Source organism: Mesocricetus auratus, unplaced genomic scaffold (genome assembly GCF_017639785.1).
Source record: "Mesocricetus auratus isolate SY011 unplaced genomic scaffold, BCM_Maur_2.0 Super-Scaffold_100024, whole genome shotgun sequence".
Taxonomy (NCBI): domain Eukaryota; kingdom Metazoa; phylum Chordata; class Mammalia; order Rodentia; family Cricetidae; genus Mesocricetus; species Mesocricetus auratus.
In genome coordinates, this window is record NW_024429205.1 from 19,460,421 (window position 1) to 20,030,285 (window position 569,865).

The window sequence follows — 569,865 nt, forward strand, 5'->3', positions numbered from 1 at the left end:
CTCTTAGCTCCTGAAGACCGCGATGTCACGACCGGCCCACAAGCGAGGGCCCTTCTGGAGACGTCTGGTTTTAGTAAGGAGGTTCTTGAATGGCCCAGGGCACTCCTTTCTCTCTTCTACGAACTACACACACACAGGGACGCGTGGCCACCCACGCCCGTCGCTGAGCCAACATCCTTCGCTCCACAACAGGAGACTGTGGGGGAGCAGAAGATCCCAGCAATCAGCAGGGCGCCCCGGAAAAGGCAAGGGGGGGGGAAAGCAGGGGTCTGCATGGTAGTGCGCCTGTGCAGCTCCTAGGCCGCGCCCCCGGTGGGGCGTGTTCATCAAGCCGCCCACCCAATCAGAAGGCCGCAGGGAGCGCGCCCGCGGCCTCGCCCTCTCTGGTCCCACCTCCGCGTGCCCTGCATGCCCTCCCGCGCGCGTGCGCAGAAGCGGGGTAGAGGCGAGGGCGCGAGAGAAGGGCGGGTGTACGTCCTTGCGTGCGTCTCAGGCAGCGCGCACGCCGGCGTGAGAGGGCACGGGGAAAAAGGTGGCTCTGGCCGGGGCGGCTCGGTTTCCTGGGGTTATGTAGCAGGGCTCGTCGGCTCGCGAGACCTCCTTCGCTGCCCTCTCCCGGGTCGTAGCGCGGAGTTTTTGCTCCGGGCGGAGGCCGTGTTCAAGCCCGCCGCGCTCCCTCGACGTAGAGCTCGCTCGCTCGCCCGTGGGAGCGTCCCGGCCGAGCCGCGCTGAGGGGGAAGGGGAGGCCATTTTGTCCCGACCGACTCCCCGGAACCGGGCGGAGCGGCTGGGAGAGGCTGCGGAGCCGCGGGCGCCGCCCCTCGGAGGCACGGGCGCCGCCACCGTCGGGGCTTCCTCGACGAGGCCGTTCGGAAGCTCTCCCGCTCCGTCTCGAGAGCTGCTTTCTCCCTGGCATACGCTTCCCCGCTGCTGCGGCCCCAGAACGCCCGGGTGAGGAGTTGGCCGTAGTGAGCAGCACCGATCCCTTGGGGCTACCGGCGGCGAGCGCCCGAGCCGCTCCTCCCAATGGCGAAGAAGACGTACGACCTGCTTTTCAAGCTGCTCCTGATCGGGGACTCGGGAGTGGGCAAGACCTGCGTCCTTTTTCGTTTTTCGGATGATGCCTTCAATACCACCTTTATTTCCACCATAGGTAAGACCTGTGGGAGGCTGGTGTGGAGGGCTCTGCAGCAGCGAGCCCTTTTCTTTTATTCCAGACATCTTGCTTCCCGGAATTTACGCCTTTGTTCCAGTGATTCCGATTCCAGACGACAGACCTAAGTTACTGTTGGAATCGGAATAGCGCTTACTGGGGCGGGGTCTTCCCATGCTTTCCATCCGGTCTTTGCCTTCAAGTCTCCTTCTCCTCTCTGGCACAAAATATGCAGCATTTAGCAGCGTTCTAGAATCCTGTTTCTTTAAGTGACTTGAATGGCCTTTCCATAATCGACTGAACTTACTTGATGTGTTATTTGTAATTAGGCATATTTTAGTGGTTGAGAACGAAGCATTACTGACTATGTGGTAAAGGCCCAAATTTATATTTGGGGTCACAGCGACTATTCCGTCTGACTGTAACTTGGAGTAAACTTGAGAGTTGCAGAATCATTAAGGAAAATGAGAGGGGCGGGGAGGGGGGAGAGTGAGTTGGCTGTCTTGACTAAACCATTGATGTGTCAAACAATCGGAGGCTCTTCGTGCTCGGGGTGGGAATCTGGCATGATTGGCTCACTGTGCCTTTACAAGACCTCAACAGAAGCAATAGTCTGAGGGAGATGTTCGGTTTCTGGCTTCCACACGATGGAGTCAAGTCAGGTTCTCGTGTTTTACTTGACGCTAGAATTTGCAGGGAAATGTTTCGCCGGTCATGGCCCTAAGGACTTCTGATGTACTTTTGCCACATATTTCGGAATTATTTGGTATGGAAGTAAAAGCTGAGGGGGTGCGGGTTGACCTTTTAAATGGGTTTCCTGTTTCGGAAATGAAAAGGGAAGGTTCTAAGAAAGTCGTTTTGACTCTGACACCAGCGTTAATTTTGTCCAAAAAACCCCAAAAACTGTACATGATACATCTCCCCCCCACTCTCCCTCCCAATTTTTAAAAGTATCCTGTGTCTATCATTTTTGGACATCAGCTTCAGTATTAGGGCAGTTCAGGAAAACTTATGATAAATGTAACTAATTTCATGATGAGATTATTTAGAGAAGCAGATGTAGTGGTTTTTCAGCTCTTAAGAATTGTAAAAATCAAACTGATTTTAACCAATTTAGAGTTTTCCTGAAATCGGCTTATGACGTACTTATCAATAACTTAAGCTCATTCGTATAAAACAAGCTTACTGAAATTGAAGTGAGCAAGACTTTGGTTGAAATAGGCTGTTTTATCATACTGGTGGGAGGGATTGTCAGAGTTTCATGAAGCTCAAGCTTGCCCTCAGCTTTGTGGGTTAGCACTTACAGCTCCGAGTTTGCTTTGAGGTGTAACTGGGTGAGTCAGGTGCTTAGATCAGCAAATATTTATTGAGCACCTAATGCTAGGCACTGTGGAAGGTATTGGGAATAAGTGGTGGATACAGTAGACCCCTTGCCCATTCTGAAGAAGACTGTCACAGCAGTGTGCAAAGCACTGCAGTGGGGAGGGAGGAAAGGACTAGTCTGAATTATGGGGAATCTGGGTAGCTTTGCGTGGACAGTTTAAAATGAAGCCTGAAAGACAAGTACCAGAGGGGAGACAGCCTTTCTGAAAGAGAGAATTTAATGTGTGGTCAGTTTTTGAAATCCTGCCATGGAGAAGGGTGGAGTGCAAAGTAGGAAGCAAAGTTGTTTTGTTTTTTGGTGAAAGGTGATTCTCAGCTCCCCAGCTGCCTGTACTCAGGTAGTGGGAATCCAAGCCAACATCATGTTTGGTAGTCAAGCTGCTGTGCTACAGCCTAGTCCTGATTCAATCCACAGTCTTTGTTGTCTTTTCACTTGGGGAAATGGGTTGTTTCACATGTAGCCTGTTGTGTTGGAATCCTTGCTCCACAGGTTACTAACTGCAACTTTGGCTACAATGTCTTAAATAGTATTAAGTTGTGTAAAAGTACTGTGTGTGGTGCTTGTGAGGATTTTATAGGTCGTTGAGAGCAAAGTCTTTAGCAATGGTGCTAGGTAGGAGCACGTGTAGATTTGTACAGAATTTATGGCCTTTGTGCTACTGGTGTGTGACAGAATATGTTGCTTTATGGATTGAATGTGTCCTGTACATAATGGCCACTTAAATATTTGTTGGTGCTCTGCTAAATAATTTTATTGTAAACTCTGACATTTACACATTTTGATATAAAACCATTTGCTGTTTTGATATGAGATGTTGAATAAAGTAGTCTGAGAAAAAGAACACAATTCTGACAGTTCTGAGTCCGGCTCAAAAACGTGCATGTATTAGCTCTGTGCAGAGATCTTGAAGTCTTGTACTGTCTTAAAAGAGTGCTGTCTGAAAGAAATGTGAGCCACCCATGTAATTAAACTTTGGTAGTCACAAAGGAAAAATTTAATAATATACTTTAACTCATCAAAGATGTACTTTTATGCAGCCTGTTTCAAACAGAGATATTTTACATTTTTCTCTAGTGCTGGAGTTGGATGGGCCACTCATCTCAATCTATAGACATATTTCAATTGTGTGGTTGTCAGATGTGGCTACTGGCTACTATATTGACAGCGTATGTCTAAACAACAGAAAAATTGCCAATTCATATACAGGTAGCTAGAGAGATACTTTATCACTTTTAGGATATTTAAAATATTAAGTATTATCAGTGGGCCAGAGTCCTGTCTCCTCCTGAGTGGGTGTTCCACCACTGAGATGCAGGCTGAGCCTAACACCTGCAATTATGAAGAAGTATCACTTTGCAAGTGTTCCAAAGGACCAGACTACAAGTAAGGCAGCCACTCTTATTCCAGGTAGGATCATTTTAGCGTCTTACTGGCTGACTCTGAAGGAAGGCTTTTTATAGGTTAAAGGTTGCTAGCGTGCTCATCAGAGAGGGCTACTGTTCTTATTTTTCTGTATGCTTGCAATTCTTACACATTCATATTAGAAATTATGTAAGTTTTTATGATTAGATTTATTGAATACTGTTGCAAAAATAATTACTGGTATGTCTCACATTTAACCAACTACAGAGTGAATCTAAGTCACAGCTGAGTGTGGTGACTCATGCCTTTAATTCCAAAACTTGAGTGACTGAGGCTCCTGCCTCAGGTTGGACCACAGGTTCAAATAGCAAGACCATTCATTCACAAACACCACCAAAAAAGTGAAATCTAAGATCATTTGAAAAGTAAGTTACACAGAGGTGGGGTCTGCATTTTTTTTCCTGTAAGTGCTAAGCACCTAAAAGAGGTGGGCCATGAACAATGAACGTAGGTGTGGGGGGCAGATAAGATATTGCAATGATATCCTCTTTATACAGAACATACTTTTCATTTGCTTTTTGGGTATTACAAAATAAATTGGGATCAGATTTTACTTAATAAATACTGTTTGGATAATTAAGGTGTAGGGTGGTGTGTGTGTGTGTGTGTGTGTGTGTGTGTGTGTGTGTGTGTGTGTGTGTGTGTGTGTGTGTGTGGTGAAGGTGGAGCCCAGAGGATGAGGTCAGGTGTGATGTTGCTCTCGATGTACTTTTGAGATGGGTTCTCTGACCGAACCCTGCCTGAGCTTGCCGGTTGGTTAGAATGGCTGTCCAGAAAGCCCCAGAGATCCTTCTGTCTTGTTTCCCAGCACTGGGATTCCCTGGGCCATGCTGGCTTTTTACTTGGATGCTGGGAATCTGTATGCAAGTCCTGCTTGTGCATTAAGCATTTTAGAGCAAAACTGGTCTTAGAAATTCCATGAGTGTATGGAAAATAAGAAAGCTACTGGTCTGCATGTGCAAGTTTCAGAAGTTGATTTGACATAATCTTGGCAGTATGAGCTCTGCAAAGTACCACTGTATGATAGTGTAGTTGCATGAACTTGTTCTTAAAGCACACATTCCTTTGGTTTGGTTTTGTTTTTTGTTTTTCAACACAGGGTCTCTCTGTGTAGCCCTTGGCTGTCCTGGAACTCACTCTATAGACCAGGATGGCTTCGAACTCAAGAGATCTGCCTGCTTCTGCCTCCTGAGTACTGAGATTAAAAGTGTGTGTCTTCATTTTCTGGCAAAGCACACATTCTTTTTTTTTTTTTTTTTTTGAGACAGGGTTTCTCTGTGGCTTTGGAGGCTGTCCTGGAACTAGTTCTTGTAGACCAAGCTGGCCTTGAACTCACAAAGGTCCGCCTGCCTCTGCCTCGTGAGTGCTGGGATTAAAGGTGTGCGCCACTAACGCCCAGCAAAGCACACATTCTTAATGTGTTGTTTTCACTGTATGTACTATCACTTGGTCCTTAATTCTCCCTTCACACATATTTCCTCATCTAAGGACAGTACCTTCACTGAATAATGTAGTCCCTGGCCCCTATGTAAGAACTTAAATCGGCTTGCCTCAAGAGAGGTGTAGTGAGTGGCTTTACTGTCAGTGCATTAGCCAAGCTTTGGGAGAATAAATTAAATCAAGACTTGTTGATTGGACAAGCAAGAGGATGCAGCAGTTAGGGTACTTGAACCAAGCCTGGGGACCTGAGTTTGATCCTTGGGGCCCATTTGTTAGAAGGAGAGCTCAGATTTCCAAGTCTTCCTCTGACACCTCTGCATGTATGCCGCGACGCTTACGTGTGTGCATGAACATACGCACATACACACAGAGTCAAGTCAATCAATATAAATTATTATGTCCTAAGAATCAGTTGATTTAACTGGATGTGTAGTATATGCCTGTAATCCTAGCACTCAGAAGTCAGAGGATGTTATAAATTTGAGGCCATCCTGATCTACATGGACGATTCCAGGCTGTTCTGTAATGCCATTGCTCAGAACAGAGGCAAGAGAATTACTGCAAATTGAAGCCAGCCTGGTTTATGTAGCATGTTCCAGGCTAGCCCATGCTACAATGTAAGACACGGTCTTCCTAAATAAAAGGAAAACAAGCAGCCAAGCGATGATGATGTACTCTTTTAATCCCAGCACTTGGGAGGCAGAGGCAGGTGGATCTCTGTGAGTTTGAGGCCAGCCTGGTCTGCAGTGAGTTCCAGGACAGGCTCCAAAACAATACAGAGAAACCATGTCTTGAAAAAACAAAAAACAAAAAAAAAAAAAAAAAGAAAGAAAGAAAAAAAAAGCTGGTGAAATTCAACAAGCTCCATTTTATATAGTGTCTGCTTTTTTAAGAAATGAGCTAAATCTTTGTCATGTAAAGCATGTAAGAGCTGTGCTGTTAGATACTCAGACACATGCTGAAGGAATGCTGGAATGCCTAAGGAATTCTTCTCATAGAAGCATGTGGTTTTAGGATAGATTGAAACTGTAATTTGACTCCCCTCTCCCAAATGTACAAATGGTTTATAAATACATGAAAAGATGTTCAGTGTCAATAATTAAAGAAATACAAGTCAAAGCAACAGGGAGATGTTATTTTAGTCACTAGAAGGCTATTCTCTATTAGAACATGGTGGCACAGGCCTTTAAAGAGGCTGAGGCAGGAGGATTTCAAGTTCAAGGCCTGTCTAGTCTCAGAGCAAGAGCATCCTGAGCAAGTTAGTGAGAACGTGTTCAAAATGAAAAGAAGGAAGGCTGGGAATGTAGGGTGCTTAGCCTGTGTGAGGCTCAGCATGAATGACCAGTGCCCCACAGAAAGAAACAAAAGCAAGTGTTGATGAAGTGGAGGATTTTGATCGCTGGCATGTTGTTGGGACTTCAAATAGTACACCTACTTCTGGAAATAGCAAAGGAGTTTTTCTAAAATTGAATATTTGAGCCTGGCTGTATGGCTCATGACTGTGAACCTAGACTCACGAGGCTGCAGCAGGAGTATTGCTGTGTGTTCAAGGTCAGCCTGGGCTACATAGTGCATTCTATGCTAACCTGGGCTACAGTGATACTCTCTTTGAAGAATACAGCAAAAAAGGGGGCTGGCATACATGGCTCAGTTGGTAGAACGTTACCCTAGTACAGAGGAGGCCCTGTGTTTAATCCTGGCATCTCATAAACTGAGTATGGTGATGAACACCTGTAATCCCAGTGCTCAAGAGGAGGAGGCAAAGGGATCAGAAGTTCAAGGACATCCTTGGCTACATAGGGAAACTAGCCTGTACTATAGACTCTGTTTTTATTCTTATTATTTTATCTTATTTGCTTATTTATTTATTTGTTTGTTTATTTATTTACTTATTTTTGTTTTTCGAGACAGTGTTTCTCTGTGTAGCCCTAACTGTTCTTGAACTTGATTTGTAACCAGGCTGGCCTCAAACTCACAGAAGTCCGTCTTCATTTGCCTCCTGAGTACTGGGATTAAAGGTGTGCACCACCATTACCTGACTCTGTTTTTATTTTTTTAAAGGGCAGCAAGAAGAATATTATCTAGTAAATCTTCTGTGTTATACCTAAAACAGTTAAAAGTAATTTTAAAAAATTGTGCTAGAACTGAGTCCCAAGACCTTGTGCATGCTAGGCAAGACCTATTCAAAGAGTTTGAAGTAGGGACTCACAGATGGTTGATTGTATGCCAGTGTTCACAGGAGCATTTTTTACAACATCCAAAAAGTATAAATAGCTCAAAACCCATTGATGGATGAATGATTAATAAGTAAAATATGTATGCATGCCATGAATTATTATTCATCCTTGAAAAATAATGAAATTCTGCTAAGTGCTGTAGCATAGATGGGTCTTACAGACATAAAAATAGCCAGTGTGGTGTTTCACATCTTTAATCCCAGCACTCCAGAGGCAGAGGCAGAGGCAGAGGCAGAGGCAGAGGCAGAGGCAGAGGCAGAGGCAGGTGGAACTCTGTGAGTTTAAGGCCTTCCTGGCCTACATAGTGAGTTCCAGGACAGTCAGGGCTGTGGACAAGAGACACTGCCTTAAAACAAAACAAAACATACAAACAAAAAACCCAAAGCGACATAAAGTAAGTCAGATGTAAGAGGACATTAGGTATTTAGAACAGACAGACTTATAGAGAAAATAGTGATTGCCAGGACGTCAGTGGCAAACACATGCAGGGTTAATGGTTAATGGGAATAGAATTTTTCATTTGAGATGCTGAGTAAGTGCTGGAAGTGATAGGGGTACTGTTGATCCTCCAGTCTCTGCCTCCCTTTCAGCTGAGATTACAGGATTGCAACACCAAGCTCAGCCTAAGTACAGGTTTTTTTGTTTTGTTTTGTTTTTTGAGACAGGGTTTCTCTGGCTTTGGAGGCTGTCCTGGAACTCGCTCTGTAGACCAGGCTGGCCTCGAACTCACAGAGATCCGCCTGCCTCTGCCTCCTGAGTGCTGGGATTAAAGGCGTGCGCCATCAACGCCCTGCCTAAGTACAGTTTTTAAACGTGACTAAAAATGGTAAATTTTGTGACATGAGACACTCACCACCAAACAACCTACAAGACTGTCTAAAAAGAGCACTTGATCATAGAAAGCCCCTTCTGTAAAAGAGCATCTGACCATAGAAAGCCCCTTCTGTTCCAGATGACAGCTAGTGCTAACAGTGGCTGGTGAGGAAACAGGAACCTTTGGTAAATGGGTTTCACTTAGAATCCAGCACTATTCTTTTCAGGGCTCTGTTCAAGGCTATGCTTCTCCTCCAGAGAATTTTATTGTCACGTTGTACCCCGTCCCCCAACATACTGGTGGGGTATGATAGTTCTATTCATGAGTTTCAATCTGAAGAGTGGGGTTACTTGGGAGGGGCAGTGTTTTGACTTGAGTTATTTGTCCTTTTCCTGATAGAGTTGTCTGGAGCTTGATAGAGCAGAGGTGATAATGTCAGAGAGCTATTCTCTTCGAGGATTATGGGGTATAATGCTGTGTCAAGTTTTGTAATGAAGCTACTGATACTTTGTTATGACTCGGAGGAGGGAAAGAATGGGAGGAGAAATACTGAAGATCTGTTTTTACTTGAAACAGTACAAGGTTACCCAGGCAGTGCTGTGGTGGAGGCTGCTGAGTCTTGATTTACAAGTGAAACTGTTTATTGAGCACAAAATACAAATTTTGTTATTAGCTGTAGATGTCCTTGAGGAAACTGCTTATGAAGATAAGTCATGAAGGAGGAGTTTAAAGAGTTAGAAAGGACACTGAAGTTGGGGCACTGTGTTTGAACCTATACAACTAGTAAGAACAAGTCTTGTGCCGGGCGTTGGTGGCGCACCCCTTTAATCCCAGCACTGGGGAGGCAGAGGCAGGCAGATCTGTGATTTCGAGACCAGCCTGGTCTACTGAGCGAGTTCCAGGACAGCCTCGAAAACAATACAGAGAAACCATGTCTCAGAACCCCCCCCCAAAAAAAGAAAAAGAACAAGTCTTGTAATGAAGTTGAAAGTGGAGTTGGAAATGACTGTGCTCCTTTGGTAGATAGTGTGCTTGTCTAACATGCAGGAAGCCCTAGGTTTGATCCAAAGCACAGCATAAAGGGCATGGCAGTGCATGTGTTCCAACACTTAGGAGGTAGAAGCAGGAGGGTCTGTGTAAGACCCATTGAAAGAAAATAAAACCTAAAGGGAAATTAAGAGTTGGGTTGCAAGCATGAGTAATTGGTGTTTTTCCTTTCCAATGATGAAAAATTATGTTTTTAATGAAAAGAGCTATTGGTGATAGAGTGCTGTGTTTCTCATATGATATAAAAACAGCACCCCAAGGCTGCAAAACATTAGAAGGTAGGAGAGGTGCAGTGGGTACAGTGACTCAGAACAGAAGATACTGTTGATTTGTTTGTTTCCTATCAGTAGCAAGGCTTATATATTATATAGTTTTTTGTTTTGTCCCCCCGCCCCAGACAGGGCTTCTTCGTGTGGCTCTGTAAACCAGACTGGCCTCCAACTCAGAGATCCACCTGCCTCTGCCTCCCGAGTGCTGGGATTAAAGGCATGCGCCACCAACACCCAGCCATTTAGTCTTTTTTAATGATTTATTTTTATTTTATGTGCATTGGTGTTTTGCCATCATGTATGTCTGTGTGAGGGTATCAGGCCCCTGGAACTGGAGTTACAGACAGCTGTGAGCTGCCATGTGGGGAATCAAACCTTGTCCTCTGGAAGAGCAGCCATCTCTCCAGCGTGTGTGTGTGTGTGTGTGTGTGTGTGTGTGTGTGTGTGTGTGTGTGTGTGTGTATTTGTGTGTTGTGCTCTGCTTTTTTATTTGTTTGTTTGTTTGAGACAACACTGGAATTCTGGAATTCACTTTGTAGACCAGGCTGGCCTTGAAGAACTCACAAAGATTCGCTTGTTGGTGTGTGCCACCACATATAGCTTAATTTTAATTAAAAAAAAGGATTTATTTATTTTATGAGTATGTGTACCCTGTATGTATGGGTACTACATGTGTGCCTAGTGCCTGCATAAACCCAAGAGAGTGTCAGGTCCTTGAGAACTGGAGTTATAGGTAGGTAGTCTTGTGATCCACCCTGTGGACACTGGGAACTCAGAGGCAACATGTGCTTGTAACTGCTGAGCTGTCTTTCCAGCTCCTTTAGCTGTGAGTTCTGTTGTAAAAGGTGGGTTTTTGTTTTTTTGTTTTGTTTTTCGAGACAGGGTTTCTCTGTGGCTTTGGAGCCAATCCTGGCACTGGCTCTTTGGACCAGGCTGGCCTCCAGCTCACAGGGATCTGCCTGCCTCTGCCTCCCGAGTTCTGGGATTTTTGCCCTGCTCTATTTTAAAAGTTTAATATTCTATGCATATAATGTTTTTGAGTCAAATCCATCCCATATTCCTCCCTTCAGTTCCTCCCTTATCCCCCTTCCAACTTTTCCCTCTCAACTTCATGTATTGTCTCTTTTTATTTCTACTGAGTTCATTAAGTGCTGTCTGTATGTGCATGGGTGCAGGACCATCTACTGGAACATCCCCGAAGAAAACCTAGTCCCCTCCCCCTAGCAGCTATCACCTGCCAATAGCTTCTAAGTGCCCACCTACCCTCACTCCCTTTCTCCTAACTGGAATTTTTGTCTGACTTGAATCTGTGCAGCTGTTCTGTCATGTCCATCGTGTCTGGGAAATACTGCTCTCTACAGAAATGTGCTCCCTCTCATTCCTAAAATCTTTACACCCTTCTTTGCCTTTCTCTTGTAAATTTTATTATTTGGACATGCATGGTGTGTGTGGGGGGGCAGGGGGATGAGGGGACGTGCATATGGAGACCAGAAGACAACTTTGTGAAACCAGTTTTCTCCTCCGACTTTTAGGTGGTTCCAGGGATTGAATTTAGGTTGTCAGGCTTGCCTAGCAAGCATGCTTATTCACTGAGCCTATCTTGCACCCTCACCTTTATTTTTCTTCTTAGTTAAAAACATTCTCCTTACTCGACTAATTACCTTTTATCTGTTTCTAGGCTTCCTATATCCTCAGTAGCTTCTATGTTTCCTTGCAGTCAAGCCAGCAGAGACATAATCTTTTGGCTCCTATTGATTTCCTGGCTATATCTAGTCTAGACCTTTTCTCCTCCCTGTTGTCACAGGTTGTTTATTAATTAGACTGGCTACACAGCTGTGGCCTTGGGGATTCCCTAGACCTTCTCCTGTGTGTGCCAGTCTTGTTTTTGCTGAATGTTGTAGCTTGAAGCCCGTCACCCTCTAGTAACTTCTTGTAGGAAGGCTGCATAAAAGGGACGTTTTGAGACATCTTATAGTAGACAAGTTTTTTTTTTTTTAAGTGTTGCTGGCGATGAGACCCAGGACCTTTTTAATGTGCTGTGCAGGTTTCCACCATGGAGACATGCACACCTCTATTCCATGACTGTCTTAGTTCTTCTCTTGAGTACTGCTGGGAGTCTACGCTGAAAACAGTTTTGTGTTTTCAGCTTTGGTTTCAGCACTTCTGATACCTTCTGTTAGTGGCAGAGCTTGTTTTTGAAATTCCTAGGGTTTAAGAATCCTTCAGGTTCCTAGTTAGAGGTTTCAGTTCTAGTTTGGTGGGCACTGTTTCTTTTAAAATCTATTGCTTTGGGCACATGGGTGTCTTTTCAGGTTCTTCACTGGAAATCTGTCTTTTTAACTGAATACTGGGCTTTATTGATTGTCTCAGTTTTTATTTTCCAATATTGTTGATTTGTTCTATCACCTGGGCAATTTCCTCAACCATGTCTTTTAGTCTTGTCGTTGTCCTCATTGTAGTCATCCCCCCTTCTCTTTTCTTCCTTTCCCTCTTTCCTTAAGCCTCCAGATTACAGACTTGTGCCACTGTACTGGGCTATCCTTAAACTTTTTTATTGAACAGGTCTGGATTTGTGTCTGTCATTCTGTCTCTTGCTCACTTGATTTCCCTTTTTTCTTTTCTCTCTAGTACAAACTGGTCTTGAACGGGCTATGAAGCCCAAGGAAGTTTTGAATGCTCAACCTTGTTCCTTGTTTCTACCTCTCAAATGGTATCTTTTTTTTTTTTTTTTGGTTTTTCGAGACAGGGTTTCTCTGTATTGTTTTGGAGCCTGTCCTGTCAAATGGTATCTTTACAGTCATGTCCTATTATGTCAAGCTTATATTTTCAACTTTAGTAACTCTTGTCCTGGCCTTCCCTTTTGGTTTCCTTTCTTCTCCCTTCTTCCTTCCCTTCTTTCCTTAACAGGGTCTTGTGAAGGCTGGGATGGCCTTGAACTGATTGTCCTGTCTGCCTCCCAATGATGGGGATCCCACCTCAGTCGGTACTTGCTGCCAAAGCTGATGTCCCAAGTTGGTCTCTGGGACCCACATTGTGGAAGGAGAGAAGTGATTGCCACAGATTGTTCTCTGATTTCTTTTATGCACTATGGATGGCATGTGTGCATATGCACATAGTAAGGTTTAAAAATTAACTTTTAAAAAGAATGTATTGTTTAAAAGGTAATTTGCAGCTGGTGGTTCAGGCTTGTAACCTCAGTTCTTCAGGTGGTTGAAGCAAGAGGATGACAAGTTTAAGGCCATCTCAGGCAGCTTAGTGGTAGACATGTCTTTTGATATAGGAGAACTTGCTTAGCATTTTCGGCACCAGATTCAGTTCCCAGTTAACTTCCTCCCTTCATCCCCAGCCTCTACCCCCAGCAAAAATATTTGTCCGTGGAACATATAGGGAACATGTTTAATTTCAACGATTGGGAGGCAGGTCAATCTCTGTAAGTTCAAAGCCAGCCTGGGTGACATAGTGAGAGGGTGTTTCAAAAATTAAAAAGGTATTTGCAGTCCCTTTTATCTTTAATCATGATGCTGAGACTTTCATAGGACAATGAACAGTGAACATATTTTAAAATCTGGGTGTGCATCTAGTACTTAAACCTATAGGGCATTCTTTTTCTCTTTTGCTTGCTTGTTTTTGAACAGAGTCTCACTATGCAGTGCATATTTGTTTTGAATTGGTGTTGATCCTCCTGCCTGTTACTCCTAAATGCTAGGATTACAGGTGTGTGCCTGCCACCATGCCCCAGTTTTGTAGGTCTGGTTTATGGAACAGTTGCATTTTTTCAGAGAATGACCTTCAAATCACCTGTCTGTGTTGGGAGAAAACGGAGAGGTATGTATAAGTCTGATTGCTGTGTTCTTGATGGAGCAGTTAAAGACAGTTGGGTAAATAGGTGTAAGGTTAACTTAAATTTCAGTATATTTAGTCTTTTTTTAAGTCAGCTGGAGAGATGACTCAGTGGTCAAGCATGCTTATCACACTTCTAGAGGACCCATGTTTGGTTTCCAGCACCCTCACAGGGCAGCTTACAGTTTCCTGTAACTCATGTGCAGAAGGAATCTGAAGCCTCCGACTGACTTCCTTGAGCATTCCCATCATGTGCACATACCTCTCCTCCCACACACACATAATTAAAAAAAAGTACATTTAAAATAGAAAGAGATTTTAGTCTTACCTCCACATTCCACTGTACTTGATGTCCTAATTGATGGTGTTTGTGTTTGCTGTCCTAGTGAACAGTCACTGAGATTCCTGCTGAATCTCGAGCAGTGATGGCATCTGGCTATGAGAATGGAGGCTGCTACCATGCCTTTGTTAGAGCTTTAATCAAGCCCCACTGTGTATCCGGGATCCATTCTGATGTTAAACCTAGGGTTCTTTTTTTTTTTTTGGTTTTTCGAGACAGGGTTTCTCTGTGGCTTTGGAGGCTGTCCCGGAACTCACTTTGTAGACCAAGCTGGCCTCGAACTCACAGAGATCCGCCTGCCTCTGCCTCCCCAGTGCTGGGATTAAAGGCGTGCGCCACCAACGCCCGGCAAACCTAGGGTTCTAAATTAGGAATTGGTATGTTCCTACTTGCTATCTTCATTTGGCTCTGATCTTTTTAGAGCTACAATGTCTAGTTACTGAAATAAAGATGGAATTTATAATTCTTGTTAGTGTTTGGAGTTATGGGAGTAGGATCAGGTGTTGTATAAATTGAGACAATTTTAAACTAAATAACTCCTTTTATTTTTTTTGGGGGGAGAGAGAGAGAGAGAGAGAGAGAGAGAGAGAGAGAGAGAGAGAGAGAGAGAGAGAGAGAGAGAGAACATGTACACACCTGAGGGCAGTTTCTAGTGACATCCTTAGAAAAACATTGCCTGCTTTTAGAGTCTCATTGGCCTGAAGCTCACCAATTTGGCTAAATGGGTGGGCCAGCAAGTTCCAGGAATCTTGTTTCTTCACCCAGTGCTGGAATTACGGTATCACCATGCCTGACAGTTTTATGTGGGTTCTAGGGACTAAACCCAGGTCCTCATGCTTTTTTTGGGGGGGGGGTTCGAGACAGGGTTTCTCTGTATTGTTTTGGAGGCTATCCTAGAACTAGCTGTTGTAGACCAGGCTGGCCTCGAACTCACAGAGATTCACCTGCCTCTGCCTCCTGAGTGCTGGGATTAAAGGGGTGCGCCCCACCCCCAACCCCCGCCGGTCCTCATGCTTTTGAGGTAAACCCTTTCTGTAATGAGCCATCTCTTCAGCCTATGCATCACTATGTGTTTGAACTTACAGTATCTATTGTCTTAGATTTCATGTTATTTTTTTGAGACAGGTTGGCCTTGTACTGTTATGAATGAATTTCTAATATTCTTGCTTCCACCTCACGTGTACAACAGTGCTCAGTTTATGCATTATTGGGTATTGGACCCAGAGCTTCCTACGTGTTAGGCAAGAAGTACTCTGCCGGGGCTGGAGGGATGGCTCAGCAGTTAAGAGCACTGGTTGATCTTCCAGAGGACCCAGGTTCAGTTCCCAACACCCAGATAGCCACTTCTAAATGTCTGTAACTCTAGTTCTAGAGGTCTGACACCCTCACACAGACGTATATGTAAGCAAAACTGATGTCCACGGGATAAAAATAAATAAATAAATCATTTTTAAAAAAGAAAAGAAAAAGGAACTCTGCCATCTGAACCCACACTCCCTGCCAGGACTTTACTCTCAAGATAATAATAATAATGTTACTCAGGATAATCAGATGAATGTAGTAGGGAATCAGAAGTTTTCTACAACTGTCTATAACTGTGACATTTAATTTAAATGCCTAGTTTTTAACCTAGTTATTTGGTACTTGGAGGATATTTTTGCTTTTTGAACAGAGTATGACTATAGTCTAAAGTTCAGTCTTGAGCTCTTGGTACATTACTTTTTAAATTTCATTTTAACTTTATTTTATGTGCATTGGTGTGAAGGTGTCAGATCCCTGGGAACTGGAGTTACAGACAGTTGTGAGCTGCCATGTGGGTCCTGGGAATTGAGCCTGGGTCCTCTGGAAAAGCAGATCGTGCCCTTAACCACTGAGCCATCTCTCTAACCCTTTTGATACAATATTTTTATAAGACACCCAACAACAAATAGCCCAGGAACTTCATAATGTCAGGATTACACGTACAGCACTTGGCTTTAAATGGTAAGACAACTAATTCTTGATTTGGCTGATTCAAAACTTAGTAAATACTTGCTTACAAAAGGCAAGTGTTGAGTTAATTTACCTTTATACAATCATAATATTAATAGTATTTTACTTCTCTTAAGTGAGACATTAGGTGTAGAGTTTTGAAAATCCTGTAGTCTCTATCTGCCCTTCTCCCCATTTTTCCCTTTTCCCTCCCCCATATATGTCTAGGCTGGCAGAATTCACTATGCAGTTGAGTAGTTGAGGATGACCTTGAACTTCTCATCTTTCACCACTTATCAGAGTGCTTTGACTATAGACACAGACCACTGTACTTGACTCTGTAGCCCAAGTTGGTTTGGAACTCACTTTATAGCCCTTGAATTCACATCTTAGTCTCCACAGTACTGGGACTGCCATGCCTGGCCTTACTTTTTTACTTAAACATTTATTTATTTAGTCAGCTGTTTGTTTGTTTTTGTTTATTTGTGTGTGGGCATGTATGTCACAGTTTGTGTGTTTGAGGTCAGAAGACAAACTTCATGAGTGTATTCTGTCTATCATGTAGGTTTTAGGGATCAAACTCAGATTGTTGGACTTGGTGGCACATACTCTTAACCTGTTGAGTCATCTCATTGGCTCCAATTATTTTTTCAAGCACAGTTGGCATTTATGAATAAGATGTTTTGGTAGCATGGAAGTAATAGAAAGGGGACACCCTGGAGTATAGGTCTGTTTCTAGAGCCATCAGGGTTTGACCTTTTACCTGATTTTATTAAGCTCTAAGCAGCTGAGAAGAGCAGGCTTTGGCTCTTAAATGCTAAAATAAAAGAAATATATGGAGATCTATAAGCAAAAATTGAAATTATGTACTGTATCATGCAGATAAAAGTAGATGATGTGGCTGGGCAGTGGTGTTGCATGTCTTTAAGTCCAGCACTTGGACAGCCAGGGTTATACAGTAAAAACCCTGTCTCAAAAACCAACCAACAAACCAAAAAAGATGTGATTGTCAGTGAGAAGAAAATTCATGTATTTCTAGTCATCTCTGTAGAGAAAATGATGTGCTTTGGAAGCAGTGAGAATAAGTTTTTGGTGCTTTAAGTGTAAGTGAGGGTTTGAAGTGGAGTAAATTTTTCTATAAGATATACCATAAGTGATTTGTAAGATAATAAATGACATAGTTCAAGTGAGGGTCTTTTTTTTTTTTAATTAGGGAAAGAGATCATAAAAGGGGGGAAAGGGAGAGGGGAGACCAGCCTCTGAGGACAGGAGCATCGAGAGAAAGAAAGAGGCAGAGAAAGAGAGAGGGAGAAAGATGGGAGGTGGGCAGGGCCCTTTTCAAAGTGTCCGAAGTGAATGTGGCTTCCTTCAGCTGAGGGTGTATCCTGCCAGAACCCCAAGGACAGGCCAGTACAGATACCTGAATACTAGCCCATGTTAAAAGAAGGCCGAGTACTGGATGGTCAGTAGAGAAGTGAAGCCTGAGGGTGAGTGTAATGTAAGCACAGAGGAAGGAGCCTGGATAAAAGAAACTTAATACACTGAGCAGTGGTGGCGCACACCTTTAATCCCAGCACTGGGGAGGCAGAAGCAGGTGGATCTCTGTGAGTTTGAGGCCAACCTGGTCTACAGAGCCAGTACCAGGTCAGGCTCCAAAGCAACAGAGAAACCCTGTCTCAAAAAACCAAAGGGGGGTTAAAAAAAGAAACTTAATACTTACTAGTACTCAGGATTGTTGGAGCTACCTTTTGAAATGTAAGTGAACCAGTTTGGGGAATAAATACAAGGATTATATTGAATAAATTCAAAGAAGTGACTTCTCTATATTAAGTAGATTCAAAAAGTGTTTTCACAGGCATGTAATGTCAGACATGTGACACATAAAGAGCACCTTAGCAGACACCAACTGCTCCCTAACCTCTAAGATGAGTGTCTGGGGAGTCAGCCACACTCTGCCTTAGCAGTCTTCTTTGAGAATAACCTGGGCATTTTGAATCATGTGTATTTGCAGATTCATGTCTGTTTGTTTTTTACAGTAAAATATTCTAATACTAAAAAGAACATTTTATGACATGGATAATTATAAATTAAGCACATATGAGCTATCAAGTTATTGGTGGCTAAAGAATAGTGTGTGCTTAAGTGAATAAAAATAATTTTAATATTAACCAGACAAATCCACTCTACTAGCTTTTAGAGTGTGACATGACACTGTCTTTAATTTTTTGGTTTTGATTTGTTTCTGAGAGTTTCATATGGTCCATCTGTTCTTGAACTGGATTTGGAACCTAGGATGACCTTGAACTCCAGATTCTCTCTCCATCTGGATTCTGGGCAGAGGCCTTCAAGCTGAGTTTAGTTTTGTTTAAGACAATGCCTTGCTGTGTAGCCCAAGAAGGCCATGAACTCAAGTCTTTTTAAATTTTTAATTTTTTTAAAATTTAGGTTAGAAACAATCTTGTTTCACATGTCATTCCCAGCTCCCTCTCTCTCCCCTCCTCCCCCGTCAAGTCGTTTTTTTTTGTTGTTGTTGTTGTTGTTTGTTTGTTTTGGAGACAGGGTTTCTCTGTATTGTTTTGGAAGCTGTCTGGAACTCGCTCTGTAGAGTAGGCTGGCCTCAAACTCACAGAGATCCACCTGCCTCTGCCTCCCCAGTGCTGGGATTAAAGGCGTGCACCACCAATACCCCGAATGAACTCAATCAAGTCTTAACTCTTGACAGCCTTTGAACTCAGTGATCCTTTTTCAACCTCTTTAGTGCTGGGATTACAGGTTTGGAGCCATATACTCGGTACGAGAAAGTTTTTAATCACTGATGTAAGTATAGGCATTAGGGGAGAGGGACAGTAGAAAGTCTAAAGTGTTTAAGCTTTGAGACACTGGCTTTGAAAAAAAATAATTTAAAGCTAACTATAAGAGTGAGCAATAAAAATAATGTGAATTTGTCCTATGTTTTATAAGGAGGCATGGATGCTGGAGCTTTGACTCTTTAGAAAACATATTTTCTTGAAAGCAGTGTTGTGGTTTGTCTGATTGGTGGTATTTGTAGAATTTGAAATCCTCCCAGGAATAGTATTACAGGTTGGCTCATATTCTTGAATTTTGTCAACTAATTTTTATTGCACAGCTTGCTGTGATCTGGGTAGTTGATGATTTGCTTTTAGGCAGCATTTGGCCTTCTCAACCCATCTAGTCTTTTTTTGGGGGGGGTGTCGGGGAAACAATCTCATGTAGCTTGTTGGTCTAAAATTCTTGATGGTCCTGCCTCCACCTCAAAACCTGGGATTATAGCATGTAGCACCATGCCTGTTTTTACACCTCTCATAATAATGCTCCACCACCATCAAACTCAGGGTGCTGTACATGAGAGACAAGCACTCTGCCATCGAGCTAAGTCTCTAGCCCCAATCTTTATTATTGCGTGTGAAAAAAATAGTCTGTGGCTTTTGTTTTTGTTTTTTTAATTCAAAGTGAACTGATGGGAGTGGATCTTAAAAGCAAATACAGCCGGGGTGGAGGGTGGGGGGTGGGGGTGGTGGCGGCAGCGGCACATACCTTTAATCTCAGGAGGCAGAGGCAGGCGGATCTCTGTGAGTTTGAGACCAGTCTGGTCTACAAAAGCTAGAACCAGGACAGCCTCCAAAGCCACAGAAAAACCCTGTCTCGAACCCCCCCACCCCAAAAAAAAACAAACAAGAAAACAAATACAAAACAAGATGCTGTGTTGCAGCATTTTGTAGATGTGTGGGAAATGCAAATTATCCTCAGATTCCCTCTTGAGCCATCTAGCCCAGCTAATTTTAAACATCCCTCTCTTGGTTGTCCCCCTCTCCTTTTTTAGATAGGGTCTCAGTAGCTCCAGTTGTCCTCAAACCCATGATGATATGCTTGCCTTAGTGTTTCCAGTACTGGGTGAGCTAGCATGCTTTACTGTCTACTAGACACACCCTCTCTGTTTAACACAGGTTGGCCTTAAACTCTTTTTGTGTTACTCAGCCTCCTGAGTGCTGGAATTACAAGCAAGAGCCGCCAACCATCCTTGGGTTTTCTTTTTTATCTTATTATTTTAATAGACACAGAAAAAATTTTTATTTAAGATTCTGGAAACTCGTTGTATGCAACTGACATACAGGCTATAACATCTTGACTGATAGACATGTGACTAGGTACTAGCCTAGGATCTGTCTTAGCATGCAGAGAAAGGGCTACAAGTAGTTGTATGTCTTATATCAGAACTTTTCTGAACACCTCTGGTACCAACGTAGTCTAATGATGTAGTATGAATGTCCTGTAAGTCCCCTTTTTCCTTGCATCTTAAAAATCCTTAACATGCCGATAGAAATTTTGGACCTTCAGTGCAATTAATTACTACAAGGCTATTCAGGAATACTCTCATGTGGTGGTAGTTTCATGTGGGCCTGATTCTTCATCTGTAAAATGAGAATTCAGCAGCAAAGTGAGTGACAACGAATCTGTCACACTGCCTTGCTGCTCTAGTCCTAAATCAGGACATTATGTGGGAAGCACAAGGGAGAGACTAGTAAGTTCTTTCTGGGTGTAGAAGAAGTCTCATTTGAGTCCTAAAGCATGATGGGTAAGGTTCTGGGGGTTGGATGGCATCTTCACATAGAGAAATGTGTCTGTAGACTTAGGATATGTGTGGAGATTGCAGGGAGTAAGAGGTGGCTGGCATGGGAAAGGGGTGGCCAGTGTAGACAGCTGTGAAAGCCTTACTAAGGAGTCTGGGTTTTCTAAGAAGTTAGAATTTTGGTGTAGATGGAACAGTGATTCCAGACTGGCCTGGGATGCAGGGTCCTGGAACCTTTGCCTCCCAAGTGCTGGGATTTCAGTTAATGTATGACTTTTTATCTCCCTTTATAAAAGATGTGTTTTTGGTGCCATCATGCTTGTAGAGAAAACATGAAAACTCATGTACCAAACCGTTAACTTGAAAGTTAATGGAGGAAGAGAGGAAAATTAGCAAAATGCTGCTTTTGGAGCTAGAAAGGTGAGAATTTGGGATAATAAAGCGGTAAACTTGATTTAGTGTAATTAAATGTTGGAAACAAGATTGAGTGCAAGGAAGAGTAGCTGCTTCCAGGATTGTGCAACTAGTAACACATTTTACAGTATATTTAAGTAATAAGATGTTTCATTTGGTGGAACATAAGCCTTTTGCATATATTTTTTCCAGTTTTTAAATTAAAATTTAAAATTACATTTATTTATTTCCTTTGTATGTATTTGTGTGTGTGTATTATGGTGTGGTATAGGGGTCAAAGGACAGCTTGTGGGACTAGATTCTCTTTTCACCATGTGGGTTCTAGCAATTGAGCTCAGGTCCTCAGACTTGGAGGTGGGCAAGCTCCTTTACCCTCAGTCATCTTCCTGGCCTAAAGTGTTTTAGTTAATAGTGTGTCTGTCTGTGGGTGAGTGTATAGAAATCAGAGGACAACTCTCTGGAGTTCTTCACTCAGCTGTCAGGCTTGTTGGCAATTGTCTACCTTTTCCTCTTAAGTTTTGTTTGTTTCTACAACCCAGTCTATGTAGTTCTTTCATCTCCAAAACAAATTACATATTAATTCTTTGTTTTTTTAAGAAGTAAGAGAAAACACAGAGGAGAGAAGACATTCTAGACAGAGGAAGGGGGTAGTGAAAGTCGTGTAAAAGGTCCAAGTGAGAACCCTTCCTTGTCCTCTGCAGTCCTGACTGGGAAAAAGTAATTGGAGTCAGTAGATGTTGAGGACAGTGGTGTGCCCTAACTCATGTAGAGCCTGGTAGTAATGGTAAGGGTTTTAATTCTGTCAAATGTCAAAGGTTTTAACAGGAGTGTGAAATGATTAGGTTCAATTTACAAAAGAAATAGCTGTAAGATAAGGTGCAGAATAGGTTACAATAGAATTTCCTGGTTAGAGACTTAGCAAAGATGTCTTTAAACTTCTAGAGATACAGTGAATGGCTTAACCTCTAAGATACATGGGCTACTATATATATGTGAAAATGACTATCAGTAATATCAGTGATTGGATTGTGGCAATTATATTTTTTTTAAATGCCCTCTAAGTGCTAAGAACATATAGCAAAATACTGAACCTGAGGTCAGATTCTGTTTGTAGTTAATTTACTCTTAAACTTGATCAAGTCTTTTAAGTTGTGAGCTTCTTTATCTGTAAATTTAAGAAACATGTGTTTAACTTAATTGTGTTAATCACTTAACTCTAGTTCACATATGGGCTGAGTCTTGCTGAGTCATTTTCTCAGACTGTGTGGGCGAGGCTTAATTAAAACCAGTTAAGAAAACTTAACGATACCCCATACCTCTTCTGTAAAAGTGTTATTTCTTTTTTTTTTTTTTTTTTTTTTTTGGTTTTTCGAGACAGGGTTTCTCTGTGGCTTTGGAGGCTGTCCTGGAACTCACTTGGTAGTCCACGCTGGTCTCGAACTCACAGAGATCCGCCTGCCTCTGCCTCCCGAGTGCTGGGATTAAAGGCGTGGGCCACCAACACCTGGCTAAAAGTGTTATTTCATGTATGTTTTATTTCTTGTGCCTCTGCCCCCAGTTTTTCAATAATCTCTCTTAATATATAGTCCAGCTGACCCGTAACATACAGTCTACATGCCTAGCCTCCTTGGTGCTAGGATTGCAAATGTCTTCATACTTCTGCAGTTGAGCCATCTGAGTATCAGGCCCTTAGCTAGTTGCATCAACTCTTTGTCTTTCAGTATTTTTAGAAATCATTTTATGTGTATGAATTATTTGCCTGCATGTATGCTTGTGTCCCATGTGTATGCCTGATGCTCATGGAGGCCAGAAGAGGGTATTAGATCCCTGGAACTAGAGTTGTAGATGATTGTGAGCTACATATATAGATCTGGAGGGGGGGAGGGAGCAGAGGGAGCAGAGGGAGCAGAGGCAGCAGAGGGAGAGAGAGAGAGAGAGAGAGAGAGAGAGAGAGAGAGAGAGAGAGAGAGAGAGAGAGAGAGAGAGAGAGAGAGATGAGTGTGTGTGTGTGTGTGTGTGTGTGTGTGTGTGTGTAACCCTGGATGACCTAGAACTCCCTATAGTAGGCCATACCAGCCTCAAATTCAGAGAAATCCACCTGCTTCTGCTTTCCAAGTTCTGGGATTAAAGGCATGTACCTCCATGCCAAGCTGATTTCTTCCTTTTTAATTCAAGGTTTTTCTTTTTAATAAGATTTATTAGTTTTAATTATGTGCGTGTGTCTGTGAATATGTGTACATAGCCTCTGGAGCTGAATTTACAGGCAGTTCTGAGTCACCTGACATGAGTGTAGGGAACTGTACTGCACAGGTCCTCTTCGAGAACCGTACAATCACCTAATGGTTGAGCCATGTCTTTAGCCCTAATTTTACTTGTTTGTTGTTGGTTTTTGTTTGCTTGTTTTGTTTTTCGAGACAGTGTTTCTCTGTATTGTTTTGGAGGTTGTCTTGGAACTCACTCTGTAGATCAGGCTGGCCTCGGAGATCCGACTGCGTCTGCCACCCAAGTGCTGGGATTAAAGGTGTGAGCCACCAGTGCTAATTTTATTTGTAATTGTATATGTGTGTCGGGTGCATGTGTGCCTGTGTATGAATATGTACAGGTGCTTGTGGAGGCCAGAGGCATTGGATACTTTGGTGCTGAAATTAGAGGAGAAGGTTGTGAACTGCACAGTGTAGCTGCCTGATGTAGGTGCTGGGAACTGATCTGGAGTTGAGTTCTCTATAAGAACATTATTTACTCTTAACCTCTGAGCCATCTCTCCAGCCCCTACAGAATTAAAAAGTTGTAATAATTCAAGACTTTTGAGCATAGCTAGGGAATAATAGCAAGGCATTCAAAAAATTTTAACTATGCAGTCATAGTTGCAGATACCTTTAATCCTAGCTACTTGGAAAGTTGGAACTAGATGGTCTCAAGTCCAAGGTCTGCCTGGGGTATATATCACTTCAATGCCTGTTTGAGCAACTCAGGGAGATCTGTCTCAAAAGGAAGCAATAAAATAGGCTGGAGATAGAGCTGACAGAGCACTTGTCTAGCATGTATATGGCTCTGGGGTCACTTTTCCAGTCTGCCAACAACAACAATTCTTGTTTTCAGCTTTTGAGATAGTCTCATGTAACACAGGCTGGCCTCAAATCATCCTTCTACTTCCATCTCTCAAGTGCTGGGATCAAAGTCAAGTACCGCCATGCTTGACTTTATTTTGGGGTTTTGAGACAAGGTCTCTTTAGCCTGGAACTCGTATATGTGGCTTAGGTCTTAGCCTCCTCAATGAGTACTGTGATTATAAAATATAGGCATGAGCCACCACACTTAGCATGATCAGATATTTTTGATAGTAGTCTTGGTTTGGGAAAGCTGTATGTGATTCTTTACATTGTCTATTACATTGAGCTAAACTGGACAGCTGTATACTTTTATTTTGGAACTCTTTGGACTTGAAACTATGCATCCTTAAATTTATCATAGGATCCAGCCTTCATGGTCTCCTGGATTTTTAACAATGCACAGAAGATGCACTTTTGCTATCCTACAATGAGAGCTTGCTGCAGGATGCTAGGTTTTTGAATTCAGTAGAGAATGGTGGACAAGGATCAGGTACTAGATGAAGAAGAAATCTAGTTTTATTTAGGTTTGTCCTCTTTTTAAACAGACATGTAAACTTTTATAATCATGTACTAGTTTGTATTATGTGAGCCTCAGTTTCTTTTTGAGTTTGGTTTTGTTTGTTTAGGAATACTTAGAAACTTTTGGATTGCTTTTTCTTTCCTTCTGTGCTCCTTTCACAAAGCAGTGAAGAGGGCAAAATGGAGCCATTGTCATTGTACAGGTGCGAGAGGCGGCTTGTAGCGTGTGTTGATAATGTGACAAGTGTACCATAGTTAGGCCTTGACTGTGGTGATAGACAGCTTTGGGACTAGAGACATTTAGAGTCTGGCTCCACCTAAATTTCATTATCTGTACTGCTCTGCACCCCAAAGAATGCCGGTAAGATGGACTTGGTGGCAAATGCCTGTAATTCCAGCACTTTAGAGACTGAAGCAAGGAGACCACTGTGAGTTCAAGGCCAACCACCAGCCAACCTGTCTTACATAACAAGTACTAGGTCTGCCAGTGCTACTTAGCAAAATGGGCTGTCCCTCAAAACAAACCCCAGAAAAAAAATGGGTTTGTGGTAAGCCCTGACCTTTGTGTGCCTTTGTTTGTGTGAGTACACGGGAGTCATCATGAAACAACTGCTTCATTGTGAGAGTGTAGAACTTCTTCCAGCGAAAAGCACCTTTGAGACACTTGGAATTAACCTTTTTTTTTTTTTTGTGATAACCTTGGTTATTCAGACTTGAGGACTTAGCTGATTCTCAAATGAATCAAGTGATAGTACTTGCTGCTGCAAATCAAATTCATGCTTTACAGTTGTGGGAACCTTGTGTGGTCCTCTGGGACACATTTCCCCAATACTTGAATTTTCTCCTTCCATGCATGGTGGCCCATGCCTGTAATCTAACACTTGGTGAAGGGGGCTGGAGAACCGCTATGAGTTAAAGGCTGCCTTAGACTACAGAATGAGACACGTGTCTAAAACAAAACAAAAATTAAAAATCTGGTAAGTTCCACGGTGATAATAAACATGGCTTTTCCCCCATACTGTAATGAAATGTGTCAGCATTTTAAGGAACTTGTAACTCAGACTTGTAATTCCAGATGACCGGTACGTGATGTTGAAAATCATACATGGCAAGAAGATCCATTGAAAGTATGAAGTGACTAATGAAAAAAAATTTTTGGTGGTTTTTCCAGGCAGGATTTCTCTGTATTTTTTTGGAGGTTGTCCTGGAACTCACTCTGTAGACCAGGCTGGCCTCGAACTCACAGAGATCCGCCTACCTCTGCCTCACGGCATGACTAATGAATTTTAGTATAGTAATATGTGAAAAGTTCAGCAATAGGGTTTCAGATTTCAGATTAGCTATCTTTAAGAAATGACCAGTGAGCTTGGTGGTGGCAGCACGCACCTTTAATCCCAGTGCCTTGGAGGCAGAGGTAGGTGGATCTCTGAGTTTGATGCCAGGTCTACAAATTGAGTTCCCAGACAGCCAGGGCTGTTATACAGAGAAACCCTGTCTCTAAAAACCAGGAAAAAAAAAAAAGAAAGAATGAAAGAAAGAAATGACCACTGGACGTGGTGGTGCAGTACTCAGGAGCCTGGGGCTATACCACTGGAATTAGAAACCTAGAAAAGCTAAGAAAAATAGAATTATCTAAATATAAAGCTCTCCCCTTTCTAGATACATGTCTGTATACAACTAGACTTTTTTCAGTGACTATATTCTTTTTGCTCCAGCCAAGCATACTGTAGCAAACTGAACAAAGAAGCAGCTAACCCTCACTGCTGTTTGTCATGTCAGGTAAAGTCACAGAACCTTAACATCATGCCGCCTTTCTCACTCAGTTTATTTTTTTTTTTGGATAATGTTATTTTTAATAAAAATGTCATTTATGTTAACATGCAGTATGTTTATTATTTCCAAGCATGCTAGTCATGTGCTTAAAGTTTTCTTAGTTTTAGTTTCAGTATGGTAAATACAAATTGGCATAAACCACATGGCAAAAGCTTAACTGGGTCCTCAATAATTTAAGGATGTAAAGGACAGAACAAAAATTAATGAGAAACAGTTTGAGGTCATGGAATGTTCCTGAGAGACAGTTTTGTGTTGTCTGTGTTCCATCAGAAAACAAACACCACTCTAGGTTTAATTTAGAGGATAGTTTTTATTTTAAAGGAAAGAAGGTTGGGTGTGGTGTGGCGTAGCAACACAGGCCTACTGTCCCAGCACTCTGGAGGTAGAAGTAGGATGACTGCTCCAAGTTTGGTGTACACAGCGGGTTTCAGACTGGCCAGACTCTAGATCCTGACTCAAAAAACTGAAAAGAACAGCCAAAGCTACACAGAGAAACCCTGTCTCAAAACAACAACAGAAAGACCAAAAAAAAAAAAAAATCCAGAAAACAAAAACCCTAAAAAGAAGAGAGGAGTTAATGTGGGCTAAAAGTGGAGGAGAGCCGGGGGTGGAAGAGCAAGTGAGAGGAAGGGCTATTTACTGTGGAGGAGCCTCTGCCTTCTGTGGCTGCAGCTCTCAAGCATGCACTTCATTGACCTCCTGCGGAGCTGTTGGAGGCACGCCTTCTATTCAGCTAGACAGACTTGGAGGCTCACCTGTAGACTGAGCTTGTGAGTTCAAGACCAACCTGACAAGGCTTCATCTTAAAACCGAGACGTAGTTTTTCATTGCTGTGACTGATGTACTGTTGAGCCAATGCCCTGTGCTGGACTGCCTACTACTGTTGCCTGTGAGTAAAGGCAGAGCCACTGGGTCTGTTTTGGCCCCGAATCAGATGCTTGCTTTTTTTTTTTTTCTTTTTGTTTCATTTCCTGCTATTCAGAACCAGACTTTCAGAGTTGGTACTGTGGATATGATACTAAAGGCTTCATACAGTTAGCAGGTAAAGTGGGTTTTCAGGTTTTTTTGTTTCTTTATTTGTGGTGTGTGTGTAAGCACACATGTTTTCAGGTATACATGCCCATGTGTGTATAGTATACATGGAAGCCAGAGGAAGATGTCAGATATCCTACCAGCTCTATCACTCTGTCTCTGCCTTATTCCCTTGAGACAGAGTCTCTCACTAGACCTGGAACTTGCCATTTTTTCAGCTAAACTGGCTGGCGGGTAATCTCTGGGGCTCTCCCTGATCCTCTCCACTCATTGAAGGGTTTATAAGTACATGCAGCTACAGCCAGCTTTTATGTGGACATTGGGAATCCAGACTTGGGTCCACATGCTTGTACAGCAAGTGCTTTATCCATTTACCCGTCTTCCCTCTTCCAAACTCCATAGTTGTTGTTTTCTTTCTTTAAACAATTAAGGGCTGAAGCAATGGCTTAGTGGTTAAGAGCACTTGTTGCTCTTCCAGAGGACCTGACTAACTTGTGTTCCCAGAACCCATGTCAGACGGTTCACAACTGTCTTGTAACTCTAGGGCTTCCTCCTACTCCTGCACTCACACATGCACATACCCCATGTAGATACACATACCTGTCCATAATTAAAAACAACACAAAGAAGTGTTCTTACAAAAACTAGCCAATTAAATCCGTTTGTTAAAATAGCTGTCTAGGCTTCTTCAGTGATGACTTCAAGCTCTACTCCTGACTCAGTATAGATAGAAGTAATGTTAACAATCAATCACTTGAGGATTCTCATCTGATCTCTGTCTAGAACCTTCACCAGAGGCTTTATTTATTTATTTATTTATTTATTTATTTTTTGCTGTAGTGATTTGCAAATCTTGACAGGTATGGGAACTGATCCTTTCACTTTCATATTCTTTCCTGTGACCAAGTCAGCACATGCCTCCAGAAACTTCCGTCGCTGCTGCTCAGGGTAATTCTGTGTTCTTAGCAGGAGTAAATACTGGTGAGTGAGGAGCTGGAGCCAACAAAACAAGCTCCATCCCAGCCTGGTTGCTGTGTCTCCCTGGCAAAAGCAGGGAGGAGGATGTGCTGACGGGACAGATTAGAGCTCTAGACTACTATGAAGGAAGCTAAAAATGGTAGTAGATTATGGTCAGAGCCTCAAGCTTTGACTTAATAGAGTTGGAGAGAGCTTTTCAGGCAATGGGCCGTATGAGCAAAATAAGGTTGCAGTAGGGGAATTGATTATAAGAGAAGGTAATGTTGCACTTCAGACATTCAGTTTATTATTTTTGTTTGGATGGTGTGAGAGGGCACTTGTATGACAGTGTGCATGCGTATGGTGGAGGGCAATTTTTGCCTGAGTTCAGGAATAACTGGTTTCCAGGCCTCTTTCTGTTGAGCCATCTCTCTGGCAGAGAGAGCTGTGATGGGACAGATTTAGTAGACTTCCTAGTGAAGGAAGGCCTTATCCTCTCCAAGGAGCAGATGGGAGGTGGGGGGCAAGTGAGGGAGCAGGAGGAGAGGGGAGGGGGAACTGGGATTGGAATGTAAAACATAAATTGATAAAAAAAAGAGAGAGAGAGCTATGAAAAATGGCAGTGGAATTTGGACTTTATCTGGTAGAAGTTTAAGAGCAAGAATTATATAATGAGAAGGAACAGCCTACAGCATTAGAAGACCAGACGGTGGGAGATGGGGCATGAAACAAGAGGGCACCAGGAGACTGCTTTGGAGGCTGTTAGTCGGAGCATGGGATGCTGGGATGACGGGAAAGACTGTTCTAAGGAGTGGTTTGGGGTTGTTGTTGTTAAGACTTTGGATTCTGAGTGGGGATTGAAAACAAATCAGAGGTGACGCAGAAGGTTTTAAAACTTCTCATTTCTAGTGAAATTGTGTAGTTGGGATTAAAACGGATGATTGTAAAATTTAGAATCTAGAAAGGATGAGAACTGTGCTTTCAGAAGTACTGAATTAGATAGAATTAATGACAAGGCTTAGGGTGGTTTTATTCATGGGTGTATTCTATGTTTTCTTCTACAAGTGGTCATATTTTTCACATGTATGACTACTGTAAGACAGGCTCTCACAGTACAGCTCAGGCAGGCCTCAAATATGCTATACACTGACAGTTTCATACTCGAACCAAAGAAGCAATGCTAGAGGATACAAGACATTCATTGGGCTCTCAGTGAGAAAGTGTTCCCCAAAAGGGTAAAAGACTGCGTAGCTTTGGTTTTCTTTTCACTTTAAAATTTATTCTATGTGCATGAGTGTTTTGTCTGTGCACGATGTGCTTGCACTGCCTGTGAAGGCCAGAAGAGGGGGCGTTGACTCTCCTGGGACTGGAGTTACAGAGCTGTGAGCTGCCGTGTGGGTGGATGCAGGGAATTGAACTTCAGCTCCTCCTTATTTACCCAGCCATCTCACTAACCCAACTGCTTACCTTTTAAAAGCAAAAAGGTTTGAGGACTTCCAGTTCTGATCAATACAAAGTAACTAGTACACAACCATTGTTCTAGCCATAAATAGCTAGGAAACTGGACAAAGCCTATGAAACAACTCCTCCCTGTGAAAAGGAAGAAAAAAATAAATAACTTAGGCCCTGTAATCTCCTCAGGTTTCTGTCTGAAACTGGATTCCAGTGCACAGTTCAAGCAGAGAAAGGCAGTCTTCTCAGGCCAAGGGAATAAAAACAAAGTACAGGCTGGATGGAAGGCAGGAATTTGTAGGGCTGACTACCATGAAAGATAAAGAATGAGTTTTAGAAATTTCCAGAAGAGCCTTCTGTCTGACTGACTTTGGGTAAGGCTTATGGGCTGTGGAGTTAGCAACTGTGAAGAACTTGGTAGGCATTATTGACTCCTACAGGTTGGGAGACAGTCTAATTTGTAATATGCTAAGGAGATTCTTATCATTAAGGATAAAGTAACCCAAAAAAAGACCGTTTTAGCCCCACCCTAAAGGTGAAGTGGGAAAGGTAGAAAAAAGAGAAGGGGGCCAATAAGCCTTCAAAAGATCTAGCTAGGGTTGAGGGCTAGTTGAGTGGTAAAGTACTTGCATACCATGCAAAAAGGATTAAGCCAGTTCTCAATCATCTGCCACAAGGGCAAAAACCCAACATTGAAGACAGGCTGTAAGCCATTATAACCAGTTGTGATGGCGCACGCCTGCATTTGGGAGGTGCAGAAAGACCAAGAATTCAAAGCCAGCTTTGGCTGTGTGAGAGTCTGAGACAAGAATCTTGAGGGTTAAGGCTAACATGAACTTCTCTACATAATAAGTTCAAGGCCAGCCTGCATTGTTGAGAGCTTTTCTAAAATTAAAGGTCATTAACAAAGTATATAAAATAGTTTTCCAAACCCATAATAGATAAAGAAATGTGAAAATATAGCCTTTGACTAGAGAAGTTAATTGATGGATCCCGAAATGAAAAAGATGGTAGGTTTAGAAGATGGTTGCAGTGAAATACTTAAAGGACAGCCTGATCAGGACATTGTGGAAGGGGTAAGAAAAAAAGACCCAGTGGAGCTCCTAAACTGAAATATTCGGGACCTGAAATGAAAAGTTCAGTCAAGACCCTAGCAAGTTATACATTCTTGAAGAAAAAGAAAGAAAAGTTAATAGAAACTATTTACAGGTCTACAGACAAAAAAATCAGGCAGTGATGTCTGGTACAATATCACCTGGCCTAATACACATATCATAGGAATCCAGGAAAAAGGTGGTTTGCAGGAGAATTGTTTGATAAATGATGGCTGAAGAATTTTCAAATACAGTAAAAGCCTATAGGTGCTAGTGGACCATTGTAGGATGAATACAAAGAAAAGAGCACCAATACACATCCTATTGAAATTATTGAAAACTTCCTTTCTTTTTCTTCAAGAATGTATAACTTGCTAGAGTCTTGACTGAACTTTTCATTTCCTTAGTTTACAGTGTGGAATAATAATGCAGAGCAGGGTTGTTTAGAGCATTCAGTGGTAATCCAGGCAAAGAGATTCTTGGAGCAGAGCTAAACACACTGTGAAATGTTGACTAAGCTATTGTTACTATATGAAAGGATCCCTATCCTTTGATACACTACCAAGACACTTGTTTGCATGCACATACAGGTTAAAAACAAAAAAGAATGTCCATATTTGAAGGTGGCCTTTTTGAAGTAGTGTGCTAATTTGTGAATGAACTGAGACTAGAATCTGGTTTCTTAAATTCTAGACCAGGAGACATCCAAAGGTGACTGTATTTGATTTTTATTCCCTCTCAGAGACAGTTGATTTTACTTGATAAAAACCGTAAGTGTTGACAATTAGTCTGTAAACTGATAAACTTCAGCTCACTGGAGCTGTTGCACAGGTGCCTGTGCTGATCGTTGCACAGCACAGTGGCTGGATGGTGCACCTAGTCTTCTTGCCACTGGATGGTGCTTGTGTGACACTGAAGTCGGATAGAGCTGACTGGCCTTGAATATGCAGTGTCCTCGTGCCTCTCAGTCCCTAGTGATGTTACTTTGGGCAGGGGCCACCATATGCAGCTCAGGCATGTTTTCTGATGTGGTTTCTCTCTTGAGCAGCTGAATATTGAAGTACTCTTTAAACTGAATCTCAGGAATGAACAGAAAGTAGAAATTCAGTGAATGTATTTTTACATAAGCATAACCTGGGGGAGGGGCATTGATCATCGGCTCAGATCCTGTATTTGTTTTAGCAGGATTGCAGTAGAATGTGGTTATTCCTCTTGGCATAATCTTAGAGGGTTATTGGTATGTTTTTCTGTCTCCTCTAGGCATCTGAGCTAGTTATTTATTTTTGCTCTGCTCCCTAAATAAAAAAAAGATTATTATTTTATATGCGTGTGTGTTTTTGCCTGCAGGCATATATGTCATCTCATATGTGCTTAGTGTTCACAGAGGTCAGAAGAACACATTGGGTCCTCTGATACTAGAGTTACAAACTGTCATGAATTGCCATGTAAATTGTTGCGAATCAAACACCCATCCTTCTGCAAGAACAAGTGCCCTTAACTGCTAGCCAGTTCTGAGTCTTGATCCCTCAATTTTGTTTTTTGTTTTGTTTCGTTTTTTAAGACAGGGTCTCTGTGGCTTTGGAGGCTGTCCTGGAACTAGCTCTTGTAGACCAGGCTGGTCTTGAACTCACAGAGATCCGCCTGCCCCTGCCTCCCAAGTGCAGGAATTAAAGGTGTGCACTACCAACACCCAGCGATCCCTCAATTTTATCCTAAGCTTTTCTGCTTAATTTTCCATACTCAGCTACATATTGGGCATATATAGGAATATAAAAACTACATGCTGGTATGGCAAAAGTGTTACTTAGTAAAAAGCTAACTATAAAGTTGTCTTTGAAAGCTGTTCGTGGTGGCATACGCCTATAATCCTTGCACTTGCAAGAGGATAGAGTTTGAGACCAGTGTGAGCTTTACATAGCCAGACCCTATATCAAAACAAAATAGGTTGTGACTACAGGAGGAAAACTGGAGTGGCCATGCTACAAAACATGAGTATCTTTGTCTAAAGCACGCACCACCACTGCCAAGCTTGAGTGTCTTTGTTTGTACACAGAGATGGTCCAGTTGACATCTTACATGTGGTGGAGAAGGTATACTTGCAAATGTGTCTCCTTGGTTAACCTAATTTTGATTTCTGTTGATGTAGCAGGTACAACAACAAATCCTTATCCTGTGCTCACCTTGTTTTGCCTTTCTCAGACATTTTTTGCTCTTTCTGTTACTAGACTGTATTTCTCTAACCTAAAAACCAAAAAATTCAGGAACCCATTCTTACTGTTATGGAACAAAGTATTCAGTACCACAAGATGTTCCTGGTACCTCATTATTCCTTTGTCAAATAATAGCAAATGTATGCTGAGTGGTGACACACACCTTTAATCCCAGCCCTCAGGAGGCAGAGGCAGGTGGATCTCTGTGAGTTTGAGGCCAGGCTGGTCTATAGAGCAAGTTCCAGGACAGGCTCCAAAGCCACAGAGAAACCCTGTCTTAAAAAACCAAACAGAAGGGGGGGAGGGCATGGGAGGAGGGGAGGGAATGGGAGAGGGACCTGGAACTGACTTTTGAAGCAACCTCGTTTCTTATCTAAATTTAAACTGGAAAAAAAAAAAAGAACAAAGCTTGGTGGCTGCCAAAAAAAAAAAAAAAACCAAACAGAAAACAAATATTTTGGTCAAGTGCTTAACCAAGTAATGCACTGTAGTTCCATTTTTCTTTCTTTCTTACAGTCAGTTAGATTTTCAGGTACTCTCCTTGTTTTTTTTTTTTTTTTTTTGGTAGATTGTGTTGCTATTTCCTCTTCCATAATTTCAACCCCTAGGCCCAGTGGAGACACACACACACACACACACACACACACACACACACACACACATCTCTTGTGGCTCTGACTGACCTTGAACTTACTATGTAGCTGGGGCTCTGCTGCCTCCTGAGTTCAGGGTTGATAGTGTGGAGCACCCTCTTGAAAGTGATTTACTTCTCATTGTTCTCCAGGCCAGTTTGACCTGTCCTTTTCATCACTGATAGTAACTCCTATCTCTCTCTTTGTTTGTTAAAACTATCTCTTTGTAGCTGTCTCTGCAGGATGCATGTGTATAGAAATTCACACTGCCTTAGAATGCGTGTAATTAAGTAGAAGGAAACAAAGATAACCGGAGAAAGGGTATAAAGATTGGTGTGTACATGTATGCCAGAGCCACAGAGAAATATGAAATTCAAAGAAGGGTCAGATTATTGAAGCTTTAATGTCCTTTGGAGAAAGGGAGAGGAACGTAGCTGTCAGGAATTTAGGATTAGAAAATGATTTTTACCATAAAAGGCTGGTCTTGAGTAGAGATACTCAGTTTTGAGAAGGTTCCTGCCTGGTGTTGGTGACAGTCAGAGAAAGCGTAGAGTCAGCTGTATTCCAAGCAGGCTGTCTCTTGCTGGTAAATGCTTGGGTGTGGATCATCTTCAGGCCAGGAGACCTGAAGCTTGATGGTTCTTCCCACCCGTGCTTGAACAGCCTTCCTGATTATTTGCTGTCATGGCTGTGGGTGGGGCTAGGCTGAGTTTCTTTTAGAAAAAGGTTCAAGAGTTCTCAATTCTCAGACTTTATGCAGCTCATCCTGTTGCGGTGTCGTTCTCTGAGGACCTGAATTGTTTGCTATCTCTCATGTCTGAGAATAGCTCTGATTTAGTATTAGTAAGACGCATTGAAAATAGTTGGTGTGTCTGTGTTCATCTGTGTACATGTGGTGTCCAGAGACCTGATTTTTGGGGGCAGCCTCTTTCTTCTACTAACCTTGAGTTCCTCCTATCATCACCCATGTCCCTGACCCCACTACTGCTGGGGCTGCAAACATGTAACTGCCACACTTGGCATTTTGAGTCCTGGAATCTGAACTCAGGACCTCATGCTTGCACATTGTGATGCTTAGCTTTAATTGTCAGTTTGACACAACCTAGAGTCACCTGGAAGAACAGTCTGAATTGGGCACTGTCCTGTGCACATGTCATTCCATTTATTGACACAGGAAGACAGCCCTGTGGGAAGCACTGTTCTCTAGGCAGAGGACTCTGGGTTGTGTAAAACTGGAGAAAGGGAGCTAAGCACACTCGAGTAAGTAGGGTATGCACTGACATGTCTCTCTGCTTTAGACTGTGAATGTGATGTGACAGCTGCTTTAAGCCCCTGCCACTGGGACTCTCTTCTGGTCGGCACCACCTAGCATTGTGAACTGAAGTTGAAGTAAGCCTCCCGCTCTTTGTCAGGGATTTGTCCAGCAACATAGATGAACCAAGGCCAACACAGAAAGCCATTTACTCACCAAGCTTCCTGGCTTTCGTTGATGTTTAGAATTGCACCTTAAGTGACTTTTTTGTTGTTGTTGTTCTCTGCAAGCACTTACAAGCCCCCCCCCATCTCTGTACATTCATACTTTATTCATGCTGTACTGATGAGTCTCTTAAGTTTTAGAGAGTTAGTGGTGGATGTTGACTAAATGTGGTCCTGAAAGAAATACAAGCAGTTTAGGATGGTGTTTCTTTTTAGCTTTTTAAAATTTATTTATTTTTATTTATGTGTATGGGTTTTTTTTTTTTACCTTACTCCCCCCCCCATATGGCATATCTATGCAGTGCTTGAGGAGGCCAGAAGAGGGCACCAGATCCCCTGGAACTTGAGTTAGACCGTTGTGAGCCACCATGTGGGCACTTGGAATTGAAGTAGGTCCTCTGGAGGAGCATCCAGTCTCTTCAGCCCCCAGGGTGATGTTTTTATCTTTGACCAATTTGGCTCATGAATTTCTGAATGCTTTGTAATTTTCCCAGGAGCCTTTTTGTTAGTGATTTTCAGTTTAATTTATAGAACCGGAACACAGACATTGTATGAATTCAATACATGTAAATATATTTTATTGTGATATCTCTTCATTGTGTGCTGTAAGAGTTGTGGAATCCTGGTACTTGGAAGGCAAAGGCAGGCAGAGCTCTATGAGTTGAAGGCTAGTCTGGTCTGTATGATGAGTTTAGGCCAGTCAGGGATACATAGTCAGACTATTGTCTCAAAATGTAAAAGAAGGTGTGTGGGGATGTGGATGAGTAGGGATTTTTCTGTCTATATTATTAAAAAATGATTTTTTTAAATAAATAGGTGTTCAAATTTCAAACTAAAGTATTAATTATTTGAATTTTTTCTTATTTTCTAGCTTGCAGAAGCTCTTTCTGTATAGTTGTTTTTCCTATCTAGTCTAATATTACTGGATCTAATATTGCTCAATTCAAGTTGTGGACACATGTATTAATGTGTGGAGATTTACTCTTAGTGTATATAACAAACAAGCAGGTTTCAAAAGTATAAGCATTTGACTTCAGAAAATTTTATTGTTGTCAAGTATAAAGCAGCAATTACAATTTACCTTCTGTGTTACAGGAATAGACTTTAAGATCAAAACAGTTGAACTACAAGGAAAGAAGATCAAGCTACAGATATGGTAAGTGACAAGCTTGCTTCATGTGTCGGTGTCGGTTAAGGTTTACGATGAGACTCCCCTTGGCCATTTGCTGAAACAAGTAACCAGTGACTTTCAGGAAGTAAAACATTGCCATGGATATCACAATCTATGCACTGTCTGTGCCTAGACTGTATGATTCCAGGTGGTGCCCAGAGCACAGCTCCGCCAGCCCCACACGTGGTGCTGAGAGGGAAGGAGTGGCTTTGTGGCACTCCTATGGTGTGTCGTTGGAATAATGGTATTTTATAACATTCTCTCCTCTGTGCATCTTCTATTTTATGCAGGAAAATTCTGTTCCTGGCTCATAATCTTAGAACCTCAATCATAGTAATTAGACCGATAAAGAAAATAAATTTTCAGATATTTAACATCAGTTTTGCATATTGGGTTGAACCTACAGCACTGGATTAGACTTGGACTTGTGTGTCTGTGAGAGGTTCTTAAAGTAACTTCATCAGCAAATAGGCAGCTCTAGCCTAGAGGTAGTGAGGCAAGAAGCCTTTTCTCTTGGTTTGAAGTAAGTTGTTGGCTAGATGGCTCAGTGGTTAAAACATGAACTCCTGTAGAGGACCCAAGTTCAATTCCCAGCACCTACATCAAGCAGCTCATAAGCCATCTGTAACTCTAGCTCTGGGGAATTGTGATACCTTCGGCCTCTGCAGGTGCACACGCAAGCACGCACACACGTGCAAAAATGAAATAAAAAACCACATCACTTATTGCCTTAACAGTTGGTGGAGGCTGGGTAATGTAATGAAAATCCATGTGTGGAACTCAGGATAGCATAGGTGGAGGAACCCAGGTTGAACCCAGCGTGGTTTCTGTAATCCCAGTTTGGGAGAAGTGGAGACAAGATGATCAGGAACAAAAGGTTACATACCAGGTTCCAGGAGATCCCTGGTTATATGCTACCATATTTTAAAAAACAAACAAGGAAGCCAGGTCATTTTGGTAAGGTACGGTCATATTGAAAAGTGTAAATGTATGAGATGTACAAATTAAAATAGGGCATAAAAATTTTGAATAATTAACTTGGGTTATTGTAACAGAAATGAGAGGCAATAATTTAGCCCTGTTTGTTCACAAATTCCTACCCTCTTCCCTTCTTGGAACACTGTTTCCTGTATATTGATACGGCTTATTTCCCTAACTCTCTGTGATCAGTCACCCCATTATTTAAATTTTTACCTTATTGTCTTGATCTGTTATCAGCTTCTAATCCAGCTCTCATAACAGAGCAGTTTGTTTTTTCTTATATAAAAATACTTTGGGGAGTCCAGGCGTTGGTGGCACACGCCTTTAATCCTAGCACTTGGGAGGCAGAGGCAGGTGGATCTCTGAGAGTTCGAGGCCAGCCTGGTCTACAGATTAAGTGCTAGGACAGACGCCAAAGCTACACAGAGAAACCCTGTCTCGAAAAACTAACCAACCAACCGAACAGAAAAAAACTCTGGCATAGCTACAGCCCCAGCCTTCTGTTAGAGACTTTGGTGTGAATTTCCACAGAGTGGTCAGTTGGGTTTCAAGAAGGAAATTCTGGTCGGTCCCCTGGGACAGGAGTGGAGGTTGTCAGTGAAGTAGCTGTGAGTCTCAGAAATAGTGTCTCAAGTGACCTTGGCAAAGTTGCTGGGTGACAGTGTTGTGTTCATCTGGCCTACAAAATAGCCTTTGATACAAACTGTTAGAAGGGGGCTGGAGAGATGGCTCAGCGGTTAAGAGCACTGGCTGCTCTCCCAGAGGTCCTGAGTTCAATTCCCAGCAACCACATGGTGGCTCACAACCATCTGGTTGCCCTCTTCTGGTGGGCAGGCACACATGCAGGAAGAATTCTGTATGCATAATAAATAATTTAAAAAACAAACAAACTGTTAGAAGGAATTTCTTGGACACAGGCTGAGATGAGGCCATGCCAGTGCAGAGTTGCAGTGACCAAATACCTTTCAAAAGACTCCAGGTGCCTCAGGAAGATAGAAATGTTGACCAGGACAGTGACTCTATGGTTGAAAGTGGCAAAATGAGCATTCAGCACCCTGATGAACATAATTGTTGCAGTTCCTCATGGCCAAAAAAGAAAAAAAGCCTTGAACCTGGCCTGTTTGCCCTCATGAGTCTGTTCCTGCACTGGCACCCCTAGGGGCTGAGGAGCTGGCTCAGTGGTTAAGATTTTGCTGTACAAGCAAGAGGACCAGCATTAAGATCTCCAGTATTCACATGAATCTGGGTGGTGGCAGCATTGGCCTGTAACTCCAGTCTGGAAAGGTGGAGAAGCTGGCTGGAAAGGTCCTCAGAGCAAGCTGGCTATGGAGACAAGCCGTATGGGCAAGCTTGGGTTTGCTTCAGTGACTGTTTCTCAATGAATCATGGGGAAGATCAGTCAAGGCTGATGCCGGCCATTAGCCCTGGGCCTCCATACACATTCATTCACACCACAGACACACAAAAATAGGAAAAGAAAAAAAAACAACACCCCCCTCCCAGAGATACCCCGTTTCCCCAGGAAAAAACTGAACAGACTTCTTGAAGAGGGATCCATCTCCTCCAGGACCTTGATAGCCAGTCACTGCTGCTGACTCCTCCCTTGGAAGAGCCCCAGTCTCTCTGGCATTCCATGTGGTTTAAATTTTACATTATGTGTGTGTGTGTCTATGTGTGGGTGTGTGCATGAGAGTGCAGTGCCAGCAGAGATAAGCGGCACCGCCCCCTGGACCCACAGGTGATTTTGAGCCGCACAACAGGAACCGACCTTAGGTTCTGTACACGCTCTTAACTGCCTGCGGAGCCATTTCTGTAGCTTCTACCATGCCTTGCTTTAAAGTTGTTTTGATACCTGTGGTTTTGGTTTGTTTTATAGTGGATTTTAAAAGATATAATCCACATGCCATTTTGCCAATTAAAGTGTAATTCAGTGGATTTTAGTTTGATCATAGGATTGTATAGTCATCATTACAATTTTAGAATACTCACTCCATAAAGAACCTCTGCACTTTCACACCCTGTTCTTCCAAACTATTAGTTTGCAGTTTGTCTCTTGGCTTTTTCTAGTCTAGACATTTCTTATATATAGGATTGTGTAATATCTGATAGTTTGTGACTAGATGTTTTTCTTAGCTACCTATCAAAATTCATCTATTTTATACACGTATACATGAACCACCATCTTCTTCTGGGCTATTATGGGGGGGGGAGAGAGAGAGAGAGAGAGAGAGAGAGAGAGAGAGAGAGAGAGAGAGAGAGAGAGAGAGAGAGAGAGAGAGAGACTGTCTGTCTGTCTGTCTGTCTGTCTGTCTGGCCCAAGGAAGTGAGAAGGCGGCATCGGATCCTCTGGAGATGGAGTTATAGACAATCACTTGTGAGTCACCTGATAGTTGCTGGGAACTGAACTTGAGTTCTTTGAAAGAGCAGCAAATACTCTTCACTGCTGAGTAATTTCTCCAGTCCCATGTTTAATGTTTGGAACAAAGGCCAGACTTACCTAAAATGTCTGAATAATTCTACATTGCTACCAGTAACAGGTGAGGGTTCTAGTTTCTGTAGGTCCTTGCCAGCATGCCTTTCTATTATAGCCATCCTAGAGGAGTTGAAGGGGTTTACATTTCATTTCTGCTTCATGATGATGTTGAACCTCTGAAGTATTTATTGACCATGTAAGCATATATTTTTGTAAAAATGCATTAATATCTTTTGCTTTTTTTTTTTTTTTTTCCTTTGAGACAGGGTTTCTCTGTATTGTTTTGAAGGCTGTCCTGGAACTCACTCTGTAGACCAGGCTGACCTCGAACTCACAGAGATCCACCTGCCTCTGCCTTTTGCATGCTGGGATTAAAGGTGTGTACCACCAATGTCTGGCTTTTTGCTTATTTTTAGAATTTATTTATGTGTTTTATGTATATGGGTGCTTTGTCTGCAAGCATGTTATACCAAAAGAGGACATCAGGTCACATTATAGCCAATTCTGAGCTGCCATGTGAGTTCTGGGAACTGAACTCAGGACCTCTGGAAGAGCAGCATATGCTCTTGACCACTAAACCATCTATGGAGCCTCTTCATCTCTTTTTGCTTATTTTTAAGTTTGTTTGTTTGTCCTTTCTTTTTTACTATTTAGCATGCACAAAGCCCTTTGTAAACACGTTTTTCTATCATGTGTGATGTCGGTTGTCTTTTCTTCATGGTGTCCATTGGCAATAAACTCAGATATGATGGTACATACTTGATCCCTACACTCAGAAGACTGAACTAGGAGGATGCTGGTTCAGAGCCGGCCTGGGCTACATAGCAAGTACCCATCTCCAACAAAAATGGAGGGGTAGGGAAACAAGGGCAGAGTTTGATCCCTAGCACCACAAAACAAAAATGGAAAAGTGACGTTTTCATTTTTATGAAGTCTCATTTATTTAAATTTTGTTGCTTATGCTTTGGTAACAGAGCTAAGAGAAGGTATATTCTCTTTTATTAACAAGATTCCCCCCCCCCAAGACAAGGTTTCTCTGTGGCTTTGGAAGTTGCCCTGGAACTCGCTCTGTAGACCAGGCTGGCCTGGAACTCACAGAGATCCACCTGCCTCTGCCTCCCGAGTGCCGGCTTAACGAATTGTTTGTTTGTTTTCTTGTGTTGTGATGTTCAGTGCTGGGAATTAAACCCAGACCTCATGCGTATTGGGCAAGTGTTCTGCCTCTGAACTTAAATGTTTCCAGACGGTCTAAAGATTTGTTGGAGTGTTAGTTCGTAGAGCTGAATTTAGTTTTGTTTGAGTCAGGGATTCAGTTTTGCTGTTTTGCATGGGAATGTAAAGTTCCAACACATGTTGAAAACTTACTCTACATATAAGTGACTGGAAAATTGAAGCAGAGCAACATGACCTTGGAAATCACTTTTAGAAGGCATACCTATAATTGCAGCATGTGGGAGCTTGAGATAGGATTGTGGGTTTGAGGCTAGCCTAAGCTTTAAAGCCAGTTCTCTACAATCCTAGATGACATGGCCAGCTGTTTGAAATTCTGCTTAGTGATTAAGATCCAGAGAAAAGAATGATGTTCGAATTGGCAAGAAAGTTACTGGAGGTCTCTTGTGAAACACAGTCTCTCTGAATTTAATAAAAGGAATGTGACTAGAGTTGGCCGAGGGACATGGAATCATGTAGCTCAGTGCTGAGAGAATGTGCTGAACCAAGTGGGAGATCCTGCCCAGGTCAACCCCCAGCAGACATACCCCTGCCCCTCCCATAAATTAACTGACAAAGGTATATGGAAAACAGTAACTACAGATAGTCTTTTTAGATGTTTGCTGAGGGGAGGAGTAGGTGGAATGTATCTCAATGGTAGGTCCCCTGTTACACATACTTAAAGCCATGAGTTCAGTTTTTAACACTGCAAACAAAGAAGTTTGCTAGGTTTGGTTTTGTTTTAAACATAGACAAGCTTCTCAAAATATGTAGACTAGTATAGCTAAATAGTTTCGACAGAGTGCACCAAGAAGAATCAGTCACATGATTTTAAACCCGCCCCCCAACTCACATACAGGGTTTCTCTGTAACAGCCCTGGCTGTCCTGGGACTCTGTAGACCAGACTGGCTTCAAACTTAGAGAGATCCACCTACCTCTGCCTCCCTAGTGCTGGGATTAAAGGTGTGGCTACCACATCTGACTTGCCCAGTGATTTTAAAGCATTTTATTTAGCAACAGTAAAGCAAAACAGTGTGGTAAAGAGGAAGGCATAGACACATAGAATATTAAGACAGGATTCAGGGAGCCAGGAAGCTGGTTCTGTGATTAAAAAGGTGCTTGCCATCAAGCTACAACTGAGTTTGATCCCATGACCCACAAGGTGAAAGGGAAGTATCTCTCCTGAAAGTTGTTCTGTGACCTCTACATATATGCCTTGGTATATACATGCTCACATACATACATACATACATACATACATACATACATACATACATACATCTAATAAGTAAATATAAGGGTTTTTTTAGATTTGTGGGGGGTGCTTCCTGTGTGTGTGTGTATATACCATGTGCTTGCCTGGTGCCTGTAGAGGATAGAAGAGGTGCCTGTAGAGGATAGAAGAGGGTGTCAGATCTCCTAGAACTGGAGTCACAGGTGGTTGTGTGCCATGTGATATGGGCTGGAACAGAACCTGGGTCCTCTGCAAGAGCAACAAGTGCTCTTAACTGCTGACCCATATTGCCACTGACATGTAGTAAACGTGCAGAGAACGTTTACTTATACAAGTAAGTGAAAGGCAAGAGTGAAATCTGAATTCTGTCTTAGATAATACTAATGTCAAGTTCTGGTTTTGCTTCTACACTACAGTTGATACCTTTGGATTACTTTTAGGGCCAGGCATGGTGGTACACACCTTTAATCCCAGTAATTGGAAGTCAGAGACAGAAGAATCTCTTGAGTTTGAGGCCAAACTAGTCTCTCTAGCAAGGGCCAGGCAGTAGTAACGCCGTGTTGCAAGAGGCATGAGGTAGGGGCCGGCAGACAGCTCTGCTACTACAGAGTACTTGCTGCTCTTTCAGAGGGCCCAGGGCTAGTTCTCCGCACCCACATGCTTACAGCTGTTCTTAACCAGGGGGTCGGGTTCCCCCTTCTGGCTTCTACAGGCACCAGGCATATGCACACGTGAATGCCAGCAAAATATTCAGACACATAAGATAAAAATAAACAATTTTAAAATTTTACAAAAAAAATGTAGGCACTGGATCTCATGCCCTCTTCTGGTCCCCTAAAGGCATCAGGCAAACATGTGGTATGTTGCATTCATGCAAATAAAACCCTTACACATTTACATAAGGCAAAATAAAGATACACGAAGAGGGATAAGAGAGGGGCCTGGAGAAATGGCTCAGTGACTGAGAGCACTGACTTCTTACTTTGGAGGACCCAGGTTCAATTCCTAGCATCCTTGTGGCAGTTCATAACTATCTGTAACTCAAGGCCAAGGGGATCTGATGCCCTCTTCTGGCTTCCATGGGCACCAGGCACACATGCAGTACACAGACATACATGCAGGCAAAGCACTCACACACAGACAAAAATAATTTTTAAAAAGTCATAAAATGAGGTGGAAAAGGGAGGTGTGATGTAACACAGTGGTAATTACTTGGCTAGCATGTGAAAGACCCTAAGTGAGGCTAGAGGGAGTTAGTAAACAGTTTTCTTTAGAGTTTTTGTAAAAGAGTTGCCTTTAAATGATCTAAGAATTTCACATGCTTTTGTGTTATACAAGGGATCCAGGAGTTTTTATATGGCTTATGACTATTTACTAAATAATTTCAAAACATTTTTTGTCGCTTGCTACTGTTTTTTCCCCTCAGCTCAGTAGGGTAGGTCATGAATTGCCTTCAACTATGAAGTGCGAAGCTGAACATTCCTATGATGCCATCAGCATTTTGGAGGCTGAGGCAAGAGATACGAGTTCAAGCCTTTGACTACCTAGCAAGATCGAGGCCAGTCTGTCTCAAATAAAAGAGTTAAATGAGTGCTTTTGTTTTTCCTTTACGGTTAATAAGGAATTTTAATCTATATTTTTGCTACTATTCTATTTTGTCCTTTATTTGTAGTATAGTGATATTAAAATGCTTACTACAATATTGACTGTGTATTTCAGGGACACAGCAGGCCAGGAACGATTTCACACCATCACAACCTCCTACTACAGAGGAGCAATGGGCATCATGCTAGTGTATGACATCACCAACGGTAAAAGTTTTGAAAACATCAGCAAGTGGCTTAGAAACATAGATGAGGTAAGACCTAGAAGGTGCATAAACCTTCCCTCCTTAGCCATCTGAGTGATTTATCTTAAAATTTTGTTTAATAGTTCTCTATATACAAGATAATAAGAACTACCAGTGTTGTTTATGATGCTTTTCTCTAAGTTAATTGTTTCTAACTGAATCTTTATTGAATGGTTTAGTTCAGATTTTTTTAATTATTAAGTTATAGAAAAGTTTTGTTGTTTATAGACATTTTGAAATGTTTAGGTATAAAGACAAATACATCTAACCAAAAGGAAATAGGGCCAAGTGCATGTGAAGTTAACGTTTTTTTGTAAGATGAAGTTATATATCAAAGTGTATCTATTTCATTGCTACAGCTTTGCGGCTTGCTGTTGTAATTGTATTCATGCCATGTTACCGCCCTCTAACATTGACATTTCACTAAATGTAATTAAAAGGGGGTAGAAACAGGTGGAAGGTCCCTTAGAACAAAGTAATTTAAAAACCATCAAAAATCCCAATGGTGATGCACCTTTAATCCCAGCATTTGAGAGGCAGAAGCAGGCAGATCTCTGAGTTTGAGGCTACCAAAGCTACACAGTGAGACCTTGTCTTTAAAAAAAAAAAAGCCACAAGTCATCTATATGATGGTTGCTAAGATCGTAAATGAGACTCTTGGAAATCATGCCCATGGTTCGCTGTGCACAGTTCTTTCCCCAAGTACCCCATTTTCTATTAACTTGTGTTTAGGTGTATGTTAAAAATCTCTTAATAAACTTCAGCTATTTCACACTGACATGTCCTGGGGCATTTTAACAATGATTTTTACTTATAGGAATGTACCTGTGTGAGTAAAGTGTGTGTGTGTGTGTGTGTGTGTGTGTGTGTGTGTGTGTGTGTCTGTCTGTCTGTCTGTCTGTCTGTCTGTCTGTCTGTCTGTCTGTCTGTCTGTGTCTGTGTCTGTGTCTGTGTCTGTCCTCTGGAAGAACAGCGAGTGCTGTTAGCTGCTGAGCCATCTCTCCATCCCAAAGAAGAGAAGCTGTTTTGCCAGGTTATGCTTAAATTCTTTTCTGAAGTGAAATTAAAGCTTCATCTTAAGCCTAGTTGAAGTCTCTGAAAAGAACTGCTCAGACAGCAGGAAGCTTTGTCTGTCTCTGTAACTCCCACTTCTGTTAATGCTACCATGTGGTTGGACAAAAGTTTTTGTTTGAGTCTTTAAGTCGGGAATCTCACATAGCCTGGGCTAGCCTCAACTCCCTATCACCTTAAATCCATGATCCTCTCATCACGACCTCCCAAGTGCTAGGATCACAGGCATGCTCCACCAGTCCTTTTTTTAAATGTCTATGAATGTTTTGCCTACACATTTGTATGTGTGCCATCTGCATGCATTGTACTGTGGAAGTAAAAAAGATGGCCTCAGATACCCTGGACAAAAAGATTGCAGATGTGGATACTGGGAATCAACCCCGCTCATCTGCAGACTAACAAGTGTTCTTGACTTCTGAGCCAGCTCTCCCACCCTGGTTTAAGTTTAATTTAATGAGTGAAGAATTTTTGTTTTTTACTTATTATATATATAGTGTTCTGCCTACTTGTGTGCCTGCACTCCAGAAGAGGGTATCAGGTCTCCTTACAGTTGGTTGTGAGCCACCATGTGATAGCTAGGAATTTGAACTCAGGACCTCTGGAAAGACCGGCCAGCGGTCTTAACCTCTGAGGCATCTCTCCAGCCTGAATGAAGAATTTTTAATGCCGTTTTCTTACTTGTAAATATTGGGGGGGGGGGTTGCTGAGAACCAGGTGTTAGGTACATTTCTTTTTCTTAGCTTTGCTATAGATACATCTTATCAAAGGATGGTAATTGGGAAGGAAACCCGAGCAAGATTGTAACTGCGAGGGGTCCCACAGGACAGGAAGATACATGCTTACTAATAAGCAGTGTGTCCCCGCTGGACATGGCCACTGTTGCTCTGGTCTGTAGCACTTGAAAGCTCACAGGCACACAGTGGGGGCCTTTTCCTTCCCTTCCCTGTCCCTGCGCTTACACATGTGCAGATACATGGAAGGGTCACGAGCTTAAGAAACAACCATGTTTAGAAAACATTAAGTCATGATCATGTCATTGTACAAAAGTGAAATCTTATCCCGTTTCAGCATGCCAACGAAGATGTGGAAAGAATGTTACTAGGAAACAAGTGTGACATGGATGATAAGAGAGTTGTACCTAAAAGCAAAGGGGAGCAGGTAAGAGCAAGCTGTGGTGGTGACAGAACTCTTACTGCTGTGGCTGCAATGCTGGTGCGGTGCATTGAGCAGGTCTGCCGACTCCTACAGACAGTGCTTGTTGGAAGCAGCAGCTTCTTCTGTGAGAGAATGCTTACCACTGTGTAACTAACTACATCTGTGCCTCATATTTGTTAGCTGTGTTAGCTGTGTTAGCTGTGTGAGCTATACAGAAAAACGTATCAGAAATTGCTGTTGTTTTAATCTTAGAATTTAATGAAATGTGTCACTTACTAAGATTCTGAAGTTTGACAACTAAAAGACTGTGGCAAGTAGAAATTAGATATATCATGAGGAACTTGTAATAAGGATATAACACCTGATTTAGAATATCTGAAATGAACTCTTGAGGTGCAGGGGGTTGTTTTTATTACCTACCTCTCTTTTTAAGGTCTTGACTCATTAAAATGGTCTGTGTTACATATCCTAGTTGACACTACTACAGAGTAACATTATTGTTTCCTCTAGCATGTTAACATGGTGGAAGCCCATATTTGGTAGCTGCATAACATCATTTTGCTTTTATTTTAGATTGCAAGGGAGCATGGTATTAGGTTTTTTGAGACTAGTGCAAAAGCAAATATAAACATCGAAAAGGCGTTTCTCACATTAGCTGAAGACATCCTCCGAAAGGTGAGTTCCTTTATTATGTAGTGACACTTTTGAATTATTTTGTCAGTGGTGGTAGGCTGGTACTTTTTGCTTTTGTTTGTGACAGGGTCTTACATGTACCTCAGGCTGGCCTGTAACTATTGTCTTAGCCTTTTGGAGGCTGGGATAGCCCTTAATAGTGTATTCACGCAGAGAGTTTCAGTTTTGGTGCTATTGTTCCGAAAAGATGACCCATTACCAATATCTGATCCTCCAGAATGAAGGAACTTGGAGCTAGATGTCTAGAACACATGTTGCGATCTGAAGGAGGCAGTCAGTGGCAGCTGTCTGGTCTCTGCTCCTCCTGCAACTCCTTGTATCTGTGTGTGATGTTGGTGAAGGAACCTACAAAAAGTGAAATTGGGGCTGAAGGTGTCGATCAGTGGTTCTCAACCTGTGGGTTACCACCCCTTTGGCAAACCTCTGTCTCCAAAAATATTTACATTATGATTCCTAACAGTAGTAAAGTTACCATTATGAAGTAGCAGTGAAAATAATTTTATGGTTGGGGGTCACCACAGAATGAGGAACTGTATTAAAGAGTCACAACATTGGGAAGGTTGAGAACCACTGGTGTAGATCATTTGTGGAATGATTGATTGCTTAGTATGTGGGAGGCCCTAACTTCAGTCTCTGGTATTCAGAGAATGAGGGAAGTTTAGGGTAGGTAAATATATGAAGGTTGTTTGCAGTGTATTGAGCGATGAAAAAACAGGTTAGAGTCCAGCATGATGGCTCATGTGTAATTCCAGCACTTAGGAAGATAAAATAGGTTACTCATATGTTGAGGTCAGCCTGGGTTATAAAGACAGAGACCCTGTCTCAAATTAAAAAAAAAAAAGGTAAAGTAAAAGGTAATTGTCACATTTAAAAAGATTATACGATACCAAACAGAAAGGCATTAGCTGTTTGGGCTGGGAGAGCAACTCAGTGTCTAGCACTTGTTTGGCATGCTGAAACTCTGGGCTGTATGCTGTCTCAGTCTGCATAGTTCCAGGCCAGCCACGGATATGCAGTAAGATACCTTATCTCAGAAAAGAAAGAAAAGTATAGCTCTTTTATACATGAAAATGCCATGGAAATCTACTTTGTAGGCTAATATGTTTAAAAGAATATTTTAAAGCCAAGTGCATTGGCTTACACTTTTGACCAGCATTTGGTGACTGAGGCAGAATTGTGTAGTGCATTCAAGGCTAGCCTGAGTACCACAGTGAGATCCTTTCCTTAAAAACACAAACAAAAAACTGCTGGGCATAGTGGTGCACGCTTTTAATCCCAGCACTTGGGCGGTAGAGGCCTGTTGATCTCTGTGAAAGGGCAGTCTGGGCTACACACATAAATAATAACAACAGCAACAACAATAATAGTAATCTTCCCAATTTTGTATCTCTCCAGCTCTAATCTCCCTAAATTTAAAGAGTGCCTTGTTAATTCTTCTATTGAGTTAGAGCCCTTTCTTGGCTGAGAACCAGTTTATGAAGTCTGCTTCATAAACTGAATTCATATGGAGATTCTGCAGTGTTTTACCGAGAGATGATCCTTTGTCTAGATCTACATGAATCTCAGAGAAAGCCAGACCGAGACGCCATGATAAACCAAATCCCACTTACCCTGGAGCGAAGTTCCTGGAGAAAGTGAACTCCTGTGCAATTGTGTTTTCTTGGTGTGGGCCTGTTTGAGCTGCCTCTTTCTTTCTGCATATTTTCCTTAAAAGCTGTTGAAGAAGCACAGACATTCGTCAGGGTGCTCATGGGTTTGGGGACCAGTCTTGTTATTCGGCAAGTTATTTCCCTGCATAGGAATGAGTCCATCTTGAGGCAGTGGAGTAACTCAAACAGAAGTCTCACTTCAGGTTTTACTAGGCTTTTCGAAGGCTGCCTGGGTTTGAGAACATTTAAACTTTTAAGTTGTCTTATGAAAGCTAAGTTCTCAGGCACACCTTAGTCTTTAAAGTTCTATTTGTGTTATTCTAAAAATCATGTTTAGAATGTTGGATAAATGCAGACTCATATAAAGGAGAAAGCTCCCCTGCCAAGAGTTAAACAGTTAACATTTTGGTGTGTCCTTGGAGCTTTTTCTAAGCCCTGCCCACCCAAATTTTGTAACTGCGTTTTTTCCCCTCCTCTTCCTCTTACTCATGATTGAGATTGCTGTTTTGTATTTTCAGACAAGTTTCTTTGTGTAGCCCTGGCGGCTGACCTGCAACTTGTTTTATAAATCAGGCTGGCCTCTTTTTGTAAATCAGGCTGGCCTCGAACTCACAGAGATCTGCCCACCTCTGCCTCCTGAGTGCTGAGATTAAAGGTGCGTACCACCACCACCTGTGAAGATTGCTCTTTTAAAGTACTGGCACAGTACTACAAACACGTCCAAAAAGGCAAGTAACTGAACAGAGAAGGGCTCTTGGTGTCTGCAGGGTTTGGCATGATGTAACAGTGTTTCTTTTGAGTTATAAATGATGTACTTTTTTATTTGGTGAGGGCAGGGTTTGCCCAGGTTCCACAATACGCTTAGCTCAGTGACAACTACAGGAGTTGGCTCTATTCTGTTGTGCGATCCCAAGGCAACAGGCAGTTACACACTGAACTACCTCACCTGCCTTTCAAACAAAACACACATCTTGCTATATAGCTCAGGTTGAACTGGAATCCGTTGTCTGTCTTCTGAGTTCTGGGATTATGAGCATGTGCCACCAGACCTGGCTAAGTACTAAGTACTCAGAGGTGAGGGCTAAGAGATGACAATCCTGTTCAGAAGAGTTGCAGGAAGTGTCTGTCCTACGTCAGTAACTAGAAACAGTTTGCAAGGTGACTGCAGGTTTTTGCAAGGTGACTGCAGGGTGACTGCCTTTTGTAGCTGAACTGCTGTGATTCTTGCTGTTGAGTGTTTTCGCCATGCCAGTGTTTGCTCACGGATTGCTTCCTTGTGTTGTTGCAGACCCCTGTAAAAGAGCCCAACAGTGAAAACGTAGACATCAGCAGTGGAGGAGGCGTGACGGGCTGGAAGAGCAAGTGCTGCTGAGCGCTCCTGCCCACCTGCTGCCATCCACCACCGTTTCTCCTCTTGCTGCAAAAGAAAACACTCTGTCCATTCTTAACTCTAAACAGATATTTTGTTCCTCATCTTACTATTCAGCCCACCTATTTTATTTGTTCTCTCATCTGTGACTGCTTGCGGACTATTAGAGTTTTCTTCAAACAAGAAAATGTGTAGAGAAATCATGTCTGTGGCTTCCATTGTCAGCCGTACTTGCTCAGCTCACCACTGCACTTCAGTTGTATTATAGTCCAATTCTTACCAACATTAAACTGCAGCAATCATTTCAACTCTATTCTGCAAAATTGTATAAGAATAAAAGTTAGAATTAACAATTTTATTTTGTACAACAGTGGGATTTTCTGTCATGAATAATGTGCTTGAGTCCCTATAATCTATAGATGTGATAGCAAAGAAACAAAGCCAGGAAAACACTCATTCGCCTTGAATCTGTACATGGGTTAATTTGTCCTGTGCCTTATGTGGAAAAGAACTTCTTTGGTTTTTCTTTTTGTTTTGTTTTGGTGGAAGCATGTGCAGGAGACATTTCATCCCAACATAAGCCCGTTCAGATGCTCGCAGTTTGCTCGGCTGTAACTTTCACAGTAGTTAACTGAGGACAAAGGGTAATGCAGAAGTGATACTTGATTTGCAGTCTCGTTTCCAGTGGCCTTGATATTTAAACCGATTCCTGCCACCAGGTCCCTCGGCCACTCTGTCCCTGTGTCTCATCTTCCTGCATGCTGCTTTGTTTGCCCCCACTACTCCTGGTATGAGTCATCTAGAGATGAAAGGTTTGTCGAGTTTAACATAAAGCACTGATTGACCTTGCTAAGTAAATGGAAAGATAAATTCTAACTGCCTACTATCAGATGTCAGTTAATCGGTGTTGGCCCCTCATTTACTCTCTCTCCTAAAACCTGTCCCACCCGCTGTCTGGCTTCTGTTCCTCTCCCTCCCCTTTCCCTTCCTGTCTATCCATTGAGTTTATGAAATGGAAGAGTTAATTGCATGCACTAGTGTTTGGAGGGTGTTGTGGTTTGTCTTTCTAATTAGGTATATATCCTATTCACTTTCCTAGAATAAACTTCTTAACCTGAATTTGCGTAGTCTTCACTCTGGAGCTCCTCCGGCAGTCAGTTCGGTAGCCCAGGAAAGACTGGTTTTGAAATGAACTTGAAGAGCAGGAAGGAGGAGTGGATCTTAGTAACGTTTGCCAAATGTATTAAGATTTGGCCTCTGAAGAACACTTCAGTGTTAAGTTGTCTTTACTGTAAGATTTAGAAATACATTATAATATTATTAATTTCAAGTCCTATCTTTACTTCCTCTTGGAAAACTTCTATTACCGTGGATTTTTAAAGAATACAAAGGACAGCGAAAGGCTTCTCATGTAAAGCTGAGATCTCTGGCTTTCTGACCCTCGCCTCTTTCTCTTTCTAGTTTGGCTTCGTTGCTTCTCATTAGGACAGGGTAGGCTAAGTTCCCTATGCTGCTAGCATCCTAAGATGATACCTTTGTGGAAATAATTGTGAATAGCATGATTCATTTCGAGCAGAGGCTGAGTTTAGGACAGCAGCTTCCATTGACAAGATTTCTGTGATGTGCATTTTAATGACCTCTTGGCTCCCATACACAACATAGCGACATATCTAAGAGAACCCATGAATTTTTTCAGATAGTGCCCTAAAGACAATTTTATATGCCTCACTGGTGGCTCTTAGTCCTCCCCCCACACTTGACTTTATCATTGTTTACTAGTAAAAGCAGCATTGCCAAATAATCCCTGATTTTCCACTCTGAAAAATGCAATGTTTAAGCTTTTGAAGTTGTAGTTAAACCTGCTGTCGTTAGTCCTTGCTGTTTGTGTTGCTTCCCTTTATCTGGAATGTGGCAGTTGCCGCTTTACTTTAAACCCTCTTGAATTCTTAATTCAGTGACTTAAGGTTTGGAGCTACACACTGGGATTTCGGCTAACAGACTGACAGTTTTGCTATTTGCATAATTATAATCTGGCATTGTACAGAGAAAGGATATGGCTACGTTTTGTTAAATCTGCACTTTCTGAATATCAAAAAAAGGGAAATGGAGTATAAATCAATTTTTGTATAATCTGTTTGAAACCTGAGTTTTATTTGCTTACTATTAGGGCTCTGTCCCCTTTCTGTAAGTCTCTTGGGATCCTGTGTAGAAGCTGTTCTCATCAAACACCAACAGTTCAGTCCATTCTCTGGTACTAGCTACAAATTCGGTTTCATACTCTACTTAACAATTTAAATAAACTGAAATATTTCTAGATGGTCTACTTCTGTTCATATAAAAACAAAACTTGATTTCCAACTGTGTGGTTTGGTTTTCATTTATTTTTGGAGTTGGAGGGTTACTTCTGAAAACAACACAGGAGGGCATCCTGTTAAGTGTGGTAAAGATAGAAGAGAAACCATTTTGTCAGCATATGGAAAGAACTGTGTAGCAAACTTTTTTAAGACCACAAGGAGCTCTAGGACATTAAGTAGAGTCATCCTCAAAATAGGATGACTGCCAGGGGCCAAGTGGCACCCACTGGTGAGGCAGGACACCCGTAGGCTCTCAGTCCTGAGGATGGTGAGGCCTGTTAGACACAGTAGCTGTCCTCTTACTTTAAAACAGTTTTTCCATGAACCACAACTTGGCCTTACCAAGTAATGACAAAAGCAGTGCTTAATCCCATGTTGGTGTAAGAAAAGAGAAATTCAAGGCCAGCCTCATTAGCATGTTTAGGGCAGCCTGGGCTATACAAGACCCACTGTGAAAAAGTGATTGCTGTTGGGTCATAGGGGCACACACCTTTGATCCTAGCACTGGGGAGGCAGAATCAGGCAGATGTCTGTGAGTTCAAGGCTAGCCTGATCTACAGAGGAAGTTCCAGGACAGCTAGGGCTGCACAAAGAGAAACCCTGTCTTGACAAACCTAAAAAAAGTAATTGCTGATATTGACTCCTACCTTTAATCTTAGTGAGGCAGATGCAGGTGGGTCTCAGAATTTGAGGTCAGCCTGCTCTACATAGGAAGTTTCAAGCCTACATGTGAGAGTTTTACCAGGAAGTATATACACTGAGTCTTAATACATGTAGACAGAGGTGCCATTGTGAAAGAACATGGCATTGGTTTTTATGAGAAACCAGAAGTCCAACTAGATGGGGAATTACAGTGGTCAGAGCAGTGTGTTTGAGGAAAGTGGGTCTAAGCCTGGCATAGTGACTCACGTGTAATCCCAGCAGCCGTGATGCTGAGGCAGGAGATCGTAAATTGGAGGCCAGCTTGGGCTATATAAGAAACAATCCCTCAATGAGCAGTGGTGTCATACACCTTTAATCCCAGCAGGCTGATCTCTGTGAGGCCAGCCTGGTCTACAAATGGGAGTACCAGGAGTACACAGAGAAACCTTGTCTCAAAAAAAAACAAAAAACAAAAAAAAACTCACAAAAACCTATCTGTGTACTTTGGATTGCACAGGTCAGAAAGAGTTTAATGAAATGGTGGCAGAGGGTACTGGATTAGTGAAGAGCGTGTTGTGAACCTACTTAGGTATGGTTACCTGTGCCTGTTACCCCAGTTGGGGGGGTTGTTGTTTTGTCTAGGTCATCTTGTGACAGAAAGTAAAGCTGTGGGTTTTCAAGGCAGGGTTTCCATGTAAAGCTCTGGCTGTCCTGGAACTCACTATGTAGTCCAGACTAGCAGAGGTTCCTCTGCCTCTGCCTCCCAAGTGCTGGGATTAAAGGCGTGTGCCACCATAACGACCTTCAGGAGTCTTTTAATGGGTTTTTAAAGCCACCAACAGAAAATTGGTAGTGCCTAAGTCACTGGTGAAAGTGGCCTGAGAAGGTGAAGGGGTGAGACTCAAGCCAGCTTCTTGGGTGGACTAAAAGCATTTGTATCTAGTAGTCCAGTGTGACTAGGGATTAAGGGATGCAAGCCAGAGAGTCCTTTGCTGGGGGACGGATGTCAGGGGTGATGTTTCTAGCCAACATCCAAAAGGAGACCATGTCTGCCTGTTGTAGTCACTTAAAAAGTGGAGGAGCAGTTAACTAAGGAAGGGAAGTTGTGCAAGACTCAGGAACTCTCTGTGGGTCTTGAGGACTGGAGTCTCCGTCTCATACATAGCTTAGGCAGCTGTGAGTCCTGCCTGCAGCTACTGATTCCAGTTGCAGGGGCTGCTGGAGATAGCTCCCTGTCAGGGCAGAAACCTTAAGCAGAGGGAGCCCAAATCTGCCTCCCAGGAGTCCCTGCCCATAACCTGGGCATTCTCATCTTACTGCATTTTGCTGGAAGCCTCTGGAGAGGGTCTAATTTATCCAGACCAGCTGGCGTCTGATTGGATGAATGTGAATACACAAATAAGGTGAGACTTAGTGGGGGTCAGGGAAAACACTGTCAAACCAGACTTCAGCTGGCTGTCAGGTTCTCAGCTGGGCGTTGGTGGCGCACGCCTTTAATCCCAGCACTCGGGAGGCAGAGGCAGGCGGATCTCTGTGAGTTCGAGGCCAGCCTGGTCTACAGAGTGAGTTTCAGGGCAGCCACCAAAACAATACAGAGAAACCCTATCTCGAAAAACCAAAAAAAAAGTGTGAGGTTCTGTAGCAGAAGTTGGGGGTTAGGGTGGGAAGGGGCTGCTTTCTCCTTCGCTGCTGCTGCTGCTGCTGCATCATGGATTGCATTGACAGCTGTCAGAGAACCCCCACACGGGCAGGAAACTGCAACAGACACCTTCTTCTATACCTACCCAAAGATTATACACAAAAGCCACAGCCTTTGTTTTGTTTTTCTTCTGCTAATTTCTGTGGAGCTGTGTGTGCACATGCGTGTGGGTGCCTGATGAAGCCACAGGAGAGCATGAGATCTGGAGCTGCAGTTACAGGAGGCTGTGAGCCACTGTTTGTGTGCCGGGAACCGAACTAGGGTCCTCTGCAGGAGCAGCAAGCAGCCTTAGCTCCCACACCATCCCTCCCTTCCCTGTTTTGTTTGTTCATATAATGCAGTACTGGGAACAAACCCATTTCATGCAAGATAGGCAAGCACTTTACCAACTGAATTATATCCTCAGTCCCTACAGTAAATACTTAAAAAAATTTTTTTCTTCTCTCATGTATTACATCCTGACCTCCACTTCCTCTCCCTCCTCTTCTCCCAGTCCCTTCCATCTCCCCTCTCCTCCAGATCCAATCCTCCACTGTTTTCCTTTAGAAAAGGGCAGGGCCTTCGAGGGATATCAACCAAATGCCATGTCATTTACAGTAAGACTGGGCACTCCCCCTCATTTTAAGGCTGGATGAGGCAACCCAGCAGGAGGAAAAGGGTCCCAAAAGCTGGCAAAAGAGTCAGACAGCCCCCACTCCCGCTGCTGGGAGTCCCACAAGAACACCAAAAGTAACAAGCGCAGAGGACCGAGGTCAGGCCCATACAGGCTTCTAGGTGCTTCAGTCTCTGTGAGCCCCTATGAGCCCTGCCTAGTTGATTCTGTGGGCTGTGTTCTTGTGTCCTTGACCCTTCTGGCTCCTACAATCCTTCCTCCCCCTCTTGGGCAGTACAATAAATACTTCTTTTTTAAAAAAATGTCATTTCAGACTGGAGAGATGGCTCAGAGGTTAAGAGCCCTGGCTGCTCTTCCAGGGGTCCTGAGTTCAATTCCCAGCAACCACATGGTGGTTCACAACCATCTACATTCAATCTGGTGCCCTCTTCTGGCCTGTAGGCAGAACACTGTATATGTGATAAATAAATCTTAAAAGAAAAAAGTCATCTATTTGTGTGTGCATGCCAATAAATACCTTCTGTGAAAAATTGATTACATTTGCATGTGCGTGTGCTCACGCATGGGCAGGCACAGTCCAGTGAGCCACAGCATGACATGGAGGTCAGAGGACAACCTGCAGAAGTCAGTTCTCTCCTTGTGGGTCCTGGGGATCAACTCAGGTCATCAGGCTGGGTGGAAAGCCCCTTTACCCAGCGAGCCGCCTCACTGGCCCACTAGATACTTCTTATGGGGTCAAGCCAGGAAGATCAAATGTGCAGTCTGGTTCCAAATGCCACATTGCAGGAAAAAGGAGGACAGAGGAGCAGATTAAACCACATCAATCCAAACCCAGGTTGGCAAGAAAGTCAAGGACTTTTGACTGAGCCTCTCCAACGATTGCATTGCGATGGGGAGAGAAAGGTAAGCAAAAGAAATAGAAATGCTGTGTAGAAAAGAGAGTTCTTGCAATGATTACCCCAAAAGTGAGGGTGAAGCTGATAGCAAAGAGGGAGAGGTATTAGTGGCAGGTGGGTGTGGGTCCCCAGGACAGCCAGAATCTGTCTTCTGGCATGGATGTCGCCCCAAGAGTGTTTGCCTTGTAACAATTTATTGTCTATAATTTTTATTTTTTTGGAGACAGGGTCTTGAAATGTATCCCAGGCTAGCTCAGATTCTCAAGTGCTAGGATCACAGACATGTGCCACCACAGGTAGTTTACACATTTGATTTATGTGAGTTACAAATGTAATCATAGCTAGGAATAGTGGTCTGTGAGTCGGGCTATGGACACAGGTTGGAGGCCAACCCGATGCACAGTGAGTTCCTGTTGAGCCAGGGCAGCAGAGACCCTGTTTCAAACAAAACAAAAAATGCCCAAAGTAATCCCGAGAAACTCCCATCTCTAGGAACATAGAAACTGAAAGGTTCGGGCATTACGCTGGCCTGCCCTGTTACCTGGCAGGATGCACTCAGGCAACACCCTGGCCAGCCCAGAGTTCCGTGAGAACCAGGCAGGTGCAAAGGACCCATTTAAAGGACTGACCCCTGCCCGTTTATGCTCTCTTGCTCTTACTCTCTTGCTCTTACTCTTACTCTCTTTCCCTCTTACACTCTTACTCTCATCTTACTCTGTCTCTCTCTGTGTCTCTCTCTCTCTCTCTCTCTCTCTCTCTGCTCTGCACGGGTTGGTTACCTCTCACCCCCCCCTTTCCCTCCCCGTCCACCAATAAACTCCACGTGGGATCGTTGAGTCGCAGTTTGTGTCTCCTTACTGGATAAACCTAAACATTTTAACAACAGAAACTGATCTGCTTTGGCCCATAGTCACTCTTGATAGCAACAGATATCAAGCCTCAAGGATGGCTACTGCCTCTCTGAGAGCTATGTGGCTGCCACCAGAGCCTAGCCCTCTGCAGTGTGGCCTACGTTTCTTTCTTGCTGTGGTTCTGGTTCAGACTCCCATGGTTATATTGGTTAATGTAACCCAAATTATAAGCCCAGCTGCCAGGGAAGCAGGAAAGAAAGGGTGTGTCTTGACTTCCAAGCAATGGAACGTGTCAGCAAGACAATGTCTTTAAAAATCTACCTGGGGCTGGTGAGATGCTTGCACAAGGCTGCTGACTTTTGTGTGGTTCTTTGAAGCCATGCTGGAAGGAGATCGGTCTCCTGAAAGCTGTGCTCTGACTGCCACACTCACTTGGCAGGAATGACGATGGCTCTATAGGCTCCTGTAGCTCAATATTTGGTCCCCAGTTGGTAGAACCTTGGGGGAAGGACTAGGAGGTGTGTTATTTGGGGTCCCTTGAGATTGTAAAAGCCCACAGCATTCTCAGCTCTCTACCTCATGCCTGTGGAGCAAGTATGGAAACTCTTCTTTTTTTTTTTTTTTTTGGTTTTATGAGACAGGGTTTCTCTGTATTGTTTTGGAGGCTGTTGGCCCAGCCCGGCCTCGAACTCACCGAGATCCGCCTGCCTCTGCCTCCCGAGTGCTGGGACTAAAGGCGAGTGCTACCACCGCCCAGCTGATCAAGTATGGAAACTGATGCTACTCCAGGGCCACGCCTGCTGCCACTCTCCTCCTCATGATATGACAGTCTGGAAATGGAAGTCCCAGGCTAAACACTTTGTCTTCTAAGTTGTTTTGGCCATGGTGTTTTTGTACAGCAATAGAAAAGTCACTGAGACACTCACTGGTAAATTAAATTACAATCAACTTAATGCCTACCCCTGACTGGTGATGCAGCTTGGTAGAGTGCCTGCCTACCATGCACAAGGCCCCAGACTCACTCCCCAGAGTCCCATAAACCAAATATGACGGTGAATGCCTGTAATCTGGGCTCAAGATCATCCTCGGCTACAGAGCCAGTTCAAGGACAGCTGGGCCCCCTGAGACACTGACTCAAAACCAGCCAAACAACAAAGCAGGCAGAGATAGATGCACACACACCACCGTTGTACAGTTGAGAGGTGCTAGTAGCTTGGTTTTTCATTGTTTTAACTTCTTTTGTGAGCCCCTAAGCAACCAAGTTCATGAGCTGGCTGGCCTCCACACTGCTAAATGTGCCTTGCCTCGGGATTTCCCGGGAGCTTGTTAGTAATGAGCCCTTGCTTTTGAGTCTCTGCCCTGCCCTGCCCCATTCTGGAGAAAGCAGTGTTGTTCCATATTTTACTCTTGGCTTTTTTGGGGGGCCCACCACCCAGCTCCCAAATAACTCACTTATGGAGGCTTATTCTTAGTTAGGAATACCCAGCCTTAGCTTGGCGTTGTTTCTTGCCAGCTCTTCTTAAATTATCCTGCCTACCTTTTGCCTCTGGGCTTTTTCCCTTTTGCCTCTGGGCTGTCTGGGTGGCTGGCCCTGAAGTCCTCCTCTCTTTGTTCTCCCGTTGCTCCTCCTCTTCCTGGGTCTCCTATTTATCCTCTGCCTGCCAGCCCCCCCTTTCCTTGCACCTGCGTCACCATTGGCCGATCAGATCTTTATTCGGACGGCAAAGAATCACAGCTTCAGAGTTAAACAAATGCAGCATGAACAAAAGTCACACACCTGAAAGTGGTGCTCTACCATGATGCAGATTCTTCTATCTCCATCACAAAAGGAAAGAAGAGAGGGAAAGAAGAAAACCAACCTTAGGCGAGGGGTGTGGTACACCGTGGAGTCCTTGAAGGTCCCAGGCTTGATTTTAGTTGTTGTGCCCCCCCCACCACCACTAAAAAGAAAGGGTGGTGAAATACAGTCTCAGCACAGCTGGAACCAAACAACCACCCAAGTTCGTGTGCCTGTGTTACAGTTTGGGAAGGGCTGGCCTCCTCTGTAACTCCATGGCAGCCCACACCCCACCATCAGGGAGCAGGGCTTCCAGCCCCTCCCTTCTGCCTCCCACTAAGGAAAGCAGACCCTGTATACCTCCTCTGAGTTAATTGTCCTTCGAAAGCTTTGTGTCCTTACCATTCCTGATTGCAGTCCTTCACTGAGGGGAAGTCAGGGCAGAAATGCCAGCAGCTGGTCACATATGTCCACAGGCAAGGGCAAAGAGAAATAAGTATATCCATGCTGCCCAATGGCTACTTTTTAATCTCAGCTAGCTTTCCTCTGTTTTATGCGGTTCAGGATCCCTCGCCTAGGGAATGGTTTCACCCACAACAGGCTTTGCCTAGGGAATGGTTTTACCCACAGTGGGCTTTGTCCACCTGTATCCCTCACTAATCAAGACAACTCCCAGGAACGCCGCCCTCAGACCAACCTAACATTGTAGCCAAGGGCAACCTTGAATCCCTGATTATCCCTACTCCAACTCATGCATGGTGAGATTACAGGTGTGCACCACCTTGTCTGGCTTTTTAATTTTTTTTTCTTTGAGATGAAGCATTGCTGTGCTGCCCAGATTGGCCTTGGACTCTTAAACTCAATCCTTTCACCTCAGCCTCCCAAATAGCTTGGGGCTGTAAGCATGAGTCACTGCACCCACCCTGTTTTTCTTTCTAATGGCAGCTTCAATTCTAACTCCAAAGGAACTTTAAAATCCAAGCCATAGTCTGGTCAAACTAGCTACTGCCAGCCGCTGGATAAATTAGTTGACTCCTATAGATCCTCAATTCCTTATCTCTAAAGGGGCCAGTGAGGCAGCTCAGTGGGTAGGGACACTTGCTGTCATGCCTTACATCCCTGGGACTCACAAGCTAGAGGGAAATAACTCCTGAAGTTTGTCCTCTGAATTAGGCATTTGTATGCATTCATATATGCATACGCTCAAGATAAATGTGAGTTAGAAAGTCCCCCCCAGACTCACAGGGCGGTGGTAGCCCACACCTTTAATCCCAGCACTCGGGAGGCAGAGGCAGGTGGATCTCTGTGAGTTTGAGGCCAGGCTGGACCAACAGACTCCAAAACAATACAGAGAAACCCTGTCTCGTAAAACCAAAAAAAAAAAAAAGAAAAAGAAAAAAAGAAAGTCCCCCCAGACTCAATCTAATAGAAGTAGTATTCAATTCTGAGAGTGCCTTGTTTGACACACAAGACCCATAACACACCTACTCTTCTGATTTAGGGGCTTGCCATTGTAGGGTGGGAACTATAAAATTAACTATAGAGCCACTATGCCATCTGGTGGTCATTGTGGGAGCTGCATTTCCAATGCCTAATTCCAAGTGAAATACTCCTCTTAACCAGTGGTTCTCAGCCTTTCTAATGCTTTATACAGTCCTATTCCCTCCCTCCCCTGTGACCCCCAACCACAAAGTTATTTCATTGCTACTTCATAACTGTAATTTTGCTATTATCATGAATCATAATGTAGATAGATACCTGTGTTTTCTGATGGTCTTAGGTGATCTCTGTGAAAGAGTCGCTTGACCCCAGGTTGAGAACTGCTGCCTTCAACACACTGAGGAGGTTGCTAGGGATCGGTTGGGATCTGGAGAGACTGCTCAGTGGTTAAGAGCACTGGCTGCTCTTCCAGAGAACCTGGGTTCAATTCCCAGCACCCACAGCTACCTAAAACTCCAGTTCCAGGGGACCTGACACCTTGTGCACATAAAATAAAGTTAGATACCATCTTTTAAAAGCCACTTTGAGGATTTAGGGTATGTGAATCAAGTTAGAGATGCACTCTAGCAGCTGAGCACACCCGCTCCCACCCCCCGAAGGCTGGCGTTACAGGCACACACACACACACCCTTTCTTCATGCTGATGCAAAGGAGTAGGAAAACCATCAGGAGGAAGCGAGGGCAAGGGTAGCAGAGAAAACCAAAGGAAAGCGAGTGAGCTGCTACACCCGTGAAGCGGGCAAAGACGTCTGCACCGAGCCTGACCACCTGAATTGGATTGCTGGGACTCATGGTGAAAGAAGAGACCCTCCACACGCGGTACGGTGTGCATGTTCACACGTGTAGATATACCATAGATACATAAATGCAATTTTAAGGGGGAAAGCAGAAAGCAAAGATGAATTCAAACGTTAAAATTTGAGTAACTAGAGCCGGGCATGGGGAGCACGCTTTTAATCCCAGCACTGGGGAGGCAGAGGCAGGTGGATCTCTGAGTTCGAGGCCAGCCTGGTCTACACAACGAGTTCCAGGCCAGCCAGACTACGCTGAGAAACCTCGACTCAGAACACACACAGTCAAACGAGTAGCTGGAAAGAGTGTGCTATGGACTGAGGTTAGAGCCCTTTAAGAGAGGGTATTGGGCTGTGGGAGCTGGACCTCAGAGGTGGATTGCGGCCTTACAAAAGGGAACTCTCTCTTGCCCTTCTGCTTTCCAGCACTCGAGGGAACAGCTAGACAGCTTCATCTTGAACTTGGAGTTCCCAGCCTCCGAAAGTGAGCGTGCATTTCTGTTATATAGAACAGAATTACCCAGTCTGTGGTGTTCTGTGACAGTAACTTAAAACAGAAAGAGTTGAGGGACATCCGTCTTAAGATTAGAAAGACACAGCACACACCCCAACCTAGAAGATTACATATGCCAAGAACTACCTTTTTTTTAAAAGATTTTATTTATTTATTAATAATATGTATACAATGTTCTGCCTGCACGCCAGAAGAGGGTACCAGATCTCATTACAGATGGTTGTGAGCCACCATATGGTTGCTGGGAATTGAACTCAGGACCTCTGGAAGAGCAGCCAGTGCTCTTAACCTCTGAGCCATCTCTCCAACCCGCCAAGAATTACCTTTACGGCACTTGAGAACTATAAGAAAAGGGTTGTGTCGTTGTGTTGGGGTGTTTTTGCATTTTCTTTAGTTTGTACCCATTTCACTGTGGGCACTAGTAAAAGCTGGAGGAATGGGTTCTCTCCTCCACCACGTGCTTCCGGGGGTGGGACTTAGTCAGGCTCTGCCGCAAGCCCCTACCCTCTGAGTCATCTTGATGCCCATTGTTGTCATCCACGTCTACAGTCTTGGGCTCCATGCGGGAGCCTGTGCCTCACTTACTTAGTCCCCAGCACTGGGCACACATGCCAGCCAAGGGGGAAACGCAAGCTGCACCTGGGAACAAGAATCGGAACGACTGTGTTTTCTTCAAGGTCAGTACGCATTCAAGTGACCTCATCCATGTGAAAATATAAACCGCGACATATGGAGAGGGACAGTTTCCTCTCCCTGTGCTTCCTCTGGGAATCTGGTCCAGCAGAATGGAACCTGGGCCCGGAAGAATGAAGCCTGAAGATCTGGAAAGCAGGGAGGAGCTGCAGCGGGCTCGCCTCAGGAGAGGACTGTCGGAGTGGGCTGGGAATCCGGCTCCGTCAGCAAAGTGCTTGCTATTTAAGCACAGTGGCCTCAATTCAGGCTCTAGCACAGCAGTAAAAGCCTCATCCAGGGGTCAGGGTCAGTGAGAGGCCCTGCCAAAAAATAAGGTGGGAGTTAGCCAAGGATTTGTCTAGCACAAATGTGACCCTATATTCAACCCCCAGTCTCAAAAAAAAAGTTTATGGTTTATTTATTTATGTGAGTGCCCTATCTGCATATACAACTTTATGCCAGAGGAGGGCATCAGATCCCACTATAGATGGTTATGAGCCCCTATGTGGTTGCTGGGAATTGAACTCAGGACCTCTGGAAGAGCAGCCAGGGGTCTGAACTGCTGAGCCATCTCTCCAGCCCTTCAAAAATTTTGTATTAATTAATTGAAATAAAAAATTAAAAACAAGGCCTCCAGGGAGCAATCTGAAAGGGGGTAAACTAAACTCAAGGGCTTCACTTCTTTTTTTTTTTTTTTTTTTTTTTTGGTTTTTGGTTTTTTTCAAGACAGGGTTTCTCTGTATTGTTTTGGAGGCTGTCCTGGAACTCACTCGGTAGACTAGGCTGGCTTCGAACTCACAGAGATCCGCCTGCCTCTGCCTCCCAAGTGCTGGGATTAAAGGCATGTGCCACCACCGCCCGACAAGGGCTTCACTTCTAATAGTTTAAAAATAAAGGGACCAGACCCTCACTCAGCCCCCTGCTTTAGCAGCCATGACAGGCTACAGAAAAGACACGTAGGCCTCTGACACAAGGAAACTCCAGATCCCCTGGCCTCCTGAAGCCTAGGGCCAAAACTGAACACAAAGAAACTCCAGACCACTACCCCAGCCTCTTAGATGCTGGGTTCCTGGGAACTGTTTGGCCACAAAAGAAACTCCGGGGGGGGGGGGGGAACCAAAACCTCCCCTGTAGTCTCCAGGATATAGTTCTGAAAACTATTGGTATCTATGTACAACAGGCCACCTGCAAGTAACAAGACAATGCCATAGAAACCACAGAATGTTCCCTCTCATCACTGACCAATGAGACTAATGGATACACAGGTATTATGCGCCAAAAACATGACTTTGAAATTTTTCTTGATTGTTCCCCAAATGTCAACCAATCAGAAACCAACCGGTACCTGCTGATGGAATCCTGTAACTTTTGTCTTTAAAACCTAGCGGTAGACAGGGAGCTTCACTCCCTCTGGAGGCTGCTTCCTTAGTTTGCTAGATGGGGTCCCTGCCATGGATGGACGAACTATCATTAAACCTTGCTTTTGCAGTTTAGTGGGTCTGTCTTCCTGGTGGTCCCTGGGGACTTTGCAACTTGGGCACAACACAATCAAAGAAGATACAGTGTTGACTTCTGTTTGCAGACCTGAGTGTACTGTGCACATACACACAGCACACACACAAAACCCTGGAGGAAGGAAGGAGTACTGGCTAGTTTTGTCAACTTGACACAAACTAGTGTCAGCTGGAAAGACAGACCCTCAGGTGAGGAATTGCTTCCGTCAGATCGGCCTGTTGGGCATTTTCTTGATTAATAATTAACACGGGAGGGCCCAGTAGTGTGGTGGACCCCTGGGCATGGGTCCTGGGTTCTATAAGAAAACAGACTGAGCAAGCCACGGAAAGCAAGTCAGTAAGCAGCATCCTTCATGATTTCTGGTTCAGTTTCTGCCTCCTGGTTCCTGCCTTCAGCTCCTGAAGCATGATCCTAATTGGTCTCAACAAAACTTCGAGGGGTTGGGTGGAGAGATGGCTCAGAGGTTAAGAGTACTGACTGTTCTTCCAGAGGACCTGAGTTCAATTCCCAGCAACCACATGGTGGCTCACAACCATCGTGAATGAGATCTGGTGCCCTCCGCTGACATGCAGGCAGAAGAGTGTATAGACAATAAATAAATAAAATATTTAAAAAAAAACCTTGCAGTCGGATATCGAGGCAAAAATCAGAGAAACAAAGGAGCAGCCAGTCACTCTTACCTCTCCAAATCCTCTGACTGGAAGGGTCAAGATCCTGTCTCCACCACCCTGCCTCATCACTTCCAGTCTGTCTGTACAGACCTCCAGATCTCTATGGTTAACTAGTGGCTAGCTTCACCTTCTGATATCCAGGCAAGCTTTATTTGTCAGAACCCAAATCAAATATCACAACAAGTTCCTACCTCCAGGTTCCTGCCTTCAGTTCCTGCCTGGACTCCCCTCAATAATGGACTATAACTTGTAAACTAAAATAAGCCCCTCCCTCTCCGGGCTGTTTTTCGGTCACTGATTTCTCCCTGCAACAGGAAGCAAGCTAGAATAGAAGATAAGTCACACATCTTGATGAGTCTGGGGAGCCACATTTACACACACGTCCCCGCAGAGCTGGAACACATGACTTTCCCTGCCTCCATTATCGAAGTTGCTATTTACTTATTGTAAGAGCGTCATCTAATATCTCCATGCTTACTAACCTTCAGCTGCCATTAGCTTCTCAGTGGAGCTTCCTGAGAACCTCTTCCAACTCCACCAGAGAGCACCTGTGGCAGCAGCTGCTTGAGTTCACGAGTACAACAGCCACATGGTGCCCAGAGGACAGCATTTCACAGTTGTCCTTGCATTCTCCGGCTCACACATCCATTCTGTTCCCACCCTTTGTAATGGTCCCCGAGGACCCCTGAGAGGACGGGGAGGTTAGTGAAGATGTCCCATTTGTGTCTGAATACTCAACAGTCACTTGTTCTCAGCACTTTGTCCTGTCATGAGTCTGCACTGTTGCCTACTGGGGTATAGACGTGAACATTTAGAAGGCAGCTTGACAACATGTTCATTTAGCAAAAACTGCAGTAGTAGGTTCCCCTGGGGTCGATAACCTCCCCAGCCATAGCTGTGGGCTTTTGACCAGATTTACAGCTGTTTTCTGTTGGTTTGAAACAAGGTCTCGGTATAGCCCAGGCTAGCCTTGAGCTCTCGATTGCCCTGCCTCTGCCTCCACTGCTGGCATTACATGTTTATAGCACCACACCCTGCCTAAACAGGAAGATAAACACAAAGATATTCTGGGATCAAAGGCATGCACCACCCCGCTTGGCTTGCAAGGATATGCTTACGTCAGGCAATAGGCAGTAGTTCCACAGTGGTTCTGGGCTGTGTTTTCGGTGTGCTTGTGGGGCTAGAACTGTGATATAAAAGGCCAGGCCAATGTAACATGAAGATAGCCCACCAGGTGTTCAGCTGTAGGCAGGTGGCTGTGACGGAGGGCTCCTCTATGTCTAGAAACTTCTAGGCTAGACTAGAGCAGGGCATTCAGGGCTGCTAGCTGCCGTCTTCTGCTCTTGCTGCCAGGCCCCCTGCTTAGTGGTGGTAGGCACTGTGGCAACAGCACAGCGGGCAGATAGGACAACTTTGTTTTTGTCTGATTTGTCTGTGTTGTGGGGTTTTTTGTTCGTTTGTTTGTTAGTTTTTGGGTGAGAACAATTCCATTTTCCCATTTCTACTTCCTCTCCTAATTTAAATGACTCACCAGATGTCAGCACCTAGAGTTTGTTGCTGTCTTTACCATGTCAAGTCAGGAATGTAAGTATTGGGAACCAATCCAGAGTCCTCTGAAAGAGCAGTCAGTGCTCCTAGCCACTGAGCTATCTCTCCAGCTCCAATATAACGACAGTTTTCAATCTAATCCTTGCCAGGAGGCTGTGACACAAGCCCTTAATCCCAACACTCAGGAGGCAGAGACAGGTGGATCTCTGAATTTAAGGCTAGCCTCGTCTACAGAGTAAGATCCAAGACAGTCAGGGCTACACAGAGAATGTCTCAAAAACAAAACAAAAAGTACAACTCTGCAATTTAAGTGTGTGTGTGAGTGTGTGTGTGAGTGTGTGAGAGAGTGTGCATGTGTGTGAGTGAGAGTGTGTGTGAGTGTGTGTGTGTGTGTGTGTAGTGCATGGGGGTTTTGCCTGCATATATCTATGCACCACAGGTGTGCCCAGTGCCTTCAAGGCCAAAAGAGGGCTTTGGGTCACATGGAGCTGGAGTTATAGGAAACTGTGAGTCTGCCATGTGGGTGCTGGGAACAGAACCCAGGTCCTCTGAAAAACTATCCAATGTTCTTAACCACCGAGCCAACTCTTTAGCACCCTAACTCCACAATTTTTTACTTTCTGAATTAAGCTTTTGGCATCGTGTTATCACCCAGCACAAGCCTGTTTAGATCCTCATTTATGTTTTCTTCTAGTTGTTTGATGGCTTCACATTTTACCTTGTGGTATGTGGTCAATTTTGAATTAACTTCCATGGCCTGAGTTCTGCATCCAGGTTCAGTTTTTGTTTGTTTGTTTTGGTTTTGAGACAGGGTTTCTGTGTGTAACAGTATTGGCTTCTCTGGAACTCGCTCTGTAGACCAGGCTGGCCTCGAACTCACAGAGATCCGCCTGCCTCTGCCTCCCGAGTGCTGGGATTAAAGGTGCGCCACCAACACCTACATTTCGGTTTCATATACACGTCTTCGGTGGCATTTGTCTCAGCGCCTTTTGCTGTAGCCTGTCCCCACTGAGTTACCTCTGATCCTTTGTCAAAGATTGGTTACCTTGTGGCTGGAGAGATGGCTCAGTGGTTAAGAGCACTGCCTACTCTTCCAAAGGTCCTGAGTTCAATTCCCAGCAACCACATGGTGGCTCACAACCATCTGCAATGAGATTTGGTGCCCTCTTCTGGTGTGTAGGCAGGCAGATGCAGACAGAACATTGTACACATAATAAATAAATAAATCTTAATAAAAAATGATTGGTTACCTTGGTGCACCTACTGGGAGTCTGTCTAGGTCAACAAACAACCATCTGTTGCATCCTTCGCCAATTCATCAGCTTGATTCTTATCAGATAACCAAGAATCTCTGTGATTTGGCCTCATCATTTGCTGTCATGGAGGCCCAAATGACTCCAAGTCCACCTGAAGTGTCTGTTCAGGCAAGTGTCCTTCTGAGATGTTCTGGAAGACCCAATAACATGAAGCATTTCATTGGGGGTAATCTGAGAAAATTTTAAGATCATGAAACTCTTGAAAAGGACAACTCAGTTTAAAAGCAAGCCCCGAGAAGATGATGACATCTCAGTTTACAGGTGTCTCAGGAACCTGGCAAGTGTCTCCACAGGTGACACATTGACACATAAGCCTGATGGCATGGCTTCCGTCTGGTATGCTGTCCTAAGATGGAGTCACCTATGACACTGAGATGAACGACCTGTGGGGGCCCAGCTCCTTCAGGGGAAGGGTCCTGTGCTGTAAGGAAGCCTGCTCACCTCTCATTTCAGCAGGGCAGCGGAACACAGCCCCCTGCTATCCTAAGGGCCAGAATCCCCTCCCCTGCAAACCTTTGCTTACTACCGTCCCTGTTGCCCGGGACAGTTCTTTCTTCCTTAATGCCCTCCTGCCACTCTCCTGCCCAAGGAAATCATCCTATAAGATCCCAATTTCCCTTTGGTGCTGCTGCTCTCTGGAGACTAGCGGCTTCTCATTTAAATACAAGCTTTATCTTCGGCCTCAGGGTGACTCTACTGGTCTCATTCTCTTGTGCATCCTCAAGCCAACCCTGAAACCAATGGAGGAAGGAGAGAGAACAACCTCCTACGGCATGCATGCACACACAGACAGACGCATGCATGAATGCAGGCATGTGCAAATAAGAAAAGCTGGGCATGGTAACGCATGGTAACGCGTGTTTGTAGTTCCAGCCTTCGGTAGGCTGAGGCAGCACAGGTGGGGTGGCCACTTTTGAGTGTGAGCTACACAGGGAGACACTGTCTTTAATTTCAGGACTTCATTAAAATAACCTTTATTGACAAGTATGGTCTTATGACATATCTCTGGCTGTCCTGGAGCTCACTCTGTAGACCAGGTTGGCCTAGAAATCACAGAGATCCAAATGCTGGGACTGAAGGCATGCATCCCCACTGTCCAGCTTTTATTTTATTTTATTTTTCTCGAGACAAGGCCTTTCTGGCTTTCCTATGTAGGCCAAGAAACTCACAGAGATTTGATCACCCTTGTCTTCTAACTGCTGGGATCAAAGGTGTGTGCTACATTTCCTGTCTTGAAGCCTGGAATTTGGGCTGAGGATGGAGTTTAGATAGTAGAGTGTTTGCTTAGAAACTGCAAATACCTGGGTCTAATGCCCACAAAAAACTGGGCGTGGTGTTATGTACTTATAATCCTAGCACTGAGGAAATGGAGGTAGGGGGATCAGGGATTTAAGGCAATTCTTGCTACATCCTGGGCTATGCAACACCCTTTCTCAGAAAGTCAAAGTAATCCTCAGTTACATAGCAAGTTTCTGGTCAGCCTGGGCTACATAGTGATATAGCTGAGTTGTATATCAGTCATCTAACATGTGCAAGGGCCTGCATTCATTTTTTTTACTTTATTAAAATACTGAGTTTATTTCACACCTATATTTTTGTTTCCCTAACATTTCCACATCTGACCACCACTATTACTGTGTCCTATCATAACATTCCATACATACTTAAAACCAAGGGTGGAGTTCCATCCTTGAAAACTAAACAGGCATTTTAGACAACACATTCTTGGCAATGGAACCTGAACAACATTTATCAAACAAAGTAGGGAAAGTTCTCACTTTGCATTATTAAAAGGACAGCCAGATATATCAACTGTTACAGAAATTAAGTAAGACAGAATATTTCAAACTGTTTAAGCCATTATTTATTTTTTGGTTTTTTGAGACAGGGTTTCTCTGTGGCTTTGGAGGCTGTCCTGGAACTAGCTCTGTAGACCAGGCTGGCCTCGAACTCACAGAGATCCGCCTGCCTCTGCCTCCCGAGTGCTGGGATTAAAGGCGTGCGCCACCACCGCCCGGCTAGTTCTACATTTGTAGTAAGCACTTCCTCTTGAGATTTTGTTCCCTGAGTACTTCAGAAGTGTGGACTCCTTTTTCATGCAGACTTTCAGTAGAGAGCCTAAATGGTATCAGTTTTCATCGCCCTACAAATTCTGTTCTTTGATTTCTCAGCTTCTCCATTTCTTGTTTGTTTGCTTTTGGGGTGCTTACTACTTCCTCCACTGCCAGAGATCTTGAATAGCCTCCTGGTCAGTCATCCGGAAGCAATTCTTCACATAATTAATGAACTTGGCTTCCACTTTGGGAAGAGAACCACCTTTTTCTATACTTGCTTGCATTTTTGCCTTAATGTCTTCTACAGAACTAGGTCCTTTTGGGGTTTTAGGAGTTTTTTCCTGTTTTTTGAAGGACTCTTGACCTTTTGATCTTGGTGTTGACGGTTTTAAGTCTTTTCCATTTTGGTTTGATTTTTGTGCATTTTTGGCTGGGTATCTCGTACAGATTTCTTCACTGGAACTTTTTCTTCAGCTTCTTCATCATCAAAATCATCATCTTCATCATCTTCATTATCCTCATCATCCTCTTCCTCATCTTCATCGATTTTTACTTTTTTCTGTGGAACCTTGCTACCTCCTCCAGTAGCAGATCACTTGCCAGACATGAGTTTCACATCCTCCTCATCTTCATCTTCTGACTCGGCATCCTCCTCTACAGCTACAAAATGCTGTCCACCAATGTGCACAGGCCCTGAGCCACACCTCAACCGGAAGACCACAGGTGGTGTGGTTTCAAAGCCCCCAAGGGAAACTTGGTTGTACAGACATTTTCAAAGTTGCCAGTGTTACTTTAATTGGACTGCCTTCATAGTTCATTGCTTCTGCCTCTACGATGTGTAATTCATCTTTTGCCTCTGCCCCTAAACTAACCGTTCTTAGTGACAACTGGTGTTCATTCTCATCATTATCCACCTTAAAGTGATAATCTTTGTCAGCTTTTAGTTCACAACCGAAAAGGTAGTTCTGTGGCCTAAGAGAGCTCATGTCCATGTCCATCGAGTCTTCCATGAGGTGGGGGCATGCACTTCAGTGTGAGAGACGTCGGACGGTGGAAACTGCCTGCTGCTCCTCAGAACAGACACGCAGGACGGAATCAGGCCAGGGAAGGGCGTGCATTCAAATAACGTATATACACACAGAGAGATACATTGTACACACAAAGACACACTTAAATAACAAACACTCCAGACAGACAGACAGACAGACAGGCAGGCAGGCAGGCAGACAGGCAGGCAGACAGACAGACAGGCACACATACACACACTCCACACTGACAGAAGACAGACAGCTACACACACACACAGACAGAAGACAGACACACACACTACACACAGACAGACAGACACACACACACACACACACTACACACAGACAGAAGACAGACAGCTACACACACACAGAGAGACAGAAGATAGACACAGACAGACAGACACACTCCACACAGACAGACATGCGCGCGTGCGCGCGTGAGCACCCCAGCACCCAGAGTGTGAATTCAAAATGACTCTTCCCACTTAAAAGGACCAGACTGTTGGGCCCCAGCCCGCACAGGGTCTCTGTGAGTTGCTTGTCAGCCAACAAGTGCATCCTGTTTTCTAGTCCTGGCTTACTGCCCCGGCCTTGCCCCACTGACATCCACATATAGCATGAGGAAGACACGATCTCTTCCACCTGGGGTTTTTGCACTATGCTGTAAGCCTGAATATAAGGCTGCTCCCTCTCTGTAATAAAGAAGAGACCTCTTAGTACAAATGACTAGATGTCTTGTCTTTCAGTTCAATCTCCAGGCTTTCGCCAGATATATTAGACTTGCTCATACCCAGACGTCACAGGAGAAACGACTGATGCCAGGCTTCGGGCTGGAACACATAATGTGCACTTGAAAGGTCTGAACACTCCGCACGGCGAGGAACACATGAAAATGCTACCGCAGATGTGACGCCTACATCCAGGGTTTGGCAGTCACACGACCATATGTCCCTTCATACCTGCTGTCTGGAGTCTAGGTTATACCTGTTGGCCTAGCCTTTACACTATAAACTGTCATATGGTGTGTGACAAAACTTTTCCTGGGGAGACACTGTAAGCGTTTCAGGATGGATCGGGACAGGATGGAACAGGAGTGGGTCAGGTATTCTGGTACTCGGGAGTCACAGAATACTGAGTGTTACACAGCTCAACTCAGGTGGAAAGGTATCCTGGAGCTCGGGAGCCAAGGACCACCACAGGTTGCAGTAAGCTTAGCAGCTTACAGCCTTGCCTCAGAGAAAGGCTTCTCTGGTGTATCAGCTCCACTCCGGCAGGACAGGGTCTTCCATCTGGGGATGTTCGCCTAGTGTAGCAGTTTTGCTCCGCAGGAGGTTTCTCAGGGGAAGTTGCTACAGTTCAGCTCTGCTTCTGGAGAGCGAGAGCCAGGATGGGGAGCGGAGTGGGAGTGTAACAACTCCGCTCTGCCAAGGGAAGGTTTCCAGGGAAGGTGTTACAGCCCTGCTCGCTCTGCTCTGCTCTGCCCAGGGTCGCCTCTGCTCCATCGCCACAGCAAAAGAAGATCTTCACCCAAAGCTCATCCAAAGGGAATTGGAAGGCAGCTGGACCAGCCAAGCTAAACATACACAGGGTTTATATAGGGATTCTTGGGGGTGGGGAAGTTTTTCCAGAGTAGGGATTGGTCCGATTTCAGTGCTGAGCTCAGATTGGCTAGAGCTCTGCTCGAGGATTGGTTAGTTTTCTGCACAGGATTGGGGTCAGATTTGGCTCTGGTTTCTGGGCCAAAGTGTGTTTCTTTCTCTGGTCCTTTTTAGCCTTTTGGCTCCAATTTTAGGGCCAGGGTGCATTTCTTTCACTGGCTCTGATTCCAGGGACAAAGTGTGTTTCTTTGGCACTGGTTTCAGGGTCAGGGTACATTTCTTTGGTTCTGGTTGCAGGGCCAAAGTGTGTTTCTTTGGCTCTGCTCAGGGTGTGTTTCTTTGACTGGTCCCTTTTCCCAACAGACACAACATCCACATCTCCTCAGGGAGCCCAGGACAGACCTAAGTACTGATACTACCAAAGTTTGGCTTGGCAAACCATGAGTTTTGTTGGGGTTACTTACAGGAATGTGGGTGAGAAGTTACTTATAGGTGCAGAAACGACTCAAAGACAGCTGCATCACGAAAAACCACCCCAGCATGTGTGACAGCTCACTTAGCTGGGAACCTGGAGCACACTGCATGGCCTGCAGGCTGCCCAGCAGGCTGGAGAGTGTCCTTCCCAGGTGCCTCAATTGTTCTAAACCTCTGCTGTTTCTTGCTTCTTCCAAGCAGAGGGTCTGGTCTGAGTCTTCTTTGCAACTGGCTTTGGGGAGGGACCTAGTGAATAATCTGGTCAGTTTCAGGGACTTCCTGAAGCTCTTTTGAGTTGTTTACCTTGCTCAAGAAGCTTCCTGCGGGATGGAATGTTTTACTCTCGAGGAATTTGTTACTAAACATATGGTCACACTAGTAAGAGAGACCTTGTACCAGGTGGAAAAGTGAACTTTGACTCACTGACCACTTTCATCCCTTCGTCCTTTGTCTGCCCCGTGCCCTCTAAAATTTACTGAGCCTCGTCTAAAGACCAAAAGTGATAGAAGGGCTGGGGATGTATCTCAGTGCTAGAGCATTTGTTTGGCATGTGCCAGGCCCTGGGTGTAAAAAAATAAAAAGAAAAAGCAGGGGGAGGGGGTCTGCTCTTGACACTGCGGCTCAGGGCTTCGATGCCCATTGCATCGAGGGAGATTAAGGCAGGAAGATGAGTCAACTTAGACTACACACACACACTCACACACACACACACACACACTCCCTTGTCTTGAACAAACAAAACAAAAACAAATAAAAGGTGTCATATGTTGCCATTTCCTTTGGGGCTCAAGGCCAAATGTCACATGCATCAGGCAAAAGGTCGTGTGTATACATGCGTGCAAGTTTCCTGAGGGCACAGAGTCCATGCATGGAGCCTTTTAAGGACCAGCCCAAGGACCAAGGGCCACTTCTTGGAGGGCACTCAGCTACGACCCGCCTGCACCTGCAGAGGGCGCCGCAGGCACACTGAGGTGAAGAGTGGCTCAGGCTGGGTGCGAGGTGGGGGCCAGCACAGCTTCTGGGAAGGCTTGTCCCCTAAGGGAACTCTGAGCTGCAGCCAGGAGGGGATGAAAGCTGATGGGGGAAAGAAAGAGAAGATGAAAAAAAAGAAAAGAAAAAACAACAAAAACCCCCAAACAAACCGAGTTTTACCACTGACCCCAGTCGCTCAGGTGCCTGAACCTGTTTCCCATCTATAATGTGGATTGGCCTGGGGGTGGACTTGGAAAGTGCACTTACACGGATTCGGAGACAAATTAGATCCTCTCTGCTTCTCCCCAGCCTAAGCATCCCCGCTGCCTGCTAACCTCCAGCTTGGCGTAGCCGATGTGGGTACTGCCGCAGGGATGGATCCGGACTCCACGCAGCAGTGGCACAAGGGGGCACCTAGGACACCAGGCTAGAGCCCCACCGACCTGGTTCTTCTCCCCACTCCCCATCCCGAGCGCGGGGTCGCCGGCCGTCACCTGGGCACTCCGGGGGTCGCGGGCCCGGCGGGCGGGGCGCGGGGCGGGGATGGGGGCGGGGGCCGGCGCCCCGTGGGAGGAGGCCGGCCACGTGACTCCCGCAGCCCGGCCGGTCGGGCTGCCAGGAGGGGAGCGCTGCTAAGGCCCCGGGTGGTGGCGGCGGGCGCGGAGCCCGAGCCGCGCGGGACTGGCCGTCGGGGCCCCGAGACGGCGGCCCCCGGAGAGCTCCGATGCCATGGAGAAGCTGGCGGCCGGGCTGGCCGGACTGCGCTGGAGCATGGGCGCTTTCCCGCTCGACCTCATCGTCAGCCGCTGCCGCCTGCCCACGCTCGCCTGCCTCGGGCCAGGTACGGGGTGTCCGGGGGTGGGGGGACGGCGTGGAAGAGCGCGGACAGTCGGGGCCCCGCTCGTCTGGGGCTGGAGGGACCGCAGTGTGCACTTGGGCCCCTGCCCTCCGGGTGCCCGGCGGTCGGAGCCTCGCCTGACTCCTGGGGCGGCTCCCGGGACAACCGGAGCTCCCCCCCCCCCCGAGCCCGGGGACCGCTTTCTGAGCCCCATCTGGGCACAGGGTTAGAAGCTGGCGGCAGGGCTGGGACAAAGTTTTCAGTTCCCTCTGGAGCCGAGAGCGTTGCTGAGTCTCTGGGCCGCTCCGTCGGTGCACCCCGCTCTCCAGGCGCTGGTCCGCCTCTGCCCCGGCCGCACCCCCTTGGTCCCTTTGTCTCCAGCCTCTCACCTTCATCCTCCTGCATCCCTTGGACCGCTCTAAGCCTTTCTCCTACCCTCACCCGCTAGTCCCTTTTTGGGGGACATTGCTTGAACCGTCCTTTGGCATCCTAAGGTCCTCTGGTTACCCTCAGGAGGGAGAGGCCTGAGTGAGCCGGCCCACTAGGCGCCCCCCCAGCGCAGGACCCTCGGCCCTCCCCCACCTCTCGTTCCCTTTCTCCAGCAGTCCCCCGGTGTTGCGATGATGGGACCGGGACCTTGTTTGGGAGAGCCTGAAGGTTGCACAGAGCGAGAGGACTGTAGTGTTGGTGGAAAGGGGAGCTGCTTGGCTGGGGGAGGGGCGGGAGCCGGGGCTGGCAGCCAGGCCGGGGGGTTTTGTGTGTGAGAAGAATAGAGGTTTGGCCCGCGTTGGCACACTCGCTTCCCTGAATGCTAATGGGACTCCTGCGCTGTCTTCTTGGACTGGCAGCCCCTCCTCCGACCGGCAACAGCAGGAACTGGGTACAGTGGGCACCAGGCTGGCTGGAACACGCTCTGCGGGACCTCGGTGTCCGGGTCCCTTAGCAGGGATTCCCGGCAGTCCAACTCTGGTGGGACCTCACTCTCCGCTCAGCGTGTGACCCCAGGGCTGTGTGAGCAGCTGGGCTGTGTCTGCTCGTGAATAGGGAACTCTCCCCTAGGTCCTTCCTGCTGACTTCCCACGCATCTCTTTGACACCCCTTTCTTTGAGTCCTTTTCTGTATAGGCTGGGCCTCCTCTGCCTTCCCCGGACACCTGTGCATCCCATTATAGTTGCCAGTTTCCTGCCTGCCACCGGCCTCCTGGGTTTGGGGGGAGGGCCATGAATGAATGAATGAGCAATGGTGCCTGTGACCGCGTGGTTATGACTGTGGTCACCACTACAGTATGAATGTATACTTGAAACGGTGTGGCCTTGGAGGCACCCTCGTGGGTATGCATTCAGGAATCGTCCCTTGGTGGGATATTGACACTGAGTTGTGCTGTTTAGGTGACAGGCATTTGAACTGTTGGTGGTGGCGACCCCTGGTGTGTATACCTGTGTGGTTTTGGCCTGTGTCCCTGTGGACGAGTGGGTGGGGCCTGGAAAGAGCTTGTAGAGTTGGAGACTGCAGACCTTCATCTCTTCCAGGAGCTAGGGAGCTGAGGAGGAAGTCTCAGACAAACTCCCCTGGCGAGCTCTCGCCCACAGAGTGGACCGTCCTCCCTTGAAGGCCCCCGAAGGCCCCCGATACCGCACCCATTCATACATGCCATTTGGACATGTTTTATGAACCCCCCACTGTTAGAGTAAACCGTTTCCATGGGTGTGTGTGTGTGTTGGGGGGGGCTGGGAAGGAGACATCCCCACCCCCACTGTGCCCACCAGCTGCATCCAGGATACGCCCCATCAGTCTCCTGGAAGCCGGGCTGCAAGTCCTGCTCCCCTGGAAACCGTTGCTGGGGATGGAGCCTCCGGGGGCCAGGCCCCTCCCAACTCCAGCACCTCTGCCCCAGCGCTGCCTGGTGAAGCCTGGTTTCCCTCCTCCCCTTCGTGTTTCCTAAATCCCCTGCGTGTCCGGCCCCAGCTTTAAGGAGTGGTTTCTCAAGGTGAGATTTGGGTGTCCAGGGTTCACTCCCCCGTCCTTTGAGGTCCCGTGACCGTGAGACTGAGTTCCTGTGAGCTGACAGCGACTTTGTGAGCTCTCCTAGACAGGACCCACAGGGACAGGTCCCGTCTCAGCGCTGCCCGTGCCTAGACTGGGCACTGCCTAGGCAGGATCCTACTGGCGTGAATTTGCCCGGTTCAAGAGCAAAGTCTCTCTTAACTCCACGCAGGCCGATGACGTCCCCCCTCCCCCACGTCCCTACATGCCCTCAGCTCAGTGCTTCAAACTTGCTTCCTCCCTGCCTCCTGAGGCCTGAACGTGCCTGGAGGGCAGGAGCTGGCTGGCCAGGACTCATCCACTGGGAGTCCCTAGCCCCGGCTTGGACTGGGACCGCAGACATTGCAGTAGGATGATGAATGAGATGCTGTGGATGCTATCATTGTGGAGGCCCCGCAGGGAGTCAGGGCTCTGAGGTTCAGGCTGGACTCACAACCAGAGGCCACAACATGACAGCCCACTACTGCCCACCCCCCAGTGTGGCTGAGCAATGCAGGGGTCACGGGGCGCAATTCCCGGGCAGGGGCTTGCTGAGGAGGGGGGGTCACCCAGTCTTTTCTTCCTCTCTTAACCATTCCTCTTCTTGCCCTCTTCCTGTCTCATACCCAGGGGAGTATGCTGAGGGCGTCAGTGAGCGTGACATCCTGCTGATCCATTCCTGCCGCCAGTGGACAACAGTGACGGCCCACACCCTGGAGGAGGGCCACTACGTCATTGGGCCCAAGATTGACATTCCCCTGCAGTACCCAGGTGTGTCCAGCTAGGGCCAGATGCCTCAGGATCTTGGAGCATGGGGAATCAGGAGAGACTAGGACCAAGGAGCAGGGGGGGGATGTATAGCAGAAGCCATCGAAGATCACCTTCCTTTGGAGCTTCAGGGATGAGCTAGGACATGCTAGTGGGGTGATGGCTAGGGGTCAGGGGTCGTGGTTAGAGTTAGGGCTTAGGAGTCTCAATACTGTTTGGAGAGACTTGTTTCTGAAGAGGTGGCACTCAGGTTTACTGACTTTAGATTCTTTTTTTTTTTTTTTTTTTTTGGTTTTTTTTCGAGACAGGGTTTCTCTGTGGCTTTGGAGGCTGTCCTGGAACTCGCTCTGTAGACCAGGCTGGCCTCGAACTCACAGAGATCCACCTGCCTCTGCCTCCCGAGTGCTGGGATTAAAGGCGTGCGCCACCAACGCCCGGCTGACTTTAGATTCTTACTTTATGTTTTAGACAGGCTTTTTACCATATAGCTCAGGCTGTCTTTGAACTCATGTCTAGCCTCTTGCCTCAGCCTCTGGAGCCGTTGTGCCAGGTCACATTTTATTTATATTTTTAAACATATTTTGAAGTAATGGTTAAGATATACTTTTGTTTTGTTTTGTTTTCCAGACAGGGTTTCTCTGTAACTTTTTTTTTTTCAAAGACCGGGTCCCACTCTATAGATCAGACTGACCCTGACTTCACAGAACTCTGTCTGCCTCTGCCTCTCAAGTGCTGGGGACCACAGCTGTCAAAATGGACCCACAGATTTAAGCCACTCCAAATCAAACTTTTTCCCTAATTGGAGAGCGTCAAGGCTGTGCCCTAAGCTGCCCTTAACGCTTTCAAGTGCAAACAAAGGGAATGTCTACTAGAACCTTCTACCAGGATTGCTGAGGCCAGCTTGTGGCTGCCTGTTAGCTTGGACACCCCGCCTCCCCCAGGGTTGTGTTAAACTTACAGTCTTCCTGGACCGGCTCTTTAAACAATGCTGAGGTGTTAGCTTTCTAAAGAATTCGCTAACTACCTACTTTCATGTCTTTCATATCTGTTTTTTATTCGTTTGAGGTACTGGGGTTAAAACTAAGACCTCGTGCATCCCAGGCAAAGTGCTTTACCTCTGAGGTACATCCTCATCCTACCTTTTTAACTTTTGTTAGATTTTTTATTCATTCATTATGTGTGTGTGTGTTTGCACATGTGTGTGACAGCACATGCGGACATCAGGGATCAGGTTGCACATTCCCGGCTTCTACCGTGTGGGGCACAGGTCTTCAGGTGTGGCTGTAAAGCGTGGTCACTGCTGAACCATCTCAGCTATCTTTTTATTTTGAGGCATGGTCTTGGTAAGTTGCCTGGGTTTGCTCTGTCGTCTAAGCAGGTCTTGAACTGGTGCTACTCCTGAGTGGGTTGGGGTTACAGGCCGGCACCACGCCACCAGGCCTGGCTCTTGGCGTTTTACGAAAGGTTTTGTGTGAAGACAGAATCTACTGCTAAAAGAAGTGTAGCACGCCGGGCGTTGGTGGCGCACGCCTTTAATCCCAGCACTCGGGAGGCAGAGGCAGGTGGATCACTGTGAGTTTGAGACCAGCCTGGTCTACCAAGTGAGTTCCAGGACAGCCTCCAAAGCCACAGGGAAACCCTGTCTCGAAAAACCAAGAAAAAAAAAAAAAAGAAGTGTAGCACTTCGATTTTGCAGTGACGGGGGCCACTCAGCCATGTATCCTAACCACTGGACTCGTCTTGCTGTACCACGCCAGCACACAGAGCTGTGGTCCTCAAGGTACCAGTCCAGCGCCATCCCAGGAATGTCTCCACGCAAGCCCAGGGCAGCTGCAGCTAGTGCATTCCAGATCTTGGGTTGGGGGACGGACATCATCGTTTTGTTCTCAACATTTCGCTCCCTTTATCTGAAGAGTGAGGCTCCAAGTCTGGGCTTTTCTCTCCTGTACAGCTCTTCTGTCCCTGCCCCCAACAAGGGCTGCAGCCTTAGGAGCCAGGAAGGCTCCCATTCCCTCCTTGGTCTAACCACTGCTCTCTCTGGCCTGGGCCTTCCTTGAGGCAGTGGGACAAGGCTTAAACCTTGGCCCAGGTTTGATCTGCACACTTTCAGGGCTGGCCTCTGTCCTTCCAACCCCCCAGGGAGGAAGCTGCACCAAGGATCTGGCTGACTTGGGGTTCTATCCTGGCTTCAGGCTTTTAGTGCCTGTTCAAGCTAGAAATTCCCCTAGCCGAGAATTTGGCATTGGCCCTACCTTCGTGGGCTAAAACCCCCCATCATTTTGGGAAAGCCTTCCCTTTCACTGGTGTCTTTAAAATCCTGGGAAACCAAGTCACAGAGCTCCCAGAAAACCCTGAATGGAGGGAGGGAAGGCCCCAAGCCTCTGCCCCATCCATTTTGATGCCTCCTTAGTGAGCATGGGAGGTGGGGACAGGACAGAGGGGTGACAGCTGGCCTGTAGGGCCTGCGGGGCCCCAGCTCCCTCTTCCGCTGGGCGCCTCACTCACTTCATGGGAGTGAAAAAGAGGGGGCTGGGCCTCCAAAGAGGCTCAGAGTACAGGCTCCACACTGAGCCCTCCCAATGAATTAATAATGACACTGTCCAGGCCGGCTGTGGCCGGCGGGGGAGGGGCGGGGCTGGGGGTGCTGCCACTGTGGCCGCCCTCTGTCTCTAGGCTGCAGGGAGTCAGGGTGACTTGGTGTCTAGAGACATCCAGGCCAGTGCTGCCTGTCCAGACACCTTCCCCAAGCAGGGGCTATTTCCAGAGCCTTGGCCTTGGACTCTGCAGAGCCCTAGTCAGGTGAGCCCCCTCCTCTCCAACGTGAGCCAAAGAGTGTGCATCCATTTTACATATAAGAAACCAAAGTCCGGATAGTAAGTGACTGCACGTGCCGATTGGTGGCACAGCCAAGACTCAGTGGCATGCGACTCTGAAATCTGTGCTCCCTTCCCACCTAACAGCGGCCAGGCACCTAATCGGGACTTGTGCTGACCAGGCAGGAGCAACTGAGTCGCTGCCGCCATTCTTTAGCAGTGGGTCAGGTCTGGGGAGCAGCTGTAGGGCGCTCCTTTCTGGAGAGGATGGTCGGTATAGTGCAGTGCTATGGTCCCCGGATCCTGTATGCCTTGTTTGCCGCTGACACCGTTGTGGGAGGCAGGGGAGGAAGCTGTAGGGTAGAGAAGGTTTCTAGAGGCCAAAGCATGACTCCCGGGAGGTCTCCCGTCCTTCCTCCCTGCAGAAATGACCCAGCTTCGGGGCTGAGGGGGGCGGGGGCTGGATACCATGGTTACATCGATCTTCCCTGCCACATCCTCCCATAATCCAACCCAGACCGGGCTCCAAATCTCGCCATGGGGCAGCAGGCATTCTCCATGCCTGCTGCGTGTGGTTGAAGAATGGGGGTTCGTGTGTAGCTATGGAGAGGAGGAGACGACAGCTGGTTAGAGAGTGTCAGACTCCTGCGCCCTGACACTGGCCCCCTCCTCATTTTATCTCCGATGCCTTGGGCTGCTGCATCTCTTCCCTCTAGTGTCTGGGAGGTTGAGGGTGGACCAGGACCCTCACTGCAGCTTGCTCCAGGGCACCACCCCGTCCCCCTTTCTCTTTCTTGCTCCATGCTGGATGTTGGTGGTTCCGGTCCCGCCATTGGCCAGCAGCTTTCAGGCACCAGGGGCCTCTTAGTCTCCCTCTTCAATGTGTGTTTTCACTAGGAGCATTGTGGGCATGTTTCTGGGTCACGGGTTCCCAAGGGTTTAAGACTCTCTTTCCCACTTGCTGACACCCCTGCCCCACATGGCTGCACTGGTGTGTCAGTCTGCTGCTCTAAGCGGTGTCCCCACACATACAAGTGGCCCTTCTTGGTCTTCAGGCCTCCACCATCTTCCTCTTAGCTCCCGGCGTGGAAGACTTGGCCATCCCCACAGTGGGCCGGCCATGTGTATGACCCTCACTCCTTTCCTTCACGTCCCTCCTTGTGTCACTGGCCTCCGAGGAGTCTTCCTCCCGAGGAGCTCATAGATCTGCTCCCTGTGCACTGCTCCCTGGCTCTTCTCCAGGACTTGTTACGGGGCTGTTTGCCTGTCTTGCCAGAGCTCATCTTGGATCGCTGTGTTTTCCTTGCTCAAACTCCTCCAGGGGGCCTCATTCATTTTCCCTGGTTTTATTGTGTGTGTGTGTGTGTGTGTGTGTGTGTGTGTGTGTGTGTGTGTACATGCATGTGTATGTGATGTTCATGCAGGTCTGTACGCCACAATGTGTGTGGGCACATGTGTATGCATGTATACTAGTGCCGAGGCCCAAGATTGGCATCAGGTGTCTTCTTTCGTCGCTCTGCACTGTGCGTTGCGGCAGCGTCTTCCCTTCTGCTGGTCTGGGTTGCCGACTTACTCTGAAGATTTCCTATCTCCACCTCCTTCCAGCTGGGATTGCAGATGGTCGGCCATTCCCACCTAGCTTCCCATGTGGGTGCTGGGATCTGAACTCCCATTCTCAGGCTTGCACAAGTGTCCCTGAGAATCGGAGCCTGAGGGGGGCGGGCCATGTCCCCAGCCCCCTTCATTTCTTACAGAATAAAATGTCCGTGCTGGAAAGTCCCTCTCCTTTGGAAGGTGCAGCTTGGTGGACCCCCACTCACTGGGCTGGGCAGGCCTCTCTTTTGGAGCTCTTTTCTCACAGGTGTGCCTCAGGACTTGTCACTAGCTGCCATCCCTGGGTATTACTGTCCCACCTACTATGCCTGAATTTCTTGAGAGAGCAGGCTGTTTACAGAACTGTCCATTCTGAAGGGCCTGCCAGAGAGACGGACACAACCGTGGGTGTGTCGTGAGCGTGAACTCTGCTGAGAGGATGCAGCAGACTAGGGAACTGTCCTCCATCACCCTCGTTGTTGGTTCCTCTCCTGTTCTGACCTCTTCCTTTCCGTGTGAAGCTAGAGTTCTTCTCAACCTGCCTTTAAGCTCATGTAGGTAGGCACAAACATGGGTGTGGCTGGTGAGGCAAAGCGGACACTTAACATGGGATGTCAGTATACCCGCCTTCTGCCTGTCTGAATTCCCAGAGGGACTATGAGTTTAGGACAGCAATTGTCAGAGACCTGGTGTTCCTAGGATGCAGGCCTGGCCTTCCCCAGCAGCCTGTGCCCCCCCTCCTCCCCCCGCAGGCAAGTTCAAGCTCCTGGAGCAGGCTCGAGATGTCCGAGAGCCGGTGAGATACTTCAGCAGTGTGGAGGAGGTGGCCAGCGTTTTCCCTGACCGAATCTTTGTGATGGAAGCCATCACCTTCAGTGTTAAGGTCAGTCCTGGCACGGGGCAGGATTTTCCCAAGCTCACTCCCCCCCTCCCCCGGGAGGGAGGGAGGGAGGGAAGGAGGGAGGGAGGGAGGGAGGGAGGGAGGCTTCAGTGCACCCTTTGGTACAGTCAGGCCATGCCGGAAAAACATTCTGCAGACGGAAGGACTTCCTAGGAAAGGCGGTGAAGCAGGAGTGGTGTGTGGAAGCGTCACGACCTGATGAGGACATTCAGGGTGGCCTTCTTGTCCATTAATTCCTTTCTCTTTAGAGTAGTCTTGGGTGGTGAGGCATTGTTGTCACGTAATAAAACCTGCCATGTCTGAGTACTTTCAAAGTACACCTCTATACTAAGAGTATCATCATATGAGTAACTAAGGACCCAAGGAAAACGTTAAAAGTCGCACAGCTTTTCTCCAGTCCCAGTCCGGTGCTCTTGCAGGAAAGGACCAGAGACTCTGCGGAGCTGGAAGCTCAGCGGTGTGTGACTTTCCTTGGGACCCTGGTTCGAGCCTCACCTTGTCTCTGGGATTCCCCAGGTGGTGTCAGGCGAGTTCAGCGAGGACAGCGAGGTGTACAACTTCACACTGCACGCGGGCGACGAGCTCACTCTCATGGGCCAGGCAGAGATTCTGTGCGCCAAGACCACCAAGGAGCGCTCGCGCTTCACCACGCTCCTGCGCAAGCTGGGCCGCGCTGGGGCCCTGGCCGGAATGGGTGGCCCGGGGAGCGTAGGGACCGCGGGGGGTGGTGGCGGGGCCGCCAGGCCCGTCAAAGGCAAGATGCCGTGCCTCATCTGCATGAACCACCGCACCAACGAAAGCCTGAGTCTGCCTTTCCAGTGCCAGGGCCGCTTCAGCACGCGCAGCCCGCTGGAGCTGCAGATGCAGGAGGGCGAGCACACGGTGCGCGCCATCATCGAGCGCGTGCGGCTGCCGGTGAACGTGCTGGTGCCCAGCCGGCCGCCACGCAACCCCTACGACCTACACCCGGTGCGGGAGGGCCACTGCTACAAGCTTGTCAGCATCATCTCCAAGACGGTGGTGCTGGGGCTGGCGCTGCGCCGGGAGGGTCCGGCGCCGCTGCACTTCCTGCTGCTCACCGACACGCCGCGCTTCGCTCTGCCGCAGGGCTTGCTAGCCGGGGACCCGCGCGTCGAGCGCCTGGTGCGCGACAGCGCCTCCTACTGTCGCGAGCGCTTCGATCCGGACGAGTACTCCACGGCTGTGCGGGAGGCGCCCGCAGAGCTCGCCGACGACTGTGCCAGCCCGCGCCGGGCGCGCCTCTGTCTGCCCGCACCGCGCGCCCCCGGGCCGGTCCGCGCACCTGGACCACCGGGTCGCCTCGGGCCGGCCCTGCCCGCGCCCGGCGACGGCGACCAAGAGTACGTGAGCCCCGATTGGGCAGGCGCGCCCGAGTCCGCGGCCGCGTGCGCCGAGATCCCCTACGAGGAGCTGTGGGTGCATCAGGCCCCCGAGAACCTCGCGGATGCCCGTGTCCGGCCGCTGCCAGGGCCCGACCTCATCTCCTTCGGGACCGTGGGGACCCCATGTCATGAGCCCGAGGCACCACCGCCTCCTGTGCCCCCCAAATCCGAGGCGGTGAGTCGGCTCTGCTGTGTCCTGGAGGGAACTTAGGCAGGTTTTAGAGGGCCACAAAGGTATTGACACCCAGGCTCCTGGGTTGTGACAGGATGGCCAGAGCTAAGAGGGGAAGGGAGAGGGGAACAGACCAGAGCAAGCCGCAAGGCAAGGAGAACTAAGGATGAACTGGAAACAGAGTCACCCGAAGGGAAAGTTCCGACATGCCCTAAATGTCGCAAATCATTTCCAGCAACCCTTAGGTTCCTTGGGCGTTAGAACCACATAATAGGTTCTGAGAAGTTCTGCGCTGAGGAGGATTTTTAACAGGTCCCCATTATCTTCAGGACATTTCCCTCATAGTCACACCTATTTATTATATTAGCGCACTCTTTGGGGAACTTAATATGGAAGGATCCAGGTGGTAGATCCTGTCCCTCCCATTTGTCCTTCTTGTCACCAACCCCGCACCCCCCCAGTATCTCTATTTGCCCCTCCCCCAATCTACTAATATTTACAGTGAATTTATGGTGGAATGGGGGACTATGGTGGATCGAGTGTGAGGGCCAAATAGGCTGTAGATGGGCCAGGTGGACAGCTGGGTCACCTAGACAGGGCAGTCTCCCTGCTGGGTGGGATAAGGTGTCAGGCTCAGATCGGCAGTCCCCCCTGGGAAGTGAGATGAGGAGGCCAGCTGCCTAGTGAGGCCGTCACCTTCTGTCTGCAGGTAAAGGAAGAGTGCCGCCTCCTTTATGCCCCTCCCGTACCTCCTCGGGGTGGCAGCAGTTGTGGCAGGCTCACAGGCAGCCCGCCAGTGCCGCCCCGATTCCCCAAGCTGCAGCCTGTCCACTCGCCCAGCTCCAACCTCTCCTATTACTCCTCTGGCCTGCAGGATGGGTGAGTCACTCACTCACTGCCTTGGTCCCCGACTTTGCTCAGACCCGTGGAGCGGTGGTGGGTGGTCATCCCTGCACTGCGGTTCTGCTGCAGGAAAGCACCCTTGTTCCCTCTCTCTCTCTCTCTCTCTCTCTCTCTCTCTCTCTCTCTCTCTCTCTCTCTCTCTCTCTCTCTCTCTCTCTCTCCCCCTCTCTCTCTCTCTCTCTCTCTCTCTCTCTCTCTCTTCCCCCCCCTCTCTCTCCCTCCCTCCCTCCCTCCCTCTCTCTGTCTCTCTCTCTCTGTCTCTCTGTCTCTGTCTCTGTCTCCCTCCCTCCCTCTCCCTCCCTCTTTCTTTCCTTCCTTCTAGATTTATTGATTGTATGTGTATGAGTGTTTTGTCTGCATGTATGTATGGAGGGCAGAAGAGGGCAGCAGGTCCCCTGAAACTGGGGTTATGGATGGTTATGTGCCACCATGTGGGTGACGGGAATTGAACCTGGGTCTTGAGCAAGAGCAACAAGTGCTCTTAACCACTGAGTCCAATCTTCAGCCTTAAGATCACCTGTTTTTCAATTTGGGGTTTCTCAGTTATAATTTCTCCTGCATGTTCTGACATGACCTGGGGACTTTGGGGATTCAAGAGGGTCCCACACTTTGTGGTTGTCGGGCTGGCTAGCTCTGGTGAGAGTGGAGGGATAGTCTCCTGCTGCGGGCTGTGGGGAACCTGTGACTGTCGTGTCCATCTCTGCCTCATGTGCACACCCTGTGTGCCTGTCTCTTTTTGTAGGGCAGGATCCCGCAGTGGTAGCGGCTCCCCGTCACCGGACTCATACTCCCTGTATTGCTACCCTTGCACCTGGGGAGATTGCAAAGCCAGCGAACCCTCTAGTCGCCCGCCCCCGGGACCCATGCCTTCTACCACCACTCAGCCCAGCCAGGTCTCACGAGCCCTAGCAGAGCCCCCGAGTGCTCGAACCACCTCCCTCGTAGGGGCGGACACCCCAGTGGTTAAAAACTACCATGGCTGCCCACCTCTCTTCAAGCCCTCCCATCCCCAGAAGCGCTTTGCTCCGTTCGGTGCGCTCAACCCCTTCTCTGGGCCTGCCCACCCTTCAGGTACTCCTGCAGCCTCTTCCTCTGGGCCCACATCCACCTCGGGTGCCCTGGCAACCTCCAGCCCCACACATTCACCAGGCCCAGGCCCTCAGGGCCAAGGTTACTCCTCCTCCTTGTCATCCTCCGAGTGGCAGGAGCCGGCGCTGGAGCCCTTGGACCCATTTGAGCTGGGGCAGGCTGGTCCTCCCGAGCTGGAGCTGCGGCGCTGCCAGGAGCCCCGAGCTGTGGGGGCACCTGGGTCTGCACCCTGCCTTTCACCACTTGGCCCCCCCAAGGCCTTTGAGCCTGAGGGCTTGGTGCTGAGGCAGGTCCCCGCCGCATTGTCACCAGCTGCCTTGCAGGGGCCTGAGGCAGGAGGAACCCTACTCTTTCTCACCCAAGGGGGCCTTGAAGGGTCTCCTGGCAGTCCCAGGGAGGGCGTCACAGCCGCTGGAGTCCGGGATGCCACCTCCTGGCAGCCACCAGCAGACTTGTCCGCCCTCTCCCTGGAAGAGGTCTCACGCAGCCTGCGCTTCATTGGGCTCTCAGAGGACGTGGTGAGCGTCTTTGCCCGAGAACGCATTGATGGAAGCATCTTCGTGCAGCTCAGTGAAGACATCTTGGCTGATGACTTCCACCTCACCAAGCTTCAGGTCAAGAAGATCATGCAGTTCATCAAAGGCTGGAGACCCAAGATCTGAAACATCCGGCCGGCGGCGGCTGCACAGCCTGAATGTTGGGAGCAGAGGCCATGGGGTCGGCCAGAACCAGCACTCCCAGGGGCAGGTCCTTCCCGCAGGGAAAATCTGGGCCAAGACTGAGGCTGCTCTGTAGGTTCTGAGTGTCCCAGGGGAGACACACTGGGAACTGTGGTCCTCGGGGACAGACCCTGCAGGAGCATGTCCTGCGTTTGGGAAGAAAACTTGGGGAGGAGGTGCTGTTCTGCACCTGCCCTGGGGAGTCCTTTGCTGCCATTCCACATCAGGGAAGGTGGCATGTGTGTCAGCAGGCGGCTCCATGGAGGCAGAATGCAGCCTTTCAGACAGCATACACTTCTCAGCCCTTTATGTTCAGGCCAGAGAGCAAGGGAAGATGTAGCTTCCCCAAAGCGCCCTCTCCTTCAAGCTCTGGGGGTTTGGTCTGCCCCTGCTCCAGAGTTAGGGGTGTCACTTCAGTGAGGTACCCTCTTTCCGGCTGCCCCCATGATTAGGCACTTGGCCCAGATGAACCAGTGACGCCTGTGTATGCCCAGCCCCGAGCCTCTGCTTTGGGCTTCGCTCTGTCGTCATCACAGCTACCTGTGGTTTCCCCTGGGGCAGTCTGAGGACGGTTCCTGGGAGAGTGGCTAGATGCAGGCCAGCTGCCCTTTGATTCTAGAAACAAGCAGCGGTCAGATACTCCCAAGCTGCCTGTCTCCCACTGTCGGCGTTTGGCTCTGATGGACACTGGGGTCTTCCTTGTTGTCACTGGGACAGGACAGTGTGACTGGTAAAGGAAATATGCTGGTTCCAGAGCTCGGCCCTGTGCTTACATGGTTCGCAGGTGATCTCTGGGCCCTGCAGTCTCAAGTGTGGTCTGTATGACAGCCAGAGGCTTGGCTAATGCACAGGCCCACTGCACTCTAACAAGGACCACACCCCTCATGACCGCTGGCGTGGGGGGGCAGAAGGTGGCAGTTTTCTTGTCTGCCTTCCCTGACCTACTTAGGTATTTATTTTCTTTCCCAGTAGTTAAGCCCTGCCCACACCTGTGCCTGTCAGAGGGGAACACGGAAGCTGTTTGTCTTCTCATAACTAATGAATCCTCAAGGATTAGGGAAATAAAGGCTAGACCACAAACTAGTGAAAGTGTGGGGCCTTGGGTGTTGGCTGATTCCTTTTTTGTTGAGGCTGTGAAGACCAAGGGTACAATATGTACGTACGTCTCTGGGCACGGAAGGACTTTGGAATGGTGTGCGTAGCCTACTCTTAAACTCCTAGATACACACGGAAGCACTCTCCAGTCTATCAAACTGTACCCTTCCACAAGAATCTTTAACCTCTAGTAATTTATTTTTTATCTTTTTCTTCTATGTGTATTGGTGTTTTGCCTGCATGTATGTCTGTGTGAGGGTGTCAGATCTTGGATTTACAGACAGTTGTTAGCTTCCATGTGGGTGCTGGGACTTGAACCTGGGTCCTCTAGAAGAGCAGTCAGTGCTCTTGACCGCTGAACCATCTCTTCAGCCTACCCCCCTCCCCCCATAGTTTCTCTGTGTAGCCATGTCTGGTCCGGAATTTGCTCTGGTGTTGAACTCACAGAGATCCACCTGCCTCTGCCTTCAGGGTGCTGGGATTAAAGGCGTGTGCCACCACCTTGAGTCTTAAGTAATTTGTGTCAGAATCTATACCTTCCTGCTTAGAGGGAAGACCAGAAGGCATAGCTCAGTGCCACTCATGGTCCCAGTGGAAGTGTTAGCACCGCCAGCTGCCTGGGGACCCTGAGTCCCACAGTAGACACCTGCTCTTGGCCTTTGTGCATAGGTTACCTTCTGGCCACCTGAAAATCCAGTTGCAATGACTCAACCTTAGAGCTGCTCTTTCTGGCAGTGAACTGCAACTGTCGAGTGGAGCCCCAGATACGCTCCCCTTACAAGCAGGACAGAGGCAGGCGTCAGCACCATCTGGGTTTAGAAGGCCAAGTGTGAGGGGCCCTGATTAGCATTCTACACAAACCCAGTGACTCAGTGGAACTCAGGAGCCTACACTGCTTATACAGCCCGGTCCTGTTGGCAGAGTTAGAGTGTGAGAACTCTGCCACCAAGGTGGGAAGAACTGAGGCCACATGAGGTGGGGCTGGTCTGCAGGCATCCGTCTTCCCCGGCTTTGCAGGACTCCAAAGGACCAGGCGAGTGTTATCCTCTGCATAGCTCTCTCCCGCAGACGTCCTGAGAAGCCAGGGACGAGGCATGCCAAGGGGAAAACTGCATACAATGGCGCAGTGAGGAAATGAGTTTGGGGAAAGAAGTGTCTTTCGCACCCTGGTACACCATGCCCCTACTGTTCCCACTGCTCTAGCGGGCCAGGGCTGCAACTGCGCCGTGGGCAGCCCGGCTGACGGGCATGGGCACACAAAGTCTGTTTCTGGCGTCACAATCTCCCTCTCAAGCAGCTGCCTCAACATCCCCCAGCACAGTTGTGCGCCACAGCGCAGGCTTTATTACTGAGGGTGCTTAAAGAAGGCAGACAAGAAAACAGGGCAGGCAGGCACAGGCCGACGGCCTGGGTTTATTGTCACCCTGTGTTTGGCTGGGTGCAGAAATGCCCTCCCCACGGCCAGTCCCCACTGGCCGCCTGGGGGCACAGGCAGCAGACATTCTGGGTTACTCATAGCTGCTGCGCTGGGCCTCCGGCAGGGCTGGCAAAAGGAGCACTTTGGGGCTCACCCTCCACCATGACGTCCAAACTCTTAATTCACAGTCAGACTTTTCAGCAGGAGGAAGAGCTGGTCAGGGCTGAAGGCACTGTGAGGGAGGAGCAAACCTATCTTCCTCCTGATTCCTGAAAATCTTGACAGCGGCCCTGCCAGGTCTGGGTTAGTGCATTGGCGGGGCAGGACGGGAGGACCTGCTCACTGGTAGAACCTCTTGCTGGAGCTGTTAGCGTGGTCGAGGAGCAGCTGGCACGGGGTGAATTGTATTCCATAGGCAGACTCGTACTTCCGGAGCCGGTCCACTACCTTCTGAGCACCGTGCAGATCCACAAACCGGAAGGGCCCTGAGCAGAGACAGGACGTCAGTGAAAGGGACAGTAACAAGCACAAGCGTAGAGGAGGCCAGCTTCCCAGGCTGCACACCGACCTCCGAGACACGGCGGAAAGCCAAGCCCAAACACCGCTCCGATGTCTCCCTCTGCAGGTGTGGCCAGGATCCCTTCCTGCAGGCACAGGACTGCTTCATTCACGAACCTCATTATCACACGGTATTGGATGTCCTCGTCAGAGGAGCTGAGGAGGAGAAGGAACAGGAAGGAACATTTAGCCAGAGAAACAACCGGAGGAGCTGGGGTGCAGCATGAGGGGTGTGGGTGAGCCCTAGGGAGCCCAGTGGCCAGGAGGAACCACACCGCCCCGAAAGATAACACAACCCATCTCCTGGAAAAAGAGTGGGACTTTCCCTAACTGGTGTGAAACTGAGCACCCGAAATGGCCTGGCACAGAAGAGGTGCCATCATTTCCTGACAGATCAGCAACATCAGTGCATTCCCAAAGCTAGCCAAGAGCAAGGGGGTGCAGGGCCTGCAAACCCATCTCCCACCTTCACAGGCAAGGCTTATAGCCGGGCAGGGGTGGGGGGGCATGCCTTTAATCCCAGCACTTGGGAGGCAGGGCAGGTGGATCTCTGAGTCTGAGGACAGCCTGGTCTACAGAGCGAGTTCCAGGACAGCCAGGACTACATAGAGAAACCCTGTCTTGAAAAACAAAACAACAAAGAACGCAGGCAAGGCTTGCCCTAGGCCTGCCCGCTCTCACCTGGACACCTGTGCGAGAGCACAAGCCGGGCTTTAGTTGTACAGGGTTTTGCCTGCTTTGGGTCATAAAAGAGGATGGAAAAGGGGCCTCGGAGCTTTGAGCTCCCAGAGAAATCATTTTTGTGCAAGCAGTCAACTTACACCTCAGGTTTGGCAGCCAGCCTCAGGCTCGCCAGGATCCCATCCATCTCAGAGTTCAAGCTCTTATTCTTCGACCCCTCCTGATAGATGTAAAAGCCCTTCCCAGACTTGCGACCTGAGAAGAAAGAGACTATGTTAGTCACTGCCCTTCACCTAGCAGAGAACTCCTGTCTGCTGGGAGCTTCTATCATTCTGCTGAAGTGCGAAGCACCTGGGGCATGGAAATCGGAATCTGAACGAGAAAATCCACCCCCATCCCACCCCAGACTTTTGTGTCCACACAGGAGGCCTAGGCCCAAAAGGTGATTTTACTGCAGTCTTAATTTTACGTTCTGAATAGAAAGGCTGAACTTCCCTGGGTGGCCAGACCACAGGGTCAAACCTGGATACAGAACTTGCAGGAGGAACACGGTGATCTATCTGGCATACATGGCAGAGCCCTGTAAACCCAGACTGCCTTTCCCCCTACTCTACAACCCAGCCTAACAGACTCTCTGTCCAGGGCTGTGTTTAGGAAACCCACTCCTGCACTCGCTCTGCTCTCAGCCAGCTGTGCACAAACTCTGTATCAGTGTTACGCCTGACGCTGGTGCTACTCACCCAAGAAGCCCTTGGAGACCATCTGCTTCAGCAGTTCCACGTTGCCACCCCCAAACCGCTCCCCAAAGGCTTTGCCCAGGTCTTCCGCTACATGCTGCGCTACGTCCACACCCACTTCATCCGCCAGGGTGGCGGCCCCCACAGGAAAGCCGAAGCTTGTGGTCAAGGTGTCCAGCTTCTTAGGGTCAACTCCTTCCTGAACAGGAAGTAAAGCAGGGGCTCAGAGCACAGCCATTTCCCCTCACAACACCAGGGTTGCCTGTAATAACCCACAGATATAGCCTGTGCGAAACCACTTTTTTCTCGGACATCACCTGGTCAGGTCTAGAACCAGCGCTTCACCCAGGAAAGTATAAGCAGAAACCCCGAAGCTTTCCCACACCCTTTAAGAAAGCTTAGAGTCAACTAGATCACTCAGCTCTTGCTTGTGATTCTGAATCTTAGGACTAAGGAGATACCATGGCTACCAGGACTACTAGGGAAGTGCCATGGAATGATCTGGATGGAGGTAGAGATAGGTGTGTGTGTGTGTGTGTGTGTGTGTGTCTGCCTGCCTGTGAACATGCACATGTGTGTGCAGAACAGAAGCAGATACAGTGCAGTCAGGCCAAGCAGGCTCTGGTCTGAAGGTCCTCACCTCAGGAGTATAAAGGCTGAGCATTCTGGAAGGCCTTTGGTTTCTGTAATGCTCAGGGAGCTAGCAGAGAGGAATTTACATTCTGCCTATTGGGCAGTCTCAGCCCCAAGGGAGGCACAAAATGGCCTCCAGGGAAAATCAGTGGTGTATTCTAGGGGAACCTGCCCCTCATCTGGACATCTTCAGCTTGGAGGACAGAGTAAAAAATCTGGCAAGGTCCATACACACCTGGAGGATTCGCATGACTTCAGACATCATGGGAGCAAGACACCTGGTGGTGTAGAAGCCGGGTCCATCCTGCCAAGGGAGAGGAAGAGAGCTAATGGCCGGTCGGTCCTGCTTTGGTTGAACTACCCATGTCCACACCCAGTCTTCCTTTCCCAGATTTCATTTCACGGTTTCAGCTGACTTAAAACACTCAGAATGCTCAGTGTTACCCTGGAAAAGAAGCCATCCTGAACAGTGTGGGCTTCATGTAACCTTTGAGGTCTGGACTCACTGGAGAGAACCAGCCAGAGTCTAGACACTACCCCATCTCAGCGGGACAATCAATACTACGGTCATTTCGGAGACAACCCAGTGGTCATTGTAGAAGCTGGTATTCCCTCAAGAATCGTCACACACAATTCTGCAGGCTCAGGAAATCTGCACCTGCCCCTGGGCCTTACCTTCACCACAATGATGACTTTGCCCTGCTTGAGACCCACCGCCACGGCAGAGGCTGTGGTGTCCTTGGAGGTTTTGTCGGTCGTGATGATTTCCAGAAGCTGCATCTTGTCCACAGGAGAGAAGTAGTGCATGCCAATCACCTGGCGAGGGGCCACAACCAAAATTACAGTGCTGCCGGGAGAAACGACTGTGCCATGTTCACTAGGAGACACTGGAGAGAAAGGCCTGTGGCCAGGAACACCATGATCTAGTCCAAAGGCTTGAGGGTCTGTGGTCTCATCATCACTACCTTTCCCTGACCTTCTCCTGTCATTCCCAAGGCCGCTTCTGTCAGGTCCACCAGATCCCCTTGACTCTGCTGTGTGCTAGCACAGTAGATGGTTGTTCATTCCCACTGCATGAGGAGGAAGAAGCAGGCTTGTGTGGTTAGAGACACTGACTTAGGACTAGCAACTCCAGGTTGCTTTCTATTTCCAGTCTCTCTCTGGCTGGTCAGTTGAAGCCACTGGTACCTCCCACCAGAGAAGTGAGGTCTTTTACTTCTCTATGACTGACTGCATGCTTCCTGTTGGAGCAACGATAATTTTCTAGGTAGCATCCCAAACACTCAGTGAAAGTACATCCAAATCCAGCATCTTCAAGTCCTGGGTGGGAGGTCCAAGGTAAGGCTGTAGGACCCCGAGTCCTGATCCTCCATTCCTGGATCCGGAGCCTTACCCGGCCTAAGCAGTTACCACACTCACTGCAGCTGAACTGCACACTGCTTCTTGGTTCAGGGCCCATCCTTTAATTCTTAATTCTAAGTTAAGTAAGCTTAATAGTTTAAGCTTAAAAATAGCCACCATGGGGAATATACACCAGCCACCAGGTGTATTCAGCTGTAGCCCACCAAGTCCTACATGTGTACATCATGGCATTCAGTTTTTGTTGCTCACTTTTTTGGGAACCGCCCTCACACCTCTATACTGGTTCTTTCCCTGGTTGTATTCTGAAACGTTACCCAGTAAGTCTGAAGGGGTCAGACGGCTGGGGGCCCTCTGTCCAGGTTACCTTCTCCGGTCTTTTGCTGACTGAAGCAATCTGATTGATTGGGAGAGCAGATGTATTGCTGGCAAAGATGCAGTGCTCTGGAGTCACCTGTGGGAGGGAAAAGCACTTAAGACCCTGTCACACAGGCAGGCCTAGAGATGACAGAGTCCACAGCACAGCTGGATGACACTCGGGCCCAGTTCTCTCCCTCTCTCCCTCTCTCTCTCTCTCTCTCTCACACACACACACACACACTCACTCACTCCCCCTCCCCTAGCCCATACTTGCTCACCACACAGGAGCAACTCGCCCAGACATTATGAGTCACTAAAAGCTTTTGAGTTGACCTAGTTCTCTTCATTGAGTTGTCCTCTAGTGATGGCCTGTCCTGCCCCAGCGCATGATGCTTTAGATAATGCCAAAAGGATGACTTGAATTACGCTTCATTAAAGGCGGGGCATGGGTGTTGACTCCTCTTGTCATTTGGATGTGCTCTCCAGTCTGGAAGATTACAACACTCCCTAGCCCTGCTTATGAGTCTGGAAGATTACAACACTCCCTAGCCCTGCTCACCTTCAATAAGCCAGAAAGCATATGATACTTCACTCTATAGGTCACTGAAGAGCAGTGTCCACTGTAGTTATGCCTGCAGCACACAAATACTATCCACTGTTAGCTTTATTTATCAGGTTGTCTCTGCACTGTCCCTAACACAGAATGTTTGACATTCTGTCTATAATCTCAACTTACTCAAGTTTTCTGACACTGGATGAAAAATATGGAAGGCATCTCTGTTAAATTGGCACAAAAAAAGAGAAAGGAAGGAAGGAAGGAGGGAGGGAGGGAAGGAAGGAAGGAGGGAGGGAGGGAGGGAAGGAAGGAAGGAAGGAGGGAGGGTAAAATGGCAGACAGGCAGGCCTGGCAGTGGTGGTGCACAACTTTAATCCCAGCACTTGGGAGGCAGAAGCAGGTGGGTCTCTGAGTTCAAGGCCAGCCTGGTGTACAGAGTGAGTTCCAGAACAGCCAGGGCTACACAGAGAATCCGTATGTGTGTGTGTGTGTGTGTTGCACACTAGATGAAAATCAAGGTTGAAGACACATTTAACACACTGAATATAAAATGTTATTATGACAGGTAAAGGTGAATCATCACGGTAATAAACAAAAATCCTAAGAGCTGTAAGGAATTAGATGAACAAAGCCTGGCCTGTCATGAAGATCCTATGACTTTTCTTTTGTTTGTTTGGGGTAGAGTGCTCATCTAATATGCATGAAGCCCTGGGCTGGGTCATAAGCACCACATAAATTGGACACAGTGTTGTATGCCATATCCTAGCACTTGAGAAGCAGAGGCAGAGAGATCTGAAACTCAAGGCCATCCTCCGCCACACAGTGAGTTCATATATGTATGTATATGAACCAGTTAAGAGCCAGTGCTCTTAACCTCTGAGCCATCTCTCCACTGCCACCTCAAGTTTTGAACTCTCCTTTTAAAGACTTCTATATGTATGTGAGTGCTGTCTGCATATACGCCTGCACACCAGAAGAGGGCACTGGATCCTATTACAGCCACCATGCAGGCGAGATCACCTTAGTAATTCTGCCTGCTTCACCACAGCTCACAGCCACAGCCACCAGCATTGCCCTCAATACCATTCACTTCCCAGTCTAGTCTAGCTGTGGTCTTTCTCATGCTTGGATTACAGCCATTTCTCCTTTCCTAGACTTTTCTTTCTATTATCCACATCAAATACACATTTTTGTTCATGTCATCCCATCTTAAGAATGGACTATTAGGTCCACCCCCCCTTGCCACCTGTGGTAAGTGGGAGAGTTGGCCCTCAGGTCTTAGGAGTGGGCAAGCGGTCCCTGTCCCTCGCTAGCTGCAGCACTCAGGAGAGTGGCCCCTGCAGCTGGCCTGGGTAACACAGTAGAGCTGCCCATGACAATACTGTAGGTGCAGAAGACCTGACCCTGAGGGCACGAAAGGAGAACAGGCCCTGCCCCTTGCTCACTGCTGCAAGAGGTGAACCAGCCAGGGCAATGCAGGAGCGCTCGCCCTGGTGGTGAAGACAGGAGAGCTGGCGGGCTGACCAATCCAGCAACTACCCAGGCCAGAACCAGGGCTATGAGTTGCCCACCCCAACTACGATCTGCTGGAGCACAGAAGGGGCCAGTCCTGCAGACCCAAAGCTGCAGGATCTCCATGAGACAGGGCAACAACAGGACATCCAAGAGGAGGCCCAGTGAGGGCCCAGCATCCATAGTGTAGCAGAAACCAGAGGCCTCAAACCAGACTCTGCAATGAACACTTACAAGTAAAGATAAATGGATAAAAGGGTTTACTGCGTGACGACTCACTGTGTCACACTACAGCTTCCATGACGAGATTTTTAACTTTTTTCCTGTTTTCTTTTTTCTCTTAAATTTCACTTTATATTGGGGGAGGTTGCAAGGACAGAGGGCAGATATGAAGGAATAGGGAAATGAATGGGAGTGAGATACATGATATGAAAGATAGAAAGAATAAATAAAAGTTAAAAAAATTGGGCTAATTAGGACACTGGGGGTAGGACTGAGGGAGCACCACCACATCTAAAACTGTCTGGAGAACGCTTCCTCAGTTCTCTCTGCTACCTAGACCTGAAGACATCTCATTACGATTCAGTCAAAATAAATATATAATTTTAAAAAACCCAAGAAACCTGGCTGTACTCCATGAGGCTATTTGGATAACTCCCCCACCCCTGCCACCCCCTGCCTAGAGCTAACAAGCCCTATGCTTAGAAGAATAGGTACCTAATTTTCTCCCCTTAGGATTTAGACTTGAGCTCTCTGATACACACTATGTGTATGCACTCACATACAGACTTACTGATCCCTGAGACCCGCATGGTGGATGGAGAGAAACAATTCCTGCGAGCTGCCCTCTGGCCTCCGCACATGCTCTATGGCATGTGTCTCCCCTCACACTAAGGCCCCCCATCTCAGTGTCTTCCCAGAGTCAAGTACAATGAGTTGTTACTTACGCCTTCTACTTCCTTTAACACTTTGTGCTTAACAGCAAGGTCCTCAAAAACAGCTTCGATCACCATGTCTGCCTTCTCGAAACCCTTGTAATCAAGCTGCCCAATCAAGTTGCTGAAGATGGAATCCCTTTCGAATGACGTTAGTGCTCTCTTCTTCACTTTGTCATCCAACCTAGAAAGCACATTCTTAGCGAGGGAGAACAGGGCCCAAGGCCACACGGAGGCTGTGTGGCCCCACAACTGTGAGCTTACATCATTACTCCCGTTCTGAGGGGGTCCAATACTCAGATGTACTGGGGGTGAAATGGCTATCCAGGAAGGTTATTAAAGGAAGGTTATTGGCATTTAAAGATGAGTTAGACCCCAGGCACACAGTCTTCCTCCCAAAAATGTCTCTACACAGCCAACAATTAAGTTACACAATCCACTTAGGAAGCACAATGCCCTCACTCAGCAAGGTCCCAAGCAGGATGGTCTAATGCAGCCAGCTCATTCACAGTGTGTATGCAGAACACTGGGCTGAGACCAACCTCAGTGTGACTGAGTTGACGACAGTTCCAGCAAAACTGGTGGCATGTATATGAGAAGGGACTGGTGGGGTGGAAGGACAGTCACCCTTTGTCTTCATTTAAAGCACTTGTTTAGTCTTGATTTGTGCTTTATGTATATGGGTGCTTTGCCTGCAGACATCACAGGCTGACGAGGCAAGGGCTCTGCCGTGTCACTCTGGTCAGGAAAGGAGTGCTGAAGCCCTCATGTCGGCCCTGCCCTCACCTACTGCAGTCAGCACACATTCACTCAACCCCGCCCCAAGACCTCTCAGAAGAGCCAAGCAGGTTCTGTAATCCACTCCACTGGGGCACCTACATGCAAACCTCAGCCAAACCACACACCCGAGAATGGCTAGTTTCATACCAAAGGGTAAGATAAATGAACCACTCAAAGGCCTGCTGTATTTACAAGAGAAAAAGGTGACAGAGCAATTAGTATTTCTAAACAACAAAAGAAACTTTGTAAAACTATAGAGTGTGGTGCTCATTATGTTCAGGAAAAAAGAATCTGTGATGAAAAACAAAACAAAACAAAACAAAACAAGAAACCAACCACGTCTGCCCCCAGAAACAGTTCAACTTCTGGCAGAAACAGAGCGAACTTACCCTTTGAACACTTGTTGCTGTCCTCGGCTCAGCCCAGTCACTGTGGTGTCTTTCAGTAGAGTTTTCAGTCCCTTATCCACAGAGACCTGGGCAATGCCAGCTCCCATCAGCCCTGCACCGAGGATGGCTAGATGCCTGGAAGGATGCGATCAAAGGGCTTTGGTGAGTATCTCAGATTTTAGTAGCTGGGAAACACTAGCCATGCTGCTGTCATCCAATAAACCAGCCACACCGGGCACAAGTACAACAGTTTTTGCTAATTTTTATCAACAATTAAGTTTTGATTTTTAAAGACAAATGTAAAATTCACCGAGTGTAAAAAATTGGTCTTTCTGTGAAGGCGGAACTTTACTATTCTGGAAGATTATCTTAGGTGTGTTATGTTTGTTTCAATGATGCAAAGATGTGCTGCATTCTTTTATGCTGCATTTGTTTAACTCTGTGAAGCTGTGTTACTTTGCCTGCCTAAAACACCTGATGGTCTAATAAAGAGCTGTACGGCCAATAGCAAGGCAGGAGAGAGAAACAGGTGGGCTGGCAGGCGGAGAGAATAAAAGAGGAGGGGAAAACTGGGAAGAGGATGCTAGGGGCCAGCCACTGAGCCACCCGTGGAATAAGAGTGAGAGTAAGATATATAGAAATAGAGAAAGGTAAAAGCCCAGAGGCAAAAGGTAGACAGGATACGTTAATTAAGAAAAGCTGGCAAGAAACAAGTCCAGCTAAGGCTAGGTACTCCTAAGTAATAATAAGCCTCTATGTGTGGTGGGCCCCCCCAAAGAGCTAAGAGCTAAAGAGTGAAAAACAACCAGCAACACTCTACCAACTTTCAGCTGTGCCCGAAGCTCATGGGAACCAAGACTAATCTTGGCAGAGGTCTGTTTGAAGACTAATCTGTTTGGTAACTTCTTAGTGATGTTAACTTTTCTGTCACTCTCATTCTCCTTTCTCCCAAAGTCTCCCTAGCCAGAGTACTTCAGTCTCCTTACTAGTAGCTTTTAGGTTTTTTATTTTTTTTTTTGAGACAGGGTCTTACATAGCCTAGGCTGGTCTTGAACTCACCATGCAGAGGATTACCTTGAACTTTTGATCCTCCTGCCTCACCTCCTGAGTACAGGGCTAACAGCCACACATCACCACATCTCCTTTATGTGGCACTGGGAACTGAACTCGGGACTCCTGAATGTCCCACAAGTAATTACCAACCGAATTGAGTTCCAGCTCAGCAGAGTACCCTTGATCTGGTAAGTGAGACCTAAACCAGACAGCTAGGGAATCATATGAGATAAGAAAGCTCTAAAGGGGCTGGAGAGATGGCTCAGTGGTTAAGAGCTCTAGCTGCTCTTCCAGAGGACCCAGGTTCAATTCCCAGCACCTACATGGGCAGCTCACAACTGTCTGCAACTACACTGCCAGGGGATCCAATACCCTCACACAGACATACATGCAGGCAAAACACCAATGCACATGCAATTAAAAAAAGAAGGAAAAGAAAGCACTGTAAAGCTGCTAGAAGGGCCTAGAGAATGCAGAGCATCTGAAAACATGAGTGTACTTGGAATAAAGGCTCCCACTGAGCAGAGAGGTTGAGGGTAAATCTAGTTCTGTGGATGCTCAGGCCCCTACACACTTGGTGCAAAGCAAATTCACAGGCTTTCTGGGCAGGACAGCTTACTGAACATTCTTCTGTGGTGCTCCAAATTTATTTTTTTTGCACAGGACCTGGCCGTTATAAAGTCCCATCAGGGCCTTTGATTCTTTGGTCAGTGCCAGCTCTCCAAATTTCTGAAAGGCAAAGGGAACAAGAAAAGGTGCAGCTCTGGCTCTGCTTGTTTATTTACACACACACACACACACACATATATATATTTCAAGACAGGGATTCTCTGTGTAGCCCTGGCTGTCCTGCAACTCACTCTGTAGACCATGCTGGCCTCGAGCTCACAGAGATCTGCTTGCCTCTGCCTTCCAAGTGCCAGCTTTGAAGGAGGTTTTGATGCAACTGAGCTCTCAGATTCTTTATAGTAGGAATGGTATCTTTGCCAATGGTTCTCAACCTTCGTAATGCTGCGGCCCTTTAATACAGTTCTGCATGTAGTGCTGACCCCAAACATAAAATCAGTTTCATTGGTACTTCATAACTGCAGTTTTGTTACTGTTATGAGCTGTAATGTAAATATCTGATATGCACAACTCACAGGTTGAGAACCGCTGGTCTAGAGTCTCAGGCTCCAATGGATCTTCACCATTGCCCAATAGTCCACCACAGTGGAAGCCTGAGAAGAGGCCCAGATGTTAAGGCCACACTGCCTCAAGGCAGAACTTGACGGGGACTCCTACCCACTGCAGGTCTCCCACCGCACCATTCCCAGTCAGTGGCTCCAGCATAACAGTTGGAATCAGGGTCTGATGCCGTAGGGCTTGCACCCTGATCTTGACATTCCCTACTGTGAAAGCTTTCTTCACCCTTCAAATGGGAAAATGGAAGCCTAGTTCCTAGGACTGCCTCTAATGAGACTACTAGTGAAATGACGAGACTCTCAATGCTAGCACACACTGGTAGAATTGTAGGGTTACAAATAGCCAAGAAAGAAATTCTCTAATAATATTGCTTACACACCTTAACAACATGAAATAATGGTTCACAGAATTAATGCTATCCTTAATCCTGATACAGTGTGTTCTATTTGGTAAACCAGTGGATTCAAATTATGAGTAAATATCCATCAGGTCATGAATTCAATAGGATTGATAAGGGGTTTTATATAAAAAGTTTACATATATATATATATATATATATATATATATATATATGTGATGTCAAGTACAGCTGCTCCTTGGAATCCATGCAAACACTAGTTTCAGGACCTTAGGAGAGTCATAATCCACAAATCCTCAAGTTCTTTGTATAAAATGATACAACATGTGTACATCCTCTGTATTTCAAGTTGACTCTAGATTGCCTACAATACCTAATACAAGGTAAATATTATATATACTTAGTTGTTAACAACAAAAGTCTCTACACATTCAGTACAAATGTAATTTAAAATTTTTATATGTATATTATACACTGTGAACATATCCATTCCATTGCCCTTTCTTTTCCCTTCCCACACTCTCTTGATCCCAACCATTCTCCTTCCTGAACACTTTTGTCCAGTGGCTGGATGCAGGACTGTAGCCATGGGAGGGTCAACTGTAAGCAGTGAGGGCAGTTACTCAATCCTGGGGCATATGCTTCTATTTTTCTGTACATACACATGTGTGTGTGTATACCTGGTCATGCTGTTTAAAATATGAGGAATGTATGAACGATCCATGAGAAATGGTTTTCTGGAGTTTTCCCTGAGCTCTTCAGATATCAAACTCTTTAATGATTGCATAAAACTTAAATTACCCATCACTCCCTTAACCCTGACAAACCACTGACTTCTGTGAAAAGTGAAAGGGATGAGGCTCCTTGACATGTGCTTCTTTGTTTCTGAATGCAAGACACTTTTTCTTCTCTTTTTCACAACTTTTATTTATTTACTTTTATTTTATGTGCATTGGTGTTTTGCCATGGGTGTCGGCTTCCCTGGAATTGGAATTATAGACAGTTGTGAATGCACATGTAGGTGCTGGGAATTGAACCCGGATCCTCTGGAAGAGCAGCCAGTGCTCTACACTACTGAGCCATTTCTCCAGCCCCTACTTTTTCTTTTCTAACTCATGAAAAATGTTGCGACTCTAAGACTCAGTAAGCAATAGATACGTGCGTAAATGAGTGTTTGCTTTTTCCTTCTCTATGGTACTTGGGTTGGACCTAGGGTCTTGCACATGCTAAAGGCAACCACTCTACACTGACCTACATTGCCAGCCCTCAATGTATGCACTCTGTCACAACAAAATCATCCCAGGTACAGACTAAAGTCACTCAAGTGATAGATTCTGCAGGGCCTGGCTTCTCCTTGTTCTCATTACGCCCTCAATACTGAGCATTTCCAAGCACCCGTGGACACCATCCATTCTTACATCTATTCAACCACAGAGGCTAATCAGAAGAATGACTACTGTGAGAAAAATAGTACTAGCTTTCATATACAGTATGTTTTCACATATAGTATAGTTTATGTATATACATTATCAGCTTTGGAGATTTTGTTTTCTACAGTTAAATTGGAGGTAATTTTACCTGTGATTCAGCGAGATAACCGGCATCATCTCCTTGCTCGAGTCCAGCCTTCACGGCCTGAAAACCACAAATGCGATTGTTCAGTGTTGGAACAGAATGGCTAAATGTAAAGTGCTGAATAAAATAGCCAGTGTGATCAGCTTCAGAGAGTAGGCCACACATGCAGCTTTGCTAGGACCTGAATGCCTGGCTGCTCTAGACTGACCAACTGTTTCTGAGGCTGCCGATGAACCCGGGAGGAAAGGGAGCCTTAAGCTATTCCTCCAGCTTCTTTTAAGGCAGCACTCTCCGTTTGCCTCTCTGTGCTTTCCTGGAACTCTTTACATCTGGGGTAAGCACTATCTCATGTAATAAAGAAATGACCTCCTCAGACCAGGTGATGGTGGTGCATGCTTTTAATCCCAGCACTTAGGAGGCAGAGGCAGGTGGATCTCTGTGAGTTTGAGGTGTACAAAGCAAGTTCTAGGACAGCTAGGGCCACACAGAGAAACTCCGTTTTGCAAAACAAAAACAACAAAAAACAACAACAAAAAGAAATGACCCCAAACCCACACCATAATTTATACATATGACCTGAAACAAAACCCCAAATCCATTAAACCTGAATTTTCTGTCATATCTAAACTCATCACCCCTCTTTTTGGCAAGCTTCTTATGCCATTTTATGTTTCCTTAATTGTACTTCAGAGTCTTAATCTAACTTAAAAAGACAGTAGGCTGATGAGTAGTTCTATTTTGCCTCCGAATCCTCTTTGACCCACTACCACGAAAATGACTAAGTACAGAACAAAGTAAAATTGACTAATTCGCTGGGTGTTGGTGGCGCACGCCTTTAATCCCAGCACTCGGGAGGCAGAGGCAGGCGGATCTCTGTAAGTTCGAGACCAGCCTGGACTACCAAGGGAGTTCCAGGACAGGCTCCAAAACAATACAGAGAAACCCTGCCTCGAAAAACCAAAAACCAAAAAAAAAAAAAAAAAAAAAAAGACCTAATGACCAATGCCCAGCTCTCATTAGGTCTTCTTAATGATTACAGAAATGGGAATGCCTTTTTTATTTAACAACATAGAGCTATTTTTCTTTTTTTAAAAAGACTTATTTATTTTATGTATGAGTACATAAAATATGTACAACTTTATGCCAGAAGAGGGCATCAGATCCCACTATAGATGGTTGTGAGCCACCATGTAGTTGCTGGGACTCAGGACCTCTGGAAGAGCAGCCAGTGGTCTTAACCACAGAGCGATCACTCGAACCCCAGGAATGTCTTTTTAAAACAATTAGTTGAGCATAGTGGCGCACGCCTTTAATCCCAGCACTCGGGAGGCAGAGGTAGGTGGATCTCTGAGTTTAAGACCAGTCTGGACAGTCAGGCCTACACAGAAAAACCCTGTCTCAAAAAACAAAATAAGATGAAACAGACAAACAAACAAACATACAGACAAAAAGTCCTGGCATACACTGTTCAGAATCACAACAAAGAGCACTGCTCCATGTAAGAGGAAGGAATGGAAAGGGCGCACAGGGCAGACTCACATCGATTATTTTCAGAGGTGCCGGGTAAAGGCCTTTGGTCTGCTTTTTCACCTTCTCTTCCACTGTTTTGTAAATCTGTTGTCTGACAAACGGAATAGTCATGGCATATGACGTCAGCTCTGTAAGGTAAAATGTGGTTAGATATTCACTGACAAAAGCCAGGGCTTCCTTGTCCATTTGTTCTGCAGACTCCACAGTCAGTCATGTGAAGGAACACAACGTAACTGCCAGCTTCTGCACTGCGCTGTCTTAACATGCTTCAGTTACCTGATCTGGGTTAAGACCTGCTCTGGGGGCTTGCAGCTTTATCACACTATTATAATTTATTTTTGTATTAATGTTTAAAGGTTTCCAGAATAACAAGCCTTTAGACAACAGCGTTAGCAGTCAGTATAAGGTTGAGGATCTCACCGCGAGGCAGAGTTGTGCTCTTTGAGGCTGACTTCATACAGCACAGATAATACGTTTACTCTCTCTCTTTTCTTTTTGAGGCACAGTCTCTCACGGCCTTGGTTAGTTTCATTCTGAATCCAGGTAAAGCTCGGGCAGGAAGAGGCCCTGCTGTGTGCTGCTAACAGACACTTACTGTCCATCAGGCCTTTGCTTGACTTGGTAGAGACCTTTCGATCCGCCAGGCCTTTGGCAAAAGTAATTGCAACTTCTTCTAGGTATTCAATTGTCCTTTCCTCTGGAGGTTTTATTCCTGGTCCTGTAAAAACAAAATAACAACAACTAAGTGACTGCAAGGACTTCAGTGTAAGTCAAGCTTGGCCCAGTCCTAGGCGAGGACACCTCCCACCCAGCCTCCCTTTCACACTAGAGGGTGAGCTCCGTGGGAACTCTGGGAACAACTGGGAACAAAGGAAGAAAGGCCCCAAACACTGCCACCCTGTCTTCCACTTCTGCAGATGGAGTGGGTCTTGTGTGGCCTAGGTTACCACTGCAAAGCTACAAAAACAAAACCAACAACAACAAACCGGAGTAAGCTGCAAATTATCTGTAAAGGTGCAGCAGAACCCTGAGACCCAGAGTTCTAGAGAGGGAACAGTCTATCTTATCTTAGGCCATGGTTGGTCACTCTGTTCTCTGGTGTGTCATAATCCTGGGGCGTAGTCTGACTACTGGACTTGGCTCGAGCCAAAGGAAGCTACTAGGAGGAAAGTAAGAGGACTTCAGACCTTTGGGGTCTCAGAGAACAGATGAGGAACAAAGCCAGTGTCCCCAAAGGAACAGCAGTGAGGGGCTCAAAGGGCTGGTCCAGAAAGGTGGGGGGGGGTCTCCGGTCCACAAAGTACTTGTCTACAGAAGGAGGCGTGCAGCAATGCTACTGTGCTGGCCAATTTTATGTCAACTGGGCACAAGCAAAAGTCATCGGAGAAGAGGGAACCTCAAGAAAATACTTCCATAAGATGGGGCTGTAAGGAAGCTTGTAGGATATTTTCTTAATTAGTGATTGATGGGGGAAGAGTCCAGCCCATTATGGGTGGGGCCATCCATGGGCTTGTGGTCCTGGGATCTCTAAGAAAGCAGACTGAGCAAGCCATGGGGAGCAAGTCAGTAAGCAGCATCCTCCATGGCCTCTGCAACAGCTTCTGCCTCCAGGATCCTGCCCTGCCCGTGTTCCTGTCCTTATGGCTTCTGATGATGGACTGTGATATGGAAGCGTGAAAGAAATAAACCTTTTCCTCCTCATGTTTTTGGTCATGGTGTTTCGTTACAGTAATAGTGACCCTAACTAAGACAGCAACTGACTTCCCATTTATGGCATCTGTTAGCTTATGAGCCTGCTGGAAGCAGGAGTTAAATTATGTGCATAGTTCAATAGTGTATGATCAGCATGTATGAGACTTGGTTCCATCCTTAGCACCCCAAAAGCAAACAAACAAGAAATGGAGAAGCTGAGAAATCAAAGAACAGAATTTGTAGGGCGATGAAAACTGATACCATTTAGGCTCTCTACTGAAAGTCTGCATGAAAAAGGAGTCCACACTTCTGAAGTACTCAGGGAACAAAATCTCAAGAGGAAGTGCTTACTACAAATGTAGAACTAGCCGGGCGGTGGTGGCGCATGCCTTTAATCCCAGCACTCGGGAGGCAGAGGCAGGCGGATCTCTGTGAGTTCGAGGCCAGCCTGGTCTACAGAGTGAGTTCCAGGACAGCATCCAAAGCCACAGAGAAACCCTGTCTCGAAAAAACCAAAAAAACAAAACCAACAAAACAAAACAAAACAAAAAACCAAAAACAAATGTAGAACTACTCCTCTAGGAAGACAGCTGTCCTGTCTGAACCCGAGTGGAGAAGGTAGAGCCAGAACTAAACCTTTAACTTCAAAATGGCCAAAACTCAGAGAATCCAGAAAGGTCAACAGCATTCCAATCTGTCAGGGCAGCCAAGGCCACCAGACTCTGTACACAGAATGCTGCTGAGCACATGACATACAACAGGTCTACCCAGAGGGCTCCTTAGCTTTGGCCAGCACTGTCCAGCACACCCACAAAGAGATCTAACTAAGGCCAGGAAAGATCACTATAGAACACCAGCGCAGGACTGCTGGTGGCCCACACCTTTTAACAATGAAGGTCATCTTGTTAGGCAAAGAACAGTGACCAGCTGAGGTACTCCCTGAGGGTAAGGATATGACACTGGGAATATGGCATGGAAAATACTGCCTTCCTTATACCACACTTGGAGTGTGGCCAATACACCACAGTCCTTGAGGGAGGTACCCACAAGGAGACAGGTCTCCTGGGCTGGCTATGTTCTCACACACATTTCCATTCCTACTCCAGGTACTTTCTGTCCTAGGTCTCTATCTCAGGGCATTAGCTGTATTAAGAAAAAAAGAATCTTAAAGATACTTTCCCCTACTTCCAAGCCATCTTTTCTGCCAGGCTCCATGGGAGCCAATGCCCTCTTCTGGCCTCCAAAGGCACCTGCACACACATGATGGGCATACTCATACAGATACACACACACACACACACACACACATAATAAAACCTTAAAAAATAAAAACAAGGGGCTGAAGAGTTGGCTCAGTGGTTAAGAGCACTTGTCGTTTTTTCACAGAGGACCCACATGGGGCTGACAACTGTTTATAACTCCAGTTGCATGAGATTCAATGCTCTCTCCTGACCACTGTGGGCACCAGTTACACATGTACATAGAAATACATGCAAGCAAAACACTCATAAAATAAATAAGTCTAAAATAACAAAAAATTAAACAAACAACAAAGAAAACCAAAACAAATACTAAAACCATCTTAGCCAGAACAAAAAACAAAACAAAAGACAACAATCCTCCAACTCATACATGACTTTGTGGTTAAGTATATCAGATATTTAAGTAAGAAGAAATACAAATTCTACACAAAAATTTCTAGAAAACAAGAGAAAGGAATACTTTACAACTCATTTTATGAGGCCAGCATTGCTCTAATACTAACACCATACAAATGTAAGAAAACATAATTATCCATGAGACCATTAATTCACTTTGCCAGGCATAAAAATCACTTATAAAAGTTTAGGTGCTCAAACCAGCAGTTTGTAAAAAGGATAATGTATTATACCTAAGTGGAGTTTATTCTAGGGGTAAAGGCTAGCTCAACAGAAAAAAAAATCCAGTATGACTGACATTACAAAAAGACTAAAAAAGGAAACAAACAAATCACACAAATACCTTAATAAAAACCAAGAAGGCATTTAACAAAATTACACTTGCTCTTATCAAACTGTGAGGAAAAGGGCACATCTTCAACTTGATAATGGGCACTCAGGAGAAACCCACAGCTATGCTAGCACTGAGCATCCAGGACAAAGTTACATCTATGCTCGCACTTCCTGAGAAATCCTTTCCCTCTGAGATGGGGGATGAACTTATATCTGCTCCACCATTTACATCCAACACTGCACAGATCTCAACCACAGCAGTAAGTCAGAAAAAGAAACAAATGGCATTCAGATAGGAAAGGAAGAAGCCATGCTGATTCCCTATAGAGAACATGGTCATCTAAGTAGAAAAGCCTTAAGAATCCACAAAAAAGGCTCTCGACTTCATTAATGAGTATATTAAACTCACAAGACCTAAAGTCCATGCCCCTAAATCAATTAATTTTTATGAGCAAGTATTTAATTAAAGGTAAAGCGCATTGGCTTAAAAGTACAAAATACCTAGGAATAAAGGCTAATGTTAAAGTAACATAAAACAGTGCTGAGAAATTAAGTGCATCATTTGTGGGAGATGACTCTGATGGCGTGCTATTTATAGACCTACACAACAGCAACAATGCATTTCAAAAGCATTATACTAAATGAAAGAAAGAACAAAAAGCTACATATTAGAACTGTTTTAACTATGGTGGCATTTACATAACTATGTATGTTAAAGCAAAGTGTTTATTGAAAACTGAAAAACTCCAAAAGTAAATTTAAAGTGAGTAAAATACTACCTTGAATTTGGAAGTACAAACCTTTCTGTCATCACTTACATTCTGTTTGAGTATGTGTGTGTTGGGGACATAAGCGTGTCCCAGTGAGTGTGAAGAGGTCACAGGATAGCTAGTGGGAATCAGTTCTTTTCTTCCATCACACGGATCCTAGAGGTCACTCAGGTCTTTGGGCTTGGTGCCAGGTGCCCTGCTTATTTTTAGCTCCTGCTTATTTTTCTGAGGTAGGGTCTCACTAGGTAGTTCTGGCTTAGAACTTTCTACTCTATGTGGTTCAAACTCATGGTTTATTTGTCTCAATCTTCTAAATGCTGGATTATAGGCATGAACCACCACACTGAGTCTTAAGTAATACCTTAACGCTGATATTTAAGAAAAACCAGGAGGTGACAAATGTACATTTCAGAGGTTTCTACGGCCAACAGAAATTGCATGAAAGTAGCACATAAGCAGATCCCGTATGTTAACATTCTGATGTTGGCTGTTTCCTGTGTTTGCTGTATTATTAAAACACAGGGAGGGGATGTAGCTCAGAAGCAGAGTCCTGGCCCATGCAGAAGACCCTGGTTTGGTCACCTAATTCCAGACAAAAATAGAAACAACAAATAAAACAAAGAACCTCCCACCAGGGACTGAAGGAGGCTCACACATGGATAGTAATATAGGCAATTTATAATTAAACACTAACAACTGAACTGATTTCTATATTCTTGGTAGCCAAATAATCAGTAAAATAAATAGAAACCAGGGTGGGGGTGAAAATGATTTAGTGTTAGCTCTTAGAAAATGTCCCTCCTCAAAGACTGTTACTTCTTTCTTAAGAGATGGCTCAGAGGTTAACAGCACTGACTGCTCTTCCAGGGGTCCTGAGTTCAATTCCCAGCAACCACATGGTGGCTCACAACCATCTACAATTCAATCCAGTGTCGTCTTCTGGCATATATGCAGAACACTGTATATGTAATAAATAACTAAATCTTAAAATTTTTTTCTCAAAAAAAGTTTTAAATTTCATCCTAATATTCAAGAGATCAAATCCTTCAGGAAATGAGCGACTCTATAGGACTCAATTCTGAGTCATGCTAGCACTTACCCAGGGGTTCCACCAACTGGTCAACCAATCCCATTTTCTTTGCTCTGTCTGCACGAATGTTTCTGCCAGTCAGCATCATGTCAAATGCAGCAGGCACCCCCACCTAACATGCAAGCCAGAGTACAGGGGCAAATGAGGGTGGAAGTTAGCTTACAAATCAGCAAACTGTTGAAGAAAAGCGGGGCTGGTGAGGGGCTCTGCAGGTAAAGGTGCTTGCTGTAAACGCTGACACCAGTGTCATTCCTGGGACTGTCATGGCAAGAGAGAACGGACTCCTGAAAGACGACCTGACCTCCACATGTGCACCATGGCACATGTGTGCATGAACACCCAATATAAACAAAGTCAAACCAGTTTCATGTTCTTTTATGAGTAAATTAAATTTTATATACTGAAGAAAAAAATGCCTTATATTAAATTTAATAGCATAAGGAACTGATGAGGTTGAGAATTCATTTTACATGGACTAAAACTGTCGACTGTCATTCTCAATTTGTTTTCTATCATTTATACAGTATTTAAAACTCTAGAGCTGAGGATGCAGCTTAGTGAAAGTGTTTGCTTGGCATGCATAAGACCATGGGTTCAATTCTTAGCATCCCTGCCCCCCAAATTCCAATACTATAACCAGAGTCTAGACTCTGAGATGGGAAACCTGATATTTTTACAAAGGCTTTAGAAAGGAGTTTGAGTTTAATAGCGCAGTTCAACTGCTACAGTATTCTAGAAAACTGACTTTTAGCCAGGTGTATGTTTGCTCTATAATCTCAGATCTTGGAAAGCTGAGACAGGAGAATGGTAGATTCAAAGCCTGTCAGAGCTGCAGAGAAGACCCTGACTCAGAATAAAACAACAAAAAACACAAAACCAAACCAACCAAAACCAGCTAGGTGTGGAGGTTCATGCCTTTAACCCCAGCACTCAGGAGGTAGAGGCCAGAGGATCTCTGTGAGATCTAGGCCAGCCTCTCTGCTCTACATAGGAGTTCCAGGACAGTCAGGACTACATAGAGAGACCCTGGCTTAAAAACAAGCAGAAACTAAAAACACCAACAAAACACAATCAATCAAAACAAAAATGAAAGAGCTCTTGGCAACATAAGTAAATAAAATTCAACGAATTTTTGTGTCAAGACATCTCTAGACAATTCTTAAAGAGAAATGTATATTATTAATTTTGGTATATGTTATTCCAGCACTCGAGGCAGGAGGGTGAGGTAGGGGGATGGCCAAGAGTTTGAGGCCAGTCTAGGCTATAGGATGAAACTTGTAAAACCAAAATCAAAACCAACCAAATGAAACAAAACCTTCCTTTTCCCACTCACTCTTATATGGACTGAGCCCTCTTCATTATGGAGTCTATAGTGCTGGACACTAGGAGGCCTTGATCTGTGGTTTGATATGAAATTTCTCTGCAGCCTCCAGGGTTGACTCTCCTCCTTTCCTTAAAATTCAAAATCTTGCTGCATTGTTTTTAGTCCTTTTAATACATGGTCTAACTCAGAGAATGACGGGAAAGCTCTATTTTATACTTCTCATGAATTATGTATGACCCATGGCTTTGAAAAACTATTACAGAGATACCAGAAGAAGAAGAACAAATTAATGTTCTGGAAAAGCAAGGTTTATCATCTTTATCCATTTATCAGTAAGTCTGTAGAACTAAAAAATGAAGATTAGGAAAAAAAAAATCTCCCAACGATCCTCTATACTCCTAACTTATTTGGTTTCTGAATTCTACAGTGAGTGTCTATATTACGTACTTTGTACAAGATAGAGTAATCTAAAGGGGTATTTATGTACAGTTCAAGGTTGTGGTGTTGGGGGATCTTAAACTCACCATTTTGGGCAGTCTCTGAGTACCTCCAGCTCCTGGTAAGATTCCCAGCAACACTTCAGGGACACCTAACACTGTTTTTCTGTCTTTTGTTGCTATTCTGTATTGGCATGCTATGGCAAGCTTCAAAGAAATAAAAAAAAAAATTGGAATGTTAGAAAATGTAACTAACATTTTAGCACCTAGCATGATGACAGGTACAAAGCAGGAATATACCATAAAGTAAACCATGATTCGTTAGGCTGACATTTGGCACTCTACCACTTACCTTTTCTACCAATTTTCATAATTTATTTACCCTTTTCCAGGTTAAAAATCTTCTGAAGGTCCTAGCACTCTGGAGGCTGGGGTAGGAGGATCTCTATGAGTTTGAGGCCACCCTTTCTACAGAAGGAGATCCTGTCTCAAAAAACAAAAACAAAAAAGAATCTCTTCTCTTCAATCTTATCATCTCTACTATTCAGAAGAAACTCTCTTCCACCAGACTTGCACATGTGTTATACTTTGAAGGTCTTAACCTGACTTAAGGACATGAACATAGCCAGACAGTGGTGGCGCAAGCCTTTAATCCCAGCACTGGGAAGGCAAAGGTAGGAGGATCTCTGTGAGTTCAAGGCCAACCTGGTATAAAGAATGAGTTCCAAGACAGCCAAAGTTAGACAGAGACCCTGTCTCGAAAAACAGAAGAACATGAACACAGGTCACACTTGGGAATCTTTGTCCTGTGAGCCTGAGCCAGGCATTCAGACATAAGAAAGACTTCATGGTGCAGTTCAAATTTCACTGTGAATGGAATCAGCACTCCTTGGTGCACTTGGGGCTTGTCATGAATTAAGAATTAAACCCGTTCAGATGTCTGACAGCTGAAATAAAGCTGATTCTACTTGGGAAACTTTTCTGCATGAGAAACAGTAGCCTAAGGTAAGCAGGACAGTGTCTGTACAGTTCTGGAACACACCCATACCTCAAGTCCTCCTCCCAAGCAGGATCCACTGATGGCGGCTACCACAGGCTTTGGGGACTTTTCAAGTTTCTCAAACATTCTCTGTCCTTCCTGTGATATTCGTGTTGCTTCTTGGGGGGTTGTACAAGAGGCTAGCATGCTGTAGTAGTCACAAACAAGAACACAAAAGGAGAGATTAATCTGTAGCCTATTTGTGTAACACTTCATCCACTGTATCTTGTCTCAGCATATATCAATATTTGGCAATGAGTCTTCAAACATAAATTGGAACATGTTACGCAATGTATTTTGCTTCCATAACAACTCATTGACCATAAAGCTCTAACAAGAACATCACCTGGTAAATATTTTCACTGTCAGATCAGACAGTTCTAAGATTATGCTCTGGATCTAGTTAATCTCTTTAAGCAACTTTGCAGTCTTTGCCTACCTGTTTCCCACTGACTTGCAGCTTGTTTTAAAGGCTCCATTATCTCTACCTACACATGTCTGACTACTATTCCACCCAGATCCTTATGAGCAGTGAGTAAGATTTCTTTAGTATATACACCTAGACAAGGGTTTGCGGCTGGAACATCTGTGTTGTCATGTCCCCCACCTCCCAGCACATGCTCGTGTGTGTGTGTGTGCGCGTGTGTGCGTGTGTGTTCGTGTGTGCGTGTGCGTGTGTGCGCGTGTGTGTGTCTGCACGTTTGCTCTCCTGTGCAGGCACACGTGGAGGCCAACATCAAGTGGCTTGTTCACGTCTTACTTTTCGGGACAAGGTGATCCATCAAACTCACTACCCCAGCCTTTATGTGATGCTGGGATTCTTGTCTTAGCAGCAGATATTTTACCCACTGAGCCATCTCCCCAGGCCTTGGATTTTTGATTTTACTAAATACTGACAAACTGTGCTCCAAAGCGGCCGTACCAACTGGGATTTCCACCAGATTTTTACATGTTTGCTGGTCTGATACATGAAAACTGGGCTCGGCTAATTAAGAAAAGGCTGTATTTAGTCATCTACAACAGAAGCAACACGTCCTTCTATTTCATCAACTTTATCCCACCACAGAACATAACTTCAAAAGACAAGTTTTAGGAGAATTTACGTCTATATTTTTTAAAGAATGTATTATTTAAAAATATGTAATTAATCCGGGCGTTGGTGGCGCATGCCTTTACTCCCAGCACTTGGGAGGCAGGGGCAGGCGGATCTCTGTGAGTCCAAGGCCAGCCTGGTCTACAGAGCGAATGCTAGGACAAGCTCAAAAGCTACACAGAGAAACCCTGTCTTGAAAAACCAAAATACAAACAAAAATATGTAATTAATCAAGATGAACTTACTTGATATCAGCGCCTGCAACAAAGCAGCCAGGCTTTGATGAGATAAGGACTGCACTTCTGATTTGGTCATTGGCCCAGATCTCATTCATAACTTCTACAAACTCTGATTGTACTTCTTTATTCAATGTATTTACCTACAAAAGAAACAGCTACATCTAAGGGTTTAAACTAGAAGTTTCACATATACAGTCACTGTCAAATATGCTTATGTAGCAGACATATATTTTAAGAAGAAAAGGAAGAAAACAAAAACAAAACATAGACATACCCTAACCCTCTGAAACTCAACAGCGTTAGGTACCTTTGAATTGGGGGAGTTAATCCGAATAACCGCCACATCCCCTTTGACTCCATAATTAATATGGGTTCTGGCTAAAAGAGAGAAGACAAATTTGTTTCTGAACATGCTTATTGTAAAATAGGTCCACAAAGTAGTTAAGATTATATACATACAAGTACCACTATATGTACTGAGCAGGTTGTATTTAGGATACACACACACACACACACACACACACACACACACACACACACACACAGACACACACACACCATTCACTTTGCTCTCTCCAACCTCTCCCATATGCTTCCCTTGCTCTCTCAAATTCATGGCCTCTTTTTTCTTTGTTGTTATATATATATGCACATATATATATTTAGGGATATATGTACACACATATATATTTAGGGATATATATACATACAATATTGGGATATATTTTATGTACTTATATGTACTACACACATATGTACACATATATTCAGGGATACACATGCATATATACATAGTGATTTGCATATATACACACACATATGTATGTATATGTACACACACACACACACACACACACACACACACACACACACACAACAATAATGAAAAAGAGGCCATGAAATTTGGGAGAGAGAGCAAGAGGGGTTCTGGGAAACGTTGGAGGGAGGAAAGTGAATGGGGGATAGGACGTAACATATAATTTCAAAATGAAAGTATAAAAAGCGATGTTAGTTGCATAAACAAGAAAGTCAACTTACTCAGCAAAGCAGAAGATACTGTAAAGCTTCGGCAAATACAGCCTGCAAGGAAAGAGTGTTTCAAATCATTTTGTGAAACAGAATTTTGTAATATCTGTCAGGTCAGCATAACTAGAATATATACCAATAAAACCCAAGTCAGAACAATGTATTACAGGCCACTCTGTGACTTCTCCATTACCTTTCTAATTTTAATTATGTCAAATGATTATCCAGATAATAAGTAAGGTAAGGAGAGGATCCCATCCCCCAGGGAAAAAAAAAGGAGGACACATCACATCTCTAGACTGTATGAATGTCTTAGGCTACATGGCAAAGAGCTAAGACTGTAAATGGAATTAAGATCGACCTTAATATAGAGAAAGCATCATGGATTATCTAAATGGGCTTAGTATAATCACAAAGAAAATCAGAGACGTGACCATGACCTGACTTCAGGTTGCTAAAGGAAGGATATGAGCACAAGCAGAGACCACAGGTTGTCTCTAGAAACTAGGAAAGGCAAGGCAACGGCTTTTCCTCAGGGTTTTCAGAAAGAACAGAATGAGCCCTGTCAATACCTTCATGAGCCTAATCACCTATTTTGGTAGTTTCTTTATTAGCTCCCATACAGGCCTATGTATGCTAGGCAAACACTTTACCACTTGGCCTAGGACCCATTAAGGACCTCTGACCACTATAACTGGGCACTGGGGAGACAGAGGCAGATGGATCGTTGTGATTTCTAGGCCAGCTAGTAAAAGCATGCCTCAGAAACAAACAAAAAACAACTGCACATCAACACATAAATAAAAATAAACCTAAAAAACAAAGAAACAAAAAAATGCCACTGGGTGTGATGGTACATACAATCCCAGCACTCAGGAGGCAGAGGCAGGAGGATTTCTGAATTTGATGCTAGCTTGGTCTACATAGCAAATTCCAGGCCAGCCAGGGATACACATAAGACCTTGTCTTAAACAAAACGTCAAAAAAAGTCAAGGGACAACCACTGGCTGCTACAAAGGAAACATTCCATGTCACACTTTGCTGGTTCAAGCATTCCTAACTGAAAAATCTCTATACTGCACTCCACCACTAATATTCCCAATTTTTGGATAACAAAATCCCGACGTGGTCCACTGTTGCTTACTAGTTGAATCTTATCATCTAACTTGTTTAGGTTCTCAGCATAACCACAAAGAGATCAAATTATGTGATCCCCCAGCCATTTTGGTTCTAATCACCATTTTGCTCGCTGGATGTCTTTGGCAAGCAGCCCAATCCTACAGGAAAAACAGCCATTGATGCGGTCAGCAGAAGAGGTGTGGTGGTCTTCACCCGTGATACTATACACCTGTATATTATACACTTGTGATACTATACACCTGTATACTATACACCTGTAGCATCTGGGCGCACCAGAACTTAGAAGATCATGAGTTCAAGGCCAGGGCCAACCTGGTTTTTTTTTTTCTTCCCTTTTATTTTCATTTTATTTGAGATGAGGTTTCACTGTGTAGCCCAGGCTAGGTTGGAATTTGCTATGTAGCCCAGTATGACCTTGAATCCTTGATCCCAAGCACTGAAGTTATAGGTGAATTCCATAACCTGACTCTAGAGAGGCTGTCACTAGAGTAGTCCTGGCTGGCCTTGAACTCATAGACATCCTTCATCTGCCAGCCTTGAAGGGTGTGCCTCACTATGCTTAGTGCTGAGGGTTGTTGAACTCAGGGACATATGCTAGAGAAATACTCTTCAGCTGAGCTACTTCTAGTCTTCAACACTATCTCTTCACTGACACTAGAGACTTCAACAGTTTTTGAGGAAGGCTAGCTGTGTTCCGGTTGGCTATGATCAACTCTGTCTAGCTTAGTACATGATTCCCATGCCCCTGCCTTAGCGTGTAGGAAGTCCAATGTCTTGGGGCTAAGGATTCTTCTGTCCACTATGAACGTGCACTGTGGGCAATTCTAGACCTGACTGTTGTGGTCTCATGACCCCTCCAGCCTGTAACCGCTGGTTCTCATACTCTAGGACTACATTTTTTTTTGTAACAATGATTATGATTGGATCTTTTGAGTACAAACACACAAGAGAGGCCCAGACTCTAGATAGAAGCCAAGGACTAGAAGGGGAATTTTGGACAAACACTACATTTGTTTGAGGCGCTGCTCTATGGCCCCTCCATTAGAAAGGCTCTATTCTACCCTGCTCCAAGCAAGCTCTAGGTGGCAAAGCAGGTTGTTCTAGAATAGCTCAGAGGCAACATCCCTAAATGTGTGGGCCCTTCCTTTTCTCCTTCATCAGGGTTCAAACCATCTTGTCTACACAGCTCTTTAATCCTTCACTCCTTTCTCCACATCATCCCAAACTTGCCCAACTATCCTAGGAAAGCTGTCTCTTTCCCTAGTTCAAAAAACAAGAACAAGTTATCACTTGCTTGAGTAGGTGTTACATGCATAAACACCCACACTTTTGGGGGGTCACATATCAGATATCCAGCATATCAGATATTTACATTATGATTCATAACAGCAGCAAAATTACAGTTATGAAGTAGCAACAAAAATAATTTTATGGTTGGGGGTCATCACAACATGAGGAAGCTTGAGAACCATCTCCTTAAAGTAATATGAACTATTGGTTATTCCTTAATATTGTTCTGATCTCCAAAAAATGTACATGGCTCTAACTTTCTCCACAGGGCTTCACCTTCACATATCTACTGTGCGATCCTCCTCTCTCCTGCCTGCGTTTGCAAACAAAATTATAATTAACCTCTTCCAAACAATTTCAGCCATTATTTAGCAAAAGTTTTTACAGCAACCTGGCATGTCATGCATCTTTCTAGGATACTGGGGTAACAAGACCAGATTCTGTAAAATAAATTGTAAAGTAGAAAGTCTAGAGTGAAAGAAGCATAGGATAGATAATCTTACTAGGAAATAGTTAAGTATATTGGAATAAGAATGGACTAGCTGGGATAACAAGAAGGGAGGTATGAGGTAGAAAGTCAGACAAAAACTAAGAAAAATAAATACACAAGTGATAGAATACAAATGCTGAAGCAAACCCAAAACAAAGAAACCTAACCGGCTCAAATCAAACAAATCTTCAAAAACAAAAACAACGTACAAAAGCAGCCTGGTTGCAACTTCATTTTGAGGTGAGCTACGGCTAGATAATGCAGCTTGGCTTGGACTTGTGATCCTCCTGCCTCAGTGGAATGCCCGGATCACAGGTACTTGTCACTACTCCTGGCAGAGTTAAAAAACCAAGCGTTTGTGCTTTAAGGTTGATGATGAAAGCTGGGTGTGGTAGCACACCTCAGGCGGTAGAGGTAGGCAGACCACAAGGAGTTCCAGGAGAGAGAGAGAGAGAGAGGAGAGAGAGAGGAGAGAGAGGAGAGAGTGAGAGGAGAGAGAGGAGAGAGAGGAGAGGAGAGAGAGGAGAGAGAGGGAGAGAGAGAGAGAGAGAGAGAGAGAGAGAGAGAGAGAGAGAGAGAGAGAGAGAGAGAGAGAGAGAGTTGGTGCTCATTAACCTATTGTTTAAGCCATTTTTATTTTTGCCCAGTAGCCTCTCTTTGGAGTAAACACACTCCCACACACTGACACAAACCTCTTCTCCATCAACAGAGACAAAAAAGCAAAGAGAAAGAACAGTAAATGCACAAACATGTAGAAAAAGATTCCTGGCCACAGTCAATTTAATCAAGCCGAAGTACACAGTAACCTTGCTTCTGGAATCTAGCCTCACCGAAGCCTAACAGCAAAGTTTACTCTACAGCCGCTGTGTGAACTTTAGCCTATATTTTCAGTGCCAGCAAAAGTGAAACCTTTGCCCTACTTTTTAATCATCTTCAGATGTAACTCAAGAAAATACCTGCAAGATCACATAAAACTATAATCAGTGGAAAAAGTTGAATTATACTGATACAACTTTGAAAATGTTACTTTAGTTTATAGCAATTTATAGCTTTTTCAAAATCCCATCCTGGGACAAGGGATAGATGGGTCAAAGTGAGTCAGATTTAAAAATACCACCATACCTACTAACTGCCTTCCATTTCCTGTAAGATTCTTCTCTCACACACTTGGGAATTAGAAGTAGGAATTAAACATAAAGGAAGGACAGCTTGTGAATGTTTTATCTGATAGTCATACTAGAATGATAGTACTATATTTGCAGCAGGAATGTTCTAAAACTTCAATAATTAGAAGGCTTACTCTTTTCCCAGGAAATGTCATAGTTCATTGGACATTTGGGAACGCCTGCACACACTCTCAGGGTCAAGGACTGACCTGCTGAGTCTAGACTCTAAACGGCAAATCAGGCATGCAGCTAATTATGTAGAAGTATAGGAAAATCTGGCTGTTAGCTCTTCATCACCTTTGTAAGATGGATAGATTACTTTAAAAATTCTCAGCTATACACAATAATTACTTCCAAGGGCTGAAAAGTCAATAACATTTATTGAGAACTTATTCCCATGATAAGCTGTTTTATACCTAATGTAACTTCTTTAGACTTAACATGTAATTGACTCCATTTTACCAATGAGAAAAAGATTGAAATTAATTCCCAAGGTCACCAGAAGGTAAAAGACAGATTCAACCCAGAGGACGAGTCCATATTTAATGCCTTTAATTGTGTCACCATACTACTTCTCCCGCCAGGAAAAAAAATCACTCTTATTCATTTTACAGACGAGAAAGCCCTTTTAGATTAAAGCACTTAGCCAAGGTCACTTAGCAAGCCAGTGACTAGAAAACATATGACCTGATTACCACTTCAGTGTTGGTAATGTGGTGGTAGTTTTGGCTGTTTACACAGAATCTATAAGTGGCAATTTAGGAAAAAAAAAAAGCGGGATGGTGGTGGCGCACGCATTTAACCCCAGCACTTGGACAGAAGAGGCAGGCGGATATCAGTGAGTTCAAGGCCATGCTGGTCTACAAAGTGAGTTCCAGGGCAGCCAGGATCCAGAAACCCTTTCTTGAAAAACAAAAATAAAAAACAAAACAAACAAAAACTAGAAAAAGATTCAATTAATTCGCTTAATTAAATGTCTTGGGAGGGAAGAAAAAGGTAAATTATACATGTGCACTTTTTGTGAGGAAAATTAAAGTCTCAAAGTAACCGGTATCAAATATGATATGCAATAAATTAAAGTTACATTAGCCCTTACAGATTTGGGGTGTCTAGGGAAAGGGCCACCCCTTTAACCCTTTCACTACCAGTCTGAAGAGGAAGAATGCAAGTTCATAGAGCCCGACTGGGCATCGGCTGGAACTCACTCTGTATACCAGGCTGGCCTCCAACTCACAAAGATCCGTCTGCCTCTGCCTCCCAACTGCTGGGATTAAAGTCATGTAACAGCACGGCCCGGCTAGAAATAGTTCTTAAAAGGATCTAACATTTCGTTCCTAAAAACAAGTTTCCCCCGTATTTTAAAAATATTTCTTTCCCTAAGCTGAGAACTCCGGTTTCAATTACATTCGCAGGAGGAATATTGGAAGTGCGAGAGGAGCTCTCTGCAAAAACGGTTTTGACGGTAGAGACCAGGGAGTGGCAGTGATCTGAAAGGCTAGTCCGTGCCACCGAGAAGCTTGACAGATCTCTTAAGGTGACCAAGGTGCAGCAGAGCCTCAAAGATGCGACAGAAGGGGTCTCTCAGTCCTCCCGATCTAGCAGGGTCAGGGCCAAGACTATCACTACCGAAGACAGGGGGGCGTGAGCGCAGGGCAGCGGCGCAAAGTGCCAGACCGAGTGGAAACCACTCAGGAAAGTCAGGGAGCGCCTGACACCGCCGGAGTAGGGCAAGGGGGAGTGACAGCCCCTTCGCAAGGACACAGGAAATGGGGTCCCCGGACAGTAACCCCCGTTCCCAGGGGTTCCGGGAAAGGGGTGGTGGGCAGACAGCGAGGGGCAAACGCTGCTCCCCGCCGCCCCAGTTCCTGCAGGCACTCCGAGACTCCCCCGAGCCCTCAGCCAGGCTCACCTCTGGAGCGGAGGATCCTGAAGGCAGAGAAGCGACTGAGACTGCCAATTGCCCGTGACGCCACCATCTTGAGCAGAGGAGGACGAAAGTAGAAAGCTCTTCTAGCGGGGGGCCCTGAAGAGCCGAGGACTTTTCTTTTCTCAGCCTGTGCGGCAGGGCGCCCGATGTTCTGCCTTACTAAAACGCAGGCTCTTGAGTTGCCGCCTGACCTTGTCTCCCGCCCTCCTGCTCCCGACTAATCGGGCCGAGAGGATGATTTCTCTGAAGGAAGACCGAGGACCTCTGAGGAGGGGCGGAGTGTCTGACTTTCTAGTCAGGCGCTCAGCGGGCAGCCCGCAAGTCCCTCGGGGGCCGCGGGCGGGGTTGAGGGGTCCTCGCGGAGCGAGAGCCGCCCATCGGCGAGGGCGGGCGCTTGTCATTCTGGACTTGACCTTGCTGGGAGTGGCGTCTTTCTCGGGTCTCTGGGGTGCGACGGCGCGCAATTCGGCTTTCTTCCGACTTTCTCGCAGGTAGGTCCCCCTTTCCCCCCCGACGACTCCTGTCTCCCGTCCCCGCAGCCGCTTCCCCCGGAGCAGGACAGGCTGCGGGGCCCAGCCCTCCAGTGCCAACCGACTCCACACGGACGGCGGGGTGCTCGCAGCCGCGGTGTCGCCTGGCTCCACGTCTCGCTTCGGGTTTACGAACCTGGTTGCGTGTGCGCGAACCGCCGGGCTGTGCCACCGTTGTCGTTTCCCCTGCTTTACCTGTCTAGGCAGTCCCGCGGCTGTTGAGATTGAGAACTCGTCATTAAGTGCCAGCCTTGGGTGTGGAAGGAGGCGAGGCAGTCCTCCCACCTGCTTGGTGATCCAGGGTTCACCGGCATTTCTAACCCAGAAGGGGACCTAACGGACATCTGGGCATCCCCACCAAAGTAGCCGGAGTCGTTGAATCAGAATGTCTACCATCTTGACTTCCACTTTTAAAAACCTTTCTACTACATCAAAATGGGCCCTCAGATTTTGTAAGTTCATTTTTCTTTTTAAAGTTTAGATTTATAAACGTTGTGCATAGTTATTAAATGATACACACCTTGTTTTTCCAGCTGTAAGACCTCTGAGCTGTTCTTCCCAGCTACGATCTGCCCCAGGTACAGTAATTTTAAAACAAATATTTCTCCATTAAATGTTAGAATTCTGGATTTGTGAATTCTGAGTAAAACTCAAACTAATTTGTTAATTCTGCCCTTCTTATGATCAACATGAGTATCATTATTACCTTAAAATAAAAAATGTGTAGAGCCAATCAATAACACTCCTGTGGGCTTAAGATGATAAGAGACGGCAGCGTCCTGTGCTTTTCTGCTTATGGAGAAGGTCGCGTAAACTCTGCTGTTTATGTAGCCCTTGGCTGTCAGTCCTGGAAAGGTTAACATACACACTGTCTGGAAGCCACTGTGGAGCCTCACTTTAACTTTTGCAATTTGTAGTTAGTGGTAGGCCTCCCTATTAAACATCTTATTATCTTATATACAAGAGGACCTGTTTCTGAAATAGAGGTGAATGGGGAAACTGGTAAGATGTTGAGCTATCATGAGATGAAAGCCTAGGGAAAGTCATTGATTTGATGGGGTTATGTAGATCGTCAATGAAACTCAATGAATTAGGCATCTTCACTGTTGCAAATCACTGACCGGTGCAAAAATCCCCTGACAGATAGTCAACATTTATTTCTTCTTGTCTGGCCTTTCTATTGACTTGTTTATGATTATAGATTTATTGTATACATTTATTATATATTAATATATAACTTGTGCAGTGGTTTCATAGAAAAAGTACCATCTAGGGTCAGGATGTGTACTCTGTTCCAGCTTGAGCCTTTTGGCCAGTGTGGCCTTGAAATGACATCTCTATGTTTTGCTTTCCTTCTCTAAAAGACAAGTATGATTGCCAGCCTTGCATAGGTGTGAGCATATATATCTCTAAGTTCTTTAAGCACTGGGAATATAGCTCAGTGGCAGAGCTCCTACCTAGCATGTTCAAGGCCCTGGGTCAGTCCCCACCCTGTAGTAGAGAAAAAGGGCAAAATCACAAGTTTGGGCCTGGAGACCCAGGTCAGTGGTGGAGCACTTGCCTAGCACACTGCGTTCAACCCGCCACCACCACAGCAGCAGCAGCAAACAACCAAAACACCACCTTGTAAACTGAGGTCAATTTGGTCATGGTGGTACTATTTTCCCACAGTATTCTCTGACATCTGTTGCCTAATCTCAACTAGAGAAAGCCTCTAAACTCTAATCAGAATATAAATTTCTGTTGTCTCTACAAAGAATAATAAAGGATAATTCCTTTTTGACTTTTGTCACCTTTCCCCTAATTTAAATGTTCACTCAGGCTTTCGCTTTGCACAGTCACCCACGAAGCCCTGACCCTTGCCAAGCTGTAGAAGGTCATTGTGATGGCAGCAGAGAAAGCGTTTTTCAGTCATTTAGACTATTATTCTCTGTTGGTCAGTAACCAATTTTTGTGTGTTTTTTTTTCTTTCTAACTATATTGTAAGCTCTGAAAGTCATGAGACTTAAGCCTGTTTGGTGTCCCCAGTGTCAAACACTATCTTATAAGTGGTTTGTGTTATCGCTGATGATGATAATGGCAAAAAAGGCACCTGATAAGCTAAGGAATGTGACCAGCTGGTGTTAGGGTAGGGAAGGGCCATGTGCCAGTGCCAAGCAGGTTCTAGGTTGCAATAGTGTTGTAACCATATAATTCCTCTTAACTCATTTGCGTATTGCTGCTTGACAGGGCTGTTTGAAGAAATGTGAGCAAATGATTACAGGATTTATTGGTGTCCTGTCATCTCATGAACTGTGCCTGGTGCCTGATTTGATGATTGTATTTTCATTTCTCTGTCCATATTCCTGCCTTTCTCACACATAGTTATGTAAAGCATGACACATCTTTCAATCTTTGATTTTAATTGTGTATAGAGTATAGAATATATATTGGGTAACATTTGAATCCTAGATTTTCAAAGTTATGTAGTCCAGCTTGCACATTTGCAAATAAATTTTTGCAGACTAGGAATGTAAGTCATAGTATTTTTATTCTTGGGGTTCGTTGCTATTGCTGCACACACACACACACACACACACACACACACACACACACGCACATATTTTAAATAATCAGCATGCACATGAAACAGCGGGAATTCTTCTGTTCATTGTTACATAATATAATAATAGCACTATTTTTGAAATATGATTTATAGAATTAGTTTAGTTGGGTTTTTTTGTTTGTTTGTTTGTTTTTCGATACAGTGTTTCTCTGTAGCTTTGGAGCATGTCCTGGCACTCGCTCTGTAGACCAGGTTGGCCTCGAACTCACAGAGATCCGCCTGCCTCTGCCTCCCAAGTGCTGGGATTAAAGGCGTGCGCCACCAACGCCCGGCTAGTTTAGTTGGTTTTTAATTAATTAAATTTTTTGATATGGCCAATTTTTTTCCCTAGAGGTTGTTATAGAAGTTGAAAGGCAGAACTGTAGGTAACTAATTACTAGAGAAAGCTTTATTAGGATAGAATGTGACATAAGAATGTGTGAGCTGAACTCAAGAAAGCCAGTAACAGAGAGGGAGGACTGATGACCAAAGGGATTAAGACTGGGCTGGTTTAACCCCCAGAAACAGCTGACCTGACAAAGGTTAACTCTTGAATCCCAGGCATCAGCCTGGGAATCCAGCATGGGACTCATCAAGACCCCCCTGAATCTGGGTGTCAGTGAGGAGGCCTAGGTAATCTATTGAGCCTTGGGCAGCAGATCAGTACCCATCCCAAGTATACACACAGACTTTGGACTCCCATAGAACAATGTGAGGTGCACTCTCACCCTGAACTCTTGGGGAAGGGTCTAGGCCCTGCCCTATATGAAATGACAGACTATGGACACCCCCATGGAGGGCCTCACCCTCCCTGGGGAAATGAGGGGATAATGGGGGGGTTGGGGGGAGGGCACGGGAGGAGGGGAGGGAAACGGAGAGGACCTGGAACTGATTTGTGAAGCAACCTTGTTTCTTATCTAAATTTAAATTGAAAAATAAATAAATAAATAGATTAAAAAAAAAGAATGTGACACATGGAAGAATTGAATGAAATGGGGATATACAAATGAGAGTACCTGAATAAAGACGAGACAGTTGAGCTGAGCAAGGGACTGGGGGCTTGCTCAACTTGTACATTTAGAAAGTAGTAGATAATATTAGGACAACCAAGCAGAGCAATGGTTCTCAACTTCTGGGTCACAACCTCTTTGTGGGTTTGAATGACCTTTCACAGGGGTCACCTAAGATCATTGGAAAACAGATGTTTATATTATGATTCATAACAGTAGCAAAATTACAGTATGAAGTAGGGGATCAACACAACACGAGGAACTATATTAAAGGGTTGCAGCATTAGGAAAGTTAAGAACCACTGAAGTAGAGTAAGAAATTAATTAGAGAAATAAGAATTTTAATTTTTGGGGGCTGTATAAAGGAAACAAGCTCATTTTTAAAAAGCACCATAACATAGTAATGTGCCATCTATCTTTTCTTCAAAATACCTTTTTCTTTCTAAGATTAGTCACAAGTAAGCTACAGATTTGGTGGACTGTTTTTATTTCTCGTTTTCGTTGAACATGGAGGCGTCTTCTTATATTGCCTCTATTGCCTGTGTCCACCCTTCAGCCCCATCATATTCTTTGATTCTTCTAATGATTCCTAAGCTTACTTCTGTCTATGTGCTTGACTGCCCTCTTTAGGAGTTACAGAGCTGTCTTTACTGTGGGTAAGGGTCGTCAGGTTTGAGAGGGTGTGTGTGGGAAGGTGGGAAGGTGTCAGGAGGCTCACAGGCTGCCCCTGGCCAGCTTCTCCTCTCTCATGCACCCTACGATGTGCCTTTCCCTGGCCTGTCATCTCCTCTCTGTACATCTGCTTTTACTCTCTTGTTCTTTTCTTTGCTCTCAGGATTTGTGCTATCCCATAGCTAGCTTGCAGGTGACTTCAGTTTGCCAGTGCCCTAGTCCCGTTTTGGCATCTTTTCAGCCTCTGCTAATGGGTATTTCTTACCATGTTTCTTTACTTGGATTCCTACCAAAGAGGATCTGGCCTGGCACAGTTTATCACTTGTTTGCAGACTAAATGAATAACTAATTACTATGGCTTATAGAGTCTGAGTGTACACCCAAAGGCCATGAGCTGGAAGTCTGGTCCTTGTGGTAATACTCAGAGGTGGTAGAACCTTTAAGAAATGGTACCTAAGCTGGATGTGGTGGTGCCTGCCTGTGGTCCCAGCACTAGGGAGGTTTAAGTAGTAGTAGTGTTGAGAGTTTGAGGCCAACATGAGCTACTTTGTGAATTTGATATGCAGTAGTACCCTCTGTTTAAAAAAAAAAGGAGAACTGGAAAGGAAAGTAATTTGGTAATTGTTATGAGGCATTAGTCTCTGAGACTGTTTGGTTTAAAATGAGACCACCCCATGCGCTCATCCCCTTCTGCACATAGCCATTTTTCTTCCTGCTTCTTTGCTGTGCTATGTTTAGCTTTGTTATAACATAGACAGGTGGACCTTCACCAGGACCTCAGCATGCACCATGTAGTTAGTTTAGATGCCTTAGTGTCCAGCTTCCAGTATTTTGTTGTAGCCAAAACAAAACAAAAAAACCAAAAGCAAAATGGTGCTAATACACACTACTAGTCAGCTACGTCATTGATTTGTCGGTGGGTGAATCTGATCAGTTTGTGCCTTGGATTTAGAGTTATGACCGTGTGTGACTGCCCCATTGGCAGAGACTATAAACAGGACAGCTCTTTTTAGAGGAGACTCAAGAGAGCACAAGCATAGTGATCCAGGTGAGCTACCTCCCTATCCCTGATTTCATGTATTTTAATTAACAGCTCTTTGAACTTTATCTTAAAGCTGTCCAGACCAAGTCCAAGAAGACCTTAGCAAAACCCAATATAAAGAATATCGTGGTGGTGGAAGGTGTCCGCATTCCATTTCTGCTGTCTGGCACTTCGTAAGTATGAAATGATCATATTAGTTGTTTCTCTTTTAAGGTACTGTTTGAAGTACTCTTTGTAGGTAATAATACCATTAGTGAGAGACCATATGCAGAATACTTATATAAACCAGTACAGAGCAAGTCAAATCAGTGTGGTGTATATAATGGTAAGATATTTTATCCCTTCTCATAAACTAGCTTGTCATGATATTAGCCTGAAATAGCCCTGATTGGAAGTCCAGTGTAGATCCAGATAGCATCTTTTCCAACAGGGCTGTTCTTTTCTTTTCTGGAATGTTGTTTCTGTAGGCACAGTTTATGCCAAGGACGGCCTGTGAAAATTCTGAACTGTTGAGAACCCACTGCTGAGACTTAAGAGTTGACACAGCTGGTCCAAATGCCACTCACAGCTCAACCCCAAGTATTTTGGACTAACCTAATAATTTCTCAGGCTCAGATGACTGTTTTTCTTAAGCTTTTCTATCCCTTAAGTGAGATTCAGTCTATACAAAAGCTGATAATGAACTCTGCTAACTAAATTCAAGGTATTAGTTTGTTAATATTTCTATTTTGGACCAGCAGTCACTAGCATTAAAAACTTACTGGGGAATATTAAGCTCCAGTTTAAGAGCAATGAGGCCTATCTTATGTATTCGCATGGAAGGTGTGATGTATTTAAAAGGCAAGGCATAGGGACTGGGGAGATGGCAAAGCAGTGAAGAACATGGCTGCTCTTCCAGGGGACCTGGGTTCAATTCCCAGCACCCACATGGCAGCTCCCAGCTGTCTGTAACTCCAGTTCCCAGGGATCCAACACAGATGTACGTGCAGACAAAACACCAAATGCACATAAGATAAAAAATAAAATCTTAAAAATGCAAGGCATAAAGGAGCTAGTGAGATGGTTTGCTCCCAAACCTGATGACACAAGTACAATCCCTGGAAAGCAGGGAAAGAGAACTGACTCCTACAAGTTGTCCTATAATTTCCCAAATGTATGAGCACACAAGATGCTTAAAAAAATAGTCTTAAGCAAGGTGTACAGCATCATATATAATGTGGAAGGAGGAGGAGGGGGGAGGAGCAGGAGGGCGGGGCTCAGAGACTCTTCACAGACTTTGCAGGAAGGTGAAGTAGTAGCTTGAAGTGGAGAAAACAGGTACCATCTGAACCAAATGTTCAAGTTAACATCACCACCGGTAATAAGTCATTTTAATGCCACACGTCTCAGTAGGAAACAATGCAAAGAACACCTTGTCTCCAACCTCCGTCATCAAAAGTGTCAAAGTCATCAACCTCAAGGAGACAGTGGGAAACTATCACAGTTCAGAGGCGGCTAAGCCAGCATAACAACTCGATGCCATGTGGCACTGTGGGTTAGACCCTGGAGCAGGAAAAAGACATTCATAAAAACTGGTGAGAGCCGTAAATTCAGTAGCTTGGTGAGGAGTGCCTAGAAGAATCTGGGCAGAGGGTGTAGGAGCTCTTTGTCCTTTCTGTTCTTTGGTAAATCTCAGATTACTTCTTGGCCTCCGGGGACTGGAACTATAGGCCTGAGCAGCAAGCGCAGGTAGAACATCTCTTTGTCAGGTGCTCAGTGAGTTCTGTAGGCGTTTAATGCTTGTCAGGTTTTTAAAAATGATAGATAGCGAAGTTACACTATTTCTTCCTTTGAACTGATGGACTGATTTGGATAGTACAATTAATTGCATTTTCAGCAGTATATTTAGATAATCTGTATGTATTTCAAAAATAATTTAAAATTTTATTGAAACTCTAGGCTTTGGGTTTAAATCATTTGTTTTCTTTTCTCAGCTATAAAGACTTAATGCCACATGACTTGGCTAGAGCTGCACTTTCGTAAGTAAATAAAGTTTCCTGTCCTTTCATTTAAAATGGTTTTCTGGTATTTGCATTTAAAGTAGCATGTTCTGTAGAACTTTCACATCTTGGATATATTAAACTTCATATGGCAAAAAGCATTTTTTGTTGTTGTTGTTGTTTTGAGACAGGGTTTCTCTGTGCAGCCCTGGCTGTCCTGGAACTTGCTCTGTAGAACAGGCTGGCCTCAAACTTCTGTCTCTGCCTCCCAAAGGCTTGCATCACTACTGCCTGGCTGCAAGAAGCAATATTAACTAGCTTTTACAAGTTTTTGTTGTTGTTTTTTTTTCTTTGGTTTTTTCGAGACAGGGTTTCTCTGTGGCTTTGGAGGCTGTCCTGGAACTCGCTTGGTAGTCCAGGCTGGTCTCGAACTTACAGAGGTTGTTGTTGTTTTTTAAGACAGGGTTTTGCCATGTAACTCTGACTGAAACTCACTATAGAACAGACTGGCCTTGAACTCAGGGATTCACCTACCTCTCTGCCTCTCAATTGCTGGGGTTAGAGGTGTGTGCCATGATAATATTAAATTTTATTTTAACCTCATATGTTAAATTTGAACAGCTTTGATTTGAAGGCATCTTTATTTTGCAAGCTCAGCACATGACTCTTTTTCTGGTGGTGAAGTGGATGGTGTTTATTATAGTATTCTCAGGCTGGCCTGAAGCTCATCATGTAGGCCTAGCTGGCTTCAAACTCGTGGCAGTCCTCCTGCTTCATCTACATACATGAAGGCAAATACTCATACACATAAGATAAAAAAAAAACTCATGAGTGCTGGTCAGAGGTAAAATATATGTATATTGTTTCAAGTATGCTTTATATTAATATTTAAAATCTAGCGCTTCAACAATCATACTTGATCTTTCTTCTTGTGGTACTGGTTTCTGGTGATGTAGCAAACATTATTGTTATTAGAAATCTTTTTTTTAGTTTATTATTTGTATATGTTTTTTGTTTGCTAAGGCAGACATGTGCCACAATGTTCATGTAGGGGTCAGAGGACAACTTTTTAGCAGTCAGTTCTCTCTACCTTTATGAAGTTTGGGTCATCTAGCTTGTGCCCCAAGTTCTTTACCTCCTAAGTCTTCTTTCTGGCCCCAAGTTACTTATTTGTTTATTGAGGCCAGACCTGGATATGTATCTCTGGCAGACCTATAAATTGATTTGTAGACCACAATAGCCTTAGGCTCACAGAGATCTGCCTTCTTCTGCCTCCTGAGTTCTGGATTAAAAATATGTATTACCATACCCAGCTTCCTAAATGATCCCACCTCTACTCCCACCCCCACCGTAGCTGAGGACTGAACCCAGGGTCTTGTGCCTCCTAAGCAAGTGTTCTGTCACTGAGCTAACTCCAAAACCTTCCCCCCAAAGTTACTTTTATTGTTCCTTCTAATGTCTCATTACCAAGTCATCATCACATATTGACTTCACATCATCTGTCACTCATTTCCTCTGTGATAGACTGCCAAATGTTTGTGTCTGGCCTTTTAAAGGACTTGTGTTTGTGATTTTTGTGGTGATTAGGATTGAACGTTGGACCTCGTATGTGCTAGGTCAGCACTCTCCCTCTGACCTAGACCCTCCAGTTCATGGCTTGCCTGTTTAAAAACGTGCAGGTTTTTTTTTGTGTGTGTGATGTTCCCTGGCACTTCCTTCATTTATGAACTGTTTCTTTTCTTTGGATTCTGCTTTTAGGGGTTTGTTGCATCGGTCCAGTGTTCCAAAGGATGTTGTTGATTATATCATCTTTGGTACAGTCATTCAGGAAGTAAAAACAAGCAATGTGGCTAGAGAGGTAAGTAAAGCAAATTTATATTGTTTAAAGAGGCTGATAAAGCGGGGCATAGGGGCTGATGCTTGTAATTTATATTTGGGATGCTGAGGCAGGAGAATTGCCATGGAGTCCAAGGCCTACTAGGCTATGTAGCAAGTTCTCGATCAGTCTGGCTGCAGTAGGACCTTGTCTCCAAAACAATAGCAACAAAGCTGGGCTTGGTGGCACACGCCTTTCATATCAGCACTCAGAAGGCAGAAGCAGGCAGATCTGTGAGTTTCAGGTCATCCAGGGCTACATAGTGAGACCCTCTCTCCTCCCCATCCCACCCAGTGTGAGTGTGTGTGTGTGTGTGTGTGTGTGTGTGTGTGTGTGTGTGTGTGTGTGTGTGTGTGTCTAGATACCAGACCCAAGGCTTTGCACTTGCCAGGCAAGTGACCTACCACTGAGATATGTCCCCAACCTAGAATTTACCATTTTATAGTCATTAAATTCTTATCTTAAAATCCATCAACTAAATATGTATTTAAATAAGATCACATGATGTGTACTGTTATTATATATCCACATTTTGCTATAAGGCAGATAAATTATTTGAGTGAGTTTAGGAAATACTAGTTTATCTGTCTCTTGTGTTAGAGAAACAGTATAGCAGTGGCTGGCTGATGTTACTTTGTAATACTAGCCATCATGGCTTTTGATTAAACTTTATCATCTTGTAGCCAATTTCATAACTTGGTTTTATAGTCAGAGGAAGCCTTGCCTATGATTTACCTTTGACTAGATGACACGTAGGCAGGTTTTTTTTTATGTAGTTATTTCACACAATATTACCTTTACCCTAGTTGGCACACACCCATCTAGTGTTTATTGAGCAATGGAGATAATGACAGCCTTGGAACTAGTGTGAGTATCCCACAGGCATTTGACAGTGAATAGTTCAAACCTGTCTTCTGGGCCTTGTTTCAATTATTTGGATAAAGTTGGCTTGCAAGTATGTTTATCTTATTTCTTGTCTGTGAGGATATTAACTTTCATTGTCAGCCAAGATAGAAGGACAAACGCTCAGACCAAAAGCATTTGTTTTTGCCACACTTTTACAAATGTTAAGCAGCTAAAACCCCACAGTGCGCATGCTCACCAGGTGACCAGCTGGCTGCTGTTGGAGGGCAGAAGAGGGTTCTGTTCTCCTGGAGTGTTTGCTTTTCCTCTGCACCGTCACGTCGTTTTACATACCTCGTAAGGGTTCCAGTGGGTTACTAAAATGACAAGAGGGTTATGGGGTAAAATGTAGGGGTGAATCTGGGAAGAACTACTTATCTTGTTCAACTATAGAATGGTTGAATAAAATATAGTTCAACAGAATGATGTAGTATTATTAGTCCATTAAAAACTGTTATGAAGTTAATAAAGAGGAGTTTCATGGGCTCATAAAGCTGTCAAGCTGCTCACAAAATGTTTTCAACTTCTGTATCATGAATATGGAGTGGCTTTCATAAAACTGAAAAAGTAGACATTAAATCTGTTTCATTTTTCTCTGTACTTTTATTCTTTTCTCAAATCAAAACCATGATGCTTTTCTATGAATTTTTCTGAAAGTGTTACATGTGTATTCACATTCCAACTGTTGACATGGGAAGTTTCTCTCTCAACCTCACACTAGCATCGGTCATGTTGTACTCCACATAATTTCTTTTTTTGAGATAGGGTCTCATTTAGGAAGCCTTGACCTGCCTGAAACTCACTCTGTAGACCAGGCTGGCTTCAAGCTTACAGAGGTCTTCCTGCCTCTGCCTTCAGAGTGCTGGGATTGAAGTTGTGAGCTACCATGCCTGACTCTCCAGGTTATTTTTGTAGCTAAGGAGAAAGAAAGAGTTGATGGGACAGTTTTGAAAATAAGTAGTAGAACTTAAAATCCAACTAAATCCAGCTAAAGAGTGTGGTTAGGACCTGTGCTAATTTTAGTTTGAAATCCTAAAAAGCCTTGTGTCCCATCAAACCTGACTTTGCTGAAGGACCTCAATGCATTTCTCCTTCAACTTTAACTTCTTCCTTTCTCCTTGGTGCCTTGAAAGTGAGTCAGTCTTTAAATAGAAGTGTGTAGACAAGGGTCACCAGCTACCAGTTCTATTTAAAGCTCCGTCAGTCTTTTGGGTCAGCTGGGGCCAAGGGTAGCATGCTACAGTGGCCCTCGTGAGGATCAAGCCTTTCCAGCCTGAGCGCTCTTACCCTTGCCCCACTGTGGAGTTGTCTTTTGACCTGACACCTGCTTCTGATTTCCTTTCCAACTGGTTTAGGTTAAGAAGTTGACCTGCAGTTGCCAGGAAGTAGTTTTTAGCACAGTCATTTAGGTCCTTAGTGTCAGGCCTCCTGGGAGACAGCAGAATAAGGTCATACTGATTACACAGAAGTAGCAGCTTTCTGCTCCCACAGATGGCAAGTAGCATGAATCATGTGTAAGTATAAAGGCAAAGGTCAGCTGAGAGACACAGAACCTGTTTAATCTGGAATTTGCAACATTCATATCAGAATACAGTTTGTAGTCTCATGATAAAGACTACTAAAAATAATTCCTTGTCATTTCATAGTAAGGGTGGGGGGAGTTGGGAACTTTTTTTCATTAAAGTAAAAACTTCAGTATTAAAAATATTTTTCTAAGTGCACCTAAATTCCTTACATTAGCAAAAATAGAATGTTTGGCAACATAAATTTTCCTAGCATACAATGTAAAATAATTGTAGATGTCATTGTTTTATGTTTGACTTTGACTGGGTCATGAAATTAGAGGCCTCTTTTCATTAGATTAACTAGGAGGCCCTCAAATTTTCTCAGGGGCCCTAAAGCTACACTGATTGTAGTCACTTTCTTTGTCATTGCTCTGGACAGTTTCTGTTGTGGTTGTGAACCAGCCTGAACGTGTTCATCAGAGCTCTGCTTGTGAGTTGGGCAGTTAGGTCTCTCGAGTTTCTTTTATTGAATTGAGCATCGCTATATTTGGCAAGTTTTCCAGTTTTACTTTGCCTTTAGGTCAATCGTGTGTGGGTCTGAGAGAGCTGAGTGTGAAACATGTAGGCGCCTCAGCGGGCTCTTTATACGTGGTCAGGGTTTGTTGTGGCTTTAGTGGTCAGTTCTGTAGAAACATTCCATGCTTTTGCTCTGCTGCCAGGCTTCATAACTTCAGGGATACATGAAAATCCCACTCCAGGAAGCAGTTTCATCAAGTGTTTTTTTTAAAAGATTTATTTATTTATTACATATATAGTGTTCTCTGCCTTCGTGTATGCTTGCATGCCAGAAGAGGGCACCAGATCTCATTATAGATGGTTGTGAGCCACCATGTGGTTTCTGGGAATTGAACTCAGGTCCTCTGGAAAAGCAGCAGCCAGTGCTCTTAACCTCTGAGCCATCTCTCCAGCCCTCATCACTTTTAAATTGTATGTTAATTTTTTTGCATATTAAATTTTAAGTAACATTAAAATTACATGATATCCTTGAAGGCTTGAAGCAAAGCATTGTTAATAATTAGGTGAGGCTGAAGAATATTGTAGCCTTGTATGCCACACTCGAAAATGCTACCAGGCCACTGACTTGGTGGTCCCCAGACTGCATACCTGAATACTGGGGAGGCTGAGGCAGGAGAAATACACAAGTTCATGGCCTGCCTGCCACCTTGTGAAATCCTGTTTCAAAGTAAAAAGTAAAAAGGGTTAGGAATGTATCTTCATGGTGAGAGAGTTTCTTGAGCATGTGCAAGACTTTAGGTTTAACCTCCAGTGCTACAAAAAGAAAAGAAATAAAACAAAGATGACTTAGCCAGCAAGGGACATACTGCCAAGCCCTACGACCTGAGTTTGATCCCTTGAACCCACATGGTGAAAGGAAAGAACCAGTTCCCACAGTGTCCCTCACAAGCATGCCCTGATACAAATGTGCCTACACACATACACATAAATAGATATAAAAGTAAGCCAATGCAGCCTTTAATCCCAGCACTCAGGAGACAGAGGCAGGCAGATCTCTGTGAGTTTGAGGCCAGCCTGGTCTACACAGTGAGTTCCAGGACAGGCTCCAAAGCTACAGAGAAACCCTGTCTCAAGAAAAAAAAAGTAATAAAAGTTTTAAAAGAAAAAAATTTCTTAATCAGAAATTTCTTCAGTGTCTAGAAGAAAAATAAGCCATTTTGTGATGGACTTACCCTTATAAACATTGCTTTGTAGAATATTAAAATAAACCCTTTTCATAATTTACCATGCAGAATAGGGCTCAGAGCCTCCCTCACATGTGTTTCTTTCCTTATCCTCTGAAGGCTGCCCTTGGTGCTGGCTTCTCTGACAAGACTCCCGCCCACACTGTCACCATGGCTTGTATCTCTTCAAACCAAGCTATGACCACAGGTATGTGCAAATAGAATCAAGGTGCTTGCTGATCTTATTGCTTTTAGTTAATCTTAAGAGAAGTAAGTGATTATAAAAGCACAAATGACGAGCTCTGTGTTGAAGATAAAGTATATGACACTTGGGGATTGCCAGAGTAGTTCTCATGCCCTGTAGGGACGGTTGTACTCTTCCTGAGTCCTGGGCTGCCTGTTACTGGGATCATCAGTGGAGGAGATGCATAGTATATCCTGCTAAGGTAATTCTGATTGAACATTTTCCCATGAGGACAGAGTTCTTCAGCCTCAAGCATCAACATAGTTGTCAATCTGCACTAGATGGTCTGAGTCATGGGGTAAGAAGATGGCTTAGCTGTAAGCACTTGTTGAGTAAGCATGAGGACAAGAGTGGATAGATACCCAGCACCTACATAAATGTGTAGGTGTGACAGCCTGCTTGTAATCCCAGAATTTAGAAGGATCCCCAAAGCAAGCTGGCTGGCTGGCTGGCTGGCTGGCTGCTGGCTAGATAATTCAAATTGGTGAGATCTGGTCAAGTCAGAGAATTTGTCTCTATATACAAGATACGGCACTATTGAAGACATTAGATACCAGCCTCTGTCCTATACACACATGTACACACCACACACAGACACATAAACACACACATGTCTCACTGTGTGTGCCCCAACACATGATGAGAGCATACATTCACACATGCAAAAATGCTTTCATTTTTTTCTTCACTTTGTACCCACATCCTTGTGTAGTCTATATGGTATTTCAACTTTTAACAATTTTCGTAAAACTGTAGGACATTTAAATAGCTACTTTTATTTAATGAAAAGACAGGAAACTTGACAGACTTAGTACTTAATGTTATTATAATAATATCAAGACCAGATTGGACAGGTCAATTCATGGATGGCGGGGAATGATGCCAGAGGTAGTGGTCGGGGGTTTCTCCGCTGAGCAGCACGTAACTGACTCCCAGTTAAATCAACAGAATTCTGCATGCCAGTTGCCATGCAGGGAAACCTGAATCTGGGGAGTCAGATACCCCATGTAGTGGAAATTAATGTTCTCTGGAGAGACCTTTCTGAAAACTTAGGCTGGGAGCATATAAAATATGGACGATGTTTAGGTTTAAAATATTGTCTGAGTTGGGCTGGAGAGATGGCTCAGCACTGGTGGTTTTTATAGAGAATGCAGGTATGATCCCTGCACCCACATGGCAGCTCACAGCTATTAACTCCAGTTCCAGGAGACCTAATGCCCTTTTGGCCTCTGTGGGCATTAGGCAGTAATGTGGTGTACATACAGAATAAAATAAATAAAAGAATATCAATAATTAGAAGTTAATGTCAGGCCAGGTGGTGGTGGTGCACACCTGTAATCCCAGCACTCGGGAGGTAGAGGCAGTCAGATCTCAGTCTGCGGTTAAAGGTATCCTGGTCTACAGAGTGGACTCTAGGACAGCCAGGACTACACACCTACATGGAGAAACCTGTCTCAAAAAACCCAACCAAACAAAAACCAGAAAGAAAGAAGAGTTAAAACCAGCTAGGCATAGGGCAGCAGTAAGGAGGCAGAGGCATGTGGATCTCTGTGAGTTTGAAGCCAGCCAGAGTGCAAGTTCCAGGACAGCTAGGCCTACACAAGTGAGATCTCAGATCCAGAAAAAAAGAAAAAGAGAGAGACAAAAAGGAAAGAAAAGTTGAAAACTGATTACTGTTATACAAAACTGATAACTGATACAAAGATTTTTTCCATGTGTTTATTTTGCATGCATGCATGCATGTTGTGATGCATGTGTAGAGGTCAAAGGACATCTTGTGGAAGTTGGTTCTCTCCTTCTGCCATATGGGCTCTAGGGATGGAGTTTAGGTCCTCAGGCTTGGCTGCAAGTGCCTTTACATGTTGAGCCATCTCACTTCCCTTTAGTTTTTTATTTTTTAATTTTATTTATTTTTATTTTTTTTGGTTTTTGGAGGCTGTCCTGTAACTAGCTTTTGTAGACCAGGCTGGTCTTGAACTCACAGAGATCGGCTGGGATTAAAGGTGTGGGCCACCACCAGCTGGCCACTTCCCTCTTTTATAGAGATTTTTAATCAAGAAACTCGCATTTCAGTGGTTGTTATTCTTACAAAGTTGTTCACGCACATACACTTTGTACTCTGCAGCTGTTGGTCTGATAGCTTCTGGTCAGTGTGATGTCGTCGTGGCTGGTGGTGTTGAGTTAATGTCTGATGTCCCTATTCGTCATTCAAGAAAAATGAGGAAAATGATGCTTGATCTCAATAAAGCCAAGACTCTGGGACAGCGTCTGTCCTTACTCTCCAAATTCAGATTGAATTTTCTATCACCTGAGGTAAGACTTGTGAATTTAATGTAAATAAAGATGGCTTTCCAGAGCATCCTGAGGCTAGGTTACAGTTAGATATGACACATATTCTAATAGTTATATATTTTCATGATTACAGGGCAGCATGGGGGGTAGAGAGTAGTTATTAAAATTGAATTTGTAACCTGAGCATGGTAGCATATACCTTTAATTCTAGCACTTCAGAAGCAGAGACAAGTGAATCTGTATGAGTTCAAGGCCAGCCTCATTTACATGCTGAGACCGTCTCCAAAGATGTATCTGTTAGCTCTCTTTAGAAATATGTTTACTCACAAAGAGATTTCTGGGTTTCTTTTATTCCTTCATTGCTGTTTTGTTTTTGAACTAGGGTCTTGCTGAGCTGGCCTCAAAATTCAAAATCCCCCTGCCTCAACCTCCTGACTGCTAGGATTAGAGGCTTGTGTCCCTAGGTCTAGCCAATGAATAGATTTCAACTTTTCTAAATAGCACTGAGCAGTCCTGTGGGTCCTCTTAGCACCTGAAGAATGTAACTGTTCTCAATGTCCCTTTGCTAGCTCCCTGCAGTGGCTGAGTTCTCCACTAATGAGACCATGGGCCACTCCGCAGACCGGCTGGCTGCTGCCTTTGCTGTTTCTCGAATGGAACAGGATGAATATGCTCTGCGGTCTCATAGTCTGGCCAAGAAGGCACAGGATGAAGGACATCTTTCAGATATTGTACCCTTCAAAGTACCAGGTAAATGGTGGTACTTACTGAGGTGTTCTCAACTGTTTCAATTGCTGGAAAAACTCTGTCTTTTAAAAGGATCTGTGTACTTTTATTTTATGTTTTATGTGTATACTTTAGTGTATGCTTATGCCTCATGTGCATGCAGGTGTCCACACAGGCTATAAGAGGGCATTGGTGCCCCTGGAGCCAAGGTTGCAGGGACCTGTGAGCCAGCTGGTGCGGGTGCTTGGAACCAGATCTGGGCCCTCCACGTGGGCAGCAAGTGCTCGTAATGACTGAGTCATCTCTTCAACCTAAACTTAAAAACCTCAAGCGATAATTTCTTTTGCTTTTGTTTTGTTTTTTTGTTTTTCGAAACAGGGTTTCTCTGTGTAGCTTTTGAGCCTGTAATGGAATTCACTTTGTAGACCAGGCTAGCTTCAAACTCACAGAGATCTGCCTGCTTCTGCCTCTGGAGTGTTGAAATTAAATGTGTGCACCACCAACACCCAGCTTAGGGGATAATTTCTTCTTTCTTTCTTTCTTTTCCTTCCTTCCTTCCTTCCTTCCTTCCTTCCTTCCTTCCTTCCTTTCTTTCTTTCTTTCTTTCTTTCTTTCTTTCTTTCTTTCTTTCTTAAATTTGAATTAGAAACAAGGTTGCTTCACATGTCAATCCCAGGTCCCTTTCCCTCCCCTCCTCCCACTCCCTTCCCCCAACCCCCCCCCCATAGCCCCTCATTTCCCCAGGGAGGGTGAGGCCATCCATGGAGGTGTCCATAATCTGTCATTTCATCCAGGGCTGGGCCTAGACCCTCCCCTGGGAGTCCAGGGTGTGAGTGCATCTGTCATTGTTGGATGGGCACCCAAAGCCCATTTGTATGCCAGGGATAAATACTGATCTACTATCCCATAGATTGCCTAGGCCTCCTCACTGACACCCACATTCAGGGAGTCTTGATCAGTAGATCATTTCTTAAAGAAGGCTCTTACTGTGTGGTCCTGACTGGCCTTGAGCTCACAAAGAGACCTGCTTTTGCCTCCCTGGTGCCATGATTAACTTACATTTTAATAATTATGATTATTTCCAAAATACTCAGCTTTTATTCTTAAACCTGGACTCAACTTTAGATTTATGCTGTAACACAGGTAAACTTAAAGAAGGTTTTTGTTGTTTTTTTGCCGGACAGTGGTGGTTCACACCTTTATTCCCAGCACTGAGAGACAGAGGCAAGTGAATCTCTGTGAGTTTGAGGCCAGCCTGGTCTACAAAGTGAATTTCAGGACAGCTAGGGTTGTTATACAGAGAAACCCTGTCTAGAAAAAACAAAAACAAAAACAAAAAAACCCAAGGTCTCATTGTTGCTGAGGCTGGCCTTGAATTCCTGATCCTCTCTGCCTCTACCTCCAAGTGGTAGGATTGCTTGCATGTGTTACCATGTCCAACTTTCTTAAGTTTTTATAAGTGCCTCCTTTCAGATACTGCTGGGGTCTCTCTCTCTCTCTCTCTCTCTCTCTCTCTCTCTCTCTCTCTCTCTCTCTCTCTCTCTCTCTCTCTCTCTTATGGTAAACATAAAAGGCTTTCTTTTAAAGATGAGGGTATGTACAGCTCAGTAGTATAGTGCTTGGTCAGAGCAGTCAAGACCCTGGTGGTGGTGGTGTTGGGGGGTTGATCTCTAGTACTGGAAAAATAAAAAGGCTTTCTTCATAGTTGACAGATAATGTTTACATTCCATTTGTTCTTAAGTTTTTAATTATTTGTATGTGTCCGTGTGTGGCTATATGCACACACATGTGGATGCTTTAGAGGCCAGAAGAGGGCATTGGTTCCTGGGAGTTGGAGTTACAGGCAGTTGTGAGTTGCCCAACATGGGTGCTAGGTACTGCATTTGGATCTTCAGAAAGAACAGTGAGTGTTAACCACTGGGCCATCTTTCCAGCCCCCCCCATTCTTATCATTTTTAAAGCATATTGCTATAGAGAAGGTATATAATGCTAACAGTTTCTTAGAGTTAAAACATTCATGTTCTTACAGGAAAGGACACAGTTACCAAAGATAATGGGATCCGTCCTTCCTCACTAGAACAAATGGCCAAACTAAAGCCTGCATTCATCAAACCCTATGGCACAGTGACAGCTGCGAATTCTTCTTTCCTGGTAATTATCAGTGCTATTTGTGTTTAATAGTGGCTTTTCTGTGTTCTCAATAGGAGAGCCTGCAACAAGTTTGCTTGTGTGTGATTGGAGTCTTAAAATAAAGCTATTCACTATAAAGAAAATGTTAAAGGAAAATCATTTAGAAAACAAACACAAAACTGGGTGTAACGATACATACCTGTAATCCCAGCATTCAGGATATAGAGGCTGGAGGATCAAGAGTTTGCAGCCAGCCTAGGTATGCAAGACCATATCTCAAAAATACAACAAATAAAATTTTGCTTTGAGATAGGATTTCCTTATGTAGCCTAGGTTGTCCTCAAAGTTAACAGTCCTTCTGCCTCAGCCTCCCTAGTGCTGGAAATACAGGCATGCGCCATGTTTAAACACCAAGTTTAACATAGCAGTTCTGAGGTCTTCAGTCTCAGTACACTGGCACAGAAGCTGCTCTTCTCATGCACTTGGCCACTCATCAGCCTGGCATTGCTTATGCTAGGCCCTGAACATGGAAAAGACAGTTGTGGTGTAGTGAGAAGAGCAAGTGCAGGTTAGCCACTGCGGTATCAGACAGGCTTCTCATAAAAGGTAGCGAGTGAATGTGATGTGTCTGTGCACATACCTGTATGTCCAGTGCCCATCGTGGCCAGAAGAGACATTGGCTCCTGTGGGACTGGAGTGACAGATTTTTCTTAGCTGCCATGTGGGTACTGGGAACTGAACCTGGGTCCTCTGGAAGAACCAGTTTTCTTATCCACTCAAGTGTCTCTGCAGTCCTCAGTGTTTCTCTGACAATATAACTAATCAATTTCTACCACCATACCCTGCAGTGAACATAGTACTAATGTAGTATCCATAAACCATTTTTTATGTATAGTCACCTGTGTTCCCAGAATTTATGGCCACCCTACTGGTGGCTACATGCTCTTTTCAGGATTGCAGAGTTTTTAAGAAAGGTGTATAATTAATTGTGACACCTTGTTTTGATTTTTGCATATTGTATTGGGTGGTTTTATTTTCTTTGGAATTGTGAAGGACATTCTTTTTTGTTTTGTTTGTTTGTTTGAGACAGGGTTTCTCTGTGTAACCCTGGCTGTCCTGAAACTCTGTAAATCAGGCTGGCTTAGAACTCAACTCAAGGATCCACCTGCCTCTGCCTCCTGAGTGCTGGGATTAAAGGTGTGGCCACCACCACCTGGCCATTCTTTCCTTTTTGAAGTAATGGTAAAGGGCTTTTTAAAAACAAGAAACAAAACCCCAGAGTATCTCTTTGTCCTGTAACTTCTTGATTATTATTTGGGATAAAAACATATAAGATGTGTTCAATGTGTTCTAAAACCATGGTTTTGATGCTCTCTCATTTGCCTACCTGTGTCTTCTCTCAATATTTTGCCTCTAGAATAAAATCTCAAAGCTGTGGGCAGGAAGCAACTAAGAAACAGCACAGAAAATATAAAAATAAATAATTGAAGTAAATAAAATATTGTTTTAATTCATAAAAACTTCATTTCCTGTTCCAGAAACAACTTATTTCTAAAGTTGCCCCTCCCAGAGTATTTGGATAAATTATGGTATCTTATAAAGAGTTCCTGCTACCATTGTCCTCCCAAAGTGGCTCAGGGTGTGTGCTTATTGTGACTTAATGGTGGGTTTGTTAGATGGAGTCTGTGTAGATCTGTCAGTGCACTCAGGAGCAGACTTGAGAGGTGGCGACGACCCGAGATGTCCAGATAACATGGTTGCTCTGTTACCGTTCCAGACGGATGGCGCATCTGCGATGCTCATCATGTCAGAGGACAGAGCTCTGGCCATGGGCTATAAGCCAAAGGCGTATCTGAGGTAAAGTAGATACTCGGGTGACTTGCCTTGACTTCTTTATTTTATTACTGGAGCTAACCTCTCTGTTTTTGTCTAGGGATTTTATGTATGTGTCCCAGGATCCAAAAGATCAGCTTTTACTTGGGTAAGTAGTGGTGTATATCTCTCTGGGTTTCAATTAAAGTATTTGAATTTTTTATTACGTTAATCTAGTGTGTATGGAGGGGGTTGGAGTATAATTTACAGTAGTTGATTTTCTCCTCCTGCCATGTGGGGCCCAGGGATCAATTGCTCACATCTTTATACAGGTTTGAAAGTATATGAAGTTGGCAGAATAAGCATTTTGTTTTCATATCACTATCCACTGTGCTGTATAATCAGCTAACACCTCTACCCTGTGTGTGTGTGTGTGTGTGTGTGTGTGTGTGTGTGTGTGTGTGTGTGTGTGTGTTGCAGGATACAGGAATGGGTCTCACTCACGGTAGACAAGGGCTCCCAACACTGAGCTTCATCCCTACCCACAGGCTCTTTCATAAAGGCTTCTGATTATCTCTCCCTTGTCTGCTGGCTTTATTATAACCTTGAGGCTAGCCAAGCCCTTTCCCCTTTGAATTTTCTTCCTTTTTTTTTTTTTTTTAGTTTTAAATTACGCTTTACTGTTTGCCTGTTGATTATCTGTTTTCCCAGTTCTACAATATAATGAAGATGAAAGGCATTTTTTGTATCCTTAACACTTAATTAGTATTTTTATAATAAATAGAACCAATAAATAAGTGTAAAACTCAATTTGGAGTATAATAAGGAATGCTTAAGTTAAAGTGGAAAGTTTTAGGCTACTACCTTTTGTTTTGTTTTCTTTTTCAGACCAACATATGCTACTCCAAAAGTTCTAGAAAAGGCAGGATTAACCATGAACGATATTGATGCTTTTGAATTTCATGAAGCCTTCTCAGTAAGTTGTCTATAAGACACATCTGAAATGAGCATAACCATTAAAAATGAAGCCCAGGCCTGTAGGGAGTGGGGCTTTATATTTCAGACTGAACTTCTTTGAGGGGAGGGCTAGGTCAGGGAATTGGGTCACACTTGTGGTATTGAAAATATACCTTTGGAGGCTGTTTCTTAAAAGCCCATTAGGAAGTGTTAAATTATGTCTCGGGTAAGCCCAGAAGAGCATTGATAACAGTCTTATTTTCCTTCTTAGGGCCAAATTTTGGCTAACTTTAAAGCCATGGATTCCGACTGGTTTGCACAGAACTACATGGGCAGGAAAACCAAGGTAAGATTCCAGTAAGAAACATGCTTGAAGTTCCCCGTGAAAACAGTAAGCCTGTGTGTTGTCTTCTGTTCATCTCACATGCCATGCACTCATGTGTAAGGTAGTCAGCATTTATTACTTCCGTCTGGCTGTTTGCTGCCTCTCAGGAAGAGTCTGACTTGGCTGGTCTGAAGGAAAATTGCCTCTACATTGGTGTTTGTTTTTGTGGGAGCCAGGTCGGATCGCCTCCTCTGGAGAAGTTTAACATCTGGGGCGGATCACTGTCTCTGGGACACCCTTTTGGAGCCACTGGCTGTCGATTGGTCATGGCAGCTGCCAACAGGCTGAGGAAGGATGGAGGCCAGTATGCTTTAGTGGCTGCCTGTGCAGCTGGAGGACAGGTACGTCACTGCAGTGCCACTAGGACTTTCTCTCACAGCCCAAGAATGTCTGTTTGAAGCATTCTTGAAGCTCATAGCTGTTTTCTTTTGGAAGATGATTTTAATTCTGATACTTCATTGAAAGGAAGGTGCTCTGCAAATCCAAGCTGTTTTTCTATTTTAAAATGTTTGCTTTTCTTTTTTACAACATGAATATATGGTCATTATGGAAACTATGTAAAATATAAAAATAGAGGAAAAAAATCATTTATAACTTCTTTGCCAGGCACTAGCATTAGAAGCATCTCGATGTATTTTCTTTTTTAACAGTACACTTTTATTCATTTACCTAATAATCACAACACCTTATCTGTAAACTCTAAGAGGAGCAGTCTCCGTGGCTGTTACCTCAGTGGTGAAGTGCTTGTCTGGAAGGTTTGAAGTCCTGGGTTCAGCTCTAGCACCACCATAAAACAAAACCATCCTCAAGAATGGATGGGGCTGTTGTGGCAGGGCACACCTTTAATCCTACACTCCCAAGGGAGAGACAGGTGGATCTCTGTCAGTTAGTGGCCAGCCTGGTCTACAGAGAGAGTTCCAGGACAGCCAAGGCTGCATAGCGAGACCCTGTCTCAAAACAACAACGACAAAGTGACGACAAAGTTGTAACATTGTTGCTTCATTGCCTGCAACTTTTTTGGTGACGGTGGGTTTAAACCCAGGGCTCCACATGTTAATAATTAGACAGTGCTCTGCCGGGGATAGTCCCCTAACTCAAAAATGATTACCGTTTGGGTAATTATTTCTCCTAACTGAAACCTTGCATATGTTTAGGTGAGAGCCTGCTTCTTACCTCTCTTTTCTGCTCCCTTGAGGGAGAGACAGTGTGTCACATGTAGTCCACACAGATTCTCTTCCTTTCAGGTGCAATTTTTATCACTATTACACAGAATGTAAGTAGCATTAGATGATGTTGTGAATGATTGAAGAAGAGTGATCACTGTCTTTCTTCTAGAAGTTTTAAACTCTTGCCACTAACTTGTTTCATTGAGCCAATAGATTGACACCAACATGATTAGGAAATTAGAGCAAACTCCCCTATTGTGGGTCTAAAACAGTGGGGTTGTTTCTTTTTAAATTATTTTTATTTTATGCTTATTGGTGTTTTCCCTGTGTGTGTGTCTGTGTGAGGGTATCAGAAACCATGGAAATGGAGTTACAGACAACTGTGAGTTGTTGCCATGTGGGTGCCGAGAATTGACCCTGGGTTCTCTGGAAGAGCCAAGAACTATTAAGCCATCTCTCCAGCACTAGAGCAGTGTTTTTCATCCGTGGCATTGTTAATGTTTTGGGCTAGTTAATTCTGTGGGCTTGTATTGTGAGATGTTGCCAGTCCTGGCCCATTTATAAACATATAGTTGAAACAAGTAGAAATGCCTTCATTCATTGCCAAAAGTCTTCCGGAGGGAAGGGAGGCACTCATCCTAGTTAATAACCACTGATCGTGTTGGAACATGAAAATTGCATTATAAGTAAAGCTGAGTGTTCTGCCTCCTGAGTCCTTTGGATAACTCCCAGGTTAGTTATGCCTTCTGATCTCTGCTTTTTGTTGTTGTTTGCTTATGCATTGTCAAGGTTCTGAACTAATGCATATGCTAAATTCCAGATGAAGATCTTGTATCAGAACTTTAAACTTACATAGTATTGAACTTGGTAATTTATAAATAATAGGTCTGTCTGTCTTTTTTTTTTTCTTTTTTTTTTTTTTTTTGAGACAGGGTTTCTCTGTGTAACAGTCTTGGCTGTCCAGGAACTCTGAAGACCAGGCTGGCCTTGAACTCATAAAGATCCACCTGCCTCAGCCTCCTGAGTGCTGAGATTAAAGGCGTGCGCCACCACACCTGGCTTAAATAATAGCTTCTTCACGCACGTTTGTGGGAATTGGATAGAACTTGGGAGCTGGGCATTCCATTGGGCTGTTTACTGGTTTGGTGGCAGTTCAGGGTTAGTCGATTAGAGTGACTGTATTTATCAGACAGGAAATCCTCATGTCTATGTAAGGTGTAAACTTGAGTTATAACTAGTACCCAGAGCTGTGCAGAGCTTTGGAGATGGGACATTGTTCTTTCTTCCTGCCCTTATGTACATCTTAACCACAGAGTAGTCAAGTGTGAGTCAGGGTTCAGGATCCTCACACCTGTTTTCAGATCTGAGTCGCTTAACCCTTTAATCCTTCTTGGGTTGAAGATGTGGCCCAGTGGTAGAGTACTTGCCTAGCACACCTGGAATCAATCCCCAGAACCACAGAAACAAAAATAAAGCAACCATTTGTTGTATTTACTACGACTGAGTCTGGTGCATGTATGTAACCATATGTGTATATGTGTATAGCCAGTTGTATGTATATCAATACATGTGTCTATACAATATGTTCTCTCTGATTTAACATTTATGAAGTCTTTCTAAACTAGGGACCATGCTCCATTTTATAGAGGAAATGGGGGCTCGTATGACCCCTCTCCCGGGATCGCACAGTAGTTGGGAGGTGTTTGCTTGTTCACTCCTCCATGCTGGCTGGATTCATTGCTTTCCACACTCTGACTGACTTTGTTTCCCTTTACAGGGTCATGCTATGATTGTGGAAGCTTATCCAAAATGATTGCTCTAGAGGAGGTGGCCTGATTTCTGTGTGCAGCAATCACACTGGGCAATGCCATTTCAATGCACCACCAAGTGACACCTGTAGTTCCTAGCTCTTCTTGGGAAAACAACATCTGTGGCCTTCTCTTAATACTTTGCGATCAAGCCTTGCCAGTGTTCCAAGCTTTCCGATAATCTCAGCCTCTGTTCTCTAAGTTCCAGAGTATCACAGATGTGCACACAGTTCTTGTTATCTCTTGTCACAAAGACTAATGGCTGGCAGCAGCTTGGAGAGATGTTAGCTGAGGTTTGAAGTCATCTTTGTAACATTTGCAGATTTCCCTTGTTCTTGTCCGTGTCATAGAGATAATTATTTTTTTCTAAAATACAAACCAATGTGCCTAAAGTAACTTACTATGGAAAAAATAATAATCTAAACATCTCTGAAACCTGAAATGCTTACTATATATATATATATATAGCATGTTGATTGACCTTAATAAAGTAGAAATGTATTAGAGGACTGTTTGTGATCTCTTTATTAGTGGGGGAAGGTGGCTCTTTTGACTTAGGGTGGCTTTGCCTCTAGTTACTCATTTGGAACTTATAACTATTTCAGTCAATTTTGAAACTGTCAAGAATGTAAGTAATATCCTACCTTGTAATAATATGCTTTCTCCATTGCTTAATTGAAGCAAATCGACTTTCATTGCAGACGTTTCTGTTTTTCAGGGTTGATGTCACAGTTAAAAACATATTTTCGGCCAGGCAGTGGTCGCGCTCGCCTTTAATCCCAGCACTCGGGAGGCAGAGGCAGGTGGATCTCTGTGAGTTCGTGACCAGCCTGGTCTACAAGAGCTAGTTCCAGGCCTCCAAAGCCACAGAGAAACCCTATCTCGAAAAACCAAAACCAAACCAAACCAAAACGTATTTTGACTATTATAAACCCTCTCAAATTCTTGACAGCAGTGTCACACAAACCACAATTATGCTGTCCTGAAAAAGTCATAGGCTCAGTTGTGGACGTCTGTTTGATTGTTACTCAAATGTATAGGAATTTCTGTCAGACTCACCCTGGGCTTTTGAGCAAGGAACAAAGTGTTGACCTCTGAAAAGTACTTGAGTTTTCTTGGTAAATTAAGTCATAGTGTGTATGTATGTATGGATGTATCTATGGGATTTTGTGTGACCATGGGAATTAGTCAGGGCCTCATGAATACTCGGCAAGTACTCGGCCCAGCCCATATATATTTGTTTTTTAAGTTTCTTCTGAATCCAAACTTTTATTTTTAGATATCTGATACAAATTTTCCCAGTTACATTTTGTGTTCTAAGAACTTTCCCCCCAAGAGGTGTTGTTTTAAATTCATTTGCAAAATTGACAGAATCCTTACCACTTAGTCTCTGGTCAATAAGAAAAGAGAACCTAGCTGAGGGGAGGGGCATACCTTTAGTCTCAGATCTCGAGGAGGCAGAGGCTGGTGGATCTCTGAATCCAAGACCAACCTGGTCTACACAGATAGCTCATTGGGTAAATGTATCATCACTAAGCCAGCTGACCTGGAAGTCTATCCCTAGGACCACATTGTGGACTGAGAACCAACTCCCACTTACTGCTCTTTGACTTTCATGTGTGCCCTATGGCATGTACCCATCCACCCACACAAAATCTAATTAAAAATTCAATTTTGTGGGGGTAGGCAGGTGGATCTCTGAGTTCAAGACTAGTCTGGTCTATAGAGCAAATTTTAGGACAGCCAGGGCTACACAGGGTAACCATGTTGAAAACAAAAAATGAAAGGGAGAGAGAGAGAAAGAGAGTACCAAATAAAGGTGGGCAGGTGGATCTCTGTGAGTTCAAGGCCAGCCTGGTCTATAGAGTGAGTTCCATATAGAGTAACCCTGTGGAGGTGTGGGTTGAAAAGAAAAAGGAAAAGTCCCAAATAAACTAGTGACAGATTAAACAACAACAAAAATAAAGACAGAACTGCTTGGTTTTTTTGAGAGTTTCTCTATATAGTCCTGGATACGCTAGAACTCACTTTGTAGACCAGGCTGGCCTTGAACTCAGAGATCTGCCTGGCTCTGCCTTTCAAGAACTGGGATTAAAAACTCACACCACCACACCTGGCATTGCAGAACTTTGTATATGTTGCAAAAGTAAGATATAAAGATTGGTAAAACTTACAGCTACCTCAGAGACATTTTGGCCACTCGAAAATCTTGGAGCACAAGGAAACTGATTGTTCATATTCTCTACAAGATAGTTCTAAAGCTGCCATCGGTTTTACTGCTCTACTATGAAACACAGGCCCACGTGTGGTCAGCCTTTTTATTGTGGTTATAAGTAAATGTAAACTTGGAAATTTGTTGTAAAGCACTTCCCAATGTCTGACATTACCTTTTTCAATAGTACTTTTTATAGTTAGTGATACAAAATAGTCAGGTTCCTCCCTTGCCAGCCTGAACAAGTGTATGTTAAAGAGGGTGCTGTCAAAAGTCTCACTGTTGCTTTAACAGGTGAATTCACTGTCACTCTGAAGTTTTTCTGTGCCATGTATGTGCCACTTCATAGATTAGTAAATGGCCTCTGCTGGTGTATTTTACAAGCAGTTATATTAGTAAGGGTTTTGTAACTAAATATTGTCCCCAAAGAAACTGAATTCTGCCCTTCATCTTTAGTGTCCGGAAGATCACAGGTTCCTGTCAATCAGTCATCCTTTCTTCATAACTGTCAAAAAGAAACAGCAAAGAAACCACTCAGCAGTGACATTGAAAACATTTCCCTTGTGTCTGTAACATACACTGCTGATTAAAACTGTTTTTCTTGCCAAGCTGTGGTGGTGCACGCCTTTGATCCCAGCACTCGGGAGGTAGAGGCAGGAGGATCTCTGAGTTCGAGGCCAGCCTGGTCTACAGAGTGAGTTCCAGGACAGCCAGGGCTGTTACACAGAGAAAAACAACAACAAAAATACAACTGTTTTTCTTGTAGTTCTTTGGAACATTGACTCCTGTGCTTTTTCTTTTGTTGTTTAGTTTTTAGCAAAGGCAGGCTTTTTCATCAGGTCACGGGTAGCTTTAGCTACTTTTTTGCAGTGCACCTTGCATGGATACTTCAGGGGCTCTGGACTGTTGAGCTGCACGAGGAATGCCTATGACTGATGGAAATGAAAATCTGCCTGTCCTGAGTAAGGACAGAGTGGTCAGAATACAGCCTGGGACTCACCTGGCAGATTCCAGCACACACTCTGACCTCCCTCGCCAGGAACATGAGCTCATGCATGGGTGGTTCATCCTGGAATGTCTGTCTTTCCTATTAGAAAAGGTCACCCTGAAGCTTGGGGCTGGGGGACAGGATACCTTGCCTTTACCTGTGTAAACAGCTCTCCTCTCCTGATAGCCTTAAATGACTAACCCCTACAAGGGTAAATGACAAGGGTAAGTCATTTAAGGCAGCATTGGTTGGTTGAACACACACACACACACACATTACGTATGATATAGATATAGGTATAGATATAGTTTTGTTGTTGTTTGGATAGGCTCTCACTATGTAGCCTAGAGCGGGCTCGAACTCTTGCTCCTCCTGCTTACGACCATACACACCACACCTGGCTGAGGTGAGGGTTTTTCCAGATAATTTAAAAGTTGGTATTGTGGAGTGGGAACCTCTAGAATGAACTCAGGGGTAAGGCTGAGACAGGGAGATCACAAGTTCACATCCTGTTGATTAGAGTGAGTTCAAGGCCAGCCTTGGTAACTTAGCAAGACCCTGTCTGAAAGTGAAAACTTAAGATCTGGAGTGTGGGGATGTGGCTTAGGTCTCCGGGTTCTGGCTCTAGCCTCCAACACTGGGGAAGAGTGGGGAGACTCGGCCTGGAGGCCCTCGCTCCAGCCTCTTTTACCTCCGTCATCGATCTGCTCCCGAGAAAGCTGCCCTCACCTGGCACGTTCACTTCTTTCTTTGCTGTGTTCCGAAGTGCAGCTTTCGTTTGTGGCCTGGGAGAAGTAGAGAGGCCCAGCTGGAGTGATCTGTATCACAGCTCAGCCACCGTGAGGAGGACGTATCCATTCCAACATTCCCGCCAGCCCTTCCGGGAACTTTGGTACCTGCTACCTAGGTCCTTAGGGGCCCCACTCTATCGTTTCCCTCCAAATGTTAACGTGGAGCAGAGTATTAGATGTGGGTACGGTGGAGAGGAGTGTCACCAGGCATCCGGGTGGTCACTGGGAACCCCAAAGTCCCATTCTAACTATGCGGGCTGGTCCGTTCATCTGCCCACCCCTGTGGCTGGAGAAACTGAGTCTGAAAGCTGCTTGCTGTAAAAAGAACTGCTGACTCTCCTCTCCTAGCTGGGCCCATCTCTTCCAGGGAGGGCTGGAGAATGGCCGGCCAAATCTTGCAGACAGCTGAGGTGCAGGGCAACTCACCAGGGAGACGGCAGAGTTGGAGGACTGAGTGCCTCGGAAGCGGAAGCGTTTGCGCAAGGCCTCTAGTACCTGAGGGGAAGGTGAACGCCCGCTTGTGTCAATCACATTTAGGCCTCTGGGTCAGGTGTGGGGAGCTAGCTGGGCACTCACCTTCTTGTCTGTGAGGCAGCCAAACACTAAGATGAAGACACCCTGAAGAGAGGCGGGTGGGGGAGCAGGTTAGTGTGGGGGGCTCATTTCTCCCTCCCTCTCCTCATCTTCTGTTCTCAGACCCTTTTCTAATGGATATCCCAAGTCACCGCCTCAGCTTCAACACCCATCAGCACCATTTGGAATTGTGTGTGCACGTGTGCATGTGTGTGCCTGTGTACATGCCACGGCCCAGGGATCAAACTCGGGTTGTCAGGCTTGGCAGCAAGCGCTTTTACCTACTGAGCCATCTTCCTTCCTTCCTTCCTTCCTTCCTTCCTTCCTTCCTTCCTTCCTTCCTTCCTTCCTTCCTTTCTTTCTTTCTTTCCCTCCCTTCCTTCCTTTTTTTTTTTTTGAGACAGGGTTTCTCTGTGTAGTTCTGGCTGTCCTGGAACTAACTCTGTAGACCAGGCTGACCTTGAACTCACAAAGATCTGCCTCCTGAGTGCTGGGACTAAAGGCTTGCATCGCCACTGGTTTCAAGTGCCTTTCTTAAGACTGCATTAAGATTTCTCGACTTTAACACAATCATAAGAAAACCAGAGCTCAGAGAGGTTATGTTATTTGCCCAAATTTACCCAGCAAGGCAGTGAAGGAACTGGGATCTATATTCAGTGCCCTTAAAATGCCTGAGCCTGGTGATTGGCAGTGACCCTTGCCACTTACCTGGAGACTGTTGAGAATGGTGAAGATGTAGTGAGACACCATGGAATCTTGATCAAATATAACAGCCACGCCCAGTCCCCAGGTGAGGCCAAAGATGGGCGTGAGAATAAGCAGGGCTTTAAGCACCCCCACAAGAGCTTGGCGCTTCTCCACTGGGGGCCCCTCTGACAGTGAAGGCCTTAGGAGCTTCAGCACAACAATGACAAGGACCAGCCCGTTTACACAGACGATGGCCAGCACCGGCTCGCTGAAAGCATGCAGCATGACTCCGTCTTCATTCAGCAAACATTTCCCCTCCCACAGGTATTTCCTTTGAGGCAAGTAGAGGCCCAGGGTGACACCTGCGAACCCCAGTGGGCACAGGTAGCCCAGTGTCACCATCAGGGAGAGAACCAAGTACTTGGACAGCTGATGGAAGACGAAAAGCAGCTGGTGGGCCAGCACCAGGGCCTGGGCCAGCATCCAGAAAAACGTGGCCAGGTAGAAAAAGTGACACAGGAAAGCAGTGGCCAGGCAGAACAGGCTGTGGTACCCTGAAGGAAAGAACGGGCCTCCCAGGAAGCATGCGTCTGCCACCAGCAAGCAGATCACCATGTTATACAGGGCGGCATGGCGGAAGAAGGAGACTTTGTTCCGAACCACCACTCCCCACACCAGCCTGTAAATAACCAGGCACGTGAGCAGTGCCAGAATGGAAACCCCAACGCCCACCTGGCTCAGCAAGTTCAGGATAGGATTTTCTGGGATGGCGTGTTGGGACATGAGGATGGAAAAGGCAGTGAGATGCTGGCAAACACACCTAGTGACGGCGCTGGTGTTGCCTGCATGTACCCGGCACCCTTTATCTGACCAACCCCCGTGACCCTGGAAGAGACTGTAGTCCCAGAAGACACAGAGCACGGTTACATTCACGTCTTCAAAGTCCATGATAAGTTCTGCCTGTGTGAAGGCCTGGCCGTCAGCTGTAATGGAGACCACCAGGACCAGCCCAGGAGTGGTATATGGGGTCCACATCCCTTGTGCATAGCTTGAGGTCAGATAGTGGTCCAGTTTTTGCAGTACTAGGGTAGTAATACTGACATTAGTTCCATTATGGACCAGTGGGGCCAGTGAATACCACGGGATCAGTGCCTGTAGGAAGGGCCAGGCAGGGAAGGACATTTGGTGGCCAGGAGGAGAGGTGTGTCTGAGGAGCTGGCTCTGCAGTAGTACATTAGACGAGGTAAAGGAGAAAGGGTGCTGCTGTGAGCTCAAGCTGTGGACCAGGGTCTCCACAGCCTTCAGGAAATCCGAGGCCAGCGCGGGCGCCTGGGCCTGGGCCAGAGTCCACAGAGAGCTGAGTTTCACCTCTAGAATCTTGTCTGTGGTTGTCAGGAGATCCTGCAGCAGCCAGCAGAAGGAGGCATGTGACTTGTCAGAGTCTACAGGGGCACTAGGACCCAAAGACCCCACCCCTTCCTTCCATGGCAGGACCTGGGGCTGGAGAGAAAGGTCACACGGGGACAGGTCCGTGGAGGAGACTGTCTAGATCAGAGGGATGGGCCACTGTCAGTAGGTACTGGGGCCGCTTGGGCTCATGGTCTCCAAATCACACCCAGGTCCTCTGCCTAATGCCTCGTCTCCCACTTGCATCCCTTGGGACCTCCCGAGTCCTACAAAAGTCCTTCTTCAACTCCATAACCTGTCCAGTTCTGCACAGCTGGGAACGGTGGCCAGGGGCAGGGAGCACACTATTTTGAAGTTGAAAGACATGAGGTCTGCATGGCTGTCACTGCCTGACAGGAAGAGGGTGTGGTGTCATTGCCTCTTATTATCCATTTGAATATCTTCCTTCCTTCCTTCCTTCCTTCCTTCCTTCCTTCCTTCCTTCCTTCCTTCCTTCCTTCCTTCCTTTTGTTGCTGTTTGAGACAGCGTTTCTCTGGGTAGCCCTGGCTGCCTGGAACTCTGTAGAGTTTGCCTTGAACTCACAGAGATCTGCTTGGCTGGGATTAAAAGAGTGTGCCACCACTGCCTGGCTGCCTGGCAATCCCAAGTGTGTCTGAGTGTCTCTGTGGGCCTGGGTTATCAGGTGTTGGGTGTCTATGTGATATCCCCATGCTGCGTCTCAGAAGCCCTATCTCCCTACCCCTTCCTGCCTTCCAGCATCAGGCCTTTTTACTCTCCGTGGCACTGGAGACTGGATTGTAGGAACAGAGGAAGCTGGAGACCACATCTGGACTCAGAAGGATCCCTGTTGGGCTGCCCACAGGGTGCTGAAGGGCAGACGCATTCATAATGAAAGCGCTGCCCTCCCGCCCGCCCCCAGTTGACCCACAGTGTGGCTCTGAGACCTTACCTTCAGGGCACTGTCTGTAAGCTCTGTTCTTGTCTCTGCTACCACGTTGGCCAGCAAGGTCACAGTGTGCAGCGTTTCTTGTAAGTCAGAGGGGGTGCTGACCACGTCTACCTGCCCTGGAAGCCGACTCAGGATGCATTGTACCTCCTCATCGGGCTTTCCCTGGCCTTCCAGCAGTAGCTGACAGAAAAGACAGTGGAAAATCCTTACCGGGGAAGGACCACATCTTCCCCGGCTCAGCTGCTTGTCCCTCTGCTCCAGAGTCCTCGGAAGACCAGCAACGGGCAGGTGGAAGGAACGGACTCTGATGTTAAGAGGACAGACACTCTTGATGGGGCTGTGGTTTGAGTCAGACATCCACCCCACCCCATCCCACTCCTGTCCCTGGAGGACCCACTCCTCCTTCCCAGGCCTGCTAGGGGTCCAGACGAGAGAGGCTGAATAACAGGTAAGCTGGCATCGGGAAAGATTCCTAAATCTGAATTCTGGGGGAAGGGGAAGGAGAGGAATGGAGGGAAGAAGGGCGGGAATGCAGGTAGGCATGTGGGCATGTAGGCAGGCGGGCAGACAAGCAGGTGGGCAGGCATGTAGGCAGGCGGGCAGACAAGCAGGTGGGCAGGCAGGTGCTGTTTGTTGGGAAAGTCATGGAGGTAGTAGCTTTACCTTGGCTCTAATACTCGTGGCTAGGATCTCGGCCTCTGTGCAGCTGTTCTGGACAGGCCCCCAGGTGCCATCAGGCCCACAGAGCCTCTTTACCATGCCCCTCTTATTCACAGGACACGGGGCCTGTGCCACGAAGCCAGCCTTGGTGACATTCCAGGCAACCACTGAGAAGTCCTCGGGGCAGGTAGTGTCTCCATCTGAACAAGGATCAGTGAGGCCTCAGCAGCCACAATATTGCCAGAGCCTTTGTTTTGACCCAAACCTATTTGGGCCTTGATACCTGGCTCAGCGGCCCAAGGCAGAGGAACAACAAAGAGGAGACCCTGTGTTCCAAGGACAAGCCGCTTAGAGGTCAGCTGACGGGACCCAAGGCCCACATACCCTGGATGATGGTGACGGAGACAGGAGCCACGAGAGGAGCCAGGTTCTGACTGTGTAGGGTACACGTATATGTGGTATCGGCTTCTGGGCAGTGCTCAACAGTCAGCACCAGGCATTGGGAATCCGAGAAGTTATGCAAGGAGGCTGAGGGTAGGAGAGAAGAGAAAGGTGAGCCATCACTGGCTGAAGCAGGCCAGAGCTAAGCAGGTCCCCAAATGCCACTTCAGAGCTGTCTTTGAAGATGAAGCAGTGAGGGAGAGCTGAATGCTATGTCAGCATCCAACCACTGGGTGCAGAATTTGGGTTTCACCGAAGTGCACACTATTGGGTCTCTAGCTCAGGCTTTTGTTTCAATATATTTTAAAATATTTGTTCTTGCTAAAAAGATTCACTTTAGTTTAAATAGAGAGAGAGTACGTGTGTATGTATGTATGTATATATGTGTATGTATGTATGTATGTATATATGTATGTGTGTGTATATTTATGTATGTATGTATCTTTGTGTAGATATATGCATGAACCGCAGTGCCCACAGAGTCCAGAAGAGGGCTTCAGAGTCCCTGGAGCTAAGAACTGGTCTTGGGTCCTCTGGAAGAGCAGCAGCAAGTGCTTTTAATTGCTAAGCCGTGTCTCTAGCTGCAGTGGCCTCCCTTTTAAAGATTTGTTCATTCCTGTATTTTATGCATTTGGCTCTGTCTTCATGCACACCAGAAGAGGGCATCAGATCTCATTATAGATGGTTGTGAGCCACCATGTGGTTGCTGGGAATTGAACTCAGGACCTCAGGAAAGCAGTCAAGTGCTCTTAACACCAAGCTATCTCTCCTGTGCCCCAGGTGCCTCTTTTTAAAAAACAGGATATTATTAAACTAAACTCATGGGATTTACTACAAGTGGGAGTGTGTCCTGAAAGGGTTCTATCAACAGAACAGGGATTGCGCTGGTGGGGTGAAAACGCTGAACATGGATACCCAACTCCGGTCCTGAACCACAGCCATCCTGAACCGCAGCCCGTGCTGCCTGGAGGGGCCGGCCACAGTCATCTTTGACCGTCTCCTACCTTGGCTGCCCTCCCCAGGACTCCAGGTAGCAGTGTAGGTCAAGTTAGTGAGGGGGATGCAGCAGCTCAGCTGGAAGCCAGAGGAGGAAGCACGGGAGATGGACAACTCATCTGGGAGCCGCACCACTTCTTTCTCCTCCAAGGGCACCTGCACCACCTGACTCAGCCTCCACCTGAATCCCTGGGCTTCGAAGATGCTCACGTACGAACCTGCAGAGACAGACCCATTCTACCTCGTGGCTTGCCGAGGTCTGCCTGCGAGACAGCTCTCCACTGCTTTCTGGGTCACAGCCCAGGCCCTCCAACTTCTCCTCCTCTGCTCAGCACCAGGAGCTTACTCCCAGCCAGAAGGTCCCAGGATGGATGGCCCATTTGGAGAACATCCCCTACCCAAGGAGAAAGAGATCTGTAGAAGAGGCTCTTGACCTGTCCATCTTAGCCAGCGCTGATGAACTCTAGGGTGAGCCTCTTCCCCACAGTGCTACCCCTTCCAATGCCACCCTCAGTTAGGATCTAGACCAGTGGTTCTCAACCTGTGGGTCATAACCCCTTTTTGGAGTAATGACCTTTCCACAGGGGTTGCCTAATACCATCAGAAAACACAGATATTTACATTATAATTCATACAAGTAGCACAATTACAGTTACGAAGTAGCACCGAAAACAATTTTATGGCTTGGGGTCACCACATGAGGAACTGTATTAAAGGGTCTCAGCAATAGGAAGGTTGAGGACCACTGCTCTTTTCTCAACCAGAACTGAGTGGTCTCAGCTTTTAGTATCCCCCCATACTATGAACTTTTAGCAGGAATTTTTTTTCCTGAAAAATAGTAACTATCAGATTAACATTTAATGGCCAATCGTGAGGCAGGAGCAAGGATGGGCGGGGTTGGCGGGCAGAGAGGATAAACAGGAGAAATGAGCAAGGAGAGAAGGACATCAGGGGTAGCCGTCCAGCAGCCCAGCCGCCCAGCCGCCCAGCCACCCATGGAGTAAGAGTGGAAATAAGATATACAGAAGTAAGAAAGATAAAAACCTGGAAGGAAAAAGTAGATGAGTTCATTTAACTTAAGAAAATCTGGCTAGCAACAAGCCAAGCTAAGGCTGGGCATTCGGAACTAAGAATAAGCCTCCGTGTGTGATTTACCTGGGAGCTGGGTAGCAGATCCCTCAAAAAGGCCAAAAGAGCAAAAACAAACAACATGTGTGTGTGCATGCACATGCATGCGCAAGCATGTTTGCTGTGTGGGTGGGCATGTGCCACTGCACATATGGCGGTCAGAGGACGATCTCAGGTGTGGGCACTTCCATCTTATTTGAGGCAGGCTCTGCTTGTTGTTTGATAGTACGTCCTCTGGGCTCTTTTTTTTTTTTTTTGGTTGATATGAGGTTTTATGTGGCCTCAAAGCCACTATGTTCTAAAGGGGAGAATCTTGAACAGCCCACCTTCCTGCCTTCACCTTCCGAGCACTAAGATTATAGGTGTGCATCACCATGCAGGATTTATGAGGTGTTGGGAATTGAACCCATGGCCTCATGCCTGCTGAGTAAACACTTTACCCACCAGAGCTATATCTGCAGCCTACGCACTGTCATTTTAATGTATAAAAGTCTGTTGCTCTGCATTTGTTCCTGTTGTGGAATATTAGTTTAAGATGTATTACATTTGCTTATGCTATGGAATATTTGCTTAATGATACAAGGATGTGTTGCATTCTTTTTTTTTTTCTGAGACAGGGTTTCTCTGTATTGTTTTGGAGGCTGTCCTGGAACTCACTCTGTAGACCAGGCTGGCCTTGAACTCACAGAGATGCCCCTACCTCTGCCTCCCGAGTGCTGGGATTAAAGGCATGAGCCACCAATGCCCGACTGTGTTGCATTCTCTTATGATGCATTTGTTTAACTCGGTGAAGCTGTGTTACTTTGCCTGTCTAAAACACCTGATTGGTCTAATAAAGAGCTGAATGGTCAATAGCTAGGAAGGAGAGAGAAATAGGCAGGGCTGGCAGGCGGAGAGAATAAATTGAAGGAGAACTCTAGGCTCAGGAGAAAAGGGGTGAGAAAAGGAAGAGGAGAGGAGGATGCCAGGGGTCAGCCACACAGCCATATGGCCAACCACAGAGTAAGAAGGAAAGATATAGAATAAGGAAAGGTAAAATGCCCAGAGGCAAATCGTAGTTAAAGAGAAACTGGATAATTTAAGTTAGAAAAGCTGGCTAGAAACAAGCCAAGCTAAGGCTGGGCATTCATAAGTAAGAATAAGTCTCTGTATTTATTTGGTAGCTGCGTGGCAGACCTTAAAGAGTTAAAAAAAAAAAACAACAACAAAATAGATGCTTCCTGTAGTGTCTGCAGCACACCATTCCCAACAAAGAAGCAAGTGACATCACCATCACGTCACCCCTTTTCTGTTTGTGTTTTATATCTTCACATGTCGGAACAAGATTGGGTTTTGTGAAGCTGAGAAAGGGTTTTCTGCCCTAGGATGGGGGTCTCTGCCTTTGCTTCCCCAGCAAATAGAAAGATGGCAAAGGTTGGGAAGAAGTGAACCGGAAGCAGAGGAAGAAAGGAAAGGAGACTCGCGAGGGAGCGGTGAGGGGAAGCAGAGGAAGAAGTGGGTGGTGCAAACCTGTAACCTCAGCACTGAGGAGGCCGAGACAGCCTGGGCTACAGAGTGAGACCCAGGGGAGAAAGGGATGGAAGGGACAGCTGAGGGTTACCTGTCCAGTGACGGGATAAGCCAGTGATACTAAGGCCAGTCTGGCCCTGACTGGACATCTGGGAGACGTTTGTCCCTGGCCGTAGGAAGGTGAGTTTGTCGCTCTCCGGGTGCTTCAAGTACCATCTCAGGTTGGTAGCCTCCTCTTTCTTCAAGAGAATGAGGTTCAGGGTGTCCCTGGGCATTTGCAGCTGAGAGTCCAGGATCAGGTCTGCAGGAGCTGCAGGGAATAAGAGACGGGTTTTGAAGGGCCTTAGCCAGCAGTCCCTCTTCACCTCCTGAAGCCGGGCTCTCTGCACCCCTCCCTGCACGACTTCCTTCCTGGTCATCAAAGATGTGTGGAGGTGAGTGCTACACTCAGCCTTGTTGACCCTCCCACAGAGAACTAGTGGCAAGCCTTCTGACCCTCTGACTCACGACTGCCACTTGACAGCGACTTGGGGTTGCTGCATCAGCTTTGGGAAGGGTCCCCCCTGCCCAGGTGTCTTCAGGGCCACCCACTTTCTTTAGTCTCATTTTTCAAGTTCCAAGCTCAGGTCTAGTGTCTTGCTGTGACAGCTGGCTTTTTTTTTTTTTTTTTTTTTTTTTGCGCCTAGCCAGAGGAGTAGCTGGGCTTGGACCAACTACCAGAAACACAGGTCCAAAGAAAAAAAAACAAAAACAAATAAAAACCCCACAAAGTGTTTTGTTTCTTTTTTTTTCTTCACTTGGGGATACTAGTTTCCAAGTCCCCCACCCTCCTTACCAGGTGGCAGCAACTGGCAGTAGCCAGGCACAGGACCATGGAAGCTTCGACACATACAGGAATCAGTTTCTGACGTGTGGCCGTGGCAGGTGGGATACAGGGAGCAGAGTGTAGCGTTCCACAGGTAGCCAGAGTGGCAAGTACAGAACCTAGTCCCGTTGGGGTTGACGTGACACTCTGTGACAGAGAGAGGTAGGCAGGCTAAGGAGGTGAGGCTGTGGGACCAGCAGCTGATTCCTGAGAGGTCTCAGGGCTGGCTGACATTAATCTTGAAGTCCCAGGAGATCAGTCCTACCCACCCAGCCACCCAGCCACCACCCAAGGGGACTTCCTTTGCAGCCAGGACTTAGAGTAGCAGGCCGTGCTGAACAAGGACACCTGGCGAAGTTCCCCACGCTGTGCCTGCCCCTTGTACCCTCTGCTCAAGTTAGAACAGTGAGGTGTGAACCGGAAGGGGCAGGGGCGGGGCTGTCATGTAAGGATTTGAGGAAGGCGCTGGGCCAGGGAGAGGGAGACAGGGAGAGCTCGCTGCATCTTGGGCAAGCTGGTTAGCTGGAGAGTTGGGAAGCTGTGTCTGTTCCCATTGAGCCCCTTTACCATGCAGCTGCTACCTGTTGTGAGACCCAGGGCGGTAAGCGTCCTTGGGGTAAGGGGTGTGGAGGCCGCAGGGAGAGTGAGGTTCTCAGGGAGTTTCTGTGGCCGGGTCCTGTTTGAAAATTCTAGCTGTACATAGCTGGAGACCAGGACAGACTCTACAGAGGCAAAGGGGACAGCAGAGGTGAGGCAGTGAGGCCCCACGTGACTCCCCTTTTGCCTTTACATATTCAGCTGGCCATTTCTGGGGACACAAGCAGATGTCATTTCCCAGAGCCTGCCTGGGTACACACAGGATGCAGGACCACTGCTCCTGCCCTAGCAGAGGTGCATTCTGGTCCATGGCTCCATGCCATCATTGCAAAGGTGCACGTCTCCCCTCCCATAGCCTGTCCTCTCTCTGTCCACCTTGCTGTGCCCCCTCCTGTGTCTTCCTTTCCGCTTTCCTGCCCCCCCACTCACCCTCTACTTTCTTGTTTTGGTTCAGTTCCTGCCCAGGTTTCCCTCCAGACAGTTTGAGTTCCTGGAAAGAGACAGAGGAGAGAGATCTGAGAAGAGGCTGGTCCCAAGTTCCTCCCAGGGCACCCCAGGGACAACCTGGCGACTCTGGCGTGACTTGGTCTCATAGAAGCTCTTTTTTAGCCTAGCGGCCAGATGTAAAGATCTGAAGGGAGAAAAGGCATTCAGAAGGAGAGGGACAAAGACACAATTCCAGGGACCCTGACAGGGCCAGCAGCCCCATCTGAAACCAGGAACCAGGCACACCCTGAGAGTCAACATGCTTTGCCTAGCTCCTTCCTGAATTTCCCTGTTCTTGGATCCAGTGCACCGGCAGGGAGGCAAGAGGGGCATGTAGTTTAACCCACTCTTTCCTCTCAAATTCTCATGGGCATGGGGCTCTAAAACCAGATGATAGCACATTTGCAATCCTAGAACCCAGGATACTGAAGCAGGGAGATGTGCAGAAGTTCCAGGCCAGCCTGGGCTACATAGTATGTTCCAGGCCAGCCTAGGTTACATAGTATGTTCCAGAACAGCCTGGGCTACAGAGTGAACCTTTATGTCGAAAACCAACAACAATCACCCCCAAAATATAAATGATAAAACCAAGCATGGTGGTTCATGCCTGTAAACCTAGCTCTTAAAATAATGAGGTGACAACATTAAGCTCAAGAGTTCAAGACCAGCCCAGGCAAAAAACAGTCTATAAATAAAACAAAAACAAAGTAAATAAAATTTGGTGGAGCCACAGATACAGATATAACATAAACGGATGTAGAGAAGGATAAGGTATAGATAAGACTCAGAGGAAGTTACAGATCACAATAGATTTGGAGATGTGGATAAGTAAATAACAGTATTGTGAGCCTCCTGGGAGAAAGCAGATAATACAAGCCTAGGCTCTACCACTTCCTCCCAGACTTTGCCCCGTCCTTTTTGCCAATGAGTTTCCAACCTGCGAAGATTTTCTTTTCATTTTAAAATGCCAGCATGAACAGAAAACCTTTATCTACAGGGCAGCAGGCGCCACAGGACTTGGTAGGGACTCAGATAAAGACACAAAAGTGTCCCCTCACCCAGGCCAGGAAGACTGGCTTCTTGGGGGGTCTTACAAGCTGATTCCTCCCCTCCACCTGTCCCACCCCTTCTGGTCCCTCAAGCTGAGGCTTTGGCTGTGGTCTCTGCAGATCTCTCCAGGGTCCTCACCCCAGTACTTACTGACTGGACTGTGGGGACAAATGTCGACTCCAGTTTCAGCAGGGGAAGCATCATGGCTAGGAGCAGTTGGGAGAGAGCTCGAGAGGCCATGGCTTGATGCAGCCGTCCCTAAAAGCCTCCAGCTGTCCCATGATGCAAATTTCCTCCCCCAGAGCTGGCACGGCTGGCACAGAAGGAAGGAAAAGAAAGGGTACAATGATCCAGGCTGAATTTACAGAGCAATTGCCACCGCCTGTGATTCAGTCAAATATGCTTCCAGGTCACTGGGGCCACCTGGACCCCACAGGACTGTGCCTGGATTCCCCTGGGCTCTAGACCAAGAACTCAAGGAGAAGGGGACACAGAAGCCAAGTCACAAGAAACAGTGGGTCACAGAACCAGGCTCATGCATGGTCCACGGAGCTAGGAAACTTGGATTGTTTTAGAATTCCTCCAAGAAGCTGGATCATTGATCCAAAAGCCAAGATTAGAAAATAATACAAAAGGGGGCAGTGGTGGGCAGTGGTGGCGCACGCCTTTAGTCCCAGGGCTCGGGAGGCACAGGCAGCCGGACTCCTGTGAGTTTGAGGCCAGCTTCGTCTACAGAGTGCGTTCCAGGACTAGCTCCATAGCTACTGAGAAACCCTGTCTGGAAAAACCAAAATAATAGTAATAAATACAGAAAAATGGGCCTGTTTCAGTGCCTTCTTTGGGCATGTTACACTCCCTCTGCCTCCACAGGTACATTGTTCCAGAAGCACTGTGAACTTACCAGCTTTGAAATGTGTATGGATTTTCATCATAAATACATGACTGACTGTTTTTGTTTGAGAGAGGGTTTATCTGTATAGTCCTGGAACTCACTCTGTAGACCACACGTTGGCCTTGAACACAAAGATCTGCCTGCCTCTGCCTCCTGAATGCTGGGACTAAAGGTGTGCACCACCACCACCTTCTGGCCAGGCAGGATTGGCTATTATTCACCAAATCCCCAACTCTTCTCTGCTCTCTGTTGGGTCAGGAGCAGGGTTGACATTTCCAAGCTTCTAATTACAGAGCTGGTTCCCCTGGTACCTTTCTTGTCACCCCCAGGAGCTGTACCTGTCATCTCAATAGCATATGAAAGGACATGCTCCACTATGGGGATTCCTAGCACTTTAGGAGCTACGTGCACAGAAACTAGGTAGATACCAATGAAGTGTGTGTGTGTGTGTGATGCACACATGCGTGTATGCTCATGTGCAATATGCCACAGAAAGCAATTCTTTCTAGGCCAAAGGCGACCCAGAGACAGGGAAGTGGTGGTAGCTAGACCTGGCTATGAGGCACTGACTTCAAATTCCTTTAAAAAGAGAGAGATTATTTCTAACATACCCCCAGGCTTGATTTTCTAATGAAAATGTCTTGACTGACAGGCCACACATTTTGAAGGGCTGTGCCTGCATAAAGAGTTAGGAAATCAGCTTTTTGAATCAGTGTTTGGTTGGACTTAACTTTCCCATGGCTTTTTTGTTGTTGTTGATTCCTTTGCTTGCTTTCTGTTTTCTTTTTTCTTTTCTTTTTTTTTTTTTTTTTTTGAGACAGGAGCTCACTCTGAAACCCAGGCTGACCTTGAATTTGTGATTGTAATCCCCTATACTGGGATTACAGAGATGCACCACCATGTCTGGCTTCCCTCTACCTTCTGAAGGCTCCCCAGGATAAACCGACAAAGATTACACAGGAGACAAAACATTCAGATTTATGACCTATTGGGGTATGGTTGTGTTGTGCGCCCCCTTTTATCCCAGCACTTGGGAGGCAAAGGCAGGTGATCTCTCTAAGTTAGAGGCCAGCCTGGCCTACATGGTAAGTTCCAGGGCAGCCAGAGCTATGTAGAGAGACTCAGTATCAAAAATAGGCACTAGAGAGATGGCTCAGAGGTTAAGAGCACTGCCTGCTCTTCTAGAGGTCCTGAGTTAAGAGCACCCACATAGAGGATCACATGATTCCTTCTTATCTAATGCCCTCTTCTGTCATGCAGGCATACATGCAAATAGAACACTCACATACATAAAACAAACTAATTTATAATCTGCAAAAAATTACTAAATGAGAAATATTCCAGGTGTGTGTTTTGTCTTCTGGGTCCAAGTGCTCACAAGTTTACACGTCTGTCTTTTTATAGGGGAGAGGTAGGAATGTCAGAACAGTACATGATTTTAGGTCTCGGAGAATATATGCTGGCTTGGGAAAAAGTCTGTTTTATAGAATGGACAATGGTTTGAAAATGATTCTGAGAGCAAACCAGAGGACATTGCTGGACCTGGGGTTGCCCAGGTGTGCCGGCAAACTTCAAGTCTTTCTTCTTTTTGATGCAAGTTAATAGAAGGTCTGGTGGTGACTGCTTCTTCTTGGGTGGGACTGAATTTCAGGAAGGTAGGGGGCTTTGTATAAAGCCCCTGTCAGCACTGGGATGGGAAATACAAGGGGAAATGGGAGGGACCTGAATTCTGAGGGGTCTCAAGGTGCTTCAGATTGCAAGGCACCAGGCGAGATGCTTTGTGACACTTTCTGGAGGGGTCATGTGGAAATTCCTGTCCTGTTGAGAACAGGACACACACACACACACACACACACACACACACACACACACACACACACACACACACACACACACACACACACACACACACACACACACACGATAACAATAAATAATGACAGACTAGACATACATTTCCCAGAGCCTAGTTTTGTTCTATGCTTATCTAAGCACGCAGTCAATGTCTGTTATTCTAACACTAGGTGGCGCTTCAAACTCAGGTTTGTACTAATTTTGCTGCAGTCTTAGTGCCTCAAAAAATAGAAATTTGATGGGTGGGAGGTGTGGACTCTGGGTAAAGGAGTAGTGTCTGTCACTCTGTAGGCAATACTTAATAAACACACTCTTCTCATCATGCTAGACTTGCATACGCAATTCTCATCATGCTAGACTTGCATACGCAATTCTCATCATGCTAGACTTGCATACGCAATTCTCATCATGCTAGACTTGCATACGCAATTCTTTGGGTTGCTGGCATCACCCAATTTGGAGGCAGACACTTACCCCGGTAATACACAAAACTGTTTATTATCTGTCCCTGCACCTAACTTATTTACCCTTTTAAAGGGATTATATACTTTATTACATTAATTGACTATAGTTTGGGTTTCCACTTAACTGGGAATTTGATTGCTTCTGTCTTCTGGGGCTATAAAAATGGCTCACGTCCTGCTATAGGAAAAACATTTTTTTCCTAGCCTCTCAACGATCAACACTTCTGACATCAGGTGGGCAGGATGTTCTCTGTCTACATCAGCAGGCATTCATTTCTGTAACAGGTTCTGCATTTCTAAATGCATTCACTTCTGATCCTGTCTGCCTGAAGATACCTTCAGACCCCCAGGGCTCACCCTACAAGGCTGCTGCCCACTCTTGGTGCCAATCTCAGGCCCCTGCTGTTTTGCTCATGCTTTTGACAACCCAGTACCCAAGATTTCCATGACACCTGCCTTGGATTCAGTTAATTTGCTGGAGATGCTCATACGTCAGAGAAGCACTTAACTTCTCTTTATCTGGGTATTGGCCGTTTGTACAATGAAGAGACACAGGAGGCAAGAGATGTGGGAGGTATTCGGAGCTCCCCTCTTCTCTTTGCATATACCAACTTCAGGACCTCCACATGTTCAGCAATCTACAAGCATCCCAGACCCAGCCCTTTGGGGTTTCAAAGGACGTTTCATTATGTCGACATGATTGATTGACTCACTGGCCATCAGTGATGGGCCTGTACCGCTTACCCTTCCTGAAGGTTGAGGATAGAGGCTAAAAGCCCCGCCTCTTTACTGTATCTTCATCCTGCTAGTGACCAGCCCTTATCCTGATGCTACCCGGGGTTCCCCAGCTACCAGTTTTCCATCAGCACATCAGAAAGACAGTTCACAATGTCACAAGCAACAAAAAACAAGTTGTTTTTTTCCCTCTTGGGTTATTTCCTAATATTGTACCATTCTACCGAGAGTATGAATGAGAATGAACACTGCTTTAATGCTGGTGTCACCTCACCTCTATGAAAGCTTACCGAGGCCTCTTGAATATGAGACACTGTGCAAGGCCCAGGTGTACTCTGTGGCTCTCCACAGACGAGAGGGCAAACGAGACAAGCAGGAGAGGCTGAGGGAGTACAGACGGACAGGTCCAGGTGGGGCAGGGTGGGAACTCAGACAAACGCTTCCCTGCAGTTCCCGAGAAGCAGAGGTAGGATGCTTGAGTTTGAGGTTAGGTAGGGATAATTAGTGAAACCATGTTGGTTTTATTTTTTATTTTTTCAAGTTTGGGCTAAATGTGGTGACCCACGCCTTTAATCCCATCACTCAGGAGGCAGAGGCAGGTGTATCTCTGAGTTCAAGACCAGCTTTGTTTACAGAGAGAATAAAGAGAATTCCAGGACAGGCAAAGCTTTGAAAAAAAAAAAACAAAGTTTTGGGGAGGGAGGTAAATGGACAAGATGGATCCTGAAGTTTGAAGGCTCAGACAGAGTTAATTGGGCATAAACAGATGAATGCATTGTACACACAGAGCTGTCTGAGATTAGCGAATAGTCCTGTATTCCAGGGAGATTGTGTGTGTGTGTGTGTGTGTGTGTGTGTGTGTGTGTGTGTGTGTGTGTGTGTGTTGGGGTGTTCCTGCGTGTGCATGTGAGTGTGTCTGTGTGTTGGGAGCGTGTTCCTGGGTGTGTATGTGTGTGTGTTGAAGGAAAGACTCCTAAGAGCAGGCTTAGAACCTCGAGTAAGTACAGCTCAAGGGAGATCTGTCTTCTGCAGACACATAATAAAAATAACGAAAGTAAACCTTAAAAATAAACAAACCAAGATTACAAAGGAAGCGGGGATGGGATCTCTTCCTCCTCACCAGGGCTGGCTTTGTGGTCTGTTTTGCCTGAGGAATGACTCAGCAATGATGTATAGTCCTTTTTTTTTAAATTAACTCTTTCAGTGCTGGGCAGTCAAGCCAGGGCCTTACACTCACTACAGAGATGCTTGGTGCTGAGCTACAATGCCTGGCCCTGACATGGGGAACTTCTAAGAGGACGTTTTCAAAGGACCAGTTTTGTTGAAGTATGACTAACAGATAAAAAACGTGTTTGTCTAAGGTATGTGAAATGATTGTGATTTATCAAATAAGACTGGAGGAACTGTTCCACTAAGTCCAACTCAAATGGCTGATCCATGGGCTTATAAGCAAATATAATAGGTGCCAGGGATGAATTTTAGGTTATTACGTTTTGAGTGATTTTGTTATACTATTAGAAAACCCCTTCTTCCTTCCTTCCTAGTCTCATAATGTGGCCTGGCTTAGCCCTGTGTAGCTCAGTATGGTCTTTAATTTATGGTGATCCTCCTGCAGTAGCTTTATTACTGCAGCAATGAGCCACATGCTCTGCTGTCATTTATCTTTTAAAGTGAGGTGGCTTTTTGTTTTGTGTGCATGCCATGTTTTGTTTTACTGAGACAGTTTCTCTATGTAGCCTTGGCTGACCTTGTATTTCTAATCCTGCTGCCTCTGTCTACTGACTGTTGGAATTATATTTATGTACTGCCACACCAGGATTATGGTGTATTTTCTTGTAGTTTTTATTTACTGATGTGGCAATATGAAGAGCTAAGGATCATTAATAAATTTATAAAAAAATTTAAGATTTTTATTCGTGTGCTCACATGTGTGCAGGCATATGTGCTTGTGTGTGTATGTGTGTATATGAGTGTAGGTACCTGCAGAGGTTAGATGTATCAGATCTCTTGGAACCAGGGTTACAGGAGGTTGTAGGCCATCTGAAGTAGGTGCTGGTAATTGAACTTAGGTCCTCTGCAAGAGCAGTACATGCTCTTAATCACTGGGCAATCTCTCTAGCCTTCATTCATAATTTAAATAGTTATCTCTGTATCCCATATTTTAATTATTCATCAAAATGCTAAAGTTAACACTTGGAAGATCTCAAGAGTATTAATTTGAAGTCTTTTCCAACTATGGTCCCAATTCCCGTCTCTGTGTTAGAAAGTGCTTCTCTGTGTTAGAAGGTGGATCTTACTGTCACCTGTCACCGGGAGAGGAGGGGAGGGCAAGGATGGAGGGGAGACTGGTGCAGGATGGAGGCGGCTCTTCACAGGATGCAGTGGTAACCCACTGCTGGGACCATGCGCTACTTTACTCTGCTACTTTACTCCCGTCTCTCCAGTCTTTGCGCTATCTGTAGCTAGCACATGGTTACTATCTGAGGATACATGAAGGAGTTAGGCAATCCTTACCTTTACACATTGTTTCATAGTCCTGTTCTTATTTTCTGAGTGTAAAGGCAGTCTAAACTTGCATTCTGATTAAGCAAGCTAAATAGCCCCGGGGCCAGCAAGATCATCTCTGAGCTTTACTTTGTAGCTATTTGTGCTGGCAATCTTGTGGCTTCAATGACTGCCCCTGCTTTTCCAGGAATCCTAGTGGAAAGTAGCAAAGTCCCCCACTCTCTTCCTTCACTTGGTTTTGTCTTCACTCTTGCCACTGACTTCCACCCAAACCAAAGGACCACGGAGCCAACCACCTCAAAGGTTCATGAGGATAAAAATGAACACAGAAAAGAAAATGGAATGACAGTGGCTACATGTGGCTCTACCGGCAGGGCTGGTACTAGATGGCATTAGGGCTTGGAATCAGAAGTAAAGGAAGGCACCCCAGGGCCGATGGCTGCATGGCAGGCACCACGGCTCCCCATATGAAACGTCTGTGCTGGAACTCCACGTGGGTACAGCTAAAATGGGGAGGAATACGTGGGGAGGCGGTGGGTATCAATTACTTCTTTGTTCATAGCATGCAGCTGCTCACTCTCAGCACTTCAAAAAGCTGACGGCTGAATCGTTCTGCATACAACTTTGAGATCAGTTGTTAAGATTCCATTCGTTTACTCTTGTGTATATGTGAGGGTGAGCAAGGTGTGTGTGTGTGTGCTCTCAGGATAACTTTTGGGAGTTCATTCTCTCCTTCTACCATGTGGTTCAGGTCACCAGGCTTGCATGGTAAATGCTTTTGCCAGCTGGACCACCTGCCTGCCTGACATCAGTTTGAACTCTTCTTTTATTTAACAGCCGTCCTCACCAATAATGCTTGTAAGAAACAATTGCTCACCTTTCAGACATGAATGGTAAGTATGTGGGTCTAAGTAAATTCTTGTATCTGTGGCTTTCATACTGAGACTGATTTGGGGAGCACCCTCCCTGAGTTTCTGGGCAGGTGTTAAGACATTTATAATGTGTAAAGAACCATTATTGATGTTAAAATGCTCTTACTAGTCAGGTGGTGGTGGGGCATGACTTTAATCCCAGCACTCGGGAAGCAGAGGCAGGGGGATCTCTGTGAGTTCAAGGCTAGCCTAGTCTACAGAGTCCCAGGACAGACTCTAAACCTATACAGAGAAACCCTGTTTTAAAACAACAACAACAAAAACAAAAACCCCCAAACAAACAAATTTCCTTTTTAAAAACGCTCCTGATGTCAGTTTTCCTGTAAATAAGCTGGAATTTTAGAGGACTGGGTAGTTTGACCTCCTGACTGAGAGCTATCAGATACCTACCTGGTACCCTCGATGCTTCAGGGAAGGACAATCAACCAGGCGGCTAACTGATTGCCCTCAGACTAGCACTTGAGGACGCCACACGGCAACCCAGCTGCTTGCTGTAAAATACAGCTTTACCTCCTGAAGATGGAACCGAGGCACAATTGTTTCAGTTTGTGTTGGATTTTTCTGTCCTCTCAAGTCTTGGTGAAATCTAGATGATCCTGCAAGCACCACCCAGGACAGGAGGGGCATCTCCCCTTGTGGCATGGCAGAGAAACTTCTGTGACTGGTGCCAGGACAATGCCATGGTTAGTGTGACCACAGTCCTCAGGAAGGTCTATCACAGATACCACTCTTCTAGCCGTTCGGTTCAATTCGGGAACCGAAGTGTGGTCATTCTGTGCTGCCCCACTGTTGTTCCAAGGTGAGGCCCAGCAACAGGTTCCTCCCAAGCTGTCTTTGTGGCTCACTTCTGATCTTGGTCTTTGACTGGCTGTGAAGAAAGCTGAACCATGGCAGCTGAGCCAGTGGCAGCAGTGACAGAGGTGATGGCTGCAAGAGGGAGCTGACTGGAGAGCGCCGGGGGACAGTTAGAAACAGCTGGCAACCACTGCAGTACAAAGGCTTCCAGAGTAGACAGCTGAGGAAGATGGGAAGCTTAGCTGGACCTGTGTGCACACTTACAAGGCTTGCACTCAGGAGCTGAGGCGGTACTGTGAGCTTGACTCACGTCAACAAGAGCCAGGCTAGCCTGAGCTACATGGTAGACCCTACCTTAAACACTCAAACACACGCATGCACGGCCCTGGCCACTGGAAAGTTCCAGAGAGCCATCAGAGATTATAAGGGCCACAGGTCTCAAATATTGTGGGTCCCAAAGGCTATGATGCCCAGTCTTTTTCAGGGCTGGGGAATCTCAATGCCTTAAGCCTGAAAGTTGTCAATTATGCACCATCAATGAGTAGGAACACCAACGTTTTAGACCTGCACCAAAGCTCAACATTTGTCATCATAAGGCTAAAAAAGGTCACAGTACCTAAGGTTCCCTGCATGAAAGCAGTAACAAAGGAAATCACCTTCACTGCTGTTGCTTTCAGCCGCGCTGCCGCTGAGTTAGGAAGGGCGCCAAGTGCTAGCTCTGAGCATGCTTCTCACCTGCCTGGAATTTCTACCTGGGTAGAGAGTAAAGGGCCCTCAACCAGGTGATTGCTAAAGGCATCAACCTGGGCCTCTGCCGCCCTCTGAACTGTCACAATGCCTGCCTTGGATCGAATGATTGCTCACAGTTCTGGTTCAGGGCCTGGGAAAACAAAACTGGCCCTAACATCATTGGGAAGCCGGTGGACACGTTACAGTCCTTCTCCACCATCACGAACAGCAATAGGAGGTGCTAGCCAATGTCATCTCTCAGTGTACTCCACGCACTATGGAATGGGGGGTATAAACCCCTCAGAGTTTCCTATACCTTCTTACATCGGAGGATTATTGAAAACTAAAAGGGGGAAAAAACAAGTAGGCAAAATCCTACTTGAGCTTTATCACAGTCAAGGAATTTTTTTTCTCCCCCAACAGGGTTTCTCTGTGTAGCCCTGGCTGTCCTGGAACTTGCTATGTAGATGAGGCTGGCCTCCAACTCAGCTATTCACCTACCTGTTTTCTGAATGCTGGCATTAAAGGTGTGCATCACCAAATTTCATTTAACAATAAAGAATGTCTGTTTGACTCTTTCCTAGTCTCCTCCTCTGCGTGCCTTCGCCTTGATTAGAAGCAGCTGGCTTACACGGTTTGGCAATGGTGAGTAGTGGTAGAGTATTAGTAATGTGTGAGGCCCCAGGTTTGATGTCTATCACTGGAAAACAACTAGACATATTGTTTTTTCTAACACCTTATCACGGTAACTTGTATGATCCAGTGGAAAAATTATTCAACTCAAAGTGGAAGTTTTACTACAAATTGAATAATTTGGAGGCAAATATATATGACTTCTCTTTTGTTCTAGTCTGTTCAGTTGGAACAACCCTCTGGCCCCTGGTTCAGAGTTGTTAGGGTGAACTAGTGATGCCCACTTGCTTTGAGAATTGGTGGTGGTATGGGTTGGGGTATGGGAACTGAACCCAGAGCCTCTTGCATTTAAGGTTAAGTGCTGTAACCCAGCCAAGGACCGTAAAACTTATGAGCCATTACCTTTTATTAGTGTATTATTTTTGTGCTGGAGTTAATATTAAACCCAGGGCTTCATGCATATGAAATGCTCATGCTCTACCACTGACTTGTACCTCAGGCCCTAATTTTATTTCAATTTATTTAAATTAATTCTTTTTTAAAAACAAGGTCTCATATTGTAACTCACGCTGGCCTCAAACTTACAGCAGTTCTGTGTTGGTTTCCCCAACCATACACACATACCCATACCACACACATAAAGATAACAAAAGTCTTTTAAAAATGCAAAGTGCTCTTTAAAGCACACTTACTAAATTGCTTTTGAGGCAGGAGGGTCATGAGTGTAAGGTCAACCTTGGCTAAAGTGACCACCTGCTTCAGCTTCCCATCAAGTGTATATCACCATACTCTGCAGGGGGAGGGGGTTAAGAGAGAAAAAAAAAAAAAAAGAAAGAAAGGCAGGTGGATCTCTGTGAGTTCGAGGCCAGCCTGGTCTACAGAGCAAGTACCAGGACAGCAGGGCTGCACACAGAAACTCTGTCTCGGAAAAACAACAAAAAGAAAAAAGAAAAAATAAAGAAAAGAAAAAAAGCCACACTGTCTTAACAAGTGTAGTTTGTATATTATTTTTAGCTTGCACCATGTCACTTTTTGTTTTTGTTTGTGAGACAGGGTTTCTCTGTGTAGCTTTGGCTGTCCTAGAAAACTCTGTAGATCAGGTTGGTCTTGAGCTCACAGAAATCCGCCTGTCTCTGCCTCCTGTGCTGGGATTAAAGGCATAAGCCACTACCACCCAGCTACTATGCCACTTTTTAAAAAATTCTTTTTTTTTTTTCAGGACAAGGTTTCCCTGTAGCTTTGGATCCTGTCCTGGAACTTATTCTGTAGACCAGGCTGGCCTTGAACTCACAGAGATCCGCCTACCTCTGCCTCCTGAGTGCTAGGATTAAAGGCCTGTGCCATCACTACCTGGCTAAAAGTTAATTTTGTGTGTATGTGTGTTTGCCTGTATGCATGTCTGTGCACCATGTGCATGCAGTGCACCTGGAGTCCAGCAGAGGGCATCAGATCTCCTGGAACTGGAGCTACAGATGGCTGTGAGCCACCATGTGGTTGATGGGACTTGAACTCAGGTCCTCTGGAAGAACAAACAGCCAGTGCTTTTAGACACTGAGCCATCTATCCAGCCCTATCATGTTACTTTTAAATGGTTTTCCACAAGTAATTAAAATATGTTAAGTATGACGTTTGTATTTCTGATGGAATAGTACAAGGCTTATATTAAAACATTTGATGGCAAGATCCTCTTCCTTTTTATATTGACGAGAAGAAATACACAACAAAGATTTTTATCTTAGTTTAACACATACTTTATACGCATCATCTCATTAAGAATTGTACACTTTAGAATTGGGTGTGGTGGCTCACACCTACAATCTTAACACAGAGACAGAGATAATATTTGAGGTTAGTCTGGGCTGTATAGTGAGTTTCAGGCTAGCTGGGACCCTGACTCAAAAACGACAACCCCACTCATATACACCCGCTAGGCTTTAGAAGGGAAGATACAGCTAAAAACTGGACTCAGCATATTTTAGGTCATAATAAGTACCTGTTAAGTGAATGACTCTAAGGAACATAAAAGGAGATTTCAAATTAATTTCCCTTATTTCAGGAACTAGGGAGACCGAGGTAGTGATTTTATTGGTCTGTATTTCTAATTGGGTTGATCATTTCCAACCAAATAAATTGTCTCTGGAGAGGTAATGTAATCTGAATTTTATTTTCTGGTACTGGAGATAGACAACTCCAGGCTTTGTGCTAAACACCTCTTATCACTGGGTTGGCGATAATGTATGCAAAGTTCTCCGCAGGTTGTGCATTCAACTAAAAAGTAGCAATCATTATTAAACATTTCCCATTATCAGACACATAGTAACCACTGAGGACCTGTTCTTTCTGCAAAGCCCTGGGATCTAGCTGGGTTAAAAACCACTCCTTGCAAACACAGCCAAGGCCCCGTCGAGATTGAGACACCAATGGTTTGTTTTATGGAATTCGCACCGTATCGAACCGGTAGGATACGACGGGGCAGTCCAAGGTTCACGCGCCGACACCGCTCAGAGGCGGGCGGGCTCCGATGGCTTCCAGTCTCCCGTTCGCCCCGCAATCAGCATCCACTCGGGCTCCCGAGGCTCCAGGAACTCGAAGCCCGCCGAGGCAGGCACCCGGCCCCACCCTTCCTCCCGAGCTGCCGCGCACACACTCCCCCAGACCTCAAGTTTGTAAGGAAACCCCACACAGTCACCCCCGAGGGTCCCATTACCAGAGACGAGAGCAAGGCCTGCTGGGAAAGTTGACCTTTCACCTCTCTTCTTACTCCCGCTCACCTATTTGACTCCAGCAAATGAATCGCCGAAGACAGAGGGAGGGCGGGACTTGGCGGTGGCCAGTCCATGCCGATTGGGTGGAGGTGGCGCTAGGGGCGGGCCGTGCGAAGGGCGGTGTCCCCCACCCGAGTGGGCGGGAGCCGCGGGGGGCCGCGCTTGCGCGCTGGGTCGGCTACGCGTGCGCGGTGGGCGGAGCGCGCCTCTACCTTCCTTACCAGCCCAGCCTTCCCCATCCCTGCAGAGTGCCGTGTGCTGCTCGCCTTTCATCGCCCGGTCGCAGAGAGTCGCTGCCGCTGCGGGGTGGGCGTCGGGCTTTCGGGTCGTCATGGCTGGCTACGAATACGTGAGCCCGGAGCAGCTGGCCGGCTTTGACAAGTACAAGGTAGAGAGGGCGGGCGGGCGGGCGGGCGGCCACCCCTCTCCCCCTCGCCCCGGCCGCGCCCTGGCGGCTGAGGGGCCGGCGCGGTCCGTGTCACCTTGTGCCTGCCGCGTGGCGCGCCGGCGGGCGTTGTTGCGGAGATCCTAGGGGGGCTCGCGGCCGGGGAGCGGGGGATCATCTAGGCCCGCCGCCGGGTCTCCGCACCCCGCGGGAGGCTGCCTTTCCCCGAGAGCACCAGGCGGGGAGAGGGGAGAGAGAGAGAATTCCTCTCTCACCTTTTCCTTATTACTTGTCACTGCTGTGCCTTCTCAGCCTCTTCTAGAGAGGGTGCCGTCCCCTTCAGTGTCCTTCTGCTGGTCTTCGTTTGAATGAACTTCTCACCCGCCTGTCAGTGCCCCAACTTCAGAGACCGGGATGGTCCTGTGGCGGATGCTAAGGGAGGGGAAGCGACTTCTCCGGGCCTCGATGCAGATGCGCTCCACCCTGCCCCTGGAAAGAGGCTTCCACCGTGGCTCGTGGCGCTGGCGCCGCTTGCTTGGAGCACTGTGCACTAGAAGGAACCGTGTAGTGCAAAGAGCGCGCAGGCTTTCGAGTACGCAGAAACCCGATGCCAAAGTCAAGTTTCTGTTTGGCTTTGGACCACTCAGCCTTTCTTTTGGGTTGATAGCTCAAGTGTGAGCTTCTGTCATGCTTAGCCGATTGTAAATGGTTGAAGACAGTCTGGAACGTAATGAGCCCCCAGGAAAAAGTGATGCTTTTCACCCCGATTTAGTACTGCCACCAGGGAACCACTTGCCATCTAGCCTCCTTAGCCTGAAATAATGGGCTTCAGTGTTTTATCTTTGCTAAGCCTTTCCTGAGGCCAGTCTGTTCCTTTATGAAATTAATGTGCCTGTTGAATAGAGAATAGAACATCCAGCGACGAGGCATGGCCACACCATGGTGCTACACTGCACAGTTGGCACCCAAACATTTGTGCAATGAATGAGTATCTGGTGGTGGTGGTGGGAATCTTGATTTTGTTTAACTGAAATATAAAAACTCCGAGGGGCTGCTTTGAAGCAGCGTTGGACCACACAATTCTGAACTGAGGTGGTGACTTGCCTTAACACTGTAGCTGGGAAGAAGTTCCAGAGCCTAACTTGGGTCAGGGCCCTGTAACTTGTGTTTCACAAGGCTATTACTACCTCCTGTTGTGTCTTCAGCTCCCCCCTTTTTAGTTTAGTATCTATTCTGCACTCTATAAAGAGTGACAGCTAAAATATTTTCTTACCAGAGCAAGTTTTTATAAAATAGCAGTAGCATTTACTTAGTGAGCTTGTTTTCCTTACAGCCTTCTCTAGGTTTATATTTTCTGCTAGACTGGAGTCCTTCTTTATCAGACATTTCAACGTGGTTTTCTGTGTCGATCCTTTCCTCCCTTATCTGATTGAGTTCCTGTATCTGACAACATGTTTCCTAGCATCCTGGAAAACAAAGGTCAATTTAGCAAGTGCTCTAACGTTTGTTCACCAAAATAGTTTGTTGATGTCATTGTAGTTACAATGAGCCTTTTTTTGGGGGGGTGGGGAACACACCCAAAATCAAATACAAATTTGTTACTTTAACATTTTTCTAGTAGAAGGAGGTAACAGCATACCATGTTCCTTTTAAAAGAATGAATCAGAGGTGTCCAAAGGAAAGAATATGTGTGGTCAGTCTTGTTGGCGTGGGAGTTACACACAGAGATCTTTTCTTTCTCGTTGCCCTCTCACTGTGTGGTCTTTACAGCATTATGGATTAAAACAGCACCCCCAGATGTGCAATCAGCACTCTTAAAGAGGTTTTTAGTCTCCGCTGTGACCTTCTGTAACCCAGCAAAGATATAGAGGAAAAGTGAACTCCTAGAACAGCTGGTGGGAAAATTGCTTTTGAGCCAGTTGAATTTCTTTATCGTCCCTAGAGGTACATCTGAGAGCTGCCTGTGGGAACCTGGCATTTTCACAGAGCAGCTGCCGAGAGCGGTGCACGCAGAGAGCTCGTTAGGTTTCTGCAGCAAGAAAGGGGTGATTTTCAGTACAGAAGAAAGCCTGGGGTGGACTCTGTTCCACAGACTCCCTTAATACTCCTGTCTTCTGGTGGAGTGTGTAACACAGTCCTACTCAGTAGTTAGTTTTTTAACTAGTTGAATGCCTGCCTTCTGTGTTAGGACAGGAGCTCTAGGTGGGCAGGGCTGATAGCGGTCATGTTCAACACGATCAATGTCTCCACAGCATCCTGAGCCAAAGAGATGCCCAGTAAATACTGGAGGAATGAAAATGGAAAGAATAGAAGGTATTTAAGTATGGTAAAAGTAGCTGTGCATGTGGGGCCTGGAAGGCTTCTTTTGAATTTTCACTTTGAATGTGAAGGTGCCAATTTAGAAGTGCAGTTGTTCTGCTCTGTTGCCGTAATAGCAGCCTTAACAGTTGTGTTAAAGCATTCTGCCTTCATGAGGGTTATTATTCCTTTCCTCTACTCGCTATTTTCCCCTTTCCTCTTGTTTATACTACACAGACACTTATTGTTGAGGGACTCTGTACTTTTATGGGTTAAACTGTTGTAGTTTGCTTAGTCAGACCTGGGGAAGGCACCGTTTTAATTTATAGTGTTGCAGCTAGTGTCACATTGTGTCTTTGTGCTTTAAGAGGGGAATGAGCTAAATATCTTGCTTGGTTTCAAGAGTAGAATTTCAAGAAAAGATTTCTGCTGTTGGGGTGTTAATTAACATGACTGATGACAACAACTTGATACAGGGACTGTAGTTATTATCCTTTTTTTGTTGTTTGTTTTTTGAGACAGGGTTTCTCCGTATTGCTTTAGAGTCTGTCCTGGAACTCGCTCTGTAGACCAGGCTGGCTTCGAACTCACAGAGATCTGCCTGCCTCTGCCTCCCGAGTGCTGGGATTTAAAAGCTTGTGCCACCAACACACGGCTAAAAATGTGTGGCCCAGGCTGGCCTTGAACTTGTGATCCTCCTGCCTCCGCCTCCTTCAGGAAATCTTATCGGCGTGCAACACCACAACAGTGTTATTGTGAATTTATTGCTATTACAGTTAAGAAGTTGTAAAGGGAAACTGTGTTTGCATCTTGATAGCAAAGCCAGAGAACCAGAATTCAAACTGGCATTCGGTCTTCCTGGGCCACACCATGTAATTTTATGTATTTGGCAAGCATTTATGGGAGATCTGCTCATCAGGCACAGCACTGGGGTTGCAAAATGAGGCTAAGTTGAAATTCCTGACTTCAAAGAGCCCAGTCGGGTGGCATAGGGATGGGTAGACAAACCTTTATAAACAGCGGAGACAGGTCGTTAGTTCCAGGTGCGGTGGAAGAGGACAGGAGGTGGCACACACCGATGGGGTGACAATGGATGTTAGATCTGAGGATGACTTCAGAGGTGATGGGAATGAGGCCAGGCCAGTATAGACAGATGAGACCTGAGTAGAGAGAATGCAGACAGGAAAAGGCATCTTCTCAGAAGGGAGCCATGAGATGAGCCCAAGAGGTTTTCTGAGAAGCACAAAATAAGGTGTTTGAGAAGAGTGGTGGCATGGCAGGTGACACTTGTGAGGAGCAGTGTGGGAGTGATTTTGTTCTGTGGGTTAGTGTTTGTGGCCCACATTTATTTGCATCAGAGTCACCTGGAGTGGGGGATGGTGATTCCGATGCCAGTATAAATCCTAGGAAATGTTGACGGCCTGAATGTTATGGCAGTGGGGACAGAGGAGAGGGAATAGAGATTGTCCGTGTCTATGTCCCAGTGTGATCACTTGCTGTGGTATCCAGGCCTGTACCTCCGTGTCCCCCAAAGGAGCAGAGACCTCCTTCTATCCTGTCTTTCTCCTTGACAGCCTCCATCTGGAGCCCAGCCAGCTGATCTTCCTGCCTCAGCCTGCCTAGTTCTAGGGCTGCAGGCGTGAGCAGCCACACCTGGTGAGGGTGAGGAGCTTCTAAAAAGAAAGCTCAGACTGGACTTATCCAATAAATACATTTCCTTTGGTCCTTTCTTTGTCTTAAAAACAAATCTTTCCCATAAAAGTTCAGATTTCCAGATGCTCTTGAAAAATCAGACTGTTGGGCAACTCTGTGCTTGAACTTCCTCTCCCAGTTCAGGCTCAGTGCTTAACTTCTTTTACAACGGTATAGGGCTGGGTGCGATTGCTCACACCTGTGAGGCAGAGGCAGAGCCAGGTGGGATCCTGTGAGTTCGAGGCCAGCCTGGTCTACAGAGTGAATTCCAGGCCAGCCAAGGATACATAGCGAGAGTCTGTCTAAGAAAAGGGAAGGGATATATGGCCGGTTGAGGAGGCACATGCTTCTGTGACTCTGACATTTTTGAGGAGGTGACAGGGGATCAAGGGCAGCTTCAGAAACGTAGCAATTTTCAGGCCATCCTGGTTACTGTGAGACACAGTCTCAAACAACAAGAACAAAATGGAAAAACCTCTAAAAATCATAAATAAGTAAGTAGAGTATGTACTGTCCAGTTTGCCGTTTCCCTGCTGGTTCATGTATCTCGTATAGGTCATCTTTGTTCATTTGACCTTCTCCACCCCGACTTAAGAGTGACAGAACATGGTAACTGCCTGAGTTGCTGGGTGTGGTATCTGGGTAGGGGAGGGGCACATAAAGGGTAAGGAGAAGCTGGGTGACTCGGGATCTGGTAGGTAGGTGGACTAAGTAGAGGAGGTAACTCTCACGTGAGACAGGCTTTTGTGAAGCACTCTATTGTAATGCCTTAAAGAAAATCCTTTATTATTTTTGTGTGTAATGGGGTCTCTCGTAGACCAATCTGGTATCAAAGTCTTATATAACTGAGAATGCCCTAGAACAACTGGTCTTTCTCCCTGTCCCTCCCAAGTGATGACAGGCCCTATGACTTTATAGTAACTTTTGGGATAAGGCATTTTTTTGGATAGGTATACATGAAAGTATAGTTTGTGGATTTAGAAAGAAAACAGAGCTAACTGTTCTAAAGAACTCTCAAGCTGGGCATCATAGCACATGCTTGTAACTCAGCACTCTGAGGCTGAAATGGAAGGATTAGCAAGATTGTGAGGCCAGCCTAAGCTACACAGCAAGACCTTGCCTCAAAAGAACAAAAGGAAACACAACACGAACAAAAGGAAACACAACACCAACTGTCGTTTGTGAATAAGTTGTCCTCTGTTAGAGACAGTTTCTGTAATTTCAAAGACTAGGATGCTTCCTGAGCCTCGGTAGGAATAATATGAGAAGTTATTGATCTTTTGAGTTTTGATTATGTGACTGCAAACTGCCTGCAGTGTCATCTTACATGTAAATATGGCAATGCCTAGATGTCACTGTTATTCAAGAATAACCCATCATCATTGGTACATTAGCTCTCTTGATGAGATTATTCCTAGTATGTACATTAATAAGCCTTGAAACTACTCTAGGGATGTTGGTAAAGATAGACAGTTGCCAGGTGTGATGATGTATACATGTAATTCCAACATCCAGGAGGCTGAAGCTGGAATTCAAAGCTACCCAGGCAACATAGCAAGACAATGTCTTCCATTCACTCTTTCCTTTTCCCTTCCTTCCTCTCTCCCATCTCTCTTCTTTTCCCTTTCAAATGTTTCTTGAAGAATTATATCCTGAAGCTAGAAGAGAAAGGAGTCTTTCTGAAGGCACAGAAGGAGGTGGCTGGGGAAGTTCTGCCAGTTCAGGGGAGAGAGTCAATGGAGAGGGAGAAAGTTACCAGCCTGCATGTGCTGTGTGGAGGAAACGCCCAAGGCCCTTTCCCTCACAATGCAGTGGACTGAGACTTGATGCCAGGCCGTCAGATCTTGAGTTTGTTCTTCATGCTGTGCTGCCTCTTAAACCTAGGAATGAAGTGTAAGCTATTCCTGGTTGGTGCTGGCTGTGTTTGTACAAGATATGTAACATTGGAATAATAACCTTCAATAATGTGCTTAATTGGGTTGCAGATGAGAAAATGTACAGTGGAAACCAAAAGTGGCATAGGTGGGCTTATATTGCTAGCTGTGTGTTTAGTTGAGTCTTGTAGCCCCCTTTCCTGCAGGGGATGTATTCCAGGACATTCAGTGGATACCAAAAAAAAAAACCTGAGGTAACAAAAAACTTTATCTTTATCACTTAATTTTGCTACAAACAAACCTATAGTAAAGCTTAATTTGTAACTTAGGCACAGCAAGAGGTTAATAACAGTAACAGTGTACTCTAATAAAAGGTCCATTAACATGGTTTCTCTTAATCTCTGTCAAAATACTCTAGCCTTCTTGCAGTCACATGACATACTACTTAGTGGTGAGCTGAGGTGAGTGACATAGGCATTGGGGGGTGTGGTTTTGAACATAAACCAAATGTGATCCCACAATACCTGATCCCTAAACCTTGGCCCCTACTGAATGATTAATGGGTAGTAGTCTGTATGTCGTGGGTGTGCTGAATAAAGGGACATTCTTGGGCAGGAACAAGATTTCACTGATACCCTGAACAGCACTAAGTTTTAAAACTTACGAATTGTTTCTTTCTGAAGTTTTCCATTTAATAATTCCTATGGTTGACTGAAGACACAGAAGGTGAAACTTGATAAAAAGGGACATTCCATTCACAGCTCTGAGAATGAAAATGCTTTTTATTAAATAGTCTGGGGCTAATATATAAGTAAAAAGTACGTTCATTCTATTGTGTGTGATCCTTAACAAGCAACCCTATCTCTGTAGCTTTTCTCATCTGTGAAATTTGATAGTTCTTATTTCACAGGATCATTTTTAAAGTTGAATGAGTTAATATTTGCCAAGTGCCTGGTATATATAGTGTTCAGTGTTGGGTATATGAAAGCTGGAACCTACCATTCACGTTTTCCTGCTTGTAACATTAAGTAGCATGTAACATACAAACACATCCCACTCATCTCTTCCTGAGGACCAAGTTAAATTTGTGTTCTACCATGTGTAGCTTTTTACATGGGTGCTGGGAATCTGACTCAGGTCTTTGTGTGCTTTGTAAACTGAAGTGTCTTCCCAACTCCAGGACAGATAGGTTGAAGCATGAGGCATGTTTCTTTACTCTCAGAGGATCTCAGTAAGAGCCCAGCTTGGGGTACATGATAGTTTTCTCAAAAACCCAAGGTCCCAAAAGACACACAAACCTTGTCTTTTTTTTTTTTTCTAACTTGACACAAAACTAGAGTTATCTAGGGAGAGGGAGGCTCAGTTGGGAAAATAGCTCCATCTGAATGGCCCATAGACAAAAATCTCTGGGGCATTTTCTTGATTAATTATAGATGTGAGAGGGCCCAGCCCATCTCCCAAGAGCTGGGATTATGGGCATGTGTCAAATCCTCCTCTGGTTCTGCAGTCTTTCTCAGATTTCTTCCTGTTCTTATACACATAATACACTAGGCAGAATAAGTATTTTTCCTTAAATACAGCTCTCCTATGTAAGAATATGCAGTGGCCTTATATATTTGTCATATGCTTGATATCCAGATTCCTCAACAAATATTTCTGTTCCCTTACTGAGGTGGACTGACTGTCATCATGGCTTGTTCGTCTCCTGGCTGTAATTCTCCAGGCTCCTCTGACTTGTTAGCAGATAAAAATGGCAATGCTCACTAAGATGAGATCTCATTACTCTTTGAGTCATGTTGTCTGTGGGTGTAGTTCTTAGAGCTTCATAGTCATAAAGACACTGTAAGGAACTTTGTTTCTGTTCAGGGTTCATTACCTGGGGGGGGGGATGGAGGGGAGGCAATGCACCTGAAGTTTAGAGTTAGTATTTTCATCTCTTGGTTGTGGCACAGTGCTCTCTTGCCTTTAGTAGGCTTTTAATGGATGCTTGATGTTTATTAAAACTACATTTGCCTTTTGCTTGCAATGTGATATTTGGCATTACCCCAGGAGGTGTCTTTATCAGCCATTAAGCTCTTGTTAGTGGCCTTCCCATCAGGAATCAGGCTGCACTTAGTTTCCCTTCAGAAGGGTTTGTTAACGGGCAGGTCCTGAACTGGCGTGGCAGCCACACCTTTAATCCCTGCACTACAGAGGTAGAGGCTGATGGGCCTCTTGAGTTGAAGCCAACCTGATCTATAGAGTTCCAGGGTAGCTATGGATACACAGAGGAATCCTTTCTCAAAACATGGGTAAACAAACAAAAAGGGCAGATTGCCTGGTCCCACTCTTGGGGGTCAATAATTTGTCCAGTTTGAGACCCACATTTTGAGAACTACCCTGCATCCAAGAAATATTCAATTATATTACAAGAAATGGACGTGAAGTTATCTTTACTGTAATATGTATACATTAGCTTTCAAACATCAAATAATATGATTTTTCTTTTCTTTTTTTTCCTTTGTGGCACTGAAAGTCAAGTCCAGAGATTTGTCCATGCCTGTGCGTGCTCTTCTGCTGAGCTGTGTCCCTAGGTCTTTTTGTTGTTGTTGTTATTTTTTAGTTTTGTTGTTTTGTTTTGAGGTAGAGTCTTGCTGTGCAGCCCAGACCGGTCTCTTACTGGAGATCTTTCTGCCTCTTCCTCCTGAGTACTGAGAATATGCTACCAGCTTGAGCATGTCTGTTCTTACATGGCGGTCCATGCTTTAAACCCAGTGTTGAAGAGGCAGAGACAGGGGCTCACTAGCCAGCCATCTTAGCTAAGCAGTGAGCCAGGTTCCTCTAAGAGGCTGTCTCAAAACAAAAAAGTGGATGGCTTCTGGGGCATAGCACCCGAGGGTGACCTCTGACTTTCACACTGCTTATAACACATTTCAGAAAAGACAGTGACATCCGCTATCCTTGCTGTGTTCTGTTGAAGCAAGGCACAGGTTCCGCCCTCAGGGAAGCAGAAGGACCCATCAAAGGTTCGACTCTCTGGGAATCACCTTGAGATGTGTGGACCACACATTGGGCTAGAAAAGTCTATATTGGGAGAGCTTGTAATTTTAGTGCATTGAATCTAGGATAATGGTTCTCAACCTCCCTAAGGCTGTGACCCTTTAATACAGTTCCTCATGTGGTGACCCCCAACCATAAAATTATTTCATTGCCACGTCATAACTGTATGAATTGTAATGTAAGTATCTGATATTCAGGGTGTCTGATATGTGACCCCCGTGAAAGAGATTGTGACTCACAGGTTGAGAAGCACTGATCTAGGAGTTTATGGTTGTGTCAAGACCGCATAGTCTGGCTCACACAGCACAGCAGTCAGTTTCTTACTGGACTCAGGGTGTATAACATGGACCGTCCCATTTATCAGCTGTGCTAATCTGGTTTTATAGCCTTTTTATCTGTAAGATGGGGACAGATAGTCCTCATCTTAGTTTCCTTTCCTGTTGCTAGGATAAAATACTCTTGACAAAAACAACTTAGAGGACAGGATTTATTCTACCTCACAGTTGATGGCAGGGTTGGAAGCAGCTGCTCACATCAGGTTCGCGGCCAGAAGAGGGATGGCAGTGGCTGCCCAGGGAATGGTCCGCAATTATGATGACTTTTCCCACCTTAGTTAATACCCTCCCCCACATGTGCAGAGGCCCCTCTTCCAGGTGATTCTAGAGTCTGTCAAATGGCAATTAACACTGTCATATATGCTTTATAGTATTAAGTGAGGTGACTGGTAAATTGTCCTTTGGACAGAAAACATAGTACAGTATTAATAGGAACCAGTAGGGGCAGCTTCCCATTCTGATGTTGAAACATTGCTGTGGAGGGGGCTGGAAAAATGGCTCCATGGAAAGGGCAGAGGACCCAGGTTCAGTTCCCAGCACCCACTTGGTTGGCTCATATAATATATAACTCCCCTTCTAAAGGACCCAACACCCTCTTCTGCTTCTGTTGGCACCTGCACCATGTGGTGACATGCATACACTGAAGCACCTGTACCATGTGTACATATGTACATACATACATATGTACACTGAAGCACGTGCACCATGTGTACATACCTACATACACTGAAGCACCTGTACCATGCGTACATACATACATACATTGAAGTACCTGCGCCATGTGTACATACATACATACATACATACATACACACATACATTGAAGCACCTACATCATGTGGTGTATGTACACTGAAGCACCTGCATCATGTGTACATACATACCCTCAAGTACCTGCACCTGGAGTGGGTTTGGGACCCAAACTCTTATCCTCTGCAAGAGCAGTACATGCTGTTAACCACTGAGTCATCTCTAGCCCATGACTTTTCTTTTGAGCTCCATACATGTTATGGACATTGTAGAAACATGTTCTCGTTCAGGTCTGGCTTCTTTTACTTGATACAGTGTTGTGTACGTTGGCTGACTGCCTTCTCCCCTTTTAGGACACCATTGGTCTGATCTCTCTGACTACATGATGGGGGTTAGATCACATCATCATTGGTTTCCTAGAGATGCCATAGGAATTGTTATGCAGTAGGTGGCCTTAAACAACATAAATTTATTTTCTCAGTTCTAGAAGCTAGAAAACCAAGGTCCTTGCAGGGCTGCAATGTCTGAATGCTAGGGAAAATCCCTCTGCCTCAGCTGCTGGCTGGTGGCTCTTGGTATTTCTTGGTGTGTGGCAGCGTTTCCAGGCTTGGCTCTTGTCCCCGTAGTGCCTTCTTTCCGCCTGCTGCCTGCTCTCTCACGGCACGGTTGCTGCTGCTCATGTCTGTCTTATCTTGCCTCTTGATGTACTTGTTCTTCCCAGGACTTGTCTTGCATTAGATACAGACTGAACGAGCACGCGGAACACGGGTTTTATTATTCTCCCGCCAGGGATGTGCACAGCCTCTGTAGGGAAGCACGGGTGTTCATAAATATTGTGTTTGACCAAATATTGCTTAGAGTAATTGTGGATTTCACCCAGACTATGAAAGTCTCTTACTGTAAAGAGGACATAATTGCTTTAGATGACATTACAGGGTTCTGTATCCAAATAAAACTGATGAGATGTAATGCTATAGCCATCCTGAGGGCGTGGCCTAGAAATTCTACCTTACTTGACTTTTTTTTTTTTTTTTTTTTGGTTTCATGAGACAGGGTTTCTCTGTATTGTTTTGGAGGCTGTTGGTCCAGCCCGGCCTCGAACTCACAGAGATCTGCCTGCCTCTGCCTCCTGAGTGCTGGGATTAAAGGTGTTGTGCCACCACCGCCCGGCTATTGACTTTCTTTTTTTATATATTTTATTTACTCATTGTGTCTACGGTCTTCTGCCTGCATGCCAGCGAAGGGCACCAGACCTCATTCAGGGTGGTTGTGAGCCACCATGTGGTTGCCGGGAATTGAACTCAGAACCTGGAACAACAGTCAGTGCTCTTAATCGCTGAGCCATCTCTCCAGCCCCCTTGACTTTTTTTTTTTAATGAGACCTAAGAGTGGTGTTATTAGCATGACTAAATTTACGCGCTGAGAGTTTTGGAGACACACTTAACTTTCCAGGGCAATCGAATCTGGATTTTAATAATAAAGCTATCTGGAAAGTGTAGAGAATGAGTTAACTGTAGCAAGATGAAGTGTTAAAATGGCCAGTGTAGTCTTATGCTTCACTTTTGACTGCTAGCCTCATGGTGGTATAGAGAGGTGGCCCAGTGGTCCCTATGGGACAGTTCTGAGGGGCCAGTGACTGAAGAAGGTATCTGAAGGCTGTGGTGTGAGATCGTTGCCAGAGTACGTAAGTGTCTGAGGAGCCTCCCTGTTGAGGACTGGAGGCCTCTGCCATGTTTCCTTCCCTTTCAATGCCACCTCAGTTTCCTTTTGCCCTTGGTTAACCACTGTGGATTAACAAGCAGCAAATTGGGCTGTCTGTAGTGGATCCTGCTTTTACGAATAAAGCTTTATTAGAACAAGGCCATGCTTATTTGCTTATATATGTTCAGTGATGGCTTTTCTGTCAATGCAGTGTGGCATACTTGTTGCAGAGACCATTGTCCTCCAAAGCCTAAAGTGTTTATTACTTAATAGACTTTTACTAAAGCTCTCCAACTCTTGGTCTAGTGAACCACACTTAGGAGGCAAGCAAGACTGAAGGTGTCCAAAGAGGGGCCACACAAGACGCATGTATGGACCAGATGAAGGGATGAGTTGCTGTGACAGGGAAAGCTATTGCCATTTACTTAAAAGCCTGTTATTTAGGCTCTCCTCTGCTTAACTCTGTAGAGCAAATTGAAACACAGGATTGCGATACTGGGGCTGAGGCTTTATTAGTGTATGGAAAAGCTGTCTTCTTTCAGGAAGGGGTGAGTCTTATTCTGCCCTTGGTAACCAGAAGCACTTTAAGAGCCAGGTAATTCAGACTGCTCAGCTGAGGGTCAGACATGCCCTGTTGTCTGTGGAGCCAGAATACACCAAGCTAGCGTTGCCTGGATGAACTGTTAAGTTCACATTCTCTGGGGCGTACCAAAACATCCCAGTGCAAAGTCAAAGTGTATTTAAGAAACATGAGCAAACACCTATGTCCAGTTTAGTCACCACCTTTAATAGTCTGTATTGGTTTTCCCCTTGTGAGGAAGTATTGTCATTCATTCTTCCTCCTCTTGACTCATGCATGGGACTGTTACAGTTTGTTTAAATGGTGTGTGGCCTTAAGAAGCACGGGTGTAGGTGGAGAGCACCAAGTGTTGTTTAGGGCTGTTGTTTGCTGCCTTGGAATCATACACTGATCTTGTATACTTGAGCTCACTGACTGCTGTTGAATGTCAAATTAGAATCCTAGAGGGTAAAATGGCCCTTTGGTATTTATTTTACATTATTCTTAACCTATTCTGGAGTAGAGGCTTAAAGTGTCCATCTATAAAAAGAGGTTTTTCACACTGAAATATCCATTAAAGATTTTCTTAGGACCGGCAGTGGTAGTGCATACCTTAATTCCAGCACTCAGGAGGCAGGGGCAGGATCTCTGAGTTTGAGGCCACCCTGGTCTACAGAGTGAGTTCCAGGACAGCCAGGGCTGTTACATAGAGGAACCCTGTTTCAAAAAAACTAAAACAAAAACCTTTCTTTTGGATCTATTCAGATTATGGAGAGTTAATTAATGAGGGTCTTTGAATAAATGGAGTTTTGGACTTTGTGCCCTTTAGCTACTCATTGTGCCTTAAACTGTTCCTTCTGACTTGAACTTCTTCCAGCAGATGGGCCTGAAATGGGTGCTTTTCCAGTTTCTCTGGCCTCCTGGCTCCATCACACGGTGTGGGTACGCTTAGTTAAGTGGAGGCCAGGACACTCCCACTGAGTGAGTCATTTGTGCTGTAACAATCCAGATGTCCAGGTCTGGCTTCAGGTGAGCTGTCGGTGCAGGTGTCTTCTTTCTGTGGGGCTTCCCATGTGGTGAAAGCCTTACACAGAGTAGTTTGCTAAGTCACAGAAAGACTAAAATAGCCCCAGCGTGACTCTGGCCGGTACATGCAAGCCACGTCTCCATCTCCTGTGTCTTCTTGCTGCCTGTGTCGGGTCTTTTATCCCATTTTGGTTGCAATGGGCTAGAGAAGCGTCACACAGAGAGCCTGTTGTTGAGTTACTGAGTGAGGCTGTGCTAACCCTATTAATCATTTCCAGTTTCTATTTTGTTCATATTCAATACTTGAGGCATTGAAAATATTGACTGACAGGTGGTGGCGGCGGCGCATGCCTTTAATCCCAGCACTAGGGAGGCAGAGGCAGGCGGATCTCTGTGAGTTTGAGGCCAGTGTGTGTGTCTATGTGTGTGCATGTGCCTGACGTGGCACGTGTGGAGGTGGGGGGACAGTTTCTAAGAGTTTCATCCGCCACGTGGTCCTGTGGATGAACTGCAAATGCCCTTTCCTGCTGAGCCACGCGTGTTGTTGGTGTTTGGGGTTCTTTTGAGGCAGGGTCTCAGTGTGCAGCCCAGGCTGACCTGGGACTTGTCATTCTGCTTCAGTATCAGTAATGGGATTAAAGCTCGCATCTCTCTGTCTGGCTCTTTGTGATTTTATATCTCTGTATCTTTTCTTCCCACTGTCTAGTAGATGGAGAGAGAGAGAGCAGTTATTAGTATAACTTGTACATATTTACATATAATTTGTCTGCTAAAATTTCTTTGCATGTCTCCCCCCCTTGTTCTTACTAAATGTTTCAGTTGGTAATTGGGGTGTAATATAACTCAACTACCACACAACTCTAACTTTTGTGTTTGCTCATTCGTTTATATGGTCTGCTTTTTTTACTGGGAAGGTTGTCGTTCCTTTGGTTGCTCAGTTCCTGTAATAATAATAGCTAATTCTTACATTGCACTTACTATATAATGTTCTAGATGTCTTGCATGTATTATTAACTTACCAAATCCTTGTGATAGACCTCTGAGATAAGGGCTATCAGATTCAGTTCACAGGTGAATAAGACAGAAAGGTCACTCAGGTGTGTGTGTGAGGGAACAACTAGACACCTGTAGGTGAAGAGGGTTGAAGGAGCTTGAGAACGTGCCTGGTCTGTTTAATGTGCACAGTATACATATTTCCCAACCTGCATAATAACTAACTATAACAACTGAAAGTGTACACATGACCTTTTCTTTTCTTGTAAAAGCGTTCCCTCAGTGCTGGTGGCCAAACTCAGGGCTGTACCACTCAGCTTCATCCCTGACCCATGGTGTAAATGTCTTTATTGAAACACCACAACATTGTAAAGTTGATTGAGATGGGGGCGGATGAGTTAGTGATGATCCTGGCCGTTTGGACTTGGTGTTTATGAGTGAAGCAACCGCATTAGGGTTAATGCCATGCTTTAGGCTGATCTGTTTACTTTCTCTATGACCCTTCCCTCTTCCCGTAAAGTAATACCTGACTGCTGTACAGTTTTGCCCTGTTTATATTGCTGCTCTAGTTTTGTTATCCAGAGGGGGAAAGCACACGAATAGATGTGCTCTCTAGGATTATTTTGCACTGTTGTTCTGTAGATTTTAGTAACTAAGGGTTAACTCTGAAATGTTTCATTTCTCAACAGTACAGTGCTTTGGATACCAACCCACTCTCTCTGTATGTCATGCATCCATTTTGGAACACTATAGTGAAGGTAAGATTATAATGGCGTACATTTTTGTATAAACGAGTTTTGAGTATTTTAACTCCTCTTAGAGTCTTATTGCTGCAGCTCCCAGTTTATTCTTTGTTGTTCTAGTTATTGAACCTCAGGCCTCATACATGTTACCACAGGGGTCCACACACAACTGTATCCTCAGCTTTTGGCTTCTTGAAAAATTCGCTTTTAGATTTATTGTTTTATGTGTATTAGTGCTTTGCCTACATGCATGTCTGAACCATGTACATGTCTAATAAGAAGAGGGCATCAGATACTTTGGAACTGGAGTTAGAGATGGTTGTGAGCCACCATGGGGGTGCTAGGAATTGAACTCAGGTCCTCTGGATGAACAAGTGCTCTTAACTACTAAGCCACTCTCCAGCACTTTTTACTTTTAAAATAGAGACTCACTGAGTTGCTTTGGACTTGGAATCCTCCTGCCTCACTGTCCTGATTAGCTGAGGTTACAGGCTGTGCTTGCAGGCCTAGCCAACAGTGTTCTTAGTAAGCTGTAATGCAGGTGTCGCCTCTCACCCATCCCCGGTCAGTTCTCCCCTTTGGGGCATCTCCCTGTTAGAATCTAAGTATGTACACTACTGTGACTGATCATTTTTATAAAAGGCCTTTGAAACCTAAAATTAACTGAATGCTATCATTATAAAGGTTTGTGTATTAAAGAATCATTTAAAGATAAGGGACAGGAGGAAGAAAGGCCCATCTACCAGCTGGAGTTATTGTTTGCATTTTAATACACAGAACACCTACGTATGATCTTTCAAACTAGTAGCTTTGATGACCTAATTTTGTATGTTGTGATAGTTATTGAACAGAGCATTCTTTACTTATTTGCAACTATTTTGAAAAAAAAAACACAGGTATTTCCTACTTGGCTGGCTCCCAATCTTATAACCTTTTCTGGATTTCTGCTGGTTGTATTCAACTTTCTACTTCTGACATACTTCGATCCTGACTTTTATGCTTCTGGTAAGAGTTTTATTGTCTTAATACATAATTTTAACTGTCTTGGGTAGCAAAAAATAAGGTGTGGGTAGTTAATTTCTGAATCTAAGATGCTTATGTTTCTGAAAGTTTCGGGTATTAGAATGTTATATAAGCTGTGGGGGATTGTATATAAAACTAAGTTGTGTTTTAATAATATTATCTACATTTCCATTAAGTTTTAGAAATATAATAGTCCCGGGCAGTGGTGGTGCACACCTTTAATTCCAGTTCTTGGGAGGCAGAGGCAGGTGATCTCTGAGTTTGAGGCCATCCTGGTCTATAGAGCGAGTTCCAGGACAGCCAGGGCTACACATATATACAAACCCTGTCTCAAAAAACCAAAATTTAAATATACCTTCTAAAAAGCAGCAAGACTTTGTGAATAGTGAATAATTAAAAGCTGTGTGTATGTGGGGGCAAGGGAGTCAGGGTTCTGGGACCAGCCTTACCGTATAGCATAAGCTCACAAACTTAAAAAAGAAGGATCTACATGTAGGCAGAATTTTAGAGTTATGAGACTGTCTGAGAATTCATTATAAGTAGGGCCCGCCATGCCTACAATGCGAGGAATAACCGTCCTAGGAGGAAAACTGCCTCTCGTCTTAAGGGATGCGGTGTCGCCTTCCTCTGTTCATTTCCGCCCTGTAGATGACCCCTGCTCTCCTCTGGAAATGGCCCTTACCAGCCTTCTGTTGTTGTCTTTTTATTTTTATTTTTTTGATGTTAGGGATTAAACTCAGGGCCTTACACATGCTAGGCACTAAGCTGTAAACCCAGCTGATTTTTTTTTTTTCAGATTTGAGGTAGGGTCTTATTAAATTGCCCGATCTGGCTTCCAACTTTCAATACTTCTACCTTCACCTTTTGAGTAGCTGGAACTGCATGCAGGCCTGAGTCTTACAGCTGACCTTTTCTAAAATCCTTTTTTTCTTTTTGGATTTTCAAAACAATTTCTCTGTGTAAAGGTACTGACAGTCAGCCGGGCGTTGGTGGCGCACGCCTTTAATCCCAGCACTCTGGAGGCAGAGACAAGCAGATCTCTGTGAGTTCGAGGCCAGCCTGGTCTGTAGAATGAGTTCCAGGACAGCCTCCAAAGCAATACAGAGAAACCCTGTTTTGAAAAACCAAAAAAAAAAAAAAAATGTTGGCTGGGACTCGCCTCACTTTGTAGATCAGGTTGGCCTCGAAGTCACAGAGACTCGTTCCTCTGCCTCCCAAGTGCTGGGTAAAAGGCGTGTGCAGCCACCACCTGGCTTCTAAAAGTATTTTTGACATAGCTTGTTAAAACTGTGAGTTGGGACCTGCTAACTTTTAATATTTCAGTTCTGCATTCAGAATACATTATGAAGTAACTTCTCATTAACAAGCAGCAACATTGCTCACTGGCAGCAGGTGTGGGCTGGTGAGAGCTGCTATAGTTAGACTATTAAAATCTCGGTTGCTTTCCTTTGCAGCACCAGGTCACAAGCACGTGCCTGATTGGGTGTGGATTGTCGTGGGCATCCTCAACTTTGCCGCCTACACTCTAGGTAAGAGACTGGCAAGTGCCATTTAGTTTCTGGCTGGCAGGCATGCCTGCAAGACTAAGCACTCACTAAATTAATACTTTCTTCGATGCTTAACTCATTTTCACTAAGGTCTGTTAGTGTCTTGTTCAAATTGATCATTTATATTTTTGGATCTATGAGAAGCAGTGTCACTTACTGCCAGGGATCCAGAATAAAGTAGGAATTAGAAGGTGACTGCTTACAAGTCACATCTGGAGAACTATATTTATTTTTTGAAGTAAGATTTTTGTTGATTTTTTTGTTGTACGTTTTATTTTTGTTGTTCAAGACCTCTTTAAGAGTTCTTCAGTATGGACCGATAGCCTCCAAAACAATACAGAGAAACCCTGTCTCGTAAAAAAACAAAAAAACAAAACAAAAAAAAGAGTTCTTTAGTAATTTCCTGCATATATAATATATTATAAATTTAGGTTGTATCACCCTCCTTCCTCCTCAACTTTTTTCGGAGCCCCTTCCACATCTCTTGCCAACTTCATGTCCTCTTTTCTTTTTTAACCCACTGAATCCAGTTAGAGCTGCCGTGTGTGTGGGTGTGGTTAGAGCCGGGCAGCCTACCAAGGACCACACCTCTGAAGAAACCGGGTTCTCCCTTGACACATTTCTTTACGTGGTGTCTGTGGCTGCCTTCCTGCAGTAAAGACCCATTGAGAAGCTACAGCAAAGTCTCACAAAGGGTGTGCCCCACGAAGCCTAAAGTATCCGTTACTTGGCCTTTACCACAAGGGTTGCCAGCTCTTGGAGTAAGACATTATTTTTGCTTTAAGTTTGGCAAGGACTTCTGACAAAATATTAAGACTGAGTATTCTTGTTTACTATTGCATCCTAAGTTTCTAGAACATGGCCTGGCACACAGTAGCAGGTCAATATTTGGTTTTCAAATACATGTAAAATAGCAGACCTGAAGTTCAGGTTGTTTAAGTCTTTTCAGATAAAAGTCATTTGTTCTCACAGAACCAGTGTAACGTGTATGTTAGTGCTGACATAGTGGGTGGTAAGAGCTGTAAGAGTGAAGAGACCAGTGAGGTCTCTAAGAGCCAGGCAAGGAAGCTGGGCTAAAGGTTACTTGTTTGCATAGAGGCTTTATACACTTGTTAGAGGAGGTGAGCGCAGTTTGAAATGCTGCTCGTGGAGTTGGTCGCCCTGAGGACCGGGGAGAGATGAGGCCACCCGTGAACTCTTGCTATCCACAGCGCTTCGTACGGCCTTATAAGCCTCATGTTCCAGCTATTTCCGATCCACAGTTTCTGCAAAGATCCTGACTTGACACAAGCAGTTTGTTGCAGAACTAGTCGTGAACTAACATGAGGCAGTTTATAATCTTTATTAAGTGTGACTGTAGGAATGTTATATAAATTATTTGGCACTGTAGTAGTTTTGTTAGGGTTGAGCATGTCTTTCATAATGGAATATCCTATAAATCATCACCATTCTGAGGAAGAAATTACGTTCTGAAGCATACTCAGACCCAGCCAACGTAGGAAGCTGGAGTGAAGCTGAAAAAATGTACAAAATCTACTTAATATGTATTTGTGTATCTGATTGTTTAACTATATGATTTGCACAGAAATTAGAAAATTGTTAAGCCAGCAAATAAGAGAAAGGTTTTTTGGTTTGTTTGTTTGCTTGTTTTAGATATTTCAGCTACATAGAAACAGAAAAGGATCCCAACCCCATGTCTCCCACACTGCTGCCCGTCTGCTTGGCCTCCTACTTCCGTCTTTGCAGGAACCCTGCTGCTCTCCTGGATCAGGCTGAAACTGTTGCCTTCTTGGGTCTTGGCTCTCATCATTGTATATCCTCTCACTTTTACCTGCTTGGTTTTCTTTGAGTTTCTCTTGTGGCTCAGCCTGGCCTTCACCTCAACCCTCCTTCCTTGTCACCTGAGTGGGAGTCTGCACTCCACTCCCGGTGCCGGTTCCCTTTGTTATTGTTTCCGCAACTCTTCAATCCCGCGTACTCCGTCTCTGTCTAGGCTAACTGACAAGGGTCTGCCTCCAGCCTGCCAGTCACACTGTTTTAGCACACATGATGTTTTCTCTTGTCTCATGGTTTCTTACTCTTTCATACTTCTTTTAATAGCTTCCTCTAGTCCCTAAAATGTTGAAGTGGCTCAAATCTCTTATTAGATGTTTTTGTTTTGTTCTGTTTGTTTGATTGGTTTTGGTTTTTCGAGACACGGTTTCTCTGTGGCTTTGGAGGCTGTCCTGGTACTAGCTCTTGTAGACCAGGCTGGTCTCGAACTCACAGAGATCCTCCTGCCTCTGCCTCCCAAGCGTGCGCCACTACCACCTGGTTTGTTTTGTTTGTTTTTAATAGAGAACCGTGTACACGGTTTACTTTATCTTTTTTTAATGTATGAATTTTTTGCCTGCATGTATATGTGTGCACCATGTGTCCTAGATGGCCAGATGAAGGCATCCAATCTAGAACAGAGTCAGGGGTGGTCATGAGCTGCTGTGTGGATGCTAGGGACCGAATCTGAGTCCTCTGCAAGAGCAGCAACTGCTGAACCATTTCTCCACCCTTCTTTACTGCCTCACACACATCAAGCTATACTGCTTGCATTTTCTGAGCGTCAATTGTGCTCTCTGACATCTCGGGCTTCTGAGTGTTCCCTGTGGTTTGCATCAGCATGCGTTGCTGGTGGCACTTCTCTGCTCTTGAAATGGCATACTCCTGTATCTCTTACCTGCTGAAATCCAACTCAGTCTTTATGTCCCCACTCACATTTCATCCTGTTCTAAAGGCCAGTCTAGGTTATCGGAAGGGAACCCTTGCCTTTTTTGGCCCCTTTCCTGGTTTGTGACACACGGTGCCTTTAGTGATTGTCTTCTGTCCCTTTCTCAGTTATAAACACTCCAAGAGCAAACTCAATTGTAAGGTTCTTATTTTTTTATTTAATTTTACATATTTGGGATGTTTTGCCTGTGTATATGTCAGTATACCATGTTTGTGCCTGGTGCCTGCAGAGGCCAAAAGAGGCTGTCAGATCCCCTGGAATTAAAATTACAGACATTTGTGGACCACGCGGTTGGGTGTTGGGAATCACCCCATGGTTTGGTGCTGGAAGAGCAGCCAGTGTTCCTAACTGCTAAGCCGTCTCTCCTGCCCCTTGTTGTCATTTTTATAGCACCAAGAATAGTGAGTGCATTGTACAAGTTCAACAGATTCAGTCATATTTGCTGACCACCTTACTGTATGCATATCTGAAAGCTCTTAAAAGGAGGGAACGAGCAGAGCTGTGGAGAAAGGCCCTGGTCACAGAGGAGGTGATGGGTGTGATGACTAAAGTACTTTGGGTTCCTAGAGCAAGAAGTGCTCATCTAGATAATTATGAGGAGCAACTGTGAGAATGCTGTGGGAACTTGTGCCCCGTTTGGAGGAGTTTGGAGTCCATCTAGAATGCTTCCTTCTTAGATCTAAAATGACACCATTCAGTGTAATGATGTGAGCTTTTAGATTCCACCTGAAGCAATTGTAGGGCTAGAGGAGAGATGGCTTAGTGGTTAAGAGTGCTGTTGACCTTCCAGAGAACCAGAGTCCTGGTCCCAGTAACCATAGCAGGTAGCTCACAGCTGCCTGTCATCCCAGCTCCTGGGGATGCAATGCACACACACACACACACACACACACACACACACACACACACACACACACACACACACACCCCACACACACAATGACTGAATGACTAAATAAATAGATAAACAAATCTTTAAGAAAAGAGATTACATGTTGTATTTCTGCAATGTTTGAATGGTAGGAATTAAAGATTAGACTTGAGAGTACTAGCCGGGAGCAGCACTTAACATTCGTATGGCTTGTTTTGCTTCCTTATACTATTCTCCTGAAGTTGACTTTCTCCGTGCCAGCCAGAGGCTGACCTTTTTCCTGTGATATGTTTTGTTGCAGATGGAGTAGATGGAAAACAAGCACGCAGAACCAATTCCAGCACCCCTTTAGGGGAGCTGTTTGACCATGGCCTGGACAGCTGGTCATGTCTTTACTTTGTCGTGACTGTGTACTCCATCTTTGGACGAGGACCGACTGGCGTCAGTGTTTTTGTTCTTTATCTCCTGCTATGGGTAGTTTTGTTTTCTTTCATCCTGTCTCACTGGGAAAAGTATAACACAGGCATTCTTTTCCTGCCCTGGGGCTATGACATTAGCCAAGTGGTAAGTATACATTATGCCCTAATTAAATGGTCTGCATGTTTTAAAGTTTTTACTCCCTTCTTCAATGCTGTTAGGCATTAGCAAGTTAGAACTGATGTGTGGGGCTACAGAGGTGACTCAGTAGTTAAGAGCACTGGCTCCCTTTTTCTGAGGCCCCAGGTTCAATTCCCTGCACCCATGTTGCAATTTACAACTGTCTATAACCCAGTTCTAGGGAACCTGATGCCCTCTTTCGGCCTCTGGGCACCCGAAAGTTGTGGTGCGTAGACACATATGCAGGCAAATCACACAAAATAAAAAATATATTTTTTAATAAATTTTTTTAAAAAAGGAATTGATGCTTTTATATTTTCTTTTCCTGGGGGTGGAGATACAATAAAGTACTAGAGTGCTTACCTAACATGTGAAATTCCATAGATTCTGTGCTTCCCGGCATCATTGGTTTATTTGGGGGGGGGTTCCAGGCAGGGTTTCTGTGTGTAGCTCTGGCTGTCCTGGAACTCACCCTGTAAATCAGGCTGGCCTCCATCTCAGTCTGCCTCTGCCTCCCCGTGCTGGGGTTAAAGGTGTGGGCCGCCGCCGCACATCATTGATTTCAAACAATTTCAAAAGTAAAACTTGACAATGAACCTTTAATGTACTTAGTGCTTAGCTTTAGCAGTTGTCAACACATGGCCTCTAGTTTCTTGTATGCTGTCTGTGTTTTCTTTTACAGGAAATGTGGTTAAGTATTTTGTAATGTATTTCTAAATGATAAAAGCTTTTAAAAAATGCCACTGTTGTATTAAAATTTAATTTAGTTTGACATGTTGATTTTTACTTTATCTTTGGAGAAAGGTATGTACATATGACTGAATTGTTGGCCTTCTGTTCCTTGCCAACTTCAGAGAGTAGAGAGCTTTGTCTTCTGGATAGACCTGTGTTCTCTGCTGTAGAGTCTCAGCTTCTGGGGTTGCCATAAGAAGCCAATAGAGACATGGGAAGCTGGGGTGTGTTTGCTGATGGAGGAGGTTGGTGAGGTGGGCACATCAAGCCATCATCCTATGACTTAACTGCCTTTGAAGGGCTCCAAATGGTGACCACTTGCCTGCATTGCCTACACGGCAGCTATTTGATAGCAGTATTGGAGGAGGAAGTCTCTTATAGGCCAGGGGATTTGCCATATAACAAATGTAAGCACTTTTTAAGTAATCACTCTGATTAGACTTAATGATGCATAAAGCACTGTTGGCTCTCTGGATTGTCAGCTGTTGATGCCTCTTCGTTCTGTCTGTTTTCCTTCCAGACTATTTCTTTTGTCTACATAGTGACTGCAGTGGTGGGAGTTGAGGCCTGGTATGAACCTTTCCTGTTTAATTTCTTATATAGAGACCTATTCACTGCAATGATTATTGGTAAGGAGCTCCATGTCGAAGCCTGTTTTAACCCTCGCTTTGTTATCAAAAGCCAGTGTTTGACCATAGCAAGTGATAACACTCTTTCTTTGTTCTCCAGCAAGCAGAATAACCTACGACCCTATAGGATTTCTACCAGAATGTTAAAGAAAACAAGGGTTTTTTTGTTGTTGTTGTTGTTGTTGAGCACCAAGCTTTTTCTAATTGGACAGAAATACCAAAGTAGATCAGCACATAAGCTTTGTAGAGTTGTTATCTGGTTATCTGGTTTAGTCTAGACTGTCTTGGAGGACCTACATTTAGTGGACATTTCATACCTGTTTCAAGTTGAAAATTGTTAATTTGAAAGAGTAGATGAAATGTGGAGACTTTTATACTCTGTCTGCTGAAAAAAACTAAACCTGTCTTCCTCTTGGATACCTTCCCTCCTGTGTCACTGAGCACTGGAGGTTTTGGTTGTGGTTGTCATTTTTGTGCCCTGCCTGTCGCTCCCTAGGAAGGTAACCTGCACGGTTAACAGAAGCCATCTCACCTACTCCAACATATACCATCACCCCCTTTCTGGGGCTCTTGTCCACCCATCCCTTCAGCCCCATTTTTTCCCCTGCTTTCTGTTTCTTTGAGGCAGGATTTTATGTAACCAAGGCTGCCCTTGAATCCTGATCCTATTGCCTCCACTTCCTGAGTGCTGGGATTAGAGATGGGTGTCACCATGCCTGGCTTAAGTGTCCATGAAAGCATGTGGTTGCTGCTTAAAGATACCTCATACAGTAAATGTTCCTAGTCTTGAAATTTTACATTTAAATATGAAATGCAGTAAACTTCCATGGGATAAGCTGCTTGACTGAGAGATTCACTAAATGGTATGAGAAGGAAATTAACTTTTTCAAGGCTTAAAAATAAATAAATGAAACAGAGCCACTTTATCCAGATAAACATCTGCTGGTAAAACAGAGTGGTTCCTAAATGTGGCCCAGACCGCAGGAAGGTCTGTGCCCATACAGCAGTCAACAGTTCTGAGCCTTACCTAGTTTCTAGCCTTTACCAGGGTCACCAGCGGGAGTAGGTAGGAGCAACAGATCCATGTCCTGCATGTATGCATTTTATTCTTAGGTCTTCAGTATTTTTTCTAGGACCCCTAAAGTAATAGCCTGGAGTCTGCCTTTTCCTGCTTTCAAAACTACTAGTGTTGTCCCGCACACAGTCAGCTGCCTACAGATACCTCCAAAGTTAATATGAGCACACAATGCCTAGTTGCCTCTGTTATAAATAGTGGTGAGAGGGTTCAGGTATTGTATGTTGGTTCCAACGTGCATGCTCGGCACCTAAAAGGACTCACACTTTGAGGGTCTTTGTTTAGTCTTAATTTAGCAGGCAGGTAGGGGACTAAAGTCAGTTTATGATAAAAATACCACATGAATTCAACTGTTGGTTCCAAATGGAATCTGCAAAGGTACCACTTTGTGTTCTGACTCCATTTTTGGAAGTATACATTTAAATTTTACAGCCAGCCGGTGTGGTGCACGCCTTTAATCCTAGCACTTAGGAGGCAGAGACAGGCAGATCTCTGTGAGTTGGAGGCCAGCCTGGTCTACAAAGCTACACAAAGAAACCCTGTCTCAAAAAAAACAAACAAACAAACAAACAAAACATTTACTTCAACTTATAAGCATTGATTTTTCTTTTGAAATTTATTCTTCATAGTTGCAGAAAACATTCATGATTACAAAGTGAATCTATAAGGGAATATACTCAAAGAAGTATAGCTTTTATTCTACCTATTCTCCTTTTTCCTTAACCATTTCAGTTTTTGCTTGTCATTTATTCATTCAGAGAGAGAGAGTGTGTGTGTGGGGGGGGGGGTCAGAGGGCAACTCTCCTTCACCGTGGTAGAACTCTGGTTGTCGGGCTTGACAACAAGTGTCTTTACCCACTAAGCCATCTCTCCAACCTTATGCTGGCTTTTAATTATGGTTTAGAAATACACGTATCATTTTATCACCTTGTTTGTAGCCCCCTCCATTTGCTAGTATATCCATGATAGTGTATAGGGTTTTCCTCATCTCTTCTCCCAGCTTCCCGAGACTTTATTGTGTAGATTGTACCAGAGTGCTTCAGCCAGCATTTGGATTGTCTCCAGGCTTTTGCTGTTGCATACATTATTTTTTTGTTTTGTTTTATTTTCCAAGACAGGGGTTCCCTGTATTGTTTTAGAGGCTGTCCTGGAACTCACTCTGTAGACCAGGCTGGCCTCGAACTCACGGAGATCCGCCTGCCTCTGCCTCCCGAGTGCTGGGATTAAAGGCGTGCTCCACCAACACCTGGCTTGTTGCACATATTATTATAGTAATTTTACATGCATATGAGCTGTTGTGAAAATGCTTGTTTATTGATAGTTTCACCATTGCAGTATATTGCCATGTTTGTTAACCTATGGGTAAGAAATGATACACTGGTATAGTTTCAATTTGCATTTCTCATGAGTGAACTTAGCTAAGCTTAATAACCATTTATATTTGTCTTTCTGTGTGTTTTTAGACTGTAGCCTATTTTCCCAATAGAATTGTTGAGTACTTCCTTTAGGCCCCTGTGTTTTGTGTGCATTAATCTTTTGAGTTGACTGCTTACAGTTCTCTTGTTGTCTTCTCTAAGATACTTTTTGACTTGGTGGACGTTTGTGTGTATGTGTTTGTCTTTAGTTTTATTTTATGTGTATGGATGTTTTGTTTACATATATGTCTGTGTATGTGCATGCCATGTGCCTATGGAGACCAGAAGAGGGCATTGGCTCCTCTGAATCTGGGGTTACAGACGGTTGTGAGCTACCACGTGGGTGCTGGAACTTGATCCTGGATTCCAGTCAAGAGTAGGGTACAGTTCTCTTTAACTGTTGAGATATCTTTCAGCCCCATGTTGATGGCTTAGTTTTATATATTTTTAATTCTATGTGTATGAGTGTTTGCTTGAACTTATATATGTCTGTGCACTACAGAGGCCAGATGATTGTATCAAATCTCCTGCAACTAGAGTTACAAATGGTTATTAGCTACCATGTGGGTGCTGGGGATTGAACTTGAGTCCTCTGGAAGAGTAGACAGTGCTCCCAACAGCTGAGCCAACTCTCTCCAGTCCCCCATCTTGTTTTTTTTTTAATTCCTATGTAATAAATTAGAATTGTGAGGAATAAGAAAGATGCTTTTTGTGGTCACAGTACTCTCAGAGTATAATCTCATTTCACTTTTTTTAAATGAGTTGTCTAATTTTTTTTTCTGTAGTGATTCTATTTTCTGTATTTTAAAGTCTGGCCTTAAATTATGGCAATATGAAAAGCAGGTGTGCATATATGGGTTCCATCTCCATTGTATACTTGAAGTTTTGGGTTTAAGAGATAAGTCTTTTACAGAACATAGAATAAATTCCACTTAGAGAAGAAATAAAGGTAGTCTTTTCCTTTGGTAACTTACGTAGAACTCAGACTGTCTCCATGCTTCCTATGCTTAGATTTCAAGAGTTTAGTTCCTGGGGCAGATGAATGTTTTGTTTTGTTTTTTTGTTTTTTGAGACAGGGTTTTGCTGTATTGTTTTGGAGGCTGTCCTGGAACTTGCTCTGTAGACCAGGCAGCCTTAAAGGGGCAGATGAATTTTAAGAACTGAAAGCTCTAGAACTTAGCGAACGATGGAATGTGATGACGGGGTGAGCTATGCCATACGGCCCCAGAATCGGTGGGCTTTCTCAGAATGGCCGTGCATCGTGTTTAGGTTTAAGGGAAATAGACATTGTATAGAGAGGGTGGGGAGGAGAGAAACTGAAGATTCCAGGAAGATTAAAAATAAACAGGAAGCAACAAATCCCAAGTGTTGTCTGCCCCCCCCCCCCACTCTGTAGTAGTTACATAATTTTCCAGTTTGCTTGGCTTGGGCGCTGTTTTGGTGTCTTTGCATGTAAGGATACATGCAGTTTTCAAGCTCTGTGCAGTTGGTACTACTATTTTTCTGCTTCAAAAACAAAATGAGGCACTGACTAAAAGGTTGCTCAGAGTGTCATGGTTCTGTGACCAGTTGGTGGCAAACCGAAATTGAAGTCTAGACTGGTGACCTCAGACTCTGCTGGCTTTACAAACTGCACTGCCAGTCTCTGTATCTACAACTGCTGTGTAGGAGAGTAGTTTGCTGTAGTAATAAACTTGAGCCTGAAGACTACTGGCCCAAAAACATTGGATGTTCTCATGGATGTAGTTACTACGAAAATAATCACTCTTAAAATTCATAATAATTTAAATATTCTTTCTTCTTTTTAGGCTGTGCGTTATGTGTGACTCTTCCAATGAGTTTATTAAACTTTTTTAGGTAAGTATTTTCTTTTAAGACATGGGGAAAGAAAGAAAAGGCAACCTTTTCTAATAACAGTTGTATTATAGAATTTAAGGAACTGTTTATTTTATTTTTTGTTTTTTGAGACAGGATTTCTCTGTGTAGCCCTGGCTATTCTGGAACTCACAGAGATCTGCCTGTCTCTGTGTGCTTTTATAATCTGGACATTTTGAAAAGGTTTAAAAATCTCTGTTTCAGATCTAGAGTGAGAACTTGATGACTGAGGTTATTCCTGTTGTCTAGTGTAGTCAACTCAATTATACTATAAAACGGCTAGTTACTTTGTTAAGGTTTCGGGCTCAGCAGGCTTCAAGTTTGTCATTTTTGTGAGTGACTCATAAGGAGTGGGTATTTTCTTGTTAAACATTGATCTGTTCACATTCCTTTTGTGAAGGATTATAGTGAGGTTAATGTGTGTGGGTTAGGATCAGACTGTGCTGCCATTCTCACATACGAGGTTGTGTAGACTCTCCTGCCTTGGGGAACAGCTTCTGAGGTTGTTTGTAGGTGAACTTTCATTCCCGACTTGCGCGCACCCCGTCTTTGCTGGCTGCCCTGACTTGGCCCTTTCACATCGCAGTCATTTGGGGCTACCTGGTCCTCTGCTAGGTTGTTTTATCTTGTTCTTCCTACTTTAGTACTCAGATCTGTCTTACAGGCTCTTACTCAAGTCATGACAAGCTCTCTATAGCTTCTATTGTGATGATGGTCATTTATAGAAGTGATACATTTTTAGCCAAATGTGGGCCATACTCATGATCCTAGCACTTCAGAAGCTGAGGCCGGCCAGCCTGGGCTGCATGAGTACCTGGTCTGCCAATAGTACATAGTAAGGCCCTGTCTTAAAAAGAAAGAAAGAAAGTAAGTAAAAGTAATAGCATTTAAGATTTGCAAGCCTTGCCGGGCATTGGTGGCGCACGCCTTTAATCCCAGCACTCGGGAGGCAGAGGCAGGCGGACCTCTGCGAGTTCGAGACCAGCCTGGACTACCAAGCGAGTTCCAGGACAGCCTCCAGAGCCACAGAGAAACCCTGTCTCGAAAAACCAAAAAAAAAAAAAAAAAAAAAAAAAGATTTGCAAGCCTCTTCTTATAGATGAGGCTTTGATTGGACCACAGGTTGTCCAAGGTAGTATGATTAATAAGCACACCAAGAGTAGAATTTTTAAAAATATTTATTTATTATGTATACAATCTTCTGCATGCCAGCAGAGCTCATTCAAGGTGGTTGCGAGCCACCATGTGGTTGCTGGGAATTGAACTCAGGACCTTTGGAAGAACAGTCAGTGCTCTTAACCGCTGAGCCAACTCTCCAGCCCCCAAGAGTAGAATTTGGAGCTCTGTTTAAATGAGTCCCAATGTATTTAGGGACACCAAAATGTGCTGGCCATCTCTCTTCAGGGTCTTTTGTGTGAAATATATCTGGTCCAAATCTGTATGAATTTTTTTATTTTTATGTGGATGAGTATTTTGCTTGTACCACATGCATTCATGTTGCCCAGGGAGACCAGAAGAGGTCCAGTTCCAAGGGTGTTGGGTCCCTTGGAACTGGAGTTATAGATGAGCTTCCATGTAGGTCCTAGGAACCAAACCTGGGTCCCCTGGAAAAACAGAGGATTTTTAACCTCTAAGCCAGTGGTTTTCAGCCTTCCTAATGCTGCAACACTTTAATGCAGCTCCTCATATGGTGACCCCAATCATAAAATTATTTTGTTGCTACTCCACAATTATAATTTTGCTACTTTTAGGAATCATAATGTAAATATCTGGTATGTGACCTTTGTGAAAGGGTTGCTTAACCCCCACCCCCACCAGGAGTCGTGACCCACAGGTGGAGAATCACTATTCTAAGCCACCTCTCCAGCCCCATCATTCCATTCCTGGCACAACTGTTGACCATTTGGTTTAAAAGTAAGAAAGGGGCCAGGCATGATAGTACATCACTTTAATGCCAGCATTCTGCATTAGGGAGTTCCAGGCAGCCAGGGCTATATAATGAGACTCTGTCTGAAAATACAGAAATGAAGGAGGAGGGGGGGATTGATCGGGAATCAGAACCTTAGTTGTAATCCTGGCTTTGGTAGCAATTATAAATTTAGAGTATTTCACCCTAACTTAGCTTGGCTTTAAAGTAGAGTTAGTGATGTTGGTTCTCTGTGCCGTAGGATTGTAAATAAGCATGCGTATTAAAGAAGTCTGGAGATGGAGAGTGTTAGGCATGTGTCCTGTGTGTAATGATGTTCTGTATTGATTTTTCAGAAGTTATAAAAGCAACACCTTGAAACACAATTCCATTTATGAAGCTATGGTCCCCTTCTTCTCTCCGTGTTTGCTCTTCACTCTGTCTACAGTGTGGATCCTCCGATCTCCTTCAGATATTTTAGAACTACACCCTAGAATATTCTACTTCATGGTTGGAACAGCTTTTGCCAATATCACAGTAAGACATTTTATTTAAAAAAATTATATAAGCCAGATGTGTTAGCTTATACCTGTAATCCAAGACCAGCCTGGGCCACATGAGACCATGTGTCACAAAACCAAAATAACAAACAAAAAAAGAATCAAAGCACCTTTGAAAGGTGTTCATTGCTGGTCGGAGGTCAAGCTTCCTCTTCATTACCATGAAGAAGTTTAGTTATGTTGAGGGTTAGGAGGCTGTTTTGGAGTAGTTCATATAGCATAAAGTTTTAAAATTGGGAGCTACTTCTTTTATCTCAGCGGGTACTACACTGAGAAAACCCCTTCTGTAGACCGATGTTCTTTTCTTGTCTCGTGGCGGAGTGCCTGACAGGCAACTGAAGGAAGGGTTTGTTCTGGCTTTGCCTTAAGAAGGGAAGCGGCTCATCAGGGTGGGGGAGTCATGGTGTCAGGTCACAGTGGTGGTCGCTGCAGCTGCAGAGAGGAGGCCGTGAGGGGACCAGTCTGGCTCACTTCTTTCTTTTTATTCAGTCAGGACAGCAGTGCATGGGTAGTGCTGCCCACATGCAGAGGGCCGCCTTTCTGCATTTAACCCTCTCTGCTAACCCCTCCACAGACAAGCCCAGAGGTGTGTTTCCGAGATGATTATAAATCTAGTCGAGCTGAGACCGGAGATTAACCAGCACCAGCACGACACCCTTTCTCCATTGTCTTAGTCTCTTCTGATCTGGTCCCAAGATTCAAGGGTGGGATCAGGGCCGATGGGGCCCTGAGCAACTGAGAACTATTGACAACATTCTTGAAAGCTTTTTAAATGTGGCCGGTTTTGAAAGTGCTTTGCTAATTAATACTCCCTCTTCTTGCTCCTCTCAAGTGTCAGCTAATTGTTTGCCAAATGAGCAGCACGCGGTGCCCGACTTTGAACTGGTTGCTGCTTCCTCTCTTCTTGGTTGTGGCCGCGGTGACCGTGGGCGCAGCAGCCTCCCACCTCGAGAGTCTTCTCCTCTATGCTCTCACAGCAGCCTTCACTCTGGCTCACATCCATTACGGAGTACAAGTGGTGAGTAATCTAGAGCGGAGCAGAACGGCTTCCCTCTGCTGCCTAGGCACCTAGGAGACACAGCGGAAACTGTACGAGAGAGCTGTCCAGGGTAACAACTGGACATGTGGAGGAGATGACTGTTTTAGGTGATAGTAAGGGTGTCGTTTCGGATGCTTTTTTCTAATGATTATAAGTGAGTGATTATGGGAAATTAGCTCTTATTTTAAGTTGTTATATAAGTGATTTACTCATTGAGAAAACACTGCAATGCTTTTCATTATGTGAGACCAAATAATCCTGTTAGTTTCTGTTTCTCGCCTCTTTAGTCCTAGGACATTTTTATTGCTTACGAATTTAGTTTGGAGAAAACAAGTAACATTGGTGTATAGTACACCCGTGTCTATTTCTAATCGTGTGAGAGACGGAGAAGGGCAGTCAGTTTCTTAGGGTTTTGATAGCTGTGATAAACACTGTAACCAACTCAGGAAAGAAAGAGTTTATTTCAGCCTATAGTTTCACAGCACAGTCCATCATCAAAGGAAGTCAGGCAGGAACCTGGACTGAAGCAGAGGACCTGGAAGAGCACTTTTTACTGGTTTTCTCCCCAGTGGCTTACTTAGTCTGCTTTCATGTGGCACCAGTGACTGCCTATCTGTCCGTGGGTGGCACCACCCACTGTAGGCTGGACCCTCCCACATCAGTCACTGTCAAGAAAATGAACCACAGGCTTGTCCGCAGGTCAGTCTGATGGAGGCAGTTTCTCAGTTGAGGCCCATCTTCCCAGGTAACTCTAACTTGTCAAGTTCAAAAAAGAGAAATAACTGGTCAGCACAGGCAGATTAGTTTTAGACTTGAGGAAGTCATTTGTGTTGTTTCAGTTTTTATCTCACGAGCCTTTACCTTTATCGTCAAATAATGAAAAAATGTAGAGGGAAATAGTATTTTTCCAGGTGTGGCAGAGCCTTGCTGTTATTTTATCACTAAGGATGAAGAAGCAAGAAAACAGCTCGAGGCTACCTCGGGCTGCATGGTAAGACCCTGTCTCAAGAAACCACAGCCATTAAACAAGTGCTCGGTACACCCAATGCTCTCTTCCAAAACAAGAAGTCATTTCAGGATGAACGGACAGATACAATAATGTCAGAACCATGTGCCCTTCTCTCCCTCCCTCCCTCTCTAACTAGTTTTCTAGTTAGTTTACATACTTTAGTCGTTGCTGCATAGTATTCCACCATGGAGATCACCAACAGTCAGTCAGTTTACTAGTCCTAACCAGTTTATTTTATTACCCAGTGATTTAATTTTTGCAGTGTTGTATGAATAAATTGAAACACTCTGATTGTGTCGTCTTGAGAGGGTACCTTCAGGGGTAGGCTGGTGTACTGGGTGTCCACGCTGCAGCCCTAGTGTCTACTCCCTGCGTTTGTTTTGGAAGGAGCCCTGCTGAGAGTCAGTTGATGAACAAAACATTTTTTTCTTTTGAATTATTGTTGTTAGAAACCTGATGAACTGTAATGTCAGATAATTGCTTGTCTTTTTTTTATAAAGGGTTATCATATGCTTTATGCCAGTGTTCTTGGGCATTATCTTGCTTTTCATTGATCCTGAGTGTGACATGTGTCTGTAGTTTCAAAACAAGTTCTCACTATGTAGTGTGGTCCTGGTTGGTCTGGAACTGACTGGAGACCAGACTGGCCTTTATCTCACACAGTTGTCTCACCTGCCTCTGCCTCCTGAGAGCTGGGAGTAAAGGTGAGTCACCACACCTCTTTAGAAACTGTGTCCACCAGAACACATCTCTTTTGTGCGTGTGGATTTGTGATGTGCGGGTGGTACCTGTGGAAGCCAGAGGAGGGAATCGGGTCCTGTGGATCTGTGGGGCTGGAGTTACCAGCAGCTAGGAGCTGCCCAGTGTGGGTCTGGGAACTGAACTGCAGTCTTCTACACGCACAATACATGCTCTTAACCACTGCGCCGTCTCTCGAGCCCCAGTAGCTGGATTGAACGAGTGCCTTACACATGCTGTGTAAGCACTTTACTCGTGAGCCCCACTGCCGCTTCACGGTCTTTTTTACATTATAAACGTAGTCCAAAGTCCTTGTTAAAACCTGGACAGTAGGGCCTATGAGATTGTTCAGCAGGTGACGGCTGTTGCCCCGCAAGCCTGGCGACGTGAACATGATCCCTGGAACCCACGTAAAGTTGGGAGGAGAGAACTGGCTCAACAGACTTGTCCTCTGACCTCCACATGCGTGCTGTGGCACGTGTACCCTCTCCTCAAATAGATCTAAAAAGGAAATGGAGAGCAGGAAAGATGGCTCGGGGGTTAAGAGTACCAGATGACCTGGGTTCCATTCCCAGCACCCACAAGACGGCTCACTGCCATCTGTAACTCCAGTTCCAGGGGACCAGATGCTCCTTCCAGACTTCTTGGACACTGAACACACACGATGAACAGGCAGACATGCAAGCAATACCCATAGACACAAATAATTAAACCTAAAAATAAATTACAATTTTAAGAAATCTGGAAATGAACATGCTGACAAAAACAGTGTCCTTCTTGTCCATCTTTGTGCTCTTTGTTTTGTTTTTCGAGACAGGGTTTCTCTGTGGCTTTGGAGGCTGTCCTGGAACTCACTCTGTAGACCAGGCTGGTCTCGAACTCACAGAGATCCTCCTGCCTCTGCTTCCCGAGTGCTGGGATCAAAGGTGTGTGCTACCAATGCCTGGTTCTTTACTACTTCTAACCAGAAACCACACAAAACCTTGACTTACATATAAATGAAAACTATCAAATAATTGTCTCCTGCCAGGGATACCCTAGCCAATATAGCCATCAGAGTCACAGATCTGATTTTTTTCTATTCTATCCAGGATAGGAAGCAGTACCTAAAAGTTTTTTATAGGAAACTAAATACTAATTTATCAAGGTAGTTGTTTTCTTTATGAGCTGTGGTAGGTCTTCCTGTAGTTTCTCAGTAGGTTTGAGGATGTATTTATCTGCTCTAGAAGGCTCGAGGAAAGACTAGAATTTGGTTTAGCAGAACTTTTCTTGTTCCTGGCAGTTTTACTCTCAGTAAACCACTGTCTGCAGAGGGTGAGTTCTGAGTACGTTTGCAGAAGAATCAGTGGCCTGTTTGTCACTGTCGTGTGTTCTGCTTTTCTGTAGGTGAAGCAGCTGAGCAACCATTTTCAGATTTACCCGTTTTCATTGAGGAAACCAAACTCAGATTGACTAGGAATGGAAGAGAAGAATGTCGGCCTGTAATCTTCAGGAAGTACTGTAAATAGATGCATGTAAATATCTCATCCATCACCATTGAACTAAACTGGTCTGCTTGACAACTGTGGGATCAGTCGCAGTGTACGCGCGTGGACGGCGAGAGTGAACGTGATCTGAGCTTGTGGAACTTTGGACTTTCTAACTCCCAACTTTATTTTTTTATGAAACCATGAGACATTTGGTTAAACAGTGTACATTAAACCAGCTAAATGTTCCTAGCTTCATGAGTTCATACTGTTTTGACTCATAGAGTTAAAGATGCTTTACTCCTGTGTTTAAAGTCCCCAGATTGATTCAGGAACGCTAATGGCGTTCAGATAGCCACAGCATGTCTTAAGATTTGGTACTTTTATAAAAGGCCTTCAGCTGTGGAAATGGTTGACAGCCCAAATCTAATGTAGAGAAGCGTCAAAAAAGTCTCTCTGACCAGAGATACCAGTGACTGCCGAACCGTGTGCAGTTTGCCAAATCCTGGTTGCTCTCCCGTGAACTGCCAGAGGTTGTCTGGTATCCTGGCTCTTACTGTGTGGCTAAATGCCCATAAATGGGTTAATTTTCTGTTAGAGAGAAGTGTTCTGTTGCTACTTAGTGTTGAATGGTTGTAATTACAGCTCACTGTTGTGGCGCAGTTCATGGGTTAGTCGTGGTGTTTCTCCTGTCAGGAGTGGGTGCCTGTGAGCTGTGATTTTGCTCCTGTCAGGAGTGGGTGCCTATGAGCTGTGATTCTGGAGGCTGTCAGTCCCATTCTTGGGGTACTCATGAGGGTGGGGTGAAGTGCCTTGTGAGAGGAAGTTTAAGCTGGAGTTAGGAACCTCAGAGCTTCATGATGATCACGGTTAACGTCCTGGCGCTGCCTGTCTGTCTTCGCTTGCTCGATTTCTCTCTCCTCCTCGGGGTCAGGTGCCGTGGTTTTTAATCTCACCAGGGATGAGGCAGAGAGATAGTCTCTCTCCCCTGACTCTCCCACCTCCCCATTTAAAGAAAACCTTTGATGTGTTTGCCTTGCTGAGCATATTTCCCGCCTTAGTTGACTCAGTAAGTTTTGAGGTTTACTGACAACACAAAACTCCCTTTCTTTCACCGTATTGTGGCCATCTCATAATGTCACCTTCTTATGAATGTGGACGCTTTCTTTCTTTGGACTTTGCCTTTAGTTTGGTGGTGGTGAAATTTACTTGCTGATTTTATTTTCCACTGAATAAGATTTGTGCTTAAATGAAGAGTGTGTCTTAAACCCCTTTTTTTATTTTTGGGCAGGTTGCACTTGGATAAGATAGGCACCACTATGTTGATATGTAATTAAATTCGTAACTGTTATTTACCTATGAATATGACCATCCTTAAGTATTGTAGCTCATTCCTTTGTTGGATTTGTGTCTGCTGCTTTGTAAAAAGTAACTAAGTGATACTCCACCTGAATGTTTTTAAATTCTAATCATTGTCATCCAGGCTGTTGAAAATGAGTCTAGGAGCTAACCATGGTCCTGTGCTCAGTTTTAATTGTTTGTAAGGCTTTGTGTGTTTGGGGACTTTTTTTCTGAGACTAAAACTGAAAGAAAAAAAATCAATGAGAAATTGTTGTAGAAAGTAGATAGTAATTCCTGTGTTCATTAATAAATCGCCATCATGGAGGTCAGTAAACAAGCCATTTACATGAAGATAACTGTCTGGTGTACTCGAGCTCTGTAGAAGTGAATTCGGTAACCAGAATTGGGAAAGAGCTTGGTTATAAGGTTTTTGGCTAATCATTTTACTGTTTTCTTGACCTTGTACTCAAGAACATTTATTTGTATAAAGGAAAATACCGAAAATATTTATAAGATGATGAATTTGGACCACAAGCTTTCTTCACTTTGTACAGTATACTGAAGCATCATGTCCTGTAATTTGGGGTCTTTTTTTCCCAAATGTATTTGTCCTCTTTTTGTTCCATCAAGTGAATTTGAAAAATGTTTTGTGCCTTTTGTTTTGTGTTTAACATGTAAAGAATTCTACTGTAGATAGTTTTGCTGACGCTGCTGAGTGGAAGAGGAGGCTGCTAACGGAGAAGGGAACCTGAGCAGCCAGTGTTTCAGAACCCTGTGGACTCACGAGTCCCTCCCTCCTAGCCGGCTCGTGTCCTGTGTCTTGATGGTGCATCTTAAAGACCCATTCATTGTAGCGGTACAGCAGCGGGCGTGGGACCTGGTTCTCAGGAGCTCTGTGCGTCTCTGTCACACCTCTTCCTCTACACCTCCCCAGTGTAAATAGGGTGACACAGAGCTGCCTCTTGGGGAGCGGCATGGCGATCAGGGGCTTGCATTCATCCTGTCTGTACTTGTGGAATAGAGTGAGTGCCTTCGCCAGGTTAGGGGTTTGCATTGTTATTCTGCTGAACTCCTGTTACCTTTAGAAGGTTATGTTATGAAAAATCCTTGTCAGGCTTGTCAGAAAATAATCTCCCTGTGTCTGAGAGGATGTGGGTCAGGAAAACATAACAATACTTAGATAGATGCTGCCACCTCTGTTCTGTAAATGATACTGATGATCTCATTTCAGCACAGTGTTTGAAATTGCCACAATCACCGTCTAGAAAAATAGTAATAGTTCATAGGTTTTAGAGCACTAGAGAAACTTTGAAGTAAAAATATAACCATTCTTCCTTGGCATTTCAATGTTATGGTTGACATACTTTTAATTCCAATTTTGAAAAGATGTTGAACATGGTTTAAAATATTACAGTACCACTGCTAATCCTGCCATTTGTTCTCTCCCAAGGCACTGGGAAGAGGGGTGTATGTCTGGGTTAGCACAGGCTAAGTACTTGCCAAGAGTGTTGCTCATGACTTGGAGTGGATGTTAAGGGAAAATGTTGTAGTCAGAAGGTGTGTGGATGGCACCTTGCTTCCCCAAGCAGACTTCAGCTCCATGACCTATGAAGAATAAAAAGATATTTTTTAAATTTATTATTTTGGTTTTTTGTTTGTTTGTTTTCTAGACAAGGTTTTCTGCATAATAGCCCTGGCTATTATGGAACTTGCTCTGTAGACCAGGCTGGCCTCGAATTCACAGAGACCCACCTGCCTCTGCCTCCTGAGTGCTGGGATTAAAGGCGTGTGCCACCACCATCCGGTGTACTTTCTCCTTTTATATTTTAGCTTGAAACCTGCGTGTAGCCACCTCATAGGGCAAACAGTTCACTGAGCCCTGACTTGGCTGCTGAAGACTAGGAACAACCCCAGAGAGAAAGTAAAGCCTGTGGACCATAACTCTTGAGTTTGGGTCTCCCAATAAGCCAGAAACAGAGAGAGAAATTGTATTGGTTGTGATGATGCCTATGTTCACAGTGGCCTTCTGTTGACTCACTCCTGGGCTTGACTGTCAGAAGTCTGTGGTGTCAGACCAGAATTTTCTGTCATTTTAAGGCAGCATGTCCTATCTTGAACATCCTGTGGGTGAGTAATCTTACTATAGTTAGCTGTCCCTACTCCAGCCTAGGGAAGGAGTGTTACCTAATGTGCTGCATTGAAGCACTTGGACGTGCATTTAAATGACATTCCTAATGGTAAAATGGTATTAAATTAATCACTGTGAAACTTGAATGTGTGAGGCTGTGGGAATTTTTCAAAGCTATCATAAATTTCTGCTTTTCTGTGATTGATTGTGTAACACATGCGATTTGTATATTTGGGGTTGTTTTTTGTTGTGTTTTGTTTTTTAATCTGTGGCAGTCGTATAAATGACTGACAGCATGACAGACAGTGACTTCGGGGTACATGGCGAATCATGGTGGTCTAACTTTTCTAGAGAAAGTGCTGATGTGTTTATTTCTTTCTCAAATAGAGCCATGGGAGCTGGGTTTTCTGTCTTGTTTATTTCCAGTGTTGTTACAGCACAAACTAAATGTCCCTTATCTCCAACCTGCATGCTAGTAGTGAGCTTTGCTCTTAAGAGACAACACACCAGCTGGCTCTCGTCCCTGGCTTTTAAGCAGGGATATGTTCTTTTTATAGACATTTGACAAGCTCACATTATGGTGGCAGGAGTTTTGCCATTGGGGAGCTCTCCCAGGGGCAGACTGAACAAGGTTTTGTTCATTCAGTGAGGAAGGCTGGGTTCCCAGGATTGAAAATGCCACTCAGACTGATTTTATTTGATAAGGGCTTGTCTCTAGGAAAACACCTTTGTGGGGAGCAGAAAGGTTCTGGGCTTCCCTTTCAGAGACTCCTTCTTAGAAAGCTGGCCTAAGTCAGTTGGGCAGTTTTTATGGCAGTTGGATCATGGCCATTGAGAGTCTAAAAATAGAAAGAGATGCCAGTGTCCACTTCAGCAGCTCTGAAACTGAAATCAAAGATGGCATTGGCTACCTAGGGTGTGACTGAATACCAGGGGTGTTTTCTATCACGTTGGCTATAAGATCTTTTAAGCAGTTTCTTTGGGTACCAATCAAAACAAGCATTGAATTTGGGTTTTTCATAAATAATCCTTGATGAATTTTCAATTGCAATTTTCTTGGTAAGCACTTTTTTAATATCTAGAGAAGAAAACTCATGACCTGGAGTTTGTTCATTTTGTACTTGAGGTAACTAAGCAGGTTACAGAAGTGGCCTGTATTAACCTGGCCATATCAATGATCTGTTAGAATTACTGTTATTCATCAACAGGCTAATGATTAGTTCATTTCAAAATGTCCCAAGAAAGCAGAATTCAGTATTGAACTCCCAATTCTAGTTTGAAAAGAATTGTTTCCCCTTTCTGGGCAAAGTGGAAGCCAGTAATGACCAGTGTATAAGGGAGGACATCTCATTTCCCACCCAGCAGCGGATTAAATGGATGGCAGGTGAAGGAAAGTAAGTTTCACATTCTACGCTAAGAATGTATGGCAGGAGCTGTGGCTGGGGAGTTTAATTTGGTGCTGTTCCCAGTAGGTTTTCTGTAGTCTTCCGAAGCAAGAGTAAATTCCATCCCTTGCCTGGCACCCAGAAACCAGCATTGGAGTGGGTGGGGCGTGTCTGCTGTGAAGAATGAAGAGATAAAGATGAAAGAGGAACGATTTTATGTCCTTTTTAAGTATTTTTTATTGTAGCTGGTCTGCATAGGCCTTGCTGTGTTAATAGTAAATAATGTAGCATTTGTTTACTGGTTTTATGTGTTCTGTGTATGTACACGTTTAATATGTACACCTATTCTGTGTGTATATATTCACTATGTACACCTACCTATTCTGTCTGTATATATACACGTTTAATATGTACACCTATTCTGTGTGTATATACGATACGGTATCTACATGGAGTTTATTCTTGCTTATCAGCCAGGTGGTAACTAACCCTCATTAGACTGTTGCTTTGTGTGGACTTGGTGTGTCTATGGTCCACATCTAAATCCAATTCCCCACCTGGAGCCATAAACCCCCAACATCACCCCAACACCCTGGTCATCTCAGGCCTTGAGAAAACCCCCTAAGTATATCTCTTTCCATGTCTTTTCACCAGGGAACTTGTGAGCCAGAAAGACTGGGTCCAAGAATGCCGCTGCTATCCTCAGGGTTTAGGTTTCTGGGTCTGCTGGGCCCTTTTTGACTAGGAGGCAGCTTTGGGAGCAGTGCGCCTGTGGACTCCATCGGGGAGATACTTGCTTTTGCCAAAGCAGAGCTTTGCAGCTTGCTTAACGTTACTAGAATGTTCCAAGTCTTGTGGTTTGATGTATAGTAGAGTACTCCAAGGCATTTGAATGTGACTTTTGCATTATTTGTGTTACTGTTCCCTGCTGCTGGTCCAGATAATCAAGACCTGTTTCATGTCACCGGATTCTAGAAGCCTTGACCTTTTAACTGGATTTATGTTCATGTCTGCTGCTGTGAACTCCAAAAGTAAAGCAGTAGGTTTTAGTTTTCAATTGTTTAATTCTTCTATTGCTATTTATTGTAATAAAAATAAATAATTTTTAAATCCTTTTAATTGTTTTCAAGTTTTTTTTTTTTTGTCCTTCCTTGGTAGATACAAAAGGGAAGGCTCTGTGATAGTGGGAAGCAGTCCCAGCTGCTTGATCCAGAACCATTGGTCAGTGTAAAACACGATAGTCAAGGTTTTGTGTGTGTGTGTGTGTGTGTGTGTGTGTGTGTGTGTGTGTGTGTGTGTGTTATGTAAATAAATGAGCCTTACTTAGCCTTCACTTTTATATGTGTGTGTATGTGTGTGTTATGTAAATAAATGAGTCTTACTTAGCCTTCACTGCCCACGCTTGATGTGTAGCCAAGGATGTACCCAAGATGAACTTGGGTCTCTGATCTTGCTCCACTTGCCGTTTCTGGGATTGCAGGCGTGTGTGCCTCGCATGGTGCAGGCGTGTGTGCATTGGGCCTCTTGTGCTGGCGTACTAGATGAACTACATTGCTAGCCCTGAAAAGGGAGTTGTTGCTCTCTCTGGTTATTGCTTGTTTGGGGTATAAAAAGACCAGCTTTCAAAAACCATCCTGGGTCTGACTTGCTTCCCTACAGACAGTGACAGCAGCAGCTCTGCTTGATTCGCCCAGGATGGTGTGGAAGTATAAACACAAACTTGCTTTTACTGATCATTTTATGGTCTTTATTAGCTCATGTAGCTCGGGCTGGCCTCAAATACTGTATAGCTGAAGATAATTTTGAACTTTTGATCTTCTTGCCTTACCTCCTGAGGGCTGAGGTTGCGGGCATGTGCCGCCATAGCCAGTTTAATTCTGCACTGGGGATTGAACCCAGGATTTCATGCGTGCTAGGCAAACTTTCCACCAACTGATCTGCATTCCTACCCTCTGGGTTGCATTTTAAAAACCTTTCGGTATTATCCAATCTCATGCAGCTCCTGGCTTCTCTGCCGCCTCTCTTCCTTTCTTCATACTCACATTTCTAAAGATGTACATATTGGTGGTAGGGGTATGCCACTGCCCACATGTGGGTGTCAAGGCAATCTGGGATGTGTTTCTTTTCACTATGGGGGGTCCCATGAGTGGAACTCAAGTGGTCAGGCTTGGTGGCAAGCAAGCACCTTACCCCTCCCAGCCATCTTCCTGGTCCCTTCCTTCATACTTTAAAGATAATACTAAAAAAGTTTTAAAAAATATTAAAATTGGATAAAGATTTCCTTCTGCTAAAATTTACACAAATTGAGATATACAAATAAACCAAGACAATTCTAAAGGGTGTGATGGGCTTTTCTGACATCCCCACATTCCAGGTAAGGTAATTTATAGTATGAATATACAGATGTAAAATTGTGACTTGACTTGTGAAATAAGATCAATGTGATGTGGTGTGTGTGTGTGTGTGTGTGTGTGTGTGTGTCCCAGAAAATTAAGTAGTTGGTTGTGTGATGCATCCCTGGAATCCCAGAGCTGGGGACTGACACAGGAAAGTTGCCTGAAATTCAAAGTCACCCTCATACAATGTGAGTGAGCACCAAGCTACACTGTAAGAGCCTGCCTGTACCAACAAGCAAAACTGAAAACCTACCCTTTTCTGTGTGGTAGGGTATGCCGCTATGGACTTAGGGGGTTCAGATTCTTCTGTTAGCCAGCTGCCCGCTGAACTGCCCCTGTCCCACCCGTGTTAAGGCACTGGGCTCACGTGCAGGTTCATGGGCCTCTTGTACCACGATAAGGTAGCAAGATGTCCACTGATGTCTTTGAAGAATGTGCCCGGCTCCAGAGGATACTCACTTTGTAAACTTTCTCCCGATTTTTTTTGTGTCTATTCTATGTATATTTTAAGTAAAATTGGATGATACTTTCCATGAACTGTATCTTCTTTGTATGAAGTAGAGTTGGGGTTTAATTTTATATGTGTATGTATGTATGTATGTATGTATGTATGTATGTAAGCTTAGAGTTTGAGAGAAAAAGTAAAGCACTCAGAAAAGTAAGACACCTGAAAGCATGGCTGTGGTGTACTTCTCTGAGAGACTTGTCTGCCACTTTTTTTTCTTTAATAGATCTTAAGCATCATTCTAAAGTCATATAAAATTTTTAATTCTGCATCATTCCACAAATTCTTTGGCAGTTTTTAAAAATTTTATTTGACTCGATTTTATGTGCATTTGTGTGAAATTCCCTGGAACTGGAGTTATAGACAGTTGTGAGCTGCCATGTGGGTACTGAGAATTGAACTCTAGAAGGGCAGCCAGTGCTCTCAACCACTGAGTCATCTCTCCAGCCCCAGCTTTGGCAGTTTTTTGATGGATCTTGTGCCGTACCAGCTTTTAAATTGTAAGTAACCAGAATGAGCATACAGATATATCTGCATTTTTTCAGCCAACATATCTGTGTGTGTGTGTTGCACACTTGCCGAGGTATCATGATGGGTGCTATAGTGTCCAGTGTGAAATAAAACTGGCCAATCTACCTCCAAGGACCCCTTACTCCCTAGGATAGGTATCTTAAGTAGAATGACCTTGGTACTCTGTGTATGTTGATAAACCCTGGCAGACTGTCCTGTAAGGGACTTTCCTAGTGTCATTCATGCATTTATTTCCCACACCAATGAAAAACGTATTACAGCCCAGACATTGTGACTTAAATCTGCAGTCCTAGCCTGTGGGAGGTTGCCACATAGTGAGCTCCAGGCCAGTCTGGACTGCAAGGTGAAATAAAGGAGTGGGCTGAGTCAGGAACGACAAGCCCCCTAGCCTTTACTGTGGTTATGAGTTGGTCTAGATGGGAGTCACCTGCCAGCAAAGAATTTTGCTGGCAATTTTGCTTGTTTTTGTTTTGAAGATGTATCTGTGTGTGTGTGTGTGTGTGTGTGTGTGTGTGTGTGTGTGTGTGTGTGTGTGTGTTTGTTTGTAGGTGTAGGAGGGAGGACACCAGAGGAAACTAGAAGGTGTCAGGTCCCGCAGAGCTGGAGTTACAGGCAGTTGGGAGCCACCTGGCGTGGGTCCTGGGCACTGACCCAGGTCCTCTAAAGAACAGCAAGTGCTCTCCACAGCTGAGCCATCTCTCCTGCATCCTGCTGAGGGTGAGCAAGAGCCTCACACATACTAGGTAATTACAATTTCACCAAATGACCTCCAACTTCCCTTCTAAGACAGCTGTCCCAGATGTGGAGGCAAAAAGGAATGGGATCTGAGAGCAGCCAATGGTGAAACAACAGAAAAATGGAGTCAGTGCCTTCCCACACAAGAAGCTAGCCTGATCTGTGTACAGCGTGGGGGCCGTTCATCACCTACTGTGCTTACTGCTTACATGTCAAGGATTTTTTTCCTTTTTCCCCCACTGTGTAGCTGTTGATGGCCGGAAACTTGCTATGTAAACCAGGCTGGCCTTGAATTTATTGAGATCCTCTGCTGGGATTACAGATATGCACCCCCACACTGGCTCTTTTTTTTTTTTTTTTTTTTTTTTTTTTTTTTGAGACAGGGTCTCTTGTAGCCCAGGCTGGGCGCCTACTCATTATGTTGCCACCGATGACTGTGAACTTCTGACTGGTCTCCCATGTGTTTCTTGGAATTCTATGGTACCTTTGTTCTTGCTTATCTCTTTGTGTAGCAGGCTCATTCCCATTGATTATCTCGTGGCATCCTGCTCACAGCCATCGCTGAGTGAGTACATGCACAAGCACACGCGGACACATCACTTAGAAGCACAAGCCAGAACCTGACAAAGCCTCTGCCCCTAGGAGAGTTAAATGCATGCGGTTATAACAAAGGAGCGAACTTTAGTTGAAGGTCCGAAATCATAGAAGCAGCTGCCCCTGCTCTTGCCACTTCGGGGCTTGAAAAACATATTCAAAATGCACTAGCAGAAAAAAAAATGACTCCGCTTGCGTCTTGGCAGGGCTTGATCACAAAGGGCTTATCTTCTTGACCTGACCTTTAGGTCACATAGACATGATATTAAATGCTTTCTTGGCAGCTGAGGAAACAGTCTTCAAGGAATTGTGATTTGTCCAAAGTGGCAGGACAGATCCAGGGCTAGTGGCTGTGTTCTAGTAACTTTTTTTAGCTGTCCACCGGCTGATGGGATGATGCCCAGTCACAATGATCCTGGTACAGTTTAGCCTGAAGGGCTGTAAGGACTGGGAATCTCGGTTCAGTGACAAGCTGTCATGGAGCATGTGCACGCCCCAAGCTTCAATCTCCAGTGCTATAAAAATAAAGCACCCTTGGGTGGTTTGCTTTTGGGATAGTGTCTTGCAACGTAGCCCAGGCTGACTTGGAGCCTTTTACAATCCCCCTGCCTCAGACTCCCAGAGGGCTGAAAGTGAACCACCATGTCTGGGTAAACGGATTTTTAATCCTTTCTTCCTCCTCCTCCTCCTCTTCTTCTCTTCCCCTTCTTTCTCTTCTCCTCCCCTTCTTACAGGGTTTTACAGTTTTTATTTAATTAATTTAGAGACAGGGCCTCATTCTGTAGCCAAGGATGACCTGGAACTCATTATGTAGTCTGAGTACGATTACAGGGGTGGCAGGTTTTTAAATTTTGTCTCATGTGTCCTGTCCCCCGGGCTCCCACCCACCTCCCCACTTACTGGGATGGGCAAGCCCTTTACCACTGGGCCGTATCACAAACCCACACACATGGTTTTAATTCTTTTTTGGCATGAGACAGGGTTCCTCTGTGTCACAGCCCTGGCTGTCCTGGAACTTACTTTGTAGACCTGCCTGCCTCTGCCTCCCGAGTGCTGGGATTAAAGGCATGGACCACCACTGCCTTGAGATTGTTTATTAATTATCTTAATGAGAACATTTTTAAAAAAGTGAACACGTATGTTTGTTTGCGTGTGCTCGAGTGCCACGGCGGGTTGTGGAGGTCAGAGGCAACTTTGTCAGAACTGGCTTTTTCCACAGTGTGGATCCAAAGGATTGAACTCAGGTGGTCAGTCTCCTTGGCAAGAGACATCACCTGCTGAAACAGCTCTCCGACCCCGGGAACATTATTTTTTGTTGGCAAGGGACACGCTGTGACTAAGGAATAATGTTCTGCAGACTTGCTTTGAGAGAGCGGTGGTGTCCTGGATTCCTTCCCCCAAACCGTTCTCCTGCTCATGGATGCAGCAGATGATGCCGACGACGTTCGTACTTGGGTTCACGCTTCAAAAAACAAGAACAAACAAACAAAAACCCGCCGTGGGCTCTACACTCACTGTACACTACACTCTCCTTGAGGAAAGGAAGGCACTATCTCCAGTTAGAGCACAATGCTTTTCTTGTAGCAGGTACCCGGCTACATTGGGGGAGTGTGCGTTTTAGAAATATTCCTCTGACCAGTGGATGATGAATTGGTCATTGGAGTCAGAAAGTGATGCGGTGCCGCTTGTTACAGCTGCCTTCGTGGGGACAGGCCAGCCCTTACAAACTAACTTCAGGCTAGGGGAATAAAGTCTGCAGTTGGGATACAAACACTAATCTTGGTGAGCGATTGAAAAGCAGCGCGCGCAGCGCACGTGGGTCAGGTGACTGCCTTCCCCTGGCAACGGCTTGTTTCTAGCAACCGGGCTGCGGGTCCAGGCGGAGCTGCCGGTGGTCGGGAGGCTGCTGCCATGAATCCGTCAGGAAACATTGGGGTCATAGAGCCCAATGGCGAAGAACACACCCTGATTCACGGGCCCTCGGTGTATTCGGATAATCCGCAGGAGCGCATCCAGGCCCGGCGCCTGCGCATCGCTGCCCGACAGGAAGCCCGGAGGCGGTGAGAAGGGGTGAAGGGGTGGTGCGGTAGGGATCCTAACCACAGGGCGGGACCTGGGACTGGCAGGGCCGGAGCTCTGCGGTGATGGGTGGGTGTGCTCTAAGTGTGAGCCGGAAACTTTTTGTTCCAGAACATTTAAGCAATGAGTTTTGGGATAGCTAGGCGTGTTGGCTCATGCCTTTAATCCCCCAGTACTAGAGAGGCAGAGGCAGGCAGATAGATCTCTTTGGGGTCAAGGATAGCTTGGTCTACATAGTAAGCCCCTGTCTCCTCAAAATAAAATAAAATAAAAGTAAAGTAAAATAAACGCTTTCATTTCAATTAGTGATCACACTCACTGGACCCCTGGTCATGCTCATCTTCTGTAGCAAAGGTCAGGACGACTACTTGTTTGTGCTTGCAGGAATTGATAATCATTTTCTAGAATCCATCCAGGTATTGCAAGTGACAGACCGGTGAGTTAGGAGGTGTGATGGGGGCCACCAAGCCTTTATTAGCTTAGACACAGCTGAAGGGACATCTGTTTGACTCCCGCACAGACTTAATGTGGCAGCTCTTCAACTTGTAAGTAGTTCATCCCAGTTTTAATTTTGGTGAGCAGAAAAATGACCGTTAGCAGGTGTAGCTAGTGTACAGATCCCGCTGAAGAATATGATGTCGTGCCTATGTGTCTTCATCCTAGTTTCACCCAACTAGGTGATGGCTTGCATTTCTGGGTATCAGTGGTAATTCAGATCTTGTTTTATTAGTACTAAAACTGAGTGAGTACCCCTTTCTTCACCATCAGTCCTTCAGGGAGGGGCTACATGCATCATTTACGTATACCTTTGCCAGTGTGTTCCTGCTTCTTCCTCCTGGAATGCTGCCACCTCTTTAGTTAACAGGTTCTGTTGTGAGGACTGATATTGGTTCAGGAAATGGGCCAGGCAGGGGCATCCTTGGTGTGTCTGTTGCTGCTTTCCTTGGTGGACAGATGAATTGGACTCTTGTCTGCCCTTCTGTTTGGCTCCAAATCGTGCCAAATTGGCCATCCCCAAAGCTGTCTGGGAGCCGGGCGGTGGTGGTACATGCCTTTAATCCCAGCACCCGGAAGACAGAGGCAGGCGGATCTCTGTGAGTTCAAGGCCAGGCCCAGCCTGGTTTACAGATCAAGGACAGCCTCCAAAACAATACAGAGAAACCCTGTCTTGAAAAAACAAAAAACAACAAAAAACAAAACAAAACAAAAAAGAACAAAGCTGTCTGGGGATCATGCTCTTGGCTGTCACTCTGGCCTTGGCAGTGATACTGGGGACTTGGTGACGAGACACAAGTTTCCTCAGGGAGTTTACACTCTAATGAGGGAGAGAGTACAAATTGCAGTGGACCAAGAGAGTAAGTAGCACCTCATGAGCTGTGACAAGGACAGTCAGGAGGAAAGGAGGACAAGGGTCGCGGGACCTGATGACAGGCAGCTAGAAAGGGTGGTCTGAAGCCCGAGAATGACCCGCTGGGACATTCATTGGCTCTGATAAGGGTATATGATAATGTCTCAACGAAATAAAGGCTGCTTTCTCGGTGGGAAGGGCGGCACTTTGACCTTCAAATCGCTCTGCCCTCTCCTTGGGGACAGTGTGAAGGGGCCAGCGGCGTAACTCAGAAGACTAGGCAGGAAGAAGACGGGTACTCTGCCTCTGGGGGGCATGGGATCAGCCCGGACGCTGTGGTGCTTTAGAGAGAAGCCGTTGGAACTGATGGGCGCTCCTGATTGGCTGTTTGAGCAGAAGGCAGTGCCGCTCAGAAGGAGGGCAGCAGGTGGTGGCGGCGGGGTCTGGGACTGGGGTGATGGTGGTGAGACTCTGGTGGGACAGCGAGGAAGGATGTTAACAATTGAGTTTTGAACATGTAAAGCAAAGTTGGACATTGTAAGATATTAAAATTGAGGGCTGGAGAGATAGCTCAGTGGTTAAGAGCACTGGCTGCTCTTCCACAGGACCCAAGTTCAATTCCCAGCACCCACATGGCAGCTCACAGCTGTCTGTCACTCCAGTTGCTGCGGATCTGGCATCCTTACACAGACAAATATGCAGGCAAAACAACTATGCACATAAAATAAAAATAAATAAATAATTTTTAAAAGATATTAAAATTGAGACGACCTTTAGGCATTTGGAAAGGGGTCTCAGATTGAGAGAATTGTCTTTTATTAACCTTTAGTAGCCCAAGAATTAGCCCTCAGAAGCAGCCCACGTAGACCATGCAAAGGTCACAGTCATGTCCTGTCCTTGCACAGTGCTGTCAGGGCTCTCTGCTAAGGTATATATGATGTAAACATAATGCATTTGTAATACCTTTGGGGTGCGGGAGTTGAGAGAGGATCTGGCCTGTAAATATGTAGACCAGGGTGATCTCTCTCCCCCCTTTTTTTGAGGCAGGGTTTCTCTGTGTAGCCCTGCCTGTCCTGGAACTCACTCTGTAGACCAGGGTGGCCTCGAACTCAGAGATCTGCCTGCCTCTGACTTCCAGGTGCTGGGATCAAAGGTGTGCGCCACTACCGCTTGGCATAGACTAGGGTGACCTTGATTGAACTCTCTGAAATTCTCCTGTCTCAGCATCCCAAGTACTGGAGACACTGGGTGCTACCACATTCAGTATATTGGTCATACTATTAAAATGACTTTTTTTCTACTTTATGGTAACACTATGTTTCAAATTTCTAAGTGATTAGGCATTTGAAGTGAAACAATTCTAAATGGTCTTTACTGTCTCTGGATTGGGAGAATTTGGATAATCACACACTTGTAAGTATGTATAACTAAAACCTATCTGTTCTTTTCCCTTCTGAGATTCTAGCTTTATTGCCCCTTGCCTCAACAAGGCAAGGTCCAGTTTATGAAAGTTATTCTCTGACCCCATATGTGTGCCATGGTGTGTGTGTGTGTGTGTGTGCACGCGCGCGCGCACACACACACACACACGAATAGATAAATAATATTTTTAAAAAGATAGTTGTCAGTCAGGCAGTGGTGGCGCACACCTTCAATCCCAGCACTTGGGAGGGAGGCAGAGGCAGGTGAATCTCTGTGAGTTTGAGGCCAGCCTGGTGTACAGAGCAAGTTCTGGGACAGTTAGGGCTGCACAGAGAAACCCTGTGTGGAAAAGCAGAAAAAACAAGCAAAAATAAAAGAAATAGTTGTCATCAGATGTGGTGGCACATGCCTACAATCCCAGCACTCCGGAGGCAGAGGCAGGCAGGTATCTCTAAGTTTAGGGCCAGCTTTATCAAAATAGGGATTTCCAGGCCAGCCATGGCTACATAGTGAGACCTTGTGTCAAAACAAGACACTACAGAGGCCTGGAGAAGTCGCTCAGGAGTCAAGGGCAGCCGCTCTTCTTCCAGAGGACCTAGGTTTGACTAACACCCATGGCAGGTCACAACTGTCTCTAACACAGGTTCCAGGGGATCCACCACCCTCTGGCTTCTATGGGTACTAGGCAGGCACAAGGTACACAGACATACCTACAGGCAAAGCACCATTTAACATAAAATAATAATCATAAAGAAATTGTTCAGCACGATGGAGGGAATAGGCCTACTCCAGGTAAGGAGAGTGTGTAGCTCAGTGGTCAATCATGTGTCCATTCCCAGCACAAAGGGAAGAAAGGGAGTGGAGGGGAGAGAAGGGGAAGGGAAAGAAAAGGAGGGGCTGGCCCATTCAAAGTAGAGAAGTACCTACAAGCTTCCAGAGTGCAGACGAGCCTGGGGCTGTGGTACATGCCAGTAACTCCAGGACTTAGAAAGCTGAAGCAGATGGATCAGGAGTTCCCAGTCATTCTGAGAGCCAGACACAAAGAAACTAACAAACAACAGAACAGGACAGCAGAGTATGATCACACTCCTGTGGGTGCTGGAGGCTGGAGGTTCTCAATGTTTCTATTTTCCTAGCCCCTGGAGGGTGGATTTTAGGTTTAGACTTACTCGTTTTACTTTATGTTATATGATGGTTTTGCCTGCATGAATGCATGTGTACCATGTGTATGTCTTGTGCCTGAGGAGATTAACAGAGGCCATACCATCCCTGGAACTAGGGTTGTGGCTGGTTTCAAGGCAGTTGGGTGCTGAGATCTGAACCCAGGACCTCTGCGAGAGCTGTTTTGCCCAGATCTTGAAGTCCTCCCAAAACGAACAAGGAGACCGAATCCCATATGTAAAAGCAAAGAGCCTTTATTCAAGTTTGGACTTGGACCTTCTGTGTACCCAATGCATTGGCATGATCAGAGAGCCTTGAGCTCAACTGGGGTGGGGTTTTACCATAGCAGAGGTTGGGGTGAGGGATCGCTAAGGTTCAGGACCCCTGATTGTCTGACGTTTGTCTAGAGGTGTCTTGGTGAAAGGGGATGGGTGTGTTCTGGACCAAGGGACATCTACCTACAGTGGTTGGAACGTTAGGTATTTTCCCATCATGTCTGTTCCTGAGTGGTGCCTGGGTGGTTCTGGTTTGTAGTCTTTCCTGGAACCAGGTATTGCTTCCATGGCTGGGCTCTACACAAACAAGCCACTGAGCAGATGCCCCAGCCCTGTATCGGATGTGTTAAACTCGTAGCACATTTTAGTTTGGTCTTACCTCATTGCAAGGACTGATTAGTCGCATGTGGTCAGTGACCACCATATTGACCAGCATAGTGACCAGGAGGTCAACACGGATGAATTAAAGCAGCAAAGGAGTTGAAATAGAAACTTGGTGAGCGTTTATAGCAGTCACTTTCCTTTCTGAACTGCTGATCTTTGTTCCAGATTAGCTGGGAGTATTTAGACAGAGTTGGTTATTAATTAATTGACTGATAGCCAATGTAGGACACTTGAGGTGGGCTTGGGCATGCAGGTAAATTAGCTTGGCAGTGTCCCAGCTGAAGGGAAGATTAGTGGTTTTTTTTCCAGAAAGCGAAGGGTGAATTCAGATAAGGAAACAGAGTGGAAGGACTCCATTAAGAAGGATTTGGGTAAGACTCAGATGCCAGTGGGAACTCTAAGCTCTCTTATCTCAAAAATGGGCAGCGGTGGACTTTGAACAGAGTGGGTGGAGCTGAGGCCAGTGAAGGGTTCTCCTTGTTTCCTAATGAATGCTGGAATCCTGACAGCTTCCTTCCTAAGCCACTCAAGGGTCTTTCTAACGGCCTGTGCCCTGGGAGTGAGGGAGGCCTCTTGGTAGCAAGGAGCCTGGGGGTGGCAAGCTATTTGCCTGCTGCCTCCTTAGAGAATTCCAGATCCTCCCATCCTATCTCCCTCCCTCCCTCCCTCCCTCCCTCCCTCCCTCCCTCCCTTCCTTCCTCCCTCCCTCCCTTCCTCCCTCCCTCCCTTCCTATCTCCCTCCCTCCCTTCCTATCTCCCTCCCTCCCTCTCTCCCTCCCTCCCTCCCTTCCTCCCTCCCTCCCTATCTCCCTCCCTCCCTCCCTCTCTCCCTCCCTCCCTCCCTTCCTATCTCCCTCCCTCCCTTCCTTCCTATCTCCCTCCCTCCCTCCCTCCCTCCCTCCCTCCCTCCCTTCCTCCCTCCCTCCCTTCCTATCTCCCTCCCTCCCTTCCTATCTCCCTCCCTCCCTCCCTCGCTCCCTCCCTTCCTATCTCCCTCCCTCCTCCCTCCCTTCAAGGTCACTGCATGTTCCAGGGTCTTTTGAAGGTCTAGAGCAAGGCATTGTAAAAGCGAGCAATAATTGCCGTACTCACTCAAGAGCTGAGCCATCTCTCCAGGCCCTAAGTGTCTGTTTTATGCCATTTGTTAACTTTATGTAGTAACTAGGTAAAGAGGAAGAGGGAGGAGGAGGAGGAGGAGGAGGAGGAGAAACTGAATCCCCTTTCACTGCTTTCTTCCATTTGTCACATCATCAGCAGTAGCAGGAATGCGGACACAGCCCCGCTCTGTGACTCAGAGTCAGCCTAGCACCAAGAGTTGTCTTTTAGGGAGCCCTACTCAGGTAAAGCAAGCAGGGCGGAGTGACAAGACGAACTACCATGAGTTGGATTGACTTTTCAGAAGATCCTCGGGCTGGTGGGATGGCTCAGTGGGTAAAGGTGCTTTCGACCAGGCCTGACCTTCTCAGTTCAGTCCCCAGGACGCCATGCTGGAAGGAGAGAGCTGACTCCTGCAAGTTGTGACTTAACATGCACACGGTGGCATGCCTCGCTGTCAATGAATGAAACGTAATTTAAATTTTTGTTTTTCGAAACAGGGTTTCTCTGTGTAGCTCTGGCTATCCTGAGACTCGCTCTGTAGACCAGGCTGGCCTTGAATTCACAGAGATCTGCCTGCCTCTGTCTCCGAAGTACTGGGATTAAAGGCATGTGCCACCACTGCCTGCTAATTTGATTTTTTTAAAAATTTATTTCCTAGGGTTTTACGCTGAGGGGTCCCAAAGGTCCAGGCCCAGGTATGCATTGGAGAGGTCACCTGACAGGAATGATGATGAAGGGAGGAAAGGAATTTCCTCCTAATGAGGCTACACCGGAGAGTAAATGGCTGGTCTTAGTTCTCAACAAAGACCGTATTGTTCAGACCTGTTCTCTCCTGGAGCCCCAGGCGAAGCCTAAGGTAGTGACTGAGAGAAAAGGAAGGCCAGGAAGATGGAAGACGGCATCAGCTGACATCCACACCCGCCAATCATCTTGCAGACAAATGGCGCACAGACGCGATTCCAGCTACCAAGGCGCCATCTTGAAGATTTTTCCTCATAGCTCACAGCAGGGAGCAGTCCTAGCCAGGGATGGTGGGTGGTGTTTCTCCCATCTCAGCTATGTCAAGACAGACTCCATATATGGTTCAGATACCCATCTCCCAGGCAGTTCCAGGTTCTGGAAACTGACAACTCCAACCATCAAGGCGATTGATAGCACACAAGTCTTTTTCACCCCACTGGATTTATCCAAAGATGGGCTGGGTGTGCTAAGGTTCTCCATTCACCTACATTTGCTTCTAGTGTGGGATTTTTGTTGTTGTTTTTGCTTTTTGAGACAGGGTTTCACTGTGTAGACCAGTCTGGCCTCAGATTTAGATTAAATTTGGGATTAAAGGCGGGCACCACCACAGCGTGTTTTTTTTTTTTTTTTGAGACATGACCTCTACATACCCCCAGCTGTCCTAGAACTCACTATGTAAATTCTTCCAGTTTTTATTATCATTGTGTATATGGTGATTTTTTTCCCTGTGGTTCTGAGGATCGAACCCAGGGCTTGGCTCATGTTAGGCAGGCTTTTTACCACTGAGCTATGTCTCTAGTTGTTAAAGTTTTATTATCTAAGTCTGGTATAATGACTCATGTCTGCAATCCCAGCACTTGGGATCAGAGACAGGTAGATCTCTTCAAGTCCAAGGCCAGCCTGGGCCAGCTAGGGATACATAGTGAGACCCTGTGTCCGACAAGAACGACAACAAATCCAGGTGGGCCGTGTTTGGGTAGACGACGCGTCTAATGACAGAGCACACAACCCCTGGAGATGACAGCGGCGCCCGGCTTTGCTTTGTCTGCCACAGGGAGGCCCTGGGCGAGTATCTGGACGGAAAGAAGGAGAGTGAGGAAGACCAAAGCAAGAGCTACAAGCAGAAAGAGGAGAGCAGGCTGGTGAGAGCTGCAGGCGGGCGGCCCAGTCCCTCGGCCCCGCCCTCACAGGCAGCCGGCAGGCAGGGGCTACACCCCTCTCTCTAGACGGCGCTGATCTGGACTCTGTCCGCCTGGGGGTTCCCTAGGAGTGAGCTCTCAGATTGTGGGCGCTTGTCAGGAAATGTGTCTGCAGCAGCAGCATCCAGGAGCCTGGGGCAGGAGGATTGCTGTGTGTTTAAGACGGGCCTAGGATACAGTGTGAGCCAGCCTCAAAAACAAACAAACGAGAAACGGGAAGGCTCAGTGTTTCAAGTGCTTGTGTTCGAAGCACAAGGGCTGGAGTTCTGATCCCCAGGACCCATGTAAATGCTGAGTGTGCATGGGCAGTAGAGACCAGGGATCCCAAAGCAAGCAGGCTTGGAACTTGCTGTGTAGACCAGCTTGGCTTTAAAATAAGATCCACCTGCCTCAGCCTCCTGAGGTCCAGGATTAAAAGCATGCACTGCCACACCCGGTCTTAATTTTTTAAATATCTAATTACATTTTATTTATACATGTGCCATGGTACATGTGGCAGTCAGAGGACAGTTTGTGGGAGTGTATTCTACAGTGTAGGTTTTATCTGGTTTAGGCCGCAAGAACCTTTACCCAGTAAGCCGTGTTGCCAGCCCTGTAAATTCTTTACACAATATTCTAGCTTAACAGATTCTCCTTGTTTTTCAGAAATTGACTAAACTCCTGCTCTGTGGTACTGAGTTGGTGACAAATATCCAGGTGGCTACAGACATCAGAGAGATCCACAGGAGAGTGGAGGAAGAGGAGGTTAAGCGCCAGCGGTGAGGCATCGACTGCGCTTGCATCCTGCCCACGTGTGCCGGCTCTTAGGTTTCCGGTGCTCGGAGCGACAATCAGTCCGACTTAGTCTCAGGGATTCTCCTGTCTGCTCCTCACGAATCCGCCTCCCTGTCTTCCCCCTCCCTTCCTTAAGTGTCCCAAACCGTGTGGGCGTGGAAGGAGTACACTCGTCCCTCGCCTCAGCTCAGCACGGAATACTCGACCGTAATTTATTCTAGAATTGAGATGAATGTAGAGAGCCACAGGAGGACACGCAAGGAAGCTTTGGGGTTTCCCTGCAGAGGTCGGGGGAACATCAGCGGGCTTTTAGGAAAAGCCAAGTAGGGTTTCAGCTGTTGAGCAGGCCTTTTAGGCAGAGGCATGCAATCTCAGAATGTGCTCGGGAGTGGCAGGTGTGGCTCTTGCAGAAGCAGCTTGTTGAGTAGGAGTTGCTGACAAAGCAGGCGATGACTACAGGGGCCTGCATTCACCTGAAGTCAATTACCCGCCTCTGCCAACAAACTTCCTTTCCTATGGCTCTAAAGCTGCCGCAGAATTGATGGAAACTGGGCTTCGAGTGCCCTCTAGTGTTCCATCTGCAGAGGCGACTAGGGTTCAGATGAGGCACAGATAAAACAGCACATTGAGACCAAGTGTCTACTGGTTTTCTTCCTCTTCCGGGCTTCTCCGATCGTAGTAAACACCCAGGGAAAACAGCGTGGCATACAGGACCGTTACCTGAAGTCATGCCGGAGGATGACGTTACTGTGGCTGGCATTTAGAGGCGCTGTTTCAGGGCAGCATGATGGTGAAGATTTGAAGGGGGGGGGGCAAAAAAATCAACCAAGAAGCTCTGTATTTAAATCAATTGAATGACCAGACCTACAGGTAGCTCAGTGTTATGTATATACGCAGCAACATATTTTAGAAAAGAAAAATTGTAATAGGTACGGTGACCTAGCTTGGACAGTGGAGGCATGTGATGTGATTATAGGGTATTTTTGTTGTGGCTCATGTCATTAAATAAGTTATGTGCTCTTTTTGGTAACATAGAGAGTTATAGGCATGGTGTGGTCCTAGCCACCATTTCCAGACTAGTTCCCGCCTCAGCTCTGATACCAGCTTCCCTACCGAATTCTCAGTGTACCCCTTCATGGGGCCTCTTTAGAATTTCTGAAAGGCTCTCCTGGTTTTGTTACTGGTGATGGAAGGGGAGTGATCAGCCCCCCAAGGCTATGCTGTTCATGAAAGCGTATAGAAGGATTTAAGACTTGGGCGTGGTGTCATGCCTGCGTTCATCTCAGCACCTGGAGAGCTGAGGCAGAGTGTAACCTCAATTTTGAAGGCACTCAGGGTACCTATTGAGTTCCAGGCCAGCCTGGACTACAGCCGAGATGCTCAACAAAAAGAATTAGGTACCATTTGTGATGTAGTTGCCAGGTACCGAGCCCCCAAACAGTGTGTCATTTTATTAACCCCAGCAACGGGTACACAGAGGTCAACCAGGTGGATGTTTCATTGTCTGCATTGCCCAGAGGGAGGAGCGTGAGGCTTGTGGAGGTCAAGTGACTTGAGTCCACTCCCAGTAAGGTCGGGGTTTGAATCTAAGCCGTTTTGTAATAATTCTAAGTGTGTCACCATCTCACCCAGCCCATCTGGCATGAAGAGATTGCGCGGACATGCTTTAACATTGGTTTGTTTTTAAATCAGCGTTGGCGTTTATGAAGAAGAGGTTTTTGTCTCTGTCACTTGTCTTGATGCTGGGACAAAATACCTGACAAGATCAGCTTAGACAGGGGAGGGCTTATTTTGGCTCACTTTGGAGTTACAGTGTGTCGCGGCAGGGATGTCGTGTCTGCAGGAGCTCAAGGCAAGCTGGTCACACTACGGTCCGAGCCAAAAGGCAGAGAGAGATGACTGCAGGTGCTAAATTCAGCCTCTCCGTTTGACTCGGTCCCGGACTTCAGGCCTCTGATCTATGCATTGGTGCTGCCCCCCTCAGTAGACTTAGCCAACATGCCCTCACAGACACGCCCCAGGTCTGTTTCAGTGACAGTTCTAAACCCCAGCAGGCTGACGAACAATGCTGACCACCACAGATTTCAGTGTGGATTGGAGCGTGGACAGGAGAGCGGGGAGAGACGCGGAAGGGTGGCAGTCTGTGTGTTAGTGCATGGGTTGTCAAGAGATGCACTTGCTGCTGTTCAGTCTGTCTTGCAGGTGTTTGGTGTAAGTTTCTCGGGGTGAACTAAAAGAAAGGGCGTGGATACAGCTCAGTGGGTAAAGGCGCTTGCCCCAAGAACTGAGCTCATCTCTGGGGTCCCCATGGTGGAAGCTGAGAACTGACGTCTTCAAGTTGTCCTCTGTTCTCTACACCCGGGCTGTGGCACATGTCCGCCCACACACACACGTGTGTGTACACACACATACACAAACATGCTAAATAAAGTGCCGTACAAAATTAAGCTAGAAGTAGTTTCCCCCGGAGTTTGGTTTGGCTCGGTGAACATCTGAGGGAAGAGCCTGGACCATGAAGCCTGGGTCATGCTCTCAGGAGAAGCTGCCAGCTCCTCTGGGAGGCAGGACCTAGGGCACCCAGCATGCTTCTGTTTGCAGACTCGAGAAGTTGGAGAATGAAGTCAAGACCAGCCAGGACAAATTTGACGAAATCACGGCCAAGTGGGAGGAAGGCAAACAGAAGCGGATTCCCCAGGAGCTGTGGGAGATGCTCAACACCCAGCAGGTGCACTGTGCTGGCCTCATAGAAGACAAGAACAAGCTGATCAGCGAGCTGCAGCAGGCAAGGAGCTGCCGCAGGGGAGGGGCTGCAGCAGGCGAGGGGCTGCAGCAGGGGAGGAGCCTCAGCAGGGGAGGGGTGGGCGTCCATCCTGGCCGAGGGGCATGACTTGCCGCTCCTTGGTTTTTCCGGCCTTACTTTGTCATTTAGCCTTGTGACATAATTCAAGCCAGTAATGGTGACACACACCTGTAATCTCAGCATTTGGGAGGCCGATGGAGGATAGCAAGTCCAAGGCCAGATGGGCTACAGCAATGAGATGATGTTGGAAAAAATAGAAAGAAATCCACTTGATTGTATTTCATGCTCAGTTGAAGATCCGTGGGCATTATGGAACCAGCTCTTACAGTTCAGTTGACTCATCTGCGTGGTCCGTTTTACTCTGTTGATGGTTTCTCTAAACTCTCAGAAGGTTTTGAGTCTGGCATAGTCCCATTGGTTTATTTTTGATTTTGTTCCCACCACAAATCCCAAGGCTTTTCCCATTTTTTTCCAGGTACTTGCTGTTTTAGGCTTTGCTTTTAAATTGTTTTATTACATCGGAGTTAATGACATAAGGCGAGAGCACTATCTTATATTTTACATGTGAACATGTTAATTGTGCTCTCCCCCCTTTTAAATTTTTTTCCCCAAGACAGGGTTTCTCTGTGTAACAGTCCTGGCTCTTTTGGAACTCACTCTGTAGACCAGGCTGGCCTTGAACTCACTGAGATCTGCCTGCCTCTGCCTCCCAAGTGCTGGGACAAAAGGTGTGCACCACCACACCCTCCACCTCCTTTAAAAAAGTTTTTTTTAACATATTCAGTTTCTGGACACAGTCCTATAGTCCAGGTTGGCTTTGAAATCAGTCTGTAACTGAGAATGACCTTGACCTTGCAACCCTCCCGCCTCTCCCTCCTAAGTGCTGAGGTACAGGCATGTGCCGCTCTCCTAGGCTTGGGTGGTACCGTGGACCACGCTGGGGCTGACCGCATGCTAAATGAACTCTCCACCAGTTGATGTGACTCTGGCTCCAATGACATAGAGAGGACTTTCCCCGTAGTGCGGACGTGCTGAAAACGCTTGAGCTGAGGCTGGGCTGTAGCTCAGTGGTACGGTGCTTGCCTAGCACAAGGCTCTACCCTGCCCTGCCTGCCTCTGCCTCCCAAGTGCTGGGACTTACAGATGCACCCCTACTGTACCAGGCCTTTCCTTCGGGCCACCACCCGGATCCCAAAGCATGACACAGAGATTTAGTGCTAGTTTTGAATGCTTGGCCTAGCTCAGACTCATTTCTGTATAGCTCTTTTAACCTTTCTCTTTATCTACCTTTGCCTTGGGGAGGGGGGTTACTTTTCTTTCCTTCTGTATATCTTTTTTAAAATTTATTTGTTTTATGTGTATGAGTGATTTGTCTGCTTCTATGTCTACACACCAGAAGAGTGCATTGGATTCCATGGTACTATGGTTATAGAAGGTTGTGAGTTGTCCATGTAGGTACTGGGAATTGAACCCAGGTCCTCTGAAGAACAACCAGTACTCTTAACCTCTGAGCCATCTTCCCGGCCCTCCATTTTCACTGCTTCTTGCGTCTGCTGGCTGGTGGCTGCTGGCCCCAGGCATACCCTTGTTCTCTCCTCATCCTTCTCTCGTTCTGTCCTTCACGCCCCCCTCCCTCCCTTCTCTCTCCCTTTCACCTAGATGTCTCCTCCTACTTATTCTCTCTGCCTTTCAACCCACCTATCCTTTTTCCTGCCTGGCTATTGGCCATTCAGGTCTTTGTTAGATCAATCAGGTGCCTTAGGCAGGCAAGGTGAAACATAATTAAACACACATCCATAGATTGTTAAATGAATGCAGCACAAACAAATGTAACATATCTTTGCCTAGTAAAAATAATATTCTACAACACACCACCACACTTGGATTTTTTTTAACCAAGTCTTGCCATTTAGGCCAGGCCAGCCTTGAGCCCACGATGTAACCTAGAGAGGCCTTGAACTCACCCAGTAACCAGGACTGATTCACACTCACAATCCTCTTGTCTCTAGGCTATGCCATTATGTCTGCCTTAGTTCCTAGTGTACAGATTTGGGTGGGAGGTGCTGGGCGGGTGTGCTTACTTGTGCCCGTGTCCCTCTCCAGGAGCTAAAAATAAAGGATGACCAGTACGTGAAGGACTTGAAGAAGCAGTCAGACGACATCAGCCTGCTTCTAGAGAGGATGGAGGAGCAGGTGAAGTGTATGATGAAGAGCTTCAGGCAGGAGCTCATGCACATCGAGGTGAGGCCTGTGGGGACCCGGGGAGCATGGCTGCACCCGCCCTGACAGCCTAAGTGGGGCTCCCGTGACTCCGGCCTCTGATTTCTGTCTCCGATTTTAGGGTTTGTTTCGTTCATTCATTCATTTATTCAACAAGTAGGAGTCGAGCATTTAGCGTGTGGCAGGCACTGCTCCAGGGGCAGGCGAGCCAGCCATGAACAAAACAGAGCTCACTGGAGCCTGTATTCTCACAGGAGGCAGCTAGAACTAAACACGTGATTCCGAGTCATATAATTTGCCTGGCGCTAGCTAATAAGCGTTGTGAAAGAGCAGACGGGGCGGAGGATATGCGGTCAGTTTCCTGTCACCGTGACAAGAACCTGAACAAAACAGCCTGAGGGGAAAGGCCTCGCTTTGGCTGGTGGTTCGGAGGATCCCGGTAGTCGTGATGGAGGGGGCGTGGCAGTGAGCAGTTCATGTGAAGGTAGGGAGCAGACAGGGATATGCCTGGGCTAAAGAATGCCCTCGTTTACCTTTACCCCACCTGGACCCCCAGCCTAGTGTATTCAGGGTCCTACTCTAATGGGCCACCCGTCTTCAGGACGCTCTTTCCTTAGTCGGTCTCAGGCTGTCCAAGAGGTGTGCTGGAAGCAGTCTCCCAGGAGCCTCTCTGCTCAAGCTGGCAGCAGAGATGAACCACAGAGAGGAAGTTGAGAGACGTCAGTGCCCGGGAACCATGGTCAAATGGACTATTTATTCGCCGCTGTGTGGTCGCGACGGGGCAGGGAGTGACACGAAGGAATCAGAGATCATTACCTTGAATTTGAATGCCATGTTCAAGATTGAGACCGGGTTTTAGGTCTTGCAAAAATGGAAGAGAGACAAGAGGACTTGTCTCTCAGCAACGGCAGGCCTTCCCAATCCACATGTTGTCTTTGTAGCCATGGCAATGCTAGTCAAGTTTGTGGTACCTGCTAAGTTTGCCCAGTGGTTGCCCCCAGACCCAGAGTAGGGGACTCTGGGCAGCTGTCCTCTCAGCATTTATGAGGAGTGTGCATTTGCTAACTTCCATTCTAACTCTCTCAGCAGCCATCTGGCCACATGGAATTTACAAGTCCATATTTGTATGTAACTTAGGCCCGTGTGCGGTTACCTACAGTTCTTTGGTACTGGTGTGTCCCCACTCCCCATGGAAGTGGACACCAGGACCTTTTCCCATCTTGGTATCTTGGTTGTAGAAAGCCTTTGAGTCAGAGCGACAAGAGCTACTGTCCAATAATAAGAAGAAATGGGAGCGAGCGCTGCAGGCTCACAACGCCAAGGAGGTAAGGGGGTGGAGGAGGGGTGGGGTCTCCAGGGGGGCCCGTGGGCCCGTGGGCAGTATTGGATATGGTTCAGCCCCAAACCTCAAGTACCTTGGGTAGGACATGTGTGGCTCATGCTCCTTCCTGTGTTTCATGATTAGTCAGCGTGGCTGTGAAGGCTAAGTGTGTCTGATGTATCTCCACCATCTTGTCATTGTCTCCTTAAGAATCCACTCCAAGCCGGGCGTTGGTGACGCACGCCTTTAATCCCAGCACTCGGGAGGCAGAGGCAGGCGGATCTCTGTGAGTTCGAGGCCAGCCTGGTCTACAGATCGAGTTCCAGGACAGCCTCCAAAGCCACAGAGAAACCCTGTCTCGAAAAACAAACAAACAACAACAAAAAAACAAAAACAAAAACAAAAGAATCCACTCCAGTGTCAGTATTTGTGGCCCAAGAAAGTGTTTTTCTTTTTCCTTTTTTTTGGGGGGGAGGGGTCTCATGTAGCTCAGGTTGGTCACAAACTTTCTATACGGCCAGAGATGACCTTGGTCCTCTGCCTCCATGCCCTGAGTGCTGGGATCGTAGGTATACAATGTTATGTCCAGTCTATGAAGTACTAGGGGGTCCAACCCGGGCTTTCTGTTTGCATTCTAAGCAAGCAGTCTTTGAACTAAGCTACCTCCCCAGCTCAGGAAATGGTTAAGATGCACTTTATTTAATATTATTATTAATTGCTTGAGACAATTAATAATGGAGTCTGACCGGAACTCCATAAGTAGAACAGGCTGACCTTGAACTTGTGAACACTCCTCTGACTCTTGACTGTTGGGATTGCAGGTGTGTACAATCCCATTTTAAGACACATTTAAAAGATAGCCTAGGAATATTGTGCCACTTTATTTCATAGGTACAAAGAATAAAGACGTGACATGACTAAGGCACCTTCCTATTGTGATTTTGCACTGTAAAGAGCTGCTAGGCTACAGGGCGTGTTTAAATTCTCTTGAAAAATAATATATATATATATATTTTGGATTTTCGAGACAGGGTTTCTCTGTGTTGTTTTGAAGCCTATCCTGGAACTCCATCTGTAGACCAGGCTGGGCCTGGCCTCGAACTCACAGAGATCCGCCTGCCTCTGCCTCCCGAGTGCTGGGATTAAAGGCGTGCGCCACCACTGCTCGGCTTGAAAAAATATTTTTAAAAAGCGATCTTTTTTTTTGGTAAGTAGGTATGTGAGCGCATGTGTGGATGTGTGTAGGAGCCCTCAGAGCCAGAAGAGGCTGTTAGATCTCCTGGAATTGGAGTTGCAGTGATGTAGAGGCATGCAGGCACGCGGGTGCTGGGAATCAAACGCGGGTCCCGGGCAGGAGCATTGCTCTCTCCTAACAGCTGAGCCATCACTCCAGCCCCTGCCTCTCTGTAGTTTCTACAGTCAGAGCCCAGCCAGGACTCCGGAACTCAAAGCCTTGAGCTTGGGCCTTTGAATGCCAGCAGACATACTCGTGCAGACTCCCAGGCCCTGCTCTGTGCCCTGCCTGTCGGGCTCTCTGGAGGGTTGGTCTGGGAGGGGGGCTCTGGAATCTGACTGTCCGCCCGCTCTTAGCTGGAGTACCTCATCAACCGCATGAAGAAGGTGGAGGACTACGAGAAGCAGCTCAACAAGCAGCGGGCCTGGGACTGTGAAGAGTACAACATGATCAAGATCAAGCTGGAGCGGGACGTGCAGGTGAGGGACGGCACCCACCTCAGGGCCAGGCGGCCGCGGCCGGTGACAACCGCCTGAGTGCCGCGCATCAGCTGCTACTCAGTGTCTCAGAGGCAGTCACTCACTGTCTAGTCTTTCTTTCCTTCTTTCTCTCTCTCTCTCCCTCTCTCTCCTCTCTCTCTCTCTCTCTCTCTCTCTCTCTCTCTCTCTCTCTCTCTCTCTCTCTCTCTCTCTCCCTCTCTCTCTCCCTCTCTCTCTCCCTCTCTCTCCCCCCCCCCTCTCTCTCTCTTTTTGGCGGAGGGTGGATAGGGTCTTCTGTAGCCTCAGCTGGTCTTGAAATCTGTGGAACCAAGGATGGCCTTGAACTCCTGATCTTCCTGCTTCCATCTTCTAAGTGTTGGGAGTTACAGAGGGTTGTGAGCCACTGGGTGAGGGTTAGGAAAAGGACACACAGGTCCTCTGCAAGAGCACACAGCACTCCTAACCAGTAGGGCCATGTCTTTCCAGCTCCCTAGTTTAACTGTTTATTTGTTTGTTTGTTTGTTCGAGACAGGGTTTCTCTGTAACTCTGGAGCCATGAAGTCATCCTGTAGCCCAGGGTGACTTTGAAATTGTGTCACACCTGCCTCAGCCTTAGGCTGAGGTTGTAGGCCTATGCCACCAGGCCCGACTGGTCCATGTTCATTTAGAATTGTAAGCTCAGTTCTTACTAAGAGCTGCTGTTTTTCATACCAGGATGTTAACCATTGAGTATGCGCCAGGCACAGTGGCAGTTAGTGTAGGCTGGGGATGGAGCCAGGGGCGTGATGGTGTATGCCTGTAACTGCAGAATTTACGATGTGAGGGCAGAGGGGTCAGCCGGTCTTTTTCGGCTACAGAGTGAGTTGGAGGCTAGCCTAGTCCACATGAGACCCTTTTAAATAAATCCAGCAAACCTGCAGCAATAAACTGTGCTTAATATATAGGGATCGAGGATGGCTGTGTTGAGACTAAAACCTGAGATGATTGACAGAGGGCATTTGGTATGGAAGTTATGTTAAGCATAAAGAGAAAACTAGTGACCCCTGCATAAATCATGTCACCGTGCCCTGCAGAGATGGACTGTGGGTGATACAGGCTTCTGTGAGTCATGTGGGATCCTTGGCTACAGTGCTAACAACCCTTGTGTGTCATTGTCTTTGGGACCCTTGCATCTGAGATCTGGTGGACCCAAAGGGCTTGGGGCTGGCACTGGGCACTCAGCAGAATGAGGAGCAAATGTTTGCCATGGAGGAAGCAAACATGTCCAACTAATAGTCAAATACATGTGCAAACAGAGATGCAAATCGAAACCATCAGATGAGGGTTGCTGTGGCTGAGTTGCCTGGGTTTGGTTGCTCTGGGGTGTTGCTTATAAAAGCAGCATAGTTAGTTTCTTCCAGATTGCAAAGGGAAAAACTGACTGAAGGCCTTCAGCTCCAAGGTTTCTATGCTGTATTCAGTGACATGAGACACTGGAAGCGGTTCACAAGGTACCCAGGGCTGCAGAGATGGCTCAGTGGTTAAAAGCACTTGCTGCTCTGCAGAGGACTGGACTCGGTTTCCAGCTCTCACATAGTGACTCACAACTGCCTGGAACTTAGGTTCTGGCTCTGATCTGTATGAGGTACACATACATACATGTAGGTGCTCACACATACACATAAACAAAAGATCCTACTGAGATGTCCTGTGTGTGTGTGTGTGTGTGTGTGTGTGTGTGTGTGTGGTGGCTGTGTGTGTGGGGGTGTGTGATGTGTGTGTATCTGTATGTGTGTGTGGTGGGCTGTGTGTGTGCGTGTGCGTGTGTGCATGTGTGTGTGTGGGGGGGGGTGATGTGTGTGTGTCTGTATGTGTGTGTGTGGTGGCTATGTGTGTGTGCACGTGCATGTGTGTGTGTGTGTGTGTGTGTGTGTGGTGTGGTGTGTGCATACACCATGGTATAGACCTAGAGGTTAGAGGACTTGCAGGATCAGAAATGACTTCCAGGAGTTATTTCTGTCTTGCACTATCCCTTTACTCTTAAGTATATTTTAATGTATGACTTAGTGCTAGAATGATCATCTAGTGTACAAGGCCCTGCATTTGATCCCCAGTACCATTTTTTTAAAAGAAAGACAAAAATACTTTTAAATGTATGTAGGAAAATATACTTTTCTGATATAATCTTCCTGTAAGAATGACATTTTCGGGACTGGAGAGATGGCTCAGTGGTTGAGAGCACTGGCTGCTCTTTCAGAGGACCTGGGTTCAATTCCCAGCACCCACATGGCAGCTCACAACTGTCTGTAACTCCAAGATCTGACACCTTCACACAGATATACATGCAGGCAAAACACCAGTGTGTGAGCACACACACACACACAGAATGACATTTGCACCGAGTTTGCATCGAAAGCTCACATGCTTGTTATAGTATGAATATAAAAACACTGCTGTGGCTGGAGAGGTTTGGGGGTGCTGTCCTCTGGGAAGCATGGTGGGGGCCCTGGAGACCACCACTGCAGATGCCATGCTTCCCAGGGGGGACTGGAAGAGCCACCTGCTGCCTCTAATTCTAAGTGCCCCTAGAGTTCTTGTTCTCTGTGTGTTCATGTCCACATCCAGCATGGAACTTTTGTCCCTGACTGCTGTATTGAGCCACCGCACTGGTCCCTGTCCAGCCCCTGAGCACATACGGCTTGGGTTCTGATCCAGATTCCTGGGTTATGTCCCCTGGCGAGGCTCAGCTGCACAGCCCGCTTCATCGCTGGTCGTTGTTGCTGCCTCCTGCCTTGCTTCCTGAAGTGCTTGCGGTTTCTCCCGACGCCTCCTGCCCTTGCTTCTGTGTCTCCCCAGAGCCTGCGGTTCTCAGTGTCACCTCACCAAGTCCTAGTCATCCAGGTCTCAGCAGACATGAGGGTGCCATCTCCTCAGGGCTGTTTCCTGGTCCCTCAAGGGCTTCTGATTGAAGAAGGAAGTGTTCCTCTCTCTGTGCCCATAGGACCCTCTTCATACTTATTTATTCATTCATTTATTTATTTATTTTTGGAGACAGGGTTTCTTTGTGTAACCATTCTGGCTGTCCTGGAACTGACTGTCCTGGAACAGACCAGGCTGACCTTGAACTCACAGAGATCCACCTGCCTCTGCTTCCCAAGTGCAGCTGCCACCACATGACTTTAATTTCTTTCTTTCTCTCTTTCGTTCAAGATGTATTTATTTTATATATATTAGTACTCTATCTGCATGTACGCCTTTATGCCAGAAGAAGGTATCAGATCTCATTATAGATGGTTGTGAGCACCATGTGGGTGCTGGAAATTGAACTCTGGAAGAGCAGTCAGTGCTGTAATCACTGAACCATCTCTCCCGCCCCTGGCTTGAATTTCTTAACATGGGTGGGTGTATGCTTACTGTCTTAGACCAAGGTGGGGACGATGGCTTTTCAACAGCGGTGAATAGGCTGACCTCGAACTCACTGAGATCCGCCTGCCTCTGCCTCCCAAGTTCTGGGACTAAGGGCGTGTGCCACCACTGCACAGCTGAAATTTCAAACTTTTGTGGTAATTATTTTCTGGTATTTTTAAAAGCAGCTTTTCATCCCGTTGAAGGGTCTGAGTAATGCGCCGGGTTAGTTGCCCTGGGAAATTGTCACCGAACTTTCCCTCTTGGAGTCTGCCGGTTTAGCTGCCAGATGGCCCACTGTATTTTATCCAGCTGTCCTTTATTTGACCTCTGTTGACACGTTCCCTTTTTTCTAGATGTATTTTGTTTTTATTTTTGTGTTTATATGTCTGTGTGTGTGTGTGCACCTGTGTGTACAGGTGCCTGCAGAGGTCAGAAGAGTGCACTGGATCCTCTCTCTCCCCAACATATGTTCTGGAACCCAAACTCCAGTCCTCAGTAATGGCAACAAGTGCTCCTAACCCTGAGCCATGTTCAGTCCAGCCTATGTTGGCAGATAGAACTTCTAACTTAGGTTGAGGCACATGTCCCTGAGGCCCCCCTAGAGCATGACTTGAACAAGGTCCTTGGGGATAGTAGGTTACACCAGGGCCCGCTAGGTATGCATGTGCGTATTTACTGTTAAAAATGACACCAGATTCTGGAGCAACAGCTTCAGCAGATGAAAGCAACTTACCAGCTGAACCAAGAGAAGCTAGAATACAACTTCCAAGTGCTGAAGAAGAGGGATGAAGAGAGCACCGTAATCAAATCCCAGCAGAAGAGGAAGCTCAACCGGTGAGCTAGCTAGCTAGTGGCAGAGCAGCTCGCTTTGGGGGTGAGGCGGGGTGTGGCCTCTGTGCTGTCCCAGGGATGGATGGGGTAGAGTCAGGCAGGTGAGGGGGAGGGCCGCCTTGGTGTCCCACCTGCTTAGCTGCCCACTTTGCCTCCTTGCCTTCTCTCAATCAGCTTGCATGACATCCTTAACAACCTGAGAACTAAATACGCCAAGCAGATAAAGCAGTTTCAAGAGGAGAACCAGAACCTGACCTCGGACTACAAACGCCTCGTGGGGCAGTTCAAGGAGCTACAGAAAGCTATGAGGTCTTGAGGGGACCTGACCTGGAGTTGGGGGTGATGGCAGGAGGGGAGTTGGCAGGGGCGTAGCAGCGGTAGCAGGGATTTCATTAGACTGGACATCGCCAGCTCTTCTGGAAGACTCCCTCATGCTGTACATTCCTCTGTCCCTTGACTGATGCGTCACGTGTCTGTTTTTATTTCTCATTGGAACAGTTGCATTCTATCCCATGCAGGGCCCTGGTGTTGGGGATTTGAAATTCTTCCTCACGTTCTTATCCTATTGATGATTGGGAGTGGGGGTGGGGGTGGGGCACAGGCCCCGAGGCCAGCTGGCTGTGCTGAGCGACTTTCCTTCACAGACACTTTGCCATTATTGATGCGGAGAAGTTTCGGGAGATCTGGCTGATGAACGAAGAAGAGGCGAAGGCGCTTGCACAGAGAGCCTTTGATGTGGACAGGGTCATCCATGCCCAGCACCTGGGGCTGCCCTGGGAGATTCCTGATTTCTGGTTCCTGAAGAATGTGGGGCCAATTTCCATACAGCAGCAGAAGTCAGCCACACAAATACTAGAAGAACTGCTGCTGCAGACAGGTGACTAGAAACAGTCACTGAGACTGAGGGGCACCCGTCTTTGGGGAAAAGCAAGAGAGATGCTCAGCAGTGAGCTAGTGAGAGGACTCAGTGGGTAAAGGTGCTTGCCGCCAAGCTTGATGCCATGAGTTCAAACCCTAGAACCCACATGGAAGAAGGCGAGAACTGACTCCGGCAAGCTGACCTCTGACCTCCACACATGTGTGCCCCCACACGCACTAAATAAGAACACATAATTTCTTCCATGTTTTGTTTGTGCTACCCAGCACCTCACACGTTAGGCATGCTGTGTTATATCTATAGCCCTCACTTTATTTCCAGTGCCATTGGAGATTGTCTGGTTGTAGTAAAAACTCCTCTCTCCACATGGTACCCTACTGACTCTGTGCCGGAATTCCCTCAAACAGCCCTCTGATCATCACAGGCCTGGTTGCTTTGGGTATTACATGTGCTGCTGAATGAATAGCCCTGTTCATTTCATTTGTCTTTTCATTTTCTTTGTCAGAAAATTGTTGGGACAGATTCCTACAAGTACGTTTGCTGGGTTAATGGGCAAATGCCTTTGTTATCTTGTTGGAAATCACTACACAGAGATGTTGTCATTTCATATTCTCAACATTTATGCTGTCTGAGACTCTCAGAGTCATGCATTTGTTTTTCTTTTTGAGAGGGTCTCATGTGGCCCAAGCTGGCCTCTAACTCTATGTAGCCAAAGCTGGCCTTGAACTCCTGATACTCCTGCCTCTTCTTTCCAAGTTCTAGGATTACAGCATGTGCCAGGTCATAGATGTTATCTTACTCTTTGAATAACCAGTGAGTCTTGGTTGATACATGATTTTCCTTTTTTCTAATAAACATTTTTTAGATTTATTTATTTATTATGTATACAGTGTCTGTCTGTATGCCCGCAGGCCAGAAGAGGGTGCCAGATCTCATTACAGGTGGTTATGAGCCACCATGTGGTTGCTGGGACTTGAACTCAGGTCCTCTGGAAAAACAGCCAATGCTCTTAACCTTTGAACCATTTCTCCAGTCCTGTGATACATGGTTTTCAAAAAAATATTTATTTATAGCCAGGTGTGGTGGCGCACACTTTTAATCCCAGGACTTGGGAGGCAGAGGCAGGCAGATCTCTGTGAGTTCAAGGCCAGCGTGGTCTACAAAGCAAGTTCCAGGACAGCCAGACACCATATTGAAAAAAAATTTGTGTGTGTGCGTGTGTGTGAGTGTGTGTGAGAGTGTGTGTGAGTGTGAGAGTGTGTGTGAGAGAGTGTGAGAGTGTGTGTGAGAGAGAGTGTGAGAGTGTGTGTGTGTGATCCACAGCACATATGTGGGTCAGAGGACAACTTGGAGGAAGTGGTTCTCTCGTCCACCATGTAGATTCTAGTCATCCAGTCATCAAGTTTAGGCTGTCAGACTTGGTGTCAAACACCTTTTCTCACTGAGCCGTCACGGAGCAGGCCGTTATACCACGGTTTTTATCTCCTATTTTCTGATTAAGAATTAATAGGGTAAAGGTAGGGTAAAGCATGTTTTATTTTTTAGATCATAGTTCCTGTTTTTTTTCCCAGGTGTGTTTTTTCCTCCTTTAATTACAAAAAAATTATGAGTGTATGCTGTATGTATATGCTTTAGGAAGCCAGAAGGCGCTGCTGGATCTCTTCAGGCTGGAGTTACGGTGGTTGTAGACTGATGTGGGTGTCTGGGAACTGAAGTCAGGTTCTGTACAAGGGCAGTCAGAGCTCTTCACCTCTGGAGCGTCTCTCCAGCCCTTTCTTCCAACTTTAAGAGAAGTTTTGGCTCCTGCTGTTAGCTGTCCATTATGGCTGACAGTGTTCCTCTGTGAGGCAGTCATTTTGTCCTTTTAACTGGCCCCTTCTAACCTCTGTGGCTTTTGAAATCATGATCTACCCCTAAGCCCGGCCCCCACATTATAGGATTTTTTTTCATCACTCAGATGTGTTTGGCCACAGAGAAACAGTTAAGAGACCCATTGCTCAGGGAAAGCCACCCAATTGCTTCTCAAAATCCACAAGCCAAGAAGCCATCCTCCCTGCCCTCCTTTCTCTGACCCACTTGCAGAGGAAGAAGGGATAGACAAGTCTTCTGAAGACGATTCTTACATGGACTTGCCCAAGCAAGTGTCAGCAAAAACTACTAAGAAGATCCTGATGCTCCTGTGTGATGAGTCGGTAAGGCCTCCGAGCAGCCTGGGGCGTGGCCCACGAGAGCCACGCTGGCTGACAATAGCGTTTTCCCAGGTTGGCCGCTCCCCTGGCGGTACCAGCTGCGGCCTTTCTACAGCTGTATCAGGTCTAAAACATTGGAGGATTAGACCTGGAGTAAGGACTTGTTGGAGCTGGCCCAGCGGGAGCTAGGTGGTAGCTTCCCCTCAGTGGTCCTGGAGCAATCAGGGTAGTTTCCTTTAGTGCTATTGAAGCCGTTGCTGCTGACAGGTCCCTCCCCTCTGTCATATGCAGCTGGATAGCAAGGCCTCCTCACTCCTTACCCCGCCCCCATCCGTGTCACTCATAGTGTGTTCCCTCATGGCGCTCTCCTCCTCCATACCGTCTTCCTCTTTTCAGTGCTTGCTTCTGGGTTCCGTAGGTTTGGGGGAAAATGGGAGAGACAGGCACCAAGGAGTAGCTGTGTTTAAAGTGCCGTAGAGACGCAGGTGTTTGCCCAGTGGCTTGTGGGTGAGGTGGAGGGCGGTCTGAACCCAAGATGGGAACTGGCTTTGTCAAGATGCTCTGACTGGCTTAGGCGCAGCCTTCCTGAGGGCCCCACTGCCCGAAGGCTCACTGTTCTGCTCTGTGGCATTGTCCCTGGAGAGTCGCACTGTGGGTGGCTGCAGGCCCTGTGCCTTGTTCCTAGAACCTGGCTCTGACTGTGGACGCCATCTTCCTTTTCTCCTCAGGGTTTCCTCATAGAGAGCAAACTGCTGAGCCTGCTCCTCCCCCTGGAGAAGAGTGAATGCTATCTGCTGAGGTTGGACGCCATCTTCTCTGTGAGTCCCACAGGGCGGAGAGGACATGGGGTGGAGGGCAGAACCTGCTTTCTCAACATTACCTCAGCCCTGGGACTACACCAGAGTCTCCCAGGCCTTTCTGGGCTCCTTATCACCGTCTTCCTTCAACTTCAGATTGGCTGTGGTGCCATGATGTGTGGAGCCCCTCCCCCTGTTGGTGTCACGATGATTGTTGTCCCCTCCTGACTCTGGGCTGTGTTCCAGTGTTCCCATGGCTCCAGTTCACTGCATCTTCCTGGCTCTTGCCCGGGACCCTCTATTTGGGCCCCAGGGATGCCGGGTCAGAGGAGCTGAGAGTCTGTGGGCACCCCACCTTTATGGCCTGCTGTTTTCTTCTCAGGCCCTGGGAATTGAAAGTGAGGATGACCTGTACAAGCTGGTGAACTTCTTCCTTCAATACCGATCCCATCGTTTATCATCTGCTCAGGTGGGGCAGGGTACAGCTGGGGAGAGTGTCCATTTCTCCTGCCTTTTCACTCTGCCCCTGTCTGTGCTCTAACGCGACACATGCCTCCGCCATCCATGTCTTCTTCTCCTGTAGCCATTTGGGGAATGTGGTAGAGTGAGCACTAGCTCTGGGTCTGAGGGGAATTGGTGGTATCTATGCTGGGCATGGCTAATAGCATTGGCTTAGTTATTATTTTTTCTATTTGCAAAGGGCAGAATGCAGGGGGGATGGGATGTTGCTCTGATCTGCGGCCCAAGGGCCCTTTTCCTGCGCTTTCTTCAAAACCAGGCTTTAGCCACTGTGAAATCAGAATGCATCACACTCCACATGTTTGATCCATCACACGCCCTCCTATGAAGCAGGGCTCCTTTGTAACACTGTGAATATTAAATTGTAAATAATTACAGCATGAGCTTCAAAGAGCAACTACTCTGGAGAGTTGCATTAAAGGTTGCAAGATTTTAATTTAAAAATGTTTTTAGTGTTGTTAGCCCCAGGGTGAGCTTCCTGACAGCCTTTGGAAAGAGAGTATCAAGGGCTGGGGAATGTAGTTTAATTGGAAGGTACTTGCCTAGCATTCATGAAGCCCTGGGTTTGAGCCGTAGCATCCCATGAACAGTACGGAGTGATGCAGGCTATACTCTCAGTACGTGGGGGAGGAGACAGGAAGGCCCTCAAACACGCGTGACATCTGAGGAAGAGTAGTCTCAATTCGTTTCCTTACTGTATAAAGCCAATTAGAAAAAAGACCAACAGTTCCAAGAAAGAGTGGGACGGGCTCACTCTGTAGCTCAGGTGGTCCCCAGACTCTCATAGTCATCCTAAGTCTGGGATGGCAAGTGAGCGTCACTACACCTGGGCCAGGAAGGCAGCTTTTCACACACGGCGGGCTCTCGTAAGCAGGGAGCAGCACAAGAGAGATTGCACAGCTCCTTTCTGTCTGTCGGGTTGGCTTGACGGCTGCTAGCACACAGCTGATGCTCCGCGCTGACACACGCAAACCTGGTGGCAGTGTAATGGCTGTCACCTTCCGTGAGGACAGTTTGACAGCATCAGTCACAATATATACCTCACAGTTCTCCTTGGATTTTGATCTATAGATAGATCTTAATACAGTTGACTTTAATTTTTTATTCATTTTTTTTAAGACAGGGTCTTACGTAGACTAGGCTGGTCTCAAATTCTGTGTATCGGAGGATGATCTTGAACTTTTTTTCTTTGATTTTTCGAGACAGGGTTTCTCTGTGGCTTTGGAGGCTGTCCTGGAACTAGCTCTTGTAGACCAGGCTGGTCTCGAACTCACAGAGATCGCCTGCCTCTGCCTCCTGAGTGCTGGGATTAAAGGCCACCAATGCACGGCCAACCTTGAACTTTTAACTCTCCTGCCTCTACCGTTCAAGTGGTAAGATTAAGGCACACTCCTGGATATTCTGCTTAATACAGTTGAAATTATATGTATATTATAGTTTTTTGTTTTGTTTTGTTCTTTGTTTTTTTTGGTTTTTCGAGACAGGGTTTCTCTGTATTGTTTTGGAGGCTGTCCTGGAATCGGCTCTGTAGACCAGGCTGGCCTCGAACTCACAGAGATCCACCTGCCTCTGCCTCCCGAGTGCTGGGATTAAAGGCGTGCGCCACCAACGCCCGGCTTATATTATAGTTTTTAAAAATAATTTATTTCATGTATGTTTGTGTGTTTGTATGTATGTATGTCTGTGTGTAGGTGACAGATCCCCTGAAACTGGAGTTACAGTCAGTCATGAGCTGCCATGTGGGTGCTGGGAATTGAACCCGGGTCCTCTGGAAGAACAGCCAGTGCTCTGAACCACTGAGCCATCTCTCCAGTCCCTATATTATAGTTTTTTTTTAATGGTAGCATTGTTTGAAACAGAGGATTTCCATACTTAAGGACTGCATTTAATAATTCATGGTGCACTCACACAATGGGGCACTCCTCAACTACAAAACAAATACCAGGGAAGTTTTGTGTGCGAATATGAAAACTCCATAGGGTTAACCGGGCTGTGAAAGAAGGGAAGCACAGACTGTGTACAAAGATTCCATAAGAACAGCAAGGGAGCCAGAGCTGTGACTCGGCGGGTAGAGGCACAGGCCACCAAGCCGCGGCCTGAACCGGGTCTCCGAGACGAGCTCGAATGCTGAGTGAAGACAGCAGATTCCCACAAGCTGCCCTCTGCTCTCTACACACGTGCCCCCTCCCTACAAATCAATAGATGTCACTGAAAACAGGGCGGCAAAGTATGTACATGTTTGATCAGAGACACACCCTTTTTTGTGTGTGTGTGTGTGAGTGCAGTGGTGTGTATTTGGAATCCCAGCAGAGGCAGGGTTATCACAAGTTTGAGGCCAGCCTGAGCTCTATAACAAGATCTTGTCTCAGAAATAGCTTTTATCCCCTCCTCCCCCGAGTGGACAGACTTGCTACATAAGAAGTGTGCTAACGTCAATTTGCCCGTGGGGGGAAACAATGGATTGGGATTGGGAGGGTCGGAGAAAGGCTATTTAAATTTAAAAATTATACCAGGGTTGATTCTGTATTCTGAGCCAAAGCGTATTTATAGCATCGGAGCATGTGATTATCAATGCAGTGAACTCCTGTCACTGGATTTAGAGCTAGAATACAGCCCTCATTTCAGGCTCACGCACCCCCTTACTCTCCTGCCTTCTGTCTTTATGGAAATGTGAAAGTTTTCTGGAAGCTTGCCTTGACTTCTCCTCCTCCTGTTTCTTGTCACGTGTTGGGGTGTCAGCCGCCCACAGTCACCCAGGCACTTCTCTCCAGTACAGCACCTCCACCCACACGACGCGCACAAGCCTGATGTCCACGATGGAGCGTCTAAGCTTGATGTCCCAGGTGGACAGGAAGAGCCTGACGTCCAAATCAGAGGTGGAGTCCATGGATCAGGAGACCCTGCAGGGAGGCAACGAGAGCCTTGTGGACAAGGAGTTGAGAGAGGAGGGTCTGTCCTCCCCCAGGCTCATCCACCCCAACGATGTGCTCAAGATTCTGGAGGCCTTTGTCATGGGGCTGAAGAAGCCCAAGTATGCGGTGGTGTGGTGGTGATGCAGGGCTTGTCTGAGCCCCAGGGCCGGGAGGCTGGGAGGCAAACAGTGGCAAGTGTGGAAGAGTGGTCGTATATATGAATGTGTGCGCATGCACGCGCACACACGCATGCGCAGGCATGCACACGCACGCGCATACACATGCACACGCGCACACACATGCACACACACGCACACGCACACTCACACTCACACTCACACATCAGCAAGTATATGACTGGCTTCGGCACCATAACTGGCATTGCTTGGGGTGTTGGCTGGCAATGGTGGCAAAACTGGTTTTGACTTTCAGGGACATTCGGCCAGTACTGAGAATAAAGAAAGATACTCGCGATAACTCAAAGGACACCGAGTATTGGACATCCCTGGCTATGGTTATCCCTCTCTCCAAGCAGAGTCTCTGGGATGCGCTGTACAAGGCCTTGGAGAAATACTAGTCAGTATCGGGGCTTGGAAGGGCGGGGAACGGGAGGGTTCTATATGGACAATCCTGGCAAGGAGCGGGGGGTGGGGTTCTATATGGACAATCCTGGTGGGGAGCGGGGGGTTCCATATGGACAATCCTGGCGGGGAGCGGGGGGGTTCTATATGGACAATCCTGGCGGGGAGCGGAGGGAGGTTCTCAATGGACAATCCTGGTGGGGAGTGGGGGGGTTCTATATGGACAATCCTGGCGGGGAACGGGGATTCTATATGGACAATCCTGGCAGGGAGCGGGGGGGTTCTATATGGACAATCCTGGCGGGCAGCTGGGAGGTTCTATATAGACAATCCTGGCGGAGAGCGGGGGTTCTATATGGACAATCCTGGCAAGGAGCGGGGGGGGTTCTGTATGGACAATCCTGGCAGAGAGTGGGGGTTGTATATAGACAATCCTTTCGGGGAGCAGTGGGGTGGTTCTAAATGGACAATCCTGGCGGAGAGCGGTGGAGTTCTATATGGACACACCTGGCAGGGAGCGGGGGGGGGGTTCTATATGGACAATCCAGGCAGGGAGTCAGGGCGGGGTTCTGTATGGACAATCCTGGTGGGTAGTTGGGGGGGTTCTATATGGACAATCCTGTCGGGGAGCGGGGGTTCTATAAGGACAATCCTGGGGTTGAACGAATGGGTTCTATATGGATAATCCTGGCGGGGAGCGGTGGGGGGTTCTATATGAACAATCCTGGCGGGGAAGGGTGGGTTCTATATGGACAAACCTGGCGGGGAGCAGTGGGTTTCTACATGGAGAATCCTGGCGGGGGGCGGGGAGATTCTATATAGACAATCCTGGCAGGGAGCGGTGGGGTTTTATATGGACAATCCTGGCGGAGAGCGGGGCCGGTTCTATATGGACAATCCTTGGGGTGAGAGGGGGGTTCTAAATGGACAATCCTGGCGGGGAGCGGGGTTCTATATGGACAATCCTGGCGCGGAGCGGCGGGTTTCCATATGGAGAATCCAGGTGGGGAGCTGGGGGGTTCTCTATGGACAATCCTGGCGGGGAGCGGGGGTGGTTCTTTGTGAACAATTCTGGCGGGGAGTGGTGGGTGTTCTATATGGACAATTCTGGCGGGGATCGGAGGGGTTCCATATGTACAATCCTGGCGGGGAGCTGGGGGTTTGTAATGAAAATCCTGGCGGGGTGCGGGTGGGGTTGTATGGACAATCCTGGCGGGGAGCAGGGTGATTCTATTTGGACAATCCTGGTGGGGAGCGGAGGGGGGGGAGTTGTATGGACAATTCTGGCGGGGAACGTGAGGGTTCTATATGGACAATCCTGGCGGGCAGCTAGGGGGTTCTATATGGACAATCTTGGCAGAGAGGTGGTGTTCTATATGGATAATCCAGGCGGGGACCGGGAAGGTTCTATATGGACAATCCTGGCGGGGAGCGGGGGGTTTCTATATGGACAATCCTGGCGGGGAGTGGGAGGGTTCTATATGGACAATCCTGGTGGGGAGCGGGGGTTCTATATGGACAATCCTGGCAGGGAGCTGGGGGTGTTCTTTGTGAACAATTTTGGCGGGCAGCGTTGGGTGTTCTATATGGACAATACTGGCGGGGAGCGGTGGGGTTCTATATGGACAATCCTGGCGGGGAGCTGGGCGGGTTCTATATTGACAATTCTGGTGTGCAGCTGGGGGGTTCTATATGGACAATCTTGGCAGGTAGCGGGAGGGGTTCTATATGGACAATCCTGGTGGGGAGTAGTGGGTTTCTACATGGAGAATCCTGGCAGGGGTGGCTCTATATGTACAATCCTCTCGGGGAGCGGGGGTTCTATATGGACAATCCTGGTGGGTTGGGTTCTATTCGGACAATCCCAGTGGGTAGCAGGGGGGTTCTATATGGACAATCCTGGCCGTGACAAGGGTGTTCTATATAGACAATCCAGGTGGAGAGGGGGGGTTCTATATGGACAATCCTGGCAGGTAGCTGGGGGGTTCTATATGGACAATCCTGGCAGGTATTTGGGGGGGTTCTATAAGGACAATACTGGTGGGGAGTGGGGGTTCTATATGGACAATCCTGGCAGGGGTGGTTCTATATGTACAATCCTCTCGGGGAGCAGGGGTTCTATATGGACAATCCTGGCCATGACAAGGGTGTTCTATATAGACAATCCAGGTGGAGAGGGGGGGTTCTATATGGACAATCCTGGCAGGTATTTGGGGGGGTTCTATAAGGACAATACTGGTGGGGAGTGGGGGTTCTATATGGACAATCCTGGCGGGCAGCTAGGTGGTTCTATATGGACAATCCTGGAGGGGAGAAGGGGTTTTATATGGACAATCATGACGGGGAGCTGGGGGGTTCTATATGGACAATCCTGGCGGGGAGTGGGAGGGTTCTATATGGACAATCCAGTAGGGGAGCGGGGGGGGTTTCTGTATGGACATTCCTGGCGGGGAGTGGGGCGGGGGATACTGCATGTACAATCCTGGCGGGGAGGGGGGGTCCTACATGGACAATCCTGGTGGGCAGCTGGTGGGTTCTATATGGACAATCCTGGCGGGGAGCGGTGGGGGGTTCTATATGGACAATCCTGGTGGGAGAGGTTTTATGTGGACAATCCTGGTGGGGTGCGGGGAGTTCTTTATGGACAATCCTGGCAGGGAGCGGGGGTTCTATATGCACAATCCTGGTGAGTAGCGGTGGGGGGGTTCTATATGGACAATCCTGGCGGGGAACCGGTGGGTTATAAATGGAAAATCCTGGCAGGAGGTGGGTGGGGTTCTATATGGACAATCCAGGCGGGGAGCGGGGTGGGGTTCTGGATGGACATTCTTGGCGGGGTGTGGGGTGGGGTTACTGTATGTACAATCCTGGCGGGGAGGGGGGGTTCTATATGGACAATCCTGGTGGGGGGCTGGGGGTGTTCTACGTGGACAATCCTGGTGGGGAGCTGGGGGGTTCTATATGGACAATCCTGGCAGGGAAGGGGGGGTTCTATATGGACAATCCTGGCAGAAGTTTTATGTGGACAATCCTAGTGGGGAGCGCGGGGGGGTTCTATATGGACAATCCTTGCGGGTAAGAGGGGATTCTATATGGACAATCCTGGCGGGGGGCGGGGAGTTTTATATGGACAATCCTGGTGGGCAGCTGGGGCGTTCTCTATGGACAATCCTGGCGGGGAAGGGGGGTTCTATATGGACAATCCTGGCGGGGAGTGGCGGGTTTCTACGTGGAGAATCCTGGCAGGGGTGGTTCTGTATGGACAATCTTGGCGGGGAGCGGGGGTTCTATATGGACAATCCTGGCAGGGAGCCAGGGCGGGGTTCTGTACGGACAATCCTGGCGGGGAGCGGTGGGTGTTGTATGGAGAATCCTGGCAGGGAGCGGGATGGTTCTATATGGACAATCCTGGCGGGGAGCGGCGGGGGTTCTATATAGACAATCCTGGGTGGCAGCTGGGGGTTTCTATATGGACAATCCTGGCGGGGACCCGGGGGGGTTTCAATATGGCCAATCCTGATGGGGAGCGGTGGGAGGTTCATATGGACAATCCTGGCGGGGAGCGGGGGTCCTATATGGACTATCCTCGTGGGTAGCTGGGGGTTTCTATTTGGACAACCCTGGCGGGGAGCGGGGTACTATGTGGACAATCCGGGCGGGGAGTGGGGGGGTTCTATATGGATAATCATGGTGGGGAGCCGGGTTCTATATGGACAATCCTGGTGGGGAGCGGGGGTGGGTTCTATGTGAACAATTCTGACGGGGAGCAAGGAGGTTCTATATGGACAATCCTGACGGGGGTCGTGGGGGTTCTATATGGATAATCCTGGAGGGGAGCGGGGGGGTTCTCTATGGACAAACCTGGCGGGGAGGGGGGGTTTCTATATGGACAATCCTGGCGGGGAGCTTGGGGCTTCTATGTGGACAATCCTGGGTGGGAGCCGGGTGGTTCTATATAGACAATCCTCGTGGGGAGCGGGTGGGTGTTGTATGGACAATCCTGGCGTGGAGCGGGGGGGTGTTCTGGACAATCCTGGCATGGAGCAGGGGGGTTCTATATGGTCAATCCTGGCGGGCAGCTGGGGGGTTCTATATGGGCAATCCTGGCTGGGAGTGGTGGGGTTCTATATGGAAAATCCTGACGGGGAGCGGCGGGTTTCCATATGGAGAATCCTGGTGAGGAGCTGGGGGGTTCTATATGGACAATTCTGGCAGGGAGGGGGAGTTCTATATGGACAATACTGGCGGGGCCAGGGGGGTTCTATATGGACAATCATGGCGGGGAGCGGGGTCCTATATGGACAATCCTGGAGCGGAGCGGCGGGTTTCCATATGGAGAATCCTGGTGGGGAGCTGGGGGGTTCTATATGGACAAACCTGGCGGGGAGCGGGCCGGGTTCTATATGGATAATCATGGTGGGAAGCTGGGGGTTCTATATGGACAATCCTGGCGGGGAGCGGGGGGGTTCTTTAAGGACAATTCTGGAGGGGAGCGGGGGTTCTATATGGACAATCCTGGCGGGGAGTGGCGCGGGTTCTATATGGACAATCCTGGCGGGGAGTGGCGCGGGTTCTATATGGACAATCCTGGAGGGGAGCGGTGGGGTTCCATATGTACAATCCTGGCGGGGAGGGGGTTCTATATGGACAATACTGGTGGGGGCGTGAGGGTTCTATATGGACAATCCTGTCAGGGCGGGGGGGTCCTATATGGACAATCCTGGTGGGCAGTTGGGGGTTCTATATGGACAATCCTGGCGGGGAGGGGGGTTCTATATGGACAATACTGGCGGGGAGCGGGGGGGTTCTGTATGGACAAACCTGGCGGGGAGGGGGGGTTTCTGTATGGACAATCCTGGCAAGGAGCTTGGGGCTTCTATGTGGATAATCCTGGGTGGGAGCCGGGTGGTTCTATATGGACAATCCTCGTGGGGAGCGGGTGGGGGTTGTATGGACAATCCTGGCGTGGAGCGGGGGGTTCTATATGGTCAATCCTGGCGGGCAGCTGGGGGGTTTTATATAGACAATCCTGGCTGGGAGTGGTGGGGTTTTATATGGAGAATCCTGGCGGGCAGCTGGGGATTTCTATATGGACAATCCTGGCGGGGAGCGGGGGGAGGTTCTAAATGGACAATGCTGGTGGGGAGCAGGGGTCCTATATGGACTATCCTGGCGGGTAGCTGTGGGTTTCTATATGGACAACCCTGGTGGGGAGCGGGCTACTATGTGGACAATCCTGGCCGGGAGCTGGGGGTTCTATATGGATAATCCTGGTGAGGAGCGGGGTTCTATATGGACAATCCTGGCGGGGAGCGGGGGTGGTTCTTTGTGAACAATTCTGGCGGGGAGCGGGGGGGTTCTATAGGGACAATCCTGGTGGGGCGTGGGGGGTTCTCTATGGACAGTCCTGGTGGGCAGCTGGGGGGTTCTATATGGACAATCGTGGCGGGGAGCGGGGGGGTTGTATATGGACAATCCTGGCGGGGAGTGGGGGGGTTCTATATGGACAATCCTGGTGTGCAGCTGGGGGGGTTCTATATGGACAATCCTGAAGGGGAGCGGGGGTGGTTCTTTGTGAACAATTCTGGCGGGGAGTGGTGGGGGTTCTATATGGACTATTCTGGCGGGGATCGGGGGCTTTCCATATGTACAATCCTGGCGGGGAGCGGGGGGGTTCTATATGGAAAATCCTGACGGGGAGCGGCGGGTTTCCATATGGAGAATCCTGGTGAGGAGTTGGGGGGTTCTATATGGACAATTCTGGCAGGGAGGGGGAGTTCTATATGGACAATACTGGCGGGGCCGGGGGGGTTCTATATGGACAATCATGGCGGGGAGCGGGGTCCTATATGGACAATCCTGGAGCGGAGCGGCGGGTTTCCATATGGAGAATCCTGGTGGGGAGCTGGGGGGGTTCTATATGGACAAACCTGGCGGGGAGCGGGCCGGGTTCTATATGGATAATCATGGTGGGAAGCTGGGGGGTTCTATATGGACAATCCTGGCGGGGAGCGGGGGTGGGTTCTATATGGACAATCATGGCCGGGAGCGGGGGGGTTCTTTGTGAACAATTCTGGCGGGGAGCGGGGGGTTCTACATGGACATGCCTGGCGGGGACGGGGGGGTTGTATATGGACAATCCTGGCGGGGAGAGGGGTTTTTTTTTTTGAAAATCCTGGCGGGGAGCGGGTGGGGTTGTATGGACAATCCTGGCGGGGAGCGGGGGGATTCTATATGGACAAGCCTGGCGGGAAGCGGGGGGGTTCTATATGGACAATCATGGCGGGGAATGGGGAACGTTCCATATGGACAATCCTGGTGGGTAGCTGGGGGGTTCTATATGGACAATCCTGGCGGGGAGCGGGGGGGATTCTATATGGACAAGCCTGGCGGGGAGCGGGGGTGGTTCTTTGTGAACAATTCTGGCAGGGAGTGGTGGGGGTTCTATATGGACAATTCTGGCGGGGATCGGAGGGGTTCCATATGTACAATCCTGGCGGGGAGCGGGGGGGTTTGTAATGAAAATCCTGGCGGGGAGCGGGTGGGGTTGTATGGACAATCCTGGCGGGGAGCGGGGTGGTTCTATATGGACAATCCTGGCGGGGAGCGGGGAGGGGTTGTATGGAAAATCCTGGCAGGGTGCAGGTGGGGTTGTATGGACAATCCTGGCGGGGAGCAGGGTGATTCTATTTGGACAATCCTGGCGGGGAGCGGGGGGAGTTGTATGGACAATCCTGGCTGGGAACGTGAGGGTTCTATATGGACAATCCTGGCGGGCAGCTAGGGGGTTCCATATGTAAAATCCTGGTGGCGAGTGGGGGGGATTCTATATGGACAATCCTGGCGGGGAGTGGGGGGGTTCTATATGGACAATCATGGCCGGGAGCGGGGGGGTTCTTTGTGAACAATTCTGGCGGGGAGCGGGGGGTTCTATATGGACATGCCTGGCGGGGATGGGGGGGTTGTATATGGACAATCCGGGCAAGGAGCTGGGGGGTGTTCTATATGGATAATCCTGGTGGGGAGCGGGGGGGTTCTATATGGACAAGCCTGGCGGGGAGGGGGGTTCTATATGGACAATCCTGACGGGGAGCAGGGGGGGTTCTATATGGACAATCCTGGCGGGGACCCGGGGGGGGTTCAATATGGCCAATCCTGATGGGGAGCGGTGGGAGGTTCATATGGACAATCCTGGCGGTGAGCGGGGGGTTCTATATGGATAATCATGGTGGGGAGCCGGGTTCTATATGGACAATCCTGGTGGGGAGCGGGGGTGGGTTCTATGTGAACAATTCTGATGGGGAGCGGGGAGGTTCTATATGGACAATCCTGATGGGGGTCGTGGGGGTTCTATATGGATAATCCTGGAGGGGAGCGGGGGGTTCTCTATGGACAATCCAGGCGGGGAGGGGGGGTTTGTAATGAAAATCCTGGCGGGGAGCGGGTGGGGTTGTATGGACAATCCTGGCGGGGAGCGGGGTGATTCTATATGGACAATCCTGGCGGGGAGCGGGGAGGGGTTGTATGGAAAATCCTGGCGGGGTGCGGGTGGGGTTGTATGGACAATCCTGGCGGGGAGCAGGGTGATTCTATTTGGACAATCCTGGCGGGGAGCGGGGCGGGGAGTTGCATGGACAATCCTGGCGGGGAACGTGAGGGTTCTATATGGACAATCCTGGTGGGCAGCTAGGGGGTTCCATATGTAAAATCCTGGCGGGGAGCGGGGGGGTACTATATGGACAATCCTGGCGGGGAGTAGGGGGGGTTCTATATGGACAATCCTGGTGTGCAGCTGGGGGGTTCTATATGGACAATCTTGGCGGGGAGCGGGGGGGTTCTATATGGACAATCCTGGCGGGGAGCGGGGGTGGGTTCTATATGGACAATCCTGGCAGGAAGTGGGTGGGGTTCTATATGGACAATCCTGGAGGGGAGCGGTGGGATTTTATATGGAAAATCCTAGCGGGGCGCGGGGGGGTTCTATATGCACAATCCTGGCGGGGAGTGCTGTTCTATATGGACAATCCTAGCGGGGTGCGGGGGGGATCTATATGGACAATCCTGGTGGGGAGCGGGGGTTCTATATGGAAAATCCTGTCGGGGAGCAGGGGTTCTATATGGACAATCCTGGCAGGGAGCCGGGGGTGTTCTTTGTGAACAATTTTGGCGGGCAGCGGTGGGTGTTCTATATGGACAATACAGGCGGGGAGCGGTGGGGTTCCATATGTACAATCCTGGCGGGGAGGGGGGGTTCTATATGGACAATACTGGTGGGGGGCGTGAGGGTTCTATATGGACAATCCTGTCAGGGCGGGGGGGTTCTATATGGACAATCCTGGTGGGCAGTTGGGGGGTTCTATATGGACAATACTGGCGGGGTGCGGGGGGGTTCTATATGGACAATCCTGGCGGGGTGCGGGGGGGTTCTATATGGACAATCCTGGTGGGCAGTTGGGGGGTTCTATATAGACAATCCTGGCTGGGAACGTGAGGGTTCTATATGGACAATCCTGGCAGGGAGCGGGGGGTTCTATATGGACAATCCTGGCGGGAGAGGTTTTTTGTGGACAATCCTGGTGGGGAGCGGGGGGGTTCCTTATGGACAATTCTGGCAGGGTGCAGGGGTTCTATATGGACAATCCTAGCAGGGACCAGGGGTTCTATATGGACAATCTTGGCGGGTAGCGGGAGGGGTTCTATATGGACAATCCTGGTGGGGAGCAGTGGGTTTCTACATGGAGAATCCTGGCAGGGGTGGTTCTATATGTACAATCCTCTCAGGGAGCGGGGGTTCTATATGGACAATCCTGGCGGGAAGCGGGGTGGTTCTATATGGACAATCCATGCGGGGAGCGGGGGGGGGGTTGTATGGACAATCCTGGCGGGGAGCGGGGTACTATGTTGACATCCTGGCAAGGAGCGGGGGGGCGTTCTATATGGACAATCCAGGCGGGGAGCGGGGGTTCTATATGGAAAATCCTGTCGGGGAGCAGGGGTTCTATATGGACAATCCTGGCAGGGAGCCGGGGGTGTTCTTTGTGAACAATTTTGGCGGGCAGCGGTGGGTGTTCTATATGGACAATACTGGCGGGGAGCGGTGGGGTTCCATATGTACAATCCTGGCGGGGAGGGGGGGTTCTATATGGACAATACTGGTGGGGGGCGTCAGGGTTCTATATGGACAATCCTGTCAGGGCGGGGGGGTTCTATATGGACAATCCTGGTGGGGAGGGGGGTTCTATATGGACAATACTGGCGGGGTGCGGGGTGGTTCTATATGGACAATCCTGGTGGGCAGTTGGGGGGTTCTATATAGACAATCCTAGCGGGGAAGGGGGGTTCTATATGGACAATGCAGGCCACGAGCGGTGGGGAGGTTCTAAATGGACAATCATGGCGAGGAGCGGGGGGGGGGTTGTATGGACTATCCTGGCGGGGAGCAGGGTGGTTCTATATGGACAATCCTGGCGGGGAACAGGGGGGTTCTATATGGACAATCCAGGCGGGGAGGGGGGTTCTGTATGGACAATCCTGGCGGGGAGCGGTGGGTGTTGTTTGGACAATCCTGGCGGGGCGGGGTGGATCTATATGGACAATCCTGGCGGGGAGCGGCGGGGATTCTATATGGACAATCCTGGGTGGCAGCTGGGGGGTTCTATATGCACAATCCTGGCGGGGACCCGGGGGGGGTTCAATATGGCCAATCCTGATGGGGAGCGGTGGGAGGTTCATATGGACAATCCTGGCGGTGAGCGGGGTTCCTATATGGACTATCCTCGTGGGTAGCTGGGGGTTTCTATTTGGACAACCCTGGCGGGGAGCAGGGTACTATGTGGACAATCCTGGCGGGGAGAGGGGGGGTTGTATATGGATAATCATGGTGGGGAGCCGGGTTCTATATGGACAATCCTGGTGGGGGGCGGGGGTGGGTTCCATGTGAACAATTCTGACGGGGAGCGGGGAGGTTCTATATGGACAATACTGGCGGGGGTCGTGGGGGTTCTATATGGATAATCCTGGAGGGGAGCGGGGGGGTTCTATATGGACAATCCTGGTGGGCAGCTGGGAGGTTCTATATGGAAAATCCTGGTGGGGAGCGGGGGGTTCTATATGGACAATACTGGCGGGGACAGGGGGATTCTATATGGACAATCCTGATGGGGGTCGTGGGGGTTCTATATGGATAATCCTGGAGGGGAGCGGGGGGGGTTCTATATGGACAATCCTGGCGGTTAGCGGGGGGTGTTCTTTGTGAACAATACTGGCGGGGAGTGGTGGGGGTTCTATATGGACAATCCTGGCGGGGAGCGGTGGGGCGGTTTTAAATGGACAATCCTGGTGGGCAGCTGGGGGTTTCTATATGGACAATCCTGGCGGGGAGCAGGGGGAGGGTTCTATATGGACAATCCTGGCACGGAGCGGGGGGGCTTCTTTGTGAACAATTCTGGCGGGGAGCGGTGGGGGTTCTATATGGACAATTCTGGCGGGGGGGTTCTATATGGACAAGCCTGGCGGGGAGGGGGGTTCTATATGGACAATCCTGGTGGGCAGCTGGGGGGTTCTATATGGACAATCCTGGTGGGGATGGGGGTTTCTATATGGCCAATCCTGGCGGGGCCTGGGGGGTTCTATATCGACAATCCTGGGATGGAGCTGTGGGGTTTTATATGGACAATCCTGGCGGGGAGCGGGGGGGTTCTATATGGACAATCCTGGCGGGGCGTGGGAGGGGTTCTATATGGACAATCCTGGGGTGGAGCTGTGCGGTTCTAAATGGACAATCCTGGTGAGGAGCGGGGGCGGGGGTTGTATGGACAATTCTGGCGGGGAGCGGTGGGGGTTGTATGGACAATCCTGGCGGGGAGCGGGGGGGTTGTATGGACAATCCTTTTGGGGAGCGGGGGGGTTGTATGGACAATCCTGGCGGGGAGCGGGGGTTTCTATATGGACTATCCTGGCGGGTAGCAGGGGGTTTCTACATGGACAACCCTGGCAGGGAGCGGGGTACTATGTGGACAATCCTGGCAAGGAGCGGGGGGGGGGTGTTCTATATGGATAATACTGGTGGGGAGCGGGGTTCTATATGGACAATCCCAGCGGGGATGCAGGGGGTTCTTTGTGAACAATTCTGGCGGGGAGCGGGGGTGGGTTCTCTAGGGACAATACTGGCGGGGAGCGGGGGGCGTTCTGTATGGACAAGCCTGGTGGGGACGGGGGGGTTGTATATGGACAATCCTGGCGGGGGCCCGGGGGTTCTATATGGACAATCCTGGCGGGGAGTGGGGGTGTTCTATATGGACAATCCTAGAGGGTAGCAGGGGGGTTCTATATGGACAATCCTGGTAGGGAGCAGGGGTGGTTCTATATGGACAATCCTGGCGGGGAGCGGTGTGGGTTCTATATGGACAATCCTGGCGGGGAGCGGGGGGGTTCTATATGGAAAATCCCGGCTGGGGGGTTCTATATGGACAATCCTGGCTTGGAGCATGGGGGGTACTTTTTGGACAATTGTGAAAGGGAGCGGGGTTCTATATGGATAATCCTGGCGGGGAGCGCGGTCGTTCTATATGGACAATACAGACGGGGAGCTGGGGGGTTCTGCATGGACAATCCTGGCGGGGAGCAGGGGTTCTATATGGACAATCCTGGCGGGGAGTGGGGGTGTTCTATATGGACAATCCTAGAGGGGAGCGGGGGGGTTCTCTATGGACAATCCTGGTGGGCAGCTGGGGGGTTCTAAATGGACAATCCTGGCGGGGAGCAGGGGGGGTTCTATATGGACAATCCTGGTGGGGAGCGGGGGGGGTTCTTTGTGAACAATTCTGTCGGGGAGCGGTAGGGGTTCTATATGGACAATTCTGGCCGTGACCGGGGGGGGGTTCTATATAGACAATCCAGGCGGAGAGGGGGGTTCTCTATGGACAATCCTGGTGGGCAGCTGGGGGGTTCTAAATGGACAAGCCTGGCGGGGAGGGGGGTTCTATATGGACAATCCTGACAGGGAGCAGGGGGGGTTCTATATGGACAATCCTGGTGGGCAGCTGGGGGGTTTTATATAGACAATCCTGGCTGGGAGCGTGGGTTCTGTATCACAATCCTGGCGTGGAGCGGGGGGGTTCTTTATGGGCTATTCTGGGGGGGAGCAGGTGTTCTATATGGACTATCCTGGCGGGAACTGGGGGGTTCTATATGGACAATCAGGCGGGGAGCGGGGGGGGGTTCTATATGGACAATCCTGGCGGGGATCGGGTGGGTTCTATATGGACAATCCTGGCGGGCAGCGGGTGTTCTATATGGACAATCCTGACGGGCAGCGGGTGTTCTATATGGACAATCCTGACGGGAGGGGTTCTATATGGACAATCTTGGCGGGGAGCGGGGTGCCGTATGGATAATCCTGGCGGGGAGCGGGGGTTCTATATGGACAATCCTGGCAGGGGTGGTTCTATATTGACAATCCTGGCAGGGGTCGTTCTGTATGGACAATCCTGGCGGGGAGTAGGTGTTCTATATGGACACTCCTGGCGGGGGGTTTCTATATGGACAATTCTGGCGGGGAGGGGGGGTTCTATATGGACAATCCTGCCCCGAGTCATTTGTGCTTCCTGTGCTGGCAGTGGAGGTGGTAGGGTGGTGTACGTGGTAGAGGATGGCTGGGCCTCTGGTCCCACCCTCCTTGTCTCTCCCTGCCAGCCTGGGAGAAAGGGAAACGTCCCAGCTCTGCCTCTACTGGCAGGCAGAGCAGAGACACTGGGGGCCTGGCTTCTAATCAGTAGAGGTTAGAAGACTGAGCTGGCCTCAGTCTAAGCTATTTCCTCTGCCCACCCCAGCCTGGTGTTGACCCAGAGGGCCAAGCTGCTGATGGAGAATGACTCTTTGGAGCAGCAGAATGCCGAGATGCAGTCCTTGCTTCAGCAGTATCTCCAGGCCAAGGTGGGTGGCAGGACATGGGGCCAGAGTAAGATAAAAAAAACCATATCCCCGGAAGGGACAGTTGCTGGCAAGGCCATGGGTATTGCCTGCAGTCCTGTCTAGTCCCTTTAATGCCATGATGTCATGACTTTGGTATCATTCTATGTGATGGCTTTTTTGTTTTTTGTCTTTAATTTTGTTTTAATTTTTGAGGCAATGTGCCAAGTAGCCTAGGCTGGCCTCAAACTCTGTATGTAGCCTAGCCAAGGATGATCCTGCAGTTCAGATACCCTGTTTTCACCTTGTGGAATTGGGATGACAGGCATTAGCCACCACACCCTGCATATGTGGTGATGGGGGTCAAACCTGGGGCTTTGGTGCATGTTAGGCAGGTGGCCTACAAACTGATCTATATCTGCTCCCCCCGCCCCACACTCTGCCCTTCTCTTCTCTCTTCTCTTCAGGCTTGCCTTGAGTTCATGACAATTGATCCATCTCAGCCTCCCATGAATAGAATCAATCTTATTATTTTTACTGTGTGTGTGTGTGTGTGTGTGTGTGTGTGTGTGTGTGTGTGTGTGTGTGTGTATGCCATGGCACACATGTGGAGATCAGAGGACAGCTTTTGGGTATCAGTTTTCTCCTTCCACCATGTGGGTCACAGGGATAAGACTAGGAAGTCAGGCTTGGCTGGGAGCACCTTTTCTGGCTCAGAATCATGTCTCTGTGCAACCCTGGCTGGCCTGGAACTCTCTCTGTAGTCCAGGCTGGCTTCCAACTCACCGAGATCCATCTACCTCTGCCTTCCGAGTGCAGGGATCAAAGGTGTGTTCCACCATGTCTGGCCATAATTACTCAGCCTTAACAACCTGCCAGGGAGCTAGGCAGAAACTTTCCTCCCTGGTTCACAAGGAGAAGCAAGTTGGGAGATTTGGTGAGGCTCCGAAGTGCATTGAGCTTCTCCCCCTCTGCCAGACCAGCTTCCTAGGCTATGACTAATTAGGGTCCCCATGAGTTGGGTAGCAGATTCTGTGCTGTCAGGGGTATCCCCTGCATGATAACTGCAACTTGCTCCCATGGACTAGCCAGAGGAAGGGAAAGTCCTTGTGAACTGACTGCACACTCTGTGGATGTGATGTGATGCTTTCACTGAGTCCCAGGCCAAGAGGATCATGATACTCTCCAGTCCCTTGTCCCCATACAGGGAAATCTATGGCTCCAACCCTGTCTCAGGTCCCAGGCCACACCTGGGAGATAGATGGAGTGAGTCTTGGCTTCACGATGGCTTCTTGGCCCATGGCAGGGCTCACACATATGACTTCTGTTTCCACGTACAAGAGGATGGAGATGAGGGCTAGGGGCGAGAATGGACAGAGGAAACAACACAGAGGGCATGGGGAGGGACTTACGGAGGTGGGTGGGGGAAGATGAAGAATGCTACTTGAAGTCACTCCCTGAAGCCAAACCGGAAGCCCTGGCATCCTCCGGGACCCAAGGCCTCTGCTTTGGAGGAGCAATGCTTGCAGGGGTTGGTACTGTGGGAGACCCAACACCTGCAACTTGAGTCCTCCCAGAATGCAATAAAATGACCTTTACCCTCTAATTTCCAGGTAAATTCTGAACTGCAGATTCCTCCAACCCAAAGCTTCCGGATGCCCACAAAATAGAGATGTTTCTGCAAGGCCTGGTGTCAGAGTCGGTACCCATCAGCCGAGAACCGAGAGCCTGGGCCCACGCTGGGTTTTCCAGAACTGTTTTGCCTGCCAAAATAAGGCAGTGACAATTCCCCACAGTTCTAATAAAGTCTTTGAAAGCTTAGGCTGAGTGCCTTTAAGGAGGGCCAGTCTAGATGGACAGGTGTCCCTTCCCTGAATGGCAGGAGGGAGTTTTGTCCCTAGGCTCGGAATTCGGTGAGAATAATAGCACCGGGTTCCCCCTGCTCTTCGGGAAATGCTGGTTTCTGTGGGTGGATGCTGGGGCTTTGGAGCCATGTGCCTTCATATTATCCCCAAGCCTAAGGAAGGTATCCATGCTTTGGGGCCTCTGGGTCCACCAGGGCGTGCCTTCTGAGCTATGGAGGTAGGCTCTTCCATCAGCTGCCCGGGCTGGCAGCCCTGTGCCTGATGCCCATCTTAAATGCTGCTCTACAAGACTGTACCACCGCCCCACAAACCCATCTTCCCCATGTTCCACTTCGGTCTCAGGGTTTGATTTATTTTATTAAGAGAAAAATCACACTCAAGAAAGGAAAAGCAACCAGCAGATTCGCGGAGACAGAAGGGGCAGCGCTCATAGTGTAGACTCCTGGCTGTGGCTGCCATCAAGCTTGATAGGGCTGCCTTCAGGACAACCAGGACACTGGGTTCACTGTTGCAGCAGGTGTACTGGCTGGCACACGCGGACCTGGGCAGTGGAAGAGATGTGAAGCCTCAGGCTAAGCGGCTGCCCAGGGGGCTGTGGGAAGGAGGAGGAGCCAAGAGGAAAGCATGGGAAGGAGCAGCTGGCTCCTGTGACCTTGTTTGGGCTACCCCGGTGTGTTGCTTCTGCTGGCATCTCTGATGCTTTCCACCTGTTCCTACTTATCAAAGCTTCGACCACTGCCCCATCCATGTTCCTTCGTTGATTTTGTTGGATTTGAAATGTCCAAGGGAAGTTTGGGCCCCTGCCACTTTGGGAGCTGGGCCGAGGAGCGTGACATCATAGAATGTGGGGCAAGAGGGTGTCTATTTTCGGATGCCACTGATTCCAACTATGCTCCAAACCCCAGGCAAGACTGGGGCAAGACCAGGCAAGCAGCAGTTTGGGTGTGGGATGACGGCCCAGCAAGCAGGTGTCTTGTTCAACGCTGGCAGGGGTGGGAGGGCTCCTCAGGGGGTTGGGAGAGAGTCCAGGTGAGGGAAGGCAAGAGCAGCAGCCCGTGGAGGGATGCTGGGGCGGGGCGGGGCGGGAGACCTGGGGCGGGGCGGGGCAGGGGACACTTATGCCCCTAGGAGCTTCTTGACCATGTAGCCTGGGAGGCTGTAGAGGAAGAGGGCCAGCATGAGCAGTCCCAGCAGCGCCAGCACGATCTTGATGATCAGCCACTTGTATCGGGTGCAGATGAGGTACTTGATCGACTTGAGCGGGTTCAGGAACCAGACGAAGGCTGTGTCAGGCCGGCTAGGGTGGGAAGAAGATGGGATGGGCTGTCAGCAGGCAGGAGCCACCCACACAGGGCTCCTTCCTATTTCTCAGCTCTTCTGCAGGTCATGAGTGCTAGAGTCAGGGTGGAGCCCATATCTAGTATCAGACCGCCAGCTGTCTTCTAAGCTAAGGCCTGTCCGTGAGGCCTCTGCTGCCCCAGCCCTGCCACCCAGCCTCAACCTGATGGCACTGCAGCCATGAACTGAATCAGAGGCCGTGGCACTGCAGCCATGAACTGAATCAGAGGCCGTGGCACTGCAGCCGAGCATGTTGTTCTTGAGGTCTTGTACTCAGCACACCGTCCTGCAGGCGCCTGTCTTCCCATAGTCCTAGGAAATCAGAATGCTCTCCTCCCTCCCTCCCTCCCTCCCTCCCTCCCTCCCTCCCTCCCTCCCTCCCTCCCTCCCTCCCTCCCTCCTTCCCTCTCTCCCTCCCTCCCTCCCTCCCTTCCTTCCTCCCTCCCTCCCTCCTTTCCTTCCTTTCTTTGGGACAAGGTCCCAGCTATCCTAGGCTGACCTTGTGCTCACTATGTAACCATGGATGACTTCTGACTTGCCTGCCTGCCTCTGCCCATTGAGGCTGGGATTACAGACCTGCATCACTACCCATGGTTTATGTAGCGATGGATGTTGAACCCAAGGCTTTGTGCATGTTGGGCAACTGAGCTACCTACATCCCTAGCCCTCAAACTTCCCCTTTCGGACAAGCCCACAGATAATGTGCCTAACCCCCCCCCCAGCTTGCTTACCATGCTAGCATGTCCTGCCTTCTACAGAGCTTCCTTGCTAAGGTCCCCTTGTCAACCTCTACTGTCTGCAACTTGTGCCACAAGATCAGCAGGCGCCATGAAATGTCACAATATAAAATCATTGTTTGGATATACGTGTGCGCCAGTGGGCACAACTGTGTACACACATGGAGGCCACAAGAGGACATAGCGGGTCACTCTGGCAGCCAATAAGCCCCAGAAACCCTCCAGTGTCTGCCCCCAGGCAAGCCATGCCCTAGCTTTTTATGTGAGTGCTGGGGATTTGAACTCAGGTCTTCCTGCGTATATAGCAAGCACTGAACCAGTGAGTCTTCTCCATAGACTCTGGACAAACTTTTTCAAACAACTGGCCCATCTCTCAAAGGATGTGGGCCATCCATCCCCCATTGTAGGTGGGGCAACAGGGTGGAGATATGTGTCCAGGGTGCCTACATTTCTAGTCCTAGCTATTGTGGGCAAGTCAGACTGGTGAGCCTTGGTTTCTTCATTCACAATGAGATGGTTTAATAGGAATTCCCACTTCCTGGACTCAGGAAACCAGCGAAGTGGGGAAGTGCTGGCGAACCTGAGTCTGCAGGGACGTGGTGTTCAGCTAATGTCAGCTTGAATGTTCTCCCTGGTGGGACAACCGTCCTGGGGGCAGGAACCAGCTGTCCCCAGGGAGGCCTCTCACACAAGGAGGGAGGGACTGTTTCAGAACAAGCTGGCTGACCCTAGCCAAACCCCGCCCCTGTATGGCCCTGCCCATGGAGCAGAGTCAGGGGACAGTGCTGCTGTAGATGGTGGATACTGGGCTGGCAGCTTGGCACCTAGGCTGGAGACCCAGTGCTACCAGCCAGGTGACCTTGGTCTGGCTGTTTCACCTCTTGGGCCCAAAAATGTAAAAATATAAAGTAGCCATTCCTGGTTCCGAGACTAAGACTAGGTTTTGAAAGTTTGTCAGTTGCAATGCATGTTTATGTGGCTGTACACATGTGCTTGTGTTCGTCTTGTGTCTGTTTTTTTGCATGTGTGTGCTTCCCTATGTATGTTCCATATGTATACATATGTAAGTGTGTCTATGTGTGTCCTGAGTGTGTCCCACACGTTGACCAGCCCTTGTCCAGAGGCGGAAGGAAGAGGTACCAGACACAGGAAGCTGCAGGGCTCAGGCCCCCAGGATCTTCTTGGCTAGGTAGCCAGGCAGAGAGTAGAGAAACAGGGCGAGCAGCAGCAACAGGAGGAGCAGCAGAAGGAGTTTGAGGAGCAGCCAGCGGTAGGTGTGCCACAGGAAGTAGCGGGCAGACTTGAGAGGGTTCAAGAACCAGATGAAGCTCGTGTCGGGCCGACTGGAGCATTGGGTAGAGCAGAGGAGCATGGAGAAAGGACGGGGGTGGGGACGTGGGGGGCGGGAACAGGCTTGGCAAGAGACCTCCACTGACGAAGAAGCCCACCAGCACCAAGCAGTATCATTTCTGACACCTGTCGGGTCACCAAGTCTGGCCTCCGTTGGAATGCTTGCCCTTGTGAAAAACTAGGGAGAACCCATGTTGCTGCTGGACTGGAGGTGGCGGTGGCGGGGGGGTTGCTGGGGAGAGGCTTCCTGGGAAAGGAACTGCTTTCTTTTGTAGCTAGCTCTTCCTTTGGTTCAGAGGGAGGAGGTAGGCTTTAGGGTTGAAGGAAGGCAGGAAGGCGTGGGTTCTCCTGGGGATGGTCCTTTGGGAGTTGGAGCAAGAAGACTAGAAGGGTCTGGGCTCTCTTTTCTGTCCCCTATAACGTTGTGTGTCTGTGGGTCTAGACAGGCAGGTCACTCACTTGGGTTTTTCTAGAGGGTCAGGTTCATTGCGGGCCAGGCCCACGGGATTCTTCTCTGCCTCCTCTGCTGTTAATAAGTGTAGCTCTGCCTCCACCTTGCCCTGAAGGAAAGGACAGAAGAGTTCCACTGTCTAGGCCATGGTGCTAGACCTTCGGTATCCCAGACTGGCTCAGACTGGCTCAGACTGGCCCATGTAGGTCAGTCCACTCGAGCAGGAAGTGGTACCCACCGTGAGCTCAAACTCATCATTCTCATTGCGGGCCAGGAGGGGCCACCAGCCTTTGACGCGCTTCTGTTTAAAGATGGAAACCAGGGGCACGTCCACCTCCCCAGTGACCATCTCCATGGTACACTGCTTGGCTGTCTTAGCGCCCCTTGGAAACCGGTTCAGGTCCAGCTCAATGGCCCCTGTGACAACATCAGAGTCAGTTTCGGGTGAGCGGGGTCTGTCCTGCCTCCTTCTCTCCACCCCTACTCTGTTTTGCTGGGGCCCCTTCTTAGCTTAGAGTGTCTCTAGGCATTTGACGCCTTCATCCTGGCTGTTGTTCATCTACTGAGGATGCCGCACCAAACCCAGGCTTGCAGATGCAGATAGAGTTTGGTGCAACTGAGACCCAGGGAAACCTGCCCTCCTCAGGGATCCTTGCTGGTTTCATCAGCTTTGATCCTGCCTCCTAGTGCGCCCAGAGCTCCTTGTTGCCCCAGTTATGACCCTGAGAAGTAACTGGGCAGATTTTTGGAGAGGCAAGATCCCCATGTGGTTTCTCTGGCTCTGAGGACTGGGTGGAGCCCCCCTGCCACAGACTCAGCCTGCCCACCCCTGCCCCTCCGTTCTGGGCCCTAGGCCTCCCTCTACTCTGTACCCAGGAAGTCGTCAGCAGAGAAGTGGTCAGCATCCCAGATCTGCAAGGTGAGCCGTGCAGGGATCTTGTACTCCGTCTCATCCCAGGAGAACATAGACTCCTTCTTAGACATAACAATCCTCTCTTCGGCAGCCAGGTAGTCGAAGGGGAACAGGTAACGCCAGTTAAAGTTGCCTTCACCAGTGAGGGAGTGGTAGTGGACGTCTGTGTCCTGTTTGTCCTCCTGCTGGCCCTTCAGCCACCTGCTGGGAGACACCTGCTCCAACTCTGCGGCCACACCCCTGGGGCCTCGCCCCACTCCAGGGCCCCCTTATCCATTCTCCCAGGAAAGTGGGAATGCCCAACTCAGCATCTCCCAGGGCGGTGACCATCACCCACCCCCGCACAAAAATGTCACTGGACTTCTCTCCTGTGAAGAAATCGTCATCTTCTAGGACCACCTCATCTGTGTTCCACACGATGACCCGCAGCTCGTACCTGAACAGGAGCAGGGAGGCCCATCAGCAACCTGGGGTAGGGCTTGTCCCAGGTCCTGGGGCTGGGTCAGGGCAGGGGTCTCTCGATGTGTTGGCAAGAGAAGCTCTGGGGACGTGAGTAGGCTGGGAGAGCGGGGTGGGGGTGGGGGAGACTAGAGGGAGGTTTCTGTTCAGTAGGGCCCTGGTGGGCTGTATCTTAGTCTAGCACAGGCTGAGATAGGGGAGAAGCAGTCAGATTTGGGCAGACACCCAAGCACACTCTTGGGCAGTAGAGCTAGGAATGCGGAGAGGTGTGCCGGCTCCCGGGGGCACCTGCAGTGAAGCAGGTGGCAAGCACGTGCTGTCCATGGGTCTGTGTGTGTGTGTGTGTGTGGGGAATCATGGCTCTGCCCTATTTCTAAGACATTCCTAGTTAAGCCCAGTGGCCTGCACTTGAAGTCCTCGGACCCTGGGTTCCTTTATGTCCTTGTCATCAAAGAGGACTTGCTCTTTGAGTTTTAGTTGTAGTTACAAGTGAGGTAGTTACATTTTAACTATTAAGAGAGAGGTTGAGTCACTCACTAAAGCGTGGGTGGGAATATGGCTCTCTGGAACAGAGTATCAATCTGTTGGTTTGGGTTACCCCCTTGTGGTCAAGCCTGGAATAGCAAGGCTAACAACTGCAGGCTTGGAGGTTGTTCAGGTGGAGCTGGCTGCTCCATTTGCTGTGGCCAGAGCAAGATGGAAATCCAGGCCCCAACCCTGGTTAAAGATCTTCAAGAAGTAGGGGCTAGGGCTATAGCTCAGTGGTAGAGTATTTGCCTAGGGTTCAAGAGGCCCTGGGTTAGGGCCGGGTGTTGGTGGCACCTGCCTTTAATCCCAGCGCTCGGGAGGAGACAGAGGCAGGCAGATCTCTGTGAGTTCGAGGCCAGCCTGGTCTACAGAGTGAGTTCCAGGACAGACTCCAAAACAATACAGAGAAATCCTGTCTCGAAAAACCAAAAAAAGAAAAAGAGGCCCTGGCTTCAATCCCCAGTATTTCCAGAAAATAAAATCAATTAAGAAATTGAAGATGGGGGGCTGGAGAGATGGCTCAGAGGTTAAGAGCACTGGCTGCTCTACCTGAGGTCCTGAGTTCAATTCCCAGCAACCACATGGTGGCTCACAACCATCTGTAGTGAGATCTGGCGCCCTCTTCTGGTTTGCATACATAATGAATAAAGAAATCTTGCAAGAGGAAAATGAAGACGGCAACATGGGGGCTTTGTGTATCCAGAGAGTTACACAAGGCCCAAGAGCTGATGATGTTCAAGCTGCAGGGACACTGATCTCCAGGGCCAAGACCACCTAGTCACGTGAGGCGGCGGCTTAGCTCCGGAAGAAAGTGTGGTGAAATGTGAGTGTGGTCCAGAAAAGGCACTCTAGCAGTGCGTGTGGGAGGGAACTGTGTGAGCACAGGCAGAGTGGACGCCACTGGGGTGCAGGAGGGCTCTGGGGCACGGGTCATCTGTGGTCCGGGCACGCCCCGAAACCTGAGTCCCTGGAGAGAGTGACCAGTGGAGGCTAGTTTCCACCCGTGCGAGAGCCTAGGCTGTCCTGGGAAGCGGATGAGGTTGGGTAAGGGGATAGTGCCCATCTCAGGCAACTCACTTCTTGGGTTTCCTGGGGGAGATATCCAGAGGCGTCCCAGGAGCTGGCATGTCCATGGGGAACATATCCACCCACAGCTCCAGGCGACCCTGAGGAAGAGAGGGGTGAGGATGTCTGAGCGACCTATTTCCTCTGCTCAAGGGGGTCCACCTTCCTGGCCTCTCCGAAGCTGCATGCCATCTATTGCTAGCCTTGGCTGCTAGGATGCTTTATAATATCACCACCAATAGTCAGTGACAGCTTCTGGGGGAGCCAGCTCCCTGATGTGATTCTTAGATCACACACTGCCATTCAAGCTGGCCTTGTGGGGAGGCATGGGGAGTGCAGTGGGACACAGGGGACCCCAGGTTGAGGGTCTGCAACCCCAGAGCCCAGTCAGCTGTGCATCACCTGCTCGATGCCTGGCTTGTCAGGGTTGAGCAGCGGCCTGGTCTCCACGTGTTCTGGTACAAGGCGGCAGCCCACCCGGGGGATGTCCTCCCAGTGTCTCAGAGCAGACAATGCCACGTGCTCATCTGTAGGCTTCTTCTGACCTGTGGGTGACAGTGGGTCAGGTGCATCCCCACGGTCTCTTCAGAACCAGGGGACCTGTGCTGAGGCCAGGAGCTTAGGAGCACAAAGCCCCGAGCGAGTCTTGATCTGTCTGCCTAGCCTTACTTTTATTTTATTGCTAGGGACCAGACGCAGAGAAAGGCCAAGGTTTCAGCTGCACCACGGGGCAGAAAGACCTGTGAAGTTGGCTTACCAGACTTGGGGTAAGGAGTGGGGGTGAGCAGGAGTGGGGCTTTGAGCCAGAGAGACCTAGGTCCACACCCTTACTCTGCCTCGGGAGAGATTCGTGACCTTGGGCAAGTCACCAGACTGGAACTTGTTGTGACTCAGTTGGCTCATTTGTCGAATGGGGTGTTTTCCTGGTCCGTGGGGATGAACGGAAGCGAGAGGGGTGTCGCGTGTGGGTGAGTGTGGTACAGGAGAGGGCGTCAGGGCGGTCCCTAGGCAGAATGGGAGGGGCTCTGGAGTATGGATCAGAAGGCCACTAGGACTCAGTTTAAGGACGTGAGCACTAGTCCCCCATAGAGAAGTGTGGCTCCCTGGTGGCCTCTGAAGCCCCTGGAGTGGGGCCAGTCAGCTGCCTTCAAGGCCCTTTACCATTCTCGTCCTCTATCTCTGAAGGCCCCGTGAAGACACGGTTGGCGACCTTCACTCTCCCATGGGGACCAAAGTGGGGGCCGTCCACTTTGCCTTCTTTGCAGAGACGGGTTAGGATCTGACTGGGCTTCATAGGGTCCCTCCAGATATTGTAGCCGTGTCTGTGGGAGGAGACACACAGGCGTGAACCGGCTCAGGCTGGGCCATGCCAGGTGGCAGCTGTTTCTGGCCAGTTCGCCACAGCTGGCCATCGCCTACATCAGCAATAGGCCTCCTGCAGCTCCAGGTTCACCCAAGACACCAGCGCAGCTGGAGACTGACCCTTCTGTCTTGTCTTTGGCTCCGACATCCAGTGCTGCCCAACCACCACCCCATCATCCCTCAAGGGCTCTCTTGAGGCATCGGATAACCAGAGAGGGAAGGGTCTTGACTAAGCCACTCAGCCTGTAATTAGCAGAGGTTTTCCCAGATCCTCTGAAGATAGTATCCACTGTCCTGTCCCCTTCTGCTTTCCATATTGTCTCCTTTGTCTTGGAATCCCATCCCTACCTTGTCTTGGAATATTCAGGCCCAGTCCCTGAAGCTGCACTTATGTAGGGTGAAGGCATAACCCAAAACAGAAATTCTTGCATGTGTATTACTCCCGAGTCTTGTCCTAGTGTTATGATGCAACAGACATCCACCCCCTTCCCCATTTCCTGCCCTCAGACTGGTCCTCAGCCCTCCCAGTGACTGGTCCCACTCTCTCCTCGCACATGGAGTAGGTCTGCGCAATGCCGCAGGTAGCCCGGTGCTTGCTGTAGAAGCGGTTTTCCAGGTCGATCTTGGTTTCTCCAATGAGGTCATCAGTGCCCACCAGATCCCAGTCATACACGGCCACTGTCAACATGGACTCCATTGGGAAGGAGGCCTCGATGTCAAAGGACCTGCCAGGCAGGGGGTTAGGAGGGGGTTGCAGGTTGAGACTGGCAAGGGGTGGGGACTGGACTGTGGGTCGGGGTGGGCAGAGAGGGCACCCAAGGCCTTACTTCCCAAAGACGGGGTTGAGCTGCTTGGAGATGTAGTTCTCCTTGTCCCGGATGTCAGTCTTGCCTAGCTTGATGGCGATATAGGGGTCAGCTTTGCCATTGATGTCAGCCGGGTGCAGGTCTGTGGCCTGGACAGGGTAAGTGCTGCCTAAGTAGAATCTTGGGTACCCCTGCCCTGTTCCTGAGGGTCCCATGGTGTTGAAAAGTGGGGACAGAGTTATTGGGTTAGAGACAGAAGTCTCACTGTGGGCGCATCTCTGTGAGTTCGACGCCAGCCTGGTCTACAGAGGTAGTTCCAGGACAGCCTCCAAAACAATAGAGAGAAACCCTGTCTCAAAAAACCAAAAAAAGGGCGTTGGTGGCGCACGCCTTTAATCCCAGCACTCGGGAGGCAGAGACGGGTGGATCTCTGTGAGTTCGAGGCCAGCCTGGTCTACAAAGCGAGTTCCAGGACAGCTTCTAAGACAATACAGAGAAACCCTGTCTCAAAAAACCAAAAAAAAAAAACCCAAAACAAAACAAAACAACAAAAAAAAAAAACCAAAAAACAACAACAAAAAAAAGAAGTCTCACTGTGTGACTCTAGAAAGAAGTTGCTGCTTCTAGTCCCAGGGACTGAACTTCCTCTCTGGAAAGATGGGGACTAGACCAGTGGACCCCTCTGATGTCTCCAAGCTACCCTAATCTCTCCAGCCGGAGGCTGGGGGGCTTGCAGGGAGGGGGATGTGAAGGGCGTCTTACCCGGACCACATAGATTCGAACCAGCACATTAATAGGGTCATTGCTTGGGATGCCTTGGAACATTCCATAGGTGGGGTCATAGCCAGCTTCTCGAGATACATCCTCTGGGAGTGGCACTTTGTACACACAGAGGGAACCCTGGATCAAGGCATGGGCGGGGTGTAAGGCTGCAGGTTCCCCTGGACAGGGCCAACAGTATAGGCTCACAGTGTGGCAAGGCCTTAACACTCGGATCATGGAAGATACAGGGGTTCTAGAGGGCAGTGACAGAGACACAGAAAAACAAGGTTGCGGGGGTGGGGTGGGGGGACAACAGTTGGGCCATGCTCCTTGCCCGACCTTGAACCGACCCACGATTCGTTCTTCCTCTGTGGACCCATCTTCATCATCCCCCGTCTTGCCCCGCAATAGGTTGAAGGTATGCAGCCAGTCCTCAAAGTTGTCGAACTCTGTTTCCAGCTCTTTGGGGTACACCTAGACAGGCCAGGCCGTCAAGCCTCATGCCAGCACCCCGCCCCATCTGCTGCCTCCCTCCCACCTTGCACCCGGGCAGGATCTGCTCCCAGACCTCACCTTCAGCTCGTCGATCTTGGCTTTCTTCTTCTCAGGAGCCTCTGGTCCCTGGCCAGGACCAGGGATTTTCTTCTTCTTCTCCTCCTTGGCAGCCCTGGATTTATCCTTGTTCTTTATCGGCCCCTTCAGGCCTGGCCCAAAATAGAAAAGGCGGCCCTAGTCAGCTTAGAAGATCTTAGGTGGGGAGGGCCAGAGAGGAGAGAACTGAGCTCGAGACCCAGCCTCGCTGCTTCTCCACTTAACTTTGGAGTCTCTCTCTCTCTTGTTTTTTGAGACATGGTTTCTCTGCATAGCTCTGGCTGTCTTGGAACTTGCTCTCTAGAACAGGCTGACCTCGAACTCACAGAGATCCGCTTGCCTCTGCTTCCTGAGTGTTGGGACTAAAGGCGTGCGCCACCATGCCTGACAACTTTAGAGTCTCAGTGCATTCCGTGAGGAGATGCAGAGGCCATGTCTGGGGTAGGGACACAGACAGTTGTTTTCTCTTGGCAGAGTCAGTGGGCAAGACGCTGGGTCTGTGTGGTCCTCTGTCTGCTCCCTTTGTTTTCTAGGTTTATATTAACAAGGTTGCTTCCTATTAGCATTTCCCAAGCTGGATCCAGTGGGATTCCAGGCATATGTGCCACTGGTATGCTTAGACTAAAAGAGGAAACCATTTGTATAGTGTCTTTCTTTGAAAAATTGATAATACCGGCTGGGCGTTGGTGGCACACGCTTTTAATCCCAGCACTTGGGAGGCAGAGGCAGGCGGATCTCTGTGAGTTCGTGGCCAGCCTGGTCTACAGAGTGAGTTCCAGGACAGGTTCCAAAGCTACACAGAGAAACCCTGTCGCAAAAAAAAAAAAATTGATAATACCAGTGCTTGGGGAGATGGCTCAGAGGGAGCATTTCAAGTGTGAGGACCTAAGTTTGTACCCCAGGAGTTCATGTAAAGGCTGGATGCATAGCACAAGTGTCTGTAGACCCAGAGCTCCTATGGGGAAATGGAAGGTAGAGACTGGAGAATTCCTGGAGGCTCTCGGGCCAGCCAGTCTGGTGTACACAGAGGCATTGAGAGCCTATTTCAAGCAAGGTGGAAAGTGCGGAGTGACAGACACATGAGGTTATCCACCGAGCTCCACATGCGTGTTGTGGTATGTGGGCACTCAAGTTCATACACAGTATACACACAGTATACACTCAAGTTCATACACAGTATACACACACACGCACACACACACACACCTGTATAACCAATGCTAACATCATACACAGTGTGTACGCACTCACAGTATGCACACACTCAGCACGCACACATACACACACCCCAGCCAGGGCTGGGAAGCAGCAGATGTTGTCATAGATGCAGGAATCCAGGGGTCTGGATGCCAGGGGCCAGGGCTCACCCTCAGTGGTATCCATTTCTTCCTTCTCTTCTAAGTCAATTCCAGAGGCCTCATGTTGCCGAAGTTGCTGCCAAAACATGAAGGGGCTTCCCTGACTCTCCATGTCTCAATGGCTGACGGCACCTTCACCTCCACAAGACTCGTGGTTCCCTATCTTTGCCTCCCACAGCATCTGGTATGATGTGTGCTCATCATGCAGATGCCACAGATCTTTGTGGGACACGTGGCTGACGAGAGGGGACTAAGCCAGGAAAGGCAACTGTCTACCAGCCCAAGGAGGGAGGGTTCTGAAGGGAGATTTCAGAGCTGCTCCTGGGGGTTACGGTAGGAGCTGGAGAGGTCACCTGCCTCCCCTTCCTCCTTTCTAGAACCCAGCCCGTGCCCGGGCCTCACCTCCTTCATTGTGTCGATGGAGGCAAAGTACTTGGACCACCAGTCCAGCATGCTCTCATCCGGCTCCTCTTCCTCTGCCTCGTCTGACGCTCCTTTCTTTTTCCTCTTCTTCCTTTCCTTCTCCTCCTCAGCCTGGGGATTGGCCAGCGCGACTGTCCCATAGGGTCTCCCGCTTTCCACCCTTTCCCGGGACCCTGAATGGTCCCTCCCCACTCTGGCCATCTGATCACAGAAAGCCCCCCCCCATAGTGCTGTGGGGTCTCCGATGCCATGGAGGCTACAGCCCCACAGGAAGCACAGCCTGCCACTGTGAGCCACAGGTCAAGGCAGGACAGGCACTCAGGGAGGCATGGCCAGGTCCATGAAGTTGGCCTGGTGCTGGTGTCAGCAAAAGGGTCTCTTGCCCCAGGGCCCCACACAGCTCCCACACTTACCACGTCCACCTTGACCACGGCATCAGAAGTCTGCAGAGGGAAAGACAGGACGAGATTAGCCACCAAGAACCGAGTGGGCAGGCAGTGGGCCAGCCCAGGAAGCCAGAAGCCTGGAACCACGAGGATGCACACGGTGACCGATGCTTACTCTTTGCTGAGAGCCCCTTGCTCTTGACTGCAAGGCAAGCTTCACACTCACAGGGCAGGCTGCCTGCTAAGGTGACTAAGGGCCTACTCGAGGCTGCTTCTGCCACTCCCCCGGCGGCCTGTACCTTAGAGTCACTGGGGCTTTATGGCTAATGATGAGTCCGTATGGGGAAGGGGTGGGAAGCTGGGCCACAGAGTATTCAAAACCGAGTGCCTGGGCATCGAGCTTTCCAGGCGGCACCGCCTACCCACAGCAGCAGCCTCCCCCCCCCTTCTGTTCTTTCTAGAGACCATTGGCAGCCCTGGTTCTACTCACTGGCCAGGTCAGGGGAAGAGCACTTTAGACCAGGCCTCAGAAGCTAGGAAATACCCCAGGCTGTGTGAATCAAGTGTGGTAGCGAACAGGAGGCTGAAATTGAGGCTGGGAGGGAGCCCTGTGTGGCTCCGAGCAGAGACGGGGCCTCAGGGACGCTGGCTCCAGGCTGGCCCATCCTGCCTTCCTACAGGCCTTCCTTTGCCAGGCAGACAGCCCTGGTCCTAAAGCCAGAGGAACAGGACCTCCCCGTGGAGATTCTTCCCCAGCCCAGGCTCCTGGGGCATCACTTGGCATGGAAAATGGCCTGTGCAGGACGTACCTGTCATAAGCAGTCCATTGCCTAGGGGGTCATTTCTGGAGTATGAAACGCTTCAGGTCATCATCGCCTCTGTTACTACTCCTTCTTATACATCCATGTCATCTGCTCGTGCACACATGTGCGTACACGTGTGTGCAATGCTCCCACACGCCCTGAATCAAGGTTGGCTCTTGACAACTACACTTAGTTAAGTCAGGGTGTTGTGCTCTCAGGACAGGTCAGCCTGGCTTGCCACCTGTGATTGTGTGCCCCCGGCCGGGGGGGGGGGGCGGCCACTCCCTTACCGCATCCAGCTTCACCATGGTCTCCAGCTTCTTGACAGGCACCTCGGGCTCCATGCTCACTACCACCTCCCCTGTGGGGCGAGAAGAGGGGCCCCCATTGCACAGCACGTGGCAGCCCCGGAGAAGCCTGACTGGACAGAGAGACAGACAGACAGACAGACAGACAGACAGACAGACAGAGGAGGAACAGAGTCACAGTGAGCAGCAGTAAGGTAGGAAGAATGGTTTACAGCAGATTCTGGAACTTTCTCAGGGCATAGGAGGGACAGGGCAGATATAAGAACAAGATGAGTGCCAGGAAAGAAAATGATCTAGAGAGAAGGGTGGATCGCTGGTGTGTCCTGACAGCAGAACTGAGGTGAAGCCTGAAGGCTGTGCTCAGGAGAGGGCCCGGGGCGTCCTCCATCACCTGGTAGAAGAGGTCGTCTGCTCTCAGCCTTTTTGAGGGCCTGCCCAGTACTGGCTGTGGGCCTCAGAGTGAAGGGCAGCCCTGTGCAGCCTTCTCTGGCCCTACGGATGTCCACTGCCCCCCCAATCCCACTACCCTGCCACACTGCCCCATAGATACGCCATAGAGGAAACCCTGAGGGATGCTCGAACTTCTAGGAGCTGGCTAGAGCCAGGCCCAGGCTTTAGTGGCCATACCGGTGGTGTTCCAGTTGGGGGCTGTGCGGTCCGGGGGTCTGTAGATGAAGCGTCGCAGGGAGCTGACAGCATGGGAGCCCACCAGGGTGTATCGTCCAAAGGCCCGGCAGTCCACCACTCGGATGTTCAAGGGTGGGTGCAGGAGCTCATTCTCTGGGAGGTCCTGGGAGATGATGGTAACGTGTTACAGCCTATGCCTCAGAGCTCAGAGAAAGGGGCAGAGGGGGCTGGCTAAGGCAAGCCGCATGGGCCGTTCCTAGCCCTGCCCTGATCTGTCAGCTCCCTCACTCACCACTTCAAACCACTTGACCAGGGTGTTGAAGTTGGGGCTCTTCTTATAGTTGTGGATCAGGGATGACTGCACCCCTTTCCCCGCACACTCGATGTCCACCCGTGGTCGGTCCACCTGGGCCAGGTTCACCCTCTTCAAGTCCCTCAGGCCCCAGAACAGCACCTGGGAGCAGGGAGAGGGTGGCTTTGTGAAGGGAGCCAGTGGTGGCTGGGAAGGGTCACCCGAGAAATCAGTGACAGGGTGGGAGGTAAGGAGAGGCTAGATTGTCAGGGCAGGGCAGCGCCGGGAGGCTGCGTGTGGCGAGCATCCTCGGAGGCCTCGGGTAGGGTCACTGTGGAAGGCAGGGGCCGACAATGGCTCTGGGCACAGGGCTGTGACTCTGTCAGAGCAGGACCGGCAGCAGCCTGGGCTGGGGCCTGTGTCAGTGCTGCTGGCTCCGGGGAGTGATCTTGGGCCAGTCCCCTCCACTCTTGGGTCCTTGCTGTGCTTTTCTGAAACTGAGGGGTGTGGCTAGGGGACTAGGAATTTGATGCCTCACATAGACTGGGAACTCATGGTGCTTCAGGGAGCAAAGCCTCAAGGTGCCGGGCAAAGGTCACAGGCAGGGCAGGAAGGGGCATGGAGCCCTCACGCACCTCTGTTGCGGAAATTACTTTAACTGGGCAAAGATGTGTTACGTTTGTTTTTGCTGCAGAGTGTTACTTTAACTGTGTAGAGGTGTGTTGCTTTTGTTTGTGCCTCGTTTGTTTAACGATGTAATGACGTGTGTTGGATTGTGTAAAGATGTGTTGTATTCATTTCACCTTGCCTGCCTATGGCACCTGATTGGTCTGGTAAAAAGCCAAATGGCCAAAAGGTAGACGGGAGAGGGATAGGCAGGGCTGGTGGGCAGAAAGAATAAATAGGAGGAGAAATCTGGGCTCGAGAAGAAGGAGATGGAAGAGGAAGGAAAGAGACACACCCAGGCCAGAAGCCAGGCAGTCACCAGCTGGACAGGAGAAGCCGTGAAAGTCAGATACACAGAAGGAAAGAAAAGCAAAGCACCCGAGACAAAAGGTAGATTAGAGAAACAGATTAATTTAAGTTAAAAGCGCTGGCCAGAAATGAGTGTAAGCTAGACCGAGCATTCGTAACTAATACTAAGTCTCTGTCATGATTTGGGAGTTGGTTGGTGGTCCAAAAGAAAGAGCCTGCTACACACACCTCTACTCGATACTTGCTGAGCACTGGCCGGATTCCCACTGGCACAGGCATGATGGGTCCTCTGTCCATGTCCACCGGGCCGTTGATGGGTGGCAGGTCGGCCTTCCCGGATGGCCCAATCTGAAGAAATGAAGTCGTAAGTCATAGTGGCAGGTCCAAGGAGAGGGCCCTTTTCCCAGTGTGTTGGTGTCACGAGATCTTACTCCCAGCCCTCACCCTTGGCTGCCACCTACCTGCAGCAGCTCGAAGGCAGCCAGGAGGTCCCCGGCAGTGGCATTGCCGCGGTAGATCTGGTAGTACTCGAGCTGGGGCGGGAAGCGAGGCGGGCAGTATGCCTCCTCTGCCATCTTCACCAGGGGCTTGGCGAAGGTCCGGCCCATGAAGTCAGCTTTGCCCTAACACAACACAACTCTAGAGTTCCCTTGGGCACCCCAACGGTTATAGGCAGAGTTAGCTCCTCTTGGAAGGGGTTTTATCCCGACCTTTCCTCGCCACCCCAGAACCTGCTACAGACTGTGAACAATATTGGTAGGGAGCAGAGCCCCGGAGCGGGGGTGGGGCTGTGACAACAGGGCTCCCTGGTACATCTCTGGAAGACACTGGCCTCAGTGTGTGTATCCAGGAGGTGGGAAACACTGTGGTTTGCTCCTAATCCCCGAGACGCTCATTGTACTGGAAGAGGACCAGGTTGTGGGTGGGCAGGAGGCTTGGTCACCAACCTGGCTTCCCAACAGAGGCAGCCAACATAGGGCATCATTTGCAGGGGGAGGGTGGGGAATCTGTAAGGGGAGGGTCTGCTAGCGGTCACTGGTGCCAGTGCCCACCCTTACCATGGTGTCCTGGTCGTAAATTTCAATGACAATGATGGGGGGATCGTCTCGTAATTCATGCGCTTCACCATACAGCTCCAGGTTGTCAAATACGAGCATTTGGTCCCAAGTGGGACACAGCGTCTCATTCAGAACCTGCACCATGGAGTTGATGGATGGGGAACAAGGGGCAGACCCCACTCCTAGTCACGGGCTGCAGGGAACCCTGCAGGCAGGAGTGTTTGATTCCCCGTCTTTCCCAGAAATCCGAAAGTCAAGGCTCCTGTGAAGTTGGTTCCCAGTGCCCTGACAAAGTCTTCTTGCCTTGTGGGCATAGTTCAAGCTGGTGGCTTTTGCCAGCCTAGCCATTTACCTGAAGGACTTCCCTCTGAGGATCTGGGGAACTAGCAGATCAGTTGTACTGCCTCCTAGTGCTCCCAAGCCAGAGCCCCTCCCCCTAGAGCTCCTCTCCTCAAGCCCCCCCCCCCAAGGCCCTCACCTCTGTGCACTGGCTTTGGTTGATGAAGAAGACACGGGCGAAGGGATCAGAGAGCCCACTGCTGTCGGCAGCAAAGAGGCTTCGGGCCTGATACATGTGGGCTCGGAGCTGGAAGGCTTGCTTCTCTGTGGGGAAGAGTGGGCTGAGCTATGCCGTATGGCCCCTGTGGCCCCCTGGGGGTACAAGCCGGGAGAGTGGGCCACCCAGGGTGAGGAGTCCTCACTCACTGGTGTAGACCAGGCTGATGGGTGGAAAGGAGTGCAGACCCAGGCCTTGGGCTGCCTTGACCTCCTCGAAGCCGCAGGGCAGGCCGCACAGGAAGTCCTTTCGCTGCTTACTGAGGCCCAGCCACAGGTAGAGCTCCAGCTTGGCCTGTACTGTCCAGCCTGCCGAGCCGAAGCCCCTCTTCCCTGGCAGCTAGGGACAGGCTCAGGGTCACCAAGAGCCTGACAGCTCCCAGGGCCCACAGAGTAAGGGAGGCCCAGGGTGGTGTTGAAGCCTTAGGCAGAGTCGTGCCCACCCCTTCACTCAAGAGGGATGGGCAGATGGAGCCAGGAGGGCCAGGAGGGCTCCAGACCTCTGAACACCTGCTAGTTAAGGGTCCCAGCTCCGTCCCTCAGGCCAGCGAGAGTCAGCGGAGAAGAACACACCTCCCCCGCCGAGCCCCATCCCCCGGCACCTTGAGGAAGAGGGTCTTGACTTTGGCGCAGTCCTTGCCCATCTCCTCCTCCACAATGGAGAAGAGCAGGTCCTTGGAGGGCACCCGGGCGTAGGCGATACGCTTGTTGTTGCTCATCATCCAAATGAACACGTCTGGAATGCTGTGCTGGGGCTGCGGAGAGCACAGGTGTGCGGGGGTGGGGTGGGGGCAGCTTCAGTATAAAGGGACCCTGAGCTTGATGCACCACACTCCTGGGGGCTGGGCCTGGCTGAGGGGGAGCTGGGGGCTTGGAAGGGAGAGACCCTCATTCTTGGGCTTTTTTCTCCCACTGAATCTTGTTTACAGAGGACCCGCCCAGGGGCAGACTTTCTGGCCAGCTCCTTTCCGTGCTGTCCCTAGCCTCTAGGCCACCCACCTCATCTGCCAGGAAGCGTAGCTTCTGTAGGAAGTTCTGGCATAGCCTCAGCTTGTCCCGCACAGTGTGTCGCTTCACCTGAGCCCTCAGGCTCTTGGCCTGCTGCCCCATGCTCTCCTGTTGGGAAGAGCGTAGGAGGAGCATTCAGCTTTCAGTGACAGCTTGAGCCCCTGCCCGTTGGCTTCCTTGAGCCCAGGGTCCAGCTGTGGCCTCACCAGCTCCCTCATACAGGACTTGAGGCGCTCCCGATCCAGCTTGGTGCGGGACGCGTGGCCCTGGTCCTTGTCCGAGAGGGAGAGGAAGCGGCTGCAGAGGGATGGGGGGCGGGGAAGAGCCGAGGCTTAGCCTGCTCTGCCCTGACCTGGCTATGGTGTCCCCCGTCCCCACCCTGCCCTCCCTGTCCGTCCTCTCACTGGCAGCCACAGCTAAGTTCCTCTAGCACGCCCCGCAGGCGGCGCTCCGGGTAGGACTTCTCTGTTTTGATCATCTCCTGCACGTCATTCAGACCTTCTTCCTGTGAACCGGGGTTTCAGGTGCACTTGGGGCCTCCGCCCTCCTCCCAGATGTCCCTCCCGTTCACCCCAGGAAGCATGGGCTATCCTATATATATTCTGAAGGAGCCACCAAGTCCCCAGGGCCTATTGTAGACAGTGGTGACTCTTGGTTACTCTTGGGTCTCCAGCTCCTTCAGGCAGAAGCACCCTGGGCTGTGACCATGGTGGGCTGAGCAGGACCCGGGGCTGGGTAGAGCCCTTATGCAGACCTGAAGCCTGCCCAGCTGCCTCCCAGGGCCCAGACCTAGAGGGCAGACCCTTAGACTCTACTCCAGAGCTCTGGGACCTGTTGGGGTCCCCTGCCTTTATGCCTCTGGATAAACGGCCCTTGTTTTACAGGTGAGGCCCTCACACGTGCCCATAATTCCAGATCCCACCACCCCTGCCTGGCCCTGACCAGCTTATCAGCTATGTGGTCCATGATGTTTGCATTGTAGAGGCGTCGTCGCTGATCAGGCCACCAGCTCTTAATGTAGATGCAGGGCTTGCGCTCCAGGTAGGGCAGGTGAAAGTAGTTCCTGGGGAGGGATGCAGAGGGAGGGTGAAGGATGTTGAAGTCTAGGGCCCTGGGCAGCGAGGGCCAAGGCCACTGGAGGCAGGGGCGAGGGGCAGGGCCCACCTGTCTGTGATCTGGGGCCGCATAGGGGGGGTGGAAGACACTGAGGCTAGGTCTCCGCCTTCATCACCCTCATCATCACTGGAGTTCTGAATCAGGTCTACTTCCTCTTCATCCCCAGGCTCCTTCCGGGGCCGAGGCCGCTGGGGTCGTGACATGCCATCAACTTCGTTGCCATAGTTTCCTGGACAAAGAGTGGTATGTGAAAGGCCTACAGTCCTTTTCATCACTCACCCCACCCTCAATCCAGCCCATGCATTTCTCTTGGAGAGGGAAAGGACTCAGACAACACCATCCAGGGAGAGATCCCATGTCCCCCGTAAGGGAGAGGTCTGATGATGGCTATGCCCGACTCAGAATGTAGCCTGGATTTCTCCTCTGTCTGCTCCACTGCTGGGGGCGGGGCTCCTCCTCCCCCCTTCTAATGTTCTAGTCCCAGTCTGGCCCTTTGGTGGAGTGATGGTTGACCTCTCTTACAGTCAAGTACACTTTCAAGAATGTTTTTCAATTTCAAAATGCTTCAAGGGCATTTGAGGACAGTGAAACACATTAGTGTTGCTCACTGTACTGGCTGGTTTTTTGTGTCAACTTGACACAAGCTAGCGCCGTCAGAGAGGAAGGAGCCTCAGTGGAAGAAATGCCTCCATGAGCATTAGCTGTAAGGCGTTTTCTCATTTAGTGATCAACAGGAGAGAGCCCAGTCCATTGTGGGTGACGTCATCCCTGGGCTGGTGGCCCTGGGTTCTGCAAGAAAGCAGGCTGAGCAAGCCAGTAAGCAGCATCTGTCCATGGCCTCTGCATTGGCTCCTGGCCCCAGGATCCTGCCCTGTCTGAGGTCCTGTCCTGACTTCCTTCAGTGATGAACAGCATTGCTGAAGTGTAAGCCAAATAAACCCTTTCCTCCCCAGCTTGCTTTATGGTCACGGCATTTTGTCACAGCAAAAGAAACCCTAACTAAGACCCCAGTCTTTGTAGCCTAGGGCACGGGGCCACCAGTGGCAACCCAGAAGCCCGAACCCCCTCCCATGATCCCAGCAGAACTCACCTATGGTCACTTCAAAGGTAATTGGTTTGTCCCCGTTCTTCCGGTCAATCATGGAAGCTTCCAGGAAGGCTCCAAATAGAAAAAATTCTTCCATTCTTCCTGTGCAGCTCTGTGGGGGAGGCAGTTAAAACCTGCATTCAGCTTTAGTGGGGCAACAGGTCTGGGTCAGGCTCCTGATATAGGCAGGCTCTCGGCTGACAGTTGGGGTGGGTCCTATTCAGCTTTGGGGCTAGGAAGTCTGGGCTCAAGCCCCCAGCCTAGCTGTCCTTGTTCTGTAGACCAAGGATAACCACGGCTGAGAAGAGAAGCAGAGCAGGGTCGCCATCATGGTTGCTGGTGGCTATAACGGGATCTCTGTGCCGAAGAGCACAGGTCAACAGGAGATGAGGACGGAGGCTGTGTCACATGGCCACATGAGGGCGTCTGAGCAGACAGGGCAACAGTAAGGAAAAAGCAGAAGCCAGCTGGCACGTTGAGGAGACCCAGTGAGGACCCCGACACAGCACAGCCTTGCCCTCACCTCCGAGACGGGCGTGGCCTGCTCCACCTGCACTTCCGTGGAGCTGGTGAGCTCTGGGTTGGAGGTGTCCAGGATCTCCACAGCCAGTCCCAGCATGAGGCGGGCGCGGAAGGACACACCCTCCCCCAGACCCTCGTTCAGGTCCTGGTGTTCGTCCAGCAGCGTGTAGTTACGTGTGGAGCCGTACATGTTCACCCAGGCTGGGCCGAGCGTGGGCAGGAAGCCTACGGTAGCGAGGGGAGAGGTGGAAAGACTGTGTCCTGAGTGCTGAGCTCAGGACTATTGGGCGCCAGGCGTGTATGGGGCAGCTTTGTCACCCGAGCCTACACAGCTTGCCTTCTGGCGTCTTAGTCTCTGCAGGGGCCTTGGCAAGGTGTGTGGGAGAGAAAGCCAGACTTGTTTCCCACTGCTATAGGTGCGATCTTTGGACTTAGCCGCTCCCCGCACCCACGGCCCGGACCCTCCACTTTGGTTTCTGGATGTAGGATGCACATCTATCCTGCCACTTCTGCTTAGGGGACCTTCCCTCCTCTCTGTGTTCTCATGGTTACTCTTGGGCCCTCAGCTCCTTCAGGAAGCAGCAGCCGGGGCTGTGGCCATGGTGGGCTGAGCAGGAGCTGGGGCTGGAGAGCAGCCTCGTTCTCCATCTCTGTCACCAGTCACTTCTCTCGTGCTTAGGAATTGGGGGTAAATCTTGCCTTATGTGAATCTAATTCTTCTTTAATATATTTTCTTTCTTCTTCCTTCGTTTGTTCCTTCCTTTCTTTCTTCTCCCCCCCAATCTCTCTCTTTTTTGGCAGAATCTGAATATGGGCACACACCTTTAATACTAGCAGGCAGATCTTTGATCTTTGTAAATTCAAGGCCGGCCCAGTCTACATGGTAAGACAAATGAACAAACAAACAAAACAAAACCTGTGTGTGTGTGTGTGTGTGTGTGTGTGTATGTGTATGCATGCACACGTGCGGATGCATCTATAATGTGTGTGTATGGGTGTAGTATCTGCACAAGGAGGCCAGTCTCTGATAGTTCTGTTCTTTTTCTATTTTCTTTCTTTTTCTTTTCTTTTTTTTTGAGACAGGGTTTCTCAGTTGGAACTTGGCAGGTTGACTAGGCTGGCTGGGATTTAGACCTTGGTGCAGGGATTGCAAGCACATGCCATCATGCCGTGCTCTCTTTTTTTTTTTTTACAATAGGTTTTAGGGATTGAACTTAGACCCTCATGAACCATTTTTGTTTGTTTTGTAAAAATGGCATCAAAATTGAGATTATAATTCACTAATAAAATCTGGCATTTAAAGTGCGTGTTTGGGTAGCTAGAGTATGTTCAGCAGGCTGTGCACCCACCGTCATGGTCTGTCAAACTCCTACCCGCCCTGAAGAAGCCCCCCACCCCTCTGAGCAGGTGCTCTTGGCCACCCTCTCTTTGTTCCTGAAGCAGCAGTCAATTGTCTGTGTCTGGATTCACTTCCTCTTGGTATCTCCTCGATGCAGAACTGCATTGTGGGCTTTCTTTTTTGTCTGCTATCCTGGTCATTGGTATCATGTCTGTCTCTCTAATTTCCCCAGGGGCATGAGAAGGGTTAGGAGTGGCATCCTGTGTCACTGTATCCTTGTGCCCAGCATTTTTCCTGGGCTCTGGGATCCGGTCAGTCCCCACAGGCCCATAGATGGGTGTCATTGCTCTCATCCGTTACTAATGAAAACCCGGAGATCACATATATGGAGCTTGTGCACTGTAACATATGACAGTTCTTAATTTCATTTGGCCAAAGGCAAAAACGGGTGCAAAGGCAACACAGCTAATTGCTAGACCCTGTCAGGTCCAAGCAGTCTTGAGTGTTATTACCTTCTCCCTTTCCTTGAGGCAGGGGCTACAGGTAGACCCTTGAAAGCTCTGTCTGGCTGAGGTCCGAGGTGGTGTAAGGGAAAGGGCCTCATTCACTCTTCCCTCCATGCCCCGCTCTCACCCCTGACGCATGCACGCACGCACGCACGTGATGCAGCTGACCTTTGTCTCCGTCGTTGGAAATCTTGCGCAGGTCAATGAAGTGGGTGCCGATGGCGACATCGTTGACCTTGTCGGAGTCTCGGATTTGCACCTTCATGCGTTTGCAGAGTGGGGGGAACAGGTCTGTGAAGACGACCTGCTCGTTCCACAGTGGCTCATAACTGCTCTTCTGCACCGACGTTTTGCCCTGGTGAGATGAAGTCACAGCTAGTGTGTGTGTGGGGAGGTGTATGTGTGCATGTGTGTGTGTGTGTGTATGTGGTGTGTGTGTGTGTGTGTGCATGTGTGTGTGTGCATGTGTGTGGTGTGTGTGCGTATGTGTGGGTGTGTGTGTGCATGTGTGTGGTGTGTGGGTTCCCAGCTTGAGATTCCAGATTTCTCCTGGTTTGCCCCTTCCTCCCACCCACCACCCGTCCCCTAAGCCCATCATCCCATTCTTCAGCATTTCTGTCTTCAGTACCTTCTGGCCAGCAAAGAAGACTTGCACGTAGGGGTCTACGAGGTCCTTGTTCTCACCAATGAAAGCCTTCTTCACGTTGGCCATGAGGCTTGTGTTCATCCGGGGCAGTCCCTCCGCTCGGTAAATTTTCACGTAGAACCGGGCCCACTGACGTTCTGGGGGCACGCCTTCGGGGAGCAGCAAGTTCCTGTGAGCACAGGCAGCATGTCACATCCACCATGGATCAGGCTCAGAGAATCCTCTTTGCCTCTTAGGTCCTTAGACCGAGAGCCATGCAAGGAGCATGATGGGAGGAGAGGCGGAGAGGATGGGGTCAGGGAGGAGATGGGAGAAAGCAAGGGAACGTTTGTACATGTGTGTTGTCTGTCTCGCACAGGCCTGCATGTGTGCGCACACACACACACACACACACACACACACACACACACCAGTTAGCAGCTGCATCCTCATGGGGTCTGGAATAATCTGTGGAGGACCGCTTTAGAGGACCCAGACTTGGGTTAAAGACACTCATTCATGGGATTCTGGGAAAGGATCCCCTCTCACCGAGATTCAGTTTCTTCCGCATTAAGGTGGCAATAATATTAATAGCCACGTGTCAGAAAAGCAGCACATAGTGAGTGCTTTACAAATGATAACGGAGGATGCTAATCATGGCATCAGAAGGCTACCAGCATCTCCTCTTCCCACCAGCTTTCTCAGCTGAAAGTCTGGGCGTCCACACATCGCCCTCTATTTACCCCAACGGACACACTGCCCTGGGCCCTGGGGGAGACTGGCAGGATGGAGCATGGAGGTAAGGGGGTGATGGCAAGAATTCTGGGTTCAGGCCACTTCAGGAGCTTCCTCTGGGGGAGGAAGGAAGCTGTATGCGGATCTCCAGGGGAGACGGGGCCTCACCCCTCGATGTCGTCCTCATCTGTCTCGTTGGTCTTGTGGGGTGTCTTGACGTTGTCTCCCTTGCCTACCACAGCGACATCACACTTTACATAGCCCTTCAGCCCGGCAGAGATGTCGTCGGGGTCAGACAGGATTGCCCACTTGTGATGGAACTGGTGTTCTGCAGTGACAAGGAGGAGCGTTGGCCTGCCACCCCCATCCAAGACCAGGCCGTGGGACACCCGAGCTGAGCGCCTGTTAGGCCTGGCAACTTCAAGGGCACCGGCCCAGGAGACTTGGGGCCACAGCTCTGTTCGCACCCACCCGGTGAAGACAGAGGACCACTGTAGCCAGAGGGTTGGGCGGGGCCCCACCCAGGAGCATATTCCAGGACTCCAGACTGCTTCCAAGTCATTTCTCAGCCTGCAGGTCTCTCCTCTGGTCCCTGCCACGGTTGGTCCCACATAGCTGCCAGATAGGTTGTACTAAAATAGAGGCTCCCCCAGCATGTCCCCCACCCCGTGTCAGTCCCTCTGAGTTCTCCTGTGTCTTGAGGGGAAGCCCAATGGTTTGGCAAGGGAGTCCGGCTACTCTCTTCCCTGCTTGGTTCCGCCACCCCAGGATGTCCAGGCAGAGTGCCCACTGCTTCTTGAGCTTGCACTAAGACGGACTCTAGGCCACTGTGTCTGCTCCAAATGTCCTCATCTTCTCGCTTGTCCTTGTTTAGCTGGAAAGCTACCCATTTTGTCCAAGGGTCTCCTCTTCCATGCAGCCTCCTCTGACTACTTCAGAGGGATGGGATCTGACCTCTTGGTGCCCCTGGGGACCCATGTACCTGACTCCTATCTCACTGCTCATCTCTACACTGCCTGCTCCATGATTAGACTGGAGCAGATTAGCAGTGTGCCTCCCCAGTGTCCCTAGGGCACAGGACAGCGTGGAGAAAAATGCCAACGAAGGAGGCCTTTTAGGAAGATCTGCCCCACAGGGTTAACTTTAAAATAGTTACTTGCAGGTATTGAAACCTGCAGGCTCTCAGAACATCCCTCTTTTTTTCTCTTGTGTCCTCCAAGGTTCTGACCCTGGTGGGGACCTTGAGGGGAGGTTGGGGCAGGGAGCAGGGTCCAGCCTGAGCGTGTGGGTCAGCTGGTCCAGCTGTGGAGAGCTAAGGCCCTGAGTGTCAAGGGAGGTTCAGGGGCGATGAGAGAGGCCAGGAAGCCTTGGTTTTTGGAGCCACTGGAGTCCTCCTGCTGAGCTGGTGGCCTCAGAAATAGGGTGCCATATATCACTAGAACCTCAGGGTTCTGAGCAGATACAGGTAGGAAGGGTAACCCGATGGCTGGTGAGATGAGCAGCGCCGCGTAGGTGGGTGCCTGTTGGCCTGGGGGATGTCTGGGAGGATGTACGTGGATAAATGGATAGCAGGATCTGTTATGCTGTGGACAAAGGAGTGGATGTTTGTATGGATGGGTACATTGGCAGGCATGTACGAGGTTGGATGAAACGGGCGTAGGGGTGGGATTTAATAAGGAAAGAACAGGATTCAGCTAACACAAAATTTACCTTTAAACCTAAAAGGGATTGGAAGACAAACCTGAAAACATGGCTGAAGATTGTAGGTGACAAGAAATACAGATGACAGATTTGGGTCTGACACACACGAAACAGTTGTCTAAAATACAGGTGGTGAGTAACCTACTTCTGGCTACATGGCCATCAGGGAGGGGCACCCCTGTGGGGTACACACTGCATTTATGTCCTCTGGGGTTCTTCTAGACTGACATTGCAATCTCCAGCTGGAGATGAAAGAAGAACAGGAGACTTAGTTCGCCCCAGGGCTTCGTGCTCCCCAGCTGTGTGGCAATGGAAAGGCCCCCCACTCTGGCCTCTGTGACTACAACCCGTCTCCAGCAGAGGGCAGCAGTGAGCAATTTCCTGCACTCGCGGTCAAGAGAAACTTTAAAGGACAAGCGAACCTCTGAGAGGGGACCAGGTTCACACAGTAAGTCTGGGAAGGGTGCTTACGGCTCATGAAGGCCTGAGCTCAAGTTCTATCCTCCAGTAGTTTTGGACCAGCTTGGAGAGTCTCTGTTTCCTTATTGTCAGATGGGAACAACAGTGTCTGCATGGATTGGGAAGTTAGACCTGCTGGAATGTGTCTGACTTAGTGTCTGACCCTACCAACCTCTTCTGTAAGAGCATTTTCTCAGCCAGAACTCAGTCACCAGTTTCCCACCCTCCCCTTTATCTTGGCTGAAGGCCTGCTGACGCTTAGTCTAGAGAGGAGGCCCTCTCCAGAGATGCCGGCGGCTGCACTCAAACCTACAGACCATGGCTGGGCATGTATCCTGGGAAGGGACATAGCAGGAATCCTGGAGGCCCCGAGCCTGTGCAGGGCAGTGGAGAGGCCTGGGTACCAGGAGACCAAGCAATTCCTCTTACGCAGGGTAAGTCCCCTCATCACTTTGGGTTTGTCAATCTTCCCTTTTGCGAACCCCAGTTGGACAACTTGCTATATAGCTAAGGGTGACCTTGGACTTCTGATTCTGCAGCCTTTACCTCCCAAGGGCTGGGACTACAGTTGTACACCATCACAGCGGGTTTACACAGTGCTGAGGCTTTAACTCATCCCTTTGGGTGTGCCAGACTCCACTAACTGACTAACACCCCAGCCCACCGGTCTGCCTGTCTTAATGGGTAGCCGACTAGATGCTTGAAGGCCTCCTATGTCTGGAATGTTTCGATCTGCGAGTTCATGTGAATAGTCTTAGACACTAGACTCACATTCCTGATGCAAGCCATGCTACAGTGGGCGCCAGCTGAGTGTTTATAGGCCCCAAGAAAGCGCCGACAGTTTCACCTACATGTTAGTGTCACCTTCAAGGTCCCTCCCCCACTGGTGCCTCTGTAAAGTGGGAAGGGATGTTACTGTGTGTCTAACTGCTTTGCGAGGGACAAATGTGACAAGGAAATTGTATTGTCATCATCAAAGAGCCCAGTAGGGTGATTATTGATGTCAGGGACATGGATATCCCCAAATTGACAAGCCTTCTAGACCATCACTTGAGGTGCCCTTGGCAACTCTATGCAGTGTTGGCCGTTGGCACCCGATGAGGGGATATCTTTCTGTATGCTGTGACTATATGTTTCTCTTATCGGCTGATGAGTAAAGCTGCTTCAGCCAATGACTTAACAGAGTAAAGCCAGGCGGGAAATCTGAACAGGGATAGAGAGAGGTAGTAGGCAGAGTTGAGGAGGTGCCATGTAGCTGCCAGGGAATAAAAATTTGAGGGCATCACCATCAGTAAGTCTAGGCCATGTGGTGATACACAGATTAATAGAAATGGGTTGATAATTAAGAGAAAGCTAGCCAGTAAGAAGCCTAAGCCATTGGCTGAAACAGTTTTATTCATCAACCGATAAGAGAAACATATAGTCACATACAGTCGCATCTCCCATCAGGTACCTGTGGAATAATTAATCAGATATAGCACCTCCCACCATGACTTCCTTAGGGGGCCTGGATCCCTTATGAAAAGGGCCCAGAGGCCCCCAGAATTGCTGTATAACCCTTGCTATCAATGGTCACATTTAGATTGGACAGCGTGGGGTGCTCTGAAACACACGCTCTGGTATCCCCCTAACTAGCTGAGTGGCTGGGCCAAACCCTGGCACATCTGTGAGCCTCAGGTCTCTCCTCTTTGTTTCTTTGTTTGTGTTTCTGAGACAGAGTTCCCCTACGTAGCCTTGGCTGTCTTGGAACTTGTTCTGTAGACCAGACTGGCCTCAGAGAGATCTGCCTGCCTCTGCCTCCCGAGTGCTGAGATTAAAGGGGTGCGCCACCGACACCCAGCAGGCTCAGGCTTCTTAACTGCCAGAAAGGGGGGGGGGATGACAGGGATTTTGTAAGGATGGCAGTTTCCTTTTCTGCTCAGCAGGTGCCAGCCAGGGGCAGGGGGTGGGCATGGCCCCTCCCCGGCCTCTCACTGTCCTTGGTGTAACTGTTTTCATATAACACAGGAGAAGTGACGTTCTTCTTAAGCTGCCTTTCTGCACGACTGTGGCCAGATCCCTTGCTCCCATAGTGACCGAGCACCTATCAGACATGGTGCCCGTGGCCTGCACATCCTCTTCACTGCCAACCCCATGGCCACACACTGATGGATTCTGTCTGTGCTCCTTGACGGATGAGTTAGGAACCAATACAGCAGGATGCACCCTGTATGTTGCTTCTGGTAATGCACGCACCAGTCCATTCTCATGGGTTACTCACCGGGCTGGGAGTACACGGTCCCCACGTCCATTTTGAAGGAGCCCACCAGGGTGCCACTTCGAAGCAGGTTCTTAGAATGGATCACCTTCGGGACAGAACCACCAGCAGCCCGTCAGGCAGGGCAGGGGGAGCCTGGGGGGCCGGGGGCGGGGAAGGGGACAGGGGCGGGGCCCACTGATGATAGCGCTAACTCTGTCTTTCTCAGGACCCAGGTTTCATAGCAAAGTGGTCAGGTATTTGGCGGGGACAGGGCTGGCTTGCTGAAGGTCAGCAGCAGCCCCTCCCGTCCTACGCTGTGTTCCCCCACCACTGTGACATATGGCTGAGTAGGTTTTATACTCTATAAAGAGAGCCGGGTGAAGGTGCAAGAGGGGGCCACTGTCCATTCTGTGCTGCTGCCCTTTGCCCAGTCTGCGTCCAGGCACAGGACTGTTGTGCTATGAACAGCATGTTACGGGGCTGTGCGGAGATCCCAACGTAGGCCCTGCCGGTGGCGGCTGCTCTCCACTCACCGAGATCTTGATGATCTTGTCAAACATGACGTCAGGAGAGACATGGAAGTCGAAGACGAAATACTGGAGGGGGGAAGGACCCAGAGTGATTGTCACTGCTGTCCCTCCCTCCTAGCAGGACCTGCCTATAACCCGCCACTTCCCCAAGCTTCTCAAAGCTCACATGAGCAGTAGCGTTGACCCACTGGGTTCTGAGAGTCTGAGTGGGTGAGAAGTAGGGTCCCATCTCCTAGGTTGGGTCCTCTACTCCCCCGGGGTGGAACAGTCTACTTACTACCCACGCTCATGCTGCAGGCTGCCCACCATATTTGTAGATGACATCATGCTGCAATGTCAAAAAGTTGAGAAGAGTCCTGCCCAAGGAGCCAGGAAACCTGGGCTCTCAGCCAATTTTGCCCTTTTCTAGCTGTATAGACTTATACACATGTTCTTTGGCATGTCCTCAGAGAGCTGTAAATTAGGGGTATGGACATGGACTACCATGTCACAGAATCAAGCAGGCTATGTTGTACACCGTGGCGTGATACCATATAGATAACCACAAAACCTCAGTGCTGCCTGGGAGATGCACCCCAAGTCAAGAAGTGTTCACAGGGATTTCAGAATGACACACTCGCGCTAAGACGACACCTCCTTAGCCACAACAGAGAAATACTGCTGTGTGAGCTGTTCTCTTCTGCTGTGAGCCTCTATGCTCAGTCTCCATCCTTTGTCCTGGGTGTACTGGGACGAGGTTAGGGTGTAGGCAGTGGGCACAGTGACTACTGCTTCGATGGACTTGTAGGCGGGGCAAAGAGGGCACTGCTACCAGAGGGCTTTGGATAGAGCACATGTCCCGAGAGCAGGTATTTCTCGCTGTCGTCAAAAGTCCTAGTCAACAGCCTGCTGACTCTGTGACAAGGTAATTGATGTTCACACCCTATTTTACAGCTAACACTTAATCATTGTGAGTAGAAATGTGGTCAATAAAGCCAGAGACATTTAGCTGTTATTATTATTGGATCCCGTCACTTCCTTTTCTGAGTCTCAGTTTACCCTTATGCTATGGGGATAATGATGTTAGGCCACCATGCCATCGTACTCCAGGGGCATGACTGAACAGAAGCAGGGAGATGTGGTTGTAAAGTCAAAATGACAGAACTCGGTTGTGCACTTGGTAAGGACACAATAAACTGGTGTGTATGGTTGGTAAGTCTTGGGGTGCTGGCTGGGGTGAGGGGTCTGCAGCTCTGGAGTCTGGGTTTGGGAATGAACCAGCAGCGGTGAGGATGGTGACAGAGCTGTGGGAATGGAGGGGCACCCGAGAGAAGCCCAAGAGGAGAAGCCTGCTCGGGGCGGGGCTCGGGGCGGGGCTCGGGGCGGGTCTCGGGGCGGGGCTCGGGGCGGGTCTCGGGGCGGGGCTCGGGGCTCTAGGAAGCAGCAGACTAGTGGGATGAGAAAGCCATGCAAGTTAGGAAGCTAGGAGGAAGGTTCTGGAGGAACCATGAAGCAGGAGAGTGTCCTGAGAGCTCCGGGGAAGGAGGAACGAGATGAAGAATGTGACAAAAAGTGAGAGGGTGGCACAGCTCACACATCTACTGTGAGTGTGGGAGTTAGCTGGAGATGGCTGGAGACCCGGCTGGAAGAGGAGAAGAGCCATTTGTTTGGGTGGTGGGTGAGAGACTCCAGGTTCCTGTCCTTGGGTATCCATGAGGTGTCCTGGGGGTGTTTACGGTATTCTGCTGTAAAGTGCCACACGGGCAAGGGAGAAGGGAAGAGCCACGAGAACGGCAAAGACAGATCAGGGTCTCCGTACAATGCTGGGTCCTTTGGTTGAAGAAACAGGACAGTCGATGGCAAAGGTGAAAGTGGAGATTGGGTGCGGGGAGGGGCAGTGGTCACAGGCTGGCCAGGTGGGCCACATGTGCGCACAGAGAAGGGCCTTTGTGTTGGTCTATGTGTGGCCAGGCTGTGGGGGGACAAGACTCAGGAGCCTCCCCTTCCCAGGCAGGCTTACAGCTGTGCTGATGAGCTACAGGCCAGGCTGTAAGAACCGCACCAGGCCCATAGAAGGAGCTGGATAAGCTGGAGCCAGACCCCACGTGCTCTGAGCTGGCTGGAGTCACAATCCTTGTATTTCCTGAACATTGATTCTTTCTTGGGACTGCTTAGAGATCTGCTAAGTCAGCTGAGGGTTCCTACCAGCCTCTACTGTTCGAGTGGACCCAAAGGAAGATTCCTGCTTCCTAGAGAACCTTCCAGAAGCAATGCATCCCCACAGCTAGAAGGGTGTTTGTGGTGACTTGAATGGGATGGCCCCCATTGGTTCACAGGGAGTGGCATTATTTGAAAGAATTAGGGCATTATTGGAGTAGGGTGTGACCTTGTTGGAGGCATGTGTCACTGTGGGTGGGCTTTGGGGTTTCAGAAGCCCAAGCCAGGCCCAGTGTCACCCTCTCTTCCTTCTGCCTGTTGATCCAGATGCAGAACTCTCAGCTCCTTCTCCAGCGCCATGTCTGCCTGCAGGCCACCATGCTTCCCGCCAAGATGATAATGGACTGAGCCTCTGAACCTTAAGCCAGCCCAAATGAAATGTTTTCTTTATAAGAGGTGCTATATGTCTTGGTCATGGTCAGCAATAGAAACCTACGATAGTATTTTTCACTGAAGAAGAAAAGAAGGAAAAGAGACCATTCTTGGGACTGCAAAGAATTAAGGCAACATAGTGTAGAGTGGTGGGCTTAGCTGGGGGTGAGTTTAATTCCCATGGGACATTTGCCAACACCTGGGATTATTTAGTTGCTACAGCTAGGAGGCTTGCTATTGGCACTTTGTAGCCTTAGTACCCGGGTCAATGCAGAATTTTCCACTCCAAAGTATCCAAAAGTCTGGAGTTTTAAGAAACCCTAGTTTAGACAAAAGAGACAAGTGACCCTTGAGCTGGGTCCCTGCAGAGACAATAGGAGTTTGCTAGGGGTCCACAGAGCTGGGAAGCTATGTCGGAAGGAGTAAGCAAGTCTTCTGAACGTGAGGTAGCTGGGCCTGATGCAAGATGAACTTCCAAGTCAGTCAAACATGGCTCCACCACTGTCAAATAACCCGAGAATTACTGGGACTGGTCTCCATAGTCGCCACAGGAAAGGGGACTCTCATTGAGAGTGGAGGCTTTCCAGTCAGGAATGCCTCCTGGTATGAGATCAGAGATGCCCAGCTTGGATATCCCGATTCCACCCAGGGCTTGAGGGCCCTTGAGCAGTGACGCCCTGCCCTGGGAGGGCAGTGGGACACCAGCTCGGAACATTGCAACCCGTGGTCACACAAGAGTTTGGTCAAGCTTGAGCTGAAATGCAGAAGTGTTGCTGGGTCCTGCACTGCACAGCTAGAGGCCCCACAGCTGCCCAAGGACACCCTCAGCTTCCCCCTCCCCCACTGCACGGCGTAGGATGCAGTTGCATCAATTGAGCTAGCCTTGCTATCTGAAGCCACTGGGGTAGACAGACCAAGTGTCCCCTCTAGGACAGGGAACCTGGGACACCCAGGCTTCTAGACACTTGAAATGTGCTCAGGCACCAGGGGAAGAAGGCCTGTCCAGCTTCTCCAAATCCAATCTTGATGGGGTCCCTTCTGGAGTCCAGCAGTCAAGTGGGCCTTATCCCATCAACAGTTCCCTGGGGGAGGTGGGAGGGCTCTTCCTGACCTGAGGCCTCAGTTATCTCCTCTGTAAGATGGGGACATCAGACTGTTAAGGCTCTGAGGTAGCTCCACCTCCCCACCTCATGTGGTCTCAAGCGGAGGAAACAGCCGAAGTCGAGACTGTGTCCTAGAGGGAGGCCTCTTAGGGGCACAGGGGACCAAGAAGGCAGCCTAGTAGAAAGGGCAGGTACCCCTGACCTGACCAGTGAGACCCAGGAGTCTCAATGTCCCTGAATGTGTAACAGTATCTATCTATGATGGGTATTGGTACACCTCTGGATGTAGGAGGGACTTGGTGCCTGGAAGGGCTCATTGATGGTGTCAGCGGTACCCAGGCTAGGGTGGTGGAGCTGCCCTACCCTCAGGAAGGCATGGTTGGCTTGTAGGGGTGCACACTGGAGGGTACAGAGGGTGTGGCACTGCATGCCCGTGTGCTGGGTTGTAAGAGTGTGGGCTAAGACCTTGGGGCTGGTGGCTCTGTGCTTCCAACTCCCAGCTGCCCCTGTTCCCGTGTCAGTAGGACCCTTTCCCGCCTTGAGGCCACAGGGGACACTGACCTCGTTGTAGTAAGGGCAGTTTGTGGACTCCTTCATAGACGTGTATTTTTTGTCATCGCCCACCTCCACACACACCACAGGGTCCATGTTCAAGCCCACCAGCTGCCGAGCCTCGATCACTGTGATGCTGACCTGTGGGAAGGAGAGAGGGGGCTATATGAAGCATGGTCGCCATCTTAGAGTCTAGTCTTCCCAGAGCGTGGATCAGGCAGCAGGACTACGAATTTCAGGAGCCAGTCCAGCTTGGAGTCAGACCCCAGGATCCGTGTTGACTATGGCCCCTCATTTGCTGGGTGATCCTAGGATGTCTGTACTGTGAGAGGTTTCCAGGCTGGTGGCCTCTAGAGCGGTGTTACAGAACTGCACAAATCCTGGTGCCAGGCCAGCCTCCTGATTGGTGGAAGAAAGGTCCAGCATCAGTTTTCCTAAAGCCAGTCAGGCATGCCCAGCCCACCACAGGCAACCACAGACAGCCATGAACAAGGGGTAATGTAAATAGTAAACTTAAACATTATAAGCTCTTTTATAACTTGATTGTTTCTTTATAAACTTAGGAGCTGACAATATTGTGTCACAGTGTTGAAAAGTTGTACCTCCTGAAAGTTCTACTCCTGGTCTCTAAGTTCTCCCTAGTTCTGTGACTCTGCTGGGGGAGGGCCACCAAGCCTGCCTCACCCTCAGAAACAGGCCAAGCTGCTCAAGTCTCCGTGAACTTGCTTTGGGTGCTGTCCAGGGTTTCTTGTTTATGCTGCAGGCCCCTGACATACCCTTGGCTTCCTAAAGCTGGGTCCTTCCCAATGTCCCGTCCCCTCTCCCTTGGTTGAATTTCCTTGACTGGCTGGAGCCTCACTTTCTGGCTTGGTTAGAGTATGTTGTATGCATTCTGCTGTGCCCTTCCACAGCCTCTAGCTCCCTGGGATCTTCTGAAACACTGTTTTGGTTGTCTGTTCTGTCAATAAATATTTAGAGGACACCTTCTGGGACCAGGCAAAAGTGAGGTTGGAATAAACTCCTACTCTTCAGTGATCTTACCATAAAGGAGTACTGGCTGATGGGTTTTAAACTAACACATACATATTTTAGCTTAGAGTATCATAAGAGATACATTATATCTTTATATGCACATACATATAAAGATAAGCATACCCAAAGGATGTATATAAAGATACATATATGTGAAAAGATGTACTTATATGTAATATAAAACTGAAAAATATGATTTTATGTATATATTGGGAAAGAGAGAAGGATAGGAAAGGGAAGAAGGAAGGGGAGAAGGGGGAGAGAGGGAGGAATGTGATTTTTGATGCAACTGCTCTTTTTCCAGAGTCTTCATTTCAAGCCAGTAGCTCATGCCTTGGATTTGGTGTGGTCAGTCCCCACTAGGGTTGCCATGGCAAAATCCAAACAGGTACAGATTTTAGGTTGCTGGTCTTGGCACCCAGTCTCAACCTGACATACGGCCAGGAATAGATGCAGAGGACCCCGTGGGCTCACTGAACTGCATATTCTCAGCTGAGACCCTCGCTGGCGAGGATTGAATGAGATGATGAGTACCCCAAAGCAACACAATACTGAATACTGCAAGAGCTGGGAGCCCCAGGAGTGAGTGGCCTCCCTCTAGTAGCGGCCCTCTCTCGAGTGGGTCGTGGTAGTCGGATGCTTCAGATTGCTCCACAGGAGGCTTGAACTTGCGTTTTAACCCAAAGCCTCCTGTCTGCTGTCAGCATTCCCCGCTAGCTAATTTGGCTGCAAGAGAGGCTGTTTGTGTCGCTCATCTGGGTCTCTGGCACTTCAGTTTGTTATGCTTTTGATGCAACTTCTAAATATGATTTTACTCAGGAGAACTGCTTTCCATTTTTAGATAAAAAGAATCCTTGCTAAAATTATCAGCCACTGTGTTCTTCAAGGTCTTATAAATAGCTCGAAGACCAAGAAAAATCCACACATCAGAAGTGATGCTAGGGAAATAGAAACCCTAACAGCAATAAGACCACTGCCAAGAAAGCACAGAAAGGCAGGAGCGGCCGCTTCTATTCTGGGGCTTGAGAGGCCAGAGGGGCTGAGGTTCGAACGCTGAGGATCCACGCTTGAAGGAGTCGCAATAGTCAACATTTCTTCAGGGAACCAAAACGGAAACAAGGCTAATTAACTTAGCTCCAAGAAGTTGACGGTGAAGCGAAACTAGGAGTCCTTCTGGAATATTCTTTGCACAGCGGTGCATAGAGTTTCAGCTTCCAGAAACCTTTTTTATGCAGAAGGTTTAGAAATTCTATTAATCTACAACTAGCACTGCCCCCCCCCCCAGCCCTTGGAAAAACAGGTTTTCTGTAACTCAGGGCTAGGAACAGACGTTTTGGTCAGATGTACAAGCTGAGATTAGCTGGCCCATGCCAGGAGAGTGGTTGGTTTTCATGTGTGCATCCCATCTTTTGTCCCCTCCTCTGTGTGGTCCCTGGGTCAGAAGGTCACAGTCAACATGGCGGGGGGCTGGGGGGGGGAGAGGGGGTAAGGTGGGGAGGAGAGCAGATGGTTGAAAGGAGTGAATAGATTCCTGGATGAGGGTGGTCCCAGGGGAAGCCTGGGAGTGTGAGATAGAGATGAGGAGTCTGGTACCCACTCCCATAGCCTCCCCAATCCCTGCTCCAATCGTGTGTCGAACATTTGGCAATTAAGAGTAACAATGTGGTCATCGTCTGTATTTGTCAGGAAGGGACAGGCCACCCAGTCATCAGAAGGTTGAGAAAACCCGACCACAATGAGAATGGGAAGACACTGCAGGGAAGCAAAGAAACTTCTGTTTCACTCAGCTTTTCCAGAAGGAAAAACCAGAGGGCAAAGGGAGCTGCTGCTGGGACCAGGTTACCAGCTGGCACCTTTGGCTATCCCTCCACGTCCTGTCGAGGTAAGGGTTAGAATTCCCTCACTAAAGCAACCTCAGGGAGCAATACTGGCTAAAAAAATGTCTACTCAAATGTCCTGCAGGGCCCCAAGAGTAGCGGTGCCTTGTGACCTGCTTTGGGGACCTCTGTTCACGCAGGCATCAAGAATGTCAGGGCAAGCTGAAGGAGGAGGGGACAGGGACACCCACTCACCTACCCACACCCAGCATTCTTTGTGTCCCCATGTCTCCAGAGCAGAGGTAGGACATGACCAGAGAGGCAGATCACTCTAGTGGAGACAGGGAGGCTGGAGTGGATGGGGCAATATAAGACATGGGGGCCCCGGGGAAGGGCTGCGGAGTACAGCAGGGGCTGGGGGCTGGCCTGGGAGATGGAGAGATGCTGGAAACTGGAGAACTGTTTGGAGGTGACATGGTAAGCCTCAGTGCCAGGGCCAGAGACCAGGGGACAGACTGTATGCTCATGAGCATCTATGCTATAAGGACAGCTGCCCGCTCTGCAAAGGGCATATTCCCAGGGAGGTGGCAGTGGTTTGTCCCCTTTCAGACACTAATAGGAAAGAATTTTAATATTCCACCTGTTCCAAATTGTCCACAGTATACAGCACACTGGAGTCTCATCCCACAGACCTCCTTCCGTTGGTATCTGACCTTCACAATGGTCCTGACTCTCAGGATCCCACCTGGACCTGAGTTCTGCCAGGTCTGTCTAGTGCTATGGGCTCTTTGAGGCCTTTCTGATTGATTACAGCCCAGTTCCCCAAAGGAGAGACATCTTTTTTTTTTTTGTTTTTTTGTTTTTGTTTTTGTTTTTTGTTTTTACAAGACAGGGTTTCTCTGTATTGTTTTGGAGGCTGTTGGTCCAGCCCGGCCTCGAACTCACAGAGATCTGCCTGCCTCTGCCTCCTGAGTGCTGGGATTAAAGGCGTGTGCCACCACTGCCTGGCTGAGACGCCATTTTTTTTTAATGTGGTTGGTACATGGTATTTATCGGAAGTAAGGACAGTTTGCATTTGAATTCTCCTCGCTCCCTCTCGCACAGTGATAAACACATGCAGGTGAGCTGTGGATGGACCGGTCGGGGGACACAGTGCTGCCAGGTGAAATGGGGTAACTGGTTCAATTCAGCAAGTGTAAAAGACTTGGGAGGGAAAACTGTCCGGCTTGGGATGTCAAAGTCCCTGGCAAGAAGCAGTTTGGGAGGAAGAAGTGAGTGTTGAGCTGTGAGGGACCAGAAACACTCTCCAGAAGCCTCCACTGCAGAGAACAAGGGCTTTGACTGCTGTGACTCCCAACCTGGCTCCGGCCTCGATTTGCCTGAGACCCAGGGGCCCCTAACTTTCTTGGTTTCAGTTCTTGCTGTAAACGATACACTAACAATTACATTCACAGGGCTGTAAGAATGACATCATCTCAATGGAAACGCATATTCAGCTCTTAGCATGGTGCCTGGTTTGATAAGTCTTTAAAATAATAAATTGCATTCACAATGATTTCACATGCTTTTGCACAGCAGGCCAGTGGCATGGTATCTGCATGGGGGTCTCTGGGAGTTCCCTGGTCTCAGCACACAGAAGCAGTCCCTCAGGTTTCAGTCTCCCAGAGAAATCCCCCAATGCCTTAGGACATTGCGTTTGGGTTTTGATAGGTCAGGGGGCAACATTCCCAAACCTCCAAGGGACTCTAAAGGCTTGAGGTTGTCTAAAATTTGAGGGTGGCACCACATGACACCACTTGGGGTTACTTTTTAAACACCAGGGAAAATGGGTACTGGATGGAAACAAGCCAAGGCAAGCATTAAAGGAGTTCAGGTGAATCCTTGGGAAACATAACCAGGCATTGCAAAGTAGGCGGTGCCACCTAGCCCTTTATATCATACCCGAGGAAGTGAGGTGGGTTGTCCATACATAAGGATAATGTGCACAGGGCTTGGGAGATGGGCATCGAACATAAAGTTGCACTCATATCTGTTTCTGACCTATGACTGGGTACTGTTAACTCTCAGAGGAGAGTCTGGAGCCAGGGCAGGCCCCTGGGCCTGTCTTGAGAGGCGCTTTCTCTCGTCTTTCTTCTCACTTTCTACGTAAGGGCTAGGTGTTTCTGGTTTATACACCATTCTGTCTGGCAGGCGAGCCATTCTATCCAGCTCTGTACCTCAGGCTGGGAGAAAAGACAAGCTGAGGGGCTGGACCTGCAAAGTGGAGGCTACTGAGGCCCGTGTCAGCAGCCTCCTGTCCTGCTACTGAGGCCCGTGACAGCAGCCTCCTGTCCTGCTACTGAGGCCTGGGTCAGCAGCCTCCTGTCCTGCTACTGAGGCCCGTGACAGCAGCCTCCTGTCCTGCTACTGAGGCCTGGGTCAGCAGCCTCCTGTCCTGCTACTGAGGCCCATGACAGCAGCCTCCTGTCCTGCCCCCACCCCCAGCAGTGACACTCAGCCCCTGTTCTGCCTGCGCTACACCCAACCCCCCCCCAGTCAGACCTTTCAAAGTTTAGTTTCAGAAGCAAATAACTACTAATCTAAGAAAGTACAGAGACACAGAAGGGAAAATCACTCCTATATATACTGTCTGGAGATAATAGGATTGATGTTACTTCCAGCATTAAAAGAAGCTGGAACAACTTAAAAACACACTCACCATTCTTCAAAAACTCATCCCTGAACTGTCTGAGTGTGTCTGTGTGTGTGTGTGTGTTTGTGTGTGTGTGTGTGTGTGTGTGTATGTGTGTGTGTATGCGTGTGTGTGTTTTCCAGGTTCCCTTTTCCTTAGAATTTCCAACAATGGACACAGAATCTTCCAGGAGCGATGAGCGGAACAGAGATCTCAAACTCTTCTTAGGTTTGCACCTGCCTTGGTATTTCTAGGAAAGCCAGGCAGAAGTCAACCGCGAGATTCAAGCCTCTGGCCCTCTGTGACCCCCTGGGTCTCACCTGGCAGGAACACCGCACTCTAGCCCGATCTGTAAGATGCAGACATCCGGGTACCCACCTACCTGGTAATCCATGGGTCTTCCAGCACTTGGCTCCATCTTAATGTCTGGCTTAGACCTGAGGAGGAGAATGTACTGTCAGGGACTGTGCGAGGGACGGAGAAGCCAGAGCCACAGAACTGTGGTCTTCAGATACTCAATGTGCCAAGAGAATTTGGGGCAGGGGTGGATGTCCTCAGCAGCACCAACAGAGAGGACTAAGCAGACAGAAGTAATAGAGAGGTGGCCATTGGCTGAACAGAGTCACATGTGGCCTGGTCAGCTCTGTGCTTTCCCTGCACCCATGGGGGCTCAAGGACGCTGCCTCTATAGGGAGACAGGTGAGAGGCCACCCAAGGACAGTGAAAAGGGCTTTGGGAAAGCTGTTCATGGGCCCTGATTTCTCTGCCCCCAACTCTCAAGTCGGCCAGTTGGCCCTACCCAACAAGGCTGCGGCAGGTGGGCTGCAGGCCACTCACCGCTTGTTAGAGACATTGCTGGTGAGAGCGGTGACGGAGGCTAGAGACACTGAGTCAGGATCCAGCCCATCCCCCAGCCGGATGGCCAGGTGATCCAGGTCCTCCATCTCCAGCACTGCTGGCTCATCTGGGGAAGAAGGGATGAAGGGTAAGCGGGCGAATGCAGGGCCAGGGATAGTCTCCTCGGAAGGAGAGTCAAATTTCCCTTGCTTAGGATGCTGCCACACGTACATCTCTTGCTGACTGATTGATTAATTCATAACAGAGTCTCACTATGTAGCCCAGGCTGGCTTGGGCTTTTGTGTAGACCAGGTTAATTTCAAACTCACAGAGACCCAGATGCCTTTGCCTCCCGAGTCTTGGAATTAAAGATGTGCATGGCTATGCCCAGCTCTAACATTAGTCCTTAAAATGCCTTAATCGCCATTATGTCTAGTCTTCCTTTCTTCTGTAATCTTATCCAGGTGTAATTCTTTTATTCAAGTCCATTTTCTAAAGCTCCGAGTATCCTTTGTGGAAGAAAGTAGGAAATGCCCTGAACTTACTACGTCCATCTCATGACAATGGCTACTGTCAACAGAGAGACCAGGCGTCAGGCCAGCAAGCCTATATGTGAATCCAGTGGAACGAAGTTATGATTTGGAAAAGTCACCCAGACATGGTATGTTTGGGTTTCGGCAGGAAGCTGTACCCTTTATCTGAGAAGGGTGCAACCAAAACTGGTCAGGGAAGAGAGTTCTAGGGCCAGTGGGCCACATAGGAAAGCCCGATGCTGGCCACACATAGCTCCCCTCTCCACCGCACGGACCCCCGAGTCTTCCACCTGTCTTTGCTGCCTCTCAAACAGCTGTCAGATACCCTTTCAGCCTCCTTTCTTAGGAGGGGCCAGGCATGGAAGGTCACTCCAGCCCCGCAGGCCCAGGGGCCTCTCTCTAGAGACAAGCCTGCTCGCAGCTGCCAGGTGCAGCCTAACAGGCCTTCTTGCTATTCTCTCTTCTAATTAAAAAGGTCTCTCGGCTCATGTGAAGTTAAACACTCAATGAAGGGGAAAACCTATCCACCTGACAGAGGCTCGAGGTCTTAGACTGCCTTTTCCCAGGCCAGCCAATGGGAGTCCAAGCCCTGCCCAAGCGGCTGTGGGCGTGGCCAATGGGAGGTGGGGAAGGAGGGCCCTTTGAGACCTGTCTAGGGCGGGTTTAAAGGATGGTTACGGTTGGTTCAAAGTGGTTGATGGATCTGTATGAATGATGGGCAGGACCACGTTGCCTACCTTGTCTTTGGGGCTCCTCTTTGTGGGACCGAGTCTTGCCAAGTTTCATGGCCGAGAACACACTCCTTCCCGCTCTGTAAAAGTGGGAACCCCCAGAGTGAGAGGGGGGCTAGCCGCATGCAGGAAAGCACAAACACACAAGAGGCAGTCCCCGGGGGAACTCGGAGCAAAGGGGGTGGAGGCCCCGGGCCTAATTGACCTCTCCCAAGATACCTTCCAAATTAGGGGCCATGAGCCCCGAAGGACATAGGCCACTTCCTCCCTGGCACCTTCGGGTTAATGAGGAGCAGGTGGGGATCCCAGCTGACCAGGGAAGCGGCCAGGAGTGTGGCTGGGTCTTGAGCTTCCCAGCCTGACCTTGGCCCAGTCTTCTCAGAGCTCTGAGATCGGCAAGGCCCCTAAGCAGTCTTCCTGTCCATACATCTTCCCTCCCCACAACTAGAGCTAACCGGAAAAGAGGCCAGATGCCCAGAGACAGCATCAGAACAGGTACATAGGTCTGGGTGACTCGGAGGGACAGGCCGAGGCTGAAGATGAGACGGGAGCCATGGAAGCCAGCTTTTCAGGTCTCAGGTGGCGGCGGTACACAGAGCCTGCTTTGCCTTCTCTATTCTCTGTGCCGGGAGAGTCTCCTCAGTTCCCAGTGCAAAGGGTCTTTCTCTTATCCGGTGCCCTCCTGCCTATGCCTTCCTACTCCAGACCGCCACCTCTTACCTAGTCCCTAGAACGCATGGCAGACCCCATAGTTCCTACCTCTTCCTCTGGTGTCTTATGGCCGTGTGTTGTACCCAGGCAAAGGGCCTTGCAGTCAGTGGGGTTGAGGGAAGGGGGCAGGGCTTCCCACAGCCCTTCAGCGATGTCCCAGCAGCCGAGCCTGAGGTTCCCCCAAGCCAGGAAAGACCAGGAGTAGGATCCGTGGGGGGTAAGTGCAGTATTCCATTACCCCATTCATATTGTATAAGGACACCCGACTCCCTGCATTTCCCATTCCCCTCCTCCTGGGTGTGACTGAAGACTCCTGTGGGGTAGGTACTGTCGCATTCCTAACCTGCTTCCAGCCAAGCCCACTGACATTGGGTCAGCCTTGGCTTGCAGAGGCTTGGGATGGTATCTAAGACCCCCAGATCCTTGCTCTGCAGGGTGTACGTTGTGAGGTTGTAGAAAACCTTTCTGTCCTTGTGATGGCCTGGGCACCTTGAACCTCTCTACCTGGGATTAGGGGATCAGTCTCATCCCCCCCGACTCTGCTTAACCCAGATACAGAGTGAGCCATGCCTGAGTCCTGTCATGGGTGGGTGTTGTCAGGCCACAGATATGTTCACTGATGCACTAGAAACAGTTAAAAGAGGTGGGCAGCCCTGGTTTGTCTGTTTTCCCTGGTATTAAGGGTTTAAAAATAAAGGAAGGAAGGGAAGGGTCCCTATAAAGGACAGCTGCTGTCTTTGGAGTTATTATCATTTGGCTCAAGTATCTTCTGTTTCCTAGTCTCTCAGCTAGTAATCTCTGTTTGTGTCGTGTGTGGCGTGCATGTTCACGTCCGTGTGAGTACACAGGTGTCACCTACATACAGAGGCCAGAGGCTGACACTAGCTGGCTTTCTCAGTTATCCTCTCCTTGAGTAAGTCAGGGTCTCTTGCTGAGTCTAGAGCTCAATGACCAGGCTAGTCTAATTCACCAGCTTGCTCAGTGGATCCCCATGGCCGCCTCCTCTGGAGCGCTGGGGTTACAGGTGGGTTGCCACGAGCAACAAGCATATTATCCACTGAGTTATAGTCCCAAGCCCCTCAACCTCCACCCCGTTTCTGTGGTTTTAACTATTGACTCTAAGCATCAAGTATGAGGATGACCTCATTTCAAAAGGTATTTGCTGGGGTACAGGATTAGCCTGTCTGGGACTTTATTTAATTTTTAGATTTTGGTTTTGTTAGAAGTCAATTTTTAAAAATTACATTTGTTTATTTACTCATTAATTAGCGAGAGTGTGTGGAGTCAAGCATGCTCCGTGGCTCATGGATGGAAGTCAGAGGACAACTTGCAGGTATTAACTCTCCTCTTCTACCACGTGGGTCTTAGAGATGGAACCGAGATCATCAGATCTGGTGGTAGGCTCTCTTTTCTCCTTAGACAAACCTCCAAACCTCCACCTTTTTTTTGAGACAGGGTCTCATATAACACAAGCTGGCTTGCAACTTGCTGTATAGCATAGGCTGGCCTTGAACTCCTCCTGCCTCGGCCTTCCAAAGCTGGGATTAAAGGCATATACACTGGTAGGAATGGTAGGAATTAAACCTGGGCCTTGCAAGACTCTACCACTGAGCCACACTAAAGGGAAGTAAATCACACACACACACACACACACACACACACACACACTGAAATGGCCAAAAGAAGTTACAAATCTTTTGTGGGGCGGTGGCTTTCCTCATGTTTACTCGTATCCTCTGGGCAATTGTGAAGGGCATGCATATGTCTCTTCATTCAGCTAGTGAAGAACTGATGAGAAAAAAATCTCAGAGTCCCACGGTGTGTGGAGCAATAGAGGCTGAAACCTGGAGTGCATGCCCCCAGGCCTGCAGGAGTGCCACTGTCCTGGCTGCACTGTCTCCGTGATCCGGACCTCTCTGAACACGAATCCATTGTGGCCAAAAGCAATGCTGGGGAAAGGCAGCAGGGCCACTGCAGCTGTGGCTTAGGTGACAGCATCACTTGCAGAATGGGATGTCATCTTTCAAGAATGACCCAGTCCTCAACACGTTTTGGAAGAGACTGTGATGAGGGTTAAGTCGCTGGTGACAAGACATCAAGCAGATGAGTGACTTCATTAGAATTGGAGGTGGGAAAGGGGTCATCCTGCCTGGCATAGCCTGAAACATCCTGGGGGCTTTCTCCCCAACAAGTGGTTTAAAGGGCAAAGTGGCTATTTCTAGAGTCCTAGTCTTACATGTGTGTGACCTACATGATGCCATCACCATGGCAACCTGCTCTCCCCACCCCTGGGGGAAGGGTTCTGAGATGGCAGAGCCAAGTGCTATGTGGGTCAGAAGAGGTCCTCTCAAAGAAGACAGCTGCTCTGCATCTGGGCCGGGATCTGGGCGGCTGCCAGAAGCCCAGGAGGACTCCATGGCTTTCTAAACCTTGTCCAGCTAGCCACTTAAGTCTAAGACCTGGGGTACTCTTAGACAGTTACAATCCTTTAATTAAAGTGCCACTTTATTCTTTAGAATGAGCATTTTGGGAAATAAAAATTGAGACTTTTAATGACCATACTTAAACCCAACCACCTCTACTGTACCCTAGAAAAATTCAAAGAAGAATCCCCCTCCTAAGACTGCATCATGTGACCACTGACGCAATCAGACTCGATGGGGTTGTCTCAAAATGGTGTTTTTTGATGAAAAGCACAGATGTGTGCAATGGTAGACACCATCTCCATAGTTCCTAGCCCAGGCTCTGGGCCTCTGGCCCCTTCTACACGGTTCTTTAGTTGGTCTATATGTAAGCAGCAGAGCAGGATGCCATTGCTACTGCCATACTTTGTGATTTCTCAAATGACACATCAGGAAATCACTATAGAAAAGGCCCTTTCTACTGTGCTAGTCCCTGGAAAGCAGTGTGTGGCTTCTCCAGGCAAAGGGCAAAGAATGACAATTAAAAAATAAAGCTGGTTCAATCAGGGCCTTTTAAAGATTATCAAGTTATATTGGAGACAGATTTTTAGCCTATGATTTACGTTTCTCTTTAAAGAATTAAAACTCTGTGTATCTTCTAGTGGGGTTGCATAGCCACAGACGGTTGGATTCAGTGAGAAGCACTGAACAAGCCAGGAGTTAGCTCTGTGAAGGGAAACCTGCAACCAAGCAAGTCTGTATTCGCCGGCACGGAATGCCTGAGAAGCAGGAGAATGAGCGCCTTTTCCAGGGGACTCTTTCTAAATGACACGCCATTCAACAAATGACCCTGGCGCGTGGCCACATCAGTTCCTGCCATTGCCTGGGCTCAATGAGACCTAAATGAACAAACAACAGCAAAGAAGGACGGGTGAACCGGCACGCTGGGTAAAAGGCCTTTCCGCCAAGCCTGATGACCCGAGTTCAGCCCTGGGGCCCACATGGTGGAGGGAGAGACGTGAGGACCACAAGTTGTCCTCCGACTTCCACACATGTCAAGGCATGCGCACATATACCCATAAGACACCCACAGCTAAACACTGAACTGAACTCCTGGAACCTTGTTGCAGAGAGGGAGGAGTGATGAGCAAAGGGGTCAAAGAAACAGCTGACCGGAACAAGGGGGAGCTCATGGACCCCAGACTGATGGCTGAGAGGCCAGCATGGGACTGATCCAGACCTCCTGAATGTGGTTGTCAGTGAGGAGGCCTCAGCAATCTATGGGACCTTGGGTAGTAGATCAGTATTTATCCCTGGCATACAAATGGACTTTGGGAGCCCATTCCACATGGAGGGATGCTCTCTCAGCCTGCCCCGATGATATGACAGACTCTGGCGATCCCCCATGAAGGGCCTCACTCTCCCTGCAGAGTTGGAGTGGGGATTGGGTGGGGGGTTAGGTTGGGGGGGCTGGTGGGGTGGGGTAGAAGGGGAGGGAGAGGGAACTGGGATTGACACGTAAAGTAGGTTTGTTTCTAATTTAAATAAAATAAATAAAAAATAATTGTAATGAAACAACAGAACATCAGCAACAAACACACAAATACAGCAAAAACACACATACACAAAAATAACACACACAAACACAACAAATACACAAATACAGCAAAAACACACAAATACCACACACAAACACAACAAACACACAAATACAGCAAAAACACACATACACACAAATACCACACACAAATACAACAAATACACAAATACAGCAAAAACACACAAATAACACACACAAACACAACAAATACAGCAAAAACACACAAATAACACACACAAATACAACAAATACACAAATACAGCAAAAACACACATACACAAAAGTAACACACACAAACACAACAAATACACAAATACAGCAAAAACACACAAATAACACACACAAACACAACAAATACACAAATACAGCAAAAACACACAAACACACACAAACACAACAAATACAGCAAAAACACACAAATAACACACACAAACACAACAAATACACAAATACAGCAAAAACACACAAATACAACAAATACACAAATACAGCAAAAACACACATACACAAAAGTAACACACAAATACAACAAATACACAAATACAGCAAAAACACACATACACAAAAATAACACACACAAACACAACAAATACAGCAAAAACACACATACACAAAAGTAACACACACAAACACAACAAACGGAAAAGCTTGACAATTAGGAGTGTAGGGAAGGTGAGGATAGAGAGAACCACATTTATTTCAGTGTCTGGCTTCACCATGCTCAGAATGATATATCCAGCCTGACAGTTCTCTATAGAAATGTTTTTAAACCCGTGTGTCCAGTGTAGCCCTTCTCTTATGTATCAAGCAATTCCCTCACCTCGTTCCATGGCTCAATCTGGAAGCCTGTCACGATGGCTGTGTGACCCACCCAAGGGTGGAAGCTGCATATTCATCATGACCTGGGGGCATTCCCTGAGGGAAATCAGTGGATCTTTCTGGAAGCTGTGACTTAGAGGGTGTGGCTACAAATGAACCACAGACTGTGGCACTCACAGTCCAGCCAGGACTTCTACTCCACGAGTACCTTCAGCTGCAAATGCCGAGGCTCATCCACTCATGTTTCAGGTAATCAGGACACACGAACTGTCCGTGAGAGGCAGGACACACGAACTGTCGTCCGTGAGAGGCAGGACACACGAACTGTCGTCCGTGAGAGGCAGGGTCTCTCTTTTTTCTTTGCATTGTTGCTTATACAGCCTCTCACTCAATATGAAGCTGGCCTTGAACGCCTAATCTTCCTGCTTCCATCTCCCAAATACTCAGATATGGACAGATGCTACCTGTCCCCAAAGTTACAGGTAATTTTATAATTTTAAGTGTATTTTAACTGTGTTGAATTTCCTGTATGGGTGAAGACAGGCTGACTTAAATTTGTGTGTGTGTGTGTGTGTGCATTTGTTAATTTATTGCTTATTCTTTTAAAATTATTTTTATTTTACCAGCATTTGTGTTTTCCCGCATGTATGTCTGTGTGAGAATGTTGGAGCCTTGGGAACTCAGTTACAGTTGTGAGCAGCCGTGTGGGTGTTGGGACTGAACCTAGGTCCTCTGGAAGGGCAGCAAGCACTCTTAATCCCTTAGCTGTCTATTTCTCCAGTCCCTAACTTATTTTTTTCAGAGCCGGAGAATCAATCCCAGGACCTCACACGTGCTAGGCAAAGGCTCTACTACTGAGTTACATGCCTGGCCCAGACTGACCCCGAGGGAACGTGAGACCCTCAGTGCTCCTCCTGACCCTGGGATGCCTGGGAATCTGGCTCCTCCTTTCTTTCTGGTTGCCAATTCTTTTGCAAAGTGCCAGCAAACAGTACATGAGAGTAGATTTCCCATCTCCCCATGGCAGTCATGCCACAGTCCCGCGTACTCACGGGGAGCACCTCTGTTCTTCCCCGGGTCAAACCTTACGTCTTACATCTGTTTCCTCGGACCTCCCCCCAGAACCAGTATAAAGCTGCTGTCCTGGCAGCACAGCTGTCAGGGTCTGCTGGCTCTTCTCACAAGGTTCTTTTCTCAGGGTATACAGTTTCCGTGTGCTTAATCGCATCTTAGAGGTTCCCTTTTCCCATTCCCGAACGCATTAAAATAACACCACAGCCTGGCTTACTTAATTTCATCTGCTAATAGGACAGCAAGAAACCGAGATGGAGTTGGGCAGGGGAGGCGGCGTGTCCTAGGGGTCTGCATCTTGAGGCCCGTCTACCCCAGCTGTAGTCACAGGGAGGGGACCTGGAGCCTGGTGATCTCAGAGAGAGAGAGAGAGAGGGAGAGAGAGAGAGAGAGAGAGAGAGAGAGAGAGAGAGAGAGAGAGAGAGAGAGAGAGAGAGAGAGAGGAGACAGGTGGCTGTGCCTCCTAGATAAGCCACAGAGAAACATTTAGGTGGCCACAGAGAACCTAGAGCCATGAGTGAGCCTTCCCACTGAGCTCAATGTCCCCATAACCCTTTACCCATGCAAGGATCTGGATCCCCGGCTCGCTCTCTCAGCCCTGCGACACACGCTCCATCTCTCTGCTGGCACTCTCCCCATACAGCGTGTTGCTTCTGTTGCCCTGTGGTCATGGTTGTCACTTGTGCAATCATTATAAGCATGACTAGGACTCAGTATGATTTGGGCAACACAGCAGATGAGGCTCCAAGTTCCCCAGGATCTTAACCTATGCAGACACGCACTGCTACACACAACGGTAAACTGGTTCTTAAGTATCGGGACCACAGTTTTGAGCGTATCTCTTGCTGTCTTCAGAGTTCAGTTTCTCTATGTGGGAAAGAAAGAAAGGCTATGTCTCTGGGTTTTCAGGCTCACTGGTGCGCTTGAAGAATTTAACTGGCTTTGAGTACAGCCAGCTGCTTTCAACTTCCTGGTTCCACTGGGTAGGAAGTTAGGTCTCTTGCTTTTGCCCAAGCCTTGTTCTCTGGAACTGACACTTGTCACCATACACAAAGGTCAGAGGGTCCTTGTACTGTGATCTGCCCTGGGGACCTAAACTACTGTAATTCCTGTGACACTTGAGTCTCTAGATGACAGTGTGGCTTTGGGGAGCCTACAAGCCTGTCGCCTCAGGCCGCCAATCTTAGGCCCTTGTGATCAGCCCACCAGACAGCTCTATGCCTTCTTACTGTGGAATGCCTTTTAGGGAATGGAGATTGTGAGGGTCACAGAGAGGGACAATCTCTTTGGCTGTCTGTGAGTTTGTGTTTTGGCCACACCCTGCAACCTTACGGCGTCTAGAGATTGTCTTCCCTGGACCTCCAAGGCTGTAGTGTGTTTAACTGTCCAGTCCTTCCTAGAGGCTGCCCACTGGCTTCTCGTGTTCCCCACTCTCTAGCCACATCCTCCCTCACAGGGATGCTCAAGGGCCTGACTTACGGGAACAGAGAGCTGATGGGTGAAGTAGAGGAGAGGACACGGTAATTAAAAGGAGGGAGCATTACCTCCAAGAGTCCAGAGTGGAAAGGAAAGGTTTGGCCACTTCCCCGGCTCTCACCACCCTCTCCCATTCTCTCCCCCTGCTGCTCTGCCAGGATAGCTCCTCCTGGGCCCTCTCAGCCCACCCCCTCCCCCTTGGAGCCCCACAGTGGCTTTGCCCTGGCCTGGGACACCTACTTGCGCTCGCCATCTCTGCCTCCCTTGGTCTTCTCTCTGCCTTTGCTGAGTAGGGGAAGAAATGAGGAGACAGGGGATGCACATGAGAGCGTGTGGACCAGAGATACGCATCGCCTTTGTCCCTGGCCCTGCTGCCCCCATGCCCCTCCCCAGGAGCTTCCCTACCCCACGCCATGGCCCCAGGCTCAGCCAGTCTCCTCTATCCCTGGAGGAGGTCTGGTGATTCCAGAGTCGTAGGGTCCCCAACATCTCTTCCCCCCTCATTTTCTCCCTTGGTCCCCTGTAAGGACTGTGTAGTGCCCGTGCTGGGGGGTCCTTCAGGGACACAGTGGGCAGAGCCTATCTCAGAGGAGGGACTGCACTGCTACAGGATGGGGCATTCAGCCACTGAGAAGGAAGATGCGCTGTAACCAAGCCACTGCTACAGGGCTCAGAGCAGGAGAGATATATTCCCATCTTCCTTTGGAGAGGTTTCCAGAAACTGGATGTTCTCTCAAAGCTTCCCCAAAGCTTCCCCAGTGCTGAGACAATGAGAATGAAGACAAGAAAGCAAATAACCGTTACGTCCCCCCCACCCCCCACCCCCACCCCCGCTCACACACTCTCCTGGTCCAGGCGAGGCCATACCCTGATAGCGCAGGCCTGGAAGCCTTTGTATACAGTCAGAGCTGAAGTTCAGGTTCAGCTGGCTAGCCTTAGTGTTAGGCAAGCATTTAGTCTATAATTCAGAGAGACCCAAATCAGCCAGGACCACTGAGCAGAAAGCAGGAGAGAGGAGGAGAGACCCTCTCAGGTGCCCTGCTCCAGCCCAGCTCAGTTAATCTTAGGGTCACTGTTAGGAACATGAAGGGCTACTGGGGCCCGCTCCCAAGGAGCAAGGGTTCTTGTGGGCTATTTGGGAACTAGGCCTCCATTCAAGATTTCTGGTCTCTATCCTCATGTTTGTCGGAGGAGAGCTGCATGCCCCCTTTTTTCTGACTGGACAATCCAGGTTTTGGGGGAAGGGTTTTGTTTCTGATTTTGTTTTTAAAAGACTCTGTGATCCTGGAAAATGTGTCAGTCTCTGCAAAAGAGAGGTGTGTGGCCAGGGTTGGCAAGGATCTACAGGTACATGGGATTGGTGAACTAAATAGTAACCAGGAATTGGGAATTGGGGTGCTCTCTCTCTCTCTCTCTCTCTCTCTCTCTCTCTCTCTCTCTCTCTCTCTCTCTCTCTCTCTCTCTCTCTCTCTCTCTCTGAGCTTTGTTCTGAAGTCAGAGAGGTGTCCCATCTACCAGGACGTAGGGAGACTTCTGCTTTCTCCCCTCCTTCCCTACTCCAGACCTCAAGGCTACCACAGGCCCACACTCTGGGAGTGGAAATAGAGTAGGGAAAGAAAGCCATGGTGATTTTACTACGTCCACTGTGACTGCTGCTAGCATCCTTAGAGGCAGTAGCTGCGAAGCCGGGCTTAGCCCTTCAGCAGGCACCAATGTGACTTAGAGACAGTAGCTGCGAAGCCGGGCTTAGCCCTTCAGCAGGCACCGATGTGACTTAGAGACAGTAGCTGCGAAGCCGGGCTTAGCCCTTCAGCAGGCACCAATGTGACTGAGCTTCCATCATGTGGAGTGATCATCCTCACCATTGCCTGCTTCTTACGGAGAAGAGTTGTGGAGGCTCAGGCGGCCCTCTGTCACTCAGCTGCCCAGCACAAGCAGCAACCTCACCTTCTGCCTGCATGGCCACAGAGCCTCCCAGGAAGCCCTGGATATGCCTGGATTTCTTCCTAGTGCCCACGTTGTACTGTTGGTGTTTTCTGCCACTTGTGCAAGTCTTGCTCCTTAACCGGCATTCTCTGTGAGCTGCTTTTGGCCTCATTGAACAATTCCTCTTCCTTACCTCCCTCCCCATGGCTCCCCGAACTAGTAAAAGCATCCACAGGCAGGAGGGGGAACAGTAGTGCTCTCCTGGGAGCATTAAGGCCTGTGGAGACCCAGGCGCATCTCAGCACTAGGCCTTGCTTGGTTCCTCAGCCTTGGGCTGAGGGTGGGAGCTCCAGCTTCAGGTAGTCTGGATAGGACTGGAATATTCTGAGAACCACTTTACTCCTAAATCTCAGCACGGTTCCTTGGCAGCCACTGCAGCATTGAATCTCAGCCTGGTGAAGGGAGGTAGGGAAGGGTTTCCTAGCTCTTTGGGGTCCATGGGAACCAATGATGTAGCATCTGAGGATGACACAATGTGTACCACACCACGAATACACACTTAGACACACATCTTAGTGTACACATGCCTAGTGCACAATGCGGCTCTTTCTCAAAGCCCCTACTGTGCACACATGACCAGCTGCTGCTCTCTGCTCTGGACACAGGAAGGGGCTTCCTGGTTCTACAGGTTTCCATAGGAGTGGAAGGAAGCCCATAGGCAGGGTAAGAAGAATGGCATGGGTCACAACCTACCCCTAAAAGAGTGACGTGGTTATTACCTAGACATCCCCAGGACACCAGAGGGGCCTGGGTAGCGGAAGGTGGGGATGTGTATGTGTGTGGAAGCTTGTGAGGCTAAGTGATGGAGAGAGGATGAGGCAGCCTCGGAGTGCAAAGGAGCTTGGGGAAAGCAAAAGGCTACGTTGTTTAGCCACACAATTGACGTGGTTGCTCCTTTGTAAGATGTGACTCCAGTGTCAGCAGCCGAGGCTGATATCCGGCAGCATGGAATGCCTGGTGCCATGTAGAGAATTTGTGAGCATGTAAATATATGCAAATTGTGTGTGTGTATGTGTGTACACGTGTGTTTTCAAAATCTCATTCTGTCCTGAGACTGAGACATAGTTTGGAATATTGAGTCTGTGTTCTTGAGAGTGGAAATGCCCATGAAGTTAGTAATTCATTCCTTTCTTACAACAGGGACAGTGGTGTGTGGCGGGGCCGCAGTGGGGGGCGCTATTTCCTTCCTTGCTCATGATATCTGAACCTCCAGTGGGCAGCACTGGGGAAGCCCATAGCATTGGGTGGGGTGGGAATCAGATGAAGGTCAGGCAGTGCTCAGAGGAGAAACAGTTGGGGTCAGGGTAACATGGAGTCTGGAGAGACAACACTGGCTGAGAACCTGCCTTCCATGTGCCATGGTCATCACTCACATGTAGTAAGCCCGTCATTTCTTCCTAATTCTCTTGTGGGCATGAGTGAGCCATCCTACCACTGGGGAGGTGCCCCCACACAGCAGAGGCGGCCCTTGGGCTCCACACTCCCTTCTGTATGTCTCTTGGTGGTATTTTGCCTACTTGGGGGCTATTCTGTAAGGAGTGGGCAGAGTCAAGAGGTTCCTGGATGAAGGCAGTAACTAGAGGAGTGGGCAGAGAAACTGGGCAGATGATGGATCAGGGCTCAGGAGACATTAAATGACATGAGCAGAAAGAGAGTCCTGCTGGCTACGAGGCTAGGTCCAGAGGAGAGGAGAAGGTGGTGACATCATCTTGAAGGTGATGTCACGCCTAGGAAAGAATGTTCCCTTGGACGTTCCTTCACCCAGGGTGGTAGCATCCACTGAAAGTTAGAGGTTCTGTCTGTGCTGTTATTCTTGCCAGATTCCCAGTCCCTAAGATGGACCCCTCCCCCTCCCCTACTTCTGGCCAGAGACTTGGGGAGAGGAGAGGACAGCGGGGTGTTGTATGGTGAGGCTTCAGGGAGCCCTCTTACTCCACCTTCCTGGACCAGACCTCTCCGTGGATTTGAGAAGTACCTTCTTCATCTTGTTTTATCTGAGCCACACCATGCTGTCCGTCCCCTACTGCCTCTCTGCTGATGAGGACAGCCCCTCAGCCACCAAGAATTCCTAGGGGAGCTGTTTTCATGGCTGTCCCTGAGTCTCCTGAGCCCTGCTGGAGGCCAGAGGGGAGGGGAGTCAGCTTGTCTATTTATGAACTCATTTATTTCTGTTAGTGACCCAGAGAAGGTTGGTGACATGTCAGAGTCACTCAGATGATGAGGACAGAGCCAGGGTCAACCTAATGGAACTAGCTTTCCTGACGCCGATCACCATTCTTTTCTCTACAGTGGGTGGCCTGCTTCTCAGAGCTCCCTCTGAACCAGCCCCACGGAGCTCTTCTTCATCCGCAGATGGTGACAGGCGGTGGCCCTTGTGCTACATCCCCTCAGTACCGTCCAGTCTGATTTTCCTCTTACATCTCTAACCCTGTTCCTGACGTTTGGCACCGTCCAGGGTGAATGGCCTGGTCATCGGCCCTTCCATGGGTGATACTTGGTTCTTCACCTATAACATCTAATATTCCCATGGTTCATCATCAGGACTGTGGTTGGAGCAGGGCTTGTGGCTCCAACTCCCCCATTTTACAGATGTGTACATAGGGGGAGAGAAGTTACGTGACTTGCTGGCACTCAGACTTGGGTTTATTTATGCTAAAGGACCTGCTATTTGTGTGGTGGGAGATATGGCTGACCTGAAGCATGTGGTCCTGGGTATTTATTTAAACTTGTACTTGGGAGGTAAAGCTGGTGCTGGGAGGAGGCTGGAGAAAAGCACTTCGATTCCATTCCACTCACAGGAACCTGTGTGTTTCCCATCACAGGCTGAGCTAACATCACCTGGGAGGGGGGTGATGTGGAGGGAGAAGCTTGCAATGACACGGGGAACCCTTGTTCTCAAAACAGCTCCCAGCCCTCTAGGCATGGGTCTCAAGCATCTTAGGTGGTGCTGTCAGCATCCTGGGATATTTCTCTAGCTTCAGCTTTGCCCCCTGAGCATTGTCTCTCTGGTAAATGTACTACATGTAGGGAGGTGAGGCCTGGTCAAAGCTCTCTGTCATTTGTAAGGGGCAGGACATTTGTGAGATATGAACTTTAGACACAGAAAAGCCTGGACAAATCTTTCTCAGCAGAGGGTGGCCAGGTCCTGACCAGGACTGGTAGCCTCACTCTGGCAACAGAACGACTCTCTTTTAGGGATCTTTTCACTAGGCCAAGGAAGAACTCAGACTGCCTGGGCTTGGTGGGCACTGCTGGGTTTTAAATCATGGAAACCAAGGCCTCCCTTGTCTCCTTTCCCATTCCTCTGATGAAGGCAGGAGTTCCAACCTCCCCCTTATGTTAGAATTTGATCTCCCTCAGGGTTGGAGCAGGCCTGGCCCCTCATTCTGACTGAAACCTCCCTCATGCTCTTGGGGTGGGAGCCTGGAGAGAGATGATGGCAACATCTTCCCAACCCTTAAGATGTCTATAACAACTCAGCCCCACCCTCTGAGCTCAGCCAGGCCTGGAGGCCCTTCCAGAGCACTGCTTCCCAGGTCTTCTGGGGGCAGTGGGCAACCAGGAGGGGTCCAGCCTCTTACCTGCGGAAGCTCTTCTCGCCGGGTGTTCTGGTGCTGGGCCGCGAACCAGGGAGCAGCCCATCAGTCTCCTGGCTGTCCTTCTCTTCCTCCTGAAGAGCTTCATCTCCCAGGAAGTCTCCATCATCCCAGGAGCCCACTGTGCCGTCTGCGGCCTGATACCGGACCTCCATGCTTAGGCTGGTCTGGAAGGAGAGGGACAGTGAGCAGCTGGCTGGTACCTGTGGCATCTGGGAGGCACATTCACTCCCTGTGAAGACCAAGCGAGGACCTTCCTGCCTCAGTGTGCGAATGAGAAAAAATGCTGAGTAAGACTGGTCCATGAGGCCCTCTTATACTTGGCCCTCCTCTTCCCAGGAGCCCCAACTCAGGTGGCTGGCCTTGATCTCTAGTCTTAAGCCTGAGTGTGAGGTCTTTGGGTCCTCAGTATAGAACCATCTGTTGTCCTCCTAAAATAGGTCACCCCTTCATCCCCAGGACTTGGGCTATGTACAGACACAAGGGACAAAGCGACAAGACTAGTTGAGCGTGTCTTTTCAGAGAAGACTCAGTCCTGGTTTTCCCTCAGCCTAGTACAACCAGTATCTTAGGTATGTGAGCTTTCCCCTACATGGGACGGACCCAGTCACACTCAGGGACTCTAGCACTAGCCAATGGCTCTGACAGAGTCTCCCTGATGTCCTCCTGATGCTTCCCTTGTCAATCATGGAACATCTCTAAACCAGTGCTTCTCAATCTGGGGGCCGTGACCCCTTTGGGAGGTGTCTAACAACCCTTTCAACAGGGGTTGCCTACGACCATTGGAAAACGCAGATATTTACATTATGATTCGTAACAGTAGCAAAATTACAGTTATGAAGTAGCAACAAAATTTTATATTGGGGGGGTGACCACAGCAGGAGGAACTATGTTAAAGGGTCTCGGCATTAGGAAGGCTGGAAAACGCTGCTCTACAGCTTCCTCTGCAGGATGCGCAGCAGGCCCTCAGGTAACTGGGTGGTGGGAGACTCCAAGGACTCCTTGGCACACCTACCTTGATGATGGCATTGTTGTCATCGATCAGTGTGTCAGTCACGTCTACACGATTCTCCTCCACCACCTTCTGCAGCACCATGCGGAAGGTCCCAATGAGTCTGTGGATGACAGAGGGGACACTGCCAGAGTGAGGAGCAAGGCTGATGTCACCGTCTGGCTAGCAAAGAGACGGGCAATTGCGAAGACCGTAGCCTGGGACTGGAGTAGTCTGGGCACCATGGCTGGCCTGGCTAGGACAGCGTGTCTGTGAGGGTACCTGACCCCTTACTAGTGTGGGTGGTTGAATATACATGGTCTGCTCCCCCTGGAAAACTTGGAAGAAAGATTTCTAAATGATATCCACAGATCAGGGAATTTAGCGTTGGGACTGTAGCTGGTCCCCTGAAGAGTATGGAAGCTTCTAGATGCCATAATGGAGGGTGGTGGGGGAGGCATTGAGGCTCCTGATGATGATGGTGGTGGTGCTCCTGATGATGATGGTGGTTGTGATAGTAGTGTGGAGGGGGGAGAAACAGAACGCTGGATCATGCTGGGCAAGTGCTTTACCTCTGAGTTACAGCCCCCAGACTATTAGCTACATAAACACCCCTTCCCTCCACTTCCTGACTGGGGTAGATGGGTAGAGGCCTCTAGTCTCATCAACACCAGTCCTCCATCATCCCACAGTTGCAACTGGTAAGCTCCTGGTGGGAGGGGCTCCTATGACCTCGGAATTCCCTTAATTCAGTTGCATACTGGGGACAAGCATACAGAATTGGGAGAGAGGCACAGTTTTGGCATCAGAAACGCAGTTCTGTTGCTTACATGGGTGATATCTGCCCTGGGAAACTCGCTTAAGCTTTCTCTCCTGGTTTTCTTCTAAGCTAAGCTAATGATGTCAACTTCACGAATGGCACGCTCATCCCCAACACACACTCACCCCACCGGATGGTCCCATCTCTGATGTGCAGCCTGCACATGCCATGTCTAGCCTCCTCTTGGTGTTTCTTGTACACCAGAGTCCCCTGACGATTGCGTTTATGAATGTTAGCTCAGTAGTGGGTGTCTATTAAAGGATGACTTGGATCCCATCCCACCCTGAGACTGGAAGGCTGTTGCAGCGGGAGAGCAGGGCATCAGAAAGATACCCTCATGTGGTACTTCCATCTGGACCCATGGAGAAGTGTACTCCATTTCTACAGAAGTGAACAAGGCTTCCAGGCACACACAGTGTGTGAAACCTGGAAGGGATCTGTGGGACACGTGCTGGTTGGAGTTTGTAGAGGAGGAAGGTGGGGCCAAGAAAGGGGCCGGGGACATAACCAATTAATGACAAATACGAGTGAGACAGCAAATGAATTATGACATAGGCAGGGCTGCTGTCTGCAATATACTAAGGGCTTATGGAGGGGGAACGCCTTTTAAACTCTGGGGTTAGGGCAATGGTTTAGTGAATGAAAGGTCTGCCTCACAAGCATGAGATTGAGTTAGATGCCTAGCATCTATGTCTTTTAAGAATTAGCCAGGAACTCTGGTGCTTGTCTCTAATTCCAGCAATGAAGAGAGTGGAGATAGGTGGGTCCCCAGAGCTTATCACTGGCCAGCCAGACTGAGGAATCAGTGAGCCCTAAATTTAGTGAAAAACAGACAGACAGACACAGAGAAGACATACATTTGTATACCCATGTGCACATATACACAGGAATATGTATGTACCGCCCAGCCCTGAGTGCATGATAGATTCAGCCGTAAGGGAAGAATGTGAAGGGCTCATCTCCTAAGTGCACAACCTCATTGTGTTTCATATCTTTGAGGGCAAACTGTCCACCCTGCTAAAGCTTAACTGGGCTTTTAGATTCTCCCCAGAGAAGCTCTGTAGAAGATCCTAGTTCCATCTTGGCTTCTCCTCAGCTCGCAGATGCACATGGAGGGCCAGAGTGCTGGGCTGGGACCCAAGAGATCGACCTCAAGCCATTGCTGGGGAGTTTCAGTTCTACCTTTATAAAGAGGAGGGGTGGGGCACTGAGCTTGGGGACATCACGCCAGTCAGCCGTGAGCAAGAAATAACACATTGGCTTTGTGAAGGCCTCGACTGTGATGGTTCTAAATCAATCGGGGCATAAATGGAATCTTGTGGGGAGCCCCTAATGCCTCACAGACCCACTGTCACTGCCAATTTGCATTATTTACCCATTTCCACAGGGCAAATACTCATAGACCACTCAATTTCAATATGCGAATGGCGTAGAGTCTAGAGGAGTGGACTGAGTCCTAGAGCACCTGCTGGCTGGAGGTGGAGGTGTGAGGACCCTCAGCATGCACACTCCCAAGCATGCAAGTGACACTGACGCTACTGCTCGAGGCACACAGCATCTCTGTCCTACTTCCAGCCTTTGCTGTCAGACTCTTCAAGCCACTGTAACCCCACTAAGCCCCTCCAGGCAACTGTTGAGTACCGGAACTTGGAAACATTTATTCCTAATCTTAGATGCCCAAGAATAGTCAAAGAAGGTTCCTAGGATCTATAAAGGTGCTGCAATGAGATTAAACACCCCCCAGGGGGCAGGAGGGAGCCATTCCCCTGCAGTTGTTCAGACAACCTCTGGTGTCTTCTAGATTTCTTTTGCTTTACAGTCTGAGATCCTAGGCTTGGGAGGGGCTTGGGAGGAGAGCTTGACCTGTGCGAATCCCTGAAACGACTTCTCCACCAGGTTTTCAAGCCTCTTCCAGACACAAGGGTGACAGTGACATCAATCCTAATACTGCAGTCTGTCGCCACTGTTAGTCCACACACAGCAAACAGGTCTCCTGGCAAAGCTCTATGGATATGCACACTGCCGTTCCCCAAGGGAGGAGGTGTAGACAGTGGAAGAGCTCGGCTCTGGAGTCAGGCAAACTTCACATAGCAGTCCCTTAGGGGAATTCCAGCACCCTGGCAGCTATGTGATTCTGTCTCGTTCTTCAACCTATGTAAGTCTTGTGGGGTTTTCCCCTCTCTCAAAGGCATCGATGTCACCCACTTCCCCGGATGCTGGGAGATGCAGCTCCATAATGCTGTAGCCCTCTGCAACACTGCCTCTTCTCCCTGCTATTGTGAGTGGCCTGCCTTTGGAGGGTTCAGCCAGGGTGGGTCCTCTCTGTAAGCTGCGCCCTTGGAACAGCTCCAGGTTGTTCCCACCCTTAAAGCTCTGCCAGAACAACACTAGGGGCTTGCACTCTCAAGCGGAGGTGGTGGTGGTGGTGGTGATGGTGATGGTGGTAGTGTGTGTGTGTGTAACAACCCCCCTTTCCTCAAATAATAAACATACATAAATAAAACAGGAACAATAACTTTTGAAATGGACAATTGATATCGCAATAAAGAATGTTCTGAACCTACTGCTGGGCCTCGGTTTCCCAGGCTGACTCCACATTCCTTATGTGGCCTGGACAGCTCACCCATTAGAAAGAGGGCCACATAGAGGAGCCTGGGAGAAGCCAAGATTCTCAGGTAGGTAGACAGTAGGGAGGAGGCCTCAGGTGCAGATGGGTCCACAGACTGACCACAGCAGAGCGGCAACAGGGCACCAGAACCCTGTCAATAATTTATCGTCTTCCCCTGGGAGATGGTGTCAGATGCCCTGGGCTCAGTCTGGCTTCCACTGTGCTCCTGGCTTCTGAATTATTCAGGAATAAAGAGCCATTGCCCCTTAAACTCCTGGTGAGGCTACGTGGGATGCATAAAATCTCATCCTAATGTCATGTTTTCATGGAAGCCCCAGGTTTCTTGGAGGAAGCCTTGGTTATGGGTGACCAAGCACACTTTGGGACTTTATGGTCCCTGATCAGGAGATTTCTTCCTTTCTGCCATGTCTCTATTTCCTGGCAGCCCCTAACACTGCTGGCTAGAACCAGGTAGGCCTCTTGTTTGACCCTAACTCTAAGCCCATTCAACTCCAGGCACCTTCCTCCTAAGTTGGCCTGTATCAGTATGGGCCTGTATCTCTTTCCCCATCCTAGGTCTTGGTCCACAGTGGCCTGGACAGTCTCTAAGCCCCCTTCACCAGACCTGCGCGGCATGTGACTTTCCGGCCTTCTCTTCAGTGGGGGGAAGGAGGAGGGCACAGTTAGGAGAGGAGGGTCACATTTCCTCCATATTCCATATTTTGGTATTTAATAACACCTAAAATGAGCATTAATGTTTGGTAGACTCACTGTGTGGTTATCTGTTTGCCCCTAAAATTTATAAGCCCTTTGATTTGTCTATAGCAGGAGTCCTAATGGGGGCTCTCTGAACTTTGATGATTTGTCTATAGCAGGAGTCCTGATGGGGGCTCTCCGAACTTCGGTGTCTGCTCTGGAAGCCTCCACTATAAGGGATTCAGCAACCTCTTCCTCAGTTTCCTCCATCACATTCATGCACCCTGCTGCTGGGAGTTTCGGAGGTTTAGAAGAGGAGGTGGAAGATGCAGAGTCTTCTCATATGACCTCCATGTGCCTCTGAGCCTCAGTTTCCCTTCCTGCTGAGCTCCAAGGCTCCTGGGGCTCTGACAGCTGTGGGAGACCCTGGGTGGAGTTCCTTGGTACTTTCCCTGGCTTCTGATTCTGCCTCTCCTCCTCATTCACTCCATCCCTTGTTCCTGCTTCTCCCAGCCTGATTAGTCACAGGGATGTCTCATACCAGATAATAAGGTCATGCTGTATCTTGGGGTTCTCTAGTGAGGTGCTTTTCCAAAAGTTTTTTATTGTGGTTCAAGAGGAAGCTGACTGAGTGATGTGATCCCTGGAGGCAGAGAGGAGGCCTCTGTGCCCTAAACATATTTTCTGTGGTCCTGTGAGCAGGTCAGAACCCCCTCTAGGGTCTATTCAGATCACCTCTCCCGGTGGTAGGCACTCACTACTTCCTGAGATGGCACGGATGTTGGAGATTCTGGCTCTTCCAGATGTTTGCTCCACTAGGAACACAACTGGGTCCTTATGTGTCTCTCCTCTTCATGTGATGAGGACAGGGTCTGTGCCCTGATCCCCCATTTTCACAACCATCATGACTAACACAGTGGATGAGTAGATGGGTAGGTGAATGGATGAAACAGATGAATGGGTGAATTGATAAGTAGGATTCATGATAAGGTAGGACGCGTGAATGCGATGGGATGAATGGATGGATGCAAAAATGGATGACTGGACAGACAGGTTGGTGAGTAGTTAAATGACCCTAGGACTTCCTCTTGAGGCTTGCATCTACTTGCCATAAGGAAAGAATTAGAGTCCCCACCCCAGACAACCATGGGTGTTACCTATTAACGGTTTTTACAACAGATACCAGAAGAGTGGACCCTTTGCCTGCACTTTTGAGATTGTGTTGCTTGTGATGTGACTCAGGATTAGGTTAGCTTTCCTTGTCCACACTCCCTTCCCACTGCGGAGTCACTTAGACCTTCACTGAACCAGCACTGTCACACCAGTTGGGACTCCATGGTCTCCAGGAGGTTACAGAAGAGCAATGAATCTTTTACTCCAGGGCAGACTGTCTCATTTTACTTACGTTTAGTCACCATTCTAGCACCTTCTAAAACCTGTGTGTCACCCACAGGAAGGATAGGGCTCCCCCAGTCGGTCAGCTTGTAGGATAACACTCATGCGGTAGGCCCATTTCATTCACAGAATGGAACTTCCATGAGGGCAGACACCTCTCTCTTTAGCATCTAGTTCAGTTCATGGCATACGGTTTGCACTTTATAAATGCTTGTTGAGTGAAGGAATGGACAGATCTATCTCATCTCATTCCCACAGCTGTACTGAGACGAATTCTTATCTTTTCCACACATAAGTACAGCGACATTGGAGGGGTTACTTAGCCTGCTCAGGGCCACACCTTAAATCACTGGTCCAAGCATCTGAGATCATGTTTGCTTCCTAAACCACAGCACAGAACAGTCTCTGTTAGACGGCTTCACCCTTAAGTCACAGGATGTAGCAGCCTTTTCCTCCCAGCTTCTCTGATGGGTTACACCCTCCAATGGATAAGGAAGAGCTCAGAGAGAGGGGCATGGAGCTTTAAAGGGGCAGGGACTGAGCGTGGACAGGAGGTGAGCTGCTCTTGGTTGACAGTAGTTGGAAGGGCCAGGGTACTTTGAGGGTCCCACAAAAGAGTAAGATAGATAGCTCTTAGGCCTTTAAAGATGGTTTCAGAGTACAGGGTTCCATTGAAAGCCTAGAGGAGTCTAAGAATCAGGCCACACTTACTTGTTGCTGAAGACTTTGCTGTAGTTGAAAATTTGAATCTCCAACATTTCATTTCTGTCGATGTTGCTGGCCACCGGCCACCGGAACGTCTGGGGAGAGAGGGACAGCTGTGGCCTTGGGTGCAAATAGCATGGAGGTGATGAGTGATGAGGTTGGGACCTCCTAGCTGCAGAACAGGTGACCCCCCCAACATGGGCCAGGATCCCCAAGGACAAAGCATCCACACTCCGACTCAGTTACCATAGCTGCCTCGTACAGGGGTTTTGTCACCCACTCCTCTTTCAAAGATGGTGCTCAGAGAAGTTTGGCAGGCTGCCAAGGTCACGGGGGGGGGCTGGTTAGGCCTAAGAAGGACCTCTGATTCCCCAATGTGTGAAGCTTCCACTGCAGTTACTGTAGCTGCCTCGTACAGAGGGTTTGTCACCCACTCCTCTTTCAAAGATGGTGCTCAGAGAAGTTTGGCAGGTGCCAAGGTCACGGGGTTAAGGGGGGCTGGTTAGGCCTAAGAAGGACCTCTGATTCCCCAATGTGCGAAGCTTCCACTGCCTCCCAGTTCCTGTGAGAGCCGAGAATGGTGTAGCTGCCAGGATGTGGGTGGACTTTAGGGCCAACACAGCCGGTGGGATGGAAGCTGGGTTCAGGATGAGCTGATTGGAGTCCTGACTCTCTAGCTCTCTCCTAAGTCCTGTGGACCAGTCCAGGCTCTGCCCTGGCCATCCTCCCATTTGTGACAGCGTGAACAACAAGGACCCATTTTCAAGTCTTTCATGTTATGAGAGTTAGACCTACATAGAGTCTGTGTCCAACTTACTGTTTCTCCATTCACAGCCCTGGAGTCGTCTCTAGATCAATAATAAGGGTGAGTTAGAGATTCAATGGGTCTGCCTTTTTTTAAAAAGTGCTCTAAGAGTGGCATCTAGGACCCAATGCAGCTCATAAAAAGAGCCATTCTCTAGGGACAGCCAACGGTGGGCAGAGTCAGGTTCCTCCCTAGGCTCTGTCATTCCTGTCCTCACCTAGCTGTCTTCCTTTTGGGACAACAAAGACAACTGGGGAAGAAAGAAAGATGAGAGATAGAATTCCATCCCGTGTGAACATTTGTGGTGCTCTCTAGAGAAACAGCTTGTAGCCATCACCTTCAAGAGTGTGCAGGTTCCTGGGGACACCTGCTTGGCTGTGAGTAGATGGCCTGTTCTGCTCCCTGACCCCCAGAGGCCTTCTGAGCAGGGGGAGAACTGGCGTGTCTCTGTTGGTAAATACAGAGCTTATCCTCTGTGGGCCAAGCTGGGCAAAGCCAACAAGAGGATCAACAAGAGGACGCCCTCCAAAGGCTGCCTGCCAGGGGAAGTTGTCAGGCTGAGGCCCCAGTCACAGGAGGCAGGGTGAGTTAGAGCCAGGACTCAAGGTGCACACACACACCATGACACAGGCCACTCGGGTCCCTCATTGACCCCACTACACAATGTCTGCCCATGTTTGTAGATACCACATGCCCGTGGCACCCAGAACAGGTCAGAACTTGTCAGAAAAGCCATCTGACCTCAAGGACAAGTCACATCCACAGTAGAGATCACACCCCTATGCCCTGGTAGAGGGGGGTAAGAGCACCCGAGGGGACCCATGTCCACCCCAGGCTTGGTGTGGCGAGCCTGAGGACAGAGGAAGAGGCAGACTGTCCAGGCGGTGTCTGGAGTCTGTATCCTGGGCTTGACGTTGTTTGCTTTGTAACCTAGGTTGGCCCAGAACTTGAACATCCTCCCGCCTCCACCTCCTAAGTGCTGGGTCATAGGCTTGTAACATCCCATCTGTTTTATCTGCTGCTGGGGATGGAGCCCACTGTCATGCATGTTAGGTGAGCGGCTACCTACTGAGCCACACCTCCAGTGAGGCTGCACTTGGGGTTAGTAAGTGACCAGCAGGCTTCAGGGGCTGCTCAGAGCTAGAGAGAGATGATACCGGGGATTTTGACAGACTAGATAGAAAGTAGTGACTTTAGTTCTAAATATCATCTAGGTTCTCCACCAACTTCAGACCAGTCAACAAGTTCAGGAGTAAATAACAACAATGATAGTAATAATTTTTGTCATTTTCAGAAAGCTTTCCATTATGCAGGAGGCTGAAGTCTCTCTCTATATATTAATTCACTTATTCTTTCCAACATCCCAGGAAGCTGATGTCTGCTATGTTTCATGGACAGGGGAGCTACAGCTCTGAGAAGTGGGGTGAGGCAGAGTTCTCTGATGGCTGAGTGGGCACCGCTGAATGGCGGTTTCTGAGCGCTAGTCCTGCAAGCCGCCACTCCACAGCTGGACTTCCTTCTCTCAGACTGGGGACTTTAAGGGTTGGGGCTTTACTGGGTTTATCCTGGCTGCTCAGTATTACCCCCCTTGTGTCATCTCTTCTTAGGACTAGCAGGCTCCAGGGAAACTGTGCTGGCTCAATTAAGAAAATGCCTCCATAAGATGGGGCTATAGGGAAGCCTGTAAGCCATTTTCTAAATCAGTGATTGATGGTGGAGAGCCCAGCCCATTGTGGGTGGTGGTCCTGGGTTCTATAAGACAGCAGGTTGAGCAAGCCTCGAGGAGGAAGCCCCTCCATGGCCTCTGCATCAGCTCCTGCCTCTCCAGGTTCCTGCCCTGCTCGAGTTCCTCTACTGAGGGACAGCCATGTGGAAGTGCAAGCCTTATAACTCCTTCCTCCCCAGTTGCTTTGGCCATGATGTCTCATCAAAGCAACTCTGACAGAAACCCTGATGTGAGCGTGAGAGGGAAAGGTCCAGAGGTTGGTGGGCTCCGGACAGCCCACAGGCCGTGATTCACCACAGCTTCAGCTCCTGCTCCCTGCTGCCTGCAGCAGCTCAGCTCAGCTCCACAGAGTGTAGTTTTCTTATGAAGTGGCTTAGACGGAGACTACAGGGAAGTGACTCGTTAGCCACGGGCCTAGGGGAGAGCCTGGGTTTCCCGGGATGCAGGAGAAAGAACGCGCTGGTTCCACTTGCGGGCTGTGGTGATCCCTGGCACTGTTAAGCAGGAAGGAGAGACAGGAGGTGGCCCTGGAAGTGGCGCCCTCAGAGAGGACGTGTCTTAGGTGGATGCAATGGTAACAGCAGTGTCACTTGGAGGAAGCAATGAGCTGAGCCCAGGGACCCACAGAGAGAAAATGCTGGCTTCTGCTGTCCCCTGCTGGGGTGTAGTTCAGGAGGTCACAAGAGCTGCCAGGACATAAAGGCCGGCCTCCCTGCCTCTGCTTCCCTGTCTGTCTGTCCGTCCGTCCGTCTGTCTGCCTGGTCTCTGCCTCTCTCTGTTTTTGCCTTTCCTTGTCTCTGACTCTCCATCCGTCTTCTTTTCTTTATCCTTCCCTGCTTTTGCCTCTCTGTTTCTCTCTTTGCCTCTCTTCCTCATTGGTTCTCACTCAACCTGATTTCTGGAAACGTTTGGAGGCCCCTGGTCCCCCGCTTTGACACCGATGGAGCCAGAATCTCCGCGTGGGCTCCGGGCTGTGGTGCTTGCTCTGCCTCGCCGTCTGATGGCCTCCGATGCACTGTGATTCAGTGAGGAGACCTAGCCAGATGCCAAACAGATGTTGGTGCCTTGTTCTCGGATTTCCCAACCTTCAGCTCAGCAAGCCAAATAAACTTCTATGCTTTAGAAATGACCCCCCAGCCTTAGCTATTTTGTTACAGACACAAAAGACAGAGGAAGACGGATAACTACCTCACAGGGCTGCTGCAAGACCCAAATGAAATCACACAAGTGACAGGGTGTTATATGGAGGGGGACAGCACTGCACAAGTGAAAGCCATTGCTCGCCCGGGCTTGTTTTACTCCTGTAGGGCTCTGTACATGCTGTAGCCAATACGTCTCCCCGGCCCGCCTCTGCCCTGCTTCTGCCCCCCTCTTCATTTGCCTCGGTTTTTCCATGTCTCCCGCCTATTTTTCTCTTGTTCTCGCCCTGATTTCGTGATTTCTCATTTTGGCCATCATTTTCTCTTTCTTTCTTTCTTTCTTTCTTTCTTTCTTTCTTTCTTTCTTTCTTCCTTCCTTCCTTCCTTCCTTCCTTCCTTCTTTCCTTCCTAACCAGATGCAACTATACACACATCATGTGCCGGGAACACAGCCAGGTAAGGTGGGAGAGTTTAGGGGCTCCCAGGGGCCATTGACCACTATACCTTCCCTGGCCAGACAATGCTGCTTACCTCCTGAAGTGTCTGACAGAAGGGACAAGGGCTCTGAGGGGAGGTTTCTATGCAGTAGTAGCTCTCGGGGCGCTGCTCTCTAGCAACGAGCGGGGCTCTGGCAGTACGGCAGAAGGTGAGGGAGACATGCCCAGGAGCACACGGCTGATTTGTGGCTGAGGCAGGACTGAAACTCTAGCCTCCAAGCTTAGCTCAAGACTGGGCTGTCTCCTGACCCACGGAGCTCAGAGGGGTCTGTGATTCTGAATATCTGTCTATGTTGTCAGCTGCAGAATCGTTTGTTGAGTGAGTGTGGGCCACCTGTCAGGTGCTGGCTACCACTTGCCATCTAGTATACAGTCTTACCCCACTCCACAGACAAGGAGACCGAGATTCCGGATTTGTCCGGCATCATCAGCAATGTTGCTTGTTAATGAAGAGGTGGACTGTCTGGGTTCGAACCCTGGTGCTGATATTTAACAACTACGAGAACTTGGATGAGTTACCTCACTTCCCAGTTCTCTGATTTGTAGAATGGGGGTTATACCACCTAACCTTGGCTCAGACATGAGACAAACACTGGGGAAGCCGTGGCCCCACTGTTATCTGGGGGCGCCTGCTACCCCTGTGGCTCCCAGTCCCCTTCTCTCCTTTTCCTCTGTGACTTACTCTCCCCTCATCACAAGATGGGGTCTGTGCTGCCTCTCCTTGAGTCTAGGCTGACCTTATGGCTGCCTTTCACCAATAGAAGGTGGCTGATGTGATGCTGTGTGGGTGGCACTGAGACCCGGAAGCTTCTTCATTGTCTTAGAAATCAGGCATACATACAGAAGTCCAGACCATCATGCTGGAAGAGAGAGACCCTGGAGGGTGTAAGGCCAAGAGGAGGACACAGAAAGGACCCAGGTGGGTTCTGTGACACTGTCACAGCCACCCAGCAGATAGCCAGCCTCAGGATCAGAAGCCACAGTGAAGTGCAGATTTTGTCCGTCCCTGGGTGGTTTGTTACACGGCAGTAGATAACCGTGACATTTGTCCCATGCTGCCTGTGGTCCTCCCTATCAGGTCTGAATCAAGATGGCTTCTCAGCAGCAGCAGGGCTAGGATCCATCCCCTGCCTCGGGCTCCACGCATACACACACCAGTTCTCTTGCTCTTCTCCTCCCCATTGGCTCCCGGGATGTCATGATGACCATTCTCAGGGCGTTCAGAGCAGGAGCAGAGCTGAGGTATAGGTGTCTGTCTGGTGCTCGCCAGGTCTTCCCTGCACTCTTTACAGGGTCTGGTGCACAGTAGATGCTCAGCAAGCAATTCCCAGACAATACAAGGGATTATAGCACAGGTGCCCATCAGGTGATAGCAGGAATGCGTTCTTTGGTGGTAACTATGAGGCTGGCCAGGCTTTTGGCATGGAGTCAGAACCCAGGAAGTGTTCAGTTAATGGACCCATTTATTGTAAGTATTATTATGGTGCTGTTCCAGGAGCTGGGAAAGACTTGGCTTCTTGATGACTGACATTTCAGGCCTGCAGAGGCTACTGGGGACATGGGGCACTTCTCCAATCTGTGCAGCACTAGTATATGACTCTTCCTGTGGTCACTGCAACGGAGGGTGGTGGCTTTTATTTCTGGAAGTGCCCAGAAAAATGGTTGCCTGGAGACTAGGCCAATGAAATCCAACTTACCACCTAACATCCTACTCCAATAAACCCCAAACCCAGGACCCTGGCCCTGTTATGGTAGCAACTGAGCCAAACATTGCTACCTCAGATGTCATGAGCCACCACACCCCACCCAGGGGCACAAGTTTGCTGAGCATCTTGTACTAGATCTGTGAGTAACTGGCTCCATGTGGGATGCAGGGGTGCAGGGAAGCAGGGATGAAGAGATGTAGGGATGTAGGGATACAGGGATGCAGGGATGCAGGGATGCAGGGGTGCAGGGATGAAGGGATACGGGGATGAAGAGATGTAGGGATGAAGAGATGCAGGGATGCAGGTATACAGGGATGCAGGGATGTGGAGTACTTCCTAGTCCTGGGAATACTTAGAAGGCTCTGAAGACAAACTGACCTGAAACAGAGTGTGTAATGGGACTTTACAGGAGCTGGGGGTGGGTACTAGTGAAGGAAGGAAAGATGATCTCGGTCTGGAAGCTTCTTGGGTGTCCAGTTGTGACCCAATTCACCATCTCCAGGCTGAGGCTAACCTGGCTTGTAGTGACCAGGTGCAATGTTCTGAATCTTATCAATCTCAGGGATGTGGGACTTCTCAGAGCTCCCTGATATGTGTTGAAGGATGACCTGGATCATCCCTAGCTTCCCACTGACTGGGTGTGGAATGTGCTAGCAGGCTAGCATCTTCAGGACACATCCCCATGCTTTGGGGGGCAGGGTTGAAAGTTGAGATTTTCTGTAAATATTTGGGGTATAATACAAGCAGTCCTGGGAACTGAAAGACCTGAGTTCTAGTTCTACCCTTGTAGAAGTCTTGAGGAGCCCCTTCCTCCTATAGACCCTCTCCTACCACTCCACTGTAAAATATTGTGGCTCAATTATCTGACCTCTAAGGTGCCATTAAGTAATTGAGTCTGTGACTTGCCAACTGCTTATCCTAAAGGCCTGTTGAGCATTTCTGATCAGGACACAGGCAGTAACAGGTGCCAGACTAGCAGATGTCCATTTTTAAAAAAAATGCTTTCAGTGTTATATGTTAGACCAATGATGACGACACAGTCACATTCCTTAGAACTCATAGTCCATGGCTTCCAGGTGTAAACATAAGTGGGCAGACAGTCCGTTGCCCAGCCATTCCCAGGCTGACGATGGCTCAATTACCTGAGCTCAGAAGACATGTGGTCTAGCTTTGTGTGTACTGGGTACCCGAGGGCAGGACTGAATCACTTGTCTCAGACTAGCATTCAAATCGTGGCAAGGCTTCTTATGACCTGGACGATGGCCTCTCAGCCAGTTACACTGAGCAGAACACTCAAGCTAACCTCTCCCCTAAGCACTGTTGAAGCAGTGTGGTTACTTGAGGGTGGGAGGGCCCACACAGTGCGGGTTGTTAAAGCCAAACCAGGCTGGGGTTGAGACTCCCCCCCCCCACCTCCTGCCCCTGCTGCTCCCTGCAACATTGCCTCCTGCCTCAGCCTCTTCAGAGTTACCAGTTCAATGAGGGATCTCAGGTTCCAGCCCCTAGGAAAGGGGACACCTCCAGGTTCTTTTTCCATTGCTGTTGAAGGAGCATTGTTTTTCCTTCCCGGCTACCTCCTGCCCACTCGGGTTGCTCAGTCCAAAGCAGTTCATCTACCTGTGTCTGAATCAAGCAGGGCCCCTCCCTTGCCTGGACTTCTTACCCTGGCAGTGGAAGCAGCACGTTTACCTGCTTGCCTTAGTTTCATTTTATTAGTCTTGGGACAGTCTTACAAGGTAGCATGCAGGGGGAACCCCCCTCCTTGTTTATAGGAGAGTCCAAAACCCAGAAACATCAACTCATGAGGGATTTAGAGCCCATGTCTCCTGACTCCCAGGCCACCCCCAAGCTATGTATCTCTCTCTATGCCAGTTTCTGAAGGCCCTAGGCAGAATCTAAGGACAGAAGAGACCCTTGGAGAATTCCCAAGGGTGTCTTTCCAAGACTTGTTCTGGGACCTCTGGTTGGTTCGACCAGGGACAGCCAGAGGAATGTGAAGCTTGTCTACCTGGGTTAGGAATGTATCTCCATGATCTCTTTGGGAGTTGAGGAGCTGCCCCCTCCCGCCTTGTGGGATGCACACTTGTAGCAGACAGGCTAATGGGCTACTTTTTACAGGAAGGGGGAAAACCTGGCGCCTCTTGGGCAAGCCAGCCAGAGTCTTGAAGCTTCAGGCCAGCTTTTTGTTGCTGCGCCCAGAAAGGTCCTCGAGTCTAGTCAGGGTGGTATCCACTTAGAGTCCTGGCTTGACCACTCCGTTCTGTCGCTTAGTAAGGGACACTCTCTGGGCCTGGGTGTCGTCATCTATGGGTTATTATGAGGACGATATGGAAGAGGACAGCTCAGAGAGTCCTGTGCCATCCCTGTCCCCACACCCACAGGTACCAGTGGGTCTCCATTATGTGATAACCAGGAACTTTCTGGTTACTACGCCTACCCCCAAAGGCCAGGTAGCACATGGACAAGCTTCTGTCCATCTGGTGGTGGCTCTCGGATCCTATCGGTGTCTGGCTTCTGTCTCTTCCCTGTGGTCACTGAACACTGTCCTAGAGGCAGCCTAATGTTAAGTTCCTGTGTGGAATACCCTGGTCCCTCCCACTAGCTCAGGTACCCTTCCAACACTCAGAATATATCCCATGTAGCTGTCCAGTGGCATCAAGGACATCCTTTACCCGATCCTTGTTGGGCTCCTCTGGAAAGAGGAAGGACACGGTGATTAACTTTGAATGTCGTGTATTATCTGTGGCTCAGGTGTCCTGGGTGCAGTGCATGGAAAGGGGTGGCATTGTCCTTGGAAGGGGCATCAGGTTGCTTGCTGCCTGGAACCTGGGCTGGTAGGGCCCCTAGGAGTATTGGAAGGGGGTAGTTAGATGCTTGCCATAGGCACAGAAGGCAGGCCTGTGGTGAGTGAGCCAGGGCCTGCCTGAAGAACGGAGGTGGCAAAGGGAGCCAGCAGTGGGGCTAGGCTGCAGCCTCGTGGTGGCTTTGCATGCACCAGGGTCTCTTTATCACAATTGCACCCCCAGTTTGCTTGTTGTCTCCCAGAGAGGCTGCATATCCATCTCCAGCGTGATTTGACAGATGTGGCAACTAGGGCTGAACTGAAGTTGAAAGCTGCACAGCAAGGAGACAGAGAAAACAAGACTAAACCCCGCCACACACACACACACACACACACACACACATACATACACACAGACACACACACAGAGACACACACATTCAAACACACAGACACACACACACACTCTCTCTCACACACACACATACACACACACACAGACACACACAGATGCACACACACAGAGACACGCACACTCTCACACACACAGACACACACACAGAGACACACACTCTCTCACACACACACAGACACACACACAGACACACTCATTCAAACACACAGACACACTCATTCAAACATACACACACAGACACACACACAGAGACACACACAGACACACACTCTCTCTCACACACACAGACACACACAGACACACTCATTCAAACACACAGACACACACACTCTCACACACAGACACACACACACACCACACACACAGACCACACACAGACACACACACACTCTCATACATACACAAAGACACACACACCACACACACCACACGCACACACGCACGCAGAGTATTGGTGATGAGCCCAGCTGTCCCAGGGACAAAGTGACACACTGAGCAGGGAGGCAGTGGACTTGAGGGTTGACTTCTATCTCTAGCTCTGGGTCTGAACCCCCAGCTATGCCATACAGCCTTGGCCCAGGAAGAGGAAAAATAACTGGATTGGGTGACCCCTCAGCCTGATGGTTCAGTTGGATCTGGGGGGGCGGGGTTACACTAAACTTTTGGTTTAGGTCAAAATGGTGACATAAGACTGTTGCTTCTCTGCCGGGTGTTGGTGGCACATGCTTTTAATCCCAGCACTTGGGACGCAGAGGCAGGCGGATCTCTGTGAGTTCCAGGACAGCCTCCAAAACAATGCAGATAAACCCTGTCTCAAAAAAAAAAAAAAAAAAAAAAAAAAAAGGACTGTTGCTTCTTACCTCCAAAGTCAACTCTGGAAAAACTACAGTAGCAGGAGGGGGGATTGGATCCAAGCAGACAGACAAAAGGACACAGACACCTGAATATATCTCAGACTGTTTAAGCTGGTCGGTGGCTACCTGAGGCTAGAGGCTGCCAGCGTGGGGCAGAGTGAGGGGAGGAGCCAGGCAAGAATGAGGCCTAAGGCTGAGGAAAAGATTGCCATGATGCCATCTGCATCTATGATAAAACTGTGACCAGTGGATAGGCCAGCAGCCTGTGTCTCTTGCTGAATCGCAGAGTTAACTGACCCGATGAGCCGCCCTCTGGGCCCCTGCTGAGTCCTTTTCACCTCTACTCTGGCGAAGCCAGGATTCTGTCGTAGAATATTATTTTAAGATGTGTCACTTTTGTTTATGCCGTGGAACATTTGTATAATGATGCAAAGATGTGTTACTTTTGTTTATGCAGCATTTACTTCTGTGAAGCTGTGATTCTTTGTCTAAAACACCTGATGGTCTAATAAAGAGCTGAACAGCCAATAGCGAGGCAGGAGCAAGGATAGGTGGGGCTGGCAGGCAAAGAGGAAAATAGAAGAAGTCTGTACAGTTGGGAGATTTCCTGGGTAAATCGGGAGGGGGCTAGACATGGGTGGATGGGAACATGAGGGATTGAGAAGGCCAAGTTGGGGAAGGGATGGAGGGAGAGAGCAATGAAGGAGATACCTTGATAGAGGGAGCCATTGTGGGGGTTAGAGAGAAATCTGGTGCTAGAGAAATTCCCAGGGATCCACAAGGATGACTCCAGCTAAGACTCCTAGCAGTAGTGGAGAGGGTTCCTGAAGGAGCCTTCCTCTTTAATCAGATGAATAATTGCCCTAATTGTCGTCATAGAACCTACACCCAGTAACTGATGGAAGCAGATGCAGTGACCCACAGCCAAGCACTGGGCTGAGCTCCCGGTGTTCAGCTGAAGAGAGGGAGGAGGGGTCATATGAACAAGGGAGGTCACAAGCATGATGGGGAAAACCACAGGGACAGCTGACCTGAGCTAGTGGGAACTCACAGGCTCTGGACTGACAGCTGGGGAACCTGCATGGGCCCAAACTAGGCCCTCTAAATGTGGGTGACAGTTATGTGGCCCCTGGAAGTGGGACCAGGACCTATCCCAGGGACATGAAGTGGCTTTTGGGAGCCCACTCCCTGTGGTGGGTACCTTATTCAGTCTTGATACAGGGAGGAGGGGCTTGGTCCTGCCTCAACTTGATATATCAGACTTTGTTGACTTCCCAAGGAAGGTCTTACCCCCTCTGAGGAGTAGATGAGGCATGGGAAGGGGGAACTGGGTTGGTATGTAAAATGAAAAAAAATTAAATAAAAAATTACAAAGAGATAAATCTATAAGAAGAAGGAGCAAGAAAAGGTGGAGAGGAGGACACTAGGGACCAACCACCCAGCCGTTCACAGAGTAAGAGTGAAAGTAAGGTATACAGAGGTAAGAAAAGGACAAAAGCTCAGAGGCAAAAGGTAGCTGGAAAAAAGAAAAACTAGCCAAAGGAATAAGCTGAGACTCTGTGTGATTATTGGGAGGGGGCTGTGTGGCAACTCCCACCCTAGAGCCAAAAGAGTAGAGCTCAAAGAGTAAAAACAAAACAAAACAAAACAAAACAAAAAACAACCAACAGGTGTTTCTCCTCAGAGTTTCCAAGAGGAAACCCGGACTCCAGTGAGGGTTTGCACATTTCTGCGGTGACTTGAACTTACTTCTTTCAGCCCTAACTATCTAAAAATCTTATCCTAAGAATATTCATTGAAACATGGACATATTGAAAATAAGAAATTGAAAAGATAGTCTAGAAAAATAGAGATTTGCAGTGTGTGAGTGAGAGAGAGAGAGAGAGAGAGAGAGAGAGAGAGAGAGAAAGGGAGGGGCAATCCATACTGGCTTCAAACTTGTAATCCTCCTGCCTTAGTCTCTCAAATACTAGATTACAGTCGTGTGCCACAAATACCTAGATAGCATCCTTAGTATCCAATAAGGTAGACATCAATGCAAAAACATCATGGGAGGGCAAGAAGGAGGAAACCTTATGCTAATAAATGAGAAAAGGGACAAGCAGAGAAAGCTATTATGAACATATAGCAACTAAAAACACAGTTTCAAAATACAGTAAGCCACAGGTAACAGAACATCAGGGAGAAATAAACAAGTCAACAGTTTGACCTTGGACCTAGCTCATAGAAAGTTGATAGACTGAGAAACGATACCCACCGCCACCCCCCACCCCTACTATCTTTTTTGTTTGTTTGTTTTTACCAGACAGGGTTTCTCTGTGGCTTTGGAGGCTGTCCTGGAACTCACTCTGTAGACCAGGCTGGTTTCAAACTCACAGAGATCTGCCTACCTCTGCCTCCTGAGTGCTGGGATTAAAGTCGTGCGCCACCACTGCCCGGCTCACCCTACTATTTTTTTTTCATTCTAGACAGGATCTCATCTGGCTGAGGTTGGCTTTGAACTTGTTGTAGCTGAGGAAAATCTGAACTTCTTGATCCTCCTGCTTCTGCCTCTTTGGTGCCGCATCACGGGCGTGTGCCACCGTGTCTGCTTTATACAGTGCTGGGGATTGACTCGGGGCTGTGTGCAAACTCGGCAAATACTCTGCCAATTGAGCTACATCCCCAGCAGGCATTTCCAACATCCAAAATCATCAGAGATTGATACCCAGAATACTAAGAAGATCAGCAAGGAAAAAAAACCCAGACATCCTAACTGGTAAAATGGCAAGGAATATGACAATTTGCAAAAGAGGGAACTAAAAGACATGATCAAGAGATGTTCAAATCCATTAGTAATCAGGGATCTACAGAGTGGATAAGAGATCCCTGTTGGACTGGTGACAATCAGGGGTCTGGGAAACCCCACCTGAAGACGAGGATGTGGGCACAGGAAGTGTTACTCTCTGCTGCATGGGCTCTGGCAGCATTGGGGCATATTAAGTGTATGGAAGGGAGCCCTGGAAACCACAGGTTCCTGTATCTGACGCTCATCTTGGGGAGACACTCACACAGATGCTCATCTTGAAGAGATGCTCACACAGATATAGCACAGGCATGGGGACTGTTTCTGTATTTCTAGTGCCATGAGCTAGGGACCCTCCCTGGTGGAGAGGTCAAGTGACCAACTCATCCTGGCTTTCCCAGGACCTCCCCCATTTTAGCACTGAAAGTCATTTTCTCTGGAATCTTCTCCATCCCAGGCAGACTGAGGTGGTTGGTCACCCTGTGTTGGCTGTGTCCCAAGCAGTGCTATGTAACACAGATGGAACTTAGAAACAGTACACAGTGAAAAAATAGAAAAGAAAATATTTAACACATTGTCATTTAAGTAAACAAACATATTCTTACAGCAGTCGAAATCTTTGCAAGAAGGTACAGGACACCAAAAGGCATTCATTGCCTACATTAGAATGGTGATGTGTGAGGAAAATAATAGGGTTCAGGGAGAAAACACATGTATACATACATACCACAAGACATAAGTAGGGCCTTACAGGGGTCAATGAGGCAGGATGCACCACAAATTGAAGCAAATGAATTATACATTCAATGGTCCTGAGTCTACAGTTCAAGACAAAGACAAACTTTTGGGGAAACCCCTGTGTGTACGTCTTTCGATGTTCCCTAGCAGGAAGCTTTTAGAAAGGGTGAATCCTGTGTGAGATGGGCGTTGTAGAAGTCCTGGTGGCCTGGTCACTCCAAGGATACCATGAGACACTGAAGAAAGACCTGATGGCAACCCCTCTGACACCCTGGCGAGGCTTGAACTGAGTTTAGAGCTCTCCTGGGCATTTTCACTACAGGGTGCGAAGGGGCCCAGATCTGGCAGCAGCTTTGGAGTTGGATCTGGTTGCTCAGCTGTCACTCACTGTGCAGAGGCCCCCACAACCACCACCACCACCTCCTCCCAGGAATCCACTCAGAGAAGCAGGCTGCAAACTAACCACCCAGGGTTCAGGGCCAGCATGTGCCCTGGGATCAGGGAGGAGTGATGTTGGGATGGCAAGGGGACAGGGCCTCAGATATCCTACCTCATCGAAGTCGGCCACATTTTCACAGTTCTCCAGGACCCGGGAGTAGAAGGACTGCCCTGTGGACAGAGGAGAACTTAAAGTCAGACTTGCCTAGACAGTGAGCTGGGGACACACCTCCCTTGAGAGTGATGGGACAGCATTTGACCCCGAGGCTATGCAACTCTCTCCAGAGTGAAGGGAGCCCCCACATGTAACCTGTTATCTGACCTTCCAGAAGCCAAATGTCATTAGCTCAATTTTCTAGATGGGAGACTAAAACCTAGAAGGCCCAGGCTAGTCAGAGTAGAAGAGTGCACCCCGGGGCTCTTTTGTTGACTTACACTTACCTGGTAGCCCTAAAGACAGGGGCCACTAGCCAGGGCTGGTAATTCTGAGGGTTGACAAAGCAGTTGGAGAGCCACAGCACAGTGGAGAGCAAAGGAGAGAGCTTCTAGGAGCTGCAAGTAGAAGGGTCCCAAAGACTGGTAGCTGTGATGGGGGTGGGTGGGTAGGTCGGGAGGCTGACACGGGGAGCCGGGGACAGCTGGTTCTGAAGGCACAGAGCTGTGGACACTAGGGGAATCTGTCACTTTGCTCACGAGCTCTGTCTGAACTGAGCAAAAGAACCTTCAACCAACTAGTAACGCTGCCAGGCAGCTCTTCTTCATTTGTTTTCAAGACAGAGTTTCTCTGTATAGCCTTGGCTGTCCTGGAACTCTCTCTGTAGACAGACCAGGCTGGCCTTTAACTCAGAGGTCTGCCTGCCTCTGACTCCCGAGTGCACCACCACAGCCCGGCAAGGTGGTTCTCCTGACCCACGACCAATGGTCTGTCTTTTCCCTGTCATCTCTCTTCCCATCTCTGTGCCTCCCCCTGCCTTGCAGAGAAGACGGGCTCAGCTGGCTTCTTCCCAGTGCCCTGCACCAGCCCCCTTTCAGGTAATAGAGAGTTTGGATGAACATGCACGCCTCAGGCCACGCCCTGCATCCTACCCCGACATCTACACACCTCACATGGTGATTGTGGAGTGGAAAGGGTGAAGTCACCTTTCAGACCTATCCATTCTGGGTCAAGCTGCTGGGTCAATCAGGAGAGAGCTGAGGAGGCTAACGGGGATGGGTGAAGGCACCTACTAGTCCAAGCCACTTTGAAAAACTTTCACTAGAATTCTTGATGTACGGGCCATGGGGATTCTAGAGAATGAACAATTTCTATAGGATCCCATTCCCAGGGAACCATAAAAGGGGAAGCAACAGGGTTGTAACAGATCTCAGTCAGTGCCATACAAAACATGCCCAAGGTACACGTATGCATGAGATGCAGAAATAATGCAGATAAGGGAAGGTGCACGCTGTTCGAGAATGGGCTGGAATCCATGAGAAGGGTTGTAATTTCTATCAGGAAGAACCAAGTAGATGAAGTTAAAATTTTTTATTTACAATTAACTACTATGCTCTGTCAATTCCATACTTTAAAAAAGGTAGTGTTATAATAGGATCCTCTTTTTTTTTCAGCAAAAACTACTTCCCAGTTGTATACACATACTTTGTACATCCACATGGAAGACCACAATCACTAAGGGGTCATCTCTGGGGCAAAGAGCAGAAACCGCAAGCATACACACACTCCACGTTCTTACTGTACGCTGTGTATATTTTATATGCTCTAAAATTGTTTAGCTTTTCTTGTTTGCTTGTTTTGCTCTGTTTCTTGGAGACAGTTTGGATATGTAGCCCACATTAACCTTTAACTCTCAAGACATGACTTAGCCTTCCAACTACTGGGATGTCAGGTTGTGCCATCTCCTCTAGCTTTGTGTGTGTGTGTGTGTGTGTGTGTGTGTGTGTGTGTGCGCAGTTCAGACAAGGGCCTTGTGTATACTAGACACTCTTTCTCTGATGTGTATCCTTGACTACGTGTGATTTTTTTCTTACAGATCATACTTTACTCTTGTAATCAAAATCCTTATCAACTTAAATAAGCGGTCTATCTCATGGAAGGCTTTTCCCAACTTGAATGAAATCCTGTCTGGGAGTTAGTGTGGGCTGTCACTGGTGACCACAGTTGGGTGGTCAGGTGATTTGGTATTAGGGAAACATGCTCTTCTCCAAGAAGATCTGAAGACCCTGCTTGGCTAGCACTTGAGCCAAGGAAGGATGGAATGAACCCCTCTGAGTCCTCCCTGAGTCAGGGATGAGAAAAATGAGCACAGAGGCGTGACCAGGTTTGTTTCCTTAAGGAACGGACTCATATTTTCTGGGACTCAGTGGCCTCGTCTGTTGTTTTTGAAACAGTGTCACCACTGGTTTTGAACTCTCAACTGTCCTCCAGATGTGAGCCACCCTGCTCAACCATTCAACTCTGTTTAATAAGAGATTTCTGGGGCCTGAATGGTTTATTATCACACAGGAGGTAGAGCTGGCTGGCCCCTGACCAGGAAGAAGTGAGGGGTTTGCTGTTGGGTTAACAGAAACAAATAAGTGTGTGTGTGTGTGTGTGTGTGTGTGTGTGTGTGTGTGTGTGTGTGTGTGTGTGTGGCAGGTAAGCGTAGAAATGGTTGCCTGGTTGCATCTGAGATAACAATGATGCTATTAAGTACAGAAGTCATATACACAGAAAACAGATGGGAATAGATGAGATGGGAAAGAGTCTTTAGCACTAGCCAGGGACAAAATAAAAGAAACAAATTGAAAAGAAAAAGCTCCGCCATGCATTTGAAGGCAGCCGGCAGAGGAGGAGGAAGCGTGAGTGATGACACCTGAGCTTTGTGCCTCTGCTAATTTCTCCCTCAGGCAGCACACACAATATAACTCCGAGAATCAGGTGAGTGCCGTTGTGCATTGGGCCTCCCCAAGGACCCACCGCTCTGAATAATCAAAGGCCTTTTCATCCTAGAAGGCCTTAATGAGCCTCGGACATGGCTATGCTCAGGGGTCTCCAGGAATGGAAAGCTGGGACCTGAGCCGTGTGAGGGCAGGTGAGGCCCTGTGAGGTGGTGTCTGTCGGGTTTGGAATGCATGAAGCACACCTCTGTTGCTTCCCACAGCCTTGTGGATGGGATGTAAAGCGCAGTGAAATTAGTCACTGTAGACTGCACGCCACAGCTCAGCTCCACCTGAGATGCACTAAAAACCGCAACGTCTTGGGCTTTGGAGATGAAGCTGTGAGGGATAGTCTCCAAAGGGGGAACAGAATGCTCTCTCCTTCTGTATGCATGTGATGTATTCATACACGTGTAAATAAATATTTGCTTAATCAAATCATGCAGAAACAGTGGAAAGAGCAATGTGCTGCGGAAACAAAACACACTGACACACTTTGGAAGAGCCATGTTTTGGGAGGGTTGTGAGCAGTCCTGTCTTCTCCGGGGAGAGCCAGAGTCCCTCTGCCATTCCAGCTTATCACTGGGGACCGTGAGCCTCATCGTGCTCAAGTTCATTTCCAGTTACCAAGCACTTCATCCACCGCTCGCCTGAGATACTGACATTTCAGCTTCATTTCAGATGGCCTCGGACAAAACCATTAAGAATCCTAATACCCAACCCCTGTCTCGCCACAGGGACGATTGAGGATAAAGCTTGAAAGAAAATCACCTCCTCCTTGTGTGGAGAGGGGTCGGGTGAGAAGGAGGTTAGATAGAAAATCGAACAGCACCCTCCCTCTGATGGCTGAGCTCTGTTCCGTTTGAAAAGAACCCCTCCCCAGCCAGTCAGTGCAGAGCTGAGCTCAGAGTGCTGTGAGTACCAACCCCACCATCTGATATTCCCATCACGACTCGGGGGGGGGGTCTCAGGATCTTAATAGAATGAACCTTTATGTCATTTGCCATTAAAATGCCCACTCTGCAGCTAGCTTGCTATATGCAGGTGAGCCGTGCGCTTGAATTATGTGCAGGGTGACTGACGTCCTAGCTTCTCTTGGGATATTATTACATAGCACAGAATGTGCCACCTGCACAGGCCAAGTTCTCTTTTCCAGGTGACCCTGCTAGAGACACAGACCTCTGAGAGGAGGCAGGCACGGCGGGCTGCTTGGCACAAAAATTCCTTCACTGCCACAGGCAGCAAGGGGTCTTCCCTTGGCCGGCCTGTGTCAGCCCTACCACTCAGCCCTCATGGAGGGACGTTGAACTGAGATAATTAGAATCTAGATGCCGCCTTGAAGAGCTTATTACAGGCCACAGGGAGAGATGTGTCAGCCGCAGAGAGGCTTTTATATAAGATGGAATTAGGCTGTTGGCATGAAGTGAGAGCGTAGACGAGGAAGAAATGAGTCTTTGCCTAGTGGGTCAGGCCAGGAGTTACCCAGGCATGAATGCAGACATCAGGAGAATAACAGCCTCCAGATCTCCAGAGGGCTTGTGCAGTGAGCTTGGAATTCCAGGAGAGAATGTATGCAAATGTTCAAAGACTCTATGAGCTGAGAAAGGGGTCCTGATGGTGATGGGAGAAATGGAAGATGTGTCCTGAGAAAGTAGCCATTGACAGAGACCTAAGTGGGGTCCAGAGGAGGATGAGGGGTCCAAAGTCACCCTTAGCTACTGTTCTAGTTGGGTTCTCTGTTGTTGTGAAAAAGAAATTGACCAAAAGTAACATGGGGAGGAAGGGTTTTGTTTGGTTTACAGATTGCACTGAGGGAAGCCAAGGCAGGACTTTGAGTCAGAAACTGTAGCAAGGGCCACAGAGGAACACTATTCACTGGTTTGCTCTTCATGGCTTGTGACGCTTGCTTCCTTACATACCCTAGAACTACCTGCCCAGAGTGGCAGCATCCACAGTGGGCTGAGCCTTCCCACGTCAATCATTAATCAAGAAAATGCCCATGGAAGTGTCCACAGGCCAATCGGATGGCAGTATTCCTCAGTCGAGGGTCCCCTTTCCGAGTGACTCTAGTTTGTATCCAATTGGCAAGAACCAACTGGCACAGTTGCATAGAGAGTTTAAGGCCAGCCTGGGTTACATAGTTACATAGAGTTTGAGGCCAGCCTGGAATACATACAACCTTGTATTAAGAAAAACAAAAACACCAGGAAAGGAGCTTTGTTGCTGAGAGTCCTGGGTGGGTTGGTAACTACCTACAATGCAAGACAGAACCAAGATGAATTCCAGTCACAACCTGGTTTTGCTGGGATCTAGCTCTCCAGCTACTGTTGCTCCCTGCAAACTGAGGGACAGAGCACGACACTCTTTGCCACCCAATCGTGCCATGATTCTTTCCTTGTCTTACTTAAAGCCAGTAAATCATGGGGTATTTCCTGAGACAGGCCTAGCAGAATTCCTCCAGGCCCCCTCTGGTCTCCTGATGCCATGTACTTCCTCTGTCACCCCATGGGAGTTCTCTGAGCAGGCCTCACTGTGTCCTCAGACTCCCTGCTTCATGCCAGCCTGCTTCCTCAGAAGGTCGGCTGCGGAAGGCCGGCTGCCCCCACAAGCACCAGGGAGCAGGACACAACTGCTGTGAATGCAAGGGAGAGGCCCGACTTCCGCAGGCCAGGGTCTGGGGCTGCCACTCAAGGCTTAGAGCCCTGGAGCTGGTGGTCCTAGCCATGGGGTCTCAGAAGCATCGCCTGTCATCTGGGGATAATCATGCTGGATCAGTTTGGTGTCTTGGACAGTTACAGGTTGGATTGAAGCAAGTCTGAGCACCAAGTCAAGTCTCCATGAGCACAGGGCCATTGTGTAGCTAGTTCAAATTGTTTATTTACGATCACCATGTGTGAGAGCATGGTGAATGTGGGGGTGCGCCCCGTGAGTACATGTGGAGGTCAGTAGACACCTTGTGGAGTCAGTTCTCTCCTCCCAGAGTTCTGGGACCCCAGATCACATCTCCAGGCTTGCAGCAGAAGTACCCTTGCCTGCAGCGCTATCTCCCTGGCCCTGAGTTTGGTAGGTGTTGTGGCTCTTGGCCTGGCTCTACCACTTGCTAGCTTGTACCCCCCACACACACACAAAATTGCTTCTGTTTGACTTCGTCTCCTCATCCATGAAATGGGAGGAGGGGGTGTTTAGAACAGCATGTGCACACACATTTTATTACTATGCAGAATGCAGCCACCATTCCACAGAACAGTCCTGTCTTTGTTTTAGGCTTTTAAATTACATGTTAAATATAAAAGCTGTCTCCTCTACTATGAATCACATTTATAGTGTAATTTTAGCAGCGTATAATTAGAAACAATTTTCCACTCACCTGTAATATTATTCAAGTTTTCGGTATTTTAAGTGTGATTACGACTCTTTTTTTTAACCAGATAGAATTTACATTCACAGATCTTAAGGGTATATTTTAATGACTCTTAATAAATGCACGCACTTGTCTAATTACCACACAGTGAAGATATAGAACATTTTCAGTTCTTCAAGTATGCCTCAGTTCATGTCTACCCGCCACTGTCAGCAGCTAGCCACTGCTCCAGTTTCTATCCCAGGTTGTCTTTGTCTTTCTAAGTTTACTTTATTTCATTTTATGTGTGAGTGTTTGGCCAGCATGTATGTGTACCGCACACATGCCTGATGCTCGTGGGGGTCAAAGGATAACACCATAGCCCGTGGAACTGGAGTTAGAGATGGGTGTGAACCACCGTGCGGGTGCTAGGAACCAAACCCAAGTGTTCTGCTCTCAACCACTGAGCCGTCTCTCCTGCCCCAGTTTTTCCCACCTTTGTTGTGGAATATTATTTCAACTAAGCAAAGATGTGTTATATTTATTCACGTGCTTACATGTTCATGCATGTGCAGGTGCATGCATGCGTGTGTACATGTAGAAGCCAGAAGGCATCCTTGGGAGTTGTTCCTTAAGTGTCATTCACTGTCTCTTTGAGACAAGGTCTCTTATTGGAAAGTGATAAGTCGGGTCCGCTAACTGGCCTAAGAGTCTTTGTCTCCCCAGCACTAGAATAATATAAGTACAGTCCTGGTGAGTTCTAGGAATTGGACCCAGGCCCTTGTGCTTACAGAGCAAACACTTTACCCAACTGAGCTATTCCTCCAGCCCCCCAGATTGCTTTTTGTGTGTCTAGTTTCTCTTAGTCAATTTTTTTCTGATCCGATATTCATATTGTCGAACACATCAGTATAGCTGTTCTCAGTGTCTGAGGGGCCTGGACCAATTCCCTATGGATATCTAAACCTGGGGGTGCTAGGGTCCCTTAAATAAAATTTTGTGGTGTTTGCATTTATTCCACACACATCTTTTGATATACTTCAAACCATTGATAGACTACATATAATACCCACTAATGTAAATGCTTATAAATGTAAATATAAGTAGTTATAGTGTATTACTTAGGAAATTCTGACCAGAGTAAATCACAAGTTCATTATAGATACATTTTCCCTTATTATTGTCAATCCTCACTTATAGATCTCATCCATGTGGTGGGCGTATCTATTCATTTTCACTGTCGAGCAATTGCCGTTGTATGGATATAACTCAACGTGTTCGGGTTTTTCTGGTCATAGACCTTTAGGTTACCTCTGATAGTGTCTTATTTTGCTAGACATTCTTGCTAGACATGTTTGTTTTGTCAACTTAAGTGACATGGGAAAAGGGAACCTCAGTTGAAGAATTACCTTCATCAAATTTGTCTTTGGGAATATGTCTGTAGGGCAGCATATTCTTGATGAACAACCATTACACGAGAGTCCTGCCTATTGTGGAATATTAGTTTAACTGGGCAAAGTTGTGCTACATTTGTTTATGCTGCAGAATATTACTCTAACTGTGTAAAGATGTGTTACATTTGTTTGTGCTGCATTTGTTTAATTATGTAAAGATGCGTTACACCTTGCCTGCCTAAGGCATCTGATTGGTCTAATGAAGAGCTGACCAGCCAATAGCTAGGCAGGAGAAAGGTTAGGCGGGACTAGCAGGGAGAGAGAATAAATAGAAGGGTGACTCTAGGCTCAACAAGAGAACAAGAGAAGAGAATGAGGGACTTGCCTGGAGCAAGAAGCAGGCAGCCGCCAGCCAGCCAGCCAGAGACAGCAGGAAAGTAAGATATGAAGAAAGAGAAAAAGGTAAGAAGCCTCCAGGCAAAATGTAGATGAAGAGAAACAGGTTAAGTTATAAGAGCCTAGCAAGAAAAGAACCAAGTTTAGGCTGAGCATTCAACACTAATAGTAAGTCTCTGTGTCGTGATTTGGGAGCTGGGTGGTGGCCCAAAAGAAAAAGCCTAGTACAGCTGCCCACTGCGGACGGTGTCACCCCTGGGACAGGTGGCCCTGATGTATAACAGAAAGCAGGCTGAACAAGCCATGAAGAGCAAGCCAGTAAGTGGCGGTCCTCCGTGGCATCTGCTTCAGCTGCTTCCTCCTGCAGGTTCCTGCCTTGGCTTCCTTAGTGATGGACTGCAGTCTGTAAACTACACAAGCCCTTCCCTCTGCATGCTGCTGCTGGCCAGGGTTTTTGTTTTGTTTTGTTTTTTTATCACAGCGATAGAAAGCAAACTGGGACGGTTAATATGAATAAATCTGCTGTGACTTTTTAAAAAACTTGTGGTAGACATGTAATTTCTCTTGTGGAGATTTGTGAGAGCAGAGTTGTAGGCACAATGGATAGATATCTTTGTAAGGTTACTGGAAACTGCCAAGGAGTTTTCCACAGTGATGGCTCTATTTCACAAACTAATCAGCAATGTAAAAAACATGCAGCTGTTTCACATTCCATAAATATCTACTGACTGAGACTTTTGCTTTTCTAGTTATTGTAGTGCCTGTGTGATGGTATCTCTTGTAACTTTGATGTTCATATTGTTAATGATGCTGGTCACATTTATGGTTTTTGGCCTTATTCTATAAGACATTTGCTCAAGTCTTTGGTTGCTTTAGAAAGTTTGCTCACTTGTCTTTTATTGATTTGAGTCAATGTGAATATTTTCATCTTGTGTGTGCCTTGCTGTCTCATATTCTTAAATATATTTTGTAATAAGTAGGAACTTTTAATTATTAGGAAATCTAATTCATGTCTAGTGGTGGTAGCACACTCCTTTAAGCTCGGTGGGGGGCAGCCTGGTCTATAGAATGAGTTCCAGGACAGCCAGGGCCACACAGAGAAACCCTATCTTGAAAAAAAGCAAATTTGATTCATTATTTTTCAGAAGTTTGTATTTTACAATGTGGGGTTTTTGTATTTCCTTTTAAGAAATTTTTGTGTAACTCAAAATATAGCAAACACATTTAAAATCTCTTCTAGAAGTTTTTGTTTTGTTTAGCTTTATTTTCAATTTGTGTGTGTGTGTGTGTGTGTGTGTGTGTGTGTGTGTGGTGTATGCACATGCCTGTGTGCATGCCAAGGCCAGAGGAGAGCAGAGTGCCCCTCTATCACCATGTTACTCCTTTGAAGCAGGGTCTCTCAATGAACCTAGAGTCTTTTTGTTCATTTTTCTCTAGATTGACAGCCAGCAAGCTCAAACAATTTTCCTGTTTTCTGTTCCGCCCTGTCCTGGGTTTACAGGTGCTTGTGAGATCACGCTCATCTTGTCACACGGGTGTGGGGATCTGAACTCTGGTCTCCATGTTTCCACAACAAGCACTCGCCTTTGGAGCCATCCCTCCACTTGACCTACACCCTCTCTTTTTGAAACAGTGTCTCCCCAGGTAGCCTTGCTGTGTTAGAACTCACTCTATAGACCAGGCTGGCCTTGAACTCAAGAGATTCACCTGCCTCTTTCCTCTGAGTGCTGGGATTAAGGTGTGCACCACCACACCCAGATCTTTAGTACCTTTTAATATTTAGCTTTAGTGACCCATCTTAAATTCATCTTTGTGGGTGAAATGATGTAGAAGCTTGAAGTTTATTTTTACCAATATGTAGGGATCTAGGTCTTTGAGGTACCTAATGCCCTGAATTCAAATCAATTGATTGAGATCCACTTGCAGACACTGTATTCTACCCCATTGTCTGTTATCTTAGGCTGGTGCCACCGACTTGGTCCTATAACCTTATTGGCTTTTACTCAAATAATGAGACTCCAAAATTCTGTTTTCAAGGTTGTTTTGGCTATTCTAGATCCTCTACATGCCCACACATTTTTAAAATAGTTTCCAGCGTCTACAAAACAGCCTGTTGTAGCTTTTGCTGGGACTTTGCTCACTCTATATAGCAACTTACAAAGAACTCTGGTGCCTTTGCCATTACGAGCTTTCCTCCCACAGACATATTTTTTTTCTGTATTTGGTGTTCTTTCATTTCTCTGTGTTTTATTTTTCATGTCAAGGTCTTTGATTAAACTTGTGAAAATTTTATATTTTATGCAATTGCAAATGAAGTTGCTTTTTAATTTCTTCATTTCAGCTGGCTGTTTCTATAGAAACACTTTGTGCTCAATCCTATACCCTGAAAGGTTGCTAGTTTCTACTCATTGTGGTAGTTTTCACATGTGTTCCTTGGGATTTTCCACACAAGCCAGTAAGATTTCCTGTGCAACAAGGCAATTTCACATCTTCCTTCCCAACCTATGTGAATTTTTTTTCTTGTCTTATTGCACTGGCTAGATCACCACTTAGCAATGAACGGATGGTGAAGGATGACCTCGTCACCTTGCCTGGGACCTTAATGTTCAGGGCTTATGGAGTAAGTGTGGTGTTAGCTGGGTAGTCTTGGGGCGGTCCTTTATCTGATTGAAGAAGATTCTCTGTTCCTGTTTTGCCGAGAGTTCTTGTCGTGAGTGGGCATTGAATTTTGTCACATGATTTCATGCAATGGTGGATAGAACCATGGCAGCTTTTCTTAGTTATTCTACTTACCATGGTGAAATGCTTTGATTTTATAGTTTTAAAGAGAGCTTAGCTTTCCTAGGATAAAATTAATTTGTCACGATGCACTGTCCTTCTGTATTACTGTTCTGTTGACTAATGTTTTGTTAACAGATTTTATATCTGTGCTTATGAGAGCCATCGGACACACACGTGTGCGCTTGCACACGCGCGTGCACACACACACACACACACACACACCAGGTCAGAGGTCAGAGGTCGGCGACCTCCTCAGTTACTCTCCACTTTAAGGATTCAGGCTCCATTTCTGAACCTGAGCTGACTGATTCCCATTTGGCTACCCTGCTACCTTCCCCTGGGGATTCCCTGTGTCTGCTTTCTGAGTGCTGAGATGGCAGGTAACTTCCTCGTGGCTGCCTGGCTTTTCTGTGGGTGCTGCACTCCAGTCCTCACTTGTGTAGCATTCTCTCAGTCACTTCTTCATCACTTCTCTCTGCCTCTAGCTCTGTGGGGCGGAGGCAGAGAGCCACCCGCATGCCAGGCAAGCGCTCCTCCCAAGTTACAGTCCCACCCACCAATGTCTCCTAACTTCTCATTTGTGCTCTTCCTTGCCCACAGGTTAGAAAGAAGGCCACTATTCCATTCTCAAATAACTGGGGCTTCAAAATAAAATCAATAGCAATAGGATATCTAACTAATTTCATTATGACCAAAGAGTATACTCTGTGTGGAGTCTAACCCGAGACCTGTGGGCTATCTGTGTTCCACGGTAGTTATGGATACAGCCCAAGGCATTTGTAGATGACCATCTCCCACTGTCAAAAGGTTGGACTCCCCTGTGAGTCTACAGGATGTCAGTCTTTCTATTTTTTTTTCCTTAATCATTAGTGAGAATGTATGCGTATGTGGTCACACATGCCATGACCCACATGTGGAGGTCACAGGACAACATTATGGAGTTGGTTCCCTCCTTCCGCCTCCGTGTGGGTTCTGTGGATCGAACCCAGGTTGCCAAGCTTGCTGAGCGGTCTCGCAGGCCTTGAAGTCAGTCTCTTGAGGTGTAGTGACCCTGAGTTCCCCGGCACACTGCCTGTCACAATGAACACGCCACAGATACTTCAGACAAACACGCATTCTTTAGCCCAGAGACGCACTGTCTCAGAAAACACTGCCGAGAGTGACGTCAGGGGAGGGGTCCGTCAGACCTTCGCTCCCTAATGATTTTCTTGTCTGCTTGTTGGCAGTTCTCTTTGGAAACAACCCATCATTTTCCCATACGGCGTGTTCGTCACTTTCTTATTGACAGGTGATGGCACGGTACGACAAAGAAACTCAACTCAAAATAAGTTCCCTCCCCCAGAAGCATCCTCCTCAAGCTCCTTAAATAATGTCCTCTCTGAAAAGCAGCTGCTCACAGAGACAGGCCCAGGGGACCGGAGACTCCCTGGGTCTCCAGCGCTCCACTAAGCAAAGGCCCCCTCTGTCACTATTCCTTTTACTCTTACTCAGGTATCATTTTATCACCCATTCCTGTCCCCTTCCTCACCTGCTAACACCCAGAAAGTCAGACCCCCAACAAGGTTCACCTGAGAGGCAGGGATCTTAAGCCGTATGTGAATTTACTGAGCCCTATTTCTCTAACTCAGCTCCATCCTCCCAGGGGCTGGCATCACCGGTTCCCACTTTGCAGACAGGATCATGGAGGCAGAGGAGGAGGAGGTGTTGGCTTAGAGCCCAGGACAGGGCCAGCAGATGCTGGTTCTCCCAATCCAGAGACAGATGGAGGAGCCTTTGACCCTAGGGACCACAAGCTGTGTAGAGAGCTCATTCTGTGCAGATGCTGGGAATATAATGAGGCATGATGGGAGTCCACCACTTTTACATTCTCAAATGCAATGAAGTTATTGTTTCAAACACAATGCTGATTTTATCCTAAACTTTCAGATTAAAAAAAAGAAGCAGGGGCTGGAGTAGTTAAAATCACCAGTTGCTGCTCTTCCAGAGGATCTGAGTTCAATTCCCAATACTCACATGGAGGCTCACAATCATCTGTATCTCTACTGTTGTGGCCTTGATGGGTACCATGTACACACATGGTACACAGATTTACACACAAAAAATAGTGATAACTAAAATTAATAAAAAGTAAATGACTGAAAACTAAGAATATCAATAAAATTAAAGCCCCTGGGAGGTGACTCTGTCCGGGCAGGAAGCAGTTAATGGGTTGAGAATATCACAGGGTATTTTGTCTTAGGAGAACTTTCTGGAACTGCGAAACACAGATCCATGTGAGAACCTCATGCCCATGAGGGCAATAAAGCTGTCTTCCCTCTTGTAGTGTGGGATGGTGCACCTCCTTGCTATAGTGATGGTTGCTACTTCCCGAGATGGGTGACTGAACATTTAACTGAGGCTGAGCTGAGAATGGACCATCCTCAGGGGAATCTGTCTTTCTCTCTGTAGTAGGTAGCGGAGTATCTTCTTGACAAATGGAGTGTAGGGACACCCCGAAAACAGTTAAAGGATTGGGGAAGCATCATATTCTCTTGGGGTGGGGTCATTACCTGCACTCGAGCTACACAGTGACCCCTGTTGGCCACTGACCAGCTGCCAGGACTCTAGCCCTGGGGATGCCCGCATGGATGCTGACAGCTCCAGGAGTTTGGGCCTGATGTTTCTGTGACTGCCAGGATTAGGCAAAAGAACAGAGGAGGACCACTCATATTAGCAAATCTGTTTCAAGTATCATTTTACCTCCCATTATTTCTCCATCCCCAGCCAGGATTCCACAGCAGGATTCTGGCAGGTCAACAGAGAGCCAAGGAAAGATCAAATAGGAAGACTTATCTGAGCCCAATGATCCCTGCTTCTCCAAATCCAAATCCCTGGGTCCACCAGCCACACCTGCCCTCTGTCCGGAGGCATCTTTTCTTACCCCCTCGATTGCTCCATCTCTGAGCTGCCCCTCCTCTGAATGCCCCACCCCACCCTAGAATCCCTCCCTGCCACTGGAGTCCCTCCCCGCACTGAAACCCCTCCCAGACTCCACCCACTTTGGAGTCTCTCATTGGCTACAGAGAGGCTGGTTTGTCCCACCTCTTGCCTCTCTCCTACCTTGCCAGGGCTGCTGGTCTCTAGGTTCCGCACCCTTCCCTGGCCATGCACCGCCCTAGCCCCTGTGTCTCCCTTCTGCAATCCTCTGTCCACTCACAGCGGTGGTGCCAGGGCTGCCCTTCCTTGCTGCCCTGTCAGGGCCTAGAGCAGTGTCGGCACATGGATGGTTCCCAAATACCATTTGTGGATGAATGAAAGAAGGGGTGAATGAATGATTAACTACTTGATTTACAAGACACATTAAAATGAAGCTTTTAGTGAGCTGGAAAACAATTTACAACATCGAGGAGACAAAGGAAACGGACATGGGCCGAGTACTTGGCAGTACTACAAACTGTTCATTTTTAAGGAACCGTAAAATATGTGGGTTTTTTTTAAATCCTCCTCTCTCATAGCTATGACTTGAATATTTCTAGATGAAATAGCACATGTGCTTTTCAGCATAATTGGCACGAGGGAATTACAAGGGGGAAATCATGAACAAGATTGGCCATGAGCTAAGGGTGTTGAAACTGGCTGGAATTATTCTCCCTCCTTTTCATATTTGAAGCTTTTATTATGCCTTCTTTTCTGGCCCAGGAATGGGTATAGGCGGGAGAAAGGTAGCTTTTTTTGTAGACAGTAAAGATGGACTTGATAAGCAAGCCTTCACACTCTGGGGTATCATTTGCAAGTCTCCTCTCTCCCCACATTTCCAGCAGCTTCCACTGAGCGCTTCTGCAGCAGAGGGCAATTTTACAGTCATTTTCATAGCACGAAAATACCTTCTCCTGTCAAAGCAGGAAGGCTGAGGGAATGTGCTGGGTGCAGTGTCTGCCCCCTGATGGGGCTGTGTCTGCTTGGGCTTGCCCAGGGGAAGAGAAAGAAGAGGGGAGGAGGAGGAGGGAGAGAAAGAGGGGAGGAACTCTCACTACCCTGACAATGAGGAGCCCCCCTCCGTTATGGGGAAGGAGTCCTTGTGCATTGGGAAAGTGGCAGGGTGCTGTGGGCACAATTCTGTGTCCATATCAAGGTGCAGATTTGTGCCCATACCTGCCTTGGGCTTCAGCTGCTGTCCCTGGGGAGCCCCTCTGTCTGCTGCCCACAGAAAGAGGACAGGTGTCTGAATGGCCTAGCCATCCAGGGGAAATACTGAGGATGGGATAGTCTGCCTCCCTTACTGGGAATGGCAGAGAATTTTCCAGAAACAAGTGGAGGGGGAGTGGAGGGGCAATCTTGTTCTCAGGGCACAGTCACCTCCTCCGTTCCCCTGCCTCTAGTCACAGGGCTGGCTTCCCAGTTCTTGTTCTGGCCGGGAGTCCACTCCGCTGTCTGGTGCAGCGAGCCCTCCATATAGAGTGGCTTTGCCTCCAACAGCCCATCCTCAGCTCTTACAGAAATGCAATGCAAGACCCAGCTAGGAGCTGCTTTTCCCACCCAACCTTGCCTCCCCTTACAGGAAGTACTCCTTGACTGCTGCGGATCTGAGTGACATGGTTCCTGGGCTGGATCACCCCCAACATTTGCTGGAGGATGAAGTCAGCCTTCCTCTGGAACCCTGAGTGTTCTCTGAGCTAGAGGCCGATGGAAGGAAGGGGAGCCAGGGGTCTTGGGTCACGAGACTCCTTTTCAGTCTGGTGTTCCCTGTAGCATAAAATGCTGGTGACATTCAGAGCCCAGCAGAGTCAGGCACTGACAGGGCCACCGTGAATAGTTTAAACCCACTAAACAGTGAAAAGTGTGGTACGTGGTGCTGCATGTGTGCAATTCTGTCCTGTTCAGATAGTGAGTTCAAGGCCAGCCTGTCTCAGAACAGCAACACACAAAAAACAAACTAGTGACGTCTTCAAGGAAAGAAGTCATTTCTTATGGTGGATGTTAATAATTCAGGGGAGACTCGAGGGTCCCCAGGACAGCTCACAGAGTGTGACCTGTGCCCACAGAACTGTGGCAGAGCTACAGGAGGGTGTACAGGGTGTGGAAGGGAGGGGAGGACTTCTTGGAAGAGGAGACATGTTAACCTGGCCTTGAAGTATGTATGAGATGGACATTTGTAAGATGGAAGGTATGGGGGGTCATTCTACAATAAAGAAGTTGCAGTCTCATGCAGGAAGGCGTGAAGCCCTTGGCATTTTGGGGACCAGCTGGGCATTCAATGTAGTAGGATGGAGTTGGGGGTGTGGAGAGGGGTGTAAAGATGAACCCCCGTGGGAATCTCGATACCAGCAAGCAGTCCAGGTGAGCATGTGCAAGTCGGGAAAATTCTCAACCTTGTGTTTTGGCAAGAAGGCTCTGTAGATTAGAGATGGTGGCCTACCATGGGGATCTTGGCAGTGGGGGGCAGGGGATTGAAGGGGCTGAGCACAAGGCAGAAAGTAGACAGACAGACAGTTCCCACCCTACCTTCCATAGCTCTGGAGATTACTCGAGCTGAAGTAAGAGCAGAGAAACAGGAAGCCGACAAGCATCGTCCGGCCGACCTACTCTGGAGATGGCTCCTGCAGGCTGGAGGCCTCTTAGCCCAGCCTGGGCTGCTGTGTCCTATTTGCTACTGGGAGGCCCAGGGCAGCCATGGTGGGAGAGGCAGGGTGAAGTCCATACCCCCCTGTTTCCCTGCCACTCCTCAGGGCAGGGCCTTTCTCTCCTTACCCTTAGGCCCCATGCTGGCCCCTCTTCCCTTCTGCCACCCGCTTTATCTGAGAGGTTTGTGGAGGTTGGGGGTCAGTAAGCCCCTGCGGCTACTCACACACAGTGTGCCTGGACATTGAATGTCAGGAGAGGATGGGCTGGTCTAGTCCCTCAGTGTAGGCTGGTGTTCTGGGTGCCCGTAGCTGCCACCTGCTGTGCACCTCACGACTGTCTTGAGCTCTGACTGTATTCTTCCAGGGTCCTACCACCCACCCCTCACCCCTTGCTGCAGGAACTCTACCTCTGACTGCCTGCAAATGGGGAGGCCTGGGCTACAAGCAGCCTCATTCCTGGGGGTGTTTGACCTTGCAGCTCAAAGGGAGAGGTGGAAGCTAGGCCTGGTGGGGCGGCTGAGGCAGCAAAGTGTACGTTCAAGGCCTGCCTGGGCTATAGAGCGAGTTCATAGGAAACAGGGTGGTGTGTGGTTCAGCAGTTGAGAGCATATGTTGCATGTAGGAAGCCCTGGGTTCAGGTCCCTAACACTGTCCCCTGGACAAAAAACAACAAGTCTCTGATGGACAGGAAGCCCAGTCCTTGGGCCCCAGAAGAGGTAAGAGATTACAAAGTTGAGTAGACAGGATGAAGACCTCACAATTGGACCACTGTCCCTATCCCCTGACCATCTCACTAGACCCTGTTTTTTTTCCACGAAGGAGACTGGCCTGTCACAACTGTAGCCACCAAGCCACCTAGGACTAAGAAGCCAAGCACAGGACTCTGTGTGGCGCACAGGCCAGGTCCCATAGACTAAAGGATATATTTGTTTTTCTAAAGTCAGCATAAGCCAGCAGGTGACACATGGAGAGCTCAGCCACTAGGGTGGCCTGCAAAGCAGTAGGTGGCCCAGCCCACTCTCTGGTCCCTTCTGCCTGCCTGCTGCCAGCAGACAAAGCTGGAACTGGTGCCTGTGACCAGCAGGCTGCAGGTGGAGAGCCCATGGCCTGTGTGGGTGATGGAGGAGTCTGGAAGCTCCTCCTGGCACGTCTAGTGACTCGCCATGTCTCACATCTCCTTCCTGGCAGACCTGTAGAGGTGGCGGCATCCTGAGCCATAGTTCCTCCCTTTGACCCCCCCGGGGGGAGAAGATGCCACCCTGGAGAGCACATTGGCTTTGGCCAAAGGCTGCAGAGACACCCCTGGACCGGAGGCTTTTACTGTGGCTAGGCAGGTTGAACTGTATTTTGCAGAGGTGGCTTGGCACCATCAGGGCCACGCTAGTGGGGAAAGCCTGGCCCTGTCCTTCTCCACGTGGCTCCTGGGGGGGGGGCTGCCAGATACCTGAGATGAAGCCCAGCTTCAGCTCCCTGGCTCACGGAGCCTCTGTCTGGTCCTTCTCCAGCTCTGCTCCCGGTCTTGGGGCGTACTATCCCCTTTACCTCTCATTCCCTTTGCCTGCTGCCTCTGCTCGTCCCTCAGCCCTTGAGCAGTGCCTCCTCCTGGAAGCCCTCCCCAACTGCTAGCTCCCAGCCTTGGTCATGGCACTCTCGTCCCCAACCTGTCTGCATCATACACTTGCCATGCCTGCTGCTGTTTCCCATGGCCCACCAGATTAACTCTTTAGACCTGGGCCAGCCTCATGCTCAGCTTCACATTTTTAGACCCCAGATTTGGTGCACAGGAGGCCATAATCCGTGAGCTGCAAGAGTCTGGGAGGAGTCCACAGTGGAGACACAGAGGAGAGGCTGGAGTAATGCCCCTGCCTAAGGATGCCAAAGGTCTGCGAAAGGCCAAAGTACTGTCATCCCACCGGAGGGCAGAGTACCACGGGCTAGTTTCTACCAGCCACTCTGGTCTTTTCGGGCATAGACTCCTAGTCAGCAGGCAGAAACAGTCTGCAGGTGGAGGGAAGAAAGGGGTCCCAGGAAGGTTGTGATGGAGCCCTTGCCCTGCATCTGTGTGGTCCTGGGGATGGATCCCTCACTTCTGCCTCATCCAGCCAAGAATCTGCACTCCGCCAGGGCAGTGTGTGCTGGCCTGGGGCAATTCCAGGAAACCTCAAAGCTAGCCAGGCCAGGGGCATGTGGACACTCTTAGAAAGCCTTACAGCCACTATGCCTGCTAGAACTCTGCCGTCCCTCCTCCTAACCCTCTCCCGTCTCTGTCGGCTCACAGAAATATGGGTTGAGTCAGTTTGCAGAACTGGTGTCCCCCTGAGACAGGTGCTTCCCTACCTCGGAAAGTTACTTTGGCGATCCGGTCACTTCTGCCTCGCAGCTCCGAGACGGTCTTGAGGTGGACGATCAGGGCCATGCTGGTGGGAAGAGCCTGGGTAGTGCCAGGCAGAGCAGCAGGAAGAAGCTGGCTGGTTGAGTGCGGCTCACACACCTCCCTCTTCTCTGGCTGCTGCCGCCTCCTTCCGATGCTGCCCACAGAGACCAAGGCAACCAAAGCGAGCTGCTCCTTCAGCTCCGCAGAACCGTGCAGCCCTGGCAGCCCCGCCCCTCTGAGTTGTCAGCCCAGCATGTGTGTAGTGTGTGTGTGTGTGTGTGTGTTTGTGTGTTGCACACCCAGCCAGTAGCTCGGGAATGCATGCTGAATTCATTATTCAGCAGCACCAGCCCCTAGATAAAGCTCTGTCCAGCTTCAGGTGTCTTCTCTCAGCTCCTTGAATAGAAGTTCCTGCCGCTTGGAGGATGGAAGCTCTATGCCACTCAGAGCCAACAGACTGCAGTAGTCACGAGGATGGGGTGGGTGTGGGGTCAGGTCACCTCTCCTCAGAGGGACCGGGAACTTCATGATCTGAGCTGGGACTGAAGCATTGGTGTCTTGGGGGTTATCCATGGTAGCCCTGTTCTGTCTAGCTAATCATGACTGTTGTGGATGCATGGCAGGCTTGAGGAACAGGGACAGGACAGGCCTGGCAGCTCTGGACAGATCGTGCTGTGTCTCTTAGAAAGCCTCACCAGGGGCAAGGGAGATGCTCAGTTGGCAGAGTATCTGCCACAAGAACACGAGGACCTGAGTTTGGGCTCTAGCATTGTCTTAGAGACAGGGGCAGTGGCATGGGCTCCTAACCCAGGTCTGGGGAGAGGGAAGGGTGGTGACAGGAGAACACCTGGAGTTCAGTGGTCACCCAGCCTTATGTGAATGGATAGGCTCCAGCTTCAGTAAAGAGACCTATATTTAGGTAAATAAGGTAAAGCGTGGCTAAGGAAGACAGTGGAGGTTGACCTCAGGCTTCCATACATAAACACAAGCACATGCATATGTACACAGATGCATATGTGCTACACACACACACACATACCTATAGTCTAGACACACACACTCTCACCTAGAGTCTGGAGAGACCACACACACACACTCACGTAGAGTCTGGACACACTCACACCACACTTATCTAGAGTCTGGGCACACACACACACACACACACACACACACACACTAGATACTAGAAAGCAGCTTCTAAGGCAACTTAGAGGATGCACCCAAGGGCAGGTCCCTATGAATGCAAGCACTAGAAGTACCAATGTACTGACCATCTGGCCCTGCACTGTTTGTACTCTGCCCTGGGATCATGTGTTTGAATTTTAGGCAGCTGGTCCTGAAAATGAGGATCATCACTGGAGATACCCTCCTGGGAGGCCACAGGGGTGGCTTCTGTGTAGGGCAGTGTGTGGAACTCAGGACACAGGACTCCCCATCCCAGGCTGGGGACAAAGACCTGGAGGCGGGTCAGCTGATGGGTGGTTTCCAGTGAAGGGAGGACAAACTCACACCTGCACTCAGAGGGACTTGGGGCCCCCTTTGTGTGACTCCTTCTGCTGGTGTCTCTTGCTGCCCTGGCATCTCCCCTGCTGACCCCAGAGAGATCGTTGTACCTGAGAAGGTCACAGGGTATCCTGCAATAGTCAGATATCTAATTAATACGAACGGGGCTTGGACGCCCAGGGGCCTGTCAAAAAGTCTACAGGTTTTGGGCTGGCGGAGCGGCTCGGCAGGTGAGGGCTCTGCTGCCTCACCTGATGACCTGAGTTTGATCCCTGGGACCCACATGGTGGGGGAGGATCAAATGGTCTTCCGGCTTCTGGTTGTGAACTGCAGCACACACACCCCATACACATGCACAGAGACCTTGTGCCCTCTCCACACAGATGCTAGATGATAAACATAATAAAAGGGTTTGGAAGTTTAAGGAGAGAAGTGCGGAAGCAAAGGTACCCCTCCATCCCTCAGTGGAGACGCCCAAGAGCCTTTCCTGTCTTCTAATTGTTATTGCTCCTGACCTTATTTTTCTGTGAGTTTATTTCCTCTTCCTTCCTCCCAATTTCTGCTCACCTTTTCCACACATGTTTAATTACACGGAGTTAGAAAATTCTTAGAAAATGCATATATTGAATGCAAGCCCATATCTACAAATTCTAAAGACCAACTTTAATGTCCCTTTAAAATTACACAGATTCACCTTCGTTTGTAAGGCTCAGTGGTACTTAGCAGACCCCCTTTCCTGAGGAGGGTCCCCTGGTTGTATTTGATTGTAAAGGGTGAATATTACAGAGCCCTTTGCAGCCCTGTGTGTGCTGAGGGAAAATCTTACAAAGCAGCTCTAGGAACCACCACCAAACCTCAGTTTTCCCTTCTGCAAGATGACAGCAATTCCAGCGAGCATATCATGTCTCCATCAGCTGACCATTCCAAAAGCTGCCCCAGATACAGAGTCAGAGTCCATGCAGAAAAGAACAGAGGACTTGTTGACCCAGAGCAGCGTGGGAGGATGATGTGTCCATGAGCTGGGCCAACTGGGAAGCATGGATGGGGAGGACGTGAGTGTGTCACCTTGTAGAGCTGGGGTCATCGGGAAGTCACATCAGAGATACAGGGGCCTTTCAAAAGCAACTGGCTGGGCAGTCATGGCGCACTCCTTTAATCCCAGCACTTGGGAGGCAGAGGCAGGCGGATCTCTGTGAGTTTGAGGCCAACCTGGCCTGCAAATCGAAAAACAGAAAAACAAAACCAACGTTGCCTCATGTTTTCCTTAGTGCATCTCATGCCCCCCCTCATGGGAGACTGTAGCTATAACCCGCTGGCATTTCCTCCGCTGATTTGGCAACCACCCCCACTCGTGGTTTCTTTGCACACCAGGTTTCAGTTGTTCTGGGTTTTATTTTGTGCGTGTGCCGTTTGCGAGCATGTGGCTCCCCACCTTCCCAGACGTGTTGGCATCTGTTAGAGGGAATCTTGGGAGCATCCTGATTACAGTGGCATCCTGTGAGTTCACTAGTGTTTGTGTCTTCACCAGCTGCCATTTGCAGAGTCCAGCTGTGCAGGTGACACTTCTCCCAGTCCCATAAAGGAGATGACTTTGGGATGGTTAACGCTGACTACTTGATGGGACCTAGGTTTGCCTATGGAAAAATCTCATCGAGGGAGATGGCTTATGTACAGCAAAGTGTGGACTCTAGGGTTTTGATGGCTGGAGGGAAACCCAACCCTGAAGATTCCTGCGCAGAACCAACTGTGGTAGTTGAGTCAAATCTAAACCACACATTTCATTTTTTACTTCCGTATCACCCTGACAAAATAATGGGTTAAAACCGCTCAACAGAGCCAGACTTTATTTTAGACAACAGTTTCAATCTAGCGTAGGGGGGAGACACGGAAGAACAGCTCGGTTCATATCTCAGTGATTAGAAAACAGAGTGTGGCCAGAACTAGGGGCCAAGGCACAGCTTTCCAAGGGTGGCCCCTAGGCAACCCACTCACTCCAGACAGGGACCATCTCCTATAAGATTCTAGGCTCAAAGTAGCTTGTGGGGGATAGTCTAAACTCAAACTCCCTCCCTCCCTCCTTCTGCCCTTCCTCCGCTCTTGGCAGTGTCTCACTAAGTTACCCAGGCTACGCGCTCGGACTAGCAATCCTCCTGCCTCAGCCTCTGAAGATGGGATTACAGGAACAAATCATCAAATGCAGCCCCGCCTCCTGAGGAGCGTGGGGAAAGGAAGTCCAAAGGGAGAGGGGAGAGTGTAATGAAAAATGAATGACTGAAAAGACAGGGCTGGGAAACCATGCACCAAGTGTGGCCCTTCATGGAGCACTTCCTGAAGCTGCAAAGATGGAGGGAGCCCTGGGCGTCGTAGCGGTCCAAACTGGATCAGTGAGGATCTCTTCAGGAGCAATCTAGCCTTTTCACTTCCGCACCTTATGTGAGCGCGGTAGATGTGAACACCTAGGCTGGATGTCAGGGAGACTTGGGCGAGCCACACAGTAAACCTGTGGAGGGAGGGGCGGTCATCTTCTCAGGCCTGCGAGAGAGGCGAACTAGCACACAGCAAAGAGGAATCACTGTCCCAGAACGAACTCGGGTTGCCAGGCATGTGGTTGCCGGGTGACCAGCTGGCTGTTTACCACAGAGTTGAGCCGAGCCACAGCGCCGGGGCTCGCAGCATCCCACCATGGCCTCCCGTAGCGCGGGCACGTTAATGACCGAATTCAATGCCACCTTCGTGCCACCCGCCCTCATGCCCGGGTAAGTCGTCAGGAACCCTGGCACACCTGAACTTGTGGGTCAGAGCCCTCCTCCTCCCTACTGTATATACCTGCCGGGACGCTGAGGTTCCGCCCTCCCAATATGGGGGACTCAAGGGACCCCACCTGGCCAGTTTTCCTTCTTGGCTTCCACAGCTCTCTGCTGTAACGGGTAGCGGCGGGTGATGGGTCTAGAGAAGTTGATGTCTGAGAATTAAGCCCAGGATAATGGCATCTGCTATGGAAGGGGCCAGAGAGACGGAGGAAAGCGAACGCGTTTGGAGCAGCAGCCTGGCTCACAGAGAAATAGTGTGAGGACGAACATGGAGCGTGCTGGATTTTCCAGGGATATGAGTATTTATGGACTGAAGGAGGGACTGACTCTGGGAGGGCATGGCTGGCAGACTCTGGCAGTATTTGACAGCTGGTAGAGTACATTATCCACCTGAGTTTTACACGTACTCTCTCCTGCAAACTGAGCAGACTGCCAGATGAAAACCACCAGCCTCAACAGAACACAGTATATTTTGCATAAAATTGGAGTTGTTTTCCAGCAGAGGCAGCAAGGCACGGAGGGGCCGTTGTGTTACCGTCATCTTCAGAAACAATACACGCAGAAGTGGCTGCAACCGGAGTCCGGGGCTCCAGTTTCCACCCATCCAGTGTGTGTGGGACCTTTCTCTGGTGTGCAGTCAGATCTAAAGCTGCTTTGGTTGCCACCAGACAAAGCTGGTTTTACAAAAGCCTAGTTTCCCAAAGGCAAGCCAGGAGTGTTGGATCAGCTTTCCTTGGGGCTCGCTTATTCAATCTTTCTTCACTTGGAAAAGACGTTGAGTGTTCATGTGCCAGGTGTTATAGGATCCTGGGGGGAGACAAATAATAGAGAGGTTGCCCTTGAGGGGGTCCCAGCCTTCTATTTAGATTTTCTTTCCTTTAGATTTTGAGACGGGGCCTCCCTAAGTTATCTAGGCTGACCGTGCGCTCTTTCGGTAGGCTAGGCTGTCCTTGAACCCTTGATGCTCCCGCCTCAGCCTCCCAAGTGCTAGCGTCAGAAGCCTGTGGCACCAGGCCTGGCTCTCGTGTAAATACTTAAGATTTAATTCGAATCCATCTTTGTGGCCATGGCTAGCAGTGTTTTCGCCATATTCTGGATGTCTGTCATGAGGGTTGGCTTGAGACATTGATATTTTATTTTTCTCAAGCCTCCACAGGCTTTTATTAGAAGAGCCTCTGCTAGCAGACCCCCTTAGCTCTTTGCTGCCTACAGTGTGCCTGCAGCCCTGTCCCATAATTCCCTCACTCTAGAAGCTATCAGAGCTGTAATTTCAGGGCAACCCCACAGTGCCTCTTTAAGCATACCACTTTTCTACAGTTCCCTGGAGTGTTACCTCCTATCCCATGATGCCTTTAGAAACAGTAATGACAGGATGACAGGTGGCCATGAAGGGGGCTTCACTAGCCTGGACTAGGCTGAGCAGGGGAGCCCGTGTCTGCTGATGTCCTGTCACGATCTTTCTGTGAGAGATGCTTTCCTTAAAGGTTGCTATGAACCAGGGAATGAAGCAAGGCAGCTGGTGTTTCCACACCTCACTGGCAACTCCACTAACTCAATGAAAGAATTCAGGGTTCCCTACCCCTCTCGGATAATTATTATTTTTTTCTGTTCTTTTTCAAACAGTAATCACAGATTTTAAAGAACAGCCTGTCTCCCCTGGCACTCAAATAGCCTCCTTGGTAGTTTTTATCTGCAGGCAGAGAGTATTTGGGTTGGCTAGGACACACAGCTCTCACAGCCCATTTCCTTGCTGCTTCAGAAACGGGCGTGGGGTTCACGGGAGTCTGTGCATGATCTCCTGCTGGTGACTGTAGCAGCTGAGATGGGGCCAGGTCTCTGGTGCCTGCCAGTGACACCACAACTCCCCAAGTATGTACTAGGCTCACACTGTGATAGGTCCTTTACAAGCCCTCTGTCGAAAGGTCTCTAAGGCCCAGTGTGAGGGCTCAGCAGGTAAAGGGGCTTGATGACCCAAGTTCAATACATGGGTCCCACATGGAGGAAGGAGAAGAGAACCCCTTCCTGACAGCTGTCCTCTGACCTTCGCACACCGGTCATGGCACGTACAGCACTCCAAAATTAAATAAGATGTCTCCATAGCAACCAAGAGGAGGAATGAATTTCTTTCCCGGGCTGGGCTATGCCGCATGCCCTTGTGGCTTTAATACTCTGCTTTATCCCCGTATCTACCCTGAGCCTCCGTGGAGTCCATCACAGGTCCCATTCAGTAGGCAGGGAGGGAACAGAGTAGAAGGAGAGATAGATGCTGCAGCCAGCCTGCCTGGGTTTGAACCGGGGTCCCATCATTTTGCTACCTTGGGGAAGCTCTTTATCCCCATTCTGCTCTGCGTAGCTTATCTATTAAATGAAGACAATGCACGCGAGTTAAAAGAGAATCAGCCGATATGCACAAAGCCCTGCACTTGGTAGCTGATATCTGTTAGATCACTGCACTGGGGGCAGCACCAGATAAGAAAGGATGCTAGTGACCGGTGCTGGTGGCGGTGATGATGACAGTGTTCAGAAGACTGTCAAAATGGCCTTTCCTGTCTTGCGTTCCTCAGTGGTTCATTGTCCAGGCACCTCCTGTAGACTGTAGATACTATCTCTAGTATTAGGTGCCACACTGTACGGGGCAGAGGATGCTTGGGTCAGAGGCCCTGGGGCCAGAAGTCTTTTTGAGGGATAAGACTGGCTGCCGTGAGAGCCTGCCCTCTGCCTGCAGGCCAGGTGTGGGTAATACCTTCCCTGGCTCTCAACCTCCAATCATACTCCCAGGCTCTCCATCTGTTCATTCATGCCCAGCCTGCTTCTTGCTTAAGCTTACTCCAGAGGAGAAATCATGGATTCGTAGCATTCACCTGGTAGCTAGTGTCAAGATGTCACCATAGAGGCTCTAAATCTAAGAAGGTGTGTGGTGACACATCACTACATAGTGTATTGGCTTTCTGCAATTTCAGTTACCCAAGGTCAACCTCAGTCTAAACTTCCAGATGCAAATAATTCATAAGCTTTAAATAATTCTTATTAATGCATTACTGTAATTGTCCCGTTATACCATTAGTTATTGCTAATCTCTAGTTGTATACAATTTATAAGTTAAACTTTATCGTAAGTACATATGTATAGGAAGAAAATGAGTGTAGAGAGTTGAACATGTGGAAAATTTTGGACCAATAAATCCTCCTGGAAGAAGAGGCTTGTGTGTGTCTGCACTTATAAAATCCAAGAGATTAAAAACTAGAGAACACAGATACTATGATCATTAGTGATAATTGTTTGCACACTTACTATCTTAGCTTTTTATCTCATTTGTTTAATTACGACTTTAAGTAACTCAGTTTTTATCCTAGCTATTTATCCCTTCTTTAATACTAGCCTTTTAAACCCTGGCCACATTTCAGCAACCACTCTTTTGAGGCCAGATGAAGGGAGTACCAGCAAACTATCCCCTCACCTGCCAGCTCCCTGAAGCCTATGGCTTCTTGGGTGAGAAAGAGGAGGTGACAGAGGGGATGGGGTTGGGCAGTGCTCAGGGCAGGCCTAGCACCATGAGTGCTGCTCATGGTGGGTCAGTCCATCGTGGAGTAGGAGACACAGGCTACCTAAGCTGGATGTGGGCATCAGTGTTAGATCTGAGAGCTTTCCTTTGGCTCCTTCCTTGGGCCACACATAGAGGTTCTGATGCCGTTGGTTGGCTAAGCACAAGGATGAGGTTTTTCGGCCCTCCCGGGGGTTCCCAGTGTGGAGGGCCTTTGAGAAGGGGCAGGCACCAATGTCAGCATCTTTTAAAAGGGTTCTCCCAGTGTGCTACCTTTCTGGTGTACTTGTGAAGGCTCGGCCTTAGGCCGTAGGGTCTGACTCAGGCCAGCAGGCAACTACTTTCTAGGAGTCTCCTCCCAGCTGCAGGGGGCCTTCAGCAGACATCAGACTCTGAAACCCCACTCTCCTCTTCTAGACCCTGCCCTTCGGGAAGCCCCATCCCAGTGCTCCCCTCCTCAGTGGAAGCCTGTCCTCATTTTCTGGGGTCCTCTGGCAAGCTATTTACCTTTCTTCCCAGGGAGGTTCCCTCACCTCTCTCAGCAAGGCCATCTCCTCAGATCTCAGCCCAAAGCTGAGTTGGAGGTGGTTCTGAGGTAACTGTCGCCTCTCATGCAAGCTGGGGCATTGAGGGGCTCCTGAGAACAGGGCCTCGGAAGCCTAGGCTACCTATCAGAGGGTCTCCTCCTTTCCCAGAGAAAGAGGGGCTCTTCACAGCGAGCCCCCATTTGTCACTTCAGTCCAACGAACACAGAGCATGCGCTGGTGGGAATGGCAGGAACGCAAACAGGAGCAGTAGAAAGAATATTCCTAGGGTTCAGATAGGTTCAAATACAATAGATCAAAGAACAGACGACTCGGAACAGGGGTGAGCAGGGCCTAGGGGGTTAATCAGCAGAGGCTTCCTGGGAATGAGAATACTTGGGTACTTGGACTGGGAATTTAGTTCAATGATAGAGCACTTACCAAGCATGCATGAGGCCCTAGGTTCAATTCATAGCCCTGTTTAAGGAATGGGTATACTGGACATCACCTGCAAGGGCAGATAGGGAAGAAGAGGGAGGGTGAGAGGGAGGGAGGGTGGGAGGGAGGGAGGGAGGGAGGGGAGGAGAAGGAGCCCTCTGGATGGAGGGAAGGACGTGAGCAAAAGCAAGGGCTGGAGGTTCTGTGTTTTCAAAGCAGCAGTCTGCTTGGCTAGTGTGAGCAAGCTTCAACAGGAACGTTAAGAACAAGGTTGGCAAGATCCCTTACACGGGCCCACAGCTAGGGACCCCCTGAAGCTGGCCTGCTTTCTTCTTCATCCCACAGGCAGTGGGAAGCCCTCCCAGGTCCTGCCAAGGGATGGGAGGATGCTATCCGCTCCATCCTCAGTGGAAGGTACAGCAGAAAAGAGGCTGTGCGCGGAATGGGAGCACGCTGAATGCAGCAAGTTAATTAGTTAATAAGGCTGCTCAAGGGATCCCTGATGCTCATGGTAATTAATTTTAATGTCAGCTCTGGGGCCAGCCAGTGCTCTTAAGAGGCAAGGTTGGGATTGCTCCCTGCACACGGCGATCCGCAATGGGCCCTAGAATCCATTTGTGGTCTTGGCCCAGGGACCTGGCTCAGCATCTCCCAGCCTGTGTGTACAGGTAGATGGAGAAACATGGCGGGCAGATGAGTGGGAAAGGACAGAAGAAGGGGTGGGTAGGAGATGAGCTTGTGCCACTGCCATTCCCCACGGTCACTGGGCCAACAGAAAGGGCAGCAGAAGCTTCTACCATGGAGCCCTATGGGTCTGCTGAAGGCCCGCACATCCAGATGAAGGGACACGCGCCTAGCTTCTGGATGTGTCCTCTGAGTGCTAAATACTGAGGTTGTGTGCACACGCATACACCTGGCAGCACTGTGGATTCAGAAGGGAAGGCAGGCAGAACTTGAGTTGCGGAGGAGGGGGCTTCTATTCTATTGGGATGCAAATGCCTTAGCATTCAGAGAAGGTGGGAGGCAGGGGCAGAGGAGGAGCATGGCAGGGAGCTTGGGGGTGGCAAAGAGAAGAATCCCAGGGGCAAGTCTCATTTCCACAGCTCCTTCCTTCTGAGGAGCCCAGTGCCCTGTGGGCAGGATGCTTCATGCCTCTGGAAATCTGAGCTCCCTTCAGAACAGGTCAGGGACACTCCCCAGAGATCAGGGCTTCCTGCTCCTCGATCCTCCTGTGAGCACGTATTGAGTGCTGGGGCTTGGGAAGAACACAGAGGCTTAGTTTGCCTACTGTTGCTCTGAGAAGACACTGACCGGAATCAGCTTGAGAAGAAAAGGGTTTACTTGTCCTACAGATCTCACCACTGCCCATCTTGAGGGAGGCCAAGGTGGGAACTCTCAGGGAGGGAATGAAGGCAGGGACTGAAGGGGAGACCTTGGAGGGTGCTGCTTACTGGCTTGTTCCCTATGGCTTGCTCAGCCTGCTTTCTTATATGACCCAGGATGACCTGTCCTAGGTGGCAACCTCCCACATCAATCCCTCATTAAAAACAAAACAAAACAAAACAAAAAAACTCACAGACTTGCTTACAGGCCATCTGATCAATGGAGGCATTTTCTGAGTTGAAGTTCCCTCTCCCTAGCTGAGGCTAGCTGTGTCAAGTTGACAAAACAAAATGCTAACCAGGGTATGTGTGGACTTGAGTCTGAGTGTAAGGATGGTAATGCCTATTGCAAACATCGCCTGAGGCACAGGGTGAAGTCAGGGAGGCAACCAGTACAGGCTCTTCCTAAGTGAGAAGAAGAAAAGTCCCCTGGGGGCAGAAGATCAGCCCTGCAGATGGAGGAGCTACTGATGGCCAGAGACTAAGGGTACCACACGGTGTGTACTTCTGTGTGTACCTGGGTGTCTAGAGGGAAGTGGCCAGCGGTGAGGGAGATTGCTCTGACGGTGGCAGGGAGATGGATGGGAAATGGATGGGATGGGGGGGCAGGACTTGGTTGAGGGGTGACTCTAGGAGAATTGAGATTGTCTTAGTTGAACACAGCTGTGGGAGAGAGGAAGGCAGAGAGAGAGAGAGAGAGAGCTGGTGAATGCATGAATATGATTGAGGGAGGCCTATGTGTAGGGTAATGGAGAAGAAACAGCAGACCACTGTTTTCTGGATGGGGTGGTGTTAACAAGGGCAGCATTGTGTAACCCTGGGCAGAAGGGGAAGCGGGCAGGTTCCCTGTGTGGTGAGCAGAGCAAGAACATCTGTGGGCAGAATAGCTAGGGCTGGAGATGGAGCCAGGCATCATCAGTGCACAGGAGATGGAAGTCTTCCAAGGTGGTGTTTCCCCAAAGGAACCCATCTTTGAAAAGAGGACCCTGGGCAATTCCAAGATGACCCATGACTAGCACTGACCCTCCACCAGACCTCTCCAATCCCTTGCTTTGTGGTTCTCCTAACTCCCAAAGGAAATGTAAGTGGGCATTCCCTCCTGGCCTTTCTTGAGGACCCTGACCATGGTCCAGCTTGGTTTGGAGCTGGTCCTTGCTGGATGTCAACATGGCCCAGCAGGCAGGACATGACTTCATGACACCATGACTTCTGCCTGAGAGTTGGAGCTTATGTCCCCATGCCCTGGTATTGTGCCACCACACAGTAGGTTCCCAGAAAGGTGACTTTTAACTTCTCTCTGTTCTTGCTCTGTCTCTCTCTCACCCTGTGTCTCTCTCAAATGCACAGGCAAAGAAGAAAGCAGTAAGTCTTCCCAAGTCCGACACCAAAGTTACCATTTGGTGAAGCCTACCTTAGGTCTGAAAAAACAGGACAGATGTGAAGTCACATAAAAGTCATTTTGTAAAAAAATACAGACCTTATTTGCTATCTCAAAATGAAAGTGGGAAATTTAATCTCACTGAGATGTAAGAGAAGGAAACTGAAATAAAAGGAAAGACCAGGCAGACTTGAGATAAATGCCAACTCATCAGAAAAAGATATTAATCCCTCCAAGATCCTTGAGTGTGTGGGGGTGGGGGTGGGCAGGGAGGGAGTGTCTAAAAGCCCACAAAGGCTGAGAGAGTCATTATGTCGTGTGCTTTTGATGGCATCTCCATTGTCGATGGCATGGGTTGACTGTTCGGAGACATTCTTAGCGTGCCCCCATCTCCCCTCCACCCACCTCTCAATTTTGGTTGCTCAAGTTATTTTTACCGTGACAGGTTTTATAACATTCGCTTCTGTTCTGCAAGCAGTGCTCACCTGGCTGCTATTCCCAGTCATGTTTGTGAATAGGTTGGAAGATCACCAGCCTTCCTGCTCACAGAGCCTCTGCTTGACTGAACTGAGCTGTTCCTTTGAGTCAGCCCTTGTTTGGCAGGGTCTGTCACCGAACACTTCTTTTAGGGACGGCCTGTGAGTACTTTGTTTTCCACATCTTCATGCTAAGGAAGGACGGATGGCCACGTGGCTGGTGTGGCCGTCTCGGGTTGTACTTCCTGTAGGGAGTTCTCTGCAACTCACACTCTTCCCTCCCTCGTTCCTCCCATCCCTCCACTCCTTTCTTTCTTTTTTTTTTATTGGTGTGGTGTCTTAGTTAGGCTTTCTACTGCTGTGGAGAGACACCATGACTATGACAGTTCTTATAAAGAAAACATTTCATTGAGGCTTCTGACATGGCAAGGCAAAGCATGCATCTCTCCTTCCAAAGAAAAGGAGCTATAAGCAGCCCAAAATTCTGGTCAGCTCATCCCTCAGATGCCTCCCCCCATAACACAGCAGCAAGAGAGTCAAGGAGCTCCAGTCTCACTGGGACTAAGGAGAGGTGAAGCAATAGCTCCCCGAATACCTATTGTCTTTGATTTTGCAGCTTCTTGAACCTCCATTTTAGGAGGTTTCCTCTGCAGCATGAGACATCTCAGGAGCTCTGCTTCTGCTTCTCAGAGTTGCTTCCTTCCAAACAGGGATCGTCATTGGCACAAATGTAGCAGATGGGCAATGTGAGCCAAAGACATTGGATGGCCTTGCATGGCTTGACTAACCCGGTACAGGCTTATGGTTCAGTGGTGGATAGAAGCGGGACTGAGGGGTCAGGAAAGGCCAGGGTTGAAGAAAGAAGACAGAAGTTCTGTGTCATTCTTTGGAGAAATGGAGACAAGGGAAGAGAAAGGGTAGGATGTGGGTGGCAGCAAAGTCTCCCACAGAGCTTCACGGTGTAGAAAAGACTAGGGAACACCTTTAGGCACCGGGCAGAAGTGAGGAGAAAAAGGAGATATTAGCGGTGCCAGGGAGGAAAGGCGGAGGCTGAGAGAAACAGAAGAGACCTCCTGACAACGAGGCAAGAAAGGTAGACCCCAGACCCAGGAGGGGACGAGCTATGGTAGAGAGGAGCACTCTGTCTGCTGGAAGTGACCAAGATGGCCACACAGGCTCGCAAGGGAGGCAACAAAGACCCCTGAGCCCTCAGTTTCTATGTCAGAGGAGGCATGGCTGTCGGGAGGAAGTCCAGGAGGATGCAGAAGGGCGGGCTCTGGAGAAGGGTGGAAGAGTAGGATGAAGTCAACGACTAGAGGGAAGGGGCCGGAGAGAGCCCGCGAAGCAGCCATGGGGTCTCCTAGCCTGGCCACCTCTTGCTTTACGTGCTGCTCTGACCCAGGCACAACCCTTGCTACCAGACCCCAAGCAGGCCCACTGGTGGGAATGATGGGACTTGAGATATTCTGACCACAATGGCAAGTGACCAGCAGGTCTTTGTCTGTCACTCTACAATTTCTCTTGCTATTTTTTCTGAAGATGCAGGGAAGGAAATCCTGTATTATTGTCTAATCCTGGGCTTACGCCTATTGTTAAGGAGGCAGAGACCCAAGCGGGGCTCTGGAGACACAGAGCCCTTGGGGCAGGATGAGTGTCTGGTATGTAGAAACAGACAGGCTGTAGTTCCTTGTTCTCAGGAGGAGTGGGTGTTGTCTTGTATTAGAAGTCCCTGACTTTCCAGTATTAATCTGCGTTCAACTGTGTCCATCACAACTGCTGTAGACACTAGCTGCTCATCATTTTTGTCTGTTTAATAAACAGTTTGTTTTCTCCCCACATACCATGTGCCAGAACCGGGGCACTCAGATATGTAAAACACAAACCCATCCCACATCTGAGAAACTCGCCATCTGGTGGAGGGCATGAAGAGGTGTAGCGATCTGAATAGCACAGAAAAAGATGCCGGTGATGGAGGGAATTTTAGGGTGCAAAGGGAACCCATTCAGACCTAGGAGAGGGAGAAGCTCTGAGTCGTGGTATTTGACCAGTCTCAAGGGACCATTTAGTATTGGGTAATACACTCAGGGAGTAGAGGCAGGAAGATATGAGTGTGAGGCCAGCTTAGTTCAATCAGCCTACATAGGAAGACACTATCTCAAAAAAAAAAAAAAAAAAAGCAGGGGTGGGGGAGGGCAATGATCAGGGACAGGGTCAGGAGGGAGTGGAATGAGCAGGTTGACATCCTGATTTTGGGAGACAGAATGAGAACCCAGGAAAAGGAGGAGGCAAAGAGGAGAGAGGGCACAGAGAGCGACAGAATATGACACCTGTAGAATCACAGAGCCCCTTAGGCATGGGATGTCAGGTGACCTTGAGATTCAGATGGGCAGGGCTTTAACTACTTCACTAAGGGTGTGATGTTGGGCAGTGCAGTGTCTGGACTGTGGGGATGGACTCTAGGAGCAGACGTTTGAGCACAGTTATGAGACCAGTGATGCTATAGTCAGTCTCAGTGAAGGAGATATGACTGAGCTTAAGTGATATGGGTGGAGTGATGGGACTCGCTGTCTGATTGGCTGTGATGGAGGGAGATGTCTGCATTTTCACCTGGACAGCTAGGGAGAACTCAGTATGGAGTTAAGGCCAGACTGCTGGGCAAAGTAGGAGTGAGAAGTCACGCCTTGGAAAGAGCCAAGAAAGATGTGTAGCATGCTTTGTGCTTGAAGAGGACTCCTAGGCTAGATTATGGTTACGGCCATGGCTGGTGTGTCAGAACAGACCCCGAAGGAACCCCATCCATTAAGAGGTTGTGAAAGGGAATTAAAGGAAAGTTTAAGCAGTAAAGGAATCCATCAACAACAGAAAGCTGATACACGTGTAATTGAACAAAGGGACCAAGTTCCGTACCCTACAAGCAAAAGAACTTGGCATCTTTGACCATGTTGTCTGGCCTTTACCAAGGAATGCACAGGAAAGGGGTTGTGGGATCTCCCAAAGCTGCTGAGGCCAGATGTGCATCAGCCGTGTCCCTGCATGGAGGTCCAGAGAGGCCATCATGTGAGGCTGCATGGAGGTCCAGAGAGGCCATCATGTGAGGCTGCATGGAGGTCCAGAGAGGCCATCATGTGAGGCTGCATGGAGGTCCAGAGAGGCCATCATGTGAGGCTGCATGGAGGTCCAGAGAGGCCATCATGTGAGGCTGCGAAGGTAAAACCTGGATTTTGTTGGAGACCTCAAGATGCTGGAGATGTCAGAGATGTAGGATGTCTGCCAGGAAGGGCTGCTGGCTGTTTGTGGATCCAGCCGAAAAGAAAGAAGCTGCGTTGCAGTCAACAAAGCTGAAAGGGGGTGGAGATCTGGAGAGCACCTTGACATCCGACGCGGAGATGCAGTTTTGTGTGTGCCCTGCTTGTTTTAGGTCTTGCTTTTTGATGCAGCATATGATCACTGTGTTTCCTTTCTTCCCTTTTGGAATGGTAATGTATATTCTGTGTGCCATTATGTGCTGGGAGTATGTGACCTGCTTTTAGATTGTGATTTTTTTCAGTGGGTTACAGTTAAGCCATTGACTTAGTCTCAGAAGAGAGTTGAGCTTTGGACTTTCAGACTGTGTTGAGACTGAAAGTCTATAGGGACATTTGAAGTTGGATTAAATGCATTTTGCAGTACGGTATAGCTACAGGTCTATAGTGGCCATAGTGAAATGTGGACTGGATGAGAATAACCATCATAAGCTCAGATATTTGAACGCTTAGATAGCACATAGTTGGACTATTTGATAAGATTAGAAGGATTAGGAGGTGTGGTCTTGTTGAAGGAAGTGCATCCCTAGGGGGTGGGCTTTGAGGTTTCAGAAGCCTACACCACGCCCAGTGTTTCTCTCTTCCTCTCTGCCTGTGGATCAGGTTGTAACTCACAGTTACTGCTCCAGTGCTATGTGCCCTGTCATGGTGGTAATGGACTAAACCTCTGACACTCTAAGCAAGCTCCCAACTAAATGTTTTCTTTTATAAGAGATGCCTTGCTCATGGTGTCCCTTCTCAGCAATAGAACAAGGTCTGAATCCAGCTGCCTACCACCCACATAGAAGTTTAAAATCCAAGCATGGGAGAACACATCAATAACTTGAGCACTGGGAGTCTGGAGGCTTCACAGTGCTCACTAGAGAGTCAGTGCAGCCAGGTAAGCTCCAGATTCAGCGGGAGAGCCTGTCTCAAAAAGTCAGGTGGAGAGCAATGGAGGATGAACCCCCACATCGACCTCTGATTTCCACACAAGTATGCCTTCTCTCTCTCTCTCTCTCTCTCTCTCTCTCTCTCTCTCTCTCTCTCTCTCTCTCTCTCTCTCTCTCTCATGAGAGGAAAAGGATGAAGAGACTCAAAAGAATGAGAACAGGGCAATCAAAAGTGGCATTTCCAGGTTGGAAGGGAGAGGCCCTCTGCACTAACAGTAGGGAAATCAGCAGCAGCAGTTTCGACAGCAGTATGAAGGAGAATCGGATGTTGGGGGTGAGGAGCAGAGGGCAAATAGGGACGATGCAGACTGGAAAGCTTTGGGCTGTGTCTGATGCACTGGGCAGCCTCCCTCTGAAAGCTGCCTGGAGCCCGGGTCTCCTGTCCCAGAAGAGTCACCGGGCCCTTGCTTTCATACCTCTGTCCCTCTTGCCTGGGCCTCCTGGGCATCGAAAGAGCTATTGAAGGCCGTTTGGCACCACAGGTCTTTGGTAAGGCCCCCAGGTCGCTTGAATAAATCTTGTGAGGCCATGGGAAAGTCAACCTGAAAACCACAATTATCTTGAGGAGTTGGAAGGGGTGAATGGAACAGATGGAAATCCAGCACTCATGTATGACATTTTCAAAAGGGATTTTTAATTAAAAACAACAACGCAACTCTCACCTCAAAGGAGAAGAGTTTTATTCCAGCGCCAAACATGGGTGTCTGTGGGCCCGGACTCAGGGTTATATTACTCTGAATTCTGTGTTCTGATGTGGTAACGGTTCAGTGAAGCTTTTATAGTAACAGAACAAAGGAAGTCATAAGTCACTTTAAAAATGCATTGGTGGGACCTCTGATTAGACACTAGGAGCAGTTCCCTCTGTCATGGTCCCAACATGCCGTCTGACCGCATTCCTCCTTAGCCCTTTGGTTGGTAGAAAATAGAGTTTTAAGTTAATGCACTCCAAAGGGTTTTATCTGTTAGTCACTGGATATGAGGTCAGACACAAGGGCGGGCAAGGCATGGCTGTTTAGTGGGCTGCAGGTAGCCCAAGATAGGATGTGATTGGGCTCTGGACCTGCAACATCCCCACCCCTCCGATTCCAACTTCTTAGAGATTAAAACGGAGTTTGAATCAGCTACCCAGCCTTGAAAAAAAGTTTAGTTGAAGGTGCAACTCCCTTTAGGGAACTCGGATTCATAGGAACGAGACCCAGTCAGGCTTGTGCTGCAGAAAACCAAACACCCACAGCATTTCACTGCCAAGCCCTGCCAATGTCTCCTATTCTCTCTCCTCTCTGATGAGATTAATGAGATGACTATGGAAGACCAGGGCTAGACAAAGTCCAGAATCTTCTGCCTGGCCCCCGAAGAGCTGGGGGATCCGTACTCAGGAGGCTCCCTGAGAGGTTCAGAGGCCTATGGTCTAGAGGACAACCACCCAGTCAAACCCTCTGTGCCAAGGAAGCAGCCTAGAAGCCTTTTCACGTGACCTCCCCCAAAGACCCGAGCAAGCTAGTGCGCTTTAAGAATCCTGTCATGGAAGCCAGGCAGTGGTGGTGCACACCTTTAATCCCAGCACTCAAGAGGCAGAGGCAGGCAGATCTCTGTGAGTTTGGAGCCAGCCTGGTCTACAGAGCTACACAGAAGAACTCTGTCTCAAAAAAACAACAGAAAGAAAGAAAGAAAGAAAGAAAGAAAGAAAGAAAGAAAAAGAAAGAAAGAGAAAATCCTGTCACAACCAGAGGGGCACAGGAGCCTTCAATTGCCAAGAGCCTGTCTGGGAACTAGCTATGGATGTCATGAGGTTTCATCTCCCCCCCCCCCCACGTCCCCTCCCCACTATCACTGCAGGTATAAAGGCCATGTCCCCGGTGTGGCCGCCTCCTTTGGCTCCTCTTACGGCACCACCACCTTCAAGTACTTCCAGGACCTCCGTAACAAAGCCTTGGAGAAGAGCTACGCACTCCTCAGCGGGGGACGCTTTCCCACCATCTTCTCCCCTAATCCCTCTGTGGTGCTGGCCAGCCAAGGGCGGAACTGGGATCGCTGGCTGCACCTGCCCACCTACTCCCGATTTAACCTGGACAGCAGGCGCAACTCTGAGATCACTAACTTTTATGAGGTAAGCTGGCCACAGTCACAGCCTGGGACGGCCTGGATGGCTGGGGGGGTGTGGTGGGGAATGTCTTCTCCAGAGAGTTTCGGGGCCAGAGGAGGTCTCCCATACCCCAGGGGTCTCTGCGGCTCTGTCTCCCTCAGTCTACAGCCAGTGCGGTTGGGAAATCATTCAAGGATGCCCCTGCCCCCTCTAGTCTTTCAACTCCATGGTTCTATCTTAGTTTCTATTGCTGTGCTAAAACGCCATGACAAAGGCAGCTTGGGGAGAAGAGGGTTTATCTGGTTTACCCTTCCATATTACAGTCATTATGGGAGGAAGTCAGGGCAGGAACCTGGAGGCAGGAACCGGAGCAAGAAGCCCTGGGGGAAATGCTGCTTGCTGGCTTGCTCCCGGTGGCTGCTCAGAGCCTCCTGCCAGAGTTAGCCCCGCCCACAATGGGCTGAGCCCTCCCACATCAATCATCAATCCAGAAAATGTCCCACAGGTTTGTCTACAGGCCAAACTGTTGGAGGCATTTTCTCTATTGAGGTTTTCCCTTTCCCAAGTGACTCTAGCTTGTGTCACACTGACATAAAACTAGCCAGCATAGGGTACTTGCTTAATTCTTACCTGAAGGCCCAAAACAAACCCCAGGGAAAATCATACACAATCTGAGGCCCCAGTGGAATTTCCTGGTACTCTCTAAGCCTCCACAGTCTCCATTTCTCTAAGAATGTGCCCCGGTCATCCTTAGCCCAGATCGGGCCAAACTGTCCAATGAGGAGATGAAGATGAAGGGGATCTAACCACACCTGGTACTTTTGTTTCTCTGGCTCATCAAGTGTCCCAGTACAGCACAGGCACCCAGGCACCCAGGCACCCAGGCACCCAGGCACCCAGGCACACAGGCACACAGGCACACAGGCACCCAGGCACACAGGCACACAGGCACCCAGGCACACAGGCCTGTTCCCTTGGTTGGAATGAGGGTTTGGTTTATGCTAGCTCTAAGAGGGGGGGGACAGGGAGAGAGGGAGACAGGGGGGACACACAGAGAGAGAGAGGAACAGAGAGAGAGAGAGAGAGGGACAGAGAGAGAGAGGGACAGAGAGAGAGAGGGACAGAGAGAGAGAGGGACAGAGAGAGAGAGGGACAGAGAGAGAGAGGACAGAGAGAGAGGGACAGAGAGAGAGGGACAGAGAGAGAGGGACAGAGAGAGAGGGACAGAGAGAGGGGGACAGAGAGAGAGGGGGACAGAGAGAGAGAGAAAGAGAGAGAGAGGAGCCTGGTAGGAAGAACACAGACTCTGCCTGATACCAGAGCAAGGGACTTGTCTGAGTGAGGAAAGTTCTCTAGGGGTAGGCTCAGCCGATGATCTCGGCCATCAAGAAGCCATGGGACTGTCTCAGTGGCAACCTTTTTCTCCATTTTGACTTGCACAGACACACCTGCTCCAGGAGTGAAGGAGAGGCAGAGCTCATGTGGACAGTGGTGTGCTTAGAGCATGTGTGTGTAGACATGGTAGGTGTGCTTAGGGTATGCATGTGTGGACATGGTAGGTGTGCTTAGAGCATGTGTGTGGACAGTGGATAGGCATGCACACGTTAAGCTGGGATTTCAGAACTTCTTAGTTGCTTGGTCTCCTTGACTCACTGTAGCAAAACCGCTATGTGGGTGTCAGTATACCTGATGGGCAGAGGAGAAACTGAGGCATAGAGGACAACAGCTGGTTAGCAGTTGAGCTGGGTCCCTGTGGACTGTACCAGGAGTACGGGGAGACTTCTCACTCCTGACTGGGTATAGCTGGGAACAGGTGATTCAGTGACGACCTGTTGTGTGTTCTTTGACTGAGCTGTAGATAGCACAGCAGCAGCGGAAGTACTACCAGGACAAGACCGGCATGGTGCCCCGTGTTCCCTACTTCGTGTTGCCTGTGAAGGAGTGGGACCGGTACCCCCTACCCACAGACCTGTGAGTGTCCCCGTCTTCCTCTCCTGTGAACAAATGTGCATGCACACGTGTCCTCTCTCTCTCTCTCTCTCTCTCTCTCTGTCTCTCTCTCTCTGTCTCTCTCTCTGTCTCTCTCTCTGTCTGTCTCTCTCTGTCTGTCTCTCTCTGTCTGTCTCTCTCTGTCTGTCTCTCTCTGTCTGTCTCTCTGTCTCTGTCTCTCTGTCTCTCTGTCTCTCTGTCTCTCTGTCTCTCTGTCTCTCTGTCTCTCTGTCTCTCTGCCTCTGTCTCTGTCTCTGTCTCTCTCTCTCTGTCTCTCTCTCTCTGTCTCTCTCTCTCTCTCTCTCTCTCTCTCTCTCTCTCTCTCTCTCTCTCTCTCTCTCTCTCTCTCTCTCTCAGAACCAATTAGCAACCAAACCTGTGGTGCCTGCCGTTAGAGACAGTTGCATTGCAGAGAGGGTCGCAGGTCCAGCAACTTGTGGAGGAAGAATACCAGGAACACGCATGGGCAGACTCAGAAAGTGTTTTCTGGACAAGAGGCATGTTTCCCAACCTTTGCTAGTGCGAACCTGCCCACTGCTTCCTCTGCAAAGGCCCCCTCTCTCAAAGCTGCACCAGTCCAAACCTGGAGCTGCTGCTGCCCTCTGGTGGTTGACTAGGACACTACATTGACTAGAGCCAAGCCATCCACTTGCTACCCCCACCTTCTAGCCCCCTCCTATGGAATATTCTGGGATATTCTGGGAACCTAGTCGCACATCAAGGACTTGATGATACCTGAAAAGTCTAACTAGCCAAGTTAAAAGTGCAAGAAAGCACGTTGCAGCCAGCGCTCACACGGGGGGCTATCTGGGAGGCGTGGCCCACCTCCAGGGAAGACCTACTTGGCCCTGCAAGGTGAGCCAAGCCACGTCACTCCCTCCTGCCATCTGAGGGATCACACGTTTGTTACTAGGTACCTATGGGTGGGGTAGGGTGGTGACTTGTCCCTGGGCTAGAGACTCCACTGTTGTAACCCATCTCTGTCTGTGGAGGGGCTCTTAGTAGGTCATTGGGCAGGTTTCTAACCCTTCTTAACCCCTGCTCACCTCAAGAACCCAGCTTCAGCATCCAGATGTAGATAAAGCAACTGTTCCCACACAGTTTGATACACTTTGCAGGCATTGTCTCATTGTGTCTCTGTGACATAGGCGGGTCTGTTGATAAGTAGGCAAGTTGAGTCTGGTGAGGACCTCGGGAGTTGGGCCTGGTAGTTGGAGACCCAGTCTGGGAAGAGACCCATGTCTGCTGCAGTCAATTTAGCCTTTGAGTGTGACCATCTCTCTAACGAGGCAGTCCTGAGCCAGTGTGTCCATGGGGACAGGTCTCCTGAGGTCTTGCCAGATGTGTTCTTCAGTCTTCAGATCCTTGTATCTCTCTCTTCACCAAATTACCTGGTAGTCTGTGCTTCTGGCAGTGCCATTTCTGACCCAGAGAGTTCATCTTAAGCAGCTAGGGAAGATCAGTGATCAGTTCTGTAACCTGGAGCATGTCTACCTTTTTGGACAATCACTTCACCCATCACCACCATCACCCCCATCACCACCATCACCCCCATCACCCCCATCACCACCATCACCCCCATCATCCCCATCACCACCATCACCACCATCACCCCCATCACCACCATCACCTGCACCCCCATCACCACCATCCCCACCCCCGTTACCATCACCATCATCGTCTTTACCGGATCAGCAGCAGCAGCAGCCACCATCTCTGTAACAGTTGTGTCTACTCTTCGCCTTGCATTATGTTAAGTGCTTTGTATGCAGAGCCTCCTTTAGAACAGAGACACCGAGGTGACAGTAACAAGCACTTCCTTGTTACATGGGTTTGTTTCCAGCAGGAGATGGGACCAGAATCCATACCCAAGTCATGTGACTTAGCAGATGTCACACTGCTGAATGGCTGGGGTGACAAAGCTACTGGGGGTACTGGGACTATGGCGAACACGCTTGATCCTCCCCGCCAGGCATTCTGTCTGACAGTGGCCCCGTTCTTACCCCCCAGGCCTCCTCTGAGCCCAAAGACTAAATGGAACCTTTTAAGAGTGTCCCCTGACTACCCGAAGAACTACCAGACCTACCCATCAGGAAAGAGGGTCCCCTCACAAGAGCGGCAAAGGAGGGACCTATACTTCGAGTTCAGAGCCTGAAACTAGGCTGATGCCAGGGAGCCTGGACCTCACCAGTCTGGCTTGCTTGCAATAAAACCTTCAGCCACAACCGTCCCATGTGCCTCCTTTGGATCCTGTCACCATGCATGAAGGTAACCTGAGTACCTGGGGAGAGCTAAGCATCAAACTGAGATGCGTGTCAGCTGCCGTGGGCCTTCCAGCTGCTCCCAAGTTGAGGTAGGTGGGGGTCAGTGGCTCTGACAAAGGTCAGGCTCACAAGGCTGCCCAGGCAGTCCTTGAGGCACGGAGACCTCAGATCTGCTTTCACTGGTATAACTGAGAACACCAGCCCGTGTCCGTAAGCGGGTACCATGGCTCCCAAACAATTGTCCTGGGTGTCGGTGTTCAGCTCTGACTTTTTCCTTTTCCCTTCACTCAGTCTGGGAGCCAGTCCATGGGATGGCTGCTCACATTCCGAGTGGGATTTCCACCCTCAGCTAATTGACTCTGCAAACACCTCACTGATGCTTTCAAAAGCGTGTGTCACTAACTCCCTGGGTGTTTCTTAGTCCAGTCGAATTGGCAATCAAGATAACCCTCACACATGGTAAGGAATGCTCCCTGGAGCCTTGGTGTCATTTAATTGATCTTTTGATAACGTGTGAGGACGGCATCACCCACCCTCTTCACTGAAGACCTGGAACTTCCAGGATGCTGAGAAAGTTGCCCAAGCACACACAGTAAGGAAATGGCACAGGCAAGATTTGAACCTGGTCTTTTGGGGCCCTCAGTCCTGGCTTCTCTGTCACATACCCATGTGGAGACAGAAGGGGCCTGGCAGCTCTTGAAAGTCATCTGTGCACCTTGTGCTCAGCATGGACAGGTCGGAGCTGGTTAAGTACATATCTACCCTTGAGCTTGTGTCTTTTTCTCTTTTTTTTTTTTTTTTTTGGAGACAGGGTAGTCCTGGGTGTTCTGGAACTTGCTCTGTAGACCAGGCTGGCCTTGAACTCAAAGATCCACTTGATTCTGCCTCCCAAGTGCTGGGACTAAAGGTGTGTGTCACTACTGCTGAGAGAACTTACTTGTTGAAGAGCTGGAGGAGTTAGCTGGGACGAAACTACTCTTAACAACTTGGCCACGGGGAGTGGTACCAAGGTCACAAGCCTAGGTGACCTTTGAGGGTCAAAGTCTGCTCTCTCAGCGTGATTGCTTCTGACCTCCTGGGAGACTTTGACAGGGCAGAGGGCAGGACACAACAGCCCCATAGGCGGTTCTGAGATCTCAGCTCAGGAGTGTACTCACTATTGGGCTACCCCAGCATCCCCTCCCCTCCTGATCAAGGGGACTCCCGTGAGCACTGGGTTGCCTATTGCCTCAGAACAGGTGAGTCAAGACCTAAAGACAGGATTCAAGTGTACACTGTAACCAAATAACCCTTCCTGTGTAATTAGTGTTTCTCTGCCTCCCTCGGGACCAGGATGAGGAAAACCACGTGCCCAGCAGGTAGCCATCTGGCAGCTGCCACAGCTCTCATGATGAGTTTCTCTTATGTCTCAGAGTCTCTGGCCAGCTGGACCCCAAAGTGTCCCCGGAGTCGCCAAATTCATTGCGGGGCTTGGCTGAATAGCGAAGCAAATAGGCCCTAAATGCTGGTCACACATGGTCTCATCCCCAGAGCCCAAGGGTGGCAAGCAGGGCCAAGATGTCGTCTCTGTGGGAGGAAGACAGAGAGGCCAGGCGCCAGTTGGAATGACAGCTATGCGCACACAGCCCTGACACTGCCCTGGAAGACGATGGGTCCCGGGTAGGTTCCAGGGGAGGGAGGGCTGAATATTTTCCTTCTGAACTTCGTTCCATTTGGCTCGGTCCCCTCCTCTGACACCGGCTGAGGCTTGAACTCCGTCCTCAAAAAGATGGCCACTGTGGCTTGCCCGGAGTTTTTGGCAACCCTGAGCCATAGAACGAGCCGTTCTCAACACTAACTCCCAGCGTAGGACCGGACCCTGCTTTCAAAAAGCAGTGGGTACAGATGGGCTTAGGAAAACATTACTTTATTTAGTAAACAGTATTCCAGAGGTGAAGGAGGGACAGAGATAGCCATGCTTCACATCAGATCCCACCATGCCAGGGTGCAGTGGTCTCTCTCCAGGCTGCTGGACCACAGGGTTGCCTCCGCATCAACATCCCCAGAAGTGAATCCGAAAGGAGCTGAAGGAAAGAGGCTTGGCTATCTGAGGTCCCCACCGTGTCCCGTCAGGCCTGTTTCAGCCAACTCAAACCATGTGTACATGAGTGTCAGTGAGGGTGCACATACATGTATGTGTGGGGAAACCAGAGAACAACTTCAAGTGTGGTTCCTCGGGAGCCATCTGCCTTATTTTTTGTTCTTAGACAAAGGCTCTTGCTTGACAGGAAACCCAGTGACCACCCTGTCTCGGCCTCCCCAGCCTTCGTATTGCAAGCGTATACCACTACTGTGGATGCCAGGGATCAAACTCGGGTCCTCATGATGGTGCAGCAAGTGGTTTGCCAACTAAGCTATTTCTCCAGTTCCCAAACTTTCAGCTTTTTTTAGCATCACCAGAACACGAAAGGTTTCTAAATTTTGGGGCGCCAGAGCCCAGGGGGAAAAGTGGGAGCCATTTAGGCACTCGTGCAAGGCAAATAGGATTCCAGCACCAATGCTGCGAGGGGCTGTTGTGGAGGACGAGGAATTTCCTCTGATAGGACTGTCCCAAGTGAGACCTATGTAGGTTCTGCCCAGCCTTAGCCCTCTAGTAGTAGCCACGATGGAGTCGGGAACCATCATCCCCGTCCTTGTGGTTGGGAGGTGAGTTTCCTTTGGGAATTCAGAGTTGAGCTCAATCAAAACGAATCCTGAACTGTTGGGAGGCCGTGACGCACGCTGCCCCCTAAGTCCGACACTGCAGAGGTTGCAGGTGTGCAATGGAAGGAAAGTGTGAGTAGAGAGGCGGGCTGATAGAGGGAGAGATGGGTTGGGGAAGGGAGAGAGGAAGATGAGAGCAGCAGCTGTCTGGGCCTCTGCCATGGTTCTTGCTAAACCCCGCCCTGTCCTTTTTGGAGTTGGTTTGTAAAATTCTCAAGAGGCACCATCCTTGCTCCTCATAAATCATCTCGCCTGTGACATCAAGGGGCAGCAAGCCTTGGAGGCAAGCATGCAAGACAGCCAGCAATGCTGACTCCGCACAAGGAAGGCTATTCTCACAGGACTCTTCAGTCATGGCATAGACCATCTCAACAGGATGCGTTTGCCCTGGACTGGAAGGAACCAGAAGACTGGCAAATGCGGCCTCGGAAACAGAGGGCCGTCGTCTGGATGGAGTCTGGAGCAGGCATCACTGAGGCCCTTCTGCTCTCGGGTAGACTTAATTGCTTCTCTTGTGACTTCTCTTTTGTCAGCTCTTCCGATGGCATCCTTACACTGCTAACAAACCCTCTCTACCCTCCACCCTCTCCCCAAGCTCCCAGTAGACCTGGGTGATGCGGGCAGCACTCAGGTTGGATGTGAAGCCCGGCAGGTGCCAGGGAGATGTACACAGATATCCTGGCCATCAGGGGTAATGTCTCTGAGGTTGTGCCAACCCCACACATGGTCTGCAAACCTTGGAATTCTGTCAAATCCTTGTCTTGGTTCCCAAGGTTAGCCGATTTCTCAGACACTTCAGTTTTACTACTTCTGAAGAATCAGTGGAGCCCGGGACACTCATGGCTTCCATGGCAAGACTGAGATGTGCCATTGGTCCAGGGGACACTGGGGGCCGGGGGAGCCTTCCCTGCCTCCAGCCTTGCTGGATAGCCCCTCCCCTCAAGAATGCCTTACTTCATGAAATCTGGAGATTTGGCCATTGCATGTTCGAACTCGGAGAAGGACAGCATGTTGTCGTTGTCCAGATCTGACTCGCTCAGGACCTGGTGGAAGGAAAGAAGTTGAGAGGAGCCCAGGGTCTGACAGGAGATGGGTCTCAAGAGGGAGACAGACGGTGCAGAGGAACTACAATATGGCAGGGTGTCTCGGGGCCCCTCCCCCACAGAGGTGAAGGGGTGTGGCCTAAGGTAGGGGTGGAGGAGGCATCACGGCTGGCCTTCTTTTGGAGGGATTCTCTTTAGTGGCCCCCAGCACCCACGTCACAGTGAGGACGGTGGACCCCATTCACCCCATCAGCCGGGCATGGGTATGCGCCCCGCATTGTAAGAAGCCTGAGTCAGGCAGGAGGAGGCACTGTGCAACCCTGGCCTGGCCCCATCTTATGTTACCAGGGATGTGGCATGTCTTGTCACTGCATTTGGGCACTGCGGTCCTGATGAAAAACACGGGAGGGGACGTTGAGATGCATTCATATGATGCTAAGCTGTTGTGACGTTGAGATGCATTCATATGATGCTAAGCTGTTGTGCCCAGCTGCCCTGAGTGGTCCATGTACGAGGGAGACTTTTGGGTGAGCGGGGGAGAGAAGGTTCTTATTGGAAGGACAGACAGTTGAGGCATAGTTCTCTCCACTGTGTGAGCCCACTTCTCAGGGGCCCACGGCAGCTGCCGGGGGCGTATGTACCACCTGCTCCAGGCTTAACTCTGGATCTCTTCCCAAGAAGATTGCCTGATATCTGGGGGCTTTGGATAGTCACCTGGACCCTCGGGCCCCACCCTTCCCTTCTGGATACACACGTGGTGGGTGACATCCATCAGCAGGTCCTCAGACACGTCATCACTGTTCAGCAGTCTTAGCACGATTTTCTGGAGGTCTTCCTCATCAATGAAGCCATTCTCGTTAAAATCTGGAGGGAGGAGACGGAGGCTGAGTGTCCCTGGCTCATGGAACTGACTCCCCTCAGTCTCTGGAAGGCCGACTAGGATCCACTTGCCCCAAGAAAGTCTAGAATCTGGGACATGGTGTGTGTGAGGGGGGGAGGGTACAGCATTAGACAATACTAAATAATGTAACAATAACAGCAACAGCTATAAGCATTGACCGTAAACCTACTGTGTGTTCGGATGTGTCCATTTTTAAGTCATTGAATCCTCACCATCCACCTTTTCATTCTTATTTTTGTCAAGAGGACACCAAGGTTCAGGTGTGATATAGCTTGTTTGAAAGGCCAGGCAACCGGAGGGCAAAGTTCAAACTCGCCTAGGCTGACCTGGCCCCACATCGAGGTCCATTTCAGAACTCGGAAGCCATATTGTGGTTTGGTGGCCGGGAGCCAGGCAGGGTTTAGGAGTTGAGAAGTGGCTTGGGCCTCTGCCCCTGTGTGGTAGCTGCCTGTGTGTCCTGGACACGCGTCCTGTCTTCTCAAGGAAATGGGGCAGTGGTTTGTGCAGCTTGTACTACTAATGGGGTGGTTTCAAGAATCTCAGCTGTTTCCCCCAGCAGTCAGAGGCTGGGGCGACACTCCCTCCGGCTTGGCATCCTAATTCTGACGATGCCAAGCACAAAGCAGCCTCCATGAATAAATGGATGAAAGAGCGTCCACTTCAATCTGGTAAGTGATGGGGACATGACTAAACTCCGCCGTTTAGACGTTACAGGAAATCTGTGCTCTGTACCACCCGAGACTGTCTTCATTACAGAAAGCCACCAGTTTGTAGCTGGGCAGAGGGTCATCCAGACGGAACACTGTTTCCCAGCCTCCCTTGCTGCAAGAGGTGCCCAAAGGGCTGAGCTCTGCCAGCGACATATTAGTAGAAGAGGGCAAGTGACTTATGGGAAGGTCTTTGAGATAATGAGGTAACCATGGAAATAGAAGGCAAAGCTAGGGGTAGGAGGAGCCTGGCTCCCTAATGTTACAGAGCCTTAGAACCACTGTGGACAACTATTTTCAGCTTCTCGTATGTATGTATGTATGTACATACATAATCCCAGTTCATTATTTGAGCCTCAGTTTCCCTGTCTGTGAAATGGGGACAATAGCTGTACCTCTACAATGTGTAGGTTAAACAGGACATACATAACCATCCCTTGGCATGAGTCTGGAATACAGAAGACTCCTGTTAGCTGTAGCCAGGGCTTAGTTTTCCATCAGGTGCTTATTGTTGAGTACTAAAGATGAAAACCCAAGAGGCTGTAACATCCCATCTAGAAGAATGGCAGTAAGAGCCTAGTGGGTTATTAGGGAAACTGAGGCCCAGAGTCTGCTGGTGCCACAGAGTCCTTTCATGGCAGTGTGCATATGGACGGGGCATGCCTGACTATTTCTCAGCCTGTGGCTGCAGCCCTAGTCTGGGCTGCTTTTGGGTGCTCTCTCTCCCTGCATAACCCGTGCGCCCCACAGGAAGTGAGTCAGAGGAGCAGGTTGAAGGGGTGGAGGCACCGAGCAGACGCAGGGACACCGCACTGCTGGTAAGAAACTCCTTTCCCCAAGCCCCTGCAGTGTCCCCAGGCATCCTGCTGGCTTAGCTCCCAAGTGCAGAGACTCCAGAAAATGACATGGCTTTGGTCCCAAGCCATCAGGAAACAGAATAATTTGCTAGAGTAAATGTAGTCCTGGGTGGTTCCTGTCCTTTGAGGATGCAAGGGCGGAGCATTCTGGGAAAGGGCTGGGTCCCCGTCTATGCTGACCCAGCGGGATTAGAACTCACAGCCTGCGACCGACCACCTGGGTGGGTGTGGGGGCTCTCATGTGTTCTCACTGCTGGAAGCTTAAGGAACTGCATCCAATAGGGTTTAGCCTCCAAGTCCTTCCAAAGCATGCTTCCCATGAAGCACTGCCTGAAGCTCATTGCCAGCAGACCAAGGGCAAGCTTCCCATAGCTTCCCTAGGCTTCCTCCACGGCCTCACCTAGCCACTGGCACCTCTGGTCAGGCCTCAGGAAGCCCTACTGCTTGCTTTCTGCTGAGGAGCCATAGCTGGTACCAGCTAGATCAGGAAGGTGTGGCTGAGACGTTGATTTCTGACAAAAGCGATTGATCTTCCTGGAGGTATGGAGAGATGTGACATTGATCACACGGAGGCCCGAGTGCCCCTCAAGGCAGGAACTGGTACCCAGGAAGTGAGCCCCGGGAGTCAAGGTTCCTCTAGCCCTGCTGCATTCTTAGCCCTTAGCCATTCTCAAAACAGTTCCTGTTCAAGATGACCCTGGGTTCAGATGAAAATGCATGGCTTTACCATCTCCGCGGCAGCCATGGGTGGCCGTATGACATCATTCTGGCCCCTGAAATATAAACTGAAGTGTCTTGGTGGTGTTCCAAGAGAGCTTGGGAAGGGCTGACTTATTTGTGTCTTTGGATGTAAATTTCACCTTTATTCCTTCACCCATCCCCCTCTGCACCACTTTCCCTGCCTAGAATAAAGATGAGAAGTCTGTGGGCACAAAAGCCACTTTGTGACGACGAGGACAATAGGACAACAGTCTCATACCAAGACTTTACAGTTGAGGAAGCATGAAGGACTCTGCATCATTCCAGACTTCTATCATCTGTCTGTCTGTCTATAACCAGGGCACTGCTACGTGTAGCTGGATGCAATCCTAACTGATCATCAGGTAGTTAGCAGGAGGCCAGAGGCCAAAGGTAGGTCCAGAACACAGGAACTGTATTCTGCCAGTGGCTTTAAGGGCCTTCCCCCTCCAGCCATTCTCCAGATGGGAAAGTAGCTTGGCCAGAACTTTGACTGGAGATTTATGAGACCTTAAGAGAGGGATCCTTGGGAGTGGTAGTACACATTTTCATTCCAGCACTGAGGAGAGAGGAGCAGATAGATTTCTGTGAGTTCCAGGCCAGCCAGACTATATAGTGAGACCCTGCCAAAAAAAAAAAAAAATCAGAAGCAGAAGCAGGGGGAGGTGGGAGAGGAGAGGGAAGGAGGATTGAATTAGGCCAAGCTTGGATTCTTTACTGGCGGCCCCTGAGACCATAAAGTTTGGCTCTGAAGCCAATGAAGCTTGGGGAGGTTTTTTTTTTTTTTACCCAACCCAGGCAGACTAAGATTCCCTGTCCCTCATCTATCGCTTCCTGAGCTAAGTTTCTGTGCACTATTGTCTGAGGCGAGTGGCCTGAGCTCTGCTAGAGGCTTGTCTTGTCCTAGAGAGTGTGACAAGGACTTCAGTCAGCACAGCTGCCACATCTGACAGAACTGTGGTGGTGACCAGCTAGCGAGGACTCCTGGGATCCAGAGTACACTCCCTGGGGATGCTTGGGCCAGCCTGGGTAAAGGAAGGAGGAAGCTGTAGGAACGGTGTGTGTGCGCGCGCATGCGCACACACACACACCGGCAGGACTGCTGAGCTAACAATATATGGGTGTGTGATTTCATTTCGGATTGGGATTCACTATGAATTTGTGTCTTGCACCAAATTTAAGACATTTAGGGCCGCTAGTTCTTCAAATACCTTTTCTACCCTTTGCTTTTGAGACTCCAATTGGATCAACTGGTTGTATATTTGACCTTTCTGAGTCCCAGAGGCCCTGTTCCTTAATTCCCTCAATATTTGTTCTGTTATTCAGATTTTTCTCTCTGCATCTGTCTTCAGATTCACCCTTTCCTCTGCTATCTCAATTCTCCTGTTAAGCCCATCTGGTGAGTTTTGGTTTTGGATGGTTCCTGTGTTTGTCCGGCTTTGTTTGGTAGCAGGGTATGAACCTAAAGGCTACTGCAGGCTAGGTCAGGACTCCATCACTGAGCTACACCCCAACACTCTAATTTTATTTTTCTGTACCTGTTAAATTTCCCAGGTTAGCCTTGAATGTACTCTGTGGCCCAGGCAGACTTTGACCATGTGACCCTCCTGCCTCAGTCTCCCAAGCAGCTGGAACCACAGGCTGATGCTACTAGGCCCAGCCCGCTTAACTCCTTCTCATAGTGGTATTTTTTCTGATGCGCTTTCATATATTTTTCATATCTTTTCCTTTTTGTGTGTGTGAGCAGATTCACTTTATTGGAAATGGTAGTTGTGATGGTCAATCTTACGTGTCAGTTTGACTTGGCTGAGGAGTGCCCAGATAAAGGCAGAAAAAAATGATTTCCTGGTGTGTCTGTGAGAGAATTTCTGGAAGAGATTAGCATTTGAATCAGTAAACTGAATAAAGAAGGTCACATTCAAATCTGCAGGCGACAGCCCCTTCACGGCTGGGGGAGAGCCGCCTCCAGAGACCTCACTCCTGAGTCAGGAGCTACTGACAGTGTCGGGGAGCAGAGTGATTTTCTTCAGTAGGATAGCCACTGGCAAAGTGCCCACACTTCAGTAAATAACCCTACAGCCATGGTCATGTAAGCAACCCCAGCTAAATACAATGGATGTCACAGACAGACACACACACATGCACACACACAGACAGAGGTGAACGGGGCCTCTTGCTGGAAGGAGGGGCACAGTAGGTAGAAGTGGATGAAATAACTGAAATACATTACACACAGGTATGAAGTCATCTGTTTGGACCTCAGTTTGGTCCTCAGCAACCATGGTGGGAGGCTCATACCATCTAATCCAGGGGGATCTGGCACCCTCTTCTGGCCTACTTGAGTACTACACACACACACACACACACACTCACACACTCACACACTCACTCACTCCTGGGGATCCAACTCCCTCTTCTGACCTACTTGGGCACTGCAGCCACACAATCTTTTTAAAAAGAGATTACAAACAGATAAAAATGTAAAAAACAAGACCATATGCCAGCTTGTGGGTGGGCATCATCCAGTCCAGCAAAGGCTCCATAGAGCACAAGACAGAGGACGGAGGAGCTTTTCCTTCTGCTCTGTCCTTGGTCAATGGTGCCCTTGGTTCTGGTGCCCTTGGACTGAATTAAGTCACCATGTTTCCTGGATGCCCCACTCACAGGAGATGGTGGGGTGCTGGTCACCAGAGTCATTGATGTCAATCCCTACAGGCCCCTCTTCCTCTTCCTGCCTCCCCTCTCCATTCCTGCATCCTTTCCTCCTTCCCCCTTCTCTTTCTCGTTGTTCCTCTGAAGAGCGGGCGACAGTGACGGTGGCTGTTTTAAGACTGTTTATCAGTATCTGGGTCATGTCAGAGTCAGTCTCCCTTCTGGAGACGGCAGCAAGATTCAAAGGAATTTTCTTGCATATCAGGTCACTTTCAGATTTCATTTGGGGGATTGTAAATGTTTCGGTATAAAGATGCTGAGCTCTGTTCTAGTTCTCCAAAAACAGCACTGACATTTTTGGTTTAATTCAGACTGCAATCTTGTCCTTCAGGTTCTCCAGATTAGAGAGGGTTGGGGGGGGGTTGTTTGCTTAGTTTGAGAATCAAATCTGGAGCCTTGTGTATCCTAGGCAAGCATTCCGCCATCGAGCTGTAACATTAGCCCTTGGCTTCTTAAGACAAGTTCTCCCTGTGCAGCCAGTTTGTCTGCAAACTTGTGGTCCTTCTGCCCCAGCCTCCTGAGTGTTAAGATTACCAGTATATGCCACCACACCTGGCAAGTTTCCGTTTTCCTCAGCCTGTGTGAGCCTGCTCACAGATGTTTGAGGACAGGAGGACTGGATGGTCCACTTAAACAGAAACTGCTCATCCATGCCCGTCTGCCTGTGCAAGCAGAGGGGTTTCCATGATGTACTCAGAGATGATCCTGGTCTGCTGGAAGGTGTCTTGAGATTTCTTTGTTTCTTTCCTTTCGATTGCTTATGAGAGGTCTGAGTGCCCCACTGTGCTACGGCAGGGACAGCAAGGTGACCAGCAGCCACAGGAGCAGGAATGTGTGCTTGGGATTTCTTTGGTTCTTTCCCTTCAGTTGCTTTTGAGAGGTCGAGTATCCCACTCGGCAGATACCAAAGACATCAGAGATGACCTCTCTCAAGTCCTTCCCTTTCAAGATGAGACAGCGGATTCTCGGGAGATGAAATGACTTGTTCAAGACCCCACAGTCAGAGCTGGCTCCAGTGCTCAAGTCTCAAGTTCCCGCCGGAGTCTTCCAACCCACATGTGTCTTCTTTCTCTCTGGCCTGCCATCGGCGACCCCAGTGCCCTTGGATGGTGCTCAGATTTTAACCTGAACTAGCCCTCCCAGGTTCATGTGCTTGAACATTTATTTCCCAGCTTCTAACACTGTTTTGGAAGACCATGGGACCTTTGGGAGGAGGAGCCTAGCCAGGGAGGGAATGGGTTTCTTAAGGGGCAGAACTGGAGGCTCTTGGCGGCACCACCAGCGTCCTGTGTCACCTCTGACTCCTGTGTCATCAACACATGACAACATGTAACAAAGTGGAGTCTCAACCACACACTCCCACTCCTGTGGCGGCTTGCCATGCTGCCGTCCCTGCCATGACAAGACTGTATGCCTCCAAACTGTGCCCCAGTAAATTCTCCTTCCCCTCAGCTGCTTCTTGTCAAGTATGTTGGTGACAGCAGCAATAAAAAAGCCACTTACATAGATGACATGGAGGGAAGGGCCTCTGTCTATCAAAGCTGAGATTCTCAGCCGGGCTTGTTATCTCACGGTACTTAAGAGATCCGACATAAACCCATAAAGACCTAATGAATCCCAGTTACACCATCCCAGCAATGAGATAACATCGCTGGATTTCACATGTGGCAGGTTCTCTGTGGCCCCTTCCCCCTCCCCACTCGGCACCACACCCTGACCAAGGTACCTACCATAGATGCGAAAGGCATATTCAATCTTCAGACTGGGGCAGGCCTGCTCACTGAACACCGACGCCATGCCCAGCACGTCCTCAAAGGAGAACACGTTGTTGTGGGAGAATACCCTGCAGATGCGATCTCTGAAAGGGTTGACCTGTGATGGGGGTGAGGAAGACAAGGTCTATCGGGGTCAGGGTGTTGCCTCCCCCATGCCTCGCCCACCTGCTTGACATCACTGCTCACTCATACCTCCCCCTGCACACACATGCCAATGGCGCGCACACTTGTGTGTGTGCGTGTGTTTGGCTGGGTTATTGAGGCTTTTTAGGGCTACTAAATTTCCTTCCATTTTACATTTAAAACTTAGAAAATTTAAAAATGGATAAAGAATAAAAAAGGACTGGAGAAGATGGATCAGCGGTTAAGAGCACTGGCTGCTCTTCCAGAGGTCCTGAGTTCAATTCCCAGCAACCACATGGAGGCTCACAACCATCTGTAATGAGATCTGATGCCCTCCTTCTGGCCTGCAGGCATACATGCAGGCAGAATGCTGTATACATAATGATTTTTTAAAGAATAAGGCAAAAGAGTTATCTATAATCAATTAACATATTGATGTAGCGGTCAGCAGACCGAGGTTTAATGCTGTGTCATTAGTTAGGGAGCAATTGTCATATGGATACATTCACCAACTATCCCTCGGAGCTAAAGATGTCTATAAAGTACAGAGATCATAATTATGTCTACCATGTAGGAATAAGCAGAAGTGGTGCCCAGTGTCTGATGAATCAACCAATGAAAGCCGGTAGTTGCTATTCAACCACCACAGACAGCACAGTCAACAGAGCAGTTTTCAAATGAGGTGCCCAGGCTGGAGACAGAGTTTGGCATTAGAGTATTTGCTTAGCATGTGTGATGCCCTGGATTCAATCCCCACCCCACCCCATCCCTACACACACACACACACACACACACACACACACACACACGATCAAATTAGAGTCCCAAATTTCCAAGGGCCATGTGATTGGGGGCAGGGCTCATTAGAGTTCATTATAATTCAGATTATTCCTCTCCCCAAAGCCTGTGTGCTATAGGTGTGATCCCCAGGAAGCAGGGCCCAGTGGTGGGACATTGCTGAGCCGTGTCCTCAAAGAGGATCATGGGACTCCAGCTCTTCCTTCTACACCCTCCTGGCATAATGTGTTGCCTCACAACAGGTCCCTGAAGCAATAGGGACAACTGACCAAGGCTGAAATTACAAAATGGCAACTCCTCCTAACATGCTCTTCTCCGGTGTCCTAGTCCAGTGACAGCTGATTAGCTAGAGCTCAGTGGGGACCGAAGAGAAGGGCGCCTGGCAGTCTTTAAAAGCAGCAAGTTCAGTTATGACACGCCCTCTGCTCACTCTCTGGGGCTCTGATCCATTCCCACATCCCAGGATGCCTTTCCCCAGTTGCTCCGTGACCCTGCCCAGCAGACCTTATCAAACTCCAGCTCTCTCTCGTACTTCAAAACAACCCCTAATAACTAGTGCCTCCCCCAAATCCTGGATCTTATATGTTCCCTGACTAAGCCGCCTGACCCTGTAAACCCGTGGAGCAGATGCATGTGGACGGTAGAGCCCAGCTCCCAAAATTCTAATCAGCTGAAGTGGCTCTCTGGGTTTTGCTAGCTCCCTTTTCCATGGCAAGGCATCTGTCTCTTCGAGTCCCATGTTTCATGTGAGGGGGTTTGGCTCAGCCTTTCTTCTTCAGCTGTGCAATGACCTATCCCCTGGCATCAGCTGGCTGCTAAGACTTTATACCAGTGGTTCTCAGCCTGTGGGCCGTGACCCCTTAGTTGACTGCCTAAGACCATCGGAAAACACAGATGTTACATTATCATTCATAACAGTAGCAAAATTACAGTTATAAAGTATCGACAAAATGATTTTATGGTTGGGGTCACCACAGCATGAGGAACTGTATTAAAGGGTCCCAGCACTAGGAAGGCTGAGAACCACTGCTCTATACAGCCTCACGGTCTCGAGCTGCCCCACTCGGATCAGCCAATCCTTAGCTCTCTCGCTTCTGTTCTCCAGTTTTGACATTTGGGATATTTTTTTCTTTCATTCTCCTAGAACTCAGCCATACGTTTAAATGTGTGGTTTCATTTCGTTCATCATTGTGTTTGAGATGAGACATTGTGTGACACTTTGGGTGACTAGGCAGTTCTCAAGTTTTACTCAGCACACAGGTCGCTTGGGGTCATTCTTAAAAACATGAATTCATGTTTGACAGTTGTAAGAGCATCATCCATGCAAGATGGAGATTCAGCTATGCACCATTAGGCTCTTAGCTCCCAGTTTTGTACTGTGTACTTGAATATCTAAGAGGGTGGATCTCAAGCTAAGTGTTCTAAAAATTCAGGCCCAATATGGTGGCACACACTGGGGTTTTTTTGTTTATTTTTTGTTTTTTTGAGACAAGGTTTCTCTGTGACTTTGGAGGCTGTCCTGAACTAGCTCTCGTAGACCAGGCTGGTCTGAGATCCTCCTGCCTCTGCCTCCTGAGTTCTGGGACTAAAGGCGTGAGCCACCACTGCCTGGCGGTGGTACACACTTGTAATCCCAGCACTTGGGAAGCTGAGGGAGGAGAATTTGGGAGTCAGATGCTATCCTTGGCTATATAGGGAGTCCCAGGCCAGCCAGGGATATATAACAAGACCTTGTCTCAAAAACAAAACAAAGAACAATGTTCTAAAATTGTCAAGAGTGTAATTGTCATATTACATTATGTATATGGTATGTACTACATAAATATCACACAAGCTTTCACCCTCAGAGGTCTTGTGTCCAGGGGTCTAGAGTGGAGGCCAGCATTATAGGTGAATTGTGTCCCCTCTAAAATTCCTGTGTCAACGTAGTAAACCACCACACCTCAGAATATGACTTCATTTGGAAATAAGAGCTATAGGTGTAATTCCCTAGGTTAAAGTGACATTACACAGAGGAGGGATCCTCATGACATACAATGTTGTCCTTACATTAGGGGGACTGGACATGGATATGTGTTCTCAGAGACCACCACGTGGAGATGGAGGCAGACGTCAGGGTGAAGTGTCTGTAAGTCAAAGAATGCCAAAGATTGCCAGCAACCCCGCATAGGCAGAGAGAGCCTGGAACTAACCCTTCATCCCAATCTTCAGAGGGAACCAACCCTGTCTATACTCCAGTCTTGGACTTCTAGCCTTGGCAGTTATGACACAACATTTCTATTGTGTGAGTCACAGAGTGTGTGGTACTTAGTAAGTGAACATACCAAGCAATGTAAGCTCCTCAGGTCACAGAGGTCTGTTTCGTACACATAAATGTGCATCATAGGTCTATACATACATATGTGTTATGGAGAAATACATACACATATACGTGTTCCAGAAGTTGCCACGATGCAAGGGAATCCAGACTAACACTCTCAAAAAGACAAAACTCACGTCAGGCTAGAGTTTCCATTCTTTTACTTCCACGTGCCCAGAAATACCTGGTTTCCCTATCTCTAATTGATGCTGACAGCTTGAATGCCTATGGTGTGTCCCAAGTACCGAGCTAAGTGGATTTATCAATTATGTGACCAAAATTTAACTACATCAACTCTCCTCACAAATGGATATATGGCTCTTAACAAGATTCCTGCAAGGAAACCACAATCGAAGGCAATGTTTGTAACGCAGATAAAAACTGAACAGAGGGGGAGCACCAGTGCTGAGGTCTTCTACTTGAGATGCAGTTTTGCTCCACACAGAGAAAGCTCCAGAATCCAGGCAGACAAAACAACATGTCCTTGCTTCAGTTCTCTGCGCCTGTGCTCAGTCAGGCAGGAGGCAGATCAGAAGGCTCTCCACCACCACACATTCCCAGCTAGGGAAGGAGATGATGTCTTCCTTCCCCCGGGACCTCCTCTGCCTTGGCTGAGAATGAGGGGGTTGAAAGTGGTGATGGTGGGGGGGGTTGGGGGGGAGTGGTTACCGGAAGAACAATTCACTCTCCCTTTGACCCATCTCACTTACACACACACACACACACACACACACACACACACACACACACACACACACAGGGGAGAGGGTTGCAGAATGCTATCCTCTAGGCAAGTCAGTTACCATCTTCATTAGACCAGCTGTGCCAGTTTTCAAGGAGAAGAAATTTGGGAGAGCATGAGCTCTTTTGAGACTCCAGTCACTCTTACCAGCCCTTTGGATACAATTCTATTCTAATTGCAAATGACCTAGGGGTCTTGAGGTGTTAGAATATAAAACTGAGGGAGGTTAGTGAAAGGGACCCACATATGTGTGACGTTAGGGAAACCACCACCCATGCTAGGTAAAGACTTTCTGGTATGGCAGGGTTACTCATGGCCCTATAAGCAACCCCTCACCCGTATTCCGTAAGCCCACTAAACTCATTGGTTCCTTAGGTTAGATTTTTTGTCTTTGGGACCTTATAAGGCGAGTACATATGTTTATATCTTCCCAGAGAAAGAATTCTCGGAATATACATTCCCCTCTTAGACTGGAAACCCAGAAGTTGGTAGTTGATGACAGCAAGAAAAATGGCATATACAATACAACCTTGGAAAATGCAGAGAAAATATTTCTGAAGATGAAGAGGAGCAATGGGTCTCACGCTGCCAAGGCTTTGTGAAGTAGTTAAAAGTACAGATGTTTCTAACTTGGATTTCTTAGCTTTTGGTTTAATAATGAACTACACGAAGAGCCATGTGTCTCCAATGCACTAAAGAGAATGAATAATAAAAACATCATTTCCAGTTGTATGTGGTGGTACAGGCCTGTCATTCCAGCACTTTAGAGGTTGAGGCAGGAGGACCATGAGTTCAAGGCTGACCTGGACTATATAACAAAACCTATTCTTAAAAAAAAAATCCATGGAAGCCCCATCCCAAAAAAACAAACAAACAACAACAAAAGGCACATGCTCAGTGGCAGGAGGACCACAGTATAACCCTGGGACATGAGCTAGCTTGTTGGAGCCCATCCCCTATGGCGGGTGCCTTGCTCAGCCTTAATGCATGGGAGAGGGCTTGGCCCTGACCCATCCTATTGTGCCAGACTTTGTGGACTCCTCATGGAAGCCCTTACTGCTGAGGAGGGGTGGGCTGGGGGTGGGCTGGTGGGAAGGTGAGGAGGGGTAAGAAGAGGGGCGGGAGAGAGAACCGTGGTTGGAATGTAAAATGAAATTTAAAATAAATTATAAAAGAAACAAAAACAGAACAAAGCAAAGGGCATGGGGATGGGGAGCTGGCTTAGTTAGAGAAGGGCTTGCCACGCAGTCCCAAGCACATGAGTCTAGATCCCACATAAGGACTCAGGCGTGCATCCCTGACTTCAAGCTCTGCTGTAGAGCTATAGTAATGATAGTGTGGTGTTGGCATAAAAACAGATAAAGAGAGGTGGACAAATGGAATCGAATTGAAGACCCCGATATCAACCCACATACCTATAAACACATAATTTTTGACAAAGAAGATAAAAATATAAAATGGAAAAAAAGCATATTCAACAAATGGTGCTGGTATAACTGGCTGTCAACATGTAGAAGTCTGCAGATAGATCCATATCTATCACCATGCACACAACTCAAGTCCAAATGGATCAAAGACCTCAATGTAAATCCATCCACACTGATTCTCATAGAAGAGAAAGTGGGAAGCACATTTGAACGCATAGGCACAGGAGACCAATTCCTAAATAGAACACCAGTAGCACAGACACTGAGAGCAACAACTAAAAAATGGGACCTCCTGAAACTGAGAAGCTTCTGTAAAGCAAAGAACAAGATCAACAAGACAAAATGGCTTCCTACAGAATGGGAAAAGATCTTCACCAATCCCATATCTGATAGAGGCCTGATCTCCAAAACATACAAAGAACTCAAGAAACTAGAAATCAAACAACCACACAATCCAATTAAAAATGGGGTACCAATCTAAACAGAGAATTCTCAACAGAACAATCTCAAATGGCAGAAAGACACTTAAGGAAATGCTCAACATCCTTAGTCATCAAGGAAATGCAAATCAAAACCACTGAGATTTCATCTTACACTGATCAGAATGGCTAAAATAAAAACACCAGTGACAGCTTATGTTGGAAAGAATGTGGAGAAAAGGGAACCCTCCTCCACTGCTGGTGAAAGTGCACACTTGTACAGCTGCTGTGGAAATCAGTATGGCGATTTCTCAGAAAATTAGGGATCAGCCTACCTCAAGATCCTGCAACACTACTTTTGGGCATATACCCAAAGGAGGCACATTCACACCACAAGGACATTTGCTCAACTATGTTCATAGCAGCATTATTTGCAATAGCCAGAACTTGGAAACAACCTAGATGCCCCTCAACTGAAGAACAGATAAAGAAAATGTGGTATATTTGCACAATGGAATACTACTCATCGGTAAGAAACAACAGCATCCTAAAATTCGCAGGTAAATGGGCAGAACTAGAAAGAACCATCCTGAGTGAGGTAACCCAAAACCAGAAAGACAAATGTAGTACGTACTCAAATCATAAGTGGATACCAGACATGAAGCAAAAGATATCCAATCTACAATCCATAACCCCAGAGAAGCTAGAACCCTCTTCCAGAAACAGATGGAAGCAGATGCAGAAATCCAAAACTAACCATGGTGTGCCTGGGACAAAATATAAGGCCACTGGCAGTGGGTCCAAGATCTAACTCTAATGCACAAACTGAATTAGTGGAGCCCATTCTATATGGAGAGATACCTTGCCCAGCCTACACACAGTGGTGGGGGTGGCGAGGTGCCTTGGCCCTGCCTCAACGAGATGATGGGACAGACTTAGTAGACTTCCTAGGGGAGGCCTTACCCTCTCTATGGAGCAGATGGGAGGATGGAGGAGTGGAGGGTTGGGAAGTGGAGGAAAGGAGGGAGGGGGAACTGGGATTGGAATGTAAAAAATTAATTTAAAAAATGACAACAACAACAACAAAGAATTCAGGTGTGGCGGGGCACATTTGTAATCTCGGAGCTAGGTACAACAGGGTCCCTGGAGCTCACTAGCCAGCCAGTCTAGCCAAATTGGTGGGCTCTAAGTTCAGTATGAGACCCGGTTTCAAAAAAAAAAAAAAAAACGAGTGGAGAGGAATTGAGGAGGGCTGCTGACATTGACCTCTGACCTACACACAAACACAAGTACACACGTATTACCCCCGCCGCCTGCACACACTGAACCACTACTTATGGGTGAAATTGAGTGTAACCATTGATGGAAAGTCTGTCTATGCTGGGAGGAGAAAAGAAAATTCCCTTGGAGATCTTCAGGGTACTGTGACTAGGACAGTAAGTCCAGACATTCGGAAACTGAGGCAGGAATCATTGATTTGGTTAGGCTTTCTTTTCAGAGTTTTATAGCAACAGGCAAATAAGGATCTGTGGTCAGAGAAGAGAGGCTGGACCTCTTTCCAACCCCAGGGAGGCTTGCTCACTTGGGACAGTGCTGTCAAAGGGGCTGTCCGCCCATAGACGAGTTACATGTTTTTCCTGCACAGACAAGTGTTTTATACTTGCTGGCCTGTTATGACGACAAGTGGTGGGTGGCATTTTCCACCTATTGTTTTGCTAATCACATTTTATACTACTTGTAACGTATATGCAGCTATTGCTCACTGAGAGGAAATGCAACTTCGTTTGACTACTCAAGAGAAATTAGGTGACTCATTGTGACAGTAATGTTTTCCATTGTAACTGGTATTTTGGAGAGACTGTTTTGACGTGGCATTTCTTTTGTTGTTGTCGCTAAAACTGTGGTATCACCTATAAAAAGTGTTTACATGGCCATACCTGTAAATATTAGAAACAGATTTCTCTCTAACCTGTTTGAAATTTGCCCAAATAATGTAGGTAGATATTGAGTCTGCTTGTTTAAAAATATAAAAAGGTAAAGCGTTCCAATTAGCTTGTAAAACCACTTGACTGACATAAAGGAAGATGCATGATGCCTAGCTCAGTTCAATAAAAAGCCTTTAATTGGTAGATGGGGATGGAAACCGAATGCTGTGATTTAATACATGCATCCCATGATACACTTCTCCTCTTTGAATCAGTTATGACAGCTATTAAAAATAAAACAAACTAGCTGTACCCCACAAATATGCACATTATGTGTCAATTAAAAACAACCAAACTAGGCCCAGCTCTCTACACAGCTCTATTTCAAAACATCACAATAAGATTTTAAAGAATAAACTGGGGGAGGGGAGGTGGCGTAAGGCAGCTCAGTATATAACGGTGCTTGCTGCTCAGCCTCATGACCTGGATTTGATTCCCAGGACCTGCGTGTAGAAGGAGAAAACTGCAAATTGTCTTTTGATCTCCACATGCACGCTGCAGTGCATACACCCCCCCCTCTCTCTCTCTCACACACACACACACACACACACACACACACACAGGATAAATAAATGCTTTTAAAATTCTATTTAGTGTGCGAGAGTCCTGCCTGTATGTGTGTGTGTCACATGAGTGCATTGCCCTCAGAGGCCAGAAGAGGACACTGGGTCACCCAGAACTGGAGTTATGGACTGTTGTGAGCTGCCATGTGGGTGCTGGGAACCGAACCCAGGTCCTCTGCAAGAGCAGCAAGCGCTCTAACTACTGAGTCATCTCTCCAGCCCCCAAACCTCTTACTTTTAATAAAATCGTTTTCTCAACAAAGAGCAAACAAGGACGCGAGACCGAAATGGAGCAGCTTGCGAGCACTTGGGGGCTGGCCCAGTGACGACTGTGTCTGTGGAGGTGAGGGTGACTGTGTCTGTGGAGGTGAGGGTGACTGCCAGCAGAGAAGGAACTGTGGGAGAGGACAGAGATAGGCCCGTCAGCCTGGGGGAGGAGGAGGAGCCAATGCAAGGAGCAAGGGAAACTGCGCTCCAGAGGACAGCAAGGCAGATGTTAAGCCAAAGCGAAGATGGGCTATGTCATCAGAGACGCCTCTAAGAGTCGGGGATGCCAATCCAGTCATCCTTGAAGTCTGATATATCAAAGAGACACATGGGCCCCTCCTTTTGGCTATCAGACTATTGATGCAATGGACCCCATGAAATTGGAATTTCCCTAAGAATCTCATGCCAAGAGAAGGGAAAGGCCAGCGGTGGGTGCCAGCCACGCTAAGATGTTTTGGTTCTAACAACTTGTCAGACCACATTTAAGGAGAGACTGGAGCCAAGACAAATGATCAATGATGGGCAGAAAGACACCTTTGCTAAGACTACTTAGCTTGGCATAGATATTTCCTGCCAGGAGCCTGAACCCCATGTCAGGATCCAGAAGATAGATTATCAGTGCTGGGGTGGTGGATGTCTTTGTTGCTCTTCTCAACGTGACCACATTGAATCCCATTTCTGCTGTCGCTTGCCTCTTTAACTGGCCTCCTGGGGACAGGTGGTGGAGCCTAGCTCATTAAAGCTACCAGGGTCCAGGCTGTGACCCTAGCAACTCCAGTACCACCAGCAGAATGTCCCATGTCTGCTTCTATTCCAACCAAAGGCAGCTACCTTCCCTCCCAGCCTCTCTGCCTTTCTGTTTCCCAGAGGGACGGCCCAACTCTTAGACTCTGCACAGCTCCAGATGGAGTCTGGTGGAAATGGTTTCTAAGTGCCTGGGGGATGCAGCTGGCCCTCTACCTTGAGCTCAGTGACAGAAGGATGGGCACCCTCCGGCCCAAGTCCTCTGAGGCAGACAAGAGCAGTCAGGAAGGCACTATCAAAGGGCTCCTCCACCATCCCAGGTCCCACAACTTCACCATCCCAGACCCTGTTTAGTTTACCACATTCCAGATTTTATTTTTCTTAATGCTATTAATGCTAACAATCTGAAATCCGTACCCATAAATTTTGGGATGCGTCCAGAGAGTTATCATCTGCGTTAAATTTCACACTCATTTAAAAATCCGCAATCCTCTAAGGGAGGAAGGAAGTGACAATTGACAAAGTAATGCTTCCATTTCAAGAATAACATGTACCCGAGCTTGAAGGCGTTCTGAACAAGGGGAGTATAAACATGTCAGCCTGGAAATTTATACAGGTAACTCAGTAGTGAAATTTCCATTTTTGCATGATGAGACCAAGAAAGATGGAAATAAAGATGCCAAGAAAAATGGCAGATTCTTTTTGAAACAGAAACTACAGTTTGTTGATAAAAAAAGATTGCAGTCCAGACTCCCCCCAGTTAAACTTTTTAGTTGTTATTTTGTTTTGTTTTTTAAAAAGATCCTCTCAAAATTATTGAATGAGAGGTTTGATTTGAAGGTGAAAGTCTGGGGGAAAAATATTTGGACTTAGCTTAAAAATATCTCCTTGCCATTTCTCCAGCTAATGCCTGGTCAAAAAGAGCCCTTTACAGTTGGTAGAAAAAATGCTCATAAAAAATATGTCAGTGACTCAGTAATAACTTCATGGATGCACTTGGATTTTTTTCCTGAGACAGGGTTTCTCTGTGTAGCCCTGGCTGTCCTGAAACTCACTCTGTAGACCAGGCTGGCCTCAAACTCACAGCGATCCATCTGCCTCTGCCTCCTGAGTGCTGGGATTAAAGGTGTGTGCCACCAACTTCCCAGTTTACAATTGAATTTTTAAGACCTCGTTTTTTGTTTTTGTTTTTTTAAAGAACCCAAATAATATTTCACTTAAATTTTCTCATTGCTATTTGAGTCTTAATTTCTGGTGGCTATCTTTAAATATTCTTCACTTGAATTTTGTTTTATTTTATTTTGTGTATGTATGGTGCATGTACTTGTTCATGTGGGTATATATACATGTGGAGGTCAGAGGTCAACAATGGATATTTCTCTTTTTTTAATTTGAATTTAAATTAGAAACAAGGTTGCTTCACATGTCAATTCCAGGTCCCTCTCCCTTTCCCTCCCCTCCTCCCATGCCCTCCCACCAACCCCCTCCATATCCCCTCATTTCCCCAGGGAGGGTGAGGCCCCTATGGGGGTGTCCATAGTCTGTCATTTCATTCAGGGCAGGGCCTAGACCCTCCCCCAAGAGTCCAGGGTGAGAGTGCATCTCTCATTGTTGGATGGGAGCCCAAAGTCCATTTGTATACCCGGGATAAATACTGATCTACTACCCAAGGCTCAATAGATTATCTGGGCCTCCTCACTGACACCCACATTCAGGGGGTCTTGATCAGTCCCATGTTGGATTCCCAGGCATCAGTCTGGGATTCAAGAGCTAACCCTTGTCAGGTCAGCTGTTTCTGGGGGTTAAACCAGCCCAGTCTTAACCCCTTTGGTCATCAGTCCTCCCTCTCTGTCACTGGATTTCTTGAGTTCAGCTCAGTTGGCCAGAGAGTCTGGAAAACAGAACCTTCATTCAGTGGCTGATGGAAGCAGAGGCAGACTCCCACAGCTAAGTATTTTCTCTTTTTAAAAATACATTTGAGATTTAGAGAGAGAGTGTGTGTACACAAGTACAGGAGCATTCAGGGTCCAGTGATATCTAATCCCCCTAGAGTTGGGGTTACAGGCAGTTACAAGCTGCCCAATGTGGGTACTGGGAATGGAACTCAGGTTCTCTGCAGGAGCAAGCACACTCTGAACCACAGAACCATCTCATCAGCCCCTCGTCAGACATTTCCTTCCACCCAGTTGTTAGAAGATTAATGGTTATTTTTAATGTGTATGTGCTTCCCTGTTGGCAATGTGAACCACAGACGTGCAGAAGCCTGGGGATATCCTACGAGGGCATCGGATCCCCGGGGACTGAAGCTATAGGTGGTTGTGAGCTACATGTGAATGCGGGGAACTGAACCTGGGTCCTCTACAAGAGCAGCCAGTGCTCTTAGCGGGGCCATCTCCAGCCTCTTTCACCTTATTTTTTGAGGCAGGGTCTCTCCTTGAGCCTGGAGCTCACTAATTGGGTAGACTGGGTAATTGGGAGCCAGCGAGCTGTAGGCATCTGCCTATCTCTGTACAGCCTACCCTAGCTGGAGTTACCAGTGTGCCCTGACACTGCCTGTTTTCACCTGGTCCTGGGGATCCAAGCTCAGGTTCTCACGCTTTTGCAGGAAGCGCTTTAGCAACTGAGCCATCTTCCCTACTCCAAGTTTTGAATATTACGTTATTTTGATCACAGTGCCTGTTGTCAGCTCTTATTAAATGATACATGATTGGGCTGCGTAACAGTTCAGCAGGTAAAGATGCAGCTAAGCCTGATCACCTGAGCTCAGTCCTAAGACCCAGGTGATGTGGACTCAGTCCCTGGGATTTGTGTGGTAGAAGGAAGTTGTCCTCTAAAATCCATAGATTTTCTGTGGCAAGTGCATTGCACACGCATTCACGCGAGTGTGCACACACAGACACACACGCATCAAATGTTAAAAACAAAAAGTATTATTAATGTATATAAATATTTTTGTCATAACATTAAAGGCTGAACCCAGGGTACCTCGAAAGTACTTTACCCCTGCGGGCATATCCCAGCTCTCTACTTTTATTTTGAGACATGGTTTCAAAAAGTGGTCCAGTTTGGCCTTGAACTCACTATAGCCCATGTAACTTATGATCCTCCTGTTTCTGCCTTCAGGTGCTGTGATTATGCACCTACACCCCCAGGTCCAGATAATATATTTTTAAATATTTGAAACATGTAAGAGCATCTGTTAAGGAAAGGTGTGGCTGGAGTAACTGATAGGAGGGGCACAGAGCAGCACCCCTCAGTTTCTAACAGAGGCCTCAATTTACCTGGAAAGACTCCACTTACAAGGTCCTACTAGGCTATATGTGTTTGAGTGGACAGCCTTCAAGTCCTGGAAGAAGGATGAGGCTAAACCTCATCCCGGTGTCTTTACTGTTTTTTCCCCTCATATTTATCATAGTCGTGGATTGAAGGCTCACTGATAAAATACTGATTCTTCCCAAGTTGATCCATAATGTTGCTGCAAGTCTTCCAACTGCTGCTTTTGTGAAAACTGCCAAGCTGATTCTCTATGTGGAGATGCAAAAGAGAGTTTAGAACAGCAAAGGCATGAAGACCTGGACCAGAGCGCTGGGAACTGAGACTGTGAGACTGATGTAAGAACAAATGAACCAGGGCCAGAATAGGGACTCCAATACCAGACGTGCATGGTCTACAGAGCAGAAGGCTCGACAGTGCATCCAAGATAGGGGGGTCAGCAAGTCCTGGCGCCGGGCTGGGGGACAGTGACATAGGGGATGGTGGCTCTTGATTCCCACCTTACACAAAACTCAAAAGCAGCCCCAGGTGGAGTCATGGTCTAATAGAGAGGACTAGTAGTCAAACTTCAGAAACATTTTCTTTAAACCCCGAAAACCTTAACTCTGAGGCAGAGATTGTTTAACAACATACAAAAGCACTAAGCATAGGGGGACCTCCATAAGTTTGAGTATACTAAAACTGAAAAATTATATTGTTCCAAAGACATCATTACGAGAATAACAGGGCAAGCTGCAATAATCAATACGCACTTCGAGAGATGAATGGATAAACAAGCCGAGAGGCAGCTAGAAGATGGAATGTGACTGGGAGAAAGGAAAAGCCATTGATGAATGCCACAATGCCGAATATCCTTCAATGGGTTTCACCGAGTGAAGGAAACCAGGCTAAAAAGGCTGCATATTGAGCCTGGCACAATGCCTGTAGCTCTAGTGCTCAGGAGGAGGAAGCCGGAGGATAAAGTAAGTGTTTAACCAGGATAGTCTGAGCTACTGAGACCCTATCTCCAAAACAGATAAATGAACAAATGAAAAGGGGCGAGGAAGAAGGGAGGGGGAGAGGCTACACGTTGTAAGAGTCCATTCTGGAAAATGCAGAGCTGTAGGGATAGAAAGACAGAAGAGCGGTAGCTATCGGCTGGGGAAGGAGAAACCAGCTTTAAGGGGCTTCACGAGGAAGGTTTCAGGTTGAAGGGTCTTCTCCAGATGGTGCCGCGGTGGAGGGGGTCAGATCCAGCCTCTATGCACTTTTTCTGTTGGTGTGTGGGTATGTGTGTATGAATGCAGGCCTGAGGTGTCAGATTCCCTTGCAGTTACAGGTGGCTGGGAGCTGCCTAAGGTAGGTGCTGGGTCTACTGAGCTCAGGTCCTCTGCGAGGGCAAGGCTGGATCCCAACCACTGAGCCACGCCCCACCCCTGCAAGTCTGTGCAGCTTTTCAAAGCCTCCATTGCCACAGGAGTGAGCTCTCACTGGGTGCAAGTTAAAAGCAGTTAACAACAGGATAGCAGTGATCTTGGGCGCCGGAAGCCAGGCCTGCAACAGACGAAAACACTGCAAAAGTGTGTCCAAAACCTCACTGGAAGGGCAGAGAGAGGGAAACTCTGATCAAGTGACTTCGGAAAAGAGGGTTTCAGTTGGGTTCTGGAGAGGCAAAGCGAATAATAAACTCACACTGTACCCTGGGACGAGGGGAGTTTGTTTCTCGCAGGGGTGTGTGGGTCAATCATTCTGAGACTATGCCAGAGTTGAAAAGATAAATGGCAGGTAGGTGAGCTACAATGTAGATAAGTTACAAATAAGCAGGGGCAGGGGCGAGGCGGGGTAAGTCAGGACATTGTGATGAACTCCTCGGCATCTTACTATATGTAAATGGAGAACTACAAAATTGAGATACTGAGGGGTGGCATCAGGGTGTGTGTATGTGTGTGCTCATGCTCGTGGGCCTGCCTGAGAAGGTCAGAGGACAACCTCAGCTGCTGCTCCCATGTACTGTCAACCTTGTTTGTTTGAGAAGACAGGGTCTCTTACAGGCCTGGAGTACGCAAGCGGAGGTGGCTTTTAGGCTGGGAGCTCCAGGGATCTGTCTGCCTCTGCTTCCCCAGCTCAGGGATGATAAGTTAATATGGACTGCTTCATAAATTTGTGAAGAGGCCATATGCTAATCTCTGAGTTGTTCCAATTTTAGTATATGTGCTGCCCAAGTTAGTGGCCGGCTTTCCTTTTAATATAGGCTCTGGGCATTGAACTCAGATTACTCTAAAGCAAGCACTTTGCTGACTGAGCTAGCTCCCAAGCTCCAAATTTCCTGTTTTTGATAGGTGGGCCATGGTTCTGTGAGGTGCTGGCATCAGGCAGGGCTGAGTGAAGGGAAAAAAGGTCTTGCCTTCTAAATTCCAGGAGCACATGGTTGCAGTAAGCAAGTCACATTTGGAAATGAAACTCAAGAATGCATGAATATCTTCAGCATTAGGTACTTACAATAGAAAATTTGCAATATTTAGCATAAGAAAAGTCATGCAAAAATGTCAAACATTAAGAACCACAGAAAAAAATCATGTAATGGAAACAGGGTCCAACACGACTCAAATGACAGAGGGGACATGAACAGTAACACAACAGCTGTTAAGTTACACTACCTGTCTTCCATCTGGAAGGCAGAGGAAGCTGGGCTCAGAGGTACACACTGTAAACTAGCTACTTGGGAGGCTAAACTGGGAGAGGTGCCTGAGCTTGGGAGTTTTGAGGGCTGCCCAGGCAGCAAAGTCAGTTCCTATCTCAAAGCAAGCAAGCAAATGTTAGAGGAGAAATGATTTGCAAACTGTAACCACACACATTCAAGATGCTACACAGATAGATATTCATCAAGACACAGAAAAAACAAATGCTAAAAACTAGTAATAAGACCTAAAACAAAAAAATATTTTCCAGAGATAAGGAAGCCCTAGACAGGATCAAAGATAAAATACCAGACTCCTTGTGAGAGTAGGTCAGATGACAATAAATCCATTGTTTAATTCTCTGGGGGAAGGGGAGAGATTCTTATCCTGCTATATTCTATACCTAGCAAAGATGTCCCGCGACACAAAGGCACTGAAGCTAAGAGAGCTTGGTAGCAACAGAATGTAGCTAGGAAAAGCATTCCAGGAAGAAATACAAAATAAGCAGAATGGAAATACCAGAAAGAAACTTGGATCTACCCAAAGTAGTAAAGGTCACCAGAAATGAAACGTATGTGAGAGAATAGAAAATCCTTTTGAAAAGAGACAATCCACAATTACAGCTGGAAATGCTGTAATTTTCCTGTCAGTAATTGATAGAACAAGTAAATCGTCCCCAACGTCATGAAGAATGTAAAAGACTATCAACCAACTGAATGTAATGGATGTTTTCTAGAAACCTCTACCTCTCGTAGCAAACATACATTTTTTTTCAAATGCATTTGGAACATTGACCAAAATAGACTGGATTCTGGGTTAAAAAGCAAGTTGGTGAATTTAAGAGGACATAAATCATACAGACTACGTTCTTTGACCATAACTAAATTAAATTGGAAATCAATAATGGAGAAAACATCTTGAAAATCCTCAAAAAAAGAAAATACTTTGAGCTAAATGAAAATAAAATCATATCCAAAGTTGTGGGTTTTCATGCATATGGTGCATACGGGGAGATTAGCACTGACAGTAACCATTTGGAAGGTCCTTTGCCCTTGGGGGGAGGGTGATGGGGGAGAGTCTACCAGCAGTGGGTGATGGAATCCATCATCACGCTACTTCTGATCGATCTGCTTCCTGGAACGTACCTGTCCCAGAGGAATGGAAGAGCTTGTTACCAGAAGCAGTGGCACGGGGACTACAGGCGGATGCAGCTGTGCTCCCTGAGAGCAGAGGGGCCAGGTGACCCTTCTGTGTGAGGTTTCCCTTGTCAGCCTCTGCCTGGGAGGAATTCCTGTTTCCTGATCTGAACCCCACAGCCCTTCAGCACCAGAGCAGTTCCACCAGAAGGTGGCAGTATTGGGTCAGAGCCACTGGGTCAGTTCATAAACCCAACACAAGTGAGCGCCTGCTGTATGCAGACAGGTGGCAGGATAGACCCCAGTCTTCCATTTGACAGTGAGAAAGCAGGATTCACAGGAGAGCTGGCCCCTGGCTATGCGCTGCTGCCCTGAAGAGCCTTGCAGCTGCTTTTTATACAAAGCTCCTAAATCCTTCCACTATTTAATTAAGCCCCAAGAAACTTTCTCAAAATCATGTTCCTAAGAACAAGGCATGTGGGCCCAAGGCATTACCCAGAATCCCATGCCCATGTCATTTGTCAGAGGCTCTGGAAACAGGCCAGTGGTAGTGACTATGCCACTTTATCTGTGTTTTGTGAGCAAAGCTCATAATCCGAACTCAAGTCCGTATAACAAGTGCTTAAAGTGTGAGCTGTGGAACTAGAGGCTGGGGTCCCAGCATGACGGGGAAACCGCCTCTGCCTTTTCCATGCCACTCCTGGCACTTACAGAAGTCTTTCCAGAAACACGGAATGTGGTGGGAGAAAGGTCGAAACCGAACACCGCAAGCCCCCTTATCTTCAAGGGACGTGAAGATGGGACGGGAGCCTCACACGAACAGCTCTGCGACCTCTAAGCTGCTCAGCTAGCTGAGAAAGCTACTGAGTGTCCAGTGGAGGGTAGCACATACAGTGTGGACACCCTGGACACTAGGAAGCTTCGTGTCTGCCGCTGGAAAGCGAGATCCCACCAGCCCGCTCAGAAACTGCGCGCTCTTTGAAATGTGAGAACTGTTTATCTCTGGGGCTTGGAGAGATGATCCAGGGATTAAGAGCATGTGATGTTTTTGCAGAGGGTCTAAGTTTGGTTTGCAATACCCATAACTGCCAGGAACTCCGTTGACATGGGGGAATCCGACGACTCTGGCCTCTCAGACAACTGTACCCGTGTGCACATATGCACACACCGGCACAAAATGAAAAAAAAACAACAACAATAACAACAAAAAAGGAACTATTTCTTTCCAGACCATTGGTAGGCCACAGTTGGCTGTGGATAATTAAAACTGTAGAAAGGGAAATGGCCGAAGAGCTGGGACTACTGCACCCAGCAATGCCTGATGGCATGAGCGAGGACTGGACAGTGTGTCCTGAGAGGGAGGACAGACAAACAGCCAGGAAGAGGAAGCCAGGGAGAAGCAGGGGAGAGCAGGACTGAGGCGGGTTCAGACAGGAGATGCGGCCAGGCCCTGGAGATGCTATGGAAAGGGGAAGAGGACCCAGAGTGAGGCCAAGCGCTCTCTCCTGCTCCAGGCCCCCTTGCGGCTGCCTCTGCTCCCAGATATCCAGCTTCCACAGATGAGCGACACTACGGAGGAGAGAACAACCGTGGGGCTGAATGTAGACCCTGGATTGTTCTGCACGAGCTTGCATGCCCATTTTGGGGGGTGCAAGTGGGATCATGGAGGGTGGCGGGGTCTGGAGGGTGGGAACTCGGAGGAGGAAGCTGACGCACGTGGACGCCCTCCTTCTATGGCCAGGGCCCCCAGGCCTCATTCCCACTAGCCTCTGCCACAAACGTTCACCCTTCTTAAAGGTCCTGCGAGAGCTGTCTGCTGGTGATGGATGGGCTGGCAGGGACAAGCAGGGGATATGTCCTGCCGGCAGCTGGAGGCAGCTCACTGGTGGAACAAATACGAAAGCGAGGCAGTAAAAACATTAAATATTATTAAACAACCGTGGGCTCACGAGGCCTGAGCCTGGCCCAGAGCCACCAGACCAGTTTCTTCCTAGATTCCAGGCCCATAGATATGTCGTGCTTCCCCCGAGGAACCTTCCAGAAGATCCATCTGCCCTACGTCTTCCCGGAGGTGGAGGTCAAGGACCCTCAGTCTTCAGAGGCTATCCAGGAGTTGGGCCTTACGTTGTGGAAGACTTGAGACACAGTGAACCAAGCACAGGTTCTGGAAGCAGACAGTCTCTAAAATGGTAATATAATTTTTTTCCATGTAGCCCAGGTTGGCCTTGAACTCACTTTATGACTAAGAATGACCTCAAAGGCAGGCACCCACAGCTAAATATTAAACTGAACTCCTGGAACCCAGTTGCAGAGAGGGAGGAGTAATGAGCAAAGGGTTCAAGACTGGGCTGGTGAAACCCACAGAAACAGCTGACCTGAACAAGGGGGAGCTCATGGACCCCAGACTGATGGCTGAGAGGCCAGCATGGGACTGATCCAGAGTCCCTAAATTTGGGTGTCAGTGAGGAGGCCTCAGCAATATATGGGACCTCGGGTAGTAGATCAGTATTTATTCCTGGCATACAAATGGACTCTGGGAGCCCATTCTACATGGAGGAATGATCTCTTAGCCTAGGCCCTCCCCTGGATGAAATAACAGACTCTGGAGATCCCCCATGGAGGGCCTCACCCTCCCTGGGGAGCGAGTGGGGATTTGTTGGGGGGTGGTTTGAGGAGGTTAGAAGAGGCAGGGAGGAGGGGAGGGAGAGGGAGTTGGGATTGACATGTGAGTCAAGCTTGTTTCTAATTTAAATTTAAAAAATGACCTCAAATTCTTGATCCTCTTGCCTCTGTCTCCAAAGGATTGGTGTGCTACCATACCCAGCACAGTATAATTTTATTCTACATTTTTACACACACACACACACACACACACACACACACACACACCACTGCACATATATTATCAAGGGCAAAGAATAGCTCCTCTTCCATTATACGGGTCCCAGAGATCAAACTCAAGTATTAGACTTGGCAACAAGCAGCCCCTTTACCCTCTGCACCATCTCCTCAACCCTATAGCAACTTTTAATTTGATGTCTATGAGATTTTGTTATGTTGCAACTTATATGGCTTTGGTATTTTCTTCGTACAACCTGAACAGAAAGAAATCAAGCAAGCCAGTGTCAACTTCTATCAAAAACAAGAACAGCAAGCCTTCCATGTATCATAGCTAAGTATCTATTCACATGTTATCTTTTTCAGAGACCAGGTCTCAGTAGCCCAGGCTAGCCTGAAATTTGTAGCCTTCCTACCTCAGCCTCCTGAGGACTGGGATGTTAGGTGTGCATCAACACATTTGGCTTGGCTTCTATTAGCATTTTTAATGAATCAACTTCATGGTGTCACACAACATATTAAACAACATTCAAGATTCTGGATAATAACATAGCAACAAGCCACGTGGCATCAGGTAGACCACGGGGCCTCTCCATCTCCCCATCTATAAAAGGGGGAGAATCAGAACCTTGCTAATGGGCTTTTGTGCAGTTTGAATGAGGCCGTATTTGCACCTGGTACTGGCAGGCCCTCGATAAATGTTCTATAGCATTATAAGCCCAGCCCACGCTGCCTGCCTCCTGTCAGTATGATGGACACCCTGTCCCAGTCAGAACTATGTAGTGTGAGCTCAAACCGGCCCCTACCTGAGCCAGCATGCCAGGATGCACCTGCTTTCGGCAGCTCTGAGCCTACAGGGAGCTTTGATGGGAATCCCAGCCCTAACCACAGTGGTCCTTCTGTGACAGCCTTCATCAGCTGGCACACATTTCTTATTAGGTCTAGTTATTCTCCATGTGACCAATGATCACACAACGCAGAAGCCCCCAGTGACCATCACAATACCAGGAAATAGCAGGCAACATCTAGGATGCCCTTGGGCTGGTTACACTGGTGGCTCCTGCCCCCTACCAGGGCAGAGCCTTCCACCCAACAAGGAGGGACAGAACCAGAGGCAGGGGAAAGTGACCCGGGGCACAGAGCGGACACCCAGCCTGGAACCTCCGGTTCAGCCCAGACACCCTACCCAGCCCCCTTTTTCCAATCAGGTCTTTCGGAGACATTGACTATCACACAGGTGCCCAGTTCCCATGGCTGCTTCTTTTGTGTGCTCTTGCTTGTAATTAACTCCACTTCTGATAAACTGGCTCTCCTTCAAACGTACCCTGTGCCTGTCATTCCTCTCCCTTCCCCCCTTCTTTCCAAACGTTCGCCACATTTAGTTAAGAAATTAATACATGTATTTCTGCTGGCTGCCTTCTGGCAAAGACACTTCTGCCAGAGCACCCAATTGAGTGCTGGGTTTGTGGGGATGACTCTCTGGTTCAACGCTATAGCTTTGCCGTTTCATCTAATTGTGAAGACAGCGGGGAAACAATTGCTATTGACATTCCGAAGCCACTGGTCCTGGGATCCGGGGCGGGGTGGGATGACCCTGTGCTTGGCAGGCTTGCCTGGGGAGAACAGTTACTGCCTAAGAGGAAGGCAGGAAGCAGAGGGGAGGAGGGCAGAGCCTGGAGAGTAGGGGAGTGAGGGTTGGATGGATGCAAACCTTCGAGGTGGGACGCTTCTCTGTAGCCACCCATCCTCTCCCTGCGGTTACTACAGGGCTTGTGTAAGGCGATGTTTGTGAAACCGTGTTAAGAGGCCAAGGGTTTGTTTGGGTGAATGTGAAGTGGAGGCAGAAAGGGTATAAGGAGACGCAAGAAAAGCCCCTCGTCTCTGTCCCTTATGCCCCCCCAGGAAGAAGCACAAAAGGCAAGCAGGAGGGAGGCCGTGTACCCAAAAAGTGAGGCATTGGCGGGAAAGTGGCTCACAGCCACTGCAAGTCCATGCCTCCAGTTCTCAGGGCAGGTGGCTCCTGGTGTCCCAGTTGCGAATCTGGGTGCAGGGTTGGCTTCTCTATTTTAGCACTGCTGCATGGTGAATGGGGAGAGTTTCTATGGTACAGGCTGAGAGCTTAATGATAGTTTCTATGGCTTTCTGGAGAAAATACGAACAAAGCTCAGGACGGCCAATATAAAATTCGTTTATGATACACTCTGCACCTGTAGTTCACAGTCAGCTCATTCAAATCAGGAGGCAAAGTCAGGAGGCAAAGGGCAGCCTGGACACAGGACCCTTAGGAAGTTTCCTGAACAGGTCTTTTGCTGGCCAGGGAGTTGTTGATCTGGGGTAGTGTGCCTTCCCCATCACCCAGTCACAGCACGCAGACATCCCTCTGTGCAGCTGTCTGGGGCCACCTGGCCCACCCAGGGCACCCTGGGAGTCCTGCCACGGACAAGTCTGTAAGATGTATCGCAATAAACCCCGTTTGTTGGTAGATCTAAGCGAGAGACGTGTGGTCTGTTTTGGCCTTGTTGTGAATCAACCGATAATAATGGAAGTGGACTAGCCATGGTGGCTCATACCTATAATCCCAGCCCCTGGGGAGATGGGGCAGGACCGTCACAAGTTGGAGGGTCACCTGGCCTGCAGAGTGAACCTTGTCTCAAATAAAACAAAACTCAAATCAATAGAGAATTATACCCTAGTCATCGGTGGGAAATGGCCTCTCCAGATGCCTTTGTTTATTTGTGTTTGACTGTTTTGGTGTTTGGAGACGGAGTCTCACGAAACCTTGCTGGTCTTGAGCCTAGGTGTGTAGCCTCGGATGATCCCGGTGTCTTTCGTGATCTTGCCTGCACCTCCCAAGTGCTAGGGTCATAGGTGTTTGGCACCTGTCCTCTCTCCACCCTGCCTCATGCTCCATGGCTCTCTAAACACCATGAATATGAACCTAAGAAAGGCCCCAGCTTTCTGTCCTCTTTGTCCTTTCCTGGGGACACCACCACACTCCAATCACTAGTTTTTGATCACTAGGGTCTTAATTGTCTATTGCTGGGATACAACACTATGACCAAAGGCAACTTGGGGTCGGAGAAGGTTTAATCATCATTACACAGTGTGTAGTCCATCATCTAGGGAAATCGGAAACCTGGAGGCTGTAGTTGGTGCAGAGTCCATGGGGGGTGCTACCTCCTGGCTTGCTCCGTTTGCTTTTTTATACGCCCCAGGTCCACGTGCCCCGGGCATGTTCCTACAAAATCAATCACTAATCAATAAAATGTTCCACAGCTTGCCTTCGGGTCAACCTTTCAAAAGCATTTTCTTAAGTGAGAGTCCCTCTCCTCATAACTTTAGCTTATGCCAAGTTAACAAAAAACTAGCCTGTGCACTAAGCCAGCCGGGAGGCATCACTGTCCGGGTATTTATTGGCACCGGCTGTTGACTCAGCCCTCTGGGCACCTTGCCTTTTCCACACTCCTGCTGGCCCAAGAACGACAACGAGGAAAGGAAAAACTCTGACTCCTCACGTGTTTCCCCCCCCCAGATGTTGCCCCAGTGGGCGTTCCTATCATTGCATTTACAGCAACCCAGGCAGGAACCATGGGCAATTTACATTGACTGAAAACCGAGCCATGCAGGAGGCAAGCAACTGGACCAGACGCGAGGGGGAAAGTGGGAATCCGCTCCCAAGTCTACCTGACCTCCCCAGCATGTCCTGGAAGGTGTGGGGAGGTTTCAGGCTGGGAGCACACCGGAGCAAGTGCTGGCACCAGCTCATGGGGGAGCAGGCAAGAGTCCAGTGGGTGCCTGCACTGAGCGCAGTGGGCAGCTGAGCTAACCTGTCACACACAGACACGCAGTTCCTGCATCTTTTCCTCTAGGACAGTCAGTACTCGCTAGACAGTGGCCCAGGGGACATAGACCCGGCCCACTATACAGCAAGAGATGTTAAAGTTGTGGATCCCAGGCCAGCTCTGCGGTCCCTGTTAACACGGCCCCGTCTGGAAATGTTCTTGCTCACTGTGACATTGTGAGGGAGTGGAGAAAACAGGTCGGAGACAACAAATACACAGCTCTGGATTGGTAAGTCCACACGCAGAGTGACATTTTGCAATGATGGCCACCTAAAGAGAAGTACCTAGCCACGCACCACAGAGCTCCCTCTTTTCCACTGATTTGAGATGAGGGTATTTAAACACCCCAGTCTTCTATTTTGCGTTTTTCCCCTCCCCCCATGAAGCATAAATGTCTTCCCATGTTGCTATATAGTCGATGCAATTTTCATTTTAATGGCTACTTTGTTCTAGTTCCTGGAGTGGACAGTCTTGTCTATTCACTGCCTCCAAGGAGAAACTGGATGTCTGGACTCAGAAAATCATTTCAAAAATGAAGAAAATAATACATGAGGATGTTTGCTGTGATGTTATTTATAGTAGCAGAGAAATAACTAACCCCTTGAAAGAGCGTTACTGCTCAGCCATGAGGGGAGGGTTTGTTTGGTCAATTAGAACCCAATGCAATTATGCAGTCATCAGACCACAATCATGCGGGCTATTCAGCAACATGAAAAAGGCATTTATGCCTAATGGGGAGAAAAAACACAAAATAAAATTGCATCTAGGTACGTCTACCATGTTGTAAAACAAAGCATGACCAGGGAAAGAGATGGCAAGAGAAAATAGAAAATGAAAACTTATGTTGTTGTTAATGGGTGCCAAGGAATTGATTTTTTTTTTAAATCGTGTTTTACTGACACACTGCTCTTAGCAATAAATAAAAAGCGAACCAGAAAACAGCAAGTGCACTGAGAACCTGCTACCCTTCCCACCGGATGCTTGTCAGCTTTGTTTGCTCATAAGCAAAGGCTCAGGCAGGGCTGGACTCCCCACCTCCAGACCCAGGAAGAGCCTGGTGGCTCCTTCTGTTGTAACCATTCTGGCAGGAGCAAAGAGGGACACTTGGTCCTCTCCCTTTGGCTACCAGACTATTGAAAGAATGGGATCTAAGAAATTAGCATTTCCCCAGAGGCCTCAGGCTGGGTTGGGGGAGGTGGGGAGCTGGAGCAAGGTACCCGCCTTGACCGGGCCACCTGGTTATCCACACCTCTAGCCCTGCTTAAGCCTAAGCTTAGGAGTGGCTGAAACCGTTTGTCCCACTTGCTAATGTAGCTGCACTGGATAAATTTCATTTCCCCAGTTTTTAGTATTATTTGTGTCTTTAATTGGTATACTGAGGTGGGGCGAGGAAGCCTGGGTTGTGAGAGCTGCTAGGGCGGAAACCGTTGACCCTAAACATCCTAGTAGTGTTGTCGGGTGGCAGCCGGAGCTGGAGTCCTGCTGAGGAGAGAGCTTGGGGAGAAGGGACGGTCATTGGAATATGACCCATTTCTGTCATTTGTATCTCAGAACATCTGTGTTGTACCTTTCCAGAGACATTCTAGACGGCAAAAGGCAGAGGACCTGTCTAGTGGCTCTGATGTTTCCTACAGGGTTCCTGGAGCCTCATGGCCCCCACCCAAGAAAACGCAGTCTCTCCCCATCCCCCCCGTGGCTCCCCAGTACCCGGGGGCCTTTTGAAGGAGGAGGACACTCGGGGGAAGAGTGTGGACCATGTCACCTGCTGTCCTGAGCCTGGGAAGTTGAGGCCCGGGGGGAGAAGAAGCAGGGCAGGGCTCTGCTTTGTAGAGAGGAAGTCAGTCCACCCCCCAGAGCTGCCTGCCAGCTGTCCCTTTGGCTGCCCCCTGTAGGTACCAGTTCAGGGGATGCAGGGGGCAGTACAAAGACAGGCCTTGTGTGGGCAGCAGTTGGGGACAGTGTGAAGAAGTCTTTAGCCACCTCCGGGGAGAAGTCGTTTCTAGTGGGTTTTGGTGTTTGCCACCTGAGGAGCTGTGTCACAGCCCCTTCTTTTGACACTAGATAGGCCACCATCTACTTCTGGCACTTGGCCTCAGGCAGAGTGAGGAAAAGGGCGACCTCTCTCCCAGAACCTAGCTCTTCTAAGGCTGCAAGACTCTCAGAATCGTAGGACATTCGTCACCTTGCTGCAAGTCTCACCAACCAACCACCAGGAGCCTGGTCCCCTGCAGGACATCAGCCAGCTCGTGCGGTTATGGTCTCAAGTCCTCCTTCTCTGGGAATACCGTGATTTTTTTCTGTCATCTTCCTATAGTAGGGGGTTTGAACCCTCCTCGATTTTCTGGGGACATATAACTTCTCTCCAGTTCTCGTGTGTGAGATGGGCGATTCCCTCAGTGGTTCTGCCATTCACAGAACACAGTCCTGCCCTCCCTCCTGCCGCTCCTCTAGGACCACTGACACCCCCCACCCCCATCCCCCACCCCTTCCATCACTTCCCTGGATTACCTCTCATCCAGCCAACACAAAACCCTCTGAGGTAGGCTGAGGTGCTACTATTTGGAGCAAACTGAGGTGTGACACAGGCTGCCAGTTAAAGGTCAGGATACTAAATGGCGAGCCAGAATTGCCTAGAAGGTGCTGGTACTCAAAGAGGGCTCCGATCCTTCTGAAAGGAGCCAGAGCGCTCTGGCTGGAGGCTGAGCCAAAAGTGGGAGAGACGCCCAGAAGGTCCCTTCATAGCTGAGCCTGTCCCTCTACACCTGGGAGATGTCCCCACCTGCATCTGTGTAGGGTGCTGTGATCAGCAGCACATGGCAGGTGGCATGTCCCTCCCCCCTTGCATCGTGCCCAGGCCACCAGGAAGCCCTTCAAAGCTGCAGGGCGTCTAGTCCCCATGGAGGCGGCAGCAGGCAGAGGGTCAAAAACCCTGGGAACAGAGCCCTGGCGGTCCCAGCCAGCACCTCGTTAGGAAGCCTGAAGGGGACAGGGGTGCATGAGGAACAACGTTGTTTACTTTTTTCTATTTTTAAACCAGTCTGAGGTCTCTGGGGGCACAAATGAAGTTATCAGCAAAGACATGAGGGGAATAGAGCCTCCAGCCAGCAGTTTGAGAAGGCCCTGGGGACCAGCACTCTTGAAAAGCTGGGGAGAGCTTGTTTATCTTGTATTCTGAGGGTAGGGCAGGGCCTGGGGTGCTGGACAAGCACATCTTCAGGTCCAGGGCCCCTCCTCAGATCCTCAGCTCCCTGTTCCCTTAGTACTGCTGGGAACGTAGGCCCAAGTCTTACAGTCAGGAGAGTTTCAACTGTGTCATAGGCACTGGGGATGAAAGGGTCTGCTTTGCTGTCGGTTCATAAAACACATACACAGGCAACATACACATAGAAGAATGCAGACACACATACAAAGGCATGTGTGTGTGCACTGTGTGCACCTGCAGTCATATACACATACATACACACAGAGGCAACACACACACACACACACACACACAGGCAACATACACACAGAAGCAAAGCATGCAGACACACAGAGGCATGCGTGCATGTATCTGTATGCACCTGCACACATATACACATACATACACACAGAGGTAATACACACAGGCAACATATACACACGTGCACACACACACAGAGGCAGTACACATGCATGCATGTGAGCACACATACATACACAGAGGCAGCGCGCACGCGCGCACACACACACACACACACACACACACACACACACACACCCCTGTCTTAGTCTGGCCACAGGCTGCCCCTGCCACCTCAGATACCTGGGATGACCCTTTTTCCACGTGGCCTCCTGTTCCTTCAGCCTTCCCGAGTGGTACTTATCCCAACCTAACTCCAGACCCTCTCACAGGGAGCAACAAGCACATCGATGTATGCAGTGTGACAGGATCCTTACATGAACCGACAGAGAGGATGCGTCACTCCCATCTTAAAAGCAAGGACACTGAGAAATTCGATTATGCCCAGAAGCTTTTTTCTGTAACACCAGATGCCTCTTAGGGCTTCACAGCACCAAGAATCTGTTCTGCCCTTGGGAGCTGAGGGGTCATGAATCATTAGAGAATCCGTGAAGTGCCTGGCTGGGGGAAGCATCCAGGAACCTCGAAGTGGCAAGGATGGTTAGACCCTGGGCATACATTCTGATTTGAATTCTGGTCTTTGCTGGATTCTATCTGGGTGACTGTGGACAGGCCACTTAGCAACTCCATGCCCCAATCCCCCCCCCAATCTGGAGACAGTAACAGCAGGTAATTACCCAGGGTGGATGAGATTCTCCGTTACAATGTGACATGTGAGGGGACGGGGAAACAGAACTGTGTGCAAATGAAAACATAAGCCTCTCCACTCCTGTCCCAAGAAGGGTGAAGGATAGACTGAGCAATTGCACCAGGTGGGTTGTGGGAAAGTCTATCCATTACCTCTCCTTGGGCCTACTCACTGGCTGCAGGGTACAAAACTCCCCCAGAGGGAATGGGGGAAAGGGGGTTTGGTATCTTTGTGGGTTCCCCATTTCCGACCGAGGAAAATCAGCGGAGAAAAGTCAAACCCGGAACCGAGGCCTTTCTTTCACCTTCCCCAGCTTCCTAGCTACCTGGTAGGAGCTGGGAGTGGATCCACCTCAAAGTTGAGGTCGCTGAGGCTGAGAGAAGACCAGTGATGCGCCCAAGACCTACTGGGTGCCAGCAGCAAGGCCAGGCATGGATGTCAGACCCTGTCCCTGTGCCACTGCTCAACCCAGAACAGAGACGGTTTCCCACAGTACTGAGCTTTTTCTGAAACAAACCCCTTAATTCTTTGGCTGAATGTCTAAATAAGGATTTTTGCCAATTCCAAGCCCTGCTAACTGATGAAGTTGTCAGAAAAAAGATCTAATGATGCTTGAAAATGCAGAGTGAGCCAGCTGCCAAATTGCCCTCCCAGCTCTGACTCGACATCAGGGAGCCTGGACCCTCCCACTGGGGCTGGGTAGGGCCTTGGGGAGGGAGTTGGAGGTTGAGATGGACTTCAGTCCTGTTTGGAATGATGAGCTGTTAACCCCTTTGATCATCCCTGATGCAGAGGAGGGTACCACTTCTTCAAAGTTACCTTGTAGAATTAAATGAAGTGATGTATGAGTTACACCCTGTTGGGCACAGCTCAAATTTTAGGACAGCTAGGGGCTGGGCTGGAGCAACCAGCTGGCCTGAGTTCTGCCTAGTAGACCGATGCTGTGCAGCCCTTGAGGGAGCAGAGAAACCAAGATTGTAGTTTCCATTTGGAGAGGCAATGAGTCGCTGATCGACTCCTAGTATTTATTTATCTCTGAGATGCAGCTGCTTGTCTTGGATGGGTGAAAAGCTCCAAGTGACCTCAAGCCCCCGGAGGTGGTGCTTCAGGGTGGGAGCCTGGGAGTCCAACAGGCTCTTTGTTCTCTCTTTTTTTCTCAGTGGAACATTTGTCCCATTCAGGAGTCTGGGTACTAGGGGTGGAGCCCAGTCTGGGGACTTAGGAATCAGACAATTCCCAGGCCTGTCCCAGGAGCCAGAGAGACTGGGTGCTAAGGGTGGGAAGGGCCCTGCCATCATACGGAGACCTATGTAGAAGCCCCAGCAAAACAGAGACTCACGATGTGACCTTCTGCATCCTATAGAGTCAATCATCAGCCACCCAGGCCAGCAATAACTGGTTCCCATCCTGCCTCCTGCTCCCGACCTCTGCACATGCACGGTCCACTTTGAGTCCGCTTTCTCTAGACAATGGAGAAGAGTAAATGGAACCCTTGTGTCCAAGTGTATTTGGGGGGCTAGAAGGCCTTGAGTCAGACTTTTGGTCTCTCAGTTTCCTTGCCCATAGGAAGATACCCAAGTGCCTCAGAGCGTGAGACTCAAACAAGGCAGCCTGTGACACAGCTCATAGCCATGTGACCCAGGGCAGTGGGCAGGTATATAGGGCCAGACACCAGGATTGTCGCACCCATCCAATCTGTTGCTGTTTTAGATTAGTTTTTTATAGCATGCCAGAAAAAATAGCCAAGAATGAAAGGGGCTCAGGATAGTGTCCTAAATACAGTGGAAGGATTATTACCAGGCCCAGCTGTCCCCTTCTGCTGCTGGGTTCACTGGATGACAATAGCATTCCCTGGGCTGTCCTGGGTGTTAGTAGAGTTTTGTCATCTCTTCATCTCAGGACGCTCTTATGTGTTTCCTCAGGATGTATAGCCATTCTGAAGATAGAGCGTGGACACACCTGGGCTTGGGGGGGGGCTGTCACCTGTGTGTCCCTTCTCATCTGCCAACTTTGGCTTCTTCATTTGCGAAGGCCCCTCTGCCTTAGAATGTGCACGTGCAGTGACAGCTATAAGATGCTCATGAGCAAGTCTATTGCTAAATATTCAAGGAGACCCTCGGCATCCGGGTACTGGCTCTCCCTCCCATCCACCTTTCCTCAGAGGCTGGAAGGGCTCCACGGGATGAAGTGAGACTACCACTTATAATAGCAGTTTGAGGCCAGGGATTCTAGCCTGTCTCAGGGTAGACATCCAACCAAGCAGGGGTCACAAGGGAAGTCTCTGTTTAGGTTTCCTGAGTGCCCAGCCATTGCTTTGGCCTAGTCCCAGGACATACTAAGACATACTAAGAAGCTCCTCTGGAGGTGTGTTGCCCTGCAGCCTGCCTGACCCCCAGAAAGCCTTTCCTTTGGCACTAAGAAGTGTGAAAGAACGCAGATGGAGACTATGTAAGGTGTGTCTAGCTAGATCTGTCTTTGCAGGGCCCCACTCACAGGGAGCTGTATAAGACTAACAGGGAACCAAGTTTGGGCACCAAGATCTGGAAATGGCTCTGCAAGGAGGTGACTGATGGCCCCCTTGCTCTTTGCCCAGACCATCCCAACAAGAGGCTCGATAAGGCTGGAGATTGCACGGTGCACAGCCAGCTGCTGGCAGTGATATCCTACTTGTAGTGAGTGGATGATAAGGGTACCCGAAAGTCCCTCTACACCAGGCATTCCCCGCCCCCACCCCCCCAAAAAAGTCTCTCTCATCCATGGTTCCTCCTCTCTGAGAGGAGCAACATCCCTAGGGGTCCTTGGCAGAGCCCCCGAAGGTGAGGGAGGATTCTAGAGGCCTGCTGGGTGTCTGGCTTGAGGGTGGAAATGAGGGCCATATAGACATGGGGCTCTGAGGTCACCAACCACGTGGAGCACTTGGCAGGTGCGGAGTGGGGAGCAGAAGACAAAAGTTGGTGTGACTGCCACGTGTGGGAGATTCTGGCATTTGCGGTGTCTTACTTTACCCAGGAGCGGGGGACACTTGCAACTGACCTCATGCCCTTTGGCACCCACTGCAGCGGAAATTAAGGGATCAAGCAGAGCTACAAACACACACAGAATACAAGGGGAGAGCAGCAGTTAACAGACACACCCTCGGGAAACAAGGTGAGCCAGCTGTAAGTGACCAGTAGCGAGAGACAAGAAATCAGGACCCGAGCCTGCTCTCCCTGGGTCTGCACACCCGGGCAGTGCTGGACAAGGTGGCGGCCTGTGTACACGGTTTGTGGCAAGGGTCTCAGAGCATCTAGAATTCTGGAGCCTTCCACACTGCGTGCTGAGGGCCTGCCCTGTCTCTAGCTTCACCAAAGGGAGGGAGGCTCTTCTCTTGTGAGAGCCAATTAGCGCCTTTCTGGGGGACACCAGACACCACTGCAGACTGGGAACTGAACAAATGAGTGCATGTTAAACCCAGCCTCATCCAGCCTGTTTCTCCACTTGGCTCTAGGAGGCTGGCTCACAGAACACGCCAGTGTTTCTAGGGAATCCTCAAAAAATGGCCCCTTCAGCTCACTCTCCATTGGCACTCCAGTTGACAGACACCACCCACAGGCTCAAGCTTTGAAACAGTTTTTTTGGCAACCATTCGCACTCTTCATTATGAGCAAACGATTACCAGATATCCAAGGAAGGCCTCTGGCATGAAAGGCAAGGGCTCACAGCAGCAAATGGCAAAAAACACCTCAAAGGGAAGATCAGAGAAGATGAGCGCACTCAGGTGTTACTCCAGAAAGGGAGAAGCAGAGAACACAAATGAGCTCCTGGAAACCAAGCACTAAAGGGGGAGAGTGGAAAATTCATTATGGCTGAAGGAGAAAAGTTGAAGAAGCAAGCCCAGAAAGGAGACATGAGGGCTGGGGAGATGGCACAGTCAGCGTCTGCCTTACAAACACGGGAGAACCCATTTGAGTCTGAGTCTGGGTCAAAACGCCAGACATGGTAGTCCATGCTTATAAGCCCAGCTCTGGGAAGTCGAGACAGGCAGATTCCTGGAGCTTGCAGGACAGGCTACCTAGACCTAGGGATAAGTCCCCAACCAGTGAAAGGCTCTATCACAGACAACAAGGGAGGGCACAGAGATGGCCCAGTGGGTAAGAGTCCCTTGCTCTGCAAGCGTGTTGGCCTGAGTCTGACGCCCAGCCAGTGAGTGAGAGCGACAGGTTTTCAGAAAGTGAGCATGGATGAAGACACAAGAACAGCAGGACACAAACACACACACTCACACACACACACACACACACACTCACACATACACATACACACACACACACTCAGGAAACAAAGGCTTTGGATTTCTCCTTAACAACAGTGAACGCTAAACTGTAATCAAGTGGTACTTCCCGAATCCTGAAGAAAACTGGTTTCCAATCTATAATTCAACTCAGGTGTGAAGGGAAAATAAGACATTTTCATATGTGTATGGGGTCACAAGACACTTAGCTCCCAGTATTCTTTGTCAGAAAGCTACTAAAGGATGTAAGGGGGGGCTGAAATGAGATCCAAGTGAGATGCGGGGTCTGAAGGATGGGGAAGAAATGATATCTAGGATGCTGATGTGCTCTGTGTTCAAAGTGCAACCCTCTCCCAACTAAAGCAAATATAAGGCGCCAAGGACAACCTCCCTAAGAAAATGAAACACACAGAAAATCCTCCCTTCTGAAGGCTCTTGGAGAGTTAGACAATTGGTAGAGCCTTGATGATGAGTTAATGATATGTACAAAGAAAACTAAGCAAAAACAATTATTATATCTAGAAAAAATAACAACAAAGATGTGCAGAAAGAAAAACTCTCCACATTTATTTCACAGCTCGAATAGGGTTCTCAGCCATCGTGACAGAAACACCTGCTAACAGTTTGGATACAGTTGTCCCCGTCTCTGCTCACTGAAGGAGTTTAATCCATGAAGCTTTCTTTATGTAGGAAGCTTTTATGTAGAGGTAGAAAGGCATTCCTAATACGATGCCAGAGGTGAGGCTTTTGGGAAGTGATTAGATCAGATAAAATCATTTGGGTGGGGCCATTGTGAGTGAATTCTAGCAGCTTCAAAGGGAGAGGGAGAGAGACCACACAGGCACTGAGACAGCCATGTGGTTCCTGCTGAGATGAGACACAGCCAAGGGGAGGTCCCTCCTAGAAGCCTGCAGCTTCCAGACTTGAGCTAAATAAACTTCTTGAATTTTCAGTGAAGTAGCCTGTTGCAAGTATTTTATTAAAAAATGACGACAACAACAAACACTGACTACACAACACCAAATGTTCCTTGTCTTAAAATTATCTGATCACTACGCTGAGAAGTCACGGGAGTGGGGATGATGCATGCGTGGGATGTCATGGGCGGAGCTAAACACCTCCAGGAGGGTCAGGGGCTGAGATCTCAGAAGAGCAACCTAATGTTCTCTTTGGAGACAGGGAGTGGGGGAGGGGGAGGCTGCAGATGGCCTAGTAGGGTGTAAGCCTTTTCCTGAAGACCACTCTACCTTCTCTCTGGTTTTGTCAGCCATCATCCCAGGTGGACACAAAGACACTGGGCCAGGAAACCAGAAACCCGAGTCACGCCATGCCACACTCTCGGTGTTTACAGAAAGCAAGATCATTATTTACAGGAAGAGAAACATTGAGCTAATTGACTTTTAAAAGACATCAAATACAGCAGACAAACAGAACATAAAACCCCATGTGGAAAAGGGGCACAGTGTCCCAACCAGTAGGCGTCTTTGTCCACAGGCTTTTCCGGCTATCTCTGCTACCCGGAACCTTCTCGTGCCTCGCTCTCTAAGTCACCAGCCTGCTTTTTCCATGATGCAACTCACACTAAGAAAACAGAACTTCACTCTTCTCAGAATGTCCAAGTCCCCTAACCAAGTTATGCCAGTCCCTAAAGTTCCCTGCCCCCACCCTCCTGTCTGTCCTGGAAAAAGCTCTGGGTTGTATGAGTCATTGGGCTCCCCTCCTTGGGCTGCGAAGTCCTCTGCTTGCCCAAGATTGTAGGGGACAGTGGTGTAGGTTTATGTCCAGCCTGAAGCCAGTGGATGGTGGTTAACAACTGATGGAAAAAGGATAAAGACAAAAATTGGGGGAATGGCAATAACAAAAGACAAAGGTTCTTGCTTCTGGGATGATACTGTTTGCCTGTGTGTGCGTGCGTGCGTGCGTGCGTGCGTGTGTGTGTGTGTGTGTGCTTCATTAATTCATTTAATTTTGGTGTGTGTGTTGTTTTGAGACAGGGTCTCATGTAGCCCAGGCTGGCCTTGAACTCCCGATTCCCCCCTGCTTCCAGTTCCCAAGTGCTGGAATTACAGCATACACTATCAGGTCTGGCTAAAATTAACATATTTTAAAAGTGAATTGATAGTGATTACGGGTGACATATTTTTTAAATGTCCTTATTTGGAAAAATTGGAGGTTGGTATCTCTAGTCCCTGCTGAAAACAAACTTCGGTTTTGGAATAAAACATCACCGTGGAGAATGATCTCGAAGAGGACGAGACCCACCCCAGAGCCAGAACTACAGACTCCAAGGAGGCATCTAGTCCAGGCTCCCTTTGGTACCAAGTACATGCCAGAATCCCCCTGCCAAGGGCCTCCTGGCAAGCCCTGCTTGGCTCCTTTTGGTGGTGGGGGCCCATTCCCCATGCAGTCTTGACCATTTAGAAGTATCTCCTTGTACTGTTGAAAACGGGCACAGTCCTTGGGCAGTTCTACCCCTGCTCACACTTTCTCATTCTTTGACCTTCTCCATACTTGTATTTCAAACCTGTCTGAGGGTGGGTTCCCCACCCTTCTCTGCACCTGAGGGCCCCGACTGCCACTTAGGAGGAATCGCAGCAATGGTTGAATGACTACAAAAATCCTCACTCAGTAGCCAGCTCCTCCTCTTAGGTTCCTGGGCCTCATCTCAGAGGCAGCCCTGCCCTCAGAGTCCATCCTGTTCCAGACAGAGGGAAGGTGTGCCCTCTCTGCTTCAGATCACTATTCCGCCAAGATCCAAATGACGTGTGAGGAGTCTGAGAGTTGCCATTTGTCAACCCAAGGCTACCTGTCACAAACGATGGACAAATTTAAATAAGACCTCAGAGTGACTGGGGAGTCCTTGTGGATATCTGGGCGTGGCCAGGCTGCCCTGGGGAAGGGCGGGGCCTCTTCATAACAGAGAAAGTCTCAAGCCACTGTCCCTAAGGAATTGAGAGGTGTGGGATAGTGCTGAGCACTGCAGGCTGCTGGGAGCCCGGAGTCTCCTTGCCACCTCGCCACGCCTCCCATCGTACGTAGGAGGACACCGAGGACTCACCCCAAGAGCAGAGTATGGATATGCACACACACCTGCTTGTCTGTCTGTCCTGGGAATATGGAGTGTAGGGTTCAGCCTTGGAAAGTAGAGGAAGCCAGAGCAAAACGGGCGTGTTACTCCTGCGGGTGTAGCCGGCCTTTGGTACTGTGAAATGGCAGCCATCTACAAACTTCATACTTAAAAACTGTAAGCATTCCAAAACACCAAAACCAAAACTGACACCAACAACCAAACAAACCTACTGTTTTCAGAAAGGTTGGGGTTTTGTGAGGGACTTCACTCAAAGATATAGGCTGCGTATGGCTCAGCATGGCCTGCGTGTCTGAGGGGTCCCAGCTTGGGGAAGTTAGCAGCGTGAATGGATGGACAGATGGACAGAAAGATGAGAAATTAATGGAAGAGATGGAATCAGAGTGCTCTCTTTAAACACCTGGAAATGGACAAAAGCAGGCTAGGGAACAACCTTCAGGCTCCCCAACTCTCTCCTTCTGGCTTCTCCCAGGAGACCCTGAGGAAGCTCTCCGCCCCTCTACAGGAGCCCTATTTCCCTGACATGGCATGAGCAAAGAGAAGAGCCGAAGGAGGCTGGGCAGATGGCCTGAAGGAGCCCTATGGCTTCCTCAAGGCCCCTGGTGGTCCTGTGTGGGATCCCCCACTTTCTTACTCACAACATTTGGGATACAAAGGGCAGCAGAAGGAATGAGATGGCACGGGGTCTCTGGGGTCAGTAAATGGTGAGCCCCAAAAAGTGTGTCACAATCAGATGACTCTCAGAAGGGCTGACAAGCTGGGGATGGGAGGCTTGTGACTGGGCCAGCGAGAGCTTCCACCTAACAGGGGAGATCTGGGGTAACTCTCACAGTCCAGGCTGGATGTCCTCGATTAAGAGAGGGCAATAGTCAGTACTCCTGTCTGGCCAGGTCTGATGGGGATGGAGGGAAGACAGATTTGTGTGAAAAGTATTTGAAGGCCACGTCCTGATGGGCCCTCTGCCTGGAAATCCCAGAGCCCCTTTAACACTCAGCATGGAGGGCCCCCTCTGCCCCTCCCCATCCTGGACTCACCCTCAGGGCAGGAAGAGAGATGACCTGGTCCATCGTCAGTGTGGCCTCCTTATAGTGCTTGCCTGAGGGGCAGAGCTTCAGGAAGGTGTCATGGATGCTGAGAAAGAAGGCAGGCATAATGGTCACGTGGGAATGAAGGGGGTGTGGGGTCCCCTGCCCGTGTGTGCAGGGTGTCTCAGGAAGGAAAGAGGACTAAGAGTGGGCTAATACAGAACAGGGCACATCCCCAATCCTCCCATGTTCCGTGGGGGTGGGGGCATAAAAAAGAGCCAGGACACACACAGCAGAGCGGCTGTGTTACACAGGCCACATTCCACAGCGTTCATTCTCGAACGTCAGAGCAGGCAGGTGTAGTGAGATGACTTTCTCTTTTGGGGGGCCCACCACCCAGCTCCCAAATGATCACACACGGAGGCTTATTCTTAGTTAGGAATGTCCCGCCTTAGCTTGGCTTGTTTCTAGCCAGCCTTTCTTAACGTGAATTATCTGTCTACCTTTTTCCTCTGGGCTTTTCCTGTTTCCCTCTGTAAATCTTGCTCTTACTCCGTGGGTTGCCACGTAGCTGGGCGACTGCCCCCCCCATGTCCTCCTCTCCTTGTCCCCATCTGTTTTTCCTCTCTGCCTGCCAGTCCCACCTATCCTTGCTCCTGCCCTGCTATTGGACGACCATTCAGCTCCCATCAGGTGTTTTAGATAGGCAAAGAATCACAGCTTCACCGAGTTAGGCAAATGCAGCATAAACAAAAGTCACACAGCTTAAAATAATAATGCTACCACAGGCAGGAACTTCTGTTGTGGCTCCTCCCAGCCCCTCAGGGACAGATGGAGACATCCTTCTTGGACATCCAGATGCCCTCATCCTCAGCGTGTAGGAAAGAGGTCACTTGGTGAACACAGAAGCCTGGTTCAAAACCCATGTACTGGCAGCTGGTAACCTGACAGCCGAGCCAGACTCACAGGTAGCAACAAGCAGCGCCTGCAGGCTGAAGTCCTAGGGAGCTAGCCTCCTGCCTTCATCCCTTCATGGCGCCCTAGGCAACTCTGTAACCAGACAGTCGGTCTGCAGGCAGCCAGGCAACTCTGTAACCAGCAGGCAGGGGGGAGTGGTGTGGCTGCGTGACCACTGAGTACACAATAAGAAGGAACCCTTGGCCAGGCCAAGAGAAGACGATCTCTTAGCCTCTGTTCCTCTCCCCTATCCTGGACTGCAGGCTCTGGCCACCAGCAGGCTCTTGGGACCACAAGGCCAGTGACTGTGGCAGCCAGTGGGGGAGAGGGTAGATAGCAGACTGGGCAAAGCCGTGCAGTCTTGGGCAAATTAATGCTCCATCCTTTGAAGCCATCGATACCTCTCTTGCAGCTCAGGTTCAACGTATGTGAAAGGAAGTGCATACGTGTGTGTGTGTGTGTGTGCATGTGTGTGTGTGTGTGTGTGTGTGCATGCATGTGTGTGTGTGTGTGTGTTAAGGTGTAAATAAGCTTTAAAATATGTTTTTATGTGAGGATAGACCTGAGTCCCTATCTCCTCTCTGGGTTCTTCTGCACATCTAGCACATGGTTCCTTTTGGCTGGTGGACAACTTTCAGCTAGAGTAAGATGGAGGAAGATACAGGGAGCCCTCTTACCTCACTCAAGCTTTCTTTCCAGCCTCACTTTTAATTATTGTTACTGCATCTTCAATTATTATTACACACACACACACACACACGAGCACATGCCACTGCTTGCACGTGGAGATCAGAAAACAACTTCTGGAAGCTACTTTTCCTTCTCTCATGTGTGTCCCAGATGTCAAGCTCGGGTTCCCAGGCCTCGTAGTAAGCGCTGTACTTGCTAAGTCGTCTCACCAGCCCTCCAGTCTCTTTTATGATTCCCCACTTAAGCTTCAAAATTATCCTTCTCTCCTCCACCTCGTTTCTACTCTGCCTTTCTCTTGCATCAAACCTCTAATCTCCCCCGAGTGCCAGGAGCTAGCAATTTAATTCACAGTCTGGAGTGAATAACTCACAGTTCCTCCATTGACATCCCCAGATAAACGCAGATGAATTTTAGTCCGTGGGGATTTAGGGACACGTGACTAAGTGAAGAATTCAGGGGTGTCTCTGACCAGAGAATCAGGGGTAGAGGAGGAGGCCCCAGCAGTGCCCGGCAGCAGCGTGCAGAGCCATCCTCTGTTCCCATTTTAGCCACTCATCTTGTCACAGCTCGCTGACTAGGAAAGCATCCTGTAAATCTCAGCCATGGACAAGTGGAGGAAAAATAAGCCAAGATTCCGTTTGTCCACAATGCGGCCTAGTTTTGCACGCTGAGAGGCTGGTCTCCACCTATTGACCGGCTTGCTGGCCTTCAACTTTCCAAATGGGCTTGGGCCCAGGGAAAGCCCGAGCAGGAAGTTGGAAGCCTTGAGAGAATAGTTAGGGTCCATCTCCCTTGTCCTTACAAGCTCAGCACAATCTGCCCTTCCAGGAGGCCAGCTGCAGCAGCTCTGGCCTGCACCAGGACCCCTCAGCCCTGAGCAGGGACAGTTGGTGTTTAGACACCTCCCACAGCCTCTGCAATGTTTCCCCCGTTCCATCACCTCCCAGGACTGCAGTTGAGGATACTGCCTTCATCCTCCTGGGATGCTGACTAATGAGGCAGACAAACCCATGTGAATCCTTTTCCTTCCCTACTAAACGTGGGACCAGAGACCAGAGACATGGGTTCTATTCCTGCCTCTTCAATGGGAGGCGGGGCCTTTCCAGGCAGGCTCTGTGCTGACTTGGGAGGGCCTGGCAAATGGGAGGTGGACCAGGGCTTGGAGACACTTGGAGAGAGCCATTGCCCTGTCAATCTAGTAAGGGACCCTGAACTGTCCCCAGCGGCTCTGTGTTAAGTGTAAAAGGGAGCCAAGAGAGCAGGGTGTGCAGAAGTCAGGAGAGGATTCTAAAAGATGTTGGGATGCGAGAAGGATCGTCTCAGATCAACAGGAGGAAAGAAAAGCCATTCCTATTGGAAGTTTCCTGCTGACCTCAAAGGGCAAAAGGAACGTTTTTGTCACTGTCATTGCTAGAATTGCTGCAAATCAACTTCCTTCCTTCCTTTTTTTCTTTTTTCAAACAGGTCTCACTATGTAACCTCCGTTAGCCTAAAACTCACTTTTTAGATCAAGTTGGCCTTGAACTCATAGAGATCTGCCCACCTCTGCCTCCAAAGTGTTAGAATTAAGGGTGTGCACCAACCATCATGTCCAGACAAAAGACAGACTTTCACTAGGTGTGTGTTGGGGTGTGTGTGTGTGTGTGTGTGTGTGTGTGTGTGTGTGTGTGTGTGTTAAGAATACATGTGTCCAGATGTGGATGTTCACTGTCTTATTCTACAACTGTTCATCTTATTTTGCGGGGACAAGATATCTCCCTGAACCCACATCTCACCAATTCAGTTAGACTATTGGCCAGGGCTCTGTAGGGATTCCGTCTCTGTCTTGTCACTTCTGAGTCAAAAGCAGGGCTCAGCATTTTCACATGTGTTTTAGGGACCGAACTCCAGGCAAGCACGCTACCAACTGAGCCATCTCCCCAGATCTTCACTAGGTTTAAGCCTCCTGGCAATGCATTCTTGTGGTGTATACCTAGAGTGACTGCTTCTCTCTCCATACCATAGGCAGGGCCCAGCAAGGCAGGGACCACTCCTCTACAGAAGCGGTAGATGCCTTGTCCAGAGTCACATGGGTGTGGGTGTTAAAGTGTGAGTTGCAGACACCAGGGCTCCACCCAGAAGTCCTGAGAAGGGAGACTGGGAAGGCCCTACAGTTGTCATCACCCCTCTTCTGACCACACACTGTGTTTTGGGCATACCCAGACATGTCACCTCCTAGCATCTTCCCAATAGGGCCTATGGGAGAGGTGTAAGTGACCATTTTGTGGATGGGTAAACTGAGGCTTGGTGAGTTTACCTAGTATGCCCAAGGCCATACAACTGGGAAGAAACAAAGAGTGGATGACTGAACTCTAAAATGGATTACCTGCATTGTGCTAGCTCCCCTTAAAGGGTTCACAGGTGAGAGACTCTATGCACCCATTCCCGACTCTGGGCAAGGTTGCTGAACGGAGCCCTGCCCAGACTCCATGCCTTCCCAGACGGCCACAGGGACCAGCTGTCCACAGATGAATCACGGCTGCATCTCGGCTGCCACAGAATGTTCTCCTCCTCCAAATATGGATCAGCCAGCTCGAAATGGAGCTCTGAATTAATCACTAATGGACTCAAAAGTCAAAGCCATTTGAGAAACTCACACGTTCAGCTTGCCAACAGCCAGGCAGCCTGGGTGGGGCTCACTTCCACGCTTGGCTCCCAGACGAGAGAAAGACTCAGAGTCTACTTTGCTGATAGCTACCTCTCTGTGTGACCTTGGGGCCCCCTCCCCTTCTTCTCTCCCCTCCCCTCCCTCTTCCTTTCTCTCTCTTTTCTCCCCTCCCTTTCCCACAGCCTCAGTTTCTCATGAGAATGAGGGTCATGGTGAACCCCCTGCCTGGATCCCTCTAGTCAGGCATCTGTGGCTCCAAAAGTCTGTGCCCATCTCTGCCATCCCACCATCGCGGCCTCTGAGACTTTTTAGTTTAGTGGGTCTCAAACGGTGGGGGGCACTGTTAAACCCTGTAGGGAACCTGTAAATGGCTCTGTACCCCGCTAGGCCTTGGGGTTCTTATTCAAACCCAGGACAATGAGCAGGTTCTACAAGCTTCCAGGTGCCTCTCCCAGACCTGCAAGACCAAGATCAGAGATTTAATGCAAGCTCATGGTTCCTGCCTAGGCTCAGGAACCCAAACGTACAGATGGGTTCCGGGCTCTGGGGCCCAAACATGCAAAATTTTCCTTCCAAGCCGTGTGACCCTGGGAGAATCGGTGTCTTTCTCTGGACCAGTTCCCTCCTTTGCAGAAGGGGAATAATAGCCTGGTAGCAACAGCTATGTGTGTTCAGCCCCAGCTGGGTGCACATTGCTCACACAATGGCCTGCCATCTCCTTGGCCTACAGCAGCTTTGTGAGGTTGGTGCTGAGTCCCCTGACATTGTTTTATGGTATGGACACCGAGCTCCAGTCACATAGCTGAGCCTCAAACCCAGGCTCGTGACTCCCAGGAAGAAAACTTGCAATAGTCCATGTGCTGGAGCCTCAGTTGCTCCAGGGAGCCCCGGGGAGCTAATGGGTAGAACAAGGCATGGGGACCAGAAAGTCTGTGTCTCCAGGAGGCTAAGAAGAAAGAGTGGCTTCCTAAGAGGCTTGGCAGAGCATTTGCCTAGCATGTGTGATTCCCTATGGTCAGTCTTCAACATGAGGGAGGGAGGGAGGGAGGGAGGGAGGGAGGGAGGGAGGGAGGGAGGGAGGGAGGGAGGGAAGGAAAGAGGGAGGGGGAAGGAGAGAGGGAGGGGAGGAGGGAGGGAGGGAGGGGGAGGGAGGCAACCATGGGTGGACCAGCCTGAGCAGGGTCTGGGAACAATGCTTCCAGAGACTCCAGAGTGTCAAGGATTCATCCAAAGGGCTCTGGTCACAAGGTATGTGGGTCTGGTGACTTGGCCTTTATGTGCTTATTCATACGAATAAGGAGAGACATCTTACACTGCCTTCCCACCTGCTATTGATTTCTGCATGGTTTTCACCAGGGAACCAGCACGACTCAACTGGACTATCATTGAGGCCACTTAAGAAAAAAAAACATTCAAAAATGACCGGGGCTTGATGTGGTCCAGCTTGACCTTAGCAACTCATGACCCTTTCCCCCCCCCATGCATTGAGAGCCAAGAACTTTCTGAGGCCACACTATGCACCAGTATCTAAGCTGTTTCTTCCTTTACCCATGATGCACTGAGGAGCTGGCCTGTCGACAGTCTGTGCACACCCTTCTGGGTATCCCACGTCTCGGTGTGAAAAGACCCCTCCCTTCAGAAACCAGCAGCATCTTGTATCTCTCAATCTAGTTTGCCAAAGCAACACACTGCAATAGACTAAAAACCATAAGCACTTGTGAAGCCTACAGTCAGGATGACATATATCCTGCACCCCACACTTATCTACCCTGTTCTCCAGAGGCATTTTACAAACAGCTTATTATTTCCTCTTGGTTTTTTTCCTTAATATTTATACAACACTTCTAAGTACTGAACTAATGCTACCACTTGTCAGTACCGTTTCATTATAGACATTATCTTGTGACATGCCCCTATTAAGAAGAGGATTTATTTCTCTATATAAGTCTCCTTTCCCGATGTCCCAATTTAAAACAATTTGCCTGAGTCGATATTCTGTATTTACCGTATTACTATTATATTTTATTTATTAGTCAAGCATTGCTCTCAGCTGATTTCCCTTGTGTAACATGACTACATTTTCTTTCTTGCGGATGCCTTTTGTTTTTCCCAGAGTTAACCATTGCTTTGTTTTCTTTTTCTCAGATTGTAGCATGCCTACCATGAGCTCGTCCGCCAAACTTTCTACAGCGCTGTAAAGAACTGATTCTTTTCCAGGCCTGTTTCCATTGTCCTGCGTGAGCTTTTCCCTTTCTTGCCATCCTTGTAATTAATTTTTCCATCCTCTACGGTAAAATCCTTTTTTCCGCGGGTCCTGTGTCTTTCTTCCAGTTTGATTACTAATTTTAGCAAAGCAAATCCTCAAAGAAAGCTGCCTCAAATATTTTTTAATTGCATGTAAGATATCGTTATCCCACTTACATTTCTGATTGATAGTTTATCCAGGAGCTTTATTCTAGATTGGAAACTTTTCTTCCCTAAGGGTTTTGAAGGACTTCGATGTAAGCCCAGAGCTGTTCTGATTCCATATACCCACTGGGTATGGACTCTTTCTTTTCCTCCTCCTTTCTCCCCATTTTCTTGGCATCCTGAAATGTCATGATGGCAGGATGATACATGAAGGCTCTTTGGTTCACTCTTGACATGTAGAGGCCCTTGGCCTTCAAGCCAGACTTACAGCAAGGCTTTGCAGGTTGAGTGGAAGATTCCCCCTGCCCTTGGTGGCCCCAGCTGCCAGTCTGGCTATAACTCTCATCCAGTGGTGAGCTCCTCCTCCACTGATGGAGTGAGGCATGACTGCCAAGTGGATCACAGAGCAAGAGGTAGACTTGCCTGATACCCTCAGTTTCCCTTTCTGCTCTCATCTGACGGCACCAGGGCGTTCCAAGCTCCCTTGGTCTTTCTGGGTTTCAATTCTGTCACTCCAGACCCTGCAGCTGGGGTTGTTTCAGCTTCCTGCACGTCTGAGTCTGATTCAAGGACTGTCCACCTGGTACTTCTCATATTTCTGTTGGCCTTCCTTCTTCATCTACGGTGTTCTTTTTGTGCTTACAGGATCATTTCCTCTTTTAAAAACATGCCTTCACTCTCTCTTTGGTAGAGGGAACAGACATGGGTGGTATTCCATTTTCCATATTAACTGGAAGCCCCATGCCCTTTGCTTTCCTAATTTAATCTTATAATCTTGAACATTATACTTCTAAGGTTCTCCATAGAAGTTCCAGCCACCCAGGACAGCATCCCACTGGTGGGTGAATCAGCGCCAGTGTTTCCTGAACCATCGTGGTGCGAGTAGAATGACCAAGTCAAAGTATCTTTTTATTTTGAACCACAACAGCTGAGCATCTTGTCATTTGAGGCCCTTGGCCATATCTTCAACTGTTCCTTGAGCTGTGGTATCACCTTTTTTTGTTTGTTTGTTTGTTGTTTTTTGAGACAGGGTTTCTCTGTGGCTTTGGAGCCTGTCCTGGTACTAGCTCTTGTAGACCAGGCTGGTCTCAAACAGAGATCTGCCTGCCTCTGCCTCCAGAGTGCTGGGACTAAAGGTGAGGGCCAGCACCGCCCCGCTGGGGTATCACTTTTACTGAAGGTGCAGCGCCCTGTCCAGTATCACCCCTCCATCTTGGGGTTTCTGTCCCCTTGTCCATCTTACTTGAAGGTGTGGGGTGTGCAGACAGATGAGGAACAGGAGTTGAGCACCATACCCTCCACTATGTCTTCACTAGGCAGGGTGCCCTCTACCCAACAGTTACCCATCCTCCTCTCCATGGCCTCAGAGGTAGAAGCCTCCTTGCAAGAGCTATCCCGTGAGACACGGACACCTTGTGCTCCAGAATGGAGCTGTCAGTCATGGTGATCCAGGAAGAGCTTCAAGAGAAGTTTGTGGGACAGGTCTGGTCTGAGCAGATGCAGAGCTTTCCCTAGCAATATTTGAACAGTTAAAGCTGCACTTTTTCCAGGGGAAGTGTTATCAAACTGGGGGGGGGGGATCACACAGACTGTGTCCCAAACTTGGTCCTTCATAAGCCAATTAAAAGAGCCACATTAATAGTGGAAAGCAGAAAAAGATTTATTCAACGTGGCCACAATGGGAAGAGGGACAAAGGGATCCATGACTTTCCAAGTCATCTTCAGCAAGGTTAAAAGTTCAGAGAGAGAGGCAAAGATGCGCATGCATACACGGACACACATCTAAGCAGTTCAGGTCAAGGTGTGGCCCCACCACCACCACTGACCCATCTGGGCTTTCAAGTCTCATTCTGTAAGGTGGTTTGACAAATGGATAGAACTGTGTGGAGCCTCTTTCAAGAGTCCAAGATCCCCCCTGTGGCTTGCACCTTTTCCTTCTCCCAGCATGAGGTTCCTAGGGGGAAATTCCCATCTCTTTGGGATCCATTGTTTGAATAGTCTGATGGATTGAAGATACACTGTCTCATTAAAATATTTTCATTTCTGCCAGGCCTGTTACATAAGGACACAGTATTAATGACTTTTCTCGTTGCTCTGACAGAGTACCTAACAGAAATAACTTATGAGAGTTTATTTGGTTCGTGGTTGGAAGGAATACAGCCCTTCATGGTGGAGAAAGGTAAGGTGGCTGGGGTGGGCAGCTGGGATGCTGGATCTGTAGCCCTGGGGACTTATGGGCTGGCCGAGTCAATCCTAGTGGATTAAGAAGCAATGAGCTCTGGAAGCATAAGTTTCCATAACCCCAGGATCTGTTTCTACAGCCCTACATTTGTCAGTGAGGCCCCACATTCTAAAGGTTCCATAGCCTCCTGAAATAGCATCACCAGCGGGAGATGGAGTGTTCAAACACGAGCCTGCCGGCACATTTACATTCAAACCACAATAGCTACCTTTGATGGGGACAGAAGTGGGATGGAAAGAGGATGTAGCCAGGTGCCAGCTGAAGACCTGGGTGGTCGGTTCAGACGGGCGAGGGCCCTTAAGGATGGCTGGCTTCCAAGGACCCCATGCTTGGGAGGCTAAGGCAGAGCAAAGGAAAATGGAGGGGAGCAATGCTCAAGAGGGAAAACACGGTTACCTTCCACATTCTCTCTCCCCAAGTCCTCACCACCACCATCACAACCACCCCACAGGTTAAGTATCTATACCAGGGTCTGGTATTGAATTACAGTTCCTCAAAGCAAGGGAACGGTCCAGAGCCATTGAAGAAGGACGGGTAGCAAAGAGGACGGCTTCAAAGAACAAAAGGGATGGGATGTGGGTACAGGAAGCTACGAAGTGAATGGGCGAGAGACTCATGAACTGACGTCCGACGGCGCACGGGAGCTGAGTCAAGAGGAAGGACCCACAGGAGAGAACGGAGACATTTGCTCTCGTTTAGAACATGGGCTATCTAGTCATATCTAAATGTCTCATTTCATCTCATTTTATTTATTTTTTATGCAATGCATCATAGAAAACATCAATAGGGATTAGGCGCGTATAGGACACAGCTTGTTTGGAGGTTTGCCTTTTATTTCCTCCATGTAAAAAAGTGAGTTCAGAGTGTGGCTCAGTCGTAAGTCCTTGGCTGGCATGGATCGAGTCCTAGCTTTGATTCCCAGCATAGAAAAAGAAAAGTAAATAAATAGTGTTTTTCAAAGGAAAAATAGCACAGCCTCAAGATTGTCCCTGGTCTCTATAACCCTTTGTCACCTAGTTACCCTACTGTGCCTGGAGAGGCTAATGTTTGCGGCCTTCAGAGGGCTTGGTGTGAGCTTAGGGGGTCAGGCCAATGAGGTCAAGGGGTGTGTGTGTGTCCAGGACAATGTCTCCTCATTCCCATCTCCACTGACTTCTCCCAAGAGTGTCCTGGAAAGTTCGTTTATACACCACACAGGTTTGCACACCACGCGTATTTGTTGAGCATCTGGCTCTAACCAAACACATCTATCCTAGTCATCCCACCCATGCCCTATGAAGCCATTTGTCACATCTACATTCTGGATCGATAAGGTCTTTGGCCAAGAGCTTTCCCACAGGGCAGGGTGCTGCTTGGAAACACATTCTCTGCTTCCATTGTATCGAGCACAGAGCGGGCCCTGACAGGAGCCAGGGAGCCAGGTAGCAGTCCTGATGTCCTGAGTGTCCCTGATGCTTCCAAGCTCACCAAACCAGTGACTAGCCCAGATAAGCTCACCTACTAAGCCTTTCTCCATTTTCCTCATTATCCAAGGAATCCCAGTAGCTATGAAGAACCTCGGCCTAGGGTGGTAGTAACAGCATTGCAGCCCAGGCCTGGTGTGTCCTTCCACTCGAGTGGAATCTCACAACTTCCTGTCCACCCCAGATGCTGCCTCAGGCTGTGTGGCTCTGAACAGGAGGTCACACCACAGGACCAGAGTGGAGCCATAGCAGGAAAGAACCCAGATCAGGGAGAGGAAAGGAGAATGGGGCCTCTACTCACCACAAAATCTCATTTCTCGTCAGGAAGGTCAGAGCCTGCAACAAACCAGAGAGATGAGCTGCCACTCAGTCCAGCTCCACGGTGACCCCTGGACGAGCATGGAGTTGCAGGACATGGAAGGCATTCTCTCGTTATACCGTTGAAGAGATGAAGGCTCTACACCCCACAGGAGCAGGGCTGTGGTAGTAGCCAAGGGCAAAGTGGTACCATACCCTCCTTGCCGTGTCATGGGAAGCAGGCAAAGTAGCCCAGACTGGGAGAGTCATTCAGAGCCAAACAACACCCTGGGCTCTGGGACAGGGGCTGGGGGTGAGGAGATTGAGAGCACTGGTCTGAGTCAACATAGATACAAGTTCAGCAGAGGCGAGCAGCATCAGCGCGGCCTGCTTCCCTCTCCTGAGCTTCAGCAAGAATTCTCCTCTTTGTCCCTCCAGCCCTGGGAAGCCCCTAGTTCTGTCCCAAATCTGTGACCTTACTACCCACCTGGTACTCTTCCAGGTCCTCCCACTGCATCTGGTACCTCAAACACTGCCCCATGCCAACCCCGTCTCCTCCTGCCAGCAGCAGAACCTCTGCCCAAGGGCTCAGCAGCTGGTGCACGTCCGTTGATTCAGTTGCTATGGTGACCAGCATTCCACCTTCTGCCCCCGAGTTGGCAAACAGGTTCTTTTGGTGCCCTGGCTAAGAGACGTCACCTCCAAAACAACAAACGGAAAGGCAGGCCAAAAAGCAGTCTTAAGACTGTTGACTCAGGGAGTCACGATGCCTGGGATGGAATCCCAGCCCTGCCACGTGCTCACTGGGTGACCTGGGGCAAGCTACACAACCTCTGTAATGCTTTGTGCCCTCACCTCTTCAAGGGGATAATCATTGCAGGACCGTTGTGGGGTCCACTGAGTTGATGCAGGCGGCAATTGTTGGCAGTTACAAAGGGGTCACTAAGTGTTAGAGCCGGAGCCTGAGTACCACGCAGGGTGTGGGTTACTGAGATGGAGAAACATAAACCCTGACTTGGGATCTAGGAGGGCACTGAACACCATCGGACTGAGTCCCCGCAGGAACCGAAGGTGCATTCGAATTTGGACGACATGAAGGGACCCTACACAAAGATGAGGTCTAAGGCTTCTTCTACCAAGATGGGGCAGAAGTCAGGGCTCCTATCACAGAGCTGCTCTGGTTATGGTCAAGGGCAAATGGACCGAGCACTGCAGCATCACTCTCTGATTTTTCTGGGGGACAGAAAGCTGGGTAGAACGGGCAGACTGTGGGTCAGAAAACAAACCAAAACCAAAACCCAGAGAAGATAAGCAGCACCACCATTGGTGCTAAAGTTCTGGGCTCCCCCCGAAATCCTCTCCCTGCTTTCCTCCAGGGTATTCTGTATACCCACCCTCATAGTACACACAGAGTCCCTTCAGCCTATAGCATAGACAGCCACAGACTGTCCTGGGAGAAGTGTGGGTCTCTGATGTGGTAAATTCTCTAGAAATTCTCTGCACACTATTGCCTCTCTTTCTTCCACAGAGGTAGAGACTGACAGAAAGGCCTAAGCTTACTGAACAGTCACCAGTGTCGGGCATGTCACTGGACACCAGAGAGGAACAACTCTCAAAATCGACTTCTACAAAATATCCGTTCTCCATACATACACCCTATGCACACTATGCACATACTTGGCCCCATATATGCACTCCATGTACACGCACATCCCTGGAGTTGGAAGCCGATGTCACCAGAGGTAACATTACAGAGGCATGAATATACACCAAGATGACAGGCACATCCTACCCCTTGATGTTATAACATCCATGAAGTTCAGGCTTGAAAACTGAGCAGTCAAGTTGCAAGAGAGAGAGGGAGAGGGAGAGACAGAGACAGAGACAGAGACAGAGAGACAGAGACAGAGACAGAGACAGAGAGACAGAGACAGAGACAGAGAGAACACCCATAATGTTTTAAGTAAGTTCATAACTTTGTGGGCCTTGGGACACATGTAGCCTTTGAGCTGTAGGCCAGGCTTGCCCAATTGTAGACAGTGACAGTAGCTATTACATGCGGCCATCGAGAACCTAGACTTTGAAATGTTAAAGGCCAAGTTTTGTCACTTTAAGAAAATCATAAAACTACTATAAACTTCGGTTCCCATCTCTAAAATGGGACTTATAAAAGTCCCCAATTCTAAAATTGCAAGGATAAAAAATAATAACAAATGTGTAGCTTCTTTTGTTGTTGTTGTTTTTAATCAAAATGCCTGGTACAAACTGAGTACTTGAGAGGACAATATTGCTTTGAGGTTGAGCCTGGAAGGAAGTGCAGGCATCCAGCAAGCAGGCAGTCACTAAGCCCCATCCAAGCTTGACTGCTTCTGACTCTCCTGTGCATCTACCCAAAGCTGGCTTGGTTCATGCTCAGAGCTTCTTCCTCCCTCACTCTGGGGACTGCAGAGTTGCTGAGGTTGGGGGATGCTGTCGGGGAGATAGGCAGGCTGCAGTTCTGGGACAGCCGGGGCAACCTGGGGATCTTTGAGATGCCACCCTGGCAGCTGTATCGTCTCCATCCAGTCTTTTTCAGACGCCTTAATTATACAAGGTGCAGCAGCGTGGCATCAGCCTGTTGTGTCTACTCTGCTGACCCTTGCTAAAAGAGAGCAACAAAAAAGCAAAGGCGAGAAGCGCCCGGCAGCTCAGAGCTCTCAGCTCCTCATGCAGCCTCTATAGGGCTAGGCAGGGAGGCTGGTGAAGAATACAGATGACACCTTGCCCAGTCACACTCCAGGAATGTGAACCCACAGCCCTCGGGAAGCTGCAGTGCAATCAGAGACAGATAACAAGGACCAGGCCAGAGGCCAACACTGGAGCTGTTGGACACCCGAGAGCCTCCAAAGGAGAACCATTGGATCACAAGTCTGCGTGGCACAGCTGAGGCAGGTTGAGAAGATGGAGATAGTGTTCCAGGCCCAGGAGGCAATGGAATCCAGCCAGAACTGCATAGCACTGTAAGGGTTTTCACATTTGTTTTTATAGGGTACCTTCCCTTCTGAAAATGATGCGGGTTTGTCATTTACAACTAGTATATAAAGGTGCCTTTATAAACATAGTCCTTTAATGAAAAGAAATAGGAGCCCTTTTAAAGAAAAATATTAAGTGAATAATTTTATAGGTCATAGAGGAATGCACCAGAAATTACAAAGTGCTCTGTGTGCTCATGGATGCTCTCTCTCTCTCTCTCTCTCTCTCTCTCTCTCTCTCTCTCTCTCTCTCTCTCTCTACACACACACACACACACACACACACAGAGTATGCCAGCCCTGCTACCCTCCATCTCCTTCAGCTTTCACCCTCCCTGCCCCCATCTGCCCCTAGCCCACTCCTCCCCCACCCCATCCCCAGAGCTCTGTGACTGCATCCTAGACAGGCCTTTTATTGGTTCTCACCAATAACAATAGTAGCAATAAGAATGTCACCTTACATTTGCATATCCCTTTACAATTCCAAATGCTTTTATATGTACCATCTCATTTGCCCAGGGAATAAAAGACCATGCATTTGAAAAGAAAATGAAAGAAAGAAAAAGAAAAATTCCCCCACATGAGGTTCTTGCCTTCAAGCCAACCTGTGTCCCTCCCCCCAGTCCACGGCACTCCTGGACTCCTGTGGCACTACAACAATTTCAGGAGAGGTGTGTTTGAACAGTGAAGAGTCCCCAGGAAGGACAGTCCATGTCCTGCCTTCCTAAAGTCGGCCTGAGGTAGGTTTCTGTCACCTAGCCTGGAACTGTACAGATTCTTAAAATTCCAGCCCCTTCCCGAACTTAATTTATTTTAACTTGTCTTGTCAAATCCACCAGTCATTGAAAAAATGATTGGTATCCGGGCTATGTAAAAGATTCTCGCAACCTAACAATACAAAGAAATAAGCCAACTAAAAAAGGAGGGGTGGGGGTGGCTCAGTGATCAAGAGCCCCTCCCTGCGTTCTTACTGCACTTGCAAAGGAACTGAGTTCTGTTCCCAGCATCTGTATTAGGTGGCTCATAACTGCCTGTAACCCCAGCTTTTAGGGCATTAGAGGTCCTCTTCTGGATTCCATGGGCACCTGCATTTGTATACGTATACACACACACACTTTAAAACAAAATAAGCCTTAAAAATTTAATTTAATTTAAAATGGGCCAATGATATGAATAGGCCAAGAAGATAAGTGAATAGCTTGGCAATCCATGAAAAGTACCTCCACATCATTAGGCATAGGGTAGCCTTGCAGACCAAAACTACACGGAGATGCCTCTTCACATAAACCAGGATGGCCTCTTTAAACAGGAAAACAACTGTTGGCAGCAGCATTAGCCACAATAGCCGGAAGTGAATGCAAGCCCAAAGCCCATTAGCCGTGCACACCTATAAAGCAGACTATTACTCGGCACTACGAAGGGTGGACTATGGTCTCAGGAAACAGCATGCATTAAAAACAGTCACAAAAGGCTCCCCCTGCTTAAAATATCTGGGGAAGTAAATTGGTTGTTTACAGCGGCTAAGGGGCAGGGAGCCCGGGAGTGCCGGACTGCAAAAGTGGATGGAGTCTCTTTACGGGTACACGGATATGTTCTAAAATTAAATGGTGGCACAGCTCAGAATAGCCTAAAAACTGTGAAGTTACATACTTTACCGGAGTGAATTGTATGGTGTGTCAATTATACCTTAAAGCTGCTATTTTAAAAATGACAAGGTATGTTTAAGTGCTAACTCGGAGCCTGGATCGTAAGTAAGCCACCGTAAATATTATTGAAGAATGTGTAAATGAGAGAATTCAGGTCTATTTCCTCAGCCCAGTCATCTAACCCAAGGGCTCCACCCACACCACCCTCTCCCTACTAGTGATTTGGAAGTTAGTGATTTCCTCCTTGGCAAGTAGCAGACCTGTGGGGACCCATCCTGGAGGGGGCGGGTCTTGAGGAACAAATGCACCCAAAGATGGAGACCAGGATGCTTGGGAACATCCCTAGAGCCCTGGGAATCTGGAGTTGGAGCCCTGCTTTCCCACATCTGGAGTCTAGGCGTCTAGAGTCCCACCCTATCATCTGCTTAAGCACTGGTCCAGCACTGTGCAGAGCACAGGTGCTCAGCCCACACACAGGTGCCCAAGGCAGGGCTCCTGGCTTCTGCAGTCTGATGGTATTGTGCAGGGATCTAGTGGCTTCCTAACGACCGGGAGAAGGGATGTAAGAGGGCTTAGCAGTCTGTCACCTGATACAGAGTCATCACAGCGCTTTCCCAGAGCCAAAAGGAACCCCAGGCCTCAGTACGCTGCACACATTACCCAGAAGGCTAAGTGTGGGCAATGTGAACAGATAGTACCCTGAAATGTAAGCTTTCGTAGCTCCTCCCCCTTCCTCGAGGACACTTTCCCATTGGTCTTTTCCATTCACATTGCCTGGGGGGAAACAGAATTGCTGCATAAGCCTAGGTGTATGAGCTCAAGCTCAGAAACCACATACAGGCAGAAGGAGAGAACCAACTCCACAAAGTTGTCCTCTGACCTCTACACTGGCAAAGTAGTCCATGCCTTTCAACACATAGTGCGAGCGTGTGCGCGCGCACGCGCACACACACACACACACACACACACACACACACACACACAAATAAGCAAGTAGACAAAGTATTTTGAGGGGCAAATGAAGGGGACAGGGGATATGGCTTGGTCAATAGAGTGCCTGCCATGAAAACACAGGGACCTGAGTTCTTATCCCCAGTATCTAAGGAGTTCAGGGGGTAAAAAGGCTAGGCACAGTCATGAGGGAGGGTCCGGAATGAAGACGTGTAGTTTCTTTTTGAGCTACTGGCCAGCTAGTCTAGCCCATCTGTGAGCATTGGGGCCAGTGAGAGACCTCTGACTCAAAAGGGAAAAAGAAAAGCCCGACACACACTGCATACCCACCCAGGGGCAGATGAAGACCGAGGAGATGGACCATGCCACCAGGAAGCCTGGCGATGGTCTACCAAGCGGAGAAACTCTGACTGCTTTGCCTAGTGCAGGGCACTCCATCCCAGGAGCCAGCCTGCCGTCACTCAGGCACTGCTAGAGAACCACAGCTGTTTGCTTCCCATTACCTTTCTTAGCCTGGATAATGGTCACCCCGGATACTGAAAACCCCCTGGGTTGGAGGTGAGCATCCTTGGCATTCAAAGAGCATGAAAGGCTGGAGACAAGACACAGGGAATGTTCTGGGGCCCTGGACAAGGGTGACCTTGTCCTTTTCCAGCTTGCATCAGACGCCCCAGCGCTCCACATCACACCCTGGTTTCTGGCACTGTCACATGAACAGGTCTATGTGAGCTTAAGCCATCTCCCAGTGACTCAATTTCCTTTGCAAACTCTTCAACCTTCAGTTCCTGCCCTGGAATCTTCTATTAAAAAAGAAATCTTGAGGAACTAGGGAGATGGCTGAGCTGGTAACAACACCAGCTGCTCTTACAGAGGACCTGGGTTCCGATCCTGGCACCCACATGGCAGCTCACAACTGTCTGTGACTCCATTTCCAGGGGGTCTGACACCACCGCACATGTATGGAGCACAGATATATAGGCGCATAAATTTTAATTAATTAGTTAATAAATTAATCCCCTTAAGATGTGTGTAGAGAACAGTTGGAAGTTAAGCTGATGGATCCTGGTGACCTTCACCTGGTGGGGGCTGGAGCTTCATAGAGGCAGTTCCATGACTTCGGCAGGTCTAGGTGGAGATCCAAGCCCTTCCAGGTGGAATAAGATCCTGGACATACCTGGGTAATCACACAGTGGTACCCTCTCTCCTGCCTGTCTCTCAGCTCTGGAATTAACTCTCAAAAGACCTACAAAATGGTCCTATATCAGAGTTTGCTTTCATTTGACACCAGGCTAGAAGGTACCGAGAGAGCGGGGAGCAACTACGTAACAAGAAAGGGGACTCCAAAAACGTGCTCTCTAGTTGGAATGATCTGAGCTTATAATTTGGAGATGTTATAGATAAACCTTAGCCACCAGCCTTCAAGGACTTCTGCTCTACAGAGAAGCAGGCTGAGGTCCAAGGTGGGACTTGCCTAGGACACAGGGCAAACAGACCGACAGGTCCTGGAAACCTTCTATCTCCTTTTCCATAGACCTTGAAAAGCAGGTTGCTTTCTGGATGTCACAGAATTGGTCTAATAATGATCCTGTCTATGACAATATCTTGTGAACCATGCCTCATGATAAAATGCTGTTTGTCATGCTATGTACCAGGCCTCTGTGTGTGTGTGTGTGTGTTGTGTGTGTGTGTGTGTGTGTGTGTGTGTGTGTGTGTGTGTGTGTGTGTGTGTGTGTAGGCCAGAGGAAAACCTCAGAAATCACTCCCAATTGTGTTAGTCCTCCATGTGCCTCACTGGGATGTCTGGTAGCTTAAGTCTCCCCAGTTGCCCTTCTACTGAGTGTTCCTTACCGTTCTTCTGCTTGGTGGCTAGGGCTTGGTGGCTAGGGCTTGGGGGGTAGCTACGCCTACTTGTCCTTACCTAGTATTAATTTATTCCTAATGTTATTTTTGACCCTTCTGAGGTGTCCCAGGTACTTTACTAGTGTTGGAGATAGCAGTGAGCAAGATAGATCCAGCTGCTGGCCTTGAGAAATTAGACTTCGGCCGGGGGGAAAACTGAGTCAATGGTCATTGAATTATCTATGGAGTCACACCGTGGCCAAAGAGCAGGGAATAGCATGGCAGTAACATGACAATGTTATCACTCATCCAGAGCTCAGGGAGGTTCCTCTGAGGAGGGGACAGTGAGCTAGACCTGAGAGAACGGCAGCAGAGGCAGACATGCGGGAAAGTGATCCCTGGTAATAGACAAGCATGTGGTGTGAACGGAGTCTTTAATTGGTCTAGATAGTAAAAAAAAAAAACCTGGAGTCAGATACAGAGGAAAATGCTGAGAGGTCATAGAGAAGAAGGCGTAACCAAAGCCACCTTTACCTCCTTAGCTTCCTGTCGGAAAAGACAGTGAGTTCCTGTTTCTTCCTGTTTACATCCTCTCTCCGTCCAGCCATCTCACTTCCTGTCTGTCTGTACAGACCTCCAGACCTAGTTAGTGGCAAGCTCCATCCTCTGATCTTCAGCCAGGCTTTATTTGTACAAACGAGATATCACCACAATGTGGGAAGGACACCCCCCCAAAATAAAAATAAAAAGAGTTGCTGGAAGAACAGAGAAGGCTGTGGAGTTGATGGGTCAAGGGCTAGAGCCAGGAGAACAGAATGGGGCAGAAGACAGCTTGGGGAAGAATGGGGGAGGGGCAGAAGATGGCTTGGGGCAGAATGGGGGGGCAGAAGACGGCTTGGGGCAGAACGGCCATCAGAACTCTCTGTGGAAAGTAACGGGAAGTCCTTGTAGGGAGTCACGGTGAGAAATGACATAATCTTACTTCTGTTTTCAAGGGCTCACTTCCTCAGAGGGCGGCTGGGAAATGTGCTGGAAGAGGGCCACGGGGCTGGGGGAAGTGTGAGGAGACTACCGAGCAGGCCAGAGGATGGCTGGGACAAGGTTGCCCACGTCAGACGGGACTTAATGACTTCATATGACAACTCAAGAGGGATGGAGTGTGGGAGGGGAGGGAGCACGAACTGCGTGTGCCCCTGGGGGTTCCGACCCTGACAGCAGCAGGGAGGGAATGCTGAAGAGTCTCCGATGGAAAAATGAGATTCGAAACGCGTCGCTCGGCTCGGGACGTCTAGGTGGCAGACACGTGGCTATGACAAGAGATACTAGGACTTAGGTCACTGCAGAGCTCCAGGCTATAGACAGACATTAGGGAATGTCTGGGCATAGGTGGTGGTGAAAGCTACAGGTGAGGTCAGCGAGGAATCCCAGGGTGGAAAAGACAGGGCTCCTGCTCACCCATAGTTCTAAGGAAGCAGGCTATGTGCGCTGTTTTGTGGGATGGCCTATCTGAGGCCAGCCTTCCCCCGGGAAGTAAAGTCCAAGGCCTTCTACTTGACGGTTGTCAGTACTGGAGGGGTCAGTCCCGCAAGGGGAAGCCTACAGAAGTGACTCTCAGTCCTGTTCATTCTTGAGCAGCTGGTGATGGAGGATTGACAGAGCTCCAGAGCAGGCAGAAAGCGAGGGGTTGGTGGGAGGGCTCTGCCATCCCCTAAGGCAGAGAAGTAAGTGTGAAGGTCAATTTAATCCGAGGGCCAGGGATCTGGGAGACAGGAAGCACACGCATGAGTCAGTGCTCAGGGCAGCCTCCTAGTGCACACATAGCGGTCTGCGACCGAGAGGTGGGGACCTGGGAGAAGAATCGTTAACAGCTCCGTGAGCCCTGGAAGACACTCTTGGACTCAGTAGCCCACCTAAGTGGGAAGGCCTTTACAGAGAAGCAGGCTTGCACCTAGCACCCCAGAGGGGTTAAGCAGCTGAAGGAAGGGTGAGCCAGAAATAGAACGGCCCCCACAGTTTGATGGCCAGCATCATAGCAGCCCAATCCCAGGCTGGATTAGGGTGACCTTCCGCTTTCCTGGCGGCCTTCAGGAAGGCAAAAATAAATCTTCTGTGATGAGAGGTAGCATCAGTCAGAGCCCAGAGCATCTCCATAATAGAAACGGCCCCACAGGGGATCCAGATCTTGGGCTTTTCTGATCTAGACTTTAAAATAGCTGTGATTAATACGGTTAAGGAAATAGATGACGAGGTGCAGAATTTCACAGGGAATCAAAAGGAGCAGGTGGAAATGATATAATACATAGAATTTGGAAACTGGTGTCTTTTGAAAATGGCTAACAAGGCCTGAGGGTGTAGCTCCATGTCAGAGGGCTTGTCTAGCATCCACGAGGTCCTGAGTTCGATCCCTAGCACCCCACTCCCTCCACACACACAAAAGTTAACAGTTTTTCTCTATAGTTAGGAGGAAGGGCACATCAGAGGGAAAGCAGGTAGCTATGATGCCCAACATGTCCAACCTGCAAACAGGATGGATGGCAGATGGGGAGGCAGGGCCGGTGACAGGCTCTTGTATCGAAAACCCCAGGCAGATCCTCCTGCCATGCTGGAACTTGGATGTCAAATGAAGAAATCTGAGTTTTCTTCCTCAGACTAAGGATGAACAGTAGAGATGTTTGTCTCTCTTGTTTTAGTTTGTCTCAAGGTCAACCTAAAACAAGTTTTAAAACTGACAGCTTTAATTTTTAAAAATCAAAACTGTTTTTTAAAGCATCAGGAGATGCAAGTACATCAGTCACTTTTGTTTTTAAAAATATTTTTAGGATTAATTTTTACTTTTTACTTTATGTACACTGGTGTTTTGCCTACATGTATATCTGTGTGAGGATGCCAGATCCCCTGGAACTGGAGTTACAGACAGCTGTGAGCTGCCATGTGGGTGCTGGGAGTTGAACCTGGGTCCTCTGGAAGAGCATCCAGTACTCTTAACCTCTGTGCCATCTCCCCAGCCCTTAATTTTACTTTCTTAAGCGTGCACGTGTGGGGGGTGGATAAAGGGGAAGGGGAGGGAGAGACAGAGAGAGAGAGAGAGAGAGAGAGAGAGAGAGAGAGAGAGAGAGAGAGAGAGAGAGAGAGAGAGACCGCATGCACGTATGTGGACATGGATAAAGGTGTCCGTGGAGGCCAATATAGAGAGCTGGGTCTGCTGAAACTGGATTTGACAGGTGTTTTGCTTTTTCTGGAACCAAACTTGGTTCCTCTGCAAGAGCAGCGAACCCTCTTAACCACTGCACCATCGCTCTGGCACTCACTCCAGTCACTTCCAACTGTGTCTCCCGCCCTGCAAAAGTTTGTCTCTGGGATTTTTTTATTGTTGTTGTTTTAAACCAAACTATAGAAAGAGCCTGTGTTACAGTTTGAGGCCGTAACATTGAACTTTCAAACAATTTTCTTTCTTGTTGAGCAAGACCTTTCTGGCTGGTTTATTTTCTCCTTCCTTTACTGACCTTGTAAACTACTTAATTGCGAAATGTGGTTTGTCTCAGAGTACCTCTTAACACTGTATTCTTTAAAATAGGAGATTTTTCCATTGCATGGGAGACCGACAGGAACGTCTTCAACACGCACGTGCACCGAGCAGGGCTCCGCGTCATTTACACGGGACATATGGTTTTCATCAGCTACCTCTCTCTTCTTGGCAGCCACCAGAACAAGGATTTACATTTCATTTAGCAAATGTCCCCTCAAGTCCCTTGCACCAAGCTTTCATTTGCTGCTCTACCCCTTTCTCTGTCTCTCATGATCCTGTCTCTGCCTCAGTCGCTAGCCAGGCAAACCCGACTGGAGGAAGTGCCTGTCGTCCAGACCTGGCCAGCAGAGCCTGGAGGCGGAAGCTGGCCCAAAGGCTCTGGGAGTTGGAGCAGCCAGGATCAGCGGGAAGCACTTCCAGGAGAGAAGGTTCTTGAAGCTGGTGGATGAATGAGAGGCTTGTCTCAGTCATGGAAACCTCCTCATGGTTCCCGTCCTACTTAGAATGAACACTGATGCCCCCAGAATGGTCTCCGAGGCATTTCTCTGCATCTCTTCAGCCTCACCCTGAGTAATTCTCTCTCACTCGCTGCATCCTGACTTCAACAGTCTCTCCAGTTCCCCAAACTCCAACATGTTCAAGTTCCTGGGGCAACAAACCCCTACGCGGCTATGAGGTTAGGGAGAAAGGATAGCCTCTGTCCTCAGGATACCTGGTCCTCCAGGCACCTTGTAAATTCCTGTCAGCGTTAGGATCTCCTCATTGCTAGGACCAGGATTAGGTCTGGGCCTCATCTAGTCCACTGTCTCATTCTTCAGGTGAGGGACAGAGGCTGAAATTGGGGAAGGGCTGCTCGTCACCTAAGTGGGCTCCTGGTGCCTAGCCAATTGGTCAGGGGCCTGTGTAAGAAGCAGATGAACCAAGTTTTCTATCTCTGCACCACCTGGCAGTCCAAACTCCAGTCCGACTCCTTCCCTGGACGTAGCAGAGCTCTAGGTAAACCAAGCAAATGTTTCTCCAGACCTTCCCAGCAGCCCATGTTCTATCCGACGCTAAGGCTGATGACCATGGGTCTGAGCTGCTAACTGTGATACCCTTGGCCACAAAGAGTAGTATGAGAGTCTGACCCGGGTGAGCCGGGGGCTCTTGAGGGCCAGAGGAGGGAGAAAAGCAGCTTCCCTGTGGCTCAGAGCCATGGCTGTTCCTTCAGCCTGGGAGGCAGCGGGAACGGGGAGAGGAGAGCATGGCAGTCCCAGACAGCTCTCGAACTGGAGAGGCAGAGTGGAACTAGAGGTGTGCAGACAAGAGAGATGATGGGGTCGGGATGGAAGGATGTGTCACCTGGCCAGGAGGGGCTGGGGAAGTATCTCCAGACTACAGTCAACCGTAAGCAGCAAGAAAGAAACAGGTTACAATTTAAGCAGCCTTCAGTACTGTTATAGCTAATTCTGCCGTCCAAGGAGCCGAGGCTGGCTGCACTCAGAGTTCATTTCAAGTGTTGGGCAACCCTCCCTTCCCCGATCTGGGCTTCTGTCCCTCATCTGAAAATAATTCACACCAAAGAGACAACTGACCTCTACTTGCCTGTAGACACTGGTAGGAGAAGGAGTTAGGATCAATAATAATGATGATTGCATTAAAGGAAACAGTAATTTCAAAGCTGGTCCTGTGAGGGCCTCTGCACACGGCCCAGAGGGAGGCTGGGGCAGGGCTGAAGTAGTCCGTGGGGAGGGCGCGGGAGTTTGTGGTTGGGGAGTCAGAAACATGTTGGAGGCTGGGGCTCAAAGAGGAAAATGGCTTGTGAGAAGGCGGAGACATGACCTGTATGCTGGTATTTGATGAATTTTTCTGCTGAGATACAACACAATTTCCCTGGTTATATGTGGAGAAAATATGTTCCATATGCCTTCTGCTACTATGTTGAAGGAAATCCATGAGAGAGATCTATGCCTTACATTTATCTTGATACTAAACAAAGAAGAGAAAATAGTCCCAGGAGGGAGGCAGCAAAGAGAAGGAGCGGATGAGGGAAGGAAATGAGGGAAGCAGGAAGAGAGGGAATGAGGAGGGGAAAAGGGAGGGGAGAGGGAGGGAAAGAGCGAGGGAGGGACAAGTGTGATACTGGAGAAGGTAGGATTGGGATCAAATCCCCAGAGGTACTGCAGACAGTGTAGATTTCCTGTGGGCTGAGGGCCTGATCTTTTTTCTCTCATACACCGAGAGGCAGGTTGGTCCTGTTAGGGATTCGGGTTTTAAATCTGTGTGTAACTCACTGAATGGCCAGGAAGGAGACAGACAAAGTGGGACTCATGAAGTCCATTGCAGGCATCATGGGGCCTGGAGGAGGTCCATCCTCTAGGAGTCCAAACTCAGGTCTGCTAAGAAGGCCTTTGTGCTAGTCATGTCACCCAAGATGACTACAGGAACTTTTGCAGGACAGAAGGAGAAGTGTGATTATCGTTCCTTGTTATACACACACACACACACAGTACACATACACATGTACACACACACATGTACACACGCACACATGTACACACACATGTGCACACACACATGCCCACACATGTACACACACATACACACACACGTACACACATATACACACAGGCACACACACATGTACACACACACAGGTACACACACATGTACACATACACGTACACACACACACACATACACACACACACACACAGGTACACACATACCTCTTCCTATATGGTATAAATAGACCGGCTTCACGATTCTCCACCTCCTCTTGCTCTTTCTTAAAACTACTATTAAATTATGGATTGGCTCATTAACTGCCAGTTAAGATGACTGAGTGGCTTCATCTATATTTCAAGGCAGTGCTGGCATCTTTTTGACTATAAAGAAGGACACATTCCTTTCTCTCCACCTAGAAACTGAGATTGGCCCAGGTGCTGACTTCAGTGCCCCCTGTGGCCAAGTCTCTACTGAAGTGTGAAAGTTTAACCATGATGGAGGCCCTTCAGCAGGTCTTACGGATGTTAGACAGCCTGCCCGGTTGTCAGTCTGCTGCATCACGTATTTAATCCTTCTACATGCTGAGGAATGCTTCCCCAGGAAGTCAGCATGCGGGTCTCCATCCAGAGGAGGCTGGCCTGGATGTAGAAGCTCTAGAATCTGTTTTACATGTGAGACGAGCCAGGGGCATCACGTTTGGAGAAGGACGGAGGAAGGCAAACCCACAATTGCTGGTGAGAGCTTTCGCTTTGCACAGGAGGAAAATGAGACAAAGTAGACCAGGCAAAAAAAAATGTTATTGGCTCATGTTACAGGGCGGCTTGAATCAGCCTTGAGAATGGCTGAACCCACATTTCAGCGGCATCACTGAAGTTCTCTTCTCCAGTGGCCTGTCTCCATCATGTGATCCATAGCTCTATCCCAAACTACATCCTCAGGGCTCTGACTCATACCATCGCTCAAATATTTCCTCCTCACGTGGCAGGAAGCCTTCTTAGTCATCAGTAGCCCTGGATTCATATTCTATTTAGAGACCCCATCAGAAAAAGATAGTCTTCCCTAACCCATCTGCTGGAAGAGTTGTAGGCCCAATCAGTAAACTCAAACTTGAAACCCAGCCCTGTCCCTGAAGCTGTGCCCATAGCCAGGTCAGGTGCCCCATTGGCCTGGCTTGGGCATGAGCACACTCCCTGATTTGGAGAAGGTTGCAGACAGAACTACCTAAAGCACATTAATTAAATTCCTTGTAGAAGGTTCTATCAACACAGGGAGGGCAGAAGCAGTGCCAGGCAGACCAAACCAGCAGAGGCTCCCCACGGTCATCTACAAATCCCAAGAGAATCTGCTGTTTTCTCTCTGGATAGCTCAAGTTTAATCACACCATCCTCTGCCTTGGTATCTTTCCATAGCTTCCCATGGCCCAGGAGATAAGGGGCTAGTTCCATACAATGCCCTACCAAGAAGTCTATTCTCTGGCCTGCTCCCTTTTTTCTACCATTCCTACTCACTCTCTCTCCTGGGTCCTTCCCACCAGAGCTGGTCGGTCCCCACTCCCTCCTCCCAAAACAGGGGCCAGGTTTTCCCCTAATTCTCAGCAAACAACAGGGCTCCCTGAAAGCTCATGGGGACAGGAAGTGCCCACCCCAGCACAGCTAATTGACTAATCCCTGCTCAGAGAGATGACTGCCTTGCAAACACATGGCCCAGAGATGACTTCAAGTCCTTCCTAAACACTATCCTACCTCAGGGGTGTTATTCCTCCCATCACCAGGCCTATTCCAGTCCCCTGCCCCTAGACAGAGTCCAGGACTAAGTGGGCCCACTCTCGTGGCAGCCTCAAGAACTGTTTTTCGCCTCTCAGATCCAAGACCTGTCCCAGAATTGGCCTCTTTCCTGGATTACTGATGATAGAAGTATCAAAAAAAGATACCCCCCCCCCCGGGGATTCCCCTGCAGCTGGGGAGTCAGGTGAGATGCCTACTCCCAGGTCTAGGATGTGCTGTCCTGGGCAGCTTCCCCTTCATCTGAAAAAGTGAACATTTCTTCTACAATCTTCCACCACCCCAGCCCCGAGTCTTGTGCAAACAACTCTGGTCTCAGAGTGTTATCTATAGCTTTTCGAGAACACACCAACCTCAAGCATAGGATAATGTGACTCCAAATTAGGACATGGTGGTATTCTAAGTAAACAGTCCCCAGAGGCATAATCTAAGTAATTACAAAGGTCTTTTGCTAAAGGGTACTCACATCTCAGAGTTAGAAATCTCCGTAGGGCTCCCTGGGTATTTTCCCATACTCACCAAGACTGGGGGTGGGGGTTGGGGGTGGGGTTTGTTTCCTATTGACAGAATACAGGGGTCAAGTGGTGAATTCCAAAACAAAACAGTATCTTCTGCAATCAAATTTTAGACTCCACCGGGAAGGCAGTGCCATTTCTTCTCCCAGTTAAAAAAAGAACAACTTATTACAATGAGCAGAGAGAAAGGCTGACGTCAAGGTTGTGTTGTGGGAGACCTATTAAGATGTCTCATCAAAACCCAAATCAAATCAGACATGGGAATTTCTCAGACTGCTCCAAACTGCAAAATGTTATATAACATAAGCTCAAAAGCAAGGAATAGGAAATTTCTAGGTAGCAAAAATGAACCAGATGCAGTAACCGCAGAAAGTCAGAAAGCCAATCTCGCGGCAAACAGGGGTGGAGGCAGGCAGCAGAGAAGTTACCTAAAGAGTCCTTGATAACTCAAGGCTCTCACCGGTTCCCAAGGAAAGAGACTGCTACCAATGATCCCACAGACAAAAGTGGAGTCCAACGCCAAGACAGGCGTCCTGGCTCACATCAGAGAAATCAGAGGCGAAGGGCTCAGAGGCGAAGAAGAACTAGTCTTGAAGGAACCTTTGGCTCATTAAGCACTTAAAGAAGTCAATGAAAATCCCACAGAATAAAAACAGAAACTTATAGCCTAAGGACAAGATGGTCTGGTCTCAACTGTGACCAGCAGTTTGTCTATTTCTCTTTTTGTTTCATGAATTTGAAGCTTCCATAGGGTCTCAACTGTGACCCCGGTTTGTCTATTTCTCTTTTTGTTTCATGAATTTGAAGCTTCCATAGACACACATGTCTTGTGTGCCACCCAGTCCCCTCCAACTGATTCTGCAAAATGAGTTTCCTTTTCCTTAGAAATACTCCTTGCTTGGAATCTGCTTGACATGATGCTAATAGAACCACTCCCAACAGTATAATAAAAAATTAGACACAAATTTAAACACCCCAGTTAAAAGGCCTGGATGGTCAAGATGGAATTTTTTTCTTTAAACCATGGTCCAACTAAACACTTCCTACAAGAAATCCACTTAATATAGTTAAAAATATTCTAAATGTGTACCTTATCCCTATAAACTGCTTCTATTCTCCTGAATTATCTGTCTTCTATTGCTCTACAGGTATTATTTCTCAATAATAGCCCTTTGTTTGTGGTGACTACATAAAGTCTTATCCACTGATTACACTTTGAGAGTGACAAATAATAGGCCAGATGGGACACTGAGAAAATAAGCACAATCTAGAAGTATCCTCAGAAAGATGAAAAGCTACACCACTACTGACTACTATATTTACTTCCAATATTTCTTCAAATGTATTAATTACTTTAAGTGTGGGTAGACAGCAGGGCATGGCAGCACACACCTTTAATCTCCGCTGAGTTTCAGGTTAGCCTGGTCTACATAGCGAGTTCCAGAACAGCCAGGAATACATACAGAAACCTTGTCTAAAACAAAAACAAAACCTTTAATCTTAAATCAAAGATTAGAATACATGGTATATGGCAAGTTGTAAAAGAAAGTGCAGAGTTTCCCTGTGTCCTCTGAGCACCTCAGTCCTGCATACCTAGTCTTTTTCTACACTAATATCTTATATTAGTATGGTACATTTATTACAAATTGATCATTGAGTACTGAAACATCATTATTAAGTAAAACCCATAACTTACATGAGGGTTTTGACTCTAGGTTGTGCAATTCTATGACTGTTGACTAACATGTAATACCATTTATCCACTACTTGAAGTATCATGCAGAATCATTTTTGTCACCTTAAAAATGCCCTGAATTTGTTTATTCTTCTCCCCTGAACCATTAGAACCCATCAGTCTTAATAAAAAAAAACCAACATACCTGTGATTTTGTGCTTTCCACAATGTCATATGGTCAGAACATAGACATTCAGACTGACTTCCTTCACTGAACAAGACACACTTGAATTCCCTCTGTGACTTCTTGAGGTTTGATAGCTCTTTTTTTTCCTCCATTGTACTTAGATGCTGCAGTTTTCCATTCACCTACTGAAGAATGTCTTGGTGGCTTCTAGTTTGCTAGTAATTATGAACAAAGCTGCTATAAACATTTGCATACAGGTTTTTTGTGTGGACAACGTTTTTCAGCTCATTTTGGCAAATACCTAAGAGCATAATTGTTGGAGCATATGGTGGGACTGTGTTTAGGTTTGTAAGAAGAGTGCCAAACTGCCTTAGAAAGTGGCTGTACCATTTGCATTCCCACCAGCTATGAATGAGAGCTCTTGCTCCCCTGGCTCACCAGCATTTGATGCTGTCAGTGCTTAGGAGTTTAGCCGTGTCAGATGGCATGTGCAGTGGCATCCCACAGTTGCTCTGATTTGTGATTCATGCCTGGACATGCCATTGCCTGTCTTTCCACATGCTTGTCACCTGTGCGCTTCCTTTAGTTACATGCTTGTTCAGATCTATTGACTGCTTTTAAATGAATTTCAGGACTCGGTTGTGTATTTTGGATGGAAGGACTTCATTTTTTACAATCGTGTATGAGTTTCACCTTTTGCCTACCCATGCTTTGTGTTTTCATTTTTACACCAATGTCCTTCTCAGAGTAGACATTTTTTATTTTGATGAAGTTCCTTTTCTGAGTTAGTTTTGAAGTGTCAGTGTGAAAGTGTCTTTAGAATGTCATTGTCAAACCCAAGATTACCTAGATTTTCCCAATGTCATCTTCTAGAAATGGCATAGCTTTGGGATGGCTTAGGGCCAATGACGGAGCGTGCAGAGGGAGCTAGAGGTTGGCCCCACCTCCCTTCCATGGAGTTCCTCTACGAGCAACCTCTGCAGAGCCCCAGCCTCCCCTGCGGCCTCCCCAGTTTGCAGCTGCATTCTAGCAGCTTCTCTGCCATCATCTCCTTTTCCTTTCTGCAGGGTCAGAGCTTGATCAAGCCAGGGAAGTGTTGCACCATTTCTGCTTCCTCTTCTCTTTATCCTGAAAGATCGTTTGCCCTCCTGGCTCTCTCTCTCTCTCTCTCTCTCTCTCTCTCTCTCTCTCTCTCTCTCTCTCTCTCTCTCTCTCTCTCCCTCCCTCCCTCCCCCCCCCTCTCAGCATCTGCTTCCTACATCCCTCAGCATATACATCACACGGAGCTTTGAGTTATGTGGAGAAGAAACAGATCATCCATTTGCCTAGCATGGATCCTAGAGGTGGGGCAGTTACAGAACAGCATCCATGATGAGGACTTCCCTCTTTCTGGAAGCTTCCAGACCATGTCAGAGACACCTTCTTCTGCAGTGCCTTGGCTCTGTACTGTGGCTATGGAAATTGTCCTGTAGGCTCAACCTAAACACTTTCTTCTCAACACTCTCTGCACTTCTCGCGTGTACCTTCATTTCCTGTTGCTATACAATATCTGCTGTGGTGATTCACACAAGAAGAGGGTTCTTTAGTTTATGGTTCTGGAGACGGGGAAGTCCTAGATCATGGTGTCAGCATCCAGAGGAGGCCTCGCAATGCTTCATTCTATAGCAGGATTCCAAAAAAGAAGCAGGTACATGTGGAAAAGGGAGATCACACTGGGCAGCCTTGCTTTGTAACAGCCTCTCTCTTGGTGGCTGAGTCAGTTCCTGGAGAGTGAGAACTCACTCCCTTGAACAAGACATTAATCTCGCCAAAATGACCTCATTGTCTTTCAAAAGCCTCACCTTCAACCTCAGCCACAATGGCAGTCATATCTCAATATGACTTTCAGAGGGAACAAAGAGCATTCAAACCATAGTGCATACCTTCCCCAAACCACTTGCTGGCTGAAATTGCTAGAATGAATTCTCTTTTCAGGAGCCTAAGGTAAAGGCATCAACAATTTCATAACTCGCTTATCCCTGAATGTTTCATAAACAGTACTTTCTTACTGATTAGGCCAGGTGTGGTGGTGCACATCTGTAATCCCAGTACTCAGGAGGCTGAGGCAGAAGGATTCCCACTGGGTCCTCCCTGAATCAAGGTCATTTTGGGCTACAGAGCAAGACCCTGTCTCAAAAATAAGAATGTCCCTTCAGTATACACCACATTTCCATGGATCTGTCTCTTTCTTGTTCCCCTTAATTAGATCACCTGTTCATAAACAAAGATCAACCTGCTTTAATCGCTTTATAGTAAATGTTTTAACATTTGCTATAACATCCTCATTGTTCCGTGTCAAAACTTGCTTGGCTATTCTTGTCCATTTGTCCCCCTCTAGACGACTTTTAGCATTAGCTTATAAAATTACATTTTTAGAACTCTTGTTAAGCTTTTTATTGGGTTTTTACTGAATTTATAGATAAATTTTGGAAAAAATTTATGGCTCTACAGTATTGGATCTTCCCCAGGATCCATTTGTGTTGAGAGTTAGCTAAATGACTTGGGAGCAGGCCTGAAGCTTGGAGGCACTCAGGCCCATGAATAGGCAGCACCAGCAATCCAGGGGCTGTGGAAGAGAGGCCCCGGGATGTCCTGGGAGATCCCCAGTCTTCAGAGACAAAGATGCCACAGCCAGAGAAGACTTGAAGAATGATGAGGAAACAGTGAAGAGAAAGACTATATTCCAGGAAGGGACAGTGTGGACAAAGGTGCCCAGGCGTGAGAGAACATGAGTGGCAGAAACGGTGCTAGATCTGGCTAGAAGGGAATTCAGTTGACAGTGTGTGGGGTCCTGGACTAGTATTACACTCATGCATTCAATCTTTACAATATTCTAATCACAGAACTATGTAAATGCTGCTAGCTTTCCTTCACGAAAGAAGTCACTTCAGAGGCACTGAAGGGGTAAGGAATGTTGTAGAAATTGAAAAATGTGAGGTTGGATTTTAAAGTCTTAGCTTTGGTTTGCAGACACAGGGATGCTGGTAAATACAGTCTTGTGGCACCACGGACACATTGTTAAATGCCTTTGGAAATGCTTCTGCCTTGATTATTTTTCTGATGCTGAGACAACATCCTCTGACAAAATCTATTTAAGGAACGAGGGGTTTATTTTGGCTCATTGGAGCTATAGTCTCCCATGGTGGAGAAGTCAAGGCAGCAAGAGTTGCAGATAGTTGGACACATTGCATCTGCAGTCAGGAAGACATGAGCAGTGGGGGCTCAGAGGTTAAGAACACTGGTTGCTCTTCCAAGGATCCTGAGTTCAGTTCCCACGAGCCACATGGTAGCTCACAACCATCTATAATGAGATCTGGTGCCTTTCTGGTATGCAGGCACACATGCAGGCAAAATGCTGCATACACAATAAATATACAAACAAATAAATCTTTAAAAAAAAGAGGTGAGTAATGAATGCCCGTCCTCAGCCAGCTTTCTCCTTTAACCCAGGGAATGGTGTCACCCACACTGAGTGGATCTTCCCACCTCAGTGAACTCAGTCAAGATAACCCCCCACAGGCCTCCCATGGCTATGCTGGTAAACACTTGACAGCTACCCATCAAGGAGAAAAGTCCTGTTTGTAGGATTTGTGCATGTCCAAGGTCTGCCATTCTGCCCAACCCTTTGGGAGCTAGCCACCTCGTGTGGCGGAGGAGCTGGATTTCAGGAGCCAGCCCCAGGGTGTCGCTGGCTGTGTCTACTATATTTCTGAGAACACTGAGATTCACTCAGTCCACACCAGCAGTGGCAGGACCTGGGATGAAGCCTGCCTGCTTCCAGGCTTCATGCCCTCCTCCCTTGGAACTGAGCGAGGCTTTCTGTGTCCTGAGGCAGACCAAACTTTGCAATGGAAGAAATGGGTCCTAAGCCTGACTCTACCACTTTCTAGCTATTAAGCCCCTTGGGTGTATACCTTCATGCATTTGTTTGTCCAGTGACAGAGTGAGTGACCAGCACACGTGTCTCTCTCTGACTGACAAACATGGCTCAACTTTGTGACAAAAAACAGGACTTCCATCTCACCCACCCTTTGCTGAAGGGTCTGTAGCCAAAGACAGATGGAGGCATCGTCTCCAACCAGACCCCTCCACCCTGTCCCCTGGCTCCCAACATTCCAGCATAGTCCCTTGCTTCCTCCTTTTCCCATGTGTTCCAGCACTGCAAAAAAAAAAAAAAAAGAAAACCAGAACTCTTCTCAGAGCCCCTGGAGTCTTGTGCCCTATAAATCAGAGCATGTCCTGAGCTGTGAGACCAAAGGAATACCCTGGAAAAGTCAATGACTAGATGATTGTTTTTAAACATCATTCCACCAAGCCCAGACCTATCTCTAAGATTAATCTGCCTTCCAACTCTGCCTTTAGCAAAGACTCTAGGGCTCAGTCTCTTTTTGTTTCTTTATCCTTTGGGGCAGTGGCTCTCAACTTTCCTAATGCTACAACCCTTTAATACAGTTTTTCATGTTATGGTGACTCCCAACCATAAAATTATTTCATTGCTACTTCATAACTATAATTTTGCTATTGTTATGAATTGTAATGGAAATGTCTGATATGCAGGATATCTAATATGCAACCTCCAAAAGGGTTGAGACCCACAGATTGAGAACCACTGCTTTGGGGATTTTTTTTTTGTAACCCAGCCTGGCCTCAAACTTGCTATGTAGCCAAGACTGGGCTTGAACTCCTGATCCTTCTGCCTCTACCTCCCAAGTGCTGGGATTATCAACATCCCTTTCTTGATGTTTGAGAAGCAAGGGAGAAGGGCCCTCCCACATGGCGCAGGGTTCCTGGGAGCCATGACCCATTCTCCGACATGGCTTGGTCTGGGTAGCTTTGCCAGAAGACCAGGGATCTCTGAGGAGTTCTGTAAGAAGACTGCATTAACCACTTTTTCTTTTTGTTGTAACAAAATACCTGACCCCCCCCCAAAAAAAACCCCAGCATGCGAAAGGAACGGTTGCCTTTGGCTTGCAGCTGGAGTGCACAGTACATCACCACAGAAGACGCTGTGGAAAGAGTGAGAGGCTCTACTGTGGCCGCAGGGGTGGTCACAGTGCATCTACAGTCAGGAAGCAGAAAGAAAGGAATGCTGGTGCTTGGCTGACCCTCATTTTCCCTCTCTATTCAGGGCAAAACCAGCCAATGATGTGGGTACCATCCATGTTTAGGGTGGGTCCTCCTGCCTCTGCTAAACCTCTGAGGAAACATTCTCACAGGTGGAACCAGAAGTGTGTCTCCTAGGTGATTTCTAATCATGTCAAGTGCATGAAGAATCTGAATCATCACGGGAGACACTGGGCTTTCTAGGATGAGCCTGTCCCTAAGTCTGTCTGTCTGATGTCTGTCTGTCTGTCTGTCTGTCTGTCTTCTCTCTCTCTCTCTCTCTGTCTCTGTCTCTCTCTCTCTCCACCCCCCCTACACACACTCACACACACTCTCAAAATTGTGTTCCTACTCCTATCCGGGGTACCTGAGATCTCAAAGATAGAGTGTGACAGGGACTATTCTTTTTCACAGGAGAAGTAAGAAAGATGTCTAGACTTCCTGACTCCCAGGGGATCCTGTACGCATGCAGAACTGGAAAAAGCACAGACTGGAAGCTAAAGAGAAGAGAGGGGTTGAATGCCGGCCTTGGGAGGACAGTTTGCCTGGAGTTCATTCACTGGACAGCTCTCCAGAGTATGTTTGACCTGGAGCTAGGAAGTACAGATTTGGGGTTTGACAGGGGACCGTTCCTTCTGGGAGAATGTGAGAAAGATCTCTAACCATAGTAGGAAGGCGTGGGGGGCCACGAGGGGACTATGAAATGGGCTCACGGAAGGCCAAACAAGAGCAAGCTCTGGGGCTAGGGCTCATCTTTGCCCTGGCTTGTATGTGATAAAGTCCAGAGCTTTCCTTAAATATATTCCTGGGAAGTGATCTGAATTATCTGAAAGCACAAGGTACCAGCCCCTAAGGGAGCAGGGCTTAGGAGCCAGGCGGCCTGGGGAATTTGTCTTCTTGCTGTTAAACCGGGTGCTAATGGTCTCTGAGAATCTCCCTAGGGAAACCTGGGCTCAGAACAGGTGATCCAGTGGTGTGGGGTGGAAGTCTACCCAGACAGGTCCCAGCTTAATCAAGAGACTTTCCCACATGCATAACCGTGGGAAACTGACTGGGCCCTGTTGGAATCTCAGGTCAGTCAAACTTATAGGACATGAGTATTTACATATGTCCATGTTTGACCAGTGTGTTCAACCACAATACCACAATGCAGGTTGTGGTGTGTGTGTGTGTGTGTGTGTGTGTGTGTGTGTGTGTGTGTAGGTAGTATATATACAAATGAATGTAGGAATATGTTCATACAGAGGCCAGAAGATGTCTTTTCCTATCTCCCTCCACCTTATTTTTTTTTCAAGACAGTGTTTCTTAATGAACCTGTAGCTCATTGATTAACCCAGGCTGTTAATGTTGTCTCCTAATTCCCTACCTGCCCCTAGGCCTCCTCTGCTTAACTCTGAGCCCCAAACAGAAAAGGCCAAGAGTGTAACAACTGTACAAAGTCTAAGGGACCCTCCACCCTGGCTGTTGTCAGGCCCAGTGATTTGCCGAGTCCACGCCACAGAATGCAGTGTGGTCCCTGGAGTGTTCACAGACGCAAAGATATGGAATTGAGGAATGATATTGGGAAAGTGCCAAACCCCGAGACTCAAGGGTCCCGCCGGAACCAGAGAATCTCAACTGGAAACTGCCCTCAATACCTGCCAGTTAAAGACCTTGGCCTCTCCCAACACCAATGAGGAATCCCCCAGAAATTGTAGCTTCATTCCAGCAGGACACTGGGCTGGTAAGGGCTCTATATATGGCCATTCCTAGGTCACAGAAAGTGTTCTGTGCAGACCTGGGACTGGTCTGAGCCTGCCACAGTCTACTGTTCCCATCAAAGCTCTCTCCCACACAGACTGAGGTCTAGAACCTGAGCCATAGGTCACTTCCCTGAGCCCACTCCAGCCTAGCCCACCCCACAAGAGAAGCCTTGGTGAGGGTGGGGAGCGTGGGGGGAGCTCTGGCTGGGGCAGGAAAGTGCTATCTAAACATGTTGTGGGGCCTGGGTGTCTGGCTGGCTGTCACCCGGGACAGGTGGGCCTCTGACACACAGCAGGAATTTTCCATTGGCGCATCCTCTATCTGGTTGGGATCCAACGCATTTCCAGATTCCCCACCTCCAACCCCTCTTCCCCTCACTCCCGTTGTCACTCCTGCCTCTTGGATAGATACCCCAGGGCCCAGAGCATGAGGACCTTCCGTCCTCAGGGAGGCCTCAAGAGCACCCACTTTTCACCGCCCAGAGGCCACCTGTCAGAACCTAAAATACAGAATCCTGTGGTGGGAAAGAAAAGGAAAAACAGTCTACACAGACAATGAAAGCGAACTTCAGAGAGAAAGGTAACAGGTCCAAAGTCGACCAAACGCAGCTTCATCCAACTCTGGCGCAATTCCCCCCTCACTGTGCCCACCTCCCCAGGTTAAGAGCTGGGAGACACAAAAGACATCCAAAGATCCAAGCCAGGGCTCAGACATCCATGTAAGGAAACACCCAAGTCACAGCCATCTCCAGAGTGGACAGCTGAACATCTGGGGACACCTACTTCTTGCCATGTTGGCCTGGAAGTGGCAGTCCACTAGCTCTTTCTGAAAGGCAAGGCCTGTGGGCGTGCTACGCTCTTCCGAGCCCGAGCATCCCTCACCACAGTGGAAAGGATGTTTCCTATGCTGGAACACATGCACTTGACCCTGTAACTAGAGTATTTCTTGAGTAGTAATAAGAGCCTTGACTTCGTGTAAGATACGGGCAAGGAGGCTGGGCCTTCATATTGAAGACCTGCTGGGCTGAGTTGTGAGCCTTGTGGGATCTTTGTCAAACCATCGGCGGTAGGTCCCACAGGGTATAGCTATGAGCAGGCAGCTTGTTTCCAAGGCCACGTTTTTGGTAGTCAGAGCAATACGTGTACCTGCAGGGCAAGTTCACAACCAAAGGGAAAAGAATAGCCTTCAAGCTGAATGGTACTCTATAGTCTCCTCCTTCAGTCCCTGAGTATGCGTCCCCATCAAAACCAATTCCCTGGAGCTTGGGTGTTCACAAAACTGGACTCCCAGGGAGACTCCACGCTATGTAGGGAGAGGGCAGGTGGGGGAGGGAGTGACAAGGAGACATGGGGTGCCATTTGGTATGTGCACTTCCCACTCCCGTGAAAACCAGAGCCAAGGCCCCAGCTGCCAGCCAGCTTTTCCTGAAGTAACTTCCATGAAACAAAGTCAGAGTGTTAGACGAAAAAGGTTTAGGAAAAAAAATCAAAGAAAACCAATATATTTGATTCCTCAAACATATTTCGAGTTCTCAGCAGATTTCATAAATGGCGGTTCTCAGCTGGGAGGGAATCCAGCCCCCACGAGATATTTGTTGATGTGTTTAGACATTTTTCAGCTGTCACAACCGGCAGGATGCTATGATACTGGTACCTAGATAGTAGAGGACCAGAAGCTGCTAACCTCACAGTGTGTAAGACAGCCTACAACCAAGAAATACCCAGGCTGGAACACCAACAGTGCTGAGGTTAAAAAAGAAAAGCCCTGCCCCACAGCACCGTGAGTTCCCAAAGAAGATGTCTCGGGTCCAGATGTAGGGCATATATGTTCTTGTGTGCATATGCGTGTGTGTGGAGGCCAGGGAAACAATTGAATGTCATTCTTCAGGTATCATCCATTGCTTTTCTTTTAAAACACAGGGTCTCTTATTGGCCTGAAGCTCTAAAAAAAAGAGTAGGCTGCCTGTGAGTCTCAGGGGTCCAGTCACCTCCACCTCCCAGGAGTGTGTTTACAAACATGTGCTACCAGGCCTTATAGGGGACTGAGGGTTGAACGTAGGTCCTCATGCTTGCAAGGCAAATACTTGGCCAACTGAGTCATCTCCCTAGTCCTGTTCTTCATCCTTTAGGCCACCCAGCACATGCTCCTCTTGCCCAAACAGTTGGTTTTCTATTGCTATGACAAAACACCACAGCCAAGGAAAATTATAGAAGGGAGTGTTTATTTGGGGCTTACAGTTCCAGGGGGTTAGAGTCCAGGAGTGTTTATTTGGGGCTTACAGTTCCAGGGGGTTAGAGTCCAGGAGTGTTTATTTGGGGCTTACAGTTCCAGGGGGTTAGAGTCCGGGAGTGTTTATTTGGGGCTTACAGTTCCAGGGGGTTAGAGTCCAGGAGTGTTTATTTGGGGCTTACAGTTCCAGGGGGTTAGAGTCCGGGAGTGTTTATTTGGGGCTTACAGTTCCAGGGGGTTAGAGTCCAGGACAGCAGAGCTGAGGCAGCGAGAAAGCAAGCAGCCGGAGCAACAGCTAAGAGATCGTCTCAGTCCGCAAGGAGGGAGCAGAGAGCTCAACTGGTATGGCACATGGCTTTGGAATCCTACCCGCAGTTGACACACCTCTTCCAACCACGTCACAGCTCCTGGTATCTCCCAGACAGTCCAACCAGCTGAGGACCAAGAGTTGAAACCTATGAGCCCATGTGGCCCATTCTCATTCAAACTGCCACACCCATGTCTGAAGATGTCTCCTGAGTTTGGAGACAAGAGGTTGCCTTCAGATACAGGAGCTGAAAATAGCAACCCATTGCCCCAGCTTCTCTTGCATGTAGGGGGGCAGGCTCATGACTTCACTCTACCAATCAGTTACATTCTCCCAAAAGAATCAAGTGCAAAAAAAAAAAAAAAAAAAAGGAGGGACCCTGCAGAACATGTTGCTCAGAAGTGGGGGTGGTGGCAGCAGTGGCAGCCTATCTTCAGACGTGGTGGCAGCAGTGGTGGTGTAGAGGCCGCACCAGTGCTGACAGAGCTGGTGGTCCAAGCCAAAGTGTCTACACATCAGCGGGACCTCCCTGGGACCAGCCCTACCAAGTGACGTTGAGCGGTGCCGCTGGCTGCTTCCCTTCTGACCTTGGCTTTTTGATCCTACAGAAGGTTCTTTGAACTACCTCAGGTCTTTGGAATAAATCATTTCTGAGCTGAAATTAGGAGAGCTGACTTCTGCAGCTTGCAATCAAAGGCTGACAGCAGCTGAGTTTCCCCAAATGCATCTGAGCCTGGGCTTCTTTCTTCCATAGAGCACCTCAAGGGACTCTGGCCCCTGAGCATACGCTGAGGAATGCTGACCAAAATGAAAGCCAAGTGGGATTCCCCTGACCTTTGACCCAACCAGAGTCGGACCCCTGCAAGAGTCCCAACTCTACCCCGGCCCCAGAACCATGGAGGGACCCAGTGCTCACCACCAAGGCAAGACGCCCCCATAATGACCCTCCTCTCCACCCACCCTGAGTTGAGAAAAACTGCAGCTGGCTGCAGCCTCCAACCAAAACATAATCAAGGGACGGGGATGATTGGCTTGTCAGATGAAGGTGGGAGGAAGAACCGAAAAGTGCACCGGAAATCTGTTGCTTGATTGGGGTGATGCCGCTGGCAAGTCGAAGGAAGGTTTCAAAAGAAACGGGGCTTGGAGAACCTCTCAGAGGTCAGGAGGAAACAGGGAGAACTTTCTGGAAAGGCCAGGTGGTCCTCACCCCAAGAGGAGAGTGACCCTATTTAAGATCTGGGTCCAGATTCCATGCAAGACGCTGAGCCCCATTCCAGGTCAACTGCGAGAACTATCCACCACCTACTCACAAATACCCGTAGAGCACCTGCCAACAAGCCGGTGCAGGGGGCCCTGGAAGCTTGTCCCTACCTTTCTGGACCCTGTGATCTAGAAAGGAGAGCGGCATCCAGTGCTGGGGATGAAGTGAACCTTTTCGTTGGTATGGTGTGTCACCATGGGTGTGGGTGGGAGCTGCCTCTCCTGCTTTGGGGACTTTGAGGGAAGGGTCCATCAGAGGACATAGAACCCTCAGGGGAGCCCAGATGGAAGTGTAAGCTAGCTACACCCTTTACAGATGAGGAAAGTGAGCCCTGGAACTAAACCCTGGCTCTTCAGCATCTCCTTCACTGCTTTTACCCCGGCTGCTCCAGGTGAGTGTGAGTGTGTGCGCGCGTGCGTGCGTGCGTGCGTGCGTGCGTGCGTGCGTGCGTGTGTGTGTGTGTGTGTGTGTGTGTGTGTGTGTGTGTGTGAGACAAGTTCATTCACCTCTACATTCATCTGTAATCCAGGCTGGCTGTGATGTCGGCATGAATTAAGATGTTTATAGAAATGGAAAAAAAAATAAAAACCTTGGGGGAAGAAGTTAATCTCTATGTGGGGATGAGGGGGTCCGTTTTCACAAGGTTAATGTCTTGATTTTTATTAATCCCTTTTCTGTTTTATTCAAAGAGGATTTGGTGTTCCTAGTTCCAGCTGGGAGCTTAAGAAACAGCAATGATTCTCGGCCCGCTGCCTACCCTGCAGCTTTAGAGCTCGTTTTCAGACTGGAGGGCAGGGATGCCCGGAAGCTGGCCTAGGCTCAGTCCGGCTCCATGCCTCCGTTCCCTGCTCTGTCTCAGCTTCTGTCCAGAGGTGTCCCTTTCTGTCCTTCTCCCTACTGCTGGAAAGACAGCTAGCCTGGCTCAGACATGCGAGGCAAGACAGGATTGGTAAGGGACATGTCCTGGCAGCTGAGTGACAAGCCACAACCTTTTATGGGGACCCTGGAGTGTACAGACAGAAGAGAGGCCACTGAGTATTGTAGGGACTATGCCAAAGTACGGCCGTCCCCATCCACTGTCTGAGTAAACTGTAGTTCTACAGAAGTAAGTTTGCACATTTCCATTAATGCCATTGGCAAATGGACAGGCACCTTGGTGTGGCCATTTGTCTGCCCTAGTCAAGCCATTGGAGGTCAGCTATCTTTGACAACCCCACTCCCTCAGACCTACCAGCTCCTTTGTTCCCAAATACCAGCTAAGAACCCCCCTATAAAGATGTTGCACTTTGCAGGGCAGCAGGAGACTAGATGGGGCCCAATCCATGGTAATCGTGGTCCCAGAAATTGTGACTCCAGCAAACGAGTGTGTTCCAGCTTCTCCAAACTTCCAAAGTCGACACAGGTCTCTGCTCCAACTGGGCTGTCACAGGAGCCCCTTCCTCTGCTATACAAAGATTTGTCTTACTAGGAAACAACAGTGGAACATGAGCTCAATGAAATCCCCATGCTGGGATCGTGCTAGTCTGTCCCTGGGCCTCTCTAGGCCTCTGTTTCTTCATCATTTGTTAGGGAAGCCTTTGGATCAGCTCAGCCTTTACCCCACACCTTCCCTTCATCACTCATAGTAGACTGGAAACTTCTCAGCAGCATGAGTGTCCTGCTCAGGCCTTCCACAGCCCACCACCGCTCCAGGACAGACCCAAGGAGTCCCTCTCCCAGCAAGATCTCCTCAACCTCAGGCTAGCTTCCCTTTGGGGTCATGGGATTGGATTGGTTTCCCCAGCTCTTATCAAAGGAGGGAGCAGAGGCCTGAGTCAGTGGCCTCCTCGTCTCATTCTCTGTGGAAGGATTTCCCTCTCGGACGCTGGGCCAGCCGGGAGGACCCAGACCACCTTGCAGAACCAAGAACTCATACTCCTTGGCCTGCTGCCGCCTTCCTGGATCTTCTCCGGAGCATCAGGGCAGTGCACTCTGGAAGGAGGGCTGTTGGGACTCGATTTATCACGCGCTGATTAACAGACCACGGGGCGTGGGGCAGAGAAGGGCCACGGGGCCTGTTGGGTAACTCCCATCTAAACCTTGGGGCTGAGGCTCGTCCCTTCCCCGGGGCAGTGGCAGGCCATCATCAGACACCCATGGGCGTCTGGCAGCCGTCTTCCCGCTTGTCCTTTCAGATCCAGCCAGTTACAGCTCATTCCTTTGGCTCACATTGTTCCTTAACGACATCACTTTTTCCGTCTCCCTGATGGTGTTGTACCCTTCTGCCTGAGCGCTGCCTCCCAGCTGACCTCCATCTCCCTGACGCTCACTGGACCACACCATCTCCGGACAAGCAGAGATCTACCCAACGCAACTCACGGCCTGGAACTTCGACCCCCCACGCCGTGCGCGCTTTCCTCCCCGTGGCAGCCTCGGTCCGTACGGGTGGGATGGTCCCATCTCCTTCAAGTCACCGCGGGCCCTGGATACACCACTCTTCTCCAGGCACTAGCTCAAAGCCCCAACAATATCCTTTGGCTTCTGTACAGGCACAGAGACCTTCTGAGTCCCTGCCTGGGCTGGGTGCCCGAGCGCCGTGCCAGGATAGCTCTCCACCCCCCTTCCTCATCTCCACTCTCAATGGGTCTAGAGCTGTTCCCTGGTAGTTTTCTCTCCAAGCCCCTGTGGGAGCCAAAGTCACCAGGCCTTGCTCAAATCCTAGACCTGCTTCCCACCTGAAGCTGAGCATCTGTCTGTCCGTCCATGGTAAATCTAGATGCTGAGTCCCCGGACCTGCCCCGCGCCTTCCGTTCAGAGCTCCTCATTCATTCATGTGACAGCATTTTTCTGAGCTCTAGCTGTATGCCAGCCCAGCGTTAACAGCACCTTCTGTTCCGATTCCCCTGTTGCCGCCTGGCTCTGCCCTCAGTCATTTTCTAGTGAGGGAGCATGGCCGAGAAGGAAAAGCTGGAGCCAGACTGGTCAAGGATTGAATTCTGGTTCCCTGTAAGAACTAAGAAGTTCCTCCAGTAGAGGTATCCTCCTTCACAGAGCAGGGGTGGGCCCATTCCTGTATTGTCAGGAGCACTAAACATATGCCCGTGTGTACCTAGTATCGCATGTTTCTGGTACAAAGACAAGGAAGAAATCCATACATTTAACAGAATGGCAAACGATAAGAATGGCAGAGCAAATAACCTTCAGGGGGATGGGGTAAGGGGAATGGGCAGAGCATCCGATCACTCTGGGGACTAGACAGAGCCAAGAAGGCCATGATCTCAGTGTGTGACAGCGTCGGGTACCTGTCTCCCAGCCTCCAGGTAGCAGTCCAGGTTGTTCTAGCTGCACTTGAGGTACCACCCGTCTCCCAGGCTGGCCTTCTTGTCTGTCACCAGTAGAAGCAGATGGGAACAAAGTGGGATCCTCTTCACAGCCACTCTCTTGGAAAGTGGTGAGCAGCTGCTGAGGAGCAGGAAGCCCAAACCTGATTCAGCCAGCCACCTTCTCCCTCTTCTCCCCTCAGCCACACCCAAGAGAACGGGCCCTCCTCAAGCCCGCTCCCCGGTCAAGGCTGCTCGTCACCACTACCCGCAATGTAAATGCTCGAGGGCCACTTGTGGCCTCACAAGGACACTGGTAAGCCAGAGAGTCCCTTTCAGAGGACAGACCAAGGCCCTTGTCTAATTGCATGGGCACCAGTCATCTGAGATCGCCAAGGCCAGAAGAAACAGGAAGCCAGGTGTCCCCATGGCCTGCTCCTGCAAGGCCACCCTGCTCCCAAAGCCATAATTATGGCCGCCAGGGTGGAGACATTAGCGCAGGAGAACAGGGCCAGGCCCCAGTGGTCTCACCACAGGCTCTCCACAGAGATTCTTGCATCCTGTGCCCCACCCCCCAGTCTCTCCCGGACAGTCCATCTGTTGAGTTTGGGTCTCACCAATCACTTGGCACCAGCCCAGAGTCCCAGAGCTCCAGTGCCGGAAGGGACAGATGTTTGGAAAACTCCCTCCTCATAATCCTGATAACATCCAAATTCTCTCAGAGGGAATTTTCCTTGGGGAAGGGAAAGCTCTATGTGAACCAGTGGACAGATAGCCACTGAATGGCCAGCGTCTCTCCATGCTCCATCTTGCTTACTCTTCATTTCCAGAACCCTTCCCCACCACTTCTTCATACTTGAACTTGACCCTACTTCCTTGATGAATCTGGGACCCAGATGTCACCAAGTTGTGGCTTAAAAAAACAAAACAACAACAACAACAACAAAACCTCATGGGTGTCTTAGGGAAAACTCGTTTCATAAAATTTGTACATAAAAATATTAATACAAATAGAATATCTATATATTCTAAAAATATTCCACTTCTTTTTAAAAATGTGGTCCAACGGTGCTGGAGAAATGGCTCACCAATTAAAAGCATGTGCTGCTCTTATAGAACACCCAGATCTGGTTCCCAGCACCTACACGGCGGCTCGCAACAGTTTAAATGTCAGCTTGAGGGGATCCAGCACTTTCTTCTGCATCAGGTACCGACACATGTGTTGTACATACCTACACGCAGACAAACGCTCATACACATAAAGTAAAAATAACATCTTAAAACATAGTCTAGATAACTTGATCCTGAATATGTATTCCCCTGTTTAAATATTTTAAAAGAGGTGTGTGTGTGTGTGTGTGGGCGCGCGCACGTGCGCGTGCACGCGCGCTGGCGCGGCCACACATATACATGTAGAGGCCAGAGGACAACTTTTGTCATTCAGTTTCACAACACTGTCCATCTTGCCTAATCATTTTTGGTTTTGTTTTGAGACAGGGTCTCTCACTGGCTTGTACCTCCCTAAATTAGGCTAAGCTTGTAGCAGGCCAGTGAAGTCAACGGATTCATTTATCTCCATCTTCCCAGCACTGGGATTAAACATGTGCTCTATCCTGTCTGATTTTTGTTAATGCAGGTTGTGGGGCTAGAACTCAGGTCCTTGCACCTGCAAAGCAAGAGATTCACTGACTGAGCTATCACTCTAGCTCATCAAACAGGTTTCTTTCAAATAACATTTATCTAGATAAGAATTTAAACCAACTAGAGATTCAGGCTTGGAAAAGGGTCCACTTTAGTCTGATCTGTCTGTTTGACATGTATGGAACGGAAGGCACAAATCTGAGACATGTCCTCTTCAGTGAAATTCAGCTCCCCCATAGGAGAGCTCAGTCTTGGCTTAGGGGTTTGAGTCTCCCCACCATGGTGCTGTTTCCACAGTGCTGGGGTCTCAAGGTAGCCTGAGACCACTCCGAAGACCCTGCTGGGCCTGTCCCCAGGCTGCTTTGGTGTTCCTGCTCACACGTGTGTCTGGCTCACACGGCTATCCCATTGGGCTGCTGCAAGGGGCTGATTAGGTGTAATTGCTTTGCTGGGAGCGAGCTATCTACTTAATAGAATCAGCTCCCAGTAATTAGCCTGCCACAGGCCCATTTCCTTTGCTGAGGCTCCAGGGCTACTGGGCATATTGCATGTTGGACCTCGGCAGGTGGCAGCGTGTGGGGTGGATGTGGGTGGTCTTTGGGGTTGGTTTGGGGGTAGTCAATAGAAAACAGCACCAAGGAAATTCAGCAGCAAGAAGTCCAGAGCAGTCCTTCTGGAGGCTGGGAGCCAGGGAGTTACAGCATTCTGGGCTAGAGGGATAAAGAGCCTGGCATAGACAGACTGCTCCAGAAATGTTAGCCTGAACCCACTTGAATCATACAGGACATCTAGTCTAGCCCCTGAACCCAATACACTCATTTCTTATAGGCATACTATGGGCCAGGCATGATACTAGCTCCAAGAATCTTTCCAAAATGGATCAATTAGACTGTGCTTGTATGCCCTCTTGATCACGAGGTCACTACAATGCCCGGCAGTTTGTGCCTTCTTAGGAGACAAGAAAAACACTCCATCTTCTGCTGTGCTGGTTGTTGGGAGCATCATTCCACAGATCACTGGTCCCTTCTTGGCCCCACAGGACAAAGCTAATCCCTCCTTGGGTGACAGCTCACATGGCCCCTGTATCTTTCTCCAGGCTGAACATCCCAAGTCCTCTCACTTGTGCAATGAACACCATCCTGGCAAGGCCCTCATTAATCTGCTTGACAGGCCTGGAACCTGCTCCTGTTTGTCAACTCTTTACTTTCAATGCAGTCTGGAGCTCGGTGGCTAGGCCTGAAAAACTCAGAATCCTGCCTGCGCCAGAACAACTGCAGTCTTGGGCAGCCTCAGATTCCCCTAAACATGACACTTCCAAGAAGGGCTACGGTGGCACTTAACCCTCTTCCATTAAGGAGAAAGACAGACACAGCCTGCTTGTGAGTGGAGTCACCACTTTAGCCCCAACACACACACACACACACACACACACACACACACACACACACATGCATGCGCGCACATACACACGCATACACACAGGCACACGCACATAGGACACACACATGCATGTACACACACATGACGCACACATGCATGCACACACAGGCACACGCACATACAACGCACACATGCGTGCACACACACACAGGCACATGCACACACATACACTCTCGAACGCCCTGCCATGCCTGCCCAGCACCACTCAATACCCAGGGGCTGATTAATCATTGCGAGTGCTATTATAATTATTGTGTTTGGTGCTGAGAACAGGCTGCCTCTGCTTCTCAGAAACCATAAACCTGCAAAGAAGGATTTCAAGATTTGTGAGCTGTTGACGACATCTCCGGCCTTTCTTTTCTTCAGTGGCTGCATGTTTGTCCGAAAAGATGGGCCACGGCCACTCTAGGATCTCTCCAGAAGACAATCTGGGGACTGGATTCTTGCAGTGAAGATGGTAAGTACATGGACTTATCTTGTGGCTCTAGATAGGGCAGCCAGGGGAGCTGGGCATGAGTCCCAGCTCTGGCCCTGTGTGCTTCAAGGAATTCAGGGTATTCATGCCCCTTGTCAAGCCTTAGTTTCTTCATAGATACTAGAGGTTTAAGCATGTCTCTGGCTTTAATTATGTAATTTAATGACAGAAAAGAGAATGGGTAGAGTGGAAAATGTGAAGGATTAGGGGATAGAGGATGGGGAGGAGACCAGGACAGAAGCTGAAGCAGTTAGGCTCACAAGTTCCTGCACACACATGCACACATACACACATGCACACATGCATGCTCATGCCCACATACGGCAGTCTGGAGAACAGACACTGTTTTTCTCTGAGTCTTACCTGTTGGTCTGCCTGAGTCTACCCTCTGTCCCTGCTTCACGTGTGGGGCTCTAAAGAAGAGAGGAAAAGAGAGCAGAGGAGGAGGCTACCGAGAAAGCAGGAGGCCTGGAAACATGGAAATCAGAAAGCTAGGGAGGAAGTGGGCATGCTCCCACACTGCGGGAGAAGAAGAACCAAGATAGCCTGCTGAGGACAAGCAGCGGGACTTAGGAACGCATGGGGTGGAGGGCCATGGGTACACTGTGGCCACTTGTAGGTACGGGTCCTTGCCACAGCTCCCAGCACACCCTCAAGCACCCACCAATGAGGATGCTAACTACGGGGGAGCATTTACAGCCAGAGAAAGGAAGGCCGTCTAGTGGGGGAAGGGCACAATCAGACATAGGACAGGAGGTTTAGGGTGAGGATTTAATGTTTATGCAAATGACGGTCTGGAGCCATCCTGAGCTCCCCAGCACCTTCTGAGACCAATTGGTCCTCATTCAGCTTTTGCACCCTTCAAGTCTGAGCCCTCATTTGTCCAAGCTCGAGACAGCCTTTTTCCCTAGGCCACACAGCCCAACTACAGCAGGATTAAGAGGGCCAGGTGTTCAGCTTCCCAGCACAGTTCTCCCCCAACAGCCTCAGAGCCTAGCTTTGCTAACAGTTGCCTTTTGTGTTTGACTTGGGCTTGAGATGTTAAACAAACAGTGGCTCTTGACAAACGCAAGCCGTTGCTGTGGGACCAGTTATGCTCTGGAAAGCCAAGTTAATCCCCAACTTCACTGCCTCCGGAGATACATGAGAAACCCCCCAGTCACACCCACAACCCACTGTCCAGGGCCATGACTTTGGGGCCCCTGTTTTTCTGCCTTTGTCCTGAACCCTGGTCCTCTTGCTATTCAATCCTTCCATGGCTGATACTGAGATGACTCTGAACCCCTTCCCATGCCTCTGCTTGCTTCTCTGAAGCCCCAAATGACACCAGCCCACCCAGGTGACTGGAGCCAGCAGGATGGACACAAGGAAAGTTTTGGAAGTGCCTCCTCTGTCATGACAGTTGTGCTAAAGCTCATGCCTATGAGTGAGATTTGGAAAAAATGAAATAAAAATAAAGTTTTGTTCCTGTCCTGTGGGAACCTTTAGTCTGCTCTAGACAGATGGATCAGCACTTCCCCAAGGCTCTATGCTAGCTCATAACTGATGGCTCAGGCCTTGAACCAGGTTTATCTGACTCCAGGTCAGCTTCTCCACTCCTTCCCTTCCTGGTCCTGCCCTAGTCTCCAACCAAACCAGCCATGCAGCAGAGATAAGAAGTAACGGGATGGAGAGTCTCTGCCTCCATTCTTCAAGCTCACACACTTGATCGTTGTAAAGTGAGCAAGAGCATCATCAGGACACGGCTAAAGCTTTATTTCTCAGAAATAGAAACTGAGGCAGAAAGGCCACAAAGCTTCCCCCAATTCACCAAGCAGCATCAGCATCTCGGCCCAAGCCTCTGGCCTGTTACGTCAGCTCAACGTCCTCATGCTACACAGCATGCTTCCTTAGCCCTTCAGACACTGGAGAGTCTTTGCCCTTCTCCTCCCTGGCAGGACTTGCTCCAGCTTGAGAAGTGCCTTATTTGTAGGCATGGAAGCAGGATACTGAGGTTTTTTCTATCCCAGACTCAACTGTCTGAGTCCCTTTATCACTCAATCTGGCTACAAACCCAGCAGAGACAGGACTGTTCCGGGCCTTGGCTCATGTCCCAAGGACCTAAGGAAATGTACAGTGCAACTTGGATATACAAAGCATTGTGGGAAGAACAGCATTGTAAAAGGGTCTCTGCCCAGGAAAAGCTATCAAGTCAGTGTGGAAATCATAAGAGCAAATATCTACTTGACAAGGCAAGAGGAACTGAAGCTCAGGAGTCCACAGAGGCACAAAGCAGCCATTTGCTCGGATGGGACGGGGTACTGGGATGTGCTTCATGGAGACAGTCGCCTTTGAGTTGGGTCTTGAAGCCTGAGTTGGTTGGCAGAAGAAGGCGGGAGAGGCAAGGAGATGCCCGCACCCTAACTGATGGGGGCCCTAGAGCCCTTGAAGTCCCATGAAGCATGAGAGAACACAGACGTGTTCAGAGCTTATGGATGGATGGAGTGGTGTGTTAAGTTGGAAATGACTGTGTCTAATGTTTAGTATACAATAAAGCATCGTAGTGAACGATAAATTCCAAACAATTTACCCTAACCTTGCTGCTGTTTCTTTCCTCACAAACTAGTCTTCAAAGAAGTGGCTATTCCCTTTTTGCCTAATTCTCAAGAGGACTAAGTAAACAGATGCAATCAGGCCAGGAAGGTCATGGAAAGTTACAAGTGAAAGGCATGTTGATGTTTTCTGGTCCAAACCCTCCACTTAGGGATGCAGAACTCGAGAAGCAGGCATGGGAGTCACTGGCCTCCAATGCTGCAGCAAACACAGGCAGAGACAGGTTGACCTTGGGTGGGCATGGACAGGTCCAAGGGTCCTGTGCAGAAGGAACCAAGGAATGCTGGTAAGTCTCAGATGCAGCCCACCCCAGATCACCAGGAAGATGGATGAGGTCATGCCCGCTGCCCCAGGGACTGATCAAAAACCTTAACTGTGCCAGCATGATCCTCCATCGCAACCTTCCCTCCACTGGGGATAGGATGGATAAGGAGACCCGGGCCGTCCTCTGGAACTCAGGACATGAAATACAGGTGTTCTGGTCCCATCTATAATGGATACTGCATAAGCTCCCATCGTACTCACTGTAGGACCTTCACAACCCCTCTCCTTACTGTTGAGACCTCGGTTTCCTAATCTGTAACACAAGAACGCTGAGTGAGATGGTCTCTAAGAGTCTTTCTAGGTCTTAAGAGCTGTGAGAACAAGTTCCATCAAAATTAATAATAAATGTCCTGCCCCAAAGACAGCTTTTCCCTTTCCTAAAGCTCTCTCACTTAATAATATCGCCTTTCATTTGTATAGCAGTCTGGGGTTGGTAGCCAGAAGTGGGAAAACTCTGACAGCATCCCCCCCCACACACACACACACCAAGCCGGGCTCTAGGGAGTGGCTTGCACACCCAGAGAGACCATGGCAGATTTGGCTTCTGGGCTGAGTTTGACCAGGAACCAGCACATCAGAAGCATACAGAGCCAAATTTGCACCCCACCGGGAGCCAGGAAGGGCATGACTCTTCTTCCTGCAGCCAAAGAATGCCAGGATCACAAATGCCCAACAAGCTGCATCCAAGGCCAAGGGAAAACAGTTTGTTTCTTCAAAGAGTTGAAGACCTTCCTTTGTGGGGAGAGGGGACATGGGACATGGGTGCTATGAATTCAAGGTCCTGTCATCAGGCTGTGGTCCAGAGAGAGTCTCATGCTCTTCCGCACACACATACAGTTTCCTTTGATTCCCTAAAGCCAACTGTTCAGGCTGCTCATGCATAGTGATCAAACCCATTTTAGAGAAGGAAAAGGAAATGAGGCCCAAGGACTCAAGGAGAAGAGAGTGTGTGGCCTTGAGAAGCGAACAGGCAGTCTCTTCTCAGCTCAGTGACTCTAGGTGATTGTGATGCCGTTAGCCTCAGGTTCGCCATCTATAAGACAGTCCTACAGAAAAGCAGACCTAATTTTGAGGGCCAAGGTAAAGGTTAAGGTTGTGAGTGTGGCATACCCCCAAAAGATACCACGATGTGCCCTGGTGGAATGAATGGGCTGGTAGCTCTTCTGGGGTGCTTTTGGATACAGAGTGGTGCCTGGCAGTGACATCCCAGCCCAGAATGTGGCAGATGGTGCCCTCCCCTGCTTGCTGCCTCCTGAGCCACGGGGTTTGGGCCTCTTCCATGTCTCTCTATGTAGCCTATGCCAGGGTCCCGTGAAGGGCTGTTTGACCCTCCTTGGCACTGGAATTTGCATTCCAGTCATTCTGCTCTCTCAGACCATCCATGTCCAGAACTGTTTGGAGCTTAGTAAGGCCCCAGGGATCATCTGCCATGACAACTCATGGAAGAGATAAGGACGTGAGGCTCCAAGAGGGGCGGTAACACTTTGCCCAAGTTCCCACTGCTGATCAGGTTCCCTCTTCATTGCCACAGCCCCCCTATGTTGACAAATGAAGAAACCGAGGCAGAGGGCCCCCTACCCCAGTCTCTCCAGTCTATCAGTGACTCATTAGGTCTGGACTCCCAACCCCACCCCACCCAGATTTCAACTAGGTCCTCACCCACTCCTGATCTGTGCTTCAAGGGGGCAATTCTGCATTATCTATGCAGCTCAGCCCAAGTCCTGCTTGCCAGGCTGGCGCAGGACAAGGGCCATAGATATCAAGATGGGGCCGGCGGTCTCAGCTACCAGCCTTGACTTTCTCAGCCGGTCGCCAGTGCCTGGTGCTAACCTGGGAAGGAAGTCTGTGTCGGGAGAGACGGCTTTCCCTTGTGTAGTGGCTCACATGTACCCCTGGCCACAGCAAATCCCTGCTGGGGAAGGAAGTGTGGCCTGCATGGGGAGGGCGTTGCCTGAGCCCCAGTCCTGTCACCAACTCTCCGAGTGTGTCCTATGTGTCACCTCACCTCCTGTGCATCAGTTTCCCCATCCGGATGCTAAGGAGCAGGCCAGTAGGGCCCAAGGTCCCCTCCATTCCCAGCCCTGTGACTGGGGCAAAGGGTAGAGAAGGGGATTTCCCCGTCTTGCTCTTCCCACTCCTCTTTCTGCCCCTTTTCAGGACATTTGTGTCTCCAGCTCTCCAAGTTTCCCATCTCAGTCTGTCCTCTTTTTGCATCTTATGCACCACATTTTCCTGCCAGATCCCCCTTCTCCTGGGTCTGTGTGGACCTCTGGTTTGTCTCTACTCTCTCTCTCTCTCTCTCTCTCTCTCTCTCTCTCTCTCTCTCTCTCTCTCTCTCTCTCTCTCTCTCTCTCTCTCTCTCTCTCTCTCTCACACACACACACACACACTCAGACACACACACACACACACACTCAGACACACTCAGACACACTCAGACACACACACACACACACAGAGGCCCCTGCCCCGAGTCCTCTCCCTTCCCTGTAGTTTATCCGTTTCCCTGCCTAGTTTTCTCTGGGGCTGGCGGGCTGGATCTCTATCTCCCTCTCTGTCTTTCTCTCTCCCTCCCTCCCTCTCCCATCTTGCTGCCCCCCCCCCAGCTCTCGCTCTCCCTCTCTCTCCCGCCTCTGTCCTGCCCGGGTTCTCCCGCTCGCTCCCCCTTCCCTCCCCGCCCTCGGCGAGGCTCCCCAGTCCTTATTTGGCTGGGCGGGAGGGCAGGCAGGAGGTGGCGGCCGGCGGCCGGGGGGCGGGCGCGGGGGCGGGCGGAGGAGGGCGGTGGGTGGTGCTGAAGGGACAGCTCCGCGGCGGCCGGCAGCGGCGGCGGCGGTGGCGGCCCCGGGGTGCGGAGCTGGTGCCCGGCGTGGAGATCCGCGAGCGCAGCCATGCCCCAGGCCGCCTCCGGGGCAGCAGCGGCGGCGGCGGCCGGGGCTGGGGCGCGGGCCGGAGACGCCGGGGGCCCGGCGACGACCCGGGAGGGACGATGAAGCGGCAGAATGTGCGCACGTTGGCTCTCATCGTGTGCACCTTCACCTACCTGCTGGTGGGCGCCGCGGTGTTCGACGCGCTGGAGTCGGAGCCGGAGATGATCGAGCGACAGCGGCTGGAGCTGCGGCAGCTGGAGCTGCGGGCGCGCTACAACCTCAGCGAGGGCGGCTACGAGGAGCTGGAGCGCGTCGTGCTGCGCCTCAAGCCGCACAAGGCCGGCGTGCAGTGGCGCTTCGCCGGCTCCTTCTACTTCGCCATCACCGTCATCACCACCATCGGTAACTACACTCGCCGCGCCGGAGGGGACGGGGGCGGGGACCTGGGATGCTGGGGAGCCGCCCGCGGCTGGGGTGTCCCTGCGGAGCTGGGCGGGCCGCCGAACCCGCACGCTCCCAGCGGCCGGGGCTCAGCCCGGTGCGCCTGCTCTGCTGGAGGACCCCTGACTCCGACCTGTCTCCAGCTCGGCAAGCCCTAACTTGGCCTTGCCGGGCTGTGCGAGGACCCCAGGGGACTCAAGTGTGTGAGAGGGACAGGAGCAGCCGGCTGAGGCTCGGGAGGAGGGGTGTGGCCGGGCTAGGCCCTGGGGCTGGGCGCCCAGAGTGAGCGACCCGGGAGCATGCCACTCCTCCGTGTTCCTGACGTTGGGCTTGGGCACCCGGGTGTCCACACCTGCCGGGCTGTGGAGAGGCACGTAGATGCCGTAACACTGCACTCCGAGACACACGGGCCACTCTCTTAACTGCGACTGAGTGCTGCCGGGGAGGGGGTTGGGGTGCGTGTGTCCGTGTGGGTGTGGGTGTGGGTGTGTGAGTGTGTGTCCACCTCCACGAGTTTGGGCCGCACCAGACAGGGCCTGTAATTCTCCGAGGGCAGCAGAGCAGGGGCTGGGAGCCAGATTCGATCCTCTTAGCCTTCTTCCCTAGTGTCCCAGCAAAACAGTCACCTCATAGGAATGGCCCTACTTCTTTTTCAAAGCCAGAGCAGATCATGCTGCAGGTAGGAGGCCGCCACACGCACACTCAGATCCCCTGAGAACATGGCACACAGGTACACACACAGAGAGAGAGAGAGAGAGAGAGAGAGAGAGAGAGAGAGAGAGAGAGAGAGAGAGAGAGAGAGAGAGAGAGAGAGAGAGAGAGAGAGATGTGTCTGTCAGAAAAGGCATCTCGGACCAAGCCATTCACTAAGCTGTTCAAGTGTCAGTGTCAGCCAGGATTACACGTCTTAACCGTTCCCAGGACTCCGTGACTCCCTTACCATTCCCAGGACTCCCTTCAACACTAACCCTCTCCATAACTGACCTTGGGCAAGTCCCTTCTCCTGCCTGGATCTTGGGCTCATGTCCCAACATGTAGAGGTTGGCCAAAATGATGTCAAGGGCTCTTCCCAGCCCTGACGTGCTTGGACTCTCAGATTGGGAACCCACCTTCTCCCAAGCCACTGGGATGCCTCCAGGAGCCATTTCCTCCATCTTCCCCACTCCTTCTCATCCTGACCCCCACCCCCTGCCTTGGCCGAACTCCCAGGGGCTCACTGCCATTTGGCAGAGCCCATTAGAAGATGGCAGTGTTTTCCTGGGAGTCAACAGGAGTGGAAGCCGGTTAAAGACAGAAGAGCTGGACACTGTCTCCCCACTGCAGAATTCCATTCTGAGGCTCGGTTGCTCTCCAGCAGCCAGGAGAGGAACACCCAGACATACCCAAAGAGCAGGTTTGGTCTGGGGCCCGTCCCTCCACGTCCACCTGCCACTTGCCCACAGTTTTACAGCAGGTTAGCTGTCTGTAAACCAGAATGTGGTCTGTGTTCCCTCTCCCCCTCTTCCCACACCAAGTCCCCAATTAGTACAACTTTCCTCTACGTCCCTGGGTCCCCTGCTTCACCGTAGCCTCCCAGCTGACCTCCTTGCTTTCAGCCTCATCCTCCCAGACAATGCACAGCTGCCCCAGCCTGCTTCACCAAAGCCCACATGGCTTCTCCCCACTGCCCCATGCTCCTCACCCCGCCCTCCACCTCCATGCCTGACTCTATTCCTTACTTCTTACTTGGATGACCTCTCTCTATGGCCTCCAAATCATCCCCCAGAGAATGCTTAGCATGTTTCTAGCCAACACCACCTTTTCTTCTGCCTTCCCTTTGCTATCTAATCTAGCTCTCTAGGTCCAATTCAACACCCCCCCACACACACACCCATGCAAAGCCTCACAGGGCCACTTTCCTTGAGGACTGCAGCAGCATTTACTGGCACTATGACCTAGGTGACCCAGTATGGACTCTTAAATGTTTACATCCTAAGGATGTGTTTTGTTTTATCTTTTTAACCATGCTGCATTATTAATGCCCATGTAGGCAAAGCCCATCTCTGTGATTTTGAGAGCTAGCAAGGTGCCCAACAGCTATGAGCACTGAAGAATGCTGCTGATGGGCTTAATGTGTGCAGAAATGAGAGGCAGTACCCTTTCCTTCCAACCCTGTTGTGACTTTCCAAACTGTCCATGGTTCTTACCTAGAGAGATGCTAGAATCCGGGGCTAGCAGCCTAACACCTTTCTGCTGATATTTACACAGTGCTGGTCAAAAAGAAAGACACCACCTAGACCAGCAATGCCTACTCCCTACCCCACCGAACCACCCCTGACTTTTTTGTCACCTCTCACTTTGGCTCTGCCACCTAGCTGGAAGCTGTCCTCAGGGTAGTAATGGGATGCCTGAAAGGACTCTATGTGACAACGTTGTTAGCCTGTTCCAGACCCATCTGCCTCCTTGGGGACATCTTGTGGTCAATCCCACTGGCTAAGACTGGGTAAATGACAGAGCTGTCCATTCAGTCAGCGTCTAGAGACCACAATGTTGTTATCACTTGGTTGGATCTCAGCCCTCACAACTCAGTGTGCTTATCCAAGCAGGGATTGTTAGCTCTGTGACTCTGGGCAGTGGGTACAGGTGAGGGAATGGATCTCCTGCCCAGAGCCACCAGGCTGATGGGCAGCAGACGCAGAAGGGGAAGCTGGCGCTTCTGACTCCACCCCAGGGCTGTGTCCTGCTGGCCTCTTGGCCGCTTCCTTTGCCTCCATATGCTATGAAGCCCAGGCTCATCCTGGCAGAAGTACCAAGTGCCCAGGGATGCCAACTTGCAGGATGCTCTCGAGCAGCCCTGATTGGTTGAAGGTCAGCAGGGTCCGACTTAGTCATTCACCTGGTTAGTCACATTCTCCACTCCCACCCCCTCATCAGGCAGGGAACCCTTCCTTCCCTACTCCCCAAGTTCACCAGACACAAATGGAAACTCTTTCCTTGGGAAACCTCGCCCTCCCTAGCTGTTGAGTCATCAAACTCCTCCAGGCCCCAGCCCCCTCTATTCATAGCCTAAAGCTGTCAGAGAAGGAAGGGGCCTGGGGGTCATCTGGGGCCATCACCTCCTCCTACAGAGAAGGCAGGGGGGTGTAACAGGAGTCACACAGAAGGGGTACAAAATCTGACTCCCAGGCCCCTTGGTGCCTCAGTTATTATTTGTTTATTACCTGGTTTGTTTGTTTTGTTTGTTTGTTTTGCGATGCCAGGGGATGGAACTCAGGACCTCCCGAGTGCTAGGCAAGTACTTTACTGCTCTACCACTGAACTCCATCATGCTATTTTTATTGCCCCAGTAGCCACAATAGTAATGGCAGCCTCCCTTTATTATCTACGCTCTGGCAGGCTCTATCCGGACACTTCATTTGTATTCGCTTGTTAAGTTCTGCCAGTCCTCCAACGCTGACCTTATTACCCCCACTTTTCAGCTAAGCAGTAGAAGATTTTAAGTCAGCCACTCACCATGGCCTTGGAGCTTAAGAGTGAAGCACCTGTGCAGACTCAACAGCCCTATCGGCTCTTGCTGGAAGTTTCTCTCTCCATCTCAAACCCAGCCCAGACCCTTGGGTTACAAGGCACCAAGATAACCAAGCTGGTTCACCCTTACCCTGGCACTCCAGAAGAGGGGAGTCTGTTGTAACCTGCAGCTCTCGAATCGCCTAATGACCCAACAGACAGACAGATCTGTGCCTGGCACCTGGTTGTCCCCGAGGCCTCTGTGGGGCTCACAGGTGCTGGTTCTCTCACAGCAGGCCTGAGACTCTTTCCAGCTCTCAGGCAGCAGAGAGCCCAGGTGATAGATCTGTTGATGGAGCCCAGGCAGGAAGCCTTGCTGTTGCTTTCTGGCTCTAAGCCCGACCTCCCGCTGAGCACAGCGGCTTGCTATGCAGCTTGGTGACCCTGGGACAGAATTCAAGCAGGTGGCCCAACAGGGAAACTGTGCCTTTTCTGCCCTTCCCAGAAGTGTGCCCAAGTCACAGAGCCCTATAAAGAGTGAGAGGTGAGATTAGGGAGCCCCGACCACCCAGAGAGGTCAATAACTTGCCCCAGGTTACACAGCAGGTTGAGCGCTTGGTGAAACCCGTGATCGACCTGTGTTCTCCACACTGAGCTCTCAGCATTGCCCTGCTCTGCCTGGAGGCCAGCCCCTCTCCCTTGACTCCACAAGCTGTCTCCACTTCATCTCAAGCCACCTTCTGTCCCCTACCATGTCCTGCCCGAGCTATTAAATCTCTCAGATCTCATTTTGTCAGTTATAAAATGAGAATGAAATTATCAGCAGGAAATAATACTTTCATGCAAACGATGCGCCTGGTAGAATCGATATTTAATGGTATTGTAATGGTTACTATCATTAATGTTACTGTTCGTGGAGTATGCCTTCCCCCATGGAGGGGCCCGCTCTGTCTCTTCAGGGTTACCATGGCAGAGCTACCTTCTTAAGGAATAGGGTCAGTGAGGTGAAGGGGAATGGGGGGGCAGGACCAGGAAGCTACCACATCCTTTTGTCTTACCCTCCTAAGATGCTACCCCCAGGGCCACCTTTTCCTTCCACTTGCTTGGAGCTTGCCTGGCGTGCAGGTTGAGGGGCTGTGCTGCCTCTTCTGAGCAAGCAGACCCTCAGAAAGGCATTGAGGAAGAGGGAAGGAAGGTGCCTGTGCTAGGAGCAAGAAAAAAATTCTAGTTCCTCCCAGCTCCGTTACTGGTCTTCTGTGACCCTCAGCTTCCTCATCTGAAACCAGGTATATTTTGGCCAGAGGTCCTCCCGCCTGCCCATCCAGTTCCCACGCACTCCAGTGGGGAGCTGGAGGTGTTGGAGCGAGTGGAGGCGAGAACAGGACAAAAACAGTAGACAGCACGACTGGTCACAGTGGGGACAGGACAAACACAATAAGTATTTCCAAAGGAAAATATAAACAAGCACAGATGAATGTAATGTGGATCACCACTATAAACAGCTTTCAGCTGGCAGCACAAACCGTGGGTCTGCAAGTCGATTTTATAATAATTTTTTAAAAACCGAAAATGATTTCCCTGTAGCCAGCCAGCAGCCAGGGGAGAGAGCAAGCTCTGACAGAGGCCACGCACTTGCCAGTGTAGGCAAAGTTCTGCAGGAACTCAGGGTGGACCGGCCCTCTTCCACCCTGCAGCCTGGCGGTGGGCTCAGGAAATTGATGTGTGTCTGCAACAGGAGGCCAGGCACTGCCTGCACGCTCTCCGCCACCCATGTTCCCACACTGCGCTGCGGAGAGATTTGGAAATTTGCCTAAGACACTACAGAAATAAATGTCAGCCCCAGGACTCACCCCTGCCTCCCAGGCCTGCATGTGTATGGGCAGCTTTTCCGAGAGCCGTTTTCCCATGGAGTCTCTGCGACCTCCGCTATATGAACCTGTGTGTGATAAAGAATGGGCGCCAGGGTGAATGCAGGGCAGCGGCATTGTGACACAGGACAGTTTGCCCATAGAAGAATTAGCTCAAACCTCCCCTGTGTTATGTCCACAGAACTCGAGAAGGGGCTTGCTAAAGGTCACACAGTTAGCATCAGAGCCGGGCTTGGAGCCCTTTTTTCTGACCCCTCCGATAGCCTCTGGTCCTCAGGGAGCCACATGACAAATGCTTGTCGTGGCAGCACAGAGAGCCGTTGAGCACCCAGCTGCCTGCCACAGCCATCCAGGCCACGCATGCTCTCTCGATGTTCAGAAACTGCCTGTGCCTGGACAGCTGCCAGGGGTCTCCCGGGACCTGCCCCTCACCTGGAGCTGCCCAAGCCCAGGCAACTGCCACAAGCCAATTCTTCACTTTCTCATTTGCTAGTGTGCCCTATCTGTGGCTAAGAGCAGGCAAGGCCTGGTCTGGTGGCCTCTTTGTAGCAGAGACAGGCCAAAGCTGGCCTTTTACTCACTCTTCACAAAAGGCTTGCATGTTGCTTGTTTGTTTGTTTGTTTGTTTGTTTGTTTCTGAGACACAGTCTCACCGTATAGCTCTAGTTGTCCTGGAACTCACTATGTAGGCTGCTGGCCTTGAACTCACAGACATTAAAGGCGTGTACCACTGTGCCTGGCACAAGAGGGGTTTCTTACCACTCCTGTACCCACTTCTCTTTCCTCCAGTGACACGGCAAAGTCCCTTAAAAAAGGAATGGAAAGTAGGAATATGGCCTTGGTGTCTCTCTGTGTGTCTCTGCCTCTATCTCTCTTTGTGTCTCTCGGTCTCTGTCTCTGCCCGCCCCCTCCTGGCCACAGTGGAGCAGGTGTCTCCCTGGGGAGTTAGTGACTGTTAGTGGCTTCCCATCTCCATTGAGTCAGGTTTCACCTAGGGCTTCCCTAACTCAATGCTTCTCCTGTGAAGGGTGTGAAGGGCCGGCCCTGGGTGCCCTGATTTAAATGCGGATTCTGAATCAGTAGCTGTGAAACACAACCTGAGAGTCTGCATTGATAACAAGCCCCAAGGGACAGGGATGCTAGAGGTCTATGAGCTACACTGCTTAGCTTAGAATTCAATTAATCGTAAGTCCTACAAAGATTCCAGAAACATACACAGGCATGGAATGACACCCTTCAGTCTTAAGGTTTTGAATACAACGCATTTCTGAAATCATGAGAAAGGTTATCAGAATCCCGTATCAGGTTCAAATCTCCTCCTGTCCAACGGCATCTTGTCTTGGAGAAAGAAGCATATGGGGGAATGAATCAAGTTGGAAGGGATTACAGCAGAAGCTCATGGGCCCAAAGAGGAGGGTCTGCCCCAAGGGCACCCCACACCCCCACACCCCACACCCCACACTCCACACCCCCCCACACCCCACCCCTGCACCGAAGGAACCGAACAGCCAGATAGCCCTCTGCCTTCCTCTCCCAAAGCCAAGTGTGCCTGCCAGCTGGCATTCTGATGAAGACAAAGGCTAGGGATGTATCCCAGCAGTAGAGCACTTGCCTCGAATGCCCAAGGCCCCGGGTTTGATACCCAGCACCAAAAAGTAAGGACATCAGCAACAAAAATTCTCCCCCAACTTGTTGTATGGGGAGGTAGCGAGGGGTGGTGTTGAGCCAGAGGGTTGCATGCTCAGAAAGCTGGGTCTCACACCACTGGGACCAACTGTGGAGCCCGGACACCACATGCAGTAGCTGTATTGGGGGGTGGGGAAATGGGGAGCATGAGGAGGGGGACAGAGAAGCGTGAAGGGACTACCCCATGGGGACAATGGCAGCTGGGAGTCTGCTGGCCCTTGGTTGCTGTACTTGCCCTACCTACCCTGTGTGCACATGCGCATGTGCACACTCACACACACCCACTCACTCACACACTCACACTCACTCACACACTCACTCACACACTCACACTCTCACACACTCACACTCTCACACACATACACACACTCACACTCACACACGCTCACACTCACACTCTCACAACTCGCTCACACACTCACATTCACACACACACTTACACAATGCTCACACTCACACACACTCTCACACACACTCGCTCACACACTCACATTCACACACTCACACACTTACACAATGCTCACACTCACACACACTCTCACACACACTCGCTCACACACTCACACTCACACACATTCACACACTCACACACACTCACACTCACACACACACTCCTGAGATGCACAGAGAAGGAAACAACAATGGGAATCTGGCTCCTCCCTCCTGTCTTGGTCTGTGTCAGGGCTGTTAGAACAAGCAGCTGACACACTTAAACCACACTCGGTTATTTCTCACACTGCTGGTGTCTGATCCCAAATCAAGGTGCCCACAGCTCGTGTGTCTGGTAAGGAACAGTCTGCTTCCTGCTGGCCATTTTTCGGTTGACGTCTCTACTGACTGAATGTAGGGCCTCATGCATGCAAGGCAAGTGTTCTTCCTACTGGGGCGCTATAGCCCGGCTCTATTCTTGCTTTTGAAACAGGGTAACCAAATTGCCCAGGATAGCCCTGAATTTGCTCTGCAGCCCAGGCAGACCTGAGACCTATAATCCTCCTTCCTCAGAGTAACTGGGGTCACGGGCCTGGCTCTACCTTCTCTACAGCAGAAAGAGGGAGGGAGACAGACCTGTCTCTGTTTACAAAGCCACTAATCCTACTGAGAACAGGACTCCATCCTCATTGCCCAACGCCCCCCCCTCCAAATACCAGCACACTGGGGATTGGATTTGAACTTGTGGATTCGGGAGAGTGTAGCACTGCCCAGTGTCCCTGGGGGCAGAATAGCACACCATCTCCCCTTACAAGCAGTAACTGGGAAATTATTTCCTTAGATCAACAAGGAGCTATGCCTTCCACGGGCTGGGTCCAGGCAGAAAAAGGCGGGAGAAGTCCTGTCACGGAGCTCCCCCAAGACACTCAGCCTGTTGCACCAGTATGAGGTGGAATGCAGGTAGCAATTGAAGTTTCTTTACTCCTGAGCCCAGCAGGTCCCCTGTGTTTGCAAACTTAAAGGGGCATTGATAACCTGGGGGATCGGTCGGAGGGAAAAGCGGTGTGTTAAATGAGGGCAGTTCCATTGCTGCCATAGACGCCATGATCAAAAGCCACACACACCATTATGGGCAATGCGATGGAGGCAATTTCTCAACTAAGGTTCCTCTTCCAAGATAACTCTAGCTAGTGTCAAGTTGGCCAGAAAACCCTCTAGGGCAGAGGGTCATGGAGAAAAGACCCCCCCCCTTCAGATCCCTGTCAGGCTATGGGAGGGAAAGGATTGGACTTGAACCCACACCAACAGGAAGAGGCCATAGGAAGACAACTCTGTCCAGCATAAGGTGGGGCCTGCTAAAGTTAAAGCTGGCCCAAGATAGTTTGTGCTGCCTCAGAGGCGTAAGCTCCCATCCCAGGGAGCAGATAAGCAGACACTGCATGTAGTAGACGCCCCACCCACTCCCACTGCATCCTCTTACCCGATCTATCTATCCCATCCTACCTAGCCATCCACCCACCCCACCTACCTACCCACCCACTCACCCGCCCCCACTCCCACCCCACCCTACCTACCCACCCCACTCCATCCCCTGCCTCCGCTGCCCACCACCATCTCTGACATGCATCCATCGGACTTCAGCCAAGGAAGAAGAACCAACAGAAGATACACATGAAGTTTAAAGAGACAGACTGCAAGGAATTAGCTCACAGTGAGGAAGGGTGGGCTGGTAAAGCCAAATTTCCACAGGGCAGGCCAACACAAAAAGCAGGCTGGAACTGTCCCCAATGTGTGTGATTTGCTCCTGTCCGTAGGTAGAATTTCATCTACAGGGACAAATTCCGTCTTCAGCTAATGCATGAGGACTTTCAGGTGATTGTGCCAGACCCAGGCAGTCTATCTGGGAGAGCGGGTTGTCCTACATCACGACCTAGGTTAGCCTGTGCTCCTTTACTCAGAGTCAATTGATTATGAACTGTAGTCGCATTTACGAAATGCCGTCCTAGCAATCCCTAGATTGCCCATGATTAGACTTAAGGATGTGAGGGCCAGCTTTTGGGCTTCATCCCTACCCAGAGAGGTTTTGAATCCTTGGTCTTCTTGGGGAAGGCTGGGGAGTTTGGGCACCCAGAGTTAGAGACCCCTTCCAAATAGAGCCAACTTTGTCTTCCCCTCCTTCGTTTATCAAAAGCCTCTGAGATCTCCTGAGGTTGTCTCTATGCCAGGCCACATAGGAGGCACCACAAGATCAGACAGCTAAAACCCAGATCCTTCCCCCAAGGAGCTGAGGACTGGTAGAGACCTGGAAGGCCAAGTCGACTGGTATGCAGGCTGACTCCCCACAAAGCCCCTCAGATGGGTCTGAGGGTTTCTGGAGTGGCAGGGCGTTAAATGTAGAATGGGACTTTGGTGGTGAAGACCGACAGTCACCTGCAGAGAGCAAGATGGAGTGGCCCTGAACAGTACACTCTAAAACGGTGGTCCTCAACCTTCCTGATGCTGCAACCCTTTAATACAGTTCCTCGTGCTATGGTGACCCCAACCATAACATTATTTTCATTGCTACATTATAACCCTGAATTTTCTACTGTTATGAATCATGATGTAAGTATGTTTTCCAATGGTCTTAGGCAACCCCTGTGTAAGGGTTGTTGGTGCCCCAAAGGGGTCATGACCTACAGGTTGAGAACTTCTGGTGGGTAGGCTTGACTTGACAAGTAGTGTGGGTGAGGGATGACACTGACCTTTGTCTCTTGCCTGGATCTTGACCAGTAGGTGCCTATTGACCCCAGTCAAACCTGTGGGTGAGGGTTCAAACCCTTTAGCCTGGTTACCCAGAAGCCCTCAGCCTGTCTCTGGAGAACACATGTGACCCCCTCCTCCTGCACATTTCCTTTTTTCAACCAAAAGATCCCTCTGGAGGTGAGATGAGGGCCGCTGTAGCGTGCAGGAACCCATGGGAATACACTGAGCCGCAGGACCTGATGTCATCCAACAGGGTGGGGATATTTTCTGCAGGGTCCCAGGTGCCTGCCATGAGATCCCTCTTCCTCCCCTGTGTGTCCTTCCCTCATCCACATTTCCAGGCCCCCAGAATTCCCTGCTTGACTTCAGTTGTGGGCTCTGAAGCTTAGCCTGGACCCAGCAACCTTTTTCATGAACATGCAAGGTCCTCTCCTGGCCATGACTCCAATCTTAAATGTCCATCTCAGACACCCATGCAAAGTCACATTCCAGTCTGTAGGTCACTGGGTCATCTGGGGCACTTTCTTCAGGGCTCTGAACTGTCAAGTCCCAAGGGAAAGCCTGGAGAAAAGGACATAAGGTGCCCGGATGGAGACAGCCTCCTCCTCCAGGACAAAGCCTAGTCTTGCTCCTTTGGAGAGGCTCTCTGGGGTGAAGGTGACAAGGGACAGAGAGCTTCAGGCAGGAGTCAGCCCCCTACCAATGCAGCAGATAATTCTGTTCTGGGATATGCCACAGAGATCTAAGAACTGACAGGCATCTCTCCCAGAGCCTGCCTCAGTTTCCACAGCTGTATACAAGCCTGCTCCTCGGGTTGTCACCCTGAATGGGGTTCTTTGTATATGCCACCTCACCCAGACCTCTCGACTGCCCAAGGAGGAGGCACTATCTAGACTTTATTTTACTGCTGAGTGTCCTGAGGTCTGGGGTATAAGGGCGCAGGGACTGCACGCGAAGTCTCCTTCACTGACGAGTGGCACACAGGGCTGTGTCCTGCATGAACAGGACTCACACCGTATTTCTCCCAAGCCTCGCTCCAACCCAAGGTGTGGGCATCATTATTCTGACTTTACCAGCAGAGAGGCTGGACTTAATACGAGAAAGCTTCTTCCTGCGCTCCACCACGAGTGATGGCGAGGGCCAGCACCAAGGCAAGACCCTCCGACCTTTATCTGACCCCTTTCCGAGAATATAAGTGCCCTCTGGCCCAGGCCACGGCTGGAGGTGTGGACCTCACAGTACAGATGTGTGGGCCTCACACAGACGCATGTTGGCCTATGGAGGACAAAGGAACAGTGTTGTGGGGAGCTGTGTCACACATGCCGTTGTCAATGCTGTGAAACTGAACAGGGGACCCCTACGTGACACTTCTTAAAAGGAGCCACTGAAGAAGAGGGCCTTGTTGAAGATGACTTGGGTGACTTGCCTGCTCCTCTGTGAGAAGACAAAGCCCTGTTGTGCTGGGTAGGAAGGCTACCCCAGTTCTTGGAGCAGAGCGTGGTGCTAGCTCCTATCCTTGGAGTTCATTCACGTTTGGTTCATGTGGCTTTGGTATGATTTCTGACATGTTGTGTACTGAACCTGGAGCCACATGTGGGCTAGGCAAGTAGTCCACTGCGGAGCTCTATCCTCAGCCCTGTTTCTTCTTTACCCTAGCCCTGTGTTCTGCATTTGAGTTTTTAGACAGGGTCTCAATAGATTGCCCAAGCCAGCCATGAATTCACTCTGTAGCTCAGCCAGGCTTTGAATTCAAGATCCTCCTGCCTCAGCTCCCTAAGTATCTGGTATTATAGGCAGGCCTGCATGACCCACCTGGGTGAGGCCCATGCTTTGTGACTCCCAGGTAATGGGAGGCTGCAATTGGGGATGGTTGAGAGCTAGTTAGGACCAGCATCCTACCCCTGGGTGGCGGGTACCCCCACCAATCGCAGGAGTTTGTTAGCTTTCTTGGTTTCCTCAGTATCTCAGAAACACTGAAGAGTAGCTGAGGAGGAACTTTTAACTCAGGGAAGTCTAAGGCAATGCTTCTGGGGGAAGCTGGGTAGCAGAGTGGGGGGAGAAAGTCATATCCATCCTCCCCAGAGGAGAAGGGGACCCCTAGGGACAGCCTGCATCTACCCCTTCACGGTTATTGCTTTAGCCTGATCTAAAACAAGCCCAAGGAAGGGGTTCAACACAGGACAGGCCCCGTCAAAAGAAAACAAATGACTGACCCTCTGAGTCATGGTCTTTCCATTGCAAGGGTCAGAGGAAACCCAGGGCTCTGGAACAGGAGCCCCCCTTCTGGCCCTCCTTCAGGCCAGGCCAGAGAGAAAATATCTAGAACTTGGGTGCAATCCTCCTTCCCTCAGCTCAATGCCCTCAGAGTCCCAAGCCCTCATTTTCCTGCTATCTCCTTCTTGTCCCCACTGGGTTACTCAGAGGGGCACACAGGCAGGCGTGTCTCCTCTGTGAACTGAGGAAGAATTTAGCTTAGGGCAGCAGAGCTAAGGCATGTAGGGACCCATGGGATGATAAGGTCATCCCAGATGACAGAGGGGACCTTGAGAGTGGGAGCAGTCCCCTCCACTGTGTCTCTGCTTCTTGCTGGCTGTAATGCTTGGAGCAAGTCCCACGTGACCCCAGCTTTGCCTGTGAAGTCTGAGGCTGGGAGAACTTCAAGGGTCTTAAGAGTTCAGTCTCACTGCGTGTACCTGGCCTCCCTTCCCAGCATCCTCCAGGATTAAGCCCTTGTCCCCACTTCACCCCATGGTGCCCAGGCCCTGGAAGGACTTCCTCTGCAGTCTGTCCCAAGAATAGAGTCCTACACAGGACCTCCAAGTCACCCCTTTCTGGAAAGAGAGTAGTTCTGGCTGCGGCTGGCCCAGCTTATCAGCAAGGAAAGGCCACTGCTCCCGCCCGGGGGACTGACTGCTGGAATGCAGGCACCTCCCACCGGAAAGGGAAGGGGAGGACCTCAGGGCTGTCAGCTCCGGTAGCCCTAACACTGGACTCAGGAGACAGTATGGTGCCAGGAACCGGACAACCCCAGTCAGCACTTTCTGACCAAGCAACCAGGAGGAGAGCTGCAGACAGCAGCTCCTCAGCCACAGCCAACCCAGGCTGTTCCAGTCCTCTCATCCAGACCCTGGGATGACTCCCAGGTTCCCAAGCCCCTAGCAACAGATATTTTTGCTGACAGGTGATTCTTCGAAGTCCCACCCGGAGATCCCAGTCCCTTGAGCCCTCCTGAGGGTTTATGATGTGAGAATGTTTGAGAAGCATTGTAAGGACCCGCAGAGCCTGCCCTAACACCTCATTCCACCTAAGGTGGGGAGGGGGGCGTGGGGTTCACTGTGGCTTTATCAAAGAATAATGGCTCGGAGCTGGAGAGATGGCTCAGAGGTTAAGAGCACTGACTGCTCTTCCAGAGGTCCTGAGTTCAATTCCCAGCAACCACATGGTGGCTCACAGCCATCTATGGTGAGATCTGGTGTCCTCTTCTGGCATGCAGACCAACACGGAGGCAGGCTGTTGTATTCATAATAAATAAATCTTAAAAAAAAAAAGAATAAAGGCTCTAATGAGCACTAGACATAGTAAATTCTAGAAACCTCTGTGGCCCCGCAGATTCCTTGGGAACCAATAATATTATCACTCAGCCTCTCCCCACTCTAGACAAGATCAAGCCGGAGAACAGGAGATGGAATGCGCAAAGCCAGCCCCTCCCCGACTCTCTTCTCTCATCCCACACCCCCACACAGTCATTCTCCATCCTCCTGGTTGTTGGTTTGTGAGTCAGGGTTTCTCTGTGTAGCTTTGGAGTCTGTCCTGGAGGCTGACCTCAAACTCACAGAGATCCGCCTGCCTCTGCCTTCTGAGTGCTGGGATTAAAGGCGTTCCTTCTGGTTGTTACAAGCACCTTCTGTACATCAGGAACCCTCCTGGACACCAGAGACTCAGCACAGGAAAAGGTGGCCCCGGTACTCCTGATGTCTACTTGTTAGAGGACACGGAGCCTGAAAACTAAATCATGCAAATAAAGAAGTGTAACCTGCCGGGCGGTGGTGGCGCATGCCTTTAATCCCAGCACTCGGGAGGCAGAGACAGGCAGATCTCTGAGAGTTCGAGGCCAGGCTGGACCGACAGCCTCCAAAACAATACAGAGAAACCCTGTCTCGTATAACCAAAAAAAAAAAAAAAAAAAAAAAAAAAGTGTAACCTTGGGTTGGTTCGGCAGGGAAAGGTAATTGACCGGAAGCCTGATGACCCACCTGCTCGACAAAAGGAGAGAACCAACTCCCACAAATTGTCTTTTGACCTCCACACATGCACCATGCATACATATCTATTACATGTGGTTGCATGCACACACACACACACTCACATGCACATGTGAGTGCACGCACACCCACATGCATACACACATACGTGTGTGTGTGTGTGTGTGTGAAAAGTAAATTTAAATTTAAAAAACTCTACAGAATCACTCTGTACAAGAGGGGAGACGGGGGTTGCACGGCTACAATCCATAACTTACAAGAAAGAACTGTGATTGGACCAGGTGGCATCAGGCAAGGTGGTGGTCATGGACGACTGCGGGAGTTTGGAGAGCAGAGTGCCTGGGACCTGCTGATGGAGCATATCTGCGTCGAGGAAAGGGAGCAGTCTGTGAGAGTTAGAGGGAAATAGAACAAGCAGGCCCGGCCCTGGGTCTTCGATGTGAGTAACGGATGGAGGCTGATCACTCGCCAGATGCGAAATGAAGCTGGAGCCTAACAGGTTTTGTGAAAGAGACTCAAGGCTGCTGCTGGAGACATCTGATTAATCTTGAGACAAGCCTGTGTAGGCAAGGCTGCCACTAAAGGGAGAAACCAAAGCTGAGACAGAAACCCAGGAGATAGGACTAACAAGGAAAGCCAGGCGCCACGTGAAACCAGCTGGGGACAGCAGAGTGCCCCAAGCTTCCCATGACTGTGGAAGACCAAGCAAGAAAGGTCAGAGGGCAGAGTGTGTGCCGGTGCATAGGCCTGGGCTCTCCCAGCAGGGAGAGGCGGAGGCAGAAGGATTGAGTGCTAGAGTCCAGCCTGGACTACATAGAGAAACAGTCTCGGAAAACCTTCGGCTGGGGGTGTGGCCTAGTGATAACGAGCTTGCCCAGGGTGGACGAGGCCCTGGCTGTGAGATGGGGGAAGGGAAGGAGGAACAGACGTCAGTACAGTGGTTTCCCAAAGGCCAGGAGGAGCATTCCGACCGAGAGTGCAGTCAATTTTGCCCACAGCTGCCGGGAGGTCAAATCAGGAGACTATAAAGGACGAGTCGGTGGATTTGTCACCATCGTGGTCAAAGGGACATTGCCCACGGAGTGTCATGTTCTACAGCTCCTTCCAGCACAAAGGAAAGGAAGGGCTTGGGGGGAGGGGTGGTCTTCAGTACTTGTAGATTCTGAATTGGAACAGGGGTCACATTGAAGAGAGGCAGGGGTGGGACAGCAGGAAACAGCATGGCAGCCCCTCCGGTTCGCAAGCCAAAGCTTTGCCAGCCCCCTGCGAGGCTCAGGGGTAGTGATCCTTAGGTCCCTTAAGGTCTCTTACACAAATGAGGCCCAACAAGTTTATGGCTGGGTAGCTCAGCTTTCCTGTATAGCTCCCTCCCTCCCTCCCTCACAACTGCCACCCTGTACCCTCCCCTTCTCCCCATCTTTCTGCCCTTTGACCCCTTCCTGTCAGCTCCTAGCAGTCTAGGCCTCTGGCCCCCTCCTCTGAGAAAGCTGGGTTTTGTTTTGTTTTGTTTTGTTTTGTTTTGTTTTGTTCTCTTTAATCCCTGCGTGCCTGCCATCCTTGGTCAGCTGCATCTTCAATTGGGCCCCAAGCCCTTGCCTCGAAGTCACTGTAAGACGTTCTTGTTCCGTATGTCTCAGGTTGTCAAGGGTCAGGGGGCTGGAAGAGTATCCCAGAGCTTCAGCAGGACAGCTACCTGCAGGACGGGAGTGTGGTCCTGCCTGGATTGCCTGCTGAGAGCCTGGCTGAGACTTAGTCCCGCCCCAGCCCAGTGATGGGGACCCAAGGATATCTCTGGGGGCGACCAGGAATAGACAGCCAGAAGGACCCTCTGCTTTTCCCTGAGTGGAAAACGAAATAGAGGAGGAGTCCTAAGTAGGGAGTCACTAGTAAATCGGGGACCAGCCTACCACTGCCACGCCCACCTCAGAGAAGGGTGGGACTCAGGACAGCAGAGCTCTTCCCGGCTGAAAGTCGTGGGTGTTGAGACAATGTGAGATCAGGGGAGAAATCATTGCCACAGCTAGAGCTGTGTGCCCTCTGTCGCCCTAATCCTGAGTGCCAGGTTTGGGCACGTCTCTGAAATCAGGGACACCATCCACAATACCCCGAAAGTGCCTGACCCTCCGGGATTCTGTGTCCCCTCACCCCCGCCGCAGGCTGCTTCAGCAAGGCCTGGCCTGATGTACAAACCAGAAGATAAGAGCAGAGGGGATGGAGCACCCAGACACCATGGAGGCCCAGCTCACTCCCTGCATCCCTGACAGGGGCTGCGGTAGTAATTAACTGCTCACACATCCCCACGGTTATTTTAAGTCTCCTTCTTCCCGGGTTTATTTTTAAAGTAACATTGGCACGTGGCTGGCCGGCTGCCCTTCCCAGGTGCCTCTGCCAATTTGGGCCAGGCATGGATCTGGGCAAGGTGAGACCCTTCCCCTAGGGTCTTCCGCTGGGAGCCAGGGTTATCTAACCCTTCGTTGGATGGGCTCTGTTACACTAAAAGCTAGACTCCAGCCTAGGGCAGCAGCAGGCAGGCAGGCAGGCACCAGACCCTGGGAAGTTTCCACGCCAGGCATAGTGTGACCTTGACCAAGCTGCATTGCCATCAGAGCTCAGCCTCCTCGGTTCTCAGTGGGATGAGCGATAGTGACACGTGTCTAGCTTGCTGTCAAAACACTCAAGAACGAGCCACAAACGAAGAGGACACATGGTGATTAACTCCCATGTGAGCAGGCTGCCCACCACCCTCCCACCAGAGCCTTCCCAGTGTCCCCCTTCACCCCCACCCCAGGAGGAGTGTGCTCCCCGTCACCCCTCATCCACCTGCTCAGAGGCCTTCCTTCTCCATTCCCACTGCCAGACACTTGGAGACAGTATAGAGAAAGTGTCCAGCGCCACTATGTACTTGCTGTGTGACCTTGAGCGAGTACTTGACCTCTCTGTGGCTTAGTCACTCCATCTTTAAATGGGGATAATAATAGTCCCTACTGAATAGGATTGCTCGAAGATTAAATGAGGTGCATATATCAGCTTTCTCAGAGCAGTGCCTGGCACGTAGTAAGCGCTGTATAAATGTTAGCTAGTATTGTTTTGAACCGGGGAGGAGGAATGATGACAGAAGCATTTAATCATTTGAATAAAGTCAAGTGCAGGGAAAGTCAGTCTGCCTCGACTCCACCCTGGGACTCGGGAGAGGAGAGGAAGGAGCCAGAATGGCTGTAAGCAGCAGTTGGAGAGGGCTTGGTCCTGGGGAGGCTGCGTGGTCCTGGGGAGGCTGCGTGGTCCTGGGGAGGCTGCGTGGTCCTGGGGAGGCTGCCTGGTCCTGGGGAGGCTGCGTGGTCCTGGGGAGGTTGCCTGGTCCTGGGGAGGCTGCCTGGTCCTGGGGAGGTTGCCTGGTCCTGGGGAGGCTGCCTGGTCCTGGGGAGGCTGCCTGGGATGGAGTTCTCGGCACCATAAAAAGCAAGCTCGGGACACGTAGGTGTAACTAGGCTGGGTGAATAGACCGTGGAAGCCAGAAAGTCACGCCTGCTAGAAGCTGACTAGGCCCATGTCATCTGTTCTGGGCTATGAACAGGATGTAGATGGGTGGCCAGGAAGACAGGTGGTTGACGGAGGTCATTGGGAAGGCCAGGAAAGCAGGGGTCGGAGAGAGTGGTGTGCCTGGGTGAGTCGGGCTGGCGAATGAGTGTGAGCCTCTGGGCTCTTGGTGAAAGGCAATGTCTCCAAGCAGGGACGGAGCAGGAAAAGCCCTGTCATCTTGCTCTTCCTAGGAGCGTTTCCAACAGGGCATAGGGGTGAGTGAAGTGTGTTTCCATAGACAGTGGCGTCTCTAAGTAAAGTCTGTCTCCTTGAACAGGAAGAAAGGACGTAGAGGGGGAAGCCCTCTACCCCTCTTGGCCTTCAAGTAGAGGTAACTGGGCGGGGCGGAGGCAGGAACAGCGGGTCCTCTCCCTTATAGCTGCAGTTTCTCTCCGAGAGTGTTCACCCTGTAGCTCACCTGGTTCTTGCCCTCGGCCCTGGATGGTAGACGGAGTCATGCTTCGAGGTCAGGTGGAAGGTGGAAGCAGTGTGCGTGTGCCCATGTGTGCACAAGGGTGTAGTGTGTATGTCTGTGTGTGCATGCGTGCACGTATGCGCGCACTCTCCTGTGCATGCACTGTGTGCACGAGTGAATGCTGAGGGTGAGGCCCCCACATCTGCAGACTGGCCCGGGGGAAAGAAGGTTCCAGCAGCTGCCGCAGGCCGAAGTCCCTGTTGCCTAGAGTCCCTCTTCTCCCAGGCGCGATGCCAGCCTCCACCATCTGAGCTCCTGCGCCCTGGGGAGGGTGCTGAGCCTAAGAAAAGCCTCCCTTCACAGCTCCTGGCATCTGCTCCCAGATTCCCTGCCAGCCCAGTGCTGTCTGGGCCACTAGCCATGACCAGGAAGGAAAGCAGGGAGCAGGTGATAGAGAAAGGGTGCCCCAAGGCCTCTCCCTATACCCAGGCCATCCATCAAGACTGGCCTCCACGCATCCGCTGGGCTTCTGCCATAGACACTGGGTGCAGTGGGCCAGCCGGAGAAGGACCTGCTTCCGCCCACATGGCAATGCCTGGCAGGGAGTGGGGAAGACAGAAGGTGCCCTTCTATCAGCTAAGGGACAGGGAGAGGTGTGCCAGAAGAAGCAGCCCCCTATACAATCTGGGAGGGCAGAGGCGATCCAGGAGGGAACTCTGGGCTGTAGCCACACTGCAAGCAAGTGCTCAGGGGAAGAGCACTGCTCAGAGACGAAGCTGGCAGGGAACCCTGGGTACAGACTGGCCTGGAGTTTTATGAGATTCAGGAAGTAGCAGGTCCAGATAGGGGTGTGCTGTATCCTGGATTTACAGCCTGTGTGCTAGACCTGGACCCTTTCACTGTATTGTGTAAATTCAAGAGATAAGGAAGATTTCTGGGTGGGGAGTGGCAAAAAAAAATATGTACAGCCATGTCTTACGAGTCTCCAACACACACACGCCAGGCCCTGAGCTAGGTCGCTCAGACTGGACCAAAGATGTAGTATGTGTGGCAGGAGAGACAGCTGCATCCCATGGGGGAGAGGCTGACCCTTCCAGCACCCCAGCCCCTAGCTGTAGAATGGACACTGTTCCAGCCCAGCGGCTTCACAAGGCTACAGTGCAGTGAGACTAGAATGTTCTCACTGTGGTGTGTGCCGCATACACCTCCGAAATCTGCCCAGGCCCCTCTGTTGCGTTCACCGTGCAGGGCACCCTGGATGTAGCGTGCAGGGCTGGGCCTCCCATGCATAGGGTCTGGGACTTGGCCAGTGCCTCTTTGAGGCTGGACTTCTGCAAAGAAGGAGTAACCTTCAGCCAGGGCCAAAGGGCAGCAACCAGAGTCAGGCCCCTCCCTCCGGTCTCCAGGCTGAGCTACCCCCATCTCCAATTTGTCCAGCCAGACCTTGGCGTCTCTTGCCACCATTCTGACTTGCTGATGCTTTGTCTCACCGCGGTCTCAGCTGGGACTCAAATCATCATCTCCCTGCAGCTCAGCTCTCCAGCCCCTCGGTCCAGTTCTTGGGTGAGCCTAAGCCGTGGCGATAGCTCATATAGCTTGTGTATGTCCTTTTGGATTTGGTATTCCACCCTGCATCAATTCGCTGTGGCCAGGGCCAGGATGACAATACGAAGACTGCCTCAACTGGGGCTGCTGCAGGAAGGACCAGTCCACAAAGGAAGCCCCACCAAGTCCTCTACGATGGCCTCTTCCAGCCCTGGTACCTACCCTCCACTTCCCCATCCCCACTCCAGCACTGTCTGCCTCAGAACCATACTGAAACCTCCCAGGGTTTCCATAGAGAAATTCCAGGGTCTGCTCCCTGGAAGGAAGGGCTTGGTGGCCTCCAAGCTGTGTACTCCTTAGAGGCAGAGCACAGGGACCAGGTTCAGGAGAGACTGAGTTTAGACAAGACAGTTTCTTCCAGCATCACATGATTTAAGCACCTACTGTATACACAGGGTGCTAGGGTTCTCAGACCAAGTATTTCAAGTATTGAGGTCTGCTGTGAGGGCCTTATGGTCAAATGTCTGCTGGACAGGGTATCCACATTCTATTGATGACATAAATGGCCCAGGGGGTACCCTGGGTGGTCAGACACCTGAAAGTGTCCGAACTTTGAAGACCACAAGGACTAGGCTGAATCCTAATCTTGGTCACTCTTATACAATGACCTCTGGCCAGTGGTATTTCACCTCTCTGAGCCTCCTGTAGTTTTCTCGTCAGAACAGAGCTGGCACTGGCTAACCAGAGAGCCATGGTGAGGAGCAGAGGTGCTGAAGGAGGGTACCTGCTTCCCTGGTGATGTTGCCATCGCTCTCAAAGGCACCGAGAGCAGAAAAACCTAGAGTCGTAGTGAACTCTGTTGCCCTAAAACACACACACACACACACACACACACACACACACACACACACACACACCCCGTAAGGGACAAAGGGTTGACTTAACTCACAGTTTTGGGTGACAGTCCATCATTTCAGGGTCTTGAGCAGCTAGCCACACCCACAGTCAAGAGCAGAGAGAAATGAATGCATGTATGCTTGCTTGTTCTCAGCCCATTCTCTATATTTATACAGTCTGGGATCCAAGCCCAGGGAATGGTGCCACCCACAATGGGTGAGTCTTCCTACCTCAGTCAGGGGACTCAAGACACTCCTCTAAAGAAAAGACACACCCACAAGCCAGCTTGATCTAGACAATCCCTCAGATTCCAGATCCTGTCGTGTTAACAGTTAAAATGAACCGTCACTCCTAGGCTGTGCTCTGGCCCGGGGGCTTCCTTCTTCCTTCCTTCTTACATGCCACCTCCACATCATCCCCAGCTGCAGCCCCAGACTCTACACAGAGGGGAAGGGGAGGAAGCAGAATTCAGGCCCTGCCTGGGCCCTAACCACCTCCCCTCCAAGGTTTTAAGTGTGCAGCACCACCATACGCCAGCGGTCCAGGTGCCTTCCACGAGATAGGAGGGTGAAGTGAAAACAGCTTTACTCTTGGTGGCATTGCTTGTGGTGAGGAGTGACCATGCAGGGGTGGGGGAAGTGGGGGTTCTCGGGGCTGAGAGCAGGGGGAAGGCTTCTTAGAAGGCAATGTGGGAAAGGCGGGAGACACACGACACAGGAGGTTGCTGAGTGAAGTCAGAGAGTGGTCTTCACAGACATTCCATTCACCCAAAGCCACTCTACAATTACATTTATTGTTTCTTTTTTAATGGTAAGTAGCAAAAAATAAACCACCCAAAATAACGAGAAAGGAAGCAGGGGCTGAGCACGGCCTCGGACATTGACCTTGAGCCAATAGATAATGACATCCAAGACCAAGCTGCTTCGCACATGGGCCAGATTTCACCCTGGACATGGGTACTGCTTACAGGTGTCCAGGGCCACCTCCAGGGCCACCACAGGAGCAGAAGATGCTGCATTCCCAGCCACTAGAGATTGGCAAAGGTGCTGTGCCTTCCAACTCCCTTTCCCGGCTTCCTGGTCCCACCTTTGGGGGCCGGGTCCCCATCCCTGGCACAGACTTGGAACGTCCAAGGGCAGCTCTCTTGGTCTCCTCTCACCTGCACACTGGCTAGACTGTTCTCAAAAAGCACGACTTGGCTGTCCCATTTCTGCCTCCTTCCTCAGCACTTAGCCGAGCGCTTGGTACAAAGTCAGAGGTGCTAAAGGAATGTGGGCTCGGCTAATCAATTACAGCAGGCGAAGAGGATGAAGCCATGCCTGTCATACCCATTTTCCACCTGATGTTCTTGAGATTGGCAAAGTGTCAGAGCCTTCTGGGGTGCCTGCTTCCTGCCCAACCTCCCCAGGTGCCCAGGTTGCCTCGGCCAGAGGTCAGTATCTCCTTCCAGGACGGCCCTGAGCTCCCCAACAACACCAAGTTCATGCTCTCTGGCTTCAGCTGGTGGTAGAGCCCTTGTTGGAGACCCAGTACAGACTCAGGCCCACCACAGGCAGGAAAGACAGAGAGGTAGGAAGAACCGTTGGTAGAGGTAGTGCCTGCTACTTGTCCATCCCTTGGTGCTGCTCCCCCAGAAGCCCTATGATGGTCCCACTCAGATGCCCCATGGACCCCGATCCTTGACCCCAGATGTCCAGGAGGTCACTAATGAGAAACAAAAGAACAGGCTGTGGCCTGGGAAGGACTGGCTCTGTCACTGACCTAGATGGCCTTGACAAATTATCCAACCCTTCAACTTAGTCTCCCTCCCTGTAAATCCACGTCAGCTGCCTTCCAGGACTCACTGCTAGATGGCTATGGTGCCAGGCCTGAGTGTCCCTTGACTGCCATTCACTAGCTGTGTATGCTTGTATGCGGTGGGTGGAGGAGTAGATGTTATGAAAATCTTCTCTGCCTCGGGTTTCTCATTTGTAGAGTGAAGACAATCTATAACTGATAAGATTTCTGAGAAGTGTGTGTGTGTGTGTGTGTGTGTGTGTGTGTGTAGCCCTGGAAACCAAATGTTCAGTAAATGTGGGCTGGGTCCAGTGCTATTACTAGGGTTGAGTTACTGAGAAGCACAAGTTACTACCATCATCACCATAACCATCACCACCATCACCATAACCATCACCACCATCACCATCATCACCATAACCATCACCACCATCACCATCACCACCATCACCATAACCATCATCACCACCACCACCACCATCACCACCCCTAAGCCCTGGAAGTCAGAGAGGCCAAAATGAGACATAACTAGGTAGTATCTGGAGGTAAAGGAGCAGAAGGATGGGAGTCTCAAGGGCCCTGGGGTCAAGTCTGTAAGACTAGGAGTAGGGGTGGAGATCTGGGTGCCTTGGGGCTGAGCAAGCAGTAGGAGATCTGGGATCAACAGGACTTCCCCTTGGCAGCTGCCTCCCCGAGCCCTGACTCTGAGAAACTGCTGTGAAGGGAGGCTGTCTGGGGAAGCTGGGATTTGAACCTCTGGCTGCCCTTACCTCCATCTGCTTCAGCTGGGGCACTGTTACTACTCAGAGAAAGCCAGACAGTGTTGTCCATACTTTCTTCCTCTCCCATGCATTTGAACAATGACAACCAAGACTCTGATCTGACTGTGCAGCCAGAGACCCAACACAGTCATTGCTTTGGACACCCAAGACTCCTCTTGGTCCCTGGGGCTAACTGTCACTGAGACTACTGTTTTCTCTTTGGTTTGGAGCTAGAAGTTGTGGCTCCTCTGACAGTCTAGAACCCTAGGTGCTAAGGGACCTGTGAGCCCTTAGGCCTTCATATCCCATAAAAAAAAGCTCTCAGAACCCAGGGAGAATCAGGTCGTGCCTGTGGCCAACAGTAGTACAGCTGTCATTCTGGCCATAAAGACATACATAGGCCACAGGCCTATATCATGACACCTGGCACAGTGTCATGGCCTAAGAGAGATGGCACGCGCCTGAGGTCATCCCCAGGGTATCTGTCCTTCCATATGGGAGTGCCTCCCAGAACCTCACACTATATCCAGTCTTCGACCTGTTCCAGTCTGAGAGACTGGTGCACAGGCAGCTCTGTCCCAAGCTGCTCCCAGGTGTGAGGAAGTCATAAGTCCCAAAAGGTACAAAGGACCCTACCCTGGGCGGCGTCACACAGACTGTATCCGTTCCATCTGCTTGCTTCCACCTTCCCTTACCCCATCCCTTCCTGAACCCCTGAGTTCTCTGTGCCCCTCTAGTTCAGGCCTGAGCGTTTGTCAACCCAGCTAAGCTGAGGACCCCCAGTGAAGCCCCCTGCTCCCAATCTCACACAGCCACACCTGCTCCATCCCGGGATGTGGGGAAATTCAGTGTTACCTCTTTGGGCATTTGTCCCTTCCCTACCCTGGAGATGCCCAGGGTTCTGTATTACCTTCCCAGTAAGATTCTTGCTCTTGAGCTCTGCAAATGTTAACGCTTACGCACCAAAACAACTCTCACTTTTCAACCAAACTTCCTGCTGCAAGAAGACCAGGAAGACTTTGTTGTTGTTTGTTAGATGTCATTATTTTTGTCATTCTGACTAGCCCCCAACAATGGTGCATTCTGGTAGTCCCAGCACTGGGAGACTGAGGTAGGATAACTTGAGCCTAAGTGTCCAAGCCAAAATGTGGTAAGACCCTGCCTAATAATATAAATTGCTATTGTTACTATAGTAATGTGTTTCTACCTATAAAAGTAATAGAGGGTTGGGTATATAACTCAGTGGTAGAAAACTTGCTTAGCATGTGTAAGGCCTTTAGATCAACCATCAGTACCATAAAAAACAATAATAATGGATTGTTTTGTAGAACATGTGAAACTGTGAAAAGAAAGTTAAAATCAATAATAAGCTCATTACTCATGGACAAACTCTGTGAGCTTGCTGTTACGTCTCTAGCTCTTTCCCTGTGTGTATGCATATGTGCTTTTTGTCTTTATAGATTTAGGATAGGATCCCACGATACAGAAAGCCTCATGCCTACTGTTTTTGACACAATACAGTGATTTTGTGTGTAATTAAGAGACTCCTCAGGAATAGCACTTTAATGACTGCACAATATTCCACCTCATAAATATACCTTAATATGTTTAACTAAACCCTATTGGTGAACATTTGGAGTGTTTACAATTTTTCACAATGAAAATGCTGCTATAAACATCCATGTTCATAAATCTTTGCTCCGACCTCTGGTTATTTTCCCAGCAGAGATTCCTAGAAGGGTCCCAGGTAGATGTCGTTCTAAGGATCTTGCTGTGTATATGAAACTGCTTTTCTGGGGGAATATGCTGGTCCCTATACATTGGTGACAGTGCCATCAGGGCCATTTTCTCGGCCCCTAATGTTTCTTCTTGTACATCTTAACCTCAACAACTTCCCGCGTGGAAACCCTGTACCCTTCAGAGATCAGGACAGACGCCACCTCCTTGTAGTCCTCCCTGACTCCCCAGCTAGGATGGTTCTTCACCTCCATCCCTCACTCTGTCCCTACATTAATCACTCCCCAAACTAGCCAAGTGTCATCTCTCTCAACAGCGAGTGTTGTAATCACCTTTACCTTGGGGAAAGCAATGAACCTTTAAAGTACTCCACCAAAGGGATGCACCTCATTTACTTGCATGTGGAAAGTGTCAGTTTGATCATCTGGTCTACCTCTCCTGGCCATATTCACCAACCTTGAGTGTAGCCCAGTTGCAAGCTAGCCTTGAGCTGACAGGCACTTTTTGCCTTGACTTTACTGTTCCTTGGCTGGTGGAATGGACAAGGCTGCACCCTTCTGCAGCATTGGGGAAGGCAGATAGGGTAGGCCAGGATATTCTAGTCCTCGCTCTACTGGTCACTTGTTGTAGTATGGATCTGGTCCTCTGCTTCCCTATAGACCTTAGTTTACTCCTCTATAAAATGGGCAAGTTGAACCAGCAGAAGCCCCACGCTGCAGCATGAACCCCTCCTGAGTATCCTGCTTGAAGCCTCTGTTCTAGACCTATGAGGCCCCTGAACAAAGCCAGCCTGGGGGGGGGGGGATGGCCCAAAGGAGCTGGGCCCTGAGGCAGGCCTGGCTGCAGGCCAGACTGTGTCTGCAAACACTGACCTTGGCTGCTGCAGGGATTTTCCATGACACCAGCACCCTCCCTTTCAACTCCCCCATTCCACATGGGCCTGGGAGGTTGGGGGCGGGGCACTGGAGCTCTTCTGCATAAGAGGTCCTCAGTCAGTAACAGGGGTAGACACCTGTGGGTAGGAGACAGCTCAAGGGTGAGGAGCACACCAGAAGTCAGGAAGAGGCAGTGAGAGAGTTGCTGCTGTAGGGTGAGGGGCAGGAGCTGGAGAGGCCGGGATGGAACAGAGAGGCCCCGGGAAGGGGCAGGGCGGAGAGATGGGCGTCTTGTTGCAGAACTGTCCTTCCAGGAGTTCTGGCCTGGAGGGTGACAAACCCCAGACCCAGTGCTGCATGCTCATCCCCACCCCCACCCAACTCTTTGGAGCCCTGGTGGCTTCTCAGACCTAGCTTTTTGGCTGAGGCAGGCCTGCAGCCGTGGGATTCCTTTGGGGCCAAGAGTTGGCTTCATTTTGAGGGGAAGGGGCTATAGCAAGGGCCAGGGCTGTGAGTCAACAAAAGATCCTAAGGTGGCTGACCCTCCTTGCAATTAGGAATTTGGGGGCAGGCATTTGGGGTCTCCATCATAGAGTCCACAGATCCCAGAGCCTTTACCTTCTAGAACAACAGTTACTGATTCTCTGTCCCTACCAGGCCCAGTGTAACACACTAGCGGGACTCAGACACTCTGCAGGCCCCACCATGGAAAGTGCACAAAACGGGAGGGCATGAGGACAGGGAGGGCCGTCCTGGTACTTTGAGGAAGTTCTAGAAGTTTCTTAGACAAGATGGTGTCTGAGTGGCTCTCCCAAAGAGGGGAAGGACACCTACACTCTCTGCCATGTCCAGTAGGCCAGTCGCCCATCCCATTGCCCTCAGAGCAGGGCCTGGGTACCAATGCCAGACACCTTCAATCTCATCTCCTTTAATGCACCCATTCTGGTCCTGTGTGTCTCTCCACGTCTCTGGTGTCCCCAAAATCACCTCTTCCAGGTGCCCCTGGCCCAAGCCTGATCGCCCCTTCCCACCCATAGGCAAGTGAGCCTTTGATACCCCTTCTCCAACCAGCCGGGGTAGGTCCTTCCCAGGGCCCCACACTACCCTCCTGATCAACAAGCCCAGGCAGCACTCCACACACACTCAGGCCATCCCCTCCCCTATTTCCAGCCTCAGCCCAGTGTTCAAAGCCTCTGGGTGTCTCGGAACCCCCAGGTCACCCCATTCATCTTCCCCCCGGGACAGATGTTAGCCCTGGCCAGCGCTGTATTTACTCTACATAAGCAAGTCTGCTGAGAGACAGGGTACAGCCAGGAACTGCCAAGGTTCTAATCCTCCCAGAGGTGGGGATCAGAGACTTAGAGCCAGGAAACGGCCTGGAAGAAGGACCCCAGAAGTTCTTGGTGCTTCCCAAACTACTCTCAGAAGAACCCTTGTTTAGCAATAAGCGCTGTGACAAAATGTTCCATGGCCAAATGTGCGAGAAACTTACAACACATTCTCCCAGTCCTGCATAGGAACACACACAAGTATGACCCTGTGACAATTAAGCCACATGATTAAAAATCCCTATTTTCGCCAATTTAATTGAACCAAACAACCCTTTTCTTAACCAACCCTTAACATATCATGGCACTGGTATTTGAGAAAATTAACCTTTAAGAAATACTGATCATACAATGTTGGTGCTGGGAACTTTAATGATCATGCAATCTTGGGGGGGATATATTCACATCTCAAATTGCCCATTTCATAGATGAGAAAGTTGAGGCGGCTTTAAGAGCTGTTCTGCTGCAGGGCCTGTGTTCTCTGTGCGTCACTGAACTGCAGGCTTCCCTACCTATCCTGCATCATCTCCAACATACAGGATAACTTCTCACTCAGCCTCCCAGAATCAATTATCCCATGCTAATCTGAGGTTCTGATTGACAGGTGTGTTCTTAATTGATTTTGATGGGGGAAATAAACTAATTAGAGTCTTAACAATCATCTACTTGGTGCCTGTTCGGTGGAGTAAAACACGGCATTTGATCAACACTTCACAAATGGAATCTTTGATCCTGTGAGTGGGTGGGTGAACAGAGAAAACACGAAAAGACATTCAGAACAGGGGGGAAAAAAGGTAGGGTAGGAACCAGGGACCGGAAGGGATGTCCTAGGATACAAAGCTAGCAATAGCCAAGCTTAGGGCAGACCCTAGCCTCCTGCCTCTGAGCTACACACACACACACACACACACACACACACACACACACACACACACACACACACACACTTTGCTCCACTGAGGCTATGGCCAAGGGTCCACCCTGAGGCCAGCTAGGCCCGGGGTAGGAGGCAGGCAGCAGGCTCACACACTCCCAAAGCCAGTGGGGAGCAGGTGGCCAAGCCCAGGCTATTACCAAGGGCTTAGAGTTCTGCTTTGAGCAGAGGGAGCTGGGTCACTGGGAGAAGAGACCAGAGAGGGGGCAGGGGCAGAAACAACCCTTCCATGCCCCACAGGTCTCTGGAAGCCAGAGCTACGGCCAGTGTCTGAGTCCCTAACACCAGGAAGAAAAGAGAACAGAGGCCTGACGCCATCTTTTAGTTTCTTGCTCTCCTAAAATTTTTATACTAATAATTAACATTTAAGTCTTCAGTTGAATTGGTTTTTAAAAGAAAATTATTAGTGTGTGTGTGTGTGTGTGTGTGTGTGTGTGTGTGTGTGTGTGTGTGTATTCTATGGTGTATGTATAGAACTTGTATGTAGACTCAGAGGAACCTGTGGGAGTTGGTTCTCTCCTCCTACCACGTGGGTCCTAGGAATCAAACTCAGGTCATCGGGGCTGGCAGCAAATGCTTTTATCCATTGAGCCATCTTGCTGGTCCTGGTGGCCTCTGTGCCTCTAGTCAGTCTCAGACCCGCCTCTTAGTGAATCTGCTTCACTCGCTGAGTCGCCAGCCCTGACCAAATGAGGGGACAGAGCTTCGGTCACACCTGAGCATGTTCAGCCGCGGCCAGAGCATGGTTTTAGAATCAAGAATCCTTGCCTAAAGCCTGGTCATGTCACTTACCAGCTGGAGGCCTTGAACAGGGTGATTTTCCTTTTTGCTCCTCTGTGGCTGATCCACACAACCCAAGGACCTCATCAAATAATTACTAAGAACCTGTATTAACATTAGGATGGGAGACAGGGAGAAGAGGAGATGGGGGGGTGGGGGGGGGAATGAGCTTGGAGAGGAGGAGACAGGGAGAGGAGGAGATGGGAGAGCAGGAGACAGGGACAGACCTGGTGAGTGCTCAGAGGGGTGACCACTAGAGCCTGTGCTCAGGATATGAGCTCTGGCTGTTTGGCCCAGCAGGTACTGGGAGAGGGCACCCAAAGAATCAGCCCCAGAGAGTAGCCCCTGTGTGTGTTGGTACCCAGAGGGAATAGCAGAGCCCCTCCCAACCAGAGACTGGAGGCAGCAGCTGCGGGTAACTCTTTTTACCTTCCCCCTTGCAAAGCCAAACTAGGCACGATGCCGCCCTGCTGCAGGGGGACAGGGTTGGCCAAACTCCCGGTGACTTCCCAGAAGCCCAGGGTCCCCTGGGACTGGCTCCACCCTAGCTGGCAGTCCTCCAAGCTAGCACCCACGTCAGCAGGTCCTCATGGCTCCCTTGCCCTTTCACCTAGTGACAACAAGACAAAGGGATGGGCATGCTCACCCTCTGCCCAAAGACGAATAGCATAGCGTCCGTCTCTAGGACATCTCCTAGGCAGCACCCTCCCATTCTCACTTGTATTCTTCTGGCTGAGGCTTCACATGGAATGCATGTCCCTCTGAGCCTCAGTTTCCCTTCTCGACATGGCAGTGGCATGAATACAGTCAGGAATGACTAGCAGACACAGTCACCTCGAAAAGCACCCCCCCAAACATCTCGATCCCAGCTGTAAAACAGAAGTCAGCCACAGGAGTAACCTTGGGGAGGGATGTCTGTGAGGGCAAAGTTAAATTATCCCAAGGGCAAGAGTTTTTGATTCGTGACCCTGACTTGTGATAGGGAGAGAGGGCCAGCCTGGCCATCCGCCACCAAGGTCAGGCACTGGCTCTGCCCCTGGTAGGAACCTCTGGGTCAGGCCTGGATGAGTCACCCGATCTAAGAGTCACCAAGCTGGGGGTGCTACTTATGGCTAGAGCTAGGCTCTGAGTACTGCCCCTCGGGGGGATAGGGAGCTGGGCAGGAGCAGAAGGATGAAGGGGGAAAGCACTGAGTGGAGGAGGTAGAAGCACCTCTGGGTGCCAAGTGAGGATCCAGGGCAGGGCCTGGGGGCCATAGCCAGCAGTGTGGGGCAGGAGGCCGTTTTGTGGGCACTAAGTTCTCCTGAAAAGCTGTGGCCTTTAATGGAACCCAGGGCGAGTTGGTAAGGGGTGCAAGTGGGGTTTAGAAGGGTTCTTTCCTCCAGTGATGGCTGTTGATGGTTCCCCAACAGGGCCCTGCTTCTTGGCCTGCTCTCAGGTGCTTTCTCAAGGGCCCCTCCCAGCTGTTCACTCCACAGGTTCCAGAAGACTCCCCCAAGAATTTGTCTCCTTTACTCCCTGAGGCAGGTCTGATAGGAATAGCAGACAAGGCAAATGAGCCCAGAGACAGAAAGAGATTAGCCCAGGGTCACACAGCTGGGGCCATACCCCTGTTCTGCACCACCTGTGGGGCTCTGCCCCCAGTGCCATGGCTGGGGTGGAGTGGGGGGTCCATACAGTGTGTGATACTTGTCTGGGGTAGAATGGGGGGTCCATACAGTGTGTGATACTTGTCTGGGGTGGAGTGGGGGGTCCATACAGTGTGTGATACTTGTCTGGGGTGGAGTGGGGGGTCCATACAGTGTGTGATACTTGTCTGGGGTGGAGTGGGGGGTCCATACAGTGTGTGATACTTGTCTGGGGTGGAGTGGGGGGTCCATACAGTGTGTGATACTTGTCTGGGGTGGAGTGTGGGGTCCATACAGTGTGTGATACTTGTCTGGGGAACAGACAAGAACAGGACAAGAAGCCGCTCTAGCTGGTGGTTGTTTGGCTGCGTGGCTGTTAAGGTGAGTCGTGGTCTGGCTGTGGGGCCTAACTGGCAAGTACAATCTGGTCTCACACTGCTGGATGAGCACGGGCCAGGCACCGTGGCCCAACTGCTCAGCTGCACAAGAAGAAGGAATACAGCCACTGGCTAGATGCCACACTGGGGCAGGGGAGCCATGCTAAGGACAGTCCTGGAGCCTTCACACCCCAAACATCTGCTCCCAGACCTCTCTGAGCTGTAGGATTCTGGTAGCCCTAGGTTGGCACGGGTGGCTCTGCTGGAGCAGGTCTGCTCCCAAACCTGGAGGCCTCTTGGAAACACAGGAGTGTTCTGCCACCTCCTTCATTATTAATCGGTGAGCTGTCGTTGGGTATTTGAGATGTACCAGGCTCTAGGCTAAGTGCATCACATACATTATCTCATTTACTCCCTCCAAAACCCTTGCTGCAAGTGACATATTAGACCCATTTTACAGATGTGAAAAACTTGCAAAGCTCATAATATCCCAGACTGAAACGTAGTCATGAAGTGTATTTGGGACTCCCTTAGAAGGGAGTTAGAGAGGACCTTTATAGGTTCACAGGGCCCCCCCAACACAAGTTGCTGTTTAGTTTTATATAGTTGAGGGCACTAGAAGGTATAGATGAGCCTTCTCAGCACTACCCAAATAAAGCACCGATAATCCAGGAAGACTGCCTAGAAGAAGCAGTGTTTGGTTGAGGTTTCCTAAGACTCAGAAAAGAGGAAAACTTGAAACCTGCCCACATTCTTCTGTTCTCATAATTATCTTCATAAAAGCTAAAGTGTTTATGCTCACTGGTCTGACGGGAGAAGCAAGTGGCCAGAACATAAGATTTCATTTTCAAATAAAGAGACATGAATGATCAAAGAGAGAAACTCACTTCTTCAAGGTCACAAAAACATGAGTAATAAGGTCAGAACTTGTACCCATGGCTGCTGGTTCCCATCCAAGGTCCGCCCCCCACCTCCTCGAGATAGCCAAGAAGATTTTATTATTGCTGTTATTGTTTTGGGGGGGTTATTGGTGGGGGGGAGGTTGAGACAGGGTTTCTCTGTATAGCTTTGGAGCCTGTCCTGGAACTAGCTCTGTAGACCAGGCTAGCCTGGAACTCACAGAGGTCCACCTGCCTCTGCCTCCCGAGTGCTGGGATTAAAGACATGCACCACCACCACCACCTGGCAAGTTATTGTTTTGAGAAGAGTTTACTCTGCAGCCCAGACTGCCTCTCAAACTCTCACTCTCCTGCCTCAGTCTCACACAGGCTGAGGTTACAGGCATGCACCGCTACACCCAGCTCCGGGCAGAATTTTTGATGGTCATTTGACAATCAGCTCAGAGGGGCAGATTTGACTCTGCCTGGCTCACAGATGGGAAGAGTACGTGTGCAAACATGGAGGACAGACGCAGAAGAGGAGAGGACCACAGAGATGGTCGAGCTGGTGATAGGCCCACACCGAAGGACACTCAGGACCCCTGGCTTGCCAAGGGCAATGCCCCACCCTCACAGGGACAGAGCCTACTTTTGGACCAAGTCCCATGGGAAGACCCTGGTCCCCGGCAGCTCGGAAAACCTGGAGTATTACTAATTCAACTGTGGTGAGGAAGGCACCCGCTAGGCCAGCTGCCCAGGAAAATTGCAAGTTCCCAGTGGTGGCCACCCACCCCACCCCACCCACCCCATAAGCTTTGGCTGCAGCAGGGAAACCATCAAGAAAAGAAGAGAAGCCTGCATGCCTGAGTTTGCCTCCCTCCACACTGAGTCACCACGTCAGAAATCATTCCATCCAACCGCTTCCCCACATAGCCCTGGGCACTGAGGCCCACGGAGGACGGAGAGCACGGCACAGCCCGCAGGTATTCCACAGGAAGCCAGTTCCCAATGGCCTGACTGCCATTCCCACACATCAGCTGCCCCGTGGATAAACTTCCCAGCAAGCGCCAGCAGCCAGCTCCCCGCCAGAGGCATGAGGCACTCATGTTTATAAGACAGCAGATTCAAGTTCAAACTCAGATTGCTAAACTTCCCAACAGGGTGACCTGGAAAGCCACTGAGTCCTCTCTGCCTTCTGGGATTATCGTCTGAGTGTTTCCGGTGATAGGAACAAAGGGTTTGTTGCCCAAAGCCATGGGATGTGCCTTTGCGTTGAAAGGCAGACTCAGCAGCCAGCTGCAGTGGCAGACGCGGTGGTGCATGCCTGTAACCCTAGCCCTTGGAGGGCCGAGCCGGGAAGATCAATGTGAGTTCACAGCCAGCCTGATCTACATAGTGAGAGATCCATGGCTCCGTATCTCGCAAAGAAAGAAGTGTGGTAGGGGAGGCAGGTCGAGAACCTGCATGGTGGGGAGGGAAGGGGGCAGGCAGAGGAGGAGGGACCCCCCCACACCAGGCCAGCTCCACAGTGTGTGCTTTCTTCTTCTCTCTCACAGGCTATGGCCACGCGGCACCCAGCACGGACGGCGGCAAGGTGTTCTGCATGTTCTACGCACTGCTAGGCATCCCGCTCACGCTCGTCATGTTCCAGAGCCTAGGTGAGCGCATCAATACCTTGGTGAGGTACCTGCTGCATCGTGCCAAGAGGGGGCTGGGCATGCGGCATGCCGAGGTGTCCATGGCCAACATGGTGCTCATCGGCTTCGTGTCGTGCATCAGCACGCTGTGCATTGGCGCCGCTGCCTTCTCCTACTATGAGCGCTGGACCTTCTTCCAGGCCTATTACTACTGCTTCATCACGCTCACCACCATCGGCTTCGGCGACTACGTGGCGCTGCAGAAGGACCAAGCGCTGCAGACGCAGCCGCAGTACGTGGCCTTCAGCTTCGTGTACATCCTCACGGGCCTCACGGTCATCGGCGCCTTCCTCAACCTCGTGGTGCTGCGATTCATGACCATGAACGCCGAGGACGAGAAGCGCGACGCGGAGCATCGCGCTCTGCTCACGCACAACGGTCAGGCGGGTGGCCTGGGTGGCCTGAGCTGCCTGAGCGGTAGCCTGAGCGACAGCGTGCGTCCCCGCGACCCAGTCACGTGCCCGGCAGCGGCGGGTGGCATGGGCGTGGGTGGCAGCGGCTTCCACAATGTCTACGCCGAGGTGCTGCACTTCCAGTCCATGTGCTCGTGCCTCTGGTACAAGAGCCGCGAGAAGATGCAGTACTCCATCCCTATGATCATCCCGCGGGACCTCTCCACGTCCGACACGTGCGTGGAGCACAGTCACTCATCGCCGGGAGGTGGTGGTCGCTACAGTGACACGCCCTCGCACCCCTGCCTGTGCAGCGGGACGCAGCGCTCGGCCATCAGCTCGGTGTCCACGGGCCTGCACAGCCTGGCTACCTTCCGCAGCCTCATGAAGCGCAGAAGCTCGGTGTGAACCACAGCCAGGCCTGCAGCACCCGTGAGCCAGCAGGGTGGAGGTCCCGCCTGCAGAAGCCGCAGGAGTTGACCAGGAGGACCCCCCCAAAGACGCCTTCGGGCCCCGTGGGAAGTCCCCAGCCCACCACCACCACCACCACCACAACCTCTACTCTTCCCCAGCCCTAATCTCCAACTGTGCAGGCTTGCACCAGCCAGCAGGAAGCCGGGCTCTGAGGACCCCTGGAGCCCCCGATCAGAGCCTGACGAATTCCGAGAAATGTGAAACTTGGGAGGTGGGGAGGTGGGAAAGCAGCCACTGGGAGCCTTTCGGAAATTTGAGAAGCTCCCCAGTCCTCAGAGGCCCTGCTGGGACCCAGAACCCTTACCTCCCGAGGGGACTTCTGTTCTCGGTTTTTTGTTTGTTTTCTGGTTTTGTTTTGTTCTTCTTTTTTTTTTTTCATCTCTACTTATACCTCCCCCGGGCTCTCCAGAGCCCACGGTGTCTTTGTCCAGGTCAACCCCCACTCAGTCCCGCCTCGCTCTCTCATCCCCAGCCGAGTCTCCCAGCCCGCCCTCCACTACCTTCTGTCAGGTTTCTTTGCATGGCTATGCAGTTATGGAAGAAAAAAAGGAAATCCCAGCAGTCCCTAAAGCTAGTCCCCAGAGGGCAGGGCAGGGGGAAAAAATGGCCACAGGAGTGAGAGCAGAGAGAAGAGAGGCTCTGCAGGGTGGCAGCATCCTTAGGTGAGCTACCTGGAGTCTGACGACATGCTCAGGGCTCCTGTGAGACTCGAGCCTTCAGGACTGCCCCTGGAAGCTGACACACACTCCGGCTTGCTGTCTGGCCCTGGCTGTTGCTGCTGCTCACCTCCTCTTCCATTTATAGTGATTTTTAGCACCGGAAACCCTGTCCTACCTACTCATTCATCTGAGTGTACTAACACTCTGGTCAGGTCACCTGGGCAGCTCTTATGGCCATTTTTTTTTCAGAAGAGGAAAACAGGTAAAATTACTTGCCCAGGGTGATGCAAGTCTTGAAGGGGAACAAGGACCTGCAGGCTTGTTCCCAGCCCAAGTGCTCTTCTTTCTGGTCCAGCCTGCTCTCAGAAGCAAAGCCCCTGCAGGCAGCACCCTGGCCTTGTGTAGGCAGCTGGGCTTAAACCTGAATCAAAAGGTCCAGTCAGAGCCTTCCTGCCATGGCTCTGCCTCTGCTACTCTTAGCCCAGAGACTGTGGCTCTAAATGGGCTCTTGTCTCTGTTCACAAGCAGGGAAGTCCATGGGACCAAGGTAAGCAGGACCGAGTCTCATGGACTAAAAGTCAGGAGTTGGAACTCTGAGAGTTCAGGGATTGGGCAGAGCAGCCCAGACAGCTGGCAGGTATATCCTGGGACATTATCCCCGGACTAGAAACCAGGGTGGATACCTGCATCCTAAGTTGCTAGAGTACAGCTTCCACTATAGCCAGGAACACTCCTCTGGGAGAGAGAAGGTGTTACAGGACCCGGTGTGCCCTCTGTGTTATCCACCTACAACCCGGGTGGAGGGTGGCAGACTGTTGGCTTGCTCCTGAGGACAAGCTAGAGATGGGATAGAGCCCAGGCCAACAGAAGGGTATGTGTGGGGCTGTGAGTATGGCTCAGAGGTAAAGCACTTTCCCAGTGTGCTTGAGGCCCTGAGTTTCATCCCCAGGAAAAGGGGGAAGGGAACACCCCCCCCCAGCTGCCTTCCACTCACTGTCCCCAGGCCTAGCTCCACACTGCTGAGTAAGGCCAGCCTGATCATGTGGGATCCTAGAAAGAGTGCCACACCATGTCCTCCAGGCCCTGGAGATCCCTAGGTGGAAGGAATCTGACCTATGTGTATCCCGTGTCCATTTGGAAGAGCTGGCCCGAGTGCCAAGGAGAGTGGGACCCAGGAGCCGGAGAGGTGCTGTCTGTGTTTATGTTGGGCCAGAGGTGGCGCTCGCTGCCTCTGTCCTGTGTGTGACCCTGCCCTCGAGGGGTCAAGTCCCGTCAGATCCGAGGGAGCCACAACCAAAGTTACAGAGAGGGTGGGGAAGGCAGCAGAGTGGCCCTAGGGGTCTGAGCATGGGGGACCGCTTGTCTCCTGTAGGGTCTTGCCTAGGGAACTAGAAGGCCACTGTCACTTCCTGTCTCACCCCCTCCCACTGCAGGCAGCCTTTCTGCTTCCCCAATGCCTTATGCCTGGGCACACTGCCACAGAATATGCAATATGTGTGGGTGACATGCCCCACACCCACCCGGGCAGCCCCTAAGTCCCCAGGCTGTGGCTGCCCTGGCCCCTCAGCAGCTCCTGCCCATCTGTCTTCACACTGAGAATGGCGCCTAATAAATGCTGTCCATGGAGACCAGGCTCTGGTTCCCTCTCCTCTGTCATTGGTCCCCTTAATTGCTGCCTAGTCATTCACTCACCCTGCCCCACCAGTGCCTACAAACGTGTGTGCTGGATTCTCCTTGAGCTGATCAGACTGCTTTTGGAGCCTTGTGTAGAAACCCAGGAGTCAACCCTGGCTTCCCTTGGTAGCTTCTCAAAAGATCCAGATCTCTCCAATGTCATCCTGGAACAGACCATGAGAACAGGACCTTAGAAATGACTGGGCCCCCTCCTCCCCTCTGCACATAGGTAAACTGAGGCCAAGGAGGGCAAGTCACTTTCCCTGGGTCACACAGCCATGAATGGCAACCGAGGATAAGAAGCAAAGCTGGGGGTTTACCCCTGTTCCCTCTTCACGTGCTCTGCAGAGTCATAACCCAGCTAGCAGGAGTGACATGCCCTCCTTCAGCAGAGACCACTGCCCCCCAGTGGCCATACACACACACACACACACACACACACACACACACACACACACACACACACACACACACAAAATCACTTTCCAAAGGGGCACATCACAAGTACTTTTCCTTAGGGTATGTTTTTCAGCATCTAGAAGGACACACCTCAGGCTTGGGAATGGACCTCCGAGTCTCAGACAGATATGTAGAAAGTACCTGAATCAACTAGCCAATGGCTTCCAGGCTGTGAGCATGAACCATAGTAAAACCTCTGGCACTACAATCTCTCCCCACATCATGACTCACAACCACCCCCGACACACTTCCTTGTATAAATGCCAGCCGTGACCCACTCTGTCGATTTACCCACCCTTAGCTTGCGATCCTCGGAATGACACGCACCAGAGAAACAAGGACCTGGGGCCGAGGACACCCTTCCCTAGTCTTCCCCTCTACCCACTTAGACCAACTGAAGAGAGATAGGGACATATTTGTGGGGGAGGTTCTGGGTTCAAAGAAAAAATTGGGTAAAACCTGTGACCTCTCCAGCCTCCGTATGATGCACCTCTGGCCACTCCAAGGTCTTAGGACTTGTCCACTGGCAATCTGCTGCCCTCCGGTACGCAAGCAGAACCCTGGTGCACCTACTCCTAACATGCCAAGCAGGGCTCAAAGGCCTAAGCTCCTGCCTCTCTCAGTTCTATGAAATGCAGTGTCAGCAGAAGTGGGGCCTTCCGGAGGCCAGTGGGGGCCAGCGCGAGGTCACTTGTACTTTCTTAAGCAGTACTTTTGGGACACAAGCACGATGGCTCTTGCCCTCCTTTCAACATCTCCTGGGCAAAGCTACCACAAACAGATGTTTCAGGGATTCCCAGAGGGGACCTGCATCCCGGCCCCACCCACAGCCCCACCCCCACCCAGAGCTCAGCACTAATACAGGATCTTCACATGTGCAGACATTGCCAACCTGTCTTCCTCGCCTCTGAGTCTACCTGAACCAAAAGGCACGGGGAAAACAGACCTTGCAAACCTACTCCGGAGAGGGAGTGGGAACAAAGGTCCTAAGTTCCAGCCAGGTGATTTGGGCGAGCATCGGTGGGGACAAGTTTCCTGGGAGCCAAGAAAAAAAGAGGGATGCAGCGACAGTTCCTGTCTAAGCATGCAGCAGGTGACTCACAGGACAGGTGCTTAGCTGGACTTGGTGACTCACACCTGTAATCCCTAGTGCAGGAGGCGAGGGCAGGAAGACTGACATGAGTTTAGGGCCAACCTGCCAATAGCTTGTCTCAAAACACCGAAAGGGAAGAGAAGGGTAGTTCTTGGTCAAATGAATTTGGTAGAAGGTTGCGCACATCACCCACTGTTGGAAATGCACACAATTCTTACTGTAGTAAAGGTTCTAAGAGGTCCTGCAGCAAAAACACTGCTTAGTTTTAGGTAAGCCGGTGCCACTCAACTCGATCCACACCATTTTCTGTCTGCCTGACGCTTCCTCACACCCCATATCCTACAGTGTACTTTGGGACCTGCTCAGCTGTCACAATTTCACTGATAGAAAAATAGGTCTCATCTTTCCCTCCTGTCCCCCACTATATTCTAAAGGAAGTATAGGTTCAGTTGGTAGATACTTGCCCAGCATGCAGAGCCCGGTGATTCCCCCCCCCCCCCCCGCACTGCATAAAGGTGGCAGCATATACCTATAATCCCAGCACTTGAGAGGTAAAGACAGGATGATCAGGAGTTCAAGGTCATCCTTAGCTACATAGCAAGTTTAAGGCCAACCTGGGGTACATAAGGTCCTCAGTGAATGAATGAATAAACAAGTAAATTCAGCTTAAATAATTTGTAATCCATCTGTAACTGGCAGCTGCAGCGACAGGAAACACACAAGCAAAGCTCATTATGGACCGAGTCAAAAGAGGCTCAGAGCAGCACACTGGCCCAAAACCAGGCAGTGAGTTGACAGCACAGGGGAGCCTGGGACCCAGGCTAATGGCTGCATGAATAAAACATGTATCCTCAGCTCATCCTATTGGACACTGCCTAGCAGTGGCCACGGTCTTCAGAAAAAGCTCGACCACTGAGGAGTATGAGACCAAGGCTCCCTCTCCACGCCACCTCACAAGCCCAGTCTCAGGTGGACTCAGTGTCCTCCTGTGATGTGGCAACAGCAGCCCTCTAGATGCCCCTCCCCTTCTTGCCAACGGATATGGAGAATGGGTCCCTAGATTAGAGGGCCAGCTCCTGCCTTTCAGAGGAAAGGAACTGGGTTCACAGTGAAGAAATAATAAGTTCAAGGTCATGAAGCAAGACAATGGCACAGCCAGGGTTAGTAGCCACAGGTCCTGGCTTGTCTTCCCATACATACACACTCACATCCATGCACACACTCACATGTACTCATGCACACACACATGCACACACACATACATACACCCATGCATATATACTCATACACACGTGCACACACATATATACACTCAGACCCATGCATATACACTCACACACGTGCACATGCACACGTGCACACACATACATATACACACTCACACCCATACATACAAATAGTCTCACATACCCATACACATCTATACACATGTACACATACACACACATAAACACATACACCTATACACACACACACACACACACACACACACACACACACAGGACCCTGGATCCTCTGCTTCTGACTGGAGGAAAGTGCTAATCCTGGAGTTGAGTCACTTTGATGCTGGAAATTTACATCACATCTGGACAAACTAGGAGAGTCACACACATCCCCCTTGTCGCCCAGCTGCATAGAGGACTCGTGGGTGGGATTGTGATGACACTGGTCTCTTTGATCCCCTCTAGCCAGTGACACACGCACGAAGAGAGTTCACATTGACAGCATTTGACCACAAGGACCACATTGTAAGTTAAACATGAATTAACACCCTTATCAGGAAGGCCAAGGTCTTGCCATGTGACCAAGGTCACAGAAATTGGTATCAGAAGCACTGAGCAGAGCCTAAAATGTCCCCTCAGTGACTGCCGTGCTGGGCCAGGACAATAGTCATGTCCTGGAAGATTTGAGACAGCCAGTGCCCCCTTGTTTACAGCTTCTCAGAGGGCTGGAGAGGTCCCGGGCTTAGGCAGGATCCAGGTGGACACAGTTCCAAAAGTCATTGGTCAACAGGGACAGAGAGTAAGGGACTCTTCACCTACTTCACCCTGTGCTCTGGACTTTGGACCAAGGTCAGTGGGATGTCCAGCCAACAGTCCTTGCCCTCAGCAGGAAGGGACAAAGATCCAGCGTGTGACCCAAGCCACCTCTGCATATCTTCATCTGCCATGGTTCTTGCTCCCAGGAAGAGAGCACCTGTGACGGGGTCGTCCACAGCCATGGAGTGTTGTGGTCTCACTTCAGGATCAGACTGGAGTTCTAGGAGGCCTGGGACACTGAAGTTAAACCCTGAAGAGCAGGGCTGCCCCCAAGGGCAGGGAATCTGCCAGGACCTGCAACCCTTTGGCCTGCTCTGGTTCTCACCCCTCCTGTAAGTGAAAATTTGTGTTCTGCCTTAATACAAGCAACAAGGAAGCTCTAGAAACTTACCTGCCAGGGGCATGTAGAGATGCCTTTCTGGCCCTTCCCAAAGGAGGTCCCAGCAGTTAGAGGATGCGTCCTCTAGGAACTGGGGCTGAGCTCAGCCCTCACACGGCACCTCAGCCAGCTTTGCCACTTAGCCCACTTAGCAGACCCAGCCCATAGGACCCTGGGTGGTCCCTCCACCACTACATGGCAGCTCCAAGGACCATTACATGTTCCTTCCTTTGTGACAAGAACTGCTTTGAGGCTGTCACTGGAGGGCAGATGACGTCATCCAAACAAGTTAACATGGCTCTCTAGACAGAGGGGAACCTCCAGGCCTTCTCAGGTTAAACACCCAGTTGTTCTGCTCCCTTTCCTGTAAATGTACATCTGGATGCCCCGCCAGCCTGGCCCCTTCTCAAGGACAGCTTCAGCATTTCTCCAGCCCAGGCGCTTGATATGTCACGTATACATGCCACACAGACCCAGCCAACACAGAGGTGGCACTCATCCACCCCTCGACTCTGAATGCCACCCCCCTAGGGACACAAGCCAAGCATTCATTGATTTTCAGATGGCTACCTCCCCTGAGACCACAAGCTACTAAGACCTCACTCGAGTGTGTCATGAGAGCCATTGTGGCAGACTCTGTGGGCTACCAAAGCAAGAGCTGTTCCTTCAATGCTTGATGACAGAGGGCTGCCATTTCTCAGAGGTTCACCCTTCCCCAAACCCACACCCTGGGACTCAGCTGATCCCCGTGACCTCAACATTAGTTCTGTCCCAGTTTCGAGCCTCTTCAGGTATGGCTTCAGAGGGACTTCCAGGAAAGGCCTTCTTCCTATGGAAGGCATCAGGAGTGGAACGGCCTCTATACTTTGACTACTTAGGCCTATGTAACGGTCAGAACTATGGCAGTCATCTTGTGACTTTGAGGGTAACACTGTAGACCCAATGAAGATGATAGAGGAGAAAGCACGGGAATTTTCTGGGCTACTGAGAAAACCCAGGAGCCCCTAGCTGGAGGAGCTCGACATGGGAAATGGAAGGTGATGGACCCAGATGGATTTTCTGCTACTGGCTACTGAAAACCCCGTGACCCTCAGACTCCTGTAATGGGACAGACACAGTCTAAACCGGGGTTGGGGAGCATAAGAAGAAGAAATAGGGTTGGCTGGATGGTTTGTTTACCTTCCCTTCAGTACCTAGCACTAGCCCAGGTTGCACCTCTTATCCCTGACTCTGAAGAGACAGTGAGGGCCAGTCACAAAGATGTGTGGCCATCCTAGGGTGTAAAGAGGCCCCAGGCCAATCTAGTCCAATTGGAAACTTCCATCAAATCCACTGAGCACTGGTATTTTCCCTGCTCGGGAAGGAACTCAGACATGGAAGAGATGCGCTCGCCTCCTCCACTCCCTCCTTCTATTTCTGGCTGTCCCACAGCCAGCTGGGAAGAGTGACAAAAGGGACAGTGGAGCCCTCTTTGAGGCCAGGATGCAGGTGCTGGCACTCACTGGGGTTCACAGTTCTGTTGGGAGACTCCCCCGCCCCTTCCCATAGACAGGCAAACTGATTTTTCCAAAGTGCCGCACCTGGAGAGCCCCATAGCCTCCTCTGGCCCTTACACCAGCCTTCAGCCATCTTTCATTGCCCAGTCAGCACTCAGACACGATACGCATGCATGCCGACCATGCCAGGGAGTACCACGAGACCCTGTCACTGCTGCAGGCTAGGGTCAAGGACAGCCCCCAGAGAAGAGATGCTCTCTCTCTTTGCAGGGTCTTTGAGTCCTTCTGCCCCCTCTGACTGGGTTACACCCCAGGTTTCCAACCCACACCCTCGGCCGTCCTCTGTCCTCCATATTCCTCCCTCCCGCTCGTTGTCTGGACTGGGGAGACTAGAGAACACCTCTTTGACCTTGGCTGTGTGTTCTGCTGGCAGATTCTTAGGTGAGAGCAAATGTTGGGGTGTGTTACACCCCTTTGGGGCCAGCTTCTCCTGTGCTGGGACTGACTTATGGCTCCATTCTATGTCAATACAAGACTGCACTTAGACCATACCGGCATCCCAGGTTTTCCATGATGGTCCAGGGTCAAAGCCCTGTCCCTGTCACATTGATTCCTCCCCTCTCCCAGCTCCACGTCTCCCCCTGATTTGATAATCCATCCTTCAGGGCCATTATTCAAGCCTTTGATGAAAATATCAAAGAGGACAGGCCCAGATAGCAGGCTCCTAATTCCAGATGACATTTATTCCAGCATGTTCTCTGTGAACTGCTGCCGGCCCGGCTCCTCACCTCTTCCTTTTATGTATACTCTAAAACAGTCCGCTTAATCAAAGCTGGCAGGTGGCTGGGTTCCAGTCACGTTCACCACTCCCTAGTCTCTGGGATGTCACAACCTGAACTGGGGACTTGAACTTTCTGAAAATAGCAGGCTGTGGATGTAGCTCAGATAGTAGAGTGTTTGCCTAGTATGTACAAAATCCTGAGTTTGATCCCCAGTGCCACAGAAACCAGGTGTGACAGGGACACGCCTGGATGGATGATCAAGAGTTTAAAGTCACAAAGTCATCCTCAGCTACCTCGCAAATTCAGGGTCAGCCTCAGTCACATAAGACCCTGTCTCCAAAAGGAAGAGAGCCAAAGAAAGTAAAAGAAGAAAACAAGTAAGTCCCTCATCTTGCTCAGCGTCCTCCAATCCCTGTGCCACCATCCACCATCTTACCCAGTCTGCCTCATGTCAGTAATCTGAGTCCTCGCCCCATCCGACTCCTGAGCTGTGCCCAGCCTCCCCCAGCTCAGACTCAGCTCCTTACATAGGCAACTTATCTACCCTTGAGCCGAGGGCACAAAGGACCCTTCTGGGAGCACTCAGGGTTGGAACTGCCCCAGGAAACTTGATGTGAGGGGGTCCAGCAAATGTGGGAAGCTGTATTCAGGACATACATGTAAGAGTTGGGTTAGGAGTAGGGTGGACCTCTCCCACCTCCCCTGCAGGAGGAGGTGTGATTAGCTTCATCCAAGGGACACAATGGAACTCAGCAAGGTCACCTCGCTTGCCCAAGGTCACCCAACTGGTAAGGATCTGAACCAGCTCTCAAACCAGATGTGTAGCTCTGAGGTATCATAGACAGGAAATCTGAGGGGACTTGGGAAGGGAAAGGAGGCCCTCACCTCCGAGTCTCCAGGGGACAGTCAAGAGTTCCAGCACAGGGCTGGTGAGGCTTAGCAGGTAAAGGCCCTCACATACAGGCCTAATGGCCTGACTAGATTCTGGCATCCCACAAGGTGACAGAAGAGGAGGACTCTCATGAGTTACCCTCTGACCTCTTGCTATATGCTGTAGTACAAATGCCCCTGCACTTACATACATGTACAAAACAAACTAATCAACACTTTAAGAAGGATTCCATCATAAGCAACATTTACTCTGAATGTTGCTTACACTGAAACACTATTCTTTGTACAGGGAGTGGTTTCAAATGATATCGTTTTAAAAAGGAACAGTGAGCCCACTTAAGACCTAAGTATACAGAGTCTTTGAGCATGGCCTGTCTCCCATCCCAGCAGCAAACCTCCGTGCTTAAATAGTGTTTAAAAAATGTTTCCTAATAAACTCTAATTATGCTGCACATTTGTTCATCCTGAATTTTTTCCCTGAGGCAAAGTCAAGAATCCTGGTGTCGGGGAGGAGGGACACACCTTAAATCTCAGCACTCAAGAGCCATAGGCACCAGGATCTCTGGGAGTGGAGGCCAACCTGGTCTACAGAGAGAGTGCCAGGGCAACCAGAGCTACAGAGAGAAACCCTGTCTCGAAAAACCAAAAAAAAAAAAAAAAAGAAGAAGAAGGAAGGAAGGAAGAAAAAAGAATTAGGGATTTTTGTTTGTTTGTTTGTTTTTTGGTTTGGTTTTTGTTTTTTTTTTTTTTCGAGACAGGGTTTCTCTGTGGCTTTAGAGTCTGTCCTGGAACTCACTCTGTAGACCAGGATGGCCTCGAACTCACAGAGATCCGCCTGCCTCTGCCTTCTGAGTGCTGGGATTAAACTCATGCGCCATCAACACTTGGCATCTTCCCAGCTTTTCTAAACTTACACTATCCCATCTACCTTTTGCCTCTGGGCTTTCACCTTCCTCTATTTCTGTATAGCTTACTTCCACTCTTATTTAGGGGCTGGCCCCTGACACCCTCCCCTCTTTGCTCTATCTTGCTCCTCCCTTTTCTCCTTTCTTCCTCTTTTCCCAGATTTCCCCTCCTATGTATCCTCTCTGCCTGCCAGTCCTGCCTATCCTTGTTCCTGCCTTGCTATTGGCCGTTCAGCTCTTTATCGGACCAGCAGGTGTTTTTGACAGGAAAAGAATCGCAGCTTCACAGAGTTAAACAAATGCATCATAAACAAAAGTGACACATCTTTACATCGTTACACAAATGTTCCAGAACATAGACGAAAGTGACACATCTTAAAATAATATTCTACAACAGAATCCTGGTTTCGCCAGAGTAGAGGTGGAAAGAACTCAGCAGGGGCCCAGAGGGCGGCTCATCGGGTCAGAGTTTCTGTAACTAAACCCGAGTTCCACCTCCAGTATCCACAAGTAGGAAGGAGAGGACCAAATATACAGATTGTTCTCTGACCTCTACACACAGGCTGTGCCACACACGTAAATAAGTAAGACATGATTTAAGAACTCCTTAGGCTGCTGTGGGCCACAGTATAGGGCCATATCTCTGGCCTAAGCCCCAGTGGCACTGATACTTTCCATATGAGCCTCTCCCTGGTTCTCCTGCCTTCTCAGCCTTGTCCTACCCACACATCAGTCACTAGGCAGGGCAGCAACCTCAGAAAGCCTGAACCCAGCCCTGCCTGCCCCCAGGATGACTGGACAGGTTGAGAGGGGGACATCAAGCCAGGGTAAAACCATTCCAGTGTTCCCAACACCTGTGTGACTCCAGATTGATCTCTGATCTAGCATCAGCGATGGAGTGGGAACCTGCTGTCATCTGCCTCCAGCCCCTGTGACAGTGAACAGATGGGCAGCCCCTCTCTGGGGTGTAACTAGGGCATGCTGAAGTTACTCTGAGGAAAGAGAGAGGAGGTAAGCCAGCTGTGGAGAGGGGGCTCATGGGAGGGAGGACGGATGGACAGACCCAGTTCTATAAACCCCACTGTCCACAGGACAGGTCTGCTGCATAGGGCAGCTACATCTGTTCCTAGGGGTACGAGAGCACAGTCTAAACAAGCTTGGCTTGTCACACACATGATACCTACATCCCTTTCTAATTCTAAACTAGAACTAGAGCCCCCAGCCCTCCAGAATGCCTAATTTAGAGATGTGCCCTTTGGGTTTCAGAAGCTAGACCTGATCTGGAGTACCAGGTTGGGGGGGTAGGAGGTATGGTAGCAAGAGGTAATTGCAATAGTAACCAGAGGGACCCTTAGGAATAGGATGGGAGTCCGTAGCTTCATAGTTTAGGAGGGAAGGAAGGCTCAGAGAACAGAGGGGTAGGCACGTAGCAAGGGTAACAGAATCAGGCTACAGAGCCTTGTCTGAAACAAAGCCCTGATACATCAGCAGGCAAAGGTCAAGCAAACTATGAGTGTCAAGGAATGCTACTCAGTCACGCACCGGATAGCGCTACCAAGACACCTGAGAAAAGGCACCAGTGTCAAAGCTGCCATCAGACAAAAAGAGCACAGGGCCCGGGAAGCCAGGCGGGCATTCAGTCGTCAGCACCAATAACAACAGAAGCTTTAAGAGTGCATACGCTGGGCCAGAGGGGTGACTTACCAAGTCAACGTGCCTGATGCCAAGCCTGATGACCTCAGTAGCCATCCCAGGACACATACGGTAGAAGATCTGTATGTACAGCTGTGGTACATTCACCACCAACCCACATAACACACATACAGAATACAGTTTTTCAAAAGAGCATATACTGTATGTTTCTATTTTTATAATGTTTTAGAAAACAAGCAAACACAACCTAAAGGGACAGAAACTAGATCAGTGGCTATACGTAGCCTCCAGAACCAGGGGAAAGAGTACTCCTGTAAAAGTGTTCTGAGGCTGGGGAGGGGTGGGTATCAGCTATCTTCTGGGCTCCTTCCACCACCACCCTAAAGCTCAGAAGATCCAAGTCTCTCTCCACCAGATGCCATCTCCCTTGGAGTAGTAGTAGACATGTGATAATGTTCCCAGGACAGTGGGACCAGATTTCTGCCTGGACTACCCTCCTGCCAGGCTGTTTGTACCTCACATGTCAAAAATTAGCAGCATCTGAGAGCTGGAGTGTAGATAGATAGATAGATAGATAGATAGATAGATAGATAGATAGATGATAGATATAGATAGATATAGACTTGCTATATAGATGATAGATAACGGATAGGTAGATAAGTGGATGGATTATAGATAAATAAGATAATGATAGAGAGATACATAATGGATGGATGGATAGATGATAGACAGATAAATAGATGATAGGTAGACAGATAGACAGATAGATAGATAGATAGATAGATAGATAGATAGATAGATAGGATAAATGACTAGAAAATAGAAGGCAGGCAGATGGTTATATAAAAATAGAATGTTAACAGAGGGGCTAGGGTGATAGTTCAGTTAATAAAGTACTTGTCATGCAAGCATGAGAACCTAGTTGCATCCCCAGAACTCACATTTAAAAAGCCAAGCATGTGTCACAAGCTTGTAACCACAGCATCGTGGAGGTAGACAGGAGCCAGCACAGTCTACTTGGCAAGACTGAGGCCAGTGAGAGATCAAAGTGAACAGCTTCTGAGGAATGACACCCAAGATCCACCCCTGCTTGCACACACACACACACACACACACACACACACACACACACACAGCAGAAACTACGCGCACACACACACACACATTAGCAGAAGCTACGCCACACACACACACACACATCCTCCAGTCTCCCAGTCCACCCTGACCTGAGGAAAGACAGGCCTTGTAATTTACCACACCCGATACCTGGCTCAGCACTTTGATCCTTGCATTGCTTCCCAGACTCATCAAGCCAGCAGGAAAGTAAACTTCTGCCCACTGGAGGCGTGAAGGCTCCACAGAGGTCAGATAAACAGGTGGATAAAAAGAGCTCCACAGCTGAAATGTGTCCCATGAAGGAGCTCGGCCAGTATCAAAGGGTGCTAAGAAACTTGAGGAAATCCTCAGAGGAATTTACAGAGGGCTCAAAGAAGGCCCACTTTTCAACACTTCCCTGGTCTTCCTTGACTGGGAGACATGACAGGGAGCCATCCTATCCCAATCTTTGTCTTCAGCATCTTCAGTACTGAAACCTGAAGCAATGCATCCCAAAGCCCTACGGGTGCTGGAGGGAGGGGGGCGTGTAGCAGCCAACTAGAGTCAGAAAACCAGGCTGATTTCAATTATGGAGAGAACTTCTCCCCTTCTTCCTGTCAATCTATGGTCAGAATCTGCCTGGTACCTCCACATGAAGGTGGGGATGCCCACAGCAAGCCCCAGGTGACTTCACAGCAGGGCATGAAGACAGGGTGGCTCTCTGTTCACACATCTGTCCGCATCCACAGAGTTAGGAGACCGCTCCATCTCACTCCTCCATCAGGAAATAGAGCCTAAAGAGGACCAAGAATGAGATCACAAGTCCACAGTCTTCGCTCTGAACATCGGAAGAGAGGCCCGGCCGGGCTGGCCCCGGGAACCCCCAGGTACGGTCAGGGGGTTCGGGCTTAGCGCCCCATCTTCCTGCTCAAGTGCAAGGGGCATCACACGAACAGGACAACTCCCTTGCTGTTGTTGCAGGCCAGGCCCCCTGCCAGCGTTGTGCTCATCTTACAAGTGAGAGAGTTCAGGGAGGCTGAGTGAAGTGGAGCCCGGAAAGCTAACCTGGGCTAACAGCTGCTATCAGCTTCAGGATGTCTGCCCAAACACACAGCCAACACCCTCACGGGTCCTCAACTGACTCTCACCAGCCCAAAGTCCTTCAGCCACTGCCCTGTTCCCCTCACACAAGGCTGGGCCTCACCTGACGGGACTGTGCCAGCTGACCCTGTCCTCTCCACCTGCCAGGGTGAGCTAGCCAACCCCATGCCGGGAGAAACCCTGGGTGGCAGGCACTGGGAAGTTCCACTTTAACAGAAGCATTGGTTTGGGGGAATAAATACTTCAGGTCTATTTTCAAGAAAGGAAAACTGATTTCCAGCCCACACTACCACGACTGAAGCATGACATAAGGCCTTGGGGGAAGGATCCCTTGTGGGAGGTACTATTTCCGTAGGGAACCAATGGCCTCTTTGTGCAGATAGAGAAGCCCTCTTTCCTCAAGGCACAGTGCCCAGAAGGAAGCTGTGCTCAGCTGAGAGAATGGGAAACATTGAGCCGAAGACCCGCCCACAAGGTCAGTAGCACCTCGCTCAGGCAAGAATGTCCTTCCTTCCTTCCTTCTGTCCTTCCTTCCTTCCGTCCGTGGCACCTTGCCCACGACATCTTTCCTCCAACATCTGCTGTGGAGGTCATTTTGCCCCAAGTCACTAAACATCAAACGTTACCAGCCCCGGTGGTTTCCTGCGGGTTTTGAATGAGGCTTTGACCAAAGACTCCTTTAAAAGGCCATTCTCTTTCCTTGGGCTATAGTGTTTACATTTGATGGCCCTTAAACAGCACTGCTTTTAAGCAAAGACATTCACTACTTTCCTCACATGTCCCCATAAAAAGAAAAATCTGGAGAACGTCTGCATCTGCCAGCCAGAAACTTGCTTGAGAACACAGCAACCAGACTACGCCGTGGTAAGTCGCTACCAGAGATCTGTGGGCATCAACCCCTCTGAAGAAGGCCTGTGCTTTGCTCTATGAGGGTGAGAGATACATACACTAATTCTTTAATCTGTCTAGGACACAAGCTACCTGAGGAACTGCACACAGCCTCCCGTTTGACATAACCCCATATGGGAGCTACGACTTTCACACCCATTTTACAGATGGGAGTCTAAGTCTCAGGGAGGCCAACAGCCCTGATTACACATCCGGGGCTCTCTGGGGCTCTTTCTCAGCCATGAAAGGCACAGAAAGAAGCCTCCTGTCAAGCCCCGGGTCTCTCAACGCCTTTGGCTATGCCACCTTGCCATCCTGGTTGAGGAGGCTTGGCTGTGTTCTCTCCTCTCTCTTGTTTTTCTGAATTTCTCAGAACTAGCTAATCGCCCCCATAATGTCCAAGATATCACCTCTCTTGGGGCTTTGCTTCTAGTGCCAAAATTGCCTCAGGTGACTCACAACTTTAATGACTGGCTGGCCCCAGCAGCGTCTAGCCTCCAGGAGCAGGGTCAGCACGCCATCTAGTGGCTCCTAGAAAACCTTGTCGTGGCCAGCCTGAACTCATGATCTGAGAAACACCCTTCCAGATCTGGGGGCCCAGGGGAAAGATTCAGAGAGAGGAAGTGATCAGCAAATTGGAATCTAGTCTCCTGGACCATCACCCAGTTCTTGGGCAGCAAGCTATGCTTCCCTAATTTGCTGCAAGCCGTGTGTCTGGGAGCAGGGAGCAGCCTTCAAACCCATTTGCAGGATGCCCTTGCTTTCTGTTCCTGTAATGTTGTTTTTATTCTGTTACCTTTTTGAATGGGTAAGTTTTCATGTGGTTTTAAAATACAGAAAGCACAAAAATGCATTTCATGCCTCTCACCGCAGGACAACACCACCCAATCATCAGTGTCTACATGTTCAGCCAGACTTCCCGTATAGTTACAAATATATACAGATTCTTGCATTTCTGCATGCGGCACCAAAGGCACATAACTCGACACCACATCAACCCCACCACTGTGCGCTAACACAAGGGACCTCTTGACTTTTATAAAGTGACACTGTGTCCATCTCACGTGGCAGTATGTGGAGCTGACATCATTTATTTAACCCTTTCTTAATAGACAGTAAATCATTCCTGATGCATTTTGTGGGCATCATGTGGCTCCTGATATCTGTAGGGGCATCTGGCCTTGCCAGTGGACTTGTAGTGGTGGTCACACCCTTTGGGTGTGGCTTCAGGTACAGATGTGACACATTATAATGTAGAGGAGGGGCTGACTCACACTCTCTGGGGTTTCAAGAGCATCAGAAGGGCAAATACTGCATCTTCTGGAGCAGGAAGACCAAAGCGGATATTTACTCTCATCTGTGTAAGTGCTTCCCTAATAAACAACCATTTATCATTTATCTTGAGTCTGTTAACTCATTTAAACCCTGCCTTCAAATATCCATCCCAATACAAACATTTTTGGAGAAATATGTTAGAATAAATCCTTGAACAATGGATCTGTTGAGGTTGCCCATTAGGATGCATTTTTTGTCTCATAATCCAGAAAACTCAAGCATGACAAAAGTGTAAAGATATTCTTCACTATCCCATGCAACAGCAACAAAATGTCTAGCAGCATATGGCCCAGAGACACATGGCAGCTTCATGCTAGGACGCAAGGTGGACACATGTGATTTTCATAGACATAACCAAATTGGCCCCTTCAGCAGTTATGCATTGTCTGGAGTTCAGTGTGTCACTTGTCCTGTTTTATTTAAAATTGCTCCATTCAGGTCTGTGACATGGCTTAGTGACTAAGCTGATGGCTGCCCAGCCTGGTGACCTGAATTCAATTTCCAGGGTCCAATGGTAGAAGGAGAGAACCAACTCCTTGAGAGTTATCTACTGACCCCCACAAGAGAGTACACACACACACTCACACACACACACGTTTGCACATATGCAATAAATAAATATAAAAAAGAGATCTTGCCAGGCTGTGGTGGCACAGACCTTTAATCCCAGAACTTGGGAAGCAGAGGCAGGTGGATCTCTGTGAGTTCAAGGCCACCCTGATCTACAAAGCGAGTTCCAGGACAGCCAGGACAGTTACACAGATAAGCTGTGTCTCGAAAAACCAATTATTATTATTATTAATTAATAAGATATCTTATTAAAATCAACAAAATTGTTTAATTAGAAAAGTGAAAATGGTGTTCATTGTGCTTTTAGCATTCTTCTTATGATATGCTTGGAATGGTCGAGAGAGAAACTTCCTTTTGCCCTGATGGTACTATTGTACCCTCGAGTTATTTTCCTTTTATGTTTTGGTCTTGTTTGCATTGGATTTTTGTTAACTTTATTAAGACACAAGCTGTCCCCTGACCCACACACATACAATAAGTAAAATATTTTAGAGAGAGAAAAGGGAGCTGTGGTATAGAACGTTGGTTTCCAAGCATGGTACAGTCATTGCACTCCTGAATTCAGAGCAGTAGTCACCTGCACAAGATTGGACCTGCTGGCACCCTGTCGTGGAGGCAGGAGGAATTCATGAGGCTGCACCCTGTCTGAGAGTTTATCCACAGTTAGTGGTGGTTGGGGGAAGGAACAGCATTTTCTTCAGTAGCGTAACCTCCGATAAGATGTCTGTGAGCCTGTAGACAACCTAATGAAACTCACTGGGTCACACAGAGAGAGGGGGAGGGAGGGAGGGAGGGAGGGAGGGAGGGAGGGAGGGAGGGAGGGAGGGAGGGAGGAAGGGAGGGAGGGAGGGAGGGAGGGAGGGAGGGAGAGAGGGAGGAAAGTAGAAGACAGACTGAGAAGAGAAAGGGAATCAGTGGGATGGGAGGGGATGACAAACACATACATATGAAAATGTCACAATTCAAGGCCACTTGTGTATGGTTTACATACAGTAATAAAAGTCAGACACAAAAGACGAAAGCTTGGCATCTCGGCCTCCGCTTTGCACCTGTCTCCTTTGCTCCAGAAGCAGCAGGTCTGCTGAACAAGAATGTGACAGGACTCAGCCCAGTCCACCCCCTTCCCGGCAGCTGCAACTTTGTGTGACCATGCTGACATAATGACCAACTAGATCACAGATTAATCATTAACTAGGTATGTTCCTTGCCCCTCTGCTGTTCCTTCGCTATACAGTCTGGGAGTTCTTGTCAGTTACCCAAAAGGCAGAGCTAAGGGCACCGCTTCCATTTCTTCCTGATACACTTCCTATGCTGATGAAAGTTCGCTCCTGCTCACCACTGTGGAGCTCAGGGTGTGACCTGCTCTAAGTGACTACACATTGTCCAAAACAGTGGCTTTCCGGGCTATGATGCCTTGCCCTGAATACTCCATTTTACAAAGCACCAGTTTCCTCCGTTTTGGAGTGCAAATGCAAAGCAGAATGACCCCACATCTTGTTTCTGACAATGAACAACCCCAATCTCTCCAGCACAGGACATGAGGTGCAGACCGATAAGTGACTTACTCAAAACTTACTCAAAACCATATCACAAAACAAACCTCAGGCTAGTGAATTCATCAAACTTACCAAACCAAGGAACAAAGCAACACTCTTTCCTGATCATATAAAAGGAGATATAGGGGTACCCACCAGTTTGCCCGTCGTCAGACCATCCAGTGAACCCAGCAGTCTCTCATCACAGCCTCTCAAGTCTGTCTTGGGGATTGTTTTGTTTTGTTTTTCGAGACAGGGCTTCTCTGTGGCTTTGGAGGCTGTCCTGGAACTTGCTCTATAGATCAGGCTGGTCCTGAACTCACAGTCCACAAGACTAAAGGCCTTGCTCAATGGGCCACACCCATCTATTAAGCTGACAGTTGTCAGTATGTGTACTTGAGAGTTAAGAAGGCCCTCCCAAGGCTCAAGGACCATCAGAAGAATAAGACTGACAAATCCATTCATGGTGGTACACACTTGTACCCCAGGAAACCCAAACTCACCAAGCCAAGGAACAAAGGCACCCTCTTTCCTAGCCTTATAAAGTGAGAAACACCCAATGCTGATTTACAGAGACACCCACCAGCCCATCATCAAACTACACAAGGTACTCTGTCCTGGGATCTTTGCTCATCCCATTTGAATCAATTCCTCCACACCAGCTCTGCATCTGTAGCCGTTTCTATGCCTGGAACCAGCTCTGTAACTGGGCCGTGACACTACCATCTTATCTAGCCACTTGCAGTTATTCTCAGCACATTGTGTTGACTCTCTGGTATCAGAATCCTGGGTAGGAGACTCAGATATGGAGCCCTATCATATCAGGTCACGTTACTTACCCCAAAAAACCCAGAGAAAGTAATGGTGGTCATGAGAGAGCTGTGTCAGAAACACAGATGGGCGCATCTGTACAACATCAGAATTAATAATTAATTAATTTTGAGGCAGGGTCTCTCTTGGCTGTCCTGGAACTTACCAGGTAAACCAGGCTGAGTTGGAGCTCAGAGAGATCTGCATACCTCTCCCTGCCAAATGCTGCGATTAAAGGCATGTGCTACCACACCTATCTGGATGCTTTGGATAATGATAAATATACAAGCTATGTCATTTCTTCTTGGTTTTATCTTTATTAAGATTTCCTTTTTTTAAAATGGTATGTATACAGATGTCTCTGTGTGGGTGTGTGCACATGAGTATAATGCCCACAGAGTCCAGAAGAGGGTATTGAGTTCCCTAGAGCTAGAGTTACAAGCAGTTGTAAGTCACCCAATATGGGTGCTGAAACACAAAGTTGAATTCTCTGGAAGGACAGCGTGGGACTTGAAGGGAGTAAAGGACAGCCCCAGGTGGGGAAGAGGTTTCACTAACTTATAGAAAGTCTCATGGATATCCTAGAGTGGCTGGTCAGCCCTCGTTCTAGGGAGAGACTTACAAAGAGATTCCAGGTCTCTCCCATCAGCTGGAGATAAGAACTGGGGTTAGCATGCCTGCCCACACCGGGCAGGGAGACAGGCAAAGGCACTCAAGAGACAAACTGCAAGTGGACTAGTGTGCTTCCTCATCAACTCTACAAACTTTCTGTAAAGAAGGAAACGGTATTCACGTTTGTGTAGCAAGGAAGACTGATGTGAAGCAGCCAGTTAGTTCTTAAGATCGGGGCCCGTGCAGAGGGCAGCACAGAACTTCAGGCTGGGCTTTCAAAAGCACTCCTCATGCTCTTCATAAACACGATGCAGCCTTCGGTAAACCAGGAGCATTGTCGACAAATTTCCATGTTACCCTCAAAGAACCTCTAACTCCCAGTGCCAAATAAATGCTCGACGCAGACCCTGTTTGTATTCAGAGCTGACTGCCAGTCTGCTTGTGGCTTGTCTGGAAGTAGGAATATTTTCCCAACCAATTTAATCACATTCTGGATTAGAACAGACTGATTTTTATCTTGGGAAGGACAGAGATAGGTGTACAGACTGGCCAAGTCAGATTTGAATTTTAAAAACAATTTTTCCGTATATCCTTGGGTCATTTCCCCTCCTACATCCTGTTCTCTGCCTGGAATATGATCCCCCTTGGGTCAGGCTAGGTGTGCTGTCAATCCCTCCCTTCCCGGTGGTACTGAAAGTCAGCCGTCTGAGGACAGGAGGGAGAGCAGGGGACTTGAGAGAAAGAAGGCTGGGTTTTACCTCAGGGGAGAAATTGAGACAACGGAACCAGGTCAGATATGACAAGGAGAGTGTGTGACTGTCTACACCATGGCGGAGATGAGTTTGGACTGTCCACACTAGCAGAGAAGTGTGGACATTGGTTCACTAGCTCCTTTTGGCAGACTTTAGAGCTGGTTTCTATGGTGACCAGAGACAATCAAAAAAAAAAAAAAACCCTCACTTGCTCCTTTCAGCTTCAGGCCACATACGGTTATTCTCTTTTCTTTTTCTGTCTTAATCCTCTACCATCCCCCTCTCTTTCTAGACAGTGTTGATCACTCGTTTGGGGGTGAATCACTGGATTCTAGACGTTGGTGTTTGACTCTTAGAGCAGAATGGAGGCAGATTCAGCTGAAACGCAGCCTTAGCTAAATTCGGTTTCAGAGGAGTGACTCATTGTATATTGCAGTCCTTGTCACTTACAGACAGGAACACATTCTGAGATATGTGTCACACATTCTGAGATATGTGTCATTAGGTGCAAAAGAGTGAACACCACAGGCTGCCATCAAATACTAACATGGTCACAATGTCACTAGGTAATATGATCTGGAGTTCATTGTTGACAAAAGTTATTGCTGGCAACTGGCTGTACTAAGAATGTCTCTCTAGCCTGGCGGTGGTGGCACACGCCTTTAATCCCAGCACTCGGGAGGCAGAGGCAGTCGGATCTCTGTGAGTTCGAGGCCAGGCTGGACCGACAGCCTCCAAAACAATACAGAGAAACCCTGTCTCATAAAAACCAGAAAAAAAAGAATGTCTCTAATCCTACCAGGGACACGTATACACTCAGCAGGATTAATTATAATTTTTTGTGCGTCTGTGCTTGTGTGTGCATGGTGGAGGCTGGAGGACAGCTTCAAGTATTACTCCTCAGGCTCGCTTTACCTTGTCAGGCTGCTCTGGGAGCCCGTACCTGACTCTGGGTCTTACCCTTGGTGGGCTCTAGTACTTTCGCCAATAAATCTTCCTGTGAACCAGACTCCAGAGACAGCTGTTTGATGGATGCTTGCAACAAGATATAATAAATTAAAATTCATTTTATAATGTGGCTCTCGAGACAGATACTGTTCTGCAAGTGACATCATGTCGGGCTAGTGACACCAATGTCCTTAGTAATGTTTACATTCAGGACAGTCTCCCTGGCTTGAACCTATGGGAAAATAGTCTCGAGTCGCACTGACTGTGACCTATGAGAATGGCCTCCCATCAGGAGAAGGCTGGCAGATGGTGTCCCTTTAGGACACAGTTGTGTTTCATCTATGTCTCCACGGTCTCAGTAAACAGTTTTGGATAAATCATGACGTCCTTTGAAATCACACAAAGCTCAGAAGGCATCCCGTCTTGGCTCTCCTATCCCCCAGTTAACCAAAAAGAGCAAGCCTTAGTGAAGGGAAGATCTTAAGGATGCTCCACAGGTCCAAGACATGTTCTACACTCTCTCCCGACCCTGGGCCATCAAACACATAACTCTTCCTTCAAGAAAGAGGCCCCCTCTCACTCTGGGCACTTCCTATATTCCGTTCAAGACCCCACTTACAGTGTTCTCCATCTGATCTTGCAAAAACATTGCTGCAGTTACTTGAGGGTTTTTCTGAGTCTACACTATCCATTTTGAAAGCTCAAAAGATGAGGTCAGGAGAGCTCATTTCTGTACCTGCAGTAATAGGATCTTCGGGACTGGAGGGAATGTGTTTAGTGGGTTACAGCAGCCATCAGGGTGATTTTGGTTTTTTTGTTTTTGTTTTTTTGTTTTGTTTTGCTTTTCGAGACAGGGTTTCTCTGTATTGTTTTGGAGGCTGTCCTGGAACTCACTCTGTAGACCAGGCTGGCCTCGAACTCACAGAGATCCGCCTGCCTCTGCCTCCCGAGTGCTGGGATTAAAGGCGTGCACCACCAATGCCGGCTCTGGTGATTTTGGTTTTAACCTATGGTAGGGCATGGGTTGCAGATTAGATCACAGGGAACAGGAAGGTGGGCAGCTGAGAATCCGCTCCCCTACACAATATGTAACATGAATAAATAAATGGCCCAGAGACTGATATTGGGGTCTAAGCTTCAAGCTGAATATCGGAAAAGCAAAGCAGATGGCCACTAGCTTCTTACCTCTACCTCAGGCTGAATGGACTGATCCAGTCTCCACAAACTCTCACCAAGCCTCAGACTGTAACCTCTGCTCAGTGTGGCTGGAGAACAAATGCCTCTCTGAGGCCTTGCTTCAGTCTTTTTTTTTTTCTTTCTTTCTTTTTTTTTTAATGTATGTAGCATGTCTGCCTGCAGGCCAGAAGAGGGGACCAGACCTCATAAAAGATGGTTGTGAGCCACCACGTGGTTGCTGAGAATTGAACTCAGGACCTCCGGAAGAGCAGACAGTGTTCTTAACCTCTGAGCCACCTCTCCAGCCTCCTAGCTTCTGTCTCATATACTTCCCTGATATTGGGATTAAAAGTGTGAACTATAGTTCTCTTTTAGACTGATTCACTCTTGTGTAGATCTGGGTGGCCTTGAACTCACAGAGATAAGTCTATCTCTTAATCCTGAGTCCTAGGATTAAAGGCGTGTACCACTACCTCCCAGCTTCTGGCTGCCAGGATTAAAGGTGTGTGCCTCACTTCTATAGCTTGAGGCTGACTTTGCTTTCTGAATCCTCAGGCAAGCTTTAATAAATCATAAACAATATATCACCACGATAAATAAATGTAATTTTTTAAAAATGTTGAAAGCCAGCCATGAACTGGAGTCCTCTTGTAGTACATAGTGAATTAGAGGCCAGTCTGGATTATATGACAAGATCTTGTCTCAAAAACTGATTAAAGTCTAGAAATCCTCTACAAACAAACCTAGGACTGGGCATCTGTTTGGATGCCACTGGGCAGCATTTAGAGGGGTCCTGAAGGATACGTGAGGAGGCTTTGTGAACAAACTATACCCATAGAAAGAACCTGAGTCCATGACCCCCAATACACACATATACACACACCATCACCACCACCACGGCCACCAACACAGCCGTTACCAGCACAGCTGTCACCACCCACAGTCACCATGGCCACTCACAAGCAAGACCTTGAATCCTGGTCTTCTCTGGGTTTAGGTTTTCATTTCATTTTAATTATTTTTTACTTAGTAAGCCAGGCTGGTCTCCGACTCCTTATATAGTGGGAGCTGGTCTTGAGCTCCTTTTCATCCTGCTGTCGCCTTCCAAGTGCTGGGATTGCACACCCAGTCTGTTCTTTTTAGTTTTTAGCCGTATAACACCCTACTGGAAGCTGGAACTCTCTACTCTTAATGCTACTTTACTGAAAGATGCAAGCAATTCAATGGACTGGGATCCCTAGAGACATCTCCCAGGCTTCCAGTTCTCTGGAGGTGCTGGAGAAAGGAGATTCCCACGCTGTGGCTATTACCAAGTCGCCAGGCCCAACCTCTCATCTCTGCATGATCCCAAGCGCTCATTTTACAAACCAGGAGGCCAAGAGGCTGGGTATTGTACCCTCAGAAATAGAGGACTGTCTTAGCACGCTTAAGGCACTAGCAGTGCAAAACGAAAGAGAGAGAGAGGAGAGAAAGAGAGACGAGAGGGGGGGGGGAAGGAGAGAAGGAAAGGGAGAGAGAGGGAGGAAGGGAGAGGGGAGGGAGGAGGACCCGCAGCAACTCCGGGGCGGGGCTAGCGGGCGCGGGGCGGGGGCCAGCACGGTCACATGACTCTCGGCCCGGAAGCTCTTGAGTCGAAATCACCACCTCTCGGATGACCCGGTTTGTAGCTGCTGGTTCCAGTGATCTCCCCCTGTCCCACGCTATGGCCTGGACCAAGTACCAGCTGTTCCTGGCCGGGCTCATGCTGGTCACCGGCTCCATCAACACGCTTTCTGCAAAGTGAGTCTGGGCCGGGCCGGGAGGGGCCTGCTGGGCCCATGGGTGCTGGGCGCTCTACGCCCTGCCCCGTCACCCTCCCGTCGGCTGCTCTCCAGGCCCACCAGCCCTCCACATTACCGAGAGCTCAGTCGCGCTGGTGTGGACGAAGGGGTGAGAGGCGGGAGGGTGCGAGCATCGGAAGCCCGCTCTGATTCGTGGTCACTTCCGTCTCCGAGCCTCAGTTTCCTCATCTCTGAGGCGAAGGGTTGGATCAGTTCCTCCCAGCGGCGCTCTCGGTGCTGCAGGCAGAGACCGGGCGCCTCCCGCTGGGTCTGGGGGCCTGCTGAGGACGAACCGGAGCTCCTGCAGTGACTAAACTGAAGAGATGGGGAAGCTAGGAGGTGGCCATAGGTCGTTTATGGAGAAAGCGGGGTTAGACTACATCTTGATGCTTAGTTGGGACTCCTGTGTGGCAGAGGCTTGGAGGCAGGAAAGAGAGAGAAAGGCCAGCGCCAAATGGCTTGTTCACAGCATCAAATGCCCAGCTGGACGCTCCCCCTCCATCATCAGAGGGGGACCTGAGGAGTGACTTGTTAAAAGTGACAGGATTGAAAAAAAAAAAAGAAAGCGGTGTGGTCAGCACGAGTGAAACTGTGTGAGGCCGGGAATCGCTCTGTGGCTCTGCTTGCGATGAGAACGCCTGGCAGGTGCCAGTGAGGTGGGAAACAAAGGCAGGTGGTAAAAACCACTTCCAGAATGAAGCCACGAGGCTGACACACAGGATCGAGGTATATGTCTGGGAGAAGTGTCCTTAGTCCAAAGCAGAAGGCAGCTGGGCAGTTCAACTCTGGCGCGTAGGAGTCACAGCCTTCCGTAGGTTGGGAGCTAAGGACCATGCCTCAGGAAACTGGGGACCCAGCATGACCTCTCTCATGAGCAGAAAGGCCTATCCTTTGTCTTGGCGACTCTTTGTCACTTTACCTGCTCCTCTTCTTCTATTGGCCATCTAAAATCCTCAGTGTGAGCAGCACCTGTCCCTTGTCCAGTGTGCACGTGGACAAGAGTGGACAACGGTCCTTTTTAAATCCAGTTTCACTTCCTGCGGGGTTCTGTTAGGCAAGAGGAGCTGGTGTCATGACTCCAGTAAAGGTTTCCTGACCTTCAGGGCTGTGCCCTGGGTTTCCTGGGCTTGTTGGTCTCTGCGCTCGGAGCTGGCTGTGAGCCTCGCGTGACCACTTCTGACTTATAGGTTTCTCTTGTCTCACAACTGTCTAAGCTGTGAAACGCTTGGGAGAGAAGTAGTCACTTCATCAGGCAGCTGTACAGTGCCCATAGTGGGGGAGGAGAAGGCAGAAGTGGCCAAGAGAAGGTCCCTGGCTTTGAGAAGTTTAGTATCTGAGGTGGAAGAGACAGGTTTGGACACACATGCCAGTCACAATGGGCCCCTCCCTTCCCCCAAGGGAAGGCACAATCTGAGGAACCTAGAGGGTGGCCTGTGCGCTTCTTGGGCTTATCTCTGCGTGTCTTGTGATGGGACTCGCATCAGCCTAGCACAGCTTCTAATGCTCAAAGCGGCTATTAGCCTGTCAAGGCTGCTGTCCCCAGGGAGAATTCAAGTGGTCATTTACTGCTTAGATAAAGCAAGCTGACTCAGTCATTCCTTTAAAAACCTCCAAACCGGTCAGGTAGGAAGCCAGGGGATCCTCGGTCCCAGGAAGCCCCACCCTTTGAGGTTCCCAGGTGAGAGGCTTAACCTTTGATCCTGGCCTTTGCCCTGTCTCCTTGTGTGGAGCCTCTAAGGAGCCCCCTTCCCCCATGCCCTCCCCATCCTGAGGTAGGACCCAGAGCTGGACTGTAAATGGTGCTCTGAAGCAAACAGTGCGGGGGAGTATGCCATACACAACTATACCATAACGTGATGTGAGCCACCATTAGAAACGGTGTGGTTGGCCTGTGGTTTCCACTAGGGACAGCCACATCAGCAGGAGGTGCAGGTGTGGGGGAGTGTATAGCCATTACGCAGGACCCAGGACCCAGGCCTACCAAGTTACAAGCTGACTACCTTGGCACCCTTGGGCATGAGGGAAGTTGATGGATTCTTCATCCCTAGATGGGAAACGAAAGCACAAAAGGTTCAGTTATACGCAGCTTCGACCCACCTCCCAAGTGATGTCCTCAATCTGAGTGGTCCAGCTCTAGAATCCATGGGTTTAACCACCGGTTAGGAGCGGGGCTGGATGCCAACCATTTTTGGAGACCAGTTGGTTGCATATTTATTTATCTTTTGGAACAGGGTCTCACTATATAGTTCCTAGCTGGCCTTGAATGCAGGGCCCTCCTGCCTTCACACCCCACGTATTAGGTTTACAGACATCCACTACCATGACCGCGGGCATTTCATTATTGTTGTGAACAGAACTCACCCAGTCTGACCCTTACAACTTACAAAGGAAGCCCCTAAAGAAGTTGCTTTTTGTAACTTGGCTTACTGACATCAGGACTGTGTTACACCCAGTCCCACCCCATACCAGTCTTTAGGACTGTGCTGCCCCGAGTCCTGACTCCCTGGGCTTTCTTCTCATCTCCCTACATTGTCTAGAAGGTGTAACCCTATAAACGGCATCTCCTACTCCCATCCTCACCCTCAGGGTACCCCCCCATTATGGGACTACCCGGGTCAGGGAATCCTGTCAATCATCCCACTTGCTCAGTTTAAGAGCCTCTGGCAGACTTGTAAGAGGAGCTCACTGCTGCCTTTCCCAGAGTCCCTGGGAAGATTGGCAGGCTCAGACGAGGAAGCGTCTGAGGGCACATGCTGCCCACTCTGCAGGGACCACAGCTTCGTGCTCTTCTGCCCACTCAGCAGGTTCTAGAAGACCACAGAGCACAATCACATGCCCAAAGAGAAAAAAGCCCTCCCTAACTGCCGCCCTGACTAACCCTTCCACCGCTTTCTGGGTGTTGGCTAAGGTCCCCTCCCTGGGAAGTGTTGCTTCTCCTTTCAGTGGCTGTTTCCTTGTCCTCTCACCAGCCAGTTCCGTTGACCAGTTCCTTGAGACCAAGCCATTTGTGTCTACCTGATTCAGTGCCCATGACAAGTACCCGTTTCAGAGCCTTCTTGTCCAGATGCAGCTGAGATTCTCCACCAGAGGAACCAACGTCACACAGATCCTCGCACTCCCTGCTAGGCTCCCAAGGCAGCCCCGTCCCGAGCGTCTGAGGGTTGAAGAGCCCACCCAGCCTGGGAGAGCATATGAGGCTGACTGTAGCCCCTGTCTCCACCTGTGGACAGGAAACCCTGCTTGGCATCACCGAGCCTTCGTAAGAGAAGGAGTCCCCACTGTCCCTTCAACTTTCGTGCTTGGCACTTTGCCCCTGCCCTTTGGGTTCTCTGCATGGCTTGGCATTGTTGCTTCTATGTGGCTACAGGGCCAGCTTAAGAGAGCCCGTTCAGAGGGCAGAGCAGTGGGAGGGAAAGAACGTGAGATTTAGTAGCTGTCTCATGAGAGGAAGCACTGGGCCTCTGTGAGCCTCTGTCTCCTGGGTTGTAAAGTGGATAGGATAATCTCTGCCCTGTTACCCCCAAAACCGTAGGAAGGTCTGCTAACCAACAGCAATGGGAGGGCTTGCCACCAGGAGGGTGACCACTGGGTATCCTCTCATAATAGAGGGCTTGTGGGGAGGCCGTGGCCCTTCTGAAGACCCCTGGATGAAGCTGTCTCAGTAGCTTGGCAGACAGTGAGATTCAGGAGGAAATGGCAGCAATTCTGCAGGAATCAGCGGTGACTGTGCATTTCCTCAGTCTCTTGTCTGTCACCCCTGCATGTACAGCTTCTAGAATGCTGAGCTTTTGTGAGCAAGGAAGGCCTACTATAAGTGACTCAACACCCAGCATAGTTACCCACCCCGGGGAACCCTGACACTCGGGGAACCCTGAAAGGAGCTGGCCTCTGTCAGCAGAGGGCACACCCTCCCTCTCCTGAGCAGGAACAAGCTGGAATGGGAGGTTGGGGAAAGCTGAGAGTCTGAACCGGAACTGGACACTACCTGGCATTCCCAGTACCAGCCCTGGTGTGCACTGTGAGTCCTGTGGCCCATCTTGGACCCAGGGTTCATCCATCTGTCAAATAAGGGGTTTTGCAGGATAATGGCCAAGTTTCTTTTAGTTCTACATGTCATGGCTGTGAAACTTTGGAGACGCCACCCAGAGAGCCCTTCTAGCCTCCTCTGCCTCAGGCAGCAGAGGGTATCTGGAGACTGAGTGTTCCCCCAGGAACTTGTAAGCCAAAGCCCAGTGAGACCACACTGACCCAACCCAAGGGAAGGTGGTTCTGGCCGCATGTGGAATTGGAGGGGAAAGGGATAGGGAGTGTGTATTGAACACTTGCTGGAGGCCCAGTCTTACAGGGGTTGTCAGTATTGGCCTGGGAACGTCTGGAACGCATCCAGCCCATGTGACCCAACGCTGAGCTTTCTGGGTGTTCTCTGTTTCTGATGGTACACTGCAGTGGGGCTCCACCACAGATATGCCTGCCGTCAGCTGGAAAAACCTGAACTTGTCACCCTGAGCCCACATTACCCTCTGAAAATAAAGACCCTTGTGAAATTTAACCAGGCAGTGCTTGACGAATTGCATGTTAAAAAAACATGTTTGTGATGGTGCACACCTTTAATCCCAACAGAGGTGGAGAGCACCCTGATCTCCATAGTGAGCTTTCAGCCAGTCAGGGCTACATAGTGAGACCCATCCTCAAAGGGGGGAAAATAATTGTTTGTGAGACTGGAGAGATGTTGGTGAAGCATTGCTAGTCAGGAAAGTGTTATCTGACTGGGGGGGGGTCATAGCTGTCATCCTCAGGCACTTTGAGGCTGGATTTTTGGATCCTCTTTGTGAAACAGGTATAGTAAGCCCAGATCCCTACCTTGTCTCCTCCCAGTCCTGAAGAGATACATTGGACCGAAGCTGACATCTAGTTCTTTGGTTGGATAGGTTCTTAGATACAAAGAGATTCCATTTCTCCCGTGGGAAGCCAGCCAGCAATGCCTGTCCAGACAAACCAGGCCTCCCTTGTAGCGAAAGCCTAGACAAGTCTTAAGGAGAAAGGCTCAACTGGGCGGGCAGCCAGCCAGCTAACACCCCAGAAGACAGGCCCATACTGTGCCTGCATCAGGGGCCACCTCAGACTCATGGAAAGTCAACCCCATGGACACTGGGTCAGGGGTTACAGCACCTATCACATGCCCAAGCGAGAGTCTGGAAGGCTCAGTCACTCAATCGAACCTCTCGGGCTGTGCTGTGCTGTGCAGGGAGCAGCAGGTGGACTGTGGAAGGGCCCTGCTAAACTCATTCAGAACTCTGTGGGATCGATTGGGGTGAGCATTAGATGTGAGCAGAGATTGTGAACCCCAGCAGTAGCCCAAGGTGCTGCTAAGCAATGGCCACGCTGCTATATCCAGATCTAGAGGGTCCTGTGTGCCAGTCTGTGATCTGAAGGACCATCACCAGGATGAGTAGAGGGCTTCCGAAACCACCACTTTCCCCTCCAAAAGGAAGCACCGGCCCCAGCTTGTGGTGGACCGTCACAGGCTTGATGTCACTTCCTTCTACCTCCCGGAGGAGCCCTGGCTTGCTCCCTCACTGGGTCAGTGACTCTGTGACCTCAAGAAAGCCTGAGCCCTTCACTCGGCCTTCACAGAGGCTCTTTCAACCACGGCAAACATGAGTTCCAAATGGGCCTACCTAGATGAAGCATGCATCTTGTCTGGGACCCCCCTTGTACGCCCATCCCATCCTGCCTGTGAGTGCAAGAGCCAGAACCAGTAGGAGATCAGACCCCAGAAATGAGAGACGTTCTGTTACATAGGAAGGGCTCTTTAGCTCCTGTGGAGCTGAGGCTGGAACTAGCTATGCATGTTCCATCCCCTAGTCCGCAGAACTCCACATTTCTCCTCTCTAGACGGTCAAGTTAGAACTTTTCCTTTCAGTTGTCCTTTGATCATTGTTCCTAAGAACCCTCCAGAAGCCCACCCCCTCCCTTCTTTTGGGAACTCAGGCTTGTTTTTTGGTTTTGGTTTTTGTTTTGGGTTTTTTGTTTTTTGGTTTTTTTTTTTTTTTTTGGTTTTGTTTTTCGAGACAAGGTTTCTCTGTATTGTTTTGGAGACTGTCCTGGAACTCACTCTGTAGACCAGGCTGGCCTCAAACTCACAGAGACCCACCTGCCTCTGCCTCCCGAGTGCTGGGATTAAAGGCATGCGCCACCAATGCCCGGCTGAACTCAGGCTTGTTAACTGGTAAGTCCGGAACATGGGTATGCTTCGATATGGCTGCCCTAGTGAGGTGTTCCAAGGAAAAGACCTGTCTGGAGAAGCCCTGAGTCTTGACCTTAGAGACGTCCGCTGTCTGGTATGGGAACTACAGTGGGTGTACGCCCGTGCCCGTGGGAACAGCTAGTGTGTGTCAGCTAGAGTCAGGAGGCAACATGACTGGTACAGTAAGAGTTTGACCAGCGTGAGGGAGGGGCTGCCATCTTGCCAGCCTCTTGTCTGGGCCATATCATTCACGTGGCTTAGTCCTGGGCCCACAGGAGCACTTCCAGAAGTCAGCAGCCAGGAGGGTGGAAAATTAGCAAGGCCTGGGGTGGTTATCCAGAAGAGAAAATTCACAAGGTCAGAGTGGCTCCAGGTGGCAAAGGGATCTCCAGTTAGAAAGCAGATTAGTCTGGAGACGTAGCAGCCCAGCAGGAAGGAGAGTCAGAAGGAGCTTCTGTGCTTAGATGGCAGCAGTTCCGAATGATGGGCGTTGCTGCCTGAAGTGTGCTGGGAAGGTTCTGGGCTGGATGGGGACCATTTCCACTACCAGTCTCCTGTCTGTGGTGGTGGCACTCACTGGGATTTGTACTCTATGGCAGGGGCTACATGCTTTAGGTATGTATTAGAAGGGCCTTCTGGACTGTGAAGGATCCAGTGTTCATCTCCTGAGCCTGAATGCCCCTCTAGACAAGAGGCTCAGCTGATGGGTGGGTAGGTTGGTGGGTTGGTAGGTTGGTAGGGTGGTTAGTAGTTTGGTTGGTTGGTTGGTTGGTAGGTTGGTTAGTAGTTTGGTTGGTTGGTAGGTAGGTAGGTTGGTGGTGGGTCTCTATGTATAACCCAAGCTAGTCTCAAACTCACTGTGTAGCTCAAGCTGACCTTAAACTCACATCAGTTCACTTGACTTGGCCACTTTAATGGTACGCTTACAGATGTGTGGCCCCATGTCCAGATGACCAAAGACTCTTGATACTTTTCATGTACTGGTCCCTTTTGACAGTCTGGTAGAAATCAAAGATTTCAAAAAAGTCAAACAAGTTGAAGTAAAGTTATCAAATATTAGAGAACAGATTGGCTGCCGGGCTTGGTACATCTTAGCACTCAGGAAACTGAGGCAAGAAGATTTTGAATTCAAGTCTGGATTATATAGTAAGAGTTTGTCTCAGGAAAAATAAAGGGAAAAAATCACCTGTTTTGCAATGTGAATGTTTAATACACTCAATTTCAAGCAGTGGCTCTAATTTTATTTTGAGGAGTAATGGGTATAATACACTTCATATAAGCAACACTAATGTAATAATAATAATACCTGATTTCTACAAGTTGCAAGTCTCTGTTTGCAAGTTGATGAGATGCTGTCTTAAAACCCCTCACCATGGGGTCAGGCTCCTCTGAAAAGGAGTGTCAACCGGGGCTGAGTGGGAGTCTAGCCAGGCGGAGAAGCCATTGTTCCTCCAGTCTGACTCCTGTTCCTACTGCAGGTGGGCCGACAACTTCAAAGCCGAAGGCTGTGGAGGAAGCAGGGAGCACAACTTTGAACATCCCTTCCTCCAGGTACCTCCTGTCCATCTCCCAGGCTTCACTCAGGCACCTCTGAGGCTGGTCTCCTTCCTGGCCTAAGGGTGAACCTCCCCTGGCTCCCCAAAAGCCATCTACTCCTCTCCTCTCACAGAATAAGATCAGAGTTCAAGAGCACCCAAGCAGGGGCATAGTGCCCCGTGGGAGGCCTTCATGAGAGGTCATGCTCTCACCGTGCCCCATTTCAACACATGGAAAGCACTAGCTCTCGTGACAAGTGTGTTGTGCATTTCCCTTGAGCCCAGAACTCCACTGAGATAGGAGACGTGGAAGATACCCCATCTCTGGACTGAGCGTTAGAAGGCTCAGATCCATCCCCACTGCGTTAGCAGTTGGCTATCAGACCTTCCTTGAGTCTTTGAACCTGAGTCTGGATTGTAAAAAGTTGGCCTGATGGGTTGAGTTTACACCATGCCTCACCCCATAGGGTGTCCACTGAGAAGTTCTGGGGCCCCTGTGAGAGGCCTAGAGGCCTAGCCGGCTTCCCACAGCTACTCTGCTTATTTTTGTTTGCTTGTTTGACATTAGGGGATTCTAGGATAAACTCTTGTCTGAGTGTGGTTATATTAAAACGAACGAAAAACAGCATTGCTAAAGGCGGCCCTGAAGGCCCTTCCCTGCTGAGTTCTCAAGTCTTGTTCCTGCAGGCAGTGGGCATGTTCCTGGGAGAGTTTTCCTGCCTCGCTGCCTTCTACCTGGTCCAGTGCAGGGCCACAAGACAGTCCGACTCCAGTGTAGAGCCCCAGCAGTCCTTCAACGCCCTGCTTTTCCTGCCCCCAGCCCTGTGTGACATGACTGGAACCAGCCTCATGTACGTGGGTGAGTACGGCCGCGTTTAAGAGGTTACCAGTGAATCAGCGCCCCCACCCCACCCTACCACCCCCTCACGGTCTTCATATGAGCACAGCCAAGACTTAGTGCTCATCTTGTCCCTACTCCCTGGGGATACCTCGGTGGCAGCCAGCCTTGGCCCTTTACAGCCACTGATCATGTCTTTCCTTTGCTAGCCCTGAACATGACCAGTGCCTCGAGCTTCCAGATGCTGCGGGGTGCAGTGATCATCTTCACAGGCCTGTTCTCAGTGGCCTTCCTGAACCGGAGGCTGGCACCAAGCCAGTGGGTGGGCATCCTGGCCACCATTGTGGGACTGGTGGTGGTTGGCCTCGCTGACCTCCTGAGCAAGCATGACAGCCAACACAAGCTCAGCGAAGTCATCACAGGTGAGGCCAGGTGGCACCTGAGGCTGCTTCCCTCGTCCCCTCCCCTCTGGAAGCCTAGCATAAAGTCATCCCACAGATTCATCCAGGCTCTGCCATCTGTGTATCCTGGGCTGGGTCGTATACCTGACGGGTACATGATGGGCCGGGTGTGAGGGAGACCAGGAGACTGTGGCCATTACAAGGAAGAGACCGGCAGGCAGCTGATGGAGCTGTCTGGACCTGTGACTCATATTCACAAATACAAACTGCTGGTTTGGAGAGGGACAGAAGGACCAGTTTCTGACACACACCCAGCCCTATGCATATCTCATCACAGTAGCCCAAACTCCAGCAGAAGTCACTGCAGCACATTTTACCATGAAGTGCCGACTCGAGCCACTCAGGTTCACAATTAAACCTGAAGGATCTTGTCTCAAGCCTGTTGCTTATGCAGTTCCCGGGCCAAGGCAGGTCTCGGGGCTTTCTGGAACCCCAGGCCTGCCTGCTGTCCTGCCCTCGGAAAAATCAGGAGCTGGCTTGTGGGTCTGTCCCTGGGTCCTCCTGCCACCACCCCAGCCCTAGTTCCACAGTGGCCCGCCTCACTGCAGCCTCTTTTCCTCAGGTGACTTGTTGATCATCATGGCCCAGATCATCGTTGCCATCCAGATGGTGCTAGAGGAGAAGTTTGTCTACAAACACAATGTCCACCCTCTCAGGGCAGTGGGCATCGAGGGTGCGTGTGGGCACAGGCCTGGGCACGGTGGCTGATGGGAGGGGTACGCAGGGCAGCATGTGCTGTGAAACGCATAAAACGTGGAGCTGGGGCAGGGGCTGGTGACCACTTGATAGAGTCAGCCACCATCCCCAGAGGGACATGGGCAAGGGGAGAGGAGACAGAGAAGGAAAATGAGCAAGACATGCCCCTCTCTAGAGGCGGTGACAGCAGGGAAGGGGCCAGACCGCGCACTTGAGCTTAAACCAGTCATACTCAGGCACCTCATTTGCTGAGCAGTTCTGAGTCTCTCGGGGCAGGAAAGGTGACCTTGGAGCCACAGCTTCCAACAGACAGGAGGAGGGGAGAGGGACTTTCTGACAGGGCAGTGGCTTGAGTTGTCAGTTGTGCATTTGGAAACCAGTGAGTTGTCATTTGAGTGGGATCTGACATCAAGGCGAAGGGACACATCCCATGAGTAGACCACAGGAACCTAACAAAAAAAACAGTGGTTCTGAGATGGGAGACTGCCTGCCCGTGGGCATGCTGGGACGCCCCAGGCAGGGTGGAGAGTGTGATACGCTTCCTTGCTTCCCGCAGGCTTCTTTGGCTTCGTGATCCTCTCGCTGCTCCTCGTGCCCATGTACTACATCCCAGCTGGCTCCTTTAGTGGGAACCCTCGTGGGACGCTGGAGGATGCTCTGGACGCCTTCTGCCAGGTGGGCCGACAGCCCCTGATTGCCGTGGCTCTGCTGGGCAACATCAGCAGCATCGCCTTCTTCAACTTTGCGGGGGTCAGTGTCACCAAGGAACTGAGTGCCACCACCCGCATGGTGCTCGACAGCTTACGCACCGTGGTCATCTGGGCCTTGAGCCTCGCACTGGGCTGGGAGACCTTCCACCCACTGCAGATCCTTGGTTTCTTCATCCTCCTCATGGGCACCGCCCTCTACAATGGACTGCACCGTCCACTGCTAGCCTGCCTGTCCAGGGGCTGGCATCCCCCGACGCAAGAGGGTGAGCAAGAGAGACTGCTGGGTGACAGCCGGACTCCTATCAATGATGCCAGCTGAGCCCCTGGTGGGGATCTCTGCTGCCACCAGATGGCTGAGGTCATGCAGAATGGTGGGCTGTGAGTGCCCTGTCCCCAAGGCCTCACCCCACCCCTCCCTACTGACCCCTTCGGGCAGCTGTTGCCAGAGAGGATGGCAGAACACCAGGTCCTCTCTTATTCCTGAAGCCTATAATGTTGGGACTCAGGCTCCACAGGCCCGGGTATGGCATCCACTCTCAGCCCTCCGAGTTCTTCCTGCAAAAATGTGAACTTGAGTGGCAGGAATTTACAACCCTAGTATTTCTGTGTAATACACTAACTTGTTACAGTAGATTATCTAGCTTATGAATCATAAGCTACAAAGAATTCAATGAGCAGGTTCAAATCAGAGCTTAGAGATGTATTCTCCAAACTTAAGCCTGTCTGGAGACCTAGGTTCGGGCTCAGACTTGGCTGCAGACTCCGTGTGTGCACCGGGTCTGTCCACTCTGGAGCACGGGTGGACATGATGTGGTTTCGGTGCCTTGCAGCCCCAGCATTCTGTGGGCCTCTGATTGTCACTAGCATTAGAAAAGAGGAGTGGTACCTCTCCCTCACCATGGTGGGTTTATTTTTTTTTTTTTCTACTCTGCAGCCCTGGCTGTCCTGAAACTTATGATGTAGTCCAGGCTGGCCTGGAACTCATGATGTAGACCAGGCTGGCCTCAGACTCACAGAGATCCACCTGTCCCTGCTTCCTCAGTGCTGGAATTAAAGGTGTATGTCACCATGCCCAGCACCTCGTTGATGCTGTCTTCTTCATACTCCAAGGTGCCCCTTCTTGGGAAAGACTATAGGGAGACTTCAGGCAGCCCTTGGTAATCACTTCACGATCCCATTTTGTTTTGTTTGAAGCAAGGTCTTGCGTAGCGCCAGCATCAACTTCCTATGCAGCCCCGAGCTGGGGCACACTCAGTCCTCCTGGCTCAGCCTCCCACGTGTTGAAATGACAGGCATATGCTACCATGCCTGGGTAACTTCCATTTTTAGGTAAGGAAACTGAGTTTTGTAACTTGTTCGGCAAGAGGACTCTGTCTCTAGCTGTGAAATTGGGCCAAAGACCTGTGGGAGCCCTGGTCTTGGCAGTCACACGGCTGTGTGAGACCTGGAGCAGCTGTAACTCACAGCCCCATCAGCAGTCTGGACCCAGAGTACCCACCAGGACGACAGACTTCTCAGAATTCTTTCTATGGAATAGTTTGGCATTCCCAGCATTGGGTTAAATGCTCAGTCCTCACCTCTTCTCATGATATGTACAGAGGGGAAGGCTATGGCACTCCCAAAGGGCTAAGTGACATATACACATAGAGCCAGTATCCCAACCAGCCGGGTCTCTCTGATTTGAAACCTATGGCCCACTATCACACAGGTCTCTGTGGGTCTTTGGGGTGAATTTCTATGACTGGGCTAAATGCCTAAAATACTGTTACCTGGCAGATACTCCCACCCTTAATAGAAGAAATGCAGCAGGACCAGAGCCCTGGCAGCCCTTAATCCCAGCATTGCTCATGGGAATGGTTGAGTGGCAGCCCAATAATAAAACCCTAAGACCTTTTTTAAAGAGATTGGGGGGCGGGGTGTTAGTCCTTTGACGACCATGGTCCTCAGTGTACAGTTGATTCCAACAGATTCTCATGGTATGTCAAGGAAGGAACTTTCTGTTCCATCAGCCTGGAGTCCCAGGGACCCAAGCTTCTCTGGACTACACTGTGTGACCCGGGAGAAGTAAATGAGGACTCTGTGCCCATTTGCTCAAGGTGGCAGAGACAGTGTGAAAAGCTGGGGCCCTACCATGTTGGTTTTGAGTTTATTTCTTTTAATGGGAAACTGTCAATATCGGGCCTTTTTTTAATGAAAGAGAAAAGGCATACAAGAGTAGCACCTAGAATGAATGTTGAGTGTGAGAAGCACGAACATCACTTACTCCTTCGAGGAAGACAGTAGAACCCAGGGCCAGGGAGGTGGCTCACCAGGGAAAAGCCTTGGAAACCTGAGCTCAATCCCAGAACCCTCAGTGGAAGGAGCAAGCTGACTCCCAAATGTCCCCTGACCTCCACGTGCACGCTGCACCCACATTCATATATATCATACATGTGTAATAATACTTGTAAAAACCCTGAAGGACACTAATGCCCAGAATGATAAGGACTTCCCAGAGGTCAGCACGTTACAGACAATGCCAGGTGCCCTGGTTCATTGCCCATCCCATTGTGCCACAGATGGACAGAGCAGAGCTGGCAGCCAGAATCTCACCTGCCCTGGACTGCCCAACTCGTGTTAAACAGGCATGCGCCACTATGCCCACCTGCCGACATCCTCTCAAAACACAAGACCAGCTGGAGACTCTTAAGTCTTAGAAATTTGGGTTGTCCACTTTTGGGGGTTATGGTGAGACACAGTTTCTCTGTGTAGCCCTGGGTGTCCTGGAGCTCATTCTATAGACCAGGCTGGCCTCAAACTCAGAGACCCACTTGCTTCTGCTTCCCAAGTGCTAGGACATTGAACACTTTTTTAGACATGGGGAAACTTAGTTCTGGAGAGTGTTGCTACAGCTCTCCTGACCTTAGAACAAATGGAGACCTAGGTTAGGCAGCAGTGGCCTATACAGTCCATACTTCACTTTTAAAATCCTATCTTAATTCAAGAGTGAGTGTGAGGATAGCACTGGCTCCATTCTGTACTGCTGCCACTTACGACTTACGTGATGCCGTAAGTAGGCCATTTGCCACAAGACAAAACTGGTAACCCAGAAGTGAGGACGCATGGCCGTCTGTAGTTTTATGTGCCCCCTTGCTCCCCACAGGTGCACCCTTCTGGAGGGCTCGAGAAAGGCTGCCACTGTCTGGGGATGTGCGTGAGGTTGGTCAGCCTCTTGGGCATCCTCAGAGTTAAGAGTTCATGGGTGGCCTCGGGTCCATCAGAACAGTCACCACTGCAAGGAGCTGCAGCATGGGCTTTCTCCCGTGGGCATTTCCCCTTTGTGCTGCCAAATCATTTTTCAGTGCTCTCCCAGGACCCACAGCAAATGTCCCCTTCAGCCTGGTATCAAAGAGGGAGATATGTAGCAGTCAAGTTTAAAGTGGTTTTCCTCCAAAGTGGTAGAGAAAGAAGCAGTGGTTGTCAGAGGCAGAAAGGGCCGAGGACCAGTGTGCCTCCACAACCTGCTGCAGGGGCATTGCTTTGGAGAGTGTGTCCTTCGTACTCTTCCTCTTCACATGTGTCTCAAGGACACCTCCACTTTGGGATCATTCAAGCCACATAGGCAGAATCCATGTTAGTGAACTTTATTTTTTAAATGTGTGTGAATGTATGCATGTGCATGTCCAAGTAGCTAGAATCCAAGCCCACACTCAAGCCAAGCCCTTAAGCTGACCACAGTCAAGGTGGGGACTGTGTGTTCTGGTCATGAAAGTGACCCTAAAATGTGCGTGCGTGTGTGTGTGTGTGTGTGTGTGTGTGTGTGTGTGTGCTGGAAATTGAACCCAGCGGCATCATGCATGCTTACTAGGCTCTGCCAATGATCTATATTCCCAGCCCTGTTTTTACTTTTGATTTTGAGTCTTCCTCAGTTGTCCAGAGCAGTCTTGGGTCCTGTAGCCCAGGCAGTCCTTGAACTTTTGGTCTCCTTCAGCCTCCCAAGTAGATGGGATGACAGGTCGTAATCACCATGCCTATCACAACTGACATTTTTCAAACCAGACTTGAACCAGGTGTGGTGACACCTCAGTCACGTAGCTCCTTGAGCTAGACTGTCACTGCTCTCTCCATCCCTCCCTCCCTCACTCCCCCATAACTTCTCACTGCATTGCTCAAGCCAGAGTGTATCTTTTCCAGTTAGCACGAGTAATGTGGTGGTTCCCAAGTCCCAGGTCACCATGTTATTGCCAAATCAGCAAAGCATGTTATAGGCCACAGTCCCTGGGCCTGAGTGATCTTCCTGTCTAGAGTGGCTGGGACTTCAGATATGTGAAATTGCACCCACTTCTCTCTTCAGTAAAGAAAAAATAAAAAACCACCATAAGAAGCAGTGGTGTGGGGTTCAAATCCTGCCTCGGCTGCTTTTCCTGTGTGCCTTCAGCTTTGGCTGAAGGAGTCTGTCTCAGAAATTATGGCACAACCAACGAATCCCCCCCCTTTCTCTCTCCTATGAACTCCCCAATAGTTCTGAGAGTTCCTATGATCTGTAATTTACTACCTTTGTTCCATTCAGCTGCTCTAGAGCTCAAAGATGACTAGTGTTCACTTGACATCTTCAGTTCACTTTGTTTCCATTTAGTTTATTAAAAAAAAAAAATCCGGCTGGAGAGATGGCTCAGTAGATAAACACCCATGGTATCTCACAGTCTATAACAGAGTCTAACACTATGTTCTGGGGTAGACAGCACTCATATACATAAAGTACATAAGTAAATCTTTCAAAAGTCTTTCAAAAACCAAAAGATATAAAAATGTATGCAGTAATAAACACCCCTCCCTCTTCTACCTCAAGCTACCCATCACTACTGCTTCAGAGACAAGTTAGTTTCATCAGTTTCTTCGGAATCTAGATTCTGTCTTCCATCAGCTTTCCTACTTCTAGCTTAATAAAAGGCTGTCTGTCTAAAGCAGAGTTCATAAGTGAAGATTTTCTCTGTCTAATTAACAGTTGCTAAGGATGCGGATTTCTTCAGTTTGTGTCGACCTGGATAATTGGAGGTGGGATCATCTTTCTGTAATTTGACTATACCTTAAAGAACTTAGAATCCTCCTTTTCTCTCCTCCTATTTTAGTAAATGTAAAAGTTTGATGGCATTAAGAACATGCATGTTATACAACCACAGCCACCATCAGTCTGTAGAAATGCTTCTCTTCCCAACTGGAAACTCTGTCCCCATTCAACAGTAACCCACTGTCCATCCTCTCAGCTCCTGTCAATCCCGCTCTACTTTCTGTCTACCTCGTGTAGTGGAATCATGAACCAGTGATCTTTTTGTGACTAGCTTATGTCACTTAGCATAGTGATTTCAAGGTTCATCCATGTAGTTTATGTCAGAAATTCCCCCCTTTTTAAAGGTGAGAAACACACCATTATATATTCATTTTCTCTATTCATTTGCTGATGGACACTCAGGTCATTGTGAGTAAAACTGTTGTGAACATTCCTGCTTCTAGTTCTTTTGGATGTATAACATGTACCTCTGGATCATATAGTAAAGTAATTCTGTGTTTAAATTATGTGTTTGTAGGTAGCATACTGGGGATTGAACACAGAACCTTGGATGAGACACGTGCTTTAACATTGGGCTGTGTCATCAGCCTTTGTTTGTTTTGGTTGGTTGGTTGGTTGAGACAAATTTTACTACACAGGATGACTAGCCTAGAACTCTCTAGGCCAGACTGCCCTGAACTTAGAGCAAACCTCTTGCCTCTACCTTCCAAATGCTGGAATTAAAATCCACAGATAAAGCCAGGGTACCGATGGCGCCATCATCTCCCAAAGTCCCCCCCCCCAACACTGCTGCACTCGGGACCAAGCCTCTGTAGGACATTTCAGATTCCAGCCACGACACATTTCCACAGCAGCTGCACCGTTTTACACCACCCACCCCAGTGTTGCAGAAGGTTCTGTGAAACCACTGATTACATAAGGAGATTCTTGATTAGAGTACACGTTCATGATAGAGCAATTAGAAAACTCAAAAAAGCAAAATGACGAAATTGAAATCCTCTTTATTCTAATTACGGAGATATGACCCGAATTCATATTACTCCCGGGAGAAAGGGAAAAGCTGTTTTTCCCCCCGGACAGTTCTGTCATGGTGTTCAATAGCATAGTCCAAGAATAGTGCTGGTGCCTGCCCTGCTGGGCCTTGTCCTCAGATCCCATCGTCCTGGCCGTCCCCACGACCCTAGGAAAGGTCACCTGGCCTCGGATTCCTATTTGCGGGTTGCTCTCGGAGCGTCCCGGGAGCTGTGTGGAGTTGTCACATTCTCGGGCGGTCTGTTTTCCCCATTCTCAAAGCCACACCAACACCGACGTGAAAGCGCAAAACGTTTGAGGGAATGAATTCTACAAACTTACCACCTTCATCATTCTGAGTCGTCCTTTTGCCCAGCGGGCACCAGATAAAGCAAGTCGGGTCAGTCAAAGATCAACACGCAGACTGTGGGAAAGCCCCGCCTTCCTTCGCTCCTCCAAGTGCCCATTGGCTGACTCTGCGGCCAGACCTTCATTCTCACTGGTCCTTCCGGCCGTCGCTCTACGGTGGCGTTCCAGAGCCGGCCACTGAGAGTCACGGAGTTGGAGTTTTAAAAAATACGGTGGGCGGGGCGGGTGGGTTTTGAACTGATGGCGGCGGAGCCCCGGAGGCTCTGATGCGCTCGGCCACCGCGCTCTCTCGGGCTTAGCAGAGGCGGCGGAGCTTGGACCCTCGCGGCCAACTATGGGCCCGCGCCGCAAGCCGAGGACCCCGACAAGGCGCTCCTCCAGCCCGGTCCCCGGGCCCTCGCGACACAGCTCCCATCTAGGTAAGCGGGCCGGCCTAACCTCCGAGGGTGCTGGCGACAGCCCGAATAGGGCTCCGAACCCCCGAAACCACAGGCGTAAGGGTAAGGGTGCTGAGCACAGGACTCGGGCCCCCTGGAACAAGCGCTGCTTACTGTTGAGCAAGCTTTCCAGCCCAGCTTTTTATTATTTTACTTGCATACTTGGTCTCCGCAGCCTAGTTCAAATCACTGGCTTTTCTTCTCTCCTCCTCCCCGGACACACTGTAGGAGCCCCCTCAACAGCCACTACTCAACTTCTACTCTTTTGTGTTGTTGTTTATTTTATGTGTGTTGTTGTTTTACCTGCATGTATGTCTGTGAACGCACGGAACCACTGGAACTGGAGTTAGACAGCTGCCATGTGGGTGCTGGGAATTGAACCTGAGTCCTATGGAAGAGCAGCCAGGTGCTCATATTCGCAGAGCCATCTCTCCAGCCCCTCGATTTCTACTTTTTTCGAGACAGGGTTTTGTTTCTGTATTGTTTTGGAGGCTGTCCTGGAACTCACCAGGCTGGCCTCGAACTCACAGAGATCAGCCGGCCTTTTACCCCCCGAGGGCTGGGATTAAAGGCGTGCGCCACCAACGCGCGGCGTGAAGCATTTTCTTAATTGCTAAGTGATAGGAGGGCCCGGTCTTCCGCGGGTGGTATCACCCCACCCCTGGGAAGGGGGCTTGGGCCAGGAAAGCAGGTTGGCTAGCAGCGCTCCTCCACCACGGTTCCTGCCTCCAGGCGCCTCTCTTGAGGACCGGCTGTACCGTGTAAGCCAGTTTTGGTTACGATGTTTATCCCAGCCACAGAAACCAGAGTAGAACAGGGTCCTTCCTCCGTTTGTCTTCCGTGTCACCTGGACACTGCTCTGTGTCACCCACGATTAAGTCCCCACTGCCACCTGCCTGGCACAGGCCACCTGCTCCCCTCCCATCCCCCATGGCCTTGCTGTGCTCCCGCCTGCTTGCATAGAGTCTTCTTTCTTGGCTGGGCCTGAAAGCCAATTTTATCCTTCAAAATGCTGTCTTTTTCATTGTTCCTTTTGCAGTACCAGGGATAGAACTGAGTGCTCTGAGCTGCACCTCCAGCCCGTGTGTGTGTGTGTGTGTGTGTGTGTGTGTGTGTGTGTGTGTGTGTGTGTGTGTGTGTGTGTCTTAGCCAAGCTGTTGAACTTATTCATTTTTATCAGTCATTGTTCATAGTTATTGAGCAATTATACTATTTACTTATTTTATGTTCATTAATTTATTACACGTAATATGCCTTGTTTATCTTTTTAATAAAGTTTTATTTATTAAAACAATCTTATTTTACATACCAATCCTAGTTCCCTCTCCCTCCCGTCCTCCCATCCACTCCCCAAGGAGGATGAGGCCTCCCATGGGGGATCATCAAAGTCTATCACATCATTTGGGGCAGAACCTAGGCCCTACCCTGTTATCTAGGCTGAGAGAGTATCCCTCCATAGGGAATGTAATAACTAACTCTTCAGTTGAATTTTACTCAGTTATCTATTTTTTTTTAGATTTATTTTGATGGGGGGGGGGCCTACAGTGATGGCTTAGTAGTTAAGAGCACTGACTACTCTTCCCAAAATCCACATAGCGTCTGACAGCCTCTGTAACTACAGTGCAGGGGATCTGACTCCTCCTGACATCTGCGGGCACCAGGCATGTGCATGGGACCCACACATACATGCAAGCAAAAGATTTTTGTGGTTTTTATGTGTCTTAATTAGGGTTTTATTGCTGTGAAGAGACACCATGACCATGGCAACTCTTTTTATAAAGGAAAGCATTTCCCTGGGGCTGGCTTACAGTCGAGAGGTTTTGTCCATTGCCATCTGGGTGGGAAGCGTCAGGTAGACATGGTGCTGGGGAAGAAGCTGAGAGCTCTACATGGGGAGTAATGGTGACACCCTGGCCAGGCTGGAGCTTCTGAGACCTCAAAGTCCACCCCCTAGTGACATGCCTCCTCCAACAAAGCCACACCTCCTACTAGTGCCACTCCCTATGTGCGAATGGGGCCTTTTTTTTCCAGACCACCACATTATTATTTATATGTGTGAGTGTTTTGCCTGCATTTGTGTGTGCGTGTCCAAACCTAGGACCTCTGCAAGAACAAATACTCTTAGCCAATGAGCAATCCCTCCAGCCCCAACTTTTATTTGTAATCATATGTACATGCTCTGTAGTACAAGTGCTCAAGGACACCAGTCATTATTGCCCCCTGGACCTAAAGTATAGGTAGTACGAGCCACCTGATGTGGCTCCTCCTTAAGAATGGTACACGCTCTGACCACTGAGCCGTCTCTGGGCCTTAACTCATTTGGCATTCTTGTTTTCTACTAGATATGTTTCAGGGTATTCATTTGCCCTTGGTGCTTTTAGTTGTTTTTTGTTTGTTTGGTTGGTTGGTTTTTGAAGACAGGGTTTCTTCTGTGCAGCCCTGGCTGTCCAGAAACTCTCTCTGTACACCAGGCTGGCCTAAACTCACAGATGTCCACCTGCCTCTGCCTCCCCAGTGCTTGGATTAAAGGCCTAAGCCAACGCCACCACCACCACCCAGCTTATCTTTTAGGTTTTTAAAAGTAAATTTTGATATTCTTCATCTTAAATAGTCTAATATCAGTTTCTTCTTCAACATTAGGGTTCGAAGTATTTTCTTTGTGTTTCGGGGATTGAACCCGTGACTTCATGCATGCTAATCAAGTGTTTACTGCAGAGCTGCATCTCTAGAGCAGAGAGAGGGTTTTTTTAGTTTGGTATTTTATTTTCTAGTGAGAATTTGAATTTCTACCTAAGGCTGTGGCTTCACAGCCCACGTTCCTAACTAGCTCTAAATTATGCCACTTCTAAGGTCCCAACTTGGCCTCTAATGAGCACTGGCCAACTATCTTTACTTCCCTGGGCCCCAAGATAAGCAAGACAAGAGATCCATACTGGGTAGTATCTAATTCCTTCCAGCTGTTACAAAGAAAGAAAGGACCTAAAAACTGAATAACGAACTTGGAAAATCTAGGTGGGAATGGGGGAGATCTGAGATGCATGGAGTACTGTGGGGCCCACAGGAAGGATCTGTTGGGAAGGAACCGAGGTTTGAGAAAGGCTTCATGGAAGTTAACACTGCAACCCAGAGGCTCGGACTGCACTCTCTCAGCACGCCTCTTGTAAGCACCAGTGTGTCTTTTCACACTCTCTTAGCGTGTCTTAAGCACCCGTGAGCCATTGCGGGTTCCACCCCCAGGAAGAGGAGAATCCCCGCTCTAGAGTGTGGTGCAAGTCTGTTGATAAGAAGGGTTGTGCTCCGCTCCCGAGGCACCACTTACTCCCACCGCACCTCCCTCATGACCCAACTCTCCCCAGGCAGGAGGCGGAAACTTCTGTGGATGAAGGAGATAAAGAAACTGCAGAAGAGCACAGACCTCCTGCTAAGGAAGCAGCCCTTCAGCCGCGTCGTGAGTCTGGGCACCTTCACTCCGCCTGGCCCCCTTTGCTCTAAGTCTCCCACAGATGGGGGACTCGTGCTTCTTGCTGATGTGGACAGAGGGTGCTTCTAACGCTTTGGGGCGCTGCACATCCTCTTTCCCATGCTGATCTCTCATTACCTGTAGTAGAGCCCTCTCTTCCAGTTTCCCTCCCTGCCCTGGAAATTGCCTTTTCCCCTCCCACCCATAAGCTATGCAAGTTAAAGCTCCCAGGGGTCGGCACCTACCCTGAGCCAGGCCCTTAGGTCAAGGGCCACACATAATGGTGGAAGTGAGGATGCTTAGAGATACTTGGAGAAAGACGTCTACTCTTTGACCCTCCGCTACTCTCAGCTCATCCCCGCTCCTCCATAGGTAAGAGAAATTTGTGGGAAATTCACTCGAGGTGTGGACCTATATTGGCAAGCCCAGGCCTTGTTGGCCCTACAAGAGGTAAGAAGGAGTAGGTATTGGTGAAGGCTTAGAGGGGGAAGAGCATCCCAGAATTCCACAGGACGGCATGAGGGGCGGGTACCAGGGACTGTTCCTGGCCTCCTAAAAAGAGCAGCCAATGTGCAATGCCCGACAGTTTGGAGGGGGTAGAGTGGGTGGCCGCTGGGCTCACCCCATTCTTTACTTCAGTCCTGTGAGTCGGTATGACTTCAAGAAAAACAGTCCAGGCCTTTCTTCCATGTCAGTCTTCTCTTTGTCCCCCAGGCAGCAGAAGCATTTCTAGTTCACCTCTTTGAGGACGCCTATCTCCTCACCTTACATGCCAACCGAGTCACCCTCTTCCCCAAGGACATTCAGCTGACCAGGAGGATCCGAGGCATTGAGGGAGGACTCGGCTGAGCCGGCAGTGTGCTGTGTGTCCGTAAGTATTCCCTGCTCAGACAGCGAGTGCTGCTTGTTGCTGAGAGTGGAGATTGGTCTGAAGGAGAGTGTCATGAATCCCTAGTCCCTTGCCATCTCACTATTTGTTCCCTGATAAAGGCCTGGCCTTTCCCAGCTGCTTGGGAGGCATGCGCCATGGTTGGTGTCTTATTGTACAATGTTAAAATAAAAGCTGAGTGTAGTGGTTCGTGCTTGTCACCCAACACTTGGGAAGCAAAGCAGGCAGGATGCAGCTGGCACTGCATAGTGAGAGCCTTCTTCAAAAAGAAGGGGAGAGGGCTGGAGGGATAGCTCAGCTGTTAAAGGCTAGGTTCACAACCAAAAAGAAGGGGAGAGATGAGCTGCGCTCCAGATATCTGGTAGTGCGCCTTGCCATTTGCAAGGACTGGATCCCCTAATGGTTTGTTTTTTGGGTTTTTTGTTTGTTTGTTTGTTTTGTACTTTTTGTGTTTGGTTTTTTATTGTTGTTTTCTTTTCAACAATTCTGTGTTGCTTTGGCTGTCCTGGAACTTGCTCTGTAGATCAGGCTGGCCTCAAACTCACAGAGATCCGCCTGCCTCTGCCTTCCAGTTGCTGGAATTAAAGGCGTGCACCACCACTATGTTTGGCCTCAAATTCTGTAATTTTTTTTAAAAATGCCTTGTTAGCCAGGCATGGTGGCACACGCCTTTAATCCTAGCACTTAGGAGGCAGAGGAAGGAGGATCTCTATGAGTATGAGACCAGCCTAGCCTACAAACCGAAATACAGGACAGCCAGGACTGTTACACAGAGAAACCTTGTCTCCAGGGAAAAAGAAAAAAAAGCCTTGTTAGTAAATGTGATTCCTAAATTTCAGAGCCTACACATGGGACCTTCTGGAGCCACAGTGAGACCATGATGTCTGAGGAGCTGCCTGGACTCAGCTGGTTTTGAACAGCATGCACACATTGACCGTTAAACTTTCTAAAGAGGAGAAGACTATGGCTTTTCTCTGTGGCAGAGAGGGGAAATGACCATCTGCATACGTTCATGGACATGAGTCTTTGCAGACCACAGGTCAGCTTTGGCTTGTGAACTGCTCAACCACGACTGTTTACGGGTTTTGGACACATGAGATCTGCCGCGTTAGGAGGGGATAGTGTTATTTTAGTCTTTCTGGTCCATGTGCATCTTTTACTATGTGTGTATTTGTACTTTCATTTAGAATATAAGGGAGAAAAATCTGGGTGAAATGTTTGAGTCTGTTGTACGGAAAGCCCTGGCAGTTCCTCGCTAGTACCTGTCAGCAAGCTTTCAGCTCTTCAGAACCTAACTAGAACTGAATACAAATCTTCCTTCCTTCCCTTCGATGCTGGGGCTTGAGTGTAAGCTTTGTCCGTGCTAAGTGTGAACTATACTGTTGAGCCATATCCATAGCCTGAAGTGTACAGTCTTTCTGATTCTTACCAGTAAATTCCTGTCAAAATCATCCAGAAAGTCCCTGGTAGGACTGGACATTGTATTCTTAGCTGTAAATCATATAAAATGTATCATGTCAGTCTGGAATGTTAAAATGTGTTTTCATATTTTTACAGATGTTTCTTTTTAGCTTATTTGGGGAGAGGTAATAAAAATTTCTTAATGAAAAAATTAAAATAAAGTTACTGCCCTAGGTGTTACAAGCTTTTTTAGTAAACATTGAGCTCATTTTTTACCGCATTTGAAACAGCCACGATGTAGATGTGAGTGGTGCGGATTTGCCACTGATGAGGCGAACACACACAAAATTTGCTCTTTTGTTGGCAGTAAAAGCAATGTAAGAGGTTTCCAGAAAAATGGGCCATGCTGCCCTTGGACTTGAGGTGAAAACAGCAGTGAGCACTAAACAGTCTGTGCTATTGGTGGAGACACGTCAGCTGACTGAACTCGAAGTTCCGGGTTTTGCTATTTAATAAGCTTTCCCCTTTGCAAGCGTTTCCATTTGGTCAGATAAATGCAAACATTCAAATAAAGCTTACCTGTGGGTTTTTAGTTTTCTTCCAAGTGCTAGGTGGGATAAAGTGTTCCCCGTACTGCAGGGTTTGTATGAGAATAAGTGATTTAACATCCTGGTGACTAAAGGAAGGCAATGTTAGAATTTACTATACATTTTAAGAACTCCATCCTCCCAGTGCAGGGATTCAAATGTGTGCTGACATACCTGGCATTCTAATGTGGGTCCTGGGGATTAAACCTAGGTCCTGTGGTTACAAGGTGGACACTTCAGCAACCAACCTGTCCAGAAGTGTTGTTGAGTTTTTGCATTTTACCTTTGTTATGATTTGGTCTGAAATTCCTGTTGCCCGTGTGTTTGGGCTGTTTAGCCTTAGGGAAGTAGCTGTAGGCAGCATCGGCGCTAACTGCCAAAAGCCCTACCTCCCAGGCCCCACAAGCATCCCCCACTGGCAGAACCTAACCAGAAGCAGCCGCAAGGAGTCTGGGAATGTACCTGACCAGCTTCCAGCCTCTTTTGTCGGAACTTCAAAGAGGAAGGACAGGGCCTAAAGCTAATGCCTTTTTAAATTTGTTATACTTTTCTGTTAGCTGGATTTTGTTTTGCTGTGTGATAACTTTGCTCAAAATTAGTTTCCCTTCCTTCTAATTGTTCTAGCTCCTCTAAGGTTCTCCTGTGATAGCAAATGTTATTTGCTTGAAGACAAAAGTTCAGAGAGTTGGTGTGTGGCTGGGAATAGCCGAGTTTGAGCTTTCCCGAAGGATGCTCTGGTGAACATGATAGGGAACCCTCTCGGCCCCCTGGGGATCAGTGTGTGCTCAGAGGAGAGCTAAGGCTCAGGTGGTGCTAGCTGAGTTGAGGAGAACTTATGCCCGGATCCACAATGTATGCACAGACCTTCAGCATGTGCCCAGCTTTGGCTCCTGGCGTCCAGAGGCCCTCTCCTAAACTGACTCAGCACTAAGGGGACGCTGGGGAAAAGCAGCTATGCAGTGAGTGGCAGGGAAACTCCTAGAGCCGCCTTTGCAGCCAGCCTTACCCAGCTCTCATTGCTCCAGTTGCAGAAGGATTTGATGCCATCAGTTTGGGGCTGGCGAAGGCTGTGGCGTGGACTCTGCTGGCTCGGTTTCGCCCCTCCGGTCTGGGGAGCTGCCGACATCAGTGCCTGCTTGTCCATCTGCGTTTTAACTTTCAAAAGTGTTGCTGCTCTTGCCTCCTTGCTTCTCCCCATCTCTCTCAGTTTGTGATGATTTTCTTAACTCTGTGTAGAATCCTGTTCTGGCAATTTTCTTTCTTGACATCAGAAAGCTGACACCACCGTTTTCTGGGTTCTGTTTTCGCTGTTGAGATGTCACTCTAACCATTACTCTTTGAAACTAATACTATTTCCTTGATTTGTCCTTTCTTCGAAGATTTTCCCTTGTTCCTGGTGTTCTGCAGTGTCATGATGTTGTGTCTAAATGCAGGCTTTTTTTTTCTTCTTATTTTGCTGGGGCTTCTTGAATACGGACTGATGGCTTTTCATCAATCCTCACCCGTTATGTCTCCAAATATCGCCTTTCTCCAGTCTCTCCTCTCCTGATCCCCAAGTCACCTGCTCGTCATTGCTTTCATAGTATTTCTTCTGCCCGCTTCATAATTCATTGAGGTTTTTCTGCAGCTCTTCCTAATCTACCTGTAAACTTTTCCACTTTCTTTTCCTTTTGTTTTGTTCTATTTTGAGACAGGCTCTCACTAGAATCTTCCTGTCTCTGCCTCCCAGTGCTGGGATTAAAGTGTGTCACCAGTGAGATTAAAATGTGTGTCACAGCCGGGCGTTGGTGGCACACGCCTTTAATCCCAGCACTCGGGAGGCAGAGGCAGGTGGATCTCTGTGAGTTCGAGACCAGCCTGGACTACCAAGCGAGTTCCAGGACAGCCTCCAAAGCCACAGAGAAACCCTGTCTCAAAAAAAAAAAAAAATGTGTGTGTCACCAGTGGGATTGAAGTGTGTGTCACCAGCTCTGTCCTTTGTCCGTTTTCTTAGTTTTAGTTGTTGTAAGGTTTGTTTTGAGTTTATTATTTGGTTATTATTTGGTTTTCTTTGTTTTGTTTTTGAGACAGGCTCTTAGTTAGCCCAGGCTGGACGCAAGCCTGCTGTGTGGCCAAATGTACTTGAGTATTCTCCTGCCACTGTTCCCCTTTGCTGGAGTAGTAAGCATGTAACACCATACCTAACACCACCATGCCTACCATCCCTTTTCATTTTTATGTTACTTTTTATAGATTCTTGCTCCCTGCTGAGAACTCCAAGTTTGGTGCCTTTCTCTCCTTAATAAATAATGTAAGCTTAGTTGTTTCTGGCTGCGTCTGATGGTTCTAGGGTTTGAGCCCTTATGGATCTGTTTCTGTATATGGCTTCGTTGGGTTCTCATGCGTGATTTCTTGTCTCTGAGGTCTCAGATGCCACATTCCAGAGAGGGTCCTTCTTCTCCCATCAGCCACCTCGAGGCACTGAAATCCAGAAGTCAGTGGCTGTCACTTACACACTCCATGAGAGCAGCCAGCTCTTCCCGGGGCATCCTGGGCTCCACCCTCCAGCTCCCTGTTGACTGTGTTTGAATGGTGTTGTTTCCAGGAATTGAAAAACTCCACTAAAAAGTGTGTGTGTGTGTGTGTGTGTGTGTGTGTGTGTGTGTGTGTGTGTTGTGTGGACTCTGATAGTATAGATGTATGCGTGTGTGTGTGTGTGTGTGTGTGTGTGTGTGTTGTGTGGACTCTTGATAATGTAGATGTATGCATGTGTATGTGTGTGTGTGTGTTGTGTGGACTCTGATAATGTAGATGTGTGTGTGTGTTGTGTGGACTCTGATAGTGTAGGTGTATGTGTGTGTGTGTGTGTGTGTTTTGTATGGACTCTGATAGTGTAGATGTGTGTGTGTGTGTTGTGTGGACTCTAATAGTGCAGATGTGTGTGTGTGTGTGTGTGTTGTGTGGACTCTGATAGTGTAGGTGTGTGTGTGTGTGTGTGTGTGTTGTGTGGACTCTGATAGTGCAGATGTATGCATGTGGGCCTAGAAGCCAGAGGCTGATGATATCAGGTACCCTTCCTTGACTGCTGTAGATGTGTGCGTGTGGGCCTAGAAGCCAGAGCTGGTGATGTCAGGGGCCCTTCCTTGACTGCTGTCCGCCTTTGGTGCACGCGTGCGTGAGTGCATGTGTGTTTTGTTTGTTTGTACTTTGATAGTATAGATGTTTGCGTCTGTGTGTGCAGAAGCCAGAGCAGAGCGTCCTGTGGTCTTGTCTGTCACCCTCCACCTTATTCCCTTGAGACAGGACCTCTCACTGAAACTGGGTCTGACTGCCCCTGAGCAAACTGCAGCAATCCTCCTGTCTCTAGCCTCCTCTACTGTAGCCCCAGGGTTATGGGTGCATAAGGCCAAACCCAGCTTCTTACCTGAGTGTCAGGGATCCGAACTCAGGTCCTCTTGTTTGCATTGAAGGCATTTCAACAGCTGAGCCCTCTCCTCTTCTCAGCCCCTCATTAATTTTTTAATTGAAATATTTGCATACCTGAGTCAGATTCCAGGGACATGTATTGAAAGGTTTGCAATAACTGAGGTTGCAGAAATAACTCAGATTGATCCTGGAAACAATTAGTTTCCAGGGCATCATGTGCAACAGCAATATTGACCCAGTGTGGGTGGGGGAGGGGAGAGAAACCCTTGGTAAAACGCTCTGCTGCTCTTTAAAGTGCGGCTGATCTTTAAAGTGTGCCCAGATCTGTCTCCTGTAAATGACGTGCTGTCGGCCATCGTGAGCTCACAAGGGGGTTGGGTGCTAAACAGTGTTTTTCCCTGGACAGATGGATCCATCACAACTCTCATCCAGGTAGAGGGATGTCCTAGGGGATGGAGAGTTGAGGCAAGCCACATGAGCTTGAACACTTAAACAATTCTATATAAAAGAATTGCAATATTTAAGCTGGGCATAGTGGTGCATGCTTTTAATCCCAGCACTCAAGAGGCAGAGGCAGGCGGATCTCTGTGAGTTTGAGGCCAGCCTTGTCTACAAAACTACACCGAGAAACCCTGCCTTGAAAAATTAAAAAAAAAAGATTTATGTATAAATTCAAAACATATTTTGAATTGAAATTGGTTTCTTTACAATATTTATACAACATTTACAAATAATTGCATCTCATAAATTAAGGACATTGACACAAAGCATACTAAATATCAACACAGCTTTGTCAAACGACCCCACGGGTAAATATGGAGCCTACCAACACTAAGGCATGGGAACAAAGCTTAGACTAGCAGAACACATTTACATCTGCTAGAGGTCTGGGATATATGACCTCAAAGATACCCTTGGACCCTGAAAGTCTGGGCTAAAAGTAAGGTACAGGGAGCAAGGACAGCTCAGGTGGCACCTAAGAGGGCCTTCTATCGCAAAGGAAAAAACACCTTGAGACACAGTGTTTAGGATTTAGTGTCCCCGGGGAAAGTGCCTTGGCCTGTCTTTTCGCCTCTCTGCCTCTCACACCCCCACTGTGGAGACTTGGGTACCCTTTGGCTTTTCTACCCTACCGTTAATAGGGAACAAAGAGTCTTTGCCTCTGGCCTAGCTCCCTAGGTCACCATCCATGACACACAGGAACAAAGAGAAAGAAAGCATATGCATGTCTTTTTTGTTGTTTTCTTTTAAGAAAGGAGTAGCTTTGAAGTCACTATGTAGCTGAGGCTGATTTTGAATTGAACCTCCCAAGTGCTAAAATTACAAGTGTGCTCTACTGTGCTTTTCGGTAAACATTAAGGAGCAATGCAAGCAGCAGAGGTTTTCCGTGATCTATATATTTCTACAAGTTACATGGACATGCCATACTGATTCAGGGTTGAGAAACACAGCTCCAGAAATCCTGAGATACCTACCGCTTCCAGGAGGTTGGTAGCTTCTGTTTCCATGACAATGAGGTCAACCAGGGAAAGCCGCAGAAGATTCCAGGAGACAACAGAGAACAACCTGGGTCAAAGTCTTTGTCAAAGCCACAGTGACATATCTGGAGACCCCATTTTTTCTTTTTCCTGGCAGGCCCTCACGGGAGCAGTACTGAGGTTGGGGCTCTTTGTACCTTGAGAAAGGTACCAGGCATCGCTGGGGCAGTAAAGAACTTGGTTTTTATTCTGACAATATTGTTGCCATGCCTACCTGACATCTTTACTTCATTTCCATAGCTAAACTCAACAGGCAGGGATTCTCCACGTCACATTGTTGTTCCTGGAGACCGGGGCTCCCGAGTGACATGAGTCTCCATCATGAAGGCATCCGTGGGCTATAATCTGCACCTTTCTGTGATGGGCCAGAAAATGTTGAGCAGATGTCCAGGAATAAATTGATGTTTTGTCTTTTTCTTCAGAATTGGGTTTGCAGGCCAGCCTCTTTACTGTGCCTCAGTTTGGTTCTGGGGTGAGGGTTGGGGGGGGGGCATTTCCCAGTCTTTGGACTCTACAGTTTTCCAAAACCACCGGGGAAGCTTGCAAATAAGTATGGTAACGCCCCACAGACACAAAGCACGTGGCTATCTTCCCACCAATGTCTGGTGTCACTGAGGTGCATCAAGCACACCAGGTACCCCATGCTGAGCCCAGGGAGGAGGGTTTCACATTCCCAAGGCACACATTGTGCCCTTTGACAGCTCAGCCAAGTAGAGGAAGTCAGGGACAAGAGCCATGTTGCTGAAGTTTCCTTGTCCCACCAGGTCCTGCTGCTTCAGTCCCAAATGAACACACAGAGACACTATATTAATTATTAAACTGATGGATGATGGCTAGGGCTTCTTATTGGCCAGCTCTGTCTTAATTATTAACCCACCTCTATTAATCTACATGGTCTTATCTTACCTGAGAAGGGTCTCAACCTGTTACTCCTTCCTCTGCTACATGGCGTCTCTTCAAAGTCTCTCTCTCTCTCTCTCTCTCTCTCTCTCTCTCTCTCTCTCTCTCTCTCTCTCTGTCTGTCTCTCTTTCTGCCTTCCTTTCCCAGAATTCTCCCCGTCTCCTAGTCCCGCCTCTATTGGCCAAACAGTGTTTTTATTCATCAACCAATAACAGAAACACATATACAGAAGGACATCTCCCCATCAGAGCCACGTCAGTTCAGTGGGACAAGGCTGAGGAGGACGACATCTGTGAGATTCCTAGGAGACAGGTGGATTCCTCTTCCAGAAGCTGGTTTAGCTCCACAGCCCACGAAGAAGACCAGCCTGCAAGGGGCTGTGCTTCAGCTTCTTTTTTCCGTTGCTGTGATAAAACACATTAACAAAAGCAATTAAAAGAGGAAGAGGCTATTTTAGTTCATAGTTCAAGTCTGTCAAGGCAGCAGGGCCTTGAAGCAGCTGGCCACACCCTATTCACAGCCAGAAGACAGCATTGAATGTATTCTGCTCAGCTCCCTTTCTTCACTTATGTTTTTCACTTGTGCAGTCCCAGATCCTGGCTAGGGAATGGTGCCACCCATAGTGGGTGGAGCTTTGTGCTTCAATTAACACAGTCAAGATAATCCCTTACAGACATTCTCAGAGGCCCATCTAAATTCTATCACAGTGACATTTAACACTAGCCACCACAGGCTGTGCAAAAGTCTTGGCTTCTATGACAGGCTGCTGCCTCAGGAATCCACCAAGACTAGGAAATAAAGTAAATCTTCTGCATCCTACAGGATTGCTTCAGGGAGTACTGCAAACTGAAAGTCAAAGCAGGTTACCTTAGGGAGCTTAAGCCTGTAAGAACACCAGGTTCTGACAAGGTAGTTACCCCTGAAGATAAACAAACCACAAATGTTACATTCCCTATCATTTAACAGTTTCCTGGAGAAACACCGGGAGCCAATTTACTCATGGGCAGGGAAGGGGGGGGGTGCCTGAGGAGTGAAAGCATGAACCCTGAGTCCTCAACCAGCAGAGGGCACCATGCACTTCAAGATCAGGATATGATACCCATGGCTGAGGACCAAATAGGGTGCCCCGTGACTTCACAGGGCAGATACCAATTGCCAGGATATGGAGTATTAACCCCAAAAAGCCCGCACTACAATTCGTTTTAAGGTCCTAAATGAAGCCAGTCACAGTTATGTGACAAAGGAGTCTCATGTGCCATTCTCAGAAGAGCTAAGCAACCACACCCTAGAGTCTAAATTCAGGAAACATAAGAGTCTAGAATTACAATAGGTGGATCTTGGAGACTATCCTGCACACACTCTTTATTAAGAATGAAGACACCCCCAAAGAAAGGAAAAATCATTTAGCGACAGTTGACTGGACCCCAGGCTCTTGCAACACAGAGCCTCTGCATGTGCTTGTCTCCCCAGCTCCTAGCCCAGGTCTCTTAGAATGAACACTGAATGAACAAATGGATGGATGGATGGATGGTTTGAGGCTGGAATGCATGTTATCCTATATACATTAGAGTTTGAGTTTCATTCATCTGTTGCTTCAGAAATCCTTTAGTCCTAGAGATCTGATCCACACATGTTCATTTCAGTCAGAATATCTAGAACCCAAGGTAAGGGGATTAGAGGTAATGGTTGGCACCAAAAATACTTAATGGTAGAGCGAAGTCTTCCCTCCAGCCTGGTTCCAGAGCTGCATCAGTCCCAGATGGACGCACAGGACACTATTAATTA

At 48.6% G+C, this 569,865-nt stretch overlaps 13 protein-coding genes, 2 long non-coding RNA genes and 1 pseudogene across 27 annotated transcripts; 10 read left to right on the forward strand and 6 right to left on the reverse strand.

Annotated features, from left to right (window-relative positions):
- Positions 1–486: 486 nt before the first annotated feature.
- On the forward strand, positions 487–52,447 carry Rab10 (RAB10, member RAS oncogene family). The gene is made up of 6 exons (XM_005079115.4): positions 487–1,153; positions 36,330–36,390; positions 44,023–44,161; positions 46,292–46,381; positions 46,952–47,053; positions 50,009–52,447. The coding sequence occupies exons 1-6, from the start codon at positions 1,027–1,029 to the stop codon at positions 50,090–50,092; spliced, it is 603 nt and encodes a 200-aa protein (XP_005079172.1). The 5' UTR covers positions 487–1,026; the 3' UTR covers positions 50,093–52,447.
- A 17,194-nt stretch (positions 52,448–69,641) lies between these two features.
- On the reverse strand, positions 69,642–70,527 carry LOC121133830 (annotated as a pseudogene).
- A 3,655-nt stretch (positions 70,528–74,182) lies between these two features.
- On the forward strand, positions 74,183–87,881 carry Garem2 (GRB2 associated regulator of MAPK1 subtype 2). Of its 3 annotated transcripts, XM_040730905.1 has the most exons (7): positions 74,197–74,418; positions 76,182–76,402; positions 77,068–77,208; positions 82,364–82,494; positions 83,029–84,090; positions 84,797–84,966; positions 85,733–87,881. In XM_040730905.1, the coding sequence occupies exons 4-7, from the start codon at positions 82,468–82,470 to the stop codon at positions 86,739–86,741; spliced, it is 2,268 nt and encodes a 755-aa protein (XP_040586839.1). In that variant the 5' UTR covers positions 74,197–74,418; positions 76,182–76,402; positions 77,068–77,208; positions 82,364–82,467; the 3' UTR covers positions 86,742–87,881. The 3 variants fall into 3 exon arrangements, with proteins under 3 accessions (XP_040586838.1, XP_040586839.1, XP_040586840.1); XM_040730904.1 differs by lacking the exon at positions 76,182–76,402 and having other exon boundaries at positions 74,183–74,418; XM_040730906.1 differs by lacking the exons at positions 74,197–74,418; positions 76,182–76,402; positions 77,068–77,208 and adding an exon at positions 79,895–82,169.
- Positions 87,882–89,278: 1,397 nt separating this feature from the next.
- On the reverse strand, positions 89,279–120,459 carry Hadha (hydroxyacyl-CoA dehydrogenase trifunctional multienzyme complex subunit alpha). The gene is made up of 20 exons (XM_005073506.4): positions 120,208–120,459; positions 114,225–114,266; positions 113,494–113,564; positions 113,193–113,326; positions 111,864–112,002; positions 110,903–111,022; positions 109,064–109,166; positions 104,107–104,229; positions 103,521–103,639; positions 101,985–102,041; positions 99,483–99,592; positions 97,811–97,945; positions 96,654–96,825; positions 93,646–93,732; positions 92,595–92,735; positions 92,155–92,223; positions 91,290–91,485; positions 90,690–90,804; positions 89,879–90,024; positions 89,279–89,795 (listed from the first exon to the last, which is right to left on the reverse strand). Exons 1-20 carry the CDS (start codon positions 120,272–120,274, stop codon positions 89,650–89,652), a joined length of 2,292 nt encoding a protein of 763 aa, XP_005073563.1. The 5' UTR covers positions 120,275–120,459; the 3' UTR covers positions 89,279–89,649.
- Positions 120,460–120,572: 113 nt separating this feature from the next.
- Positions 120,573–146,091, forward strand: Hadhb (hydroxyacyl-CoA dehydrogenase trifunctional multienzyme complex subunit beta). Its single transcript, XM_005073507.4, has 16 exons — positions 120,573–120,716; positions 120,959–121,207; positions 121,289–121,333; positions 126,137–126,236; positions 128,037–128,081; positions 129,801–129,900; positions 134,186–134,273; positions 136,435–136,622; positions 137,171–137,351; positions 139,357–139,478; positions 141,235–141,314; positions 141,391–141,438; positions 142,158–142,245; positions 142,498–142,572; positions 142,788–142,952; positions 145,555–146,091. Exons 2-16 carry the CDS (start codon positions 121,141–121,143, stop codon positions 145,588–145,590), a joined length of 1,428 nt encoding a protein of 475 aa, XP_005073564.1. The 5' UTR covers positions 120,573–120,716; positions 120,959–121,140; the 3' UTR covers positions 145,591–146,091.
- A 1,798-nt stretch (positions 146,092–147,889) lies between these two features.
- Adgrf3 (adhesion G protein-coupled receptor F3) lies at positions 147,890–169,957 on the reverse strand. Of its 4 annotated transcripts, none has more exons than XM_021229218.2 (16): positions 169,719–169,957; positions 168,698–169,322; positions 161,076–161,238; positions 159,819–159,879; positions 159,374–159,514; positions 158,763–158,939; positions 158,019–158,237; positions 155,299–155,508; positions 154,238–154,381; positions 153,857–154,053; positions 153,194–153,373; positions 150,858–152,237; positions 150,153–150,194; positions 150,003–150,071; positions 149,477–149,570; positions 147,890–148,302 (listed from the first exon to the last, which is right to left on the reverse strand). In XM_021229218.2, exons 3-15 carry the CDS (start codon positions 161,163–161,165, stop codon positions 149,511–149,513), a joined length of 2,970 nt encoding a protein of 989 aa, XP_021084877.1. In that variant the 5' UTR covers positions 161,166–161,238; positions 168,698–169,322; positions 169,719–169,957; the 3' UTR covers positions 147,890–148,302; positions 149,477–149,510. The 4 variants fall into 4 exon arrangements, with proteins under 4 accessions (XP_021084877.1, XP_021084875.1, XP_021084878.1 ...); XM_021229216.2 differs by having other exon boundaries at positions 149,515–149,570; positions 169,719–169,956; XM_021229219.2 differs by lacking the exon at positions 159,374–159,514 and having other exon boundaries at positions 149,515–149,570; positions 169,719–169,956.
- LOC110341524 lies at positions 165,982–170,477 on the forward strand. The gene is made up of 3 exons (XR_002383489.2): positions 165,982–166,231; positions 168,213–168,268; positions 170,416–170,477. It is a non-coding gene; the product is annotated as an uncharacterized LOC110341524 (long non-coding RNA).
- A 2,949-nt stretch (positions 170,478–173,426) lies between these two features.
- On the forward strand, positions 173,427–213,840 carry Selenoi (selenoprotein I). Its single transcript, XM_005073509.4, has 10 exons — positions 173,427–173,617; positions 188,571–188,639; positions 189,521–189,629; positions 191,102–191,176; positions 195,128–195,390; positions 196,676–196,784; positions 201,083–201,131; positions 203,412–203,592; positions 204,448–204,633; positions 207,788–213,840. The coding sequence occupies exons 1-10, from the start codon at positions 173,561–173,563 to the stop codon at positions 207,884–207,886; spliced, it is 1,197 nt and encodes a 398-aa protein (XP_005073566.3). The 5' UTR covers positions 173,427–173,560; the 3' UTR covers positions 207,887–213,840.
- Positions 213,841–219,325: 5,485 nt separating this feature from the next.
- Drc1 (dynein regulatory complex subunit 1) lies at positions 219,326–262,840 on the forward strand. 2 transcript variants are annotated; one of them, XM_040730818.1, is made up of 17 exons: positions 219,327–219,542; positions 227,045–227,132; positions 227,835–227,947; positions 230,562–230,745; positions 232,867–233,004; positions 234,222–234,308; positions 235,895–236,017; positions 240,099–240,238; positions 240,410–240,544; positions 240,880–241,112; positions 243,195–243,304; positions 244,030–244,119; positions 244,481–244,567; positions 247,389–247,648; positions 247,962–248,105; positions 260,941–261,043; positions 262,633–262,840. In XM_040730818.1, exons 1-17 carry the CDS (start codon positions 219,394–219,396, stop codon positions 262,687–262,689), a joined length of 2,241 nt encoding a protein of 746 aa, XP_040586752.1. In that variant the 5' UTR covers positions 219,327–219,393; the 3' UTR covers positions 262,690–262,840. The 2 variants fall into 2 exon arrangements, 1 of the variants encoding a protein (XP_040586752.1); XR_005870786.1 differs by lacking the exon at positions 262,633–262,840 and having other exon boundaries at positions 219,326–219,542; positions 247,394–247,648.
- Positions 262,841–263,222: 382 nt separating this feature from the next.
- Positions 263,223–357,678, reverse strand: Otof (otoferlin). 7 transcript variants are annotated; one of them, XM_005073511.4, is made up of 47 exons: positions 357,268–357,678; positions 338,616–338,674; positions 324,625–324,713; positions 318,419–318,518; positions 317,389–317,570; positions 312,062–312,106; positions 303,749–303,822; positions 302,479–302,605; positions 302,024–302,078; positions 296,131–296,262; positions 291,902–291,964; positions 291,390–291,474; positions 287,138–287,297; positions 286,238–286,424; positions 285,778–285,964; positions 283,766–283,989; positions 283,246–283,354; positions 282,204–282,384; positions 281,982–282,102; positions 281,444–281,544; positions 281,246–281,336; positions 281,031–281,147; positions 280,634–280,786; positions 280,182–280,371; positions 279,955–280,079; positions 279,477–279,611; positions 278,880–279,041; positions 278,647–278,766; positions 277,444–277,605; positions 277,152–277,314; positions 276,507–276,577; positions 275,441–275,470; positions 275,007–275,138; positions 274,614–274,680; positions 273,229–273,359; positions 272,995–273,129; positions 272,656–272,793; positions 271,915–272,042; positions 271,642–271,812; positions 270,887–271,047; positions 270,128–270,270; positions 269,738–269,826; positions 268,011–268,109; positions 267,633–267,874; positions 266,999–267,177; positions 266,769–266,869; positions 263,223–264,181 (listed from the first exon to the last, which is right to left on the reverse strand). In XM_005073511.4, the coding sequence occupies exons 1-47, from the start codon at positions 357,344–357,346 to the stop codon at positions 264,001–264,003; spliced, it is 5,976 nt and encodes a 1,991-aa protein (XP_005073568.1). In that variant the 5' UTR covers positions 357,347–357,678; the 3' UTR covers positions 263,223–264,000. The 7 variants fall into 7 exon arrangements, with proteins under 7 accessions (XP_005073568.1, XP_021084882.1, XP_012971490.1 ...); XM_040730817.1 differs by lacking the exon at positions 263,223–264,181 and adding an exon at positions 266,108–266,302 and having other exon boundaries at positions 357,268–357,676; XM_040730816.1 differs by lacking the exon at positions 263,223–264,181 and adding an exon at positions 266,108–266,302 and having other exon boundaries at positions 276,507–276,637; positions 357,268–357,676.
- Positions 357,679–361,425: 3,747 nt separating this feature from the next.
- Positions 361,426–379,887, forward strand: Fam166c (family with sequence similarity 166 member C). The gene is made up of 4 exons (XM_021229224.2): positions 361,426–361,563; positions 375,427–375,697; positions 377,532–377,644; positions 379,673–379,887. The coding sequence occupies exons 1-4, from the start codon at positions 361,490–361,492 to the stop codon at positions 379,815–379,817; spliced, it is 603 nt and encodes a 200-aa protein (XP_021084883.1). The 5' UTR covers positions 361,426–361,489; the 3' UTR covers positions 379,818–379,887.
- A 1,929-nt stretch (positions 379,888–381,816) lies between these two features.
- Positions 381,817–438,594, reverse strand: Cib4 (calcium and integrin binding family member 4). The gene is made up of 7 exons (XM_005073514.4): positions 438,439–438,594; positions 437,956–437,990; positions 427,256–427,352; positions 391,357–391,498; positions 384,466–384,575; positions 383,623–383,711; positions 381,817–381,989 (listed from the first exon to the last, which is right to left on the reverse strand). The coding sequence occupies exons 1-7, from the start codon at positions 438,586–438,588 to the stop codon at positions 381,959–381,961; spliced, it is 654 nt and encodes a 217-aa protein (XP_005073571.2). The 5' UTR covers positions 438,589–438,594; the 3' UTR covers positions 381,817–381,958.
- Positions 438,595–478,844: 40,250 nt separating this feature from the next.
- Kcnk3 (potassium two pore domain channel subfamily K member 3) lies at positions 478,845–516,161 on the forward strand. The gene is made up of 2 exons (XM_005073515.4): positions 478,845–479,291; positions 512,870–516,161. The coding sequence occupies exons 1-2, from the start codon at positions 479,009–479,011 to the stop codon at positions 513,808–513,810; spliced, it is 1,224 nt and encodes a 407-aa protein (XP_005073572.1). The 5' UTR covers positions 478,845–479,008; the 3' UTR covers positions 513,811–516,161.
- Positions 516,162–538,326: 22,165 nt separating this feature from the next.
- Slc35f6 (solute carrier family 35 member F6) lies at positions 538,327–554,585 on the forward strand. Its single transcript, XM_005073516.4, has 6 exons — positions 538,327–538,507; positions 546,274–546,346; positions 547,018–547,189; positions 547,378–547,590; positions 548,192–548,302; positions 548,882–554,585. The coding sequence occupies exons 1-6, from the start codon at positions 538,380–538,382 to the stop codon at positions 549,352–549,354; spliced, it is 1,170 nt and encodes a 389-aa protein (XP_005073573.2). The 5' UTR covers positions 538,327–538,379; the 3' UTR covers positions 549,355–554,585.
- A 482-nt stretch (positions 554,586–555,067) lies between these two features.
- LOC121133815 lies at positions 555,068–555,527 on the reverse strand. Its single transcript, XR_005870810.1, has 2 exons — positions 555,436–555,527; positions 555,068–555,324 (listed from the first exon to the last, which is right to left on the reverse strand). It is a non-coding gene; the product is annotated as an uncharacterized LOC121133815 (long non-coding RNA).
- A 166-nt stretch (positions 555,528–555,693) lies between these two features.
- On the forward strand, positions 555,694–561,894 carry Cenpa (centromere protein A). The gene is made up of 5 exons (XM_013115963.3): positions 555,694–555,881; positions 559,256–559,347; positions 559,732–559,809; positions 560,074–560,230; positions 561,088–561,894. The coding sequence occupies exons 1-4, from the start codon at positions 555,797–555,799 to the stop codon at positions 560,206–560,208; spliced, it is 390 nt and encodes a 129-aa protein (XP_012971417.1). The 5' UTR covers positions 555,694–555,796; the 3' UTR covers positions 560,209–560,230; positions 561,088–561,894.
- The last annotated feature ends 7,971 nt before the right edge of the window (positions 561,895–569,865 follow it).

Bases quoted from the DNA above. Each gene is read 5' to 3' on its own strand.
- Rab10 (XM_005079115.4), top strand. From the start codon at position 1,027: ATGGCGAAGAAGACGTACGACCTGCTTTTCAAGCTGCTCCTGATCGGG. The intron at 36,391-44,022 runs GTAAGTGACAAG...TGTGTATTTCAG, and splicing joins AAGATCAAGCTACAGATATG to GGACACAGCAGGCCAGGAAC. The intron at 47,054-50,008 runs GTGAGTTCCTTT...GTGTTGTTGCAG, and splicing joins CTGAAGACATCCTCCGAAAG to ACCCCTGTAAAAGAGCCCAA.
- Garem2 (XM_040730904.1), top strand. From the start codon at position 74,307: ATGGAGAAGCTGGCGGCCGGGCTGGCCGGACTGCGCTGGAGCATGGGC. The intron at 77,209-82,363 runs GTGTGTCCAGCT...CTCCCCCCGCAG, and splicing joins CATTCCCCTGCAGTACCCAG to GCAAGTTCAAGCTCCTGGAG. The intron at 84,091-84,796 runs GTGAGTCGGCTC...TTCTGTCTGCAG, and splicing joins TGCCCCCCAAATCCGAGGCG to GTAAAGGAAGAGTGCCGCCT.
- Hadha (XM_005073506.4), bottom strand. From the start codon at position 120,274: ATGGTGGCGTCACGGGCAATTGGCAGTCTCAGTCGCTTCTCTGCCTTC. The intron at 92,736-93,645 runs GTAACCTGGACA...GCCCCTCGCCAG, and splicing joins TCAGCAAAAGACCGGAGAAG to GTGATTGGCATGCACTACTT. The intron at 90,805-91,289 runs GTGAGTAGCACC...CTTTCTTCTCAG, and splicing joins GGTCTCCAAGGGCTTCTTGG to GTCGCAAGTCTGGGAAGGGC.
- Hadhb (XM_005073507.4), top strand. From the start codon at position 121,141: ATGTCTACCATCTTGACTTCCACTTTTAAAAACCTTTCTACTACATCA. The intron at 121,208-121,288 runs GTAAGTTCATTT...TTGTTTTTCCAG, and splicing joins AAAATGGGCCCTCAGATTTT to CTGTAAGACCTCTGAGCTGT. The intron at 136,623-137,170 runs GTAAGACTTGTG...TCCCTTTGCTAG, and splicing joins TGAATTTTCTATCACCTGAG to CTCCCTGCAGTGGCTGAGTT.
- Adgrf3 (XM_021229216.2), bottom strand. From the start codon at position 161,165: ATGGCCTCTCGAGCTCTCTCCCAACTGCTCCTAGCCATGATGCTTCCC. The intron at 154,382-155,298 runs GTAGGAGACGGT...TCCTACCCTCAG, and splicing joins TCCTGGGGAGGGCAGCCAAG to CCTCCTTGCATAACTTCTCG. The intron at 148,303-149,514 runs GTGAGGGCAGCT...TCTTTTTGACAG, and splicing joins GAAAGAAGTGAACGTGCCAG to TTATGAAGAAAGGATGACTG.
- Drc1 (XM_040730818.1), top strand. From the start codon at position 219,394: ATGAATCCGTCAGGAAACATTGGGGTCATAGAGCCCAATGGCGAAGAA. The intron at 219,543-227,044 runs GTGAGAAGGGGT...TGTCTGCCACAG, and splicing joins CGACAGGAAGCCCGGAGGCG to GGAGGCCCTGGGCGAGTATC. The intron at 234,309-235,894 runs GTAAGGGGGTGG...GCCCGCTCTTAG, and splicing joins AGGCTCACAACGCCAAGGAG to CTGGAGTACCTCATCAACCG.
- Otof (XM_040730816.1), bottom strand. From the start codon at position 357,346: ATGGCCCTGATCGTCCACCTCAAGACCGTCTCGGAGCTGCGAGGCAGA. The intron at 281,148-281,245 runs GTGAGGCCACAG...TCTTCCCAACAG, and splicing joins AGTCCTGTATGAGGGAGCTG to GAGAGCATGGGGCAGCAGGC. The intron at 269,827-270,127 runs GTGATGCACAGC...TCTCTTCCTCAG, and splicing joins ACAAGCCAGGCATCGAGCAG to GGTCGCCTGGAGCTGTGGGT.
- Fam166c (XM_021229224.2), top strand. From the start codon at position 361,490: ATGGCCTCCCGTAGCGCGGGCACGTTAATGACCGAATTCAATGCCACC. The intron at 361,564-375,426 runs GTAAGTCGTCAG...CTATCACTGCAG, and splicing joins CCACCCGCCCTCATGCCCGG to GTATAAAGGCCATGTCCCCG. The intron at 375,698-377,531 runs GTAAGCTGGCCA...ACTGAGCTGTAG, and splicing joins AGATCACTAACTTTTATGAG to ATAGCACAGCAGCAGCGGAA.
- Cib4 (XM_005073514.4), bottom strand. From the start codon at position 438,588: ATGCTGGTCACCATAGCAACTGAATCAACGGACGTGCACCAGCTGCTG. The intron at 391,499-427,255 runs GTGAGTCCAGGA...CCCCCATCACAG, and splicing joins TCTCTCTTCCTGCCCTGAGG to GTCAACCCTTTCAGAGATCG. The intron at 381,990-383,622 runs GTAAGGCATTCT...TCTTTCCTTCAG, and splicing joins AAATCTCCAGATTTCATGAA to CTCCTTTCGGATTCACTTCT.
- Kcnk3 (XM_005073515.4), top strand. From the start codon at position 479,009: ATGAAGCGGCAGAATGTGCGCACGTTGGCTCTCATCGTGTGCACCTTC. The intron at 479,292-512,869 runs GTAACTACACTC...TCTCTCTCACAG, and splicing joins CACCGTCATCACCACCATCG to GCTATGGCCACGCGGCACCC.
- Slc35f6 (XM_005073516.4), top strand. From the start codon at position 538,380: ATGACCCGGTTTGTAGCTGCTGGTTCCAGTGATCTCCCCCTGTCCCAC. The intron at 546,347-547,017 runs GTACCTCCTGTC...TTGTTCCTGCAG, and splicing joins TTGAACATCCCTTCCTCCAG to GCAGTGGGCATGTTCCTGGG. The intron at 548,303-548,881 runs GTGCGTGTGGGC...TGCTTCCCGCAG, and splicing joins CAGGGCAGTGGGCATCGAGG to GCTTCTTTGGCTTCGTGATC.
- Cenpa (XM_013115963.3), top strand. From the start codon at position 555,797: ATGGGCCCGCGCCGCAAGCCGAGGACCCCGACAAGGCGCTCCTCCAGC. The intron at 559,348-559,731 runs GTGAGTCTGGGC...GCTCCTCCATAG, and splicing joins AGCAGCCCTTCAGCCGCGTC to GTAAGAGAAATTTGTGGGAA. The intron at 559,810-560,073 runs GTAAGAAGGAGT...TTTGTCCCCCAG, and splicing joins CCTTGTTGGCCCTACAAGAG to GCAGCAGAAGCATTTCTAGT.